The sequence below is a fragment of the Oryctolagus cuniculus genome, chromosome 7, assembly GCF_051225735.1.
Source record: "Oryctolagus cuniculus isolate XC-2025 breed Fujian yellow rabbit chromosome 7, ASM5122573v1, whole genome shotgun sequence".
In the NCBI taxonomy this organism is placed as follows: Eukaryota; Metazoa; Chordata; class Mammalia; order Lagomorpha; family Leporidae; genus Oryctolagus; species Oryctolagus cuniculus.
The window spans coordinates 94,649,494-95,205,688 of record NC_142873.1 but is presented as its reverse complement, the minus strand read 5'-3'; the positions used below and the strand labels follow the sequence as shown (position 1 = coordinate 95,205,688).

Below are 556,195 nucleotides of genomic sequence, written 5' to 3'. Positions count from 1 at the left end.
AGCTATTTGGGGAGTGAAGCTGTGGATGCAAGACCTCTCTCACTCTACCTTTGCCTCTAAGTAACTCTGCCTTTCAAATAAATAAATAAATCTTGAAAGAAAAAGAGAAAGGGAGGAAGGAAGGAAGGAAAGAAAGAAACCTTGAAGCATGTTAAGGAAAAACCCATAATTCCATAAAAAGAACTGGCCAGCATTGTGGGGCAGGGGATTGAGCCACCTGGGATCTCACAGGAGAGCCCTTTTGAGTCCTGGCTGCTCCACTTCCAATCCAGCTCTGTGTTAGTGTACCTGGGAGGGCAGTGGATGGACCGAGTTCTTGGGCCCCTGCCACCCATAGGAGGCCTCAATGGAGTTCCTGTCTCCTAGCTTCCGCCTGGGTTATAGTCATTTGGGGAGTGAACCAATGAATGGAGTCTCTCTCTCTCTGTCTCTCTCTCCCTCCCTTTCTCTGCCCTTCAAATAAGTAATTTTTAAAAATTCTTTTGCATAGTGTTTCCAATTATTTGAGTATATGAAGTGAGATGTGGTGGGAGAACAGTGTTTGGGTACAAAATATTATTATTAATTGAATAAACTTCAAAAAGAAATGCAATGGGTGCTGCAACTCAGAGGCTTGGATCCATTACTTATTGAAAGAATACAGATAAGGAACTGAGTGTATTTTTTTTTTGTCTCCTCTGCAATTTTGCAACTAAAACATTACTCAAAGAGACATAAATCATGTATATATGTTCAACTATTCCCTTTATTCTATGCACTCAATTTTAAACTCTGCTTTTCATCTTGTGTGACATGACGTTTCTGTGCTGCTTCATAGTCCTCATTATTTTAACATTTAATGGCAACATGAAATTCCATCTATTATTGACGCCACAGCCAAAGTCATTGCCCTTATAATTTTTACTGAGAAAATAGTGTTGTAAAGCTTGCAGTTGGCTTTTTACATATGATGAATTCTTTTCTTGAGATAATTTTTCTGGCATAAGAATCTTGCTTAAAAGATTCAGAAATACTCTAATACTTACTGCTGATGTTGCTTCCCAAAGTGTACAGATTTACAGAATATACAACCTAACATCAAATTATGCCATTTTTTCCCTTCAAATTCCTTGGTATGAAATCCTACCTCAAGGTTGTTAGACTTCCAAGTCTTTTTTTCATTGTTATCAGGATCTGATATTTTCCCTGGTGTTTGTATACTATCTTTATGCCGCATTCTGGGCTTCTGGCACCAGCTAGCACCCAGTCCAAGCCATTGCAATCCTGCGGCCATTGTAGGCATTTGGAGAAGAGATATCTCTCTCCCTCTCTCCCATCTACCCACCTTCTCTCTCAAATAAATAATTTTTAATGTATCCATGTGTCCTCTGGTATAAATATTCTGTTTATTTGTTTTTATATAAGAATGTCAATGATATACGTATGAAGTGACATTAACCCTTGCCATATTTTATGCTATTGCTTTTTCTATTCTTTTGTCTCTCCTTTTGTTTACTTTGCTTTTGCACTTGGTGACTGGTTTAGATTTCCTGTCATACAAAGCATAGAATATCAATACACTATCAGAATTTCTTCCAATTATTCCTTAATTCAACAAATATCTATTGAATTCAGATAGGGCACCAGACTGTTGCAGCAAGAAATACTTAAATGGTTCTTGCTCTCATAAATCTTACATATAGAAAGGAAAGCACAGAAAAGAAAAATGAATACAATACATTCTCATAAAGATACAAATACAATAAAGTGATCAAAATTAAAGGGAAAAGGAGATACTACTTTGCTGGGGTGATCAGGGAAATCCTCTCTGTAGAAGTGATATTTGATCGGAGACCTGAATGAGCTGAGACATAAAAGAGCTAGCCCTGCAAATGAAGGGAGAAGGGGAGTGCATTTTTTTTAAAGATTTATTTATTTAGTTGAGAGGCAGAGCTACAGATAGAGAGAGGGACAGACAGAGAGAGAGGGAGAGAGAGAGAGAGAGATTCCATCTGCTGCTTCACTCCCCAAATGGCTGCAATGGCCAGAACTGGGCCAATCCGAAGTCAGGAGCCAGGAGCTTCTTCTGGGTCTGTGATGTAGATGCAGGGGCCCAAGGCCTTGGGCCATCTTCTACTGCTTTCCTAAGCCATAGCGGAGAGCTGGATCGGAAGTAGAGCAGCCAGCTCTGGAAGCCGTGCCCATATGGATGCCAGTGCCACAGGCAGAGGCTTAACCTACTATGTCACAGCACCAGCCTTCAGTGCATTTCTAGTGTTTATTTTTTCACTAGTTTTATTTTGCTTTAATTTTATATTTAATCATTCAACTATCTGGAATACATTTTGGCATACTCCATAAGATAATGTGTGAGTTATCTATTAAACACCCAATATATTATGGTATGTCCAAACTCCGTAGGGGCCATGGCTTTCAAAACTGGTGTTCTGTTATCTAATAAAATTATCTACATTGTCAGTTCCTCTTCTATTGACTCATGATACTTCTTTGTTAAATTACTTTTGAAATGTATTTGTTTGCAGGGCAGAGAAACAGAGAAAGCTCCCATCCACTAGTTCATTTCCTCAAATGTCTGCAATGGCCAGGACTGGGCTGGGCTGAAGCCAGAAGCAACGAATTCAGTTCAGGTCTCTGACATCAGTGGCAGAGACCCAACTACTTGAATCATTACTATTGCCTCTCACAGTTTGCATTAGAAGGAAGCTAGAATCAGGAATTGAACCTAGTTGCGCCAATGTGGGGCATAGGTGTCTTACATGTTAGGCTAAATGCTAGCCCTTTGTTTATTAATTAAATTCTTATAAAATACAGTGTATTTCTTCATATTTTGTTTTCTTCTATTAAAATACATGTCTGGGATAGGCATTTGGCACAGGGGATAAGACAACTCATGGGATGCCTGCGTCCTATAGCAAATTGCCTGGGTTGGAGTCCCAGCTCCACTTCCAATTCCATCTTCCTACTGCTGTGCACCCTGGGAGGCAGCAGGTGATGGCTCAAGTATTCGGTCCCTGCAATCCATAGGAGAGTATCAGATTGGTATCTGGGCTCCTGCCTTTGGCCTACCCCAGGCCAATTGTAGGCATTTGGAAAATGAACCAGAAGATGGGAGATCACTGTGTCTACCTCTCCCTCTGAATCTTTGCCTTTCAAATAAACACTTAAAATTTTAAATCTATGTCTATTTTGAGACTCGTACCTCATCATTTTAGTTACTATTGCCTTTATATGTTTTAATATGAGTATTTTAACATTAGAGCTAGCCACTTTGGTGTACTTCATTTTTCACAGAAATGTTGTCATCTGCTAATATTCCAGTCGAAATTTATAAAAAAAACTTTTCAAGTCATAAGAAATGTGATTTTCATTTTTATTCTTATACTGCATTTATTAACAATTTTAAGTGAAACTGGTATCTTTAAAATATTGTTTTCACCTGGGGATATGGAAGTCTCTTAACTTTTGAAAATCTATCAGTAAATCTTTGTGCCACTGATATCGATAATCAGACTATTTCCTGAATATAAAGATATTCAAAAAGTTCATGGAAAATGCACTTTCCAAAAAAGATAATTATGAATTTCAAAAATTTTTGTATCAAAATAAACATATTCCATTCTTCTATTAATTTTGAAGTATATTAATATGTTTAATATTTGTTAAAGTACTTAAAAGATTTTTATGAAGGAAAACATATAAATGTTTTATATATTAAAACATATAAATTATATATTCGTAACATCTATAGTATTGATTGTGTATTTTAATCAGTTATTGCTGATGTCTGGGCCATATTTTATATCTATTCTTTCATTATTTTCATAATAAGAATTATTTCATTACTTAATAATGAAACTCATTTAAAACTTTTGTTTGTTAAATTGTTCTGACTTTTCTGGTTTTATAATAATCTGTGAATTATCTTTTTATTTCTTTCATTTCAGCAATATATTTTAAATTTTTTTTCCATAGTGTATGTTATGGCTCAGTAGTAATAATGTTGACCGCAAGCAGTCTTTTTCATTTTGTTTTGGTTTTAAAATCAATAGTTTTAGCATCTTTCCATTAAGTCTATTATTAGTACTGGTATTAGAGTAAGTACTCATTCTCATCTTAAAGGAATAGGTTTTCATCATATTGCACCCAACCGAGTCTACCCCATGTTATAATCATGATCTCAACATTAAAATTAATAAAAGGATTCACAAAACTGTGAAACTGAATCAGAAGAATCAATATCATTAAAATGTGTCTACCAAAAGCAACTTATAGATCAATGAAATCCCTATCAAAATTCCAATGACATTTTTAACATAACTAGAAACATAACGCTACTAAAATTTATAGAAAACCAGAAAAGATCCCAAATAGCCAAAGGGTCTTGAACAAAGAGGACAAAACAGTAAGCATCACACTATCTGTCTTTAAAATATGTTACAGGAGCTGGTACTGTGGCACAGTGGGTTAACGCCCTGGCCTGAAGCACCAGCATCCCATATGGGCACCGGTTCTAGTCCCGGCCACTCCTCTTTCAATCCAGCTCTCTGCTATGGCCTGGGAAAGCAGTGGAAGATAGCCCAAGTCCTTGGGTCCCTGCACCCATATGGGAGACCCAGAAGAAGCTCCTGGCTCCTACATTCGGATCAGCACATCTCTGGCCATTGCAGCCAATTGGGGAGTGAACCATCGGATGGAAGACCTCTCTCTCTCTCTCTCTCTCTCTCTCTGTCTCTCTGCCTCTCCACTCTCTGTGTAACTCTGACTTTCAAATAAAGAAAGAAATCTTTTAAAAAATAAAATAAAATAAAATATATTGCAAAGCTTTGGTAATTTAAACAGCATGGTATTAGCAAAAAAACAGAATCACAGACCGGACTCTAGAAGTAAACCCATGCATCTACAGCAAACTGATATTTTTAAAATGTCCAGTAATTTATGTTCATCTATTTGAAAGACCAAGATCTTCACCTGATGCTTCACTTCAGTTTCCGTAGTGCAGTGGTTATCACATTCACCTAACACTTCCAAAATGCCCTCAACAGCCAGGGCAGGGCCAGGCTGAAGCCAGGAGCCCAGATCTCTGTCCAGATCTCCCACATAGATGGCAGGGACTCAAGCACTTGGGCCATCAATTTTGCTCCTCAGGATGCATTAGCAAGAAGCTGGCTGACAAGCAGAGGTGTCAGGACTCAAATGTATTCTTATAGCGGATGTGGGCATGCCAAGTGGCAGCTCAACCTGCTATACCACAACACCTTCCCTTGATATTTGGCAGATGGCCTACAAACATGCATTGGAGAAAGGATAGTCTTTTCAATAAATGGTGCTGGGTTTTGGATTTTGGATGTGTGAGTTGTATATCCACACATAAAAGAATGAAACTAAACCTCTATCTCTCATACCATGTATAAAAACCAACTTAAGATGGATTAATGACTTACATGTAAGCCCTGAAACTTTGAAACTACTGGAGGAAAATGTGAGGAAAGTGCTTCAGAACATCAGAATGGGCAAAGATTTTTCTGGATCCAACTCCAAAAGCACAGGAAAAAAAACAGCAAAAATAGACAAATGGAATTTCATCAAAACATAAAGAACTTCTCCATAGCAAAGGAAACTATCAACAAAGGGAATAGGCAATCTACAAAATAATAGGCCTGCACTGCAGCTCACTAGGCTAATCCTCCACCTGTGGCGCCAGCACCCCGGGTTCTAGTCCCGGTCAGGGCACCGGATTCTGTCCCGGTTGCTCCTCTTCCAGTCCAGCTCTTTGCTGTGGCCCAGGAGGGCAGTGGAGGATGCCCCAAGTCCTTGGGCCTTGCACCCTCATGGGAGACCAGGAGGAAGCACCTGGCTCCTGGCTTTGGATTGGCGCAGCGCGCCAGCCGTAGCAGCCATCTGGGGGGTAAACCAATGGAAGGAAGACCTTTCTCTCTGTCTCTCTCTCACATTGTCTAACTCTGTCTGTCAAAAAAAAAAAAAAAGAGAATATATTTGCAAGTTTCATATCTGACAAAGGTGTTTATATTTAGACTATATAAGGAATACAAACAGCTCAATAGCAAAATAAAGACCCAATTTAATTTAAAAATGGGCAGTAGATATAAACAGATATTTCTCAAAAGAAGACAATTAAATTACCAATAAGTACATGAAAAAAAATGCTCAAAATCACTAATCGTCAAGACAATCCAAATCAAAACAATGAGACACTACCTCAGCCCAGTTGGATTGGCTTTTATCAAAAAGACAGAAGGTAACAAGTGTTGGTGAGGATGTACGAGGATTCCTTTGCACACTCTTGGTGGGTATGTAAATTAGTACAACTATTATGGCAAACTGTATGGAAAAGTAAAAATGGAACTACTATATAATTGAGCAATCCAACTTCTGGGTATGAGCCTAGGGACAAGAAAGCATTCTGCCAAAGAGACAGCTGCACTCCCATGTTTATTGTGGCACTATTCACAATGGCAAAGAAATGGAAAACATCCTAGGTGTTCACTCACTGATGAAGGGATTAAGAAAATGTAATGCATATACACAATGGAATACTACTCGGCCATTAAAAACGATGAAATCTTGTCATTTGCACATGGATGAAACCAGAGGTCATTATATTAAATAAAATAAATTAAATAAAAAAGCCAAGCATATAAATAAAAGTATCATGCACTCTTACTCATATGTGCAGTCTAAAAAAAAAATCAGGTGATCATGAAAGTTAAAAGTATAATTTTGGTTACCAGAGGCTTGGGGGGGGGGGGGATGAGAGAGAGATGGGGAAAAGTTGATTAAGAGTACTAGATTTACTAGATTTTATCTAGTAGGAGTAAGAAGATCTGGGTTCTCATTTCAGAAGTAGGGTAACTATAGATAATATTAATGTACTATATATTTCTCTCAAGCTAAAAGATAGTATTTTGGGTGTTTTCAGTATAAAGAAATGCTATATGTTTAAAAGGAAAAATGTATTTACCTTGATTAGATATTACACAGTGTATAAATATAGAGAATCATCTTATGTTCCTCCACAAATATGTAAAAGTTTTATGCTTGTGAATTTTTTTAATTTTTAAAAAGTGGATTTCCATTTTTCATTTTTTCATTTCCATTATTTTTAATGTACAGGATTTAGCCAACTTCATACCTTAAAAAGAACATACGAGGTTGGCGCCGCAGCTCAGTAGGCTAATCCTCCGCCTTGCGGCACCGGCACACTGGATTCTGTCCCGGTTGCCCCTCTTCCAGGCCAGCTCTCTGCTGTGGCCAGGGAGTGCAGTGGAGGATGGCCCAAGTGCTTGGGCCCTGCACTCCCATGGGAGACCAGGATAAGTACCTGGCTCCTGCCATCGGATTAGTGCGGTGCGCCGGCCGCAGCGCGCCGGCCGCGGCGGCCATTGGAGGGTGAACCAACGGCAAAGGAAGACCTTTCTCTCTCTGTCTCTCTCTCTCACTGTCCATTCTGCCTGTCAAAAAAAAAAAAAAAAAAAAAAGCATATGAACAGTTTTAAACACCATTCAACGTTGAAAATAATCCTTCTTGTGGCCAGCACTGTGGCGTAGCAGGTAAAGCTGCCACATGCAGTGCCGGCATCCCATGTGGGCGCCAGTTCTAGTCCCGGCTGCTCCTCTTCTGATCCAGCTCTCTGCTATGGCCTGGGAGGGCAGTAGAAGATGGCCCAAGTCCTTGGGCCCCTGCACCCAAGAGGGAGACACAGAAGCTCCTGGCTCCTGGCTTTGGATCAGCGCAGCTCTGGCCATTGTGGCCATCTAAGGAGTGACCCAGCGAATGGAAGACCTCTCTCTCTGTCTCTACCTCTCTCTGTAACTCTTTCAAATAAATAAAATAAATCTTTAAAAAAGAAATTAATCCTTCTTTTTTACCTGTTAATAGATAAGATAGCATTTTTTATGATTTGTTTGGTCAAAATTGTTAATTCTAGTCTGCTTTAAAACTAGAATTGAATTCAGTTATATTGAGCAAATTAAGACAACTTGGCAACTAAAAAAGAAAACAAGCATTTGTCAAAATCACACACACACCCCTCTGGCTTTTTATATAAAAGCTTTTATAATTGACTCTCACAGTAAGTCAAACCACAAGGCTGCAGCGGTGTTGTGGATAGCAGGTTAGGCTGCCACCTGCAGCACTGGCATCCCGTATAGGTGCCGGTTTGAATCTTGGTTGTTCCACTTTCAGTCCAGCACCCTGCTAATGTGCCTAGGAAGCAGCAGAGGATGACTCAAGTGTTTGGGCCCCTGCACTTATTTGGGGAGACTCATAAGAAGCAGCTTCTGGTTCTTAGTTTTGGCCAGGCCCAACCCCAGCCATTGTGATCATTTGGGGAGTGAACCATAGATGAAAGAACCTCTCTCTCTCTCTCTCTCTCTCCCTTTCAAATAAACAAAATAAATCTAAACAAACAAAAAAGGCCTACCCATGCTGTTTTTACTGTTATTATTCAACTGAGTGATACCTAAGATGCACCCTACTGACTTTAGGGTCATTACTGGATCACTTTATTCTTGTTGTCTTATGCCTCTATCCTTTCCATACCTTCTCTTTCCTTCTCTTCTTCTCTCTCCTCTCTTCTGTACCAGGAGCACAATTGTGTTATTCATTCACTCAGTGGATAATTATTAAGCACTAACTAGGTACCATGTGTTGTGCTATCTCCAGGCAATTGAGAAAAGAACAAAAATTGAGCAAGTGCCTGCCCTCTGGGAGTCATAGTCTAGAGGAACCAGACATTAATATAGAAGAATTAGGAGGATTCCTAGTGGGGATTCAGCCATTGAAAAAACCAGGCTGGGTTTCCCTGGGGAACTGGACTGAATTGAAATTAATAGTTCATGAAGGCCGGCGCCGTGGCTCACTAGGCTAATCCTCCGCCTAGCAGCGCCGGCACACCGGGTTCTAGTCCCGGTTGGGGCGCCGGATTCTGTCCCGGTTGCCCCTCTTCCAGGCCAGCTCTCTGCTGTGGCCTGGGAGTGCAGTGGAGGATGGCCCAGGTGCTTGGGCCCTGCACCCCATGGGAGACCAGGAAAAGCACCTGGCTCCTGGCTCCTGGCTCCTGCCATCAGATCAGCGCGGTGCGCCGGCCGCAGCGCGCCGGCCGCGGCGGCCATTGGAGGGTGAACCAACGGCAAAGGAAGACCTTTCTCTCTGTCTCTCTCTCTCACTGTCCACTCTGCCTGTCAAAAAAAAAAAAAAAAATAGTTCATGAAAGCAAAAATGGAAGAGAGGGAAGAACACGAAAGACAGAGGAAACAACATTTGTAAAGGTCTTGTGGCAGAAAAGAACCTGATTTATTAAAGGAACTTTCAGAATGGCCTTGGTCTTCAATTCAGAGAACCAAAGAAAGAGTGCTTTAAGATGAGGCTGAATTGCTAAGCAAGTGTCACTTCCTTCAAACCACTGTGGGTCAGGTTATGGACATTGGTTTGAATCATAAGAGTGGTGGAAAGCCTCAGAAGGGGAGAGATCATGATAGCTCCACTGGGGAAAATTTGGAAGATCAGTCCAGGCAACGGTAGCTGAGACAAGAGGAGAGATGATCAAAAGAAAATGGAGAAAATCAATTAGGGATTTCAAAATTGCAAAGTTAAAGAAAGGATGATTTCCAGAATGACTTTTAGATCTGGTTTGTACAACTGAATTCATAGTAGTGTCTTTTTTGGTTTAAACATAAGAACCACAGGAAGTGGATCAGGTTTAGGATTTATATACAAGTAAAGTCTGCTTTAAATATTTACCCAGAGCAATTTGGAAGCCAGTTTACATAAACGTATTATAAATACTTTTACGTCTACTAAATAAACATTGTTACAAAAGAAAATGGATGAAGAGGATAAATCTGATAAGGTTCAGAGCGTGGCCCCTGAGATGAGGGAGATTTTGCAGTGTGCTTTGGAAAATGCAGTTTAATTGCTACAGGCAAGTCTGCTACACCAATCAGTGCCCGAAGTATTTGATGGAATCATTTCATATCTAATAGTCAAAATGTTTCTGTGGGCAAGATAGAATTTAGTTAGAGGAAATTACATGTATAATAAAATATACATAGAAAATAAATTAATTAGAATATAGCAACAGGGCTTTCAATACTGTGTGTGTGTGTCATTTTCTACTTATGATTTTGATATTGCACTGCCTTTATTCCATTTCAGTTAGCCTGAACTACTTTTTCACTCTCCTTTCAGAGAATCATTTAATAATAATTTGTCACTCTGCTGTAGTCCACTTCTATCTCCTGACCTTCTCATTACCTTAGACTAGCCCACAATAACATTGCTTCAGTGCAAGAGTAGAGCAACTGCCCCTCAGAGTCTCATTTTTGGAAATCTTCTGATTAAAATGACATAATGACTTGGACATGAAGTCGTATCAAATGCTTTAGTAATATAAAACTTGCTATCTCATTAATAGTGTGAGTCCTCCCTTTTCAATTGAGAAACCAATGCTTCTGTTGGTACAAAGCTGATTGATGAAGTCAGTTCTCCAGTAGCTGAGAATTTCCTACAAGCACAGTTGATTTTCATACAATTGATTTTTATTCAATTCTACATTGATTTTGTTCATTCAGCATCATGTGAGATTCTCTGAAATCCCAAGGGCATTTAATAGATATTTTAATTTCACCATGTATCTTGAAGAGTAAGACATATTGAAAGACCTCTCTTAAGATGATACTTGAGTGTTGGGCAAGGGCAGGAAAAGTGTGTGTGTGTGTGTGTGTGTGTGTGTGGTGTGTGTGTTCGTGTTGGAGAAAATTGCCAGAAGGGTTTCATGGTAAACAGGATAGTGTCCTAATCTTTAGAACTTGTGAGTATATTACCTTACATGGCAAAAAGAACTTTACAAATATGGTTAAATTAAGATCTTGAGTTGAGGAAATTGTATTGAATTAGGCCAACGTTATCACAAAGGTCTATAGAAATGCCTGGCAGGAGGGTGAGAGAAGAAAAGATGTGAAAGCAAATGCCGAGGTTAGAATGGTGAAGGACCATCCATCATGGAATGAAAGTAGCTTCTAGAAGCTAGAAGAGGCAAAGAAATGGAGTCTGCCCTACAGCTTCCAAAAGGAACACAGTTCTACCTACTCACTTTGGATCTCATTTGTTTTAAGCCACTAAATTTGTGATTATTTGTTATGGTAGCAACGAGAAACTAGTGCAAGAATTTAAAACTCTAAGAGTGATTATTTTCTGGAAAGTTGGAAATTAAGATTGAGATCTAAGAGACTTTTTAATCTGTACTATTATTTGGACTTTCTAATTCTATCATGGATTTATATTGCTTCCCAAATAAAAGTATATAATTATTAAAAGACAAACTATGTCTCATAAAGTGAAAAGATGGTATAGACCCAGTGTGTAGAATAATTTAAGCTTATCAAAATGTTACCAGTTTTTATTCAACTATCGAGAGTATGGGCATTCTATCTGTTCTTTCACTCATTGTAGTTATTCATCGATCATTTATTCTGTACTAGAGAATGTTTGAGAAGCAGAGAATGCAGTGGAGACCAAGACAGATAGAATCCATGCCCCCATGGAACTTCCACATAGTAGGGAAGGCAAATATTAAACATATCATTACACATATCATTGTTTAATTGTATTGTCATAAATTCAACAACGTATTTCAGGATGACATCATCATGTACCAGTTTAGGATAAATGGAGATTTATCAGGCAGAGAAAGGAAATAAGATTTTCTATAAAGAGCACATATCACTTTTCATCAAAAAAATTTAATATTTTGTTTTATATTAAGAAGTAGCTAACATTCCTTTCCCCCTCCTGTTATATCTAATAGCAACTGTCCTGTACTGGATAGTCTACTCTTTCTGATTCAGCCAAGCTCAATTTAATAATCAGACATTTTCCCCTCTAATTCTGATATTTCAAATGAAATATCTTAAGTTAATAAATGACTACTAGACAAAAAATTAAAATAAAATAACATAATGTTTAAATAGCCTCCCTGTCCAGAGACAACATTATGAAACTATGGGATGTTTGACCTTTTGGAAGTCAGTCTATCAAAAAGAGTTTATGAAATGCACTTAATGTTGACCCTGAAGGAAATAAGACCGAGCTTCTTTGCCAGTTTAAGTTCTTATTTATGGGATCAAAATGAAGGATCACATGTGAAAGAATAAAAGAGTTACTTTAAAATAACACAATTTTCCAATGAAATTTCATAAATGAAATAGCTATCACTGGATATTAAAAGGTTTGGGTTCTAGGAGTTCCTGAAGGCATGGAGAGGGAGAAAGGATTAGAAGGCCTTTTTAGTGAGATATTAGCAGAAAATTTCCCAGGTTTGGAGAAGGACAGAGAAATCCTAGTACAGGAAGCTCACAGAACCCCTAATAAACACGACCAAAAGAGATCCTCACCACGACACGTTGTAATTAAACTCTCCACAGTGAAACATAAAGAAAAGATCCTAAAATGTGCAAGAGAGAAACGTCAGATTACTTTCAGAGGATCGCCAATCAGACTCACTGCTGACTTCTCATCAGAAACTCTACAAGCTAGAAGGGAATGGCGAGATATAGCCCAGGTACTAAGAGAGAAAAACTGCCAGCCCAGAATATTATATCCTGCAAAGCTATCATTTGTGAATGAAGGTGAAATAAAGACGTTTCATAACAAACAGAAATTGAAAGAATTTGTCGCCACTCGTCCAGCCCTGCAACAGATGCTTAAAGATGTGTTACACACAGAAACACAGAAACACGGTCATCAGTATGAAAGAAGATAAAGGAAGGAAACCTCACAGCAAAAGATCACAGGGAATTCAAAGCATATATTAGAACTTATCTTTGGCAAATGGCAGGGCAAAGTTACCACTTTTCATTAGTCACATTGAACGTTAATGGCCTGAACTGTCCAGTTAAAAGACACCGATTGGGATTTGCTTTTTAACCTGATGCAATTTTAAATGATGCTTAATTTTGTTTTTAAATTTCAAATCCTAGCTCTTACCCATACATGGAACAACAATTAAATTGTACATGTAATTCGCCACTTTGCTACACTAACATTGTTCCAGGGGTACTTATGATGTACTTTTGAATTTTCTATACATGCAATAATGACATTTGCTAGCAGTTTTATGTCTTCCTTCCCAATATGTATGCATTTTGTATCCTTTCTTTGTGTTACTGCACTGTCTAGTAATTCCACCATAATATTGAAAAGTAGTGGTGAGAAAAAGACACTTCCCCCTTTCCCCAACTTAAGGGAAAACTGTCCAATTTCACTATTAAAGTTGGTTTTGGTAGATATTCTTTATCTAGATGAGGAATTTCTCTTCTGTTTCTTGTTTGCTCAGTTTTTTTATGCCAAATATCTTTTACAAAAGTTGATGTAACCATTTAACATATTTGCAGTTTGTGTAGTATGTCCAATTTATTGATTTTTTAAAATGCTGACAGCCTTGCTTACGTGGGATAAATACCACTTGCTTGTACTACATAAAATTGTTGGATTTTACCTATTATTTTAAAAAAAGAGAGATTTCTAAAGGCAACCCAGAGGAATCCTTAATCCAGTTCTTCATTAGAAGAGATGTGCAATTCGGGACATGCTCAAGCTGACTTACCTCAAACGGTAGAGTTAGAAACATACCAGGGGATTCCAATTCAATCCCATCAAGGTGGCATGTACCAATGCCATCTCACTAGTCCCAGTGATCAATTTCTGTGCACAATTGATCATAATGATAGGACTAAGAACCAAAGGGATCACATAAACAAGAATAGTGTCTGCAAATACTAGCTGATAGAATCAAAAAGGGAGAGAATGATCCAACATGGGAAGTGAGATACACAGCAGACCCATAGAATGGCAGATGTCCTAAACAGCACTCTGGCCTCAGAATCAGCCCTTAAGGCATGCGGATCCAGCTGAAAAGCCCATGAGAGTATTTCAGGCATGGAAAGCCAAGACACTCTGGGGAAAAAAAAAATGAAAGATCTCCACGAGTGAGATCCCAGTGGAAAGAACGGGTCATCAAAGAAGGAGGTACCTTTCTCTGAAGGGAGGAGAGAACTTCCACTTTGACCATGGCCTTGTCTAAATATTATCAGAGTCAGTGAACTCAGGGGGCTTCCATAGCCTTGGAAACTCATGACAAGAGCCTAGGGTGATTACTGATGCCATAAACAAGAGTGTCAATTTGTTAAGTCAACAACAGGAGTCACTGTGTACTTACTCCTCATGTAGGATCTTTGTCCTTAGTGGGCTGTACATTGAGATTTAATGCTATAACTAGTACTCAAATAGTATTTTTCACTTTATGTTTCTGTGTGGGAGCAAACTGTTGAAATCTTTACTTAATGTATGCTAAACTGATCTTCTGTATATAAAGAGAATCGAAAATGAATCTTGATGTGAACGGAAGGGGAAAGGGAGTGGGAAAGGGGAGGGTTGCGGGTGGGAGGGACGTTATGGGGGGCAAGCCATTGTAATCCATAAGCTGTACTTTGGAAATTTATATTCATTAAATAAAAGTTAAAAAAAAAAAAAAAAAAAAAAAAAAAAAAAGGTAAGGATTCAAGATTTCTCAGCATTAGAATCTTCAGTTATAATTCCCAGATGAGTAGTAATTTTCCACACTATGATTTGAGATTCCATTTGGAGAAGTGGGAGAGAATTGCATCTCTATAACCAATATACACATGATTTTTATAACTAATGATTAACATTTCTAGGAAAAGCAAAAGGAAGGAAAACAAAGAAAGTCTGTTAATAAAATAATGTCATCAAAAATCACAAAACAAAATGCTATCAATTTTATTTAACTAGTCCTTTTTATCTGTGTTGTTTATTTGCTTCACAGTCTAGTTATGTATCTGTGACATTTTCAGTGGTAATGAGTCTTTTAATGAGACTTGTCATAAATATGCTTGTGTTTAATAAAAAGGTATAACAATATAGAATTAACTCATAATGACGATGACATTAGGAGAAACTATATACTATTTGTGACAGTTGATCAGCTAAATTGCAAATAATAAAGATTACAAGTAAAAATATCAATGAGATTGTCAACATTATCCCTCTTAGTAGTTTTTTTGTCTGTTCTACTTAATATGACTGGTTTAATTCTGTAATTAATACACAGTTATTCTTAAGTGTTGAAAATTAACTGAAATGTGATCTCTGTTAAACATAAGAGTGGGAATAAGAGAGGGAAGAGATGTATAACTTGGGACATGCTCAAGCTGACTTGCCCCAAATGGTAGAGTTAGAAACATACCAGGGGATTCCAATTCAATCCCATCAAGGTGGCATGTACCAATGCCATCTCACTAGTCCAAGTGATCAATTTCAGTTCACAATTGATCATAATGAAAGGACTAAGAGTCAAAGGGAGCACATAAACAAGTCTAGTACCTGCTAACACTAACCGATAGAATAAATAAAGGGGAGAGTGATCCAACATGGGAAGTGAGATACTCAGCAGACTCATAGAATGGCAGATGTCCTAAATAGCACTCTGGCCTCAGAATCAGCCCTAAAGGCATTCGGATCTGGCTGAAAAGCCCATGAGAGTATTTCAGGCATGGAAAGCCAAGACACTCTGGCAAAAGATCTCTGTGAGTGAGATCCCAGTGGAAAGAACAGGTCTTCAAAGAAGGAGGTACCTTTCTCTGAAGGGAGGAGAGAACCTCCACTTTGACTATGACCTTGTCTAAACAAGATAAGAATCGGAGAACTCAGAGGGCTTCCATAGCCTTGGAAACTCATGACTGGAGCATAGGGAGATTACTGATGCCATAGACAGGAGTGTCAATTGGTAAAGTCAACAACAGGAGTCACTGTGCACTTACTCCTCATGTAGGATCTCTGTCCTTAATGTGCTGTGCATTGAGATTTAATGCTATAACGAGTACTCAAACAATATATTTCACTTTGTGTTTCTATGGGGGTGCAAACTGTTGAAATCTTTACTTAATGCATACTAAACTGATCCTCTGTAAAAAAAAAAAAAGAAATAAAAAAAGGAAAGTCAAATTTCAAATATTCTTTTTACAGATGAAATAAAGAAAATATTTAGGATCTGCAGAGGGTTGGATAGTATCCCCCTAAAATTCATGTATACTCAGAACCTCAAAATGTGATCTATTTTAAAAGCAAGCTTTTTACAGATATAGTCAAGGTAAGGATCAATATGAGATTTTACTGGATTGTGGTGGTTCTAAATCCAGTGTCTGGTGTGCTTCCAACTTCTGGTTCACTCCCCAAATGTCTGCAATGGCTGTGGATAGGCCATGCAGAATCCAGGAGCCAGGAACTCCATCCGGGTCTCCCACATGGGTGGCAGGGCCCAGGTACTAGGGCCATATTCCTCAGCCTTCTCAGTCATAATAGCAGAGAGCTGGATATGAAGTGGAGCAGCTAGGACTGAAATTAGTCCTCCAATATGGGACACTGGCATTACAGGTGGAGGCTTAACCCACTTTGCACCAATGCCAGCCCCAGTTTGGATGACTTTGCCAACAGCACCAGAAAACCCCGCTAAAAGCAATATAGGCCACAAAGATATTTATTTATTTGTCAAGACTAGCAGTCCACTGAAAGTGATTTCAGCATTAGTGTGCAAACTCAGCAGTTTTCTCAAAGGCAGAGGTCCTCCTGCTCCACCACCTCAGTGTGTGGGTTTGGGGATTCTGATTGATCCTCACAGCAGCAAGGTGAATCCTGCAGCTCCAAATATCATTCTCTCCTTTTGCCAAAGAACACAACCTCAGCAGCCTCCTAGCAGACTTCTCTTCTATTAGATTGTCCAGGGCATGGTCTCAGAGCCATGACAAAGAGGCACAAGATTGATGAGATTAGTCGAGATCCATTACTCTGAGGGCTCTTCAACATGTTTATGTAAATGCTTATTACAAAAAGACTATGCATGGATTTCAAAATTTTTGGAACCAAAATAAACATCTTTTAATGCCATTTTTCTATGAAATTTTTAAAATGCCCTAGGATTTCCCCCTGAGGGCTGGTATCATTGCTTCAAAAAAGAATCTAAGGGCCCTTGGGTAAGGAAGAAGGAGCAAAATTGTTGGGTCAAAGGATATACGTGTTTGACTAGGAAGAGGCAAATGGCTCTCCAACATAAACACTTGCCCTAAACACACAGTAAAAATGGGTAAGGATTCTTAAGTCCTCACACTTGGCTCTTCTCTTTTCTTCTGTCCATTCTAACAGGTGTAAAGCAATAATTGATTGTGTTTTGTTTGTTTGTTTGTTTTTTGGTTTTTTTTTTTTTTTTGACAGGCAGAGTGGATAGTGAGAGAGAGAGACAGAGAGAGAAAGGTCCTCCTTTTGCCGTTGGTTCACCCTCCAATGGCCGCCACAGCTGGCGCGCTGCGGCCGGCGCACCGCACTGATCCGAAGGCAGGAGCCAGGTACTTATCCTGGTCTCCCATGGGGTGCAGGGCCCAAGCACTTGGGCCATCCTCCACTGCACTCCCTGGCCACAGCAGAGAGCTGGCCTGGAAGAGGGGCAACCGGGACAGAATCCGGCGCCCCGACCGGGACTAGAACCCGGTGTGCAGGCACCACTAGGTGGAGGATTAGCCTATTGAGCCATGGTGCTGGCTCATTGTTTTAATATGCATTTCTCTGATTACTAATACATTTTAGCGTGGTTTAACCTCTTAGATGTTCTCTTTCATATAGTCTTTACTCATTTTTAAGTTGTGTTTTCAATCTTTTCCATCTTTATATGCAGATATTCCTTACATAGTCCAGTTATTTAATCCTTTTTCTGTTTTAGACATTGCAAATATATTCTCCTCATTCTGTAATTTTTCTTTCAGCTTTGTCCACGATATCCTTCATTAAATGTAAGTACTATATATAATGAAATTAAGATGGGGGCAGGTGCTGTGGCATAATGGGCAAGCACCTATCTACAGCACCAGCATCCCATAAAAGTCCTATCTGCTCACTTCTGACCCAGGTCCTTGCTAATGCACCTGGGAAGGCAGCAGCGGATGGCCCACGTGCTTGGGCTCCTTCACCCACATGGGATTCCTGGAAGAGGCTCCTGGCTCCTGGCTTCAGCCTGGCCCAGCCCTGGATGCCGCAGCCATTTGGGGAGTGAACCAGAGGGTCCAAGACCTCTGTGTCTCTCATCTCTCTCTCTCTAACTCTGACTTTCAAATAAATAAACAAGTAAAAATCTTTTTAAAAAAATAAGATGTACATTTGTCAGAGTCAAGTGAATTTAAAATACAAAAATTATGTAAAACTTTTGGCTACACTGCCAAGACTTACAAAGTAATAGCTCAATAAATAAGTCTCAGGTATTATTTTCACAATTATTAATGTCATTCTATCTATTCCAAAAATATTGCAACTTTCCTTTTGTCTAAATATACTACATGTATCTCTATTGTAGCACCTGCTATGTTAGCTCCCATGGTGGACAGATTGAATTCTTTGAGTCCAAGGACAAAAATGCCTTTTCATCTTGTATTCCATGGCCTAGGACAGAACTAAAAGGTATTCTGTACATATTTGCTGAATAAATGAATTTTTTGAAAAATTTAATTAATGGGGGCTGGCACTGTGGCACAGAGGGTAAAACTGCTGCTTGTAGCACCGGCATCCAATATGAGCACTAGATCCAATCCCAGTTGCTCCACTTCCCATCAGTTCCATGCTAATAAGCCTGGGAAAGCAGCAGAGGATGGCCCAAGTCCTTGGGCCTTTGCCACCCACAAGGGAGACCCACGAAAGCTCCTGGCTTTGGTCTGGTCCACCACCAGCCGTTGCAGCCATCTGGGGAGTGAACCAGCAGATAGAACATCTCTCTCTGTGTCTCTTCCTCTCTCTCTCTCTCTCTCTTCCTCTTTCTCTTTCCCCCCCATAACTCTCTCAAATCAATCTTTTAAAAAAATTTAATAAATAAACTATCAACTTCTAAAACAACTTTAGAAACTGCAAAAATATTAAATTTGGGGCCGGCGCCGTGGCTCAATAGGCTAATCCTCCACCTTGCGGCGCCGGCACACCAGGTTCTAGTCCCGGTCAGGGTGCCGGATTCTGTCCCGGTTGCCCCTCTTCCAGGCCAGCTCTCTGCTATGGTCAGGGAGTGCAGTGGAGGATGGCCCAGGTGCTTGGGCCCTGCACCCCATGGGAGACCAGGAAAAGCACCTGGATCCTGGCTCCTGCCATCGGATCAGCGCGGTGCGCCGGCTGCAGCGGCGGCCATTGGAGGGTGAACCAACGGCAAAGGAAGACCTTTCTCTCTGTCTCTCTCTCTCACTGTCCACTCTGCCTGTCAAAAATTAAAAAAAAAAAATTAAATTTGAAGAAAATAAGAAAATATTTGTAAAAGAATAATCTGATAAAAGATTTTTATCCAATATATAGAAAGAACTCTTAAACATCAGCAATAAGAAAACAAAATGCTTGATTTAAAAATGAGCAAAAGACATGAACAGATACTTCACCAAAGGGGATAATCATATGGAAATCATATGGAAAATAAGCATATGAGTAATATGAGCATATAGTTCAACATACTATAAGACCAGGGAAATATAAATTAAAACAATAATGAGAGACAAGCATTAAGGCACCGGTTAATATACCCACATGCCATATCGAAATACCTAGGTTTGATTCCTGACTCCAGCTTCCTGCTAAAGCATACCCTGTGAGAAGCAGTGATACTTCAGGTAATTGGGTTCCTGACACCCATGTGGGAAACCTGGATTGCATTCCTGCATCAGAGCTTTAGCTGGGCTCAGCCCCAGCCATTGCAAGCATTTGGGGAGTGAACCAGTATATGGGAGTGCTCTCTCTCTGTCTCTCTCAAATAAATAAATAAAAAATTCTAAAAAGCAATAAGAAGATACCATGACATATCTCTTATTATTACCAAACTCCAAAACACTGAAAAAATCAAAGGCTAATGATGATGTGGAGCAACAGGAAATCTTGGTTGTGGCCAGTGGAAATGCAAAATTGCACAGCCACTTTGGAAGATACTTTGGTGGTTTTCAAAACTAAACATATTATTTCATATCATCTAATAATTAGCCTCCTTAGTATTTACTCAAGTGAACTGAAAATTTACATACATGTAAAACCTGAACATTGGTGTTTGTAGCAGCTTTGTTCATAAATACCAAAGCTTGGAAGCACCCAAGATGCCCATCAGTAGATAAGTGGATAAACAAACTATGGTACATCCAGATGATGGAATATGATTCCGCACTGAAGCAAAATGAGCTATCAAGCCATGCAAAGACATGAACAAACATTAAATATATACCACCAATTGAAAGAAGTCAATCTGGAAAAAATACATTATATATGTCCAATAATGTGAAATTCTTAAAAAGGCAAAACTGGAGAGAGCAAAAAAAAAAAAAAAATCAGCAGTGATGGAGGATTAGTGGGTAAGGAGAAATGAATGGGCAGGGCACAGAGCATTTTTTGAGTTATGAAATTATTCTGTATGATACTACAGTGGGGAAAGTATTTCATCATACACGTGTCATAATTCATAGAATTTATAACACCAAGCATAAATGCTAATGTAAAATGTGGACTTTGGTGATAAGTGTGTTAGTGTGAGCTTGTAGATTACAACAAACATACCATGCCCCAGGGATGAGGGATGTTGAGTGGGGGAGGTCATGCATGTGAGGAGGGGGGGATACATGGGCACTCTGAATTTTCCACTCAATTTTGCTATGAACGCAAAACTGCTCTAAAAAGTAAAGTCCATTTCAAAAATGCATAAAAACACAGATCACATTATTGTCACACAAGAATTTTGTTCTTGCCAACAGGCAATTAGCAAGAAAAAAAATTCAGTGAACACATCTAGAAAAAAATGACATAGTATGTCAAAGAAAACAATATGAACCAATTGGTTAGAGAAAGGGAACATTCTGAAAAGATTTTGCCATGACAGGAGAAAGATCAACCCTGCATGGAGAAGGGTATGCAACCACCTCAACCAGGAAGAAGTTTCAGAACGACCAGGGAGGAAGCTCACTTACAGAAGATTGTCTGGGGAAAAGCTTCAGTAAAGAAGTGATGGGAACGACAGACAGCATGTCAACTCTGAAACCCAGAGACAGCACGGAGCCATCACTGCTGCTCAGGAGCCCTAGCCAGGGCACTCTTTTGCCAGGAAAAGGGTTCTGTAAGTAACATCGTAGAACTGTTGGCCGGCGCCGTGGCTAATCCTCCACCTTGCGGCGCCGGCACACTGGGTTCTAGTTCCAGTCAGGGCGCCGGATTCTGTCCCGGTTGCCCTCTTCCAGGCCAGCTCTCTGCTGTGGCCAGGGAGTGCAGTGGAGGATGGCCCAAGTGCTTGGGCCCTGCACCCCATGGGAGACCAGGATAAGTACCTGGTTCCTGCCTTCGGATCAGCGCGGTGCGCCAGCCACAGCGCGCCGGTCACAGCGGCCATTGGAGGGTGAACCAACGGCAAAAGGAAGACCTTTCTCTCTGTCTCTCTCTCACTGTCCACTCTGCCTGTCAAAAAAAAAAAAAAAAAAAAAAAAAAGAACTGAGGGAACACTTCAGTAAACAAGTGACAAGAACTGCAAATGGCACAGAGATTCCAAAAAACAGAGGGAGAAACACAGCACACTGCCACCACGGTCACTGGTGGCCACCGCAGCCACTGCCTGTCACTCCTGCTCCAGCTCCCCAGCCAGGGGAAGCCTCCTCACTGAAAACACTGAACAGAGGAGGCTCACTGAGGGACACCCTTCAGCAAGGAAGTGATGAGAGCTGCAAACAGCGCGAACCTCTGAAGGCCAGGGGAGAAAGAGGAACAAACACGATGCCTGCCCATGCTGCCCACCACTCCTTGCCCAGCTCTCCTGCTGCGGGGAGGCCATCTTGCTGGGAAGAGGTGAATAGAACGCATCGAGACCCCAGCCACCACCACAGAGAGGCAGCCTGAACTCTGTGAGAATTCCACGGTCCTCACTAAACTTCAACCACGTCTGGAGGGCTGACTGGAGTCCCAGCAACTACTTCGTTCCCAAAAGGGAGCCTACATTGTCTCCCTCTACCACTCAGGTGCCAGATCCAAGCTTCCAATAAGAAGAGACTAACTTCGAGAGGGCAGCAGTATTATGTAGCAGGTTAAGCCACCACCAGCAATGCCATGCCAGTTGGCATGCTGGCTGCCCCACTTCAGATCCAGCTCTCTGCTAATGGCCTGGGAAAAGCAACAGAGGGTAGCCCAAGTGCTTGGGCTCCTGAAACCACATAGGAGATCCAAATGAACTCCTGGCTTCAGCCTGGCCCAGCCCTGGACATTGCGGCCATCTGGGGAGTAAACCAACAGGTGGAAGAACCTCCCTTCCTGCATATCTCTCTCTCTCTCTCCCGTTTTGCCTCTCCTTCTCTCTCTGTAACTCTGCCTTTCAAATAATGAATACAGCTTAAAGAAGACGCCCCAACAAAGAAGTTACTAAACTCCACCTGTCAAAGGAGGAAGCAGGGGGGCCGGCGCTGTGGCACAGCGGGTTAACGCCCTGGCCTGAAGCACCGGCATCCTATATGGGTGTCGGTTCGAGACCCGGCTGCTCCACTTCCTATCCAGCTCTCTACTATGGCCTGGGAAAGCAGTAGAAGATGGCTCAAGTACTTGGGCCCCTGCACCCACATGGGAGACCCAGAAGAAGCTCCTGGCTCCTGGCTTCGGATCAGTGCAGCTCCGGCTGTTTCGGCCATCTGGGGAGTGAACCATTGGATGGAAGACCTCTCTCTCTCTCTCTCTGCCTCTCCTCTCTCTGTGTAACTCTGCCTTTCAAATAAATAAATAAATGGGCCGTGAACCATTGGATGGAAGACCTCTCTCTCTCTCTCTCTCTCTCTCTCTGTGCCTCTCCTCTCTCTGTGTAACTCTGCCTTTCAAATAAGTAAATAAATTTTTAAAATAAAAAAAGGAGGAAGCAGGGAGCTCCTTCACTAGCAGGAGAAAGCCACAAAAGCTGGCAAGGATGTGGAACTCCTGTACGTTAATGCTGGGAATATAAGTTAGCATAGCAACTGTGAAAAACAGTATGGATATCTATTTAAAAACTAGAAATGGAATTGTCATATCACCCAGCAATCTCCCTACTGAGTATATTCCCAAAAGATACAATCCCATTGTGTGAAAGAGATACCTGCTTCTCCATGTTTATAGCAGCACTGTTCACAGAAGCAAAAACATTGTGTCCATCATTACATAAAAGGATAAAGAAAATGTGAGATACACACACACACACACACACACACACAGAGGAATATTATTCAGCTCCAAGAAGAAATTAAATACTCTTTTGTAGCAAAATGGATTTAATGGGAAGACATCATGTTGAATGAAATAAACCAGACCCAGAAAGACAAACACCACATGTTCTCCCTTATATGTGGAAGATGAAATTTAAAAACAAACAAACAAAAATCCCTCAATCTGAGTGCAAAATGCTGATTACTATAGGCTGGGAGAGAAGAGAGGGATAAAATATTTTGGATTAAAAAAATGAGGGAACCTGGTGTGGTTCATTAATTGTGACAGACATACTATTGTGAGATGTTAATAGGGGAAATGAGGTGAGCGGGTACACGCGGAGTCTTCATCTTACTATTTTGCAATTTTTTGTTTTGTGAACGTAAAACTAGCGTGAAATAAAATGTTAAGTACTTATATACATATAGAGGCCGGCATCGTGACACAGCAGGTTAAGCACTCATCTGTGACCCTGGCATCCCACATCAGAGCACTGGTTCAAGTCCAGGCTACGCTGCTTCTAATCCAGCTTCATGCTAATGCACTTGGGAAAGCAGCAGAAGATGGCCCAAGTGCTTGGGCCCTTGTCACCCATATGGAAGATCCAAAAGGAGTTCTTGGATTCAGGCTTCAGGCTGGCCCAGCCCTGGCCATTGTAGCCATTTGTGTAGTGAACCAGCAGACAGATCTCTTTCTCTCTGTCTCTTTCCCTCTTTCTGTAACTTTACCTTTCAAATAAACAAAATAAATCTTTAAATAAATATATGAATATATGTAATCTCATTTGACTAGGTACTGTTTTATCCTCTAGCAAATATTTCATTACTTAAACAGGGGTGGGGAGAGTCTTGCTTGCAGGCCATGTAAAACCTGGAAAATCATTTGGTCTGGCAACCACAGGTGGAACTTACAATTCAATAAATCTATGGAAGGCTAATTTTTAAGTTGACAATTTTGTACAGCTTATGTATGATGTTATAGATACCCAAATGGCTCTTGACCAAAAAAAAAAAAAAAAAAAATCCTACCCTTGGTCCTAGAACTTCAGTGCTGGCTATCAATCAACACTTGATGGATTCCTCAACTCACGAAATTCTTTGAGGGGCCAGTGTTGTGGCATAGCAAGTGAAGTGCCGCCTGTGGTGCCAGCATCCTATATGGGTGCAGGTTTGAGTCCTGGCTGCTCCACTTCAGATCCAGCTCCTTACTAACGCACCTGGGAAAGCAACAGAAAATGGCCCACGTTCTTTGGCCCCTGTAACCATGTGGGAGATCCTGAGGGAGTGCCTGGCTCCTGACTTCAGCCTGATCCAGCCCCAGCTGTTGCAGCCATTAGTGGATAGAAGATCCCCCCCCACCCTGTCTCTGTCTCTCTCCCTCTCTCCCTGTAACTCTGCCCTTCCAATAAATAAATAAATTAAAACAAATTCTTTGAGACTCAGAAAATTTTTCAATAGCCTAACAATTCTGCCCAGTAATAACTATAAGTTTGTCCAAATGTCACCATTTCTCTGAAGGATTATACTCAGTATTTTGAACTGTTTCCTTGAATCTACAACAGAAAAGCAAACGGGCAGCAATTATGCTTAAGAAAATAGAGGTTGAAAATTCAGTTTGATAGATTTAGGTCAGACATCAGAAGGAAACTCATGACCATAGGTTTTTTGTTTTTTTGTTTGTTTGTTTTGTTTTGTTTTGTTTTGTTTTGTTTTTTTTAATAGGAGGTTGTGAACTACCCTCTCTGGGAATTTTTAAGACTATGGCAAAGACCGTGTCTTTATAATGTTTCTTGGCACTTCAGCCTCTTCAGTTATCATCTGAAATGATGTGGTTCTATGTGTGTGTCTACTTGTGTAGTTGGTTTTCTTATTGTCTAAAGGAGCACAATTAAAATGTGGAGCCTCTTTCAAAGCTCCCATGACCATTTCTGGACAAGAAACATTTTTGCTCAATTTCCTATTTCTTGATTTTCTTAAGCAGAACCTAACAATCTTACATGGACTCACCGTAAGTTATTATTTATGGAGGCCAATGCTGAAGACAGAACCATGACAACCCCCTTGAGGACTCTGGAGTCTCTTCTGGCACAGCTGTTAAAAGTGAAGCTTTTGGCCTGCTTGGGTACTGGTCTCAGCTGGACCTCATTAGCTGGGTCATAGTAGGCAAATTACATAATCCTAAGCTTTGGTGTCCTGATTTATAAAATGAGAATAATAGAAATGCTTCTTTATATGCATGCTAAAGCCCTTAGCTCCAGGTCTAATACATAATGAGTGTTCAATTAACATCAGTTATTAATATTTCTTGTTCCATTCCCTATTGCCAACCTTTTTCCCTGAGTCTAGCCCATCCACCGTCTGCCCTAATAGAATAGCATATTACCAGTCAGTGGTAGCAAAACTTACTCTGGTCATCTGACTTGTAATTACACTACAAAATTTACTTTCATTCTCATTCTGAGTTCCATTTAGCTAATTAACAAAACACTTTATTTTCAGTACTCTTGTTTTTTCCCACAACTTCAAGGAAATCTATTCAAAATTCAAATTAGTATTTCCAATATTTATTTCCATGGATATAGTAAAATAAATAAAGCTAACTTATAATTCACATTTCCAGAAATCTCCCTCTGTAGAAGCAAATTCTGGTAAAAAAAGAAAACTAATATTTTCATGAGAACTACATCATTCATAGAATTTCTAATTTATCTGTCACTTTTGATAAAAAAGCTTAATCTTTTCATGTGTTGTTTCAAAGCTTCTTTGCCAATAAAAAATAGATCGAATAGATAAGTACTCATCAGTGAAATATATCTAGGGCTATTATGTCAGTAAATTTCTAAAGCTGCAACCTTATTGCTTCAAAAATGTGCAAAAATCACTTTGGCTCTTAAGGGTATTTTTACATATACAGGTCTCAGAGCAAACGTAATCAAGATAAAATGGATTTTTACTCCTTTTTTGCATGTCAATATTATAAAATAAACATGAATGCTTTGCTTATATCTTATGTATCTTTACAACTAGATGTTCTTCACCATTTGAGGCCCAAGTTGATTTTTCAAAATATAAAATTTAAATATCCCATGTGGCTCTTTCTTATTCTCTCTGTTCACTTTTTAAAGAGGATTTATAAAAATTATCTACTTCAAAAAAAAAAAAAAAAACTTCAACAAGATGATTTTAAGCTGGTTCCCAGGATTCAAAGGAAATTTGAGGCATAATTAGAAAAAAAAAAGTTACCTGAAACTGATTTTGTTTTATCTGTCAAGGAAATAAATAAATAGATAATGATTTTGGACTCACGAGTGAAGACACATTCCAGGCAAGAGAAAACACCTCCTGACCATGGGCTTAGTTAGGTGTCACACAGAAACCGTGCATGAAAAGTTGAGTAGCACAGTTCTTAGCTACAATAGCTCACTCTGCAGGAAGGGAGGCAAAGAACAACCACTTGAACACATAATGTATGCAAGGGTTACAGAGCTATAATAGAGAGACATCTAGTATCTGGAGTAGAAAGAAATTATTCATTCTAGTTAAAATGCTAATCCCAGCTTGCTTACTTGCATAATAAAGACTAATAGTCACCCAACTCATAGGGTTGTTAAAAAGATGAAATTATATAATAAATACAAAGTGTTTTTGCACAGTGTCTGGCATATGGTAAGTGCTCTTAGATATAGCTGCTGTCATCATTTTTTAGCATTGTTATAATTATTATCAGGAGGATTTGGGGGAGGCTGCACTGAGCAGGCACTACTAGCACTGTGTCTTCAGGAACCAGAAGAAAGAGTAAGAATTTGCCTATGTGGAAAAGGCAAGGGGCAGTCCAGGCAAAAGCATTCAACAAAGGACAGGCATCTGGGAAAATCATGATGAAGGGTTAATAACCCAAGTCCCTGGAAGCTAGGGGCATTGGGTTGAGGGGTGGAAAATGGCATGAGGCTGTAAGGATCCTTATTCTCTATGCTGGAGTGCTGAACTTCCTCATCCTGTGGACAGCATAAACCCACCAAAAATCTCCAGCAGCAAAGTAACATGATCAAACTTACATCTGAGGAAGGGAACAGCAAAAAAAGACTAGCAGTAGTTAGGGTGCTATGAAAGTAGTTCATATGAGAAAAGTAGTAACAGCTTACACATAAGATGAAGGGCCTTATGCTAACTGTTTTGCATGTATTTAGGTATATGAATTTTTAAAACAGCCCTCTAAGGCAAATTCTATTATTATCTCCATTTTCCAGATGTTCAAATTGAGGTATATAATGATAAAATAATTCAAGTTTCCATGTCTTAAGTGCTGAGGCTACAATTCATATCTGAGCAATCTTACCCTTGAATCTGCATATGCAAACTCTGTCATTCGGTACCACAGAAGTCCTAAGACTCAAGCTAGAAGAAGTCCTAAGACTCAAGCTAGAAAAACTCAGAACAGAAATGAAAGTCGTATTCAAGGGATGTTCTGAAAGTAGAGTCAAGAGAGTTGGCTAACCAACCTATTTTTTAATTCAGGGAAGATTTACTGGATTCCTTTACATGGCAAGCACCATGGCTACAACAGTGAAGACATAGACATGGCAGCTCATGAAGTTTGTTTGCCAGTGGTAGGAAGGGATAGTAGAAGGGATGCAAAATTTTATGTCCACCTTCTTAGGGTATTTTGGCTGAACCTGAAAATTAAGTTGACATAAGACAGAGCCCCAGGGGCTGGTGCTGTGGTACAGTGGATCAATGCCCTGGCCCAAAGAGCATGTATCCTATATGGATGCTGGTTCAAGACCTGGCTGCTCCACTTCCAATCTAAATCTCAGCTATGGCCTTGGAAAGCAGTAGAAGATGGCTCAAGACCTTGGGCCCCTGCACCCACGTGGGAGACCTAGAAGAAGCTCCCGGCTCCTGGCTTCTGATCAGCGCAGCTCCAGCCATTGCAGCCATTTGGGGAGTGAACCAGCAGATGGAAGACCTCTCTCTCTCTCTCTCCTCTTTCTGTGTAACTCTGACATTCAAATAAATAAGTAAATATTAAAAAAAAGACAGAGCCCCAGAAGAACAGTACACAAATTTATGTAACACAGGTTTTATACAGCATGGCCCCCTTCATAAGAAAAATGAAGGACCAAATCCGATCAGAGCTAAGCACTTACATTCTTAGCCAGACAAAGAGTAGTACATTGTGGAAATGTGGAAAAGCAAAGGGGGTTGGACTAGGAAAGTTTATAGGGTAAAGTGACTAGGAACACAAAATTGAAAAAAAAATTCTGCAGAATTTTCTCCATCTAAACATCACATTGTGTTTCTTTTAAAAAATAAAGTTAACTTAAATTTATTTATTTGTTTATTGACTTACTTTTTTTTTTTGACAGGCAGAGTTAGACAGTGAGAGAGAGAGATAGAGAGAAAGGTCTTCCTTCTGTTGGTTCACCCCCCAAATGGCCACTACGGCCAGCGCACTGCACCAATCTGAAGCCAGGAGCCAGGTGCTTCCTCCTGGTCTCCCATACGGGTGCAGGGCCCAAGGACTTGAGCCATCGTCCACTGCCTTCCTGGGCCACAGCAGAGAGCTGGCCTGGAAGAGGAGCAACCAGGACAGAACCAGCGTCCCAACCAGGACTAGAACCCGGAGTGCTGGCACCACAGGTGGAGGATTAGCCTAGTGCACCGTGGCACTGGCCTGACTTACTTCTTTTGAAAGGCTGATAGTTTTCATCCACTGGTTCAGTCCCCAAATGCCCATAACAGCTGAAACCGGGCCAGTCCAAAATCAGGAGCAAACGATTCAACCCAGGTTTCCAATGAAGGAGGCAGGGACCCAACTAACTTGAGCCAACACCTGCTGCCTCCCAGGGTATGCATTAATAGGAAGCTGGAATCAGAAGCAATTCTAGGACTCTCAAAGACTTGAACCAGATATTTCTATATGGGATGTTGCTATCCCGAGCAGCATCTTCACCACTTTACCAAATGCTCATCCCTTAATTTCCCATCCTTTATAAGAATAGCACTCGCAGGGCTGGTGTTATGGCGTAGTGGGTAAAGCTGCTGCCTGCAACTCTGGCATCACATATGGATGCCAGTAAGAGTCCCAGTTGCCCCACTTCCAATCCAGCTCCCTGCTAATGTGCCTGGGAAAGCAGCAGAGGATGATTCAAGTGCTTGGGCCCATGCACTGACTTGGGAGACCTGAAAGAAGCTCCTGGCTCCTGGCTTCTGACTAGCCTAGCTCAGGCTGTTATGGCCATTTAAAGGGTGAACCAGCAGATTGAAAATCAATCTCTCTCTCTCTCTCTCTCTCTCTATCACTCCCCGCCCCCACTCCCCGTAACTTTGCCTTTCAAATAAATAAGTAAATCTTAAAAAAAAAAAAAAAAAGAATATCACTCTTCTTCTCATTTTTTGGGGGGGTGACACCTTCCAAATGAGAATTTTATCTCTTTCCCTCAGGAAGAAAAAAAGGAGAATTAGAGCACCTTTTTACATTTGTTGAATTTTTTTCAAGCGCCATTAGCTCAAAATAACCTTTATGCAGAAGTGGCATATTTTGTCACAGCAAACTCTTCTACCATTCAGTAGTTAAAGGAAGAAGGATGAATAATAGAAAACAAAAATGAAGGGGCTATTTTGGTTAGATTAGTTATGATTCTGAGAAACTAACCTTTAAACTAAGGTGTTAAAAATCCTTATGAGCTGGTTATGAGGTTAAAAGAAAAAGCATGAGTTACTAGAGTTTGGCAACAGATTAATTGCATGAAATGAGTTTGGAGAGAATCAAGCCAAAAAGATCAGTTTGTATAGGATGTTTAGCATCATGACAAGTTTTGATATGACTCTGGATATAATGAGATGCTCCTACAAGAAGGAGAGTGAATTGGAGTTGTGGAAACAATGAGAGCTAAGGAGCAACCAAGGACTGTTTCACAGAAGGTATTGACAAGACAATGACAGGGGCAAACAGAAGGAGGAGCAAGTTGATGTAGAGCGGGCTAACAACAAATTCAGTTCGGAACATTTGGAGTTTGAGTTACCTACAGAATCTCCAAGCTAGACACGTAGATCTACACTGAGTTTGCTAGAATGAAAGTTAATGGTAGGCATCAGTTTTTGTGAGTCACAGGCTGGACCTAGAGGTCAGTGGTGATGCCTCTCTGGCAGTGTTGCAGATAAGGGTTTAGGCAGAGAAAGGTGGAAGTCTATCTGAATAGGAGCATTCAGGGAGGCAGACAGACCCTAAAGAGTGGGCGCTGATAACTGCAAGATGGGGAGAGGGTAATGAAGACAACGCAACAAACACCAAGGAAGGAGAACCCTAGGAAAAAGAGGTAGATCGGGGAATTCAGAGATCCTTTGCTGACAATTAGAAGTCGTCTCTCACTTTCCACAAAAAGCCTGCAGAATCTGGTAACCAATTGCTGTAAAAACAAATAAAATTGCCTACATGCAACTAGTATATGTGATATCATTATATTTCAGGTTTCTTTTTATATAACAATTCAGTGTTTCGCTTCCTGGTATTGTTTTTAAGATTATTTATTTGAGAAGCAGAGTTACACACAGCAAGGGAGAGACAGAGAGAGGTCTTCCATCTGCTGGTTCACTCCCCAAATGGCCGCAACAGCTGGCCAGAGCTGGCCTGATCCAAAGCTGGGGGGCAGGAGCTTCTTCTGGGTCTCCCACGTGGGTGCAGGGGCCCAAGGACTTTCCCAGGCCACTAGCAGAGAACTGGATCAGAAGCGGATCAGCCAGGACTTGAATCAGTTCCCATATGGGATGCCAGCGCCACAGGTGGAGGCTTAAACTACTACACCACAGTGCCAGTCCCAGCCTGTTATTATTTTGTGTTTTCAGGGGGAGAGTGTCAATAGACTGGTGGGATAGTTTCAAGAGGTCACGTGAGATAAAATTTGGAACAAGAGTATTTTTTCCAAGAGGTTATGTGCAGTGAAGAGAGGAAGATATCTTCCAGAATTCTGAAAATATTTTATAAAGCAAAACGTGCTGGGGAGATGCTAATTAGACCAATTTAGTGAACTGACTGAAGCTTCTTTCGCGACTGTCTTTAGCAGCAAGGCTAGAAAGCCTGCTGGTGATAGAAGCTGTAGATCATTAAAGCAAACTCAACATGCTTGAATCTTCTCCTGCAGGTAGTAAAGAATCCCTGAGGACTAGAAAGTAAGGAGACAGGACAAAATTCCCATTAATCTGAGCATGGTGTGCAGTAGACTGCAAGCAGCAAAGTGAGTTAGGCTGAAGCCTTCTTCCTGTTGGCAGGGGTCAAGTGTGGACAAGGCTCTGTCAAATGGAATCTCCACCAACCCAGTTAGCATCCAGGGTTGCAATAGGTATTGAACAAATACCCTGGAAAACACTCAGAATCAGACTAAAGCATCCAAAATTTATTCATGCATCTGAGAAGGCCAGATTGAATCTGAGAGTTGAGGTATAGAACCAAGATGTAGCAAATGAGAGATCAGAGAAGGGTGGACGTGATGGGAGGAGAGGCTGATGGAAATCCTGAGGCAAAGTGCAAGTTCTGGGACGAGAGGCTGCCACAACCGCACCTTAAGAGTCAAAATGGTGGGCCGGCGCCGTGGCTCACTTGGGTAATCCTCCGCCTGCAGCACCGGCATCCCATATGGGTGCTGGGTTCTAGTCCCAGCTGCTCTTATTTCAGTCAAGCTCACTGCCCAGAAAGGCAGTGGAGGATGGCCCAAGTGCTTGGGCCCTGCACCCGCATGGGAGACCAGGAGGAGACACCTGGCTCCTGGCTTCGGATCAGCGCAGTGCTGGTTGTAGCAGTCATTTAGGGGGTGAACCAACAGAAGGAAGACCTTTCTCTCTGTCTCTCCCTCTCACTGTCTGTAATTCTATCTGTCAAATAAATAAAAAATTTTAAAAAAGAGTCAAAATAGTGATGGGTTACAAGTATTCAAGCTACTTCAAAATAATAATGCATGAGTTTTGGTGATTCCTACAAACTAAAAAGGGGAGAAATTTTGAGCTTAGTGTCTAGAAATACATTTAACAGAAATGGGGAGAAAGGTGGGGATAATTTTGAAAGGTGGAGAGAAAATGAAAAACTTGTTTTAGGACATCTTATTTTAGGGTTATACTATGTCCAATTAAAAAGATCTTCAAGGACATTAAAATGCAAAATTACAGGCCAATTTTTCTTAAAGATTTATTTGTTTACTTGAAAGAGATACAGAAGCAGAGAGAGAGAGAGAGAGAGAGAGAGAGGTCTTCCATCTGCTGGTTCACTTCCTAGATGGCTACAATGGCTGGAGTTGTGCCGATCTGAAGCCAAGAGCTTCTCCTGGGTCTCCCACACAGGTGCAGGTGCCTGAGCACTTGGACCATCTTCTACTGCTTTCCCAGGTCATAGCAGAGAGCTGGATTGGAAGAGCAGCCAGGACTCAAACCGGCAGTGGCTTTACCTGTATGCCTCAGTATCAACCCCTACAGGTAAATATTAAAAGTAGGCACTATTTGGATAGTATGCCAAGATGAAACATAGAAATGCATGAAATCTCAAAGGCAGACTAAGAAGACAGAAAAAAATCAAGAGCCAAAACCCAGAACCTTTCTGGGATAAAAGTAGGAATGGAGAAGAATGAAATGATTGAAGTGAAAAGAAAGTTAAAAAATAAACTGATGGAAGAAGTAAGAAGGAAATTAGAAGAGAACAATGCCTCAGAAAGCAGAGAATACACGATGGTAATATTCTCCAGCTCAGAGAGGAGGCCATGGGATAATAACTCCAAGTACTCCCCGATGCTGTTCCTGTGCTTTCTGTATCTCATCCACCGCCCAGTCCCCAGCACTTCCTCGTGCTTCATCAGACTCCTCTACTTAACACTCCACTGCAAATTCCAAAGTCGGCTCTTGAAACTAGTGGGCTTTGCATTTTAAGAAAACTGAACTCTAGAAGAATTGAGGCTTCAGAGTGTTTTCCCAAAAAGCCAGAATAACACCCATTTTCCATCCTCTGAGAAGAGTTACAAGAGTGAAAGGAGAAGGACCAGCACTGTGGCATAGTGGGTTGAGCCGCTGCCTGTAATACCAGCATCCCATATGCAAAGCAGTTCGAGTCTTGGCCACTCCACTTAGGATCCAGCTCCCTGTTAATGTGCCTGGGTTCTCTCTACCCATGAAGGAGACCCAGATGGAGTTACAGGCTCCTGGCTTCAGCCTGGCTTAGCCCCAACCATGTAGCCATTTGGAGAATGAACCAGAAGATAGAAGATGTTTCTCTCTGTGTCTCTCCCTCTCTCTCTGTAACTCTGCCTTTCAAATAAATTAATTGACTAAAAGAGGAAAAGGGTGAACGGAGAAATCTTAGTCACTGAACGCTTCTTATGAGAGCCTCTTCTTGTCCCAACAAAAGCTGATCTTTAGGAAGGGTGGTGGATAATTGGCCCACCAAATAAACTTTGAGGGATTCTATAGAAGGAACTTGAGTCTGTTTCATACACAGAGCTCAGCAAGTAAAGTACGATTTCAAAGAAGTGCTTGGGCCCCAGTGAGATGCAGAAAAGTGGACAGGGTGGTCAGGGTCAGCTCTGAGTCACCCATAGCCCCAGGGAGGTAAGGGGCAAAAGCCAAAGATTCCAGCTGTTGTAGAAAATAAATTACACGAAGGAAACAGTCAGGGGTGTAAAGACCTTACAGTTCTTCAAAGAGATACAATGTGGACTGTGCAAACAGGAAACCAAGGCAGATGTGATGTATGTGAGCATGAGCAACGACCTGCCTCCTCAGTGGATTCCAGGGTGCAAAGCTCAGCTTAGCCAAGGCCTTGATGCCAAGAATGACTCTTCCAGCCCCTGATGCCATCCTGAAAGAATACGCCACTCTGGGGAGACAGGAAGAAAGGAGAATGCTCTGAACTGGACTATATGTAAACCTAAACGACAGAAATTACTGTGCTTGCCTGAACGTACTCCAAATAACAAGACAAAGCTTTCTGCCATCAGACAGAAACAGGTATTGGAGGTGGAAATTAAATTTAGTTATGGGGAAATAATGTGAGTTACCATCTTTTGTCCACATGCATTTCTGCTTATGAAACTTATATCTGGCTGGCACCATGGCTCACTAGGCTAATCCTCTGCCTTCGGTGCTGGCACACCGTGTTCTAGTCCCAGTCGGGGCGCCAGATTCTGTCCCGGTTGCCCCTCTTCCAGTCCAACTCTCTGCTGTGGCCCGGGAGAGCAGTGGAGGATGGCCCAAGTCCTTGGGCCCTGCACCCCATGGAAGACCAGGAGAAGCACCTGGCTCCTGGCTTCAAACCAGTGCGGTGTGCCGGCCACGGCGCACCGACCACAGTGGCCATTGGAGGGTGAACCAACGGTAAAGGAAGACCTTTTTCTCTGTCTCTCTCTCACTGTCCACTCTGCCTGTCAAAAAAAAAAAAAAAGAAAGAAAGAAAGAAACTTATATCTGCTACATATACAAATTGACAAATAATTATTTGACTTTTGAATAATCACAATATTCTAGTTTTGATGCAGGCAACATAGGGCACAAAAATGCTAGAACATTATGGTTAAAATTGTGTCTAAGCAATATGTAATAGTGCCGTTGAGTTATGCATGAAGTTATAGGTATCAGAGAAAAATAAATTTCTTATATTACTGCATATAATTAACTGGTACAACCACTTGATGTCCATTACTTCTCTTCTACTAATGACTATAAAGTATAGCAATATAATTGGTTACAGTTTAAGTAATGTCAAATATCATTCAATTCTAAGAAATGTAGAAACAGAATCTTCCAGAAACAGATCAATAGAATTCTTTTGAAACAACTTGGATAAAAGATCAGTTTTTACCCCCGATATCATTTCAAGGAAGAAGGTGCTTTTAGAAATCCATTACGTTATTCCAACTGTGAAGTGTGGTGATGATTTAGTCTAATGAAAAAAAAAATCATTGTGAAGAAAATCCAACTCCATTTACTGCTCTGACTTAATGTCAGTGAGTACTTACTGGGGGAAAAAAAGAGCAGCATGTTCCTTGAGAGCCAAGCATTGAAAGATTTAATCAATTTAAAATCTATGCAATCCTGGCTTTCTCAGGCACCCCAGCCAATCAGACAGCAGCGTTGCAAGGGGATGAACATAACAAAAACTATATAAATATTAAAGTATTTTGCTCTGAACTTTTACCCAGCAGAATGCTGGAATTCATCAGTGTTGTACTGCAAAATGGCCCAGAAACCTCAACTCTCCCTTTACCAATCAGGGGACTTGCTGAGAGGGTCAGAGGGCTTGGTTTCCCACGATTTGCTCAATAGTACTAATACTAGGGGGCCGGTATCTATCCAGATTGGTCCCTCCTCTGTTTCTGATTAGTTCCTTTAGGTGATCATTACAGAAAGCTGATAATGTATATATGGAGTAGTTCTACTTCTAGATGCTTCCTATAGCAGACAAACTGCATTAGCCCCAAAATGCAAAAGGCATTTCCAGTACAGAAGTACAAAAGAACACAGATTCTTCTAATACATACTCACGATTTTTCAAATAATAGAAAGCTTCTGCTTTCTCTCAGAATAAGATCACCAAACTCTGAGTGCCTACTTATCCATTGGCAGGAGTGTGTGTGGTGGGGGGGATATGCCCCCTGGAACTCACAGTCTATCGTCAACAAATTCTCTTATTTCCCCAATCTCTTCTCTCAATATTTCTTTCACCTTTTTGGCTTTATTGTAAACTTGACTTCCTCCGATGTTTTTTCATCTGGTGCCCCCCCCATATTCCTGTAAATATTGGGCCTGGGGATAAAATAGAATGTGGGATAGGTGTCCTCCATCCTCCCCTCCTTGTGCTGTTTTCCAGCGAGGTCTGGAACCGTGAGTCGAAAGATGGGCAGGGACTACTGTCAGAGCAATAGTCAAATGTTATTAGTTTTACAAGAGCTTTCATACTCCCACAGTCACAGCATGCTGCTTTTCTCAGGGGGTTAGTACTAGGAGAACAAGATTAGTTCAAGGAAATATATTTTCCCTTAAAGGAGATAATATTCATATTTCATATAATCTGAAGGAACAATCCGTATTAAAAAGGTGGCCAAAATATTTGCCTTCAAGGACAGAGACAGCCTGCAGCTTCATGAGAAAAGAAGGTTGCATTATCCAGCCAAGGAACATTCTCAGACTAGTACATGATGCACGGTGACTTTTGCCCCGTTCCCTGAAGCGTCATTCAGGCTTCTCACGTACATCTCAAATTTGACCCTGCCTGGTCTCCACACCTCCTGGTCGTTCTTTCCTCCTTCCTAAATTCCAACCTTGAATCTCATGTCATCTGACCTGGCTGTACTATTACCCCTTCTTACTCCAACTCTCTAGCAGAATCCTACCCTGCCTCACCGCCACTCTCTTCAACACGACTATTGCCTTAATGCTTAGTGATTTCACTTTGACTGGAAGTCAAGAAGGAAGTGTTGGTTATTTTTATAGCCCAACCATTCGATATGGGGCCTGGCTCAGTGTAGACCCTCAAGTAACTGTGCTTAGTGCAAAATACCTTTGGTAGGGGAAGAAAGAATCTATTCAGAGTTAGCACACCTGCCCAAGGTGGTTTGAAAAATTCACTGGCCATATCAAATAAGTAAAATCCCCTCCTCCCACTTCCACCCCACAACTCATCTTGTCAGTTTAACAGACTTCTGGAGACAATAGATGTTAAAGAGCCTTTCTCCAGGTGCTGCTGAACATGGGAACCTACTTGAATATCCTCACCAACCCTCACAGTGACATGGGAGTTCACACTATAGTGTCTAACCTGGGCAAGCCCATAAGCTGGCAGTTACTTTGGGCCAGATCTAGGTGAAATAAGGGGTTGCCTGTTGCTCCAAGGAGGTAGCAAGCACTTCTGGTTCTTCTGCAACCACACTCTGCTAGTGCGCCCTCTTCAGCTCTACTGGTAGCTTCTGCTTCCTGCAGATTCCCAGCGCACAGGGCTCAAGTCAGCTGAATTTGCACTTCTCTTTGCCCATTGAATGATATAGGTGGCAGTCTGGGTGTGACGGTAGTGATCAGATTTGTATTCCCATTAAATCCTCTCAGCAGGTGCTCAGATAAGCTCAAAATTGCCCCTTCCAGCCAGGCTTAGTGGTCCCTCTGCTTCCCAGCATGCCTGTCTTTGCAGCCTGGGGCCCTGTCTTTCTCCTGCCAAGGGCCACTACTGGAGTTCTCATCAGTTTGGGAAGAAAGGTGCTATTATTTTGAAAATAGTTTAAATTACAGGAAAAATGAATAATCTTTGCAGAAATTCTGCCAATGTACTTTGTTTCTGTAGTGGCATGTCCCATGGCCTCATTCAAGTCACTGCTCGATAATAACTGCCAACATTTCTTGAGCCCTGGTCCAAAGACTCCACACCTATTAACTCACTGATATTTACAACTCTCTACGATAGTGGTGATTCTATCTTCACTGTTCAAATGAGGAAATTAAGGCAATGAGAGTTTGAGTAACTTAACAAAGAGTATATAAGTAACTTGGTGTAAATGGCCGAATCCAGATTCAAATTCCTGCAGTCAGACTCCCAAGGCTGGTCTCTTACTACTAAACTACACCATCTAGTTTCATCCAAAACTAAAAGAAATAGTTCCGTGAATAAACAAAGAAAGCTTTTTAAAAATTTCATTTGAGAAAGAGACAGACAGGTAACAGAGAGTGCTCCCATGCCCTGGCTCACCGTCTAAATGCCTACAACAGTCAGGGCTGCTAGACCAGGCTGAAGCCAGGTGCTGGAAACTCAAGCCAAGTCTCCCATGTGAATGACACAGACCAGATTACTTGAGTTATCATCTGCTTCCTCCTGGTGTGCCTTAGCAGAGAAGTAGAATCAGAAGTGAAGCCAGACTTTAACCTAGGCACTCTGGTATGGGGCTTGGCATCCTAACTGGTGGTTTAACCACAAGGCCAAACACATTTGCTAGATTTTTAGTCTGGTTCATTACAAGTTTTTCAGTATGACATTTGGCTGGATACTTTCCATTATGGATTAACAACAATGTACATTACAAAGAAAATTTTCAATAAAAAGAGACTCTAATATCCTGCATAAGAGCATCATAGCTGTAGCATTCTACTGGAAAACCGAGAAGCAGCAGCTACAAGTGGCCTGGAATTAAATTGAGCAATTTGGTTGCAGGGAGAAGTAGTGGCATCAGTATCTTTGCTGCTATTGCTGAAACCATTTAATTCACAAACTCTACTCAAAGCACCAACAAGTACTAAAAGCCTACAATGGAAGGATATGACCTCTACACTTAACAGGTTTCCAGGTTACTGGAAGAGAAAGGAGGTAAACAGATAATTTCAATAAAATGTGATAAGTACATCAGGTTTGCATGGGTTTTATGAGAAATCAGTCTAGGGCCCAGTTCTTGGAAGGCCTCCTGGTGGAGAAAATGCAAACAGATTAGCTAAATCTTGTATGGATGATTCCAAATTTCCAAGCAATGAGCCACAAAATAGCATTGTGTGTGTGTGTGTGTGTGTGTGTGTGTGAAAACAAGGAATGGAAAGAAGAGAAATGGACATGAGATGAGGGCAAATCTAATAGCCTATATGATCTTACATGCTATGCCTAAGGGTCCCAAATTAACCTCATGTGTATCGGAAACCATTACAACACGCTTGTATCATCCTGAAGTCCTGAACTTGTATCTGCTATATTCAAAGTGATTTTACATGGAGAACATTTGATGTCACATTAATTCTTTTAGAGTACATTTTTTTGACAGGCAGAGTTAGACAGTGAGAGAGAGAGAGAGAGAGTTATAGACAGTGAGAGAGAGACAGAGAGAAAGGTCTTCCTTCTGTTGGTTCACTCCCTTAATGGCCGCCACAGCCAGTGCTGTGCTTATCTGAAGCCAGGAGCTGGGTACTTCCTCCCAGTCTCCTATGCAGGTGGAGGGACCCAAGCACTTGGGCCATCCTCCGCTGCCCTCCTGGGCCACAGCAGACAGCTGGACTGGAAGAGGAGCAACCAGGACCAGTACTCGGTGCCCCAACCAGGACTAGAACCCGGGGTGCCAGCGCCGCAGGCAGAGGATTAGCCAAGTGAGCCATGGCGCCGGCCTTAGAGTGCTTTTTAGCCATACTTTTGCATATTGAATGTTATATTTGGTCATGAATTGCTTTTGTTTTTTTCTACTTTATATTATGGAATTTAAATTTGTATTTATTTGAGAGGAAGAGATGGAGACAGAAACAGAAACAGAAAGGCAGAGAGAGCTTCCAAGTGTCCTTTCATTCCACACATGCCTCCAGTGGAGAGGCTACGTCAGGCCAAAGGTGGGAGCTGGGAATGCAATCCAGGTCTCCCATATGGCTACCAGGAACCCGATTACTTGATTTCTCACTGATGCCTATGAGGATCTTCATTGATGGGAGCTGGGGTCAGGAGCCAGAGCTGGAAATCAAACCCAGGTACTGCGATCTGGAATATGGGTATCTTAACAGCTAGTCTATATGCTCACTCCTAGAGAATAATTTTTACATTTGGAAAATGTGCACACAGATTGTACTTATGTGTCTAATAGGATTTGGGACTGATGGCTAGGGCAATAGTTTCCAGTCTTTTGGATTTCAAAAGACTCCTTTAGATTCTTTCTTAAGTGGATAGCCTCACTGTTCTTTGAAGTGTAGGGTAAGATTTTTGTGATCTAATGTCAAATTCTATTTTCCTTGCCCCTCAGATATTTTTGGAACTTGGTTTGATGCCCTAATTTCCAGGCATATGTGATTATGGGTTCCCCTCAATATCCTTCCTTTATCTCCACCCAGCTAGGTGCAGGATGGCACAAAGTTCAAGCCTACTGGGCCAGTATTGTGGTACAACAGGTAAAGCTACTGCTTGATATACTGACACCTCATACTGGAATCCCATTTGCTCCATTTCCAATACAGATTCTTGATAATGCACCTGGGAAGGCAGTGGATGATGACCCAAGTAGTTGGGTCCCTACCACCCATGTGGAGTTTGTGGCTTTTGGTTGTAGACTAGCCCAGCCCCCACTATTGCTGTCATGGAGCATGAACCTACACATGAAATCTCTCTCTCTCTCTCCGCCCCTCCTCCCCCTTTCCCTCTTTCTGCCTTTCAAATAAACAAATTCTAAAATAAAAAACAATTCAAAATTAACAGTAGTTTCCATGAAAACCAAATGAGACAAGCAAGCAGCATTTTACAAAAGATTTGGAAATACTTTAAGGAATGATCGATCTCAAAACACACAGTAAAATCCAGGGCAAGGAGGATAGTGGCTGGGCAGCTGGCAACAGGGCACTAGAACAGCAAGGCAGGGGAGTCAGGGGAGGAAGGAGTAGGAGAAGTGATGAGAAAATGAGATGCTAAGAATCTTCTTCATGCTATGACATAAATACCTTAAATGAAAAATAAATATAATACATATGTATATAAAATTTAAAGGTTGTTCAAGTGCTTAAAAAAAAAACCCCACTGGAAATGTTAAACCATTACCCAAATGAAACAAAATATGTTATCACTAATTATACCAGAAAGCATTGGCAAAATTTGAAGAGAAAAATATAGATTTTTCAGGAAAAATTTTAAATCAAATTGCAAAGATATTGACAGATGGCATTATTATTTAAAAATAATCAGTTATTATGCTTACTATATTAAATAAGAAGTACGTGGGGGTGGGCATTGTGACTCAGTAGGTTAAGCTGCCACCTGTGATACCCACATCCTATATGAGCGCCAGCAAGAGTCCTGGCTGCTCCAATTATGAACCAGCTCACTGCTAATGTGCCTAGGAAAGCAGTGGAGTATGGGCCAAGTACTTGGGCCCTTGATATCCATGATGGGGACCTGGATGAAGAGCCAGGCTCCAGGCTTCAGCCTGCCCCAGCCCTAGACATTGTGGCCATTTGGGGACTGAACCACTGGGTGGAAGATCTCTCTTTCTCTCTCTTCCTCTCTTTCTGTACCTCTGCTTTTCAAATAAACAAATAAATCTTTAAAAAAAAAAGAAATATAGGATTTGTACTTAAATGAACAACTTCTCAGTCAATTTTAGCCAAGACTTTAAATATTTTCTGGTAATTAAGTCTTATGAAATCGAATCAATCTTGCTTTTTTCCCTCAAAATTATTATCTAACTTTTAAAATATCTTTATAGCCAATGAAATTAGAGCTTCTAATCACTGATATATGATATTAATATTGCATAAACATGTTGTATGTTGAAATAAATATTAGAAGAGCAAACCACTTCTTGACAAAGAGGGTACAATCTGCACTCTGTGTTTATTTCCATTTAAATTCTAATCTTTGTAGAAGTTGAGGAAACAACTTGATACATATATTATCTACTGATAACAATAACATATTTATACCACACTGCTAAGCAACGCAGTAGGCAAGATGTGCACAATGAGCCTCATTTGAAAGATAGGAAATTAAATTTGTTATGATGTTTTGCAAATTTCAGAGTGACACTTAGTATAGTTTGAACAGGATTTGGTCCTCAAACTTATTCAGGATTTCAAACACCATAGTCTTAGGTTAATGGTTCTAAGACAATGGAAACTTGGTCCACATACAGTGTCTAGAAGTGTGGCTTTGGGAAGTGATTAGATTGGATTGGGTCATTAAGGGCAAGTGCCAATGGTCAAATTCTCGTGGCTTTTTAAAGAGAGACACAGACAAGTGTGCATGTTCCCTTTCTCTTGACCCGTGACTCTGTGCTACCTTGCCACTCTGCCAGCAAGAACCCTACCACCAGAGGCTGAACCAGCAAGGCTCACCCAATTTTGTACAGTGACTCTCCAGGACCATGAGCAAAATAAATCTCTTTCCTTTATAAGTAGCCTATGTTAAAAATTTTGTAAGAGTAATGAAAAGTTGACCAACACAACACTCAGACCTCACTGAGCACAATTCTGTTTCTTTCAGGCCTACATGATAATACTTTGAGATCAGACAAGACCGGATGTGTTCAGGGTGGTATGGCCATAGATAATAATATTTCTAAACTGAAAATCAGAGTGCGAGGTCTGACAGAGAAAAGTTCTTCTTTGAGCTGAGAAGTCTGATATAATTCTCTGATATTGCAAATAGGCCAGGAAGACCTTGGTGCCTTTATGGCAAAAGACAGAAATCTTTTTTATAGTTGTCTTTTTATTTATTTATTATTTTTAATAAATGTGAATTTACAAAGTGCAACTTTTGCATTGTTGTGGCTTTCCCCCAACCTCCCTCCCTCCCGCAGCCCTCCCATCTCCCACTCCCTCTCCCATCCCACTCTTCATCAAGTTTCATTTTCAATTTTCTTTATTTACAGAAGATCAACTTAGTATATATTAAGCAAAGATTTCAACAGACTGCGCCCACACACCCGCATAAGATATAGAGTACTGTTCGACTAGTAGTGTTATCGTTAACTCTCATAGTAAAACACATTAAGGACAGAGATCCTACGTGGGGAGCATGTGCCCAGTGACTCCTGTTGTTGATTTAACAGTTGACACTCTTATTTATGATGTCAATAATCACCCGAGGCTATGGAGGTCCCTTGAGTTCACCAACTCTGAACTTGTTTAGTTAAGGCCATATCACAGTGAAGGTTCCTTCCTCCCTTCAGAGAAAGGTGCCTCCTTCTTTGATGGCCCATTCTTTCTGCTGGGATCTTGTTCACCGAGACCTTTCATTCAGGTTGTTTTTGCCATAGTGTCTTGGCTTTCCATGCCTGTGAGACTCTCATGGGCCTTTTAGCCAGATTCGAATGCTCCAAGGGCTGATTCGGAGGCCAGAGTGCTGTTTAGGGCATTTGCCATTCTATGAGTCTGCTGTGTGTCCTGCTTCCCCCACAGGATCATTCTCTCCCTTTTAATTCTATCCTTCATTATTTGCAGACACTGGTCTTATTTGTGAAATCTCTTTGATGCTTACCCTTTTTGATCAATTATGTATTTAAACTTATCACTTTAACAAGTGAGATGGCATTGGTACATGCCTCCTTGATAAGATTGAATTGGAATCCCCTGGCACATTTATAGCTCTACCATTGGAGGTAAGTCCGAGTGAGCATGTGCCGAACTGTACATCTCCTCCCTCTCTTATTCCCACTCTTATATTTAACAGAGATCACTTTTCTGATGATTTTAAACACCTAAGAATAATTGTGTATTAATTACAGAGTTCAACCAGTGGTATTAAGTAGAACAAAAAGAACAACAACAACAAAAATATTAAAAGGAATAAAATAGTAAGTTGTTCCTCAACAGTCAAGACAAGGGCTAATCATGTCATTGTTTCTCATAGTGTCCATTTCACTTCAACAGGTTTCCTTTTAGGTGCTCAGTTAGTTGTCACCAATCAGGGAGAACAGATGATATTTGTCCCTTTGGGACTGGCTTATTTCACTCAGCATGATATTTTCCAGATTCCTCCATTTTGTTGCAAAAGACCGGATTTCATTTTTTTTTACTGCTGTATAGTATTCTACAGGGTACATATCTCATAATTTCTTTGTCCAGTCATCCGTTGATGCGCATTTAGGTTGATTCCATGTCTTAGCTATTGTGATTGAGCTACAACAAACATTGAGGTGCAAACAGCTCTTTTTTTTTTTTATTTAATTCCATTTGGGTAAATTTCAATGAGTGGATGGTTGGGTCATGTGGTAGGGTTATATTCAGGTTTGTGAAGACTCTCCAAACTGTCTTCCATAGTGGCTTTACCAGTTTGTATTTCCCAACTGTGGGTTAGTGTCCCTTTTTCCCCACATCCTCACCAGCACCTGTTGTTGGTAGATTCCTCTATGTGAGCCAATCTAACCAGAGTGAGGTGAAACCTCATTGTGGTTTTGATTTGCATTTCCCTGATGGCTAGGGATCCTAAGCATTTTTTCATGTGTTTGTTGGCCATTTGGATTTCCTCTTTGAAAAATGTCTGTTAAGGTTCTTGGTCTATCTTTTTATTGAGTTGTTTGTTTTGATTCTGTGGTGTTTCTTGATCATTTTATAGATTCTAGTTGTTAATCCTTTACCTGTTGCATAGTTTGTGAATAACGTCTCCCATTCTGTTGGTTGCCTCTTCACTTTCCTGACTCTTTCCTTTGCTGTAAAGAAACTTTTCAATTTGAGGTAATCCCATTTGTTTATTTTATCTTTGATTACCCATGCCTCTGGGGTCTTCTCCAGGAATTTTTCACCTGTTCCAATATCTTGGAGGGTTTCCCCTATGCTCTCAATTAGTTTTATGGTGTCGTGGCACATCTCTAGTTTTTTGATCCATGTTGAGTGGATTTTTGTATAAGGTGTAAGGTAGGGGTCTTGCTTCATACTTTGACATGTGGACATCCAGTTTTCCCAGCACCATTTGCTGAAGAGGCTGTCCCTGTTCCAGGGGTTGGTTTTTGGTCCTTTGTCGAATATGAGTTGGTTACAGATGTTTGGATTGATCTCCGGTGTTTCTATTCTGTTCCATTGGTCTATCCATCTGTTTTTGTACCAGTACCAGGCTGTTTTGATTATAACTGCCCTGTAGTATGTCTTGAAGCCTGGAATTGTGATGCCTCCATCTTTGTTTTTATTGTAAAGGATTGCTTTAGCTATTCACAAAAAAGACAGAAATCTTAAATCCTAAAGTTGCATATGAAGGAAGGGGCAATAGCTAGTCTTTGCCTACTTATGACTTTGAGTTGTAACTAAGACCAAGGTTTTGTAAGCACCCTTGTTTCACTAAGATCTTATTTAATAAAGCAGAAGGGAAAAGCACAAAGTAAAGCCATTTAAAAGGGGGTTTATTTGAAGTTACTCAACCTTGACACAATCTTTTGTGAGAAGCAATATAGCAAAGTAGTTAAGACCTCAGATTCTGCAGCTAGCTCCCCCACTGTACCCAAAGTTACTATGAGACCTTGGGCCAGGTACTTACTCACTTTATGTTTCTGTTTCTTCAACTTTACAATGAAGATGAAGATAGGATCTATCTCATAGGGTTGTTGTGGGATTTCAATTACTAAATACATGTAAAGTTCAGTATGTGTCCACTATTACCCATGTCACAAATATTTATTGAGTTCTTCCTATGCCCAGTGTACTTAAAATGAAGGAAAATAAGACATTGCTTACAAGAAACTCACTTTTTTATTAAGATAAGGTCATTAGATAGAATACATAAACAATAAATGGCAAACTCTTTAGTTTCCTAGGTAGTACTAAGACATGCATAGAAAAGTAAAAGAGAAAAGTGCAGATAGGAAGTTCTATGGTAGAAGTGTTAGGTAAGAAGTCAGATATGAGCTTATGTGTGTATGACAGGCCTAAAGAGAAGACATCTATATCCAGCATATGCATCTACATCTCAAATTCATCCCGATAATGTTTCAGGGGCAGCCTGGCATTTGCATCCTGCCCTGCCCCCTTCTACCTGATAGGTGGAGGTCCCCACCTCTTCTGCCTGACAAATATTCCACAATTTCCCAGATGCAGCCCAGTATCTACATTTCAAACACCCTGCTCCGGATCCCCATTCTCTAAGGGGTCCTGCTCACCCTTCCTCTGAACCCAGGATGGCACCAGCTAGGCTTCCTTCTGTCTGATACCTTCAAGGGAAAACTCAGATAGGAGTTTCTTAATATTTACAGCCATAAAATCCTTTGTTTCAGGAGGAGATTGTGAAGACAAAGACCCATCTCCTTAAAGACCCCAGGCCTCAACCGGACTGCGCACTCAGCCCTCTGACTCTCTGCTGAGCCGCCCGACTGCCTGGCCAGGTGTAATCTCTACTCAACCATGTAACCTCACTCCTTCCCCCAGCCCGAGCGACTGCACTCTCTCTCAGGTCCTGTCTGGAGAGGTGCCCATCTGTTCTTGTGGATGTCCCTACCCTAATAAACCTTGCTACTTTACTTTCCACTACTCTGTCTCACGCCTGAATTCTTTCTTGTGCGAAGACAAGAACCCTGCCATTTCTCCAGTAACAGAAGAACAGCAAGAGGAGCCAGGAAGAAGATTTTCAAGGAAGGGGTCCCTGTTGAAGCAGATACTTGAGCAAAGCTGTGAGGCAGGGATTCAATAAATCATTTGGATATTTGAGGAAAGAGCAGACCAGGCAGAAGAAACAGTAAGCCAAAGGCCTTGAGAAAAGAACTCAGCTGGAAGGTTCAGAGAATCCCAGGGGGCAGAATACACAAGGCAGAGAAGAGTGGGGATAGTGGGAGGTAAGATCATAAAATCAGTGTGAACACGGTGTGAGAGGGAAGGGTAATGTGTGTGTGTGTGTGTCCGTGCACGCGTGTGTGTGTGCCTGCGTGCGTGCGTGCGTGTGTGTGTGTTTGTGTGTCTGCATGTGAAGGCAAATTGCATAAGGCATTTTTGGTGACTGTAAAATAATCTTGACTTCCATGAGTGTGATGGAAGCCACTACAGGATTTTCAGCAAAGAATGCCACAATGGGACCCAATTTTTAAACAGGATCACTCTGGCTGCTATATTTGAATAGAATGGATGGCAGGGAATGGAAGCAGGGAGACCTGTTGGAAGGCTGTTGCAATACAGCAGGTGAGAAATGATAGTACTTGGATTGGGGTGGTGGTGATGAAGGTGAAGAGAAGTGATTGGATTCTGAACATGTTTTTGAAGCTAAAGCCAACAGCGTATGGTATGAAAGGCGGAACATAGTCCAGGATGAGCTGAAGTTTCTGGCCTGAGAACCTGTAAGGAGTGAGTGGCAATTAAGTGAGATGGAGAAGACTTCACACGGATTGGGGGCAGGTGGGCTGATCAGCAAGTTGGGGTTGGAATATTAAAGTTGGAGTATCTGTTAGACTTTAAAATGGAATTATCTCATAGGCATTGTACACAAGAGTTTCTGTGGTTTGAGTAAATGTCTAAGCTAGGAATATAAATTTGGAAAGACTAAGGGTATACGGATGGCATAGGAAGCCATGATATTGGATAAGGTCACTAAGTAAGTGGGTCCACAGAGAGAAAAAAGGAGTTCAAGGGCTGAGTCCTGATACCCTGTACATTTTAGAGTCAGGGAGATGAAGAAGAGCCAATAAAAGTAACAAGAAAAGGGTGGTCAATGATGCAGGACAAAAAGTGGGCTTTATTATTCTGCTGCCTCCAAGTTCATTGCTAAGTCTAATTGGATTTCCATATGATCAATATACGAATCAACAACTGAATCTGCATTCTCTCTGATTGTTTTCCATATGCTTTTGAGTATTCATAAGTTCCACCCCAAGTGTGACACAAATAAAGATTGAAACAGAGCCCATAAATAAGAGGTATTTAGTACCCATAGATGAATGAGGAGGAGGGACCAATGGTATAGAATGTTTGCATTTGCAGGTGTCCTGGAGTGACTGGTGCAGTTGTAACATGGAGCAGAAAGGGTCACTGTAATTAAAAAAGCATAAATACTGGGGGAAAAGTGTGTGTGTGGGGGGGTGGGGGGGACATTGTGGCATAGTGGGTTAAGCCACTACCTGCAATGCCATCATCCCAAATGGGTGCTAGTTCAAGTCCCGGCTGCTGCATTTCCCAACTAGCTCCCTGCTAATGCACCTGGGAAAGCAGCACAAGATGGTCCAAGTCCTTGGGCCCCACCATACAAGTAAGAAACCCAAGGAAGCTCCTGGCTCCTGGCTTTGGCCTGGCCCAGCCCTGGCTGTTGCAGTCATTTGGGGAGTGAACCAGTGGATGGAAGATCCCCCCCCGGCCCCGTAACTCTGCCTTTCAAATAAATTTTTAAAACAAAACAAAAAAGAATTATTGGGACAATATTGACATTGTGAGCACACCTGATTAGTTACAGAGCTAAAACTTAAGAAAATTCAGTTTTAAAAACATAAATATTTGATTCAAACAATAAAAGATTTAAATACAGTAGTCCCCCCTTCTTCACAGGGAATATATTCCAAGACACTCAACAGATGCCTGAAAGAGCAGAGAGTACTGAACCCTACATGTATTGTTTTTTCCTATATGTACATACTTATCATCAGGTTTAATTTATAAATCAGAAACAATATGAGATTAATAGCAATAACTTACTGCAGAATTTTAGCAACCTTGGCATATGGTGTGATTTCTTTGCTTCTTAAGTTGCAAACTATCACATTTTCATTGAAAGGAAGTACTTCACAGCTTTTCTTTGGCATATCCAAATTGCCAGCATCACTACTCTTGTGTTTCAGGGCCATTATTAAGTCAAGTAAGGATTACTCAAACACAAGCATTGGAACACCATGACAGCTGATTGACAACTGAGATGGCTACAGAGTGACTAACGTGTGATAGTATACACAGAGTGACTGTACCAGTCAAAGGTGAGATCCTACATAAGTTGGAGTAGGATAGTGTAAGTTTTCATCACATTGCTCATTACAGAATGCAATTTAGAATTTATGAATTATCTGTGTCTGGAATTTCCAGGCCATGGTTGATCTCAGGTGCCTGAAACTGCTGAAAGCAAAACCAAGGATAAGAGTTCACTACTATACAGGAAATATCTGGATGCACTACAACTTTTCTATTTCCATCTTGACGGTGGTAGAGGCTTGTATATTTCATGTCAGCCTGAATTAAGAAGCTTCAGATGTTTTGTTATTGATTTTTTTTCAATGTAGGTTATTAAACATTTTTTTGTCATGGAGAAATGCTACAGATAAAAAAGAAAAAAGAAATTATAGAAAAGCTCAGGACTCTTTGCTACTCATGGATTTATAGGACTGGTAAATTATGCTATTTTAAATATACTTTTTGTTATCTATCACTATTTTCATAAATAGTTCATGTTCTCTCTATGCCTTTTCCATCTAGACATGTATCTATTTAGGTATTTAAGGAGAATTAAAGTAATTTTTGATGTTTCAGGACAAAAAATTCCTCCTAGTTTGAAAAAAGGAATCTGGAATCAAAAATAGCCTGACTACCTTTGAGAATTAAAAATGTTATAACTCTCCATTTTCATTGTCTAAAAAACAAGTCTCAAGAATTTTTCCTATTTCTAAAGTTAATTTTCAAATTTTCTTTTCATTTCCTTTTCTATAATTCATCAAAGAAGCATATTTTACCTTAAAAGAAAGGAAAATAATGTCAACAGCAAGTAGAATTTAATCCCCAGGGTGGTTTTTTGGTAAGCCTGGGCTGTCTACAACACTTATTAGGAGAATTGATTGTAGCTAAGAGATTTATTGGGCCTTATTCATACAACACAAATAGTAAGCCAAGGCCAGTAATTCTGATTTCCTTGTCATAAAAAAGTAAAAAAGCCATAGCATATAGTAACCATATGAATGGTAAATGTAACTATTTAGCATCATTTGGATGGCAAAGACTATGCGTGTGTGTGTGTGTATATATATATATATACTATATATAGTATATAACTATATACATAGTTATGTAATTATAACTATGCCTTATAATTATCCAACGGGGTGGCTATTATTTTATATTTTGTAAAGATGAAGAAATCGTGGTGGAGAGGTTAAGCCATGTGCCCAAGGACACACATTTAATAATAGCAGAGCTGGAAAATGAAGCTGCTTTATTTCATATCAAAATAGCTTCTGTCAAGGTGGGTGTCTGAGCTGGTACCATGGCTCAATAGGCTAATCCTCTGCCAGCAGCGCTGGCATACCCAGTTCTAGTCCTGGTTGCCCCTCTTCCAGGCCAGCTCTCTGCTGTGGCTCAGGTGTACAGTGGAAGATGGCCCAAGTCCTTGGGCCCTGCACCCACATGGGAGACCAGGAAGAAGCACCTGCCTCCTGGCTTCGGATCAGTGTGATGCACCGGCCACAGCATGCCGGCCGTGGCAGCCATTAGAGGGTGAACCAACGGTAAAAGGAAGACCTTTCTTTCTGTCTCTCTCTCTCACTGTCCACTCTGCCTGTCAAAAAAAAAAAAAAAGGTGGGTGTTATAGCAGTTGGGATGCCACTTGGGATGCCCACGTCTCATAACAAATTGCTTGGGTTCAAGCCCTGGCTCCATTTCTAATTCCAGCTCCCTGCTAATGCGCATCCTAGGAAGCAGCAGAAGATGGCTCAAGTACTTGGGTCCCTGCCACTCACATGGGAAATGTGAACTGAGTTTCTGACTCTTGGCTTTGATCTGGCCCAGCCCCAGCTAAATGTCCAATGTGGACATTTGAGACTGAAAGAGTAGATGGAAGAGCTCTTTCAAATAGAAATGAAAATAAATTTAAATTTTTTTAAACTTTTATTTAGTAAATATAATTTTCCAAAGTACAGTTTATGGATTACAATGGCTTCCCCCCCCCCATAACTTCCCTTCCACCCGCACCCCTCCCACCTCCCGCTCCCTCTCCCATTCCATTTACATCAAGATTCATTTTCAATTATCTTTAAATGCAGAAGATCCATTTAGTATATATTAAGTAAAGATTTGATCAGTTTGCACCCACACAGAACATAAAGTGTAAAATACTGTTTCAGTACTAGTTATAGCATTAATTCACATTAGACGACACATTAAGGACAGAGATCCCACATGAGGAGTAAGTACACAGTGACTCCTGTTGTTGATTTAACAATTTGACACTCTTGTTTATGGCGTCAGTAATCTCCCTAGGCTCTAGTCATGAGCTGCCAAGGCTATGGAAGCCTCTTGAGTACACTGACTTCGATCTTATTAAGAAAAGGTCATAGTCAAAGTGGAAGTTCTCTCCTCCCCTCAGAGAAAGGTACCTCCTTCGTTGATGGTCCATTCTTTCTACTGGGATCTCACTTGCAGAGATCTTTCATTTAGGTCCTATTTATTTATTTATTTATTTTTTGCCAGAGTGTCTTGGCTTTCCATGCCTAAAATACTCTCATGGGCTCTTCAGCCAGATCCGAGTGCCTTAAGGGCTGATTCTGAGGCCAGAGTCCTGTTTAGGACATCTGCCATTCTACTAGTCTGCTGTGTATCCCACTTCCCATGTTGGACTGTTCTCTCCCTTTTTTATTCTATCAGTTAGTATTCGCAGACACTAGTCTTGTTTGTGTGATCCCTTTGACTCTTAGACCTATCAGTGTGATCAATTGTGAACTGAAATTGATCACCTGGACTAGTGAGATGGCATTGGTACATGCCACCTTGATGGGATTGAATTGGAATCCCCTGGCACATTTCTAACTCCACCATTTGGGGCAAGTCCGATTGAGCATGTCCCAAATTGTACATCTCCTCACTCTCTTATTCCCACTCTTATATTTAATAGGGATCACTTTTCAGTTAAATTTAAACACCTAAGAATAAATGTGTGTTAATTGCAGAGTTCAACCAATAGAATTAACTAGAACAAAAAAATACTAAAAGGGATAAAGTATTAAATTGTACATCAACAGTCAGGACAAGAGCTGATCAAATCACTGTTTCTCATAGTGTCCCTTTCACTTCAACAGGTTTCCTTTTTTGTGGTTGGTTAGTTGTCACTGATCAGGGAGAACATATGATATTTGTCCCTTGGGGACTGGCTTAATTTACTCAGCATGATGTTTTCCAGATTCCTCCATTTTGCTGCAAATGACCGGGTTTCATTGTTTTTGACTGCTGTAAAGTATTCTATAGAGTACATGTCCCATAATTTCTTTATCCAGTCTTCTGTTGATGGGCATTTGGGTTGATTCCAGGTCTTAGCTATTGTGAATTGAGCTGCAATAAACATTAATGTCCAGACTGCTTTTTTGTTTGCCAATTTAAATTCCTTTGGATAAATTCCAAGGAGTGGGATGGCTGGGTTGTATGGTAGGGTTATCTTCAGGTTACTGAGGAATCTCCAGACTGAGTTCCATAGAGGCTTAACCAGTTTGCATTCCCACCAACAGTGGGTTAGTGTCCTTTTTCCCCACATCCTCGCCAGCATCTGTTGTTGGTAGATTTCTGTATGTGAGCCATTGTAACTGGTGTGAGGTGAAACCTCATTGTGGTTTTGATTTGCATTTCCTTGATTGCTAGTGATCTTGAACATTTTTTCATGTGTCTGTTGGCCATTTGGATTTCCTCTTTTGAAAAATGTCTACTGAGGTCCTTGGCCCATCTCTCAAGTGGGTTGTTTGTTTTGTTGTTGTGGAGTTTCTTGATCTCATTGTAGATTCTGGTTATTAATCCTTTATCTGTAGTATAGTTTGCAAATATTTTTTCCCATTCTGTTGGTTGCCTCTTCACTTTCTTGACTGTTTCTTTTGCAGTACAGAAACTTCTGTACATCAATTTGATGTAATCCCAATAGTTAATTTTGGCTTTGACTGCCTGTGCCTCCAGGGTCTTTTCCAAGAAGTCTTTGCCGGTGCTGATATTTTGCAGTGTTTCTCCAATGTTCTCTAATAATTTGATGGTGTCGGGTTGTAGATTTAGGTCTTTAATCCATGTTGAGTGGATTTTTGTGTAAGTTGTAGGGTAGGGGTCTTGCTTAATGCTTCTGCATGTGGAAATCCAGTTTTCCCAGCACCATTTATTGAATAGACTGTCCTTGCTCCAGGAATTGGTTTTAGACCCTTGATCAAATATAAGTTGGCTGTAGATGTTTGGGTTGATTTCTGGTGTTTCTATTCTGTTCCATTGGCCTATCCATCTGTTTCTGTACCAATACTATGCTGTTTTGATTACAACTGCCCTGTAGTATGTCTGGAAATCTGGTATTGTGATGCCTCTGGCTTTGTTTTTGTTGTACAAGATTGCTTTAGCTATTTGAGGTCTCTTGTGTCTCCATATGAATTTCAGCATCATATTTTTAAAATAATTTCATTGATAGATGATTTTATGCATCATGCTGTTTCTATAATACACTGCGTCTTAAAATATCAGTTGCGATCTAATTATTTGCTGAATTCAGTTATAATGTATAGGGAGTCAGAAATACAGACTTTGAAAACTATAGGTCAGCAGATGAACACAAGGATTTGAGGTGTCATTCTTCCACAAGTTACTCTACAAAACTCAGGAGGGAATCTCTTGGACTCGGTTTTAAGGAAGGGAAAAATCTGCCTTCCTTCCTCCACGGGAAAGGAGAAAAAAATCCCTACAGCACTGTGAAGTCCTTGCCTTCCACCACTTCTTATCTTTTTCACTGGTAAAGTTCAGTTTGGCTTCTTTCATTTGAAAACAAATCAGTAATCTCTTGCCAAGAATATAAAATTCACCATTGGAGAGACTTTGGGAGGCAGCGTGATGGCTCAAGTAGCTGGTTCTTGCCACTACGAGGGAGAACTGGACTACCTTTCCAGAGAAATGGGAGATCTCTCTCCCACCCTCTCTCCCTCTCTCTTCCAGTCAAATAGATGTTAAAAACTGTAAATGTCAGCACTGGAGAATTTAGTAATTTCTTCTCAGTAAGGTGTTATCTGTTTTGTAGCCCCCTTTCTATCTGTAATGTTTTAGAACTGTGAAAAGAATCAGTTAATACTTCACACCATCCTATCAGTCATTCAACATGATTCCAACACAACTAGAATCCCAGACCCTTCATCCATTTCACTCTAATTCTTTATGTGACTGTGTTTTGTTTTGATTTTGTTTATCAGATTCCCCTATTTATTTCTGTGTTGAAATTCCCATTAAAGTGACTGAGAGTTTGGAAATTTTTTTTTTTTTTTTTTTTTTTTTTTTTTTTTTTGACAGGCAGAGTGGACAGTGAGAGAGAGAGAGACAGAGAGAAAGGTCTTCCTTTGCCGTTGGTTCACCCTCCAATGGCCGCCGCGGCCGGCGCGCTGCGGCCGGCGCACCGCGCTGATCCGATGGCAGGAGCCAGGAGCCAGGTGCTTTTCCTGGTCTCCCATGGGGCGCAGGGCCCAAGCACCTGGGCCATCCTCCACTGCACTCCCTGGCCACAGCAGAGGGCTGGCCTGGAAGAGGGGCAACCGGGACAGAATCCGGCGCCCCGACCGGGACTAGAACCCGGTGTGCCGGCGCCGCTAGGCGGAGGATTAGCCTAGTGAGCCGCGGCGCCGGCCTGAGAGTTTGGAAATTTTAAAAATGTTACCTTCTAATCATCATTACTGGTATTATTTAATGACTAATTTAAATCAGATGCTTTTTGCACAAATCAACATTTTTCATGAAGCAAGCACAACAAAACAGAGTTCAGGATATTAGCTCATACAAATCTCTTATTTTACAAATGAGAAAACTGACAGATGGAGGTTAAGTAATGGCCTGTGTTAGACATTGCTAGTTAATTAGCAGAGTTTGGCCAGGATTCCATTGTCCTTCAGAGCATTTGCACATTTTGTAGCTGGAATTATTTGTGTAATTAAAGTAGATAGTCTGACTTTTCCTACCCTCAAAACAGAGAGCGAGGGCAAGAGTGAGAGCAAGAGCGAGAGAAGCTCTATTAGGCAAGAACTGTGTTTTCTCTGCTGTATCCTCATTGACCACTACAGGCTCCTGAACATACCAGCTGATTAATAAACAACTGCTAATAAAGGAATGAACAAATGAATGAATGGGTGGATGGCTTCAACAGGTATGTCTGCAGATTCCACTCTGATTTAAACACCAGCTCTTGCTTTGGGAGCTGTAAAGATGAATAAGACAGAGTACAGAAGAGAGGCAGACACAGAAACCCAAGGCTATAGGAGAAATGCTTCACTCTGGGAAACTGCTTCTTCTGCTGCTGGATTGAGAAGATGGCCCTGGGCAATGTGGTCTGGTGGCCCTCAGCCCTGGGTCCCTTCATCACCTCCTACAAGACCCAGGACATGGAGCTCCACTCAAGACCCTGCACACCATTTTTCCCTTGACAATTGTGCATTGCATTTCTGTTCTGTTTTATTCTAGAAGACTGGCTCCTAGTAAGTTAAAAATACACCAATGTGTCCACAAATTCAGCGGAACAGATGACTCAGTTCAAATCACATGAAGGGAATGATTCTAAGTCAGCAGTGAACTTGGTTCCAGAATCACTTAAGACACTAGCATGCCTGGTTCAGCGAAGACACTGGTGGGATCTTCGCCATGTGTGGCCCATAATCATGCATAGAATTGATTTCCCAGTCTCCTTAGGATCCTTTTGATGTTGCTATGTAGTGCTATAATAGTAAGAGGTTATTTAACATTCAAGTTGAGCTCTTTTTTCCATCAATGAAGGCACCAAAAGAGACAGATGGATGAAATTCATGTTCTCCACCCTCTGGTAATAGGGAACCAGAGACCATGAAGAGGAGAGTGTTCTTGTCTCACACTAGCCATGTGACACATAACTACCAGAGCCAATACTTCCAGCTACTGATATGAAGGCAGTAAGTACCAGTAAGAAAGAAGGGTGAACACTCTTCCCAGGGGTGTAAATTGCACCATCCATGAGACCTGCCTTCTCTCTTCCAGGAAGGCACTCATGCTGAGAACCCCACTGTATGACCAGGGTAGAGATGCAGCTGCTGGATATGGATATGGCTGGACTAGAAACAAGTTTATCAAACCATGTCCCCAGTTCCTTCATGCTGTCATGGATCAAGTAGTGCGATATGCAATACCTCCCAGAGAAATTTAGCAGTGGGCAGTGGTCATCAGCCAGCTGTTATTCATGAGCTAGTTGGATGACTCAGGCCTTCTGTACAGAATAAAGTAATTTAGAATGCTGGCTAAATTAGAGATGTGATAAATAAGGGAAAATGCTATGTCACATTTTAGATAATATGGGAAATAGGTAGCAGAGATATTCAATACAACAATCTTTTGATATTAATAGAAATCCAAAAATTCTAAAGAACTTGAAAAGTAAAAAATGTAAATTCTATAGCAGTTTCAACAGTGACTAAAAAGAAGGGATATTTATAGTCTGTTTTGACTAGAAGAGACAGATAAAATGAGAAAGATTTTGAAATCAAATGTATAGAGGTACTAAACCAACAATGTTTTAAAACTCCTAGTAATGACCAATGTAGCAGCAACATAAGAAAGCAAACCAATCTCATAACTGTGAACTGGGATTAATAAGATAAAGTTGTTCACAGAGTTCATCAGGACCATTTGTACATATTTATACCTAAGTTTATCTTATACATTATAATTTATACATGTCCATTTTCTGGGGGAGTAGAGGTGATGGCTGCTCCTGCAAAGGAAGCTACAGTTAGTAATATCAATAGGCATGCAACACTACACACAGAGCTGTTTACTGGTTTGATCACAGCACCTTCTGGTCTCTACTTGGTTGTTGATGACTGACAAGAAAATGGCGCTAATACACAATCAAATCATATTTAATCATCAAAGAGCCTAGCCTTTAATAGACATCAAACTTCACTATTTGCACAAAAATGGAAAGTGACATTACTTTGGTAAAGAATAATTTTATATATTATGTATTTCTCAAGTCTTTGAAAACAAACTTTATAACGATGAGTTCCAAATTGCTGCCATGGAAAGTATTTCTTATTTACAAAGGTTCAACATATTTATTGGTTCGGTAGACAAATGGCATATGAAGCAAATGAGATTACTAGTAAAATCTATTCTCTCTTCAATAATTAAACATTTTGAAGCTCTAGAGAGTCACATTTTTCCAGGCATTCAAGACTTTTGAGAGATGGTTCAGAGAAAAATAAGCCAACAAACCCATATTTACCAAGAGCCAGAGTAAAGCTTAAAAATATGCACTCTGAAGTTGTTCATATAGATTTATATCAGTTAGTTTTTCTGTTGGGTTCATTACCATGATTTCTAATGCACTTTAAGACATAAAAACAGCTTTTGAAGAGAATGGAAAGAAAGGAAATCGTGGTGAAGAGAAGCAGCAAGGGCAGACTGAGGGTTAGATATGGGGAAAGTTGATCTCTTTTCCACACTCCATTAATTTCTTTTTATGTCAGTGGGAAGATTGTGCCACTACATCTCAAGCTCAAATGACAGGCTGCGGCTGTGGTTATAATGTTTTCAATGCATAGATATTAATTATCATTCTCATTCTAGTACTTGATGTACCTTGCCTCATAAAAACATAATTAACCAAAAAAGGTTGAACAAGACGCTACAGGATTTTATGGGAAGTCGTTATTTCATGATGCAAAGACCAAGGAAAGCTTTATGAAGATTATATATCATCAAAATGCGTGAAGCAGGAAGAATTTAGCTGTGCAGAATTGCGGAGGTGTTCTAGGAAGAAACCAAGGCTGAGCAAAGACAAGGAGACAGCAGGCAAGTATACCCAGGGAACTAGAAGTCAATCAGTTTAATTTGAGCTTACAGTGTGAAACAGTGGGCAGTAAATAATTAGCATCTTCAATAACATGAGGCAATTCCATAGGCAATGAACTAGAATTTGGAGACAAAGAATTAGGTTAAGTGTCAACTCTACATTTACTAGTTCAATTAACACCTGCAATAACTCAATTAGGGATTGGTATACCCATTTTTATAAAAGAGAAAACTGAGGCTCAGACTGGTTAATAACTTGAGAACTGCGGAAGCAAGAGACAAGGCTGAATACTCTGAATCCACAACCTATGCTGTCCCCACTCCACTATGCTGCTCCTCACTTTATTGTCACCTTTGGTTTAGTAACCTTTTCCTCTGGTGAGACCATGAGCATGTTACAGCTGACTCTTTGCTTCCTAAACATTCTAGCACACTGCTTGGCATATAGTATATGACCGATAAATGGAAGCTGAATGAAAGAATGGCAGTCATGGCAGAACTGGAGCACAGAAGAGAAGCCAAAGCTGAATATATTTAGGTGAACAAATCACCTGCTTAGAGGCCGTTACTGTATCCTCAAAGCAGTTGAGAAAAAAGGTGTTTATAGTACGTTTTAAAGAGCATTTAACGAAGACTTTAACTTCAGGCTAAGCATAAGGATAATTTCTATTTGTACTCTTACCAAGTTACAAATCAAGCCCAAAGATAATCAGGATGATTGTCCCCTAGAAGCTGCCAGGACCATATTATAAAACACCTTCTTCTGTGTTCAAGATAACAGTGATATAAAAACTTTCTTTTCTTTCGTAGGGGTAGTTTCAACACTGGCACTTCCACCATTTCATTAGCGTGACATAATCTTCACAAATGACACCTGCCAATTTCTGAGAACTACAGCTGGGAATGTTGTGGATGGCAAGAGGAATATATTCAAGATTTCCTTAAAAGGACTATGCCAGGATCTTATGTTGGATTTTCTGGAGATAAGAAGATTGGTAATCTATCTGGAACTTATAATTTAAAACTATATAAGTTGATGAAAGGATTTGTTGTGTTCTAAACAATGAAGGTATAGCAGTGGGCAATATTATTTTTTTAGAAATGCATAAACAAGGTCATAACAACAATTTTCTGTCTCGATGACTGTGATTCTGCAAAAACAGTGACCAGGGAGAGCTGAATGCGAAGGTCACCTATTTCTTTCTTTTTTTTTTTTTTTTTCTTTTTTTGACAGGCAGAGTTAGACAGTGAGAGAAAGAGACAGAGAAAGGTCTTCATCCCGTTGGTTCACCCCTCAAATGGCTGATACTACCAGTGCTGCACCGATCCGAAGCCAGGAGCCAGGAGCCAGGTGCCTCTCCTGGTCTCCCATGCGGGTGCAGGGCCCAAGCCCTTGGGCCATCCTCCACTGCACTCCTGGGCCACAGCAGAGAGCTGGACAGGAAGAGGAGTGACTGGGACAGACTCCAGTGCCTCAACCAGGACTAGAACCTGGAGTATCGGAGCTGCAGGTGGAGGATTAGCCTAATGAGCGATGCGCCAGCTGGTCACCTATTTCTTAGCATCAATTATCAGGGATTGGTAGATATTGTATTTGCTTGATTGATTTCAGTTGCATCTTGCTTGCTCACTAAGGCATGTGAGACAATGGTGAAGGCAACTGAAGCATTTTAGAACCAAATTAGTCACAAAAAAGAAACTTATGTCCATAGCTTGATGTATTCAGTCTCCTCACCCACCCATCCCCATCTAAAGGTAGTTTTGCTGGGATCTGAAATGAAAATTCTAGAAAATCATGGAGCAAGTAAACTTACAAATTCAAAATATACTGAACAATGGAGATGTAAATGTTCACAAAACAGAAGCAGTATTTAAATTTATTATTCAAATAGTTATTTTAGAGTATTATATACATGACACTGTGATAAGCTGCATAAAGATGCAACTATAAAGATATATTTTGGAGCCTGGGTAGATGGTAGAAATACAGGATTAGAGGTATGAGTTACATTCTAGAGAGGACAATGGAAGAAATTACCTAAATCCATTAGAGCTAAAGAGAGACTACTTTAATGGAGAAGAATGTCTTTAAGTACAGTCTTGGAGGTGTAGGAATATTTCACTGTGTGGGAAACAAAAGAAACTAATTATGAACTGAAGCAATCAATAAAGGCTTGGTAACAAAAAAGTGCAGGATGCATGGGTTGTGGGTGAGTAGAATAGTGGAGGTTATCTTAGGTGAATAAGGTAAAATATACTGAGATTATGGAGGACCTGGAGCTCCAGGCTAAGAAATTTGCTATTTGTTTTATATGCTGGTTCCAACAGAACTTTCTGTATTGATAGAATTGTTCTATATTTACATTTTCTAATACAGTAGACACTAGGAGTATGTGGCTATAGGGATTTGCAATGTTTCTAGTTCTTCTAAGAAACTAAAGTTTTTCAATATAAATATAATATATATGAATAAATAAATGTAAACATGACAATAGGTCTGCTCTGATTTCATCATCATTTAAAAAAAATCATCTGTTATTTTTCACTTTATGTTTCTGTGTGGGAGCAAACTGTTGAAATCCTTACTTAATGTATACTAAGCTGATCTTCTGTATATTAAGATAATCGAAAATGAATCTTGATGTGAATGGAAGGGGAGAGGGAGTGGGAAAGGGGAGGGTTGCGGGTGGGAGGGACGGTATTGGGGGGAAGCCATTGTAATCCATAAGTCGTACTTTGGAAATTTATATTCATTAAATAAAAGTTAAAAAAATAAAAAAAATAAATGTAAACTAAAGTATTGCAATATAATTGGACAACATGGCTACTAGGTACCATTCCCATCCGTCCAGACAACTGCAGCCACTGCAATATTTGCACAAGAGAGTGGCATGATTGCAGAGGAACTTTAGCATCAGTTTCCCTTTGCACAATCAGAAATATTGATTTACTTGGGGAAGAGACCTCTTTAAATTAATCACTGCTCCTGAATCTCTACTAGATCATTAGTTAAATGATTTCATCTAGTTAGGAAAACAGTGTGAATGCTGATTAATTGAACTGCAGAAGAACAATTAATAGAAGAAACATAGTTAAATGGAGTGGATAAAAACAGGAGCAGATGGTAAATTCTGGTAAGTTTTAAAAATTTCGAACACACCAAATAAATGACTTGTGACTGTTGAGAAACAGCTTATTTTATTCCTTGGATGGAAAGATTATATCTTACTCATCCTAGTGTGATTAATGTATTCATTACTAATATGTTGTTCAGGAGACATATAGTGAGGACACAAAAACAAGCAATTTCACATTCCATAGAGCATGGTGTTGCTGACACATTTGCACAATTTCAAAATTTTAGATCTCTGCACATAAAATTGCTGTTCATCAATAATGATAAAAAAGTAATAAAGTCACATGTGTTACTTGCATTCTATAAAAATAAGTTTAAAAAATAAATTCATCTCATTTCTTTCTCTGAGATTTATATAGGACTCAAATAACTTTTAGTTTTAAGCATACATCAGAATATTTGTTTAACTTAAGATGAAAATGTTTCTCTCTACATTTTAGCTGCAGCACTGAAATTTAGATGCTCCTTGGAATTCAAGCTGTTCCCTTATTTAAAGCTCTCATGGCCAAGTAAGGTTGAGTGGCTGACTGATGAAGACTACTTTGGATGCAATTAGAGACTTCCCAAAGGTAGGCAAAATATTTATGTGTAAGAATTGATATGGAAATGTTAATATATATGTTATATATATAGCAACTATATAATTAATTTCTAAAATTAATTAATTAATTATTTGAAAGGCAGAGCAACACAGAGAGAGGGACAGACAGAAAGATCTTTCATCCACTGATTCACTCACCTAAATGGCCACAATAGCGAAGTCTGGGCCAGGCTTAAGCCAGGAGTTTGGAACACCATCCTAGTCTACCACATGGATTGCAGGGGCCCAAACACTTGGGTCATCCTCTACAACCAGCACAGGTGCATTACAGGAAGCTGAATCAGAAGCACAACCGCTGGGGCTTGAACTGGCACTCCCACTTGGAATGCTAGCCTCACAAGCAGCAGCCTAACCTGCTGTGCTGCGACATGAACCCTACAAATTCTTGCACAAGATTTTGGACAACATGAAGATGAATCCAAAATGTAGGTTAACTTTGGAGCTCAAAGGGCTGCCATAAGACAAGCGCTGTGGATTAAAACAGAGAAATGTGGTCGGGAAGCAGTAGGGAGAACCCAGCATGTTCCAGGCCCCCTTCTGAGCGAGTTATTCTTGTCACTCCTCTGGGTTACATAGAGTTCCTTGCTGTGTATCTAATTTTATAAGTCAGTAAACTACTGAGATTTATTAGTCCTCTCCATACCATCTTCAAGCCTCCAAACTATGAAGTCACCCTTAATGTTTTTTTCTCTCTCTCATATACCACGTCCAATCTGTCAAGACAGCCTGTTTATTCTTATTCTGTCAATGTATCTAGAATCTAACCAGTTCTCAGTGCCTCTGCTGCCACATTGTACTTTGTGCCTTCGTCTTCTCTGACCTGAGTCACAATAGCCTCCCAATTATTCTTCTTACTATCTTTTCTCTCTTGCCTATTCAAACACCAGCAGATGGATGATCCTTTTAAAATGTATGTCAGCTCATGTGAGACCTGGCTCAAAATGCTTCACCAATTTCCCATTTAATTCCGAGCAAAACCCACAAATTTCTAACAGCTTCCAAGGTCCTAAGTGATTTGACCCCATTTTTCTCTGCTCTTCTCCTACCCCACCCAACAGCTGCCACACTGGCTCCTTACAGAAGCCACAACATGCCAGCAATTCTCTCCTGCCCAGGAGATTTGAACTGGTTGCTTCCTCACCTCAATCTTTGCTCAGGGGCCAGTGCTGTGGCGTAGTAAGTTAAGCCTCCACCTGCGGTGCTGGCATCCCATAATGGATGCCGGTTCCAGTCCTGGCTGCTCTTCTTCCATTCCAGCTCTCTGCTAATGGCCTGGGAAAGCAATGGAAGATGGCCCAAGTTCTTGCACTCCTGCGCCCATGTGGGACACCCGGAAGAAGCTACTGGTTCCTGGCTTTGGATAGGCTCAGCTCCGGCTGCTATGGCCATTTAGGGAGTGAACCAGCAGATGGAAGATCTCTCTCTCTCTCTCTCTCTCTCTGCCTCTCCTTCTCTCTGTGGGTAACTCTGACCTTCAAGCAAAATAAATAAATATTTAAAAAAGAAAAAGATGCTTGCATTCCACCAAAAAAAAAAGAAAAAGAAAAATGTTTGCTGAAATGTCACCTCCTCAACAAGGCTCTTTGCTTACCCTCTATCTAAAATTATAACCTCCTTCTGCTCCTCCTTATTCCCCTCATTTTTCCTTTTCCCATGACATTTACCACCTTCTAGCAACTATGTCATATGCTTTTTATGATATCTGTTGTTATTATCTCCTGCTTCTAGATATGTAGCCATGCACGTGTTTTATCTATGTGCTGGCAGTACAGTAGTGCACAATGCCTGGCATACAGTAGGTGCTCATGAAATATATATTGACTGAATGAATTATCTTTGTAATTCTTGTAGATTCATTGCATATTTATAAACTATTATATTTCTAGACATTACAAAGAATTGCTTCAGCTATATTTTCTCAGCACCTAACGATACTTCCATATGGTAAGTCAGGAATCTCTATAAATAGAATTAACTCTTTCAAATCATAATGGTGTGATTTTTAAAGTAGATTGAGCACAGTAACTTTTTGTAAACAGGATGGTAAAATGTCAACCAGTATGAGACAACCCTCTTGACAGATTGTTCTCATCTTTGAGGACTTTCTGACTGAGGGCACAACAGGTGCCATTGGAGGATGCTGTTAATGCTTGCTTTGTTCTCGAACATAAACTGTGATAGACACTAACCACTTCCATATTACAGAGCTGTTTTGGTAACTTACTCCAAGAATTGCATGTAGCTTTGGAGTTGAGGTAATAAAGTCACACACTGAATTTAGGATTTACCTTAATCATTTTAGTCTCATCCTGTTATGCAAAGATGTAAAACAATTCCAGTCTTGAAGCCCTGAAGAAAGCTGTTATATATACAGATAGTACCAAGAAAATGCAAATGTCTTCTGATACACTGAAATAAAGATAATTGAGTTAAACTGTTTTTTAAAAAAAAAGGTTTTTAACACGATTGTTTAAAAAGGAAGTTTCCCTTCTCCTGCTAGAGTACCTTTCTCCACCTTGACAGATTCCTAAGCATTTTACAGATACAGATATAGATACTTCATTTCTGCAGTCATGTGAACCTATTTTAAGCCAGGCATTGTCCAAAGCACTAAGAATATAAAGATTTGTAGGACATGGTTGCTGCTGTGAAATGCTCACATGCATGAAAAAAAAAGAGATGAAGGTATGCCCAAATTATCACCAAAATACAAAGCTTATAACCACGATTTGACTCTAAGAGGAACAATAAATGCACAAAGGGTCATAGATTGCAAATTCATTTTGAGATCTGCTTATTAAATGATAAAATTGCACAGAAGAGAATAGAGGACATGTGTATTAAGGTGACATGGTCTTGGGTGTGAATCCTATACTGCACACATGTGGGAGACCCAGAAGAAGCTCCTGGCTCCAGATCAGCGCAGTTCCAGCCGCTGCGGCCATCTGGGGAGTGAACCAGCAGATGGAAGACCTCTCTCTCTCTCTCTGCCTCTCCTTCTCTCCCTGTGTATAACTCTGACTTTCAAGTAAATAAGTAAATTTTTTTTTGACAGGCAGAGTGGATAGTGAGAGAGAGAGACACAGAGAGAAAGGTCTTCCTTTTGCCATTGGTTCACCCTCCAATGGCCGCCGCGGCTGGCACGCTGCAGCCGGCACACCGCGCTGATCTGATGGCAGGAGGCAGGTACTTCTCCTGGTCTCCCATGCGGGTGCAGGGCCCAAGCACCTGGGCCATCCTCCACTGCACTCCCTGGCCACAGCAGAGAGCTGGCCTGGAAGAGGGGCAACCCGGACAGAATCCGGCGCCCCGACCGGGACTAGAACCCGGTGTGCCAGTGCCGCTAGGTAGAGAATTAGCCTATTGAGCCACGGCGCTGGCCTGTAAATAAATAAATCTTAAAAAAAAAAGCTTTCTGGTAAGTTTTTTTTTTTATCATATACACATTTATGTGAGTCACACACCTTTGTGTCTCCACCACAACAACACTCCTCTTGAATCTATTTCCATCCCATTATTGAAACATAATATCTATCTGTGCTTAATTACCACAACTCTGTCTCTCCCTATTAAATAATGAATCCATTGAGTCATGTTCTTTGTATTCCTAGCTCCAAACAATGGTCTGAAATGTAGAAGCTTATTTCATAAATGTTTGAATAATGAATGCTTTAACTAATACATAGGCATTCATATAGCATTTTCCAATTCATTGCTCTTTCTTTGCATAGAAATTATGTAACCTAGACATTTTCCTGATCCTTTAAGATGTTTGGTAAGTGCTATCAATCTGTTACCTGTAATCCAACAACTCCTGATGGTCCCTGAGATCCAGATTCTATGTGTTTGGCTGAGCTAGTTGGCCAGTGTAGGGCAAAAAAATAGTACACAGGGGAATCCCTCTTAGAAGAATTGTGATAAACACCTCAGATTTAACAGACTAGTGTATGCATTCCATACTTCCCAGAAAAGTAAAAAGCCCGGAAAGATCTTCCAAAAAGAGTACTTGCAAAAAAGAGGCATAATTATCAGGATGATGCACACAAACATAGGAAGGAATGCCTTAGGTATTTACTACTTTTCTAGACAAGCAAAATATTTTCAAATTCCCACAGATACAAATGGCACAGTGGGTTATCAATTAGTGAGGAAAATAGAACAATTAGGAGAGATAGAGTGTTTTTCCTACTGATGAGAGAAAGTCAGCACTTAAAAATTCAAGAAATCAGAATGCTTTGTTGCCTGTACAACCTCTTGAACCCAACAGCAACTTTCAAACAGAAAAGGACTTGGATCAGTTTGAAAATCTACAAAGACAAATGTGTTGCTGTGTATGTTCTGTTATGTTGCTTGTGTTTTAAATAACACATTTTCCCCCCAAATACACAAACAACATCTGCTTTTTAAAAGAAAGGAAGGAAAGGAAAGATGGAAGTCTCCTTCAAAAACTCTGAAAGATTAAAAGAAAAATTGTGGATCTTTGTAAACTTAAAAGGTGTGACGATGATTACTTTTTTTTTTAACTTTTATTTAATGAATACAAATTTCCAAAGTACAGCTTATGGATTACAATGGCTTCCCCCCGCCATAACTTCCCTCCCACCCGCAACCCTCCCCTTTCCCTCTCCCTCACCCCTTCCATTCACATCAAGATTCATTTTCAATTCTCTTTATATACAGAAGATCAGTTTAGCATATATTAAGTAAAGATTTCAACAGTTTGCACCCACATAGAAACACAAAGTGGAAAATACTGTTTGAGTACTAGTTGTAGCATTAAATCACAATGTACAGCACATTAAGGACAGAGATCCTACATGAGGAGTAAGTGCACAGTGACTCCTGTTGTTGACTTAACAAATTGACACTCTTGTTTATGGCAACAGTAATCACCCTAGGCTCTTGTCATGAGTTGCCAAGGCTATGGAAGCCTCTTGAGTTCACCAACTCTGATAGGACTAAGAGCCAAAGGGAGCACATAAACAAGACTAGTATCTGCAAATACTAGCTGATAGAATAAAAAAGGGAGAGAACGATCCAACATGGGAAGCGAGATGATTACGTTCTAAGGAATAGTGGCATATAGGCAATAAATAGCACAGTACCACAGTTGGATTGATACTATTAGTACAACCTTGAAATTAAGCTCTCTCAGTTATCTTATTCACATAATGAAAACAAAACATATCTAACAGATTGTTTTATGAATTCAATATGATGTATGTGTAAGTAGGTGATACTGTATTCTTTATATAAAGTACTTATCACAATGCCTAACTCAAAACAAATGTTCCACCAGTTTTTACCTTGTATTACGGACACACTTGTCCTTGCATCGTTACTGTCATTCAGACCAGGACCCATGGCTGATCCCATTAGGTCTCTATCTGGGGCAAGAAGTAGCCACAGAAGAAGTATTTCATACTTTGTTGCTAAAATTTTCTATAGATAAACTGACCCCCCTCAGATTACAGATGGCATAAATATTTGTGAGGAGAGGACAAGGATATGATTTTAGGCTCCAGCTGTGTCTGTACGAGATGGGGAGGGCTGCACTGGGTACACAGCACTTTAAGCCTTCCTTCCGTGGATGGGGCAAAAAGTCCCTACTCATAGACTCTTGAATAATAGGGCCGAGCAAGCATGGCCCTTGGCTGAGATTTAGCCTGTGTGTCAGCAATGAAGTCTCTCTAGAGATGACTCAGGGAAATGTTCCCATCAAAAGCCTCCCCCTCAAGGTCATCTGGGCCTCAGGAAGTCCTAGTCATCATCCCAATAGTTATCCCCACTCCCACTTCAGAGAACAGATTTGGATCCTCTGTCCTCTTAGCTTCAAATCAACAGCATTAACTGCTGCATCACCACACTTCACTCTCTGAAATGTTCTTGCTTATGCCCTTTTTGTATTTTTTCTTCTTATCTGCCCTTCGTGGATTACTATCTGATGTTCTTTAGTCCTTTTCAAAAAAGATTTATTTATTTATTTATTTGAAAGGCAGGGTTACAGAGAGAGAGAGAGAGAGAGAGAGAATCAATCAATCTTCAATTTGCTGGTTCACTCTCCAGATGCCTGCATGGACAGGGCTGGGCTAGGCTGAAACCAGGAGCTTCTTCCAGGTCTCCCATGTGGGCAGCAGGAGCCAACGCACCTAGGCCATCTTCCACTGCTTTTCCCAGGCCATAAGGAGGGAGCCAGATTGGAAGTGGAGCAACCAGGACTTGAACAGGTGCCCTTATGGGATACAGGGGATGCAGGCAGCAGCTTTATCCACTATGCCACGATGCCAGCTGCTGTTTAGGCATTCTTATTCACTTACTGTCAGTCTGCACTACTTACACTCTGCAAATCAATGCCTGCCTCATTGACTGTCGTGTCTTAGCACCCAGTTCATCTCCCAAAGTGTGATCAGAAGAGGCGTTTTAATTAATTCTTTTCAAGGGGCCCAGATCAGTATGTGTTCAAACTTAATCAATTTTCAAAAATTGTACCACTAAAAGTTTCAGCTATACTGCAATAAATATAAGGAGGCAACGAGTCTCAGTTCGTTTAAGCCTCTGCACTTGTGACCCACTCTGAATTTATTTGAATGATCTGTGGGAAAAAGTCTTGGTGTGCTAATAGTTAAGGAACATAAGCAGACATGTAGTAATCACCTTGATTTGTAAGAACTTGCAGGAGTGCATCCCTAAATAAACAAAGTGCAAAGGGCTGTGAGCCCCTTGTTTACGCCACCCCTAGAATTCCCTTCCAGGCTATCTTTCCTCTCTTCCAAACCATCAGCTGGGCTTTTAAGTATGTAACCCTCCCCTAGGAGAGCACAATTCCCTTCACCAAAGTAGTTATGCACATCTCACTTCCTCCATCTCTCTCTCCACCCAGGGACTCACCACAAAGCACTGCCTGTCAGCACCTAAGCTTGCTTGAAAACTTGCTACATATCCAGTTGCTATGTTTTTCAGACTACCTATGATGCTGAGTGCAATGCAGTCTTTCTTACCCACTGTCTTTTTACAAGCCAGCTGCCATCACTTGCCCAGACACACTAAAGTGCACTTAGAATCATGTATCTATTCAAAGGCTGGGGCCAGGAAGGGAGAGATGAGTGCTGTGCTTTCGGCTTTCGCAGATTCTTGTCTTTAAAGGATGACCTTGAAAAAAAAAAAAAAACGAAGCAAGGGGTCTCCAGTCCTATATGCTTGCTCCACTGTACCTGCTCAGAGAGTAAGCCTTAATGCCACAGGCTCAGATATGTTTCAAGCACTGATGCCTAGGGAAGAGTTACTGCTCACAGTACTGCCCCAGCTTGCTCTTAAATAAGGTACAGGAATGCTAGTAGCAGGACTGTCTGTGATGTGGCACAATTCTGCAGGCAGGAACACATTTCTGGGATCGGAAATACCTGGTTTGGCAAAGGCTACCATATGACACATGATTTCACCAGTGTTCACAAAACTCCATTCACTTTACAAAACTCAACTAATTCTTGAGTTTCCTCTCTTGGGTAGAGCTACCCAAGAAAAGCTCTGCGAGGCCAGCGCCGCGGCTCACTAGGCTAATCCTCCGCCTTGCGGCGCCGGCACACCGGGTTCTAGTCCGGGTCGTGGCGCCGGATTCTGTCCGGGTTGCCCCTCTTCCAGGCCAGCTCTCTGCTGTGGCCAGGGAAGGCAGTGGAGGATGGCCCAAGTGCTTGGGCCCTGCACCCCATGGAAGACCAGGATAAGTACCTGGCTCCTGCCATCGGATCAGCGTAGCGCGCCGGCCCTGGCGGCCATTGGAGGATGAACCAATGGCAAAGGAAGACCTTTCTCTGTCTCTCTCTCTCACTGTCCACTCTGCTGTCAAAAAAAAAAAAAAAAAAGTGTGAAGACAAACTGAAAAGGGACAGGCACAGGTTGCTTGTAGAAGCTGGCAGTGTTCCTCCTCTCGGCCCCCAGACCCTGGCTACCAATTCCTTCTCTCACACACCCCTTCCACCGTGAGGGCCTTTGCATTGCTCTTAGAGCTCAGATTCTCCACGGCTTGGACCACTTCTCAAACAAGCAAAGGAAAGACAACTTAATGGGGGAAATGAGTCACCTTGGGAACCAAGAGGAGGGTTGGATGCACCTTGACGACGGTGAGCTACAGAGAGACCATCCATTCCCATCCATTACCGCTGTGCCTGAGCAGTCCACCCAAACTCATCCATACCCATCCATACTCACCGTTGGGGCGCGGGGGGGGGGGGTGTCCCCATGGCCTGAAATCCACCGGTGGCGGTGTAGTCCTTGCATCTCATTAACGACGCCTGTCCTCGCCAATATAAGCAGCCTCCAGCGCTCCGCCCGCCACCCTGCATTCTCCCTTCCGCCTTGCCATTCCTCTCCATGGAAATAATTAACAGGTTGACTGCTTACTTACTGATTCTTTTGGTAACCAAGATTTCAGGTTCAGACTAAGGCCTTGTACTGATGATAGCCATAGGGGGGAAGTACTCAAAAGCAGCTAGCAAAACTTTCCGAAGGATGGAGACACTCAAGATCTAAAAATCACCTTGAGGGAGAGGATTCTGCACCACGAATCTCCCTTCCCCAACTCCCTATCGTGGCAGATCCGTAGCAACAAGTGACACATTCTGCACTGGGTTTCCCCTGGCCGGAATCGCCTTCTACGGGATGAAAGGTGTGTGTGCGGTCCACAGAAGCGCAAAGGTCGCAGGTTCCAAGAGACCCCCAGCTCTGCCCTTTGAGCCACCTGGTCCCTGTCGAGCCGAGCAGCGCCACGCTCCGGGGGCCGTCCGGGCGGATCTGAAGGGCATGAGTGCGAGCCCCCGGCGCGCGCCGGTCCCCACCCCCGCACCCGGAGCCCGTCTGGCCGCGCCCGCCCGCGCAGCCTGACTGGCCGCCGCCGCAGACCCGGCACGGAGAGGCGCGGCGCGCGGAGCCAGTGAGGCGGACGGGCGCACTGGGGCCTCGCCGCCGCCGCGCCGTCCTCCCTCCTCCGCTCCCTCCGCCCCTCCCCTGGCGGCCGCGCAGCCTGGAAGCCGGCGAAGGAAGCCGCGGCGCCGCTGCTCGAAGCCCGCAGCTCGGGCGCGGGTACCAGCGCTGAGGCGAGGGCGGCGGGCGCGCGGAGACCGTGGAGAGAGCGGAGCGTGCGAGTGTTGGTGTCTGAGAGTCCGGGCTGCATCCGTGACCGAAGCACACCCCCACCATCCCCATCCCCGACCCGGACCCCCGACCCGGCCCCGGCCCCGGCCCCGGCCCCAACCCCAACCCGGGTCTCCGCAGCCCCGCCGCCTCCCCGCCTGAGCTCCGAGGCACGCACGGCACAGTCATGAACACCAACGATGCTAAGGAATATCTGGCCCGGAGGGAAATCCCTCAGCTTTTCGAGGTAAGGGCCATGGCCATGGCGGGAGGGTCGGCGGGTCGGGTCAGTCAGTTGCGCTCCGGCACAGGAGCAAAGGGTTTGCAGGGGTGCGCTCTCCCGCGCGCCCGAGGGTGGTCGCCTTTTGCCCGCGGGCTGCCGGGGCCGCTGCAGATGGCCAGGCTCAGGAGCTCCATCTAGCACCCCAAGTTTCAGTCTTCGGACTGTGGAATCAGGCTGCCCCTCATCACACCACTTGGATGTGGATACCTGGGGTGGGCTGCAGACAGCAGCCGGGCCGCGCGCGCCCTGGGGGCGAGGGCCAGGCCAGGTGGGTTCACTGTCGCCCAGCGCTGATCCAGGACTGGAAACCGAAGGGTCCGGAGCCCTCGTCTCTCTCCGTGCCGAAAATGGGGAGCCTGCAGTGAAGGGGGAAGTGGGGACGAAAGCAGCCCTCCCTGGGGACAGATTGCTTGGAGGAGAGGGATGAAGATGCAAAAAACAAATCCCAAGCCGTCAAGTGCGGCGCTGCCTCGCGGTGCCCGGCACGCAGCGCTGCCCGGCCCGGCCCGTGAAGGAACTCCTGAGCACGTTCACCGTCGCCTCGTGAGGGCCGCTTTCGCGTGCGCTCCGCAGCCCACCTGGCGGCAAACGGGTGAGGGAGGAGCGGAGGCGGGCGGGACTCCTGTTGCTGCGTCCCCTGACCGCAGCGCTGTTGTGGTCTGCACCGGCGCCCCGGCGGCTGGGCGCCGCTTGGAGAATGGCAGAGGACCCCCCGAGGCAGGAACCAAAGGAACCCTGATCAGTTGCAGCCCCAGCCTTCTACTTGGGTTGTTTCGCTTCTTTTCGTTCTCTTTTGTTTGAATTTAAAACATCGCAAAATCCCAAGTGTTTTTTCTAGAGGGGGAAAAAAAAAAAAAGCAAAAGAAAGGATGGGAAGCAAGCCAAGCTTCGTAGGGGGAACCCACTCAGGGCGAACCAGGTCCCCATTTCTGAGAAATGATAACACTGATTTAGTAAACTAGCCATCGTTAATTGTTCTTTTTCCTGTTCGGGGGATCTGTTTTGTTAAAAGGAATGTTAAAATACCACTTGGGAAAATAATTTTCCCCCTATTATCCCCAAACTATCTTTCAAATGGGCTGCCTTGGTTACAGATCTTCCCTCTCACCTCTGCAAGCCAACATTTCCCCGTGAACCACTCACCTAGCTTAGGCCTGCGGTGTGAAGTTCAAATCTAGCACGTGTCTTACTCTTGTGTGCAAATAATCAGGCTATTTTACATAAGAATAGGTCTTACAAGTGTGTGGGAATCTTAAGAATTTTTCTCCTTCTAAAAAATTTTCAGCAAATAAATATGGAAATGAAGAGCTGACTGTTTTATCACAGAGATTACCACTGAGATCAATTCACTGATACACTTCTAGAAGCATTCTTAGAAACAAATGTCTGAGAGCTCTCTGATTGCAGAATGCTGCTGAATGGTACCTCGTCTTCCTTTATACATGTGGGTACTGGCTTTCCTCTTGGGTGGGAGGTCACCCCAGAGAATTTTGAGAATTTGCTCAGGAAAATCTATCTTGCATATGCAAATAAGTGAAAACTTTCCAGTAGCTTTTTCTGCCTGTGAATGGGACATTTTAACATAGGCACACCCCCAAAAAGGGAAGCCAGCCTGGTTGGGTGGAATGCAGTCATCAGCTGTACTTCAGCTCAGTCCTTGACAATGGGAAGATGGAAAGAGACTACTGGGCACTTCCAGAGCCTCTGTCCCTCTGGTGAGATGAATGGGTGCTGGGCACAGTGCAGGAGGGATGCCACACCTGGCAAGTGAAAAGCCAGACAGCAAAACCAAATAGTTTAGAATCCTAAACTGAATTTTCTCCATCAATACCACAATGTTCTGGGCAGATGAAGTTTATCAGATGGGTTAAACATTGGACCCAGCTGTGGATATTAGACACCATTGTAGGTCATGTGACAGATTATTGAATCTGCACTGTTGTCAGACAGTAGATACAGCTGACAGACCTTTTTGGAGTTCCTCCTGACTGGGACATCAGTTAGGCCAAATGAGATTTTGCATATCCCTGGTAGGTTCATGTTAGAATTACGTTCCCATTCTTAGTTTAAAAGTTCTTTTTTCAAAAAATTTTGTCATAAGTTCTATATCTCTGAGTTTTTATGTCTATCTAACATTATGATGTTATATGCTGGTCTTGGCCCTTAGACCAGAATTAATTTGAATACTATAGAAAACAGATGATTTAAATTCTTGAAGGATTAACTAGGAGATTGAGTAATGATGTCTTCAAATCTTGATAGTGACTGGTTATGAGAAAAAAGGATTTAAACTCATAGTCCCCTTTTAAAACCTGTGTCCTTTGGGGTAAAAGTTTTGTTTATGAAGGCTAGAAAAGTGTATTTTCTAGTCACAGAATGTTTATTGAGTTTGCCGAGCCTTCTCAGGCAATAGTAAGAATAAAATTAAAATACCTCATCTTGACTGATTCTTATTGTAGCTGGCTAATGCACAGGACAGTGAGAATCTGATTATTGTTCTTATCCTATATGATATTTTTGTAAGATGTGCAAAAACGAATATTTGGGTTTTATAATCAGAAACATGGAGTTGGAATCCTGGGTCTTGTAGTTTTGAGTAAGCAATCTTGGACAAGTCTCTAACATCTTAGTCATGATTTCCTAATCTATAAAATGGGGCTAAAAATGCCACACAGGGTTGACTATGCTTGGAATAAGCTAATGGAAGACACTGCGGTATTTATACATTGCTATAGCTAATAGAGTGTAGGAGGGATGTGGGAAGCTTAACTACAGAGTGTGTGTAGCACAAATCTTGACACACAATGCATATGGAGGCCCAGGTTTGTTTTTTCCTGACCATTTGCTATTGACCTGTCTGATAGAAATGTGTATTCCAACTCACTCTGCTCAGTATTTTGGAAAATGAATGTACGTAGTAACATTTGCTCACCATTTGAAGCAAATTGCACAAGAATAATTTGAAAATGAAATTCTGCATTCAGGAAAGATGTGTGCCTTTCAAAGGGTGTGCGTTTTGTCCTCATGCATTAATAATGTGTATTGATAATAATAGTACCATATGCTTTTTCCATGAAATACTCTGAAGGAAAATATTTTGTGGCTCAGTCAAGTTCCTGGAAGTCAGTATTTCCAAAATTATAGCCATTAAAGAAACGAGTACATGTGACACATTAGACACCATGAACAGAAAAAGTAATAGCAGAACCCTGTCTTTTTTACACATCTATCATCTCAGTGGGTATTGTGGTAACTGACTACTTTTTAAATAATTTCTTGAGTCTCTGACTTCCCTTGTTTTGTGTGTCACTCAGACTTGAGTTTTGAGTGATTTCTCCCCCAATCAGAAAATAGTTTAATATGTACCTGCCATATGCCAGGGAAAATGTCATGTGGTTGGGACTGAAGAATAAGTGAGACCGACTCATTGCGGAAGAGTGGATAGTTTAGAAGAGGAAACCAACACATAAACCAATGTTGCAGTAGAAATGACAAGTATGGGAATGCTGAGTCAGGGTCCACAGGCCAACCAAGGTGTTCCTGGAATTCCTGGTAATAATAATAACAACTTAAACTACAAAGAAGATTTACTGGATACTTGACATGTACCACCAAGTGTGTAATATGCACCATACAAATACTAAACTCTGTAAAATTTTTTTAATTTATTTCTATTTTATTTGAAAGACCAAGAGCAGAGAAAGAGAGATCTTCCATCTGCTTCACACCTCAAATGACTACAACAGTCAGAACTGAGCAAGATTGAAACTAGGAGCCTAGAATTCTGTCTGAGTCTCCCATGTGGGTGGCAGGAACCAAACCACTTGAGCCATTCCCTACTGCCCCTCAGGGTCATGCTGATGCCCTGCTCATTAGCAGGAAACTGAAATAGGAAGCAATAGGAAGCGGCGTTGAGACTTCACCCCAGGCCGGCACCGCAGCTCACTAGGCTAATCCTCCACCTGCAGCACCAGCACATTGGGTTCTAGTCCCGGTTAGGGCGCCGGTTCTGTCCCGATTGCTCCTCTTCCAGTCCAGCTCTCTGCTGTGGCCCGGGAGTGCAGTGGAGGATGGCCCAGGTCCTTGGGCCCTGCACCCACATGGGAGACCAGGAGGAAGCACCTGGCTCCTGGCTTCAGATCAGCACAGTGCGCCCCCCATAGCGGCCCTTAGGGGGTGAACCAAGGGTAAAAGGAAGACCTTTCTCCTTTCTCTCTTTCTCTCATTGTCTAACTCGGCCTGTCAAAAAAAAAAAAAAAAAAAAAAAAAAAAAGAGGCTTCACCCCAGGCACTCAGATATGGGATGTGGACATCCCAAGCAATGACTTAACCATAGTGCCACACACCAATACCAAAGTTTTTAATTAAAAAAAAAAAAAAATGAAGTAGGTACTATTGTCCTCATTTTATAGAAGAAGAAATTGAGGCCTGGAGTCTTTAAAGATGGGTAAGAATGAGATAAATAAAAACTAGGGGCATTTTCACACACTATACTTTATCTCACAGATAGGGCTCTTCTATCTTATATTACATAGTTGCCTGAATTGTTTAATAAACAGAATTCTGAGTGAAAAACTGGTAAAGAATTTTAAGAGCTTATCTTAATTTTCTATCACATCATAATTCCAACTTTAATTGCTTGTGAAAACACAAATGCAAAGGACAAAAACAACCTAGAATTCAAAGATGGGACTTATATTGTAGCAAAGGTGGTTTAAAAACATACTTTATTGTATTTCAGAGCCTTTTGAATGGACTGATGTGTTCCAAGCCAGAAGACCCAGTCGAGTACTTGGAAAGTTGTTTACAGAAAGTAAAGGAACTGGGTGGCTGTGACAAGGTGAAATGGGATACATTTGTCAGCCAGGAAAAGAAGACCTTACCTCCGCTAAATGGAGGACAGTCCCGGAGATCCTTTCTACGAAATGGTAATGTATATGTAGAATAATAGACCTTTTTCAAAGTACAGCATTTCTCTTTAAAAAGTGCACGTAGACCATAGGCAGTGATTTCATTTATTGGATTTACAAATGCCCAGGAGAATATAAGTGGCTGGAACACAATTAATCTCTCTTTGCAGCTAATTCTAATCACCTCCCTGACAAACAAAATGACATACCATTGTCCAGCAGTTGACTGAAGTCTTAATGAAATTTTATATTGCTAACTCCATTATTTTGCAAAATGAATTGCATTAACAAACCCTGTATTTTTTAAATTGTAAATAAATTTTTCAAACTTAATAAGTAGGATACGGAGAAAATTGGTAGTTATTACATAGCAGTTCCACACTTTTCATTAGCTGGAAAGAGATTTGGCTTATTAATGTGTTTTCAAATGCAGAGTTAATATTAACACATCTGCATCAATGCACCAGTAAAGTTTATGCCAGTTAATTCAATAAGGATGTATTAAGCAGCTACTGAATATGGTATTTTATATTGGGCATTTGGGTGCTGTAAAAGAAGTAGAAGTTAATTTGTTTAAATTTTAGAACTAGTTTGGAACTAAGAACTGGAGTTTCTTAGAAAATAATCATGGTGTTTTTTTTTGTTGTTTGTTTGTTTTGTTTGTTTGTTTTTTTTGACAGGCAGAGTGGACAGTGAGAGAGAGAGACAGAGAGTAAGGTCTTCCTTTTTGCTGTTGGTTCACCCTCCAATGGCTGCCGCGGCTGGCGCGCTGCGGCCGGCGCACCGCGCTGATCCAATGGCAGGAGCCAGGTGCTTCTCCTGGTCTCCCATGGGGTGCAGGACCCAAGCACTTGGGCCATCCTCCACTGCACTCCCGGGCCACAGCAGAGAGCTGGCCTGGAAGAGGGGCAACCGGGACAGAATCTGGCGTCCCGACCGGGACTAGAACCCAATGTGCCGGCGCCGCAAGGCGGAGGATTAGCCTAGTGAGCTGCGGCGCCGGCTAGAATCATGGTATTTTGATTTCTGTCTCTCTCTCTGAAAAAAAATATGCTTCTCAAAATTAAAGATTCACCATGAGTCAGCCTTTCAGCCCCAGTTGAGATTGGGAAGAATAACAGTTGTATGTGCAAAAAAGGAATCACTCCCAATCAGGAGAAACTGAATTATTTTCTAGTGGGCAAGATCATTATATTATCAAAACTTCAACCATTCTCAAAAGTTGTGGCACAAAATGTTTCAGCTATACTGACAATTTAAGGTGGAGATAACTCTATTCGTAATAAATATAAGGAGGAAACAAAGCTCAGTTTGTCACTGTTTACATGCAGTGTGAGGAAAGAATCATAATGTAATTTTTAAGAAACATAAGCAAAGGGGCCTGCGCTGTGGCACAGTGGGTTAAAGCCCTGGCCTAAAGTGCCGGCATCCTATATGGGCACCGGTTCTAGTCCCAGCTGCTCCTCTTCCAGTCCAGCTCTCTGGCCTGGGATAGCAGTAGAAGATGGCCCAAGGACTTGGGCCCCTGCACCCATATGGGAGACCTGGAAGAAGCTCCTGGCTCCTGGCTTTGGATTGGCACAGCTCCAGCCATTGCGGCCATCTGGGGAGTGAACCAGTGGCTGGGAAGACCTCTCTCTCTCTCTCTCTCTCTGCCTCTCCTCTCTCTGTGTAACTCTGGCTTTCAAATAAATAAAATAAATCTTAAAAAAAAAAAAAAGAAACACAAACAGAGCTGGCGTCGTGATCCAGTGGGTTAAACCACCACCTGCAATACCAGCTTTCCATATCAGAGAGCCGGTTAGAGTCCTGGCTGTTCCACTTCTGATCCAGCTCCCTGCTAGTGTGCCTGGGAAAGCAACAGAAGAGGGTTCAAGTCCCTGGGCCCATGCCACCCACGTGTGAGACAAACATAGAGTTGTTCTAGGCTCCCAGTTTCGGCCACCCCCCCCCCCCAGCTGTAGTGGCCCTTTGGGAAGTAAATGAGCAAATGGAAGATCTCTCTCTCTCTCTCTCTCTCTTTCTCTTTCTCTCTGTAATGTGTGTTTCCCTCTCTCTGTGGCTCTGCTTTTCAAATAAATAAGTAAATAAATCTTAATTTAAAAAAGAAAAAAACACAAGCAGAAGAGGAAAGGCAGAAATAGCATTTCCTCAGAAGCACCTCCCAGAAGGAAGAGTCCTCGGTCCGTGCAGGATTCAGTAAGGGGTGACTAGGATTGAATACTCAGATGTTTCGCCAAAAGAAGATATGACCACCAACCAAATCTTCCAGGGCTTCTGAGATGCAGCTGAGATACCCCATTTCAGAAATTTTCAAATGTTGTAACAGACTAGAAAACATAGATAATTAGAAAACATTTGGTGCAACCATAAGATAATATGATTTGTCCACTGAGTCCTGGGGAGAACTTGATTTTGTTGCTGTGCAAGGTCTCTTACTCCCATCTATCTTCTGTAAATAGATGATAAGGCATCACTCATTACAAAATAAGCTGTGTTGTTAAATTCTGTGGTAAGAGCTAAGACTAAGGCCGGGTCTTCGTGTATTTGATAAATTGAATTTGCTTCTGAGATTTTGATTTGACCCTTAGAACCATTCCAGTCCTAAAGAGATCTTCACTCTTCCCATGCATTCTGCCCAAAGACTGAGGCAGAGAGAGAGAGAGAGAGAGAGAGAGAGAGGTCTTCCATCCACTGGTTCACTCTCCAAATGGCTGCAATGGCCAGAGCTGGGCCAATCCAAAGCCAGGAACCAGGAGCCTCTTCCAGGTCTCCCATGTGGGTGCAGGGACCTAAGGACTTGGGCTATCCTCTGCTGCTTTCCCAGGCCATAACAGAGAACTGGATTGGAAGTGGAGCAGCCAGGACTTGAACCGGCTCCCACATGGGATGCTGGCACTGCAGGCAGCAGCTTTACCCGCTACGCCACATTATCCCCCTCCCCCAAGCATTTTCTAACCTGTCATCTGTGGACTATCCTACTCTTTTTGTGAAACTAAATGAATCAATGGCCAATGGCCTCATTTGTTTTGTCAATAGAGTGTGAAAGTTTCTAGGTAATCAACACTTTGAGAGGAAATGTGAGTATTATGCCATCTAAGATATAGTAGTTTCCTTAGCAAAATTCCTTATGGAAGAACAAGTGGGCTCGTGTCTCTGTGCAAGGGCCTTTGGAAGTAGTTAAGGTTTCTCTATGCCTTCTGAAATACTGATTGACAAAGTAAGAAGGGAGGAAGTCATGAAGTTGGTTAAGACCATCTGCCATGGGGCCGGGGCTGTGGTGCAGTGGGTTAATGCCCTGGCCTGAAGCACTGGCATCCCATCTGGGGGCCGGTGCTGTGGCGCAGTGGGTTAAAGCCCCGGCCTGCAGCATCAGCATCCCATATGGGTGCTAGTTCAAGACCCGGCTGCTCCACTTCCAGTCCATCTCTCTGCTGTGGCCTGGGAAAGCAATGGGAGATGGCCCAAGTACTTGGGCCCCTGCACCCATGTGGGAAACCTGGAAGAAGCTCCTGGCTCCTGGCTTCAGATCAGCGCAGCTCTGGCTGTTTTGGCCATCTGGGGAGTGAACCATTGGATGGAAGACCTCTCTCTTTCTGCCTCTCCTCTCTCTGTGTAACTCTGCCTTTCAAATAAATAAATAAATAAATCTTAAAAAAAAAAAAAGACCATCTGCCTGATTTGGGCTTGCCAGTGCTGTGTGTGGTCTATTTGAATGTGTCATTTATATTTCTGACTCTGAGTCTTTGTGTTGTTTCCATCAACTGGGACATTCTTTTCAACATTTCTTCTCTTTCAAAGTTCTAGTCTTGCTGCTTTTGCAAGTCCTAATATGTCTGATATTATGGCAAGTATTTGTTGCCAGTATAGACATACATTTAAACCTTCATATTTATATTTTTATTTTTAAAAAATTGTAAAAATTAAAAATACTTAATTTTATTTGAAAGGCAGAGACAGAAATTTTCCATCTGCTGGTCCACTCCCTAAATGCTCACAACAGCCAGGAGCCAGAAACTTGATCCTTGGTCTCTCACATGGGTGGCAAGGACACAAGTACTTGAGACACCACTGCTGCCTCTCAGGGTGCATGTTAGCAGGAAGCTGGAATTCAAAGCACAGTAGCCCAGCCTTGAAACAGGCACTGTGATATGTGATGCAGCTGTCCCAAGTAGTGATTTAGCTTATATACCACATGCCTGCCCCAAAATTTATATATATATATATATATATATATATATATATATTTGACAGGCAGAGTGGACAGTGAGAGAGAGAGACAGAGAGAAAGGTCTTGCTTTGCCATTGGTTCACCCTCCAATGGCCGCCGCAGCCGGCGCCCTGCGGCCAGCGCAGCGCGCTGATCCGATAGCAGGAGCCAGGTGCTTCTCCTGGTCTCCCATGGGGTGCAGGGTCCAAGCACTTGGGCCATCCTCCACTGCACTCCCTGACCACAGCAGAGAGCTGGCCTGGAAGAGGGGCAAGCGGGACAGAATCCGGCGGCCTGACCGGGACTAGAACCTGGTGTGCCGGCGCCACAAGGCGGAGGATTAGCCTAGTGAGCCGCGGCGCCGGCCCTATTTTTCTTTATACATTTATTTATTTATCTGAAGGTCTGAGTTATGGGGGGGGGGGGACCTTCCATCTGCTGTTTTTTCTCCCAGATGGCTGCAATGGCTAGGGCTGGGTCAGGCTGAAGCCAGGAACCAGGGGCTTCTTCCAGGCCTCAAACATCAGTAGCAGGGTCCTAAGCACTTGGACCATTTTTGCTGCTTTTCCCAGGCACATTAGCAGGAAGCAGGATCAGAAGTGGAGCAGCTGGGACTTGAACTGGCATCCATATGGGAGTTCATGAACAGCTACATATAGTTGTGAAAGTTTGGTACTATTCAAGTACCCTTTGCCAAGGCGCGGCAGCCTACCCAGTAAGATGGGAGCATATCTGAGAAGGGTGGTCTGGAACCTAGGATGACAAAACTATGGCACATGGGCCAAGCTCATGTCACTGTTTTTACAGGCATTTTCTTGGAACAAAGGCACATCCCTTTGTTTTCCCAGTGTCTAAAATGGCTTTCTTGCTTCCTTGCTGAGCTGAGCATGAGACTGCTTGGCTCTCAAAGCCCGAATATTGACTCTCTGGCCCTCTAACGAAGTTTGTGTAGAGGGCTTCTGCCGACTGACAAAAATAAATAAATGAATAATTCATTTAATGCTTAAATTTCTTATAGTAATTGCTTAAGTATGAAATGTGGTTTTTGTGCTCTTTTTCCTTTTCAAAGTTATCTTATTCTTTTGCAGTAATGCCTGAAAATTCAAACTTTCCATATCGGCGTTATGACCGGCTTCCTCCAATTCATCAATTCTCCATAGAAAGTGACACGGATCTGTCTGAGACTGCAGAGTTGATTGAGGAGTATGAGGTTTTCGATCCTACTAGACCTCGACCAAAAATTATTCTTGTCATAGGTATGATGACAGAAGCAAAATTCCCATCCTATTTACAGTTCAAAAATGATGTCTGTGATGTATTATATTTGCCAGTGCTTGTTTGGATCATGACAGACAACAGAAACAAAATCACAAGGAATAGAAAATGGAAACAATTTTAGGATAGTCTTCAATAAAGCAATTTTTTTAAAATTATTAAAGTGGGTGCCTTTTAGATTTTTATAGACACCCACTAAAATGTCACAGAAATTATTAATCATGAATTCAAAGTGATTTCTTCAACAGTTATTGTCTTATGGTTTTATTTACTTAATAACCTATAGCATAACTTTAACAAAAATACCTTTACCATAGTGAGTCCATTAAATGTTTTCTGAATTTTTCCCCTTTAACTCAACAAATTGAATTTTATTCACTATTAACTTTAGAAGAAAAAATAAATAATAATATATCAATAAAGATTCATATAAATAAATCTTCCTTATAGAGAACTGGCACTAACATTCAAATCTAAGTTTTAATGATACTAGACAAACAAATCTAATAGAATAGTGTGTGATAGAGCACATAATATCTGAGTATTAACCAAAATAACACTAATCGTTCATTCCTAAAATTGGCACTGTGAATCTTGTTGAATATGAAAATTTCAGCCCAATGCCATCTCCTAAGGAATAGATACTGAAAATGTCTTAAATAGTTCAGCAAAATTGCATTTTTGACATGCTGGCAAGTTCTTTCCCAAAATTTGTAAAACTTACAAAGAGACCACAGTCATGAAGCAAGATGTAGTCAGTTTTCACAGCATGCCCGCAGGCAAAAGCCTGGCATGAGGTGTCCAAAGCTGTGCTGTCCAGTAGTGGCTGACTGAGTCCTGTACAGAATCCTCATGCAGGGAAGCTGTGGCCTGGGGGACAGGACCATGATGGCAGCTGGGAAAAAGCATGCAAAGAGACACACAGCACTGTCACCAGAATTGCATCTCACCAGCCTAGAAGAGGTGATGTTGGTACATTTCAGTGAAGTGAAAATGACATTAGAAATGTAGTTAGCCCTAAAGTATTGAAATTATTACAGAAAGAGAGTTTAGAAATCAGCTTTCAAGAAGTCAGAATATTCTTAGGGCTCCGGTTTTTTTATGATGCCATAAATCTCTGTTCTTGAAAATGGAAAGGCGTTTTTGTTTTTAATTAAAAATTAGGGAATTAAAAATTGGGAATGTTTGCCTAGACAACAAGGAAATACTTTATTAACAGATGGAGCTCTAGGTGAAGAATAATTGAGAATTTTTTTATCATTTTATGGTTTATGTGTAGATCAGTTTTGTTTTTCCTGTTACTATTAGTGAAATATTGGTGATTGTTAACAGGAAGAATAAACTGAAGACTGATTGTGCATGAAGATCATGTAATACCAAATTGCTCTTATGTAAAACATTTAGGCCTTTTTTTCTGCATTGTGAGTCTTGTATGAGAATGATTCAAACATTTCAATACGTTAATATCTTAGAAGGAGATACAAATGCTTACATCTCCTCTAGGTCAAGCTCTTTTAATTAAACAAAAATTATTATTCCTTTTTATTTGTTTGAAAGGCAGAGATAGAGATAGAAAGACAGATAGATGGCTACTCAGAAAGCTCCATCTGCTGGCTCACATCCAGGATGCCCACAACAGCCAGTGGTGGGCCAGGCTGAAGCCAGGAGCCTGGATTCAATTCAGATCTCCTATGCTGGTGAGAGGGACTTGAACTGTCATCTGCTGCCTCCCAGGGTGCCCATTAACAGGAAACTGAAATTAGGAGTGGAACTGGGACCTGAACTCAGGCACTCTGATATGGGAGGCCAGTGTCCCAAGTAGCATCTCAAACCCTGGGCCAAATTCCTGGCCCCCCAAGCTCTTTTATACTCAGTGAAATCAACTTGCTTTAAGAATATGATTCTCATCATAGACTTACGTGCTGAACTGTAGCATTTTATGTTGTAAAAGAATGATTGAGAACCAATGAGGTTATATAATTTTTAGAGAGTTGAGGTAAAGGAAGAAAGGAAAAGGCAAACCATTAGTTTTCCTGGGAGATGGGGACAATTTTATGACTTCTGAAGAATTATAAAATAATTGTCTCGGAATCTTACAAATTTTTATTAGTTCCAACCTGGAAAAGGTATGGGAGAGGTATAGATGCCCAATGATATTACTTCTAAATAAACAAAATATCCCTTTTGTTACTACAGTGTTTTTAAAAGCTTCCCGTTAATATGCCTGTGAAGGTAGCAGATGATGGTCTAAATTCTGTGGCCCAGATACCATCCATCTGGGAGACCAGGGTCTAGTTTCTGGTTCATAGCTTTGGTCTGGCCCAAACCTGGCTGTTGTGGCCATTTGGGGAGTGAACTAGCAGTTGAAGATCTCTCTCTCTCTCTCTCTCTCTCCATCTCTCTCTTCCTCTCTGTCTCCTCCCACCACAACCCATTACTCTGCCTTTCAAATAAATAAAGAAATTATTTTAAATTTTAAAGATGTTGATTTATAGAAGTAGTTCATATTGTTAAGTCTGATAGGGTAGAGTTAGAGTCTCTTAGAAATCTGAGAATGGTAAAAAATGTAAACAAATTCCTGAGCTAACTTTGATAAAGCAATATAAAGGTGAAAGCTGGAGTTATTAGGTGCATTATTTGGGATTGGAACTAAGAAATGGTTTTCTTTGTATCAGTTGATCTTAGAATTCCACTGACTGAATCTGCCCACTTGGAACTATTTCTTACAAAAAAAAAGCTTTTTCTTTTATTTTTATCTGAAAGAATAAAATGTTATTGAATAATTAGATATAAAATGACTTCAACACACAAAAGACTTGTAGTAGAGAAAACATCAACTCATTTTTCTGTCAGTTTTTATTTTCAGTATTGTCTATTAAATCATAATTATGTTTCAATGAATATTACCAAAACATTTCATAACTTACTAAGCATTGACTTTTTCTTTTAAGAAAATGTATTTATCTATTTGAAAGGCAGAGTGATAGAGAGATGAGAGAGACAGAGAGAGAGAGAGAGAGATCTTCCATTTGCTGGTTTATTCCCCAAATGGTAGCATCAGTCAGTGCTGGGCCAGGACAAAGCCAGGATCCTGAAACTCCATTTGGGTCTTCCACAAGTATTTGGGGGCCATACTCCGCTGCTTTTCCAGGCTCATTCTCAGGGAATAGAATGGAAGCATAGCGGCTTAGAATTGAACTGGCACTCCAATATGGAATGCCAGTGTTGCAGGTTGCAGCTTAACTTGCTGTACCACAACACAGACCCCAAGCATCAACTTTTAAAAATACATTTCTGGGGCCAGCACTGTGGCGTAGCAAGTAAAGCTGCCATTTGAAGTGCTGTCATCCCATATGGGCGCCAGTTCGAGACCCGGCTGCTCTACTTCAAGTCCAGCTCTGCTATGGCCTGGAAAAGCAGTAGAAGATGGCCCAAGTGCTTAGGCTCCTGCACACATGTGGGAGACCCAGAGGAGGCTCCTGGCTCCTGGCTTTAGATTGGCACAGCTCCAGTTGCAGCCAGTTGGGGGGGTGGGGGAGTAAACCAGCTGATGGAAGCCTCCTTCTCTGGCCTGCATCTGCCTCTGCCTCTCTGTAACTCTACCTTTCAAATAAGTAGATAAAACTTAAAAAAAAAAGACATTGCCTATGCTGAATAGTTTATGCTTAAGTCCTTGAAAATATTTCATTTTTATAATTACCATTAAATAACTATAGACTGGATTGATGGTTATGCATTTTGTTTGAAAATTTATTCCAAATCTATATTCTAATTAGTCTAAGTTGCTCAGAAATTTATTTTGACTAAAAATTAATCTAACATGTTTAGAAATAAAATCTGGGTTGTAATTATTTTGACTTCGTTTTCAAAAACAAATGGTAATTACTGATGATTAGTATTGAGTAAACGTTGCAAAAAGTCATTTCATACAAACACATCACAAAATCAAAGTTATTAGTTCTATGAAACCTTTCTTCCTTAAGTATCAATTCCACTCACTGTGTTTTTTATATAAAATTTTGAATCTGAAGGCAAAAAGGCAAGAACACACATGAGCAAACAAATTTCAGAAAAAGATTTGAATAAGCTCTGCCAATATTGATGGGCCTTTGGTTTAAAAATCGTTGTTCCATTTCACCAAATTGCACATTAACTCTTTTGTCTGTGGGCATGGACCACATTTCTGTTATTTTGATCATTGTCTTTGGTATCCCATAGATTTTTCTTTGATTCCAAAGGAGAAATAACTAGATTTTTACACAGAAAGATGGGATGTCTTTCAACTGCATTGTTCAAAAAAAAAAAAAAAGCTTTTTTAATTAAAAAGTTACCTATTATAACAGGTAGAGGGGGAAATGTCTCTGATCTGACAGGGTTGGTCAAGACAGTCCTACCGTTTCCTTTTCCTGGAGGGCATCTGCTTGCTCTGCATTCAGAGGGCACTGAGAATGTTATCCCTGAAACAGTACCTGCCTGCTGTGAGTGATCCAGAGCAGGGATTTCAAGGGGCGTCCCTTCATGTATTGGAAGGTCACAGTTTTCCTGTTTTAAATAACAGGTGGTCCTGGAAGTGGAAAAGGTACTCAGAGTTTGAAAATTGCAGAACGTTATGGATTCCAATACATTTCAGTGGGAGAATTGCTAAGAAAGAAAATCCACAGTACCAGCAGCAACAGGAAGTGGAGTCTGATTGCCAAGATCATTACAAATGGAGAACTGGCACCTCAGGTACTGCTGTATAATCTGCTTCAAGTCCGCAGTAATTTGTATGCTGATTGTGAGCGTTGAAGTTTCACTGTGGCTTTTCACCCTTTCTCTTTATAAAAGGAAACAACAATTACAGAGATAAAACAGAAACTGATGCAGATACCTGATGAAGAAGGCATTGTCATTGATGGATTCCCAAGAGATGTTGCCCAGGCGCTGTCTTTTGAGGACCAAGTAAGATTGTCTCCTTTTATTTTAAATGGCCTGCTTTTTGCTTTAAATTTTGAGATAAAAAAAAAGATTTCCTGGAAGACTTGCTGTTTTTTTTGTTGTTGTTGTTGTTTGTTTTTTAATGAATTCTGATCTGAGCACAGCAAATTCGTCAGTATGGGTTGGCAGAAGGTCATTTCCTTGGCAAGTGCTTAAAAATTGAAGACAGTCTCTGCCAAGAGGAAAGATAAAAACCAATAACAGAATTCACTATTTTCATTTTAAAAATGCAAACCTGTTTAATCTGTATTTCAAATAACTTTTCCTAAAATTTTAAAAATCTTTAATTACTGAGAGCAAGCTGTATTCAGCACTGTCTAGAGATGTAAAACACCACCAAGCACACACTCTTACCAACTGGGGAACTCGTGGCTGCCAAATTTTACTCAAGTCTAAGTAGACTCTGCATGCACAACACGCACTACATTTGATTTGAAGGGAAATACATCAATTAGGATACCTTGTGTGTGTGTTTAAAATTTTAAAAGCTCAAATAACTCATCTTTATTTAAAATTTTTAATGATAAAAATAATGTGTGATCTGACAAATGTCAAGCCCCACTGTGAAAAATGAAAGGCCATGACACTCTCCTTTTATCTGCTGTTCCTCCTTTCCTGAGTTAACACAAATTGTGCTCAAGTTGTTATATGCTATTTCATGCCTTTTCCATGCCTTCACACATACATACACAGGGATGCATTCACAAGTGCACACACTCTTGTATAAATACATTTTAACTTTCTATATCTGTTTCCAAACTGCACTCCAAAAACACCTTTCCAAGTCACACTCCCATCTCTGTTGAATGAGAGTGGCTGTTGCTCCACTCTCCAGCCAGAATCATTCATATTTAAAGCTTGTGTTGACCTGTTAAGTAAGAAATGACGTTTCAATTTTTAAAATTTCTGTTTCTTGGGGTTTTATTAAGTGCCTTTTCATAAACTTATTGATCATTGTATTTCTTCCTTATGTGAAATACTTTCTCCCCTTTACCCATTTTTTCTGCAGTCTTGCTTATCTTTATCTTATTTATTTAAAGAAGCTGGTAACATATTACAGATATGATATCAGACAGGTTAAACAATGTAAGTTGATGACTCACATAAAAGCAGCTCAGAATTAGGCAGTTTCAAGGCCACAAAGTAGCTGCACATAGCATCTTTTTGAATCTTTCAATTAAACTTTGGGAACACCTATGACACTGGAATGGTTGTCTCCCCTCCTCTGGCTTCCCCCTCTCACTGTAAGTCTGGTGTTCAGTCTGTGTCAGGGTTTGGTTCTGTTTGTTCTGGCCTTGAAAAGAGAGAAACAGGAAAAGTCTGGCCCATGTTCCTTTGCTGCTGTTGCTGTTACATGATGTTGCTATTGACATGCACACTATGGCAGCTGGTCTTTGGGATTGGTGGCTGTGAGCCAGGCGGGCAGGCATACCCAAACCTTGCTCACCTCCCAGCTGGAAGGCACTGCCCTTGGTAGGCATAAACAGCGGAGCTCCCTGCTCCCTTCTCTGTTGCCATTTAGACATGCCATGTTGAATGTGTCTCCTTTTCCACAAGTAATGACTCAGGCATGCCCTCAGCTTTGTGGTCACTTAAAAAACATTAACAGGCGGTCTTGTTTTCACCTAATAAAAGTCCAGCCAAACTTCACTTTCTCATTACATTTAAGCTGTCTCAGCTGAGGCCTGGTTCAGGCATATAAACTTAAAGTAGTGTCTTGGAGCTGTGAAATTCTTCCTGTGTGACTTGCAGATGGGTGAGAGGGGGAATGGTAGAGGGGGCTGGAGGGAGAGTTTCCTCTCACAGAAAGAAGGGGCAGGAAATACATAGATCTGCAGCAACTCTCTCTAGGTACTGGGACAATTTGCATCTTACATATCCTGAACTTGGGCTGCTGTGCCAAGGGGCCCAGTACTGTTTGGGAATGCCACGGAGCAAATTCTATAGGATGGTCTGCTGTCTTTCTGTGGAATGTGTAGTCACTTGCATGTATTGTTCTAAGGCTGAAAGAAATCCAAGTGAGCATCTGCTTAGGTCATCTGCATAGCTTCCTGGAGCTTCCTGGCCATGTGGGCAGTTCAGTGGTGTCTGAGGATGGCACTGCCATTTCTGACCCTGTAGGAGGTCCAGGGGCTGAGCAGGAGTGCTTGTGTTGAGTCTGGTAGACCACCCTGATCAGTCCATGTCCTGTGTCAGACAAAGCTTCCGCTATCACTTGTGGCACCAAAATGTGTGAGGAGTTTCCATAGTGATTCTCCAACACCAACGGAGTGTCCAGGAATTCAGCTCCACTTGCAGGCTGACTAGCCAGAGGTAGTGCAGATTCCACAGCCTTAAGGACTCAGTCCCCATTTCAGGCAGCAGGGGCAAGTCCCAGCAACACCCGTACTTCTGATTGACCATAAATTTAGGGGTTCCCCGGGTGCCCTCCACAGGCTGCATAATTCACTAAAATGACACCGAACTTAGAAGAACACCTTGCCCACCTTTCCTGGTTTACAATAAAGAATATGAATCAGAAAGGTGAGAGTATATACCCTCTCAGGGCAAGCCACTCCCCCACCCCAGCATTTTGAGATGCTCATCAACCCTAGAGCTCCATGAACCTCTTTTGGTCAAGAGTTTTATAACCCAACCTCTTCCCTCTTTCCCCTCCCTGGAGGTCAAAGACTGGAAGTGCAAGTCCCTGCCCTCTAATCCATGGGTGTTTGGTCTGGCTGGTAACCAGCCCCATCTGAGGCTGAGTAGGGCCGATTCCCTAGTCACCTAATTAGTACAGACCCAGGTGGAATCAGCAGGAGCTTGTCATGAATAACTAGCTGTCACTCCAGAGAATCCAATATTTTGGGAGCTCTGTGCCAAGAACCAAGGACAAAGAGTAAATGTATATTTTTTTTATTATACAGCAGCTCCTCAAGGTTTTTCTCTGACTCAGCTTCTCCTAGTGCAAAATGTGGGCACATGCACCCAGGCAGGCATTTTTCCTGACTTCCTTCCAGGTCCAAAGTGTGAGGACAGGGAGATTTGTGACAGCAGTGACATACAGGCTATGATAAGACCATTGTAACAAGAAGACCTAACAAAGTGGTTTACACAGTAGAGAAGTGCATAACTGGTCTAGATTGGCTGTGGTCTTCCAAGTTGCTCTGCCGTTTGTAGGACGCTGTTGTCATCTGTGTGGTCAAGGCAGGGCTGCCATCACATATGGGCTGCAACTGGCACATGAGGGAAAGAGAACACGAAGGTCTGAAGTTCCAGATCTGAAAATGACATCCGTCACTTCTGCTCGCTTGGCATTTGCTCATGATGCAGTCATGAGGGGGACTGGGAAACAGGAGGGTGCTTTTAAAATTTTGTTGGTAGTCCAGCTCTCTGCTGTGGCCCGGGAGTGCAGTAGAGGATGGCCCAAGTCCTTGGGCCCTGCACCCGCATGGGAGACCAGGAGAAGCACCTGACTCCTGGCTTTGGATCAGCACTGCGCGCCGGCCATAGCAGCCACTGGGGGGTGAACCAACGGAAAAGGAAGACCTTTCTCTCTCTCTTTCTCTCTCTTTCTTTCATTGTCCACTCGGCCTGTCAAAAAAAAAAAAAAAAAGTTTAGTGGTGGGGAGGGATGGGGCTTATTTTGGTGCAAAAAGTTTTTGAAGTCCATGCAGAGTTTTTCATAATACTTGTTTTCCATGAATGTTTTGAAGATCTCTTGTAGGTACAGATTTCATAATTTTTTGGCACCAAAGTAAACTTACCTTTTAATTCAGATTTGTGACAAGCTCTTTGAAGTTACTGTGTGTAATCCAGCTGGGCAGCCACATGCCTGGCTACAAGTTTATTGCTTTGGAGGGCAGGGAAAACCAGCCGTGGTTTCTACAGTAGCGTCCCCTCTGGCCACACAACTGTCGACCTGCCCCCTTCCTCCCACCCACAGACCAGACTGACAGACTCTTCAATGAAAACAACCCAGAGACCCGTCATGTAGTTCAACAGCCGAGAATCCTTGCTTGAGGCACAGTTCTCTTCAATAGGTCCAGATTTAACAGCTCATCCTCAGCCAACTGTAAATGGAACTTTAAGTCATCTTAAGCCAACAGACTGGGACAGACCATACCAGGATCAGTGAAACACAGGCTCACCTGCAGGATGGGGAAGGTGGAAATCTATGTGGTGGTCATGAAGCATAGCAAGTAACCTGTGTGCTGGGAGTTGCACAAGAGCCTTGCCTGGCGGTGGAGTGATTTCCACAGTTAGCCTGTTGGCCCCTCCTGATTCCACTATCTTGGAGTCACTCTGGCTGCTGTCTTCTGAGGCCCTGACCCTCTGGGAGGTTCTGCCTGTCCATTTCCCTACATGGCCATGTTACCAGAGATGGCTAGATCAGAGGTCCTTGTCTTCACACCAGAAAAGAACTACTTCAGATGTGAGTCAAAGAGGAGCAGTAAGTGAGATAGCCGAGTTTAATGAAGAGAATCCACCAGACCGGCCAGGCAGGCATCTCAGCAAAGAACTGAGAACCCAGTCTGCCTTCACAGTGGAGTTTTTTGTTGTTGGTGGTGGTGGTGGTTTTTTTTTGTTTTTTTTTTTTTTTTTTTTGACAGGCAGAGTGGACAGTGAGAGAGAGAGAGACAGAGAGAAAGGTCTTCCTTTGCCGTTGGTTCACCCTCCAATGGCCACCGCAGCTGGCGCGCTGCAGCCGGCACACCGCGCTGATCCGATGGCAGGAGCCAGGTGCTTATCCTGGTCTTCCATGGGGTGCAGGGCCCAAGTACTTGGGCCATCCTCCACTGCAACTCCCTGACCACAGCAGAGAGCTGGCCTGGAAGAGGGGCAACCGGGACAGACTCTGGCACCCCAACCGGGACTAGAACCCGGTGTGCTGGTGCCGCAAGGCGGAGGATTAGCCTAGTGAGCCACTGCACCGGCCCACAGTGGAGTTTTTATACCTATAAGTCCACTGTTTCTCCTCCCTGCTCCCTCTTCTTCAGGAATATTGGCGGGTACAGGGATTTCTAGGCATGGAATTTGTGAAGTTGCTTGAGGGACTTACTTTATCAGCACCATGTTATTGGACCTAATGTCCCTGCCTGGTGCAGGGTGGAAAGATTCTCCTAAGATGCACGCAAGAGAAGACTGGGACCCATCTAACAAGATCATCAGACTTGGGCAAGACTTTAATGTGCAGATGCTGGTCTGCTTCCAAGGCATGCTCCTGTATTTCTTCCATCAGTCAACCTCACAAAACTCCCCTTTTTGTTCTTTGGTCTCTCTTACACACAAAGGCTAGTGTTTACCTTCTTACCTAACAGCCACATCCAAGAATGCCATCTTTGGTGCCGATTTTTAAGTTTGAAAACATGCGCACAACCCTACAAGCCTTTTCTGGCTAGGCTTGTGCTTACTTTGGTAAAAACCTTTTCTGGAAATATTTGCTTTGTTTCTGCTCCTTTTGCTTCCTGTCAGTGCCCATAGCTGTTATGGGAGATAGCCAGTACAAAAGTTCTTGACTTCATGTAAGAAAAGAATTTCAGGTGTGAGACAGAGATCAGCAGTAAACAGGCTAGTGAGGCTTACTGAAAAGAATACACCTGGTGGGCCAAGAACCAAGAGCTCAGCCTGCATTCAGATTGGAGTTTTATGGGTATGGCCCCATTGTTTTTCTCCACCCCTCTCTGTTCTTCTGGAATGTTGCTCAGTGAAGGGCTTTCTGGGCATGGAATTTTTGAAATTCCTCGCAGGGCTTTATCAGCTCAATGTTATTGGGCCAGATAGCCCACCTGGTGCAGAGCTGGGACAATTCTTCTGACATGTCCCCAGGAGAGGGTTTGACCCAAGTGCAGGGTTATTGGACATGAACAAGACTTTCAGTGTAAAAATGCTGGGTTGCTTCCAAGGTATCTTCTTTACTCATTCAACCACACAGACTTCCTGTCTTTGTTCTCCAGCAGCTCTCACACTGTAGGCTGAGGTTGTTAAGCTACTTTTTTAAAAAAAATTAATCATTTTAATGACAGTTACTGTGAAGACTTCTAGAACAGCAGGCTTGGGTTGAAAGGCAACATCCTTGGTCTGGGTTTTACCTGAGGGCTGGATAACTTTCATGGTGGTCATGGGGAGGAGAGCTTAATGGTAGTCCCTTGAGCAACAACTATCTCATCTACTATTTGGAGGGTTAGACGCAGCTGCCTTTCCCAGCCTTAAGAGGTCTAAAATTACTGGGTACTTGATTGATTGATTGATTTTACCAAAAAACCTTTTATTTAAAGTATACAAACTTCAAGCATTTCATAAATGCAACTTTAGGAACATAGTGATTCTTCTTTCTTCCTCATGTGCTTGTAAATTGTTCAGTTTTTTTTTCCCTGAGTTTATCTGTTTCTTGGAATACATTGGCAGATCTGGCAAAGAGCAGCTAGAATATCCTAACATTCATGCTCTTTCTAGCCATTTCTTCCCTCTACATGGGCTCTACTGGAATCTATTTTGCCTTCCAAGTTAACACTGTTAAAGTTACACCAGATATTTCACAATGGCACAACAAGGAGCATCAACTTTCCGGCCTAAAATATCTGCACCCTTACTGCCCAAGCAAACCAATGCCACATATTTGAGTTTTTTGACATAGTGGTGTCCCCCTTACATGACTATTGTCTGTATGACTTAAAGTAAATCTGTAATGAGAATCATAATGAAAATACACAATGGTACTGAGGCTAGCACAGAAACTGACTTCTCTTGTATGTAGTACATGGATTCACTGTAAATAAGAGCAGTGTAGCTTCGGGCCTCATATTCACTCCCAGATGCAGGTTCTTTCTAAGTCATTGCTTCTTTAACCATACAGCAACAATTTTCAGGATCAATTTTCTCCTTAAAAAATTTCTTTATTAAAAGGCAGAGTTGGGGGGTGGGGAGGAGAGACAGAGAGAGCACGTGCTACAGAGAGCTCTTCCATCTATTGGTTCACTCACCAAATGGCTCTAAGAACTACAGCTGGGCAGGCCAAAACCAGGAGCCTGGGAGTTCATCTGGGTCTCACATATGGGTAATAGGGTCTCAAGGACTTAGATCATCTTCTGCTGCCTTCCCAGGCACATTAAGAGGGAACTGGATAGGAAGTGGAGCAGCTGGGATTTGAACCAGCACTCATGTCACACCTTGCCACAGTGCCAGCCCCTGTTATAAGACCTCAAAGTTTTCATTGATGTGGACTCATCTATTGATACTCAACATATGAGAACTTAGAAAAGAAATTTTAAATATTTCTTTATTGTTTAAAAATAACAGTAACTCATACTAGTTAACATAAATAACACATTTTATGAAAAAGTAATCATATATTTAAAACCAAAAAATTATGATGAGGGAAACTTGTTTTACATATTTGTACATCTCTTTAACTTCTATCTAATCAAAGAGAACTGGATTCTCTCTTTTGTGTTTAAACTGTTGTGATATCACATTTCATGTAGCCACTGCAAAATTCCACTGTACCTGTGAGGGAGAATGAGTGAAAAGGCACATAATGTCTTAGTATCAATATGAAAATAATTTTGATCTGTGTATTTCCGGAAAAGATTTTGATGGTTCCCAGAGGTCTCCAGAGCATACTTTAAGAACTATTGTCTGTGCTCCAGCTGTAGCGGCCATTTCGGGGGTGAATCAACGGAAGGAAGACCTTTCTCTCTGTCCTCTCACTGTCTAACTCTGCCTGTCAAAAAAAAAAAAAAAATCATTGTCTGAGGACCAGCGCCATGGCACTCTAGGTTAATCCTCCGCCTGGGAAAGCAGTGGAAGATGGCCCAGGTGCTTGAGCCCCTGCACCTGCATGGGAGACTAGGAAGAAGCTCCTGGCTCCTGGCTTTGGATCGGCGCAGCTCCGTCTGTTGTGGCCATTTGGGGAGTGAACCAACGAAAGGAAGATCTTTCTCTCTCTCTCTCTCTCTCACTGCAACTCTGCCTGTCAAATAAGTAAATAAAATCTTTAAAAAGAAAAAAAAAAGAACCATTGTCCGAGGACATTGTGGACATCTGAATGGCAAAAGCTGGATCAGTCACTGCCATGGCCAGGTTCCAGCTGGTCCAGAGGGAGAAGAGATTGCAGAATGCAGATCTGTGCTCAGTTTCTTAAGCCCCAGACCTCAATGCTGCACACATCACTTCACATTCCCCACGGACAAGCAGCTAAGTTATGTGGCTACCTGCCAGCCACAGCGTAGGCTGGGGAATATAGCCAGGGTCTGCTGACAGAGTTATTATTACAGAGGAAAGGAGAAAGCAGGTTTTGATAGACACATCTTTCCTTCCCTCCCGTCCTGCTTACACCAAGCTCTCCCAGTTCCCAGGTCTGACATTTCAAGAGAAGGAGAGGAGCTAAGACTCTCCTTATTACCATAGTAGAACCACGCTTGCATTCCTTGGGTTAGTATAGTAGTTTCTACTTAACTGAAAAGTGTATTCTTCTCACCTTTAAAAAGAGATAACAGATCAGCCAGGGGAAGGAATTGAGATAGACAAGAGAGGGAAGTCCAAGGTCTTTCCAGCACTGATATACTGCATAAGCAAGGATCTCACTTGGTGAATGCAAATTCCACAGTGAAAACCCTAAGCACAGTGTTCATTAAAGGTTGTATAATTTCATATCCATAGGTTAGAAGATGGGAGAAAAGCTAGATTTCAATAGGACTTTTTAACCAAATAAACTGAAATCTGGAAGCACACTATGGTGCTGTTATTGGAAATGGATGAAGGAAGTCCATATCAAGTAAATTTTGTTTTATTTGAAAGTTACAGTTACACACAGAGAGAAGGAGAGGCAGAGAGAGAGAGAGAGAGAGAGGTCTTCCAACCGCTGGTTCACTCCCCAGATGGCTACAATGGCCAGAGCTGTGCTGATTCGAAGCCAGGAGCCAGGAGTTTCTTCCAGGTCTCCCACGCGGGTGCAGGGGTTCAAGGACTTGGGCCATCTTCTACTGCTTTCCCAGGCCACAGCAAAGAGCTGTATCAGAAGTGGAGCAGCCAGGAGTTGAACCAGCACCCATATGAGATGCCAGCACTGCAAGCGATGGCTTTACCCACTATGCCACAGCGCCAGCCCCTTTATCAAGTAAATTTAAAAATCACAAACTGACAGTAATTTATAATATATTCCACCATCTGACCCTTGGTGCTTTTTCAGTTTTTTATGTTCTGCATGCTGTACCGCTACCTCTTTTCACAGTGATCTGCTCCTGCTATCTCCTTCATGCTATTTATATCATTCCATAGCTTGTTTCTTCACTGTGCACTCTGTTGTTGAGCTCTATCTGTGCAGATACGTTCAGACCTAGCTCATCCTTTGAACTGTTTTGTAGTGTTACATTCTATAAATATGTCATATTTTATTAGCGGATAACTCAGGTTGCTTTAAAATTTTGGCTGTTGCCAGCCACATACTACACATCTCCCTTTTCATGTGGTGGACATCTATAAGATGATTTCTGTAAATGAATTAGTTCTGAGTTAGTGTCGCTCCCCCTCTTCGTGGAGGAACGACACAGGACCCTGCGCTGTTCTTTCGTCTGCTCGGCCCTCCCCAGGTTTGCTGCTGGTTCTTCCCCGGTTGGCTACCGTCCCTTCCACCTCCGTGGAAGGGCGGTTCCCCCTGGCCACTTTCCCCACTTCCGCAGGGGAGCGGCACACCGCCGGCTGGCTCTCTCGGGGGCTGCACAGGTGTTCTCCTTAGATGTTCCTGGTGCATGCCGTCTCTCTCCTCCTTTATAGTCCTCCTCCGCCAATCCTAACTCGGCTGCCCACACGCCGAGTACGCTGCTCTCCAATCAGGAGCAAGTCCTACAGTTTATTGGCTGAACTGGAGGCAGCTGTGTAGAAGCTGTTTTCTCCTCTCCCAGTGCCATATTGTGGGAGAGCAGATGCATAGAATAAGTCTTAATTCCAGTAACTTAGTCTAGTCCGAGTTGCTCCCCACAGTTAGTAGAAACATCTACCCTAGAAAATACATATACAGCATACATAAATATATAACATATACTTTAAAATCTGTATTTTAGATTTTGTTCCTGAAAATGGTCTTCCAAATTTGAGACTAATTTTGTTCCCGTTTTCACACATCTCACAAATAGTTAACTTCAGGTATTTTGATTATAGGCTACCTAATAGATTAAAACTACTTCTGGCTGGTACTGCGGCTCACTAGGCTAATCTTCCACCTTGCAGTGCCGGCACACCGGGTTCTAGTCCCGGTCGGGGTGCCGGATTCTGTCCCGGTTGCCCCTCTTCCAGGCCAGCTCTCTGCTGTGACCAGGGAGTGCAGTGGAGGATGGCCCAAGTACTTGGGCCCCACACCTGTGTGGGAGACCAGGAGGAAGCACCTGGCTCCTGGCTTCGAATGGGTGCAGCGTGCCGGCCGTAGTGGACATTTGGGGAGTGAACCAGCGGAAGGAAGACCTTTCTCTCTGTCTCTCTCTCTCACTGTCTAACTCGGCCTGTCAAAAAAAAAAAAAAAAAATCAAAGGTCACTATAAAGTCAGTTTGGTTTGAACCCTGTCTCATAAAGTTCTGTTTCGTCATAATTTTAAATCACATTATGCTTTAAATGTTAGCGAGAGAAAAAGTAGTTTCTGATACTTTACCTACATCTCATATTCTTAAAATGTCTGTATATTTGTTTTATAATTTACAATATTAATGTGTATAGAAGCTAATGATTGAATAGTTTTCACTGATGGTCTTCATGATCAAGAAAAAGATGTTGGGGCCAATGCTGTGGCGTAGCAGGTAAAGCCGCAGCCTGCAGTGCCAGCCTTCCATATGGGTGCCGGTTCGACTGCAGGCTGCTCCTCTTCCAATTCAGCTTTCTGCTATGGGGTGGGAAAGCAGTGGAAGATGGCCCAAGTCCTTAGGCCCCTGCACCCATGTGGGTGACCTGGAGGAAGCTCTTGGCTCCTGGCTTCAGATAAGTGTGGCTCTGGCCATTGTGGCCATCTGGGGAGTGAACCATCAATGGAAGACCTCTCTCTCTCTCTCTTTTTAATTTATTTGACAGGTAGAGTTATAGACAGTAAGAGAGAGAGACAGAGAGACAGGTCTTCCTTCCGCTGGTTCACTCCCCAAATGGCCACTACGGCCAGCGCTGCCCCAGTCCAAAGCCAGGAGCCAGGTGCTTCTTCTTGGCCTCCCATGCTGGTGTGGGGGCCCAAGCACTGGGGCCATAGCAGAGAGCTGGACTAGAAGAGGAGCAGCCAGGACTAGAACTGGTGCCCATATGGGATGCCGGTGCCACAGGTGGAGGATTAACCAAGTGAGCCACAGCGCCGGCCTCTCTCCTCTCTCTCTCTCTCTCTCTCTCTCTCTTTCTCTTTCTCTTTCTCCACCTCTGCCTCTCTGTGACTCTGACTTTCAAATAAATAAGTAAATCTTTTAAAAAAAGGAAGAAAAATATGTTCACAAATGGATAAAGAAAATGTGGTATATATACACGATGGAACATTATTCATACAAAAAAAGAATATAATTGGGGCAGTTTAAGATGCCAATTAAAAGCCCATGTGTGGCCAGCGCCATGGTTCACTAGTCTAATCCTCCACCTTGCGGCGCTGGCACACTGGGTTCTAGTCCTGGTTGGGGCGCCGGATTCTGTCCCAGTTGCCCCTCTTCCAGGCCAGCTCTCTGCTGTGGCCAGGGAGTGCAGTGGAGGATGGCCCAAGTGCTTGGGCCCTGCACTCCATGGGAGACCAGGAGAAGTACCTGGCTCCTGCCTTCGGATCAGCGCGGTGCAGCGGCCGCAGCACGCCAGCCGCGGCGGCCATTGGAGGGTGAACCAATGGCAAAAGGAAGACCTTTCTCTCTGTCTCTCTCTCTCTCACTGTCCACTCTACCTGTCAAAAAAAAAAAAAAATTAATTAAATTAAAAAATAAAATAAAAAATTTTAAAAAAACTGCTTCTGTGCTGCTATTCTAATTTACATTCCCCAAACTATTAGTAAGCTGAAACATATTAGCTATTTCTATTTCTCTCTCTTTTTTAAAATTGCAAAAATATAACATCGCCCCCACTCTTGTTTATTAGATCGTTGTGTTTAATAAAATTGCGTTGGACGTACTAGATACTGATTCTTTGCTCTGTGTCTTAAGTCCACTTACATTTTCCTCAATCATGTTTCTGGTGCATTTTGTCCTGCAGAAATTTTAAATGTTGATTTGATGTATATTTATTATTATTTTCCCTTTGGATTTTGCATTTGGGTCTTATGTGTTCCCTAATCAAAGTCTGTATTTTTCTAGTTGTTGCTTGCTTTGTTTTTAGGGTTCAGGTATTTATCGTATCTGCATTAATTTTTTTGTATAGGTTAAAGTAGAGATGGGATTTTATTGTATGTTTTAAATGAAAATGAAAATGTATCCAATTCTGCAAAGATTATTTGTTAACGCCTACATCTTTCCCCATTGAAATGATTTATTCCTGTGTGGACATAGATCTGCTTATGGTTTCTGTGTTCAATTTTTTGTCCATTTATATATTTCTACAGTAATATGATTTCAGTGCAAGAAGTCTAAATTAAACCCTGATATCTAAATTATAGTCCCTTCACTTTCTCTCTTTTTTTTTCCAAGTTGGCTTTGCCTATACATTTACTCTCCTTTATAAATTTTAGTGAAAGTTTATCAGAGCCATAAAAAACTCTGTTGAGATTTAGATTTTAATTTCAATATAGACTTTATATATATATAACATACATAAATTTTTCAGAAAACTAATATTATCCTATCCATGAACATTAACACTCTGTTTATTAGGTCTAGTTTTATGTTCTTCATTAAGTCAAGTTTTATAGTTTTCTACATAAAAATCTTGTACTAATTTTAGTAGCTTTGTTCTGAGGTGGTTTATAGTTTTGCTATTATTATGAACAAACTACTTTCTTTTCCCAACTACTTCTTAGTGCTCTGTTGATCTTTATGGAAGTATTTGTGTTTGTGGGTGTGTCTGTCTGTCTCCTCTGACAGGCTTCTATTATATTCTCTTCAACTCAAACTGTACTCATTCCTGTTATGAATTTCCTTCTTTTCTTCCCTTCTTACCACTACCACCCAAGGACCCTCACACCTAGCCTGCCAATTTAGCACATTCTTCTTTTTTTTTTTTTTTTTTGGAGGTAAAATAGCAAGGTTTATTAGGGAAGGGACATCTGTAAGGATGGATGGGCACCTCTCCAGACAGAGCCTGAGAGGGTGCCCAGTTGCTTGGACTGGGGTAGGGGGGAAAGAGCGAGGTTACATGTTGAGTGGAGAGATTACACCTCAAGCACATTCTTTTACTATACTGGGTTCCGTTAAATAGATGTTGACCTTAAGTGGCGAATGGATATATACAAGGAAAGGAGAGGCCTCAAGTAATTATGTAAAGAGTGATTCTGAGTTCAGTTTCCCAGATCTTCATCTAGATCAATGAAGTTGATTATAATGTCAGTGGACTACTCCTAGATTTTGACACTAGTTTACTGTAGTCTTAGCTAATTTTCTGACTTTTTGAAACCTCACTGTTGAAGAATGAGGATGTTAATATCTCATAGAATTACTGTGAAGATTAAATGAAATAAAATACTACAGTTCTTAGCATAGTTTGCAATCTCTAGTAAATGCTCAACAAAAGGAAGTGGTTTTAGACCGCATCGAGCATAAATTCTCAATGGATGTATAAAGCGGAAAGCCTGGCATGTGGTGTGGTGAGTTAAGCTACTATCTGCAGTGCCATCATCCCATATGGGTGCCAGTTCAGGTCTCAGCTGCCCCGCCTCTGATCCAGCTCCCTGCTAATGGCCTGGGAAAAGCAGCGGAAGATGGCCCAAGTGTTTGGGCCCCTGCAACTCATGTGGAAGAGCCAGATGAAGATATTGGCTCCTGGCTTTGGCCTGGCTCAGCCCTAGTCATTGCAACCATCTGGGAAGTGAGCCGACAGATGGAAGATCTCTCTCGCTGTCTGTCTCTCCCTTTCTCTCTGCAACACTGACTTTCAAATAAACTAATATTTTTGAAAGAGAGAGAGAGAAAGTTAGTTTTCTGCTGCTAAAAATGGCTGGAAACTCCTCCAGGGATCTGTCAGTTGGATTCCTGGAGCACTCACACCACTGGACAGCAAACACTTGCGAGCTCCCTAATTAACATGTCTTGTTCCCTTTGTCCTCCCCTCCCTTTCTCCTCCTGAAGCAAAAAGATTAATTATTGATTATTTGAAGCCAGAGGTGATGATCATCCAGAATTCCCAGATGAGCCCACAGTGGAGCTAATGCTGAGGAAGCAGGTGCTGAGTGCCAGGCACTGTGTTGTGGCTGAAATCCACCATCTTATTTCATCTCAACCCTATGAGGAAGCTGTGCACACCCACCCAACACCCCCATGCCTGTCCACCTGAGCACTGGGCAGTCTGCTCCTTAAAGGTACAAGGAGATGGGTTAGGCTCCATAGTCGCTGTCCCTCTCACTATAACCTCTTGTCAACACCACTTTCTAAGAACTGGTCCTGAAGCCATCTAATTCTTTCTCACCACCACTGACGCAGCCAGTGCAGACAGACACAGATCTGAGGTGTTCATATTTAAATAAGAAAAAACTCCTTGCGTTCTGTGTGCCCTCTTTGGTTCCAGCCAGTTTTCATTCCAGCTTCTCTCTCCTAGGGGTTGATCCTACAGGGCTGCCTTCTTCCTTGTCCTAATTAGGCTTGTACTTGCACTTACATATGTGATTTTAATGAGAAGAGTGATTGGTGTCCCCAGTTACCTTATTAAGGGGTTTTGCAGATCTTTCTATATGATAATTTTGGTTAGTTTTGTTCCAGTTATGTTTTAAAGATTTACTTCAGTGACCTATATATTGCAAGAGTCGGATGTTTAATTTCTGTTGTATTTATACACACTGATTGATGTTAAACTGGCCTGATTTTTCCACTGCTTCTATACTTTTAATGCTACTTTTGGTGCATGTAAATTTTATTTCTAAAATATTATTTATATTCAAATTATCTGTTCTATATTATTGTTATTATTTTATATCTCAACATTAGCTGTTATTGTGCCACTTTACAGCTAAGGAAACTGAAGTGCAGACAAGTTAAGTAACTTGACTAAAGTCACTAGCAAGTTGACAGAGAGAATTTCAATCTCAGAGTGAATACAGACTCCAGACCAGTACCAACCTTCTCTAACCTTGAGATCAGAAGTAGGCAGTCCTCAAGATGAATATTGGCTACAGACAATTTTTTTAAAGATTTATGCCAAATTTTGTTGAAAGATTTATTTAGTTAGTTTTTCAAAGGCAGAGTGACAGAGAGAGAGAGAGAGAGAGAGAGAGAGATGGAAACAGAGACAGAGAGCTTCCATCTGCTGGTTCACTCACCAAATGGCCACAACCCCAGGGCTGGGCCAGGTCAAAGCAAGGAGCCGGGAACTCTATCCAGGTCTCCCACGTGGGTAGCAGGAGCCCAAGCACTTGAACCATCTTCTGCCTTCCCAGCTGCATTAGCAGAAAGCTGGATCAGAAGCTGAGTAGCCGGGACTCAAATGGGCACTCTGATTTGAGAAGCCACTGTGACAAGCCACATCTTAAACCACGGCACCACAATGCTGGCTCCTATCCCAAATTTTGTCAATGGAACTTTCCAAACACAGAAGCATATTTCTGCTTTTCTTTAAAAAAAAAAAGTGGAAATTTGGCAGCTCCAGGTCCACGTTCACACATTTGAATAGAAGCTCTTATTGTTAGATAGGTTGTTTTTTTGTTTTGTTTTGTTTTGTTTTGTTTTGTTTTGGGAAAGGGTTTGTTGGGGGAAACCCACAGACCAGATGGAAGGGGCTAGGAAGGAAAAGAGAGAGAAGGAGAGCGTAAGAGAGAGATCAAGAGAAAGAGCAAGAGAGATCACGAGACAGAGAGAGTGAGAATCAAGAGAGAGATAGAGAGAAGGTAGGTGCTTTTCAGCTGTGCCACCCCAACCCAGCCCTGTGTCTCCTTTCCATCGCCAGCCTGACATATTTAATGATTATATATTTACTTATTTATCTGAGAAGCAGAGAGAGAGAGAGAGAGAGAGGTACCTCGCATCTGCTGGTTCACGTCCTAAATGCCAACAACAGCCAGAACTAGGTGAAGCCAGAGCTAGGAGGCAGTACTACAATGCAAAATTCCCACTTGGGTAGCAGGAACCCAACACTGCTGCCTCCCTGGGTCTGCATTAGCAGGAATCTGGAATCAGAAGCCAGACCTGAGTATCAAACCCAGGCACTCAGATTTGGGGCACAGGCAGCTTAACCATCACACCAATTGCCTGCCCCTAGCCTGGACACTTTTAAGGCCAAGTGACCAGGCTGTCAGGTGCCACTTGTCCTCCCCTTGTGTGGCCATAGCCCTGTCTGGGTAGCACTGAGTCTAGAGGGCTGCTCCTTGTTCCCATCATCCCGTGTCCTCTGCTGCCCTGTGCACTGGGAGCCCATTACTTCTCACACAGCCTATGCTCACACAGAGGGGACCCTGCGGTCACTCCTCTCCCTCCCACTGTCCCCTGCAGATCATTGCCAGTTCCTTTGTAGGAGACTCCTGGAAAACAGAAATGGTTTTCTGTGAGGCAGGCAAGGACAGAACTAGCTATTTTCTTGATTGACACAGGAGAAGAGAGGGAGGAACAATACCCTCATAAGAGCTCTAGTAAAGATAATATGGAACAACTATTGAGAATTTGCTATGTGTCAGACACTGTTCAGAACCTGTATATGTTCATATATTAAAATATGCTAATCCTCAAAACAACCCTACAGTAAAAGTTAAACAGTTCTTCCTGTTTTACACATAAGGAAGTGGAAGCCAGGTTTGCAGAGTTTGGGGAATCAGCTTGAAGTCACACGGCTACAAAAAGGCAGATGTAGGATTTGACTCAAGGTAGGATAGGTAGGTCCTGGGATTCAGCCTTAACTAGCACCTTCATTTTTTATATGCCAGAATACCCTTTAGCTACAATGTTGAATATTGCTTTTATTTTTTTTAAAGATCTATTTATTTACTTGAAAGTCAGAGTTACACAGAGAGAGGAGAGGCAGAGAGAGAGAGAGAGAGAGGTCTTCCATCCGATGGTTTACTCCCCAATTGACTGCAACGGCCAGAACTGCACTGATCCGAAGCCAGGAGCTTCTTCTGGGTCTCCCACGTGGGTACAGGGGCCCAAGGCTTGGGCCATCTTCTACTGCTTTCCCAGGCCATAGCAGAGAGCTGGATCGGAAGAGGAGCAGCCGGACTAGAACTGGTGGCCTTATGGGATGCCAGCACTTCAGGCCAGGGCGTTAACCCCCTGCGCCACAGTGCCAGCCCCTGAATATTGCTTTTTTTTTTTTTTTTTTTTTTTTTGGACAGGCAGAGTTAGACAGTGAGAGAGAGACAGAGACAGAGAGAAAGGTCTTCCCTTCTGTTGGCTTACCCCCTAAATGGCCCCTACAGCCAGCATGCTACGGCCGATCCAAAGCCAGAAGCCAGGTGCCCCCTCCCGGTCTCCCATGCACATGCAGGGCCCAAGCACTTGGGCCATCCTCCACTGCCTTCCCGGGTCACAGCAGAGAGCTGGACTAGAAGAGGAGCAACCGGGACAGAATCCGGTGCCCCAACCAGGACTAGAACCCGGGGTGCTGGCGCCACAGGCGGAAGATTAGCCTAGTGAGCGTGGCGCCGGCCTGAATATTGCTTTTATAGCCTAAATTTGATGCATACCAAATGAAACAAACAAGTGACAACCAAAAAAATTTAAAAAAGACTTTGATAATGGAACAAGTGGAGATTATACAAATATAGTCCACTAAAGTTATTAATTCTAGCAGGGTGATTAAGTGAATGAAAGAGAGGAGAACAGTTGCAAGATCCACAATATTCTAGATCATGACAGGGTGTGGTATCTCAGGAAGAGATGAGGGCTTTTCACATTACCCCTCTAGAAATGTCATTAGCAACAGATATTTATTGAGCCACTTCAATGTTCTCGTGAAGTGACTTCACAACAGTGAATGAATACATGTACCCTTGTGGTAGAAACACATGCATATGTGTATAATTATGCATAATAGGGTGTAAATACATCCGATATTTACTATGTGGTTTCTGTATATATGTTTTTCATTTTAAACTTCAGTTTTGAATAAAGAACACATGTACATATTTGAATGTTTTAAGGATATAAAATTGCATGATCTGGAAACTCTCCTACTCTTATCCCCAGTTAACTTCCTAGAACATAATGTACCCTTCCAGGGATATTTTGTACAAGGAAATACATATATAGATTCTTTCTTTCACGTTTTTTTTTTTTTTTTTGCTTTTTTCACTTAGTACATTTGGATATTGTTCCTCATACCTTTGAAATTTTATTTAAAAAATTTTTAATTGACACATAATAACATAATATTTATAAATTTTAACAGGACACATAGTTCAGTGCATATGTACCAGTATGATGTATAATGATCAAATCAAGGTAGTTAGCATTTCTGCTTCCTCAAACATTTATCGTGTGTGTATGTTGGAGATTTCCGACTCTTTGGTGCTTATATTTTTTTTAAAGATTTATTTATTTATTTGAAAGTCAGAGTTATGTAGAGAGAAGGAGAGGCAGAGAAAGAGAGAGAGAGAGAGAGAGAGAGAGAGAGAGAGAGAGATAGGTCTTCTATCCACTGATTTACTCCCCAGATGGCCACAACAGCCAGAGCTACACCAATCTGAAGCCAGAAGCTTCTTCAAGATCTCCCACGCAGGGTGCAGGAGCCCAAGGACTTGGGCCATCTTCCACTGCTTTCCCAGGCCATAGCAGAGCTGGATTGGAAGAGGAGCAGCCGGGACTAGAATTGGCGCCCATATGGGATGCCGGCACTGCAGGTGGCGGCTTTACCTGCTATGCCACAGCGCCAGCCTCTGGTGCTTATTTTGAAGTATGCCACAAACGGCTATACACTGTAGTTACCTTCCTGTGCTATGGAACATGAGAATTAATTCCCCCAGTGACCTGTGCTTTGCTGCCCATTGCCGGCCTCTCTCTTTGTCCCACTCTCATCCCATCTGAGTCTCCAGTAATCAGTATTCCACTCTCTTCTTTAGTATCCACAAGTGACAGGACATGCAGTATTGATCTTTCTATGCCTGGCTTATTTCACTTAACATAATGTCTTCCAGTTCCATCTATGTTGCTGTAAAATACAGAATTGTATACATTTTTCTCAAAATTTTTTTCCTTTGAAAGGCAGAAAGAAAGATATTCTGTTTGTTGGTTCATCCTACAAATGCATGCAGTAGCTGGGGCTGGGCCAAGACAGAATCAGGAGCCTGGAATTCACTTTGGGTCTCTACGTGAGTGGCATAGACTCTAGTACTTGAGCCATCACCTGCTGCTTCCAGAGTGCACATTAGCAGGGAGCGAGTATCAAGAATAGAGCTGGGGTTTAAACCCAGGCTCTCTGATATGGGATGCAAGCATCCCAAGCAGAGACATAATCACGGCACCAGATTCCCACCCTCTCTTATTTTCTTTTTAATATATTTGAGAGACAGAAAGAGAAAGAGAGATTCCATCCACTGGTTTACTCCCAAGATGCCCACAGTGGCCTTGGGCTGGATCACGCTGAAGCTGGGAGCGAGGAATTCAATCCAGGTCTCCCACTTGAGTGGCAGGAACCCAATTACTTGAGGCATCTCTGCTGCTTCCTAGAGTCTGCATTAGCAAGAAGCTGGAGTCAGGAGCCTGAGGGAGGCATCCTACTCAGGTACTCCAGTGTTGCATGTGGGCTTTTAATTGGCATCTTAAACTGCCCCAGTTATATTCTTTTTCTGTATGAATAATGAATAATGTTCCATACCACATTTTCTTTATCCATTTGTGAACATATTTTTCTTCCTTTTTTAAAAAGATTTATTTATTTATTTGAAAGTCAGAGTCACAGAGAGGCAGAGGTGGAGAAAGAGAGAGAGAGAAAGAGAGAGAGAGAGAGAGGCCGGTGCCGTGGCTCACTTAGTTAATCCTCCACCTGTGACACCGGCATCCCATATGGGCACCGGTTCTAGTCCTGGCTGCTCCTCTTCTAGTCCAGCTCTCTGCTATGGCCCCAGTGCTTAGGCCCCCACACCAGCATGGGAGGCCAAGAAGAAGCACCTGGCTCCTGGCTTTGGACTGGGGCAGCGCCTGCTGTAGTGGCCATCTGGGGAGTGAACCAGCGGAAGGAAGACCTGTCTCTCTGTCTCTCTCTCTTACTGTCTATAACTCTACCTGTCAAATAAATTAAAAAGGGAGAGAGAGAGAGAGAGAGGTCTTTCATTGATGGTTCACTCCCCAGATGGCCACAATGGCCAGAGCCACACCTATCTGAAGCCAGGAGCCAGGAGCTTCCTCCGGGTCACCCACATGGGTGCAGGGACCTAAGGACTTGGGCCATCTTCCACTGCTTTCCCACCCCATAGCAGAAAGCTGAATTGGAAGAGGAGCAGCCTAGAGTCGAACCGGCACCCATATGGAAGGCTGGCACTGCAGGCTGCGGCTTTACCTGCTACGCCACAGCATTGGCCCCAACATCTTTTTCTTGATCATGAAGACCATCAGTGAAAACTATTCAATCATTAGCTTCTATACACATTAATATTGTAAATTATAAAACAAATATACAGACATTTTAAGAATATGAGATGTAGGTAAAGTAACAATTTTAGTAACTTTTAGTATCAGAAACTACTTTTTCTCTCGCTAACATTTAAAGCATAATGTGATTTAAAATTATGACGAAACAGAACTTTATGAGACAGGGTTCAAACCAAACTGACTTTATAGTGACCTTTGATTTTTTTTTTTTTTTTGACAGGCCGAGTTAGACAGTGAGAGATAGAGAGACAGAGAGATAGGTCTTCCTTCCGTTGGTTCACCCCCCATTTGGCCGCTATGGCTGGCGAGCTGCGCCGATCCGAAGCCAGGAGCCAGGTGCTTCTCCTGGTCTCCCATGTGGGTGAAGGGCCCAAGTACTTGGGCCATCCTCCACTGCTTTCCTGGGCCACAGCAGAGAGCTGGCCTGGAAGAGGATCAACCAGGATAGAACCAGTGCCCCAACTGGGACTAGAGCCCGGGGTGCTGGCGCTGCAGGCAGAGGATTAGCCAAGTGAGCCGCGGCACTGGCCAACCTTTGATTTTAATTGTTGTTTTGCCACCTTGAAAGGTGACAGGTGACTGGCCTGGTGGGAGCCACAGTATCAATATATATATATCAAAGCCTGTCAAAACTGAATTTCTTCTACTGTAAAAATTTAAAAGTAAAATTAAATAGAAGATGTAGCATTTCTTCCTGCACCTCAAGTCATTGAATTATTGTGAGCCATCCACCTGGAATGCATGCACCCTACAGAAGGAATCCTGGACTAGGGATTAAGCTGTCTAATCCCTAACTGAGATCAAGATCATTTGGGGAATAACTGAAGTAGTAGCTTCCTAATCTCAAATTCATCCTCTTGTTTAAAGCAGCAGTTCACCATGGTGTTTTTGTTTTCTGAGCTGTGTTATTCCTCATTTGAAGGGGTAATGATCTTAGGGTACTGATGCTTAGTAGCAACAACTAAAAGAGTTTTTACTTGCTCTGTAGTGGAGTGACCATTGTCAAAAAGTAGTAGAGAAGGGACCAAAAAAATCCTCTGAGACACTAAATGCCACTTGTACTCGTTTGCATTCTTGCAGAATACAGAAAGGACTCCAGGAATTGTGCTTAGGAGGATTGGGGTCCATGAGCACATGCAGCCCTTGTGAGCCCCACCCATCATGCTTTGTGGGAGGAAAGAGGGGCAACCTGTCAGAGCAGGTGTATGTGACTATCTTTAATTTTTTTTTTCCATTTCTAGTTGTGATTTCCTTTCAGGTCTATCATTTACCCTCAGCTTTGCCATTTAAAAGGAGTCTAAAAATAGAATAAGTGCTGACTTTGAATGACTGAGATTGGAAACATGAAAAATTCTTCACTAGATAAATATGGTTTAGAAAAAGCTTAGAGATAAAAGAAAATCAATCCTCAGAGGGCTGTCATCCTACTTGCATAGTGAATTGATTTGACAGACTCGTAATTTGATTTGCTGTTCCTAAGGGGGACAAATTTGATTTGCTCCTAAGGGGGAGTGATTTAATTTTAATTATGTAATATTTTTCCTAAGCATTAGCGTTTTCGTGCAGAATATTAAAGAAAATGTTGATGTTTTTCCCTGGAACTAATTATTTAGAAGCTTGTTTGTAATTATTTAATAATTAGGTTTTGAATTTGAGAATATCATTTGAGATGATGATTCATTTATTTTTATTTCAACATACTGTGATACCACAAAAGACCATGAAGTTAAAAGGACAGTGAGACTTTCATAACTGCCCTCTGTAAAGTGAAGAAAGAATTTTCAAACTTTGAACAAAAATAAAGTCAGAGTCATCTTTCACTTTGCTGTATGTTTCAGGAACAGTTGCTGTATGACAAATGATCCTGGAAACTTAGTAGCTTAAAACAACATTTGTAATGCCACATGTATACTATGGATCAGGAAATGGAGAACTGATCTGCTGGTTGGTTTTGACTCAAAGTTGCATTAAAATACTGATTGGAGTGGAATCATCCCAATTGCCTTTACTCGTGTGTCTTATGCCTGGTTAGGGACAACTGTAACAGCTGGGTGCTAGACCAGCTGGGCTCCTCAGGCATCTCTGCTCTGCTCTCTGTGTGGAAGTCTTGGGGGAGTGGACTTCATGGCAGCTCAGGGCTGCAAAGGCATTTACCCAAGAGAGCCAGAAGGAAGCCCCTTTACCTTTTCCAGCCAGACTTCAGAGGTCATACAGAGTCGCTTAGACCATTTTCTGCTGTTAGAAGTGAGCCATTCACAGTGGGTTAAGCCACTACCAACATCACATAGCAGAGCACCAATTAGAGTCCACAGTGTTTTGCTTCTGATCTGGCTCCCTGCTAATGTGCCTGGGAAAGCAGCAAGAAATGGCCCAAGTGCATGGGCCCTTGCCACCCACATGGGAAACCAAGATGGAATTCCTGGCTCCTGGCTTCAACCTGGCCCAGCCTCAGTTACTGGTGCCATCTGGGGAGTGAACCAGCTGATGGAAGATCTTCTTCTCCTGTCTCTTTGTCTCTCTCTTTATGTGTGTCTCTGTTGGTTACTGTGCCTTTCAAATAAATAAAAGAAATATTTTTTAAAAAAAGGAAGAAAAGAGCCATTAATACTGGCCCATATTCAAAAGACAGAGGAGTTAAAATCCACTATGTGTGTGTGTGTACGATATGTATGGGGTATTAAATAAAAACTTGTTGACGTGTTTTAAACCACCATACCTTGAATTTCAAAAAATAAATACCTGCTCATTATTCTCTTTGCTCATATCTGTGCCTTCATCTCCCTTCTTGCTTGTATTTTTTTAGGTTTACTTAATTATTTGAAAAGCAATGTGACAGAGAGGGAGAGACAGAGAGTACTTCTATGCACTGATTCACTCTTCAAATGCCTGCAACAGCCATGGCCAGGCGAGGCAGAGCCAGGAGACTCATCCACATTTCCCAAGTTGGTGACAGGGACCCAAGTACCTGGGCCATCCTATCTGCTGCCTTCCCAGACACATTAACAGGACACTGGATTGGAAGCAGAGTAGCTGAAACTCAAGCCAGGACTTGGATACGGTCTGTGGGCATCCCAAGCAGTGGCTTAACCCACTGCACCACAACACTGGCACCTCTTGCTTGTCTTTTTATAGTAGTGCTCACTCCGATCTATTTGGCCATAAGGAATCTTCTCTTATCTACTCTTTGTCTGTATTCTTGTCACATGTATCTATCTTGTACCCCAATTCAGATAAATTTTGCTGGAGACCTCTGTCATTAATTTCCTCTCCTATTTGAAAGCCTTAAATGACAGCTATGGCCCACAAACTTGTTTTAACCTATCTGGTTTACATCTGGATCAGTTATATGTCTGTTGTTAATTATTAGTTCCTAAGACTGTGTCCAGCAGCAGAGCAATGACACAATCAAATCAACAAATAGAAGATTGTTTAATAAAGGTAGGCATAGGACACGGGGAAGCAACAAACAGGTGTGTGAAGGACATCTTTCATAAAGTGTTCTTAGGATAAAAGGAAAGACAAGATAGTTTGAAACCACAGGGCTGATAGAAGGGACATTTTTTCCATCCCTAGGCCTACAGGTTCGAGGTGGGGAGAGGCAGTTACTAGAACACATTCATATGTATGAAGAGGGATTCTTTACAGCAGCCTTGATCTTCTGTAGAGAGGTAGCCAGCCAATGACAATACTACAGGGTAAGAGGCAAGATGAGCAAATACCCAGACTCTCCTTTCCTCCCTCCCTTTGATCTGCTAAGGTTTACCACTGACCAAGAGAAGCTTGAAGGCCATAGGTTGAGGGAAACAGGGATGGGTTCCGCAAGAGTTAACCACCTAGGGCAGAGCTGGAGAGACAGTGGTGTGAAGTGGAGCTGGCGAGACAAAGGGAAAATGTACAGGATAATTACAGATTCATTAAGATAGATACTTTTTCTTATGCTTTCTGTTTTTCTCACAGGTCTACAATGGAGTACATAGAGTGATTGTTCAATAACTGTATCTTTACTCCTTTGTGCTATTATACACTGGCTTCATTTTCCCAGAGTGCTTGATAATAATGACTGACAGAAGGCTTTTCTGGTGTTAATATTTTGTATCTTCTACACAGTGATTCACTCAAACATGAAGTATAGTATTTCCTTAATTTCCAGGCCCAATTCCTTTAATGTCTTTTATAGAAATGGCCAGTTCCTTGAGAAAATGCAGATACAGCTATAATTTGAGTATCCTAAGTAATTACCAAAAAATAAACTCAAATTAAGCTGGCTGTCTTGCATTTTGGAAATCTAAGATACTGCTCCCAGATGCTACCAATTTAGCCTCACTGATGGTAAGCACACTACATTGTTTGAAGAATGAATATGTGCACATGCCGCATGTTAAGAGAAAATAATGTCTGAGATGCTGAATTTCTAAAATGAATAACTAGAGCAATTTTTTTCATACTACAAAAGGATTCTTACCTTAAAGAAATATTTAAATGGGATTTTCGCTATTTGGGTAGAGATGAAATACTTCATTTTTATAAGAAATGCCTCTAAAAACAAAGAAGTAAGTTAAAGGACAGAAGAAGATATACCATGCAAACACCAAACATAACAAAGCCAACTTTGTTGAAATTAAGGTAGACATCAAGACAGAGTATTTTCAGAAACATGAATATTTCATACTCATAAAGACATTATAAATATGCTAATAAAAAGTTTCAAAATATATGAGTCAAAAATTAATAGATGTAAATGGAAAAATGGACAAATGCCCACTTATTGTTGGAAATTTTAAGAATCCTTTCTCAGTATTTAATAGAGCAACTAAACAATATTTCAAATATAAGTTAAGGACATGGAAGATCTGACAAACAATAGACATTTCTAGAACACTTTGCAATAACTGCATGACAGTTTTTAAGAGTGTATGGTACATTAACCAAGGCAGACCATGTACTAAACTGTAAAGCAAATCTTAATAATTTTTAAAATTGATATATAAAAAATTGCACATATTCATGGGCTACCATATGCTGTTTTGATATGTATATACATTGTAAATACTCTCTGTCTTGATGTATACCTTAATATAAACAAAGTTGGCTCTGTTATGTTTAGTGTTTCGTGGTATATCTCCTTCTGTAGCATTCAAATCAGGGTAAATATATGCATCTCCTTAAACATTTATAGTTTTTTTATGGTGACAACTTTCAAAGTTTTTTCTTATAGCTTTTAAAAGCTATATATCACATTGTTGTTATCTATAGTCACTGTACTATGTCAATACATTTAAAAGCTTAGAATCACATAGAATATGTGCTTTAACCACATAGCAGGGAAAACATTTGATAGCATTAAACATTGATTATGAAGAACTCAACAAATTGGAATAGAAGGGAATTCTTTCTTTTTTAAAAGATTTATTTATTTGAAAGGCAGAGTATCAGAGAAGGAGAGACAGAGAGAAAGAGATCTTTTAACATCTAGTTCACTCCTCAAATAGCCACAACAATCAGAGCTTGGCCAGGTAGAAGCTAGGATCCAGGAACTCCGTCTAGGTCTTCCACATGGGTGGCAAGGGCCCAAGTTCTCAAACTATCCTCTGTTGCTTTCCCAGGCACATTAGCAGGGAGCTGGATAGGAAGTAGAGAAGCCGAGACTCAACTGGTGCTCTGATATGGGATGCTGATATTGCAAGCGCCCACTTAGCTGGCTGTGCCACTGGCCCCAGAAAAGAATTCTTTCAATCTGAGAAGAGGTATCTACAGAAAAACCTGTAAGATAACATCACACTTAATGGTGAAATATTAGGTGCTTTCTCCCAACACTGGAAATTGGAAAGATGTCCAGTGTTACTACTTCTATTCAACATTGTGCTAGAAGTTCAAGGACAAGAAAATAAATAAAAGGCATAAACATAGGAAAGGAAGAAGTAAAATTGCCTGTACTGCCTATACATGATTGTTTACAAAGAAATCCTAAGGAATCTACACAATAATTACCAAAACAATTATATTGAGTAAGGACATGGAATACAAGGGCAATGTACAAAATAATTATATGTACTCATATCAGCATCAAATTTATGTTCATTATAAAACAGGTGAGCCACTTCTGGTTAATTGTTTAACTTCTCATGGAGATGATTAAAATATTGAGTTAGAAAGAGATCAACTTTATTTTTAATAGCATTGTTTGAATACAAAATTGCATTTGTCTAAATATGTGTATAAGATAAATGTAGTATGATTGTATCAGAAAATTGAGTAGTGACTACTTTTCTAATCTGAGTAGCCCTTGGTTATTGCACTTAATCTGTGTGTAGTCCTTGGTACCTTGTTTTTCTGTGAATCACAGCCACAGAAATTCCTCCCATTCATGCTTTCACTAATGCCCCCCGTGAGTACATAGATTAATAGGAGAGTAACTCGAGCACAAACTTTAGAGGCTAGTTTATCCCACATCTGGTAACTAGTGCTCTCTGCCCCTGGGGGTTGCTGAGTCATTTCAGAGACAAACAAAACATAGCAAACATAAGCCTTTTTTCAGTCAACTGACATAAAAAGTACAGTTTTTGCCATATGGAACTTATTAGGATTGCAAAAAAAATTTTTTTAAGTATTTCTGCACAGTCTCCAGAGACTGACAGGTGTGCTCTGTGCTAGCTGGTGCACAAGCAGCACCACATCTACACGGGACCCTTTGCATGGCCAGTGGAGACTGACTAGCACCCAGCACCACAGACGCATGCACGGTACACATCAGTCCAGGCACACTGCAGTGGCCCTACCCCACTGTGTCCTGCAGAAACCAACAGAGACATTTCTGCTGCTTTTCATACATACTACAACATGCCTGCTCAGGCTCACAGAAAAAAACACACAATAATAACCACATCCTCACTGCTGTGTGCAACAAACCTGCCCAGGCCACTCCAGTGTCCTGAAGTGACTTGGAGAGATAGATGGGCTCTCTGACCTTGTTGCTGCATACACTTTGCCCAAAGCCATTGATTGCAGTTGACGAAGCTATAAGAAGACTGCAATATGGTGTAGGACTGGAACAACAGGCATGGAAAGCCAAGACACTCTGGCAAAAAAAAAAAAAAAAAGACCTAAATGAAAGATCTCCACAAGTGAGATCCCAGTGGAAAGAACAGGTCATCAAAGAAGGAGGTACCTTTCTCTGAAGGGAGGAGAGAACTTCCACTTTGACTATGACCTTGACTAAATATGATCAGAGTCGGTGAACTCAAAAGGCTTCCATAGCCTTGGCAACTCATGACAAGAGCCTAGGGTGATTACTGATGCCATAAACAAGAGTGTCAATTTGTTAAGTCAACAACAGGAGTCACTGTGCACTTACTCCTCATGTAGGATCTCTGTCCTTAATGTGCTGTACATTGTGATTTAATGCTACAACTAGTACTCAAACATTATTTTTCGCTTTGTGTTTCTATGTGGGTGCAAACTGTTGAAATCTTTACTTAATATATACTAAACTGATCTTCTGTATATAAAGAGAATCAAAAATGAATCTTGATGTGAATGGAAGGGGAGAGGGAGCGGGAAAGGGAGGGTTGCGGGTGGGAGGGAAGTTATGGGGGGGGAGTCATTGTAATCCATAATCTGTACTTTGGAAATTTGTATTCATTAAATAAAAGTTAAAAAAAAAGAAGAACTGGAACCAAAGCCAACATAGTCTACAAAAGCAACCACCTAAGACATATCCTCAGGAAGAGTCAACTTAAAAAAAGTGGTAGAACAACTGTGCTACCAAATGTGCAAATGTAACATAGGAACATAAGAAGTACAAAAAAAAAAAAAAACCCAAGATAACATGATATGCACAATGACCCTCTAATAACAAACCCCAATAAAGAGGATATTGATGAAATTCCTGATAAAGAATTCAAAAAAAGATTATAAGGAAACAGTGAGATTCAAGAGAACACAGAAAGATAATTCAACAAATTGGGAAAACAATTCATGATATGAAAGAGAAATTCAGTGAAGAAGAAGAGATCAGGAAAAAGAATCAAATAAATCTTGGGAATTAAGAACTCAATAAGTCCAGGGCCGGCACTGTGGTGTAGTAGGCTAAGTATCCTCCTGCAGCACTGGCATCCCATATGGGCACTGGGTCTGGTCCTGGCTGCTCCTCTTCCAAAGTAGCTCCTTGCTGGTGGCTTGGGAAAGCAGTGGAGGATGGCCCAGGTGCTTGGGCTCCTGTGCCCACATTGGAGCCCCAGGAGAAGCTCCTGACTCCTGGCTTTGGATCAACCCATCTATGGCAGTTGTAGCCATTTGGGAGTGAACCAGTGGATGGAAGACCTCTCTCTCTGTAACTCTGCCTCTCAAATAAATCAATAAATCTTGAAAGAAAGAAAATCACTTCACTGGTAAATCACACACAGACTGAAAGTGAACGAATGGAAGAGATACTGTGTGCAAATAGAAACCAAAAGCAAGCAGGATTAACTGTACTTACGTTGGACAAAATAAATTTTAAGATAAAAACTGAAAGATGGCAGGCGCCACAGCTCAGTAGGCTAATCCTCTGCCTGCGGCGCCTGCACACCGGGTTCTAGTCCCATTCGGGGCGCTGGATTCTGTCCTGGTTGCCCCTCTTCCAGGCCAGCTCTCTGCTGTGGCCCAGGAAGGCAGTGGGGGATGGCCCAACTCCTTGGATCCTGCACCCACATGGGACACCAGGAGAAGCACCTGGCTCCTGGCTTCGGATCAGCGCGGTGCGCCGGCCGCAGCGCACCGGCCGCGGCGGCCATTGGAGGGTGAACCAACGGCAAAGGAAGACCTTTCTCTCTCTCTCTCTCTCTCTCTCACTGTCCACTCTGCCTGTCAAAAAAAAAAAAACTGAAAGATACACATAAGGTAACTATATAATGAACAAGCCTCTCAATTCAACAATAAGCTGTAATGATCATAAATTCATATACATCTAATGCTGGAGCAACCCAGTCTTGTAGAATATTATTAGATCTAAAAGGAGAGATAAGGCTCCAGTACAATAATAATGAATGCCTTCAAAGCTCCATTTTTGGTAATGGACAGATCACAAACAAGAACATAAACAAAGAAACCTCAGAGTTAAACTATACTGTAAACCAAGTGGGCTTAACATTTACAGAATGTTTCATCCAATAGCTGCAGAACACATATTTTTTAATCAGTTCATGTAACATTCACTAGAATAGATGACATGTTATGCTGCAAACAAGTCTCAACAAATTCAAAAAACTGAAATTCATATCATGTGTCTTTTCTGACCACAATGGAATAAAACTAGAAATGAATAACAAAAGAAACTTTACAATTTACTAACATATGAAGACCAAACAACATGCTATTGAATAAAAGTGGGTGAGCCAAGAAATCAAAAGGGAAATTTTAAAATTTCACAAAGCAAAAGAAAATAGAAAATCAACATATCAAAACATAGAGGATAAAGCAAAAGCAGTACTAATAGAGAATTTTATAGAAATAAACACCTGCATCAAAAAAAGTTAGAAAGATTTCAGATAAACAGCTTAAGAGTGAATCTCAAAGAACTATAGAAAATCAAGAACAAACCAAACTCAAAATTAGTAGACAGAAATAACTAAGATCAGAGCAGAAATAAATAAAATAGAGACTAAGAAAAAATGCAAAAATCAATGAAGAGTTAGCTTTTTGAAAAGATAAACAAAATCCGCCGGCGCCGCGGCTCACTAGGCTAATCCTCCGCCTTGCGGCGCCAGCACACTGGGTTCTAGTCCCGGTCGGGGCACCGGATTCTGTCCCGGTTGCCCCTCTTCCAGGCCAGCTCTCTGCTATGGCCAGGGAGTGCAGTGGAGGATGGCCCAAGTACTTGGGCCCTGCACCCCATGGGAGACCAGGAGAAGCACCTGGCTCCTGCCATCGGATCAGCTCGGTGCGCCGGCCGCGGCGGCCATTGGAGGGTGAACCAATGGCAAAGGAAGACCTTTCTCTCTCTCTCTCTCTCTCTCTCTCTCACTGTCCACTCTGCCTGTCAAAAATAAAAAAAAAAAATCCAGGAAACTTTAATTAGACTAACCAATTAAGAAAAAGTAAACCCACATAGATAAAATCAGAAATGAAAAATACCAGGGCTAGGCCAAACTGAAGCCAGGAGCCAGGCTCTCAATCCAGGTCTTCCTTGCAGGTGGCAAAAATTTCATTACAACTGATTTGACAGAAATATGAAGGGTCACTAGGGACTGTTATGAGCAAGTATATATCAAAAAATGGAAAATCTAGAAGAAATGTATACATTTCTGGACATATTTAACCCAACAAAACTGAATCATGAAACATAGAAAACCCGGCCAGCACCGTGGCTCAATAGGCTAATCCTCTGCCTTGCGGCACCAGCACACCGGGTTCTAGTCCCGGTCGGGGCACCGGATTCTGTCCCGGTTGCCCCTCTTCCAGGCCAGCTCTCTGCTGTGGCCAGGGAGTGCAGTGGAGGATGGCCCAAGTCCTTGGGCCCTGCACCCCATGGGAGACCAGGAGAAGCACCTGGCTCCAGGCTTTGGATTAGTGCGGTGCGCCTGCTGCAGCCCGCCGGCTGTAGTGGCCATTGGAGGGTGAACCAACGGTAAAGGAAAACCTTTCTCTCTGTCTCTCGCTCTCTCACTGTCCACTCTGCCTGTCAAAAAAAAAAAAAAAAAGAAAGAAAAAAGAAACATAGAAAACCCTAACAAATCAATAGCAAGCAATAAACTTGAATAAGTAATAATAATAAAGTTTCCCAACAAAAAAAGCCAGTACCAGATGGCTTCACTGCTAAATTCTACTTTTCATTTTTAATTTTATTTATTTATGTGAGATACAGAGACAGAGAGATAGAGACACATAGATAAGGGAAGGGAGAGAGAGAAAGAGGAACTCACATGAACTGATTCATTTTGCATGTGCCTACAATAGTAGGGCTGGGCTGGCCTGAGGTGAGGTGCTTGGAACTCCATCCAGATCTCCCATGTGGGTCACAGGAACTCAATTTCTTGTGTCTTCACCACTGCCTTTGAGAGTCTGCTCTAACAGGAAGTGGGATCAGGAGCCGGAGTGGAATATCAAACCCAGATACTCCAAAATGGGACATGGGCATCTTATATGGCCTCTAAACCGTGAAGCTAAATGCTCACCCTTGGAATCTACCAAAATTTCAAAGACCTCATACCTCTCCTTCTTAAACTATTCCCAAAAATTGAAAGGGGAAGATCTCTTCTTTTTTTTTTTTTTTTTTTTTTTTTTGACAGGCAGAGTGGACAGTGAGAGAGAGAGACAGAGAGAAAGGTCTTCCTTTTGCCGTTGGTTCACCCTCCAATGGCCGCCGCGGCCGGCGCGCTGCGGCCGGCGCACCGCGCTGATCCGATGGCAGGAGCCAGGAGCCAGGTGCTTTTCCTGGTCTCCCATGGGGTGCAGGGCCCAAGCACCTGGGCCATCCTCCACTGCACTCCCTGGCCACAGCAGAGGGCTGGCCTGGAAGAGGGGCAACCGGGACAGAATCCGGCGCCCCGACCGGGACTAGAACCCGGTGTGCCGGCGCCGCTAGGCGGAGGATTAGCCTAGTGAGCCGCGGCGCCGGCCGGGAAGATCTCTTCTTAATTCATTCTGCAAAGCCAGCATAGCACTGATAGCAAAATCAGACAAGGGCACAACAGAACAACTATAGATGAATATCTCTAACATAGATGCAAAAATTCTCAACACAATACTTGCAAATCAAATCCAACAATAGACCAGAATATCATTCATCATGATCAAATGGGATTTACCCCATGGACCTGAAGATGGTTCAACCTACAAAAAAATCAGTGTAACACATCACATCAACAAAATGATGGATAAAAATCGTGATCATCTCAGTGGATACAGAAAAAGCACTTGCTAAAATTCAGTATCCCTTCAAGATAAAATAAAAATCTGAAAAACTATGTCTAGATGGAATATACCTGAGTAAAATAAAGGCTATATATTACAAACCCAGTATCAACATACTACTGAATGTGGAAAGACTGAAAACATTTTCTCTAAGATCTGGAACAAGACAAGGATGTCCACTTTGACCTCTCACAGTCTAGTACCAGAAGTTTTAGCTATAGCAATGAGGCTAGAGAAAGAAATACAAGGCATACAAATAGAAAGTGTGAAAGTCAAATTATCCCTATGCCTGATTCTATATAGAAGAAAACCTAGACTCCACCATTATATTATTAAAACTGACAAGCAAATTCAGTAAAGTTACAGGACACTAAAGCAGCATACAAAAATGATAGCATTTCTACTAATAAAGATCTTGCAGAGAAAGAAATCATGAAAGCAATTCCATTCCCACTTCTGCCTATATATTCAAAGAAAATGAAATCAACATATCAAAGAGATATCTACACTCCCATGTTTGTTGCAACACTATTCACAGTAGACAAGATAGGCAGTGAACCAAAGTGCCCATTAGCGGATGCTTGGATAAAGAAAATGAGGTATAAGTACACAATGGTATATTATTCAGCCATAAAAAATGATATCCTGCCATTTACAGCAAAATGGATGGAACTAGAGGATATTAAGTTAAATAAGCTAGACACAGAAAGAGAGATACTGCATGCTCTTTCTGATCTGTATAAGATCTTTCAAAATGTCAATTTGCATGTAGATTAGCGATTACTAGAATCTGAGAAGGAAAGGGGAAAGAAAATAGGGGAAGTACAATGACATGTACCAAACACAGCTGATAAAATGAATAAATTCTAATGCTCCACAACACAGTGGGTGCCTAGTTCACAATAATCAATTAAAAAAAACACACACACACACAAAATAACTCAAAAGAGAAAGTAGAGACTTTGATTTAGAAAAGATCAGTAGGGGCCAATGCTGTGGTTCAGTGGGTTAAAGCTCCAGTCTGTAGCGCCAGCATCCCATATGGGTGCTGGTTCAGGCCTGGATGCTCCACTTCCAATCCAGCTCTCTGCTGTGGCCTGGGAAAGCAGTGGAGATGGCTCAAGTGCTTGGGCCTCTGCACCCACATGGGAGACCTGGAAGAAGCTCCAAGTTCCTGGCTTTGGATCAGCTCAGCTCTGGTTGTTGCAGCCATTTGGTGAGTGAGCCAGTGAATGGAAGACCTCTCTGTCTCTGCCTCTCTGTAATTCTGCCTTTCAAATAAATAAGTAAATCCTTAAAAAAAATCAATAGCCATTGAACTCATTTTGTAAATGACAAAATTGAGTCCTAAAGAGATTAAGTGATTGGCTGGAATTCACAAATCAATACGAGAGCTAGATTAAACACCTCAAACTCCCATTTCTAGTGCTTTCTCCGCCCAACTGTTCCCTGACCGATTTTTTTAAAAATATCCCATCTAGTCTCAAAGAACTGGGGTTTCTCATTTAAAAGAACTATCTGGAGTTAGATCAAAAACATTCTGAAGAGTGGACAGCATATCAAAGTGAATTGTTAATGTCCCAAATGGCCTATCTGGAAGGAGGTAGTATGTTCAGTTTTTGTGAGTACTGCTAAGTTTACTTCAAAATCTGTGTTTTCCTTTACTGTCAATGCTACAGAACTATTTCCCAAATATATATAAAAGCTTTAAAATAGTTTATTATCTGAGTCTTCTCTGTTGGTAAATGTATTTGAGTTTAAGGAAATAATTTTTCAGTTAATTTTAAATGCCTAAGAATAGTTGTGTGTTAATTAAAGTGTTCAACCAATGGTATTAAGTAGAACAAAAAAATACTAAAAGGAATAAAGTAGTAAGTTGTTCCTCAACAGTCAGGACAAGGGCTGATCAAGTCACTGTTTCTCATAGTGCCCATTTCACTTCAACAGGTTTCCTGTTTGGTGCTCGGTTAGTTGTCACTGATCAGGGAGAACATATGACATTTGTCCCTTTGGGATTGGCTTATTTCACTCAACATGGTGTTTTCCAGATTCCTCCATTTTGTTGCAAATGACCAGATTTCATTGTTTTTTTTACTACTGTATAGTATTCTAAAGATTTGTTTGTTTATTTGAAAGAGTAACACAGAGAGGAGAGGCAGAGAGAGGTCTTCCATCCGTTGGTTCACTCCCCCATTGGCTGCAATGGCTGGAGCTGCACCAATCCAAAGCCAGGAGCCAGGAGCTTCCTCCAGTTCTCCCGTGTGGGTGCAGGGGCCCCAGGACTTGGGCCATCTTCTACTGCTTTCCCAAGCCATAGCAGAGAGCTGGATTGGAAGTGGAGCAGCCGGGTCCCGAACCGGTGCCCATATGGGATGCTGGTGCTTCAGGCCAGGACTTTAGCCCGCTGCGCCACAGTGCCGGCCTCTTACTGCTGTATAGTATTCTATAGAGTACATATCCCATAATTTCTTTATCCAGTCTTCTGTTGATTGGCATTTAGGTTGATTCCATGTCTTAGCTATTGTGAATTGAGCTGCAATAAACATTGAGGTGCAGACAGCTCTTTTATTTGCCAATTTAATTTCCTTTGGGTAAATTCCAAGAAGTGGGATGGCTGGGTTGTATGGTAGGGCTATATTCAGGTTCCTGAGCAATCTCCAAACTGACTTCCATAGTGGTTTTACCAGTGTAAATAATAAGAGTGTCAACTGTAAAATCAACAATAGGAGTCACTGTAAACCTGCTCCCCTTGTAGGACCTCTGTCCTTAATGCGTTGTACTTTGCAAATTAATGGTAAAACTACTTCTCAAACTGTACTCTATACTTTGTGTGTCTGTGTGGGTACAGTCTGTTGAAATCTTTACTTAATATATACTAAGTTGATCTGTATATAAAGGTAATTGAAAATGAATCTTGATGAAGAATGGGATGGGAAAGGGAGTGGGAGATGGGATGATTGTGGGTGGGAGGGAGGTTATGGGGGGAGAAGCTGCTATAATTCAAAAGTTATACTTTCGAAATTTATATTTATTAAATAAAAGTTGGAAAAACAAAATAATTTTGAATTATGTATGAGAAAAATCTCCTTAAAAGTACCGATAGTTAATCATGAAAGCAAATCATTTGAGCTCAACAGTTGATTTTTTTCATCTGAAAATTTTTAGGAATTCTTTATTAAACACTCAAAATTTACTAAATGAATGATTAAGTAAATGAGTCAGTAGCATGTGTAATGGTTAAAATTCTCCAAGGGCCCTTTCTATATCTGTGGCTCTTTGCTTTTTAGTAACATCTAATAATAAGCCTTTTAGAAACTCATCCAAATGTGTTTTACTTGAAATATCAAATATCCTAATAAAAATATTATCTTTCAAGCAATATGTGTCTACATATATGTATATACACATTATATATGTATACATATAGGTATGGGTGGATAGGTGGATAGACAGGCAACTTAGCAAAAGAGAGAGATGAGAGAAATATTTGGAATGCATTTCCAGCTCAGATTACTTCTGCCTAAATCATTCATACATTTCCAAACATAAGGAAACAATAAAGCATTAAATGAGTAACCTACAATTATCCCATTAGAGTGATTATCCTTCCTGTTAGAGCAGAATGGTCCAGGTGAGAGCAGCTGCTGCTGGGGCCAGCAGACTCGGAAGTCTGAACTCATCTCAGTGACACCAGCAGAATCTGAAAAGACTCTTTTTTATATTAACTGTTGCCGTGTAGAGCCTGGAAGTTTACCCATTTACTAGTAGGAGAGCAAGCTAAGGAAGAGCCTGCCAACACATGGAGCAGAGCACTCAATATGGGTGTCGACAATGTTAGGAAACGACTTCTTTGGCTTTCATAAGAATGCATCTCTGTTCACTGCTGCTCAGCATTACTTCAGTTGCATTTGGAATGTATTATGAATGTTCACTGTGTGTATCTGTGTGTGTGTTTGTGCACACACACTGTGTTACTCATTTTGCCTATGGAATGAGTCTGTGACTAATGTTCATGAATGGCTTAGAGGAACACCTCTTATGTGCATAAACCAGCAGCAGCAGAACGATTTCATCCTGCATACCCTATTCAAATGGTAATGGCTCCCTACCCTGCTATGCTGAGAGAGATTCTGAAACTGGATCCAAGTGCTGTGATCATGAACAGCAGTGATTCTCTGTCCATCGCAGATGTTAAACCTCCTGAATGGGGGCCAGAAACCACCAGTGTACAAACAAGAGAGTTAAACGCTTTGAATTCCCGACCCAAGTTCTGTAAGCCTCAATCTACCAAGCCATTTATTGGATGTTTATAGGGGAAAGACAAACAAATGAAAACATTTACTATCCTCCTGGCAGAGTGGCTGTGTTTGAAGTAGCTTGAGGTGGGGTAGGGGAAATGTTGAACAGAGACCACTGGTGGCTGTGTGAGAGTCCTCATTTCATACGTCTTGTTGGTCACTTTGGTGAGCAGTCTCTTGGCCTGGCTTGTTGTTCTGGATATGATGATGGCTACCAGGACATCGATTCCTTCTTTTTTTTATAAAAAGCTCTTTTTTAAAGATTTATTTATTTTATTTGAAAGGCAGAATTATAGAGACAGGACAGGGGTACAGAGAGATGTTCCATCTGCTAGTTCACTCCCCAAATGGCTGCAACAGCCAGGACTAGGCCAGACTGAAGCCAGGAGCCAGGAGCTTCCTCAGGATCTCCCACATGGGTGGCAGGGGCCCAAGATGGACCATTGTCTGCTGCCTTTCCAGGTGCATCAGCAGGGAGCTGAATCCGAAGTGGAGCAGCCGGGACTGAAACCAGTGCCAATATGGGATGTGGGTGTGGCAGATAGCAGCTTAACCCGGCCCCACAGGGCATCAACTTCTAAAGCAAACCTTGACTTCATCACATTCTGTATTATATCAGAGAAAGTTGGACCTGGACCCTAGAATATGTGTTACTTTTTAAATAAGAAACCCATCCATTACACTTCTGGTTTGTGGTAGTACTCAGTAAAATCTCATTGAGTGAGTGAGTGAGTGAGTGATACAAGGACAGTTTGATGACATCAGCATTTCACAGATTCATTTTTGCCTGCCAGGACATGGTGTAATTCTTTTTATCCTTCCTCTGTATGCATGCCTGGCACAGGAAAAGCAGAGCCATGGAAAGTTGCTGGGAAAAGTTGTCCTGTATGTTCATGTGGTATTCACAGGGACCGTGTGTTTCCAGACCTCCAGGCCTTCTTCTGTGCCTCTCTCAGCCCTGTGTTAGACTCTGTTTTGGAACTCCAATCTAGTATGATGCAGTTTCCATGGAATTTCACTGTATTGGGATACCATTTTATAGATCTGCTTCCACATTAGATTATGAGATCCCTGTGGGCAGGGGCTTTATCTTGCCCATTTGTAGCTCTTTTATGTAGTATGACTCATAGTAGATACTCAATAAATATTTGTTGAACTGAAGTGTACACCTATAAATGCATCTACAGGTAGTGCTAGAACTCTATTTGAAGGATAATTTTAAAGAGAAAATGAAATGAGTGAAAGAATAATGAACCCATCTAACAGTTTAAGTACATATTAAAAAGTTAACAAATGCTTATGAATTGAATGATTAGAGAAATGAATCTTCCCTAATGGTTCTCACACTTGGGATTTGCAAGAAAATCATGAGAACAAGGTGTCTTACACATTTGTTCTCAAATTCGGGCTAGAATTTGTTTGGGTTTCACTTAGCGCCAGTGCTTCAATTTTTTTTTTTGTTTTTTTGGTTTTTTTTGACAGGCAGGGTTAGACAGTGAGATAGAGAGAAAGGTCTTCCTTCCATTGGTTCACCCCCTATTTGGCCGCTACGGCCAGCGCTGCGCCGATCCGAAGCCAGGAGCCGGGTTCTTCCTCCTGGTCTCCCATGTGGGTGCAGGGCCCAAACACTTGAGCCATCTTCCACTGCCTTGCCGGGCCACAGCAGAGAGCTGGACTGGAAGAAGAGCAACCGAGACAGAATCCGGTGCCTCGACTGGGACTAGAACCCGGGGTGCTGGCACTCCAGGCAGAGGATTAGCCTAGTGAGTCACGGTGCTGGCCTGCCTCAAATATTATCTGAGGATATGAATTTAAAGTATTTGTCTTCATTACCCATATGAAAGAGAAAAGTTAGTCTGAGATAAGCTAAGCAGAGAGGTGTAGTAATGTTTAGTGGAGAGAAATGCCATTACTTCTCTTCCATCCCTTAATAACTTATGTCTTTTCTGAATTTTTTTGTAGGAAGTCTTTATGTTTGAATGATGCTGAGTGATAAATGTGAATCAGTGTGAAATGGAACTATATTAGGCATGCTTCTGCTTTTAAAGTGTTGGTTTCTTTTAGCCGCACAAATCAAGAAAACTTAAACCCAAGAAAAACATGTTGAGTTTCAATAAATATGGGGCTACAGATATCTCTTTCATATGCTTACTTCATTTAATTTGGGTTAATTCCCAGGAGTGGAATGTTGGGTTGTATGGTATATCTATTTTCAGCTTTCTGCAGTACCTCCAGTCTTTCATAATGGCTATACTTTACATTTCCACCAATATCCTTACCAACATTTATTGTTTGCTGTTTTCTGTTTGAGAGCCATTCTAACTGGTGTGAGGTGAAACCTCATTGTGGTTTTAATTTGCATTTCCCTGATGGCTAATGATCCTGAGCCTTTTTTCAAGTGTCTGTTGGTCATTTGAATTTCTTCTTTTTAAAATGCCTGTTCAAGTCCTTTGCCCATTTCTTAAATGGATTGTTTGTTTTGTTGTTGTGGAGTTTCTTGAGCTCTTTATAGATTCTGGGTATTAATCCTTTATCAGTTGAATAGTTTAAAAATATTTTCTCCCATTCTACTGGTTGCCACTTTACATTGTTCAGTGTTTCCTTTGCAGTGCAGAAGTTTCTCAACTTGATGTAATCCCAATTGTCAATTTTGGCTTTGATTACCTGTGCTTCCGATGGAGTCTTTTCCAAGAAGTCTTTGCCTATGCCAACATCTTGCAGTTTTCCCAATGTTTTCCTCCAGTAATTTGATGGTACCAGGTCATAGATTTAGATCCTTGATCCATTTTGGGTTGATTTTTGTATAAAGTGTAAGGTAGGGATCTTGTTTCGTACTTCTGCACACAGAGATCCAATTCTCCCAGCACCATTTGTTGAAGAGACTGTCCTTTCTCTAGAACTTGATCTTAGCTCTTTTGTCAAAGATTAATTGGTTGTAGATGTATGGATTGCTTTCTGGAGTTTCTTTTCTGTCCCTTTGGTCTACATGTGTATTTTTGTGTCAGTACCATGCTGTTTGGATTATAACTGTCCTGTAGTATGTTTTTTTTTTTAATTTTTATTATTTATTTGAAAGTCAGAGTTACACAGAGAGAGGAGAGGCAGAGAGAAAGAGAGAGAGAGAGATCTTCCATCCGATGGTTCACCCCAAATGGCCGCAACGGCCGGGCCTCCGCCGATCTTTATGTCCAAGTAATATTACATCATGTATCTATACCACATTTTCTTTATCCAGCCATCAGTTGATGGACATCTATGATTCCATATCTTTGCTATTTTGAATTGGGATGCTATTAACGTGGGGGTACAGGTAACTAAACTGGTACAACTATTATGAAAAATAGTATGGCAATTCCATAGAAATCTAAAAATAGATCTGCCATATGACCCAACCATCTCCCACCCCTGGGAATAAACCCAAAGGAAATGAAACAAAAAATACATCTCATGTTTAGCTCCAATAATTTTTCTTTTGAAAACTAATTGTCATGTAGTAAATCACAAAAGGATTTCGACCACATGGTCTTTAAGGATTCTTTCTAGTCTTCTGTGTTTGCATGAAGTTGTGAAAATAGTAGACATGGATGGGCATTTACTGCAAAGGGTAAGTCATTGCTTGGTGTACCCACATACCATATCAGAGTGCATGGTTCAAGTCTCAGCTACTCTGCTTCCAATCCAGCTTCTTGCTGATGTGCAGCCTAGGAGATGGCAGATAATGGCTCAAGTACTTGGGTCTCCACCACCCAAGTTGGAGACCTGGGTTGAGTCCAGGCTCCTGTCTTCACTTTGGCCAAGCCCTGGCTGTTACAGGCGTTTGGATGTTGAACCAGCAGATGGAAGATCTCTGTCTACCTATCCATCTTTCTCTATCTCTCTGCCTGTCAAATAAAAATGAAAACAAATAAGTAAGCTTTATTTTTAAAAAGACAGTAACCACTACTGCTACAGTCTAAAAAAAAAAGTCAACTTTATAAATTCACATCACAATGACAGGATCTCACAGTTAATTATGCCTCTTGTCAATATTGTGGGTTTAAATGTTAGTTGTTTGTAAGGAGGCAAGGCAGAGCTGGGCTGATTTAGGAGTTGACTAAATGCAGGGCATTGATAAGACTCTGAAGAACATCCCTATGGTGATTTTCTTGGCTGCGTCTCATATCATCACCAGACATTATTAATTCATTATTAGCTACTGTTTTCTGCATTCTAATCAGTCACGCATCACAAATCCTATAAGGAATAGTGCATATACTGACCTCTGAGAACCATGGAAGTTGGGCCAGCAGGTAAAGCCACCACTTGCAATGCCAGCATCCCATATGGATGCCAGTTCATGTCCTGGTGCTCCACTTACAATCAAGCTTCCTGCTGATGGCCTGGGAAAAGCAGTAGCAGATTGTCCAAGAGCTTAGGATCCTGCTACCCACATGAGAGAACTAGAAGAAGCTCCTGACTCAGCTTCGGCCTGACGCAGCACTGGCCATTGCGACCATCTGGGGAGTGAACCACCAGCAGATGGAAGATCTTGCTCGCTCTCTGTCTCACCCTCTCTCTTTGTAATTCTAACTTTCAGAGAGAGAGAGAGAGAGGAGAGGAGAGGAGAGGAGAGGAGGGAAGGAGGGAAGGAGGGATGGAGGGAAGGAGGGAAGGAGGGAAGGAGGGAAGGAGGGAAGGGGAAGGGAAAAAGACCAGGCAAACACGACTCATTCAATAACTGTAGGAAAAAATGATGTGTTTTGGGGTTTTCAAAACTTTTTAATTAAAGATTTATTTATTTGAAGGCAGAGTTACAGAGAGGCAGAGGCAGAGATATCTTCCAGCCGCTGGTTCACTCCCCAAATGGCCACAAAGGCCCGAATTGGGCCAACCTGAAGACAGGAGTCAGGAGCTTATTTTGGATCTCCCACACGGGTGCAGGGACCCAAGCTCTTGGGCCATCTTCTGCTGCTTTCCCAGGTAAGTCATCAGCAGGGAGCTGGATCAGATTGGAGCAGCCAGGTCTATATGAAATGCTGGGACCTCATGCAGATCTTTAACCTACTAAGCCACAGCGCTGGCCTCTTAATTATTTTTTATTTGTTTGAAAGAAAGGGGGAAGAGAGAAAGAGACAGAGAGAGTATACATGCTTACATCCACTGATTTACTCCTCAAATACCCACAATGACCAGGGCTGGAACCAGAAGCCAGGAACACAATCAAGGTCTCCCATGTGGGTGGCAGGAACTTAATTGCTTCAACCATCACCACAGCCCCACAGTGTGTGTACTACTGGGAAGCTAGAGTCAGGAGCCAGATCTGGGAATTAAAACCAGGTACTCTGGTGTGGGACATGAGTGTCGTTTACTCAAGAGATAATAAACCTAAAACACTAAGCACAATACCTGGCACATGATAAACTCCCAATAAAATTATGTATAGGTAAAAACAAGACACATAAGTATAAAATTACAACTGTACGTGGTGGGGAAGGGAGGAATATGTCATGTTGATAATGTTTGTCTCTGGATGGCAGGGCAGTGAGTTTTTAAAATTCATTTGCTCATGAGGCCTGCACTGTAGTGTAGCAAGTTAAGCTATCTCCTGCAGTATTAGCATTCCATCTGGGCACTGGTTCGAGTCCCAGCTGCTCCATTTCTGATCCAGCTCCCTGTGTATGCACCTGGGAAAGCAGTGGAGGATGGTCCAAGTGGGAGACCCAGAAGAAGCTCCAGGCTCCTAACTTCAGCCTGGCCCAGCCCTAGCAGTTACAACCATTTAAGGAGTGGACCAGGGGATGGAAGGACCCCCCCCCCCTTGCTCGCTCTCTCTCTCTCTCTCTCTCTCTAGCTATGCCTTTCAAATAAATCTTTAAAAAAATGAAATTCATTTGCTCTGACTTTCCAGACTGTCTGCAATAAGCCACTGAACACCCGCTCCCTGATGTATTTCTGCACTCTTCTCATTTATCTTCATTCTCCCTCCCCTCTAATTTTGCAAAGTCCTGTTATTTCAGTGCTGTTTGTCTATTGCTGGCACAAACAGGTCCCTCCATTTTCCCAGTGATCATTAACTCAAGCACTCTTTTAAGACAATACCAAGAATAATGATCATGTTTTACATTGTATTTCATTTGACCCCTACTCATAAGTGGCCCATCATTGTAGACAGTTGAGGCTCATTAACTCTTCTAGGTGATCTGCTGCCTCCAGACTCTCCCTACATGCTTGCACTGCCACCAGTACTAATTCTAATACCTCCCTGTTTGTAATATACAACCTATTTGTGAGGCCAGTGTTGTGATGCCATCTTGTGTCCCAGGTGCTCCACTTCCTAACCAGCTCTCTGCTATGGTCTTGGAAAGCAGTGGAAGATGGCCCAAGTGCTTGGGCCCCTGCCACCAACATGGAAGAGCTGGAAGAAGCTCCTGGCTCCTGGCTTTGACCTGGCCCAGCCCTGGCTGATGAGGACATCGGGGGAGTGAAAACCAGTAGATAGAAGATTCTTAATCTCTGTCTCTCCCTCTCTCTTGCTCTCCTGTAACTCTGCTTTTCAAATAAATAAATTAATCTTACAAAAAAAAAAAAAAACACCCTATCTGCTTAGTGTGGAAGACAGTTCAGGTAATCTAAGATTCTGCCTTGCCAGAATTCCAGCTTCTGGCTCATAGTAGGATCTTAGTAAATAGTGAATCAATGAATAAACTAAATAGGCACTTGAATAATCAAAACAATGGCAGGAGAGAAGACATTGTAAATTTACATTCATTTTATTACTGTCAACCTGGTATGTATTAAATAAAACCCTAGTCTTTACCTTTTCATTAAATTCTTACATCTTGGCATCCTAATGTACCCTAGTATCTTTCATTAAAAAGAAGATTTGAATCGTCAAAATCAAGCCTCAGAATTGTATTTTTTATAGATTAATTTTTATTTGAGACCATTAATGATACACTGTGTTCAGCAGATATGATTCTTTGGCTTGTGACAAATTGTGAAAGGGGGCAAAGTTATCTAAAACACTATTCACTTAAGTAAAAGATGCAGTATGGATTTGGGATTGTAAATAATTATCATAGGGTCAGGGAAATGGACAGAATACAGTTTTTCAATAGGAAATACCCAAACTATAAAAATAAGATTTCACATTCTAGTAACCTCCAAAACACTGTTTATTTCATTTTTTAAAAAATTATTTATTTATTCAAAAGGCAGAGTTACAAAGAGGCAGAGGCAGAGAGAGAGAAAGAGAGAATCTTCCATCCGCTCCCCAAATCATCACAATGGCTGGGGCTCCGCCGATCCAAAGCCAGGAGCTGGGAGCTTCTTCCCTGTCTTCCTTGTGGATGCAGGGGCTCAAGGATTTGGGCCACCTTTTGCTGCTTTCCCAGGTGCATGAGCAAGGAGCTAGATAGGAAGTGGAGCAGCCAGGACTTGAACCATATGGGATGCCGGCACTGCAGGTGGTGGCTTTACCTGCTACGCCACAGTGCCAGCCCCTCATTTTTGTATTTAATCATATTGAATCAGTTTGCATTTTTAGTATTGTTATTGTCATTTTACTTTTTAAAAAATACATTATTTATTTCAAAGGCAGAGTTACACAGAGGGAGAGAGGGAGGAAAGGAGAGAGAGAGGGAGGAGGGAGGGAGGGAGACAGAGAGAGAGAGAGAAAGGGAGAGAGAGAAAGAGAGAGAGAGAGAGAGAGAGATTCCATCCATTGGTTCATTTCTCAAATGGCCACAAGGCCAGGGCTGGGCCAGGCCAATGCCAGGACCTTTATCTGGGTCTGCCACCTGGTTTACAGGGGCTCAAGAACTTGGGCCATCCTCCACTGCTTTCCCCAGGCCATTAGCAGGGAGCTAGATCAGAAGTGGAGCAGCTGGGACTTGAACAGGAGCCCATATGGGATGCTGGCATCACAGGCGGCAGCTTTGCCGACTATGCCACGACACTATATAGGTAAAAACAACTTCACTAAACTCCTGTCTTAACTACTCATTTCTGCATACAGAGTTTCTTCTACTACAAAAGCAGAAGTTGGGCCAAGCATTCAGCACAGCTGTTTAGACCTCTGCTTCAGACACCCACATCCCATATCAGAGTGCCTGGTTTTGAGTCCTGGCTCCACTCCCAATTGCAGCTTCCTGCTAATGCACATCTTGGAAGGTAGCAGGTGATGGCTCAAGTAGCTGAATCCCTGCCGCCCTAGGAGATGTGGATTGAGTGCCAAGCTTCCAGCTTTGGCCTGGCCCAGCCCCAGCCGTTGAGAACAATTGAGGAATGAGCCAGCAGCTGGGCTATCTCCCTGTCTCTCTATCAAATGAATAAAATGGCATTTGGGTTTTAACTATTTATTTATAACTTGTCTTTTTTGTCCCACTTGTTTTATGGCTCTTCTTTCTTGCTTTCTATCAAATGAAGTAATTTTTATTTTTGCATTTTCTCCTTCTGCTAGATTGTTCACTGCATTTTATTTTACATCTCTTTAGTGATTGTTTTAGAGCCATGGTCAGCAAACGAGGGTCCATGTGCCAAGTCCTATTGGCTGCTTCTCTTTGTAAATAAAAGTTCTGCTGGACTCATAGAATGGCGGATGTCCTAAATAGCACTCTGGCCTCAGAATCAGCCCTAAAGGCACTCGGATCTGGCTGAAAAGCCCATGAGAGTATTTCAGGCATGGAAAGCCAAGACACTCTGGCAAAAAGATCTCTGTGAGTGAGATCCCAGTGGAAAGAACAGGTCTTCAAAGAGGGAGGTGCCTTTCTCTGAAGGGAGGAGAGAACCTCCACTTTGACTATGACCGTGTCTAAACAAGATAAGAGTCGGAGAACTCAAGGGGCTTCCATAGCCTTGGAAACTCATAACTGGTGCATAGGGAGATTACTGATGCCATAAACAGGAGTGTCAATTGGTAAAGTCAACAACAGGAGTCACTGTGCACTTACTCCTCATGTAGGATCTCTGTCCTTAACGTGCTGTACACTGAGGCTTAATGCTATAACGAGTACTCAAACAGTATATTTCACTTTGTGTTTCTATGGGGGTGCAAACTACTGAAATCTTTACTTAATGTACACTAAACTGATCTTCTGTAAAAAAAAAAAAAAAAAAGAAAGAAAGAAATTATCAATTCCCAACTTGACTCTCACTGGGATTAAACATGACAATAGGTCTGATCTGATTTCATCATCATTTAAAAAAAATCATCTATTATTTTTCACTTTATGTTTCTGTGTGGGAGCAAACTGTTGAAATCCTTACTTAAGGTATACTAAGCTGATCTTCTGTATATTAAGATAATCGAAAATGAATCTTGATGTGAATGGAAGGGGAGAGGGAGTGGGAAAGGGGAGGGTTGTGGGTGGGAGGGACGGTATGGGGGGGAAGCCATTGTAACACATGAGTCGTACTTTGGAAATTTATATTCATTAAATAAAAGATTAAAAAAAAATAAATAAAAAATAAAAGTTCTGCTGGCACAGTCATGCCATGAATTTTTTTATTGTCTAAGAATGCTTTCAGGCTGTGTGGCCAAGTGGCCTGCAAAACCTAAAATATTTGCCATTTGGCCCTCTACAGAAGCTTACCTACTCTTCCAGAGATTACAGCGTGCACCAGTAACTTATCAATGTCTCGTAGATGCTGGTACTGAACAAGCCAAGGGCCTGAGAACAGCTGGACTTCATTCATATGCCCTCATGACTGATGTGCAATCTCTGTTTTTGCATACCACAAAATAATTTTAGTATTCTTTTGTATGATCAGTATTTTTTAAAGATTTATTTATTTATTTGAGAGGCAGAGTTACAGACAGAGAGAGGGAGAGACAGAGAGAGAAATCTTCCATCCACTGGTTCTCTCCCCAATTGGCCACAATGGTCAGAGCTGGGCCGATCCAATGCCAGGAGCTAGGAGCTTCTTCCAGGTCTCTCACGTAGGTTTAGGGGCCCAAACACTTTGGTCACTTTCTACTGCTTTCCCAGGTGCATAAGCAGGGAGCTGGATCAGAAGTGAAACAGCTGAGACTCAAATTGGTGCCCATATGGGAAGCCAGCATCACAGGTAGAGGCTTAACCTACTGCACCACAGCACCGGCCCCTATCGTCGATATTTGTCTAGATTTAACTACATGCTTAACGTTTTCATTGCATCTTCATTCATTCTTCTGGGCCAACTTTCTAGCCTGGATCAATTTCCCTTCTGTCTAAACAATATCTTTGATAATTCCATTAATAAAGAATTGCTAATGAGAAATTCTCTGGTTTTGTTTGTTTCAAAATGTCTGTATTTATTCTTAGTTTTTGAAAGATATTTTTGCTGTATATAGAAATATTTATTGACAGTAATTTTATGCCAGCACGTGAAGGAAATCTTTCATGCTTTCTGCTTTTATTATTATTATTAACTTGGCTATCAATCGTACTGCTGCTCCTCTGGAAATAATCTCATTTATTTTTTGTTGGGTGTTTTAAAGGTTTGTTTTTTTTTTTTTTAATCTACTTAGGTTTTCTGGAATTTTGCTGCAACATACTTAGATCTGAGTTTTCTGCTTATTTTTCTTGGTTTTTATTTGCTTATTTTTTAAAGATTTATTTATTTGTTTGAAAGGTAGAGTTACAGAGAGAAAAGGAGAAACAGAGAGAAAGATCTTCTATCTGCTGGTTCACTCCCTAAATGGCCACAACGTCTAGGCCTGGGCCAAGGTAAAGCCAGGAGTCAGGAGTTTCTCCTTCTGGGTTTCCCATGTCGGTGCATCTTCTGCTGCTTTGCCAGGCCATTAGCAGGGAGCTGAATCAGGAGTGGACAGCAGCTTAACCCTTAACACTGTGCCACAGTGCCAGCCCCTTATATCGCTTCTTGAATCTGGGACGTGAGGTATCTTTTGTCAGTTTGGGAGATTCTTAGCTGTTATGTTTCCAAATATTGCTGCTGCTTCATTTTCTCTCTTCTAGAACTTAGCAACTGTGTCATGTATGTCTGTTTCACTCTTTTCCAAACCTTTTCTACCCTTTTCTCTCCCTTGTCTCATTCTGGATATTTTCTTCTGGTCTGTATTTAGTTCACTAGTTCTCTTCCATCTGTGTCTAGTTGGTTGTTGAACACATTTAATTGCCTTAATATAATGAGGATTTGTAATAATTATAAATGGAATTTAGTCCTGTGAGGGCTGGTTCACATCAGTGATGGTATAGCCCTTTCGGGGTTAAGCAGAGCCTGGAATGGGGACAGGAGTAAATCTCTCTCCAGTCCCTGCTGGGTGGGCCTTGTGTACCAGTCTTTGTCCCTTATCCTCATAGTCTATTGAAAGCTCTGCCCAGAAATTATCTCCATGCTACATGATAGTGAAGTCCAATAATCTTCTTCCCTTTTGTAATGATCTAGCCCCTATGAAAAAGTCCATATTATAATAAATGTTTAATGACTAAAAGAAAGAATTCATTTTGCCTCTTCCCTGGAAGCAGGATGGGGAAGCCATTTTTAGCGCAATAGTAGAAATTCCCAGTTGGAGCAATGAAATGGGTCTGCTTCATAAACAGTAAGTGCCCATCACAAGAAATGCTCAAGCAGAACATTCCAGTTTAAATGTTCAAGTTCTCAAATCATTTTTCAAGAGGGTGAAAAGATGAGAAAGATTTGGTGTTAATTAGGGTTAGATGGTCTACAAGTTCTTTCCGTCTTTTAGTTTCTGTGTTTCTCATTTTTATTGCAACTGTGATCTTCTGTCTTCTTTACACATTGCTTCCTGGTTTCTCACAGTGTAGCTGACCTGAATTGTAGAGTGTGGGCCCTGACATGCCTTCCTGTAGAACAGAGCAGCCAAAAGCACTGGCAGTTAAGAACAGAGAATATTAAAATGAGCTCACTTTGCAGTCTGATAGTGAATCCATCTTTGCTTATACAAAAGCAGTCACAATTATTCAATATAGTCATTCAAAAAGGGCTTTAAAATGGGTAGCAGAAGGTTGGGTTGTTAATGCAATGACAGAAACAGGAAAAGACTGACTTAGTTAATTGAATGGGACAAATAACATCATCTATTTGGAAGTTTACCACCATGTAGACAAAAGTGATTTTTTCAGTTTTTGTTCTCACTTATTTATTTACTCAGTCAGTCAGCACATATTTTTATGAGAGCGTAGGCTAAGAACAGGTGTGCCATCAGTGTTAGGACAGCCATATTGTTTGGTGATTCTTCTCAAGTTTTTACAAGCGTTTACATGAAAACGTTCTATGGGCTTTACAGAATGGTGCTGCATTTTTTAAAGCTTAATAAAAAGCAAACAATATAAATTTTTTTTCTCAAAAATGTAGCAATGTTGGAGAACAAGAGGCCGTGTTGAGTGGATGTAGGTGGGGTTCCTGGGAATTGGACAAGCATGCATGCAGTTATGGTGGCTGTACAGTCAGCTGGTCATCGCTAGTGGTTGTGGCGGTCTTCCAAGTTTTACATTTTAAGGTTTTTATTCCCATAGATATGTTATCTAATTGATACCAAAAGAAAACAGCAAATTAATCACAGTAACAAAGTGAAACGACTTTACAAATTCACTTCAAAAATCATTGTTATCAGACCTGAAGTTGTATTCATTGATCAAAATATTATGAATGCCACTCAGTTTTTATGTAAATCTAAAACAATGTTCATTAATTAAAAAACAAGTAAACAAAATGTGATTTTATTCAAAGTATTTCAGAAGCCAATAGTCTAAGATAAAATACAGTGATGATCGGCCGGCACTGCGGCTCTCTAGGCTAATCCTCTGCCTGGAGTGCTGGCACACCGGGTTCTAGGCCCGGTCGGGGCGCCGGATTCTGTCCCAGTTGCTCCTCTTCCTGTCCAGCTCTCTGCTGTGGCCCGGGAAGGCAGGGGAGGATGGCCCAAGTGCTTGGGCCCCGCACCCCATGGGAGACCAGGAGGAAGCACCTGGCTCCTGGCTTTGAATTGGTGCAGCGTGCCGGCTGTAGTGGCCATTTGGGGAGTGAAGGAAGGAAGACCTTTCTCTCTGTCTCTCTCTCTCACTGTCTAACTCTGCCTGTCAAAAAAACACACAATAATACAGCGATGATTACAAATATAAGATTTCTCATAAAGGGGCCAGGGTTTTGGTGCAGCAGGCTAAGCCACTGCCAGTGATGCTGCCATCCCATATGAATACAGGTTCAAACCCAGCCGCTACGTCCAATCCATCTCCCTGCTAATGTTCCTGGAAAAGCAGTGGAAGATGGCTGAAGTGGTAGGGACCCTGTATTCACCTTGGGGACCTGGATGGAGTTCTAGGCTCCTGGCTTCAGCCTGGCTCAGCCTGACTACTACAGCCATATGGGGGAGTGAACCAGTGGATGGAAGATTTCGCTCTGTCTCTCTCTCTTTCTCTGTACTTCTGACTTTCCAATAAATAAATAAGTCTCGTTAAAAAAAAAAAAAAGATTACCCATGACCTCATTGTGTTATTTAGAGAGAACATTGAAGTCTGAATCAAAGCACAAACTGTGTTAACATAAACCAGTTAATTTATGCACAAAATGCAAGTTTTTCCTGCATTCAATACTGAACTAATGCTTTAGTTCCATTTTTATGTATATTTAAATACACAATATTATCAAACCAAACCCAATATAATGGCATCTTAATTTATTTATCAAAAACTATTTTTATTTATATAATTTACTTTTAATACATTTTTAAAATATGTCCTTTTTATATCAGGTAAGGCTGAATATTAGATAGGAGTTTTATAATATTCAATAAAAGAAGTATTAATTCAGGCAATCTCTTATAAGTAACTTTCTAAATTTTTAAGTTTCTCAGAAGTAATTTACATTTTTTTAAAATACTGAGTTGGGGGTTCCCCTTATTTTACACTTGAGAAAAATGAAGCTCAGAAGGATTGAACAGTTTATCCAAGGAGAAACTACTGAGAGGACATTTTCTAGACTCAAACTCAGAATGATCTGATTGTAAATTCATACTTTTAATTGTATTCCCCTAGCGTGCTCCTGTGCTTACACAGTGGCGGTGAGAATAGGAGGAAGGGAAGTCTAAAAGATGTTTCAAAGAAAAAATCAATAGGCAACAGTGACAAAAATTAATTAATTAAAAATGGACAACAGTGAGTTGAATAGATCAAAGTTTCATGAATCGGGGTTAGAGATGATACTAAGGTTTCTGGTGGGTGATTTAGGAAAGGAATATTGCTGCTATAACAATGACTAAGGAAATGCATAAGGTAGGAATTTCCCTTTGATGGATTAATTTTTGATCTTACAGAGTCACAGGTCACATTTTTTTCCTAACTTTTATTTAATGAATATAAATTTCCAAAGTACAGAATATGGATTACAATGGCTTCCCCCCCATAACGTCCCTCCAACCCGCAACCCTCCCCTTTCCCACTCCCTCTCCCCTTCCATTCACATCAAGATTCATTTTCGATTCTCTTTATATACAGAAGATCAGTTTAGCATACATTAAGTAAAGATTTCAACAGTTTGCTCCCACACAGAAACATAAAGTGAAAAATACTGTTGGAGTACTAGTTATAGCATTAAATCTCAATGTACAGCACACTAAGGACAAAGATCCTACATGAGGAGTAAGTGCACAGTGACTCCTGTTGTTGACTTAACAAATTGACACTCTTGTTTATGGCATCAGTAATCACCCTAGGCTCTTGTCATGAGCTGCCAAGGCTATGGAAGCCCCCTGAGTTCACAGACTCTGATCATATTTAGACAAGGCCATGGTCAAAGTGGAAGTTCTCTCCTCCCTTCAGAGAAAGGTACCTCCTTCTTTGATGGCCCGTTCTTTCCACTGGGATCTCACTTGGCGAGATCTTTCATTAAGATCATTTTTTTTCTGCCAGAGTGTCTTGGCTTTCCATGCCTGAAGTACTCTCATGGGCATTTCAGCCAGATCCGCATGCCTTAAGGGCTGATTCTGAGGCCAGAGTGCTGTTAGGACATTTGCCATTCTATGGGTCTGCTGTGTATCTCGCTTCCCATGTTGGATCATTCTCTCCCTTTTTTATTCTATCAGCTAGTATTTGCAGACACTATTCTTGTTTATGTGATCCCTTTGGTTCTTAGTCCTATCATTACGATCAATTGTGAACAGAAATTGATCACTGGGACTAGTGAGATGGCATTAGTACATGACACCTCAATGGGATTGAATTCGAATCCCCTAGTATGTTTCTAGCTCCACCGATTGAGGCAAGTCAGCTTGAGCATGTCCCGAATTGCACATCTCTTCCCTCTCTTATTCCCACTCTTATATTTAACAGCGATCACTTTTCAGTAAGTTTCAGCACTTAAGAAGAATTGTGTATCGATTACAGTATTCAACCAAAAGTATTAAATAGAACAAAAAAAATACTAAGAGGGATAACATATCAAGTTGCTCATCAACAGTCAGGGTGAGGGTTGATCAAGTCACCGTTTCTCATAGTGTTCATTTCACTTTAACAGGTTTCCTTTTTGGTGCTCAGTTAGTTGTCACCTATCAAGGAGAACAAGTGGTATTTGTCCCTTTGGGATTGGCTTATTTTAGTCAACATAATGTTTTCCAAATTCCTAACCAGGATCACTTTTCAGTTAAAATTTAAACACCTAAGAACAACTCTGTGTTAATTACAGAGTTCAACCAATGGTACTAGAACAAAAAAAAATACTAAAATGGATAAAGTATTACATTGTACATCAACTGTCAGGACAAGAGCTGATCAAGTCACTGTTTCTCACAGTGTCCATTTCACTTCAACAAGTTTCCCCTTTGGTGCTCAGTTAGTTGTCACCGATCACGGAGAACATATGATATTTGTCCCTTTGGGACTGGCTTAATTCACTCAGCATGATGTTTTCCAAATTCCTCCATCTTGTTGCAAATGACTGGGTTTCATGGTTTTTGACTGCTGTATAGTATTCAATAGAGTACATGTCCCATAATTTCTTTATCCAGTCTACTGTAATGGGCATTTGGGTTGGTTCCAGGTCTTAGCTATTGTGAATTGAGCTGCAATGAACATTACTGTGCAGACTGCTTTTTTGTTTGCCAATTTAAATTCCTTTGGGTAAATTCCAAGGAGTGGGATGGCTGGGTTGAATGGTAGGGTTATATTCAGGTTTCTGAGGACTCTCCAGACTGACTTCCATAGTGGCTTAACCAGTTTGCATTCCCACCAACAGTGGATTAGTGTCCCTTTTTCCCCACATCCTCTCCAGCATCTATTGTTGGTAGATTTCTGAATGTGAGCCATTCTTCTGGGGTGAGGTGGAACCTCATTGTGGTTTTGATTTGCATTTCCCTGATTGCTAGTGATCTTGAACATTTTTTCATGTGCCTGTTGGCCATTTGGATTTCCTCTTTTGAAAAATGACTATTGAGGTCCTTGGCCCATCTCTTAAGTGGGTGTTTGTTTTGATCTTGTGGAGTTTCTTGATTTCTTTGTAGATTCTGGTTATCAACCCTTTATCAGTTGCATAGTTTGCAAATATATTTTCCCATTCTCTCAGTTGTCTCTTCATTTTCCTGACTGTTTATTTTGCATTACAAAAACTTCTCAATTTGATGTAATCCCAAATGTTAATTTTGGCTTTCACTGCCTGTGCTTCTGGGGTGTTTTCCAAGAAGTCATTGCTGGTACCTATATCTTGCAGGGTTTTTCCAATGTTCTCTAATAAATTGATGGTGTCAGGTCGTAGATTTAAGTCTTTAATCCATGTTGAGTAGATTTTTGTGTAAGGTGAAAGGTAGGGGTCTTGCTTCATGATTCTGCATGTGGAAATCCAATTTTCCCAGCACCATTTATTGAATAGACTGTCCTTACTCCAGGGATTGGTTTTGGATCCTTGATCAAATATGAGTTGGCTGTAGATGTTTGGATTGATTTCTGGTGTTTCAATTCTGTTCCATTGGTCTATCCATCTGTTTCTGTACCAGTACCATGCTGTTTTGATTACAACTGCCCTGTAGTATGTCCTGAAATCTGGTATTGTGATGCCTCCAGCTTTGTTTTTGTTGTACAAGATTGCTTTAGCTATTCGAGGTCTCTTGTGCCTCCATATAAATTTCAGCACCATTTTTTCCAGATCTGAGAAGAAGGTCTTCGGTATCTTGATTGGTATTGCATTGAATCTATAAATTGCTTTTGGGAGAATGGACATTTTGATGATATTGATTCTTCCAATCCATGAGCATGGAAGATTTTTCCATTTCTTGGTATCCTCTTCTATTTCTTTCTTTAAGGTTTTGTAATTTTCATCGTAGAGATCTTGAACGTCCTTGGTTAAGTTTATTCCAAGGTATTTGATTGTTTTTGTAGCTATTGTGAATGGGATTGATCTTAGAAGTTCTTCCTCAGCCATGGCATTGTCTGTGTATACAAAGGCTGTTGATTTTTGTGCATTGATTTTATACCCTGCTACTTTGCCAAACTCTTCTATGAGTTCCAATAGTCTCTTAGTAGAGTTCTTTGGGTCCCCTAAATAAAGAATCATATCATCTGCAAAGAGGGATAGTTTGAGTTCTTCCTTCCCAATTTGTATCCCTTTAATTTCTTTTTCTTGCCTAATAGCTCTGGCTAGAACTTCCAGAACTATATGGAATAGCAGTGGTGACAGTGGGCATCCCTGTCTGGTACCAGATCTCAGTGGAAATGCTTCCAACTTTTCCCCATTCAATAGGATGTTGGCTGTGGGTTTTTCATAGATTGCTTTGATTGTATTGAGGAATGTTCCTTCCAAACCCAGTTTGCTTAGAGTTTTCATCATGAAAGGGTGTTGTATTTTATCAAATGCTTTCTCTGCGCCTACTGAGATAATCATATGGTTTTTCTTCTGCAGTCTGTTAATGTGGTGTATCACATTGATTGTTTTGTGCACATTAAACCATCCCTGCATACCAGGGATAAATCCCACTTGGTCTGGGTGGATGATCTTTCTGATGTGTTGTTGCATTCTATTGGCGAGAATTTTATTGAGGATTTTTGCATCTATGTTCATCAGGGATACTGGTCTGTAATTCTCTTTCAATGCTGCATCTTTTTCCGGCTTAGGAATTAAGGTGATGCTGGCTTCATAAAAGAATTTGGGAGGATTCCCTCGTTTTCAATTGTTCTGAATAGTTTGAGAAGAATTGGAGTCAGTTCTTCTTTAAATGTCTGGTAGAATTCAGCAGTGAATCCATCTGGTCCTGGGCTTTTCTTTGTTGGGAGGGCCTTTATTACTGTTTCAATTTCTGTCTCAGTTATGGGTCTGTTTAGGTTTTCTATGTCTTCCTGGTTCAATTTAGGTAGGTTGCATGTGTCCAGGAATCTATCCATTTCTGATAGGTTTCCCTGTTTGCTGGCATACAAGTCCTTGTAGTAATTTCTGATGATTCCTTTATTTCTGTGGTGTCTGTTGTTATGTTTCCTTTTTCATCTCTGATTTTATTGATTTGGGTCTTTTCTCTTCTTTTTTTAGTTAGTTGGGCCAATGGGGTGTCAATTTTGTTTATTTTTTCAAAAAACCAGCTCCTCGTTTGGCTGATTTTTTTGTAATTTTTTTTTTTTTTTGGATTCAATCCTGTTGATTTCTTCTCTGATTTTAATTATTTCTCTTCTCCTACTAGATTTGGGTCTGGTTTGCTGTAGGTTTTCTAGATCCTTGAGGTGAATTGAAAGCTCATCTATTTGGTGCCTTTCCAGTTTCTTGATGTAGGCATCTATTGATATAAACTTTCCTCTTAACACTGCTTTTGCTGCGTCCCAGAAGTTTTGGTATGTTGTGCTGTTATCCTCATTTACTTCCAGAAAATTTTTGATTTCTCTTTTAATTTCTTCTATGACCCATTGTTCATTCAGGAGCATGTTGTTCAATCTCCATGTGTTTGCGTATGCTCTAGGGATTCCTGAGTTGCTAATTTCCAACTTCATTCCTTTATGGTCTGAGAAGCTGCATGGTATGATTCTAATTCTTTTGAATTTGCTGAGACTTGCTTTATGGCCTAGTATGTGGTCAATCCTAGAGAAGGTTCCATGTACTGCTGAGAATAATGTAAAATCTTTAGCTGTAGGATTGAAAGTTCTGTATATATCTGTTAGATCCATTTTGGCTATAGTGTCGTTTAAATCTACTGTATCCTTGTTGATCTTCTGTCCTATTGATCTGTCTATTTCTGAGAGTGGAGTGTTGAAGTCCCCCAGTACTATTGTATTGGGGTCTAAGTCTCCCTTTAAGTCCGTTAACAAATCTTTTAGATAAACTGGTGCCCTGTAGTTAGGTGCATATACATTGATAATTGTTATATCTTCTTGCTGTATTGATCCCTTAATCATTATATAGTGCCCCTCTTTGTCTCTCTTAACAGTTTTTGTGGTAAAGTTTATGTTGTCCGATATTAAGATGGCTACGCCCGCTCTTTTTTCATTTCTGTTGGCATGGTATATCTTTTTCCAGCCTTTCACTTTCAGTCTGTATGGATCTTTGTTGGAAAGATGTGTTTCTTGTAAGCAGCAAATAGATGGGTTTTGTTCCTTAACCCAATCAGCCAATCTGTGTCTTTTAACTGGACAGTTCAGGCCGTTAACGTTCAATGTGACTAATGATAAGTGGTAACTTTGCCCTGCCATTTGCCAAAGATAAGTTCTAATATATGCTTTGAATTCCCTGTGATCTTTTGCTGTGAGGTTTCCTTCCTTTACCTTCTTTCATATTGATGACTGTGTTTCTGTGTTTCTGTGTGTAACACATCTTTAAGCATCTGTTGCAGGGCTGGACGAGTGGCAACAAATTCTTTCAATTTCTGTTTGCTATGAAAAGTCTTTATTTCACCTTCATTCACACATGATAGCTTTGCAGGATATAATATTCTGGGCTGGCAGTTGTTCTCTCTTAGTACCTGGGCTATATCTCGCCATTCCCTCCTAGCTTGTAGAGTTTCTGATGAGAAGTCAGCTGTGAGTCTGATTGGAGATCCTCTGAGAGTAATCTGACATTTCTCTCTTGCACATTTTAGGATCTTTTCTTTATGTTTCACTGTGGAGAGTTTAATTACAACGTGTTGTGGTGAGGATCTCTTTTGGTCGTGTTTATTAGGGGTTCTGTGAGCTTCCTGTACTAGGATTTCTCTGTCCTTCTCCAAACTTGGGAAATTTTCTGCTAATATCTCACTAAAAAGGCCTTCTAATCCTTTCTCCCTCTCCATGCCTTCAGGAACTCCTAGAACCTGAATGTTGGGTTTTTTAATAGTTTCCTGAAGATTCCTGACAATATGTTTTAGATTTCTAATTTCCTCTTCTTTTCTTTGGTCTGACTGTATCCTTTCCTGTTCTCTGTCTTCTAAGTCCGATATTCTCTCTTCTGCTTCACCCATTCTGTTTGTAAGGCTCTCTATTGTGTTTTTCATTTGATCTATTGAATTCTTCACTTCATTATGATTTCTCATCACTATCACAGTTTCCTGTTGTACTAGTTGTTTTGTTTCATTTTGATTCCTCCTTAATATTTCATTTTCACGAGAGAGATTTTCTATCTTGTCCATTAATGATTTCTGTAGTTCAAGAATTTGTTTTTGAGAACTTCTTAATGTTCTTATCAATTTTTTGAGATTTGATTCTTGCATTTCTTCTATCTCATCATCTTCATAATCTTGAATTGGGGTGTCTTTTTCATTTGGGGTGGTCATGGTGACTTCCTTGTTTTTATTACCTCGGTTTTTGCGTTTGTTATTTGGCATATTGGAGATATTTGGTTTCTTCACTGTGGTGCTTTTTCTTGTTATACTATGACTCTAGATTAAGTGGACTGTCTGTTTTTGATGGAGCCTTAGAGGCTTGAGATAGGTGTGGCCTGAGAGCTCTGTTTGGTGTGCCAAAGGTGACACTCCCAGGTTAGGCATGGTAGATCTCTCTCTCTCTCTTTATTTCTTTTTTTGATTCAAAAGGAAAGTAATTCCGCACAGCTGAACGAAGTTGGAGGTAGTTAGCAGGCAAATGATATACCCATAGGAGCCAGAGATCAGAAGCTCTTTCCCAAGGACCACACAGGGAATCTGTTCTGCCCTCAGAGTGGGCTCAAATTCTCCTTCAGTCTCCCACTGGGTTGCCAAAGTTACGGAATTGTAGTGTCTCTGGAGAGTACTCACGTGAATTCCGTGAGTTCTCTCCCCCACCATCTCTTTTTTCACAGTCTCAGTTTAGTAGCACGCCAAATTTACTAGGTCCTAATCTCCTGTTAATTCGCCCTGCCCAGAGTCAGGTTTTTCTGCTAGGCTCAGGGCCGGTGCAGACCTGAGGTCACTCTGCTTATGATGTATGTCCAAGATGGCGCCTGCTCTTTGTCTTGCTCGCCCTTGAGAGGTGAGCGGAGAGAGAGAAACCCGTGTCCGTACCAGTCACTTTTTTTTCTCTCTCTCTCTCTCTCTTCTAGTTAGCCTGGTGAACTTTTCCCCCCCGGGGGTCATTCCTTCTAGTCTCCTCTCTCCGCTTGCCTGCCGGTGTCTCGGGCTATTGAGGTTCGGCTCACCTCACATTCCAGCGCTGGTGTGTTGAGTCTGCCGCTGGTGTCCCGAACTGTGGGCTCCCACACTCTCCACGCAGGTCCACTGTGAATCACGCATTCCGGAAGAGTTTCTTCTGCTGTTTCTTCCCCTACTCTTCCTTGAACCTGCAGTATCTCCACTTTTATTAAACTGTCTCTCCCCAGACTATCAATGTGCTCCCTTCCTATTCTGCCGTCTTCAAGAGTAACCAGGTTACATTAAAACATATCAACAGAGCTGTTACATAGACATTTGACAATACAGGTAAGAGGTGGCCATCCTAATATCAGACAAAATAGACTTTAACATAAAAACCATTAAAAGAGACAGAGAAGGGCACTATATAATGATTAAAGGATCTATCCAACAGGAAGACATTACTATTATAAATGTATACGCACCTAATTACAGGGCGCCTGGCTACTTGAAAGAATTACTAAAGGATTTAAAGGGAGATATAGATTCAAATACAATAGTAACAGGGGACTTCAACACCCTACTCTGACCAATGGACAGATCAACCAGACAGAAATTCAACAAGGAAACAACAGAGCTAGTTGATGCTGTTGACCAAATAGACAGATATCTTCAGAACTTTCCACTTCACAGCCACAGAGTTCACGAATTTCTCCCTAGTACATGGAACGTTCTCTAAGATTGACCATATGCTAGGCCATAAAGGGAGCCTCAACAAATTCAAAAAAATTGAAACTATACCATGCAGCTTCTCAGACCATAGCGTAGTGAAACTCGAAATCAACAACCCAAGAATCTCTATACCATATAAAAATATATGGAGAATGGACAACATGATCCTGAATGAACAGTGGGTCATTGAAGAAATTAAAAGAGAAATCAAAAGATTTCTAGAAACAAGTGAAAATGATAACACAACCTATCAAAACCTGTGGGACACAGCAAAAGCAGTGCTAAGAGGAAAGTTTATAGCAATTGGTGCCTACATCAAGAAGCTGGAAAGGAACCAAACAAATGAACTCTCCATGCACCTCAAGGATGTAGAAAAACAGCAGCAAATCAAGCCCGAACCCAGCAGGAGGAAAGAAATACTAAAGAGAAGAGAAGAAATCAACAGAATTGAAACAAAAAAAATACAAAAGATCAACAAAACCAGGAGCTGGTTGTTTGAAAAAATAAACAAAATTGACACACCATTGGCCCAACTAACCAAAAAAAGGAGAGAGAAGTCCCAAATCTGTAAAACCAAAGATAGTAATGGAAATGTAACAACAGGCACAACAGAAATAAAAAGAATCATCAGAAACCACTACAAAGAGATGTATGCTAACATCTTGGAGAACCTGGGAGAAATGGATAGATTCCTGGACACATACAACCTTCCTACACTGAGCCCTGAAGATATAGAAAATCTAAACAGACCCATAACCATGGAAGAAATTGAATCAGTAATAAACGTACTAGCGAAAAAGAAGAGCCCAGGACCAGATGGTTTCACCACTGAATTCTACCAGACATTTAAAGAACTAACCCCAGTTCTTCTCAAATTATTCAAAACCATTGAAAGGGAAGTAATCCTCCCAAATTCTTTCTATGAAGCCAATATCACCTTAATTCTTAAGCCAGGAAATGACACAACAGAGAAAGAAAACTACAGACCTATCTCCCTGATGAACATAGATGCAAAAATACTCAACAAAATTCTGGCAAACCGAATCCAACTGCACATCGCAAAGATCATTCACCCGGACCAAGTGGGATCTATCCCTGGTGTGCAGGGATGGTTCAATATTCGAAATTCAATCAATGTAATACATCACATTAACAAATTGAGAAACAAAAATCATATGATTATCTCAATAGATGCAGAGAAAGCATTTGACAAAATACAACACCCTTTCATGATGAAAACCCTAAGCAAATTGGGGTTAGAAGGAACATTCCTCAACACAATTAAGGCAGTTTATGATAAACCAATGGCCAGCATCCTATTGAATGGGAAAAAGTTGGAGGCATTTCCATTGAAAACTGGCACCAGACAGGGATGCCCACTCTCACCATTGCTATTCAATATAGTCCTAGAAGTGTTAGCCAGGGCCATCAGGCAAGAAAAAGAAATTAAAGGGATACAGGCCGGCGCCGTGGCTCAACAGGCTAATCCTCCGCCTTGCGGCGCTGGCACACCGGGTTCTAGTCCCGGTCGGGGCGTTGGATTCTGTCCCGGTTGCCCCTCTTCCAGGCCAACTCTCTGCTATGGCCCGGGAGTGCAGTGGAGGATGGCCCAAGTGCTTGGGCCCTGCACCCCATGGGAGACCAGGATAAGTACCTGGCTCCTGCCTTCGGATCAGTGCAATGTGCCGGCCGTGGTGGCCATTGGAGGGTGAACCAATGGTAAAGGAAGACCTTTCTCTCTGTCTCTCTCTCTCACTGTCCACTCTGCCTGTCAAAAAAAAAAAAAGTTAAAAAAAAGAAATTAAAGGGATACAAATGGGAAAGGAGGAAGTTAAACTATCCCTATTTGCAGATGACATGATACTATATATAGGCGACCCAATAAATTCCTAAAAGAGACTATTGGAACTCATAGAAGAGTTTGGTAAAGTTGCAGGATACAAAGTCAACGCTCAGAAATCAACAGTCTTTGTATACACAGATAATGCCATGGCCAAGGAAGAACTTCTAAGATTAATCCCATTCACAATAGCCACAAAAACAATAAAGTGCCTTGGAGTAAATTTAACCAAGGATGTCAAAGACCTCTATGATGAAAATTACAAGACACTAAAGATAGAAATAGAAGACGACGAAAAAAAAAATGGAAAAACCTGCCATGCTCATGGATTGGAAGAATCAGTATCATCAAAATGTCCATTCTCCCAAAAGCAATTTACAAGTTTAATGCAATAGCAATCAAAATACCAAAGTCATTCTTCAAAGACCTAGAAAAAATGATGCTGAAATTCATATGGAGAAACAGGAGACCCAGAATAGCTAAAGCAATCTTTTATAATAAAAACAAAGGTGGAGGCATCACAATTCCAGACTTCAAGACATACTACAGGGCAGTTATAATCAAAACAGCCTGGTACTGGTACAAAAACAGATGGATAGACCAATGGAACAGAATAGAAACACCGGAGATCAATCCAAACATCTATAACCAACTCATATTCGACAAAGGAATAAAACCAACCCCTGGAACAAGTACAGCCTCTTCAACAAATGGTGCTGGGAAAACTGGATGTCCACATGTCGAAGTATGAAGCAAGACCCCTACCTTACACCTTATACAAAAATCCACTCAACATGGATCAAAGAACTAGAGATGCGCCACAACACCATGAAAATAATTGAGAGCATAGGGGAAACCCTCCAAGATATTGGAACAGGTGAAAAATTCCTGGAGAAGACCCCAGAGGCATGGGTAACCAAAGATAAAATAAACAAATGGGATTACCTCAAATTGAAAAGTTTCTTTATAAAAGGAAAGAGTCAGGAAAGTGAAGAGGCAACCAACAGAATGGGAGGCATTATTCACAAACTATGCAACAGGTAAAGGATTAACAACTAGAATCTATAAAATGATCAAGAAACACCACAGAATCAAAACAACCCAATAAAAAGATGGACCAAGGACCTTAACAGACATTTTTCAAAAGAGGAAATCCAAATGGCCAACAAACACATGAAAAAATGCTTAGGATCCCTAGCCATCAGGGAAATGCAGATAAAAACCAGAGTGAGGTTTCACCTCACTCTGGTTAGATTGGCTTACATACAGAAATCAACCAACAACAGATGCTGGCGAGGATGTGGGGAAAAAGGGACACTAACCCAGTGTTGGTGGGAATGCAAACTGGTAAAGCCACTATGGAAGACAGTTTGGAGAGTCCTCAGAAACCTGAATGTAGCACTACCACAGGACCCAGCCATCCCACTCCTTGGAATTTACCCAAATGGAATTAAAGGGGAGGAAAAAAGAGCCATTTGCATCTCAATATTTGTTGCAGCTTAATTCACAATAGCTAAGACATGGAATCAACCTAAATGCGCATCAACAGATGACTGGACAAAGAAATTATGGGCTTTTCAGCCGGATCCGAATGCCTTTAGGGCTGATTCTGAGGCCAGAGTGCTGTTTAGGACATCTGCCATTCTATGAGTCTGCTGTGTATCTCGCTTCCCATGTTGGATCGCTCTCCCCTTTATTTATTCTATCGGTTAGTATTAGCAGGCACTAGACTTGTTTATGTGATCCCTTTGACTCTTAGTCCTTTCATTATGATCAATTGTGAACTGAAATTGATCACGTGGACTAGTGAGATGGCATTGGTACATGCCACCTTGATGGGATTGAATTGGAATCCCCTGGTATGTTTCTAACTCTACCATTTGGGGCAAGTCAGCTTGAGCATGTCCCAAATTGTACATCTCTTCCCTCTCTTATTCCCACTCTTATGTTTAACAGGGATCACATTTCAGTTTAATTTTAACACTTAAGAATAACTGTGTGTTAATTACAGAATTAAACCAGTCATATTAAGTAGAACAGACAAAAAAAAAACTAAGAGGGATAATGTATTAAGTTGTTCATTAACAGTCAGGGCTATGCTGATCAAGTCACCGTTTCTCATAGTGTCCATTTCACTTCAACAGGTTTCCTTTTTGGTGTTCAGTCAGTTGTAACCGATCAGGGAGAACATATGATATTTGTCCCTTTGGGACTGGCTTATTTCATTCAGCATGATGTGTTCCAGATTCCTCCATTTTGTTGCAAAAGACTGGATTTCGTTGTTTTTTTACTGCAGTATAGTATTCTAAAGAGTACATATCCCATAATTTCTTTATCCAGTCTACCGTTGATGGGCATTTAGGTTGGTTCCAGGTCTTGGCTATTGTGAATTGTGCTGCAATAAACATTAGGGTGCAGACCGCTTTTTTGTTTGCCAATTTAAATTCCTTTGGGTAAATTCCAAGGAGTGGGATGGCTGAGTCGAACGGTAGGGTTATCTTCAGGTTTCTGAAAGCCAAGACACTCTGGCAAAAAAAAAAAGGGACCTAAATGAAAGATCTCTATGAGTCTGTGAGTGAGATCCCAATGGAAAGAACAGGTCTTCAAAGGAGGTACCTTTCTCTGAAGGGAGGAGAGAACTTCCACTTTGACTATGACCTTGTCTAAATAAGATAAGAGTCGGAGAACTCAAAAGGCTTCCATAGCCTTGGAAACTCATGACTGGAGCATAGGGAGATTACTGATGCCATAAACAGGAGTGTCAATTTGTAAAGTCAACAACAGGAGTCACTGTGCACTTACTCCTCATGTAGGATCTCTGTCCTTAATGTGCTGTACATTGTGATTTAATGCTATAACTAGTACTCAAACAGTATTTTTCACTTTGTGTTTCTATGTGGGTGCAAACTGTTGAAATCTTTACTTAATGTATACTAAACTGATCTTCTGTATATATAGAAAATTGAAAATGAATCGTGATATGAATGGAAGGGGAGAGAGAACGGGAAAGGGGAGGGTTGCGGGTGGGAGGGAAGTCATCGGGGGGGGGGTGGGGGGAAGCCAATGTAGTCCATAAGCTGTACTTTGGAAATCTATATTCATTAAATAAAAGTTAAAAAAAATAAACTCAGCTGTATAGAATTACAAAAAAAAAAAAGAAATTATGGGATATGTATCCTGTAGAATACTATACAGCAGTAAAAAAAAAAAACAATGAAATCCAGTCTTTTGCAACAAAATGGAGGAATCTGGAAAATATCATGCTGAATTAAATAAGCCAGTCCCAAAGGGACAAATATCATCTGTTCTCCCTGATCGATGGCAACTAAACGAGCATCTGAAATGATACTCATTGAAGTGAAATGGACACTATCAGAGACAATGGCAAGATCAGCCCTTGTCTAGACTGTTGAGGAACAACTTACTATTTTATTCCTTTTAGTATTTTGTTGTTGTTGTTGTTGCTCAGTTTGTTCTACTTAATACCACTGGTTGAACTCTGTAATCAATACACAATCATTCTTAGGTGTTTAAAAATTAACAGAAAAGTGATCTCTGTTAAACATAGGAATGGGAATAAGAAAGGGAGGAGATACATAGCTCAAGCACAGGCTCACTTGGACTTACCTCCAATGGTGGAACTAGAAATGTGCCAGGGGATTTCAACTCAATCTTATCAAGGAGACATGTACCAATGTCAGCACACTTGGTAAAGTAATAAGTATAAGTACACAACTGATCAAAAAAGATAGGGTAAGTGTAGAAAAGATTTTACAAACAAGACCAGTATAAGCAAATAAAGAAGGATAGAATTAAAAGGGAGAGAATGATCCTGCGGGGGAAACAGGACACACAGCAGACTCATAGAATAGCAAACGCCCAAAACAGCACTCGGGCCTCAGAATCAACCCTTGGGGCATTTGGATCTGGCTAAAAGGCCCATGAGAGTCTCACAGGCATGGAAAGACTTGACGTGGTGGCAAAAACAATCTAAATGAAAGATCCTGCTGAACAAGACCCCAGCGGAAGGAACAGGCCATCAAGGAGGGAGGCGCCTTTCTCTGAAGGGAGGAAGGAACCTCCACTGTGATACAGCCTTGACTACACAAGTTCAGAGTTGGTGAACTCAAGGGGCTTCCATAGCCTAGACAGCTCATGGCAAGATCCTCGGGTGATTGCTGACACCATAAATAAGAGTGCCAATTGTTAAATCTATAATAGGAGTCACTAGGTACAGGCTCCCCACGTAGGATCTCTGTCCTTAATGTGTTTTACTATGAAACTTAAAAACAACACTACTAGTCAAACAATACCCTATACCTTGTGTGGTTGTGTGAGTACAGCCTGTTGAAATCCTTGCTTAGTATATACTAAGTTGATATGTATATGAAGGTAATTGAAAATGAAACTCGATGAAGGGCGGGATGGGAGAGGGAGTGGGAGAGGGGAGAGCCATGGGAGGGAGGGAGGTTGGGGCGGGGCGGGGGGGAAGCCACAACAATACAAAAGTTGCACTTTGTAAATTCACATTTATTAAATAATAAAAAGAATAAAAAAAAAGAGGTGCAATCGAAAGTCAGAGCTCCATGCGCACTCGGACTTAGCCCTAATGGTAGAGCTAGAAACATGCCGGGGGATTCCAAATCAATCCCATCAAGGTGGCATGTACCAATGCCATCTCACTAGTCAAAGTGATCAGTTTCAGTTCATAATTGATCACAGTGATAGGATTAAGTGTCAAAGGGATTACATAAACAAAACTAATCATAACTGCTAATCATAACTGATAGAATTAAAAAGGAGAGATCTCTTTCTCACTGTCTATAACTCTACCTGTCAAATAAATAAAAACTAAAAAAAAAAAAAAGAGAGAGAGAGAACAATCGAACATGGGAAGCAGGATACACAGAGACTCATAGAAAGCTCATGAGAGTTTCGCAGACATAAAAAGCCAAGACATTGTGGCAAAAAAAAAAACAAACAGAAAAAAAAAAAACAACAACAACAACAACTAAATGAAAGATCTCTGTGAGATCCCAGTGGAAAGAAGGGGCCATCAAAGAAGAAAGAAGGAGGTACCTTTCTCTGAAGGGAGGAGAGAACTTTCATTTTGACTCTGGCCTTGTCTAAATAAGATTGGAGTTTGTGAACTCAGAGGCTTCCATAGCCTTGGCAGCTCATGACAAGAGCCTCAGGTGATTACTGATGTCATAAAAAAGAGTGTCAATTGTTAAATCAACAACAGGAGTCACTGTACACTTGCTCCCCATGTAGGATCTCTGTCCTTAATGTGTTGTGCTATGCGAATTAACGGTAAAACTGTTTCTCAAGCAGTACTTTATACTTTGTGTGCTTGGTTTGCTGAATGTCCCTCTGCTTGTCTGATGCTCTCTACAGATCTGTACTCCGGACTTGGTGGTATTCCTGGCGTGCGCCAATCAGAGGCTCAAAGAGAGGTTAATGAGGCGTGCGGAACAACAGGGGCGTCCTGATGACAATCTGAAAGCCACCCAGAGGAGACTAACGAACTTCAAGCAGAACGCTACTCCACTGGTTAAATATTTCCAGGAGAAGGGGCTCATCATGACAGTAAGTTGGCTCTGTCTTCCTATGCCCTGTACAAGAATAGTCTCCGATTTCTGATAAGCTTGTGTTCTTGCTTAGAAACGCTCTGCGCCTTAAAAAGTGTCTTTTGGAGGTACATAATCAATGAAAAAAAGATCATTTAATCTAACTTTTCTTTATTAAACTGTAATGATAAAAATAAACTCTTCCATTTTAGTTTATCTTTTACAAAAGGTGATAAATTTTAACATTGGCTAGATGCCTGCAGCAAAACGTAGTAACTACTTGGGTATTTTTAAGCAGTTTTCACCCAGCTTCTCAACTCTTCCATCTTTGGAAACCCAACAAAACGGATAGACTTATAAATCCACAGCTGGTGTGGTGTCATAGTAGACTTAAATTGGAAGTTAGGCTTTATTCATCAAAGTGCGCCACATAAAGAAATGAGATTCTGACTGCACACCAAAAAAAAAGCTTCCTGAGGGTTTGACTCATCCTAAAGAAATGATAGCATATCCAAATGGGAGGTATTCATCTTTTTGCTCCATTTGGTGCAGTACAGATATTAGCATTTTCCTCAATGTGTAGTTCATTTTGTGATTAGTGAGATTCAATGCACCAGTGAAGAATGAGGCTGAATATTGAGATAATGCAGTTCTCAGAATCTAGGACATCAGAGGTGCTTGATTAAACTGTTGACCCCCAATATCATATTGAGTATGAAAGCAGAGAGTACACAAAGAGGACCACAGGACAGCTGAAGAAAGCACTTTATGCAAGAGGATGCTAAAACCCCGGCAGCTCCGTGACGGCTGGGTGTTGGCAGACATCAGTAGAACTCTCAGCCCTTGGGCCCTTCTCATCCAATGAAAGATTCTTGTCTGGTGGGGGTAAGAGTGAGGCTTGCCCATCATCCCAAACTGTGCATCATAAAATGCATGGAAAATGTTTTTCAGAAGGCCAAGGTAAATCAGCTGAAGCCCATCCACAGAGCTCCTGTGACCTAAAACAGTTTTTGGCTTCATGTTCATTGCACTAAATGCCCTTGGACCTGAGATAGTTACGACATTTGAGTAATAACCTCTTTGCAGCCTTGGAATATTTATTGCAATTTGCTCTTTGAGTCAAAGTTGTCGTGTCAATGAGTTGTAAATCTGATCTGAAAATTGTTCACAATGCCAGAGTTCATTGTCTAAAACAGGCATTGACTAATAGGAAAGATTGCAGAAAAGCAGGGAAGCTGTTTTTTTGGCTGTTTCTGGTTGGAGTTGTTGTGTGCTTTTCTCATCCGTTATCCATGCTGAGTTCTGCATTATGTCCTGAAAAAAGAAATTTACCCTACAGACCAAACCCCAATTGCAAGGTGCAGAGATGGAGTTGTAATTGACATGGCAATGCTTCAAGGTTTTACCAGTGCCTCTGATTACTCCCTACATGTCACGTGCGTCATCACAAGCAGAGCAGATTTCCCAAACGAATGCAGAGAGGGGACTGTTAATTTACTAATATTTTGCATGGAGGTGAAATGCCGTTGCCTGTAATTGAGGGAGTCGATAATGATGTGGATGACAGCCTATAACCTCACTTCCTAGAACCAAATGGGCTTTAAGATAAATGCCTCTAATTACTGGGGGAAAACTTGCCTTGCAAAGTCACCTTTTGAAAAACATTGAACACAAACAGGTTGAGGTCTGGGGAATATAATTGGAAGATTAGTCTGACAGCAGAGCGCTTGCTGCATCCTGAAACATGTGTCTTCTTTCAGAACCTGGATCACAGTTCACTTTAGTAATTAAAATCTATTTGTAGCACTTCTGCTTTTAAGGGTGAGTTAAGGGATAAAAAATGATGACTGTTATTAATCTTAGGCATTTTAAGATTTTTAATGAAAATCTGAGCGTTAGTAGTTCTAAATGAAATACTGCCTTTTCTTTGTACTGCTTTTTTCTTTTTCTTCTGCTTGCCTCTCCTAAGTGATTCGCTTATTCATTGAGTAAATATTTATACAGAACCAAGATACACCGCTAGGTAGCAGGGTGCAAAGCTAAATAAGCAAAGTGTGAGGATCTTCATTTTATTCGCTGACATATTGAACACTGCCTGCCTGGTACACAGTAAGTTCCCTGTAAAGGAGCAGAGCGTAGAGTCTGTTGGAAAGAGACATCGAACGATGGATTATGGAGTGTGGTGACTGTTAGCAGCTGGGAGGACCGTGGTGAGTTATTAAGTGTGAGAATGTGCAGGGTGCTTCACACAGGTGAGGGATTGGAACTCTCTGAGATGAACAGAACAGAGTGGCTCTCCCTACCACCACATAGGGTAGATCATTTCTCTGTGCAAGGTCCTGAAGGATTACAGGGACCACCTCATCTTGGTGCCCCTCTTCCCTAGGGCTTTGAAGTCTGATACCTCTCGCTTGAAACCCCAGCTTCACAGTCAATGTATTTCGTGATGCCCCCCAACGTACAAACCTTTAGGTCTTTCTCTGTCACTGCATTGGAGATGATGTTACCTACCCTGTGTTGTCATGTCGGCTAAAAGAGAATATGTGCAACATGACCAACAATAAGATTGTCTTTAAGATGCAGCCTTTTTACTGCTTCAGATTCCAGCTCATCACCTACCCCCACCCCCTGCAACCTCCTGCGGGTTACTCGTCTTCCCTGTGACTCATATACTTTACCTGCAAAACTGGTGTAACCATCAATCCTACCTCAGAGTGATTATGAGGGTTAAATAGAGGCCAGGTGCTTAGAACAGCACTTGGAACATTGTAAGGGTAATTTACATGACTGATATTATTTTTATGATTTTTTATTTCTTCCTGTCTGTTCCTTGCACTGTAATGATTATCTTTTTTTTTTTTTATTTTTTTATTTTTGACAGGCAGAGTGGACAGTGAGAGAGAGAGACAGAGAGAGAAAGGTCTTCCTTTGCCGTTGGTTCACCCTCCAATGGCCGCCGCTGCAGCCGGCGCACCGCGCTGATCCGATGGCAGGAGCCAGGAGCCAGGTGCTTTTCCTGGTCTCCCATGGGGTGCAGGGCCCAAGCACCTGGGCCATCCTCCACTGCACTCCCGGGCCACAGCAGAGAGCTGGCCTGGAAGAGGGGCAACCGGGACAGAATCCGGCGCCCCAACCGGGATTAGAACCCGGTGTGCCGGCGCCGCAAGGTGGAGGATTAGCCTATTGAGCCACGGCGCCGGCCCTGTAATGATTATCTTTTAGAACCTACAGTTACCTCGGACAATTCTGGGCTCTTTGAGGGAACTCTGTTGATTGTTCTCTAATGGATAGGTTATTGAAGAAATCCAAATGAGTAATTTAGATTTTTTAAACTTTGTGCTCAATTTACTTTTTAAGGTGTCTGTTAATCAGTTGTAAAGTTAATCATAGGTTTTCTTTAATGTCTCTATTATTCCTATAATCATGCCATGGAATGTCTGTGAATAATGACCTTGAATTGTAACAGGTGTCAGTCAATTTTTACTTCTTTTTACTTCATCAGTTACAGTGTATCTGTTGGTAGATTAGACTAAAGGACAATACTAGTTTGACAGAAAAACGAATAAAGATAGCAAGGGAAATGATTGCATTGCCTGAATATTATATTTTATTGATAATGGTTCCCATCACATGGACCTCTTTATTTCTGAATTTTTTTATTTGGCAGACAGAGAGCTCTTACCCATTGGTTCACTCTCCAATGCCTGAAATGGCCAGGGCTGGGCAAGGCCAAAGTTGGGGGGGGGGTACTTAACTCAGGTCTCAATGTGTGGGACAGGGGCCCAATCACTTGAGCCATCATTGCTGACCCCCAGGATCCACATTAGCAAGAAACTGGAATCGAGAGCAGAGCCAGGACTTGAACCCAGGCATTGCAATATGGGAGGCAATTGCCTTATTCAGTGTTTTAACCACTAGAACAAACTCCTGTCCCTATTTTTATTCTTTTATTTTACATTTCTGTATACAGCTAGATATGCAAGTATGAATGAAAATTATGTGAAATCATAAGACTTGTATGAGGATATTAGGAACATCTTCATAGAATCTTCTCAAACAGGTATATATGTTGTTTTCAGCTTACTGTAGGACTGGATATAATTTCCCATTATGTTTTTTTAAATATTTATTTATTTATTTGAAAGTCAGAGTTACACAGAGAGAAGAGAGGCGGGGGGGGCGGGGTTCACTTCCCAGTTGGCCACAATAGCTGGAGCTGCACCAATCCAAAGCCAGGAGCCAGGAGCTTTTTCCCGGTCTCCCACATGGGTGGGGGCCCAAGGACTTGGGCCATCTTCTACTGCTTTCCCAGGCCATAGCAGAGAACTGGATCAGAAGAGGAGCAGCTGGAACTAGAACCAGTGCCCATATGGGATGCCGGCGCTTCAGGCCAGGGCATTAACCTGCTGTGAAACAGCACCAGCCCCTTCCCATTATGTTTTACAGCTTTATGTCTGTGAATGAAGATTAAGGAGTTGTGCATTCCCAAAGTTTGTCATAAGTTTGGAGTTTGTCTGCTGTTTCCTAGTGTCAGTCAGGTCTCATAATATTTTGTAGCACTTACACTTGGTAAAACTGTGTAATTCTTATTTTTGTTTTTAAAAGATGTATTTATTTATTTATTTATTTGAAAGACAGAGTTACAGAGATGCAGAGGCAGAGAGAGAGAGAGAGATCTTCCACCCACTGGTTCAAACCCCAAATGGCTGCAACAGCTGGAACCAGACCAATCCAAAGCCAGGAGCCAGAAGCTTCTGCTGGGTCTCTCATGTGGGTAAAGGGGCCCAAGGACTTGGGCCATCTTCCACTGCTTTCCCAGACCATAGCAGAGAGCTGAATCAGAAGTGGAGCAGCCAGGTCTTGAACTGGTGCCCATATGGGACGCTGGTACTGCAGGCTCGGTTTTACCCACTCACCATAGTGCCAGCCCAAAACTGTGTAACTCTTACACAACAGCCAGGACTGACCAGATTGAAGCCAGGAGCCAGGGGCTTCTTGTGAGTCTCTCACGTGGGTTGAAGAGGCCCAATCATTTGGACCATCTTCCACTGCTTTCCAAGGTGCATTAGCAGGGAACTGGATAAAAAGAGGAGCAGTCCAGACTCAAACCAGCACCCATATGGGATACCAGCACCATAGGCCGCGGCTTTACCCACTATGCTACAACACCAGCCCCAATAATTTTTTATCTTTATTTTAAAAACTTTGAAAGTCAAAAACTCTCATCTTTTTTTATTACTCCTCATCGAGCTGGAACGCTTTTCAAAGAAAACAGTTAGGACAGGTCAAATCTTTTAAAAAATATGTGCAATTCTGTTTGTTTTTAAAGACATGAGTATTTTTAAGTGCTTGAAAAATAACGGGAAAGCTTTAATATTTGTTATTTTCTAAAATTCATTCAAAGCCTTGTGCCTTTGGATGTTCTATTCAGCCAGAAAAAAACACGCAACTTACTGGAGAAATGGTCACAAGCTCATGTGTATTGAATAAATGCTGCTTCCTAGGGATGATAACCATTGAAAATCCACCTTTACCTTTAGATTGAGAAGTAAGCAAAGGGTCATTTTTCTTCTGGACTTTTAGTGGGAAGAAGCAGGAGAAGTATAACTTAAAATGAGCAGGAGGGATGTACGAAGAGATCCACTGATTCATACACAGATTACCAAATGGATCTCTTCAGCCAGGATAAGCATGGGCTGAAAAATGTCAAAATCAGGATTATTTTTTATTTATCAGTACCAATTTTCCACTGAATGGACAAGGAACCATAGCAAGATCATACTAGTATATAGAAAGATAAATAGATCAGTGATCCCTAACTTTAGTATTTGATAACAGATCAGGAAAAAATATTTATTTATTTTTTAAACAAGCGGAGTGGACAGTGAGAGAGAGAGAGAGAGAGAGAGAGAGAGAAAGGTCTTCCTTTTGATGTTGGTTCACCCTCCAACAGCTGCCGCGGCTGGCACGCTGCAGCCGGTGCACCGCGCTGATCCGATGGCAGGAGCCAGGTGCTTCTCCTGGTCTCCCATGGGGTGCAGGGCCCAAGCACCTGGGCCATCCTCCACTGCACTCCCGGGCCACAGCAGAGAGCTGGCCTGGAAGAGGGGCAACCAGGACAGAACCCGGCAGCCCGACCGGGACTAGAACCTGGTGTGCCAGCGCCACAAGGCGGAGGATTAGCCTAGTGAGCCGCGGCGCTGGCCGAAAAAATATTTTTTAAGATGGGGCTAAGATGAAATTGACTTTTTAAATTTTTTTTTAAAGTAAAGGCATTAGGCCGGCGCCGCGGCTCACTAGGCTAATCCTCCACCTTGCAGCTCGAGCACATTGGGTTCTAGTCCCGGTCGGGGCGCCGGATTCTGTCCTGGTTGCCCCTCTTCCAGGCCAGCTCTCTGCTGTGGCCCTGGAGTGCAGTGGAGGATGGCCCAAGTGCTTGGGCCCTGCACCCCATGGGAGACCAGGAGAAGTACCAGGCTCCTGCCATCAGATCAGCGTGGTGCGCCGGCCGCAGCGCGCTGGCCGCGGCGGCCGTTGGAGGGTGAACCAACGGCAAAAGGAAGACCTTTCTCTCTGTCTCTCTCTCTCACTGTCCACTCTGCCTGTCAAAAAAAAAAAAAAAAAGTAAAGGCATTAGAAAAAGGCACCATCTCTCATTGCCATTGTTTGAAAGGTATATTTTTAACACAAAATATATTAGGGATGATATAGCTACAAATAAAGCCTCAAATACTTGGTTTTTACCAAAACTCTCAACATTTGCCTTATTTCTCTCATTTTGCTATGGGTCAGGGATACTTCATCACAAACTAACATCAGTGCCAGGAACCAATGACATAGAGAACTCATCCTTGTCCAAACCATATTTATTTATTCTCCAGACATTGGCCCCGAGCACCAGATAACCTCATTTGCTCTGTAATTGCCTAATTTTTCCCATATCACTTCCTTCACATTTGAGATTCCCTTCATTATGTACTCCAGACTTGTCACTAAAATGACGTAATTCTCATCCCATCAGACACTCCTACTCAAAGGAAAAATAAAGAATAGTAAACATTAATGTAGACAGAATTGTCAAATAATCATTTGCTAATTACCTTGAAACTTAATAGAAATCACTCATAACATTTAAACACAAGTACACTGATCCCTAAACTCTCGATGCACAGACAATGATGAATTACCAACGAACTCAATTGCATCACTGTACAGGGCAGTGGAAATTGAAGAAAAGAAAAGCCTAGGGAGAAATAAGCAAAATAAATCCCCAGGAGATGCAACAACCCACCTAAACATAAGAAAGACAGAGAAAACATTCGATGCCAATTTCTCCAAAACAAGCCCATCCTCCTAAAGAAGGAGGAAAATCATTACTGCTTTTCAGTGGGTAAGAGGTTGGTAAATTTGCAATGTGTAACATATAATGAAGCTGTATTTCCATTACCACTGATGCATTGTATCCCATTTTAATATCCATTATCCTGTACCTGAAAGCTCCTTGAAATTCCTATTTGGTGGATTTCATAGCTAAGAAAAGAGTCAAGTCCGAGGTGGAGTTTAGATTTCAAAGGCTAGAAAGTAACAAAGACAATAGAAATATTCCGGAAGGTATTTACTTGGATAACAACAATGGATATGTGCACCTGAATATATGACCCTCGAAATTGCTTTCTAGTTGGCTCACAGTATTTTGAAATTAAGTAGACAGTGCCTTCTGGCATGAAACCTGATACAGATAGAACCTCAATATCAAATCCCAGAAGTAACATGAAAACCTGAGAAATATCCATTTTGACTTTAATAAAGAGCAGTTTGTAAGGAATCACATTCCTTGGGCAATAAGCATTTATCAACTCCTGCTGTGTGGAGAGTTAGCAAGACAGTGCTTCTCTGAAAGTACTGTGCTTACTTCAGCAGGGCAACATCTGTGTTACTCTTTTCACACAGGTCTTTGCAGTCTTGGTTTTAAAATAGCCAGAACTAAACTGAAAAGTGCGTCTTATTACCTTCATAAACTGTCATTATCAAGGGCTCTAAAAGCTAAAATACTATGATGCAAGTTTGTTTTTTCAACTTTTATTTAATAAATATAAATTTCCAAAGTACAACTTTTGGATTATAGCAGCTTTTTCCCCCCATAACCTCCCTCCCACCTGCAGCCATCCCATCTTCCACTCCCTCTCCCATCCCATTCTTCATCAAGGTTCATTTTCAATTAGCTTTATATACAGAAGACCAACTCTATAATATAGAGATTTCAACAGTTTGCACCCACACAGACACACAAAGTATAAAGTACTGTTTGAGTAGTAGTTTTACCGTTAATTTGCATAGTACTACACATTAAGGTCAGAGATCCTACATGGGGAGCAAGTGCACAGTGACTCCTGTTGTTGATTTAACAATTGACACTCTTTTTCATGACATCAGTAATCACCCGAGGCTCTTGTCATGAGCTGCCAAGGCTATGGAAGCCTCTGAGTTCACAAACTCCGATCTTATTTAGACAAGGCTGGAGTCAAAGTGAAAGTTCTCTCCTCCCTTCAGAGAAAGGTACCTCCTTCTTTGATGGCCCCTTCTTTCCACTGGATCTCACTCACAGAGATCTTTCATTTAGGTCATTTTTTTTTTTTTTTGCCACAGTGCCTTGGCTTTCCATGCCTGTGACACTCTCATGGGCTTTTTAGCCAGAACCAAATGCCTTAAGGGCTGATTCTGAGGCCAGAGTGCTGTTTAGGACATCTGCCATTCTATGAGTCTGCTGTGTATCCTGCTTTCCATGTAGGATCATTCTCTCCTTTTTAATTCTATCAATTATTATTTGCAGACACTGGTCTTATTTATGTAATCCCTTTGACACTAAATTCTATCTTTTTTATCAATTATGAACTTAAACTGATCACTTTAACAAGTAAGATGGCATTGGTACATGCCACCTTGATGGAATTGAATTGGAATCACCCTGGCACGTTTCTAGCTCTACCATTAGGGCCAAGTCCAAGTGATCATGTGCTGAACTGTACATCTCCTCCCTCTCTTATTCCCACTCTTATATTTAACAGGGATCACTTTTCAGTTAATTTTAAATGCCTATTGTGTGTTAATTAAAGAGTTCAACCAATGGTATTAAATAGAACAAAAAAATACTAAAAGGAATAAAATAGTAAGTTGTTCCTTGACAGCGAAGACAAGGGCTGATCTAGTCATTGTTTCTCATAGTGTCCATTTCACTTCTACAGATTTCCTTTTAGGTGCTCAGTTAGTTGTCACCAATCAGGGAGAACATATGATATTTGTCCCTTTGGGACTGGCTTATTTCACTCAGCATGATGTTTTCCAGATTCCTCCATTTTGTTGCAAATGACCGGATTTCATTTTTTTTTACTGCTGTATAGTATTCTATAGAGTACATGTCCCTTAATTTCTTTATCCAGTCTTCTGTTGATGGGCATTTGGGTTGATTCCAGGTCTTAGCTATTGTGAATTGAGCTGCAATAAACATTAATGTCCAGACTGCTTTTTTGTTTGCCAATTTAAATTCCTTTGGGTAAATTCCAAGGAGTGGAATGGCTGGGTTGTATGGTAGGGTTATCTTCAGGTTACTGAGGAATCTCTAAACTGTCTTCCATAGTAGCTTTACCAGTTTTCATTCCCACCAACAGTGGATTAGTGTCCCTTTTTCCCCCTTGCCAGCACCTGTTCCAAGAGTGGGATGGCTAGGTTGTATGGTAGGATTATACTCAGGTTTCTGAGGAATCTCTAAACTGTCTTCCATAGTAGCTTTACCAGTTTTCATTCCCACCAACAGTGGATTAGTGTCCCTTTTTCCTCCTTGCCAGCACCTGTTCTTAATTGATTGATGTATATAAGCCATTCTAACCGGGGTGAGGTGACACCTCATTGTGGTTTTGATTTGCGTTTCCCTGATTGCTAGTGATCTTGAACATTTTTTCATGTGTCTGTTGGCCATTTGGATTTCCTCTTTTGAAAAATGTCTATTGAGGTCCTTGGCCCATCTCTTAAGTGGGTTGTTTGTTTTGTTAGTGTGGTGTTTCTTGATCTCTTTGTAGATTCTGGTTATTAAACCTTTATCAGTTGCATAGTTTGCAAATATTTTTTCCCATTCTGTCGGTTGCCTCTTCACTTTCCTGACTGTTTCTTTTGCAGTACAGAAACTTCTCAATTTGATGTAATCCCAATTGTTAATTTTGGCTTTGACTGCCTGTGCCTCCAGGGTCTTTTCCAGGAAGTCTTTGCTGGTGCCAATATCTTGCAGGGTTTCTCCAATGCTAATAATTTGATGGGGTTGGGTCATAGATTTAGATCTTTAATCCATGTTGAGTGGATTTTTGTGTAAGTTGTAAGGTAGGGGTCTTGCTTCATGCTTCTGCATGTGGAAATCCAGTTTTCCCAGAACCATTTGTTGAATAGAATGTATGATGCTAGTTTTGTTCCACGATTTTTTAAATTTATTTTTTTGAAAGAGTTGCGGGGGTTGGGAGGAGAGGAGAGAGAGATCTTCCATCTACTAGTTCACTCCCACAATGGGCCAGTCCGAAGCCAGACCCTCTTCTGGTTCTCCCACATGGGTCACAGGGGCCCAAGCACATGGGCAATCTTCTACTGCTTTCCCAGGCCATAGCAGAGAGCTGGATTGGAAGTGGAGCAGCCAGGACATGAACCAGCACCCATATGGATGCCGGCACTGCAAGGAGCAGCTTTACCGGCTATGCCACAGTGCCAGAAACCCATGATCTTTTATGAAAATTAAAGCATTGAGAGATGAAGCCATTTGCCCACAAAATGGCACCACATACAATCCATACACATCCAATCCTGGAGGGAAGATTATGCTGATTCCTAAATAGCATCAAACAAGCAGATTCCAGCTTCCAGATTTATAGTTCATTTCCACGTTCTATCCCTATAACAAGAAAATGCCCTGACTCACAACTTTCCGTACCCAAAGCTCGCTCAGTATCAGTCCTATTCACACTCTGTAGGCAGACAGCAAACCAAATGAGATGCAAATGCATCTTATTTCCAAGCTGAAGATTGGTGCCGATTAAATGGCAATCCCGTTGTCAGCACCTGGTAATAAGAACTCTCACACAAACAAATGCAATGTTCTCAGCTATACAAGCGTTTATAGACAAAATGAGACTCTAAAGAAAATACACAGGGCTAGCACTGTGGCATAACAGCCCACCCATGTGGGAGACTCAGAAAAAGCCCCTGGCTCCTGGCTTTGGATCAGCGCAGCTCTAGCTGTTGCAGCCAATTTGGGAAATGAACCAGCAGATGGAAGTTCTCTCTCTCTCTCTTTCTCTCTCTCTGCCTCTTGTTCTCTCTCTGTGTAACTCTGACTTTCAAATAAATAAATAAATCTTTAAAAATAAAAATACACAGTCTCCCTCACACCAAAAAAAGGATGTCAAATATTTTTCTATGGATTTTATTAGTATAGACTTCCATGAAATAGAATCCAAAACAGTTCCATGAACAACTTTTAACAGCTTATGTATGAAGCAGGGACCTCATATGATAACTATGAAATAAAGGAGGACACAATCAACATACTATTCAAGTGAACACAATTGGAAGATTCGCATTAAGAAAACCGCAGTTCCAACTACTACTCTAACACACTTGAGTTAAGGTCTGTCTTGTTTCTACAAACTGGCTGTCACAACAATTTGTCTTTGTAATTTGTATTAAACTAAGAAAACAGATTTGTAAATAGTTGATAGGCAAATGTCATACTAAAGCTTCTGGTTTCACCCTACCATTCTTGACAGGAACACACACACACACACAGACACACACACATTTTCAGTTGACTGATTCTCCAGGAGACAACTCAGTGATGAAAGCAAGTTTAACAACAGTGTCAGTGAATGTTCCAGACTTCTAGAATTAGATCTCCATTTGCTTTAAAATATTGTACTGAGACTTACTGGGAACATGAGTAAGAAAAGAATATTGTTGTTGAAGTTCTTGGACTAAATTTTTCTTAGTTTAAGGCCCGACTAATTGACATTGATCATTATCACTAAAGAGAAATGGTACTACAGATTAACGTGACCTCTTGTCTCAAAAAAAGAAGACAAAAGAAAATACAAAGACAAAAGAAGATACAAAAAACTATTATAAATAGATTATGCCTTAAAAAAGCAATAGTGAACAATTCCTGGATGTTTAATATATACCTGGTACAATTCAAAATGCTTCACGTATGGTAGCTTGTTAATTCTTACAGCATCTCCACAAAGTGAGCATTATTATCATATCCATTTTGTGAATGGAAAACTGAAGTACATGAAGGGGTGATTTTCCCAGGATCCCACATGAGCCGTGAAGTCCCGGTCCAGACCCAGGCCTCTGGCCCCAGAGGCTGTCCTTGTGATTGGCATGTTGTCCCTTCACTAAAACAAGACACTTGTGCACTCTGGACCTTGAAGAGACAGCCCATTAACTGCCTTCTCTGGGCATTTAGATTTGATAAGCATCTCTATTCAGCTATAATCTCTTCACTTTTGTTTTTCAGAAAAGAATAACGAGAAAATTAATTCAGTTGGTACATTGCATTAAGAAGTTTTTTAAAAAGCAATTTTACTAGGTAATGGATGTAAAATAATAAAAATGTTTATCAATTTGATTAATTTGATTACACATTAAAAGCAAGGGACTTTTAACCACAAATGCCCCTTTGTTGGGCTTTGGGTTTTTGTTTCCCTGCACTATCTGGCCTCTTCTCACCATGCTCCCTTCTTCTGCAGGCAAACCCTGTCCTCATGTACCTTGAGTCTCAGGGCCACCTCCCCCATTATAGTAGCCCTTCCACTGTCATTCATTTGACTGATTTCATTGAGGGTCAATATATTCATGATGGCCTTTACATCAGACAACAGTGGTCCTTCTTTCATTCAATAACCATCATGTTACCACTCCAAACAGTAACCCTTTCCCATGCACCAGGCACCACCTCAAGCACCATAGGGAATACAGAGATGAGATGGAGCCAGATCCTGCTTTCATGGGGCTTGTGGTATAGGCACACAGGTGACCTAAACATAAATCAGTTGAACACAGCACAGGAGGGGCTAAGTGCCACCACACAGAGGTCTCCTAAATAGGCCAGGAATGATTCAAGGGCAAGGGGAGACTAGGGAAGGCTCCACTGCAAACCTTGGTCCTTGAGAGCAGAGAAGAGTTGAAGTCCAGAAATAGGAACAAGGGGCCACTATAAGCATGCAGTGTACGTGTTGAATAGAGCTGGAGGCTGTGAGAATTAGAAACCAAGGGACTGTTGTGCTAAAAACTGCCTGAGAAGGACACTGACATGCTAAGGCTAGCAGGAAGGGCTATCCTATGGTCAGGGCCAGCTTAAAAGGCTCTGGATAAGGGAGTGATGTGACCAGAAACACCAAGCTGTGTGTACAACAGGGAATGGAAGAGGCAACTGGAAAGGACACGATAGAGGCCTGGGCTGGATAGGGACTGCGTAATGGGTCTTCCTTGTCTCATCTGGCACCAGCGGCCAACACGGAAGTAGCTCAAAAAGTGATCTTAGGAAAAGCAGTACTCTTGAGTCACTGCACATGAGGTATACTGATCATTTTACCTCATTAGCCATTTCGAGTCCCCATTTGGACAGTGTGTGTGGTAGGGTTGAAAGGCAAGGGGACAGGAAAGGAAAAGTAATGTAGAGTCGTCCCCTCTTACCTGTGAGGGACGCATTCCAAGACCCACAGTGCATGCCTGAAATCACAGACAGTACCGCACCCTATATGTAGTGTTCTTTCCTATACTTACACCTCCATGATGAAGTGTACTTTAGAAATTAGGCACAGTAAGAGATGATAACTAAGAATGAAATAGAGCAGTGATAACAGTGCACTACAGTAAGGTTATGGGACTGTGGTCTGTGTCACACAGAATCTTACAGTACTGGACTCGTCCTTAGGAGGCTGTGAATGCTACGGGGCTACGTGATGAGATGAAGCAAGGCCCATTGCTTTCTGGCACAACATATTATCATCCAAACACATTTTCTGTGTGTCTCTAATCCACAAGTTTAATGCCTTTTCCATCTAAACTAAGCATGTACATTTTATGACTGTAATTTTTACATTTTGAAGTGTAGCTGTAAAATTAGCATAGATTTTTTTTTGCCATCTTCACAACTTCACAGTGGATTTGTTCTTGTGGTAAATCTTAGCAACTGCCACATAGGGGCTTTTATCTCTCTTTAAGTTGAGAACTTTCACCTTTTCTCTCAAAGGAGGCATTTGACACCATCTCTTCAGCATATGTAAACACCAGAATCATGGCTCTTGTGCTTTGGGGCCATTATTAAACTAAAGGGGCTACTTGACCAAACAACTGTGATAGCCAACAGTCAATCTGATAACCAAGATGATGACTAAGTGACTTGAGGGTGGGTAGAGTACTTAATGTGGACACGTTGGATACAAAAATGATTCGTGTCCTGGGTAGGGCACAGTGGGATTGTGAGAAATTTCGTAACACTACTCAAAATGGTGCACGATTTAAAACTCAGGAGGGGCCGGCACCATGGCTCACTTTGTTAATCCTCCGCCTGCGTTGCCGGCATCCCATATGGGAGCCGGATTCTAGTCCCGGTTGCTCCTCTTCCAGTCCAGCTCTCAGCTGTGGCCCAGGAAGGCAGTGGAGGATGGCCCAAGTGCTTGGGCCCCTGCACCCACATGGGAGACCAGGAGGAAGCACCTGGCACCTGGCTTCGGATTGGCGCAGTGCTGGCCGTAGTGGCCATTTGGGGAGTAAACCAACGTAAGGAAGACCTTTCTCTTTGTCCCTCTCTCACTGTCTATAACTCTACCTGTCAAATAAATAAAAAAAAAACTCAGGAATTGTTTATTTACAGAATTTAATATTTTTGGACTGTGGTTGACCACAAACAACTGAGATCATGGGGAATAAAACCATGGATGTGGGAACTTCTTCATCAAGCACTCCTGAGAAGCTCAAGCCCAGTAAAGTGACATTAAAATACACACAAAAAGATAACAGAGTCAGTTGAATTGCCAATTGTTCTTTCCACAAATAATTGCTTCAAAATAATTCATTGAGTAAATGAATTAATCAATTAAGTGAAACATTATAGGTATATTTAGAATCGCTTCCTTTTAGGCAGCCCTACATCTTATAACTGTGAGAAAATTATCCATGAAAGTACTGCATAGTAATTAGTTATCACCAAAAATGAAAAGTTTATATCTGTTAGGGTGTGTTTCATTACAAGTAATAGAATTGCTGAAGAACTATGTCTTAAACAAGCAGGTTTATTTGGCTTGTGTAAAATAAATGCAGACATGAATAAGCCAGGACTGTTCAATGACTAAATGGTATCATCAGGGATCCAATATCCTTATATTTTAGTGTTCTGCTGTCTTTAATTTTTCTCATGGTGACAAAATGGCTGTTGCTGCTGCAGTGATCAAATCCTTATTCCACATAGTAAAGAGGTGTTAGGGCAAAGGGCTAGCAAGCCACAGCTACTGTCCTTCAATAGGAAAGCAAAAAAGCTTTCTCATAAACCCCCTCATCCTCCCTCATTGAGTTGCACTTAGGACTTGTTGGTTGGAATGGAGACACCTGTTTCCCCTTCCTTCAAGGAAAGCTGCAAAATGGAGTGCATAGAGCCCCTGGCTTACAGTGACTCAGCCTGTGGTTTTTCAGCTTTACAGTGGGGTGAACACAGTATGCATTCTGTACAGTATGAAACTGTACTTTGAATTATGAATGTTGATCTTTTCCTGTATGATACTCTCGCATGTTGCTGGGCAGTGAGAGTGAGCCACAGCTCCCATCCACATGCTCACAAAGGCAAACAGTCAGTGCTCTCCAGTGCTCTGTGCTGCTAAGCTAAACTCTGATGTTTGCTCAGTTATGTGTGTTCAATGCAGTTTTGACTTAGGCATTTTCAGTTTATGATGCGTTTGTCAGGATGCAGCCCCATCGTAAGTCGAGGAGCATCTATATTCTAGCTTCCCAGTCTCTGATGTGGAAGGCAAAGGAGCAAAGAGCTAGAATAAGGAGAGTAACTCATCTACAAAAACACTACAAGGTGTTGGAGTTTTTTTAATGCACTTTTTCTGTTTAAAAAGATATGCTGAAATAGTAATTCCATCAAAAAAATGGGTAAGCTAGGGAGTGTGCTTAATAATAATAGTGGCTTTCCCAAAAGCATCCTTAATATGCAAAGCTCTTGGTTCACTTTATTCTCATATCTACTTCTCACAACAGTCTATTAAGGTTATTCAAGGAAATGGAGACTCAGAGAGACTCAAGAACAGGTTGTAAATCTCAGAGCCAATAAATAAGAGAACAGGGGCCTGAACTAAGTCTTATCTCACAGGGTTCTGTTTATAACAGAGGATGGAGCCAACACCTGTGTCCCAGTAGATTGTTAGCTCCCTGCCCAAAACATTCAGAAAAGATGTTGATAATGCCATCTGTCTTTTTTTTTAAGATTTATGCATTTATATGAAATGTAGAGTTATATAGAGAGAGATCTTCCATCCGCTGGTTCACTCCTCGGGTGGCTGCAATAGCCAGAGCTGGGCCAGGCCCAAACCAGGAGCCAGAAGCTTCAGCCAGGTCTCCCACACTGGTATAAGCATTTGGGCCCTATTCAGCTGCTTTCCCAGATGCATTAGCAAGGAGCTGGATCAGAAGTGGAGTAGCCAGGAATCAAACCGGTGCCTATATGGCACAGGAGGCAGCTTAAACCACTACACCACAACACTGGCACGAGTAATGCCATATTAATGTGACCAGCAAGATGTCGAATGGGAAGTAGTGATATCTTTTGAAAGGTAAAATGAGTATTTTGAAGGGAAAAGCAAGGGGGAAGTTTTTGTAAGACAAACAAGGAAGCAAAGGAAAATTTAACTGGAAACTGTTAGCATTTGACTTATTTTGGTGTATTCTGCTGGAAAATACCAAATTACATATCTATAAGCTGAATGGTGGCTTCTGATTTGTTAGCCATTAGTTTCATGTTTTTTAGTATAGGAATTTTTAAGAAGTGGCCCAGGTTACATTTTGCCTATGTTTGCAAATCAAACAAGATTAAGGTCACTTAAGAAGCTTGTCTTTATCTGCTCAGTGATTCTTCTTATTATTTGTTAAAGATTTATTTATTTATTTATTTGGAAGTCATGGTTACAGAGAGAGAGGGAGAGACAGTGAAAGAGATCTTCCATCCCCTGGTTCACTTGATTCACTCCCCAGGTGGTCACAATTGCCAGGGCTGGGCCAGACTGAAGCCAGGAGTACAGGAGCCCAAGTACCTGGGCCGCCTTCTGCTGCTTTCCAAGGCCCTTATAGAGAGCTGGATGGGAAGTGGAGCAGCAGGGACTTAAGCTGGTGCCCATATGGGATGCTGGTGTCACAGGTAGCGGCGTTACCTGCTACGCCACAGGGCTGGCCCCTAGTGATTCTTCAGACGTGATCTTCTGTTTAAATTTAGTTTACCATATCTAATTATTATTATCACAAAATGAGAAATCTAATTCTAGGAGAAGTGGGGAAGAATTCATATATGATAGCAATTGTTCTGCCAGGTGCTTTACAGATTTTTACCTTCTTCAGTCACTCACTATTCTAAAGTAGGTATTAAGATTATTTGCTGCCTTATATAACCACGTGTTTCTACTAAGGTTACCTCATTTCTGGTAAAAACAGTGTTGCTCTCCGTTCTCAGATAAATCCCAAACTATCAAACCTGACCTTTCCCCACCCACTCCATGTCCCCCTCTGGCACTCTTTCTTCCCCGTCTTTCCTGCTTTCACCGTCAGACCTAGCTGCTGCTGTCTTCTCTCCTCTGGGTCCCCATTTGTCATTTTGCCTCCCACTCAGCTAGCGTCTGGAAGGCTCTTACCCAGCCCCCTCCCCAAAGGCAGTGCCTCCACCCAGTCTAACCTGACCCAGCAAGTGGGGCACAGACAGATGTGTCCACACGTCCCCACTCTGAATGGGATGCGTAGAAAGGGAAGGGAAGGAGGTAAGGTTTCCTCAGTACATCAGACCATTAATATAATTGAACAGTGTACAAAGACTACAAGACAAAGTTGTACCTACTTTCTCCATGATAACTCCAGTGGGACTGGATGAACTCAAAACACTCTGGGAAGAGGTTACTGAGTGCTTTCAAAAAAGTAACCAGGTATCTGGCGTTTCTGAATGAAGAGTCCAGAGAGTCACTGCCATAACCAAGTTCACAATTGAAAATGAGAATCAGTAGAAAGAAAAGAAAGAATTGGTGCTGGCACTTTGACGTACTGGGTGAGGCCGTCGCCTGCGGCACTTGCATACCATATGGGCGCTGGTTCAAGTCCCAGCTGCTCCACTTCCAATCCAGCTCCCTGTTAGTGCACCTGGGAGAGCAGCAGAGGATGGCCCAGGTGTTTGGGCCCCTGCACCCATGTGGAAGGCCTGCAGGAAGCTCCTGGCTCCTGGCTTCAGACCGACCCAGCCCAGCTGGCAGTTGAGGCCATTTAGGGGGTAAGCCAACAGATGGAAGACCTGTCTCTCTGTCTCTCTCTCTCTCTCTCTCTCTCTCTCTACCTCTCTCTCTCTCTCGCCTGTCTCCCTCTTTCTGTAACTCTGCCTTTCAAATAAAATAAACAAATCTTTACAAAAAAAAAAAAAAAACACAAAGAAAAGACAGACTCAAGAGTTCAACAGTTGGGAAAGAGTTGAGAAATAAACTTTAAGTTTACTTTAATCATTCTAATTTCTTGTTTAAGGAACCTAACCTAGCACAATATAAAATAATCTTGAGATTTCTAGCTAATCTGGAGTATTCAAAGATTAATGAAGATGTTGAGCTCCTATATAAAGCAGCAAACAATTCTGAATGTAAAAGGATGTCTACAGGAAGGAAGCTTGAATTGTATATATTGTAGTGAGAGGTGGACCATTCTTTTCTGTCAGCCTTTTTGGCAGGGATTGTGCAGTGAATGCAGTGGGAGCTTTAAAATATGTGTTGAATTAATGTACAAATTGATGGGTTGCATAAAATCATTCTAAAAAAATTGAGTGTAAACAAGAATGTGTTTAAATTCCATTCACTTGGAGTTTATAAGTAGCTTTTCAGTAATGTTTTAAACTTGGGTTTTTGAGAATTCACGGTTTCCCTTGCGGTCAGGTTTCTAGCCCATTGCCAATTCACAGGTTATTTGAAAGTGCCAGCAGTCGTGACAGATTTCTCAGAAAACACCACAGAGTGTTGCTTCAGACAGTTTCCACAATTGCTGTCAAATTCTAGGTCAGTGAAAAAATTTAAAATAATGGATTTTTTTCATTGAAAAAAAACTTCCTCCTTACCTAAAAATTTAATTTGAAAATGCTGAGCGTTGTGTATTGTGAGCTCTGAACTTCTGCTAAACATCTATCTCTTTACATTTAGTTGATAGTGTTTATTTTGAGTTTTTCTACTGAGACTTTGGAATTCACAACCAATTAATTAAGGCAGAAGTCCAAAAGGAAAACGTGATTCCATCAACTGAATGATTATAGCAGAAACTTCCAGCTAAACCTTGTCTGTCTCAGAAGATCTTGCAAAGCCTTAGGTGAAATTGTATTGTCTCTAGGAGTAGTGTTGACTGACTGCAGTTTAATTCTGATTGCTTGTTCAATTCATCAGTTCCATCTTAATATTAGCTAATTAGTTATCAACATTGCTTGGGTAAACAAGTCCCTAATGCTACTCTTCTACTCCACATTCTGTAAAATGACAGCCCCAACTTTAACTCTCCATTTACCACAAATTGCCTTCTAATACTTACAGTTGTTCAGAGATTGCATTCCCTTCAGCTGGGGAATGTGGCCCAGGTCCTGCCTTCTCTCCACCGTCCTCATCAACCCCACCACACTGCTTTGACCTGGGAGGGCTGTCATACTTGGGACAGCTTCTTCTGGAAGACAGATGCCCCACCTCCGTGCCCCCATAACACCTCCTTTTTTTTTTTATCCCATTCAGGCAGTTATGTCAAATAGTTATGCTATTTGACAATTCTCCCTATAATGCTGCCATCTTCTTTTTACAATTCTACAGTCTGTATAATTCTATGAGCCACAGTAGTCCCCCTGTATCCACAGGGTATATGTTCCAAGATCCCCAGTAGACAAATGATACCACAGGTAGTACTGAACTCTGTATTACTATGTTTTTCCTATACATGCATTCCTACATAAAGTTTAATTTATAAATTAGGCACAGTAAAAAAAAAAAAAAAAACTAACAAAACTGATAATAAGGGCCAGTGTTGTGGTGCAGTGAGTTAAGCCTCTGCTTGTAGCACCCACATCCCATATGAGTGCCAGTTCAAGTCCCAGCCGCCCCACTTCCACTCACATGGGAGACTGGATGAGCTCCTGGCTCCTGACTTTGGCCCTGCCCAACCCCTGTCAGTTATGACCATCTGGGGAGTCAAACTGTGGATGGAAGATCTCTTTCTTGTGTCTCTACCCCTCTTTGTCTAACTGCTTTTCAAATAAATCAATCAAGCTTTTTTAAAAAAATAACATAATAAAATATAATTAAACAAGTTATGTGGATGTGATCCCTTTCTTTTAAAATATGGAATTTTCCATCTAATATGTTCAGATCACAGGGCTAAAACTGCAGAAAGCAAAACTACACATAAGAGAAAACTACTGTATGGACTTTCTTCTTCATAATTCTGTTGTCATCTTCAATATTTTATTTCTAGCACCTAACTTGGGGCCCATAAGCTCACTTTCAATAATATATTTACCAAATTAATGGACCATATTAATATGTTGTCAATTATATTATGGCCCTCATTAAATGTGTGTATATGTTTGTGTACACTCGATATATATGAAGGAAGAAAGCAAAAAAAAAAAAAAAAAAGAAGTTTCACTTGTCAGTCTTGTTCTACATCTTCTCTGCAGTTGATCCTGACAAAGCAACACCTTTTAAGATTCCTACTCTTTACAATGCCGTATATATGCTTTATTTTCCTCTTAAAGCTTAGATCTCTTGGTTCAAAATTTGTCTTGAATTTCACATCAAATTTTCCATTTCTTTTGGTTCCATGCTTCTAAAAAGGTAAGTTAGAATTCTTTAAATGAATGCACATTTCAAAAATAATGTGCTACATTACTGAAACAAAAACTCTGGGAAGGAAATATTTTGACTGACTTATTCACCATTATTATTCCAAACTCCTAGAAGGCTTCTTGGCATGTGGTAGTTGCTCACTAAAAATGTGTTGGGTGAAGCATGGATTTAAACCTAGATTTGAAACACAAAGAGAGGAATCTAGGGGAAAAAACAAAATGGATGTCACTAGACAGGTGAACGCAGCACCATCTATCAAAAGAGAAAAACAGGGCCAGTAATTAAAACTCAGAGTCTGAGGCTAACAGGTCAGGGGCTCCTGATCCTGCACAAGGTACTAACTCTTAGGGCCTCAGTTCTACCGTCAGAAAACAGAATCCCAAAACACCTACCCACAGGTGGACCGTGAGCATTGAGTGCAATGGCATTAAAGCATTCAGCACTGTGCCACACGGAAAAAGCTCTCATCAGACCCAGCGATAGTTCTTGTCATTATGTGGGTGCTATAGCCCCCTGTCCTGGCCAGATAGATTATTAATGCTGAAGCAGTCATGTGCACTGTGTACTTTGTCATCCTTCCTCTTTCCTTATGTCAAATTTCTGACAAGAGGGAGATTCCTACTTTCCAGTGACATTTTCTAAGTCTCAGGAAGGTAGTTTCCGCCTCTCCTGTGAAGTGATGAGCTCAGTAAATTGGACACAGCTTAACAGTTGAAAGAAGCACCGCCAGACCTGTTCCATCTAATCGGAGCTCTTCAGCAGCTATTGTATAGGCTCTTGGTGTTGATTTTGCTCTCCTCTTTCTTCTTCTTCTTTTGCTTTCACTGTCTTGATTGATTTTTTTCCCTTTCTCCTTCTCTGAGGATGATTTCAGTAGACACCAGCAACACAAGGTAGCATCACTCATGCGTGTGTCATTCAAAATCCTGCGTGATTTCCAATATATTCCAAGAAACCCCATGCTGGGGAAATGCTGCCATGAACTCGATGATATATATGACATTAAGCAACATGCAGTGTGGTGTGGTGAGCCAAGGGCTGACTTTGAAGTCACAAAGACCCATGCTTGAACCAAGCAAGTTTCTTAACCTCTCTGTAAGCGGCAGTATCCTCATCTGTAAAATGACTGGCAAGATTAAGTAAGGATTAGAGAAAGTAAGAATAAAACATTCATTTTGCATGGATGGCTAAGCAAATATCTGCAGTTATTAGTGTAACTGTGCCCCCAAAATAATTACAAATGAAGTGGATCAAAATATGCACTAAATAATAATTTTTAAAAAGTTTACATTTGTTGAGCCCTTCACGGTACCACACAGCATCATATAAATGTGAGCCTGGTGACAATTCTCTTCTATCACCTGTTCAATCATGTCGTAAAGTATATCCATTCCAAGTGATGGGTTTCGTGACACACCTGAAATCCTGTTCTGAAAGCTACTCATTTTTCAAAGTGACTAAATCAAGAGACAACACCAACAGCTACTTATTTTAATGGAGATATTTTTCAGGAGAAATGTCAACCACAAATCTGTCGTGGCAGATGCATGCCGTGTTATTTTCTATCATTTTGCTGCTCAACTTTGGCAAGCGAGTGCTGCCTGAAGGATGAGCAGCTTTCGAGTTTCTACCAAGAGGAGGAGAAATGGAGTCTGTTTACTTCTGTTTTAAATTATTTTTATGTAAGTCTCATGCTTCCTTTTTAGAGCAGGTAATACTTGTGGAGGTGGGGAGTGTGTGGCAGAGGGGTGACTGTGCCAGTGCACCCGTGTCTGGGTGGGTGTTGGGAGTGAGGAATGCAGAGGAGTATGGGGTGAAAGCAAAAATCATCCAGAAATAACCGCTGTTAACATTTGAGTCTTTTTCCATGCAGTGTTTTTCTATTATATTTTGACAATATGATGATTGAAATCATATTGTACTGTGCTTTTAAAATTGGTCAGATTTAAAATTATGTCACGAGCATGTTTACAAGACACACAGCTGGGCATTTTATTTACCCTCTAGAAGCCTCTATAGTAATGCTCCAGTGTTTGCACTTCACAGAATTGGCATGGGGTTCAGATAAGAGAAATGTGAGAGACTTTTATGAGTCATATATAGAGCTCATAAATGAAATTATGTATTTTGATCCCCAAACCTTGGAGAGTCAAAAGGCCTGTATTTTTAAGCATTCCCACAGCCCTCTCAGATCACTCTGGGATCCAAAAAAGACTGAACATTTCCTAACCCCAGAAAATTCACATCCTGAGTCTGAGCCCAGAAGTGAAGGTGAATTGTGACAACATTAGAGGAAAGGATAGGGTTAAGCTCCCTTTTTAACTACAACTAAAACTTTGCCTTCGTTATTTAAAGAGTTCTCAGATCTTGAATTCCTTCTATCCTTGGCTCTTTCCATTTTAAAATGAGTCATGCTTCAGAGAATTACATATTTTTCTTACCTCAGACACAATTATAGTTTTATCTACAATAATGTGATTTGCTAGTTGAATAGTAAATTTTCTATTTTCTCAAAAAAAGGAGGAAAGGAAAAGCTTATTTTTATGAACTCGATTTCATTTACAATGACTCGTTTAAATTAAAACCAGTGTTTTTATTGAGGAAAAATGTCTATGGGCTCAAAAAAGAAAAAAAAAATGAACTGTGAAATCTGAGAGACCTCTTAAGATTCTATTAATGTGTTATAGAAAAAAAATAAAGCTTTTTCTTTTTGTCAAAAGTATATAATTACTTGGGCATAATTAACACATTACTAGGGAAAATGCATGTGTTTGGTTAGGACTAGAAGTTGGAATTTTAAAGTTTTTTCTTTTTATCTTTCATTGTTTTCCACTCTAATATGTTTTCTGTTGATATTCTGAAAAAAATGAACAAAAAAAATACTAAAAATGGCATAAGGTTTTAGATCAAAAATAACAGTAAGCTTGCCAGTTCAAATAAATGAGAGTGGAGAATTCAGCTCAACCGTCTACAGGAAACCAATAGAATACTTTCCATGGGGAAAAGTGCAAGCTGAGCTTGTTTTAAGTCTTTGTGCATCCTCTGCCCAGATAATTGACTAGCTTTACTTACTCATTTGGTTTTGAGATGTGTCAAAAAACTGTCAAATTCAGCTGTTGTGTTTTTTTTTCCTCCTTCCATCAAGTTTATCAGGAATTAACGATACTACATTTATGCAAAGCTGAACAACCTTGTCAGAGCCAGGAACTGAATTATCAGACCAGAGGCTGGATCTTGGGTTAGATGAGGCTCAGGGATGGATTGGTAATGGAACCAAATAGAGTTTAGCAGGATTTAGAAGAAGCTGCAAGGATGGCATAGAGAAAGGGTTGAATGAAACAATCAGCACAGGAGAAATGGATTTTCTTAGAACCCAGTCCATAGAAGGCTTAACAAGGCAGTTTGTTCATTCATTAACTCAGTGTGTGTTTTCATTGAAGACTGGATTGTCATTGAATGGTACTGCCTAGAGAGCAATAGTCTGTAAAAGCCTCAGTCTTGGGGCCAGCACTGTGATGTGATAGGTTAAGCATCCACCTGTGGTGCCAGCATCCCATATGGGCACTGGTTCAAGTCCTGGCTGTTCCACTTCCAATCCAGCTCCCTGCTATGTCCTGGGAAAGCAGTAGAAGATGGCCCAAGTGCTTGGGCCCCTGCATACACATGGGAGACCCGGAAGAAGCTCCTGGCTCCTGGCTTTGTATCAGCCTAGCTCTGGCCGTTGTGGCCATTTGGGGAGTGAACCAGTGGATGGAAGACCTCTCTCTGTCTCTACCTCTTTCTGTAACTCTGCCTCTCAAGCAAATAAATAAATCTTAAAAAAAAAAAAAAGCAAAGTCTTAAGACTGGTAGAGGCAAATGAGTCAAGGAGGGAAGAGAAGAAGGTCCAAGATGCTAGAGAAAAGGAGAGTGGAGTATCACAGATGTTAAACTGAAACTATTCCAGAGAAAGTCGCATGTCCGAAGTTGCTCCTCTGTGAAATCAAGTACATGAAGAGCTGTGAAAAGCCTGCTGGTTTGAGTGGGAAGAAGTTCATGAATGCATCACCCATTGCTTGTTTGGTGGGCTGGCAGAGACAGAAACCAGATGGGAGTAGGCAAGAAGTGGGAAGTGAGAAAATAGAGTTGAGTGGAGTTGAGTGGGCAGGTGTAAAAAACTCAAGACATCTGACTATGAAGGAAAGGAGAAAAATAAGGCAGTAGTTACTGGGAAAGTGGAGTGGAGGGAAGTTTTGTGTTTGTTGTATGTTCGTTTGTTTTGGTTTTATATCACATCAGTTTTGTTTAAGGAGAGGCTTGAGAGTGCTTTAGTGCTGGTATAAGGGACACATTTCGGAGGGAGGGACTGACTTTGAATCTGTGAATGTAAGCAGCCATGTCTAAAAGTCTAGACTAGGTCAGAATCAGCAATTCAACTGATTTCAACAAATACATGTCATTCTGGGGCCAGCATTGTGGCCCAGCGGGTTAAGCCATCACCTGAGACACTGGCATCCCATATGGGTGCCAGTTCTAGCCCTGGCTGACCCACCTGTCCCACTTCCAATCCAGCTCCCTGCCTATGTGCCTGGGAAAGCAGTGGAAGGTGGCCCAAGTCCTTGGGCACCTGCCACTCATTGTAGGAGACTGAGATGGAGTTCCAGGCTACTGGCTTTGGCCTGGCCCAGCCCTGGCCATTGTGGCCATTTGGGAAGTGAACCAACAGATGGCAGATCTCTTTCTCTCCCTCTCTCTCTAATTCTACCTTCCAAATAAATGAAATAAATTCCTAAAAATAGCAATATTTATTATCCTTGGAGGCCAGGGATCAAAAATGCCTTTTAGAAGCTACTGTTTAATGGAAACATACTCACAAGAAGGATGTTCAGGGCCACAGACCGGAGACCCCATAATTAATATAGGCCAAAATAAAAATTAATTACAAGTAAGAAAGACAAGGGCAAGCTCAAAGACAGCAGACTCTCCTCCAGCCTGGCCTCCATGTATTTTGCAAACACACTACCCCAGTCGGCCCTCCCAGATTGGGCTCCTCTCTTGTGAGACCCCCTTCCTCTTCCTTTCCACCCCTCAGAGGCTGACTTTTCCTGTCACTTGTCAGGTCAGACCACATTCATTTACTACTGAAAGCTTGTACCCTATGTGTTGCCTCAAATGTTTAGTGGGAAGCAGTGTGGTATTAGAGCCAAGAGCATCCACTTCAGTCTCCAAGTGACCTGATGGGATCCAGCTTGCATCCTTTACTACCTAAAGGACCTAGCAAGTCCTGGCCTCAGTTTCTCCATCTCTGAAGGTTGGCGATGAACACACCTCTGAAGACAAATGAATTAATATGAGGGTACTTCAGAAAACTCATGGGAAAAATGAAATTAAAAGATGTTTTTGGCACAAACATGATGTTGAGATCCACATGCAGATTGCTCCTGAATTTTTTGGAGCTTCTTTGCATAAGCACCTGATAGCAAGATTGGGTTCTTGACCCCGAGACTGCGTGCATTAAATTGCCTAGTCTGCTGCAGTGTCATGGACAGATCTTCAGCCTACCTGCACCTCGGATGCCTCCTCCAGCAGCAGCTTCCTACACTGTGTCTGCCTCATAAAGGAGTCAAGAAGAATGGGGCAGCAGAGGGCAATGCAGAAACACAGGAAATGCCTGGCACAGTCCTGGGCGCGTAGTGAGGACTGTGGAAATGTTTGCTGTTGTTATTTTCATTAGTACCATGCATTATGACAGTAAAAGATAGTTTACTGACTGTTTGCTGTTCATGCTGGAGAAACAGTAACAGAACTTTAAGATTTCTGATCATTTCGCTTGGGTTTATACAATGCTTTCATTTTTAAATCTTCTGTGTTCTTTTGAGTTTTCTTTTTATTATGTGGTTTAAGAACTGAGCTATATCATGCAGGCTTCCTCAATTGTAGTTTGGTACTTTAACACTTTGAAACTGCGTCTTCCCAAGCATCTTAAATGACCTGGAACATCACAACTCCTAACCAGCCTCGCTGCATCCAGCCTGAACCCCCTGCAGCTTCTTCTCATAGCAGCCCAAGAAAACATTTGTAAAAGTCAATCAGATGATGCCTCTTCCCTGTTTAAACCCTTTAGTGATATGTTATCTCACTCAGAGTTAAAACCAAAGTCTTAGCATGGCCCATGAGGCCCCGTGTGTGAAGTGGTAGCCCGCTATCACTCTGACCTCTTAAGTCCCGACTACCTCTGCGCCTATCCCACTGACTCACCATCCTCCCCATTGTTCCCAGAAGGCCTCAGCCTCAGGTCCACCCAGAGCCTCCCTTTTGCTGTTCCCTATGCCAGGGTGCTTTTCTCTGATACCCACATGATCTGCTTCTTACTCCCTTCAAGTCTTTGTTCCAGTGTTACCTTATCGTTGGTCTCTTTCTATTTAAAAAGTATTATCCCTTCACCCATGCTCTCTAACTCCCTTACTTTCCTTATTTTTCTCTAGGAAATTTATTACATTCTATCTTACCATTTAATTTATTTTATTCATTGTCTACCTCAACCCATTAGATTGTAAACACCATGAAGTCAGAGATTTTGTGTGTGTGTGTGTCTGTTTTACTTATTGTTATATCCAGTTCCTTGAATAGTGCATGGTACATAGTAGGTGTTCAATAAATATTTGTAGAATGGGTTCATAAAGTTGTAAGAGCTAGAAAAAGGAAATCAAGTGCAACAATAGAATTGTTAAATATGTTGTGATACATTCAAACAGTGAAGTGTTCGTGAACATTAAAAGTCATGTTTTCAAAGACATTTAATGCTATAAAGATGTGCAAAATTTAAAATTGTCTTAAAATGTATTTTTTAATCTTGAAGGAACTATAACAAAATATTTACTTCTATATTATCTGGATGATAATCTGTAAAAGAGGTTTCTGTTATTTTTTTGCAATTCTTTTTTATTTCTAAGCCTGCATAAATGTGGCTTTTATAATCAGAGATCTTTTTTCTTCTCTTTTTTTTCCAATTTGAGAGCAGTCACTCTTTTTTTTAACTTTTATTTAATGAATATAAATTTCCAAAGTACGACTTATGGATTACAATGGCTTCCCCCCCATACCGTCCCTCCCACCCACAACCCTCCCCTTTCCCACTCCCTCTCCCCTTCCATTCACATCAAGATTCATTTTCGATTATCTTAATATACAGAAGATCAGCTTAGTATACATTAAGTAAGGATTTCAACAGTTTGCTCCCACACAGAAACAAAAAGTGAAAAATAATAGATGATTTTTTTAAATGATGATGAAATCAGATCAGACCTATTGTCATGTTTAATCCCAGTGAGAGTCAAGTTGGGAGTTGATAATTTCTTTTTTTTTTTTTTTTTACAGAAGATCAGTTTAGTATGCATTAAGTAAAGATTTCAACAGTTTGCACCCCCATAGAAACCCAAAGTGAAATATATTGTTTGAGTACTCGTTATAGCATTAAATCTCAATGTACAGCACATTAAGGACAGAGATCCTACATGAGGAGTAAGTGCACAGTGACTCCTGTTGTTGACTTTACCAGTTGGATAGCAGTCACTCTTTATTAATGAGCTAGATCACAAAACTATCATGGAGAAGCCTTAGGTTATCTTTTTTTCTAAGATTTATTGTACTTATTTTAAAGGCAGAGTTACAGAGACAGAGACAGAGAATGACAGAAAGATCTTCCATCTGCTGGTTCACTCCTAAATGGCCACAATGGCCAGACCCTGGCCAAGCTAGTAACCTGAAACTCCATGTAAGTCTCCCAGGTTGGTGGCAGGGACACAGGCACTCATCCGTCTTCTACTGCTTTCTCAGGCAAATTATCAGGTAGCTGAATCAGAAATGGAGCAGCTGGGGACACGAATCAGTACTCATAAGGGATGCCAGCATTTCAGGTAGCAGCTTAACCTGCTATGTCACAATTCCTGACCACTTCATCTTTCTAATAAGCCTGTTTATCTGCTCTTTTGCAAAATTGGTGACCTTTTTCTTTACACCATATAGGATAAAAAATATCTCAATGTAGGATATTTTTTGCTTTTTTGAAGCATCTTCCAATAGTGTAGGTCTCACCAATCAGATCTTCCATGCAGATATTGTCTTATTTACCAAGAAATGGAGCAATTAATGTTAACTGTCAAGGTGGTTCATGTCTTACTGATTTTTGCCATAATCATATTCTTATGTGAGTTCATTATTGGCTTCAGATTTGGGTATCCCCATGCGATAGATGGTTCCACAATCATCAGCAGGCTTATGGAGGTTCACAGAGGTACCACTAAAGAACTGGTGAACACAAAGAAGCTGCAACACCTGCAGATTTCGGGGCTTATGCCACTGATACCTCTGACCCTTGTAACAAGCACTAACTTGGGTCCTGCAGGTTCAAAGACGTTGACAGCTTTTCCTGCCATCCCAGCCACTTAAATCTCAGTTCTGTACGTCTGTATATAGTCCTTGTGATAAGTTTTTTTCCTAACTAAGCATCCTGCCTTTGAAAGATGCCTTTCAAAGCTTCTCTAGGGCAAACTTCTTCATCAGGCGCTTGATCTGCAGCTCTGTGAAATTCATTTACTTTTTCTTAAAGGTTTCTGGTACCTTAGGAAGGAACCTTCTTTTTCTTCTCTTTGGCATCCTTCTTGGTTCCAAGGGACAAACATTCAGAGATTTCTTTTCTCCAGAAAGCTATTTAATTCATAGTTTTTCAAAGCCATGTAATGGAAAAGAGAATTATCATTATCATAGTTGCTGTTTATCAAGTGTACCAGAGACTTTGTATATAAGCCATAGGTTTTTTTGTACACATTATAAAGCAGACAGAATAAATTTTGGAGCCAGATAGGTTCAACTCCTACTTTTTTTAAAAATATTTTATTTATTTATTTATGTATTTGTGAGGTAGAATTACATACAGAGAGGCAGAGAGAGAGGTCTTCCATCTACTGGTTCACTCCCCAAATGACCGCAATGCAAGAGCTGGGCCAATCCAAAGCCAGGAGCCTAGAGCTTCTTTCAGGTATCCAACGTGGGTACAGGGGCCCAAGGACTTGGGCCATCTTCTACAGCTTTCACAGGCCATAAACAGAGAACTGGGGAGCAGGCACTGTGACATAGCAGGTAAAGCCGCTGCCTGCAGTGCCGGCATCCCATATGGGTGCCAGTTCGAGTCCCAGCTGCTCCACTTCCAATCCAGATCTCTGCTATGGCCTGGGAAAGCAGTAGAATATGCCCAAGTCCTTGGGCCCTTGTATCCACATGGGAGACCCAGAAGAAGCTCCTGGCTCCTGGCTCCTGGCTTTGGATTGGCACAGCTCGGGCCATTGTGGCCAACTGGGGAGTGAACCAGACCTCTCTTTCTCTCTCTCTCTCTCTTTCTCTCTCTCTCTCTCTCTCTCTCTCTGTAACTCTGACTTTCAAATAAATAAATAAATAAATAAATAAATCTTAAAAAAATAGAGCGCTGGATCGAAAGAGCAGCAGCCAGGATATAAACTGGTGCCTATATGGGGTGCTGGCACCACAGGTGGAGCCTTAGCTTACTATACCACAGTGCCAGCCCTCCTACTTGCCTTTTAAGCCTCCATGTGCTCACCTGCACCAAGTTAACATTATCCCAAGAGAACTTCTGTACAGATTAGATATTTATATCAGCATGTAGTCCAGTGCCTAGACGAGTGTAAGCTCTCAATGATTTGTAGGAGCTATTGCTGTTTCTGTTTTGATTAACATTATTACCTCTCAACTGTTTAACAGCCTTAAACTGTTATGTAGTTAAGACTATTACATCTATAAAGATCATATAAGTTGTGCAAGTTCAAATCTGTAAGTGTGCTGCAGCTGCAGAATTTATCCCATGTCTGCCTAAAATGCAAAGTCCATGCTTTTCTCCTACCACACCATTCTACCTGTACCCAAGGAATAATGGTGCAGTTTTATTTCCACTGTGAGTTTCAAATAGTATGATAATCAGGTTGTCTGTTCTCAGTGGCTTTATTTTTGACACTGTTTTGGGTGAATGTGTGAACATGAGCCAAATGTGTCTGAGTTAAATTAGCAAGAAAGAATGTGTGGTTTTCACATGTGGGCAGTTTTGAGTTCTTAATTTCTCTACTTTGCAGTCAAGTCATGATGATGAGGGGTTGTCACTGGGCTAAAATGCTGGTAAATTACTCCATGATTTAAAATTGCCTTTTAAGCATCCATATTTTCTAAGTGGAGGACTTAGTGTTTGAAATTGTCTGTCTGACTAATGGCATTTAGTGCATATTAGCCATCACCCATTGTTGTTCAAAGTCAGCAGTCTGTCTGTCTGCACATCCACACACTTCAGAAATGCTAAGGCTCTGAAGCCACTTCCTGTAAGTCTTTTTGGTGAAAGACTTGTTTTATTTATTTGAAAGGCAGAGTTTTAGAGAGGGGGTGGGGGAGAGAGAGAGAGAGAGAAAGGTTTTCCATCCACGGGTTCACTCCCCAGAAGACTGTAACAGCCAGAGCTGGGCTAGTCTAAAGCAGGAGCCAGGAACTTCCTCCGAGTCTCCCATGTGGTCAAGGAGCTAGACCATCCTCCACTGCTTTTCCAGGCCATATCAGGGAGCTAGATCAGAAGAGGAGCAGCTGGGACTCAAACCGGTGCCCATATGAGATGCAGGCACCACAGACAGTGGCTTTACCTCTTAGGCCGCAACACCAGCCCCTCTGTAGGTCTTCAGTTCCAAAATTAATTATTACCAAAAGGACTTTTGAAATATATTACAAAGGACTCTTTTTCTTCGGATTGGATCATGTGGTGGTATTTTAATAGTTATACTGTATCTAAGAATTAATGTAATATATATAATCTTAATACACCCACTCCAATTAAATAATAATCATCAAATAATCTACTCCTCATGCAATCTATATTTACAGCTCATACCAGCTCTTCTAAAATATTGGTTCACTGATGTACTCATTTTCATCGTTATTAAAATCCTTATAGTGGGACTGACGCTGTAGCATGGCAGGTAAGGCTACAACCTGCAGTGCTGGCATCCCATATGGGTGCCAGTTCAAGTCCCAGATGCACCACTTCCAATACAGCTCTCTGCTACGGCCTGGGAAAACAGTAGAAGATGGCCCAAGTCCTGGCGCCCATATGGGATGCCAGCTGCAGGCGGAAGCTTAACCTACACCACAGCACTGGCCCAGTGAGACTGTAAGTTCAGCTACCTCATTTTGTGTCTCCTTTCGTTCGTTTTTTTTTTTTAATATTTATTTATTTATTTGAAAGGCAGAGTTAGTACCCACGTGGGAGCCCTGGCTCCTGGCTTTGGATTGGCACAGCCCAGGCCATTGCTGCCATTTGGGAGTGAACCAACAGATGGAAGACCTCTCACTCTCTTTCTCGCACTCTCTCTCTCTCCCTTTGCCTCTCTGTAACTCTCATTCAAATAAATAAATAAATCTTTAAAAAAAGAAAAAACCTTATAAAAAAGAGATTTTCTAATCCACTTTACAGATGAGAAAGCTGAGGCTTAAGTAGACTAGATAACCTTTCTTAAATCAGGTAGTCAGTGATAAAGCCAGGATTCAGACCAAGAGCTACCAAATTTCAAAGTCTGTTCTCTCTCCAACTCACAGCCTCAAATTTATTCAGGAATATATATTTTAGCAAGAACTAGTTTTAAAATATTGAGAGCAATCTAGACTTTTAAGGGAGTGTTATATTAGCAAATTGTTTTTTTATTTTCTGGGAAAACAGATGTTTTCATTATCCTATATCAATTAAACTGGAGAGTTACATCAATTATAGCCTCTTCCACATGTATATCCAAAGACAAAATGAGCCGACACTGCCCTTTATATAATACGCTGCATATGAAAATGCTAAGTGCAAATTGTTTTGATAGGAACTTATAAGGAAATAGTGTTTTATTTCAGAAGTAATCATTACTTTTCAATGATAGCATTTCAGTAGTTTCAAGAAGCCTCTTGGCCACAGCATTAAGGATGAGTTCTTTATAAATTATTAAAGGAAAAGAAACAAATTTGGGGGGTTCCGAGTGCAGCTCTGCCTTTGTCACAAGACCCACTCTAAGCACTGCCAGTAAGCACTGTTTGCCATAGGGTGTTTACTGCTCCTGTGACAGGGCAGCTGTGTCTGCCCTAAGAAAGTCAGGTATTTCTCTGTGTTGCTTTTCTTCCCCTGCACAGCATCCAGGGCTGTACAGGGAGAAGCTTTGCTCAGCAGCCTGTGTCTGTCCTTGTAAAACCAGGGTGAAGTGACAGAGCTGCCTGCTGCGAGCCTGGGACCAGAGGCCAGGCAGATGCCTGGGTCCCAGCCTGCTGGTTCTCACCTGCTCACGCCTGTCCCAGGCAGCGGGGACATAGCTTATGTCTTCACACTTTACCTCCAGCCGCGTGGAGAATTCCAGCAGTGAACTTGGCTGCCTGACACTTTTTCCCCTAAGTCGCTGGAAAGCGATTAAGCTCAGAATCTCAAAGCCAAATAGAAGGAAATTCTGTCTCTCAGCCTCTAACAAACCAAGGCCATGTTCTCTCTGTCACAGATCCTCCCAGCAGTCCCAAAGCCACGGAGACTCCCACAAAGCACACTTGCACTCTGAGCACAAGAAACTGCATACAGATTTGAGAGAGCATTGGGATTGCAATTTATGTTCCATCTTCTCATGTGCTGTCTGTAACATTTCAGTGAGCAGGCCTTAGAAAATTCAAAGGTGAACCAAGGTTCTTACAGGAGGTGATGAAATGGGACAGGAGCAGGAAGGGCATTCCTCTTCTTGGTTCTTCTTCCAGTTGGTACGTTCTCTTGTGTTGGAGAAGCACAGAGAGTGGAAGAAAGGAGTATTTGGGGCAAGTGTGGTGGTACACTAGGTTAATCCTCTGCCTGTGGCACCGACATCCCATATAGGCGCTGTGTTCTAGTCCCGGTTGCTCCTTTTCCAGGCCAGCTCTCTGCCGTGGCCCGGGAGTGCAGTGGAGGATGGCCCAAGTGCTTGGGCCCTGCACCCACATGGGAGACCAGGAAGAAGCACCCGGCTCCTGGCTTTGGATAGGCATAGCGCCAGCTGTAGCAGCCATTTGGGGAGTGAACCAGTGGAAGGAAGACCTTTCTTTCTGTTTCTCTCTCTCACTGTCTGTAACTACCTGTCAAATAAATAAAATTACAAAAATTTAAAAAAAAAAAAAAAAGAAAGAAAGGAGTATTTCCCCTCACCTTGTACAGGAAGCGAGATGTTGGACTCCCAACACAGCCCTGTCTATAACAAGCCTGCCAAGCTGTGCCAGGCCAGCACCCGGCAGTCCAGAGCCTCCTTCATGATTCAGGGACCCCTGGGGTTATTCTGGCTGGCTGTGATTACCCTACAGGAATGCTGAGTGCCATACTGCGTTCTACAGCGGCTTTCTGAAGGCTCCCTTCCCCAGTTCTGCTTTTTTCCTTTTTAAATCATTTATGTGTAGCTGGATGTCACATTTCCTTACCTGTTGCCTGCCTCCCATGCTGAGCCAGAGCACACGTGGCTAAGGGGAGGCTATAAATACGTATGCTCTGTTTCCATTTACGTGTTTTCACACAGTCCAGAGGCTTCACTCTGCAGCCACAACGCTGCTTAGCTTTTATTTCTAACTTTAGTCCTCACATGACCAGCTGCCTTTCTTCCAAGAACGTATTTGTGCGGATTGTTTTAAAGATACAGCCCTGGCTTGTCTAGGAACTTGCAGTCCAGTTGGCCTGTTTTCTAGACAAGAAGAGGCAGGGACCCAACCTGATGTGCTTTTTTTTTTTTCTTTGAAAGGCAGAGAGAGAGAGACAGAGAGAACGAGGTATCCTTCATCTGCTGGGTCACTCCCCAAGTGGCAGCAACAACCATAACTGGACCAGGCCAAAGCCAAGAGCCAGGAACTCCATCTAGGTGTCCCACATGGGTGACAGGAGCCCAAGCATTTGGGCTGTCATCTACAGCTTTCCCGGGGATGTTAGTAGGGGATCAGAAGCAGAGCAGCCAGGACTTGAGCTGGCATCTCTAAGAGGTGTTGATGTCACAGGCAGTGGGCCCTCTCCAGGGGCCCAAAACGTTCCCTGATGCCAGAGATCTCTAAATGGAAAGACCCAGCCCCAGAAGCACTCTGTGGGAAGAAGGCTTCAAACAAGGCAGTAAAAGCAATGAATGAGCCTAATGGGACTACCAGGCGTGCTGGTCAGTCCCTCCTTGTTTGAGATAGCTGATCTGGTTCATTTGTAGTCTCCCTCTCACCCATCCCGCAGGTATTTTAATACACCCGAGAGTATATTACAAAGGAAGTGAGCCTCTGAGTCAGTGTGTCGGGTATCAGCCCCACCTCTGACTCACGTGACATCACAGCAGTGAACCTTCCAGCAGGGAGAGTTTGCTGCTTTCCACATTAAAAATAACTCCACTCCACAAAGGTATTAGAACGATTTTTAAAAGATAATTTATGTAAGGATCAAAAAGGATATCTCATGTAAGGAGCCTTTATTAAACATAAATGAAAGTCTGTTCTTTCACTACTCCATGTGCAGTGTGTAAGCTAGAGAATGATGGAAGGAGAGGGAGAAAGATTTTTAGTTATTGAATTCTTATACTTATTAACATTCTTGGGAAAGATGTATCTGTGGGAGGGAGGAGGGATTAAAAACAAGAGTCATATGGTTTCATGATTCCTACCCAGGCTGCTTAACCCCCTCAGGCGTGGCCAGCGGGGAGACCAACACTCAAAGCATGGACTCGTCTGAATTTTTGGATTTCTCTTATCTGCTTTTGATTTTGATCATTATGTTTTGTTCAGATTTGTTAATCCTTTCAGTCAATCACACTATTATGTTTTTCTTGTAGATGTTCTGGTTTGTGGCATCCAGATTGCAAACTCCACTTCAGAGGCATGCTGCTATCCCCTCTAATGCAGCAGGTGCTGACAGCATGTGCTCGCCCTTGATACCTCAAGGGTGCATTTTTAACCACTGACACTTGCCAGACTTTGAATATGACTGCGAGATTTGAAACAAAACATGCTTTCCCTTTGAAATCTTACAGTGATTTTTGAAAAGGGCATTACAGAATTCTCAGAATTCTAAGACCAAATTGCATTTGCTCTGTCACAGTCACAGTTGTGAAAATGTGGACATATCCCAGTCACGATAATACTTTATTTACAAGCACTTAAACACAGAAACCTAAACGTCAAAGTACTACATGCCACCTCACCTTTCCACTGAGAAAATAATTATCATTAGATTTTAGTACTCCGGGGAATCAAAAAAGAGATATGTTTAAAAAAACAAAGCTTGTGGTTAAATCACTACATTTAATATTCTCAAACAGAAATGAGACTCTTAGACTTTTTATACTTGTAACTCACTAATGTCAAAATACCATGTTTCAGAATGACTTTCTAAACCGTCTTCTCTCTTTGATCAAGAAAAAGTACTTGCCAAATCACATTGGATATTTAAGGACTCAGAGTCATTCTGCAAAGGGTGCATTGGGTAAAAGATACTTGGGAGTCTTCTAATCATCCGAATAACACTAGGCCAGAATCTTCAGCCACAGTTTTCAAACATTTCAATGTTCTTTCAAAATAAAAAACAAGTAATTAAATATGGTATTATGCACACAAGATGAAAGCAACTTGTGTGTGATCAAATGGCCAATTTTTATTCTTAGAATTTTAGCATGCACGTTGACCAATTAAAATTCCCACAGAAACACCATTGTAGAAACAGTCTTGTATTCTGTTGTATGGATCTCATCTAATTGACTTAAGCACTCTTCCATTCATTGATGTTGAGATTTCCAAGTCTTTACCAGTATAAGATGTGACAAGTATCTTTGTATTCCTGTCAACAATTATTGTTTCAGAATTGTTTCCAAGAAGTGAAATTTCTGGTTCTTCTTTAGCCTCTTGATACATATTGCAAAGCTTATGACAGTTTATACTCCCACTAGTTCTGTAGGAAGATTCCTACCTCATGGCCGGCTTGCCAGCATGGGCACTATCCTTTTAAAAAATACTTTATGGTTCGGTGACAACTGACTGAACACCAAAAAGGAAACCTGTTGAAGTGAAATGGACACTATGGGAAACGGTGACTTGATCAGCATAGCCCTGACTGTTAATGAACAACTTAATACATTATCCCTCTTAGTAGTTTTTTTGTCTGTTCTACTTAATATGACTGGTTTAATTCTGTAATTAATACACAGTTATTCTTAAGTGTTGAAAATTAACTGAAATGTGAGCCCTGTTAAACATAAGAGTAGGAATAAGAGGGGGAAGAGATGTATAATTTGGGACATGCTCAAGCTGACTTGCCCCAAATGGTAGAGTTAGAAACATACCAGGGGATTCCAATTCAATCCCATCAAGGTGGCATGTACCAATGCCATCTCACTAGTCCAAGTGATCAATTTCAGTTCACAATTGATCATAATGAAAGGACTAAGAGTCAAAGGGAGCACATAAACAAGTCTAGTACCTGCTAACACTAACCGATAGAATAAATAAAGGGGAGAGTGATCCAACATGGGAAGTGAGATACTCAGCAGACTCGTAGAATGGCAGATGTCCTAAATAGCACTCTGGCCTCAGAATCAGCCCTAAAGGCATTCGGATCTGGCTGAAAAGCCCATGAGAGTATTTCAGGCATGGAAAGCCAAGACATTCTGGCAAAAAGATCTCTGTGAGTGAGATCCCAGTGGAAAGAACAGGTCTTCAAAGAAGGAGGTACCTTTCTCTGAAGGGAGGAGAGAACCTCCACTTTGACTATGACCTTGTCTAAACAAGATAAGAGTCGGAGAACTCAGAGGGCTTCCATAGCCTTGGAAACTCATGACTGGAGCATAGGGAGATAACTGATGCCATAGACAGGAGTGTCAATTGGTAAAGTCAACAACAGGAGTCACTGTGCACTTACTCCTCATGTAGGATCTCTGTCCTTAATGTGCTGTGCATTGAGATTTAATGCTATAACGAGTACTTAAACAATATATTTCACTTTGTGTTTCTATGGGGGTGCAAACTGTTGAAATCTTTACTTAATGCATACTAAACTGATCTTCTGTAAAAAAAAAAAAAAAAAGAAATTATCAACTCCCAACTTGACTCTCACTGGGATTAAACATGACAATAGGTCTGATCTGATTTCATCATCATTTAAAAAAAATCATCTATTATTTTTCACTTTATGTTTCTGTGTGGGAGCAAACTGTTGAAATCCTTACTTAAGGTATACTAAGCTGATCTTCTGTATATTAAGATAATCGAAAATGAATCTTGATGTGAATGGAAGGGGAGAGGGAGTGGGAAAGGGGAGGGTTGTGGGTGGGAGGGACGGTATGGGGGGGAAGCCATTGTAATCCATAAGTCGTACTTTGGAAATTTATATTCATTAAATAAAAGTTAAAAAAATCAAAAAAAAATACTTTATGGTTGAGGCATAAATGTCACAGATTAGAGATCTTGAGCCGGCATTGTAGAACAGCAGGTTAAGCCACCGCCTGGGATGCTGGCATCCCGCTTTCACCAGAGGGCTGGTTCAAATCCTGGCTTCTCTGCTTTTGATCCAGCTCCCTGCTAAAGTGCCTGGGAAGGCAGTAGAGGATGGTCCAAGTATGTGGTCCCTGCCACCCACGTGGGAAACCCAGATGGAGTCCCAGGCTCCTGACTTTGGCCTGGCCGAGCCCCAGCCATTGTGGCTAAATGGAGAGTGAACCAGCAGATGGAAAATATCTTTCTCTCTCTCCTTCTACCTCTCTATCTCCCTCTCTCCCTCCCCCATCCCTGTAACTCTGCCTTTCAAATGAATAAATAAATCTTTGAAAAAAAGAGATCTCAGATGTCTAATTGAGTGGAGCTTTACATTCAGTATCAGCACTGTAAATTCCTTGAGAAGAAATATATTTTATCCAGCACCATAACTCTAATTTCTAACAACATTACAGTAATATTTGTTGAGTTAGTAAGTGAATGTGCGGACAAACATATGATTGAATACACATTTATAAGATAGTCATCCAGTTGCCAAAATGTTTTAAATTGTTCAAAATTTAATTGTATGTTTCCTGAAATAAATTACCAATGCTTTTAAAGTGATTATATTCTCTATTTTAAAAATAATTCCTAAATTTTAATACTATATTGTAATAAGTATATAAGAAAAGTCAGTTGAAAAATATTAGTCTGGAGCTTTTGTTGTGGCGTAGTGGTTAAACTGCCCCTTGTGATGCCGGCATCGTGGATGTCTGATTGTGTCCCTGCTACTCCACGTCTAATCCAGCTCCCTGCTAATGGTGTGGGAAAGCAGTGGAAGATGGCCCAATTTCTTGGCCTCTGCTACCCATGTGGGAGACCCATAAGAAGCTCCTGGCCCTTGGCTTTGGCCTGGTCCAGCCCTGGCTGTTGCAGCCATCTGGGGAGTGAATCAGAGGATAGAAGATTCTCTCTCTCTCTCTCGTCTCTCACTCTCTCTATATATAACTCTGATTTTAAAATAGATAAATATATTTTTAAACAAATTAGTCTAACATCAGAAATTGTCTAAGACGGGTTGGCACTGTGGTGCAGTGGGTAAAGCCACCATCTGCAGTGCTGGCATCCCATATGGGCACTAGTTCATATCCTGGATGCCCCACTTCCGATTCAGCTCCCTGGTAATGTACCTGGGAAAGCAGCAGAGGATGCCCAACTGCTTGGGCCTCTGCACCCTTGTGGGAGATCCATAAGAAGCGTGTAGCCCTTGGCTTCAGATAGGCCCCAGCTCTGGCCATTGCTGACATTTAGGGAGTGAACCAATAGATGGAAGATCTCATGCTCTCTGTGTCTCTCCTTCTCTCTGTCATTCTGTCATTCAAATAAATAAATCTTTTAAAAAATCAAAATAAAGGATGAGTAGGATTTTTTAAAAATTGTTCAAGAAACTTTATATGCCTTTCAGTTGATTATATATAAATAGGTAGATGGACGGATGGATGGTTGGATAGGTAGAAGATGTATCATTTCTGAGACTTCCATCTGGAACACTATGCTTTTCCAGTTGAATGAATTCTAGCTTGGAGTTTGTACTCACTCATCTGAAATTGGATTGGTATCTAGGTGTCTTTACAAAGCATGCACCCAAAATACAGAATTTCATTTTAGCCTCCTGTTTGCCTTTCATTCTCAGTAGTCTATCAGATTGTTTCAAAATGAGTATGCAAATCTCTTGTAATAACTCAAAACCACTCCATAAAAGCTACTGGGAGATGGTACTTGACCAGTTCCCAGTTTTGCTTCTTTAGCCAAACAAAAGGTTCTTGGGCTTGTTTTTACTCTTTCTTCTTTTACCTTGCTTGATGATTAAGTTGCCAGCTGATTCTCCAAGAAGTTATTGTGAAATCCTCCCAAGTGAAAGTGAAAGTTCTCTGTTACATTTCAGGTCAGTTCTTATAAGCCAATTGAGAGCAAGCTTTTTAAGAACCAAGATAAGAAAGCCAAAAGATTGAGTTTAAAATATTCTTGCCAGATGCATGTTGTTCCCAAGACTGTTTTTGTGTAAGTACAAACCCGTGTTAAGGAGAGAGCATATTATAGAGAAATCTAGAAGATGCTATTGAAAAAGTATTTAATACATTATGTTAAGGTTCACTAAGCTTATCTCTTGCCTCAATTTTAATTATGTTATTAAATGTATTTTTAACACTTAAAATTAATTACTCTTCCTTTTGACATGGGCCTTATGTCACCTTATAGCAAGGTCACAATTTACTGTGGTTATTATGTGCCAGTGACTCATATTTATGATCCCACAGAGTCCTCCCAGTAGCCCTGTATAGAAGTCTGACTGTATAGACCAGGAAACTGAGGTTAGAGAGACTTGAAGATACTTGGGCAAGCCACTAGGCTGAAAAGCAAGCAAGCTCTGATTCAAGCCAGGTCAGACCTGAAGCTCATGGTCCTAGGAGGTAATAAGGAGTAACTCAGATCAGTGATCTAAAGCAGGCATGCAAACTAAACCTGATCAGTAGCCCTCACAGATGCCGTGCTAAGGCAGGTAAGCAATTTGAATTTTATCAGAAAGAGCATCATGGTCCTTTAACTGTGTCTGGTGTGAATGGTATCCCAGGCCTGAAAGAAAAAATACCAGAGCAGGTGGAAATGAAAACCAACAGCCTCAGAACGGCACATCCCTGGAATGTTGGTGTTCTGTGTCCCATCTAACTTGTCCTCCTGTTTCACTGAACATGGGAAGAGAAGTCTTGGGGTTTTGTTTCTGACAATCCATAGGTCACAGATATTTTGAGAACGAGACCTTTAGCTGTTCCACAAGGCTGCTTCTAGGGGCCATGTCTGGAGGTTTTGTGCAGTGGGCCCTCTGTGAACAGCTGAGAAACTGGATGCTACAAGCTCATTGTTATGCTCCCTTAGCCACTTTGCCTCTGTCCACACAGTAGAATGCCGCTATTCAGAGGGGCTTTGATAATCAACTGACCCATTGTGTTGGTGCCATGAGGAGGATCAGGTCTTGAAATGTGGAAAGCAGAGAATGACTCCCAGCCCTGCCACTTGCTATATGTGCGACCGCACTTCTAAACCTGTTTTCTCATCTCTGGAAATGGCTCCATCATGTTTATTTCACTAGGCTGTGACATTTGTTTTCCTGGACCACTGTGATGCCCAAATGAGAGCATGCAGGTGTAAATGTAATATAAACTTGAGAGCTGTGTTTTTTCATTGTAGAAATTGATATGATACCGGATGAATAATTCTTTTCAGTGTTGAATGGTTTCCTATGGAACACACAGTAGTGGAAGTCGTGCTCTTGGGTTTAATTTGTTTACCACAGCTTCAGGTACCTGGTGCTGTGGGGAAACTCTAAGAGAGCACCCCTGGTTTATGTCGCTTGCCACTGCAGACAGTGAACAGTGATTAGGTAGCATTACAATAATTTAATTTAAACTCTGCAGCCACTGGCTCAGGCTCCATCCTTCTCTCCTCAAGTTCACTCAACACAGAGCAGCGGGAGGGCTCATGGTGCCAAGGCCAGCCCCAGAGGTGCTCACTCACCAGTGACTGCAGAGAGGATGCCCGCCGAGTCCACAGGTGATGCGAAACCAAGCTCAGTGCCAGAAGCAAATCCTGTCTTACTTCTTTTTATTGTTACCGACGTGACCAGTGATGGAGGTGGCTATTCCTCTGGGTCTTCTCTGATTTTTGTTTTCTCCTTGATTTTCAAAAAGACCCATTGACATTTAGATGTGATATTTTTACTAGAGAGGTTGCACGGTATGTTATAGTAGAGGAATGTGGGTAAAATAAGAAATAAATAGAAATCCTACTTTTATCAAGGGACACCATTAACTAGAATTGATCTGTGTAAAGCTAAAATAAACAATTGCAGCCAGTCCCCAGGATGGGTGTTGAACTTCATGATGGGTCTGTGCGATACTAAATGCATTTTTTACTTGGAATTTTTATTACTTACCATGTGCTTATCAGAATATAATCCCATTGTTAGTTGAGGAACATCTGACATAATTATACCCGAGAACTTGAATCAGTTAGACAAGCATACCACAAAAGTGTGAAGCAGCACCTCTCCTATCCTGTGGGCACTCTCTCCTCACAGACCCTGTCTTGTCCTTCTCGGTTTTGCTCCTGACTCTCCCTTCTTCTGGTACTTTCTATGGGAACTCTAAACCTATTTATCAGACTCACCGACCTGTCCTTTACTCAAATGTCCCATAAACGATTTCACACAGCCTGTCCAAGACTGAATTTAAAACTTCCACTCTTGAGCCGGCGCCGTGGCTCAATAGGCTAATCCTCCACCTTGCGGCGCCGGCACACCGGGTTCTAGTCCCGGTCGGGGCGCCGGATTCTGTCCCGGTTGCCCCTCTTCCAGGCCAGCTCTCTGCTATGGCCAGGGAGTGCAGTGGAGGATGGCCCAGGTGCTTGGGCCCTGCACCCCATGGGAGACCAGGAAAAAGCACCTGGCTCCTGGCTCCTGCCATCGGATCAGCGCGCTGCGCCGGCTGCAGCGGCGGCCATTGGAGGGTGAACCAACAGCAAGGGAAGACCTGTCTCTCTCTCTCACTGTCCACTCTGCCTATCAAAAAATTAAAAAAAAAAAAAAAAAAAAAAAAACTTCCACTCCTTTCCAAACCAACTTCTTTTTTTTTTTTCTTTTTTGACAGGCAGAGTGGACAGTGAGAGAGAGAGAGACAGAGAGAAAGGTCTTCCTTTTGCCGTTGGTTCACCCTCCAATGGCTGCTGCGGCCAGCGCGCCGTGGCCAGCGCACCGTGCTGATCCGATGGCAGGAGCCAGGTACTTATCCTGGTCTCCCATGGGGTGCAGGGACCAAGTACTTGGGCCATCCTCCACTGCAATCCCGAGCCATAGCAGAGAGCTAGCCTGGAACAGGGGCAACCGGGACAGAATCCGGCGCCCTGACCGGGACTAGAACCCAGTGTGCTGGCGCCACAAGGCGGAGGATTAGCCTATTGAGCCATGGCGCCGACCCAAACCAACTTCTTTGCTACATCCTTACTTCAGCAAATGTCACCTCTATCTCCTAGAGAGTCTGTGTCAAGTCCTCAGTCACCCCCAGTCACCCCATCATTTACTCCCATGTCTGATCAGTGGCAAGTTCTTGCCATCCCAGCTTCTACAACCTCAAGTTGGCCCTTGCCCTTCACTGCTGCTTCACTGCTTCAGGTTTCATTGAATCTACGCCTCATTGCACCTTCTGGCAGTAGGACAATGATTCATTGCTTTCCCATTTTTTAGGCTAGTCCCTTCCAACCCATATCCATATGTGTCATGGGCAATATGCATGTTCCTGTTGCTCAGTTGCTTAAAATCCATTAATGCTTTCTTATTATTTCTTGACTAAAATGAGGATTTTTTTTTAGCATGACATATAAGGCTCCTCTATCATGTTTGCTTCTGACTAAACTGAAATGTTAGTGTTCCCTGGAGGGTGACACAGTTTTACACTCTGTACTTTTGTAAAACATGTTCATTTGCATGTCTTTACTCTTGGAGAATGCATACTCACTCTTTTTTTTTAAGAGTTATTTATTTTTTTGAAAGGCAGAGCCACAGAGGCAGAGTTGGGGGGGGGGGGGCTTCTATCCCATTGGTTCACTCCCCAGATGGTCGCAAAGGCCAGAGCTGAGCTCATCCAAAGCCAAGAGCCAGGAGCTTCTTTCAGGTCTCCCACACAGGTGCAGGGGTCCAGGGACTTGGGCCATCTTCTATTGCTTTCCCAAACCATAGCAGAAAGCTGGATCAGAAGAGGAGCAGCCCAGACTTGAATTGACACCCATATGGGATGCCGGCACTGCAGCAGTGGCTTTACTCACTATGCCACAGCGCCAGCCCCCATACTCACTCTTTAAGACTTAACTTGAATGTCACACTCTTCATGAAACCTTCCTCCTTTGTGGTTTTATAGCAACCTGTAAATACATCCGTGACAGCACTTCTGTTGTTTCTTTGTGAATTGTTCAATGAACATCATGAAACAGTTTCATTCAAATCCTTTATATGCATCCTGAACGTCAGGGCACTTGTCGTCATTAAAGCTACCCTCTATATTCTCTAACTCAGTTTTCAGAACACATCACATTCACCTCATATAAACTGTTTGAGACAAAGAACTTTAAAAAAAATCCATGTAGGATACTATCTTGGACATTTTATCCCAAGTCTTCAACGCTCATTTGAACAACACTTGAATTTTTTTTTCATTCTTCCTATTCATGCATATTGGTGATCTCTATAATGTGAACACTTACAGCACTGCTTTGAGTTTGATTGTGAATCATGTTACAAACACAGAAGAATAGATATGAGGGGCTTTAGAGTATTCATGGGAAAATGTAATCAAAAGATAATGCAATTACCCACAAACTTTTTGGATCCCTTCCCCGTAAAATGCATCTGCACAATTTAAATAATAACCATAGGGACAGGCATTTGGCCTGGCAGTAAGGACACTGATTAAGATGCTGTGTCCTGGAGAGCTGGCGCTGTGGTGCAGCAGTTAAAGCCTCCACCTGCAGTTCCGTCATTCCACATGGGCACCAGTTCCAGTCCTGGCTGCTCCACTTCCAATCCAGCTCTCTGCTATGGCTTGGAAAAGCGGTGGAAGATGGCCCAAGTCCTTGGGCCCTTGTAACCTCCTGGGAGACCTGGAAGAAGCTCCTGGCTCCTGGCTTTGGATCCGCCCACCTTGGGCCACTGTGGCCATTTGAGGAGTGAATCAGCAGATGGAAGACTTTCTCTCTCTCTCTCTCTCTCTCTCTCTCTGCCTCTGCTTTTCAAATTAATAAATATTTTTTAAAAAAAACTACAAAATGCGTACTTAAAAAAATGCTGTGTCCAGTATCAGAGTGCTTGGGTCTGATACTTGCCTCCAGCTCCTGAAGGCACCTTCCTGCTAATGTGGACCATGGGAGGAAGCAGTGATGGCTTGTGTAATGGGTTACTGCCGCCCACGTGGAAGAGTTGGGTTGAGTTTGTGCCTCACCTTTCAGCCTAGCCTAGCCTTGTCTACTGTGTGCCTTTGGGCAGTGGACCAGCAGATGGGGGATCTCTCTATCTGTCTTTGTATCTCTCTGTCTCTCTGACTCTCAAACAAATAAATAAAAGTTCATAAGAAATGAGATTAAAATATAGGTTGATTGAGGTGAGTGTTTGGCACAGTGGTTAAAAATGCCACATAGGATGCTCACAGCCTATATAAGAGTGCCTGGGTTCAAGTCCCAGTTCCATTTCCAATTCCAGTTTCCTGCTAATGCACACCCTGGAAGACAGCAGGTCTGGTTCAAGTGGTTGGCTCCCTGCCACCCATGTGGGAGACCTGGATTGAGTTCTTGTCTCCTGGCTTTTCCGTAGCCCATATTTGTCTGTTGTGAATATTTGAGGAGTGAACTAGCAGGTGGAAGATCTGTCTGACTTCTCTGTCTTTCAGATAAATAATAAATAAATAGATAATAAAAAAATTCTAAAAGAAGATGCTTGTTTTAAAAAGCAAATAAAATAATAATAATCAAGCAAGTATCCATGTACCCATTCTCAGCCTAGGAAATAAAACATTAATAAAATTTGAAGCCCTATACATGATCCTCCCTTATCTCAAGACCCCAACCCCATTTAAAATACTTTCTTACGTCTCCACCTCTCCCAGCTTGCTGAAGGCTGAAGCCGTCCATGTCTTTTTTCTTTGTATCTCCAAAGTAAGGTACACAGTAGATGTTCAGATCACACTTATGCAAAGAAATGAATGTATAAGAGAAATATACCGTATGTAGTTAAGAAAATGGAAGAAAAGTACAACTGATTTAGTAAATAAAAGTGAGAGTCATGGGACTGGGCTGGCCAGGGAAGGAATAATTGAAGAAAGCTGTGGTAGACTACATATTAAAGCATAATTGGAGAAGTTTCTAGTTTCTGCTCAGAATGCAGAGACCTGGAAAGATCCTCACTCCTACACTTTCAACAGTAATCAGAATAGTCAGATAAACTTCAAGTTCATGATATATCAGTCAGCTTTTTATGCCTATCATGAAATATCTGATGCAGGTGGCTTTATAAGGAGATGGGTAGTATGAGAAGACATGCACCTTCTCATCTCTTGCCAAGTAATGATCCTTGCCACCTTGGGATTCTGCAGCAAGAACTGTCATCAGAATCAAAACAGTGGGGTCCACCAAGTCTTAGACAGTGATTCCATAACTCAAAGCCAAAATAAATCTGTTCCAGTTGCTACACTTCTGATCTGGCTCTCTGCTATGGCTTGGGAAAGCGTCAGAAGATGGCTCAAGTCCTTACGCCCCTGAACTCACATAGGAGACCCAGAGGAAGCTCCCGGCTCCTGGCTTTGCATCAGCTCAGCTCCAGCAGTTGCGTCCATTTGGGGAGTGAAGCAGTGGATGTAAGACCTCTCTCTTTCTCTCTGCCTCTGCCTCTCTCTGACTCTGCCTTTCAAATAAATAAATAAATCTTTAAAGAAAAAAAGAAAGAAAGAAAGGTAAGGGTCACAGTACACTTCCTGCCAGAGTACTTATAAGCCAGCAGACAATGAAGTAATATCTGTGAAGTGCTGAAATTTAAAAAAAAAAAAAATCAGCCAGGAAATGAAGAAATAAAGACTTCCTCACACAATAAAAAATGAGAACCTTCATAGCCAGCAAGTCTACAACACAGGAAATGTTAAAAAAAAAAAAAATCTTCAGTTTTGAAGGAGTATGACATCAGACAAACTTAAATCTGCACAAAGAAATAGAGCTTGAAATGCAATAAGCAAAGATGAGAAACAAATTTTTCCTTTTTAATGTACTCAAAAAGAACAAAAACAAAATTAGCAGGCATGTATTTTGTGTTTGTAATGTATGCAAATTGTAAAATGTAACAGCAAGAGGGAGGAGAGGGAGGAATTTGGAATATACTGGTGTGAAGTCTGGCTCAAAAGGGGAAGCAGGTTAATAGCGTGTGAAGTTGACTGCTGATTAATTAAGGATCTGTATTAAGCATGGGTGGACAGATGAGAAAGTGGGAAGAAGTGGTGTGAGCTGAAGAGAGGGTTTGGGAAATAGTGTGCGGATGCAACCGAAGGAGCTCTGCAGAGGAGATGATGCGGCTGTGCCTGTAAGCAGGACTGTGGGTGATGCAGTCGAGGTGTCGGGCTGCACGGGCTCTGAGGCAGAGGGAAACTTTAGACGCCTAGGACAGCAGACTAGCACAGATTTGAAGAGAGACGAGGTTGGATAAACAGTGTTTGGGACACTTTATTACTCCAGGTGCTCTCTGAGGGATTGGACATGCTCTGTACAAATTGTGTTTCTCAATTTTGCTCCTCAATCCCAAGCACTCATGTAGTGCTGTGGTCTGAACATGCCATGTGCTCTTTGACCTTGGTGTGTCTGGCATATCCATCACGAGAGGACCAGAGATTACACAGAAAGGAGCAGGGTGTGGCAGAGATGCCTTGCTCGGGGCAGAAAGCTTCAGATAAACCCTTACAGTGGATGAAGTTGGCATGTTCCACACCCCCTCTGGAGCCTCGCCCACTGTGGATCACTGAGCACGTTAATCATCGTCATTAGCCAGACCCCAGAGAGGGGAGCCTTTTGACTTCTTGCTTCCTATCTCTGCTGGCAACAAGCGGCAGCAAGATGATTATTATGCCCTACAGATTGTCACCAGAGATTCCCGAGGGATAATGCTCGGGAGAAATTTAAAGTGTCACTGGTTGTCAGATTAAAATCCTTTGTTCCTGGTGATCCAGGTAATCTAAATGGTGACAGCAGGAGACCCTGCAAATGCAGTAGATTTGAGAGTGGAGGAGCACATCTTCTGTTATAAATGTATGAGTAGTGTTTTTCTTAACTCTCTAATTAGGGTATTTGGGCTGCTGAAGCCCATATATCCTAGTCACCCGTGTGTATTAGTTTTATTCTGTCTTTAAAGAGTAGTCAAGGTGTCCAAATTGAAACCTGAAAACAAAATCAATATAGGGAGCAGAAATAAGAGGGACAACACACTTTTAGTGCTGTTTGATCTCCATGCTTTCGTTGCAAAAGCGCTTCTCGGATTATAACTTGTACATGGCATGAGCTTACAAAAACAAAAATAACAGATTTGGGGCAGTGCTTAAAGTGCGCATTTCTCACAGGCCTTGAAAACCAATGAGATCTAAAATATATTTAACTGTTCCTTCAGGAAGACTGGATTTTAAAACTGTTTCTGTAGCATGTCAACAGCTTGCAGGGTTCCAAGGAACTAATAATTATTAATGACAGCATCCTGAAGGTTCCCATTGAGTCACAAAATAGAGTGTTTGAAACTGTTAAGAGGGCAGACACTAAACAAGGCAACTGAAATATGGTGGCAATAAGGGCATGGTTCCTGTTTGCCATCCCACCACCCTCTCCTGCAGAGCTGGGATTGCCAAAGGAACTGCTGAGTGCACCCTCTGTACCCTCAGCCCATGAACCTGAAAGGAAAGTTCAGTCATGGGAAAAACCCCAAGCCTGGAGTTCTCGGTGCTTCCCTTCACGTTAATAATAGCTCAGAATTATCAAGCACGTGCTGAGCACCAGGTAATGGGCCAAGCACTTTATAGCCAAGTCACCCTTATAAACCCCATGGGTCTGTACTATTGCTAGCCCCATTTTTACAGGCTAAAAACTGAGATGTAGAGAGGATAACACAGGCTGGTGTCACACAACCAGTGAGTAACAGAGCCAGTCTGGAACCAGCGACTGACTGGAGCCTGCATTTCTGAATAGTTGCTCTCTGCTAGTCCTCGTACTCATTTGGAAGGGGGCACTCAGTTTCCCGATAGCTACTGAACATTTACATTGTGTGAAGCCCCAGAGGAAGCTGTTTCTTCATTTCATCAACAGTAATTTATTGAGCACCTGCTCTGTGCTAGGCACTATGTTAAGTAGAGGGGTGAATACCTAGTTAGGATGTGCTCCCTGGTGGTGACACTGACAGATAACCCAATAGTCCAAGTACCACCTGCTGCCGCATGTGCCACACAGGCAGAACCATCCAAGGAGGTCAAAGAAAGTCTCCAGAGAGAGATGGCCCTGACCTGAGCAGGAAAGAGAAATGGGAATTAGCTGGGTGAAGATTGGGGACCAAGGCATTATAGCCAAAGAGAGCATGGAGGTGAAAAAGCAGGGCAGGGCCAGGGAACAACACAGGTATAGTGGCTGGGGGATGGGGAATTGGAAGAGTTGAAACTGGTAATCTGTCCTAACTCCATTTTTTAATTGAATACCATGAATGATTTAAGGTTGAGGGCCTCTCAGAATGTGAATAAAGGAAATTCTCTCTCTGTTAACTGACAGATTCAGTTTAGCCCATTCTATACACTAAGCCCCACCCCTTCCCCATTCATGTAAAAAATGTAACTCCCCGTGTGATGGCATCAGAAGAACTCCCTGGCCCTCCGAACACTCGAGGTCATTATAGTGAGAAGGCAGCCATCTTCAGAGCAGGAAGCAGAGACTCAGCAGATATCAAATCTGCCAGCGCCTGGATCTTGGACTGCCTAGCCTCCAGACCTGTGTGAGAGAGATTTCTGTTGTTTATAAACCACCCAGCCTATGGTGTGTTTTGTTACAGCACCTCAAACAGCACGGCCCAGATTCCAGTCATTCACTTGTTTCTTCAACAATTATTTAACAAAGGCTGACTGTGTACAAGCCACCAGACTTGGCACCAAGGGCGACTGAGAGAAACAAAACACTGTCTTGCTTTCAAAGACATCATGTGCAGGAGGACAAGAGAAATGCACAAAGAGGAAATTGCAATTATTCTGTACTGAGTCCTCAACACCGTGGTGCCCTCGACTTCACAGCAGTTTGTTTAACAGAATTCTGAACAAAAGGAATTCACAGCAATCTCTCTTCTGCTCATAAACATTTGGGGTTCCCAGGCAGCTCTATCTTATTGCCACCCCTGTTCTGTTATTACCCACTAGATCACTGAGCATCCTCTATTGTACCTGTTCACTGCCTAAGTTCTAGAAACACTCTACTATCCAAAAGTAACACCGTACATCGGACCCTGGCTGCCTTAGCTTTTAACCAAGAGTTAATATGGATAACATTTTGTCCTGGATTTCTTAATTGTAAATGGATTGCAAATGACAATCTTTTCCTCTCTTCATTCCTCTGTTGATCAAAAGACAGAGAGAGCTATTCCATCCACTGGTTCACTCCCCCAATGACTGCAAAAGCTGGCACTGACCAATGTCAGAAACATGAAACTGCATCCAGGTCTCTCACATGGGTGGCAGGGGCTGTAGCACTTGGGCCATCTTCCGATACCTTCCTAGGTACATGAGCAAGGAGCTGGATCAGAAGTGGAGCAGCCAGGACTGGAACCAGCACTCATATGGGGTGCAGTGTCACAGGCAGCAATTTAACTCTGCACCACAAAGCTGACCCCCAGTAAGATTAAACTTTGAAGCTCAAGGGTGGGATTGAGGGGATAGTAAGTGCCTACATCATAGGGAAGTCAAAGGGCCAAGTGGATAAATGCTGAGTACTTAGTACCTGATCCATGTGTGACAGTGGAAGAGACCATAAGACGTTATAACTCATTGATTGTGTGTAAAACACATGCTGAAATTAATGTAAAAACATTCAGAATGGCCCATCAAGGGTGTGTGTTGGGGGGAGATAGAGGGATTTTAGATAATGGGTACCAAATCAGAGTGAGATTGAAGGAGTAAGTTGGTAGTGTTACACAGTGTAGCAGCGAGACTATAGTTCACAATAACTTAGTATATTTTGTATGAACAAACAGAAGAAAGATGCTCCAAGGCTCCAACCAAAGTAATGCCAAAAAAGGGGAAATGTTGATGGCCCTAATTTTATCAGTACATAGTACATACATGTTTCATTATGTCACACTGTAGTCTATCAAGACGTAAATTGTTAATAAGAATTCTTTAAAACTGCTCTAAATATTTGTTGTTTTGTAATTTCTGCTGCATTTGTTATTTTATTAATAACAGAAATCAAATTTAGTTCAGAATTATGCCCCATTTTCATATGGTATAATGACTTACTGATTCAATTTTAAATCTGCAATAAACTGTGTGAACATGAATTGGAATCATAAAATTTAAAATCCAATTGAAAATAATATTTTTAACTAGAAGTGGGGTATTTTAACTATTAACATATGTAGTCCTGCTTTTAAGTAGTTTATTGAGAGTGGTTTTTATTTCATTTCTATTCCTTAACATTAAGTGACGATTTGAATTCGATTAAGATTTAGTGGACTTGTGCATGCTTATTTCTCTCCCTCCTAAGACTCCACAAATATGATAGAGGAATTAAAAAAAATGTCCACATCACAGTACCCTTGATAACAAGAGAGGCCATCTATGAGAGGAAATTCCAGGACATTTTTAGAAGACAGAGGCAAAGCCGGCGCCACAGCTCACTAGGCTAATCCTCCGCCTTGCGGCGCCATCACACCAGGTTCTAGTCCCACTCGGGGCGCCGGATTCTGTCCTGGTTGCCCCTCTTCCAGACCAGCTCTCTGCTGTGGCCAGGGAGTGCAGTGGAGGATGGCCCAAGTACTTGGGCCCTGCACCCCATGGGAGACCAGGATAAGTACCTGGCTCCTGCCATCAGATCGGCGCGGTGCGCCGGCCGCGGCGGCCATTGGAGGGTGAACCAACGGCAAAGGAAGACTTTTCTCTCTGTCTCTCTCTCTCTCACTGTCCACTCTGCCTGTCAAAAAAAAAAAAAAAAAAAAAGACAGAGGCAAACGAGATATGAGTAACATCTTTAACAGGAAAGATGTCAATGTAAAATGTGTAAACGGAGGTGATGAAAGGGAACAAGCAAAACGTAAAGGAGGGCATCTGCTATGGTGGCACATAAAGTGCCTAACATAAACTTGAAACCTGGTCCATAGCGGAGTTAGCTCTGCCCTGCTGACACCCACGTGCAGAGCACTCCCCTTGGGAAGCGTGTTGAAGGCTTTTGTCCATGTAAATTAACCCGGAAACCAGATTCAAGATGCACTTGTTTGCTGGGGCCACCATAACAAAGTTCCACCAACGAAGTTCCGCCAACGGTGCAGCTTAAAGGGCAGGAGTTTATCTCAGTACTGGTGGCTGCAAATTTGAGATCAGGGTGTCCTTTGATCACCAGTTGGTTTCTTCTGAGGCCTGTCTCCATGGTTTGCAGACAGCTGCCTTCTCACTCTCACATGGTCTTTCCTCCTTATGCACACATGGATCCTGATCTTTCGTTGAGGTGACATCAGTCATAATGCTCAGGGTCCCCCATATGATCCTGTCCCCAATCTGAGGGAGCATTGTTGGCCCTCATTGCAGTACATTCTAACATCTGGAGGGCCTTTCAGCAAATGCTGCATTCATAAAAATGCACAGTCAAGCAGGAGGCCTATAGAAGAAAGCTTTCAACATGAAAGCAAGAGTTATAGAAACAACGGAACATAATGGACCTGCAAGAAACAGATCTGCAGGAAATGAGAGGAAACATTAACAACTCTGCAGTTACATCTTCAGAGAAATAAGAGAAAACAGTGTCCCACAGAGCCAGAACCCGATGCCAGGAACAGGATTACCCATTTCATGGAAAAAGTGATGTGGTATTATTGGAAGATCAAACAGTGGGAGATAGGAGGTGGGTAGGCAGTAAGAGAGAAACCCCTAAAATTAGGAAATAGTAGTCAGAGCACATGACTTATAATGGCATAACTTTCAGAAGTAGCTAAAATAAAAATGTGTTTGTCTGCAGGAGAGAGTAGACTGCTGTTTTTCATTAAGGCTTTTGATCCCATAATCTCTTTCTAACTCTATCAATATCACTTTGATTTAATTATTTTTAGATTTTTAAAAAAATACTTGGAATAGTTAGATCCTTCCTCAATATAATAGCTGTGTTTCTGGTAATCTGGGTGGATTAATTTGTATAATGCTGTATTATCTTTCAGCCCTGGGTAAGGCAAGTATATAGGCTCTGTGGCAGAATACAGAGAACTGCAAGAAATCCATTCCTTCCACGTGTCTGTGGTTATCTGGGATGACAATGTTATACTGCAACATATTCCAAATACTGCCTATGAATGAGAGAATAGCAGTGTCTCAGGACTTGAGAGAGGAGCTGCCGTGGGTTCAGTTCACAGAGAAGGGAAGAGAGTGGAGTAATGAGAAGAACTTGTGATTAAACAGGAATCTCTAGTGGAGCTATCAGGAACCACATGGGAGCAGAGCAGCCCGCTTCATGACTCTGGGATGGGGAGTAAAACAGGTTGCCAGCAGCATGAGATTTGTGTTGGAAAAGGAAGAATTATACAAGAAAGAGCAGTCTGGAGAGGCCATTCCAGGAATAGATTTTATCTCACGGGGGAAACAAAATAGGTCCCTGAAAGTTTCAGAGCAAAATATAGGCAGAATCAGCCTGGTGCTGGTGTGTGGCATGGTGTGTCCAGAACACCAGACCAGAAGTTGGAAGGAGATAAGTGGTCATTGAAATGTTCCACCCAGGGCCGGCGCCATGGCTCGCTAGGCTAATCCTCCACCTAGCGGCGCCGGCACACCGGGTTCTAGTCCTGGTCGGGGTGCCAGATTCTGTCCTGGTTGCCCCTCTTCCAGGCCAGCTCTCTGCTGTGGCCCAGGAGTGCAGTGGAGGATGGCCCAAGTGCTTGGGCCCTGCACCCCATGGGAGACCAGGAGAAGTACCTGGCTCCTGCCATCGGATCAGCGCGGTGCACTGGCTGCAGCGCTCCGGCCGCGGCGGCCATTGGAGAGTAAACCAGCGGCAAAGGAAGACCTTTCTCTCTGTCTCTCTCTCTCACTGTCCACTCTGCCTGTCAGAAAGAAATTAAATTTAAAAAAAAAAAAAAGAAATGTTCCACCGAGGAGATAAGAGTGATTTAAACAATGGCAGTGACAATGAAAAAAATATATATTTAAGCATTAAACATGAAAAACTTAGGAATCCACAATTTTCTTATCTCCAAAAAACATTAAATATTACTTTACCCTAAATGTCACTGGAGGAGCCAGTGCTGAGGTGTAGCAGGTGAGGCCACCACCTGCACTGCCAGCGTCCCCTATGGGCACAGGTTCAAGTCCAGGCTGCTGCACTTCCAACCCAGCTCGCTGCTGTGGCCTGGGAAGGCAGCGGAAGATGGCTCAAGTCCTTGGGTCCCTATACCCACATGAGAGACTTGGAGGAAGCTCCTGGCTCCTGCCTTCAGATCCACACAGCTCTGGCCATTGTGGCCATCTGGGGAGTGAACCAGTGGATGAAAGACCTCTCTCTTTCTGTCTGCCTCTCCGTAACTCTGCCTTTGAAATAAATAAATAAATCTTAAAAAAAAAAAAAAAGAACCTAAACTGTCATATCCTAAAAGAGAACTGAAAGTACGCATGGGAAAGATGTCAGATAAATAAATGTCACTGGAATATTCTGGAATGTCATTGTAACCAATCAGAGCGCTTTGATCAACATGAGTTAATCACTGTTGCTTTACTAAGTTGACAAGGCCAGGCAAAGAAATGCATGGTTTTGGTTGGCATTTAGTGCATCTGTGGGGATAAAAGAACAGTTTCCATCAGGCATTCAGAAATGTAAAATACTAAAAAAAAAATAATAAAAATGACTTATAGATACTTATTTCTGCTTTCCTAACCCCAGGGAGGCTCCCAAGTTAGAAACCACTGACCAAATTCAGAATGTCTCCATTTACAGGAGCTAAAACTTAATCAGGTGCATCCCGAAACATAATTCAAATCATTAGCACAATAAAATCAAAACAAGCCTCTTGCACCTTGTTCAGTCAGTTGCCCTCTGCTAGGAATTAATAAAACTCAGTGTCTGACTAATAGCACTTTAAAGAACAACTAAATCATTTGAAAGGCAAATAATGATTCCCTCATTTGTCTTTTGTTCAAGACTGGCTTTTCCATTGGCAGAGGTTTACTTAAAGCAAGATAAACCTTTATTTCTGCGTTAAAATTGGCCACTAAAGCCACCACCTGGATACCTTTTTCTAACTTTGATTTCTCAAGTACTGATTGTCTTGTTGTCCTACCTTTTAAGCAAGAACAGCCATGACTGGTTCTTGATGCATTACAGCATAATGGCACATTAACAATCATGTTGTTTAAAAGTCCCATTGTCATGCACATATATAATGGGTCTTCAACAGATCCAATGTTTGAATCATATCTACTCTGCCACATTTGTTCTTCTACTGTTGCAGATACAGTATCACAAGTGTTAGGCATTAACTGCTGGTTTAGCCCAATCTCACTGGTCTCCATAGTGACATACATATTTTATGGCACAAGTCAAAGTGGTAGATTAGCAGGTGTTTGTCATTAAAAAGAAGGAAATGTGAACCAGTAGTCACAGCATCTCCATCCCGGTATGTGTTCAATGCTAAATGCCACATTTAGGAGGCAAATTAATGTGGGTTGTATCTTCTGAATTAACAGCACCTCAAACACACTGCATTCTGGTCCATAAGCTACTCTCAGTAATTGAGTCGAGTTATTGCCAGCAAATATTTATTATGTAAAAAATCCTCATGTATGGGAAACTATGATGATTTAAAATGAAATGTGGGAGAAATACTTTTAAAATCTTGTCAGCTACTTAAATCCTGACATTTAAGAAAATTGGGAAGGATGAGATCTATTTAAAAAAAAAAGGTTGATTACAACCTTGAACTTTCTCCACTTGGCCCAAAGGATAATGTGAAGTGCTGAGGGTGTTTCCAGGTGTTGACTGGAAGGATTCCTGTTGCAATGCCCAGGTCGCATCACAGACTACGGAATAAGGAAGCTAATTCAGAATATCATGTGTTGTGGAGGGAACTGGGGGACTGGATGGAAGAAGAGCTGGCTCTCAGGGTGAGGCTTAGCACTAAACAATTAGCATAGTTAAGGATCTGTAAAGCTGTTTGGTTTGAGTGTGGTAATGGACTTGTCAACCAAAGGACCGCCAATACCATAAATTCCCCAGATGAGGCATTCATCAGTCATTACTCATAATGACATTGCTTGTCATGTTTATAAAACAAAGATGTCAAAGTTTGGCAAGAGTACATGTTTCATTAGGTGAAGATTATTTTTCAAGACTATTGTATAAATTTTGGATGATCTCATCACCAGTGTCAGTAAACAGTTAACTGACAAAGCTCCTGCCCTGGTCACTTAGGTGAGATGGAAAAACCCATTTTAGCTCAAAGTTTCTGACACAAGAAACTCCTACACAGAATGAAAAAACCTGGACCACTTGTAAAAAGTGGAGGAAAAAATTGATAGAAATAAGCACTATGAGATTAATAAATATTTTGAGAGATGATCAAAATCCCAATCTATCCAAAAAAAGAAGAAGAAAGACTTTTACTTGAAAGCATGTATAGGAAATAAAAGCAAACTCAAAGGGGGCTTTAGAAGTTTGTAAACAAGACTTTTATTCTACTTACCTTATATATATTATAATATGATTCCTTAGGCTTAAAGGGGAAGAAGTAAAGAAGAAACTAAGATAATAAAGGCTGAGAAAAAGTAAGAACATATAAAAAGTTCATGCTCAGTCACTTTGGGAGAACAATAGATTATCATAGATTTGTATTTATATATTTTCGAGATGCTCTACAAATATTTAGTGAGCCATTTTTATGTATCTACCTGAAAGTTGTGTTGCAGGCATGCTTTGTCTTGCGTGGAATTCCCTGGCAGCAAACCCCTGACGAGGTCTGTTAAGTGAGTGTTCTCAGAAGACATTTGCCATTGAGGAAACAGAACTGGGCAAGGCAAGGAATGGTTTCTGGAGAAGTCTAGCCCCAGCCTGATCACACGGGCTATAGAGTGATTTTACAGAAATGGTCCCAGGGGTTGGGTGCCATTCTCATGAAATACCCATCAGCTAAGAGCAGTCCTCCAGGGAAGGGTGCAGGGGTGAACTGTGAACTTCCAACAGTTTCAACACTTGGGAAGTGAGTGTACCATCCTGCTGTATGCATATATTTTTTCTGTCTCTCAGTGGCTTCTTCATACAAGAAATCCCTCAGGCTGTTGATGCTATACATGGCCTGTCCATAGCAGGTGTGCAATTAATAGCTAAAGGGTGAGAGAATATGTGGATATAGTCTATAGAAAAGAAACTTGAGAACTAGGTCATACAAAATACTTAACAATAGAAACTAGCATTTATAAAACATTTGCCATGTGCAGACACGAGGCGTGGAATATTTGTATCAGGTAGGAACTGTTATTAACTCTGCTTTGCACTGGCAGAAACTGAGACTGAGCCACATAGCTGGTGTAGTATCAGAGCCCACTCATTTAACCTCCTCCTTGTACCAAATGCTCAGAAATGAGGATGGGAAAACACATAGTGCAGATCACTGATCCCCAGTCACTTCTAGCTTCAGAGTGGCTTTGTTTTCCTTTAGAAGGTAGAATTACAGCTGCATTTCCCTCCTTCTAAAATGGACAGGTTCTGCAGAGACCAAATGATCCTTGACTAAAAGTTAGAAATTCTAGACTTCTTGAATCATGCATAGTGATTGAAACATCTAGCCTCTCAGTATTTTTGTCTCTGCTGTATGACAGATTAACCACTGACTATGCACAGATAAAATTATACATTCCAAATTGGTTGTTTATGTTTAGGCCCTGCTGTAGTTAAAAATATGCTCTGGGTTTTATTGGAAGGCGTGAGATTAAAATGGTTGTTAATTTTTCACTATTCTTCCAAGACACAAGTTTCTAAACCCAAAATCTCATAAATCAAATGTGAGAAAAATCTGATACTTCTGAGGCCTTTTTAATGAATTGCTTTGCTCTTCTTCAGGGCAATTACTGGTCTGTTCTAAGCCATAGAAGAGATAATTGACTTCAAGTTTAAGTCACAATCTCTCTGTAATTCACCTGTTATAATAAGAAAAATTAAAGTAGCACATTTTAAATGGATGCTAATCTTAGAGTGGGATAAGTATCTGGCTACCCACAAATCTTTAAAATTTTGTACCTCAATTTTAGAAAGAAGCAGTGATATTGATTTCAGTGTGCAGCCAAGAGGGTGGTGTCCACCTCCGGCTGCTCTTCAGTGTGTTCATCATGAATCCAAAAATGCACATTCATGGTAATGGTGCCGACCCTTCTGACAAGACAGCTAGCTAATTAGGTCATGATTTTGTGCCAGAAGGGAATGGCCTTGTAGTGGCCAAGGGCATGATTGCTTTTTTTAAATACAAACCATGGAAACCTGTTCTGGTGGTCTAGTATTAATGTCACTGCTATAGTTTCTCATTCTGAATTCATCACTTGGCTAACAATCTCATTTTGTCCTTCCACCCAGAAAATAATGGTGGGATTTCCTTTTAAATATTTTGAAACTCAAGAAAGCATTTTATGAAACTATAGCTGTTACCAGCTTTCAGAGTAAAAATAGAAATCTAGCCTATGTTTTAAGGCATGGTTTTTATAATATGTTATGCTTCTTTTTGATGCAAAACCCACCAAGATAGTTATTCATCTATGCATTCGCTTATTCACTTGCAGAACACTGCTTTTGGGTTAGTGGCTGTTGCTGGCCCAAAAGAGATTGTGAAAAAGTGAAGGCAGGTTCACATTGCAGTGATTTGTTGCCATCATGGCTTTTCTTTCTTTTATCATTGTTATGGTATTTATAAAAATAAATGTAAACCAGGGCTGGCGCTGTGGTGTAGTGGGTAAAGCTGCATCCCATATGGGTGCCAGTTCAAGACCTGACTGCTCCACTTCCAATCCAGCTCTCTGCTGTGGCCTGGGAAAGCAGTGGAAGATGGACCAAGTTGTTGGGTTCCTGCACCCACGTGGGAGACCTGGAGGAAGCTCCTGGCTCCTGGCTTCTGGCTTCGGATTGGCGCATCTCCAGCCATTGCAGCCAATTGATAAGTGAACCAGCGGACGAAAGTCCTCTCTCTCGCTCTCGCTCTCGCTCTCTCTCTCTCTCTGCCTCTCCTTCTCTCACTGTGTAACTCTGACTTTCAAATAAATAAATAAATCTTTTTAATAAATAAATAAATAAATGTAAACCAAGGAGATTTTTAAAAATAAGTAACAATGAAAGCTAAGAAGTTCTCATAAAGAGATACAAAACATTTTGAAATTAAAAGAATGTATCACGTTTTAAGTACTTCCAGAAAACATGATTCTTCATAGAAAACCATATGCCCTTTCCCAGCATAGTCATGGGTACCGCTTTTGGGGATGTAGTGAGTCAAGTTCTATCCTAATAATGGATTCTCTTAGCCCTTTAAGCAGTCTGCAACCACATGGCAGCACTACTGTGTCACCATTTTATGGATGAGAAAAGCTGTCTCAACAAAGGGTAACTCCTCCATAGTTACACAACTATCAATGGTAGGGCTGGGATTTGAATCCAGATGGTCTTCCCAACACCTCATCATGTCCCTTGAAATCTTACCTGGCAGCTCTTGTGCTCAAATCCCGCTTTTCTATGCTTTTTTTAATCCTCACTCCCACTCACATAAACCACACATTCTTCTTGATTCCCCTTCACTCTCTGAAACCAGTTAACCCTTCTTTCTCCTCGGCTCTACCACTGTACTTGTTCAATAGCTCCATGATGGCCCTTATTCTGTGTTGATCTTAGGGTACAAGTCAATGTCTCAACAGACTGCAAATTCTGCAAGAGCAAGAAGCCTATTTACTAAACCTTGGATCAGTAGTGTGTGACATTTAGCAGGTACACATAAATGTTTCCTAATGAAATAATTAGTTGAAATTTCTACACAGTCAGTTGTGTCACTTTCTCACTCAGGTTTAATGAAAACTCCTACCTGGACAGGGAAAGGACATCCATAAGAAGTGAAGAGTCCACTGTATTGTGTGAAACTAGAGTAAAACTGGAGTAAAATCTTTGCCTATGACCCACAACAAATGTTAGGTACTCAATAAATGTTCTCTGAGTCATAGTCAACTACTGGAAATTTCTAGTGAGCTTGCAAGTTCAAGAATTTACCAGGAAACTGAGTGTGAATCACATAGCTTTTAAGAGGCATAGAGCCTATGAATATCCAGGACAAGAGATCTTTAAGTGTGGAGCCCCCTCAAAATAGTCTTCATCCAGTGTTGTAGGAAAAAAAAGAAAAATGAGGGCCCTCCTCTCCCCGAGCTGTTCCTGCAGTGAATGAATGAATGATTGAAGATGAAGTAGGAAAGAAGCACAGAGGTGTTCAGGGGCATTCAGATCATGGTGCTGATTCTGCTGGGAGAAAAGTGGCTTCTCTTTTTTTTAAGATAAGGGTGGAGTGTTATTTGGAAGGAAGAGTTCCTGTTAAACATGATAAATCTTCTAGCTGTCCTACTTTGTTGCTCTGTAAAAGCTGATGTATTGCATTTGTTTTGTTGTGATCATTTGCCTCATTCTCCAAAGCCTGAAAGTTGCATTTGAATTTGTTTTTCTTAGGCTAAGCTTTCTCCTTTGAGGCTTCTAACAGATTCTAGTTGGCTTTATCTCTTTTACCAGTCATGTACAACAACAAGTGAAATATTTCCCATAAAAATTCAAAGGACTCTTTTTCTTTACAAACACTGTATATCCTTCACACCTTAACTAAGCTTATCCATTCCAGTGCCCTGTAGGAGGAGATTGACCACGTCCCCAGTCATGGGAGTAAGAATATAAAGAGAAGCAAACTTGTTCTGAGGCAGCAGAGAAGCTGAAAGGCCCTTCAGATGCTGTGTTCTTGAGTAAAGTCGCCCCTTGGTAGAACAGAATCTCTCGTTGCTAATGTCTTCAGAAGGGGAGGAAAGATTTTTTTCAGGGGCTCAAGCAAATCTGAAATTCAAAAGGTAAAAGCATAACTAAATCTTAAACAAAGTGATGGAGGAGGTAAAACCAGGACACAAACATATGAGTTTCCGTGGGGTGAGATACAGACTTATTAATGTGTAGTCCCTGACTCACTCCTCTTCTTCCCTCAACCAACCCACCCAACTACTGCCTGAAACATCTATCAGGACCATACTTACATAACAGAATCAACACTGAGCTACTCATGAATCTGAATTTGCTGAATGAATGCCCAGTTGACTTAGTAAGATGTGACAAATAAAATTATTTTCCTGTAGGATCCACTTTAGTTCAGTCTAACAAATGAAGTGCACATATATCTAATGAGTGGTAAATAATCTTGTTTTTACATGTTGCTACTTGTCAAATTTAGCCACCTTAGCAGAGAATAAGAGGTGTAATCATGAGTATCAAATCAGATAAATTTGTATAAAGTCTTAGTCTCAGAAATATTCAGAGAGTTTTTTTTTAAAGATTTATTTATTTATTTGAAAGTCAGAATTACACAGAGAGAAGTAGAGGCAGAGAGAGAGAAAGGTCTTCCATCCGATGGTTCACTCCCCAGTTGGACACAAAGGCAGGAGCCAGGATCCAGGAGCTTTTTCCAGGTCTCCCATACGGCTGCAGGGCCATCTTCTACTGCTTTCCCAGGCCATAGCAGAGAGCTGGATCAGAAGTGGAGCAGCTGGGACTCGAACCAGCACCCATAGGGGATACCAGCACTGCAGGCAGCGACTTTACCCTCCACGCCACAGCGCCAGCCCCTAGAGAAATTTTTAAAATCTACTTACACATTAACTCCCTTCTTCTGCTTATAGATCTAAATGTAGATCCCACTGTTACAAATCTTAGTCTCGTTCTCTTTATGGTTTTCTTAAAAATTTGGGGGCAATGTTTCTCAATTATGCAGAGGGCCAACTGACTGTTGTTAAAGAATTCTTCATTCTGTTTCCATTGTATAATTACTTTTTACCATTAACTCTCTCATAGGCATCTTGCTAGCAAGTTAATTATTCTGAAACAAAGACCAGTTTGGTTTAGGAGGAACTTATACAAACTACATTTATCACAAAGCACTAGACCTAGGGTTAGTGAATCAAGGTAAAAATGAGGGTGATTGTTTAAATGGCTTTAAATTTGGCAATGCCCTTAACCTAAAATAGGGAGAAAAAAGAAACTTAAGGTAAATAAGAATATAGATTCACTCCTCTCAGGGTTAAAATAGCTTAGTTCCTAAGAGCACGATAATTGCATTAAGACACACAGGGTGCCATGTTCTTCCCTGGTTGCATGACCTTAAGTAACCACTTACCTCTATTTCCTTGAGAGAGTAATACCTTGGGCTTTTTTTTTTTTTTTTTTTTTTTTTTTTTTTGAGAGAGAGAGATTTAAGGTTTTCTGCCTATTACTTAGCACAGGGTGAAGACTTATTACCTGGTAACTACAGTCATGCACATGAACTCAAATATGGGGAGAACACAACACCCACTACAAATACATACTCAGGGACTTCTGGGACACTAGTCAGCTATCAGGTTTAAAGATCCCAAGAAGAGGGGCCACCACTGTGGCATATTGGATAAAGCTGCCACCTGCAACATCGGCATCCAAATGGGCACCGGTTCATGTCTTAGCTGCTCCACTTCAGATTCAACTCCTTGCTAATGGTCTGGAAAGAGGAGCAGAAGATGGCCCAAGTGCTTGGGATCCTGCCATTCACGTGGGAGACCCAGATGGAGCTCCTGGCTCCTGGCTCCTGGCGTCAGCCTTGCCCAGTGCAGGACTTTATTGCCGTCTGGGGTGTGAACTAGCAGATGGAAGGTATCTCTCTTGCTCTACCTCTCTTCTCTCCTCCCTCCTTGTCTCTCTCTCTCTCTCTCTCTCTCTCTCTCTCTGTAACTCTTATTTTCAAATAAATTTTTTTAAAAAAATCCCAAGGAGGCCTCCTAATAACTTCATGAAGCAAGAAAGTGCATGACCCATCCCTTTCCAGGAAGAGAATCCCAAGATTTAAAGCAGACACCTCCTTTTCCTCAAGGAAGTGATGGCTTTCATTCCTTCTCACTCCTGTTCCTTCTCCATGGGATGCCCTTTCTTTCCTTTCTATCGTTTTGCTTCATCTCACTTGTTCAGAACCTGACTCATGCATCAGATTCCCCAGGGAATTTTGTCTGACCATCTCCCAACCTCACATCAGCACACCTGCCACCCCAGGGCACACCCTGTATACCTCCATCACAGCCCCTCCTACGATAGGCTGTTGTTAATGATTTGCTTATTATCAATGTCTCAGCACTGGCCTTAAACTCCATGAAAGCCAATAGGTTGCCGTATTTTACTGAATTAATTGATATTATTTCCCAGAAGTTGGATTTACCTCTTTTTTTTTTTTTTTTTTTTTTTTTGAAAGGCAGAGTTAGACAGTGAGAGAGAGAGAGACAGAGAGAAAGGTCTTCCTTTTCCATTGGTTCATCCCCCACAAGTGGTCGCTACGGCCAGTGCGCTGCTCCGATCCGAAGCCTGGAACCAGGTGCCTCCTCCTGGTCTCCCATGCGGGTGCAGGGCCCAAGCACTTGGGCCATCCTCCACCGCTCTCCCAGGCCACAGCAGAGAGCTGGACTGGAAGAGGAGCAACCGGGACAGAATCTGGAGTCCCGACCGGGACTAGAACCCCAGGTGCTGGCGTGGCAGGCGGAGGATTAGCCTAGTGAGCTGCGACACTGGCCCGGATTGACCTTATATTAACTTGTCTAACAGGAAGAAACAATAACATGATTCTTCTGACAATTATTTTAGAATGATTATTCACTATTCCAATAAAACGTGGTTTCATAAACATTAAATGTGATCATATAGATTTGTAAAGATCAAGACAGTCTCTCAATACTGACAACACTGGATGTGTAGATGAACCAAAGAGAAATTTGATTTAAACCCTGAACCCTTTTTCTACTTTGTTAGTGTGTGCCTATTGTAACATACACTTCACTAGTGTTCCATTTTCCAAGATGGTTTCTTTGATTCCACTTAGTCTCCGTTGAATCTTCCACATAGCCACAAACTGACCATACCTGACCGTGATAGTTAAAGCCAATATTCCAAGACAGGAGTATTTTTAAACAAGTGTGGGGAAAAAAAATCTCAACAGAAAAAAAAAATAATACTAGAAGGGGAAAAAATAATTTAAGAAAAACAGAATGAGCCTAATCTTCACAGGGCCTAAATTAGGCCCCCGTCACATGTCAGGCACTCAGGCAGCACAGGCTTCTTGGATACCACTTAGGGCTCTGTCTGAGGGAGATGCTTGAGTATAGAGAGAATGGAGCCTGTAATTAGGAAAGGCACCGAATGTCAAATAAGGCTGAAATTTTACTTCGAAGTCTCTAACTAATTTCTTTGCTCTCTTGGCAAAGTTTAAATCGTCATCCCACCACTTTGTAGTTTTGTTAAGTCTCAGATTGTTGGAAAATTTTTGGAAGGGAGAAGAGAAAATAGGAAGGGAGAATGGGTAGTTTAATTAATTTAATTTTCAGGTCAATTAAGCTTGACAAGTATTTGTTTCCTAACTGCTAGGCTCAGAATGCTGCTAGGTGCTGTAGAAAAAATAGGAAACATGAAAAGTAATTCTTGTCAACAATGAAGATATCTTTTCTTCTCCATTTTTCTTTTAACCCTTTCACTGCCAAGTCTTTTCAAAGTATGTTTACCCTAGGTGGTGCTTCACTAGGTACAGAAAATCTGGCATGATTGAATCTTCCTGCCATGGACCCCCAGTGCTCTCAGTACAATACCCAGCACAAGGTACAATAAATCTTTGTTGAATTGAATTGTATCATGTGAATGTGATAAGAGATCAGCTAGATTCTATATTGATTCCCAAGACACATTCTACACATTTACTAATTCACAAAATGTATCAACCTATTTTCTGGGCTACAGTTCTGTTTCTTAGTTTATTTTTGACTGAGAAGTGATGCATCTTAAATCCATGGGTATTCATTAAATAAGGGTTTCTTTTAGCTACCTCCTTTAGAACATGTGTATCTTTTATGTGCTTTCTGCAGCAACTTAATTTAAAAGTGTCCTGACAGAGTGCCCATAGATCAATGAGCAGAATATTGGGTACTTGGTGCCCACTTATGATCTGGACATGGGTCAGACAAAAGACGTTTACTTTGGTGCTGTAACTGTGTCTGTAAAATTTAAATAATCAGCTGCTGCATCTACCCACCCTCCAGCTCAATAACTGTCCCGGGTCCTGACTCCTACCAATGACTTGGATGTCCTTACATACTGGCCCTCTCTTTGAGCAGAAGCCTCCTGCGTGGCCTAAGATCGGCCTCTTCTTTTTTACTTTGGATGGTTTGGGCACACCATCCCCTAATGAGACACAAGGAAAGGAGGTTGGGTGCTTTCTCTCAATGACATGTGTCAGGAGGACCCAGTGTTCTGCCTGGGATCTGGGGAGGGGCGGCTGAGCTGGGCCTGTGTCTGCAGATGCTAGTGGAAAGAGCCTGGGGCAACACCAGTGCAGCTTCTGTAAGAAGTTCCAGACCAAAGATGGATCTGTATTGGAAATCTAATTTTCCAACCCAGAGCGGTCCTAGATATGGGGTAGATCTACTCTTCCTTTGATTTGTGAGAGGGGTTGGACAGTGATTATCAGAGAAAAAACAGAATCCAAACTAAATTACTTCAGTCCTGCCCACAAACTAATAAGCAGCATTGTTTGCAGAGAGAAGCTTTAGAAGATGGCGGGGGTGGGGGGGCAGTGCTGTGGTGTAGCAGGCTCATATGGGTACCTATGGTTTTATTTCTATCATCTTTCACATTTTGCCCTTCACTCATTCTGTTTTTTTTTTTTTTTAAGGCTTATTTATTTTTATTTGAAAGGCAAAGTTACAAAGAGAGGAGAGACAGAGAGAGAGCTTCTATCTGCTGGTTCACTCTCCAAATGGCCCCAACAGCCAGGGCTGAGCCAGGCTGAAGCCAGAGCCAGGAGTTTCTTCCCAGTCTCCCACATGGATGCAGAGGTACAAGTATTTGGGCCATCCTCCACGGCTTTCCCAGGCACATTAGCAGGGAGCTGGATCAGAAGTAGAACAGCTGGGAATCGAACCAGCTCCCATATGGGATACCAGTGCTGCAGGCTGGGGTTTTAACCTGCTGAGCCACAGTTCCAGACCCCATTCATTCTGTCCAGTGTGGTGGCACAGTGGACTAAGGCACTATTTGAGGCACTGGCATCCCATATCAGAGGGCTAGTTCAAGTCCCAGCTGTTCCACTTCTGAGCCAACTCTCGGCTAACACATCTAGAAGGCAGCAGAAGATAGCCCAAGTGCTTGGATCCCTGTTACCCATATGGGAGAACCATATAGAGTTCTTGACTCCTGGCTTTAGCCTGGCCCAGGGGAATCAACCAGCAGATGCAAGATTCTCTGTCTTGTCTCTACCCCCTCACCATCCCTGTCACTCTGCCTTTCAAATAAATAAATAACTTGTAGGGAAAAAAAGAAAGAAATATGTTTTGGGGCAGGTGGTTAGCCTAGTGGTGATTAAAATTTCCCACATCAGAGGACCTAGGTTTAATTCCTGCCTCTGGCTCCCAGCTCCAGCTTCCTACAGACCCTGGGATGCAACATTGATGGCTCAAGTAATTGGCTTCCTGCCACCACCCTTGTGAGAGACCACCTGCTTTGGCCCAGCCCAGTCCTGATCATTGTGGGTATTTAGGAAGTAAACCAGTGGATAAGAGATCGATCTCTCTCTCTCATAAAAATAAATAAAATTTTAAATTAAAATAAAAATATCCCACAGAGCTTGATTCAACAGGGCTGTAGTTTAGGGATTCTCATCAAAACATGAGATGGATTGGACTTTCTCAGAGAATTGTCCCCACGCCACACATCCATCTGAGTGTTTCTCTTTCAAATTTTGTAGCTAATTATGAAGCTTTAGAAATATGGTTCTGCACAGTCATACCAACTAGTCATTACGGATATCACTGATAATTACAGATTTCCCTCCTGGCACCAGGAGCGTGAGCTTTCAAGTATTACTATTTTAGCGCAATCTCCCATTTTAACCTGGAGAAAACCAACATCCCTGCAAAGGGAACACCAACTAGTCTTTTAGAGGGAAGTCTCTAAAAAAGGAAATTTTAAGGGACAATTACTTGCGTGTTGAGGAATATCCAGTAGCAAAAAAGGAAAACCATTGGGGGAGCCAGTGCTTAATTAATATCCCTTGTTGGAAACAAAGGAGAGGTAAAACTTTCAAGAGGCTCATAGCATGTTTGGAGAATGATGCTGATGGGATACATAAAATTGAAACAATACTAATAACAGCACCAGTTTATTTCCTCCTGAAATGAAGAAGTGAAAAAAAGGGAAGGCTGCTCTAAGTTAAAGTAGAATTTTGAAGTGGAGAGTGAGCGGCACTATCCTTTCTCAGTCCCTTGGGATATTTTGCAGACCTGCCTAGCGCAGGGAAGAATGTGGAAAGCCCAGAAGATTCCTGCAGCCTGTCGTATTCTGAAAATCAGAACTAAAGGAAAACAAAAGCAAAAACTCATTTCTGCCACTAAAAATGCAAACTATCCTTGTGGCTTTCTCCTCAGATGCCGCATAATTCTACTCCCTCTACTCTAATTTCCGTTCCTAATCTAGATGTATTGTGTATGCTTTTGAAAGCTGCTGCTGCATTTGTTATTCAAATTAAAACATGTGTTGTGAGTGAACTAGGGAATTTGGTAAGCATTTCATTTAGAAATTTCCAGTTGACCTCCCCCGCCCTCTTATATTGAACAACATAAAACAGATCACTCAGGCCACGGCCTCAGTGACTTCTGTCCCTCCAGGCAAGCACAGGGTTTTGTTAAGATGGCCAGACCTCAATTGGATACCAGTCACCCAAAAGGTGAAGTGTCCAACTCATCATGGAATTTCACGGCTGGGAGCAACTGTAGACATCACCCGCTCTTTTGCCATGCAGTTCTATAGCTCTGAAGCTATTGCTACCCGAGGATATGAGTCAGCTTTGTTCCTGGTGACTCCCATCCGTTTACCTGTGCACCCCTGCAGCGTTATCCCTTCTGCCACCCTTTGTATTTGGGGTCAACAGCCCAGGTTCTGACAGCTCAAAATTTTTTTCTTAAAAAAAAAAAAAGCTACCTTTAAGTAGAGTTTCAAAACTCTATTTAGAAACCCCAAAACTGAGAACAACTTGATATATATTAGGACTTGACAATGTTGGCACCACTGACATTTTAGCTGGGATAATTCTTTATTGTGAAGACAGCTGTGTTGTCAGCTTTTTGATGTCTTAACTAAAGTACCTGAGAAGAGCTTCTCGGGAAAGAAAAAGTTTATTTCAGCTTACAGTTTAGAGGTTCCCAGTGCAGGATCGGGGAGCCCCATCAGTAGACTTCTGATGGAAGCTGGTCACAGTGGAGAGGGTACAGAGGAGCCGTCATGTGGTGAGCCAGGAAGCAAAGACAGAGAAGCTAGTCCAGACTCCCAAGAACTGCCTTCTGAGGGCAAGCCTCCAGTGACCCAAAGACTACCCACTGGCCCAGCTCTTAGCCACCACGAGTAGATCAAGCCTCCACCCTAATCCATCGACCATTCACATTAGTCCAGTAACTGTTAACTTAGAGCTTGGGGTTTAAATGTCGCAATGAGTTTGAAGGCCAGTCTGTGATGGCTGTCCTGGGTACTGTAGGATATTTCACAGCATCCCTAGCAAGCAGCCTTTCACTCCTGCAGGTGCAACAACCAACACTGCCCAGTTTCCCAGAGAGGGTGCGGGTCACTCCTGGTTGAGATCTATTGATGTATGTTTGTTGATTTAAAAGCCAGTTTCTTCCTTCATCATTCACACTATCGCCAACATGGAATGTCATCACTTTGTAAAAATTTTTGCCTATTAAAGTGGCAATTGTTGTGATAAGTTCCAATAAGCATATTCTCTGTGTCCCCAAGTCCTGATAGTTGATAAATGAATAGAAAGAAGAACCCCATGCCAGTCTAGGTTTGTGGAAGTGGGATGTTGTAGAAATTGAAGAATTCTGGTTTAATTTGTGAGAAAATTCATCTCAACAACATTGCATAACTCAGAGTTGAAGTGGTGACTATGTGTGGTGGAATGAGAAGGCCATGCCAAGGTGGCCGCTGGCAAGCGAGCGTCAGTTACTCAGGAACGGCTTTGAAACCCACCTGGCAACGGAGCCTGCCTGGCAACAGGCTGTGATTGGATGAATTTGAAACCCACATGGCAAATGGAGCCTGCCTGGCAACAGGCTGTGATTGACTGGGGCATAGACCGCCCCTTGACCGGATTGGCTGGTCTTGGCTATATAAGATGTTGTACCAACTGAAATAAATGAGTTTGCGGGCTGCTTGCCTCAAGCCCGCTTTCACCCGACTCCTGGGGTCTGTGTGGTGACTCCGCACCTCTTGCCCCCACCGTGCTCCTCCTCTCAGAAATGAATCCACTGTGACATTGTTGAGAAATCAACTGCAACATCTGGCGTGCCAACGTGACTGAGAAAGAGACAGCATGTCGGACTCGGCAAGATCCCCCCTGGATTTCGGCAAGAAGGCCCCTCGGTGTTTTGTGCGCTGTTCGGTTCTGTGAGGGTGAGCACAGAACCCCCTCCTATGCCCCTTTCCTTGTCCCTGTCCTCGGTCTAAGTGACCCCAGGATAGATACACACCGCCCAGAAGCGTACGTCACTTCTCAGCTCCTCCTTTTACTTTTGGTTCGCCCAGCTAGCTCAGTCAGTAGAGCATGGGACTCTTAATCCCAGGGTCCTGGGTTCGAGCCCCATGTTGGGCGCCAGATGTTGCAGTTGATTTGTAACAACTATGTGAATGTTGCTTTTTCCACATGGCTCCACATGCACCCGTCCTTAGTTTTGGTGGTCAGTTGAAGAGTCTACCTAGCACATAGTAGGTATTCAACAAATATTTGTCACATGATTTCACCTTTGCCTCTTGGATTGGACCATCAGGCCCTAGAGTTTGTTAAAACTAAAATAGCTTTATTCAAATCAGTTGGGAGATAGAAGATCTCAAAGAGAAAAGAAAAAGAAGGATGACAATCTGTGTCAGGTTCTGTATCTGTGGTTTACATAGGCCGTCTCTTTAGTCCTCACAGTCCTTTATGATGTCTGTTATCACCTGCATCATATAAATGCTAAGATATAAGTTGTTCAAAGTCTGGCAGCTGTTATGGGGGCAGGGAGGGATGCAGAAATTACATGAAGCATTAACTGAGTTTGGAGCTGTCTAAGCCCAGTTTATGAGCTTTCCCAACTCACTTGGCTTCAAGCAGCCTGGCCTTGCCCCACCTAACGTGGCAGATGGCCCCAGACAGTGTCCTCAGAGTGCAGCCACTACACACACACTAGCCAGACCAGATGTGTGGAGGCTTTGGCTCCTTTCAGCACTGCCGGATTCAGATGCTGTGTTGCTCCCTGAGGTATGGTGTCTGGCTTCCCGCAGGCTGCCCAGAGAGGCCAGGCAACAAAAACAAGAAGTGGGGAGACGCAGCTCCTCATGGGGAAAGCTTGGAGCCAGGAGACAGAGACCAGAAGGAGCCAGCAGATGAATACCTGTCCCCTCCTCCTGACCTGACTCTTCTTAGAGTCATAGTTCCCCGCAGCCTGTCCGGACCCCTGTGTCCCTCCCTCATTGCCTCACTTCCCTTTTCCCTCTCACTGACTGCCCTGGGGCCAAACAAACACACACACACACACACACCAGTAGAATGTTAACTTGCAAGTGTCGCCTTCGGCTCCTTGTTTTAGGCACTGATGGAAACATAAGCTTGCATTCTTTTATTTATAACACGGCAGTGCTGCCACCCATCCAGCGAGAGTCCAAGAAAAAATCTGAATAAAACATCTCTAACAGTAGATGTCATCCTGTAGTGATGATAACTAGCTGATATCTTGCAAGGGACAAAAAATGCTGCAGTATATGAGTATGGAAAGCAAGGCATTGAGGTAGCACTAATTGTACCTTGGTGGCCACCTTGTACCATCTTAGCCACCACCTGCTTCTCTCCCCTTGGTCTTACCCAGAAGGGCTGTGTTAACACTTACTGGAGCAGGAGGAGTGTCAGTGATCCCAGATTCAAGACCTGGATCTGCTCATGAGCTGTGTGACTTACGCAAATAGTATCTCCAGGTGGATATCTACACCTGCGAAGTAGAAAGCAGATTATCTGCCTTGCCTTTTCCTTGGGTTGTGTGACGGAGAAAACCACTGAAGCATTGCACGGGTGTCCACTACTTGTGCCTTCACTGTGTGAGGTGATGTAAGGAAATCACTTTCCACCTTCCACTTCCTGAGCTTCCCTCCTTAGAAATAATGAAGCCTGTCAGTGGGAAAATGCAAAGGAATAAATCATTTAAATATTCTGAAATAGCTTCAAGACAATAAGTTTAAGGGCCAGTGTTGTGGCACAGAGGATTAAGCTGTCGCCTATCATGCTGGCATCCCATATGGGCACTGATTCAAGTCCTGGCTGTTGTGACCATTTGGGGAGTGAGCTAGTGGATGGAAAAATCTCTCTCTCTCTCTCTCTCTCTCTGTGTGTGTGTGTGTGTGTGTGTGTATAACTCTGCCTTACAAATAAATAAATTTTTTAAATAATAATAAGATTAAAAGATTGAGGTTTCCACTCGTGACCAAAGTGGAATAAAAGATGTTAGACTTTTCTTCCCATGTGAAACTAGTGAAAAGAATAAACAGAAAAAAATCTATTAAAAAATAATCTTCTGGGGCTGGTGCCGTGGCACAGTATTTTAAGCCGGCGCCACATCCTCCGCCTGTGGCACCGGCATCCCATATGGACGTTGGTTCTAGTCCCGGCTGCTCCTCTTCCAGTCCAGCTCTCTGCTGTGGCCCGGGAAGGCAGTGGAAGATGGCCCACATGCTTGGGCCCTGCACCCACATGGGAGACTGGGAAGAGACTCCTGGCTCCTGGCTTTGGATCCGCGCAGTTCCAGCCATTGCAGCCATTTGGGGAGTGAACCAACGGAAGGAAGACCTTTGTCTCTGTCTCTTCATCTCACTCTCCGTAATTCTACCTCTCAAATAAATAAATAAAATCTTTTTTTTTTTAAAGTACTGTTCAAGACACATCAAGCAATGAAGTGGTCCTGAGAAGAAGGGACTGTCATAGTACATCTTGTGCCCAGCTCCAATGCCTGCCTGAGTTTCCAGGCTGCAGGATGAAGGGGAGGGAGCCCCATGGAGGCCGGCAGCAGCCAGGAGTGGAGGGGAAGGAGCTGAGAATGCAGGACACCAAGGTGGCTCAGGTGCACAGAACAAAAGCATCAGCAATGAAAGGAGACCCAGAGGGCCCCTCCAGTATTCAGCAGTCCTAATCAGTCCAGGCACAGGCGATTACCTGAAGCCAAGAAAGGAATCACCAAACAGGATTAGAGGGAACAGCAGTAGCTGCTGCTTATACCAGGCTCACAGAAATCCTCTTAATTCACAAGGCATTGGGGTGGGCACTCTTGCCTCAGCAATAGGGGACAGCTAGCCCTAATCCATACCCTCTGGTGCAGCCTAATAAATACTGAAAGATCAAACTGTTTCCACGTAATTAATTTACCTTCCAGAGTAAAGCTCAAAAATATCTATAGCAATGTAAAATACTGAGCACCCAACAAAGTCAAATTGCCAGTGCCTGCTGTGTAGTTTAAAAAAAAAAAAGAAAAAAGTCATCCAAAGGAAGGATTAGGAAAATATGTCTCATATTGGGGGGAGGTGGGGAACCAATCAAAACAGATTCAAATGTTAAAATTAACAGAGGGCATTAGAACAGTTATTTCGGGGCTCATGTTGTGGCACAGATGGTTAAGCTGCCTATTGCAATGTTGGCATCCAATATCGGAGCACCAGTTCAAGTTACAGCTGTTCTGCTTCTGATCCAGCTTCCTGCTAGTGCACACTGGAACTCAGCAGATCACTTAAGTACTTGAGCCCCATCACCCGGTTGGGAAACCAGTATGGAGTTCTTGGCTCCTGGCTTCAGCCTGGACCAGAATCAGCTGTTGGTGAGCATTTGGAGAATTACCCATTGGATTGCAGGTGTCTTTCTCCCTAGCTGGCTTTCTCTGTCACTCTGCCTTTCAAATAAATCAATAAATAAATCTTCTTTAAAGAACAGTTATTATGATTGTATTTCAGACATCTCAAAACTTAAGAGACACAAAACATGTTTTTTTTAAAGACTCAAATAGACATCTAGAGATAAGAACTGCAATGTCTGAGATCAGAGATACCCGGAATGGAGTTAAGAATATGAGGAATCTTCAGAAGTTCCATAAAAAATGCATATCATGAAAAAATTATGCATGGGTGCCAGCACTGTGGCAGAGTAGGCTCCTGTGGCGCCAGCATTCCATGTGGGCACCAATTCATGTCCCAGCTGCTCCTCTTCCAATCCAGCTCTCTGCTATGGGCTAGGAAAACAGCAGAAGATGGCCCAAGTCCTTGGGACACGGCACCCACATGGGAAACCCAGAAGAAACTCCTGGCTCCTGGCTTTGGATCAGCCCAGTTCTGGCCATTGCAGTCATTTGGGGAGTGAACCATCAGATGGAAGACCCTTCTCTTTCTCTCTCTCTCTCTCTCTCTCTCTCTCTCTATTTGTAGCTCTGCCTCTCAAATAAATAAATTTTAAAAACTATGCACATATTTCAATTTCTTTTGTACCAAAATAAACATGTAGAAGTTGTTATAACATGTCTGAAGAGGATGTAGTTTTAGGAACAAAGAAAGATAAGACATCAATTTGAAAAGGGCCCCTTTAAGAGCAACATGAATTTTGCTAAAACTGAAGTAAGAGCAAACATCAGATTGTGGTAAGACTTCAGTGGAGCAACAGGGAAATCATTGATGCTTTATGAAAAGTTTATGGGGACAGTGCCCCAGGGAAATTCTCAGTTTACAAGTGGATAGCTCATTTCTAAGGGACAAGATATTATAGATGAAACCTACAACCGCAGACCCACCACATCAATTTGCAAGGAAAAAATTCATCTCCTGTATGCAGTAATTGAGGAGGACTGATGATTAACAACAGAAACAATAAGCAGAACAATAGATATCACAATTGGTTGAGTTTCAACAATGGTGATTGACAAATTAAACTTTCTACTTGATGGGTACCAAAACTGTTGTGCCCAGATCAACTGCAAACAAGAGCAGAACTTTCTTAGAAATTTTAAGCAAGTGAGATCCAGAACCTGAAGCATATCTTCAAAGAACTGGAAACAGGAACTGAAACATGGCTTTACCAGTGTGATCCTAACGAGAAAGCATGAACAAAGCAATGGCTTCCAAGAGGTGAGAGTGGTCCAGTCAAAGCAAAAGCAGATCAGTAAAGAGCAAAGATGATGGCCACTGTTTTGGGAGATGTGCAAGACATTTTGTTTGTTGATATTTGGAGGTCCAAAGAATAACATTATCCATTATGAGAGTGTTTTGAGAAAGTTTGCCAAATCTTGAACAAACAACACTCAAGATTACCAGGTAATAATCCTTCTTCACCAAAATAATTCTGCTGCTCATTCCTCTCATCAAACAAGGGCAATTTTCAAGATTTTTTTTATGGGAAATCATTAGGCATCCACATCACAGTCCTGATTTAGCTCCTTCTGTTTTGTTTCCAAATCAAAACAAAATCTTTCTAAAGCAACCATTTTTCTTTAAGTTAATGTCAAAAAAGACTGCATAACTCCTTGGGGTCCTCAGTCCTTTCCCTAAAGGGGATAGACTGTCATTTACAAGAATGTCTTGCATAGGGCCGATGCTGTGGTGTAACAGGTAAAACTACCACCTGCAGTACTGGCATCCCATATGGGCAACAGTTCCAGTGCTGCTCCATTTCTGATCCAGTTCTCTGCTATGGCCTGGGAAAGCAGTAGAGGATGGCCCAAGTCCTTGGGCCCTGGCACCCACATGGGAGACCCAGAAGAAACTCCTGGCTCCTGGCTTTGGATTGGCACAGCTCCAGCAGCCACATGGGGAGTGAACCGGCGGGTTGAAGACCTCTCTCTCTCTTTCTCTGCCTCTGCCTCTGTGTAACGCTGCCTTTCAAATAAATAAATAAATAAATCTTAAAAACAGTTCTGGAAAATGCAAAATAATCTGTAGTTACAGAAAGTAAATCAGTGGTTATTTAGGATAGGAAGGAAAGGGATTCCAAAGGAGCTGAGGAAGTTGGGGTAGGAGGGATATTTCACTATTTTGATTTTATGATGGCTTCACTTGTATATACGTATGTCAGAACTTATAATTTATATACTTTAAATACATGCAATATAGTACTATTATTGTAACTCAGAAAAGCTATTTAAAACCTAAAGAAACAAAAGAAACATTGAACACTTTGGGAAATAAAAAATAATAAATATAACCACATGTTATTTTTAAATATTTGAAGTTTTTTAAGTTTTAGAGAATAGTAAAGTAAATATTTAAACCTGTAGGAATGGGCATTTGGCCTGGCAGTTAAGATGCTGGTTGGTATGACAGAATTGTGCATTGGAGGGTCTGGCTCCTGGCCCCAGCTTTCTGGTGGTGCAGATTCTGTGTGGCAATGATGATGACTCAAGTAGTTTGGTCCTTGCCACCTACATGAAAGGCCTGGATTGTTTTATAGGCTCTGGCTTCCTCACCCCCACCCCAGTTTTCATTTGGGGGAGTGAATGGATGGGAACCTCTCACCTGCTCCCACCACTAAATAAATAAATTATATAAAAATAAACTAAGAAATGAATCTGTAACTTTTGTTGTGCCTAAATCTACAATGTCCACAGACTACATCTATAATATATGCAGGTACTTCAAAAAGTGCATGGAAAATACAATTAAAAGCATGAAGAATTTTGGTGCAAAAGTTTGTTCTTGTTATGTGAAAAATGTGCATGATGAAAAAATCATGCATGAATTGTTGCACCAAAATTCATTCCTACATTTAATCCTGCTTTTCCTTGAACTTCCTTAATTATCCTCATAGTGTCTCAGTTTCCAGCAATTGAACTTTGGTGAGGGCGCTCTCTTTTATTTTCTTAGCAGCAAATTAAAAAATCTCTTCCCCATATTGTTTAGACTTTGTATTTTCATGGTTCCTTTTATAATTTTATTTATTTATTTGAAAGAGAGAGAGAAAGCTCCTGTGCACTGGTTCACTTTTCAAATGCGCACAACAGCTAGGGGTGGGCCAGGTGAAACAAGGTGACAGGAATGCAGTCCATGTCTCCCAGGGGTGTGACAGGGACCCTGTTACTTGTGCCCTCACTGCTGCCTCCTGGGTCTGCATTGGCAGTAAGCTGTAGTCAGGAGCCAGAGCCAGGCATCAAACCCAGGTACTCATGGGACACAGGCATCATCACTGCTAGGTTAAACTCCAGTCCCTTTGGATTTTTTTTTTCCATTTAATTAGAAAAACTAAGTCAGGAAACTGCAAACTAAATTTCAGTTGTGTTTCCCAGAGTGTGCTTTCCTTTTTTTTAATATTCAATAGAGTTTAATTGAGCAAGAAATTACTTGCAAATTGTGCATTTCTCAGAGCCAGAATAAGTCCAGAGTGACTCTGCTGCATCGCATGGACAGGTTTTAGGAAGGAAGTCTTCAAGAAATTCATGGAAAATGTGCATTAGTAAAAAAAAATACATGGATTTCATATTTTGTACCAAAACGAATTTATCTTTCATCATAACTTTTCTTTTTTTATGTTAACGTCTTTTATTAACTCCTCATATACAGTTACTTGTCTTCTGGTTTGTTGAAGCAGTAAGTCAGACAGCATTTGCCACAGTAATGTCTGTCGAAGTGGCTGGCCATGAACACGCAAGCACCACATTCATCTGAAGGGCACTCGCGACGCAGCCGACTGATCTTGCTGTTCTCATCCACCTTATAGTACTTCAGGACAGCCAGCTTAACCTTCTTTCTCTTATGCTTATTCTTCTTGGGAGTGGTATAAGACTTCTTCTTCCTTTTCTTGGCACCCCCACGAAATCTCAACACAAGGTGAGGAGTAGACTCCTTTTGAATGTTGTAGTCAGATAAAGTCCGTCCATCTTCCAGTTGCTTGCCAGCAAAAATCAGTCTTTGCTGATCAGGAGGAATTCCTTCCTTATCCTGGATTTTTGCTTTTACATTTTCTATTGTATCCGAGGGTTCAACCTTGAGCATGATGGTCTTCCCCATAAGGGTTTTCATGAAGATCTGCATCCTGGTGGCGGGCCCACCTGCGCACAGATGGCAGATCGAAAAGCTCATCATAACTTTTCCATAAACTTTTTTTACTCTCATACCCTGCTTTATTTTTCATTTAATTCAAAAGACTGTGAACATTTTCTAATTTTTTAATAAATATAAACAACTTTTGGATTATAGCGGCTTTTCCCCCCATAACCTCCATCCCACCCGCAACCATCCCATCTCCCACCCTCTCCCATCCCATTCTTCATCAAGATTCATTTTCAAATATCTTTATATACAGAAGATCAATTTAGTATATACTAAGTAAAGATTTCAACAGACTGCACCCACACAGACACACAAAGTATGAAGTACTGTTTGAGTAGTAGTTTTACCATTAATTCGCATAGTACAACATGTTAAAGACAGAGATCCTACATGGGGAGGAGGTGCACAGTGACTCCAATTGACACTCTTATTTATGACGTCAGTAATCACCCAAGGCTCTTGTCATAAGCTGCCAAGGCTATGGAAGCCTCTTGAGTTCGCCAACTCTGATCTTATTTAGACAAGGCCATAGTCAAAGTAGAAGTTCTCTCCTTCCTTCAGAGAAAGGTACCTCCTTCTTTGATGGCCCATTCTTTCCACTGGGATCTCACTCACAGAGATCTTTCATTTAGGTCATTTTTCTTGCCAAAATGTCTTGGCTTCCCATGCCTGTGAAACTCTCATGGGCTTTTTAGCCAGATCCGAATGCCTTAAGGGCTGATGCTGAGGCCAGATTCAGAGTGTGTTTTCTAAATTAAGAAAATGCTGCACATTTTTCTGTACATTCACCCCCTCATAATCTTCTTAAAAACCTTCTTAATGTCTGATTACAACCACAAATGCTTGGGCCGGTGCCGTGGCTCACTTGGTTAATCCTCTGCCTGCCGCGCCCGCATCTCATATGGGCGCCGGGTTCTAGTTCCGGTTGCTCCTCTTCCAGTCCAGCTCTCTGCTGTGGCCCGGGAGTGCAGTGGAGGATGGCCCAAGTGCTTGGGCCCCTGCACCCGCATGGGAGACTAGGGGGAAGCACCTGGCTCCTGGCTTCAGATCAGTGCTGTGGCGGCCATTTGGGGAGTGAACCAACAGAAGGAAAACCTTTCCCTCTGTCTCTCTCTCACTATCTGTAACTCAACCTGTCAAATAAATAAATAAAATCTTTTAAAAAAATCACAAATGCTTTCATTCCTCTTGTTTTGCTTTATTACAGACACAGTTGTGTGATGTATGCTCATTCGATTTTGTAGTTATCTAATGTATGTATTCTCCTGTTGCAAACTTGTCTGTCCTGATTTCTCCCCAGTTTGATGCTGACCGAGATGAGGATGCAGTATTCTATGACATCAGCATGGCAGTTGACAACAAGTTATTTCCAAACAAAGAGGCTGCAGCAGGTGAGTCTCTGTGTCCTTTGGGCGGCAGTATACCATGATAACCTGCCAAGTGTCTGGGCCTTGTATTCATGGCCTAAGCTCAATAAACTGCTGTCAGAACTTAAGGACAACCTTGTCCTCAGAACTTCAGGCTTTCTGGTGTGAAAATAAAGGCACAAAATAAAATAGATCAGGACTACAGATGTGTCCTTTATAGTTTCTATTTTTCTTCCTGTCATTGCACCTGTAAGTTAACAGGTAGATATAAAATCCATGTAACCATAATAGACAATAAATTGAAAGGAACTCATACAAGTACAGTGTGCAGATATTAAATGTTACAGTTCCTCCAGGACCCCTAATTCATGCAAATGTCTCCTATGCTGCCTGGAAAAAGCATCCCCTTCCATTGGGTCACTGCTCCCATCCCAACCACAGTACCTGGAAGCTTGTCTGAGCCCCTAGGCAGGGTGATCATGCCCCTACCACAGGCAGTACTCACTGCTCTGTCCTTGACCTCCTTTTGTTCTCTTGACTCTCTCTGACCCTCGGTCCACTGATTGGTCCCATGTGGCTTCAGCTTTCATTTCTGTATGGTTAACTCTCAAGTCTTGGTCTCAGTCCTGACCTTTCTTCTGAATTACAGCCTCAAGGGGCAAAGACCATAAGCTCTGGGCTATAAAGAAAAAGGCTAAGCACTTCAGATTCTAAACCACTATTTGAAACCACCTAAGAATAGCTTCAAAGACAGGCAGAATTTTAGAAAAGCAAGGTCACAGTCTTTCTGGCCGCAGAGCACAGATAACTGATGAAAACTCCCCTGTCCAGCCTTCCGGTGATATGTACAAAGAATTGGCATATGTTGTACGAAAGGTGGACTATTGAGAGCCATGTAAGACTATGTAAACAAGACTGCTGCTACACTGAAAAATACCATAATTCCCATGCTTCTTAAATTAATATTTTATTTAAAGCATACTGTTAAAATAAAAAAACTCTAACCACTTATGGCCAAGTGCTATGTACCTTGAATTTGCTGATACAGAGGAGTAGAGGGGCTGAGTTAAGCTCCCCTTTCTGTTCAACGCCTGGCACGTGGTGGCTCACTGGTGGCATTTCTCCGGATGCCTGTCCTGCAGTGATGCAGCTGTGCTGATAAACACCTGGAGGCAGGAGCCATATCCTCATTCTCTTCAAGTCCTTGGCCTTGTGCACTGGGCTCAGTCACAGGAGTGTTGGGTGGGTGTCCACTTTTTCCTTCCTACACTGCTGAGCAAATGAACAGAGGAATCTATTTAAATCTTTAGCTTCTGTTGGCTCCCTTCCACTTCCCAGATCCCTGAAAGCCGGGCCCTGCCCTCACCTTGAAACAAGCCTGTTCTCTCTCACAGGCCTTGTGAGTGAAGGGAGACTAGCAGGGGCTACGCTAACCTGGCAATGAATGCTATGCCTCTCATACAGCAGGCAGCCACTACACAGCTCCAGGTGGCTACTGCCTTTAAGAAGCCGCCGGTGTTGCTGGGCCCTCCACTCCCCAGAAAGAAAACATATTCCTGCCTTTGTAGGTGAAATTGCCTGGCTTGTGAATGTCAGTGACTCACCCAAGAAACAAGCAGGTCAGTGGCCTCTGCTCTGTGAATTAAAGCCTCCAGCTTCTGCCCCTCTGTCCCTCCCTTCCCTCTGAACCTTCTCGCTCTCTTTGTAGAATCTCAGTTGCCCCCAGCACCCACCTCTCCACTGTGAGAATGGCTTTGACCTTTCCCGGAGAACCAGGAAGCAGTGTTCTGGCCCTGTTGCCCCACATCCATCGTTCCTCAGGCGCACGCTGGGAATCCAGACCTCCTCTGTTCTCACTGCACTTCTTGGAGGCCTTGTCACCTCCCATCCCCGGCCTCTCCTGTCTGTCGTGAATCCTGTTGCTGCCATGGAGATCCTTAAAGAATGCAGCTCTCAGCTTCCTGCCTCCCTGATGCCAAACAAACAAACGAAAAATCCAAAACCTTCCCTGGCTGTCCTGAAGGCAAAGCGCCAGCGTCCTCACCCTGGCAGAAAACCCCAAGTCCTCGGCCACCCTGGTCCTCCCCTGCTCCCAGCATCACCCACATCACCTACTTCTGGTTCCTGAAATGCCCCAAGTACCTTCCTGCCTCTTGCCGTTGGCACCTGCTCTTCCAGGTTCTTAGAACACCTGTTCCCATTTGTCAGCCTCTTCTCTCCCAGCTCCACAGCACCGTCCTTCACTGGCCACAAGCTCTTTGTGCCACTGTGTAAATGAGATTGCCTCACAGAGGCTTTCTCAGATCCCATCTCAGACTGGATGAGGCCACTGCATTGGATCCTTTAGCTCCTTCATGGCACTTGTCACAGTTTTGATCCCATAGTCAGGTAGATGAATATGGGAGATCTCTTTCCTGTAAAGAACAAGACTTCAGAGGACAGACGGTGTTTGCTTCCTGCATTCCCAGGATGAACCTCACAGGAGATGACACAGAGGCCTTTCTTTGCCCGCTGGCCACATCCCCTGGGCCTCATCTCAGGATGAGACCAGCAGGTCTTCTTTGCTTCCAGAGCAGAGTGGGTGTTCGCTTGCCTCCAAGCCTTTTCTCAGACTCCCTGAGCCCCTGCACCTTTGGACTCTATCTGCAGTGCCTCATCCTCAACGGAGCCCTCCATCAATACTTTTTTTTTTTTTTTTTTTGACAGGCAGAGTGGACAGTGAGAGAGAGAGACAGAGAGAAAGGTCTTCCTTTTCCGTTGGATCACCCCCTCAATGGCCGCTGCGGCTGCCGACGCACCGCGCTGATCCGAAGCCAGGAGCCAGGTGCTTCTCCTGGTCTCCCATGGGGTGCAGGGCCCAAGCACTTGGGCCATCCTCCACTGCACTCCCGGGCCACAGCAGAGAGCTGGCCTGGAAGAGGGGCAACCGGGACAGAATCCGGCGCCCCGACCCCGAACGGGACTAGAACCCGGTGTGCCGGCGCCGCAGGCAGAGGATTAGCCTAGTGAGCCGCGGCGCCGGCCTCCATCAATACTTAATAACAGAAACTGCTGGCTACAACACTCAGTCTCTCTGGGTCTCCCTTTCCTTATCTATAAAGAGGGGACAATAATAGCACCTGCCTCGAATAAGGGATTTGTGCATGTAAGCCGTGTAGCTGTCGCATGGAGAAGGATCCAAGTCTGTGAGTTACTGTCTTTTTTGGAGGAATCGAGGGCTCATGGGGAGAGACAGCACAGCCTTCCGTCTTTTTCCTAGATCTTCTCCTCTCTCCTCCCTTTCTCTCTTCCTCCCTCTCACAGCCCCCATGCTGGAGTAGCTGGAAAATCCTCCCTTCCCCTGCTCACCCTGAACAGCCCATCGACAGCCAGATCCCTAGAGGAGCTCACCTTCTGGTTCCAGATACCATGAGAAAAGTTTCCCGGATGAATGGAGTGCTCTCCCTCCAAGGAATTCTGCTGCCAACTGTTAACACATTCCATGCCTGTTGGAATTAGGGCTGGATTCTCAGTGCCTGATGCAAGGCAGGCACTTAATACAAGTTGGCAGTGTTTGGAGAGAAAATGAATGACAGCAAAAACTGCAAAGGGAAAAATGGAAATGCCCTTTTATTCATGTTCTGTCATGCAGCATTAGGTATTGAATGGGTATCTTTGCATTTCGTTCTGCAATTCAGGGAGGAAACACTACCCTGCCCTCTCAGAGCAGCTTAGGGTTTAGTGGACGCTGAGGACAAGGGAGAAACGACCCCCCCTGCAAGAGGCAGAAAGGTGTCGAGCTTTAGTCAAGATGCCCTTCCCCACTCCGGAAGCCTGCAGTTCCAAGAGCGTCCCTTTATTTGGTGTGGAGAGTGGGAGCAGGATCTTCCTAACACTTCAGAAAGATCCACTGGGAGGAAAAGTCTGGAAGGCCGTCCCATAAAGCAGAACGTTTAGTCTCTGGGACCCCCAAAGCCAGCTTGTGTCATCCTCAGGCCACTCTCAGGAAGCAGCCTGACAATGTTTGCGAAGGACATTCTGGATCTGAAACCAGGGCCACTGAGTGTCCCTGCAGGGCTCTGTGCTTCAGCTCGTGCCTTTCTCTGTTATCTATGGAAAGGATATTTTTAAGTCTGAAAAGAAATCAAGAAATTCAAAATAGGGGAAGATGAAAACCATACTGCCACTTTTGCAGAATGTCCTAATTTTGCTGTCTTTGTGGAGTAACGAGATCACTGCAGTTGTTTTGTGTGTTAACTCGTCCCATGAAAACAGGCAAAAAATGTGTACAGATGTCGATATTTACTTCCCGATTTTGTGTATCAAACCTTGGACTATTATTAAAGGTCCTATTTTCAGTAAACCAAGCAACCAATGTCATAAGAAAATGAAAGCTATTCAATCATTATCTGAGCTGATAATGCTGTCTTTTGTCTACTGCATCCTAGGATATATTAATACTCCTGTTGCCAAGAGCAACAATATTTCAAGAAATTCATTGCCTTAATGATACAATTTCTATTGAAAGCATTTTATTAAGAAATCCAATCTCCTCTTCCTTATGAGCATGATTTTTTAAAAGAAAGATTCTTTTCATTCTAGAGTAACTAAAGATAGTTTTCTAATAATTTTGCTCCAGCTTCAGATATTAATGTGCAATATTGCTTAATTGGGCCATTTAAGAGCCCTTCACATGGTACTTTTTTAAAACAACTGAAAGGACAGTTTGTAATTAAATAAAATAAGTAAGACACAGGGACTAAAGGAACCTTGATGTTTAATAAGAATTTGTGCTCAGATCACATTGCTTCTTCCACTTGAATTTCTATATACAGCCAAGGTGAATCCAGGTACCTGTCACCATTTCCTGGAGGTGGTGGCAGTGATTTGATATTATGGCAGCAATAAAGATTAAAGAAACTCAGTGTTACCTTTAATGATGCTGTGTATAGGAACCACCTAGAAAGGAGCATTGATTATCACAGGCTTGAACTTGACTCCTTAATTCTACTTCCTATTCTTCCATTTCCACAGCCACACTAGGCATCTGCCACATCACTGGCCATTCACTGTTGCTCATTTTCTCAGAATGTAAAATAGACAGCATACTCATCCAGCTCCTTGTATAAATAATATTTATAGTAAAAAATAATATTTATAAAGCTGTTTGAGTTGCTCCTGCCTAGAATTTGGACTCAGCAGGGTGTGTTAGAAGGAGAAAGGAGAGCCTTGGGTTCTCTCTTTGATCTCATGCACTTTCACATGCTCTTGGCCAAGTTATTGAACCTCTTCACATCTTGTTTTCCTCTTTTCTAAAATAAATGGGTGGGACTCCATGAAATACTGGTTCGAAAATCTTTATGATCTTGTAATGGAAAAATTATGTATTTTACATCTGACATTTTCATTTCTGGACAATGCAAATGCAAAGTAACTTTTTTTTATTTATTTGACAGATAGAGTTATAGACAGTGAGAGAGAGAGAGAGAGAAAGGTCTTCTTTCCATTGGTTCACTCCCCAAATGGCCGCTACAGTCGGTGCTGTGCCGATCCGAAACCAGGAGCCAGGTGCTTCTACCTGGTCTCCCTTGTGGGTGCAGGGGCCCAAGTACTTGGGCCATCCTCCACTGCCTTCCTGGGCCACAGCAGCAAAGTAACTTTTCTTTTTAAATTTTTTTTATTTGACAGGTAGAGTTATAGACAGTGAGAGAGAGACAGAGAGAAAGGTCTTCCTTCCGTTGGTTTACCCTCCAAATGGCCACCATGATTGGCGCTGTACCAATCCAAAACCAGGAGCCAGGTACTTCCTCCTGGTCTCCCATGTGGATGCAGGGACCCAAGCACTTGGGCCATCCTCCACTGCCCTCCCAGGCCACAGCAGAGAGCTGGACTGGAAGAGGAGCAACCAGGACTAGAACCTAGTGCCCATATGGGATGCTGGCACCGCAGACGGAGGATTAACAAAGTGAGCCACAGCGCCCGCCCTGCAAAGTAACTTTCAAACTGGGCTTTAAGACAGTCAAGTATTTCATCCTAAGATACCTTACAAAATTCTTCATTTGAAACATACCAAGGTGGGCTGGTGTGTGTGTATGTGTGTCTGTGTGTGTCTGTGTATGTCTGTGTGTGTCTGTGTGTGTCTGTGTGTGTGTGATCTCTCTCTGTGTGTCTCTATCTCTATCTCTCTCTCTGTCCTACTTCCTGTCTCTTCTTTGACATGCTGTGGCATCACTTTTCCAGGACATCAGCTGCACAGCACAAGGCAGAGGCCAGGAGCCATGGTAAACTCATCAGGAAAGGAGAAACTGAGGGGCAGGTACATAAACAATACTGACTCTTTGGAAGAGAATCACAGAGGTATAGCAGAAAGAAATAGGGGAGAGGTTGGAAGTCACAGCCACTGTGACCACACTGGGCTCCCTGTACTCATGTCATCTGCATGACCATCCCATTACACCTCCTGTGCCTGCTCAGTAGAGACCCAGAGCAAAACAAGGGAAATAAGCCATCCATAATGACATCAAGAAAATAATTCTTATAACCAAAAAAGAAAAATGAAATATAATACTGCTTAAATATCTATTTATATCTATATTTGCCTCCTTATTTTATATATCAAACCTTGAACTATTACCAGATGTCCCATTTTCAGCAAACCAAGCAACCAGTGGTGGAAGAAAATGAAAGCTATTCAATCATTATCTGAGCTTATCTGAGTATATATCTACTATATGTATGAAGTTTCCCGCATCAGCCCTCTCGTCTCCCTCTACTGGTGGCGTGGTATGTGATCTTCCCAAGCCCATTCTGGCAACCACCATATTAACAATGGAATTGGTCAGGCTGCTCTGACAATGAGATTGGCATCACCCAGAGTTGTTCTGAACACACCTAAGCAACTATACAAGGCAGATCTACAATAGTTACATCTCTAAAATATTTGATGGTTCAGGTGTCTTCATTTTGAAAAACTTTGTCATCCTTTTTTTGAAAAATTGAAGATTTAAACACAATAAATAATGGTGTTGCTGTTTAGTACATAGTCAAATGGCAAGTGCTTAGTCCATATAATAGACAGCAGATATAATGATAACAGAAAAGAGGGGGAAAGATGAGAAAGAGTGTGTGAGGACATACTTTGATTCTTGTTTTGGAAGTATGAAAGCAACATCTTCTGGGCATGTCTAAAGCTGAGAAGTGTGTGAGATGCTTGATAGTTACAAAATCCATCTTCATTAAAATTACTCATTGTATATTCTGACCAAGAATTGGCTGTCAAGGCCAATTTTACAATAAAATGTGAGGCGGTTTGTTGTCTCATAGGATAAAGAATTTTTTGTGGGCAGCACTGGGTTCTGTCTTTCTGCCTAGTGAAGTAATATATATTTCCTAGCAAGAAAGACTTATTAAATTAAGATGATGACTGAATTGTGCTCCAGAAGCCCCAGTGTGAAAATTATCACTTTAAGCTTGTGCCTTGGAGATTAATGGGTAAGCAGTTTAGTGTAACCTGTATTCTAGAAGGGAAACATTCTCCCAATTAATACATTTAGTTAACCTGATTTTTTTTACCTTCAGGGACTAGTGTAAACCAAAGGCTATAAGAAAAATTTCCCAAGCTTTCGTGCAGTGAGCAAAATCCAGCCCTTCTGACTCCTGGAAACCCCTTGCTCTTCTCCCTCTCTGTCCTTTGCTCCTGGTGTTCCTTCTACATCAGTTACTCTTGCACACTTTGAAATTGTTTCTCCTGTCAACAACCCCTATTCACCTTCAAATTCAGGTTCATAGATTAGTTCCTTATGAAGAATCCCAACTACGCTATCCTCTCCACCACTAGTCAGAATCAGCAGCTTGCTCTTTTGGTTTCTTAACCTTGCTGTTGACAAATTAATCCTCCCTACAATATGTCTCCTTCTAAAAGGCAGAGTCAGTATCCAGAATAACTTCATCTTGAGTCTCCAGATATAGAGCTTGGCAGAGTGGAAAACTCTACTAGTGTTGTGATTTTAATGTAACCATGGGACAATATGGAAACCTTATGGGAGATAGTGTGCTTTAGAAGCATTCATAGACAGTATCCACCAGCTGATCTTTTCTTTCCTTACCTTAGGGTCAGTTGACCTTGATTCTACGATGATGCTGGACTCTGGAGAGTTCATTGGTACAGGATCTGATTATGAAGATCAGGTAATTAAAATCTAAAAATGCTTCTCTAATTGCATGTTTTTAATTTTAGCTTTGGTAAATGTATTATGAAAATTAGAATTATGATCTTCATTTTGTGAAATCCTTATAAATAACTGATAACCTGCTCCATGATAAATCACGGTAGTCCATAACTCTCTTTCACTAGCATTGGCTCCTTAACCTTCACTTATCCACAGATCCAAATCAGTGGTTCACTAATGAAAAGTTTGTGGTAGAAAAATAACAACATATGGGAATGAGGTTCTCATGCCCAAGAATTTGCCTGTGTCTCTTTCTCTTCCTGCAAATAAACTAATAGCATTCACTGAACAGTAGCTAGTGGTTCAGTACTCTGTTATTCAAGTTCCAACCTTTGACAGGCAATGATGGCCAAGGAGACCATATTTGAGGAGTTAAATATATTTCCTCTTTGAATAAAACTGAAGAAATTTATCTAGGTCATTCTTCTCTCAGCAGAAGAGCTCTCCCTATGCAACATTTAATAATCCAAAATAGTTGGCAAATGACTCAACTCCCTAATGAGACTTTATTTTTTAAAAAACAATGATGTTTGAAATTCACTTCTCCCTCTCCTCAGTGCTCTCCAGCATTGGCTGAAAGCCAAGTGAGCATGTTCTTATGCCAGCTGTTGCTCCCATCTGCAACTAATATGTATCACAAATACAGCACATAGGGCTGACCCATATGTATGTGCAATGGTGGCTGCCCATTTCATATGCACACTCAGAAGTTGTTTTCACGAACATAAGGTATCTTCCTCAAATCACAAATGAGAAGATTTGACAAGTGTCATATTAGCTACCACATAATTTATAGTAATTTTATTATTTATTAAGTACTTACATGAAAAACACTGTGCTAAGTTCCTTATGTTGATGATCTCATTAATTCTACACAATGTCTCTGGCAAGTAGGAATGATTAGCTCTACTTAACAGACAAGAAAAGTAAGACTGAAAGAGTAATTTGCCAATGATTGCACAAGTAGTTTCACAGTAGGGGCATGAACTTAAGGCACAGTCCCAGCACCCACACTGTACTGCCTGGCATCCTAGCCTCCACAGGCCATTCAAGAGACAGATTTGGAACATATTCAGTCACTGACTCCTAAGGTCCCAGAAGAGACAAATAGCAAACAACCACTCACAATCTAACATTACAGACTGCACAAAGAAATGAGTGTAACCAGAAAACCAATTAGTGAAGCAAATAGGAGGCTTCACTCCCTCTCCCCTAAGAACTAGAAATAATTACATTAAAATACTCAAAGAAGCGGCGCCGGCACTCCGGGTTCTAGTCCCAGTTGGGGCGCCGGAGTCTGTCCCGGTTGCCCCTCTTCCAGTCCAGCTCTCTGCTGTGGCCAGGGAGTGCAGTGGAGGATGGCCCAAGTGCTTGGGCCCTGCACCCGCATGGGAGACCAGGAGAAGCACCTGGCTCCTGGCTTTGGATCGGCGCAGTGCGCCGGCCGTAGTGGCCATTTTGGGGGATGAACCAACGGAAAGGAAGAGCTTTCTGTCTGTCTCTCTCTCATTGTCTAAATCTGCCTATCAAAAAAAATTTTTTTAAATACTCAAAGAAATAAAAGGAAGATGAGAAAGTATAAAGCAAGTGCAGGGAAAAAAAATGGAAAAGAAGCAGAAAGGAAAAAGAAAGAAAGACATTCTCAGCACAAAAAACATTGTCATTGAAATATAATTCAATTAACTAGATGCAATTGAAAAGAGACTTAATGATGGGCAAAGAATTGTCTCAGAATAAAAAGAGAAAGCTAAATATTTGTAGTTGTCAAATATGAAAAAGAACTTAAGAGACACTGAGAACATAAATATTGGACTGACATACTTGTAATCTAAAAGGAATTCCAGAAGGAGAGCACGGAGGGGATGGAACAGAGGCAATGTTTTAATAGGTGACAGTTGGAAATTTTACAGAGATGAAAAAAGACAAGTCCCCAGGTTGAAGAAACACAGTCAGTCTTTTTCCATTTAGTCATTCAACACTGAATTATTGAGCACTTGCTGTGCTCCAGGTTCAGTGTAGGCACTTGGGGTATGTAAGTGTGTAAGATGACAGTCTAGTGGAGTAGACAGAGAGTAATAAAATAAGTAAATAAACGAGTAAATTCTCTAGATTGTTACAGGTGAGAAGCTCTGTGAGGAAAGGAAAAGTAGACCAGGATAAATGGGATTACCAATACAGAGAGCACAGATATGGTACTCAGGGTAAATCTCATGAAATCTCACCAAAAAGGTGAGATTTGAGCAAAGATTCAACCTATAAGACATTAAAACATGGAAGATAAAATATTAATGGTGAAAAAACATTACTTATAAAGGCATGGCAATTTTGGTGGCAACAAAGTAAATGAAACAAGAGCTTGCATTCATAAAGAGCACCTACTATCAATCAGGCACTTTGTTTTCTACTGGATGTGCGTATTACTAATTCCTACAATAACTGAAGAAGGTAGCTCTGTTAGTCCCCAGTTCACAGCTGAGGAAATAGAGGCTCACAGAAGTTGAGTGATTTCCCAAGACCACAGAGCTCGCAAGTTATAGAACCAGAAATAAATCTTTGATCTTCTTGGCACCAGGATCTACTTTCTACTTTTACCACCCCAATATACTGTTAGCAAGATCACCAGTAATCTACAGCCAGTTGCACTTAACATCTTTTAGTTCTCTTTCTTGACCTTTGCTGAGTTGGGTCACTAAACTATTTCTGTAAAGAACAGAGTTGCAGGGCCAGCCTCGTGGCAGAACAGATTAAAGCCCTGGACTGCAGCACAGGCATCCCATATGGGGGCCGGTTTGAGTCCCAGCTGCTCCACAAAAACATGTGAGAAAAGAAGGAAAATTGACGTGCTGAGAAAGGAAAGAAAATGGAATGGTATAAAATGCTCAATTAAAACTATGAAAGGCAGGGAATAATCAGTTAGCCTAGTAGTTAAGACATCTGCATTCAATATCCAGAATCTGGGTTTGATACCTGGCTCCAGCCTCTTGCTAATGAAGGCTCTGGGAGACAATGGTGATGACTCAACTAATTGGATTCCTGCCACCCATGTGGGAGACCTATATGCACTGAATGTACATATTAGAAAAGGAAATCTAAAATTAATAATATAAGATTCAAGCCGGCGCCGCAGCTCACTAGGCTAATCCTCCGCCTAGCGGCGCCGGCACACCGGGTTCTAGTCCCGGTCGGGGCGCCGGATTCTGTCCCGGTTGCCCCTCTTCCAGGCCAGCCCTCTGCTGTGGCCAGGGAGTGCAGTGGAGGATGGCCCAGGTGCTTGGGCCCTGCACCCCATGGGAGACCAGGAAAAGCACCTGGCTCCTGGCTCCTGCCATCGATCAGCGCGGTGCGCCGGCCGCAGCGCGCTGGCCGCGGCGGCCATTGGAGGGTGAACCAACGGCAAAGGAAGACCTTTCTCTCTGTCTCTCTCTCTCACTGTCCACTCTGCCTGTAAAAAAAAAAAAAAAATAATAATAATAATAATAATATAAGATTCAACTTTAGGAAACTAGAGAAAGAAGAACAAATTAAATCTAAAGTAAACAAAAGAAAGGAATTTTTAAAAATCAGAGTTGAAATTAAAAACAGAAAAAAAAGAAATTAAAAACAGGAAGACAATGCAGAAAATTAGCAAAACCAAAAGTTGTATTTGATAATATTGATAAAATCACTAATCCCTTAGCAAGGCTAAGGGGAAAAGAGAGAATCACAAATTACTGGTTTGTCTAAATAAGATTGAAGTCAGTGAACTCAAGAGGCTTCCATAGCCTTGGCAACTCATGACTAGAGCCTAGGGAGACTACTGACACCATAAACAAGAGTGTCAAATTGTTAAGTCAACAACAGGAGTCACTGTGTACTTACTCCTCGTGTCGGATCTCTGTCCTTAGTGTGTTGTCCAATGTGAATTGATGCTATAACTAGTACTCAAACAGTACTTCACACTTTATGTTCTGTGTGGGTGCAAACTGATGAAATCTTTACTTAATATATACTAAATCGATCTTCTGTATATAAAGAGAATTGAAAATGAATCTTGATGTGGATAGAATGGGAGAGGGAGCAGGAGATGGGAGGGGTGCGGGTGAGAGGGAAGTTAATGGGGGGGGAAAGCCATTGTAATCCATAAACTGTACTTTGGAAGTTTATATTTACTAAATAAAAGTTTAAAAAAAAAGAAATGGAAGAGGAAGCATGAATACAGATGTCACGGACATTGAAAGTGTAGTAATGAAGTACAGGTAACACTAAGTCCACAGATTTGATAACTAGATAGAATGAACTGATTCCCTGAAAACCAGTCAGTGAAAACTCACTCAGCAGTAAGTAGACGATCTGATTAGTCCCATCTCTATTAAAGTATCCTCAGTCAATAGTAAATAATCTTCTAAAACAGAAAGCACTAGGCCAAAATGCTTTCACTGGTGAATTTTACCAAACATGTAAGAAAGAAATTGTGCTAATTCTCTACAGTCCACTCTTCCAGAAACTAGAAGCAGAGGGAATATTTCCTAGCTCATTCTATGAAACCATTCTATCTGTATCAAAACTAAAGACATTATAAGAAAAGAAAACTAAAGGCTAATATCTCTTTGAATATACATACAAAAATACTCAAAACGTATCAGCAAAAAAAAAAAAAATCTAACAATGTACAAAAGGAATTATACACCACAACTAAGAGAATTTATCCCAGGTAAGAAAGGCTGATTCAACATTCAAAAAAAATAAATTAGTGCAACAAGCTAAATAAGAAAATTCACATGATCATATCAATAGGTGCACACAGAAATTTAACAAAATCCAATACCCCAGGGGTGGGTGTTGTGGCACAGCAGGTTAGGCTGCCACTTGGAATGCCTGCATCCCACATCAGAGTGCTGGTTCAAGTCCCAGCTACTCCACTTCTAATCCAGCATGCTGATAATACAGTTAGGTGGCAGCAGATGATAGCCCAAGCACTTGAGTTCCTGCCAATCATGTGGGAAACCCACATGGAGTTCCTGGCTCCTGGGTTCAGCCTGGCCCAATCTCCAGCTGTTGCAGACACTTGGAGAGTGAACAAAAAGATGAAAGATCTCAATCTCTCTCTCTCTCTCTCTCTCTCACTCACTCTCTCCTCCTCCACCCCTTTGTCATTCAAATAAATAAATCATTGAAAAAGTTTTCACAGAATCTAACACCTATTCACGATTTAAAATCTAGTAGGAACTTCTTAACTTGACAAAGAATATATACAAACAAAATATATTGTTGAAAAGAAAAAACAAAACAAGAAAAAGAAATAAAAGTTATATAGACTAGGAAGGAATAAATAAAACTCTGTATTTATGGAGAACATGATCATCTATGTAGACAGTCAAAAAGAATCAACAACAACAAAAACTCTAGAATGAATATTAATAGGAAGTTAACAGAACACAAAGTTTTTCTATAAGTGTGTTGTTTTTCTGTATATTAGCAATGAACTAATGGAATTTTTACTTAAAATATCTATAATAAAACCCTAAAATAAAATACAGATGTTGCTTAACTTACAATGTTGTTGCATTCCAATGAACCATAATAAATTAAAAGTATTATAAGATGAAATTGAATTTGATACATCTAACCTACTGAACATCATAACTTAGCCTCACCTACTATAAACATGTTCAGAAAACTAATATTAGCCTATGGTTGTGCAAAATCATATAACACAAAGCCATTTTATTTAAAAAAGTTGAATATCTTATAGAATTTATTGGATAATGTATTGAAAACAAAAACCAGAATCTTGTATAGGAACACTTTTGTACCACTGTAAAGTTGAAAAATTTTAAACCATTTTAAGTTGTGGAACTTACTTAAGTATAAATCTAGGCCGTCGCTGTGGCTCACTTGGCTAATCCTCTGCCTGCGGCACCGGTACCTCGGGTTCTAGTCCCAGTTGGGGTGCCGGAGTCTGTCCCAGTTGCTGCTCTTCCAGTCCAGCTCTCTGCTGTGGCCCAGGAAGGCAGTGGAGGATGGCCCAAGTGCTTAGGTCCCTGCATTCGCATGGGAGACCAGGAGGAAGCACTTGGCTCCTGGCTTTGGATTGGCGCAGCACGCCGGCCGTAGTGGCCATTTGGGGGGTGAACTAATGGAAGGAAGACCTTTCTGTCTCTCTCTCTCTCACTGTCTAACTCTGCCTGTCAAAAGTAAGTATAAATCTAACAAAACATATGCAAGGTCTGTATGAGGGAAACTACCAAAGTCTGATGAAAGATTTCAAAGAACTAAATAAATAGAGAAATATACCTCGTTCATGGATAGGAGACTCAATATTGTCAAAATGTCCAATTTTTCAAACATAATCTATAGAAACAACACAATTCCAATTGAATTCCCATTAAGTTATTTTGTGGATGTTGGCAAACTGGTTTGGAGGTTTATATGAGAGGCAAAATGTTCAGAATAGCCAACTCAGTGTTGAAGGTGAACAAAAACAAAGGACACTGCCCAAGACTTACTACAAAGCTACAGTAATCCAGATAGTATGGTATTGGTGAAACAACAAGTAGATCAATGTAAAAGATCAGAGAACCCAGAATTAGACCCATATAAATATAATCAACCATTCTTTGGTAAAGCAGCAAAGGCAATACAATAGACCAAATATAGTTTTTTTCAAAAAATGGTCCCAAAACCACTAGCAATGATCTATATGCAAGCAAATGAATCTAGACACAAATCCAACAACCTTTACAAGAACTAATTCAAAATGATCATAGACCCAAATGTAGAATGCAAAACTATAAAACTGGGGCTGGCAGTGTGGCACAGGAAGTTAAGCCACTGCCTGTGACACCAGCATCCCATATTGGCACTGGTTTGAATCCCAGATGCTCCAATTCCAATCCAGCTCCCTGCTAATGCACCAGAGAAAGCAGCAAAGTATTGTCCAAGGCCTTGGGTCCTTGTCATGCACATAGGAGACCTAGATGAATCTCCTGGCTCTTGGGTTCAGCCTAGTCCAGCCCCGAACATTGAGGCCATTTTAGGAGTGAACCAAGAACTAACTCTTCGTCTTTCTCTCTCATGCACATGTGCTCTCTCCTCTCTCTTTAAATCTTTCTTTTTAAACTATAGAACTCCTAGGACATGACAAAGGAGAAAATCTGGATGACCTTAGGTATGGTGATGATTTTTTTTCATATAACACCTGCTAAGGTTTGGATATGATTTGAATGTTTCTAAAGGGTCTATGTCCTTGGAGTGGCAGTATTGGAAGGTAGTAGAACCTTTAAAGTGGAAAGTTGTGATATCATTGGGAGTGTAAGCTATTTTCTTGTGATCCATCAATAGTTATCATGAGAGGGTTGTTATAAAAGACCAAATCCTGCCCTTCCCTGTTCTTCTACTTGTCGGTTCAAGATGTGATCACTCTCCTGCATTTGCTCTGCTCTGGAGCACTCACCAAAGCCCTGCTATGCTGTTTGGACTTTCAGCCTCCAAAACTGTGAGCTAAGTAAATCTCTACTCCATAATTATCTCCCTTCAGCCATTTCATTATAGTGATGAAAAACTTACTAATACAGTACCAAATGTATGATCATTAGAATGAAATTGGTAATCTGGACTTCATTAAAATTTAAAACTTCTAGTAATTATCTGAGCAGAGTAGGTAGGACTGCTGGGCCCACACACTAATTCTAAAACTGGTACCAGGTTAGCAAAGATTATACCAAGGAAAATGCCTGCTGTTCTTCTTCTCTTTGTACTTTTTTGCTCATCATATGAAAAGATACAGTACATATTCTTAAAACCTGAAGCCATACTTCTGTAGTGCCAGCTATGGAGAGAAAAAATACCTGCTTCATAAATAACAGTAGGGACTTTTCCCCATAAGTCAAAGAAAACACTAATGAGGATGACAGGTGAGGCTGGCAGTGCTTACAACACTGAAGCTTGGGGACTGTCTTTCATTCCGTGAGTATACATTGAGTGTTTACTACATCCTGCTGACAGATGGAGTTCACACTAAAGAATGCTGAGTGAGCAAGAGTGGTTGGGTTCAGGAGGATAAGGAAATTACTCCTAAAAAACCATCTTTCATTCATTTAGTCAATCAAGGCAAACTGCACACCTTCAGGAACTAGCCTAAGCTCTAGAGATAATTTTGAGAACTAAGACAGGCAATGTCTCTTCTCTGTTTGGCTTACAGCTTTTAGAAAATAAAAGGGAGGATCCTGCAAGGGAGACATGTGCTGTGTGGAAGCACTTGTTTCCAGTGTCAGTACAGAAGGTAGAATGTGCATTTACAAATCATGTCACATCATTGCCTCCTGCTCCACCCCAAGGTTTTTGACAGTGAGAATAGCATTTTGTTTTTGTTTTTAATCTACCCTTAAATTGCCAGCACTGCTGTCTACCGTAGGCCTCTCTCTAGCAAGGAGAAATGTCTGGTGCCCAAGACACTGATGACCCCTCCGCTTTCTCAAACCCTGGCCTCCTCGGCATATACTGCCACTGTGGCCATTTCTTTGTATCTTCCTGCAATGCAGTTTCTCTTCCTCTGCCCTTCCCTTAAAATGTCGTGTTCATAAAGTTCCATCCTAGGACCTCTTCTCTTACTCTCTTCTCTTATTACTCATTACTCAATGCTTCATTCATGCCCGTGCTTTCTACTTTCTTAGTCTACTTATCCATTCAACTAATATTCAGAGTATTTACTGTGCCAGACTCTGATTGTGGAGCTGGGGATATGGTGGAGAGCAAAAGAAGACATAGTCCCTGCTATAGACACAGAGCCCATAGTAAAAATAGACAATAGTAGAATAACTTTAAGTTAAAACTGAGTCAAGTTATTGGGAGAAGTATGTGGTTCTATAATAGATGTGGTCAGTGCTGTGAGGGAAGGCTTATCTAAGGCAAAAAAAATGTGTGAGTTGGGAAGACCAGCATTGTGGCACACATCTTGCAACACCCGCATGCTGTATTAGAGTGCTGGGTTTGTGTCCTGGCTGCTCTGCTTCTGATGCAGATCCCCCCTAATACATCTGGGAAAGCAGCAGATGACCCAAGTACTTGGGCCCCTGCCACCCACATAGGAGACCTGCATGGAGTTTCAGCCTTCTGCCTCTGGCTGTTGTGAATATTTGTGGAGTGAACCAGCAGATGAAAAGATTCATCTCTCTCTCCCTCTCTCTCTGTCTGACTCCCTCTCTCTCTCTCTCTCTCTGCCTTTTAAAGAAATAAATCTTTTTAAAAAAAGAAGTGTGTGAGTTGAGATGTGAAAGATGAGTAAAAGACATACAACCAAGTGAGGGTGTTCAGATGAGGAAATAGCAGGGGAAGCAGGAAGAAGCATGACATGCGAAAGATGGCAGTTAAGCTGTCATGCAGAGTAAGGGGAAAGTGAGGAGAACCTGAAAAGCAGGCCTCTGTACAGCAGATTTGGTGTTTTGATGTTATCCTATGAGCAATCAGAAGCCTTGAAGAGGTGTTGTGTTGTGTTGTGTTGTATTGTGTTGTGTTGTATTGTATAAGAGCAGGGGAGCAAGAGAGTGTGTTGACATAATCATATTTGTGTTTTTTTTAAGTACACGAAAAAAAGTTGTTCTTGCTGCAGTGTGGAGTGCAGGTTATAGGAAGGCACGAATGGATGTCAGGAGTCCAGTGGGAGGCTGCAATGGTCCAGACAAGGGATTCTGGAGTATACTCCTTGCATCAGAGTGGTGGAGGGAATGTCGAGACGGGTGAATTTGAGAGGTACTTGTGAGGCAAAACCAACAGGACTTCATTTTGGAGTGGATGTGAGAGCCAAGGAAGAGGAAGCTGTTGAAGATGACTTGTAGGTTTTTAACTTGTGCAGCTGGGTTGGTGATGGTAGCATTCACTGAGAAAGGACACAAAGAAAAGGCCAATTCTGTCGGGAAAGAGCAAGAGTATAATTTTAGACATGCTAAGTCCAACATGCCTCAACACATGCAAGGAGAGAATTCAAGTGAACAATTAAATATGCAGGCCTGGTGCTCAGAGGGGAGATCTGGTCTAGAAATAGTTGATGAACCTTGGGAGTGTAGACAGGATGTGAAGCTGTTGTTGATGGGGGTGAGAGGGAGAAATATAGAACGGAGATGAGAAGAGGGTCTACAGCTGAGCTCTAAGAAAATTCAAAGGCTGGGGAGAGAGGGAAGGAAAGTCAGTAGAATAGGATATCCCAAAAGCCAAAGTGAACAGAGATTCAAGAAGTAGAATCTCTCAGATGTTGATAAGAAGAGGAAGAAGAAGGAGACTGGAAAGAAGCCATTGTGTATAGAGACATGGAGGGAAGTCTTGATATTACAAAGAGCTGTTGGGGGAGGTTGTGTTTGTTGACAACAGAGGACACTTACACATGTTTGGAAACTGTAGGAAGGATCCTTCATAGGGAGAGGACAAGAGGAAGCTTCATCTGAATGCTATAGAGCTGAGTGCTAAAGCATAGGAGATGGGACAAAAAGGACCACATTTGGGTTGGAACAGAAGGAGCATGGATAGCATGGGAGTATGAGTCTGTTCACTTTTTTAAGTTTATTTATATGCTTATTTATTTGAAAGATACGGTTATCACAAGAAGGGTTGTCCATTGTTCACTCCTCATATGCCCTCTACTGCTATAGGTAGGCCAGGCCAGAATCAGGAGCCAGAAATCCATCCAAGTCTCTCTCACTGGTGGATACAAATACTTGAGCCATCATCTGCTGCCTCCAGGGGTGTGTAGTCAAGTGGATCAGAAGGAGATATGGGACTCAATCCTAGGCACTCCAATGTGGGATGCAGGTGTCCCAGTAATGGTTTAACCTACTGCACCATAGTGCCCACCTCTGTATGTTTTTCTTTTTAAAGATTTTTTTATTTATTTATTTTAAAGACAGAGTTACAGACAGAGGCAGAGACAGAGAGAGAGGTGTTCCATCTGCTGGTTCACTCCCCAGATGCCCGCAACAGCCGGAGCTGTGCCAATCCAAAGCCAGGAGCCAGGAGCTTCTTCCAGGTTTCCCACGTGGGTGCAGGGGTCCAAGGACTTGGGCCATCTTCTGCTGCTTTCCCAGGCCATAGCAGAGAGCTGGATCGGAAGTGGAGCAGCCGGGTCTCAAACCGGCACCCATATGGGATGCCAGCACTTCAGGTCAGGGCATTAACCTGCTGCGCCACAGCGCCAGCCCCTCTGTATGCTTTTTTAAAGTGTATTCTATTTAATTACTTGAGAGACAGACGTAAAGAGCTCCTGTCCACTAGTTCACTTCCCAAATGCCTGCAGCAGCTGTGTTTGGGCCAAGTGAAGACCAGAGCCAGAAGGTCAATCCAAGTTTCCCAAAAAGGCGGCAGGAACCCAGTTACTTTAGCCATCACCTGTTACCTCCCAAGGTCTGCAATAGCAGGAAAGCGGGAGTCAGGAACAGGAGCCAGGAATTGAACCCAGGTACTCCCATGTGAGATGTTGGTGTCTCAACCTCCAGGCCGAATGCCTGCCCTGGTTTTGTGTTTAATGGTGGGAGTTAATGGGTTCCTCTCAGATGACTCCAGAATCAAAGCCATCTGTTGAGAGTCCAAGTCTTGAAAAGAGGAGAGAACCAAATTATTTAAGAATCCAGCGGCAAGTGAGCTAAAGGAGCAGCAGAACTGCCAAACAACGCGAGAGTCCTTTGACCTGGAAGTTTAGGTGCCAGCTGCTCTTCCTGGTTTTCTTCCTGGTATTAAAGATAGAGTGTGTGGAAATTGTAGTGGGGCACAGAGGCAGTCAGCGGGCTGGTTCACAAAGAGGTGGAGTTGTACCTGATATGTGTCACAAAAAGAAAAGAACATTGGCAGAGCATATGTGGTGGTAGGCAAGATAAAAGGCCAATGGACAGAGGACCATCAGGGGCCAGTGCCCAGAGGAACTAGAATGACATTTGACTTCCTAAAAAAATAACTCTCTGTGATAAGCATGTGCTAGCTCTCTATTAAAAAGAATATTTGAGGGACTGGCACTGTGGCACAGTGGGTTAAAGCCCCGGATTGTAGCACTGGCATACATACATATGGGCACCAGTTCAAGTCCCAGCTGCTCCACTTCTGATCCAGCTCCCTGCTGATGTGCCTAGGAAAGCAGTGGAAGACGGCCAAAGTGCTTGGGCCCTGCACCCACGTGGGAGACCTGGAAGAAGCTCTTGGCTCCTGGCTTCAGATCAACTCAGCTCAGGTCATTGCAGCCATTTGGAGAGTAAACCAACGGATGGAAGCTATCTCTACCTCTCCCTGTAACTCTGCATTTCAAATAAATAAAATAAATCTTAAAAAAAAAAAGAATATTTGATCCTAGCAATCCTGCAAGGAACATTTTAACTCCTGCTGTTTCTTCCTTGAGATCTTAGCTAATAATTAGAAAAAACGTTAATTTCTTGGCACGGAACACCTACAGAAGTTCAGATTTACCTTGAGTCTTAGCACTTGATAATAGCTAATTTTGTACTTCATTTTATACTGACTCGTATTACTCTCTGCTGTTGCCTACATGCATATGTTACAAGAAAGAGCACAAAGTCTGGAGCCAGACAGACCTGATTCAAATTACAGGCTGTAAGTTATTTACTCTCTTTGATCCTCAGTTTCTTCTTCTGGAAAATGGACTTAACTTGCAGGATTTTTGGATTAAAAGACATAGTCAATTGGCACTGTAAACCATCCAGTAAAAGTTTCCTGTTCTTTTTTTCCTTCTCAAGAGCAGGGCCTTGCCAAATACTTCTTTCAGGTTCACTACACTGTGACAAGGACCATGTAGGGACCTAAATCAAATTTTTGAATAAAATCATAATACCACGTTCTTTGGCTGGAACAGATAAGCATTTACCTTGGTGTGTGGGTGGTCTACCTGAATTTCCATAGTGATAGCTTCTAAATCAATAAATATGGCATTTAGCCAAAACATGTGCTGGGTTGTATTTGTAAAACTAATTTAAAATGATGCCATTCCCAAGGAAATGTATTTCAGTAACAAAACACTGATCACAATTTGGAGATTCAGCAAGTCATAGCTGACACAGATCCTATCCTCATGAGTAAGTTGAGATGTTGTGGCAAGTCTTGCAAGGATCAGCTAAAGCCAGGAAGCTGGACACATCCAGTTTGCCTCTCAGTTCTGCAAAGAGCACTTGAACTTGATGAAGAAAGCCTTTGGTGGTCTACTGAAAGGATGAGAGCAGGGCTAATAGAGACAGACAGAGGTCAGAAAAATGGAAGTCTAGCTTTCCCCAAACACTAACACCAAAGGAGTGAGCATTTGGCATAGTGGTTAAACCTCTAGTTGGAATGCCTGCAATCCAGCATCCCATATCCAAGAGCCTGCATTCAAATTCCAGCTCTGCTCCTCACTCCAGTACCCTGCTAATGCAGACCATGAGAGGCAGCAGGTGCCAGACCCGGATTGAGTTCCAGGCTCCCTGCAACAGGCAGGTGTTTGGGGAGTGGGCCAGCCGGAGGGAGTTTTCTCTCTCAAATAAATACAAACAAAACCAAAAATGTCCACTGCAGGCTCGGTGAGCAGCTCTTCTACTGGTTATGGAGAATTAGAGCTAATTGATTCTGTAAGAATGACAAGTCCCATTTTTAATTGTCATAACTCAATAGGATATATTTTCACCATTCTTGACTGCAAAGATTTTCACTGTAAATTTTAAGCAGCAATATACGAGTGCTTAGGTTGCCAGTTTTGAGCCAAGAGTTCATTGTATTTCCATACCCTGGAGACATAAAAGTAAATGCCTCATCACTATGCATGCTGGGCATATCCTGTCACAGGAATGCAGGAGAAGTCTGTACAGGAGGAAATAAGAACTAATAGAATTCTTTATTTCAAAGCAATAGAACATACTGCAGGGGTAAAAGCATATGAAGGGCTGATCAGTAGAGACTGTTTGCCTTTTTATTTTTAAAACTCTTATTGTCTTTGTCTGGCAGGATTTACAATTAATTTCATGGGCTCCTGTAACATCTTATTAACTGAAATAACCTTGAACGCTGTGTCACTTTAAATGCAAAATGAAAATATTTGTGAGAACACAATAGTATCCCTGCTTAATAAAGAAATAGAAATAGAGCTCATGTGTGACCCAGGAGCTGGTGTGCCTTGGAACCTTCCAAGACAGGAAATCAGTGTCAGTGGGAAGCCACATCACCTTCCAGGGTCGTCACATGTTCCAGGTACAGTGTCCGAAAATCCAAAAACCCAGCCTGAAAACAAACACAGGCTACATGAACTGAAGCTGGGGTACTAGCAGCCCTGGGGTGGGAGGGGTGGTGATGAGGCTGCTCGTCTTGTTCCTTGGAGGGGGTTGCCCAGGAGCAGAGTAATTTGTCCATCAATTTGAAGAAATTTCTTTCTTTTTCTATTCGGTTTGAGGTCACACTGTACATACTTATTTTAATAGTCTCTTGGATTCATGCTTTTATTATGGATGGTGACTCTGACTAGAGCAGTCACAGTCCTGGCTGGGTTTGAGCTCTGGCCTGAGGCTTAGTGGCTTTGTGCTATTGGCACATCCACTTACTTCTCTGGGCCTCTGTTCCTAGATCTATAAAATGAAGAGAATAAAGTGAAGATTAAAGAGTTGATTCCTATTAAAGCATCCTGCCAAATGGGAAGCACCGTATACATAGTCGTACCAATATCAAGTCTTAACATGCTGATTATTTATTCTAAATGTCCGATGGACTCTTTTGAATTGTATAGAAAATTAATACAAAACAACAGGCTTACCACTTAAGATTGTGAAAGGATCTCTTTGGAAATACATTAAATACAAAGAAGAGAATACTAAAATGTGAGATTAAAGAATTTACTTGAGATACTGTTACCACCCTGAAAACTTTAGACAGATATTCCTCACTTTCTCCTGCATTTATTCCTGTTTCTATTTTAGTACTTATTGTGTGAGTTACAGCTCCTGGTGTATATGTCTTTCTCTCCAAGTAGATCATTTGTGAGGACACAGGCATTCTTACATCACTTTAGTTCCTCACTGCCTTGCAGAATACTTAACCAGTCATAGGGAAATTCAGAAATATTTGTTTTATAAACAGAATGAAGAATAAACTCAAAAAAGTAGGAAGAAGTTTGCTACTCTAAACTATAAACAGAATTGGGTATAAAATAAATTTACAAGGCAGTGATGGAAACTTTTTAACATTTATATATTTTCAAAGGAGGGTAACTGGGGTAACCAGTGATCCAAAAAACTGTCAAACATGATGAGACTAAAGGATCGGGACATATGGAAGTCAATATTGGAGGCATGCAGACTGATCAGGCCCTTGCTGTCTGTCCCCTCCATGGTGGTTGGGGTTTGTGGTACAAAGCTTTGTTCCCAAACCTTGCAGTTAACTGCCCACTGAAGACAGTCTCTCATCAGTAAGGAACTGCATGAAATTACAGCTTCTGAATTACTGTGTAAGAACAGGACTGCAGAAATGGGATTACAAAGAGATGGAATTCAAGTCGATGTGTAAAGCAGTTTTCTGATTGGTGTTATCTAATAGAATGCCTCATTGGAGATATGCAAGCAGATTCTAGGTACCAATTCTTTAGTGTTTTTAAAAATGTTTTCTATACTTGGTGAGAAAATTTCAGCCTCCCTAAGGTCCTCACCATCTCTGCAAGTGTACTTGTTGAAGAAAGGACAGTGGGGTGTGTGTAACACCAACCCCCACCACCTCCACTCCGGAAATATCCAAATACAGTCCCCTGGCCTGCCTCAGCACCTGAAATCCCATCCCTGGAGACTCTACGGAGGATTGATATTATCACTAGAAGATCTCTCTCAGTTTTTCACCATTACTCTATGTCATTTAACCCAATGTAACTGCAGCTAAAGAAAAGTGCCATCATCTTAGAACATTGTGAATTATATAATTCTTTTATTAAAGATGTATTTATTTACTTGAAAGGCAGAATGACAGAGCTAGAGGGCAAGACAGAGAGAGAGAGAGAGGTATCTTCCATCCACTGGGTCCACTCCCCAAATGCCTGCAATAGCAAGGGCTAGGCCAGGCCAAATCCAGGAGTCAGAAACTCCATCTGAGTCTCCTGTATGGATGGCAGGGGCCCAAGCATTTTAGGTATCACCTACTGCCTTTCCAGGTGCAATGTTAGGAAGCTGGATCAGAAGCAGAATAGCTAAGACCCAAACTGGCACTCCAATATGGAATGCCAATGACACAAGTGGTGGCTAAACCTGTTGGGCCACAACACCAGCACCTATTCAGTCCTTTTCAGTTTTAAATTCAGACTGATAAAAATCATTGAATTATCAAATATCAAGAAATAATAGGAATTTTCTTTATACAAAAAAATTTTAAGGTAACCCTGTGACAAACATATTGTCGGCCGGCGCTGCTGCTCAATAGGCTAATCCTCCGCCTGGGGCGCCGGCGCTCCGGGTTCTAGTCCCGGTCGGGGCGCTGGGTTCTGTCCTGGTTGCCCCTCTTCCAGGCCAGCCCTCTGCTGTGGCCAGGGAGTGCAGTGGAGGATGGCCCAAGTTCTTGGGCCCTGCATCCGCATGGGAGACCAGGAGAAGCACCAGGCTCCTGGCTTCGGATCAGCGTGGTGCGCTGGCCACAGCGCACCAGCTGCGGCGGCCATTAGAGGGTGAACCAACAGCAAAAGGAAGACCTTTCTCTCTGTCTGTCTCTCTCACTGTCCACTCTGCCTGTCAAAAAAAAAAAAAGAAGAAGAAGAAGAAACATGTTGACATGTTGTCATTGTTGGCCATTGACTCTGCAGTGTGAATGAATTATTTATCATTATGCAGAGGCAGTGGTGAACAGGGATGTACAATAGTCAACACTGTGGGATAAAGGGTCAGACTACCTGGGTTTGAGTTCAGTTTTACCAAATCCTAGCTCTGTGACCTTGAACTTCTCTGTACCAAAGCTTCCTCACCTGCAAAATGGGTGGGGTGGGGTGGGGTCAGATGGGGTGGGAGGTTCTGTGAAGATTAAGTGAGAGAATATGGAACAATAATAGTTAAAACACTAAGTACCTGCTCCAAGTCAGCATAATGCTAAGCACTATTTAATTATCTTAACCCTATTCTTAGCACCGCATTTCAGTTTAGGCATAGAGACATTAAACAAATGTGCCCAAGGTCACACAGCTAGAGAGTAGCAGAGATGAGACAAAATTGAACTCTTTCCAATGCTAAAACCTCTGCTTCTGACCTCCATAACATGCGGCCTCTTTACTTAAAAGGTTGCTGTCAAGCCTGGCATTTGTGAAGGATTTTTAGAACAAAAACTTAGAGGAATAGTAATAAGTACAATAATAATAGCTGAAGTTTACTGAGTGCTTATTACTATGTTTCAGGCACCATTCCAAGCACTGTGTTCAAAACCAGGCAGTATGATGCCACTGAGGGTAAGTTTTAGCAATTACACTATAGTTCCTCTTCAAGACAGCCCTGGGTTAAGCAGAGGACTTTGGGAAACCAGGAATCACATTCAATTCCAGGATCCAAAGGAAAAAGGGTGAAGAGGGATCATAAATAGCCAGAACCTGTTTGTATCTTTGATGATTTTTTTAAGATTTACTTGTTTATTTTGAAGGTTGGAGTTACAGAGAGAGAAGGAGAGATAGGGAGATCTTCCACCACTGGTTCACTCTGCAAATGGCTTCAAGAGCCAGGGCTGGGCCATCCAAAGCCAGGATCCAGGAGCTTCATCTGGGTCATCTTCCGATACTTTTCCCAGGCCATTAACAAGAAGCTGGATCAGAAGTAGAGCAGCAGGGGCCGGAACTGGCTCCCATTGGGTTGCCCGTGTTGCAGGTGGCAGCTTTACCAGCCACACCACAACACGAGCATCACTTTGATGATTTTTCTAGAACTTCTAATGTAATCAGGAGCAGGGTTAAGTCCAGAGAGGAACATATGGATTAGCCTTTTAAGGTTCACCGTGTGGCAATAGATCTGAGGCTCTTTGCCTCATTAATTTAGATGATTAGTGACTCAAGAATAGAGTAGAGTCTAAGTAGTAAAGGCAACAGCAGGCCTCTCAAAATCACTTTCCTTTTTAATTAATTTTGTCTGCGGAAAGCAGCAGAGAACACAACCTAAAACTTCCATTTTCTTACTCTATATTCATAACCTTGAAGAAAAGTCAGAGTCAACAGCTTTTATTAAGTGCCTGCCCCATGCCAAGAGCTCTTATGATCTGGTTTAATCTTTACCACAAATCTAGGAGGAAGATATCATCCCCAAGCGCACACAACTAATCATGTCATTACTCCAAGTTCATCTCCTTCCAAAAAGCCAGGCCATGTCCTCAAAATCTGTAACAACTTCACACAAGGGGAAAAAAAAAAGGCTGATTTGTATTTCATTCGAGTATTTGCAACTGTAAAAGTTAATTTCTTCAGAGGTTTATGAAATAAGCAAGCCATTTAAACAGACACCTAAGATTGTAGGAAATGTCAGATTTTTGATGCTTTCTTTTTGGATACATAATATATTCCCTTTCCTTGTTATTTTCTTACATTTAATGTGTTATTACTTACAAAAGCAAAAAGACATGTTATGTAAATTTGCAAAATTACAAAGAGTATAAAAAAGAAAATTAGCATGACACTATGGAATATTTCCTTGACTGATAGAGAGATATGTTACACATATATCATCAGTTGAGGAAAGAGGAGGCGGTGATCAAAGGGTAAGAAGTTTCAGCCAGACAGGAGGAATGCACTCTAGTGGTCTATTACACAGGATGCCTGCTGGAGACAGAGTCAGTGTTGTGGCACCGCAGGGTGAGCCACCACTTACAACACTGGCATCCTATAGCAGAGCGCTACTGTAGTCCCAGCTACTCTGATTCCAATCCATCTTCCTACTATTGCACCTGGGAGGGCAGCAGATGATGGCCCAAGTACTTGGACCCCGACACCCCTGTAGGACACCAGATTGAGTTCCAAACTCCTGGCTTCGGCCTGGCCCAGCCTTGGCTTTTGTGGCCATTTGGGAAGTGAACCAACAGATAGAACATATCTCTTTCTCCCTCTTTCTCTCTATCACTCTGGCTTTCAAATAAGTAAATTACGTAAGAGATGTAAATGTTTTTACTACAAAAATAAGTATACAAAGTGATAAATTTGTTTATTAGTCTGGCTTAATCATTCCACATATTAAAACATCACATTGTACACACTGAACTGAGTTCCTGCCTCCTGGCTTTAGCCTGACCCCGACTCCACTGTTGCAGGCATATGGGGAGTAATCCAGCAAATTGCTCTGCTGGCTCTGTCTCTCTCTCACTCTCTCTCTGCTATTTGAATATTGAATAAGCAAAAATAAATTTTTTAAAATAAATAAAATAAAACTGAAAAATTATCACCTGATTTTCACTTAGTAATGTGGAATTTCCCATGTCACTGAATAACTCCTGTAAGCACAATTTTATTTTAAGATTTCATTTATTTGAGAGGTAGAGTTACAGACAGGGAGAGACAGAGAGTTCTTCCATCCACTGGGTCACCCCCCAAATGGCTGCAGCGGCCAGAGCTGTGCCAATCCGAAGCCAGGATCCAGGAGCTTCTTCCTGGTCTTCCGTGTGGGTGCAGGGGCCCAAGCACTTGGACCATCTTCTACTGCTTTCCCAGGCCACAGCAGAGAGCTGGACAGGAAGAGGAGCAGCCAGGACTAGAACCCGGCGCCCATATGGGATGCTGGCACCACAGGTGGAGGATTAACCTACCGCGCCATGGCACCAGCCCCTGTAAGCACACTTTTAATAGCACTCAGAAATACCATTAAACCTATAGGAAGCCTATGTTTACTTTCACCCTTCCCCTGCTACAGGACAACTGTTTTTCTTCTCATGTTCTCACTGTCATAAATAATGCTGCCCTGGCACGTCAATGCACACAAACTTTTCCTAAAAGTCTCTGATTATTCCTCTAGGAGTAATAAGAACCAAGTGATATAAAGGGTAGTTTTATATTTATTTTTATTTATATTTATTTATATTTCTGTTTCTTACTGATCATAATTACTTCAATAATAAAGCAAAGACTATTGATGGGATGAAGGAGTCCAAAGAGGAAGATATGTAGATAAAGCTATTCATTAAAATTATTTGAAATAAGATTTGTAGAAATATAACTCTCAATGCAGAGGACATTAAATGCTAAAATATTTACAATCTATTGATTAATAAAGCTGATCCTCCATTATACCACCTGTGTGACTAGGTTAGATTAGGCTGTGCCTCAAACTCTCCTACTTTTCCCTGAAAATGAGTTAGCCCTGTTTTTGTCCCTCATTCAGTGAGCAGTTACTGATTTTTGTTGCACCCAGCTGTGTGCTGGTACGTCTATACCTCTATATCGCCCAGAGATTGCATCATTCAAACATCCAAGAGTTCTTGTGATTTCCAAGCACAGAGGCATTCGTAAATACTCACCACTGGTTCCTGGAACTTTCTATTAATCTTACATTCCATTTGACCTCCTTGGTGTTTGCAGACAAAAACATCTTGTACAGAGACACAGAAATTTGTAGACAGTGGGGGTGAGAGACGCAGAAGTTTGTAGATACTGGGGCTGGCGCTGTGGTGTAGCAGGTAAAGCTTGCAGCTCCAGCAACCCATATGAGCACTGGTTTGCATCCCAGCTGCTCTGCTACTGATTCAATTCCCTGCTAATGCACCTGGGAAGGCAGTGGGAAATGGTCCCAGTACTTGGGCCCCTGAACCCACATGGGAATCCCAGAGGAAGCTCCTGACTCCTGGCTTCAGACTGGCCCAGCTTGGGCCGTTGCAGCCAACTGAGGAGTGAATCAGTAGATAGAAGATTCCAATCTCTGTGTCTCTCCTTCTCTCTTTGTAACTCTGCCTTTCAAATAAATAAATCTAAAAAAAAAAAAAAAAGAAATTTGTAGCTGCAAAACTAGGAAAAAAAGTAAATAGAACTCTGTAAGATATTTCAGACAGACTAAAAGCTATGGAGAATAATATAACAAATACCATTTACTCACTTCCCAGCTTAAGAAATAAAACACTGCAAATACCCTCTCTCCAATCACATTCCTTTGGCCCTCCCCAAAGGTGTGCACTGTTCTGAATTCAGTGTTCACCAATTCCATTGCTGTCTTTCTATTTCTACTACATGTGTAATTATGTCTCTGGTATGTAAGTTCCAGGAAAGCAGGTACTCCTCTTTGTTTACTTCTGTATCACCAGCACCTAGGACAACATCTGGCACGTGGTACATATTCAAAAAACATTCATTGACTCTTAAATAAAGCATGTATTCCTTAGCAGTTTCAGAGTTTGTTTGTTTTTTTTTTATATTTTCAACCCCATGTTGTACATAACCCTCTGGAACTTGATTTTGTGGTTTGTCTGTGCAGGTAATGTCACTCTGCTTAGTGCATTGTCACTGTCGTATAGCATTCCAATGTAAGCATAGCCCATTTATTTTAATGATGGGCATTTAGGTTGTTTCCAACTTTGAGCCTTTGGTTCAATGAGCATCTTTTTTGACACTGACTTGTTCAGTTGTGTAATAGTTCATAATTCACAGGGGAGAAAGCGGAGAGGGGCAGCCCCTTGCCTCTGCCCAATCTCTTCCTCTTCTGACTCTCTCTGGGTGAGCAGGCATTGGCTTCTCAGAGGTAAACTGAGACCAGCCTCTGCGTCTTCAACTTTATTAAATATTTCCAAGTTATTATCACTAAACTGATCCTTTTAAATATTTAAGTGTAATAATTCTATTCCCAAGCTTATTGGATTTATGAAATTGTACCACATCCAGCAGTTATACTATATGTGTAGTTTCTGTATCAACTCCAACTCAGAAACACTTTTAGCAACAGTGGTAGAAGAGGGAAGGACTCTAGGCTTCCTCCATGTAACTTTTCTGTGTATTTCTAAATCAGTGTGGTTTCAACAGCCTTGTGGGTACAGACAATGGAAGTTTCATTCTCGGGCATGGCCAGGGGAGCTCCTTTTCCTTCTCCTGTAGAGTAATACTAGGGTCTAGAAGACCCAAAAAGTTTCAGGAGGAAGCTTGTAGTCTTCAGCGCCGAATGGTCAGCACAAGATACATGCTGCTCAAGCCTGTGTGATCCGTTTAAAGGGGCTGCTCTGCTGCCAACATCAAGGCAGCCGTGACCAGCTGGGCCGCAGGGCTGCTGAGATAATGCACCTGCACCAGAGCTCCTGGTGTTTCCTAGGACTGTGGATGTGGTGTGGGGCTCAGCTGTCCTCCACTAACAGGCTCCCAGCCCCTCCTTGCCTTTAATAGTCTCACTGTCCTGGCTGCAGCAGGCAGTGCTGACTCAGTCCCATCTCACCCCTTTCAGACAATATAACTCCACCTGCCCATGAGCTTAGAAAGTCAGTCTCTCACTCTCTCTCTCTCACTCTCTCTCTCTCGCTCTCTCCTCTTTTCTCTCAAATAAAATAATTTTAAAGGAAGTGTTTTCTCTTCCCCCTCCTTTAAATAATGAGTGAATAAATAAATAAAAAGGATTATTTCCTTACAGAAGAAGCCCCAGCCCTTATCAGACACCAGATCTGCCAGTGCCCTGATCTTGGATTTCGTGGACCCCAGAACTGTGAGAAATACAGTTCTGTTGTGTAGAAGCCAACCAGCCTGTGATATTTTGTACAGTATTCTGAGCAGACTAACACAAAAACCAGAGCTGTGGACCCAGCAATCATGGCCCCAGCTGCACAACAGAATCCCTGGTGAGTTGGTAAAACCCATGCACATTCCGGCCCCCTTCCTCCCGCCACGCCCTCTGATTTCATTGGTCTGGGAATGAAGCCTGAACAGAATCAAGTTTTAAAAGCTTCTCTGGGAACTCTAGTGTGCAGCTGGGGTGAGACCCACTGTGCTGGCAGTGAAGGCTGGTGGCTAAGCAGGATCGAAGGTGCAGAAATAGTAGGTAAGAGGCATCAGGAGCAGTGGTTTCCAAAACCCAAGAAGATCGTCTGTCCAAATTAGTTTAAATGTGACAAAATTGAGGTAATTCATGAAGGTGACCCTTAAATTAGGGTGCATGTAACTGAGGTGCCTGGAATTTTGCAGTCTGTAGAATTACTCAGCTCAGTCTTTGCCCACAGTGGTAGGCGGTGTCTGTTGGAAAAAAGCCACCAAGGGAAGTCCCTAAAACAGCAAGTCACGGGGCTGGTGCTGTGGTATAGTGAGTTAAGCTGCCACCTGTGATGCCATCATCCCATACAGGCACTGGTTCATGTCCTGGGTGTTCCACTTCCAGTCCAGCTCCCTGCAAATGCACCTGGGAAAGCAGCAGAGGGTGGCCCAAGTACCTGGGCCCCTGCCGACCACGTAGGAGACCCAGAAGAAGCTCCTGGCTCCTGGCTTTGGCCTGGCCCAGTGTTAGCCATTGTGGCCATCTGGGGAGTGAACCAGCAGATGAAAGAGCTCTCTCCCTCTCTCTCTCTCTCTCTGTAATTCTGACTTTCTAATTAAATAAATAAATCTCTAAAATAAAGAAATAAAAACAACAAGTCACCCCCAACAGTGAGTGTGAGATGCAGGCAGTTTTAGGGAACTCTTCAGAGAAGACTGTACAGCTGCAGGTGTTTGCATGAGTAAGTGAGACCTCTGGGTTTCCCCTCCGCTACTTAAGGGCGGTAGTCTCTGATCTAGCAGGAAAGTGGGAGTAATCCCCCACGCCCACAGCTGCAGCTGTCGCCCTCTAAGCAGGCAGAGGTTTCACTTGGGATCTGCCTGGACAGAGCTGTCTCCCGAGGCCAGCAGGGTGAGTTCCTGTATTACACCTGGCTGGAGAAGGGAGCTATCGGGATGTGGCTCTTCCTCCATCTACACTTTTGGGCAGGAGCCTTGAGGTGGTGAGCATGGTTTGACCTGGCAGACAGCATGCACCAGGAAGAGAGAACAGCACACACAAAGGCCCAGGCTTGAAACAAGGGTGGCCCACAGTTCCAAGTAGGGCAACCACCTATCCCAGCTTGCCTGGGACTTTGCTGCTTTTAAAACTGAAGCACTGCATCCTGGGAAACCTCTTTGTCCTGGAGAAACAAAGATCGTCTGTCACCCTGATTCCAAGGAAGCATGCAGAATGGGAAGGAGTGGCACGCAGGACAACACTGAGGCCAAACACCTGGTCTTCTTGCCTGTCCCGTGCACCTTTTCCTGGAGGTCAGTGAACTCCATCTTGGTGGGCCGTTTGGAGCCTCTTTCCTGCGTCTTGGGGTCAAGGTCTTCCTCTCCACGAATTCTCTTCCTTTTCTGGAGCACATCCTGTCGTAGTTTCCTAAAAGGCAGTCAACAGGAGGAAGACATCCTTTTGAAGTCTTACATTACTGAATGATTTTATTCTTTCCTCATGATTTTCTGATGGGTCACTTGGCTATTTAATCCTAGAGTAGCAACCCATTTTCCTTGAAACACTGGAGGCCACCGGGCCACTGTCTTCTCCCTGGCCGTGTTTCAGAATCTGAGGATGTTCTCATTTGCAGTCTGTTGCTGTTACCTGTGGCTATGCCTCTTGCCACCTGCCTGGAAGTGTTTAAAGATCCTCTTTACACCTGGTGTCCCTGAGATGGACCTTGACGTGGATCTTTTTCATGCGCTGGGCGGAGCACTTGGTGTGATGGATTTCAGGATGGAGACTCTGGCGCTGCAAGGGGACATTTCATGGCATCTTTTTCTTCTCTCATTTTCTGACCTCTGCTATTCCTTACCCCCTCCTCCTTCTCCTCCTCCTGTATTTGAAAGAGAGAGAGAGAGAGAGAGAGAGAGAGAGAGAGAGAGATCTTCCATCCATTGGCTCACTATCCAAATGCCCAATAGTCAGACTGGGGCAGACTGAAGCCAGGAATTCTGAACTCAACCTGGGTCTCCCACATGGGTGGCAGGGGCCCAGGTACTTCAGTCATCACATCAACAGGAATTTGGATCAGAAGCAGAGTTGGGACTGAGACCCAGGCACTCCAGCATGGAAGGCATTGTCCCAAGCAGTGTCCTGACTGCTGAGCTTGCCCTTACACTCGTTGTTTCTGTTCTTGCTTCTTAGAATCAGATTTGAAGATTCTTGATCCTCTCATTTTCTCCCCATTTTACACCTTAAATTTTGCACTATGGTCTGCTCACTGGGAAATTTCTTAATTTCTTCTCCTGTTTATGGCAATTATTTCTAATTTTCAAGAGCTCTTTCTTCTCTACCTGTTCCTTTCCTACACCATAATTTTTATTTATTTTAGAGATGTCCTGTCTCCTCATATCTTTCTGAGAATAATGACATTTAGACTGATTTCTAAATTTTCTCCATCTCTTACCTTATTTTTATTTCCTTTGGATGTATTTTTGTTTGATTATTTGGACCTCATTCTTTCATATTTAAAGATATCCTTCTAAGTTTTGAGATCTATGGCTGTCCATTTGCTTTTCTTTTTTCAAATATTTATTTATTTAAAAGGCAGAGTTACAGAGAGAGGGAGAGAGACAAAGATAGAGAGAGAGATCGATCTTCCATCCACTGGTCCACTCCTCAAATGGCCATAACAACTGGGGATTGGACCAGGCCAATGCCAGGAGACTGAGGCTCCATCCAAGTCTCCCACCTGGGTGGCAGGAACCCGGGTGCTTAAGCTGTCTTCCACTACTTTTCCCAGGCCATTAACAGGGAGCTAGATTGGAAGTGGAACAGCCAGGACACAAACTGGTACCTGTGTGGGATGCTGGTGTCGTGGGTGCCAGCTTTACCTGCTACACCACAGTGCCAGCCCCAGTCTACTTCACTCAAAGCAAATGGACAGGGGCCTTGGTACCAGGGAGGGCTGTATCCCGTATGAGCACTGGTTTGTGTCCCTGCTGTTTCACTTCCAACAACACCCAGTGTCCTCCTATGGAATAGCTTCCTAGCTATTGATTTCCTACTATGAGGCTGAGAGGGGAAGCTGGTGATCCAGAAACCTCATAGGCACGTTTTAATCTTATCTTCAGCCTCTGGCCTCCTTCCTGGGTTCTGTGTCTTTAGGCCTTTGTTTGCCACTTCTATCCTGTTGCTTTTCTCCAGTAAACCCTGATGATCTTATTAAAATATAAATCTAATTCCATCACGCTCTTCCTTAAGAATCATTTCAAACTCATTACTCAGATTACAGTTGCTAAACGGCTAGGACCCTACTTGCTTTTCCAGCTCATAAAAGGTGTCCATGTCTCCTCCACATTCCTATTTCAGCCATTGCCTGTTTTCTTTTCTGAATGCCCCCCCCCACACCACTACCCCTGAAGAATGGAAGATCCACAAAGGCAGAAGTGAAATCTGCCCTCATTATTGGTTGAACCCAGTGATGCTCAAACTTAAAGTGGCATGATTAGAACACAGTCTGTTGGTCCCAACCCCTGTGGCTCCTGACTCAGCAGGTCTGAGGGAAGATCTGAGAATCTGAATTTCTAGCAAGATCCCCAGTGATACTGGTGGTCCAGGCACCACACTTTGAGAATTATACCTTTTTTGAATATTTACGTATTGAAAGTCAAAGTTAGAAAGGGAGGGACAGAGAGAGAGAGACAGGTCGTCCATCTGCTGCTTCACTCCCAAGATGGCCACATGGCCAGCACTGGGCCCTAGGCGAAGCCAGGAGCCTCATCTGAGTCTCCCACATGGGTGCAAAGGGCCCGGGCATTTGAGCTGTCTTCTGCTGCTCCTCCTAAGCCATTAACAGGGAGCTGGATAGAAAAGCTTTAGAAAAGCACTTCTGACTCTGCTTTCTGAAAATATTTCCTGTTTTTCTACAAGCTCTTATCCTATTCAGAAGTCATAGTCAACGAGCAGATAGCCCCTATGTACATCATGAACTTTTAGCATTTCAGCTTGCACACAACAAAGTGATCACCCCAAGAAATCCTTGACATGGGTTAACTAGGCCTGGTGTATCATATGTACTTAACATATATTTATTAGACAGATAAATGTACAGGTAAACAAATAAATGGATAAATTCTATGTGAGTCCTGAATTTTCTGTTTAAAATATTTTTTACCTGAGCAATACATGTTCACATTACAGAAATGATAAGGTATCATACTCAAAAGAAAAGGCATTTATAACCATGGGCGCAAGGTTAAACTATTAAATATGTTAATTTTAGTTTTACTTTAAATATATATACATATATACATTTATGTAAAAATGAAATCACAGTATACCTAGTATTTGGTTACCTGTCTGTTCACATACAAATTGAGCATCCCTAATTCAAAAATCCAAAACCTGGAATGCCCCAAAATTTGAAACTTTTAAAAAAGGTATATTTCTTTGTTTATCTGAAAGAGTTATAGAAGGGGGAGAGAAAAAGAGAAAGATCTTCTGCCCACTGGTTCACTTCCTAAATAGCCACAACAGCCAAGGCTGGGACAGGTCAAGCCCAGAGCTGAGAATTTCATCCCAGTCTCCCCCATGGGTGTCAGGGGGCCAGGTATTTGGGCCATCCTCCACTGCCTTCTGCAACACATCAGCAGGGAGCCAAAAGGGAAGTGGAGGAGCCAGAGCTCAGCCCGCCACTCTGATGCAGGATGTTGGTGTCACAAGCAGAGGCCCAAACCACTGCACCACAACACTGATCCCAAAACTGGAAACTCTCTGAGCATTAAGTAGATGCCACAAGTGGAAAATTTCATACTGTGAAACATTTTTCATGCAAAAGAGTATTTAAAATATTGTATAAAGTTACCTTCAGGTTATGTGTGTACGGAGTATATTAAATATACATGAATTGGGCTGGCACTGTGGCTCACTAGGCTACTCCTCCGCCCACGGCACCGGCACACCGGGTTCTAGTCCCAGTTGGGGTGCCGGTTCTGTCCTGGTTGCTCCTCTTCCAGTCCAGCTCTCTGCTGTGGCCCGGGAAGGCAGTGGAGGATGGCCCAAGTGCTTGGGCCCTGCAGCTGCATGGGAGACCAGGAGGAAGCACCTGGCACCTGGCTTCAGATCGGTGCAGCTCGCTGGCTATAGTAGCCATTTGGGGAGTGAACCAATGGAAGGAAGACCTTTCTCTCTGTCTCTCTCTCTCTCACTGTCTAACTCTGCCTGTCAAAAAAATATATATACATATATAAATGAATTGTGTGTTTCGAGTTGAGTCCCCTCCTCAAGATATCTCACTATGTATATGCAAATATTCCAAAACTTGAAGCACTTCTTGTCCCAAGTGTTTTGGATAAGGAATAGTCAATATGAAATACGTAATGATTCTTTCAATTTTTTTGAAGATTTTATTTTTTTATTTGAAAGTCAGAAATACAGAGAGATCAGGAGAGAGAAAGAGAGGGGGAGAATCTTCCTTCCGCTGGATCAGTCCTTAAATGGACACAATGGCCAGCGCTGGGCAGATCTGAAGCCAGGAGTTAGGAGCTTCTTCTGGGTCTGCTTTGTGGGTGCAGGGGCCCAAGCACCTGGGCCATCCTCTGCTGCTTTCTCGGGTGCACCAGCAGGGCGCTGGATCAGAAGTGGAACAGCCAGGACTCCTACCAGAGCCCTTATGGGATGCCAGAGCTGCCAGCGGCAGCAGCCCAACCCAGTACACCACAGCGCCGGCCCCCTCTTTCAATATTAATAAATACATTCCCTCACCATGATTTTTGAATGGCTACACAAAGGTAGAAAAGCACAATAATTTGGATATTTTGTAAGTTTCAATTTCAGAATTATATACAGTAAACACAGTATTATTCTCTGTGCTTTAAAATGGTAAAACTGGGCTGTTGAAAACATTATTGAACTAAGCTAATTGTTACTGATAACTTGAATCCTGCTTTAACGAGGAAAGAAATTGCTATCAATTCTATATAAACTAGAATCTCTGAAATACTTGAGGTTAAAATTTTTTCTCTTGATGAGCTTAATTATGTTACTGTCCTTTGCAGTTTAGCATCAGATTCTTCCTTTTATGTCATACAAAGGTCCCAATCTAATGGGCCTGTCATAAACACGGATTAGGTGAGTGTGAATGAATGAAGCATTTCAAGTAAGGTTTGGAGGTTCCAGAGGTCTCCTTTTCTCCTAATGTTAGATGGGGCCTGTTAACCACCACCTGCCTCCTCAATGCTTGTCTAATGACCAGTTGAGGAGTCCTCTGCCTGGGAGAAGTGAGTGAGGGAACAGGGCCCAGCACGGTTAGTCTGATAGTAGTAAGTGCAGCTCACATGGAATGCTTTATGGCTTTTGTATGTCATCTCATTTGATTCTTGAAAACTCTGTCAATTTAACAAGCACATATTGAACATTTACTAAATGTCAGGCACTATGCCAGATGCTGGGGTTATAAACTTAATTAAGATTTCTTTAGTCTTTGCTTTCAAAGATCTTAGTCTTCTGGGAAAAACAAGATTACAAAGCATTCCCTCTTTATGTGAGTGTCTTAGTTAAGATTATTTTGGTCACAACTCACAAAAACCTGTTTAAGCTAGCTTCAGAAAAAAAAAGGATTAAACATATTATAAAGCTTTAGAAACCTCTCACAAGTCTGGAAAGAATGCACCGCCCTAAGAACAATGTGGAGCTATTTTTCCTCCATTGTGCAAGGGTACCTCAGAAAGTTCACGGAAAATAGAATTAGAAAGGTAAGTCTACATTGATGCAAAAATGTGTTTACTTCCTTGAAGTTTTTACATAATACACATGCTCCATGAACTTTTTTATGATGCTGTGTGCATGTATTCCAAATTCTTTTTAACCCAAAACAAAGTTTTCATTTCATGTCCATGGATTTTTTGGAAGTACCCTCATGGGCCTGCCCCTCTCTGTACATCTCCTCCTTTCGCTGTCTTTGCAGGCCTCTTTCTTCTTTGAGTCACATTTATATGATCGTAACAGTACCTGTCAAATGGTCCAACCAGCAAGGAGACCAGTCTCTCTCAGTCTGGATTTCTAAGGAAGAATGTTAATTAGCTAAGTGTGGCTCAGGTGCACTCCTGACCAAACCCCTGTGGCCAATTTTGCATTGGAGAAACAGGATGGGCATTAGGCAGAGTCCAATACATTCCCACATTCTATTAGGAAATTATAGAAGTGTTAGGGGTTGATGAGGAGGGAGCCACTTACCCTCCCTTCTATGTTTAAGGAATTATGGAAGATGAATACAATAACACAGCTAACTAAAATACAGAACAGAGTGTAATGTGACATGAGCCATCACAGAGATAAAAGATGCCCTAGGAACACAATGGAGAAGAGGATTAATTCTGATGGGAGAAATGACTCCCGATTTCAGCCCTAAACAGAGTCTTTTAATAAGAGGAGCTGTGTCGGTGAGTACACAGATCACACTAGTGCAGACCATAGGCAGAATAAATGACAGCACAAATCGCAGGACAGCGGGAGGACACATGGGAGGCGGCCATGACATGGATGATCCTGGAGAAATGGGCTGGTCCAGGTCAGGAAGGGCTTTGTGAGTTCCAGTGGTTGGGAACCTGCTGGCAGCCCCAGAACATGGAGACGTCAAGAGGTGGATTTTAGAGACGTCATGTTGCCTCCCATGTGGAGAATGGGCCACAGAGGAGAGACTGGATTTGGGAAAGCTGGCTTAGGAGGGTATTTTAATAATTCAGGCAAAAGGAGATGATGGAAGTGGAATCAAGCAGAAGCAAAAGGAACAGCAAGAGGAGAGAGAGATTTAGGAGAACAAGGGAAGCAGGATCTGCAGGACCTTTTGTCTCCCTGCTCCCAGGATTCAATACTTTTTAAAAGTATGTATGTATTTATTTATTTATTTCTGTGAAAGGCAGAGTGGCAGAGAGAGGGAGAGGCAGAGAAAGAAAGAGAGATCTTCCATCCGCTGGTTCTCTCCCCAAATGGCCCCCATGGCAAGGGTTGGGCCATGCCGAAGCCAGGAGCCTGGATCTCCACCTGGGTCTCCCAAGGGAGTGGCAGGAAGCCAAGTCCATCTTCCACTGCTTTCCCAGGCACATTAGCAGGGAGCTGGATCAGAAGTGGAGCAGCCAGGACTCAAATCAGCACGCAAGGGATGCCGCTGTCACGGGTGACAGCTTAACCCACCACACCACACCACAACACCATGCCCCAGGATTCAATTCTGAAGATGGATTCTGGGCACTCTTAGCCAAAGAAGGGGCTGCTTGCTTTGTGGTTGGTCCTAGAGAGAGGGCACTGCCTCTTCTTTTCGCTCCTCTGCTCCCCTCTGTGCCTACTCTCCTGATGTGCACACTGTGTCACTGAGCGTTGCTGGCTGGCAGGTCTAAATCCCAATGACATTTCCAAAACCTCTCTCCCTGGGATGTACTTTTCTCATTCATGGAAGTAAAATGCTACAATTTCAGGGTCCCGTAGAGAGAGAATGCTGATGTCAGGCAGGAGGGGAGAAAAGCAACAGTTCAGAATTACCTTTTTTAACAGTTCACTGCAACTTCCAGTAGATGAAAAATGTATATCTGCAATTCATTGAAGGCAACGAGTAATCTGTTCTTGAGTTGCCATGGCAACTGCTCAATTAAGTGAACAAAATGAAGAAACAAATGTATTATAGTTGCTCCTGAGCTTAACATTCTTTTTAAAATAGAAAGAAGGAACATAATATGTTTGATGAGTTATTTTCCCCAAGGCTTTCCTCAGACTGTGTGTTTCTTTGCTTTGCATTTTAACCAGCCTGTCCTGTTCACCCGCTCCATGCTGGGCTGAACACTGGATTGTCATTTGTGGTGAGACACCTGAGCCTGCAGTCTCACCTCGGAATGCTCTTGGATATCCGGTTTGCCCTGAGGGCCACGTGAATAGAATTTTAAGCTGGTGCACAGGCGCCTGTGTCAGAAAGGGAGGCAGCATTGTGGGTGGGTTCAACACTGGATTTGACCCCAATTTATTTTATAACCCCAAACAAGAAAGAGACGCAGCTTTTCTGAAGACATGAATAATAGCTCCTGCCTTGACGTCCTAAGAAGCAAAGGATATGACAATAACAACTTACATTTGTGCAAGGATTTGCTCTTTAGGAAACACCTGGGATCATCCAGCTTCCTGGAGGCAACCATACTTGGGAGTGGCCATTGTTTTCTCCACTTGAGCAGAGAAAACGCGAAGTCCATGCTCTGCACGGAGTCTAGAGTGAGCTTAACGAAAGCACAAAAGCAGAGTTGGGTGTTTGGCTTAAGGGCTAAGACGCCAGTTCAGATTCGTTTGTCCCATATCCGAGTGTGTGGTTTGCTCCTGATTCTGGCTTCCTGTTGCCACCATGTGAGACATGAGGTGATGGCTCAAGTAGCTGGGTCCCTGCCAGCCATGTGGGAGACCTGGATTGAGTTCCCAGTCCCAGCTCCCAGCTTTGGCCCTGCCCCCAGCCTCTGTTCCTTTGGGCCTTTGGACTGTGAACCAGTGTGTGGGAGCACTCTCTCTTTCTTCCTCCCTCCCTCCCCTCTCTCTTTCTCTCTGACTCGCAAATAATTAAATAAGTGAATTTTTAAAAATCACAAAACCACTCATGTCACACTCTAGCTTACAGCCCGCCCATGTTTTTCTTCCCGTTGCTCCTGGGAGAAAACTGGAGCCTACACCATAGCCCCTGAGGCTCTGTCCAATACCTCAGTGTGCACTCCTCCGAGCCCTGGCCCCGGCCTCTCCGCCTGCCTCGGTGTTCCCCAAAGTATGTACTGCTCCTCCTTCAGGCCTTTGCATCAACTGAGCACCCCTCCTAGGATGTTTTTTATCTCTCCACGCCCCACCACAAACACACACACATACACACATACACCCTTCCCTGTCCTTCGTCATTTAGTCAATCCAAAGTCCACTCCTTGGGGCAGGCTTTGCACAGCAGTTAAGATGCCACTAGGGATCACAGTGCTTGGGATCAAGTTATGGGTTTTTTGTTTGTTTGTTTTTTAAGATTTATGTATTTATTTTGAAAGAGTTGCAAAGAGAAATGAGAGAGAGAAAGAGCAATCTGGGGACAGCGCCATGGCGCACTAGGTTAATCCTCCACCTGCAGCACTGGCATCCCATATGGGCACCGGTTCTAGTCCCGGCCACTCCTTTCCAGTCCAGCTCTCTGCTGTGGCCCGGGAAGGCAGTGGAAGATGGCCCAAGTGTTTGGGCCCCTGCACCCACGTGGGAGACCTGGAAGAAGCACCTGGCTCCTGGCCTTGGATCGGCGCAGTTCTGGTCATTGCGGCCATCTGGGGAGTGAACCAATGGAAAGAAGACCTTTCTCTCTGTCTCTCTCTCTCTCTCGCACTGTCTGTAACTCTACCTGTCAAATAAATAAATAAAAATTAAAAAAAAAAAAGTGAGCAAACTATCTTCCCTCCGCTGGTTCAATCCCCAGATGGCTGCCAAGAGTCCCATTTGGATCTCCCACATAGTGGCAGGAGCCCAAACACTTGAGACATCCTCCGCTACTTTTCTCAGGCCACTAGCAGGGAGCTGGATCAGAAGTGGAGCTGCTTCCAGGACATCAGCCAGCACCCATATGTGATGCCAGCATTGCAAGTGATAGCCCCACCCACTACACTACAAAGCTGGCGGCAGCTTGGGATCAAGTTCTGCTTCCACTTCTGATCCAGCTTCCTGCTAATTCATCTCCTAGAAGGCAGGCTACAGTGGTCCAAGTACTTGGGTCCCTGCCATCCACATGGAGACCTGGATAGACTCCCAGGCTCCTGGCTGTGGCTTGGCCCAACCTTTGCTATTGTAGGCATTTGGGTAGTGAACAAGCAGGTGGGATATCTCTCTTCTCTCTCTCTCTCTCTCTCATCCTTCAAATAAATAAAATACAAAATCTACTCCCCAACACCAGTCCAGATCAGAGTCCCTGTTTAATTTTCCAAGAACTCTGAATCTATATATTATGCACATTCACATTTAGTACATGCTTATATATATGATTATTCAAGGTCAGTCTCCTCCACTGGACCCCAAGGTGAGTGAGGACAGAAACAGTGTCTGTTTGCCCACCACTGAGCCCCTCAGCAGGGTCATAGTGCCCACCAGAGCAGGCCCTCAGTGTTGTAGAAAGACTCTCATACACTGCCATGAGCACACAGCAAAACCTGCACCCAAACCCAGTGTTTAGGGACCCAGTGCTTTTTCTAACACACACTGCATTGCTGGCAGTAGCAACAAAAACATTCTCAGTTGTGTGAAACACCATACACATGCAAGACACTGGCACTTAAAGAAAATACAGTGGCTGCTGTGTAAACATGCTAACTTAAATGTGAGCTTGCAACAGACAGTGCCTGTCCTACGATGGATACTAACACAGCTGTGTAGAAAAGTATGCAGAGATTTTGCAGTCTAGTCGCCTGGGTTAAGGTACGAGCTCTCTCACCTGCCAGTGACATGGCATTGGGCATGTTTCCCCATCGCCTTCAGCCTCAGTTCCTTCTGTGTAAGATGGAGCCTCCCAACCCCTCCCAACTCGGGGTTCCTGCAAGCATATTCACAACCACAGGAATCCCTCTTTCCACCCCAGAGGACTTGTGGTTCAGGTAGGCCTGCTGCTTGGTGATGAGGAGAAGACAGTCAGGGAAAACACCCCAGAAGTTCAAAGCCAATGATGTGTAAATGTGCTTTTATGAAGTTCATGTTCAAAAGCGAAAACTTAAAAGCACAAAATAATCATTTTAGAGACCACCTATTTCATATAAGGTAAGTCCAAGCCTGATTTTTTTCTGAAATAAATACTAAAGTATTTACTAAAATAAATACTAAAGTCCAAATCAATGGTGTAATCTCCATATTTACCCCTCCATTTAGAGATTTTCATTTTTTTTTAATTTATTTATTTGAAAGGCAGAGTGACAGAGCTCTTCCATCTGCTGGTTCACTCTCCAAATGCTCACAAGAACCAGGGCTGACCAAGAGGAAGCCAGGAGCCAGGAACTCCATCCAGGGCCCCCACAAGGGTGGCAGGAATGTAAATACTTGAGCCATCATCTGCTGCCACCCAGGGTGTGCATTAGCAGGAAGCTGGATTGGAAACAGAGCCAAGACTGGAAACCAGGCACTCTGTCATGGGGTGCAGGCATCCCAAGCAGTGTGACTTAACCATTATGCCCCAAGGCCCACCCTGGTTTTTTGTTTTTGTTTTTGTTTTTGTTTTGACAGGCAGAGTTTACAGTGAGAGAGAGAGACAGAGAGAAAGGTCTTCCTTTGCCGTTGGTTCACCCTCCAATGGCCGCCGCGGCTGGCACGCTGCGGCCAGCGCACCGCGCATATCCTAAGGCAGGAGCCAGGTACTTATCCTGGTCTCCCATGGGGTGCAGGGCCCAAGCACTTGAGCCATCCTCCACTGCACTCCCGGGACACAGCAGAGAGCTGGCCTGGAAGAGGGGCAACTGGGACAGAATCCGGCGCCCCGACTGGGACTAGAACCCGGTGTGCCGGCGCAGCAAGGCGGAGGATTAGCCTAGTGAGCCGTGGCGCCGGCTGCACCCTGGGTTTTTAATTCCTTAATATACATAAAGAAAAGACGTGAAGGAGTATTGCTCAGAAGGACTGGTTGCATTGTGATTGACCGCTTGAGCTTTTACCACCTGTGGGAAGAGACCTCTCTGAACTGCGGAGCTGTGCCTAAGAAGGCCAGTCTTGCTGTTCTCCCCATGTGGAGCAGTGCCCTGTGCACTAAGCACACCCAGCATTTGGATCAACCCTCCTCTTCCTCTTCTTCCCTCATCCATTCTGACAAAGGGTTCATTGTGTAAGTAGGAAAGGAAGGGTGCTCAGGGAAGCAGGGACCACTCCGTAATGGGGCTTAATTGCTGGAGTCAAAGGGGGCTTTGAGAACTGGCCTGAGGCCATGTTAGTGTAGCAGAACCCTCCTCATCAGCTTATCAAAGGAGTTCACTTAGAGACTTTGGGGTGGGGGGTTGTTGCAGCACCTGACTGATACCATGGGGGTGTCACTGGCTTGAGCTGTAAAACCCTGAGTTGCTTCCTGCCATTACCCCCCATATTCTCTTTATTTTCTATTCTGAATATGTAGTAAAGAAAGTACTGATAACATCTCACCTCAGGGCAGGCCACTGCTAGCCCACAGGGATCCTCTGGACAAGTTTGGAAGATTTCCCCTATGGGCTGGCACACCTACAGGGACCCACAGGCCCACAGGCTGGTGAGTGGAGTCAGTCCCACTTAGCCCCTTGGCCACAAACAGTGGCTCCATGCACAACTGCATGCTGTACAGGGCAGCCAGGTTGAGGGGCAGGCCTCTGGCTTCCATGCATCTGGGAGGGGCTGCCTTCTCGCAGCAGCAAGGGTCCAGCCCTCCATTTTGATGGTCCCAGGTTTTAACAGTGAGCTCCCAGGTCGGCTCGTCTCACCCAAACCTCTTTTATTTCTGGCTTGGTGATTGTTTCTCCTTTCTGCACAGCATTGTATATGAGGGACATTCGGCAACAGAAAAGATGGGACTGACATTGTGATATAGCAGGGTAAGCTTATGCTTGTGATGCCAGCATCCCATATGGGCACCAGTTCAAGTCCCACCAGCTCCACTTCCCATCCAGCTCTCTGCTAATGTGCCTGGAAAGGCAATGGAAGATGGCCCAAGTACTTGGGCCCCTGCACCCATGTGGGAGACCAGGATGGAGTTCCAGGCTCCTGGCTTCAGCCTAGCCCAACTGTGACCATTGCAGCTATGAACCAGTGGCTGGAAGATTCTCTCTCTCTCTCTCTCTCTCTCTCTCTCTCTCTCTCTCTCCCCTGCCCCCATCTCTCTATAGCTCTGCCTTTCTAATAAATAAATAAATAAATCTTTAAAAAATGAAGACGCAGAAGAAGTAGAAAAGAGCAGACTGTCTCCTTTGTTCCTACATCTGTTGGTGTTTTGGTCGTGAGTTGAATGTGTGCTTTCTTCCGGCTGATGTCATCGTACCTTTTAAATATTCCACAAATACTCTTTGCCAAATGCTTTTCAAAAAATGGGAGAATGCCTGCCTTTACCTCCTGGGGAGTTTTGTTCTCAGATTTTAAGACAAAGGGGCGATAGCAAGGCTGGCTTCCAAGGGCAGCACATTTCCAAAAGGCACAGAGCTAGGCTCGACCCCTCTAGAAAGCCACCTAATGGCTGTTGTCTGCCTTGTCTCAGAGAAATTATAGCAGAGCCATAACAGAGAGGGCCAAAGGCCTTGGGCTAAAGGCTTTTCAAATAGTGATTCAAAATTAGAAGCACTGTACGTTCAGTTACTGTTGCTATGTCACTACCTAGAGCTTAGCACCTTTCTCTAGCTTTTTATTTCAGAATAGTTTTTTGTTGTTGTTGTTGTTGTTGTTTTTGTTTTTTGACAGGCAGAGTGGATAGTGAGAGAGAGAGAGAGAGAGAGAAAGGTCTTCCTTTGCCGTTGGTTCACCCTCCAATGGCCGCCACGGCTGGCACATCGCGCTGATCCAAAGCCAGGAGCCAGGTGCTTCTCCTGGTCTCCCATGCAGGTGCAAGGCCCAAGGACTTCGGCCATCCTGCACTGCACTCCCTGGCCACAGCAGAGAGCTGGCCTGGAAGAGGGGCAACCGGGACAGAATCCGGCACCCCGACCGGGACTAGAACCCGGTGTGCCAGCACTGCAGGCGGAGGATTAGCCTAGTGAGCCTCGGCACCAGCCTAATTAATATTTATTTATTTTTTAGAAAGTTTTTATTTAATGAATGTCAATTCATAGGTACAACTTTAGGAATATAGTGGTTCTTCCCCCCATACCCACACTCCTACCCGAACTCCTATCCTACCTCCTACTCCCTCTTCCATCCCATAAAATTCATTTTTCATTAACTTTATATATAGAAGGCCAACTCTATACTAAGTAAAGATTTCAACAATTTGTACCCACATAGACACACAAAGTATAAAATACTGTTTGAGAACAAGTTTTGCAGTTAATTCTCATAATACAACCCATTGAGGACAGAGGTCCTACATGGGGAGTAAGTGCACAGTGACTCCTGTTGTTAATTTAACACTCCTATGTGTGACATCAGTGATCACCTGAGGCTCTTGCCATGAGCTGCCAAGGCTGTGGAAGCCTCTTGAGTCCACAGACTCCATCAGTATTTAGACAGGGCCATAAGCAAAGTGCAAGTTCTCTCCTCCCTTCAAAGAAGACACATCCTTCTTTGATGGCCCCTTCTTTCAGTGGCATCATTTTAACTCTGCTTTTGCTCTCATATCTCCTCTGACTCTGACCCTCCTGCTGATCTCTTACAAGGGCCCTGTGATTACATTACTCACCCAGATAAGACAGAATGATCTTTGTGTCTTAAGATCCTTAGCTTAGTCACATCTGCAAAGTCCCTTTTGTCATGAAAGGCAACATGCACAGGATTAGGATGTGGGTATCTTTGTGGGTTGATAGTCTATCTACCCCAAAGCTCAACAAGTATCTGTAAAATTGGTGAATGAACTGTAGAATCTCAGCACTGACAGCCTCTTTGGACAGCATCCAGTTTAACCTCCTGCAAGCTCACAGAATCTTTTCACTGTCAGAGAGTTATTCCACCTGTGCTTGAGTGCTTTTGGCCTTGAGGGTCTTCCAAATCAACCCTTCCAGGCTGGACAGATATGGACCATATGCATTTAGACCTATCTTCCTTGTGTTACTTCTGCCCTTCTTCCTTCTGGAGAAGCCTACCGACCTTATCTTCTCAGGACTATTCTTAGCATGCTTGGAGGGAGAGAGAGTATGGTCTTGGATTTATCATCAGCCAGTCTTTACATAGCACATCTTTATGTCAGTCATTAGGGTCCAATAAGATAAAAGACAGCTCTTTCTTTGAGGAGTTTATGGAAAAAGTGAATCCACCGGGCCAGCACTGTGGCGCGGTGAGTTAAAGCCCTGGCCTGAAGCACCGGCATCCCATATGGGCACTGGTTCTAGTCCCGGCTGCTTCACTTCTGATCCAGCTCTCTGCTGTGGCCTGCGAAAATAAAAGATGGCCCAAGCCCTTGGGGCCCTGCACCCACATGAGAGACCTGGACGAAGCTCTTGGCTCCTGGCTTCGGATTGGCTCCACTCCAGCTGTTGCGGCCATCTGGGGAGTAAACCAGCGGATGAAAGACCTCTCTCTGTGTCTCTACCTCTCTCTATAACTCTGTCTTTTAAAAAAAAAGAAAAGAAAAAGAAAAAGTGAATCCTACTTGTGGGAAATTAAATAAAAATCACAGTTAAATGAGATCATCTATGTAAAATGCTTAGTCCTGTGCCTGGCACATAGCAAGTGCTCTGAAGATGTTACCTGTTCTTATTGTTATTACCAAGTACACATGCCCTTGGCCAAATAGACAATTTATTGAGATTTCAGTGAAGGGGCAGTGAGTGAAGGGGAGATGGAAGGAAGGTCAGAATGCAGACAAACTCAGGGCAAAAGGGAGGGCATTCCAGACTGGGCAAACATAATGATCAGGGGTCCAGAAGCCAGACTAAGGAGGTCAAGTTTGGGCAGAGTTAATTGACACATTTGTCTCTTGTCGAGTTTATCTTACTAGCTTGGGCAGAACAGTATGGACTTCGTAAAAATGGTAGATGACAGCTATGTATAGCAAGGCTGTCCCGGCTCCCTCCTGACCGTCCCCCAACTTGTGCACTCTGATTAAAGCCCCATAACCTCAGCCTAGAGGTGGTTTCTAGTTGGAAGAACACTTTTTTAACCTGGTTCTTTGGTTACTAACTCCACCTGGGTGGAGTTCTCCGTTCCTCCCTGGTTCTGTGTACCACGATCATGAACCCTGTCCCACTCCCCACTCAGCCCCACCCTCTAGAATCTCAAAGAACTTAATGCAGACATCCAAGCCAAAGATTAATTAAAGTGGAAGGAGTAAGGCCAAGATCAGAGCTGGACTTCAGACTTAGGAATGGACACAGAAGGCTGTTGGTTGCATCCATACTGGTTATAATCAAGTCCCTCAGGCAGGCTACAGAGAGAACATGGTGGGTGGGAGGAGACACAAGGAAGAGGAAATGAAGGGCTATGAGAGTCCCTTGAGCCCTCTACTTGCTTCCCTCATCCAGACCCACCTGCCTCAGTCCTACTTCCTTTTAAAGAAAGATGGTGGGCCTAAGGATGATGCTTCTAGCTGATAGTTCCCCCCTGAAAAATACCTGAACACATATATAATGTGTTTTGTTCTAATAATGAATCTGATTTTTCTTTTTACTATCTATATTATATATGTATATATACACATATATGTGTATGAGAGAGAGAGAGGGAGAGAGAAGCCTCATTTATGTGGCACCTGGAAAAAGCACTGGAGACAAGCCAGTCTGCTCTGTAATTCCCAATGCTGGTAGCTAAGCTTGGGCATTTTGTTTCCTTTTTTAAAGAACTGGAAAACAGCAGGTAAAGGCCAAATAACCCTCCTTGGTAAGAGTCCAGTCCAATGTGACTTTATGACCAGCATTGAGTGAGAAGGAATCAGAGTAGGAAACTTGCCCCTTTAAATTAACAGACCAACAAAGCCCTTCTTAATTAACAGTGTTACTGTGTTTGGAATGTGAAGATAAGATCCAAGGGATTCTTTCACAATTACAGCAGAAACAGGAGCTGGACACAGATTTGAGTTGGTGAAAATAGGAATTTACAGGAAAACAATAAGAAATTTTTTCTTTAAAATTTCTTATTAGAGACACCCCAACATTTCGATATACATAACAGAAGAGAGATGCCATTCCTTCTGGCGAATCAGATCTGTAAATCACTGTTTAAAGCAGCCATGAGGAGAACCTGCAATTTAACACAACTGGGAAAAGGTTAGCCTTGCACGCACTCTGTTTTTTCATCCCTGTTTACTCAGTTATACAAGTACTTCCACAGCAAGCAGCCCTCTAATTGTGTATACTTCAGTGAATGAGAAATGGACTAGCTGCAGAATAAATTCTTGGGTGTAACTAAATTACATGCCACTTCCATATATTTTTTTTCCAAATTGCCCATTACCTTAAATGAAAACATGCTGTAGAAAAGCACAATAAACACTCAAAATGCTTCTCAAGGACCAGTCTCCCTGCTCCCTTCTGATGAAATGTAGTTGTGTTTCTGTTTTCCAATGTTCTCCTGCTGAAGCTCCAAGGGATTTCAGAACAGTGCACAGTTTCCCAAGAACCTTTGTGAAATTCACTTTCCAGTCCCCAGCGAGCTTGTCCAGCTGCAGTCTTACTTTTAGCAAATGAATCCATCTTTGTTTCCGTTTAGACAGTGCCCATACTTGCTCACTCTATTGTGTCCTTCCCGGGGACTGGCATGGAGGTGTCAGCTCACTCTGTCTGGGGCACAGGGAGAGGAACAACATGGGCAGGTGGGCAGGAAGCCCACCCTGCTGAGGCTCCCTGAGCATCAGCTGAAGGAGGGAAACAGCACGCCCCCCGACCTCCTCGTGTTTTTCTGAGATCACACATGTGAAAACACTCCTCTAAATATGACCTACGTAATAGTGCTACTAATCCTTTGGTAACTGATTGCACGTAGTGCCTTTTGCTGTTTTTCTTAAACAGGTATAAGGAAAGAATCCAAAAAATTCATTTTCCTGTTACCAGATATGGAAACAGCCTGGTGTCTTTTTGTTTGTTATTTTAAAATCCTTATTCTGCCTTATTATGGTGAATGAACTGAGCCCTTCCAAGAATGACAAGACATTGCTGGGCCCCACTCCCAGCCCCACTGTCTTGCTATTACTTCTTAAAACCAGAGGCCAGTCACAAGACCAACTCAGATAGAAATCCAGGGAGATCCTCTGAGGCTAGTCTCTCACAGTTCCTGATTCTTGCTGAGCTGGGTTATCTGCTTAGTGCCATCTGAGGTAGGAAACATCAGAAAAGACAGACTGCTCTTTACCTTCTCTCAGAATCTCTTTCAGTTCCTTTCTTTTTTGCATTTTGAAGTTATCTGTGCTCTGTTTAAAAGGGGAGAAAATTGTCCTTTTTGCAGCCGTTGTGAATTGTACAGCAGGAAATTAATCTTATCTTTAACATTTTGTTTCAAGTAACCTCTTTCTCATCATCCTATTTGAAACTACATACATTTTTGTAGCAATAAACTTTTGCACTGGTTAATACAAGGATACTTTTAAATGTTCATGGAATGCAGAATTAAAACTATGGGCATATTTTGAAGCAAAATAATTTTTAAGTACATGCATAGTGTTTTTCCTCACCTACACTTTGCACATATGTTACGAGGGAAAAGTTTCCTGCACCAAATAAAACAGGGACAAACAAGTTACTGTGAACCAGGAAGGCACTCCAACAAATACCCACTGAGTTTTTCTCCTTCCCAGGAAAGCTTTAATTTTTGTGATTCATAAAAGCATTTTTAGAAGTCAAATTTTCCCAGTATAAGACACTGGGATAATCTGAACACATGATTCCCCACTTCCTGTAGTAGTAAGAAGACTCTGAGAGCGGCAAGATGGCAGAATAGGAAGGGAGCACACTGATAGTCCGGGAAGAGACAGTTTAATAAAAGTGGAGATACTGCAGGTTCAAGGAAGAATAGGGGAAGAAACAGCAGAGGAAACTCTTCCGGAACGTGTGATTCACAGTGGACCTGCGTGGAGAGTGTGGGAGCCCACAGTTCGGAACACCAGCAGCAGAATCAACACACCAGCGCTGGAACGTGAGGTGAGCCGAACCTCAATAGCCCGAGACACCGGCGGGCAAGTGGAAAGAGGAGACTAGAGGGAACGAGGCTTGAAACCCCGTGGGGAAAAGTTCACCAGGCTAACTAGAAGAGAGAGGAAAAAAAAAAAGTGACCGATATGGACACGAGTTTCTCTCTCTCCGCTCACCTCTCAAAGGCAAGCAAGATAAAGAGCAGGCGCCATTTTGGACATATGTCATAAGCAGGGCAACCTCAGGTCTGCACCGGCCCTGAGCCTAGCAGAAAAACCTGACTGTGGGCGGGGTGAATTAACAGGAGATTAGGACCTAGTGAATGTGTGGTGCTAATGAACTGAGACTGTGAAAAAAGAGATGGTGGGTGAGAATTCATGTGAGTACTCTCCAGAGACACTAAAATTCGGTAACCTTGGCAACCCAGTGGGAGACTGCAGGAGAATTTGAGCCCACACCGAGGGCACCACAGATTCCTTGTGTGGTCCTTGGGAAAGAGCTTCCGATCTCTGGCTCCTGTGGGTATATCATTCGCCTGCTAACTACCTACAATTCCGTCCAGCTGTGCGGAATTACTTCCCTTTTGAATCAAAAAAAAGAAAGAAAGAGAGAGAGAGATTTACCATGCCTAACCTGGGAGTGTCACCTTTGGCACACCCTTAACCCTGAGGAATCAAACAGAGCTCTCAGGTCAAACCCATCCCAAGCCTCTAAGGCTCCATCAAAAGCAGACAGTCCACTTAATACAGTCATAGTATAACAAGAAAAAACACCACAGCGAGGGAAGAAAAATCCAAAGATATCTCCACAATGCCAAGCAACAAACGCAGAAACTGAGGAAACAAGAACAAGGAAGACATTATGACACCCCCAAATGAACAAGACACCCCAAGCCAAGATTATGAAAATGAGGAGATGGAAGAAATGCAAGATACGGATTTCAAAAAATTTATGATAAGAACAATTAGAAGTTTTCAAAAACAAATGCTTGAGGTACGGAATTCCTTACTGGACAGGATAGAAAATCCCCTTTGAGAAAATGAAATATTAAGGAGGAAACAAAATGAAACACAGAAACTAAAACAGGAAAGTGTGATAGTGAAGAGAAATCAAAATGAAATGAAGAACTTAATAGATCAAATGACAAACACATTAGAGAGCCTTAAAAACAGAGTCAGTGAAACAGAAGAGAGAATTTCGGACTTAGAAGACAGAGCACAGGAAAGTATACAGTCAAACCGAAGAAAAGAAGAGGAAATTAGAAATCTAAAAACTATTGTTGGGAATCTACAGGATACTATTAAAAAACCCAACATTCAGGTTCTAGGAGTTCCTGAAGGCATGGAGAGAGAAAAAGGATTAGAAGGCCTTTTTAGTGAGATACTTGCAGAGAACTTCCAGGGTTTGGAGAAGGACAGAGACATCCTAGTACAGGAAGCTCATAGAACCCCCAATAAACATGACCAAAAGAGATCCTTGCCACGACACGTTGTAATTAAACTCTCCACAGTGAAACATAAAGAAAAGATTCTAAAATGTGCAAGAGAGAAATGTCAGATTACTCTCAGAGGATCTCCAGTTAGACTCACAGCAGACGTCTCATCAGAAACCCTACAAGCTAGAAGGTACTAAGAGAAAAAAACTGCCAGCCCAGAATATTATATCCTGCAAAGTTCTCATTTGAGAATGAAGGTGAAATAAAGACCTTTCATAGCAAACAGAAATTGAAAAAATTTGTTGCCACTTGTCCGGCCCTGCAAAAGATGCTTAAAGATGTGTTACAGTTAAAATATAAACACCTAAGAATAATTGTGTGTTAATTACAGAGTTCAACCAATGGTACTAGAAAAAAAAATACTAAAATGGATAAAGTATTACATTGTGCATTAACAGGCTGTGATGCTGGGAAGCGCACACAGGCATCCCGTAGAACTCAGGGGTTAAGAGGTTGAGTTTTCTCCGGGTGTGCCCCGATGAAGATGAAGCTCCCAAGTCACTGGGCATAAAACCTTTTAAGAAGGTTCATGAGGGGCTGGCCCTGTGGTGTAGAGGGTGAAGCCACCACCTGCAGTGCCAGCATCCCATATGGGCACCGGTTCAAGTCCCAGCTGCTCCACTTCCGATCCAACTCTCTGCCGTGGCCTGAGAAAGCAATAGAAGGTGGCTCAAGTCCTTGAGCCCCTGCACCCACATGGGAGACCTGGAAGAAGCTCCTGGCTCCTGGCTTTGGATCGGTGCTGCTCCGGCCATTTTGGCCATTTCGGTAGTGACCCAGTGGATGTAAGACTCTCTCTCTCTCTCTCTCTGCCTCTGCTCTCTCTGTGTAACTATGACCTTCAAATGAATAAATACATCTTTTTAAAAAAAAGAAGCTTCATGAGTAAGACTATACCCTTTTTATTATTTTTTTTCATTGATTTGCACTTTATCTGTAAGGCAGACACAGACACAGATCTGCCATTCACTGGCTTTGTACTACACCCACTGGTTCACTTCCTAAATGTCTGCAACTTCCGCTGGCTGGGCCAATGCCAGGAGTCCAGAACTCCATCCAAGTCTCCTACCTGGGTGGCAGGGACCCAAGTACTTGAGCCATCACCTACTGCCTCCCAGAGTAAGCATTACCAGCAAGCTGAATCAGAGGTGGAGGAGCCAAGACTCAAACAAAGCGCTCCAATATAGGGTGTAGGTGTCTCAAGCCATGTCAACCTCTGCACCATACGCTCCGTGTCCAAATGACGTTCTGACCTCAGTGCCTTTCATGCAGAACATGGCTAGCACTGGAAAAGGAGCAGGACTCAGTGCCTCCCTGGGTGGGGGGAACTTTTCTTCACCAAAATCAGAAGTGCTTGTCATTGACCTCTTTGGGGTAATTGTGTGTGGGGGGGGGGTGCACACATGTGCATGCACAGGTGCATGCCCACATGTGAGTTTAAGATACCAGGTTACGTTTGTTTACAAAAAAACTCACATTGGAACCAGGAGGTCTGTTGAGAGCCACTGAAAAATAACACCCTCCAATCAAACACCCAATTCACTGGGGCTTTCATATCAATGCACCTCATTTCTGGCTGTGAGCTGATTGATGACAGAGGCTCCTGTGCCCCAGAAACCTGTTCACTGTCAACGAATTAATGGAAACAAACCCGAGACTCATTTGAAACATTTGCACAGAGTAGAAGGCTGTGAATGAGAGCTACAGATAAAAACAGGTCAGGCTCAAGAAGCCAGAAGAGGTAAGAGAGGCCCTTTTATAATGTGACACATTGCTTTATGAATTCAGATTAACTGTGATCAAACTTCCAAAGCACGATATCCTCATGCAAGAAAGATCAGACGCAGCTTAGCTTGTAAGGTGGGTATAAGCCTGGTAATCCAACGGTATATCAGCAGTTGAACATGACTTGAATATATGCAACCACTATTTGTCGAGCAATAAGCAGATTTTGATTCAACAATGCTTTCCCAGCCTCTTACTATGCAGCTGCATTGTGGACAGACATATCAATTGCTTCAATGATGTCCCTGTCCCAGGTCAGCGGCCCTAAAAGCAGAGCCTAAGATGAGGATGCTCGTGCAAGTTATTACAGAAGCCAGATAGGAGCAAAGTTATGGTCCTGGCTCCATCTGAGCTTCAGCCTGATCCTGCAGCAGAAGCTCTGGAACACAGCTTCAGACAGGGGCCATACTGCTGTGAGCCCTTAGTTACAGCTGGGGAACAGAGACCACAACCAGGTCAGGAGGGCGACATGAACAGCATCCACTATTATGGCTGTGCTATTGGGACCAAATCCGTAGGAGCTGAGCAGGCTGGTGAGAGGCGTGGTCCTCATCCCATCTGTGACCTCACTAAGGACTTGATAGTATGGTCACGTGCCCCTCACGTGACTTCTCTATCATCAACTTTCTCATCTGTAAAATGGGAGAGGGGCTGGCTGGGTTGGATTAGAGATCCCTCTATCCAGCTTCAAAGTGTGGTGACTTCAACAGGGGACTAGGTGAGGAGGCTCACTGTGGTGTAATTCATGTTTTTTACACAGGAATAATTCATGCAAATGTGTCCCTCAATAACCACTCTGATTTTTTAAGATTTATTTATTTGAAAGGCAGAGTTACAGAGATGTAGAGGTAGATAGAGGAAGAGAAAGAGAGAGAGAGGTCTTCCATCCACTGGTTCACTCCCCCAAATGGCCACAATGGCTGGAGCTGTGCCAATCCAAAGCCAGGAGCCAGGAGCTTCTTCTGGGTCTCCCACAGGGGCCCAAGCACTTGGACCATCTTCTACTGCTTTTCCAGGCCATAGCAGAGAGCTGGATCAGAAGTGGAGCAGCTGGGACTCGAACTGGCACCCATGTGGGATGCCTGCACTGGCGGCAGCAGCTTTACCCACTAGGTCACAGCGCTGGCCCCAGTGACCACTCTTAAAATTTCTTCTCTCTCACCGGGAATAGCTCTGAATACACAGGCAAATCTCAGAAGACAAGCAGTAAAGTTGCCTTTAAGGGGTATGTTCTAGAAAGAATGCTGATGCTCTGTCTTCAAAGTGCTTTCAAAGCAATTACCTCGAGGGAGAGTTCATGCAACCAGATGCCCTCATTTAACTGCATCCTTTATCTCAGTGAGCTAGAGTCAAGAGGCTCTGTAAAGTACCATCCACAGCAAAATAGTACAACATAGTGGGCAGCAGTTTAGCAAAAAAAAAAAAAACTAGCAAAATTATAAATATGTTACTCTTGCTGGCACTAAGGCATAGTAGGTTAAGCCTCTGCCTCTGCCTGACAATTCTAGTCCCAGCTGCTCCTCTTCCATTCTAGCTCTCTGCTAATCGCCTGGGAAAGCAGTGGACAATGGCCCACGTCCTTGGGCCCTTGCACCCACTTGGGAGACTTGAAGGAAGCTTCTGGCTCCTGGCTTTGGATCCGCCCAGCTCCAGCCATTGTGGCCATTTGGGAAGTGAACCAGCGAATGGAAGACCTCTCTGTCTGACTCTTCCTCTCTCTGTCCGTAACTCTGCCTCTCAATAAAATAAATAAATAATTAAGTAAATAAATATATTAGTCTTTGCCTTCTCAGTGTCCCCTTTCAAGATTTGTTCTACACAAATATGTGTAGGAAATTACATTTATACAAATTTATTTACTGTGCCACCTTTCTAATAATAGTCAAAGCTTGGAAAATCTCAATGCTCCATCAATAAAGGACTATTTAAAAAATGAAAGACTATGGGACCATCCACCCAATAAAATACTGCGCAACCAAGAACATTCTGTACTAACAAGGAAAGTTCTCCAGGTTATGTTGATAGGTGAAAAAGCAAGTGAAAGAACAGCATATTACAGAATAGTATAAAGGATCTTCAAGGGGCCGGCACTGTGGCATAGCAGGTAAAGCTGCCGCCTCCAGTGCCAGCATCCCATATGGGTGCTTGTTCAAGTCCCGGCTGCTCCACTTCTGATCCAGCTCCCTGCTATGGCCTGGGAAAGCAGTGGAAAATGGCCCAAGTCCTTGGGCCCCTGGACCCACGTGAGGGACCCAGAAGCAGCTCCTGGCCCCTGGCTTCAGATCGGCACAGCTACAGCCATTGCTGTCATCTGAGAAGTGAATTAGTGGATGGAAGTCCTCTCTCTCTTTCTTTATACCTCTTCCTTTCTGTAACTCTTTCAAATAAATAAATAAATCTTCAAAAAAAGGAAATGTTATTTAAAAAAATAAAGGATCTTCAAAAGGTTCATGGGAAAGTATATTATGGAAGAACTATACATGGATTTTGAAATTGTTTTGCACCAAAATAAACTTATTTTAATTCCATTTGTCCATGAACTTCTTAAATTTTTTTTAAATTATCCAAGAGACAGGCAGAGACAGAGAGACAAGCAGGAAGAAAGAGCTCCTATCTGCTTGTGCATTCTCCAAAGACCCACAACAACCAAGATTGGGCAGGGCTAAAGCCAGGCCCAGAGAGCTCAATCCAGGTCGCCCATGTGGGTAGCAGGAGCCTAAATACTTGAGCCATCATCTGCTGCCTGCCAAAGTGTGCGTTAGCAGGAAGCTGGAATTGACAACTACAGCCAGAAGTTAAACCCAAGACTCTGACACCTTAATCAGCATCTGAAGCACCAGCTTAATACCCACTCCTCCACGAACTTTTTGAAGTAACCTTGTATTATATCATAAACACATATGTCTGTATAATAAAAATATGCTATTTTGTGTAAGAAATGGAGGTCATAAGATTATATATGCACATTGAAGTGTTTTCACTTCACTGGATATCTGCAAGCTGTTTTTTGTGTTGCTGGAAAGAAACTTCAGTGGTTACCTATAAAGGCTGAGGAAATGGGAAAAAAAGATAGAAAAACACATGGGTGGAAATGAGAATTCTCACAAAATGTTCTTTTATCATGCTAACTACTGTAATCTGATGAGTACCTGTTGTATAAATGTCTTGAAATATCTTACTGTAGTCCATAGATGCATGTAAGTATTGCATGTTAACCAAAAAAGTATAAAACTCTTATGAAATGTAAAAAAAAATTTTTACAATATAAGTAGATAACCTTGATAGCCTGAATAGTTCTGTTCAAGATAGTAAATTTGTAGTTGAAAACCCTCCAGAAAAGGATAAAATTTGTTCTGAATTTTTTTCTCAACCACCAAGGAAAATAGAGCTTCCATTTCATTTTAAAAATACAATGAAATTTTAAAGGCAGACACAAAGAACAGCTGCTTTTTTCAGCCTCCCTTAGTTCCTGCTTGGGTTCAGGGACTGGCCAACAGCGGCCAGTGATTCAAGCATTGCAGTAGAGACTGTAGGACTCACAATACTGAAATCATTTCTGATCTGGGTCTTTTCAGAAAGTTTTCAAGTCCAGCCTTAAATAATGGAAGTTATTGGTAGAACAGCTATGAGCACACCTTTACTACGCTTCTATACCGAATGGTTTTGTCTTCTTGAATTCAGTTTTCTGTCTACAAGGAGCTTATGCCCCAAGACAATGAGGCGAGATACTGTGCCTGTGAAGAGACCTGTCAGTTTAAACCTGAGCTCTGTCCCTTAACTACTGTGTGACCTTTGGCAACCTAACTTCTGGAATTCTCTGTAAAATATTGTCCATCATAAAATTGTTTGGGAGTTCATTCCTTGCAGAGTTGTTTAGTAGTTTAAGTATGCTAGTGTCGGCAGGAATTTAGCACAGCACCTGTTAGTATTATATCTAATACTCTGATTTTTACTGTGATTTTTTTTTAACAGGCAGATGACCAGTTAAATCTATTTGGACAGGACTCCATGGCAGGTGAGTTGCCTTTACTGATCAGACCAAAGTTTTTATAGGTTAATTACTTTGTGCATGCCTTTTTTTTTTTTTAATTAAACACCTTCAAAGAGATAATAAAACACCAACACATGTATCTTTGCCCTAGCCAGGGACTATGTCTAAGGATGGAATTCTCTGCATCCATCCACTGCTGGTCTTATAGAAAGAACCAAAGAGATGCATTACTAAGAAATGCATGTCCTACTTACCCTGAGAACACGACTCCCATGATGCTCAGTGCAAAGAGGAGGCTTCTCAAATATGTTTGGGAAGTGCTTAACACTTAATCCCTGTTGGAGGGTTCATATACACAATAACATAACAAAGCTCCTACAAGTCCTACAGCAAGGACAGCTGTCTAACTGTAAACATTCTACAAACCTAATTGGTGCACAGAACTCTTTTTCCTGCATAATAGTTCCTACTCTGTAATGTACCATTGGGACCCAACCTAATGTATACCAAGGTTACGCTGCTTTGTAACTTTTGTCATATTTTCTTGCAAAAATAAAAATATCTACCCATTATTGGCTATCTGTGTAACTGAAAATAGATAAATTTGTGAATTTTGGACTGTCTAAAAAAGATAAGTTTCATGATCTCACCAGATAAAATGCCTTCTAACACTTCTATGCTGTCATAGCAATTGTTACAATTATGGTTTGTGGAAACACATTTTTGTATTGACTGTGAACACCTACAAGTAAGTGACTGGGCTTTTTAGATAACCCCTGGTCTAACCTGCACCGATCCATGAGCACAATAATGATGGTAGAGAAAGTGTCATTTGATGGTATCGGCAATATGTGTGTATGATTGTCAGTCAGCAAATGACATCATGGTGATTCACAGGGAACACCTTGTAAGCATCAGCCATGGTGCAGCTGTCACTTTGCTTAGCACAAATGATCAACTCAGTCTCGTCTAGAAAGGGTGATGATAATGGCATAATAAGTTTCCCCTTTTTCCTGCTTAAAAAAGTTAACACATACTGTGGAAAAATATTGAAGGTAAATAATAAGAGCCATCTAAAACCTTATGACCTATAAATAATCCTGGTTAACATTCTACTGTACTCCTTCCAGAGTTATGTCTATCTGCCTATTTTTATGTAATTGACAATACACGTATATATACAAATTTCTCCAAATTTTTTTATCTTATCGTAATGTAAGCATGTTCCCATGCCTTTAAAAAATCTGTCAACATAATTTGTAAAAGTATACAAATATGCTATCATTAATTTTAAAAAAAAACCTTTTGTATTGAAATAGGATACAATCATAGCAAAACCAAATAAACAAAAACCAATAATAGCCAAGGCCACTCTCCTAGATTGGAAATAGATTCAAATTGTTAAATTTCATAAAAGTAAACTTGCAGGCTGGAGAACGTAAGAAGTCCATCTGGTCCCTTATTAGGAAACCAGTAAATCTGCCTTTAATAGAAGACTCCAGATGAGATTTTTCCACTCACCATGGGCTGCTGTGTAAAGGGATTGGAACGCCTGTTGGATTAAAAAGAGCCAAAAAAAATAATCCTTCTGCATGAAATCCATAGTATGCTGCAAGGATCCCAAACTCACTGCTTTCTCCTGCATCCAGTACTTTCTTCCCTCTTTGTCCCAATTCTTCATACCCCATTTCTCTCTCTCTCTCTGTCTCCCCCCCCCCCACCCAGGATTTATTCCTTCAGGTGACCCCACCCTCACCCAAACTCTCTTAGACTTAGATGTACAACGATGATAACTTCATCTAGGGACCTAGGGACAAAGGCAGCCATTTCTTCATGTGGCCCATTCATTTTTGAGACCACAGAATCATACAGGATTTGAATCAAAAGAGATGGTGGAGATCATTAGGTCTAACCCGTTCATTTTACAGTCAGAGAAACTAAAGTGCAAGGAAAGGAGTCACTTGCTTGGATCAAGTTGATTCACGGCAAAGCTAGAAACATAGCTGTGAGCTACCCATCCCTCAGAGCTTCCTACTATACCCTTGGCATTTGGGAATGTTTTAAGGCTCCACAAACCCCAGAAGGCTCATGCTTTGCCTATTGTTCCTACCATGACTCATGCCTTTACCTTACAGCAGTGATTCCTCATGCACAATTGTGGTGAATTTTACTTTCTGTACTGCCCATATTATATATTATATATCTGATATTCATTGGTAAGTTGACTCAACGTTGTTATTTAAATATATTTATTTTTAAATGAAATTGTGTATCATCACTGCAAGTGGAAAATGGCATTAGTTGCTGTAAATAGAAATTATTTTTACATTTGCCTCCTAGGCAGTCTACTTGTGTTTTAACCTCTCTTTATTAAAAAGGAAATAGAAAAATGGTTTTTTTTTCAAATGTGAAACAACACCAAACTGAGATACTTAGGAAGGTTTTAAAATAATTTTTAAAGTTAACTTTGTTAGTGATTCATGTTGTTTAAGGACATCATTTCACACCTAAAACTGACAGTGCGTGTTAACGTTAAAATATATTACCTGGTCATCAATGCCTGTTAACCCATCTGCTCAGCTTCAAGCTTCTTATCAGATAAAACTACAAGATTTGGGGTTTTTCCATAACAAGAGTAAAAGCAGGGCCTCAATACTGTATTTCTTGCCAATAACATAAATTTTTCTTATTTTAAAGGCTTCATGGAAGATTTGAGGAAGTGTAAAATAATTTTCATGATGGGTGAGTAAGAGCCTTCACATTCTCCAATACAGGTGCTACTAATAACAGCTCGGTAGAGAGAAGAGAGTGCTCACTCTCGCTCTGTTTTGAAGTCTTGTCTCTTTCTTGATCAAAATAACACCCCCAGAGATTCCAGATTGTTGCTTTCCTTTATGTGGCTCATGTTCTTTGAGCTTGGTGTCTTTTCAGCATAGAAAAAATAGGACTCTAACGGGATAAGACCCCCGGGCTTAGCTCTGCACTAAGAAGGAAGCATATTGGGAGGGTGAGAGGATGCGGTATGTTGAAATCTAACACGTAGCTTTCCTGTCTGAACGCTGACCCCCTGCTTCCAAAACTAAATGCGTTAGTGGCCACAAGTTCAAACATTCCTTAGTAGCCATACCCTGTTTCCACGCAGCCAAGAGTAAAACAGGTCTTATTTTTTCTATGCCCAAATACAGTAAAACCCATTGATAAACTGGTTGTGGGCTTCAGTGCAGTTGGGGTTAATGAACATCTTCTGAGTACCTGCTGTGTTCCATGTTATCACATTCAAGCCCTACATTCGAGTGCAACAGGTTGGTGGTGTATCCCTATTACATACCCATGACATAGATGAGAAGACAGACTCAGGTGCATTAAGGAATCTGTCCGTAGTGAATGAACGTGAGAGCCATATTTCCAGTTGTCCTCATGGTAATAAATGGAACCAGTTGGGTAGCACTTAAAAATGCACAGAAGAGCATTTTTAAATACTTTTTAACACTTTTTCCTCTAATCTAAGTACATCAAAAAATTGATACACCCACCTGTACATTATCCAGAAAATATCTATTTATATTCAGAAATAATGAAACGATCCACATCTCCTCAATGAGTGGGAAAAGAATGAGTTGTATTATGAGAATTAATGGTAAAACTTATCTACAAATTGTACTTTATACTTTGTGTGTCTGTGTGGGTGCAAATAGTTGAAATCTCTCCTTAGTAAAGAGTTGGTCTTCTGTAAATAAAGTCAATTAAACATTAATTTTAATGGAAAATGAAACAGGAGACGGAGTGGGAGGTGGGATGGGAGTGCGGATGGGAGGGTGGGTATGGGGGAAGAAACACTATATCCCTAAAAGCTGTACATATGAAAAATTGTATTCATTAAATAAAAACCTTCAAAAAAAAAAAAAGAATGGTTATCAGCACCATGCGTCCACTTCCTTGGAGATCCCTGAGTTAAGTCTCCCTCATGTCAGATAAGGAGACTGAGACCAAGGGAATTAAGAGGTGTAATCAAGATCATTCAACCAACCGGTGGCAGAGAAGGGCCCAGGGTTCATGGCCAGTTTCTCACCCCCGGTTCTCCCTGCTCTTCCACTCCGCTCTGTTGGTTGTTAACCCGAACTCACACTGCCTCACAGTCAGCTATCTGACAGATACGTGTGGAATACCAGACACTGCTGGGCAGTGAGCAGGATTCACAGACTTCCTTCTTAGATGAAGAGAATAGTTCCTACATCACAAACCTTGGGTGTTTGGAAAGACACAAGGAGCTGACCCAGGAAATAGTCTGAGGCAAGCGTTTGGAGTAGAGTTAGCGATTGCTTTAGAGAGGGTGACCAGGAAGGCTTCCCTGAATAGGGAACGTTGGCCGGCGCCGCGGCTCACTAGGCTAATCCTCCACCTTGCGGTGCCGGTACACCGGCTTCTAGTCCTGGTCGGGGCGCCGGATTCTGTCCCGGTTGCCCCTCTTCCAGGCCAGCTCTCTGCTGTGGCCAGGGAGTGCAGTGGAGGATGGCCCAAGTGCTTGGGCCATGCACCCCATGGGAGACCAGGATAAGTACCTGGCTCCTGGCTTTGGATCAGCGCAGTGAGCCGGCTGCAGAGCGCCATCCGCAGCGGCCATTGGAGGGTGAACCAACGGCAAAAAGAAGACCTTTCTCTGTCTCTCTCTCTCACTGTCCACTCTGCCTGTCAAAAAAAAAAAAAAATATGGAACGTTTAAGTAGAGAACAGAAGGAGAGACCGGCCAGGGACGGAGTCCTCGGGAAGCAGAGCAGGACAGAGGCAGGTCAGGGAGAGCAGCAGGTCTCAGACGGAGAGAATCCCAGAGCCCCACCTTGCTTCTTCCTCATCTGCTTGCCTCAAGTTGATCTTAACTTTGGAAACCGAAATGTTTTACATTCTTTTCAGAAAGAAAAAAATATATTATTTATATCCCTGGCTGATGAGAAACTCAGCATCATAATGTCAAAGGAAAGTCAGCCTGCCATGGATTACAAAAATTCCCTTTTCCACATATTTTTTAATCAATTTGCTTGGCAGCCAGACTACATACAATGTATTATATATGTCTGCACAGCTTCAGGAAAGGAGAGCTCCTTTAAAGTTGACATCTAGGAGTTCAAAGTAGGAGCCCCTTATTATCATGAGAAATCTGTGTTCTTAATAACACCGTCCAAAAAAGCTTTTAAAAATAGTACAGCATGTTCCATTTTTTTTTCACTATTTCTCCCAGTAATATCCTTTTAATTCTGGCCATTGTTAAGCATGCCCAGCTGAATGTTGAACTGTATTTCCAAATGTGGCTTCAGTCTGTCTGGCTATAACTAATGACTTCTACTCACCTGCTGGTTAGTCCTGTGCCCTCCGGGAGGTCAGATCATGTGATGTAAAACCTAGGACAATTAGACAAAGCTTGAGACCCCTGAGAGTACACAGATCTGACCCCGAGCTGCTGCTCTGAGCAAAAGGTGTTCTTACGAGTTCAGCCAAACTCTCCTGCATTTCACTACTGTAGTAAAAAGGATTGTATGTCACCTACGGACAGCACAAGGTACGAAGCCATTGTGAATATGCAAGGAAGCGACTGCCCTTTTAAAATCTATATAAAATGAATTGGTATATGAGGATAATTAGATTTACATCAAGAGAGATATCTGGACTCGGCGGTGGCCATTGCACTGATTGGACTTCACTCACTCAATCACCTCACTCGGCTTCCTCTGCCACCACGTCTGACAAAACCAATATGGCTGAGATGGAGAAATCTGGTAAGTTGAAACTGAAGAATACAGAAACACAAGAGAAAAAAATCCACTTCCTTCAAAAGAAACAATTGAACAAAAGAAGCAAGCAGGTGAATCGCAATGAGGCGTGCGCTGCCGGTATGCACTGCACATTCCACAAGCATTGCCTTCTTATTTTACTTCTTTCAGCTGTTTAACTCTGTCAGACGCAGAGAGGTTGGATCATGTATAGACTGTGCAGCGCCTTTCACATCAAAGAGTGGAAAACTGCTGACCACGAAGTCCACGCCTTTCTCCCCCGTCTCCCTTCTGCCTGGCAGGGAAGGAAAAGAATGTACATGTTGGTGAAGGAAGAAGCTGGGGGGACGACGGTGAGATCTGGAGGAAAATCCAAGCTGGTCCAACGTGTCCTGCAGGCTGTCAAATGCGGTTTAATCAGAGGGCCATTTTTTTTTGTTCAAATGATTTTAATTATTTTTTGTTAATTGGAATATTATTCCAATTAATTGGATATATTTAATAATATTATTTATTATATATTTAATAATAATAATATTCCAATTAATTGGATATTAATTGGAATGCATAATTTTTAAAGATGCAAATAAAGTTTTAAAACCTGGGGGAAAAATAGAGGGATATCTAATGGGGGTAGAGGGAAAGGGTAGCACAAAATACTGGTTAAACATATAATTAGGCACCGTGGCTCACTAGGCTAATCTTCTGCCTAGCGGCGCCAGCACACCAGGTTCTAGTCCCGGTCGGGGTGCCGGATTCTGTCCTGGTTGCCCCTCTTCCAGGCCAGCTCTCTGCTGTGGCCAGGGAGTGCAGTGGAGGATGGCCCAAGTCCTTGGGCCCTGCACCCCATGGGAGACCAGGAGAAGCACCTGGCTCCTGGCTTTGGATCAGCGCGATGCACCAGCCGCAGCGGCCATTGGAGGGTGAACCAACGGCAAAGGAAGACCTTTCTCTCTGGCTCTATCTCTCTCACTGTCCACTCTGCCTGTCAAAAAAAAAAATATATATATATATATAATTAGCACAACTTTTAGAGTGGCATTCCTAACGAGATGAGAATTGCTAGAGCAGAAAAGCGGCCTTTAAACAGTGACTGGCGTCCTGATCCACAGCCCAAGAGACGTGGCAGACTGCTATGACTTTTGGTTCCTGGTTCAGCCCACAGCACTGGGCGAATGTGTGACCCAGTGTGTATTCTCTGTGAGGAGGAGAAGAGATCCCTCCTTTCAAAATCCGAACACTTCCAATTGTGATCTTTTCCATGGCTAAGCCTCCTGCCAGTCTCAACCCATCTTCCCATTCTTTTTGTTTTCGGTCCAGTGGGTATTCATGGAATGTCCGTTAGAACGTGGGAGATCTAGAGCTGACAGGAGAGCTGCAGTCTCTTGTGGCCTTGGCGATGGTCGCTGGTACTTTTCCAAAGAGGGACATGAATGTTCAAAGCAGTGGCACTAAGTGCCACTAGGACATGAAAACCTATTCAGGGGTCTTAAGGGGTGGAGTCCGCACAGCAGAGTGTAGGAGAACTCTAGGCCACACTCTACCCAAGCCTGAACTAGCCCTAGATATTAATCTGACAGTTCTGGATCAACATAATTTCCCCTAAGTCAAGTTGAGATTCCTCTTCCATCCCATCAAGTTTTTTTTTTTAACTTTTATTTAATGAATATAAATTTCCAAAGCACAGCTTATGGATTACAATGGCTTCCCCCCCATAACTTCCCTCCCACCCGCAACCCTCCCCTTTCCCGCTCCCTCTCCCCTTCCATTCACATCAAGATTCATTTTCAATTCTCTTTATATACAGAAGATCAGTTTAGCATATATTAAGTAAAGATTTCAACAGTTTGCACCCACATAGAAACACAAAGTGAAAAATACTGTTTGAGTACTAGTTATAGCATTAAATCACAATGTACAGCACATTAAGGACAGAGATCCTACATGAGGAGTAAGTGCACAGTGACTCCTGTTGTTGACTTAACAAATTGACACTCTTGTTTATGGCATCAGTAATCACCCTAGGCTCTTGTCATGAGCTGCCAAGGCTATGGAAGCCTTTTGAGTTCACAGACTCTGATCATATTTAGACAAGGCCATAGTCAAAATGGAAGTTCTCTCCTCCCTTCAGAGAAAGGTACCTCCTTCTTTGATGACCTGTTCTTTCCACTGGGATCTCACTCGCGGAGATCTTTCATTTAGGTTTTGTTTTGTTTTGTTTTGTTTTGTTTTGTTTTGTTTTGCCAGAGTGTCTTGGCTTTCCATGCCTGAAATACTCTCATGTCATCCCATCAAGTTTTTCCTGTCCTGTTTTAGGGAGGGGCACACATGGCCAGGGACCTGCTTACTTCTCTTACTCCCTTAATTTTCACCCCAGAATATATGCTGCTCTGATTTTTGAAACGAATGTTGAGGAATTGTGGGGCTGGCAGCCTGAAGGGTTTGCAGGGCCAGCCAGCAGGGTAGAACATTCAGGTTGCAGAGGTTAAAGTCTGCAAAGAGGGCAGAAGGCTGTGTTGAGAAAGGGGAGGATAGTCAGGAATCCCTAGGAACTTTTGAATTGAAGCAGCCTCCTAGGATGCCTCCCTCAAACAGTGTGTCTGCTCTTCACTCTGAAAAACGAAGGCCTTAGTTATAAATACCTCCTTGGCAGATGGCAGCCTGGTATTTTGGGGCTGCGTTACTGCAGGTCAGTCTGAAGCTTAGAAAAATATTCAGGATGTCATAGACCCACCCATGGCTCTTTTGATGAGTTTTAATAAACAGGAGTCCATTGATTTTCAAGGAACAAGGATGACTCTGACTGTCAGAACAGATGATCGAATTTTTACTTTGCAGATTGTTGTCTTGGCATCTGCCAGAACCGCAGTGGGGCTGGAATGTTAGCCAGAGCCTAAGCTGACATTTTCACTGTTATTCTTAAGGCAAAATTGGTATTCTTAACACACTCTTCCCCTGTTTTAAAGTATCTGTCAGTCCACTCTTGTCCACAGAAAGATTCAGACTCCTTCCAACTGGCCTTCAAGGCTGTCTTCTGACTGGCCCCCATGTGTCCACTTCCCACTACACCCTCATGTCAGTCTTAGGCTGCAGCCCCCAATATCCCTATTAGCTCTTGAACTTCTTTTGCCAGTCTCTCACTTGAAATATCTTCTCCCCTATCTAATCATGCCCCAAGGTCAGGTGTAAGTTCTCTTCCCTAAAAGTCTTTTCTAATCACCAACCTTCATTCTCTGGGACCCTTCATCCCTGGTGTCTGTGTCACTCACTTGAATAACCCATAATGACCAGAACAAAAAGTATTTGTTGGGATAATTAATTCTTTAAAAAAGCAGTGTGGTCTGTTTCCATAACAACTGAAATAGCGATGGGAATTCCTAGACTGGAACTAACGGAAGATGTTTCGCTGATGTGGCTGCTTCTTGCATGAGGGTTTTCAGGTTAATCATGAGCCTAATCAGTTGCTGCTTTCTCCATGTTGCTGCTACCCATCGATGGAGAACAAGCAGCAGCAACTTTTTCCCTTAACCTGCTGTTGTTTCTTGCTCATTTCTTAAGGCAGTAGTTGTAAGTAGGAGCAGGTGATAGCACCAACCACCATCTGAGTGGAAAAAGCATCCAGGGCAAGGGGGCCTCTGCACCAAAGGAATGAACATAATTGGCCTTGAATATTACGTGACTGTCATCTCTGTGTTCATGAAGGAAGCAGCTCAGTGACTGATTAGAGAGAAATAGCTTTCAAAGGACAAAGCAGCAATCCGGAAGGTAGGGCCAGATGATCAAAAGGATTGATTGTAAAGGTTCCATGGGCTTGGGCTGTTCACACACAAGACATAAGAACTGGTGCTGATGTGTAAGACTGGGATTCCATCATTGCTAGAAACAGGAAAGAATTTGGAAAATGTAAAACTATCCTATAAAGAGCCTCATTATGTCCCACTAACAGGCTCCTGCAGCTTTTCACAGCCCTTTCTGGTACATGTATTTCCTCTTTTCTTTCTTTCTTTTGTCGTTTTCTCTCTTTATCATCATCTTGCTATTATCCAATCTATTTTGATTTCTTTTTTCTGTCTCGATTTTTCATTGCCTGCCTATGCCCCAAAGGTGACATTACCTGAATTCCCATTAATGCACATCCAAAGCCTTGGTAGAAGTGCTTTAACTTAGAAAACATTTGTGGCTTTTCAAGTGAGGTGTGATGTTAATGGTGTAATGATCAAGACATCATTCAATGGCCAAAGCTTTCATATGGCAGGGACACAGATGGCCATTGGAACCATGATAAACTGCTTTTAAGTGGTGAGCTATGGGAGGCATTTTAGCAATATTTATGTTATCCTGTGCATTTTAATCACTGAAGAAATAATCCTGTTTCTTTCCCTGAACTGGAGAAATGAGAATTTGTGCTTAAATCTCAGTATTTCAATACTAGTAATTATTTCACTATAAATCTGTTGTCATTTCATCACTGCAATACTATAAAGAATTATGGATTAATTCTTTGAAGTATCTACTTGGAGCTCAGCATGAACAGTTTAGATGGAATTAACTAAATTTATTTGATTGGGTTTAAGATGGGTGGGAGAGTCTGGTTGTGTTAGCTGTGTTAGAAGCCAACCTTATCAAACACTTAACACTAGGCACTATCTAAAGCCCTTTATAATGGTATCTTAATGAATGCTTGCACGCGCATTTGGAGTAAGTACTGTTGTCATCCTCACTTTTCAAGTAAGACATTAGACAGTTAAAGAATCTGCTTGTAAGTGATGGATCTAGGTTTGAAAGGTTGGATTTTCACATTGACCACAAATGCTGCTAGTGGTTTTTCTTGAAGTGACAGATTTTATTTTCAAGAAAATGCCTACCAGATCCTCAAGTCTGAAAAATCACAGTTTGTCTGTTAGATGGCCTTTCAGGAAATAGAAATGGTGTTTAATTTGAAAGCAACTAGTTCAGCAACTCAAACAATCCCACAATCACTGCTCCTCAAGGAAACCGTTATTCCTAGGTGTGCTGAAGTGCCTCATGTGTACTTCCCACTTCGTCACATAAACTATTAAAATGAATATGGGCTGGCGCCGCAGCTCACTTGGCTAATCCTCTGCCTTGTGGCGCCGGCACACCAGGTTCTAGTCCTGGTCGGGGCGCCGGATTCTGTCCCGGTTGCCCCTCTTCCAGGCCAGCTCTCTGCTGTGGCCAGGGAGTGCAGTGGAGGATGGCCCAAGTCCTTGGGCCCTGCACCCCATGGGAGACCAGGATAAGTACCTGGCTCCTGGCTTCGGATCAGTGCGGTGCGCCGGCCGCAGCGCGCCAGCCGCGGCAGCCATTGGAGGGTGAACCAATGGCAAAAGGAAGACCTTTCTCTCTGTCTCTCTCTCTCTCACTGTCTACTCTGCCTGTCAAAAAAATAAAATAAAATAAAATAAAATAAAATAAAATAAATATGTACCTAGGGATCAAAATTAAGTAAAATTATTCTTTTTCACTCTTGCATCAAAGATGTTCTCAAGTCATTTGGCATTTTGTTTTTCTGCTTCCTTCTGTTACTGCAAGTACATAGTAGTGAAGAATTAATACAGTGGCCAGTACAGTATAGAATAACAGCAGATGAAATGCCACTGAGTGATGTCAACATTTGATGCCAATAATTTAATGACATTGGATGCCGTGGCCTTGATTCACCACAGTTTTACAAATATTGCTTCTGCAATGCCCGTGAAAGCAAATAACCTTAGTGTTATAATGAAAATGGGAACCTCCGAAATCTGTGGATCACACTTTGGGAACTACCACCCTGAGATTGATTAGTATGGGAAGTGTTGAGTAGGTACATGGGACAGAGAGAAACCTCAGACTTTGCATCTTAGAGGGAAGAAGTTGCTTGTGCCTTGTTTTTTATTTGTCTTTTAAGAAGCAAGTAGCCTCACAGATGTGAGGGTGGGGTCAGGATAGTAGGGTGCATCTACGAAAAACCCCTGTATGAGCTCCAGGAGGCCTGCAAGTTCTGAATGTCTCTGTGCACAGTGGTCCAGGCCTGCAAAAGAAGCCTGTTGGTGTGTCAGCAGAGGGCAGAGAGCAATGGATCATGACAAGCTGGAGCAGGGACTGGAGAGAAGGTAGAGGGATCCACCTAGGGGATCCATGGCATCAGGAAGAACCAAGATTCAAGGAAGGGCAAAAAAATCCTTCATGCTGGGAGAATAACCCTGACACAAAGACTGAGCTTTGTACTGGACCATTTATTAGAAATCTCTTGAGTTGGGCTAAGAAAACACAGATGAGACTTGAGTTTCCACTGCAATACGACACCAGGCAGCTGAGGAGCTAGGCTGATGTGTTAACTGTAGCTGTAACTTTGACCAGGTTAAGAGATACCCAGGTAGCCAGCAATGCATCGTTTCTGGGCATGTTCTATGAGGTTGTTTCCAAAAGAGACTGGCATTTGAATCAGTAGTCTGTGTAAAAAGATCTGTCCTGACAAACGTTGCAGGTACTACTCAATCTGTTGAGGACCCAGATAGAACCAAAAGGCAGAGGAAAGATGGATTCTCTCTCTGCTTCTGCAACCGGGTCATCTGTTTTCTTGCTTTGGACCTCAGAATCCAAGTTAGTTCTTGAGTTTAAGATTCCAGAACATACACCAGTAGCCCTCCAGGTTCTCGGGTTTGGACTCAGATGGAGCTCTGTCTTCAGCTTCCCCATCCTCCAGCGTGAGGTGCCTGTTGTGGGACTCCTTGACCTCCATAAGGGTGTGAGCCAAGTCCCACAATAAATCTGCTTTCATATATCTCTGGAAGAGATTTCTCTGGGGAACCCTGACTGATTAAGCCGGGTGCATATAGAAAAACAACTTTCCATGTGACTCCCAGGGCTCTGACCCAGCCTGAACGAAGCATTGTCCCTGCTTCATGCACAGACATGCAGTCCCACAGCTCCTTCTCCCTGTGAGGGTGCACATACTAAAGGACCCCTTTCACATTTTCCCAAGCTCAACACCTATAGTTTCAAAGTCCAGGCCATTCAAGATAGAAGAATAAAGGAAGAGAGTCACTGAGCTACTTTCCAAGGCAGCCTCAATGAAATGTGTTTCTAATGTTGAGAGAATGTGAACACTATGTGAACCTCCTTAATTATATAAACCTCCTCCCTGCAAAAAGCCTCTAAGTAATGTTGAACCAGAATCAACACTTTATCATTTAATCAACCAAATTAATAAACCTTTATCAAGGGCTGACTATGCTCAGAGAATTGTTAATTCAAAGAGACATCAAAGAGTTCTTGGAACACTACATGACACTCAGAAGTTTGTTTTTGTTTTTGCTTTTCATGTTTTTAATTATTTCTTTTAAGAAAGGAATGTTTCTGAATTAATTAAAGGTCATCCAGAAAGGCAAGTACTGCTACAAATAAATGAGTGCAATGGACGAGTTTACCAGGTACAGTGAGTGCAACCTTCACATTCATTGTGTACCTACCCATTGATTGATATCTTTTCGGAAGCACTGTTAACTCACCATCTGAGCCACCTGATGAAGTTGTGAGTACTCAGCCTGTTCGGCAAAGGTTAAAGGTACTCAAGGAAATGGCAAGTGTATCTTGTCTGTGTTCCCCTGCTGATAAGCCATTGAGTCAAGGCTGCATCTCCAGGCCATACTCACTAAGAGCCTGTGCTTGTCCCAAGACACACCGAGATGGATCAGTGGATACTGGCAGATGCTATAGACTCTAGGAGGACCTAGCACTGAAGAAGGGACTACCCAATATCTTGCACTTGTATCCAAGTTCTGTGTGCCTTTGAGCCAGTCCTTTACTCTGTCTCTGAAGTTCTTTTAAAATGGCCAAATAGTATTTGTTCTCTCTTCACACCAAATTTGAGCTGCCAGTAATTTAAAACTATTCTCTTAATTGTAAACTCATTCAACACATGCATAGCACCAAGGAAGGGGAGAGTAAAGGCAATTATGTACATTGACATCTCCATCCTCTAGTCCCCAAATATTCATTTTAATTACTTAATAACAACATTCAAACTAACATATGCTAGTGACTTAGTGTGTTGTCTTTATACATATTAAAGGCAGCACTGATCATTAGTACTTGTGCTTTCCCCATTTTACAGATGAAGAAAGTGAGGCTCATAAGGGTTAGTAACCTTCCCAAGGTTACATGGTTTGTAAGTAGCAGAGTTGGGACTCAGACCCAAAATTCCCAGACTTCAAAATCCATGCTGTAAAGTGTCTGTAGATATGCAAGAGAAGAGTCACTTGTGAGAGGGCAATGGGTGAGAGGAGTTTGCCATAATGATTAGAATGAGTGCTTGAGTTTTTTTTAAAGATTTGTTTATTTATTTGAAAGACAGAGTTACAGAGAAAGAGGAAGAGGCAGAGTGAGAGCAATTTTCCATCTGCTGATTCATTCCTCAAATGGCCATTCCTCTCGGCTGGGCCAGACTAAAGCCAGGAGCCAGGAACTTCTTCCTGGTCTCTCATGTGGGTGCAGGGGCCCAAGCACTTGGGCCATTCTCTGCTGCTTTTCCAGGCACATTAGTGTGGAGCTAGATCAGAAGTGGAGCAGCTGGGACTTGAACCGGCACCCATAGGAGATGCCGGCACCACAGTCAGCTACTCTACCTGCTACACCACAACACTGGCCCCCGGTGCTTCAATTTTCTCTTTTACCTTGTTCCTATATATCTAGCTATGGATGTCTGAAAACAAAAAACAAGAGATCCAGTGAACATTAATGAAGCAGATCTGTGAGCACCCCAGCCATGATTCTCCCAATTATGTGAAATTCTATTTTAACTTCAAAAAGGAAACAAATTGGATCCATAAAAGCACCCTGAACTATAACTGACCTTCCCTGCAAAGCACATGATTTCAGGATATATACTGTATCCTTTACTATAAAGTCATATAATGGCTATCTCTTTTTTGAGCTTTGCCAAAACTCAAATAAGAGACCATGAAAAGACAAAAAAAATCTGTATGTATGAGATACATGGCATTTGTTCCATTTATATACATTAAAAATTTTTTAAATTTTAAAAAAATAGTCTAGACCATACAGACTTAAAGGGAAGTGCTTAACCTCCTCTAATGGCAAATATATTCTCTCTCTGCTATAGTAAATTCTTCATTGAGTATTTGTGGCTGTGGGTGAATTTATTAATCCATTTGCTACGTTTCTTGAGTTTCTCGTATTTATCAGTGAAGTGATAGGCCTCAGCACGTGAAGATGAAAGGCAAGGCTGTGTGATCTCCAGAAGTTCACGTTGTAAGAAGGGAACAAACAGCACAGCATGGGGTGTGCACTGGCAGAGGGTGCAATGGTGGACACGAGTTGAGAGGGGAACTCAGAGCTGAGTCTGGGCAAGAAAAGGAATTGGCCAGGTGCTAAGTGGGAGCTGGCTGGAGCTGCTGAGGCAAGCTCTGAGACCGCCGCTCACCCCTACATCTGTTGTTGAGAAGGGAAGAGACCGCTCAGCGGTGAGAAACCTGGCCAAGGCCAGCAGCAGGCTCCTGTAGTCTTCTGTGGGCATGCCTTCCATCAGCCATTTCCCTGATGGCAGTGATGGACTGATGATCGAAGGGTGTTTATTACTAAACCCACTAGGTGACACAGACCATGCTCTTGTTTGTTTTTTGGTGGTTGTTGCTTGTCTCTGTAGTACTTATCAGTATACCTGGCCCTTGGGAATTATTCAATGAATGAATGGAACACAATGGAAGTTGATGAGAACTCAGATAATGTTACCACCCCCCACATTCTCCAATCTCAGTAATGGTAAATAAATACCCATTGTTAGAAGTAAATATATTGTAGCCCAGCACCGAGGCTCACTAGGCTAATCCTCCGCCTGCCGCACCGGCACTCCAGGTTCTAATCCCGGTTGGGGTGCCGGTTCTGTCCCGGTTGCTCCTCTTCCAGGCCAGCTCTCTGCTGTAGCCCAGGAGTGCAGAGGAGGATGGCCCAAGTGCTTGGGCCCTGCACCCACATGGGAGACCAGGAGGAAGCACCTGGCTCCTGGCTTCGGATCAGTGCAGCGCCGGCCATAGCTGCCATTTGGGGAGTGAACCAATGGAAAAGGAAGACCTTTCTCTCTGTCTCTCTCTCTCTCCCTCTCTGTCTAACTCTGCCTGTCAGAAAAAAAAAAAAAAAAAAAAAAAAAAGTAAATATATTGGGGCCAGAGTTGTGGCACAGATTAATCCTTGGCCTGCAGCGCCGGCATCCCATATGGGTGCTGATTCTAGTCTCGGCTGCTCCACTTCTGATCCAGCTCTCTGTTATGGCCTGGGAAAGCAGTGGAAGATGTTCCAAGTGCTTGGGCCCCTGCACCTGCATGGGAGACCCAGAAGAAGCTCCTGGCTTCAGGCTTCAGATTGGCTCAACTCCAGCTGTTGTGGCCATTTAAGGAGTGAACCAGTGGACAGAAGACCTTTCTGTTGGTCTCTCCCTCTCAGTGTCTGTAACTCTACCTCTCTACCTCTCAAATAAATAAATAAAATCTTAAAAAAAAAAAAAAGAAGTAAATGTATTAAACTGTCTTCCACTAAAAACCATCTCAGTGCCTCAATGACAAGAGCAGAGGTTTGAGGTAAAACTGTAAGGCGTGGCCAGTTTTAAGAACCGACCATAACTAAGAGTCTCTTCCTTATGGTAGGTAGGTCCCTAAAGATCAGTAAGGAGTCCTTATAAAGTCTTTGTGGCCTCTTCCCCCCCTCCAAAAAGGCAAAGAAAGATATGAACTTTGGTAAATTTTGCTGAGTAATACAGCAGTACCTGGCCTCTGTATCAAAAATAAGTTCTATGTAACTGACACAGATATCATGACATGAAGTTCAAGTACAAAAGAAATAGCTAGCAAGCAATGATTTTGGTGACATTCATCCTGAATGTCACCATCCATCAAAGAACAGCGTGTGGACTGTAGTTGATGTGCTGTTCAATCATCTCTAAAGCCCAGAGAAGCAAGGGAGCAAGGGCTGGATTTTGTTCCACTACTGTGCTAAGTGTTTCTTTTTTTTTAAGGTCCCCACCTTTCAATGACTTAGTAATCTGATGAAGCTTGAATTCACACTTAAGTTAACCTCAGAGGCAGTGCAAGGCAACTTGGTGAGTTTCCCAGGAATTGCAGAACAAAGAAAGTCATGGTCAGGAGTCTCTTCCTGGAGAAGCTGAGAATTGAGGGGGCCTCTGAGACAAGATGAGATCCCTAAGTTTGAGAGGGGCCTCTTGTGGCCCAGGAATAGGAAGGAGATGGGCTGAATTATGGAAGCCTTAGAGGCAGAGGAATGAGATGAATGTGATGTTGACCAAGGACAAGTCCAGGCCTGTGAACAAGACAAACACAGATGAGAGAAAAAAAAAATTCATGCCTTCCATGAATTCTGCCATGTACACCTTATATTTTCCCTTCTAACTTTATGGATTTTTTTTTAAAGATTTATTTATTTGTTTGAAAGGCAGAGTTACACAGAGAGAGATGGAGAGGCAGAGAGAGAGAGGTGTTCCACCCACTGGTTCACTCCCCGATTGGCTGCAATGGCCGGAGCTGAGCTGATCCAAAGCTAGAAGCCAGGAGCTTCTTCCAGGTCTCCCATGCAGGTGCAGGGGCCCAAGGACTTGGGCCATCTTCCACTGCTTTCCCAGGCCATAGCAGAGAGCTGGATCAGAAGTGGAGCAGCCAAGACTAGAATCAGTGCCCATATGGGATGCTGGTACTGCAGGCATTGGCTTTACCTGCTACGCCACAGCGCCGGCCCCTGGATTTTTTTTTTAATATTAATTTTATTTTATTCCAAAGTCAGAGTTGCAGAGAGAATAGGAGACATAAAAAGAGATCTTCATTCTCTGGTTCACTTCCTAAATGGCGGCAATGGCCCTGGCTGGACCAGGCCAAAGCCAGGAGCCAGGAGCTTCATCCAGAACTCCCACATGGGTGGCAGGAGCCCAAGCACTTGGGCCGTCTTCTGCTCTCTTCCCAGGTCACTAGCAGGGAAGTGGATCAGAAATGAATTACACAGGACAGAGACCAGCACCCATAGGGGATGCCGATGTCATGGGCAGTGACTTTACCTGCTATGCCATGAGACCAGCCCTGCCTTTTTGTTTTTTCAATACTTTCCAATAAAAATAGGGAGGAAGGTGCAGACCTGGAAAATGTTTGCACCTGAAGCAACTCAGGCCAAATAAAAATAACTCATTGGAGCCCTTGTTTTCACTTCCACTCCAAAGAGGGACAAATCCTGAAAACAGGGGTAACCCCAGCACTGCAGAGCAACACTGATAGCAGGGGCAGGGTCCATTTTCCTCTCTCCTCTTTGGCAGAAGCACAGAACACAGAAGCCAGTCTAGCTTAATTCCCCAACAATTCAGGAAATTCTCCATCCAAATTGGAGCATCACTGATAGACAGTCATCCAGTCTTGATTTCAGTGCCTCAAATGGCAGGGTGTTCACTACCTTATGAATAATGAAATAACTAATAACAGCTGGTCCTATTTAGAGTCTAATCCAAATTTTGTTTGGCTGGAAGTTTTTAAAAACTAACAGTGGCAAAACAAGGTAGAAATGTGTCTTTCATGTCAAATTCTGAGTACATGAATACAGGTAGTCATAGGAATGGTGTGACATGCTGAGGTCCCAGACACTCAGATTCCCTCGATTTTCTTGCCTCTCAGTATGACCTCTCCAAAGTCATCTTATGTCCCAAGTAGCTGCTAAAGATGCAGCCATTCTGTCCTAACTACATTAAAGAGGAAATGGAGCAGAAGCACCTCTTTCTTCCATCGAAGTATGCTTTCTGGAAGTTGCACATTTTTGCTTATATCCCATTGGTTAGAAAGACACTTTCACCTGCAAGGGATGCTGGTAAATGTAGTCCATATTCCAGGTAGCCATCTGCTTGCTTAAAATTCATGAGACTTAATCATTTAGAAAGAAGGAACTAGATATCTTTCTACAATAGAATCTACTGAAAGCCTCCTCCTGACAGCACAGGATGTGGGATCTGACTTTTTTAAAGTTTTGATTTTTTTGTCTTCCCTGGTAGGATTGAGATTTAAAAAAAAAAAAAATAGAAGGGAGATGCTCATCTGTGGTGTGGGTGCTGCCAGCAGTGTCCAGGGCAGCAGTCGTTTTGAACTGAGCCTCCCAGAGGCCTACAGTCCACTCTCAAAGCCTGAACAAAGCACACGTGCAGAGGCTGCAGCCTGCTTCTGAAATGCTGCTTCTGGCACTGTCAGCACCCCCTCGGGGCTACCTACCAAATCTAAACAGTGGTGGTCCTCTCTCACACGCCAATGTGGTGTTTGTGAACTCAGGGGGAACTGTTCTGGCCTTGAGCCCCAGTCAGGTGCAGGGTCTGGATACGCTTGGTACCCCCTGCAGGTGAGAGGTTTGTGTGGGACAGCTGCTGTCCTTGGGAAGGTCTTTCTAAGACTGAGTCACCTTCTCTATCAAAACATCCTCAATAGGCTAATCCTCCGCCTGCGGTGCCGGCACACCGGGTTCTGGTCCCAGTTGCTCCTCTTCTAGTCCGGCTCTCTGCTGTGGCCCGGGAGTACAGTGGAGGATGGCCCAGGTCCTTGGGCCCTGCACCTGCATGGGAGACCAGGGGGAGGCGCCTGGCTCCTGGCTTTGGATCGGCGCGGTGCGCTGGCTGCAGCGGCCATTGGAGGGTGAACCAATGGAAAAGGAGGACCTTTCTCTCTCTCTCACACTGTCCACTCTTCCTGTCAAAAAAAAAAATCGACTATTTACTTACTTACTTAGTTCTGCTGCCCTGCAGAGATATGCAGAACAAATCAGCTTTCTCTCCACAATCACAGCCCTTCAAATATATGAAGACATTGTTGTAGTCCATTTTCTCTTGATGTAATAGAATATGTGAGACTGTGAATTTATAAAGAAAAGACATTTATTTCCTACAGTTCTGGAGCTGGGAAGTCCGTGGTCAATGGGCCACACTGGGGGTCTTCTTGCCAAAACCAAGAGCCAAGCGTTTACTTGCCAAATGCCCTTAACAGCCAGGGCTGTGCCAGGCCAAAGCCAAGAACCAAGAACTCAATCCACGTCTACCACAGAATAACAGGAACCCAAGTATTCAAGCCATCACCTGCTGCCTCCGAAGATGCACATTATGAGGACCTGGAATCAGAAGCAGAGCCAAGGCTTGAGACGGATGCAGGCGTCCCAGACCACCTCTTAATGACCACACCGTGTGCCCGCACTCAACAAAAAGCATCTGTCCAAGATAGTGTATCTGAATATACTATGCCACTTTTAAAGTTTTTTTAAATTACAAAGGTATTTTTATTTATTAAATAAAGGGTATTTATTTGAGAGAGAGGGAGAGGGGAGAGAAGAGAGGAAAAGAAGGAGAAAGAAAGAGGGAGAGAGAGAGAGAGAGAGAGGGAGAGAGAGAGAAAGAATCACTCTCAACCCTCATTCACTGCCTTACTATCCAAATGCCCATAACAGCAGATGATGGACCTAGCATGGGGATAGACAACTTACGAAGCTGGAAGTTAGGAACTCAAGCCAGACCCTCCTATGTGGATGATAGGACCCAATTACCTGAGCCATCACTGCTGCCCACTAGAGTCTGCCTTGGCAAGAAGCTCAGTTTGATGGTTTTTTTTTTTTTTTAATTGAACTTAAACAGAAAAATGCACTAGTTTTAAATGTTCAGTGTGATGAAATTTCACTGATTGGACATAGTGATTATCCCAAGATGCAGATCTTGGGAATTGAACATGGGGGTCAGCATTGTGGATAGTGGGTTGAGCCCCTGCCTTGAGTCATCAGCATCCCTTATGGGCCCTTGTTCATATCCCAGCTACTCCACCTCAATCCAGCTCCCTGCTAATGCACCTGGATAAACAGCACAGGAGGCTCGAGTGCTTGGGCCCCTACCACTCACATGGGAGACCTGGAAGAAGCTCCTGGCTTTAGCCTGGCCCAGTCCTTGCCATTGAAGACAGTTGGGGAGTGAACAAGCAGGTGGAAAATTCTTTCTTTCTCTCTCTCTCTACCTCTATTGCTCTCCCTACCACCATCACCACCGTGTAACTCTACCTTTCAAATAAATAAATAAATCCTTAAAAGAAGAACTGAAACATAACCAGTGTCCTAGAAACCTCCCTTGTGCCCCCTTATAATAACTGCTCCCTGTAAGGGTAACCATACACATTTTTAAACTTTAATGAAATTATAGCCTCTTATGTTGTTTTCTTTTAACACATTACTTTAATGACTACATTCCAATCCTTTGTATTGCTGTATTTTTAAAAAATTGATTGATTGATTGATTTGTGTCGCTCCCCCTCTTCACGGAGGAACGACACTAAACCCTGCCTAGGTTTCCTATCCGAGTCACGGCACCATTATGCCATTCCCCGTCTTCGTGGAGGAACGACACAGGACCCTGCGCTGTTCTTTTGTCTGCTCGGCCCTCCCCGGGTTTGCTGCTGGTTCTTCCCGGGTTGGCTACCGTCCCTTCCACCTCCGTGGAAGGGCGGTTCCCCCTGCCACCTTCCCCACTTCCGCGGGGGAGCGGCACACCGCCGGCCGGCTCTCTCGGGGGCTGCACAGGTGTTCCTTCAGATAGATGTTTCCTGGTGCATGGTCTCTCTCTCCTCCTTTATAGTCCTCTTCCACCAATCCCAACTCTGCTACCCACACGCCGAGTACGCTGCTCTCCTCCAATCAGGAGCAGGTCCTACAGTTTATTGGTTGAACTGGAGGCAGCTGTGTAGAAGCTGTTTCTCCCTTCTCAGCAGCCATATTGTGGGAGAGCAGATGCATAGAATAAGTCTTAATTCCAGTAACTTAGTCTAGTCCGGGTTGCTCCCCACAATTTGAAAGCCAGAGTTACACAGAGAGAGAAGGAGAGGCATGGAGAGAGAGAAAAAGAGAGGTCTTCCATCCAATGGTTCACTCCCCAATTGGCCACAATGGCCAGAGCTGTGCCGATCCGAAGCCAGGATCCAGGAGCTTCTTCCAGGTCCCCAGTGTGAGTTCAGGGGCCCAAAGACTTGGGCCATCTTCCACTGCTTTCCCAGGCCATAGCAGAGAGCTGTATCAGAAGTGGAGCTTCCAGGATTTGAACTGGTATCCATATGGGATGCTGGCACTGCAGGCAATGGCTTTACCTGCTACTCCACAGCGCCGGTCCCTGTGTGCTGTATTTTAACTTATTTTGTTTATTCCTATTGTCATGTACTATTTTCAGATATTTTTTTCTTTCATTAAAATGCTGAGGTGAACAATTTAGCTCAGCAGTTAAGATGCCCAGAGTACCTGGACTCAATACCTGACTCCAACTCCTGACTCTAACTTCCTGCTAAGAAAGACCTGGGAGGCAATGGTGATAACGCAAGTTACTGAGTTCCTTCCATCCATGCAGGAGACCCAGATTGAGTTCTGGCCCATTTCAGCTCCAGTTACTGTGGGCATTTGAGGAGTGAGCCAGTAGATGGGAGTGCTCTCTCTGTCTCTCTCCCTCTCCCTCTCCCTCTCCCTCTCCCTCTCTTCTCTCTCTGCCTCTCAAATAAAGAAGTACATTGTAATTATTCAATTTTTAAAATAAGAAATATCTGATATATCTGATATGAGAAAAAAATATTTTTATGAAATGCTATAGTGGATGTCTGTGTAACTCACAGTAGTTTTTTTTTTTTTTTTTACCTTTAGGATAAATCCTAGATGTGGTAATTATTAAACCTTTCTTCTTCAGTTGCCAAAATACCTTTCAGAACAATTGTGCCAACTTTACATTCCCATCACAACACATGAGACTTCTAGTTTCCATGGTGTCACCTGGAGCTGAACATAGAAACCTCAAGTGTAATCCACTAACATCCACCCAACATCCCCACCTGCCTCACATATCCCCACTTCCTTTTACTCTACGTGGATAGACTGCAAGTACAAATACCCTCCAAGTTCCTGACAAAGGCAAAAACATAGGATGATTATGCTAGAAATGATGGCCTTGGAACAAAAAACAAGCTTATTTTCAGATGACAATACAGAAGCCCAAAGAAGTGAAATACCAGAGCAGACAGATTCCCCATGAAAACAAAACCGGAAAACCACATATAGAAAAAAAGCTGCAAAAAAAAAATGTCTTTGGCAGTTACTTCTGGGAAGTAGGACTGCATTTTCTTCTTTTATTTTTCCAAATTATCTAAATCTTCCATAGAAGCATGTATTTCTTTCACAGAGGAGAAAAATATTTCTTTCAAAGAAGAAAAATAGAAAGGAGAGGCTACGTTTGTGTGTTTCCTGTTAATTCATTTAATCCATGCCCAAGACTCGAGTGTGGAGTGGGCTCTAAAATAGGAGGAAAAGATGGCTTGATGTGCTTAAGAAGAATTGGGAAGAGGCAGAACATCCCAGAACAATGAATTCCAAGAATTCAGAGACAAACACGCTGAACTTAGTGGAAGCAACTTTTGAAAGGCTCCAGTCTACAGGTTTGAAAGAATAAATGTGCTTAGTGCTTGGTCTTGGACAAGTGGATTTTATGTTTTGTTTTGATTTGTTTTGTTTTTACAATGACAAACTTTCAGTGTAATTTATAATCATCAGCTTAACCCTCCACTAAGTAAAGAATTCAATAAATAGTAAGAAGTAAAAAACGCTATTCCTCAATAGTAGGAACAAGGGCTGTAAAGAACAATCAAATCTCAAAATGTCAATTTTGCTCATATATATTGCACTTTTTATATTCTATTAGTTACCACAGATCAGGGAGAACATATGATATCTGTCTTTTTGGGACTGTCTTATTTCACTAAACATAATGGTTTCCAGTTGCATCCATTTTGTTGCAAATGACAGGATTTCATTCTTTTTTATGGCGGAGTAGTATTCCATAGTGTATATATACCACATTTTCTTTATGCAGTCATCTGTTGGTGGGCATCTGGGTTGATTCCATCTTAGTTATTGTGAATTGAGCTGTAATAAATGTGGGGTTATAGATAAATCTTTCATATGCTGATTTAATTTGTTTGTGTAAATTCCCAAGAGTGGGTCATATGGCAGATGTACTTTCAGATTTCTGAGGGATCTCCCTACTGTCTTCCACAATGGCTGTCCTAGTTTGCATTCCCACCAGCAGTGGATTAGGGTACCTTTTTCTCCACATTCTCATCAGCATTAATTGGTTTTTTTATTTCTGTATGAGGGCCATTCTAACCAGGGTGAGGTAAAACCTCATTATCGTTTCAATATGCATTTCCCTGATTGCTAGTGATCTGAGCATTTTTTTCATGTGTCTGTTGGCCATTTGAATTTTACCTTTTGAAAAATACCTGTTCAAGGCCTTTTTCCATTTCTTAACTGGGTTGTTTGTTTTGCTGTCATTGAATTTCTTGAGCTCTTTATAGATTTTGGGTATTAATCCTTTATAATTTGCCTAGTTTGAAGATATTTTCTCCTACTCTGTTGGCTGTCTCTTCACTTTGTTGTGTTTCTTTTGCATTGCAGAAGCTTCTTAGCTTGATGTAATCCCATTTGTTTTTATGTTGATTGCCTATGCTTCTGGGGTCTTTTCCAAGAAGTCTTTACCTATGCCAATGTCTTGCAGAGTAATTTGCAGGTCATAGATCTGGATCCTTGATCCATTTTGAGTTGATTTTTGTATAAGGTGTAAAGTAGGAAGTAGGGGTCTTGTTTTATACTTTTGCACATAGAGGTCCAATTTAAGGACAAGTATTTAATTGTGTTTCCTCAAAAGTAGTTTGGAAATCCTGCCACTGTTCCCGCCTGGAGATAGGTAGTTCATGTGGAAATGGGGTTCAGGTGCTGGGTAGGAGCTCACCTAGCAGCAAGGGCTGGAATTAGGAACTGCCACCATGGTTTTCCTCTTATGGGGGCATGTACCTTCTGTCAGTCTTAAGAGCTAGAGTCATGGCATCCAGTCATACAGCCTTGCCCTGATGAGACATTTCATATTCTCACTTAGTTCTGGTGGATTTTGGCTGAATGAGTCACAAAATCATAGACAGTTAATTGTCAGACTATAGGTAAAATAACTTCTCTATAGTCTACCAGCTAATAAGTGGTAGGGGCCTGATAGGGTTGACAGAGTTAACAAATGAAAATAAGGACCCCTAGTGAAACTTGAATTTAAGTACACCGTGAAGTGGTGTTGAGTGAAGTATGTCTCATACGATATTTACCCGGGCATCATTTTGTTTCTTCTGTGATGAAAGCCCAGCTCCTGGTGATCACTCTGATTGAATGCAGAGTGTGCACTGCATTTCTGAACAGCAGATCTGTGTGATTTCTGGAAAGAAGGCCCAAAGTACCTTACAGAGCCTACTGGTACCGGGGCACAGTTGGCTCTTAGCACAGTTGTTTAATCTGTTCTGTGCTTATAAGTAGCACCAGCTTCAGATGGCTATAGTAAGGATTAAATGAATTAAGCTACAACACATAAAACGGGTCATTATTAGGTAAAATATCAAACCAAAAGTCTCTTAAACCAGAGACATTTGTCTGAACACTCTCCAGTGATTTCTCCAATATATTTGGTCTCTGAACCAATAGGTACGAAATGGGCCCCTTCTCTCCAGCTTGTAGCTGAGGAAACAAAAAGTTTTCCTCACCTATAACAAGCTGAGGAACGTCTAGCTTTTGATAAAGCAATGATGGTTTTTATTAACCATCATAATAGTTGTTCATCCATGATAGAACCATTATCTCAGCATTATTACAGTGTAAGTATCAAAAGAAAGATCAACAAAGACTCCCTGCAGTGACCACTGGAGAGTTCCCATCAAATTGCCTTGCTTAGATTACTCTAGCCTAGACGTTGCAAATCAAGCTAGTCATTAAGGATCACATGGGGGATTCTTTTAAAGATGATCTTTGTTTATTGTGAAAATATTTCAAACACACAGCAAAGCTGAAAGAATGTTCCAGTGAATACTCCTAGGTTCTCCCATTACCATTTTTTTTAAAGATTTATTTATTTATTTGAAAGACAGAGTTACAGAGAGGCAGAGGCAGAGAGAGGTCTTCCATCTGCTGATTCACTCCCCAATTGGCCACAATGGCTGGAGCTGTGCCGAACCCAACCCAGGAGCCAGGAGCTTCTTCCGGGTCTCCCACGCAAGTGCAGGGGACAAAGGACTTGGGCCGTCTTCTACTGCTTTCCCAGGGCATAGCAGAGAGTCGGATCAGAAGTGGAGCAGCTGGGTCTCGAACCAGCACCCATAACGGATGCCAGCACTGCTGGCGGCTTTACCTGCTACTCTACAGTGCCAACCCCTCTCCCATTAACATTGTACAGTGTCTTGCTTTATCCCCTATCTGCCTCTCTGTCCATCCATGAATACATCTCTTTTTTTTTTATCTTATACATTTCAAAGTAAACTTCAGGTATCACTTCTTCCCTGGGAGATTTCTGAAACTATATAGTCCCAGGCCTCACCCGTCGAGGTTTACAGGTTCTTAGTGTTCACTCTGGCACCCATGCCAAGGAAACCCTACCGTCTGAGAGATTGCCAGCCTCATGGCAAAGGGGAACGAGACCTGGCAACTCGGCCTGGTGATGCAGCTCACCCTGGATGCAGAATGTCTGAAGTGACTCATGTGCACAGACAGCTGAGCATCATTCCAGGGGCACAGTCAATTCAGGATCTGACAGTTTAATAGCTTTTCTCTGAATGGAGTCATTCAGTCACAAGCCATGTGCTGGCTATGGAAGCCTCTGCCTAAAAGTGGTACACATCCCCCTCTACCCGATGCAAATCACCTTCAACTCTTCTTTTATTTTTTTAAGATTTATTTATTTATTTGAAAGAGTTACAGAGAAAGGGAGAGACAGAGAGAGGTCTTCCATCCACTGGTTCACTCTCTAAATGGCCACAACAGCTGGAGCTGCGATGATGCAAAGTCAGGAGCCAGGAGCTTCTTCTGGGTTTCCTACGTGGATGCAGGGGCCCAAGGACTTGTACCGTCTTCTACTGCTTTCCCAGGCCATAGCAGGGAACTGCATCAGAAGTGGAGCAGCTGGGACTAAAACCAGTGCTCATATGGGTTGTCGGTGTCTTAGGCGGAGGCTTAACCTACTGTGCCATAGCTCCAGCCCTTTACCTTCAACTCTTAAGTTCCAAAAGGTGGGGATGAATAATCCTGCCACGGGGAGGAGCACTACAAAAGGCCAGCTGGAGTATTTAAGAAGGGTAATACAGTCCAACTCAGGAGACCACTCGTGTCATCCAGGCTCTGCAATTTGCAAGCAAGAAAGTCAGCCTCCAGGGTGGCACGTGACTCTTGCAGGATCACTCTACTAGCTCAAAGTAGATGTGGTCTAGGCCAAGGTCTCCCAGTTGTCTTCCTTGTTATGGACATGGCTGCTTCCCTGAAACCCACAGAGAGCTCATGAGTCATTGATTGATCTAACCATTATCAAGTGCTTACTATATAGCAGGTGCTGGCAAATAAGACACAGCTCCTGCTATGCGGTTTCCAATCCCATTTAGCTCTTCTGTATAACCTTCAGCTGACCCTATCACTGGCATATTTCCACCAAATAACCTGAAGCAGTCCATTCCTCTCAAAACTAATAGCTATGTTGTCTTTGAGGATAAAGATCTATTTTTCTTACTTGCTTCTGATCAAAAGAAAGTCAGCTCCCAGCAGCAGCCTGCTGAAATTCAGCCGAGTGATGCAGCTCGCCCTAGATGAAGGATGTCTGAAATGACTCAGGGGCCCAGACAGCGCAGCATCATTCCTGGGGCACAGTCAGTTCAGGATCTGACAGCATAATAGCTTTTCTCTAAAAGGAGTTATTCAGTCACAAAAACCTGAGCCCAATGCTGGGACCTATTTTCATCTGGAGAGAAAGAAATACATCAGAGGTAGAAATATGATGAATTTTGAAGAAATCTGAAGATTATCTGGAAATAGATAATGCCTAGTCTTTGTAGAATCGCGGAATGTTAGAGCTAGGAAGACTCCAAAGCTGCGTCCTTTTAGATAATCACCATGGTGCTTACTGAGTGTCTCCCTCTGCCAGCTACTGTTCCCAGCAGTTGACAGGTGTTGCCTCATTTTGTGACCATCCTCCTTTTGCAGTTGAAGAAGCTGAAGAACAGAGAGGGTGTCACTTGATCAGAGTTATCTACACAGCCAGAGAAAGGTCCAAGATGTAAACCTGGAACTCAAGGCCATGGGCCCCAGTTCCTTTTATGTAAAAGGAAATAGAGGTGTTGCTTCATTAGGCCACAAGAGTCACAGGCAATGTCTCTGTATCAATATTGTCTGTAACATTGCACCATTTTTGCCCTCTGTGAGCTTCGCCTGGCCAGAAAAAGGAAGAGGGTGTGGCAAACTCTCCTGGAAGCAAGATTAAGAGAATTTCCAGATATTTGTTGGTGTTGTTACATGCTACTAAGAAGTCAAAGACATTAACAACTAGAAGAGGAAAGATGTCAAATGGTGTGACAGTTATGCAATTGCTGTTTTATTTTGAAAGATCAATTTCAGAGAGTGATGAGGGAAGGAAATCATTTCCATGAAGTCAGGGAGTCAACAAAGGAGAAGAAAATGGAAACAAGCAGTTGTAGGCAGCTGGGAAAAGAAAAAGAATTAGAAGGAGAAGCAGAAGATGCAGACCATGGTGGAAATATTTTTATGTGGGCCAAGGAGAACTAAGCATGTTGCTGTGTGTAAGAGAAGGTGTCGAAGCCAGCACTGTGGTGCAGCAGGTTAGGCTACTGCCTTTGAAGCTGGCATCCTTTAAGAGCACCAGTTTGAGCCCCAGCTGCTCAGCTTCTGATCCAGCTCCCTTCTAATACACCTGGGAAAGCAGCAGCAGATGACCCAAGGACTTGGGCTCCTGCCACCCGTGCGGGAGACCCAGATGCAGTTCAAGCTCCTGCTTCAGCCTGGCCCAACCCTGGCCATTGTGACCATTTGGGGAATGAGCTAGTAGATGGAAGATCTCTCTGTCTCTCTGTCAATCCCTCTCCCTCTGTAACTCTGTCTTTCGAGCAAGTAAATAAATCTTTGAGAGAAAAGATTCCAGGTGAGAAGGGTAAATTTCATATGGTGAAGCAAAAGGAGATTAAGTTCTTGGAGCAGGCAAGAGAGGATCCAGTCACCATTCACTTGTCTTTCCAGTACTGTTAGGGAGTGTCTGCCATGTTTTTGGGTTCCATGGTGAGCAAAGCAAACTCAGATCCTGCACGTATGAACCATAGAGTCACAAGGAAGACAAACTTAAAGTAAACAAGATAGATGATGGTGGTGGTGGTGGTGATAGATAAACAGATAGATGATAAATATGGGATAAATGATAGAAGATAGTAGATAGATAATAAAAGATAGATAGTAGGCAGATGACACATAGGCAGAGCCTACAATATACCACCCTGAATGCACCTGATCTTTCTGATCTCAGGAGCTAAGCAAGGTTGGCCCCAGTCAGTATTTGAGAAGGCGATAGATCGATAGACAGGATGTATTGTAAAAACGTGGTAGAGTGCCATAAGACCAAAGCAGAGAGCTAGCCTTAGGTTATACAGGTTGAATAAAATCTCCCATGTAGGAGAAAGAAAGGAAAGAGAACAAAGGATGAAGACACAAATGTTTTGAAAATAGTGTGGGAAAGGCTGGCGCCGCAGCTCACTAGGCTAATCCTCTGCCTGCGGCGCCGGCATACCAGGTTCTAGTCCCTGTTCGGGTGTTGGATTCTGTCCCGGTTGCTCCTCTTCCAGGCCAGCTCTCTGCTGTGGCCCGGGAGTGCAGTGGAGGATGGCCCAAGTGCTTGGGCCCTGCACCTGCATGGAGACCAGGAGAAGCACCTGGCTCCTGGCTTCAGATTGGCACGGTGCACCGGCCGTTGTGGCCATGTTGGGGGTGAACCAACGGAAGGAAGATCTTCCTCTCTCTCTCTCTCTCTGTCTCTGTCTCTCTCTCTCTCTCTCACTGTCTAACCCTGCCTGTCAAAAAAAAAAAAAAAAAAGAAAAGAAAATGGTGCAGAAAAAAGATAATTTTCATTATATTAGTGAATAAGAACATATAAATTGTTAAGAGTGAGAGGAATAAAAATATGTTTAAGGGTGATTGGGGAGATATTAGAATCCATCCATGGACATCCAATTTTATCAGCAAAAGAGGAATATATTTTCAAGAAGCATGAAAACAATTATGAAGTTGGAGGGCCTGACCCAGTTGACTCAGTTTTCTGATGCCCTCAAGGAATACTGAGCAGCCCAGAGTAGACGCAAATAAAGCAAGTGGTGGGCTAGGCAGAGAGATCAGGCTAGTGTTTGTCATCGCAGGCACCCAGGCCAGGAATTCTAAGCTACTAGACAGGGCCTGGTGTGCAGCCCATTACGGAGATAAATGGAACTCAAAGGGACCAACTCAGGTCATGATGAGTGCAAAGAAGAAACTGAGAAGAAGGGCAGGGAGGATGCAATCGGAGTGGAGGATAGCCTCAAGTAATGCCTTGCAGGTGCAGCCAGCTCTGTGGGGAATGGAAAATGGGCTATAATGAAGATTGAAAGAGCTCTGAGCCAGGGGCTGGGGACGGAGTGAGAAGGTGGGCATGAAGGCCTAGGAAGCTTTGCTGGTGCCAATTAGAACACAGAGAACACTGTCCTCTCTGCTTTGCCTTAGAGAAAATAAACTTCATGAGTTTTTAAACCAGATAGTTCCATGTGTCGTGTGTGTGTGTGTGTGTGTGTGTAAAGAGAGAGGGCATTCTGACACTGAAAAAGTGCAAGTGGTCGGGACATCTCGACATGATGGCTAGTCCCAGATGCATTATGTTTAATTCAAACCTCGAGATGCTAGATGATGGTACCCAGGAAGAACTTAGAACTTGACCTTGTTTCACTGTCAATTGCATTCACCAAGCACCAATGCTTTTTGTTGTTGTTGCTTTGTTTTGAGATTTTTTTTAAGTTTCATTCATTTATTTTAGAGGTGGAGTTACAGACAGAGAGAGGGAGAGACAGAGAGAGAGGTTTTCCATCTGCTGGTTCACTCCCCAGATGACTGCAACAGCCAGAGATGGGCCAATCTGAAGCCAGGAGCCGGGAGCTTCTTCGGGGTCTCCCAAGAAGGTGCAAGGGCCCAAGAACTTGGACCATCTTCTACTGCTTTCCCCAGGCCATAACAGAGAGCTGGTTCAAAAATGGAGCAGCTGGGACTGGAACTGGTGCCCATATGGGATGCCAGCACCGCAGGCGGATACTTAACCTACTACACCACAGCACCAGCCCCACACCAATGTTTTGACAGAGAGATGGCACAAGAGAAATTTTTAGTGAGATTTGGAACAAGAGGACAGATTTTGGAGACTTTTTCCAATGTAAACTCAGTAGCGCTTCACTGTTGGTGGTCAGGTTTGGAGGATGAGGAGGAAGGAAAATCAAAGATGGAATAAGCAAAATTGCCTCTTACTCTCATTTTACAGATGAAGAAACCAAGGTTCAGAATATTGAAGGCCAGTCCATAGTCATACAACCAATAAATGGCCTATGCAAGGTTTCTCGGCAGACCCAAAGCCTTGAGCCCTTCCTAATGCCACCGTATTCTTCCCCTTCCGCCATTCTCAGCAGAAACCCAGGCTCGGGCATAGGTCCTTCCTGAGGAGCAAATCCCCCTGTGTTGCAGAGGACCCTGGCTGGGTGAGGAGTCCCTCCCAGTGGCCCCGCAGTGGTGTTTCCAGGCTGTGCTCATGGGCCACAGGGCTGTGATGCTGGGGTTATCTCTCCATGCTCCCATTGGGACTGCCCTGATGGAGAAGACCCAGCTCTGGGTCTCTGTGTTTCCAGGGCTGACGGCAGTGCCAGAGCCACACAAGCTGCCCAGCAGTTGTTTACAAGCCGTGAGCTGTGTACCAGGCCTCCTGCTTGGTCCCTCGTTGCATCCTGCAGCTACGGAGATACAAAAAAATGTCAACAAAGGACGTTCTAACTCGCCCTATGTCATCACATTCGTTTGTGTTTGCTATTCAGCTGATGGTCTCAGTGACATCTTTATTTGTGTGGACATTGTTTCTGAACCCAGAATGTGCTGTCACAGCCCAGCTTTGCCATTTCATTCATTTTTTTTTCTTCTCCTGAGACCAAGCACCTGCAGCAGCCTTCGGGGGCAGGTTCTTATCTTGAGGAGCCCAGCTGAGTCCAGGAGCTGTCTTTCAGGGTGTAATTGCTCCTGTAAATAAGCACAGCAAACTGGACCCCATGGGCGTGCTGCGCTGATGACCACTGTTTCCGTTCCACCTCAGAAAATACAGGCACCAAAGTGGACCCGGAGTGCCAAGACAGACTTGGGCTCCCGGCCCCTCTGCTCTCCTTTCTGTGGACACTGACTGCACAGTGGAGTTCATAGTATTTGCACTTTTCCCAATATGGTGCCTTTGGCCTGGCATGGAAAAAAATTCAAATTACATTTGAAGTTGAAAATAAGGATTCTTTTTAAGCCTTGACAGACCCTTCAAAATGCAGTCTCATATCCCAGACTCTTTTTGACCTGCACCATGTGGTGTTGAGTATGGGTTTGTCCAGGGGTTTAAACCTGTAATAACGACACACTGGAAGCCAGCCACATGACAGTGAGTGTGCCAGCTCCTCATCTGCCATCAGTCATCTTGTCATCAGAGAACACAGCCCACTCATTCTGAGATACGGCTCCTCAAATAGATTTTTTTCCATGGAACAAATTCTCCTGAAGGGACACCAAGGCCCTACCGTTTTTTATTTAAAAGTCATAAGTTAAGACCTCAAAGACATGTAAAGTGACAATAGATGAAAATTCATGTTTCTACTAGCAGTTGTGCGTTCACTGCACTAATAAAATCACTTTGTTCTCCAGTTAGGAGCCAAGGAAAGAATCAAGCCATTGTGCAGATCGCTTAAAATTCCACAGTGCCTGCGCCATGTGGCCCAAGAACGCTAAGAATCTGCAGCTGTTGCTAAAGGTTCCTAACTGGGGCAGCGGCTGGCACTTAACACACAGCTGCTGTTAATTTGAGCTGAAGATTTTTAATTGCCTTCGTGTCGGAATTTATTAAATAACATTTGAGAAGAACAAAAACTGTAATAGTCGTATTAGTGGAAAGCTGAAGGAAGAAAATAATTGGAACACAGCATTTGTGCCTTGTGGGCCAAGTCCGAAAATATCTTTTCCACATGCCCGGCTTCCAGCCATCCCAGGAAAAGGGAGGGCTTCCAGGTAAATAATGCAGCCTCAGCAGCCCCCACCCCCCAGCCCAGCGCTTGCTTCTTCATCTGTCTGTGTCTGGAAGCACTTCCTCCCGAGTGGCCCTCTCTGGCTCCTGCACTCTCCGTTCCATCAGGAGGTCAGAGACTCGGTGCTTGGAGCAAACATAGCATTAGCTGGTGGGCGGCTGCTCCTGCAAGGAGCCTACATCCCTTCTGTGAGCGTCTGTCGCTGCCTCTATGAGCGGCAACACCGCAGGGCTGACTCCTCCGCAGTGGGCTCACAACAGCTGCACGGCAGGCAGGGGACAGAACACGTGGAGCTTGCCTGGATGTTCCGCCAAGGCAGAGAGGGGGGAACAAGAGGCCCCTCAACTTCTGAGAGACAACAATGAATGTTCCTCCTTAAGGGCGGGGCAGGGGAGTTGCCAGCTGTCCTGGGGAAGAGAAGCCAAGACAAGAAAATGCAGCGCAAGTCCTAGGTCCTCACTATCAAATTTATAGATGTTGAGTTTCATGAGGACTGAGTTCTGGAAAGCTAACAGCATGGTGATGGCAGCAAATGTTGTATTGTATGCTCGCAGTCAGCTAAGAGAAGCAATGTTAAAGATCCTCACCACCAAGACAAAGGAAACCTCTGCAAGGTTGTGGATGTTACCATGACTGTGGTAATCATTTCCTGATGCATACGGGTATCACAGCATCACCAGATGTAACTGCTGATTTGAACCCCGGGAATTTGATCTATTGACAACAAAGTATGTAGCCAATGAAGGAGCAGACGAGAAGCCAATTTTAGCCTAGTTTATTGGAAAAAGTGAAGAGAGAGAAATTCATGCACCTGAGAGACCAGGCAGGCATTTTAGTAAAGGACCGAGAGCCCGGTCTGCATTCAGATTGGGTTTTATGGACAGGAGTATGGGTCCCCCGTTTCTTTTTCCCCTCCTCCCTCTTCTGGGAAAGTCTGTGCGGGATTTTTGGATGTGGAATTCCCCTAAACAAACCCTCTGGACAGTACTGGCCATCAGATTCTTATCTATTGGAGAAGCAAATGTCTCCTTTAGTCCTGTAGGGCCAGCTGTATCGCTCCCTCAATTCAGTGAGTTCCTTTTGATACAGGACAGGCGAAGACACCTTGGGCTGGGGAGACAAACAGAAGGCTGGGTCCCGCTCTCAGGACTTGTTTCCTCGCTCCATTGCATGTAATTTTTTTTTTTTTTTTTTGAAACTTCTCATTGTCTTCAGCCCCTCCTACACACATAGGCTAGTATCTACCAGGCTGCTGTAACACTGATACACCTTACACTTATACAATGTTGTAGATGGACCCCCACAGGGCTGGGGGAGAAAAAGAAGACAGGAGGAGGCAGGAAGAGCCTTTCCAGCAGAGGAAGCCATGGGGGCTGGGAAGGACCGATGTGGTTGAGGGAGCTGGTGCAATGGTGCATGACAGTGTCAGGGGAAGTAAGACGTGGACAGCAGACGCTGCAGAGGCAGCATGAGACCGGATTCTAAAGCAGTCAAGGGCCACTCTGAAGAGTTTGGGTTTTACTCTGTCAGGCGTGGGAAGCCAGGGTGTGCCAGGGAGTTGGGGGGTGACATGTTTTTCAGGCCAATCATCCTGCTGAAGGGACTGTTGGACTCCAAAGCCTCACCCATTCCTGCATGTAGGTGGACTGGCGGCCACCTGCCAGGCAGACAGCATGAGGACCTGTGCTGTGGCTGGGTGATTCTAGTCCCAGGGAAAGAGAGAAGGAGATGTCTTAAGAGCCAGAGTCCAAGCTTCACATCCTAGGCTTGCTATGAGCCAGGTTTGCAGCCTAAGGGTGGGATTTAACTTCTCAGTGCTTCCACTTTCTCATCTGTAAAATGGGGATAATGAAAATATACCTTGGGGCTGGCGCTGTGGCACAGCGGATTAACACCCTGGCCTGAAGCAACAGCATCCCATATGGGCACTGGTTCAAGACCCAGCTGCTCCACTTCTGATCCAGCTCTCTGCTATGACCTGGGAAAGCAGCAGAAGATGGCCCAAGTCCTTGGGCCCCTGCACCTGCGTGGGATTCCCGGAAGAAGTTCCTGGCTCCTGGCTTTGGATCGATGCAGCTCCGGCCGTTGTGACCAACTGGGGAGTGAACCATCGGATGGAAGACCTCTCTGCCTCTCCTCTCTCTGTGTAACTCTGACTTTCAAGTAAAATAAATAATAAATCTTTCTTTAAAAAAATACCTGCTTCTTGGGGATATTTCAAATTAATACACATAAAATGCTTTGGGCAGTGATCAGTACAGTAAGCACATACCAATGGGTAGCTATTATTTTTAGAGGTAAAATCCTGTGACTTAGCAATTAGATGGGCTTGGGAAGCAAGGGAAAGGGTCAAAGATGTAATATTCATCAAAGGGGCATGGCAGACTTTCAGAATTAATAATGCTAGCTAGAAAAGTTGTGTATTGAGGGCTAGTCTACAGGATGATTATTCACACTCTTCAGAGATGCCAAGGAAACCCGGAGAGACTTTCCCTACTGAAGGAGATCAGGAGGACATGACAGCTAACGGCAGTGCTTGACTGTGAACTTGATCCCTTGGCTTCCAAGGATGTTACTCACTCAGCTGGGAAATTAGAATGGGCCCTGAGGATGTCCTCATGTGGGAGGATGTGCTCGTGTCCTTGTTTGTAGAAAATAACCCTAAAATGCTTGGGAACCGCGGGGCATCCCATCGGCAGTGTATTCTAAAATGTTTCAGCAAAGTCTTTGTTCTCGTACTACAATTTTTCTGTAAATTTGTAATTGTTTGAAAGATTTTTTTTTTTTTATTATTTTTTTTTTTTTTTTTTTTTTTTTTTTTTTGACAGGCAGAGAGTGGACAGTGAGAGAGAGAGACAGAGAGAGAAAGGTCTTCCTTTGCCGCTGGTTCACCCTCCAATGGCCGCCGCTGCAGCCGGCGCACCGCGCTGATCCTGGCAGGAGCCAGGAGCCAGGTGCTTTTCCTGGTCTCCCATGGGGTGCAGGGCCCAAGCACCTGGGCCATCCTCCACTGCACTCCCTGGCCATAGCAGAGAGCTGGCCTGGAAGAGGGGCAACCGGGACAGAATCCGGCGCCCCAACCGGGACTAGAACCCGGTGTGCCGGCGCCGCAAGGTGGAGGATTAGCCTATTGAGCCACGGCGCCGGCTCTGAAAGATTTTTTTTAATTAGCCACTAGCATTTGTTGAGGGTCCACCATACATCAGGCATCATGGCCAGTGTCTTATGTGTGCAGGTTCAGCTCCTCAGGAAGCCTCTGTGGCTTGCATCTCTACCAAAGGGACAGCTCCGCATTAGTCCACCTGTATCTGCTGATAACCCCTAGTTACCAAAGTAGACCACTTGTAACTAGTAGCGGCTGGCTGTTTGTCTAAGGATAATAAGCCCCCACCAAGGATAATAAGCTCTTCAAGGGCCAGGACTGTGTCTCATTCTCCACTTGTGCCGATCCCTCCCAGCACAGCTCCTGCTGTACCCGCAGTTCCCAATCCACGCTCGGTGGCTGCAACCACAAGGCTTCGGCTATGTGTTTTGACACCTGACTTCTTTTCAAGGTGGCCCTGGCTCTGGCAAAGGCACACAGTGTGAGAAGCTGGCGGAAAAATACGGATTCACACATCTCTCCACTGGCGAGCTCCTGCGTCATGAACTGGCGTCAGAATCTGAAAGAAGCAAATTGATCCGAGACATCATGGAGCGTGGAGACCTGGTGCCCTCAGTAAGCAACGAGGCCTGCCCCTCTCAGCTGCCTTCCCTGGCTGGGGCGAGGCCGGGGACTGGTGTGATGCATGTGGGCTGCTGCTGGGACAAAGAAACCCGGAGGGCCAACAGCTGTGTTGTCCTTGTCGCCTGTGTGAGAGTCCAGGGGCAGCCAGGTCTCCAGCAGAGGAGCTGCCGGCCGCAGCCAGCTGTGCAGGATGCAGGCCCAGGGTTCCCCAATCTCATTCATCTGCCAGTCCCTTACGTGCGTGCCTACCTCATGTCTCCCGCCAACACTGGTCCCCCCTTCCCAGGTAAAATCCACAAAACAGAGGTGAACATGATGTCCAGAGCCTAGAGTTACGAATCCCCAGAAAGTAAATAGTGCTTTGGTCTGGTTCTGGGAGGTAAGATAGCATTGTCTTGAAGTTTGGTGCCTTGTGTAATTTAAATAAAGAGTATCCCTTTTTAAGAAGGTTGCCTTACTTTTCAAGTCACCATCTCTCCCTGAAAAGTGGCTGCCATCGTGGGCGTCCTGCTGGACTCCATCCCAGTGGGGCTCTGTAACCAGGCCCTATGCCCTGCAGTCCCTGTCAGCCGACAGAGCACCCGCTTCCTCTTGGCCAGTGCAGTCCATCTGCCACCGGGAAGCTGGAGGCCTCTTCATGAAAGGGAAGCAGACCACAGCAACTGCCTCTTACCCGGCTCCCTTGCATCCACTCATTTCCTCCTGCAGTGATTCCTCTAACATGTTTAGCACGTGTGCCCCTTCCTCAGACCCTTCCAATGGCGCCCCGACACACACGGAACGAGATCCTGACTCCCTACCCCCCACCTGAGGCTCTGGCCTCCAGCCACCTCTCCAGCCCCATTTCTCATCACTCACCTTGCTCTCTCCCACCCAATCACTGGCTCCTCTTGGCTCCTCCCACAGGTTAGGCTGTTCCTGCCTCAGGCCCCTTGCACTAGCCACTTCCTCAGCCCAAGCGCTCTCTCTTCCTGTATTCACATAGTTTGCTCCTTTACTGCATCCACATCTCTGAAAAATCACAACTCACTAAAAAGGCCCTCCCCGACTACCCTATGTAAAACGGCATTCCCAGCATTCTGTAACTCTTTGCTCTGCTTTAATTAGAGAACTGCATGCCAGTTCTCTCATGCTGACTCATTTCCCCACTAGACTATCAGCTTCCCAAGGAGTTAATTCACAATTGTCCAAGGTTAGATCCTAACCAGGCTTTTGAAATCTGCCATCCCCCAGCCCCTGCCCAAAGCCACAGAGCCAGAGAACAGGGACTTCCTCCAGCTGGGCAGCTGCCTGCATTTCTCCTGCACCCACTCCCAGACTCCCATGTATATCTCACCTCCCTTGTTTTGCATAAGCACTTGTTGTATCAAGAAAATGTTAACGGAAAGCAATGTTGCTAGGAAATACTCCTTCACATCTACTGAGTCTCGAGTCAGTGGATGTCGAGTTTTAGAAAATATTTATTGGAAAGAATTAGGAGTGGAATGTATTTTATATCGTTTGGTCTAGCCTTACACCCTATTGTGCCTAATTCATGGAGTGCTCCCATCTGAAATATGGCCACCATGTTTCATCTCATCTAAGATGCCTTGTTTTAAGACACCCCAGGAAAATGCAACCAATAAGAATATGTCAGTTTTAAAGAAAAGGCTGACAATTAAATTATAATCCAGCCCTGGGTCAGTAGCTACTAATTTCAAAAACATTAGCGTGTTGGGGGAGGCGTGAGACTTAGAATGGCTGAGACGCAGTACATTGCTGCTGCCCTACTTCGTAGCTGAGCCCTGCTCCCACTCTCACAGGCCCACTAGAGAAGACTTGTGCTCATTCTAGGGTGGCTCTGTGGCCGAGCTCGGGTCCTGACCACTCTGTCTCTGCTGCAGGGCATCGTTCTGGAGCTCCTGCGGGAGGCCATGGTGGCCAGCCTCCGAGACACCCAGGGCTTCCTGATCGACGGCTACCCCCGGGAAGTGAAGCAAGGGGAAGAGTTCGGGCGCAGGGTGAGCCGTGGTTATGGGGATCATTCCAGGAGGAAACCGAGGGGCATTTTATTGGGGGGAATAAACTTCATGAGGTTGGGAAGAAATCCGCAGTCTCTTTCCTAATTACAATAATCAAACGTTGTGACAGAAACGCAACTCAAATTAACACACACACACACATACACCAATGAGGGATGGGAGTGGAATTAATGACTTTCGGAACTAAAATGCCCAGTAGTGGCTCATACTTGGATGGATCGGATATTCAGATTTGCTCTTCAGGGTCTGCTCCCACCATCTCTTGGATTTTCTCCCCTTGTGTGGGCCTCCTGTTCCTGGGTTCCAGGCTTCCATTCCACCATCTGAGCCACCTCCAGGAACAGTTTCTGTTTCCTGGAGGGTCCAGGAAAAGCCCAGGGTTGTGTTTCACTATCCTGGCTTAGGTTTCAGCTCTATTGCTGAACCCATCGCTGCTACTGAGCAGGGGAGGAGAGGGAATATGCTGGTGGGTCCAGCCTGGAGGGCCACAGAGGGGGTGAGAAAGGAGGAGGGCACCACACCTGGGCCACACAGACTGAGGGAGAAGAGGAAAATTACCCCCAGAAAAGGGAGGGGTGTCCTTGCAGCAGGACAGGCAACATCAAAAACACCATCTCCCCATGTCTCACCTTCCTGACCCCCACCCCAACCCTGCCCCCACTGAAAAGAGTGGCCTGGGACCAGTCACAGGGAAGCAGCTACAAGGTCAAAGTCATCCTTGCTGCCTTGTATGGAACTACTCTGTATGATACACACCTTGTATACCTGACCTGTAACTATCAAACTTAAGCAGAAGAGTACAGTACAATCCATTTATTCCTCAAAGTCTGACTTCAGAGCCTACGATAAGTGCATGTATTATGTAGATAGCTCTTTAGACTAGTCTTGAAATATTTTCATGGACTTTCATTTCATTTTTAATAAGCTTTTTAGATCAATAGGGGAAGTATTGTCTTCATGTTAAAAAGATGATGCATTAGGCCCAGGGAGATGTAATGACTTGCCAGTCCCACAGCTGGACATAGCTTACTAGTGACAGTGATTGGAAGGACTGAGTTTTGGAGCTGTCTCTAAGCTGCAAAACTGACTGAGGTTCATTGACTTGTGTGTCTTCTGGGGCTTCTTTTCACCCCCTTCTGTTCTTTTAGTTTCCTTAGATGGTGTGTAAACATTTAAAGGTCAACTGCACACCTCCCATGGTTCCTACTTGCAGCCAGAGTCAGAGAGAAAAGTCCCAGGTCTGGTAGGCAAGAGTGTAGCCACCCTGCCTGCCCCTCAGCCCTGGAGCCTCCATCAGCAGGTGGGGGTGGGTGGGGAGACGTGGATTTGTGTGACAGCCCAGGCCTGGGCACTTCCACGCAGCTCTTGGAAAGGTCATACTCGGGATTCCAGTGAGCTCTTCCCAAGAAACCAGTCGCTTCAAGGAGGCAAGCCTCCATAATCAATCAACTCGTCTTTCATCAAGTGGAATCGGGAGGGTTGTTCTACATTTTTAAAAATTTGTGGTAAAATATACATAATGTAAAATTTACCAGCCTAACCATTTTAAGTGCAGAGGTCAAGGATACCAAGTACATTCGTATTGTTATGTCTACGTAGCGTATGCACCCATCACCACCATCAGTCTCCAGAACCCTCCTGTCCCGCCAGATTGGAACCCTGTACCATTCAACATCACTCACTACTCCCCGCCCCTTGCCCCCGGCCTCTGGCAACCACCATTCTACTTTCTGCTCTAGGTACCTCGTGTAAGTGGAATCATCCTGTCTTGTCCCTGTTTTGACTGGCTTATTCCATGTAGCAAAATGTCCTCCAGATTCATTCATGCTGTAGCATATGTCAGTATTCCCTCCCTTTTCCAGACTGGATAACATTCCACTGAACCATATGTTGATCCTCCATTCATTCACTGATGGATATTGGGTTGCTTCTGTCTCTGGCTGTTGCGAATGATGCTGGTATGAACATAGGTGCACCGCATCTGTGTAAGTCCCTACTTTCAACTCCCTTGGGTATATACTCAGAAGTGGAATTGCTGCATCGTGTGGCAAGTCTACTTTAATTCTTTGAGGAGCTTCTGTACTATACAACATGCCACCAGCCAGAGTGGTGAGCCAGTTTAGATCCCCACCAACAGTGTTTGAGGATCCCAGTTTCTCCCATTTTTGTTTGTTTTCATACTAGCCAGCTAGTGGGTAGAAGATGTTATCCCCTCCTAGGTATGATTTGCATTTCCCTAGTGAGTAGTGATGTCTAATACTTTTTCATATGCTTTTTGGTCCTTTCATGTCTTTTTTGGACAAATGCTTTTCAAGTGCCTTGCTCCTTTTTACGTGGGTTGTTTTGATTGCTGTTGCATTTTAAGATTTCTTTATATATCCTGGATATGAGCTCCTTCTCAGATGTGTGATTTACAGGTAATGTTCTCCCATCTTACCGATTGTACTTTCACTCTATTGATTGTGTTCTTTGGTACAGAAGATTTTAATTTTGATGTAGTCCAATTTATCTGTTTTGCTGCCTGTGCCTTAGGTGTCATATTCAAAAAATAATTGCCAAATTCTATGTCTTGAAACTTTCCCCTGTATTTCTTCATAAGAATTTTGTAGCTTTGCCTCTATATTTGGGTCTTTTTTTTTCCAGTTTGAGTTGATTTTTATATGGTGAAAAGGTAATGCTCAAAAGTCATTATTTTATATGGAAATGCAGTTTTCCCAGTGCCACTGGTTGGGAAGATTCCCCTACACACACACCTTGAGTGGTCTTAGCATGCTTGTCAAAGATCATTTGACCACACAAATGATTATTTCCAGTCCTTCTATTCCACTGGTCTGTAGCTCTGTCTTTAGATCAGTGTCATACTGTTTTGATTAGGGTAGCTTTGTAATAAGCTTTTTTAAAAGATTTTTTTTATTTGAAAATCAGAGTTACAGAGAGAGAGGGAGAGACATAGAGAGAGGTCTTCCAGCTGCTGGTTCACTCCCCAGGTGGCCACAACAGCTAAGACTTGGCCAAGCCAAAGCCAAGAGCCAGAGGTTTCATCTGGGTCTTCTATGTGGGTGCAGGGGCCCAAGAACTTGGGTCATCTTCTGCTTACCCAGGCACATTAGCAAGAAGCTGGATGGTAAGTGAAGCAGTTGAGACTCCAACTTTTGTGCATATGGGATACCAGAATTGTAGGTTGCAGATTAACCCATCACAGCACAATGCAGGCCCCTATACTAAGCTTTGAATTCAGGAAGGGTATGACTCCAACTTTGTTGTTCTTTAAAAGAGAAGTATTTGTTTGAAAAGCAGAGTGACAGAGAAAGTGGAAGAGACAGAGAGATCACCCATCCATTGATTCATCCCCCAAATGCCTGCAGCAGCCAGGGCTGAGCCAGGCCAAAGCTGGCAGCCAGGAGCCAGGAACTCCATCCACGTCTTCCATATGGGAGGCAGGGGCCCAAGCACTTGGGCCATCTTCCACTGCTTCCCCAGGGGCATTAACAGAAAGCTGGTTCAGAAGCAGAGCAGCTGGGACTTAAATCAGAGCTCCGACATGGAACGTTGATGTCACAAGCAGAGGCTTAACCCACTGTACCACAACACCAGCCCCCAAGGGACGTTTATAAAGCACACCACTCACATCCTCTATGGTGAGGAAACCTGGATTGTTTCCTCTGCCATGTATTAGTGAGGCCTTAGCAAGCCACTCAGCTGTAGATACTGCCTCTGTAAAATAGAGATAAGAATACCTTTCAAACTCAACTTAAAGCATCAAATGACATAGCATACACAAAGGTTTGTTTTAAGCTATAAAAGCCTGCACCATATTGCCTAGTTTAGGGTCAGTCATCTGTAAAATGGGGAAAATAGGGACCAGCACTGTGGGGTAGTAGGCTAAGCCTCCGCTTGTGGCACCGGCATCCCCTACAGTCACCGGTTGCAGTCCTGGCTGCTCCACTTCCCATCCAGCTCCCTGCTAATGTGCCTGGGAAAGCAGCAGAAGATGGCCCAAGTGCTCAGGCCCCTGCACCCACGTGGAAGACCCAGAAGAAGCTCCTGGCTCTTGGCTCCAGATCAGCCCAGTTCCAGCCGTTGCAGCCATGTGGGGAGTGAAGCAGCGTAACTCCATCTTTCAAATAAGTAAATAAATATTTTAAAAAATATTGGGGATAATAATATCTACTGAATAGGATTGGGAAAATTAATCAGACAACATATGTAAACCATCAAGTTCAGTTCCTGGCACCAAAGTGCTCAAAACATAACAACCATCATTCTTACACTCTGATTTTAACTACGTGAAAAATGGGTGAGACATAGGTTAGAAGAACACACCTCAAAATGTTAATAAGTCTTTTCTTTGGGTATTAGTTATTCCTTGTTTCCTACATTTGTATATTGTTTCATGTTTATATAATTTTGACTTCCATAATCATAAGAATATTTTTAAAAAGCATAGCAATGTATTGAACACAATACACAGCATTCACTGAAGTAGAGATTTTAAACTTACATTTTATTGAAGAGGAAATTGAGATCTGCAAAGTTGAACACCTTCCCTCCCAAGCAGCGGGCTGCACAGCCCAGCTCTGAACACAGGCCCCTTGATACCAGAGGCAGAGGTTCTCCCCTGGAGGTCAGAAATCCCAACCCCTCCCTCATATTCCTTTGTCTGTTTCTCTCTCACACGTGCACACACACACACACACACACACAATGTCAGCACAGATACTGAGGTCACAGATCATTAATTCAATGGGGAAATAGATCAGTCTTGGGAATAGAGGTAGTAGGTCATAGAGAACCCATACACAGACACAGCCCTAAACCGCAGACTTCAGTTTGCATTTGATCTTCAGCAATATCACCTCCAGTAGCCAAATAAATCCTCAAAGGACCTTGCAGCTCAGAGAACTCAGCCGTAGGTACACAAAAGTGTCAATTGGATGTGGTTTTTTTCAGGCAGCACATGGTCCCAAGCACCAGGCCCATCAGTCTCTGTGACCCAGGAGGGTTGGTGGGATTTCTACAGCCTGATTAAAACCACTCATAGGCTTGAAAGGGCGTCCAACAGAGTTGCAGGCCTGAGACAGGGACAAGAAGCACTCACTGTGCTCTCCAACAAGCTGATTGCTCTGAGTCTCTCGGGGAAATCAGACATCTAGGTTTGTCTTTGCCAAATTTCAAATTAATTTCCTGCCTGTAGTTTGGAGGAGACTACGCAAATGATGGGGTCCCTGCAGGGCATAAATGAGTCAATAGTAGCTCATTCCATGTTGGTAGCATCTTTACTCTTCTGTTGAGGTTGAAGACAGGTGCTCATTTGGGGAGGTTGGATGTGTTCTCTTACAGAGCTGTTTAGTTGATAGTAGAATCTTCTAAAATTACCCTGGGACAAATCAGTGCCACTCCGGTACGTTCCTCCAAGCTGTAGGTAAAAAACTGTCTTTGTAGATATCTAAAGATTCCCGTTCAGGGCCATTGGTTCAGTAACGAAATGGAGTGCTACTTGTGTCCATTTTGAGTAACATCACGAATGTTAGCATGGCTGACACTGTCCAGTCACCATGGTGATGACTCTTCTTGCTCCTTGGTTCTGGTTTGTCTTCTTCATCACTTTCTAAACCCTGTATAGTAAGGACCACTGTGGCAGGGGACATTGGGCTTTGCCTTAAGGGAGATCACTTGGAAGATTTGCATTTGCTCACACTCAAAAGCCAGGGCGCAGACCAATTGGCTACAGAAAGCTGAGAGCTGTAAACAAAGGAGGTGACAGAGCAGGCTCTGAGAAGTTTGTGTGAGGTAAAAAGTTTAAAACAAAAAAACAGTGATTGATTTACCTGAAAGGCAGAGTGTTGAAGAGGAAGGGAACGAGGGAGGGGGAGAGAGAGAGGGAGAGAGGGATCAGCTATCTGCTGGTTCACTCCACAATTAACCACGACCACCAGGGCAAGGCTAAAGCCAGAAGCCAAGAACTCCATACAGGTCTCCTACACGGGCGGCAGAAACCCAAGCACTGGGCCGTCATCTGCTGCTTCCCAGTGGTGTTAACAGAAAGCTAGATCTAAAGTGGAGGGGGAGGGAGGACTCAGTCCCTGGCACTCCCATATGGGATTCAGGTGTCTCAAGCAATGGCTTAACCTGCTGCACCACAAGGATCATCCCAGGTGTGAAGTTTTGTGTTTGTTTTTTATTTGAGCAGCAGAGAAAGAGAGAGAACCTCCATCTGCTGGTTTACTCCCCAGATACCTGCAATGGCTACAGCTGAGCTGAAGCTGGGCGCCAGGAACTCAGTCCTGCCTCTCACATGAGTGGCAGGCACCCAGTTACTTGAGCCATTGCCACTGCCCCAGGGTCTGCATTAGCACAAAGGTAGAATCAGAAGAGAAGTCAGGACTTGAATCCAGGCAATCCAGTGTGTGACATAAGCATCTAAACTACTAAACACTAGCCTAGAGGTTTTGTGGGGTTTTTTAAAAGATTTATTTATTTACTTGAAAGAGTTACACAGAGAGAGAAGGAGAGACAAAGAGAGAGAGAGAGAGGTCTTCTGTCCAGTTAACTCCCCAGTAGGCCGCAACAGCCAGAGCTGCGCCGATCCGAAGCCAGAAGCCAGGTGCTTCTCTAGGTCTCCCATGCGGGTGCAGGTGCCCAAGGACTTGGGCCATCCTCCACTGCACTCCTGGGCCATAGCAGAGAGCTGGATCAGAAGTGGTGCAGCAGGGACTCAAACTGGCGCTCACATGAGATGCCGGCACCGCAGGCAGCAGCTTTACCCACTACACCACAGCACCAGCCCCTTGTTTTTGTTTTTTAAAGGTTTATTTATTTATTTAGCTGAGAGGGAGAGTTACAGACAGAGAGAGGGAGTAACAGAAAGAGAGCACTTCCATCCACTGGTTCACTCCCCCAAACGGCCGCAATGGCCAGAGCTGAGCTGATCCAAAGCCAGGAGCCAGGATCTTCCTCCAGGTATCCTGCATGGGTGCAGGGGCCCAAGGAGCTGGCTGTCTTCTGCTGCTTTCCCAGGCCAGCAGAGAGCTGGATTGGAAGTGGAGCATCGGCTGGCACTGTGGCATAGTGGGTAAAGCCACCGCCTGCAGTATGGGTGCCAGTTTGAGTCCCTGCTGCTGCACTTCCAATCCAGTTCTCTGCTATGGCCTGGGAAAGCTGTAGAAGATGGCCCAAGTCCTTTGGCCCCTGCACCTGTGTGGGAGACCCAGAAGAAGCTCCTGGCTCCTGGCTCCTGGTTTCAGCTCCAGCCATGGTGGCCAATTGAGGAGTGAACCATCGGATGGAAGACCTCTCTCTCTCTCTCTTTCTCTCTTCCTCTCCCTCTCCCTCTCCCTCTCCTCTCTCTTTGTAACTCTGACTTTAAATACATATTTTTAAAAAAGAAGAAGACGAAGTAGAGCAGCCAGGACTAGAACTGGCACCCATATGAGATGCCATGCCGGTGCCACAGGCAGAGGCTTAACCTACTATGCCACAGCTCCAGCCCCAAGCCTAGAGGTTTTGTCGAGTTAAAATCATACAGAATATAAGAATAACAGCTGTTATATGTTGAGTACATAGAGTATGCCAGACACTGAACTACATGCTTCACATATAAAATTTGATTAATTTTTACAGCCTTATTCAGAGTCTTAGTAGCCCATTTTACAGATTATCAGTTGGAGGAGGGCTGTATGTTTGGCCTGGACCCTACTGTGAAATTGAAACACTTTCCTGTATTAACCTAATCTTGAACCCAACAGCACAACAGTCAAACTAAACAAATACTCATATGCATGCACTTTTTTTTTTTTTAAGATTATTTATTTGAAAGAGTTACAGAGAGAGAGGAGAGACATAGAGAGAGAGGTTTTCCATCCACAGGTTCACTCCCCAAATGGCTGCAACAGACAGGGCTGGACCAGGCCAAAGCCAGGATCCAGGAGTTTCTTGGGGTCTCCCACATGAGTACAGAGGCCCAAGGACTTGGGCCATTCTCCACTGCTCTCCCAGGCGATTAGTAAGGACCTGGATCAGAATCAGAGCAGCTGGGAATCTAACCGGCGCCTGTAGGAGATGCCAGCACTGCAGATGGCAGCTTAACCAGCTGTGCCACAGCACCAGCACCATATGCATGGATTTCAAAATCTTTCTTTGCACTGAAGTAAACTTATGTTGCAATCCCATTTTTCTGTCTATGCTTTAAATTCCCCTGTAGTAACAAAGTGAAATTCATGGGCTTACTCTTGGCTTTTCCCTCTCAGGAGAGTTTTAGCTGAAATTCTGCCCTTAACCAGAATATGTACATCCTTTTCTTTTCTTGGACATTTATTTATTTATTTGAAAGGCAGAATGATGGAGGGGAGAGAGATTGAGAGAGAGATTGAGAGAGAGAGAGAGATCTTCCATCCACTGGTTCACACCCAAAATGGCCACAACAACTGGGGCTGGGCCAGGCCAAAGCCAGGAGTCTGGAACTCCATCCAGGTCTCCACGTGGGTGGCAGGGACCCATGTAATTGGACCATGATCTGCTGCTTTCCCACATGCATTCATAGGGAGCTGGATCAGCAGTGGAGCAACTGGGACTCAAACTCATATGGGATGCAGGTGTCATAGAGCTGTGGAGAATTACTGCCCACAGGTAAACGTGGCCTAACCTGGGGCTCGATTCAATCACAAGCAAACCGCAGCGGGGTCCGAGCTGAGCAGGCCTCCTCCCTCCGTTTGCAGGAATTACAGAGGCAAACCTGTTCCCTCGAGTCCACTGCCTCTGGCATCCTCAGCCCTGGGGAGCACAGGGCCAGTATAATCCTGGATAGATCCCAGAGGCAGCCAGCACCAGCTTCCAAAAGACAACACAGGAGGCGCACCCACACCCCCAGCACCCACTCCCTTTCCTGCCGTGCTGCCCTCCTAGCTGGCTCCATGTGCCCAGCAGGTGTCCAGGCGTCTGGGAGCCCCATTATCAAGGCCCTGGCTCTCCACACTAGGGTGGTGTCATCAGGTTTTGGAGTTACACACAGCTCACTCCAGTCTGTTTCTTTCTTTTTTTTTTTTTAAGATTTATTTATTTATTTGAAAGTCAGAGTTACTCAGAGAGAAGGAGAGGCAGAGAGAGAAAGAGGGAGAGGTTGGTTTCCAGTCCGTTGATTCACTCCCCAGATGACTGCAATGGCCAGAGCTGTGCTGATCCAAAGCCAGGATCCAGGAGCTTCTTCCAGGTCTCCCACATGGGTTCAGGGGTGCAAGAACTTGGACCATCTTCTGCTGCTTTCCCAGACCACAGCAGAGAGCTAGCTTGGAAGAGGAGCAGCCAGGACACGAACTGGCACTCATATGGGATGCCGGCACTGCAGGTGGTGGCTTTACCCGCTGCGTCACAGCGCCAGCCCCCTCCAGCCTGTTTCTAACCAGGTCTTAGGGACCTTGGGCTGGTCAGTCCCTCGAAGCCTCCACACCCTCATCCGTAAGGTGAATGTGGTGACACCTCCCCGCAGGTGTACCAGCGGGTCAGGGACGGCTGAATATGAAGGTCTTAGCCCAGCGCGGCCCAGGGCAGGCAGCTGCTGCAGTGTTGCTGGAGGTGTCCTAGTGGCCCTATTGAGGGCACCTGTGCTTTTCAGAGTCCCCCGAACACCAACAGCTATGAAGGTCCCAGTGACGCTAGCGGCAGAATTCCAGGGATGTGGCCGGGGATGCGGGAGCAGGGCATTGCCCCCAAGCCTCTGATTCATTCAGACAAGGGCAGAGCTCTCTGAGCTTCCGCTCACTGGGGAGAGGCTAATCACAGCCCAGTGATAAAGAGGCAGAGTCGGAAGCCAGGAAGCAATGCCCGAGGACGTTCTGAAAGTAGAGATCAAAGAGTGTTGGGGAAAAAACTTAAGTGGTGTTTCATTCAAACATTTCAAAAAATTGTAGGTACTAAAGCAGCAGTCATTCAGGTCACTTCCAAATAGAATAACTGCCTGGTAGCTTTTTCTGCGGGAAGAGAGCACTGACTCTGGGGAAGACAGGTTAAGGCAAACCCTGTAGTTTGGCCACAAAGAAATGGCTTGGTAGAGCAGCTCCTCAAACTATCGTACTGTGGAGTCCTGGCCACGGAGCCTGCTGAATTGCGCACTCCGTTTCTGTAGGTCAGGTGGGGAGCCTGAGACCTCGCATTTCTAACAAGCTGCCACGTGATGCGCTGCTGCTCCTCAGATCCCGCTTGGGGAGTCAGTGCTACCTCTAGACAAAGCCATCTTTGCCCTGCACTTATTTTAGGGGCGTGGCCAGCTATGCTAGCTTCTGCTCAAACACGCTGACTCTGTTTGTATCTGAATCAGCCCCTGAATTATCTCTCCTGCTCCCCCAACCCCAGTAGCGTGAAAAAGACCCAAACCACAAGTTGTTCCAGGACCAGACATGAAGAACATGAAGCTGCCACCCGAGCTCGCCCTCTGCTGGTGAACAAACGTCATTTTCTCCGAAACCCTCACCAGCTAATAGGGACAGCAGAGCAGGACGTGTTCCAGAGGTTTCTTTCACTCCTAGATTTTGGAGAACTTCTTCACTCTCTTCTTGAGCTACATTCCTCTGAAGGACACAAAAACGTCTGATCGACGCTCCCTGGAAACTCATGTATCTGAGTGCTGCCTACGGGTCCTCCCCACCCCTACTTTGCCATCCCCAGGCACTTTGCACAGAGGGACCCTTTGTTTACTCACAGCCTGAACATGGCGAGGTCAGGAGTGAGCAGTGCTGCCTTTTCATCCAGGGTTGGATGGATCCAGAGACATCAAGGACAAAACAACAGTTCAGAGAAGGTGGGGGGACTCAGGTCACAGGTCACATCACCATCATTTCCTCCTTTCTTATCACCTACTCTGTGCAAGACTCAGGACCAGGAAAGGAGGATTCTAACTTTTGCACACCGAGCTCACGGTGTAACCATAACATGAGCACAGCAGCTCTGACATTGTACTTCCAGGGTCTTTGCTCTTGGCAAGCAGCATGCCCACACTTCCGTATTTCACCGTATCGGACCCTCACAGCAATCCTGTGGTCCTTCTCATTGCACAAATGAGAAAAGTGAGGTCCGGAGAACCAGGGCGACACCTCTAATTGTTGATAAAACCAGGAGGTTTAAAGAGCAATTGGTTATTAGCACTTACCGCTCTGGAGGTGATGGTGCAGCTTGGGGTTCCTTATACAATGCAGTCAGGTACTGACTAAAGTTGGAGCCAGGGTAGGGATGCTGTAAGCACCCAAGGGACGGCTGGATGTCCCTGTCCACACTTTCCACGTGGCTTCCCCAGAGCTTGGCCATCTCAGGGTAGTTGGACATTGTGCATGCTAGCTGGCTTCCTTCCCAACAATATTCCACAAATCCAGGCAGACACTGCAAATTTTCTGACAATGTAGCCTCTAAAAGCATGTAGCACCATTTTCACTGTGTTCCATCCGTCAAACCAGCTATAGGTCAGCTCAGAGTCAAGGGGAAGGGAAATGAACTCTGTCCCAAGAGGGGAATAGCTCATAATAAAGAGAGGTGAGGAATCGATGAAGTGAATCTTGGAGACAAGTCATCACACCAGGATTTGGCCCTAAGCAGCCTGACCCCACTTCAGTGTTCTGGGTCATCACATTCCACCCACCCCCACACAAAGTAGACACAGCCATGATACATACTGGTGGAAAGGAGGAAGTGGTTAGCTCTGCTGTGGCAGGTCGGGAAAACTTTGCATCCAAGGACTCATCACACACAGCCCGCCCCTTGGTGCAGAAGACCATGCATTATTTGAGGTGACCGAATAGCTGAGGACAAGACACAGCTCTGGAAGGAAGGAGCCGTGAAGTCCAGTCCCAGCCATGCCACGATGCAATGCTGGGGCTTGACAGGAACCAGAATGCCAGGAAAAGACAGCACTGAGGCCCCCGGAATATTGGCACAGTGGAATTTCTGACCATACTCTGCTCCACTCCCAACCCCCTAGATTGGAGACCCACACTTGGTGATCTGCATGGACTGCTCCGCAGATACCATGACCAATCGCCTTCTCCAAAGGAGCCAGAGCAGCCCGCGTGCGGATGATGCCACCAAGACCATCGCCAAGCGCCTCGAGACCTACTACCGAGCATCCATCCCCGTGATTGCCTACTATGAGACCAAAACGCAGCTCCGGAAGGTGAGTCCCTCACTGCCCCTCCCAAATGAGCCGGTTACCCTTTGTCAGAGGAGAAGAGGCTGGGAAGTTGTTGGTGCAGGCATTTGGGAGTTAGAGCTGCACACAGCTACAGAATATGAAACAAAACGTGAGTCCCTTACTCTCTTCACTGTTGCCTCGGTCAAAATTAAATACCTGTCATCATATGGACCCTGAAAAACTGGTCATGTAAGTTCCACAGATCCATTACAGTTAACCAAGTTCTTTTCCTGAAAGAGAGGAAGAGATGGGGGGGGGGGGGGAGAGGAAGAGACGGAGGGAGGGAGGAGGGAGGGTGGGCATCATAGGCACTGGTGCTGACTTTTTGGGTGCTTTTAGACTTCAGCTGAACAGATCAATCCAGAGCTCTCTTCTAGAGCTAAGAGTCAGTCTGAATTTCTAGAGTTTTTCAAAGGTCCTATCTGGGACTTGGCTCCTGTGCCTTAATTTCTTGCAATCACTAATGCCTTGGGTGAAGTAGAAAAGCAGATAGCTAACTGGAACAGTGAAGATACTGTGGCTAAAGGAGAAGCCACTTAATGTGCATGAGCCATAATCCTAGCTGATTCACCATTTATTTCACAGATTTAGAAAGCTACCCAATCCCCATTCTTTCACTCATTCTGTAACCATGTCTCAGGTGCCCATGGTCCATCCATCGCCCTCGTGGTCTGGATGCAGATGATATTAAGAAGCAAGTTCTTGCCTGCAGAGCTTGGGGTTTCAGCAAAACGTGTGCTCAGTATGCGGTCAAAGCAAACACTGAGTCCTCAGAGCGCTAGCGTCTAGGCTAAGGGGAAAGGAACCGTATCCAGGAGGGTTGCCAGGGAGGACTGTGTTGGGTGCCTGGGGAAAAGGACGTGCTAGGCAGAAGGAGCCCCAAAGGAGAAAGATCAGGAGACCCAGTCACTCCGCATGGCTGCGAGGAGGGACAAGAGATGGGGAAGGAGAGGCAAGCAAGGACTAGGTCAAGGTGAATTTCATAAAGAAACAAGTAACTGTCCTGTGGGTGGAAGGAACCCCCAAAAGGGGAGAGACCTAACCAGGGTTTCAGTCTACAAAGTTCACTCCATCAGTCTTGTGGAGAACAGGTCACCAAGAAGGCTGAGACACAACTGAGAGTCTGGGACAGACACCCAGGGACAAAATCCTGAGGATCCAAACCCTAGTGGGAGGGTGGGGATCCAACTCTTGCTATCCACATAGTAGGAGCCATCAGTCCATCAATAGCAAACGTGCTTCTGCAGCAGCCACATTAGGGACTCCTTGGGGAAACCAATGACAAGGAATTCCTCTACACCTGCTCATTGTCCACTTCCCAGACCCTTAATCAGCGCTGGGTGTAGAAGTCTGAAAGGTGCTTCTTGAGGTAACTGAGGGACGGCAGACCTCAGAGCTTCATCCTCGACCTCTGTCCCCTCGGCAGCCATGGCTGCTTCCCTGCTTTATCGGCGTGGCCTGCCAGGGTCTGTCCTCACGCACGCAGGGAGCTGCCGCCAGTGAGTAGGTCGTCACTTGCAAGAGGAAACTTCTTTATTGTGCTTTGTGTGTGACCTCTCGTTACCACATAAAGCAAAGACTTTAAAAATAAACAAAAGCTGCAAAAAAAGTAAATTGTATACATGTAAAATCTTTAAAAAAAATGATTGGTTTAAAAGGCAGAGCGACAGAGAGAGGAGGAAAGAGAGAGAGAAAGAGATCTTCCATCTGTTGGGTCACTCCCCAAACACTGCAATGCCTGGGCTTGGCCAGGCTGAAACCAGAACCCAGGAACTCCATCCAGGTCTCCCATGTGCATGGCAGGGACCCAAGAACCATCCACTACTGCTCTCCCACGAGCATTAGAAAGGTGCTGGATTGGAAGCAGAGCAGGCAGGACTCAAACTGGCACTTGAATGTGGGCCGGGGGATGGAGGGAGCCTCACAAGTGGTGGCCTAATGCACTGAGCCATAATGCCAGCCCCAAGAGCAAGTTCTTAAGATTCAGGAGTGCAAAGGCCTCTCCGGGACTAGACAGTTCAGTGATACCTTCCTGTTCTGCAACCTCAAACATACCCAGTACTATCCACGTTCAAGATTTGTAAAGGAGAGAAACGTCTCTAAGTAGTTCAGGGTTTAACTACTTTCCAAGCCAGAAGATTTGTTTTATCTCTCTCTTGTATTATTCCGATCTGAATTCTGTAAACTCACAAATGCCTGGCACATGGAGACAGGACCAACAGCCTTCTCAGATAAATCTGATTTCTGGAATCCTCCTTAGAGCTCTCTATTTTGTAAGTAAGGGAAGTTTCCAGTCCTGTTTGGCTCGTTGCTCCAGCTTCCCCAGCACTTTGGGGATTCTGGGAGCTGAGCTGTGGTGAGGTAATTTCTATGATCCACTTGGCAAATATTTCGAATCGCTCTGGCCCAGACTGTAGAGCCGTGTGGGCCACAGCCTTTAGTTCTCCCAGAGGCCCTCAGGGGAACACTGCCTCAGCCCAGGACTGTCTCCTGCCCATGCAGCTGCAATGAACTTGGACACAAATACGAGGCTGCATCAGAAAGTTCCTGAAAATGAAATTGAAAGACAATTTTATGTCGGTATAAAATATATTTGAGGGACAGGCGTATGGCACATCCAGACCTCAATGTCCGAGTTGCCCTAGCAACACTCCTGATTCCGCCTTCTTGCTGATGCGCACCCTGGGAGGCAGCAGGTGATGGCTGAAGGACATATGTCTCTGCCACCCATGTGGGAAACCAGATTGAGTGCCTGGCTGCTGGCTTTGGCTTGGCCCAGTCCTTGCTGTCATGGGCATTTGGGGACTCAGCCAGCAGACAGGGTGTGCTCACTCTTTCTTTCTCCCGCTTATCTCTTTTTCTCTGCCACTCAAATAAAATCAATAAATAGATGGCCGGCACTGCGACTCACTTGGCTAATCCTCTGCCTGTGGCGCCAGCACACCAGGTTCTAGTCCCGGTCGGGGCGCCGGATTCTGTCCCGGTTGCTCCTCTTCCAGGCCAGCTCTCTGCTATGGCCCAGGAGTGCAGTGGAGGATGGCCCAAGTCCTTGGACCCTGCACCCGTATGGGAGACCAGGAGAAGCACCTGGCTCCTGGCTTCGGATCAGCACAGTGTGCCGGCTGCAGCGGCCATTGTGGGGTGAACCAACGGAAGGAAGACCTTTCTCTCTGTCTCTCACTGTCTAACTCTGCCTGTCAAAAAAAAATCAATAAATAAATGTTTTAAACCTGGCATATTTAAACAAAAAAATTTGAATTCATGCATATGAGAAGTCCTCAAAAATTTCATGGAAAATTGGTATTATAAAAAAATTATGCATGAATTGCAAAAAATTTTACACCAAAATAAATTTATCTTTTTTTTTTTTTTTGATAGGCAGAGTGGACAGTGAGAGAGAGAGACAGAGAGAAAGGTCTTCCTTTGCCATTGGTTCACCCCCCATTGGCCGCTGTGGCCAGCGCACCGTGCTGATCCGAAGCCAGGAGCCAAGTGCTTCTCCTGGTCTCCCATGCTGGTGCAGGGCCCAAGGACTTGGGCCATCCTCCACTGCACTCCCTGGCCACAGCAGAGAGCTGGCCTGGAAGAGGGGCAACCGGGACAGAATCCGGCGCCTAGACCGGGACTAGAACCCAGTGTGCCAGTGCAGCAGGCAGAGGATTAGCCTACTGAGCCGCAGCACTGGCCAAATTTATCTTTTAATTCAATTTTTTTTACTCTTTTTTTTGGAAGTCACCTTGTACATCTGGAATGAACAATCCCATGATGTTCTGTTTCCCACCCTCCCCCAAAACAATGTTTTGTCCTGTATTTGAGAAAGAATTAGAAGAGCTGTCCTCCACCCCACCCCCTAGTCCCGGGCACTGGGGCAAGACACCGTTTCTCAGGAGCTGCCCCGCCCCCCTCACAGCAGAACAATCACCGCCAGCTGGCCAGTTAGCCCAGGAGGAAGTAGTTTTCTTTCACCTTAAGAGAGAGAATGTATTGTTGAGTGAATCGCTGAAACATAGCACTTGGGCGTGAAAAGCATAGCCACTGGCCAAGGACTCCTTAGTGCACAGAGTACTGGCGCGGGCGTCAGAAAGTCCCGGCCCAGCCCTGTGAATTGTCAAACAGTTCTCTTGACAACCTTATTTCCCCAGACAACCAGTGTGAACAGTTTACTATGTTTTTCCCTCATTCCCTCTTTCCCTCCTCCTCCTCCCTCCTGACCCAGATCTCTCTACCCTGTGCACACCCCCGCCCATGGTGATGAGTTCTGATTTGGTGAAGATACCACCATCCCGCACACTTGTCTCTGGAACGTGTCCAGGTGAAGACCTATCACAGTGAGGGGTCCCTTTGGCTGCCACTGATGTGGGAAAACTTATATAGATAATTTTACGTTCCTGAGCTGGAAGCCACACTTCCCTCACTCTGTGTTGCCATGTTCACCTACCTGTCAATCAGGTAACCCCTCCCCAGGAAGTTCTTCCTCTTCCCCGGGACATGGGGGTGGTACCCTGTAAACACTCAGTTTTCCAAGTTCATGAAAAGCTGGGTAAAAGGGAAGCTCGCTCTCTCTCCTTCTGTGGCCTCAGGACCAGCAGAGCAGGGTATGAAAATTCCCCTTTACCTCCCTTGGCCGGCTCTCCCTAAACAAAGCCCTCGTGTGCCTGTGCAGTTTTCTCACTTTGTAAGTAAACCTATCACACCGCACACCGAGTTTGTGCCTTTACTTAGAATTCTTCTCTGAGTCAAAGGCAAGAGTCTGGAATATTAACTTAGGCCCAGCCTGGCCCACAACACCACAAAATGTGCAGAACATAGATACTCTACAGCGTATTCCGTCAGCTGCCTTCTCCTTTCGTTTGGTTGTTTTGGTCAGCTTCTAACAACCACGCAGTAAGCACACATCCTGAATTGGTCTTTTTTTTCTACTGGGAGACACCACTGAACTGTTTATGGAGAGGTGCTTTGTTTCACCCATTTCCCTTTCTCCCACATTGCCCTGAGAATTCTCTGAAATGCTCTCTGTGTTTGCTCGTATCACATGGTGGGTGTTGCCAGTGCCCATCTCAGGGCAGCCCCTTCGCTGGGGTCCACTTGAACTCAGAACCTCTCCAGAAGCCCCTGGGGTTGTCCTATATGAGGTCTTTGACATAGTCAGCAGACATTCGCTGGGCATCTCTAAGACCCAAGGAAGTTAATTAATGCGGGGAATGCAAAGAGGAGCAAAGACCGAGCAAATGGCACCCACAGCAAGGTGGTCCGTGAAGTCATAGGCCTGAGAGAATGTTCCAGGTCTTTGGGTGCACAGGGCTCAGGCCTGGGGAGACAGAGTCGAGGCCTCGGAGAGCAGAGGGCACGTGAACTGCGTCCTAACAGATGAATAGAGTTGGTGCCAGATAGAACGAAAGCAGTGAGGTATGCAAGAGCCCAGTAATGCTTGCATGATATGCAGTGCCAGAGAGATAAGGCACTCTAGAGGCAAATGAGGTTAAAAAGCAAGACTGAGGCAAGACGGTGAAGTGCCTCAAATCTATGCATTCAGTCATTCGTTTTTTTCAATAAATTTGCTAGTCCAGCACTGCTCAATAGAAATATAATGTGGACCACATGCAATTAAAATGTAATCACAGTGCGGCTGGCACTATGGAGTAGTGGGCTAAGCCTCTGCCTGCAGTGCCAGCATCCCACATGGGCGCCGGTTCAAGTCCTGGCTGCCCCTCTTCTGATCCAGCTCTTGCTCATGGCCTGGGAAAGCCATGGAAGATGGCCTGTGTGAGAGACCCAGAAGAAGCTCCTGGCTCCTGGCTTTGGATGGGCCCAGCTCTGGCCATTGCATCCATTTGGGGAGTGAACCAGTAGATGGAAGACCTCTCTCTCTGTCTCCCTCTCTCTGTAACTCTACCTCTCAAATAAGTAAATAAAATCTTTTTAAAAATTAAAATGTAATCACAGAAACTAAAAAGTAAAAAGAATCAGGTGACATTAATTGGAAATATAGTTAACCTTATATACCATAAATATTATTTCAATATGTAATCAATGTAAAATTATTAATGCAATATTTTGCACTTTTTTTGAATTGTACCTTCGAAATCTGGAACTTAGGGTACATCTCAACTGAGATGCTAAATTTTCATCAGGAATACTACAGTGTTTTCAGAAAACACATAGTCAAAAGGTAGATTTCAACCAGTCCTGGCCATTTGGGGAATGAAGTAGCTGATAGAATCTCCCTCTCTCTCTCTTTCTCTCTCTCTCTCTCTCTCCCCCTTTGTCCCCCCCATCACTCTGCCTTCCAAATAAAATACATAAATTCTTTTAAAAGAAGATAGATTTCACATACCTATGCTGTTCCACCAATATTGTTAAATTTTCTAGCAAGTCAAATATCAGTGTTAAATTTTAGATTAACTTTAATTAAACATTAGAACTTCACTTCATCAGCTGTGTTAGCCATGTTTCAAGTGTTCTGCAGCCACCAGTGGCCACTGACTCAGTCCTCAACTACCCCCGGAGGTCAGAGCTAAACACTGCAGGAGCTGAAGGGAGCCATTGGGTAGGCAGGAAGATGAGTGAGCAGACCTGTTTTAGAAAGGTCATTTTAGAAGGAATAGGGTTTTTTTTCTCTTATCTGTGGAAATATGTGCTAGTCAAAACTTCAGAGAGAAGGTGTTTAGCCTAGTGGATGAGATACTCATGTCCCATTATCACAGTGCCTGGGTTTGTTTCCTAGCTCCTAGCTCCAGCTCCTGGCTCCAGCTTCCTGCTAATGCAAACCCTGGGAGGCAGTGGTGATGCTCAGGTAATTGAGTTCCTGCCATCCAGGCTTGGAGCCTGGCCCAGCCATGGCTGATGTGGGCATCTGGGAGTGAACCAGCAGATCAGAGCACTCTGTGTGTGCCTCTCAAATACATTTTTTTAAAAGTTTAAACTGGAAGTTTGATGGAGAGAAGGAAAGATGGTGCCATGTAACATTTAAGTGCACATTCTATTTGGGAAGTTCTGTTTATAGAGAGGCCATTAAGGTGCACATTATAAATTGTCCTTATATTTTTGTTAAATGTAACCTTTCAATCTCTGTAAGGTACACGAGTGTATTGATTCAGGTCAGTCCCAAGTCTCATTAGCTTCCCCTTCTGTGGAAGATCAGAGATGGGCTTTGGGATGTGTCTCTTTCAAGGACAGAGAATTAAAACACTACACTGAAGAACTTACATTATGCCCAAACGGTTGTATTGAGTCTGTGCTCCTAGAACTTCTTGGAGACCACACACCTGATGTACTGCCCAGTGATATGATCAAGAAAGTGTAAATAAGCAACCTGGTGTTGGTGGATTCATACCTTCTCACCCCTTTTGGCTGCAGAGGAGGAAGCCTAGGAGGGGGCAGAAAGCCAGTGAACCCGCACTGGCGTTTGATAAGCCAAGGCCAGCAGACTATTCCACAGGGCTGTTGGTAACAAGATTTGCTACAAAGGGGTGTAAGGCAGGCGAACGCCCCAAGGCATTTTTTTAACATCCAGGTTCAAGGTATTAAGGCGATTATTTGGCAATAAACAGGAAGGAAGTACTAATGCCCACCACACACATATGAAACTTAGCGACATCATGCTAAGTGAAGGAAGTCACACAATACCCACATACTGGGGGTTCCACTGATATAACGTGTTCAGAATAGGCAAATCCACGAAGACACCTCATTCCAGTCTGTTTTCCCAGCCTCCCTCCCCCAGTCCAGGCAGCACTGGCTCTGGTCTCAGTAAATGACCCGCTGTTCCCAGAAAAACCCAGGTGCTTGCAGGTCTCTCTGCCTTTGCACATGCTGTTCCCTCCACAGGGAAGGCCTGCATTCTTCCTGTTTCTAAAGTTTATTTATAGTCATTTGAAAAACAGAACAACAAAGAAAGATCTTCCATCTGCTGGTTTGCTCTCCCAAATGCCCACAGCAGCCAGGGCTTATCCAGGCTGAATTCAAATCTGGTCTCCTGTGTGGGTGGCAGGGACCCAAGTCCTTAGACCATCTTCCACTGCTTTCCCAGGCATTAGTGCTCAAACCAGTGCCCATATGGGATGCCAACATTGCAGAGGCAGCTTTACCTGCTATGCCACAATGCTGGCCTCTGGATTTTTTCTTTTTTAAAGATTTATTTTATTTATTTGAAAGCGAAAGCTATAGTGATGGAGAGACAGGCAAATCTTTCACATCTGCTAGTTCACTCCCCAGATGGTCACAACAGCCAGGGCTGGGCCGATCTGAAGCCAGGAGCCAGGAGCTTCTGCAGGTCTCTCACATGGGTGTAGGGGCCTAGGGGCTCGGGCCATCTTCTGCTGCCTTCTCAGGTGCATTAGCAGGGAGCTGGATCCAAAGTGGAGCAGCTGGGACTGGAACCGACACCTATAGGGGATGCTGGCATCACAGGCGGTGGCTTAACCTTCTGTGCCACAATGCTGGCACTGTTTATCATTTTATTTGATGACAATTACTACTTTCCCCAGGAAGCTTCTCTGCCTTTCCAATATGGTGTGTAAGGTGCCCTTTTATCCAGAGCTCCTGAGCTTACCTCTTAATAGCATCAACTCCTGTTAAGTGTTTGTCTCCACCCTGGAGCTGTGAGCTCTTTGAGAGCAGCAACATTGATCAGCTCGTTCTCTCCAGCACAGGGCACACTGTCGGCACCCAGGAAATGTTGTTGGTGGTTTACAAGCGCAGTACCAGGCACAGTCCTGTGGGTCGCTACATCTGATTCTCCCATTGGGATAAAGTGTGACGTATTTATTAGACTTTAAAATTGAAATTTTACTTGTTATCTTTTCCTTGATGAGATATCTCACGTACACAGGAATGCATCCAGGTAATACCTATGGTCTGAAAAGAGTGAACACCCATGGAACCACCAAGCAGGGTGAGAAACTCAAAAGGACCCTGGAAGCACCCAAGCAGGAGCTCACCCTGTCACATCGCCTTTCCTCTTCTCCCCAGGGAAAAAACCATTGTCCTGGTTTTCATGAGACTCATTTATTTGCTTCTCTGAATAGCTTCATCACCCAGGCATGGTTCTGTAATCAATATAATCTAGCCTTGCTTTTGACCTTTAATTAAACTGAAACACTGTCTTCCTATTCTTTTGAGACTTGCTTGTTTCCCTGGACTTGGAGAGACCAAACCATGTTGTTGAGTCGAGCTGTGATGGATTCTCCCCATTGCTGTAGCATTCCATGAAATGACTGTGTCACAATTTAGCACCCATCTACCGCTGACGGACATTTGGGATTTTTCTAGGTGGGGGCTGCTGCAGACAGTGTTTCTGTCAACATTGCTCTGCTCATTTTCTATGGGACTTAACCACAGCAAGTCTTGATTTTTTTCTTTTGGGAATTCAGTCTACTTCTGGCAACAGTCCCGTTCCTGGGGGTTGCGAAGTTGAAACTAGTTTGCATAAAGAAGATCTAGGCATGTAGACAAGAGGTGAAAAGAAAGGGAGTGTTTCTCAAAGTGTGGTCCAAGAGGGCCCAGAACAAAATCGTCTGGACAATGTGTTAAATCACCGTTTTCACAAGCCCCCGCCCCAGCCCCAACCTGCTATGTGAGGCCCTCTGGAGCTGAGCCTTGGGAAGTGGTGTTTAGCAGGCTCGCCACACTCAGGGTCTTAGGTGGATCATCAGGAATTTTAATTTCCCCTCCCATTTGTAGCCTTTAACGAACCTTTCTCCGTGCGGCTTCAAGTGCGGCTTCAAGCCACCATGGTACAGCCCCCCAGGCCCATATCCACAGACAAACTCCCACCCCTTGAATCTCCCCCTCCCCCCTTCCCCCAACCCTGGCTCTTCTGCTGCAGCACTTGGCCTTAAGGATGATGGGCTGCTTTGGGAGCGTTCCCTTCCCTCATAGCGGCACAGCCGCAACGGGTGCAGCTCCAGCCTGGTCTCACTCAGGTCTGCTCACTGAGCGCCATCCATAGCTCATCAAGGTTGGCAGTGGCCAGCAGCTCTGCCTCCTCTTTTTTATTTGAAAGGCAGAGAGAAAGACAGAGCACTTCCATTTTATTGGCTGGTTCACCCTCCCCCTCCCCCACCAAATGCCTGCAACAGCTCAGACTGGGCCAGACCAAATCCAGGAGCCCAGAACGCGCACATGGTTGGCAGGGACCCAAGTGCATGAACCATCACTTGCTGCCTCCCAGGTTGCACATTAGCAGGCTGCTGGATTGGAAGTGCAGCCAGAAACCCGGGCGCTCTGATATGGGATGCAGGCCAGGGGTGGGGAGTGGGGGATTCCAAGCAGACTTAAGCACTTAAGCACCTGTTCCATAGGTTCCTCTTTAAGCAGTAGTGCCTCATATCAGTTTCTCTAAAGGAACCTGGAAGATATTTTTCAACATTTATCTTGCAGAGATGCAAGCCACCAGCATCACCCTGGCCTCCCAGGCCTCTCCCTTCTGAAGATGACACGTGTGTGATGGGACAGTCTCGGTGACTGTCCCATTATTAGGGCCACATTGTTAGGAAAGAGGAAGGGGGCATGCCTTCATGCCTGGAAAGTCAACTCCCTTCCTACTTCCTGCGCTGCTGCTCCCTACACCAGTGCTCCAAGCACACTCTGCCCTTACAACACCTCCCCACTGTGAGCCCCACTTCTGCTTTCTCCTCCACACCCCGCCCCTGCTCCCTGAAATCTCTGCCTTCTTCCTACCCTGTTCCAAATTCTCCCAGCTGAAGTAACTCCAGCGCCCTTCCATGATCCCTAACAGCACTTTTCCTGCAAAGGACACTTCGTCCCTGTTGTCATCATTTGAAATACTTTTTTAGAGCAGTTTGCATACACCCTGTCCCCACACACTACAACCTCCCGGCTGTCAACATCCCCCACCAGAGCCCGACATTTGCTACAGTCCGTGACCCTACGTTGATACACGATTATCGCCCCAAGGACACGACTAACATTAGGGTTCTGTCCAGGTGCCCTACATACTGTGCATCTGGCCCAAGGTATAGTGACGCATCCACCATCAGAGCATCGCTGCCCTAAAAATGCTGTGTTCTGCCTGTTTACCCATCCCTCTGCCCCAGCACCTGGCAACCACTGATCTTTTTGCTTTCTTCATATTTTTGTCATTTGCAGAATGTCAGATCGTTAAAATCATGCAGCTTCTTGTTCACGTTTTCATTTTGCCTCCGTGTATTTTCATGACTTGATAGCTCATTTCTTTTCAAGATTATTTCACTGTCTACATTTACCAGTTTATTCACTCACCCATTGAATGACATCTTGGTTGCTTCCAAGTTTTTGCAATTATGTATAAAGCAGCTGTAAACATCCATTTGCATGTTTTTATGAGGAGGTAAGTTTTCCAGGGAGCACAATTGCTACATAGTTTTCTTTAGAAACTGCAGTGGCTTCCAAGGTGCTAGTATCCACCAGCAGTAAGAGTTCCTGTTGCTGGTAGTCCTTGCCAGCTTTTGATGTTGTCATTGTTTCTAATGTGGTCCATTCTAACAGGTGTGAAGTGAAATACCTGCTGTGTTATTTTGGGCACCTACTTACTAAGCAATGACACTTCACCATTTTCTCTGTGGATTTTGTGTTTTTAAATTTTGTTGAGCAAATTATTCAAGCAGGTGATCTTTTCCCTCATTATTACAAGTGACTTATTTCTTAAGTGTAACTGTACCTTCCTTTCCTTTTAAATACAGATAAACGCTGAAGGAACGCCAGAGGAAGTTTTTCTTCGGCTTTGTGCAGCTATTGACTCTATTTTCTGAAGGCAACAATGCATGTTTGTTAAGAAGAGTGGAAACAGAGAAAGCCAGTAAAGGTCCATCCCTTAACACAGTGTTTCAAGTTAAACCTTTTGTGCCCTCCCCTCCCGACATCAGTGTTTGCTTCTCAGCCAGACCTGTGTGAGAGGTGTCTGGAAATCACGCATGGTGTCTTTGGGACTATCAGCCTTTCTTCCCGCTTCAGGAGAGCTGTCCTCACAGCACACACAGTTTCTATCGTTTAGTCTGCAGCTCAGAGCCAAGTCAGGACGGGCCAGTCATGCCCCCAGGACCTGCTGGAGTCCTGATCATTTGGTTCAACACCCTTAATCCCCTCTCCCATCTTCCTGTCCCTGCAGGATTCCCACACTGTTCCCTGAAGGTCCTCACGGTGAGGGCGGCCCCGGGCATGCGTGCTCTGGTGGCTGAGTCTCCTCTCTCATCCACCAGTGGCTCAGAGACAGAGGGGGGTTGACTAGAAGATGGCATGTACGCTGTGGTGGTGGTGGTGGGGGGCATCAAGCAAGTAAAACTTGACAGAATTTTTTTTTAAGTGAAACTGCCATTTCCAAGACAGCAAGTCCCAGATTAGTCATAAATAACATTCTGTATTTACTTTTAGGAAACTGGCCACTTGGGATACTCTCATAATGGCTAAGAGAACAAGTTTGACAGATTGTATAACCTAGTCGCCTCTCTACATGGTGTTGTAATTTCAGCAATTATAAATGACTATCAATGACCACAAATAATTTGAAAACCTGAGATGACTTGTTATTTACTGGACAAATACCAACTTATAATTTTGATTTGTAATTATCAACTGTTTACTTATTGCCAAGCAAGCTACAAATACAGTAATAACAAAACTATGTGGGTTGGAGGGCCTGTTAAGAGGGTGTGCGCAAATTCTAGTGTTGTACTTGTTTCACAGGGGCCTTTCCCAGGGCTTTACAACCTTGCATCCAACCAGTGAAGTCTGGGTTCTCACCTGTGCTACCACGTGTCAGACCACAGCTTCTTAGGTATCCTAATGAAATAACTGCATCTTCTACGCCGTCATTACAAAGGACCATAGTTTCAGTTTGCATGATTTTTTTCTTCAGTGGTTGTGCAGATAAGAATCCATTTCCAGGACAGAATTGTATTTTTAAAAGTCATTTTTTTTTCTTGAAATGGATATGTATAAATAAAATAAATGGAAGACAGGATAAAGCTTTTTCATTTATTTATAACTTACATCATTCTGGGAAGCATTTGAAGCCTTATTCCAAACAGAATTAGAAGCAAACACAGTAATAACTGAGATTTCTGCTATGTTCATCTGGTTTTAATTTTGGCCATAGATCAATCTTGAGCTATTACAGATGGAATCCTTAATGTATTCATGATACATGGTAATTTTCATATTTACTTTTTCTCTAGCCTTCATTCTTAAACAGAAAAACCAGTGCTAGAGAAGAAATTAAATTTCTTTGGTTACAATTATGCCTCTGTTAATACAAAGGGGCATGTTGCCACCACTCACACATTCATCAACTCCTTGATTACTACCCCAAGTTGTCACCCTCTTTATAGGGGAGCAGGAGTATCTGAGCAAATTAGAAAGAAAAGTGTTACAGGATGAAAATTATCGGTTGTGCCAGAAAACATACAATGACTCTTTATAGGGATTAACATTCTTCAAACACATGCCACATTTCAGCAAACACAGTGCCTGCCCACCGCAGCTGTGACTGTGTAGGGAAAAGGAAATGAGCCGAATCAGCAGGGCCAACGGCTTTACCCTTGAAGAATGTCTTGGGTTGCAAATTAGGTCTTCCACAGAACTGCCAGAACACGTTTCTGATCTGAAAGGCTTGAAATGGCAGCACTACTTCAGAGTCATAGGACTTTAAAACAGGAAATGACCTCGGGCTCTCTGTCTAGCAAAGGACTTCATGTGTGTCTAGAAGACATGAGAACACACAAATTCCTTTAGAGTGATCCACATTCAAGGCCATGCCTGGGCGGGGCTTCTGACCCCATCAACTACTTTCCCCTCTCACCTGGCTCCAATGACACTGGCCATCCTCATGTTGCTCGAACAAGACAAACCCCTCACTGGTGCCAAGGCCCTTCCTTCAAGCCTGCCTTACATCCACACAACAAATTTGCTCTCTTCACTTGGATCTCTGTCCAAATCTGCCCTTGTCAAGGCTTTCAATGATTATTCCGTCTAAAATGGCAGGCTGTTTCCCATTCTTCCAGTATTCTTTTTCTTCGAGATTATTTTTCCAACAGATTTTATTGCTGCAAGGTTAGTATTTTTGTTTGTTCATGGCTAGTCTTCTGCATTAGACTTATGCATAAGCCTTGTCCAGGCAGGGCTCTGCATCGCCAGCCTCCCACAAATAGTACTGATTACTGACAGCAAACACGTTCAAATTCCGTGCCTCCAGTTTTCCCATCTGTACAATGGAAACCACACCCTCACAGGATTAACCGAGTTCACAATATTTGGAAATCACTTACTACTACTCGGTTCTCAGTGAAAGGTGGTTCTCTATATACATTTGAGTTTCACTTCCACAACTGGGACCAGGACTGGAATTTCTACTCCAGTGTCCCTTCTATTACATCACCTTAAAGACAAGGCAGAAGGCCAGTGCCATGGCATAGTGAGCCAAGCCTCCTCCTGCAGCACTGGCATCCCATATGGGTGCTGGTTAAAGACCCGGATGCTCCTTTTGCAACCCAGCTCTCTGCTATGGCCTGGGAAAACTGTCAAAGATGACCCAAGTGCTTGGGCCCCTGCACCGACATGGGAGACCCAAAAGAAGCTCCTGGCTCCTGGCTTTAGATCAGCCTAGATCCAGCCACTGTGGCCATTTGGGGAGTGAACCAGTAGATGGAAGGCCTTTCTGTCTCTCCCTCCCTCTGTATGTAACTCTACCTCTCAAAGAAATGAAAAATCTTAAACAAAAAAAGACATGGCAGAGAATTAAGACACATGGCCTAACTGAAGTCCCACAGGAGACCAAAACTATCTCAGCCCTGTAGGGCTGAAGCACATGCCCCAAGTAAGATCGGCTGGGATTCCCTGTCCTCTCACGGCCCTGGAAAGGACATTTCCCAAGGCAAGCCCTCTGAGGAACAGACACACTCAGGCACATGTATATGTTATCTACTAACTTCTGAGAGGAATGAGCTCACCAAAACCTTGGTCATACAACCAACAAATACAGAGAATCTATTAAAAAAAAAAAAAAAAGGCCCCAGAGGTACAGACATGGATGGTCTCTGTTCTTATGGAGCTCTCGTGCCACAATTCTCCAAAATCCATTTAAACAGCTACATGAACTATGGGGGGAAAAAGGTAGGTTTTTGTTTGGGACCATGAAAACAGCAGCACATTCTTCATCAAGGTTAAGAAATAAAAGTAATGCTTTACGGTCCAAAAAGGACACTGCCAGGTGCGGTGTAGCGGGTTAAGGTGTCACAGCGGCACGGGCAGCCCATATGAGCCACAGTCCGAGTCCTGACCGCTCCAATTCCAATCCAGCTCCCTGCTAATGCGCCTGGGAAAGCAACAGAAGATGGCCCCAGTATCTGGGCACCAGCCATCCATGTAGGAGACCTGGCTGAAGTTCCAGGTTCCTGGCTTTGACCTGGCCCAACTCTGGCTGTTAAGGCTATCTCTCTGCCTTTCAAATAAACAAACAAATCTTTTATTTCAAAAAAGGACAATGTCTTCACAATCTTGTGGGAAAACCCACTTGTTACCTAGAGACTCCCCATTCTATCCAATGTACCTGCATCAACAGACTTCAAAATTTTTTATCTACAGTGAGATACACAGCACTTTTAACTGAAAGAGAAACTTCACAAAACAATACTTACTACATGTACACACACACACAACCACTATTTTGTCTATTTCATTTTTTAAAAATGTTCGTCAAGTCTCAATAAATTGTTATGTTCAATAATGTAAACCAGGGAGAAGGAAGGAAAATGGATAAAGGCTATTATTAGGCCATGCAAGCGGTCTCCTAATTCACAATGGCTGAGCATTACAGGGTCTCTATCTTGTGCTTCCAGCCTGGACATAGGCTCAGGTTTGTACTCTAGGAACCAGCTGACATAAGGAGACCTGCACATCTCCTGCACATCTCCACTCCTAACACCAGAGCCTGACCAAGGGAATATTCTTGCTTGGGAAGTTGGGCAGTGAGGCCAACACTGACGCTAGAGTAATCTGCCTGGGTTAAGGTCCAAGCATCACCACTTTACTAACTTTATGATCTTCCTTGGACAAGTGATTTCATCTCTCTTAGATTCAGGTCCTTGTAAGAAAACAGGATAGTAAATGCACCTGCCTCATATGGTTGTTAAGAACCAAGTTAATTACTGCATGCTTGCTTGGCACACAGTAAGCTCTCTTGTCAGTGTTTGCTATCATAAATAGTGCATCACACCAAAGGATACCTCCCCTGCCTAAACCTTATAGCAGTAGTTTTAAGTCTCATTAAAAGTATCTTCAGTTATTAGCAAATAACTTGAACATAATATATCAGGAAACTGAACTAACATAGTGAATACCATTTAATACGCAATGCTTTAACAAGTATGTTTCTTACAGCCAATACTTTTGTTAGGCAGATGGGAGGCCAACTTATAAATGACAGCCCTGTGCATTCATGCAACCCTAAACTTAAAACAATGAAGTATTACTTCTACTGTCCTTAGGGGCCTTTTGACAGCACTGGAGGCTATTTGTTTAGAGCTCAAAACAAACACATCTGGCTGAAGCAGAAAATAACTCCTCTTACCACTCCAAAGACAAAAATCCTTAGCCTCAAAGTGGGTTTGTCTACTTTGTTTATACAACAATCACATCACAATCCTTTTCCAAAGCATTGTTCATACTTGATGAGACTTTGTATCTGATTGGCTCTCCAAAATTAATTACTATTATATCTGCACAAACATAGAAGTTACCATCAATTGCTGCTGTCTTGCCCAATCACAGGTTCAAGGCAGGTATTTGGGCAGATGTAACGGTTAGTATCAAAATGTCCCAAGTGCCACTCTGCTCCTCCACAGGAATTCCAGAGTACATTTACTTTCCTCTCCAATTACATTATATCAATATCATCAATGATCTTTAAAATTCTCAGTCCTTTATTTGAAATTACATTACTTTTCTCAATTTAAAAGTTTCAGGGTATGATTTTAGTATACTGCTGTGTGTTGAGGAGAACTAGTAAATAATGTCCCCAAGATTTAAAACAAGGAGTCTTAAATATCAGGTGAAGTATAATACCTACTCCACCTTAAAAATATTTATACTTATTTTTTCCTAAAGTCAGAAAACAAGGTGATTTTCAAAACCATGTATTTAAATATGTGGGGTCTTAAATTTCATCAAGAATAACTGGAATAAAAATTTTCAATTTTAAGCTTAGTTTTCACATCTGGGCATTGATAACTGCCTTCTTCTTTAACCGTGGCCTCTATTTCTTTCTTTCCCCCCGACCCCTTTTTATGGTAAACTAATATACTGTTTCAGCACACGCGGACTGAAAACAGGAGCATCTTCCACAGGACTTTGCAAGTTCACTTTTTCCATCACATATTCTTTACTCTTTACAAAGGACTGAAAGAAGCCCCTTTATATATGTGAAGTAAACCCCCTAAAAATTCTAATTTCTGGTTTTAACACTGGTAAAACATCCAAAACCTAAGCAAAAGGAAGTCACAACAAGCATTCTATAATATAAACAGACAGTATCCACATAGTTTATTTCTCACAGTTCTCCTGACAAATGAACATTATTCAAGAACATACTGTATACAGATAAGAAGAAACATACAAAATGTTTTAAATGATACACAACAAAATCCAGCAGTATAAAAGAATGCAGGTGAACTCTTGCTCACTGCGCAGACTAAATTTAATCACTTGTTTAAATAGTAATAAAAATACAATCTTTTATGGATCTTGTGCAGACTACAAAAGAGGGAAATTATTACCATATATATGATTTTATATTAGGCAGTTTCTTTGATGAGTTGTACTGACAACTCCAAATACAGAGGCAGAAGGCTGTGTATTTTAAAGGAATCAATGTTGTGAATTAGACTTTACACAGTCACTACCACTGGCACTTTCACCATAGTCTGTACACATCACATGATCATCTTATTTAACATTACATTTAAAAAATATATCTGAGTGACGACTTTGTAACATTCACACACCACGAGCTGGTTAAGGAAGCAGTGCCACAGTTGCTTCCTGTAGTGCTTCGCTGTTGGTAAGAAGGACAGTTCATTGTGGTTAAAAGAAATTAGATATCAATATGGTTAAGCAGCTCCAATTTACTAAAGGCCATCAACGACCACCACTGGGACAGTGAGTTCTTTTAAAGTGGATATCCTAGAAGCAAACACCGTCATTGGTTAAAACTTTGTCTAAAGAAGTCAGTTTCTGTGCTGAAAACTATTTTCACAAAACTGAAAGCTACTAAACTGCTTTAATATAAATACTTTTTGTCTTCTCCTTATCATACTTGTGATCAAGTTCTCTGAAACCTTTGGAATTTACTCTCACTTTAATGTGTGCTCTCGTTTCCATCTCGCCCATTTGAGATCACCACCTAAAGGCTTTCAAGGTGGTGGTGAGAAATTCACCAGGGAAACCCTTTGCTCACCAGGAATGTTCAGCTGCTGGGCAGTGATCTAGAGCCACAACCGTGCAGAGCTGTACTTGACGAGAACACTCAGGAAGCTCTCATGCTGTGAGTGTCATTTCAGGGAAAGCAGAGAATCTTTCCAAACTGTGCACATACTTAACAATGATACCATTGCTATGTGTCGAAGAGGACTAGGAAATGATGTTCTCTTCCATGTCATCTGTTTGCTGGAAAGTAGTTGGGGTCCAGGTAATTATAACTGGTGCCCTGGGACACACAGTAGTCTCTGTCTAAGAATGTCTCTGACCTATAAATAGGTTCTAATTGGTGATCTTCCTTGTGGATTTCTGTTTCATGTAGGCTGCAAAGAAAACACACAGGAACATATCATTACATGCCACTGGGTACAATTCAGTTTATGTATTACAACGCTTTCTCACAGCTCTGTTTAAATCCACTAATCTATCAACATCTCAAATGGAAAGTTATCTGAGATGTGCTATGATAAATTTTAATTGCTTAGAACAAAGTTTAATTCACTAAGCATGGCTATTTTCTAAGCTTAGAGATCAAATTGACTGAAAAGCTCTTTCCTTGTCAGAACACTTACCAGTCAGAACAAGAATCACAGAAATCCAAAGACATTTCTGGAGGACAATCCTGGCAGTGCCACCGAACACCCTGGATAGGTTCTATGCCACAGTTATCACACTAGAACAGATTCAGAGAGGGAAAACTGTTAAGTTACAGCATTTCACAAGCTTTTTCATTTTCTGCAGAGAAACATGTGATGTGCCAAGACTCCTTCTCCTTGCTCCCCATGCTCTGCAGAGTAGAATAACACAAAAGGTTGTCAGTTAGATACAATTTCCAGCAAACTAGGTAAAATTCCAGCAACTCAAGATCAAGACCCAGGTGAGTAAGAAGCACATTGCAAGGAATAATCTTTAACATATTAAACCTATCAAAAATTTTTAAATTAAATCTCTCAAACTTGGGCATTTGTTTAGGTACTCAGGCCGGCCAGTGTTGAAAAACACTAACGCGTTGGGCCGGCGCCGTGGCTCAATAGGCTAATCCTCCACCTTGCGGCGCCGGCACACCGGGTTCTAGTCCCGGTCAGGGCGCCGGATTCTGTCCCGGTTGCCCCTCTTCCAGGCCAGCTCTCTGCTATGGCCAGGGAGTGCAGTGGAGGATGGCCCAGGTGCTTGGGCCCTGCACCCCATGGGAGACCAGGAAAAGCACCTGGATCCTGGCTCCTGCCATCGGATCAGCGCGGTGCGCCGGCTGCAGCGGCGGCCATTGGAGGGTGAACCAACGGCAAAGGAAGACCTTTCTCTCTGTCTCTCTCTCACTGTCCACTCTGCTTGTCAAAAAAAAAAATAAATAAATAAAAAAATAAAAACAAATAAAAAAAAAAGAAAAAAAAAAAACACTAACGCACTATTATAATTAAAATGATCCAAATACATTACAAAACTGTTTTGATAGGTTAACACAGATAACATAAACAAAAGTAACCATGAAATCCTACCTTACTTAATAACCAATATCTATCATGACAAAAAGACAGATTCAGCTCTTTCGTACATGGTGGGATTTTTTTTTTTTTTTTTTTTTTTTTTTTTTTGACAGGCAGAGTGGACAGTGAGAGAGACAGAGAGAAAGGTCTTCTTTTGCAGTTGGTTCACCCTCCAATGGCTGCTGCGGCCCGCTGATCCGAAGTCAGGAGCCAGGAGCTTCTCCTGGTCTCCCATGCGGGTACAGGGCCCAAAGACTTGAGCCATCCTCCACTGCACTCCCGGGCCACAGCAGAGAGCTGGACTGGAAGAGGGGCAACCCGGGATAGAATCTGGCACCCCGACCGGGACTAGAACTCGGTGTGCCAGCGCCGCAGGCAGAGGATTAGCCTATTGAGCCGCAGCACCGGCCCATGGTGGGATTTGATAGCTCAGTGTTTTCTGTGCAATTCTGGGGAAATGAAAATCAATCCCATTTCTTGTTTCTTTGATCATCAGGCCAACCAGAGTGGCAGAGAAACTTAGAAACAAGCCATGGTTGGGTTTTGCAAGTTTTGTTTTGAGAAATGGAGCGTTTTTCCTTTGAAAGGTGAGAGCTGCTGGTTAACAAAATGTAATGGAAAAAGGAGGGTCAGAGAATGAATGATCAAGCAGGAAAAATCATTTAATATATTACGGCTAATAGCTGCTCCAAGGGGCCAGAGGTATAATTTTGTTTTCACTTTACTTTCTCAGCAACACAGCACATGTACTTCTTTATATTTTTAAGATTTATTTTATTTATTTGAAAGACAGAGTTACAGAGAGAGAGGTAGAGACTGAGAAAGAGGTCTTCTATTCGCTGGTTCACTTCCCAGATGGCCGCCACGGCCAGAGATGCACCGATCCAAAGCCAGGAGCTAGGGGTGGGTGCAGGGGCCCAAGGACTTGAGCTGTCCTCCACTACTCTCCCAGGCCATGGCAGAGAGCCGGATAGGAAGAGGAGCAGCCAGGACTAGAACTGGAGCCCGTATGGGATACCGGTGCCTCAGGCCAGGGCTTTAACCGGCTGCACCACAGCACTGGCCCCACAGCACATATTCTTCTATGTATACTACCACCACCACCAAGTTCACAGCCCCATTACCACTTCCTCTAATTTAATCAAGCAAGTCAGCTCTACCACCTAAAGCTTTCCCAAATCTGTCAACCTCTCTGTATTTTCATATCCACCAGTTAAGTTCAAGATACCCTCATCTTTTGTCTAAATTTACAAAGGAACCTCTGAATAGTGTCCTTGCCTCCAGACTTACCTTCCTCGAATCCAGCCTCCATACTACACCCAGAAAAATCTTTTTGTCCCCTTTACATTGTTTTCTAAGTGCATTAAATAACACAACTGAATTCATTGTTCTATGGTATTTAACAATATAACAGATACTAAGAGCTGTTCAGTTCTAAACCCTCTGCCTTCCTAAAAGTTATCAACAATAATAGTTTATGTAAATAGAAGGATCTTTCTGAAACACAAATTTCATGTTATACTCTGCATGAAACCTCTCAATTCCCAAACTTTTAGGATACAATAAGCTCCTTGACAAAATTTCCAAGGCATCTGAACAGTCTGACTAGTCTCTAGGCGGCACTGTAGTTGTACTTAATTGCTTTGTTTCACTTCCCTAAATTCCTTATGAGAATGAAAACAGCATAAGGGCAGGACCTATATTTTATATAATGGGATAATGAGCAAGCAACTTGAAAGGGGAAAAAAATTTTACTGATCCATGCACAACAGCAACCAAAAGATAAACCACCACACAATAATCTACCTCATATTCTAGATAGCTGCATGTTTGTCTTCTTTCTACTCAATCATACTTCTCTTGACATCGTGAACGCTGGCATGCTACTTTGTGTAAACCAGTAAGACAAGATAAACTTATTGACTTCTCCTTGTATGCTTGCGAATTTTAGAGTTCAACTGGCAGAAACCATTTTAAAGTATATCACTTTTCAAAAATTAAATAGGAAGATTAGGCAAAATTTACCTTGAAGCCAACATGCTGCACAAATCCACTTTCAGCCTGCATTTGCTGAAGTTTCTGCTTCTTTAACTTTTTAAACTGTAGTAGTTCTTTATATTCAGGTAAATTCCTATACATAATAGGAATACTTTCTTCATCCTTTTGAAAAGAACAAACCAGAACACAAAAATGTTAGTTTAAGAAATATTGATACAGAGTCTCTTTCTATTTGCAAGATCTTATTTTTCACTTTTAAGATAATTTCCCTTTTTTTCACTTTTAAGATAACTTACCTTTCAACATTTAAATAAAATTAGTGACACATTAGCAATATTTGACACTAACAGTTTTGGAGGACTTTTTTGCTGTTGTTGAAAGGCAGTTAGAGGCCGGCGCTGCGGCTCACTAGGCTAATCCTCCACCTTGCGGCGCCGGCACAACGGGTTCTAGTCCCGGTCGGGGCACTGGATTCTGTCTCGGTTGCCCCTCTTCCAGGCCAGCTCTCTGCTGTGGCCAGGGAGTGCAGTGGAGGATGGCCCAAGTACTTGGGCCCTGCACCCCATGGGAGACCAGGAGAAGCACCTGGCTCCTGCCTTCTGATCAGCGTGGTGCGCCGGCCGTGGCAGCCATTGGAGGGTGAACCAACTGCAAAAGGAAGACCTTACTCTCTGTCTCTCTCTCTCACTGTCCACTCTGCCTGTCAAAAAAGAAAAAAAAAAAAAAAAGAAAAAAAGAAAAAGAAAAAGAAACAAAGGCAGTTAGAGAGAGAGATAAAGAGACAGAGAGAAAGGTCTTCCATCTGCTGGTTCACTCCCCTAAATCTGCAACAGCCAGAGCTGGGCCAGGCAGAAGCTAGGAACCTAGAACTCCAAATTGTTCCCCTATGTGGGTAGCAAGCAATTGGAAGTAAACCAGCAGATGGAAGATGTATCTCTTTCTCTCTCTTTTCCCCTCCCCCTCTTTCTCTCTCTCTGCAACTCTGCCTTTCAAATAAATAAATAAATCTTAAAAATTCTGAGAATGCTTTTTGTCATTGTGGGCAACTTCAGAACCTCCACAGTCACCCAGTCCCCTATTTCTAGCATCCATTCTTATACCAGTTCTCCATCCCATCTCAGGCTCCCACTCTAGCAGCGATACTGTGGACCCTCCTTCCACTGGAAGAATTTTATGTCCAAAATACAAAGTTTAGATTTTCCCACCCACAATGTGATCATTTTGTCCTCTTCTTTACTGTCTCACTGCAAATAACGTTTTTTAAAACCCCACTGCAATTTCTACTCAGTATCTTCTTTCTATATTCCATGTTCTGTCACCCCGCATCCAATCCTTTCCTTTGCTACCTAATGTCTGGTTGCATGGACATCCATTTCCTAAAAGCATCCCCAACTCACTCACCCTTACTCCACTGCTTTCTAACCCTGAATCAAACAACCCAACCCCTCTCATTTCCCCTGCTTTGTTTGGAACTATTAACTACTATGCTCACTTTACATCAAGGAAATTGACATTTATAGCAATTATAACACTTGTCCAATGTCATAAAGTTAATTATTTGCAGAGTTGGGTAATTTGAACCTAAATTTGTCTCAACACTCAGCAGCCCATGGTAGAAATCTAAGAATTATCCTAATGTTTTCACTCGTAAATCTAATCCAACAAATCTTGTCAGTACTTAATACTTTCTAAAATCTTTCTCAGATTGGTCCTCTGTTCACACCACTACTTAAAAATCTCCCAGTGGTTTCCCAACTATCTATCGTAAGCAGCTGGATAAAAGATTCTTTACAGTTTCACATTTTACCTTATCTTTATCTTTCACCCATTTCAAATTCTTGTCAATTCAAGTTTTTAAATAATTTTTACCTTCGCATGTCACCACTAAGAAAGACAACATAAGTAATAGTATAAACAAATATGGTGTAGCTCAAATGATTAAATAGGGTAAGAAATGTTATAATTAAATTTAATAACTCAGATGTTTTAAGCAAAAGCAAAGAGTACACATACTTATAAATTTTAAATTTGCATTTTAAATCTAAGAATGTTTTTTTTAAAACTATTTATTTATTTATACGAAAGACAGAATGATGGAGAGGAGATCTTCCATCTACTGGGTTACTCCCCAGATATCAACAACAGTTGGGGTTGGGCCAGGCTGAATCTAGGAGCCAGGAACTCCATCCAAGTCTCCCACATGGTGGCAGGAATCTAAGTACTTGGGCCATCGCATGCCGCCTCCCAGGTGCATCGGCAGGAAGCTAGATTAAAAGAAGAGGCAGGACTCAATCTCAGGTACTCTGATACACAATGTGGGAGGCTTAACCAGAAGCTTAATTTGCTCTACCATAGCACCAGCCCTGTAAGGATATTATGAAATTTGGTCACCACAACTCAGAAAAGTTACATCATATCACATCGAACTGGATGGTTACTATCAAAAACAAAAGTAAGAGCAGGCAGAGGTTAAGACACCACTTGGGATATCGGCATCCCACATCAGAGTGCTTAGGTTTGGGTCCCAGCTCTACTTCTGATTCCAGCTTCCTACTAATGCATATCCTGAGAGGTGGCAGGTAAGTGGTTAAGTCCCTGCCACCCACATGGGAGACTTGGACTGAGTTCCCCACTCCTGGCTTTGTCCTGGCCCAGGCCTGGCTATTGTGGGTTACTGCTGAGTGAGCCAACAGGTAAGGGGTTTTCTCTGCCGTTCTAATTAATTAATTAATGTAAAAACCCATAGAATTACAATACAATCTAGCAATTCAACTTCTGATCTATACCTCCCAAAAAATTGAAAGCACAGCAACATCATTCAAGATACCAAAAGATAGAAGAAATCCAACTACCCATCAACAGATGAAGAAATAAACAAAATGTGGTATACATAACAGAGTATTATTTAGTCTTAAGGAGAAAGAAATTGCGATACATTCCACAAAATGCATAAACTTTGCAGACACTGTGCTAAGTGAAATAAGCCAGTCACAAAGGACAAATATTATATAGCCATCCTCAGACTCCAGAAGGGAGCTGATTCCAGGAATGCCTTGTGGACACCAAACTTCAAAGATGCTGAAGCCTCCAATATAAAATGGCATACTATTTGCAAATAACCTATACAATCCTCCCATATACTCTGAATCTTCTCTACATTATTACAATACCTAATGCAACATAAATGCTGTGAAGAGAATAACAAGAAAAAAAGCCTGTAATAGTCAGTACAGATGCAATTTTTTTCTCCTCAATTATTTTCTTTTTTTCAAATTTTTATTTATTTATTTATTTATTTTTTGCCAGGCAGAGTGGACAGTGAGAGAGAGAGACAGAGAGAAAGGTCTTCCTTTTGCTGTTGGTTCACCCTCCAATGGCCACCGCGGCCGGTGCACCGTGCTGATCCGATGGCAGGAGCCAGGTGCTTCTCCTGGTCTCCCATGGGGTGCAGGGCCCAAGTACTTGGGCCATCCTCCACTGCACTCCCGGGCCACAGCAGAGAGCTGGCCTGGAAGAGGGGTAACCAGGACACAATCCAGCGCCCCGATCGGGACTAGAACCTGGTGTGCTAGCGCTGCCCCCAAATTATTTTCAATCCACAGCTGGTTGACTGCAGATGTGAAACCTATGGCTAGGGAGGGCTAATTGCATACTTCCACTTATATGAGGTACCTACAGCAGTCCAATTCACCGACACAGAAAATAGAATAGTGGAAGACAGGGGCCGGAGGAGAGGTGAATAAAGAAATGTTTCATAGGTTCAGAGTTTCAGTTTTATAGGACAAAGATAGTTCTGTTAATGGTTACATGATAATGCAAATATATTTAACACTACGGTACTACATACTTAAAAATGGTAAATATCAGTACATTTTATATTCTGTGTATTTTACAATTAAAATTTTTTTAAATCCTCTCTCATGAACAGATTTCCAAGTCATAATCATTTTAAATTTACTTAGAAGGGAGATATCATAAACGGGACTAAAGTGGTATAAGGGTTTCAAACTGTAGAATAAATTACACACATTTAATCTCTCTAGCTACTGCTCTTTTGCAAAGATAAACTGAAATGTACAAATTTTCCATTCTACACTTCTGGCTCATTTAAAAAAAAATCAACACCAAAAAGGTTAAATTAAATTGAATCTACTATATTTTATCAATTCTGTCAAAACATACTTCTTGCAACTATTCTACTACCACTGCTCATTTGACTAATTTTTATTCATCCTTCAAGTATCATCTTCACTGTCACTCTGCCAGGTCTTCCATTTGAACTCCCAATCTAAGTACTTCTTAAATAAATATGATAGCACTTATTTTTCCCTTGAAGCACTTTTGAAAATTTGTCATTTGTTGATGTGCTTATGCATTTTTCTTTCCTTTAAGACAAAGATCTATGAACACAAAGATAATACTTCCTAATACTTCTTGTGTCCGCCGGCGCCGTGGCTCAATAGGCTAATCCTCCGCCTTGCGGTGCCAGCACACCGGGTTCTAGTCCCGGTCGGGGCGCCGGATTGTGTCCTGGTTGCACCTCTTCCAGGCCAGCTCTCTGCTGTGGCCCAGGAGTGCAGTGGAGAATGGCCCAAGTCCTTGGGCCCTGCACCCCATGGGAGACCAGGAGAAGCACTTGGCTCCTGGCTTCGGATCAGCACGGTGCGCCGGCCGTGGTGGCCATTGGAGGGTGAACCAACGGCAAAAGGAAGACCTTTCTCTCTCTCTCTCTCTGTCCACTCTGCCTGTCAAAAATAAAAATAAAAAATAAAAAATAAAATACTTCTGGTGTCCATAACTAAGTATCTGAATCCTAGCAGGGCCCAATATATTGAAGGTTAAAATAAATATTTCTCTTGGGGTTGGCCTTGTGGCTCAGTGGGTTAAGCTACCACTTGTGTCACAGTAGTTCAGGCTACTCCACTTCCAATTCTGCTCCTACTACTGTACCTGGGAAGCCAGTGGAGGATGGCCCAAGTTCATGGGTCCCTGCCATCCATGTGAGAGACCAGGATGGAGTGCCGTCAGCTGGCTTTGGCCTGGCCTAACCTGTCTATTGCAGCCATTTGAGTAGTGAACATAAGATCTCTTTTCCCCACTCTCTGTCACTCTGCTTTTCAAATAACTAAATCTCTTTTAAAAATAAAAAAAATTCTCCTATCATAATAAGTATAAATCATACAGATGCCTTGATATATCAGATATTAGCCATTTTTCTAAAAACAAGTATAAAAGGCAAATAATATAATCAATACTTGAGTAGTCTAGAAACAGAGTAAAGGAGTTCATTTATTTACTGACTTTTCATTAAAATCTCCTTTTCCATACACATATAATCAGAGAATTAAGAAAGATATAAAGTAACCTTTATGTTCATTAATGAAGGAATGAGAAAAACATTAGGAACTCAACAAAATGCAGTTTCAGGAATAGTAAAATAATAAAAAGTATTAACAGCAACAAAAAGGAATCTTTATGAGTGAAAAGCAAATGAAATGAATTAACAAAAATTAGCATTTAATTGTTAACAATACAGATAGCAATTATTATTCCAAAATTATTTAAAACTTAATTTCATGTAATTTACTTCTGTAGCAAGATACATTCTAAGGTAGAAAAAAAGGCCTGAAAAAAAACTGGCTTTCAGTAATCCTTGGTTGATGGTAGTGTTAGTAGTATGTATTCTGAAACTGTTGTGAGTAGTGGGCGACAAAGTAAGATGCTGATATCCTGGGAAACATAGATTGTTGCACGGGGGAAAGCAGACACATTTTTAAGATAAGCAAAGTGAGTTAAACCTTATAGTTCTTAAACTGAACTTCAAATGAAAATATTCACATGATTATAATGACTTTCAACCTTAAAACAAAACACTATATACTTTCCAGATCTATCCAGTAAACAGATCTAGAAACAATAATCAATCCAGCAGCATGCAACAGTCCTAGAGTCAGGATGTAATCTCTAAATACCATTCCCAATAAAAGAAAACAGGACTGACTCTAGATCTAAGGCAGGAAATACACATGATGAGACTCTGTCTTCCTTTTCAAAACAGTATTAAGGAAGCTATTAAACACTAGTAGAGACTTATTATAAGAATTTAGAAGTCAACTTGACTAGTCTCCAAATGATCAAACAGTGTTGTTTCAATGAACTGCAAATGAAAGATAAGAACACCAATCTTTAAGTTCGTCAGTCACCTTTGGAGGATAAAAGACAAATTAACTCATTATTTTAAAAATAATAAAGTAAAAGAATCAAGAAAGTATTATGCCTTTCCTATATGTACCTTCAAATACGTTGGTAAGAGGCTTACTTTATAGAACATTCCCTCAAATAAATGATATAATATCATGATTTTATAATATTTAATAAACTAAATGACCAACACAATGGTTAGTGACTGCTATGTCAAAAAAGAGAAAGAGGGGTCACTGCTGTGGCACACTGCGCTAACGCCCTGGCCTGAAGTGTCAGCATCCCATATGGGCGCCGGTTCTAGTCCCGGCTGCTCTCTTCCGATCCAGCTCTCTGCTGTGGCCTGGGAAAGCAGTAGAAGATGGCCCAAGTGCTTGGGTCCCTGCACCCACGTGGGAGACCCAGAAGAAGCTCCTGGCTCCTGGCTTCGGATCGGCACAACTCTGCCCATTGTGGCCATCTGGGGAGTGAACCAACGGATGGAAGACCTCTCTCTCTCTCTCTCTCTCTTTCTCTCTCTCTCTGCCTCTCCTCTCTCTGTGTAACTCTGACTTTCAAATAAATAAAATAAATCTTAAAAAAAAAAAAAAAAGAAAAAAGACAAAGAATTAGACAGATGAATGAATACATGAAGTAGTCCTGCCCATTCTAACAAACACACATGAATCTCATCAATTCTCTAGACCTGTCAATTTAGAGGAAATTCAAGAAGAGGAGGAACAAGTTACATGACAGGAAAGGAACAGGCATCTGGCACAGAAGTTAACATGTCACTTGACATTCCCACATCTCATATTGGAGTGCCTGGGTTTGAGTTCTGCCTCTGCTTCCAAGTCTAGTTTCTCACTAATGCACACCCTCCAGGTGATGGTCCAAGTGCTTGTAGGAGACACAGATGAGTTTCAGGCTCCTGGCTTTGGCTGGCCCAACCCTGGCTATTGAGGGCATTTGAGAATGAACCAGCACACAGAAGCACTCTAAGTAAATAAATAAAATTTTTAAACATTTATTTAAAAACACACATGAAGGATACTCAAACAATAAAATTCATAATGTGGTAAATTCTGCAGCACAAAATGACCCACTTCTTCAACAAAAAGAGTATGAGGGGCAAATAGAAAAAAAGAGCACAAGAACACAAAAACCTATTACAATTTATGGGCTTTATCTGGATCTAAACCAATACAAATAAATTTGAAGGAAACAAACTTAGGATATCCTGACTGGGGAAAATGTGAACACACTACCTATTTTATTACATAAAGAACTACCTTTGCAAAGACATGATAATCATATTTTGAAACATACAGGACATGCTCCAGAATAACATGGGGCAGAGTGGGTTGTGTAGGCAATATTAGATGAAAACCAGGGACGAGCACTGTGGAGCAATCAATGGTTTAAGTTTCTGCTTGCAATGCCCGCATCCCATATCAAAGTGCCACTTCCCAGCTACTCCACTTCTGATTTAGCTCCCTGCTAATGCTCGTGAACGCGGCAGATCATGGTTCAAGTACTTGAGTTCCTGCTACCCTATGGGACACCTGGATAGAGTTCTAGGCGCCTGGCTTCAGCCTGGTCCTGTCCCAGCTGTTGTAGGGAAGTGAATCAGCAGACAGAAGATATCTCTCTCTCTCTCTCTCTCTCTCTCTCTCTCTCTATATATATATATATATATATATATATGTCACTCTTTCATATAAATAACCTTTTAAAAATAAATAAATGAATAAATGAAAACCAGATCACCATAAGCTATAACTGTTGGGTAATGGGAATATGTGGGTTGAATATACTATTCTCTCTTCATGTATATATATACTTTTTTATTTGACAGGTAGAGTTATAGGCAATGAGAGAGAGAGAGAAAGGTCTTCCTGTTTCCATTGGTTCACTCCCCAAATGGCTGCTACAGCTGGCGCTGCGCCGATCCGAGGCCAGGAGCCAGGTGCTTCTTCCTGGTCTCCAATGCGGGTGCAGGGGCCCAAGCACTTGGGCCATTCTCCACTGCCCTCCCACAGCAGAGAGCTGGACTAGAACCAGCGCCCAAATGGGATGCCAGCACCTCAGGCGGATTAGCCAAGTGAGCCACGGTGCCGGCCCCTTGTATATATGTTTGAAATTTTCTTTACAAAAAAATGTTTAGAGTGGGCGAGCATAGTGGTATAACTGCTCCCTGCAGTGCTGGCATTACATATGCGCACCAGTTCAAGTCCCAGCTGCTCCACTTCTAATTCAGCTCTCTGCTAGGGCCTGAGAAAGCAGTAAAGTATGGCCCAAGTCCTTGGGCCTCTGCACCTGCATGGGAGACCCTGAAGAAGCTCCTGGCTCCTGGCTTTGGATTGGCACAGCTCCAGCCGTTGGGGACACCTGGGGAGTAAACCAGCTCTGCCTTTCAAATAAATAAATAAATCTTTTTTTTAAAGTTTAGAGTACATCATTAAAAAACTGTAAATCTGACTTGTTAGAAGAAATCAATATTCCCTAAAGACTAGGAATAATTAGAAAACTATGGCCCTTTCATTCTGTACTCTAATAGATAACTTACGGATGCCTCTTCAATAGCAGTGTTCATATGGCTGTGAAAACAGGATCGGTCATCATCTTCATCCATATACACTGGTGGTTCATGAGAAGTCATGAACGTGGAAGGTTTGAAGAGATGCTTATTAAGGGGGTGCTGCCTTCTGCTTGATGAAGACTAAATGAAAAAATAAATTGATTAAGACAGAGGAAAGTCACTGAAGATATAAAAAACATAGAAATGTTACTTTTAGCAAGTCTACTGGATGTGTTTCATTTCTATCTTCTTTTATGATGCTATTGTCTGGATTTTAAAAGCACAACTAGCCTTAAAGTCGGGGGAGGGCCACAGGGCGGGATGGCACTGTGGTATAGAGAGTTAGGCCATAGCCTGTGACACCAGCATGCCATATGGGCAAAACTTCAAGTCCCAGCTGCTCCACTTCAATCCTTCTAATGGCCTGGGAAAAGCAGTGGAAGATGGCCCAAAATCTTGAGCCCAAGCAGCCACATGGGAGACAGGAAAAAGCTTTTGGACCCTGGCTTAGGCCTTACCCAGCCCAGGCCATTGCAGCCATCTCTTTCTTTCTGTAACTCTTTCAAATAAATAAATCTCAAAAAAAGAGAGAGAGAAAGAAAGGAAAAGATATAGAGGAAATACCCCAACACTTGTAAAATAGACCACAGGTTCAGTGTCTAGCTTATATTTGTATCCATAATATTTAACACACTTTTGAAATTCAAATATTAGCTGCACTGAACTCTTCTTGTGGTCATCTTAAAGAAGATCAGAAGAGAGTTAAGTGGCCAAAGCCAGGTGTGAAACTAATCAGCAAAAGGAAACTTTCTACACCAAGATGAATAACTGAAAATAATTACTTAACACTGGTTGCTTACTCTATGCCAATGCTATCTTCTACACATAAGATTCTTACAGTTACTCTCACCTCTAATTCAATGATGAAGAAACTGAGGCACAGAAGGTTAAGCATCTTGTTTAATGTGTTGCAGTTAGATAGCAGAACCAGAATTATAACCCAGGTCCACATGATCCTAAAGCCCTCGCTCTCAACCTCTATGCAGACCGCCTCTCATGATCAGTACTAGAGGCACAAAGAATAACTCAGCTACATCGAGAACAATCATTTCACCTGTGTCAAAATTTAAACTCTGACCATAGCAAGGAAATATTGTGACTGTGGCTGTGCTAACATCACAGCCAAAATGCATATCAACCTACAGTATACACAAAATAACACAATCAGGTTTCTCCAGTATCCATCTAGTCTTAGCACTGAACACATAAAAGTGCGTAACACAGCTAAAAAATTAGCCCAGAAATTAACCAGGATAATTAGAGCCACTAGGTTGAAACACTGGTTACCAGGGTTTCAACCTTCTGAAGTTAAAAAGATAAAATCTATATATTTATAGGTAATGTTATATTTGGGGTGGTGGGAATCCAAAATCTTTAAACAATTGGCAAATTAAAACAAGCTTCAAAAAAATTAAAAAACAAACAAGCTTCAAAAGACTGATAAAAGAGTCAGCTTCAATAAAGGATGATGACAGCATTGGATGACTTATTAAAGTAAGTAAAAGAAAACAAATTAGTTGTCTTCATTTTTTGTAATTACAACAAAACACAAGTTACATTTTAATGTGGTGGTCTGCATAGGAAAGAGGAAAAGTCTTAGTGGTTCTTAGACTCACTAGCTACGGTACCAATTTACTCAACATACTCTAAATCCCAGTTTCCTTATTTATAAAAAGGTTATAGCACAGTACTTGGTCCAGAGCACTCAACCATAACATTAACACTCACTATTATTACCATCAGTAATAACACTACCATCAGCTCAGTATTACCATCAGTAATGAAGAATCATTAAAGCTCAGTGATTTTCACTGAGTACCAGTAATAGAATCCTATCCTTTGCATATGCCCAATAAAATGCTTACACTAAACATAATTTTTAAAATAAAACAACTCTGACAAATATGTACACATTTACATAGCAATTCTAAATTGAATAAATTTAATTTGAAGTTTACTGTCAAATATTTTCTGTTTACCTTTTTGGAGTATATATATAAGTTAGGTGTTCTGCCTGGGACTGGAATGCCAGCTTTAGTTAACTTTATGAAATACTTCTGTACTCGGCTCGCAACCTAAAGAAACATGACAAGCCCTTTAACATAATGACATGGTACGGAATATCTAAGTAGCTTTTAAAAATTAAAATGTAAATGTCAATCAATCATCGCTAACAGTTTAAAATTCATCATAAAGTCTAGAATAAGTTCAAATTGCCACTAAATACATTTTTATTTAACACCACATACTATAGCACTCCATGGCTAAAAAGGATATGGTGGCTCAGCTGATTCAGCTGTGCTAGCCTTCATTCAAAAACTACCAAAACCATGCCAAGGACCCGCAGCTGTCTCCTCAAGTACCTGTTTTGCCGTCCTATTGCCCAGTTCATCTGCTATCTTCTGCCAGCGTCGAGATTCTACTTCTTCAGGAGGGTATTTCAGGAGTAGCTGTTCAAGTTTTTTCTAAGCAAGCACAAGACCAAATTTAAGAAAACAACTATTCAATCTGAAATACTGAATTTATAAATAAATACATTCACAATACATTGTCATACAATGTAATACATTGTAATACAAGTGTAATCCTCCTTCCACAACTTGGGGGTTGTGTTAGAAAATAAGACTCAGGGGCTGGTGCTGTGGCATAGCAGGTAAAGCTGCTGCCTGCAGTGCCAGCATCCCATATGGATGCCAGTTCAAGACCTGGCTGCTCCACTTCTGATCTAGCTCCCTGCCAGTGGCCTAGGAATAACAGTGTTTGGGCCCCTGCCACCCACGTGGGAGACTGGGAAGAAGTTCCTGGCTCCTGGAGCCTGACCAGCCTTTGCAGCCAAATTGCAGCCAAATTGGGGAGTGAACCAGCGGAAGGAAAATTTCTGTCTCTCTCTCTTTCAAAATAAATAACCTTAAAAAAAAAAAAAAAAAAGACCTAATTCACTTAAGTTAAAAAGCACAAGAAAACAGAAAATAAGTAAGTAAACAGGTCTTCTACACAGCTCAGTGATTTCCACTATCTTTTTCCTGCTGGAATATGCCAGGCTCTCCCCTATACTTTTTAACAAAAAATGCAAATTCATTTGGATTTAGAATATTAAGAGCTATTTCCCCTCCTTGTGTGGTTCTCCATTCAAAGTATTCAAAACCCATCTCCTAAATTATTTCAGGGTCTTAAATATGGAAAATAATCTGGATGCTTGAAATAAGTAAAGGTTTCCTAAAGCCTTTTATAAACTGCTAAACTCATTATAGCTATGGAGTTAATCCCCATATGGGTCACAGATGTGTCTCAAACTTCACCCACAAACAATCCTAGCCTAATACCAAAAACAATCCTAAACTGTATGCCAGAATGTGAGAGAACACTGCCATGGCCTTGCCAGATTCCCTCCACACACAAATTAAGAACGCACTCTGAGTTCTGCTTACTTGGCCTCATGTTCTACCCCCTAACCCCAGAAATCTGGATTACAAAACAACTACTCCACACCACTCCCGAAACTCAGGCTTCCTTTAAAAATTATCCCCAAACAGGGGTTGACATATTCTCAAGATCCAAAAAGTCTTTTAGTGTAAAGAAGAGTATGTACAAATATAGCTAAATATTTTAAACTCATGATTAAGAGGGATTCCATAAACAATATGTACTTGGCTCATAATGCACTGACTCTAATATTAACAACTTTTTTTTAAAATATACACAATTTAAAATATTACCTGTTCTTCAACAGTCCACAGTTGGTTAAATGTTTCTGGTTTGGTATCATCACAAAGGCGGCCTCTTATCATCTGCACATAAAACAAGGTTTTCGTCAAAGGGACAATAATAAAGACTACCTTTTGATAAAGCCAAATAACATACAAATTGTTAAATTTTTAAAGAATTTCAACATATTTTAGTAAATTTATTTTCTAAAGGTAAACATCAGTTTTTACTATTTATAAAATGCTCTTACATTCTTGTAGTTAATTTGATTTTATAATCCTAGTAATCCTGTGATGTAGATGACAGCAACTTCATTTTACAGAAAAGAAAATAAGAAAATGGGAGTTCAAAATGGAAAACTCTCTCAGTCTAACTCTGCCTTTCAATAAATAAATAAAATCTTAAAAAAAAAAAAAGCAGGGGGGTGATGACAGTGTGGCAGCGCCATCCGAGACTCTGGACACTGACTCTGCTGCTCCACTTCTGATCTGGAAAGTAGTGTAATATGTCCTAAACAGGTACAATGTGTCAAGCGCTTCAGCTCCTGCTGTTCACATGGGACACTGGAATGGAGTTCTTGGCTTCTGGCTTCAGCCTGGCCCAGCCCTGACCTATACAGCCATTTGGGGAGTGAACCAGCAGATGGAAGGTCTCTCTCTCTCTCCCAGTCTCTCTGTAACTCTGCCTTTTAAATAAACAAAATCATTTTTAAAGTGGGAAAATTAACATGTCTGGTTAGGTTCATCTAATGGTCACAAGTATAGGCCTTAAATCCTGGTTAATATTCCACTATACACCAAAAGTCATTGTAATTTTTAGGGTCAATACTGTGTGTCAAATACTGGACTAGAAACATTCAATGTATCTACCCACTGAATCCTAACAATAACTTTACAATATAGGTAATATTAATTTCATTTAATATTAGAGGAAACTGTAACTTGGAGATTTTAACATAACATAAATGATATCTAAGGCTCCACAGGGAGCAAGATGGGACTCCAATGTGCTTCTCCAAACTTCAAAGATCATGTTCCAGTTAAAGACTGCTTTAATTTTAAAAATCATAAACCTGTAAAATGTTAAAACATTTCATCTACAATTCAAATTTTCCTACTCCAATGTTTCATACTGCTCACCTGAGGACGACTGTGTGAGCCTTCTGGACCATCACTCAAAGGCAACACAGAGTATGAAAGAGACTCTCCATCCTTCTTAGGATCTAAAGGACTTTTTGGTCTAGCGGGTAAACCTACTAAAAACAAGACCATGTACAGAATTAAGCAAGTAAGACAATGTCAGATTTTTTTTATTTAAATTCTTACATAACTTCTTACCTTTATCAAAAACTAGTTTAACTCTCCTAGTATGTCTTTTACGATTTTTAAATTCCCTTTCAAAGTTTCCAAGGCTATTGGTATATTGGTCCCATACAATTTCAGGCAACTGAACAACTCTCTGTGGATATGGAAGCCCTATATCAGCCTGAAAAAAAACCAACAGCAACAAAATCCAAGTGACTATTTAAATTTAATTCAAAAAATAATAAACTATAATCAAATTTTCAGATGACAGCAAATCCAAATAATCAACTAAACATTTCTATTCACTCTTTGAAGTCAACAGACAATAAAGTTAATTAAGATGAGAAAAACTAAACATTAAATTCTAAAGATAATAATAAAAGGAAAAATGAATTCAGCAAAATGTAAGTACTACTTTTAGATAACAAATCTGAACCATGCAGACATACTGTACTATATTAGTAACACATTTTAAACAAATACCAAAACAAAAAAGTATCTAGCAACAGCATATTAAATGTCTCTGACTGCAACAGAATTAACTTTAGATGTACTTCCATGTTCATGATTTATTCATAAAATAATGATAAAAGGATTAAATATATTATAAAGTAAAATGGTGGTTGCAGAATCTAGATGGTGTGTATATGTGTGTTAATTTCACAATACTTTCAACTTCTCTATGTATTTAAACTTTATAATTTTTTTAATTTTTATTTAATAAATATAAATTTCCAAAGTACAGCTTTATAATTAAAAAAAAAGAAAAAAAAGCAGGTCACAAATGATGAAATTGGCCAGAAAATTAATTTTGACAAAGAATTCTTAATGTTCATTTTGCTTACTATATACTATATTATCATAACACAATTACTCTAATAAAATTTACAATTGTATAAAATTAGGAGATGTCTTTTAAAATAATGATGGCATAATCAAATAAAACTAAAAAGCCATAATGTTTCCTATATTCTATTTACTAATAAATACAAGTTCCATTCATTTCAATTGAGAATTTTGAGATGCCCACTAAAATAAAGAGATCACATGTCAACAACTTAACTAATGATAAACCTAGGCAAATTAAGCATGCTTGAGCAAAAACAGAGAAACAAACATATTAAACTTAATTAACTCTAGTAGAAAAATTTCTTTCTCAGGAACTTAGGAGGTACCTCAAAAAGTTCATGGAAAATGGAATTAAGAGACACATTCCTTTGTTGCAAAAGTATTTTGAAATTCATGCATGTTTTTTTATAATGTGTTTCTCATAAACTCTCGGAAGATCTCTCATAAGCTTTCATGGGAATTAAAGTATCAAGTTTTAAAATACTTCTGTGTATTTGAAAAAAAAATCTTAAAATAGTCTACATCACATCTCTGTTTCTTAAATAAAGTGAAAAGAAATTCAGCTCTAAACTAAACCTAGAAATGAAGAACCAGCAAATAATCAACTGCAAATAAATGTTGAGAAAATGCCAAATTGCATCTTTTGCCTCCATGGGAATACAAGTAAAACAAAATTAAGGTTAATGTATTTTTTATTAAGATTTACTTTTCAAGCACTACCTGTTTAGTTGAATTCATTGTAATAAACCACTATAAAAAATGTATCTTTTTACACCAGCAAATTGTTTCACATTAATAATGCATAATCAATGAACATTCAAGGTGACCTCATTTTAACAGAAAGTACAGTAGAGCTCAAAAAACCTTGAGTTTTAACAGATAGTTTTAACACAGACTGTTTATTTATTACGATATGCAATGTTTTCTGGAAAAACATAGAGAACAGAATGTTTGCCAGGTAAATAATATAAAAAATCCAAATAAGGTTATTACATCTAATGAAATGAAGGTCCCAGGGTTGTTCCCTCAACACCTGGTATACTGCTTTTGTAGCTCATCAGAAACAGGTAATTCATAACGATGAAAATTGTCAAATTACACAAGATGATTTTTATTAAGGTAAACAAAATTATTCAGTTTTAATCTTTTCATACAATGTTGATAATATTATTTCTATTAAGTTTATTGGGCAGTTACTGATTCCCTAAATCTAGACATTTATTTCAGCTCAAAATGCACACTTAGATAATCTCCATATTTTATACCAAGGCAATCATTATAAAAACTTGTATCACTTTTGAACAGTTAACTCTCAAACGCGAAAACTGTGTTTTGCGGCTGGCACTGTGGCGCAGTGGGTTAACACCCTGGTCTGAAGTGCCGACATCCCATATGGGCATCGGTTTGAGACCCGGCTGCTCCACTTCCGATCCAGCTCTCTGCTGTGGCCTGGGAAAGCAGTAGAGGATGGCCCAAGTCCTTGGGCCCCTGCACCCGTGTGGGAGACCTGGAAGAAGCTCCTGGCTCCTGGCTTCAGATCAGCACAGCTCCAGCCATTGTGACCAATTGGGAAGTGAACCATCGGACGGAAGACCTCTCTCTCTCTCTTTCTCTCTCTCTGCATAACTCTGACTTTCAAATACATAAATCAATCTTTAAAAAATTATTTTAAGGAAAACAGAAAATTACAAGGAATTTTCCCACTAAAAAAAAAAGGCTATTACAACCTTAAAAACATTTAGATTTTATACTTTTATCACCATTGTTTTCTCTCTCAATATGCTGATGTGCAAAAGTACCAGCCCCCGACCTCCCAAAAAAGCTTTATATCCTTCAATATTTTTTTTTTCTATCTTGGCAATCCTGATGTCTTGAAGGCAGAATAGAGAAAATACTCTAGAATAGAGAAGGTAACAGGAAAATAACTAAAAATTATGACATTATTTGAGTAGTTCTCATTCAAATATCCCAAAAACATTTCCCAGCGCCTTTCATTTCTGTATGTTTTATGGTGTGTTTGGCAGGGGTGGAAGAAGGTGGTACACTGCCTTCAATAGGATGCTTAATTACAGAAGGGAGGAAAATTAAAAATTTTTTTAAAAAGTATACACCCACATAGGAAGAATAAATTCAATTCTCTCATTACCAAGTAATCTTATACAGATTCTAAAAAATACTCAATGTATACCTTCTTCTGGAGTTTTTCCACAAATCCAATGGGATTTTTTAGAGCTTCTCTCTGGTGTTTGCCTAAACTTTCAAGGTCTTGGACTGCTTGAGAACGCTGAGCCTCGAGTACAGCAATCGTCTGTAACAGTCTCTGATAACTACAGAGACAAAGAAAAATATCTCACTAAAATTTCCTAGTAAGAGCATAAATCACAACTGAGTTCAAACCAGGATCTACTATTAAGTCACACAGTCTTTTTTAAAGTTACCTGAAAGAGTTTAGTAAGACATATTACTGGGAATAAATGAGGTCTTCCTGAGTTTATGAAGTACCTAGTCAGAAAATATCAGTTAGAGAAACCAAAGGCTTCTTTCCCCATCTTAAATTTTTAATTCTTGAACCTGAACAAGTACAGAAAAAAAGAAAGCATCTTGATTTTCCAATAATCAAAGTCATTATGAAACTGCTGAATAAAAAAGTAAAATCATAGAATTTTAGCACTAGGAGGGGCCATCAAATTCAGTCACTCTACAGTACTCTGCTGGAATAAGGGATCTTAAGCACATCACAGGACACTGTCACACAATTCAGACATGATCTTAAGTCTCATGGTTCTCTATGTTCTATTATTCTACATCCAATTTTAGAAATTTATTTTTCCAGCAACAAGTCTGTTACATATTCTCAACATTTAAGAATTACGCATTTATAGGTAAGACCACAAAGATATTTTTATTTCCCTGTCTGCAAAGATCCACTGAGCACAACATTTTTATACCCGCACAAATCCAATGCCTCACACCCTGAAATCTCACATATGTGTGCATACATACCCTGAATACATATATTCAGGGTAAAAAGCCTAAATGTTCAAGTACATTTTGCAAAAAGAACAAAAAAAAATCACTCCAAGTTCACTTTAAGCTAAGTGATTTGAGTCCTTAAATATTAACAAAGCACAACTATTCTTAACAGCTTCCAATAAAATCCATTGTTTCCCACTAGACTTCAAATGCTATAATGGCAAACACATCAGTTCACCGTTTTGTTTAGCATATGTGCAGCACACTTCCCAGCATACAGATGCTCAATATATATCTTTTTGAATGAAAAGATAAATGGATTCATTTCTGTGCAACCAGAAAACATACTAAATCACCCAAGTTCAGAAGTTAGCAAACTAGTAGAAATAAAAAGAATGAAACAATGCAATTTTGAGGCTCACAGCCATAGTTTAATTACCACATGATGTTCTCTATAAAACTCTCAGCCCCCCTGCCTAAAATGTGTTATTTTCAAATCCATGTTAACTCATCTATGATGAAATGTTTAAAAATTAAGGTGAAATTGCTAACAATGAAGGATAAGACTCCGTGCAAGCTAGTGATATTTCACTTAAAAGCTAGAATTCTGAAGCAAACACTAGGGTTGTACTAAGTCAATCCTGAATAAGTTAGCAGTTACATCTGAACTTGCTTTCCCTAAGCTGCCTTTTGCTTTGCAGAATACAAAGTAGTACAGAAACTCTGTCTCCACTGGCTGTTTCTACTAAGCAGGCTCACCCAAGGCTCAGCCTTAGGGTTATGGTAACAAGTTGGATACTAGAACACTTTACTCTCCCCCCCAGTATTCCTAACTCCACACTTCACCTTCTGAACTCATACCCCACTAACTAAATATAATCAAAAACTTGTCATGGTGCCTCTATCCCTGTTTTAAGCAACAGCTGCACACTTCAGGCATTGTGATGCAGTGGGTCAAGTCCCACACTGGGACACCTGCATCCCATGTTGGGAGTGCTGGTTCAAGAAAGCTAATCACCTGGAAAGGCAGAGGCCGTGGTCCAAGTATCTGTGCTCCTGCCCCACACACCAGGCCCAGTCCTGGCTGTTGCAGCCATTTAAGGACTAAACCAGCAGATGGAGTGTCTCTTTCACTTCGCCTTTAAAATAAATCCCTTTAAAAGACTTGAGTATATTAAACTTTCAGCTAACTGGTATAATAGACACAGTAACAATTAACAAAGACACGTAAAAACAGAGTTATAAAAAATAAGCTGAGGCTTGGAAAAAGTTACAAAGGCAGCTGTCCTTTATTATGTTAGGAGCAAACTGACACTGGAAAGAAATGCCTCATTTTGTTACTTTATAACAAATTTACTCAATAAACAAATTTACTCTAATAGAACTCTAAATAGTAGGTCCAACAAAAAGAACAAAAAAGTGTAACTCTCCAATTCCAATTTTACTTAAGACAAAATGATTATCAAATTGGAAGGCCTAAAATAAATGAAAGACTTAAAGCCCAGAATAATGAAAAGATTGTAAGAAAACAGTGAATTTCAAGTCTTCTGTCCAGATAATTTTAACTATTTCCCAGAATACTCAAGAGATTTTACCAGTAAGATCACCATACACATCGTTGTGCAGATATGGAAGGAATCATAATAAAAGGGAAAAAAAACTGGGTAACACCTAAAAAACAACATGATAGACAAATCATTAAAGATAAGGAAACCAAATCACAGACTTAGGAACTTGCTAAGATTAGGAACTTGCCATACTAGTAATTCATGGTGGAGTGGTGACGTGAGGATTGGTTAAACTCTGAGAATATTCAGCCAAGAAATGAAAACATCCAACAGAACATTATTACAAGCTTTATTTAACAGCTATGAACAGAATAACTTTAAAAAATTATACAACTGACAAATACTAACATAATAAAAACAGGAGAAGCTGAGTGTGAGGGATATAGGAAATCTTTAACTCTGTACTTCACAATTTGTTTTGTAAATTTTTAAAAAATATTTTATTTATTTGAAAGACAGAGTTACAGAGAGAGAAAGGTACAGAGAGGTCTTCCATCTGCTGGTTCACTCCCCAGACGGCCACAACAGCCCGAGCTGAGACAACCTGAAGCCAAGAGCCAGGAGGTTCTTCTGGTCTCCCGTGTGGGTGCAGGGGCCCAAGGACTTGGGCCATCTTCCACTGTAGCATTAGCAGGGAGCCAGATCAGAAGTAGAACAGCTGGGACTCGAACCAGTGCCCATATGGGATGCTGGTACTGCAGGCTGGAGCTTTAACATGCTGCACCACAGCACCGGCCCCTCTTTTGTAAACTTAAAAATATTCTGAATTTAAACTAATTACCTTAAAGGAAAAGCTAGAGAGACTGGCTCAGTGACATAGCAGGTAAAGCATCCCATATGGGCACCAGTTCAAGTCCTGGCTGCTCCACTTCTGATCTAGCTCCCTACTAATGGCCTGGGAAAGCAAAGATGACCCAAATGCTTGGATTCCCACACCCAAGGAGTCCTGGAAGAAGCTCCTGGCTTTGAATTAGCTCAGCTCCAGTCGTTGCAGCTATTTGGGGAGTGAACCAGCAGATGGAAGATCTCTCTCTTCTCTCTCTCTCAAATAAATAAATATTAAAAAAATAAAGAAAAACTAGAACTAAAGGCACAGCTTTCCCATAAAATGTATCAAAAGTATTTATTATCCAGTTCTAAAGCTGAATCTTATATAATGCTAAAAAAAAAAAAAAAACCTGCATTCAACTATGACAATAAATTGTTAACTTTCCTTTTGTTCCATGTCTTCAAGATGCAATATAGGAAATTTCATTTTGTATATACTGGAATTATGTCAGGCTAAAATAATTGTCCTTCAACTCTATATCTAAGCTATTTTCACTATATTTCACTATCCAAATACTCTTGAATCCTTCATTCACCTTTGTGAATATAAAAATATTTGTATGAAAAAGCACATAAGTAAGAATTCTGATATAAATGAAAGATATTGTGGCAGTTAATTTTATTGCCCAATTTCTAGGCAGTAATATCCCATACAGAGTATTCAATAAAGAGAAAATGTAAAGGAGGAAGGAAGGGCAGGAGGAAAGAAGGGATGGAGAGACAGACATAGAAAAAAGCAAAGATTTTATTTTTAACCTCTCTAAAATCTTTTTTAAGAATCTAATTTTAAATTTCTCTGTGGAAATAACTCTTAATATTACATGTATATCTGAAATCTTAAAAAACTAATATAGGAACATTTTTAAAAAATCCAAATTGGGGGAAATTTGCCAAAAAAATTGTCCTGATTCTTGAAACTGTCATTAAATAGCATCATTAGAGACCAAAAACAAGAAGAAAAAGGGATGTTATTATTCTAGATCAGCAGTCTATTAAATATGGCTTGTCTGTTTTTATAAATGAAACTTTATTAGAACATAACCATATTCACTGAGTTAGAGAACAGACAGAATAAAGTAGCTGCAATGTAAACCACATAATCTACAAAGTCTAAATTACTTATGAATGAAACTGTAAGAAAAAGTCTGCCAAGTCCTATTCTCGACTAATGGACAGAGGGGAATGAAAAGCAAGTGAAATACATAATGTTGGATAAGATTCTCAGGGAGAAAAAAAATGGAAGAATTTAAACAAACTGTGGATTACAGAACCAACAGTAAATTGGTATAGTATGATAATAGTATTAAGGATATGCAGGGATAACCCTTGCATTTAAGAGAAATATACTGAAGTATAAGAGTGACGTGTTTACAACCTACTTTTAAATGGCTCAGCGAAAGGAAAAGTGTATTACACCAAAATGGAGGGAAAAGGGGAAAGAAAACAAATGTTGTAATGCTAAGCTGTTAACTGATGATGATGAATTTAAAAGTACATAGATACTTCTATTATTTTAAGTTTTGCTCTGCTTTATAATTTTCTTAAATGAAAACAATGAGCTCTTCATCATACTTTGCAATTAGAAAAGAGCAGCTTGATTCCCCTATGAACAGAGCTGATTAAACACACTGAAAACCCGAGGAAGTAAGAAGACATGAAAAAATATATTTCTTTAGCTACACTGTAAGAAAAGGAAAGGGACATTGAAAAATTTATGAGTCAACTAATGTTACATGTATGTATAAATATGCACTGGTAAGCACAAAGAAATAAGTGAAAGAACTATACGATATGTATGTTGGATTTCATTCTCAACAGGACAAAACTATATACAGTAAACTAGTTCTTAAGAATTACCAACATGGAAGTGGGCATTTCAAACAATGATTAACACGCCACTTGAGGGGCCCACTGAGAGAGTGGGGTCAAGTCCTGTCTCCCCTTTTGCTTCCAGCTGGCTGCTAATGCACATTCTGGGAGGCACTAGGTGATGTTTCATTTCACCTGGCCCAGCCCTAACTGTTGCCAGTATTTGGGAAGTGAACTAATGGATGGAAGATTTGTCTTTGTCTCTCTCTCTGACCCTCTACCTTTCAAATAAAAAAAATTTTTTAATTTGAAACAAATAACAATCACATCATCTTAGAAATAAATTCTAGTGAGGCAGGAGTTTAGCTTGCCTATGGCCAAACCCATATCAAAGTACCCATATTCCATATTCAATATCTGGCTCAGGCTCCTGACTCCAGATTCCTGCTAATGCAGACACTGGGACACAGTGGTGATGGCTCAAAAAATTGCGTTTCTTCTACCACGTGGGAGACATGCACTCAGTTTCCAGCTTCTGGCTTCCACCCAGTGCAGGGAGTGAATCAGAAGATAAGAATCCTTTGTTTCTCTCTCTGCCTCTAAAGAAATTTTTAGAAATTCTAGCCATTTTAGCAATTTATCAGTTTGGGAGGAAATGCCTCAATCTACCTTAACTACCCTTTCATTTCAAGAAAATGTTATATTTCCATTTTCTCCAAAAATACTAAACTTTCTAGGTTTCACTAAACTTATTTTTATGTAAGCAGAACATATAATTTAAAAATTATGTTTCTGGTGATATGAGTTGTACATTTTGTATTCCTCTGTGTAGGTTTTACTTGTTTTTATTTATTTGAAAGAGAGAGAAAGTGGGGTGGGGGGAGGGAGACAGGGAGAGAGCAAGAGAGGGAGAGAGGGAGAGAAGGGGAGAGTGGGAGAGGGAGGGTAAGAGGGGAGAGAGAGAGAGAGATAGAATCTTCCACTTGCTGGTTTGTTCTCTAAATTCCTACAACAGCTAGAGCTGCGTTAGGTCAAAGCCAGGAGCCAAGAACTCCATCCAGGCCTCTCACATGCGTGGCAGGAACTCAAGTACTTGAGCCATCACCTGCTGCTTCCCAGAATATACATTAGCAGGAACCTCATTAGGAAGTGGAGTAGGAACTTGAACACAGGCACACCAATATAGAATGCAGGCATCCCTGGCAGAATCTTAACTGCTGAGGCAAATGCCCATTCCTATTTCTAATCCTTCATTAAGGGCTGAGTCTACAGGAACTGAAAATTCAATAATTCATAAATTAATTCCCACTCACTTTCAATGAAAATCTAGAAGTTATTTGAGGATGATCACAAAGTTTTTTATGATAGCGTATAAGACAGTAACTAATACTTAATCCTCTGATATCCCCTCTCGGAATAAACATCAATCCTATATTGACAATAACTAAAAACTCTGAATTAATATGAGTAAAGAAAAGCACACTTACTTGTTTCTCTTTAAAGTGTAGAATTAGGGTTGGCATTGTGGCATAGTAGATTAAGCCTCTGCCTGAAGTGCCGGCATCCCATATGGGTGCCGGTTTCAGTCCTGGCTGCTCCAGTTCTGATTCAGCTCCCTGCTAATGGCCTGGGAAAGCAGTGGAAGATGACCCAAGTGCTTGAGCCCCGGCACGCATGCTGGAGACTTGGAAGAAACTAATGGCTCCCGGCTCCTGTCTTCACCTCGGCCCAGCTCTGGCCATTGCAGCCATTTGGGGAGTGAACCAGCAATGAAAGACCTCTGTCTCTCCCTCTTTCTAACTCTGCCTCTCAAATAAATAATAATTTTTTTAAAGTGTAAAACTAGCCAGATACTAGTGTTTTATTAACAGGCTAAAATCTAAGTGAAGGAGTAAGTTGGGAGAAGCAAACACAGCACTACACTGGCTTTTGTCTTGAAGGCAGGTACTGAATCATGCAAACTTGAGCTCAATTTTCTGAATTTCATTTGGTTAGGAGGCAGAAGATGCAGTCATCAGGGTAAGATCCACTCTCATGTCCAAGAACAGCTGTCTTGGGATTGAGGAAAGAATAGGTATTTACTACCCCAGGTTTTATTATCCTGGTGGCCACGGCACAGCCAAGCCACAACCATAGGTTTGTTTGCGAAGATTTATTTGTTTGAAAGGCAGAGGGAGAGAGGGAAAGGCACAGAGGGTCTACATACGCCTGAACTATGCTGAAGCCAGGAGCCAGGAACTGCATCCTGGTCTCCCACATGGGTGGCAGGGTCCCAAACACTTGGGTCATCATCTACTGGCTTCTCAGGTGCATTAGCAGGGAGCTGGATTCAAAGCAGAGCAGCCAGAACTCCAACTGGTAGGTGGATATATAGGATGTGGTGTTTCAAGCAGAGGCTCAACCTGCTTGGCACCAACAAGGCCCCAAGCACTAAAGTTAAGGCAGTGGTTCTGCCCATTCCCAGCTCCAGCAATGCACCACAGATACAAAGGCAATCCTCTCTGGAGGAATATAACGTCATCCTACAGCTAAGATAACCCATTAATAACTTCCCAAAGAAAGTAGATAGCTCACTGTTTGAGATTATCAACCACACAAGAAAGCAAGATAAAAGATTGAAAGAATCTGAGCATGTCACTTTAAAAAGTGAATAAAAAAAGTTTTAAATATATTAATTAAAACCAGAAGCTCAGCAGGGACAAAATTCTTCTTCTAAAAAATAGATTAGGCCAATCAGATGAAGACAACTAATAAAAAAAACTATTTAAAAGCTCTTAAAAGCATCAAAAGAACAAACACAACTAAGATATTATAAAGTCAAGATCTATGAGAAGATAGAAATTAGAAAGATAAAACATGTTTTGGGGGCATTTTTAGCCCAGAGCAATTTACTGATACTGAAGGTGAGATCTGGAAGCTCAGCAGAGCCTTTGACTACTTAAAATGGTAGATAAAGATTGAATATAGGGGGCCAGAATCCCATCTTGGGGTTCCTAGTTCAAGTCCAGCTGCTCCACTTCCAATCCAGCTTCCTGCTAATGCACCTGAGAAAGAAGCAGAAGATAGCCTAAGTCCATGGGCCCCTGCCGCTGATGCAGGAGATCCAGATGAGATTCCTAGCTCCTACTTTTAGCCTGGCCCAGACCCAGATGTTGCAGCCATTTGGGGAGTGAACCAGCAGATGGAAGCTCTCTCTCCCTCTCCCTCTTTGTCACTCTTTCAAATCAACAAATAAATAATTTTAAAATAAAAAGGAATCTAGGGGCTCGCAGTGTGGCACAGATGGTTAAGTCTCAGCCTGCAGTGCCAGCATCCCATTTGGGTGCCAGTTCAAATCCTGGCCGCTCTACTTCCTGATCCAGCTCCCTGCTATTTAAAAATAAAATAAAATGAATAAAATAAAAAGGAATCTAGGGTCTACCAAGGGTTGAGGTACGGGAAATCAGCCTAGGCTTTGCGCTGGGGTCCTGAAGAAACATAACCTTGGAGTGAAGATAAACAGTAAACAAACAGCCCTCTCTTGAAGTGGAATTAATTAGCAAGGGTGAAGACGCACATACCCCAAGACCCAGACATCCCATACCTTCTATATGTAATCCTTAAGAAACTCCAAAATATACACAGAAGGAGACACATCATAGCAGCCTTATTCATAACATTAAACCGAGAGCAACCAAAATATACACCTAATCAAAATGGCCAGACCATGGTGTAAATATTAAACGGACTACCATACAAAGAAAACAGACAAACTATACCTATTACATCAACACAAATGACATCACAAAGAGTACATGCAGTATGGTTCAAAAGCACAGAAAAACTTTATTGTTTAGGGATACACACATAGTTTGCTAAAATCTTTTAAAACATCAAGGAATATTTTTCTCAAATATAAAACAACACATTGCTACCTCTAAGTAGGAAAAATGAGTGAGGTGTAACTGAAGAACAGTTCACAAGGGACTTCTGGAGTGCTACCAGTATTTTATTTCTTAAAATAGACTGGCTAAACAATCACAGACTTTTGGATTTCATAATTATCTTGTAATAATATAAATATTTCATTACTCTTACATGCATATAGTATAAAAAATTGGAAGGAAAAAAATGTTCTCTAGGAAGAAAATCTGAGATATCCCTTCTATTTTATAACTTTAAGATTCCCAAAACAGTACGGGTTCAAGTTTCAGTTCTACAAGCCACTAACCATGGAATCATTCCAGTCATTAAACCCTGGACCTCAGCTTCTTCAACTTTAAAAAGATAATAGACCAGGGGGCCAGGGCTGTGGCGCAATGGGTTAACACTCTAGCCTGAAGCGCCGGCATCCCATATGGACACCAGTTCGGGACCTGGCTGCTCCGCTTCGGATCCAACTCTCTGCTGTGGCCTTTGGGCCCCTGCACCCGTGTGGGAGACCTGGAAGAAGCTCCTGGCTCCTGGCTTCAGATCAGCGCAGCTCCGGCCGTTGCGGCCATTTGGGGAGTGAACCATCGGATGGAAGACCTCTCTCTCCCTCTGCCTCTCCTCTCTCTGTGTAACTCTGACTTTCAAATAAAATAAATAAATCTCTCTTAAAAAAAAAATAGACCAGATAAATGATTATAAAAGGCTCTTCTAAGCTAAATACTTTAGCAGTATAAGATCTTTGCTCCACTCTGGTCATTCCTTACTGCACATCATCTCTGAGTTATATATAGACTAAATTTATATTATATACATAATTTTTTAAAGGTTTTCTTTATTTATATGAGAGGTAAAGTTACAGACACTGAGAGATAGAGACAGAAAGGGCTTCTGTATGTTGGTTCACTGCCCAAGTGGCTACAACAGCCGCAGATTGGACAGTCCAAAGCCGAGAGCCAGGAGCTTCTTCCTGGTCTCCTATGCCAGTGCAAGGGCCCAAGCACTAGGGCCATCTTCCACTGCATTCCCAGGCCACAGCAGAGCTGGATTGGAAGAGGAGCAGCCAGGATTAGAAGCGGCGCCTATATGGGATGGTGGCGCTGCAGGTGGAGTATTAACCCACTGCACCATGGCACCAGCCCCTATATACATAAATTTTAAGTCTATTTTCTTCATTCAAAATCACATCTTAGATCTGGGTTGACCAACTCTGTCCTGAGCTATAAAGAATGTCTGTCAAGTAACTGCCCTCAGAGAAGCAGGTATTTAAAAAGACATAAGGGATGTTTCCCTTACTTCGGTGTCTAATCAGAAAGCATCAATAGCTTTCCTCTTATGGAAGTTACTTCTCAAAGGAAATATGATGATGATGGCTGTGGTTTACATGAAGGTACTGGCTTGCTCCCTACGTCACTAAATAGTACACTTCCTATAGGAATTAATTTTTAGGTATACCTATCTGTTTTGTTTCTAATATGAATGCTGTATATTATGTTGTGTCATCCTTGAAAGTCTTTTCCCTAAAACCAAACAAAAGTAAATTCATAACAAAAATATCTTAATTAAAAAAAAACTAATCCGATGGGGCCAGTGTTGACATACAGTACATAGTGGCATAGCAGGTTAAGCCATGGCATATGACACCCACATTTCAGATCAGTGAGCCAGTTCAAGTCCCAGCTGCTCTGCTGCTGATCCAGCTCCTTGCTAACATGCCTGGAAAAGCACTTGGAGATGGCCTATGTGCTTGAACCCCCCCTGCCACCCACATTAGAGATCAGGATAGAGTTCCAAGCTCCTGGCTTCAGCCTGGCCCAGTGCTCCCCCTACTCCCCCCTCCGTTGAGGCCACTTGCAGAGGATAGATCTTTCTCTCTCTCTCAGGATAGAAAATCTTTCTCTATCTTTCAAATAAATAAAATCTTAAAGCTATATAAAATCCTTTTAAAAAGATAATAGATTTCTTTTTTAACTTGAAAACAAAGTTATTAAAAAAAATAGAAATTTAATCTCAGTTAAATTGAGTCCTAAAACTGTTCCATATGTAACAATGATTTCCAATCTTGGTTGAATGCTGGAATGACTTGGAAATGTTTTAAAAAGTAACAGAGGTGACCTGTACATCACAAATGAATCAAATCATATATTTTGGAGGGCAAAGTTAGGCATTTCTGTATTTTTAAACATTCCAAATGATTCCAAGGTGTAGCTAAATTTGAAAACCCTATGCAATATTAATCCTAAGATACAAATTCATTAAAAATTACCAGTTTGGGGGCCAGTACTGTGGCACAGCATGTTAAAGCCCCAGCCTATAGCATCAGCATCCCATATAGGTTCCTGTTCAAGTCCCAGCTGCTCCACTTCCAATCCAGCTTCCTGCTAAAGCGCCTGAGAAAGCAGCAAAGGATGGCCCAAGTCCTTAGGCTTTGGCACCCACGTGGGAGTTCTCAAAGAAGCGCCTGGCTCCTGGCTTCGGATTGACTCAGCTCCAGGCATCGTGGCCATTTGGGGAGTGAACCAATGGATGGAAGACCTCTCTCTCCTTGTCTCTACCTCTGTACCTCTTTCAAATACATAAAGTAAATCTTTTTTAAAAAAATAAATTCCAGGTACTGTCTCTGTCTCTCTCTCACTGTCTGTAACTCTACCTCTCAAATAAATAAATAAAATCTTAGCTGGTGCTGCGGCTCATTAGGCTAATCCTCCACCTGCGGCGCCAGCATACCAGGTTCTAGTCCCATTTGGGGCGCCAGATTCTGTCCCGATTGTTCCTCTTCCAGTCCAGCTCTCTGCTGTGGCCCAGGAGGGCAATGGAGGATGGCCCAAGTCCTTGGACCCTGCACCCGCATGGGAGACCAGGAGGAGGCACCTGGCTCCTGGCTTCAGATCGGTGTAGCTCCGGCTATTGCAGCCATTTGGGGAGTCAACCAATGGAAGGAAGATATTTCTCTCTGTCTCTCTCTATCTGTAACTACCTCTCAAAGAACGAACGAACGAACGAACGAATACTTGGGCTGGCACCCTGGCGCACTAGGTTAATCCACTGCCTGTGGTGCAGGCATCCCATATGGGCGTCAAGTTCTAGTCCCGGCTGCTCCACTTCCCATCCAGCTCTCTTCTGTGCCCTGAAAAGCAGTGGAAAATGGCCCAAGTCCTTGGGTTCCTGCACCCACATGGGACACCCCAAGGAAGCTCCTGGCTCCTGGCTTTGGATCGACACAGCACTGACTGTTGCAACCATATGGGGATGGAAGACATCTCTTTCTCTCTTTCTCTTTCTCTCTTTCTCTTTCTCTCTCTCTCTGCCTCTCTGTGGGTCTTTCAAATAAATAAATAAATAAATAAAAAACAGTAATACCAATCTTCCTCAAACTCTTCCAAAAACTAAAGAGAGAATATTTTCAAACTCATTCTATAAGGCTAGCATCACCCTAACACCAAAGCCAGGCAGAAAATTATTGTCCAATATTCCTGATGATTAATGATGTAAAAGTTCTCAACAAAACTACCAAATTCAACAGCACATTAAAAATACAATTTGATGTGATCAAGTGGATTTATGCCAAGGATGTAAGAATGGTTCAACATATGCAAATCTACAAATGTGATACACCACATTAACAGAATGTAGGACACACGTCTTATGAACATCTCACCAAGTGCAGAAAAAAAGGAAAGTAGCAACACAATAAAGCGTTTATATGAAAAGCTCCCAGTTAACATCATACTCAATGTTGACAAGCTGAAAGGTTTTCCTCTAAGATCAAGAATAAAACAAGGATGCTGACTCTCAGCACTTCTATTCAATCTAGTACTAGAAGTCAGAGCAATTACGTTAGAGAAAGAAACAAAAGGTGCCCAAACAGTAAATGAAGATGCTAAACTGACCTGTTTACATGATCTCATAAACAGAAAATACTAGACTCTATTAACAAATGGTTAAGACTACTAAATTCAGTAAAGTTCCAAGAAATAAAATAAACATTCCAAACTAGCTCCCTGCTAATGTGCTTGGAAAGGCCAATGGAAGATGACCCAAGTAGCTGGACCCCTGCCACCCACACGGGAGACTCGGAGAGAACTCTGGGCTCATGGCTTCAGCCTGGCTCAGCCCAGAAGGTTGGAGTCATTGGGGAAGTAAAACTGTGGATGGAAAATATCTATATTTGATCACTCGCTCCCCATTCCCCCCACTCCGCCTCTGCTGCTGCTGTCCAGCTCTGTAACTCTGCCTTTCAAATAAATCTTTTTAAAAAAAATTGTCATTATCAAACATACAAAACACATATTGGAGAAAAAAACAATGAATTCAGGCACACTGTTGGTGGCAATATAAATTAATACAGTCATTACAAAAAACATTATGGAGAGTTCTCATTAAAGAGAATAAGGGGCCGGAGCTGTGGTGTAGCAGGTTAAGCCACCACCTGCAGTGCCAGCATCCCATATGGGCGCCGGTTCGACTCCCAGCTGCTCTACTTCCAATCCAGCTCTCTACTACAGCCCGGGAAAGCAGCAAAAGATGGCCCAAGTCCTTGGGCCCCTGAAACCACGTTGGAGACCTGGAAGAAGCTCATGGGTCCTGGCCTCAGATCAGCTCAGCTCCAGCTGTTGGGGGCATTTGGAGAGTGAACCAGCAGATGTACGACCGATTCTCTCTCTCTCTGCCTCTGCCTCTCTGTAACTCTGCCTTTCAAATAAATAAATAAATAAATCTTTTTTTCTTTTTTGACAGGCAGAGTGGAGAGAGAGAGAGAGAGAGAGAGAGAGAGAGAGAGAGATCTTCCTTTTTGCCATTGGTTCACCCTCCAATGGCCCCCACAGCTGGCGCGCTGCAGCCAGCACACCGCGCTGATCCGAAGGCAGGAGCCAGGTGCTTCTCCTGGTCTCCCATGGGGTGCAGGGCCCAAGGACTTGGGCCATCCTCCACTGCACTCCAGGGCCACAGCAGAGAGCTGGCCTGGAAGAGGGGCAACCGGGAAAGAATCCAACGCCCCAACCAGGACTAGAACTGGTGTGCTGGCGCCACTAGGTGGAGGAGTAGCCTATTGAGCCTGTGTCTCTCACTGTCCACTCTGCCTGTCAAAAATTAAAAAAAAAAAAAAAAAAAGAAAGAAAGAAAAGAAAAGAAAAAGAAACTGCATTGCACACAATGGAATACTATTCAGCTTTTTTTTTTTTTTTTTTTTTTTGACAGGCAGAGTGGACAGTGAGAGAGAGAGAGACAGAGAGAAAGGTCTTCCTTTGCCGTTGGTTCACCCTCCAATGGCCGCCGCGGCCGGCGCGCTGCAGCCGGCGCACCGCGCTGATCCGATGGCAGGAGCCAGGAGCCAGGTGCTTTTCCTGGTCTCCCATGGGGTGCAGGGCCCAAGCACCTGGGCCATCCTCCACTGCACTCCCTGGCCACAGCAGAGAGCTGGCCTGGAAGGGGGGCAACCGGGACAGAATCCGGCGCCCCAACCGGGACTAGAACCCGGTGTGCCGGCGCCGCTAGGCGGAGGATTAGCCTAGTGAGCCGCGGCGCCGGCCCGATTTATGTACTTTCTTTAAAGGCAGAGTTGAGGCCAGCACTGTAACATAGCAGGCAGAGCCACCGCCTACAATGCCAGCATATTATGTGGGCACCAGTTCTAGCCCTGGCTGCTCCACTTCAGACCCAGCTCTCTGCTATGGCCTAGAAAAGCAGTAAAAGATGGCCCAAGTCCTTGGGCCCCTGCACCGACATGGGAGACCTGGAGGAGGCTCCTGGATCTTGGCTTCGGATCAACCCAGCTCCTGCCATTTTGGCCATCTTGTGAGTGAACCAGCAGATGGAAGATCTCTCTCTCTCTCTCTCTCTCTCTCTCTCTCTTTGTAACTCTGCCTTTCAAATAAATAAACCTTAAATTAAAAAAAAGGAAAAAAAAGGGGTGAAGAGGAAGGGAGGGGAGGAACGCAGAGTTACAGAGAAAGAGAAACAGAGAGCTCTTCCCTTCACAGGTTCACTCCCCAAAATGGCTACAATGGCCAGAGCGGGGCCAAGCTGAAGTCAAAAGCTAGGAGTGTCATCCCAGTTTCCCACGTGGATGGCAGGGAACTACACACTTGAGCCATCTTCTGCTGCTTTCCAGGCACAATGGCTGGGAGCCTGATCGGAAGTATGAGATTTGAAGCAGCACATGTATGGGACACCAATGGGGCAGGCAGCAGCTTAACCCATCGCCATAGCTCCAGCTTCTACTATTCAGATTTTAAAAAGGAAATCCTATCATCTTTCAAAGGATGAATGGACCCTGAGGACATTGTGCTAAGTGTAACAGGCCAGATACCCAAGTTGAACGTTTCTATCCAACAACTTAAAATCTGCAATGCTCCAGAATCTAAAATTTTTTAAGTGCCACATAAGTGTAAAATGCCACACCTGCACTCATGTGAAAGGTCACAGTCAAAACATAAGCACATCAAAAACACCATAAAAAATTATCTTCAGGCTATGCATAGAAAGTGCATTTGAAACATAACAATTTCGCATTTGGACTTGGATCCAACCTCGAGATAGCTCATATACATAAAACACTCAAAAGTCCACAATGGTTTCAGTCCCAAGCATTTTTAATAAAGAATACTCAGTATGTATATGAAATCCAAAAAAGTCTCACTCATAGTAATAAAGAATAAAATGATGGTTACCAGGGAAAAGGAATGGGGATGGAGAGACGAGAGTGTGGGGGAGATGCCGGGTCAACGCATTTCAGCTAAGCAGGAGTTGTAAGTTCAAGAGGTCTGATGCACAACAGTGACTTCAGTTAAAAATGATATATATTTGAAAACTATTGACAGATCTTTTGTATTTTCACCACAAAAAAATGAGTATGTGAGGTAATGTATACGTTAATTAGCTCAATTTAGCAATTCCACAATGAATTCACATAAGAAAACATTATATTACAGCATAGTTCATAAATATATACAACTTCTATTTATCAACTAAAAATAAATATTAAAAAATAGGTATCAGGTATTGTTCATATTTAACCTAAAGGAAAAAGGAAAATCAAGTGTTTACAGAATATGCCCTTATTTACAAACTATTTAAAGTATCTAAAGCGGGGCAGTATTCTGGCACAGTGGGTTAAGTCACAGCTAGCAATGCCAGCATCCCATATCAGATTACCATTTTGAGTTCTGGCTGCCCTGCTTCCGATCCAGCTCCCTGCTAATATACCTGGGAAAGTAAAGGAAGACAGCCCAAGTACTTGGGCCCCTGACACACATGTGGGAAATCAGGATGAAATTCATGGCTCCTTGCTTTGGGGTAGCTCAGCCCGGGCAATATGAGCCAACTGGGGAAATAAAAGGGGATGGAAGTTCTTTCTTTCACTCTCCAACTCACTGTTACTGTGCCTCTCAAATAAATAAATAAATCTTGTTTAAAAAATAAAGTGTCTGATGATCTTTTGCCAATTCTTTTGAGTAACAGATGACACATCTTGCTTTCAGTAGATAAATTTTTTAAAACATTTGTTTAATTTGAGGACGGTGCAGTAGGTTAATCCTCCGCCTGTGGCGCTAGCATCCCACATGGGCACCAGTTCTAGTCCCAGCTGCTCCTCTTCCAATCCAGCTCTCTGATGTGGCCTGGGAAAGCAGTAGAAGATGGCCCAAGTCCTTGGGCCCCTGTACCCTCTTGGGAGACTGGGAAAAAGCACCTAGCTCCTGGCTTTGGATCGGTACAGCTCCACTGGGGAGAGAACCAACGGATGGAAGACCTTTCTCTCCGTTTCTCCCTCTCACTGTAAATCTACCTCTCAAATAAATAAAATCTGGAGGAAAAAAAAAGATTTAGTTAATTTTATTTGAAAGGCAGATTTACAGAGAGACAGAGAGAGACAGTCTTCCCTCCACTGGTTTACTACCCAAATGGCCACCATCAGCTGGAGCTGTGCCAATCCGAAGCCAGTAGCCAGGGGCTTCTTCCAGGTCTCCCACATGGGTGCAAGAGTACAGGGACTTGGGCCATCTTCCACTGCTTTCCCAAGCCATAGCAGAGAGCTGGATTGGAAGTAGAACAGCCAGGACTCGCACCCATATGGGATCCTGGCACTGCAGATGGTGGCTTTACCCACTACACCACATTAAATCATCATCTAGATGCTTTATAACTTCTTGGTCTTCAGTACTAATTTCAAAAATCAAAATGGAATAGACCACAAAGTTAACTCATTCATCTGCAGAAAAAGGTAATCACGGCTGTGATTTTTCTGAAAGAGAAATTTGTCTTCATTTGCATTGAGTTATTCTTTCACATCACACCACCTAATAAACTAGAGAAGATAATCTAATAAATACCTTGATCTTATTAGAACAGAAATAATCATTATCCAATGCTATCCTACTTCTTAAACACACACACACACACACAAAACCTGTTTTTAAAATAAACTTTTCAGCTATGAATAAGCCAAATTTTACTTTGTATATATCTAGGTGGGTAGAAACTGAAGAATCAAAATGGATCATCTCTAATGTTGCTATGCAGCTGTGAGTTAAAGAAAAAATGTAAAGGTTTTTTTTAATGAAATGAATAAATTCATATTACAAAAAATAGTTGTCCTATCAAGGACATTTCTCTGTTCTCCTGAACTTCTCCATTACTTACCATACTTCCTGGTGAAAACACATTAACAAATACAAATACTATTCCTACATCCAGCTTCCTGCCAATGCAGACCTAGAAGACAGCAGTAATGGCCCAAAAAATTGGGTTCCTGCCACCCATGTGGAAGAGCTGGATTGAATTCTTGATTAGTGGAAGCAATGGGTCACTCAGGTCATTGTGTTCCTCTCACCTATATGGAGATATAACTTGATTTCTCGCCGGCGCCGCAGCTCAATAAGCTAATCCTCTGCCTAGCGGCGCCGGCACACCGGGTTCTAGTCCCAGTCGGGGCACCGGATTCTGTCCCGGTCGCCCCTCTTCCAGGCCAGCTCTCTGATGTGGCCCGGGAAGGCAGTGGAGGATGGCCCAAGTCCTTGGGCCCTGCACCCCATGGGAGACCAGGATAAGCACCTGGCTCCTGCCATCGGATCAGCGCGGTGCGCCGGCCGTGGTGGCCATTGGAGGGTGAACCAATGGCAAAGGAAGACCTTTCTCTCTGTCTGTCTCTCTCTCACTGTCCACTCTGCCTGTCAAAAAAAAAAAAAAAAAAAAAAAAAAAAAAAAAAAACAAACTTGATTTCTCCACTCCCAGCTTCAGTTCCAGCCAGTTCAGCCCAGCCCTAGTTGTTAGAGGCATTTGGGGAATGAACTAGCAATGGAAATTCTCTCTCTAGCTCTCACATAAATAGCTTTTTTAAAATGTAAAAGCTAGGATCTCTTTTAGGACACTCTGTAATCTATTTTTAGCACATGAAAATCTTAAAGGGCGCTTAGTCTGAATGCCACAATAACTCAATAATACAAAAGCAGCAGTTAAAGCTCTGCAATACTAACCCCAATGTATATGCCACATGACATCTTTCTAAACAAATAGCAAGCTCTATGAAAAACAGCTATAAACAAACAACTTATTTTTGACTGGGGCTGGTGTTTTGGCACAGCAAGTTAAGCCACCACCTGCGGCCCACGTGAGCACCAGTTCAAGTCTCAGCTGCTCTACTTCTGACCCAGCTTCCTGTTAATATGCCTGGGAAGGCAGTAGAAGATGGTCCAAGAAAACATAAATTTATCAGGCAAATACCTTCCCCTGTCATGAAGAAATCATGATTCCTTTCCCCCAAGTCATTGATTTTTCTTTAAATACTTATACATTCCTATTTAGTATCATTAGCGTTATTGGCTTCACAGACTCCCAATATAAGGAACATTCTTAAGTCTCATCTTGAAAACCAAATTTAGTACTCTTCTTAGAAACAACAGCCACAGTGAAAATGACAGTCCAGTTATAACAGATCACATAATTTGGCTAAAAGCAACTCAAGTTATTTTCAAGACTGTGAAGGGAAGGCCACAAGATCCTATATTTTCTCTAAAATATATTACCACAATGCTACAGTTTGTTTACGTAGAATCTGTATTACTTTAAAAACATTTGCAAATACTAATGCAAAAACTGCCAGTAATTAGCATTTTTGTTTAAAAACAAGTTTCTATATTTCTTACTATAAGCACCACAGTTGATAAAATAATAAAAATTGTGAAGCATGGTCCCAATATTTATACTTATTCATAAATTATATGTTCTACTGTACTTACATGAATCACAACATATTCCAAAAAATAAACAGAAATTATAAGAATGAGAAAAAAAATACAAATAGCATTTTACTCTGAATTCTCAGTGAATTAGCTCCAGCATACCCTGGTGTAATATCCTGCATTTAAAATTTTAATTTTCACATTTTTTACTTATGGTAAAATTCACATAAATTGTACAATGGTGGCGATTTTCAAGTGTATAGTTCAGTGGCATTTAGCACATCATGTTATATAACCATCATAACAATCTAATTCCAGAACACTTATCATCACCCCAAAAGGAAACCCTATATTCATTAAGTAATCACTCTTTCTGTCTTCTCTCCAGCCCCTGGCAACCATTAATATGCTTTCTGCATATATAATTATGCCTATTCTGGATATTTAATATGAATGATATCATATGACAAGTTGTGTCTTCTTTCACTGGCATATTTTCAAGCTTCATTCCATTTGGAACAGGTGTTAGTATGCCATTCCTTTTTATGGCTAGATAATATTTCATTGTACTGATACACCTCATTTTGGGTATCTAGTCATCAGTTGATAGGTATCTGGGTTGTTTCCATCATCTAGCTATTGTGAATTATGTTGCTGTAAATATATATGTACAAGTTTTTATTGAAATATCTTTTTAATTTTTCTGAATGCATACCTAAGAGTGGAGTTGTTCAGTCATATAGCAGACCCACATTTAACTTACTGAGGAACTGCAAACTATTTTCCACACTGTCCATCATTTTACATTCCCATTAGCACCCTATGTGCATCCCATTTTACAGACAATTAACAGATGAAGAATACAATTTGGAGTGGGCACATGGTGCAGAAGTCCTCGCTTAGGATGTCCCCATGCCATAAAAGAGTGCCTGATTCTGTTTTGTCTATTCCCTTTCCAACCGAGTTTCCTGCTAATGTGTACCCTGGGGTACAGCAGCAATGGCTCAAGTACTGGGTCCCTGACAGCCACCTGGGAGATCCAGTTGGAGTTTTCAACTCCTGGGTTTGGGCCTGGACCAGGGCTGGCTGTTGAGGGCGTTAGAAGGTACACTGGTGGATAGAAAAATCTGTCTTTCAAAAAAATTGAAAAAAAAAAAAAAAAATAGCCCAAAGAACCAAATGATTTATAATGGGCATGTTGTGACTGTCTACAATGCCAATCAACCTTCTTTATGTTTCCTTCTTTTAATAACTCCATCACTGACAATTATAATTCTGCCAAGGATGGATAACTGACCAAGGGAAGCCAATCTATTGGACAGTCCATAATCAAGCCTCAATGTCAAGAGGCTCTATCAGTAAAAGGCAACACATGTAGAACTGGGACCATGACAAGGAAAAATAGGAAGCCAATGTCATTTGCCAGCTGAAATTACAAGAGAGCACACAAGGAAGGTACACAAAAAACAGGAATACAAACAGGAAAAAAAAAAAAGCCTGCTCTGCACAATGAGAAGCAAAGGTAAGAGTGTATATCATTTTGAATAGTAACATGTTCCAATTTCATGCAGCCTGAATATTGGATATGAGAACTTATTTATTCTCAAAATTGCTTAGTGCTGCTTAAAATAATTTCTTTCAGGGCTGGTATTGTTGTATAGGGTAAGCCACCGCCAACAATGTTGGCATCCCACATGGGTGACGGTCCATTTCCTGGCTTCTTCATGGCTGATCCAGCTTGCTGCTGACCTGGGAAAGGAAGCAGAGAATGATGGCCCAAGTGCTTTGGCCCCTGCCAAACCACATGGGAGACTCAGATGAAGTTCCTGGCTCAGCCCTGGCCATTGCGGACATCGGGGGGAGTAAACTAGCAGATAGAAGACCTCTTTCTCTCTCTCTCTCCCTAACTCTTTCAAATAAATCAATTAAAATTAAAAAGAAAAAAAACCCTATGTTTGAGATACCCTGAATGGGTTTCAGATTTCTGCAACCAACAAGTTCTTAATTAAAACAAGCTGACTGAGGCCAGTGTTGTGGCACAGAAGGTAAAGCTGCTGCCTGCAGCACCCACATCCCATTTGGGTGCTGGTTAGAGACCCACCTGCTCCACTCTGGATCCAGCTCCCTGTGAAGGTGCCTGGGCAAGTATGAAAGCAGCAGAGGACAGCCAAAGGGCAATAGAAGACCCCGAGGAAGCTCCAACCACGTGAGAGACCTGGATGAAGTTCCTGGCTCCTAGCTTCGTCCTGGCCCAGCCCTGGCCATTGCAGCCATTTGCAGAGTGAACCAACTGATGGAAATCTCTCTTCCCTCTGTCTCTCTCTCTGCCTTTCAAACAAATTGTCTTTTTTTTTTTTTAATTAAAACAAGCTACCTTTATTTCCCTTGCTAGTTTCAAAAACTTTAAAATTTATTTCTAGTTACTGAACTTGAATACCTATCTTTAAAAAAATCATTTATTTATTTGAGAGGGAGAAAGATTTCCCATCCACTAATTTACTCTTGAAATGTCCCCAACAGCAGGGCTGAGCCAGACCAAAGCTAGGAGTCAGAATTTAATCTGAGTTTCCCATGTGGGAGGCTGGGACCCAACTACTTGAGCCATCACCTGCGGCTTCCCAAGGTGTGCATTAGCAGGAAGTTCTAATTGGGAGCAGACTCATGACCTAAACCCAGGAAATCAAATAGGGAGTTTTCTCTTCCCAACCTGGTGTGTCTTAACCACTGGGTCAAACATCCACCCTGCAGCACGTTTTCAGATTTTTATAGACTTCTAGAAATGTTTTGTTCCCTAAAGACTGTGATTCTTACAGGAATGTATCTTCAAGATGACCATTCAACTTCTTTTCTAAATCTGTGCAAAATTCTTGACTTTTTCCTCTTTAAACAGAAAGCTAGGAGGCGGGTGTTTGGCCTAACAGTTAAGGTTTTTTCTCATCCTATAGTGGAGTGCCTGGGATCCAATCCCAGATCCAGCCCGATTCCAGCTTCCTGCTTATGCAGATCTGGGGAACCAGGAGGAACTACTTGAGTACTTGGGTCTGTGCCACCCAGGTGTGAATTGGCTTCTGGGTTCCTAGTTTCATCAAGGCCCAGTCCTGGCTGTTGTGGGTGTTTGGGGAGTGAAACAGCAGATGAGCTTTCACTGTCTCTGACTTTCAAATCAAATAAATTTAAAAATTTTAAAAAATACGTGAAGATTTCCGGTGCCATGGCTCACTTGGCTGATCCTCCGCTGCAGCGCCGGCACCCAGGGTTCTAGTCCCCGTCGGGGCTCCAGGAACTAGTCCCCGTTGCTCTTCTTCTAGTCCAGCTCTCTGCTGTGGCCCAGGAGGGCAGTGGAGGATGGCCCAAGTGCTTGCCTGCACCTGCATGGGAGACCGGGAGGAAGCACCCAGCTCCTGGCTTCGGATGGGCGCAGCACTGGCAGTGGCAGCCATCAGGGGAGTGAACCAAAGAAAGGAACATCTCTCTCTCTCTCTCTCTCTCTCTCTCTCTCTCTCTAACTCTGTCTCTCTCTCACTGTCTAACTCTGCCTGTCCAAAATGAATAAATAAATAAGTGAAGACAACTTCAACCATATCCTTATCATTCTATTGACTTTCTAAAGTCTATTGGCAAAATCTAGGTTGTAAAAATATGCTTAAAAAGATGTACTTTTCTCTGAAGGGAGTAGAGAACTTCCACTTTGCTTATGGCCCTGTCTAAATACGGACAGAGTTTGTGGACTCAAAATGCTTCCATAGTTTAGGCAGCTCATGTCAAGAGCCTTGGGTGATCACTGACATCATAAATAAGAGTGTTAATAACCAATCATAATTAAGAATGGGATGGGAGAAACAGTGGGATGGAAGAAGGAGTAGGAGGTGGGACAGGACTGGGGGTGAGAGGGCAGGTGAGGGGGAAGAACCACTGTATTCCTGAGTCTGTACCTATGAAATTTGTATTCATTAAATAAAAACCTTCTTTAAAAAAAGCTTAAAATCATATGAAACATTCTGATAATACTAAAAATAAATACATTTTACAGTAGAATGACTTCCCTTTGGGTTGTGGTATTAACAACTGAGTATCTCATTTTATAAAAACTATTTAGACAAATTCAAAATCATGCACATAACATAATAACCAGAATTATAGGAATGAAATAGTACCAACATTTTTTTAATAGATGGGGAAACTATCACAAAAGTTGCAAACTTTTGCTCAACATTATACTAACAGTTAAAAAAAGCAACTGGAAGGGAGCTAGAGTGCTTCTTAAATCTAGTTCAATTATGCTATCTCTGTAAATAATGTAAATTTAAGAATATAGATATTCCACATTTAAATAAGAAAGTACCTTAAAAATAAATAAATTATTTAGTTATGATTGGTACCTCAAAACAAAAACACTACTTACATGAAAAACTGTACTTATTTAACCAGATTCTATAGAGATGTATTTTCTGAAATTTTTAATAAGATGATACCTCAGTAGAGAATAGAATAGAACCTACCAGAAGCTGGGAAAGTGAGGAGAAGAAGGTGGGAGACAGAAGATTGTACCCAGGTACAGGGGTACAGCTGGATAGGAGGGACAACGTTTAATAACTTCTATAGTAGAACAATAACTACAGCTAACACTACTTAATTATATATTTCAAAATAGTCGGGAGAATTCTGAATGTTCTCAACATTTTCAAATGCAAAAATTTATTATTTCACCCAATTCTGAACATTATATACTGTATAAGTATACTGAGATATCTTTATGAATTCCATAAACATGTACATTTCCATTCAATCTTTCACCTTATTCTGGATCATTAGACACTGTATAAGTATACAGAGATATCTTTCTGAATTCCATAAACATGTACAGTTATATGTAAAAAAGAAAAAGATACATCAGGTCTTGATTATAATTTTTAAAAATCCTACTTCCTATTCTCACTGCCAATAAACTATTAGCATGATCCTTTCTCTCCAACAAAAAGTTTAAACAAAATAATTTGATGCTCTTATATTTTCAGAGCATTTAAAATAAATCAATGCAAGAGAAAGTACTATGCCGTAATGGGTAAAGCCACCGCCTGCAATGCACACATCCCATATGGGTGCTAGTTAGAGACCCAGCTGCTCCACTTCCAATCCAGCTCCCTACTAATGGCCTTAGAAAGCAGAAAAAGATGGTCCAAATGCTTGGGTTCCTGCCCCCACGTGAAAGACCCAGAAAAATACTCCTGGCTCCCACCTACCTTAGCCCTGGCCAATGCAGTCACTTTGAGAGTGAACCAGTGTATCAAAGATCTGTCTCTATTTCTCACTCTGTCTCTGTCTTTCCCTCTCTCTCTCTTTCAGATAAGCAAGTAAATCTTTTTAAAATCCACACTATTGGAAATAAAAGATGCTGGCACTCAGAGGAAAAGTCATTGAATGTTTGGAAAATTTTAAACTTAAAGCATCTACCTCCCGCGGCCAGCGCTGTGGCACAGCAGGTTAACACCCTGGCCTGAAGTACCAGCATCCCATATGGGTGCCAGATCGAGACCTTGCTGCTCTACTTCTGATCCAGCTCTCTGCTATGGCCTGGGATAGCAGTAGAAGATGACCCAAGTGCTTGGGCCCCGGCACCCACATGGGAGACCCAGAAGAAGCTCCTGGCTCCTGATATGGTCAATTTGGGGGTGAACCATCTGATGGAAGAGCTCTCTCTCTCCTGTGTAACTTTTTTTTTTTTTTTTTTTTGGACAGGCAGAGTTAGACAGTGAGAGACAGAGAGAAAGGTCTTCCTTCTGTTGGTTCACCCCCCAAATGGCCACCGTGGCCAGCGCACTGCACCAATCCGAAGCCAGGATCAAGGTGCCTCCTCTCGGCCTCCCATGCGAATGCAGGGCCCAAGCACTTGGGCCATCCTCCACTGCCCTCCTGGGCCACAGCAGAGAGCTGGCCTGGAAGAGGTGCAACAGGGACAGAATCTGGAGCCCTGACCGGGACTAGAACCCGGGGTGCTGGTGCTGCAGGCGGAGGATTATCCTAGTGAGCCGTGGCGCAGGCCGTAACTCTTTCAAATAAATAAATCTTTTTTTTTTTTTTGACAGGCAGAGTGGACAGTGAGAGAGAGAGAGAAAGGTCTTCCTTTGCCGTTGGTTCACCCTCCAATGGCTGCCGCGGCCAGCGCGCTGCAACCAGTGCACCGCGCCGATCGGATGGCAGGAGCCAGGTACTTATCCTGGTCTCCCATGGGGTGCAGGGCCCAAGGACTTGGGCCATCCTCCACTGTACTTCCTGGCCACAGCAGAGAGCTGGCCTGGAATCTTTAAAAAAAAAAAAAAAAAGCATCTACCCCCCTCCTCACACCCATATTTGTGCCAACCTAATGGGGTGAACATGGGTATTATTCTATAGCCTTGTGAAATGAGTTGAGAAGGCCAAACAAGCAGTTTTCCTCATAACATATGAATTTAAACATCTTTTGCATTTCAAAACTCTTGAAAATATTCTTTACAAATTATTCAAAACCTCCATGTGAAGCTAAGCTACACCTATAATTTTTCTATTTCCTCAATTTGTTCTTCATGAACACACTAACAAAATACACTTTAAAACAGTGGACATGAAAGTATTTAATTCAATAAATAAAACAGGTTACTTACCAATAATGCTGATTCTGACATATAAAAAAAGAGATAACCATGATTGCAATTATAGGGCTTAATCTGAGTAGAAAATTCTTGACAACTGAGTACTCAAGACCTGCTCTATGAGAGTTCTCTATCTAGAAACCCAAAAGTCTATGTAGTAATTCCTCACTGGATGAAATTACCAAGCAGAGCTCAGACTAGAAGACAGAAATACAATCTCATTTGTATCATGATTCACGATATTTCAAACAACAAAAATGCTTTAATTATGAGTTAGAAAATGTGTGTTATGGGGCCCCGGCATTGTGGCACAGCAGGTAAAGCTACCGCCTGTGTTACCAGCATTTCCATATGGGTGCTGGTTCAAGTCCCAGCTGCTCCACTTCCAATCCAGCTCCCTGCTGGATTTCCCTGGGAAAGCAGCAGAATATGGCCCAAATGCCTGGGCCTTTGCACACACGTTGGGGACCTAAAAGAAATTTCTGGCTCCTGGCTTGAGTCTGGCCCAACTCCAGCTGATGCAGCCATTCAGGAAGTGAAGCAGCAGATGAAAAATCTCTCTCTTCCTCTCTGTAACTGTGCCTTTCAAATAAATTTAAAAAGTAAATTTTTAAAAGAAAATATGTATTATATAATTCCGTCTATCCTATTTTAAATGTATATGTAATGCCATCTACTTCTAAACTGTCATGAGTGTCAAATGAAAAACTACATGAAATTGCTTTGTGAATTATGAAGCACTGTCGCTCCCCCCTCTTCGCGGAGGAACGACACAGGACCCTGCGCTGCTCTTTTGTCTGCTGGTTCTTCCCGGGTTGGATGCCGGATCCTTCCACCTCCGTGGAAGGGCGGCTCCCCCTGCCACTTTCCCCACTTCCGCGGGGGAGCGGCACACCGTCGGCCGGCTCTCTCGGGGGCTGCTCAGATGTTCCTCCAGGTGTTCCTGGTGCATGTTGTCTCCTCCTTTATAGTCCTCTTCCACCAATCCCAACTCTGCTACCCACACGCCGAGCACGCTGCTCTCCTCCAATCAGGAGCAGGATCAGCTCCTGCAGGTTATTGGTCGAACTGGAGGCAGCTGTGTAAAAGTTGTTTACTCCTCTCCCAGCGCCATATTGTGGGAGAGCAGATGCATAGAATAAGTCTTAATTCCAGTAACTTAGTCTAGTCCGAGTTGCTCCCCAAAAAGCACAAAATCTATCCCTAGTCCTAGAGTTTTTCTGGCCTCTTGAAAGAAATCATTTTGATCATTGGGCAAAGTAGATTCTAAGGTAATCAATATATATGAACTGACACATTATCTCTATGTAACTTCCTTGATAAAAAATATCAAATGTTTCATTAACTAGAAAATAAGCACATTGCAACCAAAGGACATATTTAGCATCATCAGCATTTTCAGAGAACTAAGTTTAAAAGTTACAATTCTTAGAAATATCTTTAATATGGCTTAAAAATAAGATTCTCACCTGGAAAATACTTGAGTAATATACTTGTATACCAGAGCAAAACATAAGATTCTCCCTGGAGAGTACATAAGCAATACACTTACATGTTCATTATCTAGAAACTTAAAAATTGGTTTAAATGTTAACAATCTGTTATCAACGAGTTCATCTTAGCAAGGTCTTAGCAAGACCTCAGAAATCCAGAAACCCTAAATTTGACCTTTCATATGTATGTTTATAATTAATTAATTATAATTAATTAATGTTTATAATTAGTGCCAAAGATCCTTAAATGAAGCTATCCAAGCCCTGTCAATATAAATTTAAGTAATTTTACACAATGAGAATTCAAGGTAGCTGGTTTGAGTCTCAAGGCTCCACTTACAATCCAGCTCCCTGCTAATGGCATGGAAAAAGCAGTAGAAAGCTCAATTGCTTGGACCCCTGCACCCACATGGGAAACCCAAATCAAGTTTCTGACTCTGGCCTGGCTCAGGCCCACCGTGCAGCCATCTAGGGAATGAACCAGCAGAGAGAACTCTCTCTCTTTCTGTGTCTCCCTCTGTCTCTTTAACTCTTTCAAATAAATAACTAGGTCTCTTTTTTCTTTTAAGATCTATTTATTTGAAAGGCAGAGTTACAGAGAAATACACACACACACACACACACACACACACACACACACAGAATGAGAAAGAGATCTTCCATCCACTGGTTCACTCCACAGATGGCTGCAATGGCTGGAGCTGGACTCATCCAAAGCCAGAAGCAAGAAGTTTCATCCAGGTCTCCTACATGGATGCAGGGCCCCAAGGACTTGGGCCATCTTCCGCTACTTTCCCAGGAGCATTAGCTGAGAGCCAGACTGGAAATGGAAGAGCTGGGACTTCAACTGGTGCACACATGGGGTGCTGGCACTGCAGGCAACAGCTTTACTGGTTATGCAATGGTGCCAGCCCCATAAATAAATATTTTAAAATAAAGAAAATGAAAATTTATTTTCCAATGATTCCTTTTTTAACTGGATGAAATGCTCTGAACTTCAAAGCCCAGGACCTGAAATCATCTTTATTTATATTTCCTAGAGAGAACTTCAAAACTTAAGAGATTAATTTCAATGCTTCTGATTCAAAATCAGCAAAAGCATACTTCCAAACAGAAAGGCAATCATAGGTAAGTGCATGATCTCAGTCAAGCCATTCAGACCACAAAGGGAGTGACTAGGTATTATCTACCACTCCAACATGACAACAGAAAGCTTTAAGATAAAGTGCATTTCTTTTGATCCCCACATTCTAATCTCTGAGAAGGCCTGTCTAGTAAAATAATCCACAGCTTGGAATCTTGCCAGAGAAAAAGATACTCTCTAGTCCCTTGATCGCAGTCAGGTTATCCACTTGGAAAAATAAATATATAAAAGCTCATATGAGTGTATGTGCTAGAGAAGAGGAATGGCACTGACAGAGACAACAGGGTAAGTAAGCATCCAGAATACCTGCAGATTCCCCTCCCTGGCCTATGGCCTAATTTACCATAAATCAAGTCAAAGTTCAGAATCCTACACACAGCATCATTTCAAATATTTACAAGTAATAAGATAACACTATATGTGATATGACTACAAGCATGATGAATAAATTGTAAACTGAATATTAGGAAAGAATGCTGCTGATTAAATTATAATTGATGGCTTAAAGGGGTGTTTCAATTAAAATAAGGTTGTTATGTTTACATCGCTGAAGAAAACTATGACATACTCATTATTTTGCATTAATGATCTATTTTTAAAACTGGCTATCATTAAGTACACTCATTCAGTACTGGTAGATACTGGGCAATACTCAATCCCAGTTTCAAAAGGTAATTATCCAGAGAATTTTCTAGCACAGGGAAAACACGGGAAAAAAATATTTGACAGCCTGTATACATGTCTTGTCTGTGTACAACAGAATAATAATCCATCTACACTAAGTGCTTTCCTTTTTTTTTTTTTTTTTGCTTTGTTTTTTAACAGTAAGTGCCTTTTAGCATCATTCGAGACTTGAAAGCACTTGATAGGCATAACACTATGCTATTTTTAACAATGACAACTCAGTTAAGTGCCAACATTACAGTCAGTCATTGGAGTTCCAGATTAAAAAAATATATGAATAAGAGCCTGCATTGTGGCACAGTGGGTAAAGCTACCGCTAGTGACACCAGCATTCTATATAGGAGCCAGTTTGTGTCCCCACTGCTCTACTTCCAATACAGCACCATGCTAATGGCCTGGGAAAAGCATGGAGGATGGCCCAAGTGTTTAGAACCCTGCCACACACGTGGGAGACCCAAATGAAGCTCTTGGCTCACGGCTTCAGCCTGTCCCAGTGCTGGCAGTTACAGCCACCTGGGGAGTTTACAAGTGGATGGACGATCTCTCTCTCTCTCTCTCTCTGCCTCTAACTCTTTCAAACAAATAAATAAATAGATCTTTAATATCAATATAGGATTGGAGTCACAGGGTAAGAAAATGGGACGTTACTAAATAAGAGTACATCTGATCAAATACGCTGTTCCCAATTTTCCTTATCACTGAAAAACTAATTATGATGCTCCCTCTCCATCTCATTTTCCCCCATTTGCTTCCTTTGAAAAAAGGAAAAGTTAAAAATGAAGTGTCAAAGATGTGAGCTTCAATAATTTTGAAGCAAGGCCAAAAAAGCAAAAATGAGTGACTTCTTTTGTTCAAAATTACCCAATGAGGCATTGAAAATACTATATGAAAGAAGTAAGTAGCACCCAAATTCCAAAGGACTCTGCATATCCAAAAGAACCCATGGAACTGTACTGCTGTCATCCACAAAGGGTTATTAATGTGGAACATCACCTTTTAAATGTTATGGCTATTAGTTTTAGAAAACTGTGGCAGAAGGGAGCATTGCGGGCACCATCTTGCGGTGAGGATGGTTCTGCCCTGGTCCGCTCCTTGCAACTACACTGAGGGGAACCAGGCAGGTGCTTAGCATCTGTAATGTGTTCTATTACAAATGCCCCACAATAAGGTAATTATGTGAGAAAATAATAAATGTGTCAATCTTCCCAGGGGGGTGGGGAGAAAATTGCTTTATGAAAACACCAATCTTCAGAAATCCCATCAAGGGGCTGGCACTGTAGAATAGCAGGTTAAGCCACCACTTGTGTAGTCCCATATCAGACTGATGGTTCTAGTCCTGGCTGCTCTGCTTCAAATTCAACTTCCTGCTAATGTGCCTGGGAAGGCAGTAGAGAATAGTCCAAGTAATCTGGCCCCTGCAGGAGGCTAAAGTGGAATTCCTAGCTCCTAGCTTCAGCCTGGCCCAGACAGACCTGGCCTTTCAAAAAATATTTATTCTCACCAGGTGGTCTTTTTACAAAAAAAAAGTAATAATATAGTGAATTATTAGAAAAATATATTCCAGAATTAAAAACTAGCCAGAGCTTAGGATAGCATCTCTTTTGCTAAAGTAACAATAAAAAGCAAATAGCAAAATAGATAAAATATAATTTTGTAAAAATTCGCACTGCTTGAGATTTTGGTATTTCCCCAAGACATATGACTGTTTCCTTGCACCTGCAGATAAATATCTCTACTTTTGAAAACTGATAACTAAAAAGGGTGGATATCTGACATAATGGTTAAAATGCAGGTTAAGACACCTGCATCCTACATATGAGTGTCTGGGTTCAATGCCCAGCTCCAATTCCTGACTCCAGCTTCCTACCAATGCAGACTCTGGAAGGCAGTGGTGATGGCTCAAACTGGCCCCAACTCAGCTACTGTAAGCATTTGGGAAGTAAATGAGAGAATGGGAGCTCTCTCTTTCTCTGTCCACCAAATAAATAAGCAACTACAAAACAAAAACCTGAAACTATTATGAACAGCAATGACTCCATTTACTCCTATCTGAAAAAAAAAATTCATTTATAAGCTGTTTTTTCTATCTCAAATTGGACTTCAAGCATATCAAATACATGGGACTCCTAACATTTTCCCAAGTATATTTATAAGATTCTCAGATAAAAATATCACTTAAAAAAGCACCCAATGGGCCAGTGCTATGGCGTAGCAGGGAAAGCCACCACCTGCAGTGCTGGCAACCCATATAGGCACTGGTTGGAGACTTGGCTGCTCCACTTCCAATCCAGCTACCTGATAATACACCTGAAAAAGCAGCAGAAGATGGTCCAAGTACTTGGACCTCTGCACCCACATGGAAGACCCGGAAGAAGCTCCTGGCTCCTGGCTATGGATTGGCTCAGCTCTGGCCATTGTGGCCATTTGAGGAATAAATCAGCAGATGGAAGATCTCTCTCTCTCTGCCTTTCAAACAAATAGACAAATCTTTTTTAAAAAAATACTCAAGAATTAGACCTATGCTCAAAGGCTATCAAGGACCATACACAAATCTGAATTATTTATATTATACACAAAAAAGAATAGTACATCCCATAACCAAGATTTAATACTTTGATCTGAACACACCAAGTCTAGCAACTGTCACAACAAAAAAACATCAGAAAAGTTCCTCAAATCAAAGTATTTTTGCACAGGTGAATGATCTGTGATTCTGATTCAAAGTCTACCCGGGGCGGGGGGGAACCACATTTGGCACAGTGGTTAAAACATTGCTTAGGGCTTAGGATGCCTGCATCCCATATCGGAGTCTCCTGGGTTAAATCCTGGCTCTGCTTCTCATGCAGCTTACAGCAATGAGCACCCCAGAAGGCAGCAGGTGATGACAGGTACTTGAATCACTGTCACCCACAGGGGAGACACAGAATGAGTTCCAGTCTCCTGGCTTTGGCCTGGCCCAACCTTAACTGTTGAGAGCATTTGGCACTCAAGTTCTCTCTCGCTCTCTCTCTCTCTTTCAAACAAACAAATTATATATATATTTCTGTTAAACAAACAAAATAAAAAGCCTACCCTATAGGAATAAGGATGATTAACTTATTATGTAAGCCTGTGTTTTCTATTGTTGCTCATAGTTTTTATGGTAAGTACTTTGTGTTACAGTTCTTCTGGATCATTAGATACAGTTGGCTCAAATACATTTACATTAGTGCCCAGAATACCTTAAAGTGAAACTGTGAAAAATTTGGACACAAAATTCCTTATAACAAAGGTACCTAATGCAAAGATTGAGGCAATGATTTTTGAGATAGTCTTCTCTCATCCTCAAAATCAGGAAAACCTATGTTAAATGTTTTATGTTAACTACATAGTAGACAACTTGTTACTATGCTAATTACAATATACAACTACCTGTCACAGTTTTAAAAGTAACATCTACCTCTGTAAATCACAAATGTCAAAGATAAAAGCAGATTTCTAGGGGCCAGCACTGTAGCACAGTGGGTAAAGCCACTACCTGCAGTGCCGACATCCCGTATGGGTGCCGGTTTGTTTCCTGCTAATAAGCACCCTGGGAGACAGCAGGTGATGTCTTGGGTAATTGGGTCCCTGTCACCCATAAGGGAGACAAGATAAAGTGCTGAGCACGAGGCTTTGGCCTTGCCTAACCCCAGCTTTTGCAGTCATTTGGTGAGTGAACCAGTAGATGGGAGCTCTCTCTCTGCCTTTCAAATAAATAAATATTACTTCTAATATTTTTTTAAAAAACACTACTAATACACAATTATGGATAGTGAAAACTTGGGGAATAAGAAACAAAGCAGAATTCATGGTTACCATATTTACACATACTCTTTGTTGTGTTTCAGTGCCACATGATCTGATTCAAAGTAATAAACATCAGGATCATCATCTTCCTCTTCTGTAATGTGCTGATTGGCACTCTCTTTGGCAGATGGCAAATGTCCAATATTGAGTCTTGCTTCTGAGGATGGCTTACTTAGTCCATCACTTCCGTAATTTTGAGAGTCACAACATTTATCTTTTTCATTTTCAGAAATTTCATCAGGATTTGTGAGAGACTCACTTACATTATCACTAACAGTTGGATTTGTTTCAGTGGGACTAAGATTATTCTCCTCAAATTGTCCATTTTCTCTGCAAGGAGAACTGTTTTTAGTGGGACTACCTCTGGGTACCGCCCTTCGTGGTGAAGTTCTCAAGGTATAGCGATGTTCTTGAGGTTCTGATAAAGACATCATTTGAGCTGAAACACAGTCTAGAACAGAAGATGGTTCTGATTCTCCAGAGACTGGTGTACTTTCAAGAGCTGTGTCCAAGACGTTATTGGTGTTTTCGTTACACTGCTCTTTTGAGGCATTGCTATCTCCCACCACATCTACTTCTTCCTCAGAATCCCTTAAAGATGACTGAATTTCAGAAACAGGGCCTGTAGCTGGCTCAGTAGTCAGCTGATTAACATGTTCCACAGGCAGGCAGGCAGTTACTATTTTGTGGTCCTCCAACTTGACCTGCACTTCTGAATTTGTGCAAGGCACGTTATGGTCTACGTAACTGTCCTCCTTCCTACTATCAAGGAACATTGAAGTTTGGGTTTCCGAATCCCCATTTTCAGTTACTGATTTTTCCTGCAACACATAGGAACCAGTGCTATTTTGCTTAGTGTTCCCATCAGGCTGACAGTCATCACAGTTTATAACAGCTGAATCACTGTCATCAACACCATTGACAGTCAAATAGCCTGTGATTTCTTCAACTATTGCAGAATTAAGCGGCCCTTGCTCACTGAGATTCACCTTTTTAATTTCCCTTTTCTCACAATCATCCAGTATAAGACATCGACAAGCTCGTTTCGTCCCTTGAAAATCTGCATCATTGTCCACTACTGTACTCCTCTGTTCTACTGACTCCTTCTCTGATTTTATAGGTGAATCTTCCTCTGAACTGTTTGGTGCTTCAGATCTAAGACAACGCTTAATTCTTTTTAAAACTGGTGAAACAGGTTCTGTTTGCTTTCTCTCACAATTTTCTACAGCCTGCCTTTCTAAGTTATCCTTTTCTGAAGAAGACAGTCCTCTTTTCCTAGGGCTTACCCATGACTCCCGAGCACTTTGCTGTTTTAAATCAGTGGTTCTTCCATTGTTGTTTCCTTTCTGAATTTGCACAGGCTCTGGTCTCTTCTTTGGTGATCTTGATCGTACTTGAGAATGAGAAGAGATTTCTTCAGGGTGAGCAATGCTACGATTCCTTAAAGTTCTACCACAAAAAGATTCATCCAAGCCGTTTAACCCCACTGTTGATCTTGTAACACGAGTAGATCGGGAAGCAGCCATACTATGGCAAGTCCCTACATTACGGTCATCATGATCCACTCATTGGGAAACCTTCAAAAATGTAAACAAAATAATGAGAAAAAGGTAATAGTTAATATACCTAAAACAAAAGTACAAAGCTATAACTTTTAATCCAAGTATAGCCAATATTAATAAATTACATAATAAAATATTAACATTCCCAATATTATTAATGACAGCTAACAATTTTATGGCACTTAATGTGTTCTGGGAATCATTCTGTTTTACGTAAGTTAATTTGCTTAAGCTTCACAATAATTCAGATAAGTTCTATCATCCCTACTTTACAAATGAGGAGACAGGCACAGATAGTTTGAGCAGTATATGTAAGTTCACACAGCTAGAAAGTTATATGGCTAGAAAACATCCTCTCAACTTGCCTCATTGCGTATCTGTCTCTCAGACACAAAGTATTCGTAAAAGATCAATCTTAAAGATGGAATTTCATTTTGATTATTAAAATAATCTTCACAGCAGCAACCTTATAAAATCTATTCCAAGTATTTCTGATGTTTACTCAAAATATTTCCGAGATGTAGAAAAAGGCAGGCTCTACTCTTTTTAACTCACTCTAACTAAAATGAGTTTCAGGTTAAAAGAGTTTCAACCTAAACTCTTTGGCATCCAAAAAATCTGTGGCAGCAACAGAAATTTTTGTAATTAAACAGAATAGAAATCACAATTCTAGCTTATATTTGCTAAGGACAAAGCAAAACAAACCCAAGATTTCCTAGTTTCTAGCCATAATGTCATAAATCAGCAAGTGAAAGGAAGTGTTGTAAAAAAGATAGAAGATGGAAAAGAATATACTGAGGCAAATATTTACATTTAAGAAAGCAACTATAACCCCACCTTTTCCTTCTCAGAACTAGTATAAATAATGCATGCCAACTTCAATGTGCAATTTGGGCAATGAGCAAGTTTTCTCATATGGTTAGTTGGTGTTTCTAAGACAAAAATGACAGGATATTGAAAACTGCCCTGCTTGACCCACTTGGATAAACTTTGAACAATTTAGTGATATTTTCCAAAAGCTCTCCCAGTTAAGCAGAACAAAGAAACTATTAACATTTCAAGTCTCTATTCCCTTACTCTTTTTCTGTTAGCCTTTCATAGGGTATCAGCTACTTCACTGCGTAACTCTGAATGGGATACCAGATGATTAGAGAAAGAAGCAAATAATGGTTGCAAGTATACAGTTTGATAATCTCCTTCCTCTTCTTGCCTTTTGTCATCTCTCCTCTCATATAACCCTCCAAATACCATTCTATATCATCTGCCCCTGCAAATCTAATCCTTTGCTTCAATTAGAAGTATCTAACAAGTGACAGGTTAGAACTACAAAGACAAAGCAAAATGCTACCACATACAAAAAAGAAACATTACAGGAAATTGTCTCCCTGTTTCTTCCCTGCTGATACATGAATCAAGTAAAAAGTACCCTGTAAAATATGTAAGTTGGTTGAATAAGTTTAGTTTGAAAGTATGGCAAAAAATTTTAATCAACGATTTTAAGAAGTCTTACAAGACTCATAGAACCAGCCCTGGAATTAACATACAATTAATTGTTCTAGAAACATGTCATAGCAATCAAAAGAACAATAGTATGGCCCACTTATGAGAACTTAGAAACATTTTCCTTACAGTAAACTCCTTCTATTTGGGGATTCATTAAAGGGACTCTGACATGCAATTCTATTTTGCTAACATAGTCAATATTACAGTCTTTCTGGTTTTATTCACAGGTATTAAACACTGCAATAAATTTCTACTTTTAATTTTAAAAAAAGTTAAACTTCAAATGATGTCTTAAAAGAACACAAACAGAAAAATTCTAAAACATAATTTATTTGTTTCAGGTACCCAAATCTTAACTCTAAAATTCGAAGGTTATTGATTTTTAAATATGAAATACCTGTATAAATATATACAGAAAACATAAAAGCTATAAGCTACTTTAAAAATGTAAACACAAATCTTTAATTTAATGTAAAATTAATTGTATTTATAATTTATGTTTCAGATATACTACTGGCAGAAGTAACACTTTATAGACATACACAAAAATGAATCTATTATCAATTACTTTTTAAAATGAAACGTCAATTAGGGGCCAGCATTGCAGCATAGCAGGTAAAGCCACTGCCTGCAATGCCTGCATTCCATACGGTCCTGGGCACTGGTTTGAGTTCCAGCTGCTCTACTTCCAGTCGAGCTACCTGCCAATGTCCTCAGAAAAGCAGCAGACAACCAAAGTGTTTGGGTCCCTGCCACCCACATGGGAGAACCAGACAACACTCCTGGCTCCTGATTTCGGTCTGGCCCAGCACTGGCCATCGCGGCCATCTGGGAAGTGAACCAGCGAATGGAATATCTCTGTGTCTCTCCCTCTTCCTGTAACTCTTTCAAATAAATAATAAATCTTTTTTTTTAATAAAAAGTCAACTAAAGGCATATAAACGTTTAAATTTTTCCAACAGATTTCCCTAGCCACTCTTTTCTTTCTACACAAATCTGAATAAAAGCAAAATCTCTATCTCATAATACAAATTTCCCCCAAAGAGATTTTTTAGGTAAAATAAATCTATTGTTACTAGTATTCAGTATACTAATAAGGAGTATATATGTAAAAATCTATAAAATACTATGTACACTGATAGTCAATATTATTTACTTACCATTCCAGTGATTAAAATTAACATGGAAAGGTTAAATTTCAAAATTATGATTAAAAGACTAAACCTTTGTTTCTTCTCCCTAAAATTATTTTTATTCCATGTAAAAAATATAGTGAAGCCCAAGTTTTAGAGTTCTCAAATCCTGTACTATTAGTCCATATTTAAAGAGAATCTAATCTGTTTAATAATAACAAGGATTTTTTGTTTCCTATATTCTTCCAACTCAAAATGTGGCCTGAGAACCAGCATCATGGATATCTCTTGGAAGCTTGTTAGAAATGAAGAACAGCAGCCCTACCCCAAGACCTACCACTAAATCAGTTTCCCAAGTGATTGATAGAGATTTTAGGGTTTGACAGCACTATTTTAGAACACTGCACTAAGACAGAATTCTAACAGAAAGTACAGTCAGCAAGTTTCAAACTAAATTAGACCTATTTATAATGTACCAATTCCTTACTAGATACAAGTAGTAAAAAATTCATAAATAAGCCATGACCTAAGGAAGCACAAACTAGAGTACTATAAAAATCTCTTGACTGAAATTAACATATTTCATGCACTTAACAAAATAAATTAATTGATATTATGCAGATTTGAGTTAAGATTTTACCAATCTTCCCTCTGATAATTCTGATAATTTTTTCTTCTGTTGGAACATTTTCTTCCTATCTTTTACATTTTGGGTGAGCATATATAAAGGTACATATTTTCTATAGTTATCTGACAAACTGAAAGCAAAACTCCATTTTGAGAAAAGGGCTACCAAAAAAAGTAATAAAATTTTATATAAAGGGCCTAAAAATGTCTAGATTTTCTCAACATAATTTGCCATGCTTAGCAAACTAGTACATGCTAAAGCTGTTCGTTAGCTCTTTTTAGCTGCATAACACAATGTTACTAAGAAATCCATTGAAAATGTTTGGAGCACAAAATTATATATGTCTGACAAATATTAAGCTGCTAATGTATAGGAATGAACTCAGTTACATCTCAGAAAATATCCGTACTGTAACTAAACAGGAAAACCATAGCAAGCACCAATTTGAAACCAGAAATTTAATCACTCTAGTTTTAGAATCAAAGAAAACCACTATTTAACATATTTATATAGGCAAAACCCAATCTAGAAACTAGGCTGAAGTTTTTCCTATATGTCACCCACCAACTATTGAACAGTAGCACTTTCTGGAATACAGAGGGAAGCAAATGTGATCACTAAAATTAAACACCTTTTCCCTGCCTCCTAAATTTTCATCCTGCGGAAAGACACATCTGATATGCGTCTCTCAGTCAAATTTCAGTCTGTCCAAAATCCTACTCACAATTCCACATATTCCACCCACTTATCTGATGTTGAACTATCTGAATCTTTTACTCAATTCTAACTACATAATTCTCAGACATTATCTGCTGTGCTTCAGATTATTAATTTGCAGTCCCTGTGATCATATCTGTAGAACTGCATCAGTAAAAAGTAAAAATAAATATTACACAAAAACTGCTGTGGCTGGCACTGTGGCACAGTGGGTTAACGCCCAGGCCTTAAGTGCCAGCATCCCACATGGGCTCTGGTTAGAGTCCCAGCTGCTCCACTTCCGATCCAGCTCTCTGCTGTGGCCTGGGAAAGCAGTAGAAGATGGTCCAAGTCCTTGGGCCCCTGCACCTATGTGGGAGACCCAAAAGAAGCTCCTGGCTCCTAGCTTCAGATCAGCACAGCTAGGTCCGTTGTGGCCAATTGGGAAGTGAACCATCGCGTGGAAGACCCCTCCCCCCCTTCTCTCTCTGTGTAACTCTGATTTTCACATACATAAATAAATCTTCAAAAAAAAACCTGCCCAATCTAATGAAATAGTGCTCCAGCTATTGCTTTTATTAAAAAGAAAGAAAATAAGGAAAAGAAAAGAAAAAGAAAGAGAAAAAGGAAAAGATACCTCAAAAAGAATTCTAAACATAGTGCCTGAAGCCTTTTACATCTACTGTAATCACCAAAGTGCTATAAATTATTTTGGGAATTCAGGAGCTGGCAATCCTCCATTAACACCAATGTTTGAGTTGATATTATTATCTTATTTAGTTTTATTAAATGAACAATTTTTAGGAACCTAGTAACGATATAGCTATATACTTATGTAGACAATCAAAAGGAAAAGGAAAAACAAAGCAACTGAAGTGCCACCAATAATTGTTTTTCTAGTTGTCTAGAATATAAACATGAACTATCTAACCATGTTCAATCTATGCTTGTCATAATTCCTTTAAGACAAATCACTTCAGATATGCAATTACCACCAAATGCATAAGGTTAATAGCAGAAGAGTGAAACTTGGAGGCCTAACCATGTGATTAAACCTAAGGTTCTTAGTTGCCTCTTTGAGGTCCAGTAATAGGTACTGTGCTTTGTAAAGGAATTTCTGGGAGAATAGTACTGTGGCTTAAAAGATTCAGTTGCCACTTGCAGAGCACCGGTTCAAGTCCTGGCTACCCTGATTCCTATCTAGCTCCATACTAATGCGTCTGGGAATACAGCAAAGATGTCCTAATAGTCTGGGCCCCTGCCACCCATATGAGAGACCTGAATGGAATTTTGGCTCCTGGCTGCAGCCTGGACCAGCTCTGGGCATTGAAACCATTTGGGTAGTGAAATAGTAAATGAAATCTCTAACACTTTGCCTTTCAAAATGAATAATAAAATCTTATAAAAAGTAAAGGGATTTCTACTTTCTTCCCCAGTAAGAGACAGATATGGGGCCAGCACTGTGGTGTAGTGTGTAAAGCTGCCACCTGTAGTGCCTGCATCCCATATGGGCGCTGGTTCCAGTCCAGGCTGCTCCATTTCCAATCCAGCTTTCTGCTATAGCCTGACTCAAGTCCTGAACCTGTATGGGAGACCTGGAAGAAGCTCCTGGCTTCAGATCGGCGCAGCTCCAGCCATTGTGGCCAATTGGGGAGTGAACCGTTGGATGGATGAACTTACTCTCTCTCTCTCTCTCTCTCTCTCTCTGTCTCTGTCTCTCCCCCCTTCTCTCTCTCTGTGTAACTCTTTCAAATAAATAAATAAACATAAAAAAAGAGACAGATATGACAGATAAAGAGATAAATTGATCAATCTGGATAAATACACACTTAAAAAGACAGCTGGGAAGAAAGAGAAGTTAAAGAGTTTCACGTTGTTCCTTGAAATATTTAGGGTGTCAAAAACAGTTAATAGTTCGGATATCCCAATATACTCAGTCAATTCATTTATTTTTCTATTGGGAAAACAGCAGGAAAATATTTCATCCTTAACCCATTCCCTATGTTCCCATGCTCCTATAAGCAGCTAGGAAGACTATACAATTTCCCATAAAGGGAAAAAAAGTCTCCTTTCCTTACAAAACATTTTTTTTTTCAAAATAGAGTTGTGTTCACTACTGCAAAACTAAATAACTTACCTGTAAAACCAAAGATCTATCATTGTGGAAATATTATCTCTTTTCCTTATATCCTGAAGGAGCTGGCGCTACGATCTAGAATAGAGCTTAAGCATCAGGGTTTCAGACTCTCAGCTTCAGCCATGGAGAATACTAGAACCTTCTAAACTCCTTTTTTAAAATAAAATAATAAAAAGAAGAATTAAAAAAGAAAATTAACTTAAGCTAATTAAGATTCACTCCTATAACAAGAAGAACTAGCAGGTAACAGAATCGGTTCATGGTGACATCTCTGATGCCTCTGGACAACTCTGTTGCCTAAAGGATATTAAGAAACTGGGATAGGATTTTTAGAAACAAACAGAAAGAGCTTGATATATACCAAATCCTTATAACAACATTTGTTTGAGTCAAAATGTGCCTCAGCTCATCTCAGGAGACTGTTTTAACACATTATGTGTTTTTACAGTGATCTAAAGATCACCCTTGATATGATTTCTCATAATAGAAGTTATAATCTCTTACTCTTATTCTAGAGGACTTCCCAAAAGTTGGGCTTAAAATTTGTAAAAGCTTGGGATTGAGCAACAACAACAACAAAAAACCATTTAGGTAATACATACCAACTAAGTCTTCTATACTCAGAGGATAACCTTGATGCTTACTAAAAGTGCCATAACACTCAATCATCAAAGGAAATTTACTATTTTTAGCATATGGATTTTCAACAAGGAAAAAAAAAACAAGGATTTTCTGGTTTTAGTACCAAGTTAGCCTAATTATATTCCAAGTCTTGAAACAGTCTACTTAATTACAGTTTTACTGTAATAATGTACTATGATATCTTTCTCAGAGAACGTACAACCTGGCTGAACAGGTTATTATGAGTGCCAATATGAAAACAAGGAGGAACACCAGGAAAAAGACCAGCATTTATTTATGATGAACATTATGAGCACAAAAGTAGGTAATCTAGAAGTGATACTATTTTTAATAAAGGATTAAAATGTAAACATTGATGTAATATCAAATCTTGTAAACTAGAGTTATTTCCTTATAAAAACAGATCACTGCTTTAGTCAGCTCTAGGGGAACAGGGCTGATCTACAGATGCCACCTCTCCCAAATATGCCATGTAAATTGCTGAAAAAGCACAACAGGAAAACTATCTAAACAAAAACATTTAATACTAATTTTTAAAGTTATCTAAATTAACATCAGCAGCAGAAACATGGACAAAATAAAATCCTACCAAAAGTAACTCTAGACCTGAAAATTCACTCTACTGGAAACAAACACTCCAACTGACCACTCCTTTGCACCCAACCCTGATGCCTTTCACAAACATGGCAAAGCATTATATTATATTATATATAGTACACAATGGTGGTGGCAATTATCACAAGAAAAGATGATCCACAACTTAAAATGTGTCTCCGGGCATGCATGAATGTGCCCATTCTAATACTCCTTATTAAGTTCTAGTCAGTCATATTAGGATAGCTAAGTGATAAGGAGTCACTAACGATATATCATCCACTATGTATTTATAAGGCAAGAATATTTGTGACTGTTATTTTTCACGTAAGAATTGATACTTACAGCTGAGTTCTACCAGTAATAAGACAAAAAGGATCCTGTACATGTGTTTCTTAAAAGCCTAATACACTGAAAAAGAAACTTCAGTCAATTATTTCTAACTAACCCCACTTGGCTTTAATTAAGATTACAGTTTTTTCTTACCTTTTTAAAAGTGTTTCGCCTAGTATCTGAATCCCAAACGTCTGTATTTATCTGTCATCACTCTTAATGTCCATACATTGAGACTTCAGGTATTAATTATTTCTACGGTTCTACTAGCAAAACTTGGTATCTGTGAAGGAAAACCACAATATCATCACTATAGATGTGTTATTGTTTAGATTTGTGGATAAAAGTGATAAGATTTCTAAACATTTCTACAGCATAATTCATTTTCTAAACTTCACAAATAATTCCTACACTTAGCTAGGAAATACACGATATCTTCCACAGTCTAAGATGACTTGCTAACACTGTCCCAGGTTCTTATCAGAGAGTACTCACATAAAAGTTTGTTAAGTTTACTAAATTTAAGTCAAAATTCCTACGAGATGTGAAAGCTGACTACTAAGGTAGATATATCTCATTTCCCAAAATCTCTTAACTGTCCAGACATTAGTAGAAAAGTACACTTTTGCATTTTAAGACAGTATTAGGGAGGCCAGCGCCGCAGCTCACTAGGCTAATCCGCCACCTGAGGCGCCGGCACCCCGGGTTCTAGTCCTGGTCGGGGCTCTGGATTCTGTCCTGGTCACTCCTCTTCCAGTCCAGCTCTCTGCTGTGGCCCAAGAAGGCAGTGGAGGATGGCCCAAGTGCTTGGGCCTGCACCCACATGGAAAACTGGGAGGAGGCGCCTAGCTCCTGGCTTTGGACTGGCGCAGCGCACCAGCCATAGCAGCCATTCGAGGGGTGTACCAGCGGGAGGAAGACCTTTCTCTCTGTCTCTCTCTCTCACTAACTCTGCCTGTCAAAAAAAAAAAAAAAAAAAAAAGACAGTATTAGGGAATAAATCTATGCTGCGTGAGAATGATATAAGGGACTGATATTGTGATGCAGTAGGTTAAACCATGGTCTGCAATGCCAGCACTGTATGTTCAAGTCCTGGCTGATTCACTTCTGATCCTAATCGGGAAAGCAGTGGAAGTTGGCCAAAATGCTTGGGCCCCTGTCACCCGTGTGGGGGACCTGGAAGAAGCTCCTGGTTCCTGGCTTTGGATTGGCCCAGCTCCAGCCATTGTGGACCATTTGAGAATGAATCAGCAAAAGGAAGATCTTTCTTTCCCTCTCTCTCTCTCTCTCTGTAATTCTACCTTTCAAATAAGTAAATCTTAAAAAAATTTTTTTAAAAATTCATGACTACTTGAAATGTGATAACTTTTAAAGTAATCTTTTTGCTTTAGATTATTTCTCTGTAGGACAAATTTGTAAAAGGCATTCTGCAAGTAAATAAATTTAAAATGAATCAAGATGTAGCTATATAGACATTCCTTGAAAATAAGCTTCTTAAACAGACATCATTATTGATTACCAGTCTTGAGAAATACATTCATGTGATTATGATGATGACAAAACCTATTATATGAAATATTTCAATCAGATCAACTGTGGAAAAAATGAATTACAAAACAATGTTTCACTCATCTATACCAACGAAAGAAGCCTTTGTATGGCTTTCTAAAATGATTCTCCCCAGTGTATCACTCCAAATTCCTACACAATAAAAATTCTGTACGGAAACATAGAAAACCCAACTATTGTTTTATGGATAAAATTTGTCAATAATCTTTAATCTTCAGATATTTGCAAAAAAATTCACTGAAAGAGTAATTAAGAAACTCTTGAAGCCAGCACTGTGGCATAGCAGGTTAAGCCTCCACCTGTGACACCACCATCCCATATGGGCGCAGGCTCACGTCCCAGCTGCTCCTCTTCTGATCCAGCTTCCTGCTTACAGCTTGGGAAAGCAGTGGAAGATGGCCCAAGCCCTTGGGCCCTTGCACCTGCATGGGAGACCCAGAAGAAGATCCTGGCTCCCAGCTTCTGATCGGCTCAGCTCCGGTCACTGTAGCCATTTGGGGAGTGAACCAGTGGATGGAAGACCTTTCTGTCTCTCCCTCTATCGGTTACTCTACCTCTCAAATAAATAAAATCCTTTGAAAAAAAAAAAAAAAGATTGTCTTGACATCTCATCATAAGCAATGCAATTAAACTAGCCAAAAGCCTTACAGCACTTCACTGTGTTCATTTCATTCACAGTACAATTTGAACTTAGCCATTCTGCAAAAATGCTACATGCTTCCTAGAACAAAACAAGCTTGAATTAGGAAAATTAGTATTTTTCACTTCAATTATTTAAATTACCACAGTAACATACTTCCAGAAGTTTAAAAGACTTACTTTGTTTTTTAAAAAGCACACGAAATCAAAAACAAACTATTTAGGCCCTATTACCAAAGCCTTCTTATTTATGCCTTGCTACAGAGCTTTGCTTGTTTTCATGTACTAATAAAATTCGTTGACTATGCAAGCATTCAAAAGCAAATACAAAAAGCAATCTTCCCTAAAAAGAATTACTTTTTCTACTACTTGCAGTCTAACACTGGTACTATTGTGTTAAACTGATTATAGGATCTCAGATTCATGGCACACAAGAAAGACTACAGAAAATCTAAAAATAGTAAAAGTTCTAGTGATATACATAGAAGAATTATAAGCCATACAACTTACTACAAAAGTGAAACTGTTAACTCCAAGCTAAATGCAACCCAAACTATGAGACATTGAAGCTTTTAAAACAGCTTGGAAAAATTCAAAAGAAGGGTTATACTACAGCTTCATAGTGAGTACCTGATTCGTCAGTTATTATTATAAATGAAAATACTAAATATGTACACTTTACTATATGATTTTAAAAGAGACACAAAGAGACACTGAAAGCCAGTTGTAAAAAGCACTAAGATAACAGTGAAACACCTTTCCCAAACAATCAAGCTCTCAGTTACTTGATACAAAGATATCAACAAAATTTTTATTTGAGGGGTCAGCACTGTGGCAGCAGCCATCGCCCATGATGCCAGCATCCCACATAAATGCTGGTGAAGGCAGAACTTGATCCCAAGTGCTCTGATGTGGAAATATTGGCATCCTAAGCAGCAGCTTAACCTGCTGCACCACAACACCTGCCTTGTACACTTTTAAAGAATGAATTGTATAATATTCTAAGGATGAATCTTACAGAATTCTATATTTCTTTTAGGAAAGAATATTACAAATAACTTCATGGCAATAAATCCAACAATTTAGATAGAACAAATTCCTTAAAAAAACCACCAACTCCAAAAATTCATCCAAAGAAAAACGTTTAAATATCCTGAAAGATGATTGAATTCACAGTTGAAAATAGATAACAAAACTCCAAGCCAAGGGAAGTTCAGTGATGAATTCTGACTTTCCTACTGAGTGTACATTTATAGAAAATTATGACCAATTCCACATAAACGATTCAGAAAACAGAAGAATGCTTTCCAAACTTTTTATATGAAACAGCACTACTCTGATTCCAAAATCAGACACATGGGCCAGTATTGTGGCACAGCAGGTTAAGACGCCACCAGCATCCCATATGGGGGCAGTTCAAGTCTTCACCGCTCCACTTCCAAACCAGCTCCCTGCTAATGCACCTGGGAAAGCAGCAGAAGATGGTCCAAGTACTTGGACCTCTGTGATCTGCATGGGAGACCAGGATTGAGTTCCAGGCTCCTCGTTTCATGCTGGCCAGACCAGATTGTTGCAGCCATTAAATGTTATTCTATTTGAATTATTTTAGTCTATTCAAGAATTGCATAGAGGGAAACCAAATAATCCAACATACATTTTTAGAGCATTTTTGCTTCTGTGTGAATGTGAACTCAAAGTATAACAGAGGGCCAGCACTGTGATGCAGCAGGTTAAAGTCCTGGAACCAGTGCCTGCACCTCATGTGGGTGCCGGTTCAAGTCCTGGCTGTTCCTCCCAGCTCCCTGCTGATGCTCCTGGGAAAGCAGCAGAGGATGGAGAGGGTCCTTGGGCCCCTGCACCCACATGGGAGACCTGGAGGAAGCTCCCGGCTCCTGGCTTCAGATCAGCTCAGCTCTGTCTGTTGTAGTTATTTGGGGAGTGAACCAGCATATGGAAGTCCTTCTCTCTCTCTGACTCTAACTCTCTCTATGACTCTGTCTTTCAAATAAATAAAATAAATCTTAAAAAGAAAGTATAATGGGAAAGGAAACAAGTATATAATAATATTAATAATAAATCCAATTGAAAGAAGGAAGAAGAAAAAGATTAAGTAGGGGGCAGGCACTATATATAGTACAACAGGTTAAGGCGCCAGTTGGGAGCCCAGCACTCCGTATCAGAGTGCCTGGAATTGAGTCTCACCTCAGCTTCCAATCCAACTTCTTGCTAACATGCACCCAGAGAGGCAACAAATGATGGCTCCGTACTTGGGTCCCTCCCACCAAAAGGGAGACCTGTATGGAGTGCCTGTTTCTTGGGTTTGGCATGGCCCTATCCTGTCTTTGTAGGTATTTGGGTAGTGAATTAGCAGATCGAAGATATCTCTCTCTCTCTCACATACACACATACACGCACACACATTCTGTCTCTCACATGCACACATACTCTGTCTTTCAAATAAAAGTACATTTTAAAAAGTTTTAACAGGAGGCCAGTGCTGTGACACAGTAGGTTAAAACTCTGCCTACAGTGTAGGCCCCGGTTTGAGTCTCGGCCACTCCACTTCTAATCCAGCTCCCTGCTGATAGCCTGGGAGAACAGTGGAAGATGCCCCAAGTGCTTGGGCCCCTTGCATCCACATGGGAGACCCAGAAGAAGTTCCTGGCTCCTGGCTTCAGATCAGCCCAGCTTCAGCCATTCTGGCCATTTAGGAAGTGAACCAGCGGATGGACGACTTCTCCCTCTCAAATAAATAAATCTACCTTAAAAAAAAGTTTAGAGGCAGGCACTGTGGAGCAGCGGGTTAACACCCTGGCCTGAAGCACCGGCATCCCATATGGGCGCCTGTTCGATCCAGCTCTCTGCTATAGCCTGGGAAAGCAGTAGAAGATGGCCCAAGTCCTTGCGCCTCTGCACCCATGTGGGAGACCTGGAAGAAGCTCCTGGCTCCTGGCTTCGGATTGGCACAGCTCCAGCCGTTGTGGCCAATTGGGGAGTAAACCACCGAATGGAAGACATCTCTCTCTCTCTCTCTCTTCCTCTCCTCTCTCTGTGTAATTCTTTCAAATAAATAAATAAATCTTAAAAAAAAAGTTTAAACAGGAAAATGACATGATCCAACTTTTGTCTCTCATTCTCATCCATTCAACGAACATTAATTGTGACTGCCTATAGTGTTGACACTGTTCTAGGCGCTGGAAATGCAAAGGCAAACCAAAAGTTTCTGCTATCACAGAGCTTACATCTTACATACACAAATCAAATATACATTACATAAGGTAAGTAGGACAATGAAGATAGATGGGGTGGTCAGGGAACTCTCTAATGACCTAAAATCCAAACAGTGTTCATGCAGGGCCTGGTAGGTCACAGTAAGGACTTTGAACTCCATACTGAGAGAGATGAGAGCCACAGGAGAATTTTGGTCAAATAGTAACATGATTTGACATGTCAAAAGGATTATTCAGGCCGGCGCCGCGGCTCACTAGGCTAATCCTCCGCCTAGCGGCGCCAGCACACCGGGTTCTAGTCCCGGTCGGGGCGCCGGATTCTGTCCCGGTTGCCCCTCTTCCAGGCCAGCCCTCTGCTGTGGCCAGGGAGTGCAGTGGAGGATGGCCCAGGTGCTTGGGCCCTGCACCCCCATGGGAGACCAGGAAAAGCACCTGGCTCCTGGCTCCTGCCATCGGATCAGCGCGGTGCGCCGGCCGCAGCGCGCCGGCCGCGGCGGCCATTGGAGGGTGAACCAACGGCAAAGGAAGACCTTTCTCTCTGTCTCTCTCTCTCTCACTGTCCACTCTGCCTGTCAAAAAAAAAAAAAAAAAAAAAAAAAAAAAAAAAAAAAAAGGATTATTCAGACTGCTATGTGGAAAATAGTCTACAGACAGCAAAAGAATGGAAAAATGGAAGATAGTTTGCAGGACTATTATTTCAATAGGGGAGAAATAATGGTGTAGTATTTGTGGAAATGGTAAGAAATTATCCACTTCAGCTTAAATTCTGAAGGCAAGTTCAACAGATTTCTCTAACGGAATGGATGCAGCACTGTGGAAGAGCAAATCAAATATTCTTAAACTACTCTTTTTCTGTCCAAGCAGTATTCCTCAGGGTTCTTAGTCCTCCTCCTGCTCTAGTCCTCTTTCAAAATTTTACAATGACTTCACTATGAAGTTTCCTAAATCTAAATATCAGCTTGAGGTGGGCATTCGGAGCAGCAGTCAAGATGTCTCTTGGGACTCTTGCAACCCACACTGGAGTGCCAGGGTTTGAGTCCTGCTAATGCATACCTTGGGAGGCAGGAGGTAAAGGTTCAAGTAACTTGGGTCCCTCCCATCCACATAAGAGACCTGGAGTGAGTTCCTGGATCTTATCGTCAGCTTGGTCCAGACCTGGCTGTTAGGGACATTTGGAGAGTGATCCAAAGAATGGAAGATCTCTATCTCTGCAACTATCTTATGTGTGTCTGCATTCCAAATATTTAAAAATTTTAATAAATATCAGCTTCTATATTTCCCTTTTGAGCTTCAGCTCCATATACCCAACTGCCTGCTAGACTCAAAAATAATCTCAAATTCTACTCATTCAAAACTGAATTCACCATCTTCCCTTGAGTCCAGTACTTATTATCTCCTCCAGAATTACTCAACTAAACAATCAAAATGAAAAAATACTCTACTGTTTAAATCAAAACCCTTAAGGTAAACTTTGTGTTTCCTTTTTCTTTGTCACCCAACCTGCCCACACATACTCCTACATATACCCTATCAGTCAAGATATTGGGGTAGAGGCAAAGCATAGAATGTGCACTTCAATGATGTCACAGTATAACAGTGAAGAATGTAACTGAATGTACTTTCTCTGAAATATTCTTCTGAGATAGAAATTCTACTTTAGGCCAGGTCATCAATGGCTTTCTTGGCATCTGCTTCTATGTAGTTAGGAATGCAAGAGAGCTCACCACACTCCTTGAATTCTAGTTCCTAAATATATAGTACTTCACTTTCTGACCACTATCAACTCTTGCATAGGTTGGTGCAACAGTTTCATTTCTGGTCCCCTAAGTCAAATCTTCCCTCTATCCAATCTATTATCCACACTGCAGTGTAAGTCTATCTAATCCAGGGGTAAGGAACCTTTTTTTCTGCAAAGGACCATTTGGATAGCTGTAACTTCATTAGCAGGCCATATAAAATTATCAAGTGAAAAATTAGCCTGTTATTAATTTATTGCATTTCAAATCCCACTTGCAGTTGCCTTGGCAGGGCCAGGCTACATGATTTCACCAGCCTCACACGGCCAAAGGACTAGATGTTCCCCGCCTTTGATTTAATCATATCAGTGGGGCTGGCACTGTGGTACAGCAGATTAAGCTACTGCCTACATCGTCAGCAGCCCACACGGGTGCCGGTTCAAGTCCTGGTTGCTCTACTTCTGACCCAGCTCCATTCTAATGTGCCTAAAAAGCAGAGGATGGCCCAAAGTGTTTGGGCTCTGGCACCCATGTGGAGGCCTGGATGAAGCTCCTGGCTTTGGCCTGGACCAGCCCTGGTCATTGAAGCCATTTGGGTGTTAGAGTTGGATTGCTCTTGCCACCCCAAAAACGCTCCAAGAGACCTTCTCTCATGCAATTAACAAAGGGTAAGGTTTATTGATGATCCAACATGTCGGGGCCCCCGTCCCAGTACAGGCGAGCGGCCCCAAATAGTCTTGGGTTGGGGTTTTTATACACGTTTAAACAAAGAAAATCAATCATTGCATAGATCAGACAGAGGTATAGAGTCAACAATTGATACAAGTTAAGTGATTTTACAACCAGTTGATTTATGAATACAGGGAGTACAGGATATCGAGTAAGGGCCTGATTAGACCTCAGAGAACCATATGGCCTATACAGGGAGTATCAAAAAGCCTCCTATTGCCAAAAGGGAGGGCCACACAACAAACATAACAAGGTTGCAGGAACTGCCTTGATGATACCTAGGAATGCAGCTGAATGGCAATAAGGGGCACATGGTGGGGTCAGGGTTCCAGGAGGCAAAGAGATATACGGTGACTTCTTCTATCTTACTTAGGTGAAACTAAGGTTACGCTCACATTGGGGTAATTTACTGACTAATTAACTTTGTAGAGAATGGCTATGTAGAGCAAGTCTAATGAGGTCAGGAAAGTTCACCAGAGGAGGTGGGGGGGAGCGGCTTTTAACTTTTTAACCCTTCATGGGAGTGAAACAGCAGATAGAAAACCTTTCTCTTCTGTTCTCCCTCTTTCACTGAACTCTTTCAAATAAGTAAATCTTTAAAAAAAAAACTGATTAAAAAATATATTAGCACTCACTTTCTAATCTGGGCCTAGCTCAATCTCTCTATTGAGTCTAAATGCCTCCAATCTCAAACTACTTTCTGTTCTCCAAATTTTTGATATTCTGTACTCTTTCATCTTCCACAGTTTATTCTACAAGTTTTCTCTACACCAACATCTATTCCTGCCCATCCCTTATATACGATTCACCTAAGTAAACTTCATTCTACCTTTTTCTTAGTTTTTAAGTTTTCCACTTAATGTTTCAAGGTCCTGAACTCAAATTTTTCACATCTCACTTTATACTCATCATAATTACTATTAGAATTACTCAGTTCACTGATGAGACACACTGAGACATTAACTTTTCCAAAGTCAGAGAGCTAGTAGCAATGGAAGATCCAGAAATGAAATCCTCATTCATAAACCAGGGATAAAAATAACACCTAGTTCTACAGCTTATTATGAGGATCATATCAGACAACAGACATAAATTGCTTAGCATGGCCCAATGTATAAATGTGAATGCTCTATTATTAGTTCTAAGAAAACTCTTCTATGAGTAAACTCTACCACAAAAGACCACATTCATCATTTTACAAGTAGACTACCTCAGGCTAATTCTGTGAGAGTAATCCACAGAAGCATAATGGATGGATTTTTAATTGAGGACTGCCAATTAAAAAATTTAATCTAGTCAAATAAGTACTGTAAATAAAGTACTGTAAATAAATAGGTAAAGAAATGTATTTAGATTATATCCAGACAGGACAAAAAGAATAATGGTCTAAGGGAAGAATTAGGGGTGGGCCTCATGGTATGGTGGGGTAAGCCACCACAAGGGAGCCCCACATGCAGGAATGCCTGGAATGCCACTTCAGATCCAGTTTCCTGCTACTCCACCCTGGGAGGCAGCAGATAATGGCTCAAATACTTGAGTCCCTGCCACTGATATGGGAGACCTGGATGGAATTTGAAGCTACCGGCTTCAGCAGCAGAGCCCAGACAATAGGGCTGGTGAGTTCTGGGAAGTCAAGCAAGAGTAGCCCAGCCCTGGCTGTTGGAGGCATTTGGAGGGTAAATCAGCATATGTAAGGATCTCACTTACTCCTTCTCTCTAGCTCTACCTTTTAAAAAATATTCAGAAGAGAAAAATTAAAATTTGAAAGTTATAAACACAAAAATTATCTTTCTTTCTTTCTTTCTTTTTTTTTTTTTTGGACAGGCAGAGTTAGACAGTGAGAGAGAGACAGAGAGAAAGGTCTTCCTTCCGCTGGTTCACCCCCCAAGTGGCCGCTACGGCCGGGAACCAGGTGCTTCCTCCTAGTCTCCCATGCCGGTGCAGGGCCCAAGGACTTGGGCCATCCTCCACTGCCCTCCCAGGCCACAGCAGAGAGCTGGACTGGAAGAGGAGCAACCAGGACAGAACCAGCACCCCAACTGGGACTAGAACCCAGAGTGCCGGCGCCACAGGCAAAGGATTAGCCTAGTGAGCCGCGGCGCCGGCCCAAAAATTATCTTTCATGAACACTTTTCATTAACTGTAGCTGACTCCACAGAAGATAAATTCACAATTTTTTTTCTTATTTTCCCAATGGAATACAAATTCAAGTCGACCAATAAATTATTAGTGGAGAAATCTTTCAGTTCCAAATACACAAATCTTCCAACAAAAATTTATTTTAATACATACATAGCACCAAGTAAGATTTAACCGAATGTTGTACACTTTACAGCAATGGGTGAAATGTGAAAGGCCATCATATAGAGGCATTTTAAACTTCCATTACTTTTCGAAGTCCAAAAATATCAACAGTCACAGAAAAAGAAGGAAACCTCAAGATAATTCCAAAATCTCCTTTGAATACATTGCCTATTTCTTTTTTCCCAGCTTCTGCATCAAAAAATCTCATTCAGAAATATTTAAGGCAAGGTTTCCTTGTATTTCTGGGTCTATTTGCCTTTTGCTCTTGGTTATAGTCATAACAGCTTTGTACTTAGCTTGAAGGACACTTCTTATAAAGACAAAGTCAGTTAAATCAGCCAGACTCAAGAAATCTAGTCATTCATAAATTCTTAACAGAGCATGTTTGTTTCTGCAGAGGTTCTAGACTATTAAGGAAATTAAAGAAACCTAAGAAGACTGAGATAGAAGATATTTGAAAGCAGTGGAAATGTCCACAACTCAGTCTGAAAAAAGCCATAAACATGAATCATAGGTGATCTGTATATAAGTATAGATGCACCCACAGCATCTTTGACTAGTGAGAGAAAAAAGCTTTAGGTTCCAATTCCAAATAAAACTGTTCCTTGCTACATGTGACATGAAACAACACCCATTTCCCACCTGTGAAAAAAGGGAAAGTATTTGTATCATACACAATTGTTCAGAGAATGAAATAAATTATATAAATCCTAAAGTATCTCCAGAATATAGTACATCAATAAATTTTTATGATTACTTACACTTATTCACTAGGGATGACATGCCAGAAACTATACTTTATATGCATTTCACCTTGAAGCTCTCAAAAACCTGTTATTGTTACTCCCATTTCACAGATGACAAGTGTGAGGCTTAAAATAGCTAAATATTAGAGTCAACATTGTAGCACAATGGGTTAAGTACCACTTGCATTACCAGCATCACATATTTGATTACTAGTTTAAATCCCAGCTGTTCCACTTCTGATCCAGTTTCCTGCTTTTAATGTGCCTGGTTACTCAGTGAATGATGGCTCAAGTGTTTGGGCCCATACTACCCACACAGGAGGCCTGGATGGAATTCCTGGCTCCTGGCTACAGCCTAGCCCAGCCCTAGATGTTACAGCCATTTGGGAAGTAAACAAGTGGATAGATCTTTCTCTCTCTCTCTCTGAAACTCTGCCTTTAAATAAATAAATAAATAAATCTTTAACCAAAAAAAAAAAAAGGAATTAGAAGAATATTTTCTCAACATTAAACAGGTAGATAAGTGGCAAAAACAGTCTTCATTACCCTACTGACACTGTGCTTTATGATAAAAAATAATTATCTGCATTTTTGTCTCTTTGAAAAATTTATTTATTTATTTGAAAGGCCGAATTACAGAGAGAGTGGAAGAGAACTATCTTCTGTCCACTGGTTCACTCCCAGATAGCCACAATGTACAGGACTGGGCCAGGCCAGTTAGGAGCCACGAACTCCATTTGGGTCTCCCATGTGGGTGACAGGGTCCCAAGAACTTGGGCCATCTTCCACTGCTTTCCTAGGCACATTAGCAGGAAGCTGAATCAGAAGTGGAGCAGCGGCTGGTGCTGTGGCACAGTTGGTAGAGCTACCGCCAGCAGTGCCAGCATCTCATATGGACACCAATTTGAGTTCCAGCTGTTCCACCTCCAATCCAGCTCTGCTATGGCCTGGGAAAGCAGGGGAAGAATGGTCCAAGTCCTTGGGCCCCTGCACCTGTATGGGAGATCATGAAGAAGCTCCTGGCTCCTGGTTTCAAATCAGCCCAGCTCTGACCATTGCGGCCATTTGGGGAGTGAACCAGCGGATGGAAGATCTCCCCCTCTCTCTGCCTCTCTGTAACTCTACCTTTCAAATAAATTAATAAATCTTAAAAAAAAAAAAAGTGGAGCAGTAGGGACTCGAATCAGCACTAATGAGATGCTGGCATTGCAGGCAGCAGCTTCCCCTGCTGTGCTACAACGCCAGCCCTAATTGTCTTTATCGTCACAATAACCCAAAAAGTAGGTAGGCAAGGCATCATCATCATTTCTGATGTATGGCAACAGACTCAAGGAATGCCTATAATCACACAATTAATTGAACCTATGTCTTAAAATATAAACCCAAACTCAAATCATGAGACTCATGACTCTGCTTTATGGTGGCAATGCTATAAACACTGCCAAAGAATAAAATTACAACAATTTATTTTAATGATCTTAGTTTTGTTTTATTTTTGATTCCAGAATCGGACAACATTTTATTTTGCAAAATAGAGTAAATGTTCTAACAGTCTAAACAAAGGAATTTAGTTTTACAGAAGCACTTGAAGAAGCTACTACAAAAACAGAAAGTGGACTGGTCATTTCAAAGATTTTTCCTGTACGTCAGGATCAGGATATAAAATAAGAAAATAAGTGATTTGTGAATATCAGGTTACTCTGAGTTTTATCTTTTGAGGAATGATTAAAGCAGAAGGAGTTTCATTATCCTGCCAATTGAAACTGGCCTGCTGAAGAAATGAGGCTGCTCCCTCTCTAATCCTGATTTCTAACAAGGTCAAATAAACAGTTTAGTGTCAGCTTGGTTACATGAAATTTTTAACATGAGTGACACCATTCTCACTTTACCCTGGTCTGTGCAGGAGCAGAGTCTAAAACTATAGTGTCCTCTAATTTTTATTAACACTATGAACAAGTTCTTTCAGGAGAAAGATGGGAACCTCTAAAAAACAGATGACATATGGTCTATATTAAGACTCTCTACTGGGGCCAGTGTTGTGGCATAGCAGGTAAAGCCACCACCTGGGACACCAGCATTCCATATGAGCACTGGTTTAAGTCCCAGTTGCTCTATTTCTTATCCAGCTCCTTGCTAATGGCCTGGAAAATGCAGCAGAATATGGCCCAATTGTTTGGGTCCTAGCCACCCACATAGGAGACCCAGATGAAGCTCCAGTTTCCTGGCTTCTGCCTGGCCCAGCTTTGTCCACTGCAGTCATATGGGGAGTGAACCAGCAGATGGAAGATTTCTATTTTATTTTATTTTTAAAGATTTGCTTATTTATATGAGAGAGAGTATTACAGAGATGGAGAGACAGAGAGGTCTTCCACCAAGTGGTGCCCACATGGGATGCTGGCGCCAAAGAGGCTTAACCTACTATGCCACAGCACCAGCACTCTCTGTAACTCTTTTAAAATAAATAAATGATAAATCTGGGTTGGTTTTTTTTTTTAGATTTTACTTATTTATTCAAGAGGTAGAGTTACAGACAGCAAGAGGGAGAGAGACAGAAAGAAAGGTCTTCGATATGCTTGTTCATTCCCCAAATGACACCAATAGGCAGAGCTGAGCCAATCCAAAGCCAGGAGCCAGGAGCTTCTTCTGGGTCTCCCACTTGGGTGCAGGGGCCCAAGCACTTGGGCCATCTTCCACTGCTTTCCCAGATCAGCAGAGAGCTGGATCAGAGGAGGAGCAGCCGGGATCCTAACTGCACCCATATGAGATGCAGGAGCTGCAGGCGGAGGCTTAACCTACTACGCCCACAGTGCTGGCCCCAATAAATAATAAATCTTTAAGGGGGAAAAATATTCCTCCTAACAGCTATCGACATTCAAATTTTCCAAAAGTTAAAATATAGATTTGAGAAAACCAATAAAAACTTCATACAAGGTATATATGAAATTTGTGAGAAAAGCTCAGTGCTAATCAACAACAGGAGTTATTCTGACAGATCTACTACATTTTCTGTGGTAGGTTTCTTGTTTAATGACTGGCATCATTTAACAAAGAACTAAGAGGAGAATTTTATACTTTTGTAAGCCATTCAGTCTCTCTGGCAAAGTCATTTCCTCTCTTCGTTCACAGAGGGAAAGGACAGCCATCCACAAAGAGGCCAGAGCAGAACACAAGGCAGCATGACACCAAAAGTATATGTCATCATACTTATTTCTTACAGCATTTACCTCCTAGGAAAGAAAACTTGAAGAGGAACAAGGCAATCGGTTATACTGACATAATGTGAATAAACAAAGGACTTTCAAAATCAAAACGTTTTCTTTTAGAATTACCTTTACTTTGATTGTGTTTAGTCAAGTTTATGTCCCTTCTACCAAGTGAGGACACAGTGAGAAGCTAGCCATTTATGAAGCAGAAAGTGATCCTGAGCAGACTAGATCAGTCAGTGCCTTGATCTTGGATTTCTTAGCCTCCAAAACTGTGAGAAATAAATCCTCTTTGATTGAATGAATCAGAAATGAAGAGCCAGTGTTGTGGCACAGCGGGTTAAACCTGTTTGTAAAGACAACACCCCACATAGAAGCATAGTTAGTCCCTGCAGCTCTGCTTCTGAGTTAGCTCTCTGCTAACACACTTGGGAAAGCAGCAGCAGATGACCCAGGAACTTGGGCCCCATGAGGAAGACCTGGATGGAGTTCCAGGCTTCTTAATTCAGCCTAGCCCAGCCCTGGGAGTTGCAGCTATTTGGGGAGCAAACCAGCAGTTGGGAGATCCCTTTCTCTCTCTGTCTCTCTCTCTCTCTTGCTTTGCTGCTTTTTTTTTTTAAAGATTTATTTATTTATTTATTTGAAATTCAGAGTTACACAGAAAAGGAGAAACAGAAAGAGAGAGAGGTCTTCCATCTGCTAGTCCACTCCTCAGATGACCGCAATGGCTGATCTGAAGCCAGGAGCCAGGAGCTTCCTCTGGGTCTTCCCATGCAAGTGCAGGGGCCCAAGGACTTGGGCCACCTTCCACTGCTTCCAATCACTTTGCCTTTCAAATAAAAATAAATAAATACTTTCTAAAAAGAAGAATTGAGGGGCCAGTGTCATGGCTTAGCAGGTAAACCTACTACCTGCCCAATGCTGGTGTCCTGGCTGCTCTGCTTCAGATCCAGTTCCCTGCTGACAGCCTGGGAAAAGTAGAAGATGGCCCGTTTGTGCCCCTGCTACCCACATGGCAGACCAGGATAAAGCTCCTGGCTCCAGCCTGGACTTTCAAATAAATAAGTCTTAAAAAAAAGAGAGAGAGAGAGAAAAAAGAGGAGGAAGGGGAAGAAGAGGAAGAAGAAAATTCATGAGCATTCACTATACAATGGGAATTCAAAAAGTTCACGGAAAATATAATGAAAAGGTTAAAAAAAAACTTCATAAGTTCAAGACACTTTTGTTAAGCAAATGATACCAGCCATTTAGTTCATCCCTAAAGATCAGAATTTAGCCATGTCCTTGCAGACTTTTTTACATTATTAACTGAAGAAAAATGAGTACTCTTAAAAGATTTTTTAACATTAGAAAACAAAAAGAAGTCTGAAGGAGCCAAATCCAGACTGTAAGGTGGATACCTATTAATTTCCCATGGCAACTCTTGCAAAATCAACGTCATTTGATGAGAGGAATAAACAGGAGCATACCATGGACAAGAAGGACTTCTGGTGACATTTTCCTGGGTATTTTTCTGCTAACGCTTGGCTTGCTTTCTCAAAACACTCTCCTAATAAGCAGATTTATTCTTCTTTGGCCTTCTATAGGGTCAACAAGCAAAATCTTGAAATCCACATCCTTTTTTCTTAATATTCATTTTCCATGAACATTCTGAAGACCCTTGGTATATCATTCTTAGGCCAAAACTACCTTGTTAACAAGTCCCCTTGAAAATGATTCTTGGACTACCAAAACTGACTCAGTTCAAGACAGATTAATAAAGCACACACTTCAGCTCTGCACAACCATCCAGCTTCAATGGACAACCGTAACTGAAGAATAAATAATTCAGCAAGGTCTATGTGTTATGACCTATGTAAAGAGCTCCTCTTTACACTAGGAACACTAGGAAGATACTTCAGCACTATACTTGGTGGTCACTTTAAATATGAAATCACCTCCAAAACACAAAGTGGGAAAGACATGGCACTATACACACCTCAAAAAAAAAAGATGTTGTTTCAAGTATGAAAGCTTAAACAAGAAGGCACAGTAATACCTTTTTCAACCTCAGCTAGTCATGTATGTAAGGCAACTCCAATTCACCATTCTGCACATGTTCATAAACGACTGTATAAGTACCAGAAGTACAGATTTTTAGAGTTACAAACTTTAGCAAGTAGAAGAGTTCACAAATACAGAATCCATAAATAATGAGAATCGGCTATATTTATACTATAATCACTAGCTCTACCTAAATTTCTTTATTTCTGACTAGAAAGTGATACAGAAAAACTAGTTATAGCTCAGTGATGATTACAAGTATTAACACAGGGCCAGCGTTGTGCATGAGCAGGTTAAGCCGCTGCCTGTAATGCCAGCATCCCATGTAGTCATTGGTTCATGTCCAGGCTGCTCCACTTCCAATCCAGCTCTCTGCTTATGCATGTGGGAAAGTAGCAGAAGATGGCACAAGTGCTTAGGCCCCTGCACCCACGAGGGAGATCTGGAAGAAGCTCCTGACGCCTGGCCCAGCCCTGGCCATTGCAGCCATTTTGGGAGTGAACCAGTGGATGGAAGACTCTCTCTCTTTCTCTCTTTCTCATTCTTTCCCTCTCTTTAGCTCTTTCAAATAAATAAAATAAATCTTAAAAAAAATTATTAACACAGTTTAGCACAAACCTTCAAATATATAGGATGTGAGGGAAAATAATAAATTGTTAACAGGGGAAAAGTTGGGACCTATTATCCAGAAAACACTAAAAGAATCAAATCTGGGGCCGGCACTATGGCGTAGTGGGTAAAGCCACCAACTGCAGTGCTGGCATCCCATAAGGCTGCTCCACTTCCTTTCCAGCTCTCTATTATGGCCTGGGAAATCAGTAGAAGATGGCCCAAGTCCTTGGGCCCCTGCATCCGCATGGGAGACCCAGAAGAAGCTCCTGGCTCCTGGCTTCAGATTGGTGCAGCTTGGGCCATTGCGGCCAATTGGAGAGTGAACCATCAGATGGAAGACCTCTCTCTCTCTGCCTCTCCTTCTCTCTGTGTAACTCTGACTTTCAAATAAATAAATAAATCTCTTGCCTCAAAAAACTTAACGGTTAATATAGGTGGACTAAGCAAAGTTCTGTATTTAGCATATGATACTGCAAAAACATTACAGCACTCACAAGTATAGAATAATACATAACTGTAAGACCTCAAGAGGTCAACTTCCTCTTCTACACACTTGGAATACTTTTCTAGTTAGTTCCCTCACTTTAAGTTCTCTGCTCAGTTATCTCCCTACCAAAGAAACCTTCCCTTTCATTTCATATTAGGAATGTAGTAAATGACATAAAGCTACCACCTGTGATGCCTGTATCCCATATGGGTGTGAGTTTGAGGCCCTGCTGCTCTACTTCCGATCCAGGCCCTGCTAATGGCCTGGGAAAAGCAGAAGATGGTCCAAGTACTTGGGACTCTGCACCCACACAGGAGGCCCAGGTGAAGTTTCTGGCTTCAGCAGGGCCCAGTCCTGGCCATTGCAGCCATCTAGGGAGTGAACCACCACATGGAAGAGAAATCTCTCACTTTGTCTCTCCTCCTCTCTGTAACTCTTTCAAATAAATAAATAAACCTTAAAAAAAAAAAAGTCAGGGTAAAAATTATCCCTGAGATGGGAAAGTAGAAAGAGCTAATAGTCTAACTGCTTCATCTAGTTGCTGGTGCGTGTTCAGTGTGTGAAATAACATCAATGTTAATGTATTTCAAGTATGTATGTTATACTTCAATAAAAAGGTTTTGAAAAGACTAATTACATTTGAAACTAACAATACTATAAACAAGAGGCCAGAAATCTGAATTCATTGTAAAGATATGCCAAGACAGACCAACAGTACTGAAAAGGCATATTTCATTTCCTAGAAGTTAAAGGCATGACTCAGAGTAGCTACAATTACCTCTCTCTTGCTCAATTTTTTTATTGTGATAAAATGCACAAAACTAAAATTTATCTTAACCATTTTTAAGTAGGAAGATCAGTGGAACTGAATTTACTCATGTTCTACAACCATCACCACCAATAATCTACAGAACTCTTCATATTATAAGACTGAAACTATACTCACTAAACACTAACTCCCCATAGCCCCTTCTCCCACCTCCCAGCAGCCACCATTCTACTTGTTATCTCTATGATCCTAGCACCTCTAAATACCTTAAGTGAAAGCAGAAAGTGTATATTTGTAATTAGCTCCTTTAACTTAGCATAATGTTCTCCAGCTTCACCTACATTATAACTTGTATCACAAGTTCCTTTTTAATTTATATATTATTTTTAAAGACTAATTTTTATTTATTTGAAAGGCAGAGAGATTTTCCATCCACTGGTTCACTGCCCAAATGGCAGCAATGGCTGGGGCTGTGCCAGGCTAAAGCCAGGAGCCCAAAGCTTCTTCCAGGTCTCCCATGTGGGTGCAGGAGCCCAAGCTCTTGTGCCATCTTCCACTGCTTTCCCAGGCACATTAGCAGGAAGCTGAATCAGAAGTGGACTGAGTGGCCAGGTGTCGAACCAGAGCCCATATGGCATGCCAGCAGCCCAGGTGGCAGCTTAACCCACTAAACCACAACTCCAGCCCCAATTTTTTTTAATGTTTATTTACTTCCATTTACTTGAAAGAGCAGCAGCAGAGAGAGAGAGATCTTTCATCCACTGGTTTATTCTCCAATAGCCAGGAGCCTGGAACTCCATCTGGGTCTCCCACATAGATGTCAGGGGTCCAAGCTCTAGAACTATCCCAAGATGCATTAGCAATTGTATCAGAATCAAAACAGCTAAGACCTGAACCAGCACACCAACATGGGATGCAGGCACCTCAAGCAATGACTTACTCCACTGTACAAGCCCTCTCCCCTTTAAAGAGTTAATATTTCACTGTATGTATATACCCACATTTTGTTTATGTGTCATTGGACACACAGGTTGTTCCCACATTTTCACTATGATGAATACTGCTTTTATGAATAAGAATGCATAAATGTCTTTTCAAAACCCTGTTTTTCATTCTTCTGGGTTTATATCAAGCCATGGAATTGCTGGAGGCCTTTATTTTATCCAATAATTTACATCTCCATTCTAATATTGCTTCTCCTTATAGCCTTCATTTATCATCATGATCAAATTCAAGTTTTCTACTATTCTGGGCTGATCTTTTTCTTCCAATTTATAACAACAGGTCAAACAGCATCACACATTTATGAATAAAGAATATAAGAAGGGTCATCAAAAAGTTCGTGGAAAATGCATATTATGAAATAAGTATGCATGAATTTCAAAAAGCTTTTGGTACCGAAATAAACTCTTATTAACTTGTCTGAATATATAATATTACAATATGTCTGAATGGGACCTAGTTTGAGGCACTAAAAGAGATAAGACATCAATTTCGAACTTTTTTAAAATTTATTTTTAATTGATTGATTTGGAAGTCAGAGTTTAGAGAGAGAGAGACCAACCTTCCATCTACTGGTTTACTCCCAAATGGCCACAGTGCCTGGAGCTGGACCAGTACAAAGCCAGGAGCCCAGAGCTTCTTCCAGGTCTCCCATGTAGCTGCAGGGGCCCAAGGACTAGATGTTATATAAATCCTAGATGCTAATATAAAAAAAAAAAAAAAAAAGTCTGGCATTATCTTAGATCTAGTCCTTTAAAGGAAAAAAAAAAAGATTTATTTATGTGAGAGGCACAGTTACAGAGTGGTATGTGTGTGCGGGGGGAGATATTCCATCCTCCAGTTCACTCTCCAAAAGGCCGCCAACAGCCAGGGTTGGTCCAGGCCAAAGCCAGAAGCCGGGATCTTCTTCCGGGTTTCCCACATGGGTGCAAGGGGCCCAAAGACGGGCCATCTTCTGCTTTCCTATGGGCAGGGAGCTGGGTCAGAAGCGGAATAGCTGGGACTTGAACCATCACCCCACATGAGATGCCCGGGACCCAGGCAGCAGCTTTACCGCTAACATAATGCCCCTGGCTCTAGTTCTACTCTATGGAACATGATCTGAAATAGCTGTCCTTCCTCTTTTTCACTTATTCCTATAAAGTCTCCCCTTCTTCACAATAAGTACTCTCAATTTCTTCAATAGTTCTCAGACACTTCATTCTGGTTGCCCTTCTCTTGGCCCCTTCAATTTTTTTCATTTACTTTTTTTAAAGTATAACTTTTAGAATAAAGACAAACAGCAAATATTTTCTAACAAACATGGGGCATATACAGGCTGAGCATCTCTAATCCAAAAATCCAAAATTCAAGATGCTCCAAAATCTGAAATTCTTGAGCACTGACAGAAAGCCACAAATGGAAAATTTCACACTTGACATTAAGTAACAGGTTGCAGTCAAAACAGAGGTACCCTAAAAATACTGTATAACAATACCTCCAGTTTATGTGATTAAGGTGTATATGAATCATAAATAAATTCAGGTTTAGACTTGGGTACCAACTTCCAAAATATCTCATTATACAGATCCAAGTATTTCAAAATCTGAATGAAAATCCCAAACCTACAACACTTCTGGGTCCTTAGCATTTTGAGTAAGAGATTTCCATTCTGTATCATATTCCATATTATTGATGGAATCCTACTAAAGCAGCCTGCTAACTTCATTTGGTTTTGCTTTCAAATTCAACTAGCAGTAACTCCAAACGCAAGATTCTCTTCTCAGTCCCAGCACCATTAGATTCTCTGATGCTTTTAAACAAGTCAATTCCCTCTTCCTTTGAAATTCCCATCCATGACCTCCTGCATTTCCTTCTAGTTTTCCTTACCGCTGACATAAAATTTTTCAGATCTCTTCCCCTCCATTTTTTTCATGCATATGACTCCTCTGCTCTCTTCTACAATGTCTATGTCCCTTTCTAGTCCCCACTCAACAAGTAAACACATTAACTTTCATTCAGATCATTTTAACCTATAAAATTTTATATCTAATTCTAGCCCCAACCTACACCCCAAACTTTGTATTTAACTAACATACTTTGAGCTCTCCACCTAGATGTCCCAAAATCATCTTGTATTCCAAAAGTACAAATTGCTAGTCATTTTCTTCCTAGCCACCTATTTAAATTCCTGATTTTTTTTTTAAGATTTATTTATTTGAAAGGTAGCATTACCGAGAGAGAGAGAGAGAGAGAGAGAGAGAGAGAGAGAGAGAGAGAAGAGGCAGAGAGAGAGGTCTTCCATCCTCTAGTTCACTCCCCAGATGGCTGCAACAGCCGGACTGTGTTGGTCCAAAGCCAGGAGCCAGGAGCTTCCTCCAGGTCTCCCACGCAGGTGCAGGACTTGGGTCATCTTCTACTGCTTTCCCAGGCCATAGTACAGAGCTGGATCGGAGGGGAGCAGCTGGGACTTGAACAGGCACCCATATGGGATGCTGGCACTACAGGTGGCAGCTTTACCCACTACGCCACAGCACCCTATACTTTTCAATTCCACACTTATAAAACTCACACTGTACAAGCAAAACTTCTAAAGTTATTTTAGTCATCTATCCTTGCCAGGTAAGTTGCTCAGAAATTTTTTAAGCACAACTGAGTATTGACCTAAAAGCATTAAAATCCTGGGATAGGCATTTAATACGGTGGTTAAGTTGCCACTAGGGATGCTAGTATCCCACATGTGAGTGCTTGGTTCAAGTCCAGGCTCCTCCTGTACTAGTGATCCAGCTTCCTGCTTACACACACCCTGGGAGGCAGCAGATGAGTTCCTGGCTCCTGGCTTTAGCCTGTCCCAACCCAGGCTGATGCAAGCATTTGAGGAGTGAATTAAGAGGATGAAAAGATCTCTGGTTCTCAAATAAAATGAAAGATAATTAACTAAAATAGATAGGAACTTTTTAGATATTTCTCTGAAAGTCTGATACTTATCTCTTCTTAACACTATTTAGGAAAGGTTATGTTATTTTATACTAATGTAATACTCAATGTTGATGAGCTAGCATGTATTTTTTTCTGCCTCATGTTCAAGGATATAACTAAGAAAATGATTCCTAAAATTACTATTTGCATTTTTAAAAAGACTTTATGTCTGTTTCTGGTCTTGTGGCATATTTAATAGAATTATCACAAATGAACAAAAGCTATCAATAATTTAGTTCCTTCATGTTAATAAAATGATCTAAAACCTGAGGCATTAGTCAGATGGGAAGAACATGGATTCCTGGAATCCAATCAAGTGGTGAAGCAACCTGAGTGAGGTTCACAGCACTTGGTCAGCAAATGCAGCTGAAAAGCAATTACAAATAATCAGGAAAGGTCTTAAACTTCACTTCAGAAGAAAGCAAAGGGCATCTCTTGGCGATCTGCTGCTATGATAGAAGCAAATTTTGTTAACATTTCACTGTCTTCATCTGTGGCCTGAGGAAAACCACCTGGACAAAGGCAGAAGTCTGCCAATGTCAGGCTGCGAAACAGTACGTCAAGAGATGACAACTGGACCATGGTCATAAACTATGACACAGGAATCTCAACTTAAATGAGACAGCAACACTGTCCCCTAGAGAAATGACTATCCAACCTGCAAGATGAATTAGTATTAAATATTGAAGTTAATTATATCAAACCTATGGTATTAATATTACTGTGTGAAGTCTGGATCTGTCAGAGGAAAAAACTACAGATCTGAACTCCCTTCATTTTTTTATTTACTTTTCTATTTATTATCTCTAATTGTTACCTAAAGATAATAGCCAAATTTCCCGAATAGGCCAGTTTTAACTGGCATAAGTAAGTTCCCTCTGCTTTATTCCTTCCATTAACAAGTAACTTAAAGTAACTACTTTCCTATATTCCTATTATTCTGTCTCCTTGTCCCTAACGTACATAGAAAATAACTTTGAGGCCGGCGCCGTGGCTCAATAGGCTAATCCTCCACCTTGCGGCGCCGGCACACCGGGTTCTAGTCCCGGTCAGGGCGCCGGATTCTGTCCCGGTTGCCCCTCTTCCAGGCCAGCTCTCTGCTGTGGCCAGGGACTGCAGTGGAGGATGGCCCAGGTGCTTGGGCCCTGCACCCCATGGGAGACCAGGAGAAGCACCTGGCTCCTGCCATCGGATCAGCGCAATGCGCCGGCTGCGGCGGCCATTGGAGGGTGAACCAACAGCAAAAGGAAGACCTTTCTCTCTGTCTCCCTCTCTCACTGTCCACACTGCCTGTCAAAAATAAAAAATAAATAAATAAATAAATAAAGAGGTGTAGTCATATATTAAAAAAAAAAGAAAATAACTTTGAAATCACAAATCTACTTGTTTGCTTCTGTGGTTTTTTTGACAGGCAGAGTGGACAGTGAGAGAGAGAGACAGAGAGAAAGGTCTTCCTTTGCCGTTGGTTCACCCTCCAATGGCCGCCGCGGTCGGCGCGCTGCGGCCGGAGCACAGCGCTAATCCGATGGCAGGAGCCAGGAGCCAGGTGCTTTTTCCTGGTCTCCCATGGGGTGCAGGGCCCAAGCACCTGGGCCATCCTCCACTGCACTCCCTGGCCACAGCAGAGAGCTGGCCTGGAAGAGGGGCAACCGGGACAGAATCCGGTGCCCCGACCGGGACTAGAACCCGGTGTGCCGGCGCCGCTAGGCGGAGGATTAGCCTAGTGAGCCACGGCGCCAGCCTGTTTTTTTGTTTTTAAGATTTATTTATTTATTTGAAAGTCAGAGTTACAGAGAGAGGTCTTCCATCCGCTGGTTCACTCCCCAGTTGACCGCAATGGCCAGAGCTGAGCCAATCCAAAGCCAGGAGCCAGGAGCTTCCTCCGGGTCTCCCACACAGCTGCAGGGGCTAAAGGACCTGGCCATCTTCTACTGCTTTCCCAGGCCACAGCAGAGAGCTGGATCGGAAGTGGAGCAGCCGGGCCTCGAACCGGTGCCCACATAGGATGCCAGCGCTCAGGCCAGGGCGTTAACCCGCTGCACCACAGCGCTGGCCCCTGCTTCTGTGTTCTACAAACCATTCTTTTTCTAGGCTTGGACCAATGAAACACTTATTTTTTAATCTTTACATATTTATTTTCACTTTAGATTTAGAGATAGATCTTCTATTCGCTGGTTCACTCCCCCACAAGAGCCAGCAATATTTCTAGAGCTGGGCCAAGCTGGAGCCAAGACTCAGTCCATGTCTCCTATAAGGGTGGAAAGGACGAAGATCCTTGAGCCATCATTAGCTACCTCCTAGAACCAGCATTAGTAAGAAGCTGGAATTGGAAGCAGAGCCAGGAAATCTTGAGCCAGGCACTCTTGATATGGAATGCAAGCATCCCAAGAGGTGTCTTTAACAGCTACACCAAATACCTTCCCCCACTTTACTTTATAGAATGAAGCATTGCACAATTCTAGAATCAAAAACAAAGCCAGCAATGATCACTAAACTAAGTTGTCCTAATTTCATCCTTTAATATTACACAGGCATAAGAAGTGCTTAAAAATAAAGCACAGGGGCTGGTGCCATGGCTCACTTGGTTAATCCTCAGCCTACAGCACTGGCATCCCATATGGGCGCCGGGTTCTAGACCCAGCTGCTCCTCTTTCAGTCCAGCTCTCTGCTGTGGCCCGGGAAGGCAGTGGAGGATGGCCCAGGTGCGTGGGCGCCTGCACCCACATGGGAGACCAGGAGGAAGCACCTGGCTCCTGGCTTCAGATCAACGCAGAGCGCTGGCCATAGCGGCCATTTGGGGGGTGAACCAACAGAAGGAAGACCTTTCTCTCTCTTTCTCTCTCTCTCTATCAAATAAAATAATAAATAAATAAAGCACAGTATACTAAATGTATAAACATAGGGAATGTAGTCAAAAACAGTCACAGTGGTAGTAATACCAGTAGATAATATTTATACAACATTTTCCTAGGACTCAGTCTTGTTCCAAGCACTTTATTGTATAAACTCACACAGTTAACAAATAGTCACTGAGCATTCAAAATGAACTAGGCAGCATTCCAGGCTCTGAGAACTGAAGCAGTGAACAAAATGTAATTCCAACCTCCAGAGATCTTATATTCTAATAAAAAATAAATAAATATCAGGTAAGATAATTACTACTAAGAGAAACTAGCCAAGGAAAATGCTATTTTAGTTACCATAAAAAGGGTCACATCTGTGAGCACCATTCACCTGGAAATCTATGCAAATCCTGCCCATTAGAAACTCCCTCAGGAAAGGGATCCAAGCAAATACTTAAGAGGATTCCACAGAAAACAAGTACAAAGACTACTTTACTGGAGAAGAATATGTGCAAGGAGATTTAATCTGCTAAACTATAATAACTAGGCTATTAATGGAAGGCTTCTCCTATACAGAAAAAAGCATCCTTATGTTATATTCATTAGTTTACTAAAAGAATAAAGTGTGTAAGCTAAATTTGAAGAGAAATTTTTAACTTATTATTTTAACTAATTAACATTTTTAAAACCATACTTTTGAGTTACAAGGATAGTTACCAAACTTTAGCACAGAGTCATCTGAAGGGCTAGTTTAAAATACTGATTCTTTTGTTCCATCTCCAGAATATGAAAAAATGTGCATTTGTAACAAATTCCCTACTGGTGCTATCCCCAGATCCAATATGGATAACTACTAATCAGAGATTTCTCTACTAGGGTATAAATCAGAATCACTTGGTTTAATTTTTAATTTTTATACCCAGTAGTGGTTCTTAAAGTATGGATTCCTGACCTACTAAATCTGAAACTAGGAGTGTGGGGCCCAGCAATCCATTATTTAAAAACAAACAAACCGCGGGCACCCCAGCTCACTAGGCTAATCCTCTGCCTTGCAGCGCCAGCACACGGGGTTCTAGTCCCAGTCGGGGCACCGGATTCTGTCCCGGTTGCCCCTCTTCCAGGCCAGCTCTCTGCTGTGGCCAGGGAGTGCAGTGGAGGATGGCCCAAGTACTTGGGCCCTGCACCCCATGGGAGACCAGGATAAGTACCTGGCTCCTGCCATAGGATCAGCACGGTTCGCGGCAGCCATTGGAGGGTGAACCAACGGCAAAGAAAGACCTTTCTCTCTGTCTCTCTCTCTCACTGTCCACTCTGCCTGTCAAAACAAAAAAACAAAAAAAAACCTTTCACCCTTTCAGGTGATTATGATACATGCTAAACTTTGGGAATTAGTGCCTTATATTTACAATCACAACATCCTTGTTGAAATCCTAACTGCAGAAAGAAAACTACTTATGTTGTGACTTAGGTAACACTGGAAAATGCTCTAACAGCTCACCCACTATAAACAGCATTTATTGAAATTCAGACATAATACTATAGCCATTGTAAAGTCAGTTATGCTCTCCTCCATTCTTCAGGAGATAATGTTCTCTACAGTGTGATGATTCTCCAAAGTCAAACATTTAAAGCCTCTATACAAGTGCAAGCGTTTGGTACAACAGTTAAGCAACAGCTCTGGATGCCCACATCTCATATCAGAGGTTCAAATTCAGAATCTGCTCTCCATTTCAGTTTCTAATTAATGTACACTCTGGGAGGCAGCAGCTTATGAATAAAGTACCTGGGTCCCTGCCATTCACATGGGAGACCCAGAATGAGTTCCTGACTTCTGGCCTTGGGGTACCCCAGACCTGGCTATTGCTGGCATTTGTGAGAGCATGAGTGGGCTGCAGTGCCGGTATCCCATATGGGCACCAGTTCAAGTCCTGGCTGCTCCACTTCCGATCCAGCTCTCTGCTATGGCCTGGGAAAGCAGTAGAAAATGGCCCAACTCCTTGGGCCCCTGCATCCACGTGGGAGACCTGAAAGAAGCTCCTGGCTCTGGACTGGCGCAGTTTCGGCCATTGCAGCCAATTGAGAAGTGAAATAAGCAGATGAAGACCTTTCTTTCTCTCTTTCTCTTTCTCTCTCTCTCTCTCTCTCCCCCTCTCCCTCTCCCTCTCCTTCCCTCTCTCTCCCTCCCTCCCTCCCCTTCTCTCTCTGTGTAACTTTTTCAAGTAAATAAATCTTAAAAAAAAAAAAAAAGAGAGAGAAAAATGCAAAAACATTTTTAGAAGTCTGGCTAAAATTTTACATAACAGGCCAGCACTGTGGCTTTGAAAGCCACCACCTGCAGTTCCTGCAACCCATGTGGGCGTCAAGTTGGCTGCTCCATTTCTGTTGCAGCTCTCTGCTATGGCTTGGGAAAGCAGTAGAGGATGGCCCAATGCTTGTGCCCTTGCACTTGCGTGGAAGAAGCTCCCAACTCCTACCTTCGGTTCAGCCTAGCCCAGCTCTGGCCATTGCAGCTAACTAGGGAGTGAACTAGCAGATGGAAGACCTCTCTGCCTGCTATGTTTTACATAACATTTAATTTCCACAAAACAGTGAATTAGAAGTGTTTTCTGCAGTACCTTGGGTTACAGCCACAACGGATTTGAGGTTGAGTATTTTCTTTCCTTTTGGTTTTTGTATATTTTTTAAAAGACTGATTTATTTATCTGAGTTACAGAAAGAGATCTTCCATCCACTCGCTTACTCTCCACGTGGACAAAATGGCACGAGCTAGGCCAAGCAAAAGCCAGAAGCCCCATCCCAGTCTCCCACTTGAGTGACAAGGCCCAAACACTTGGGTCATCTTCCTCTGCTTTTCCAAAGCCATTATCAGGGAGCTGGATTGGAAGAGGAGCAGCTGGGACAGGAATGGGCGCCCAAATGGGATGCCAGAGATTGCAGGCAGCAGCTCAATGCACTATGCCACACTGCCTTGTTTTCTTTTTGTGTATTAATGAACAGTGGAAGGAAAAGAAGCTTATTTGAAGGGAAAAAAATCAACTAAACCCGAAGTATACGACTACAAAGGATATATGTTACTCAAATCATTCTTTTGGGGAAGAGAGTTACAGAGTTGCAGTACTGGTTGGCATGCCCACATTCCATAACAAAGTGTCTAGGTTTGTTCTCCTGATTCCAGCTTCTTGCTAATGTGCACCCTGGAAGGTAGCAGGAGATGAGATCAAGTAACTGGGCCCCTGCCATCCACATGGGAGACCTAGATTTAGTTCCTAACTCCTACTTTCAGCTTATGATAGCCTCGGCCACTGCAGGAATTTGGAGACTGAACCAGCAGAGGGGAGCTCTCTCCCTCTCTCTTGGCTCTCTTCCTTTCTGTTTCTCTTTCAAATGAATAAAATAGATTTTTAAAAATTATTCTTGGGGCCGGTGCTGTGGCACAAGTTAATCCTCTGCCTGTGGCACCAGCATCCCATATGGGCGCTTGTTCTAGTCCTGGTTGGTCCTCTTCCAATTCAGCTCTCTGCTATGGCCTGGGAAAGCAACAGAAGACAACCCAAGTGCTTGGGCCCCTGCACCCACATGGGAGACCCAGAAGAAGCTCCTGGCTCCTGATCAGCTCAGCTCTGGCCATTGAGGCCATTTGTGGAGTGAACCAGCAGAAGGAAGACCTTTCTATCTCTCCCTCTCACTGTCTGTAACTCTACCTCTCAAATAAATAAAATGTTAAAAAAAAAAAAAACATAATTCAACAGGTTCAGGCCATTTACAATATTATGGCCCAAAAAATGCCAACTGAAAATAACCAAAATTCTCTTATAAAGGAAATTGAGCATGTAACCCAGGCTAACCACAGCACTTATATGAAAGAAAATAACAGATTAAAAAAAGAATATGCAGGGATATGGTAATAAATTTTTACTATGATTTTCTTTGAGGAAAACAGGAATAAAATGTCTGTTAAGAAAGTTGCACTTACACTTGAAGCAAGCCTGAAAGAGGATACTAACCAGGCAAGACTTAGCTAATAGCCACATTTTTAGTACTCAATAATTTGATTTTATAATCTACAAACAACAGTGTTATCCTGTTCATAAATACAATACCTTGAAAGTAGACTGGCTTAAACTTAAATTGAGACTGTTCTTGGTGAGGGAGGAGGGGGGTGGCTCACAACAGTCTTTGAAATAACTGAGGATACTACAGAGTATCATAACAATTAGAATGGAAATCACAGCTTGAGGAATTCAAAGAATGAAAAAGAAAGCTACCAATTCCTGAGAGTCAGAAAAATCATTAGCTGGTCAGGAATGCTGCTCTGAAGTTTTCAAAACAAAATTTTCAGTGAGGCGGGAGAGGGCCGGATGCAGCTGAGGTACAGTTTTAAGCCAGTCACCAATGACAGAAATTTAAAACATACTGTTTCCCCAAACAGCATTAATACACAATCTAAAACAGTCTACCACAGTCTAAAAAGATACCTTTTCTTTGATGTCCCCTCTTAAGAGTTGAAAACTATGAATGCCCTAAAAAAAAAAAAATGTGTAAGTCAAAGTGTTGCAATCTTCTTTTATAAAACATTCCCAGGAGTTCTCAAGTTTCTCATACCAAAACAGAATGAAGATGTAATAAAGCAGCTGAACCTCACATAATGTAGAACAATAAGAGCCAGGCACAAGCAATATATACTATGATTCTAGGTTCAAAAGCAAAGAATATCGTTTGGGACTAAACATCAAGATAATGGTTTCCAGGGTGGGTATTTGGCACAACAGCTAAGATGCTCCTTGGATCATCCCCACCTGTACTGGAATCCTTGGGTTAGAGTCCTGGCTCTGGCTTCTAATTCCAATTTCAGCCTCCTGCTAATGTGTATCCACGGAGGTAGCCAGTAATGGCTGAAGTACTTGAGCCTGGATTGAGTTCCTGACTCCTTCAGAATGGCCCAACTCCGGCTGTTCTGAGTATTTGGGGAGTGAAATAATGGGTGAAGATCTCTCTCTCTCTCTCTCACCCCCTCTACCTTTGAAATAAATCAAATTAAAAATTTCTATTTTGATGTGAAGTCCTACCTCTTAATGATTATACCAGTATGTTCACACTGTGAAAAATCATTAATAAAAACTTTCCATATGTATTATACTTTAATATTTACATTTTTGTAAAAGCAGGAATGGGTGAAAAAAAAAAAGAATTTCTCTCCAGGAAAAGAAATATATTATTATAAGGGCATGGGGCTGGCTTTTCTTACTAACATTAGTTTTACACAGCAATTTGTACACCCTGGTCTGAAGCACCAGCATCCCATATGGGCACAGGCTTTGGGTCGGCTCAGCTCTGGCCGTTGGGGCCAACTGGGGAGTGAACCATCGGATGGAAGACCTCTCTCTGCCTCTCCTCTCTCTGTGTAACTCTGACTTTCAAATAAATAAATAAATCTTTAAAAAAAAATTCTTATAGGGGCCAGCATTGTGGCTTAGTGGGTAAAGCCGCCACCTGCAGCACTGGCATCCCATATGAGCGCCAGTTGAAGTCCTGGGCTATTCATCTTCTATCTAGCTCTCTGCTACGGCCTGGGAAAGCAGTGGTAAATGGCCCAAGTGCTTGGGCCCCTGCACCCATGTGAGAGTCCTAGAAGAAGCTCCTGGCTCCTGGCTTCGGATCGGCTCAGCTTCAGATCGGCTCAGCTCTGGCAGTTGTGGCCACTGGGGAAGACCTTTCTCTTTGTTTCTCTCTCACTCTGTCTGTAACTCTACTTCTCAAGTAAATAAATATTTAAATATATATATTACTACAAAAAAACAAAAACAAAAATTTCTAGTTAGTGGAGATAGTTTAGGTAAGAATTATGAGCCTGGAGTGGAGAATTAAAATAAAAAATACAAAAGTTCATCAATTTAAATAGATAAATCTAACACAAGTGGTTTCAGGACAAATACTCTGGATAACTCCTTTTATAACATAACCAAGCTGACTAAAAGTATTATTTCACTTTATTTATGAAACTCACAACATTGCCTTCTTAAAAATTGTGTTTATTTGAAAGGTAGAGAAACATAGAGCACATGCATTCCCACCTGCTCGTTCACTCCCCAAATGCTCAGAATAGCCAAGCCAAAGCTGGGAACCAGGAATTCCACACAGGTGTTCCACATGGGTGGCAGCAACCCAACTACAGAAGCCATCACTGCTGCCTCCCAGGGTTTGTGTTAGCTGGAAACTGGAATCAGGAGCTGGAGGCAGGCATTGAACCCAGGTACTCCAACACGGAACACAGACATCTTTACAGGCATCCTAACTACTGGGCTAAATACCCACCCCTAATTCTTTCCTTGAACCTCTGAGCAATTAAGAACTAGAAAGGAAGATAAATAGTGCTAGAATATAATTAGCAACTGTTGGAATACTCCAGTACCACTTTGCAAAACTACTACATCCCTTGGGAGGCAGCAGAATTCTACTAGAAACAAAAGGTATAAATTATGCTCCAATCTCTGACTCTCATCACAACCCAAAATAGAAGGAAATGTCATCACATCAAGTAACCTGTCTGCAATTCTCTTTAGACGATCTCCAAGCACAAGACACACTATTTTCAAATATTTTTGTTCCATACCCACAAATTTACTTAAATCTGGCTTTTCTTACTAACATTAGTGTTACACAGCGATTTGTACATTACAAAATAATGTTACACTCAAAGTCATTATTTAATAAAATAATAGATTTTGATTCATCAATCTTAAAATATATACTCATATGCTTCTTTGGTTTCAATTATTTTGAGATTTTTAATATAGTCAGATCTCCATAACCATGGGTTCCACACATGTAGAAGTAAAAAAGCAGCACACTCGGAGGGGATGGGAGGATAATGCCTCTGTACCGAACAGGCACACTTCTTATCATTATTCCTTAAACAATGAGGTATAACAATTATTTACATTGTATTAAGTAACATAAGTAATCTAGAGATGATTTAGTATATGGGAGGATATGCACAGGTTATGTGCAAATACTATGTCATTTTAACGTATTTGACCATCCTTGGATTTTGGTATGAGAGGTTTGTCCTGAAACCAATTCCCCAAGGGTACAAGGGATGACTATTTCATAAAGGAAAAAAAATTTAAGACAAAATCATAGTAAATAAGCTCTAGGAGTAGATGGTATCAGAGTACCTAGGTTCCATACCCAGCTCCAGTTCTGGACTTCGGATTCCTGCTAATGCAAACCCTGGAAAGGCAGTGGTGATGGCTCAAGTACTGGGTTCCTGCCATTTGCCTGAGAGACCTGGATTAAGTTCCCAGCTCCTACCTTGGGCCTGTCTCCAGCTATTGCAAGCATCTGGGGAGTGAGCCAGCTGATGGAAGTTCTCTCCATTTGCAATTTTTCCTTTCAAATTAAATTAAAAAGCTTGGGTTGCTTCCAATGCTCACCTGAAAGTTCTTACTCATCATTCAATTTCAGTAAATGCCTTTATATTGTCACTCTTAACACGTGAAGAAGAAAAAGGTACTGTGATCCTGTAGCCTGCATCCTACAGCTGTTAACACCTACTAATTAAACATTAGAGCCAAGATGTCAAGTTGTACATTACTGTTTAATAAAGGAAACAGTGTAAGCACACATCATAAATAGTTGATTTAGTAAATTAGTTTCTTATTCCACAAAATCTACCAAAGTATCTTTTCTACTACTGCACTCTTAAGTAGTTTTATATTTTATCCCTGCTCAAAGAAGAAATTGCTTCATTCAATGCTACTAAATTCTGGTGTATGAGAAAAGAAAATTTCAAATTTGGGCTGTCAAGAAAAGGAACTAGAAAACATTGTTTTATAAACAACTGGCTTTTTTATTATCCTCAATTTATTACCATATCCTTAAAAATCAGTAAGAAAACATATAGCACTACAAAAAGAAAACCAAAAACAAGATATTAAACATATCATAAGGATCATCTAAAACCAATACTAATATCTTCTAATGTTAGGAATAAACAATATAAAATGTAAACATTTGAGTAAACAGAAAGCATAACAAAATGTGAAAATAAAGTTTACTAAACAGAGCTGATACAATTATCAATTTGGAGGAAAGTCTTAAGATTCTCATTTCATTCCAATGCCAAATGAGATTAAAAAATGAATTTAAATCCAACTTAGAAAAACTAAGCTATTAACATATTATTATTTATTACATTTCCTGAGATTATTTATTACATTTTTTGAGTAGGGAATTTCAGAAGATTAGAACAAAATCACATCAAAGTATTTGATTAAACTGATTTTAAAGTTGTCTTGAGAATCAAGAGAGAAATAAATCTAATAAGCATAAAGCAACATTTTATCTCAGTAGCAATTAAAGTCATACAGTATCATTTACAAACTATTAAATTAATGGTTTTTATAAATAATATTCAATGTTTATGAGGTACAGAGCAACAACTATCTAATGGAAATATAAATGTATAATATAAATGTGTTACCTTTAAAATATACCTAAAAATCATTCCAGACCATATACACCAAGACAATAATACTACATATAGGAAATATGGTGTGTGTAAATATGCTCTTCCCACTGTGATTTATACCTGCAACAAACTAGAACAGGGAAATACTATGATACATCTACTGCACAGATCATTATACAATCATTTGTTGACTATTAAGACTCATTGTGAAAATGGGAAAGTGTTACATAACATTCAGTAAAAAAGCAGCACACAAAATTAAATGTTTTATCTTAAGTATGTAAATAATAAACTTTAAAATAACAGAATGAATCAAAATGCTATTAGTTGTTTTATTAATTCCTAAAGATTTAAAGTTCTTAAGCCAGTCTTTAAAAATCATTAAAATATATATATATACACATTCACAAATCAAATACAATTATACCATCACTCCATCACTGAAGGGATCTTAAGGTCTAAATTAACATATTAAAAGAAAACTCAATGTGCAATTAAACATTTCTTAGCTCAAGACACTTAGTTACTAGCTCTCCTTCACTCACTCTCTCTGTAACTCTCCCTTTCAAATAAATAAATCTTTGGGGGGGGGGGGCCTGCACCCACCTGGGAGATCCAGAAGCTCTGGGCTCCTAGCTTCAGCCTGATCCAGCCCCAGCCATTACAGCCATTTGCGGAGTGAACCAGTGCATGGAAGACCTCTCTCTCTCTCTGTAACTCTGCCTTTCAAAAAATTAAATGAGGGCCTGCTGTTGTGCCCTAGCAGGAAAGCCGCCTCCTGCAGTGCTGGCATTCCATACAGGTGCCAGTTCAAGTCCCAGCTGCTCCACTTCAGATCCAGCTCTCTGCTATGGCCTGGGAAAGCAGGAGAAGATGGCTCAAGTCTTTAGATCCCTGCACCCACGTTAGGAGACCCAGAAGCAGCTCCTGGCTCCTGACTTCGGATCAGCGCAGCTCTAGCCGTTGCAGCCAATTGGAGAGTGAACCAGCAGATGAAGACCCTGCTTTCTCTCTCTGCCTCTCTTTCTGTGTATGACTCTGCCTTTCAAATAAATAAATAAATCTTTAAAAAATTAAACAATTCTTTGGAAAGAAAAAAACACTAGGTTGGACTAATATTACAGACTCAGCCATCAGGGCTCAAAATTACAAAACTGAATCTTATGCACAGGTCATTTATTAATTCTAATCACCTGCTCTATCAATTCCCTTATTAACAAATGTGCTGGTCTTTAGGCAGCTCATTGTTTATTGCTGATATCAAATGCAATTCTTATTACCTTTTAGAGGTAATCCTTTTAAGTATTAAATAAGGAGATAAATAAAAGCAATAAAAGAAATTATATACACAACAGCACAAATTTTATTTGGTATCATAAGAATTCTAGAAGTGAACTTTCCAAAAATGGAAACTTAATACATTAACAAAGCTTTGAAAATGTTTACTTTTGTAACAATCTTTTTAAATGACACCAATTGCTTACTTCTTTTAACAGTACATAGAATAAAACTTTTTGTTTAAAGTCATCATCGCAACACATTAACTACTACACTGCCCTACAATACAACAGTATTTCAAAAAGTCTGTGGAATAGAGAGAATTTTTAAAGCATGAGTTTAGGGCTGGGCATTTAGTCTGATTAAGATGTTGGCATCCCACATTAGAATGCCTCGATTCAATTCCGGGCTCCAACTGTTCCCTTGTGGGTGGCAGAGACCCAACTACTTGAGCCAACACCACTGCCTCCCAGGGTATTCAAATGCAGGAAGCTAGAATCCAGAGCCACAGCCTGGTATTGACCCAGAAACTCCGATGTGGGATCCAGGTGTCTTCACTAGTGGTTTAACTGCTGAGCCAAATGCCAGCACCAGAGACCCTTATATGTGCAAGATCGGACATGTTTCACGTGGCCAAGATCACTAGCACTCAATAAATGTTCATTGGATTTATAAATACATTGGAATTCCAAAAAAATAATACTAACAGAATAGTTTAATTAATGATACAATGGTATTCTCCTCATGGAAAGTTATTCGACTAGTCTGACAAGACAAAAATTACCTACATAAATGAGAAAGAGCAGCTGAAAATGAAAACAAACAAACAAAACTAGAAAGAGTGGGGCCTGCGCTGTGGTGTAGTGGGTAAAGTCGCTGCCTGCAATGTTAGCATCCCATATGGGTTTAAGTTCGAGTCCCGGCTGCTCCACTTCCGATCCAGTTCTCTGCTATGGCCTGGGAAAGCAGTGGAGGATGGCCCAAATCCTTGGGCCCCAGCACCCACATGGGAGACCAGGAAGAAGCTCCTGGCTCATAGCTCCAGATTGGCCAACTGGGGAGTGAACAGTGGATGGAAGACCTTTCTCTCTCTCTCTGCCCCTCCTTCTCTTTCTGTGTAACTCTTTCAAATAAATAAATAAATCCAAAAAAAAAAAAAAACGAAAGATGAGAAATACAGGTTCAAATATAGCCACGTCCACACACTTCAGGTTTAGAAGTCAAGGGCTAGGGAAATATTTACTGACAGTGTTTTTTCAAGTATAATTATAGTGGTCATCAGAGTATTAACTACAGAAATTAACAAAACAATTTTGGCAACTATTCCTTATAGATAACTTCAAACTAACTTTTCATATGAAATTAGGCTTTTAGAAGCTGTACAGTGGCTCAATGACTGCACCAAACACCTGCCCAAAATGAGTTTTTATAAGAACTCCTGCAACATACTTTCTTTGATATTTCTGGTCAAGAAGTTTACTACAATATCTCTTAGACACTGATATGAAATAAATCTTACACTCTTGATATAATTAATATCTAATAGGTATTGCAGTGTAGTACATACAGCTTACAAAGTTACAGGTATGTAAAAATTAGCATGGTGTCAGACCTTAAGGAAAAAAAAAAAAGGACAAATCATTACAAATTGAGCATCTCTAATCCAAAAAATCCAAAATCCAAAACTTTTACAGCACTGAGAGTGACAACACAAGTGCAAAATTACACACTTGACTTAAGACACAGGCATACTAAAAATAAACTGTAAAAAAATTAACTTTACACATGTGAATAAGGTGTATATGAAACAAAGAATTCCATGTTTAGACCCTTGGTGTGTCATCCCCAGGATATGTCATTATGCATATAAACACATCCTCAAAACTTTAAAAAATCTAAAACAGTTCTGGTCCCTGGGATTTTGGATAATGGATATTCAACCTGTATATTATCACTGTAACTAACTTCCTCTGAATACTGAAGTTCATCAGCTCTCATCACTTCTGTGACAATAATAAAAAGGACAACAAAATTTGTTACTTAAATTTTACTCAAAGAAACTCAAACCATGTAAAATACATTTTTCCTCTTCCCTGGATTTCCCCATTGTATTTCTACCAAGAATTTCAAATGATTTAGTGTCTGTAAAACAACGGTAATTCCCAAGATGTATTACCAAAAACAGTTTTTAAGTTCCAAGAGTTTCATTTATTATTTTGTGGTTCAGAAGCACAATTACCAAGCTAAACTTACATAGATTACCTTTGCAAAGGCCACTGCAGAATTGTGACCTTCAAACCACAATTTTCACAATTTCCTACTTCTTTTTTTTTTTTTTTTAAGATTTATTTATTTATTTGAAAGAGTTACAGAGAGGCAGAGAGGTCTTCCATCCGATGGTTCACTTCCCAATTGGCCGCAGCTGTGCTGATCCAAAGCCAGGAGCCAGGAGCTTCTTCCGGGTATCCCACACGGGTGCAGGGGGCCAAGGACTTGGGCCATCTTCCACTGTTTTCCCAGGCCACAGCAGAGAGCTGGATCAGAAGTGGAGCAGCCGGGTCTCCACTGGCGCCCAAATGGGATGTCTGCACTGAAGGCCAGGGCGTTAACCTGCTGCCCCACAGCCCTGGCCTCAATTGCCTACTTCTAAAACTAATAAAATTGTACTTTAAAATGTTAAGAGGAAGGCTTTACCCAAGTGAAGAACTCACAAAGTTATAATTAAACTTCAACAAGTTGCTGACTTTTATGACAAGCTAGCAATTTCAAGGAGGTACTACAGAACTATGTAAAAAAATTTATTTAAGAGGAAAAAAACTGCCTCAAATTCTGACTCCACATTGTGGTCTCCTCAAACTGCCCTCCAGCTTGGACCATGGCTCTTACTGCCAATCTTCTAAATTCCCTTTTCCTCCACAACTTCTTCAATTCCATTTCAATATCAATCTGTACACTCTGATGCCTTTCTTCAACACTCATTTCTATTCTTCAACACTCCTACTTGTATTATTATTACAATTAAAAAAAAAGCTTAAAGACGGGACACTTTTTCATGTCACAAATCTAATAATACTGCTGGTAGGTTTGGGGGGAAATACTAAAGCATACACATAAACCACAGAATGATAGCTGCTTAGCAACTTTTTTTGTAAGTATTATTTAAATTTGTTTGTAGTAACTATTACTGATACAGGCCACTCTCCATTTGGGTGCACTAAATGGCAGGGTCAGAAACAAGTACTCTTGGCCGGCACCGTGGCTCACTAGGCTAATCCTCCGCCTTGCTGCACCGGCACACCAGGTTATAGTCCCGGTCGGGGTGCCCCTCTTCCAGGCCAGCTCTCTGCTATGGCCCGGGAGTGCAGTGGAGGATGGCCCAAGTGCTTGGGCCCTGCACTCCCATGGGAGAACAGGAGAAGCACCTGGCTCCTGGTTTCGGATCAGCGCGGCGCACCAGCAGCAACAGCCATTGGAGGGTGAACCAACAGCAAAAGGAAGACCTTTCTCTCTGTCTCTCTCTCACACTATCCACTCTGCCTGTCAAAAAAATAAAGAAAAAAGAAACAAGTACTCTGAGTTGCCAAACTTTGTTTTTTTTTTTAAGATTTATTTACTTCTTTATTTGAAAGGCAGAGTTACAGAGAGGCAGAAGGAGAGAAAGAGAGAGAGAGAGAGAGAGAGGTCTTCCATCCACTGGTTCACTCCCCAAATGGCTACAAAGGCTGGAGCTGCGCAGATCCGAAGCCAGGAGCCAGGAGCTACTGCCGGGTCTCCCACACAGGTGCAGGGGCCCAAGCACTTAGGCCATCATCTACTGCTTTCCCAGGCCATAGCAGAAAGCTGTATCAGAAGTAGAGCAACCAGGACTCAAATAGGCACCCACAAGGGATTCCTGCACTGCAGGTGGTAGCTTTACCCGCCAAGCCACCTGAGTTCAGCTCCAGCCCCTGAGTTGCTTTAAAAACTTTTAGAAAATTCTTTCAGACTTAAGTGAGTTGTTTTGGCCGGCGCCGCGGCTCACTTGGCTAGTCCTCCGCCTGCGGTGCCGGCACACCGGGTTCTAGTCCCGGTCAGGGCGCCGGATTCTGTCCTGGTTGCTCCTCTTCCCGGCCAGCTCTCTGCTATGGCCCAGGAATGCAGTGGAGGATGGCCCAAGTCCTTGGGCCCTGCTCCCACATGGGAGACCTGGAGGAAGCACCTGGCTCCTGCCTTTCGATCGGCGCGCTGGCACAGCGCGCAGGCCATAGAGGCCATTTGGAGAGTGAACCAATGGAGGGAAGACTTTTCTCTCTGTCTCTCTCTCTCTCTCTCTCTGCCTGTCAAAAGAAAAGAAAAAAGAAAAGAAAAAAGAAAAGAAAAGAAAAGAAAAGAAAAGAAAAGAAAAGAAAAGAAAAGAAAAGAAAAGAAAAGAAAAGAAAAGAAAAGAAAAGAAAAGGAAAGGAAAGGAAAGGAAAGGGAAAAGAAAAGAGAAAAGAAAAGAGAAAAGAAAAGAGAAAAGAAAAGAGAAAAGAAAAGAGAAAAGAAAAGAGAAAAGAAAAGAGAAAAGAAAAGAAAAGAAAAGAAAAGAAAAGAAAAGAAAAGAAAAGAGAAAAGAAAATTCCTTCAGACGTAAGTGAGTTGTTTTAGAATGTTTAGGTACTGGGGTCCAGTACTTAGTTGCATCAGGTTAAAGCCTCAGCATCGCATATGAGCACCAGTTCCAACTGTGCTGTTCCACTTTTGATCCAACTCCCTGCTAAAGCACCTGGTAAAACCGCAGAGGATAGCCCAAGTGCTTGGTGCTTGGGCCCCTGCACTGCAAGGAGGCTCCTGGCTTCTGGCTTCAGATCGGCTCAGCTCTGGCTGTTGCAGCCATTTGGGGAGTGACCAAAGCAGATGGAAGACCTCTCTCTCTGTCTTTCAATTAAATAAAATAAATCTTTCTTAAAATGTATAGGTACTACACGAAAGTCAATATATAATAAATGCAAAACAAAAATAAAACATTTTAAAAAATATTTTACATGGACCATGCAAAGCTACAGGCACACTTAATCATCTCGATAGGAAAAATAATATTGAGATAGTTTATCATCACTAATAACAGGGATAACTCAAGCTATTTTCACAGGACTTTTAACACCTTAAAAAAAATCTGTACAAACACAAAATCTCAAGTATGCATACAGAAGCCCTACCAACAGGTAATCACTACCGAACAGAAATGTAAGTGAACAAATTGGTAAATGTTGTGGAAGTATCCAACACCCCATTCACTTACTACTCTTCATTAAAAACAAACAAACATGGAATATTTCTGGAATAACATACAGCAACTGCAGACTGGCTTCGTATGGGCAGAGACTTCATTGAAGAAGGGAACTTAATGGGGAGAGTTTAACAGGGAAGGTTTCACTCTATATACCTCTAAGTGTACAATACTTAGACTGCAAACAATACTCAGCAGTCTAAAATAACAAACTATGAGTGAATCACCTAGTTACTTGAGTCGTTTTGTAATTAACTCCTCCTTCTGAATACTAAATAAAAGCCAAACCTTGCTCAAAAAAAAAAAAAAAAAAAACCACAAAGGTAGACTGTTGATTCCTTTTTGAGGAGGCATTAGAAAATTAGTGCAAAAGTAACTTTATTCAGACTTGCAACTTTGTTACCCAAGTTTATGAGAAGTTTGTTTTGAAGTAAAACTTCGAAACAATCCACTACCACCTTAGGCTAAGAATGTAGCCCAAAATAACCATCTCCAGACATCAAAGATGACAAACCCAGCAACACAGTAACAACGTCTACTGATCTTTGTGAGTTCATAGGCAAGTACAGAGTAATTACAAGATTTTATTCTGACCTGAGATACTGTCAGAGACAGATGGGGACTCTCCCCAAGCCACCAAAAGTTACTATAAATACAAAGCGTGACGAGGAAGTTATCAATGACCGAACGGGAGTACACGGCGCTCAGAGACCCGAGGCACGAAAGACGTCCTGCTTTAGGCGACTGGAGAACGGCACTGCAGCCGAAAAGGCGACAGAACGGTTAAAAGGTTTGCTACACTTCAGAAAATGGCAACAAGGGGGAAACTGGGAAGAACGCTTCCAAGTAAGAGGAATGGTATCCAATGGAATCATCACGGCTGCGCAAGCAGGCTGCGGACTCGCAGTGACTGGGACGGGGGTGGAACTAGCAACTGCTCCGGCTCCAAGTAGCTCGGGCTGAGGGGGGCACACGCTGCTGCAGGTGGCCGAGCGCCCGTAGGGGGTAGGGAGGACTGTGTCGCCTCAATGGGGTCACTGTTTCTCTCTTCAAGATTAGGGGAAGCTGACACAGCACGTCTCCCGGCACCAAGAGGCACTCGCCCTCGGCCCCTCCCTAACAACTTGCCTTGTAGAAAGAGTTGCGGGTCTCAGGCCCCCGGAACCCAAGGCTCCGCCATCCAGGACAACTGCTCTGCCAACAAGGTCCCGCGAGAATCGAAAGATCTCGCGATACACAACCACTAGCATCTCGCGAGCTTCTCCCAGACCCAACATGGCGGTACGGAAAAATCAGTATTTCGGAACTTTTTCAAAAGGGTTTCACTAACGGACTGGAGAACGTGTAAAACACGGGAGGGAAGTCTTCCTAGCCTTACATGACCCCTTCTATTCCGCTAGTAGAGAAGAAAAACAGTAAGCGATCGTAAAATCTCAGTTGGCCACGGTTATACTACACTGACACAGCGCATCCCTCCGCCTCGGCCACCCTCCCCGCCTGTCACGTGGAACCGGATTTTCGGCGTGCCCATCACGTGGGCCGCTCCCGAGCGAGCCCGCGCGCGCCGCCCTCCCCAGAGCCCTCCCCGCCCCCCTTGGCCCGCGCACACGTGCGCGCGCACCCCCGCCCCACGTGGGGGCTTCGCCGTCGCCGCCGTCGTCTCCAGCCCACCCCCTCCCGGCACTTCTCCAAATCCGGGTCCCAGAGCCCAGCGTTGCCGCCGACCCCCCTCCCCCGTCGTTCTCCCCCCACCGCGTCTGGCCCCCGCCACGTGCCCCGAGCGCCTGCTCACCTTTCGCGTGGGGCCGAGCGCCGCGGGACAGTCGGGGAGGCGCCGCCGCCGTGGCCGCTCTCCGCCCCCGCCACGGCACTTGCTCGAGTGGCCGCCGCTGCAGGAAGCTCGACAGCGGCGCCGCAGCGCTTCCAGGTGGGTCCCCGCCTCCCGTTCCTGCCACTTCCCGCAGCACCAGCGGCTCCTTCCGGTCCCCTCCTTTCTCCTCCTCGTTGGGACTGGCGGGCGGCGGCGGCGGCGGCGGCTGCAGGCGCGCTCACTACACCGCCTGCTGGCAACCGTGGCCCGTGCAGCGCCCTCGGACTGGGGGCCGCCGAGGCGCGGCCCTGCGGCCCGCCCCCGCCTGTGGGCGAGGGCAGGACCCAGTCCATACCCTGCGGCAGCCTGACTCGGCCCTAGCCCTGGAGGAGCGGCAACCTCGTAGCTTCACTGCTGGGTGGCCACTTCACCCTGCCCTTTGTGGCCCCTAGAGAGGTTTGTCAAGCCTGCTTCCCTTAGCTGTGTGGTCTCAGGCCGGGAAAATAGCCATACATGTGTATTTATGGCATAGGCTCCTGCCTACCTCATCTCCCGCCGATCCGCCCGCCCCCTCGCTCACCTCTATCCAGCTGTTCCTGCAACACGCAAGCGCCAACCGCTTCAGGCCCTTGCGCTGGCTGCTCTCTGGCTAGAACACTTTTCCCAGGTTTCTTTTTAACTCACCCATGTTCAATGCATATTTCAGGACCCTACCCAAAGATCAGCATCAGAGGGCCGTCCAGACCACTCTGTCCAGAAGAGCGCACCTACACCACTGCAATCACTCCTTTTACCTTTCATGACAGTTACCACTTTCAAACGCTATTCATCAGTGGGTGTCTCCCTCACCAAAACTGTAATATATTTTAAAGACAGAGACTTAATAACTTTTGCTCTTTGCTGTATCCCCAGAACCGTGTCTGGCACAAAGCAATGCGCAGTAAATACTCTATCAGAGCCTACCTTCAGGGTCAGGTGTTTGGCCTAGAGGTTAAGACACTGACAACACATATGGGAATGCCTAGGTTCTAAAGTCAGCCATGAGAAACAAGACTGTAACTCAAAAATACTGAGGTCTCTGCCACCCACGTAGGAGACCAGCATAGAGCTCTTGGCCTTGGGGGGTGAACCAGCAGGTGGTAGCTCCATCTGTCTCTCTGCCCCTGCAATGAATACATAAACAGAAACATACCTTCCTTTCACTCTGTTGAGCATGCAGGACACTGAAGTCCAACACGATTGAGAGGAACACTTCCTCTGGGTTGAAGTGCCACCTCACCATTTATAAGCTGTGGAAAAGATGAATTAAACCTCCTTCCCTGTCTATGATTGAAATACTATGTTCCAAAAAGTACCAAATTTAGTAGTAGAATCCATTCATGGGACTTTTCTACGGTTAAGTGCAGCTTCATTGTTTTTGTTTTCCTATCTGGAACATTGTTTTCCCAAGCAAGTGATACATGTGCCTTTTATGTTGCTAATAAAAGTTATTAAACAGCTGAAATGGCTTTTTTGTATTTGTTTTCCTTTCTAGTTCAACTCAATATTTGCTTTAAGGTAAACAGTGATATAATTTTCATATTGATAAACACATCAACAAGCTTCTATTGAACCTACTTAGTGCCAGACCCTATCCCAGGACAAAGCATACAAAAACAAACACAACAAAGTTTCTCAACTTTGCTGTGCAGGCTTAGCCCAAGTCTATTCATAATAACCATAACAACTATTGTCTTCTTGAGTTCTGTGTTCCAGACAACATGGCATTGTACTTTTTATATGTTACCATATTTTAGTCTTCCAACAAGCCCATGAAACAGATGCTGCTTGTGCTCCGTAAGAGGTACTTCTTAGATCCCTTTTCAGGAATGAACTATCTGCTGCTAGGAAGGTGTTCCACAGCCAGCCATCAGCTGGCAGCCCTTTCACGTGGGACAGTTCTGATGGGTCATCTCATTTACAAAGGCAGTTTGCAGGATCAGCTGACACACTCCACTGAGACTTCAATGCAGCTCAACTTCCCCTCTGTCCAGGTTTGCTGCTTCTTTTCCCTCCCAAAAGTGACGACCCAAAGAGCATTCACTAATTTCCTGCGCTGCTGTTGCATAGAAGGTTAAGCTTCTACCTGCAGTGTCAGTATCCCAAATGGGAACTGGTTGAAGGCCCAGCTGTTCCATTTCTGATCAAGCTCCGTGTTAATGCACCTGGGAAAGCAGTGGAAGATGGCTCAAGTCGTTGGGTTCTTGCACCCATGTAAGGGACCTGGATGAAGCTCCTGATGCCTGGCTTTGGCCTGACCCAGGCCTGGCCATTGCAGCCATTTGAGGAGTGAACCAGCAGGATGGAAGATCTGTCTCCTCTATAACTCTGCCTTTCAAATAAATAAATCTTAAAAATTTTTAAATAAAATACATTTTCTGCACACTGATCATGTAAAAGTCTGCTTCCCAGGGAACTCAACCTTTGACAGTATTCACATGTTTCTGCTGAGAAAATGGGCAAGGTAACTTCCCCAAGTTTGACCTGTAGAAGATTCCATATACACATAGGTTATGTCATAAAGTCTCAGGAGTGGTGTTTTGGCACAGCCAGTTAAGCTGCTGCTTGCAATGCCAGCATCCAAAATGAGTGACAGTTTGAGTCCCTGCTGCTCTGCTTCCAATCCAGCTCCTTACTAATGTGCCTGAGAAAGCAGCAGAAGATGGCTCAAGTGCTTGGACCCCTGCCACCCACATGGATGGAGTTCCAGGCTCCTGTCGTCCTCCTGCCCAGCCCCAGCAGGTATAGACATTTGGGGAGTGAACCAATGGATAGAAGACAGCTCTAAATCTCTCTCTCTCTCTCTAACCATGCCTTTCCAAATAAGTAAATAAGTCTTCTTTTAAAAAAAATCTAGGAAAATGGAATTTAAAGATAAGTGGTTTTTTAATCTATGCATAGATTTTTTTCATGGTATGTATTTTCTATGAACTTTCTGGAGACCTGATATGCATAGATTTCAACAATTTTTTCACCAAAATAAATTTCTCATTTAATTCAATTTTCCACAACTAAGTATCCTCACACAGACATGTGGGACACATTTGAGAGATGTGTTATGTGCTTTTGGCATTGTGCAAGCATCATAGAATGTACTTACACAGATAGCAGCCTACTGCACACCTAAGCTGTATTATAATCTTAAGGGACCCTCATTATGTGTGCTCCCCAAACTTGCCAAACATCATTATGCAGCACATAACTAAAGTATTATGGATCAAGGGAGGACTTGGGAAAGGCTTTTTTTTTTTTTTTAAGATTTATTTATTTATTTGAAAGGCAGAAATAGAAGGAGAGAGAGAGAGAGATCTTCCATCTACTGCCAGGCCAAAGCCAGGAGCCTTTTCTGGGTCTCCCGCAGGGGTGCAAAAACTTGGGCCATGTTCTGCTGCTTTCCAAGGCACATTAGCAGGGAGCTGGATCAGAAGTGGAGCAGCTGGGACTCGAGCCAGCACCCGTATGTGATGGAGGCACTGCAGATGGAGGTTTACTCTTCTATGCCACAGCGTGGGGAGGGCTTTTTTACAGGGGTTACCATTTTTTTTTTTTTTTTTTTTTTTTTTTTTTTTTTTTTGACAGGCAGAGTGGACAGTGAGAGAGAGAGACAGAGAGAAAGGTCTTCCTTTGCCGTTGGTTCACCCTCCAATGGCCGCCGCGGCCGGCGCGCTGCGGCCGGCGCACCGCGCTGATCCGATGGCAGGAGCCAGGAGCCAGGTGCTTTTCCTGGTCTCCCATGGGGTGCAGGGCCCAAGCACCTGGGCCATCCTCCACTGCACTCCCGGGCCACAGCAGAGGGCTGGCCTGGAAGAGGGGCAACCGGGACAGAATCCGGCGCCCCGACCGGGACTAGAACCCGGTGTGCCGGCGCCGCTAGGCGGAGGATTAGCCTAGTGAGCCGCGGCGCCGGCCCCAGGGGTTACCATTTGAGGTATAACATAGCTGAGGAAAAAAAGACCATTCTTAGCAAAGGAAACTGCATGAATGAGTGTGGAAATGAAAGAACTACAATAATCCCAGGTGGCTGGACTGCAGGGTCTTGGAGATAAACCCTGAAGGGAAGAGGGGAAAGAGCAGCTCAGTGATAGTTAAGAGGGTAGCCATGTAGAGAAAATGAGGTTTGGGGGTAGAACCTAGATTAATAGGAAAGGAAAAGAACCTCTGAAATCCTCAATTAAGAGAGGAAGGCACCAGCTTCACTGCTCCTGGCAAAGGGCACCAGTGGCCACCCTGCTGGTAAATGCAGCATCACTCCTATGTGGCCTTTGTTATTTTCATCTAGTATCACAGAATATGCAAGATGGAAAAGGCTTCAAGATTCACAAATTCCAAATTTTGTACCTTTTCCTAAAGCATTGGCATTCCTTTTACAGGAATGCCTAAACCTAATGCTTGAACCAAATATGAGAGGACCTGGGAGTGGGCAACCAGTTGACATTTCCCTCAGTACTTCCCCTTGTAAGGCATTGCTCAGAACACACTTCGATTGTCATTGATGTTGTTTATTCAATTAGATGCTATAGAAGGTGCTGGGGATAAAGTGATGAACAAAGTCAACACAGGCCCTTCTCTGACAGACTACATTAGGAAAGAATGCTGACGTTCAAAAAATAATTACATAAGTAAGTACTGACAAGTCCTATGAATGAAGAGTGAAGGTTGGGGCCAACAATGTGGTGTAGTGGGCAGAGCCACCACTTGTGATGCTGGCATCAATGTAGGGCCAGTTCATGCCCCAACTACTCCACTTCTAATCCAGCTCCCTGCTAATGTGCCTGGGAAAGCAGTAGAAGATGGCCCCAGTGCTTACACCCTTGTACATACATGGAAGATCCAAATGAAGCTCCTGGCTTCAGCCTGGCCCAGCCATGGCTAATGCTGCCTTTGGGGAGTGAACCAGCAAATGGGAGATCTCTCTCTGTCTCTCTCTCTGTAATTTTGCCTTTCAAATAAATATAAATAAATCTTTAAAAAAAAGTGGAGATCATAAGACCCTATGTCCTAATGTACTTGTGAGGAATTAACATCCAAGCTGTGTGAGACCTGAAGTATGACTGCAGTTAGGGATTAGGCTCAGAAGGTGGAAAACACCACAAAGAAAGAAAACAGTTGATACAAAGCTCCTACGTGACTTTACTACTACTTAGTATTACCAGAAACTACCATTTTTTCCATGGTTATATATAAAATTTGATAGGAAATAATGTATCCTAGTTTCTTTCATTAGATCATAAGCTTTTTTTCCTGTCATTAAGTGTTCTTCAAAAAGCTCCAAAAATAGCTGCATCATTTATTTAATCACTTTTCTACTTGGGGAACTTTGAGGTTACAAGGCTGGTTCAGAAAGCTTGTGAAGGAGCAAGCATTTGGCCTAGTGGTTAAGAAGCTGGTTAGGACATCCACTTCCCACAATGGAGTGTGTGGGTTCAATCTTCAGTCTCTAGCTTTGGTTCTTGATTCCAGTTTCCTGCAATGCAGACCTTGGGAAGCAGCATCAATGGCTCAAGTAGATGGATTCCTGCCACCCACGTAATAGACATGAATTGAGTTTCTGGCTCTCAGCTTTGGTCCTCTAATTATGGCATCCATTTGGTGAGTGAACCAGGATGGAAGCTGTCTCTCCAAGGTAGCAAACAAGCTCATGGGAAAATGTCATTAAAAATAAATTTATTTGAGAATGAATATTTTAATATGCATTTTCCATGAATTGTCTGAAGACCCCATGTATTATGATTGGCTTGACTCATGTCCAGACATCTTGGCCTGACTAGTTCCCTCTGCATAGGAGAAGGCAGGAGTACCATTGTGCCAATTCTAGTCCCTAACTGTACAGAAGTCTGCAGTATTTGCCTTTTCCCTCTTGGAATCCAGGTACCACAGACAAGGCTATCCTACTGGAGACAGAAGCTACACGAAGAAGTGCTGATGGGTGAGATTATGTGGAGAGGCCTGAAGGAGATGCAGGTGGCACCTCAGCCAACTGTCAGCACCAAGGCCCAAGTCATATGAGGTCTTCTCAGACCTTCCAGCACAGCTTATCTGTTAACACAATGCAGCCTCCTGAATGACACCAGTAACACCACATGGAGTAGAAAAGCTATCCAGAGAGGCCACAGAAATGTGAAGAAATAATAAATGATTAACTTTTGAGGTGCTTTGTTATGCTATAAAGGATAGTCTTTGACCCGAGTAGCAGCATGACTTTGCTGTGAGAGAACTGCCCCTGCTCCCATATTCATGGAGAGTTCCCCAGTTGTGCCCACAGTCTGCAGCACAGTCTCATTCGGGTGAGACAGGAATGCATGTTACTTGCACCAAATATTACAGAGAGCATTGCTACACATTTACTACATTCTTTGTACCTATTAAAGCATTTCGTTTCATAACCACCCATGTAGATACTCATAAGGAAACTGGAGGCCCAACGTCTCAGAGCAGCTAATAGGTGGCAGAGTCAGTCAGTATTCAATTACATACATACAATCAGACTATACCGATTGATTTAATTAATGACCTTCATTGTTCATACCTCCCAGTAGCCACACCTTTTGCCGTGTTACTTGGCAATCCCTCTCATAAAAGCTAAAATCTATGGGAGGACGTTTAGCCTAAGTTAAACATCCTACGGTTAGGATGCTTATATCATGTATCACAGCACCTGGGTTCAACAGCTGGCCCAGGCTCCTGACTTCAGTTTTCTACTAACGTAGATCCGGGGAGGCAGTGGTGATGGCTCAAGTAATTGGGATCCTATCGCCCATGTAAGAGATCTGATTGAGTTTGTTGCTCCCAACTCTGGCTCTGGCCCAGCTCTGGCTACTGCAGACATTTGGGGAATGAACCAGCTGATGGGAAAAACTGTGTTTATTTCTCTCACATACATAAATTTTTTGAATTTTTATTTTTAAAGATTTATTTATTTATTTGAAAGGCAGAGTTACAGAGAAGCAGAGGCAGAGAGAGAAGTCTTTCATCTACTGGTTCACTCCCCAAATGGCCATAACAGCCAGAGCTGGGCTGACCTGAAGCCTGGAGCCTGGAGATTCTTCCCCAGGAGCCTCTTCCAAGTCTCCCACATGGGTGCAGGGGGCCCAAGGACTTGGGTCATCTTCTGCTTTCTCAGGCCATAGCAGGGAGCTGGTTCAGAAGTGGAACAGCCAGGACTCGAACCAGCGCCAATATGGGATCCAAGCACTGCAGGCGGCAGCCTTACATGTTATGCCACAGTGCTGGCCCCTCACACATAAATTTTAAAAACCCAAGAGGGGCAGGCGCTGTGGTATAGCAAGTAAAGCCACCGCCTGCAGGGCCAGCATCCCATATGGGCGCCAGTTCAAGTCCCGGCTGCTTCACTTCCGATCCTGCTCTCCGGTATGGCCTGGGAATGCAATAGAAGATGGCCCAAGTCCTTGGGCCCCTGCACCCACATGGGAAGACTTGGAGGTAGCTCCTGGCTTCGCATCAGCTCAGCCGTGGCTGTTGCAGCCAATTGGGGAGTGAACCAGTGGGTGGAAGACCTCTCTCTCTGCCTCTCCTTCCCCTTCTCTCTGTGTAACTCTGACTTTAAAATAAATAAATCTAGGCCAGCGCTGCGGCTCACTAGGCTAATCCTCCACCTGTGGCGCCGGCACTCTGGGTTCTAGTCCCAGTCGGGGTGCTGGATTCTGTCCCAGTTGCCCCTCTTCCAGGCCAGCTCTCTGCTGTGGCCAGGGAGTGCAGTGGAGGATGGCCCAAGTGCTTGGGCCCTGCACCCCATGGGAGACCAGGAGAAGCACCTGGCTCCTGCCATCAGATCAGCGCGGTGCGCCGGCCGCAGTGTGCCAGCTGCGGCGGCCATTGGAGGATGAACCAACAGCAAAGGAGAAAAAATAAAATAAATAAATAAATAAATATTAAAAAGGAAAAAAATCTAGAATCTAATTCCCTTACTTTTTTTTTTTTTTTTTTTTTTTTTTGGGCAGGCAAGAGTGGACAGTGAGAGAGAGAGACAGAAAGGTCCTCCTTTTGCTGTTGGTTCACCCTCCAATGGCCACCACGGCCGGCGCACCGCGCAGATCTGATGGCAGGAGCCAGGTGCTTCTCCTGGTCTCCCATGGGGTGCAGGGCCCAAACACTTGGGCCATCCTCCACTGCACTCCCTGGCCACAGCAGAGAGCTGGCCTGGAAGAGGGACAACCGGAACAGAATCCAGCGCCCCGACCGGGACTAGAACCCGGAGTGCCGGCGCCGCAGGTGGAGGATTAGCCTAGTGAGCCACGGCGCCGCAGGTGGAGGATTAGCCTAGTGAGCTGCGGCGCCGGCCTCCCTTACTCTTGATTCTGACTGAGCTCAACCATGTAACTTGATTTGGCTGATGATGAAATGTTCACAAATGTTAACTCACGCGTTGGCTTGAACATATCTTGCTCCTCTGTCATAACCAAGAGAACATGTCTGGGTTAGCTTGATGAAGTTCACAAGGAAGAGCCAGTTTACTCTTGTGACCCAGCAGAAGTCATTCCACATCAGCCAAACTCAAGACACCTGAGTGATTCTAGAAACAGTCAGCAATGCTTCACCAATACACAACTGACTAGAGAGGCATGAGTGAGCTCAGCTGAGAGCAACCAAGACCTGATTAGCTAAACTCCATACTCATAAAGTAATACTCTTGTGTAAGACTGAGGTAGTTCTATGGCTGTTATATAACATGATTGTAATGAAAAGTAACTGATACACTGGCTCTAGAGCACATACTACTACTGACTACTCATACAGCTTTTCAAATTATTGAGTTGTAGATACAGATAATATACTAGTGCGTGTATCCAGCAAAGAAGAAATTTGGGACTAGATTTTGGAAGACATACATCAAGGCTAGTGGGGGGCTGGTGTTATGGTGTAGTGGGCAGAGCTCATATGGATGCTGGTTTGAGTCCCAGCTGCTCCACTCTGATCTAGCTTCCTGCTGATGTGCTGGGAAAAACAATGGAAGATGGCCCGAGTACTTGGGCCCCTGCACTCCCATGGAAGAACTAAATGAAGCTCCTGGCTGCTGGGTTTGGCCTGGACCAGCCCTGGCCATTGCAGCTGATCTGTCTCTCCCTCTGCCTCTGTAACTCTTTCAAACACACACATACATATGAAAAGGTCAGTGAAATAAATAAGAAAAATCACTTTTTACAAAAGTGATCTTTCAGGGGCTGGTGCTGTGCATCCCATATGCCACCCTTGGCTGCTCCACTTCTGATCCAGCTCCCTGCTAATGTGCCTGGGAAGTCAGGGGAAGATGGCCCTAGTGCTTGGGCCCCTGCACTAATGTGAAAGACCCGGAAGAAGCTCCTGGCTCCTACCTTCATCTGGCTCAGTATTAGCCACTACAGCCACCTAGGAAGTGAACCAGTGGATTGAAGACCTGTCTGTCTAACTCTTTCAAATAAATAAGTAAATATTCTTTAAGTGATCGTTAGACTAAGGAGATGAGCTCTCTAAATAAGCAAATACAAATGTGTGAAGTGACAGATTTAGAATTGAACATCCAGAATGAGACAGACAAAAAGAGGAGAAACAGGGGGAGGGGCAGTTGATAAAATATGGCATCATGCAAATTTAAGGAGGGGAGCTTCAGGATATAGTTGTTACTGAGAAACAGTAACAACTGGATTTTCTAATTGTAAAAATTAATGACTTCTGAGAAAAGCATAGGTTTTGGAAACACACACATCTGGGTTTAAATTCAATATTTGGGGTGAGCATTTGGCCTAATCATTAAGATGACCCCATCATGCCACACAGGAAAGCTTGGGTTTAACACTTTTCTCCAGCTTCTAACTTCTGCTTCTCTTAACGCAGACCCTTGGAGGCAGTGGTGATGGTCCTAGTAATTGGGTGCCTGTCACCATGGTGGGAGGTCCAGATGCTATGAAATGGGATACAGGCATCCCCACCAGAATGCTAGACATTAGGCAAAACACCAGCCCCAAGAAGCATGAATCAAACCCAGGCACTAAGATGGGAGATGTGGGTATGTGTACCACTAGGCCATATGCCCACACCAACATTCTTTTTTTATTTTAACTAATGAATTTGAGAGACAAAGACAAAGAGCTCTCACTCACTGGTTCACTCTACAAACACAAATGGCCAGGGAAACACCAGCTGAAGCTGGCAGCTAAGAACTCAATGCAGGTCTCCCACGTGTGTGGCAGGAACTCCACTACTTAAGACATCACCATTGCTTCCCAGGGTCCACATTAGCATGAAGCTGAAGTCAGGAGCCAGAGCTGGGGATGAAATCCAGCTTGGGGCTGGCGCTGCTGCTCACTAAGCTAATCCTCCGCCTGCAGCGCCAGCACCCCGGTTCTAGTCCCGGTCGGGGCGCCGGATTCTGTCCTGGTTGCTCCTCTTCCAGTTTGCTACCAAATGGCCACAAGTCAAACCTGGGCCAGGATGAAGTGAGGAGCCAGGAAGTCTTGTCTCCCACATAGATGGCAGGGATCCAAGTATTTGTGCCGTCTTCTGCTGCCTTCCTAGGCACATTAGCAGGGAGCTGGGTTGGAAGCAGAGCAGCCATGACCTGAACTGGTGCACTGACATGGGGTGGCAGGGTCTTAACCATTGCCCTAGGCCTCAAATCCAGATTTTATAATGTGGGATGCAGGCATCATCCAGAATCTCAATAGGGCAAACATTCCTGCCCCCAACACTAATTTTTTGACACCTGTTTTTGCGCAATGTGCTTTTCAAAAATTTATTCATTTGAAAGGCAGTTAGAGAGAAAGGGAAAAATATCTCCCATCTGCTATTTCACTCCCCAAATGGCCAAAATGGCCAGGCTGTAGTCAGGATCCTAGAACTTTGTCTTGGTCTCTCCAAGGTGGGTGGCAAGGGCCCATCTACTTGAACCATGTTCCACTGCTTTCCCAGGCACTTTAGGAGAGCTGGATTGGAAGTTGAACAGCTGGGATGCAAACCAACGCCCATATGGGATGCCAGTGTTGCAAGCTTAACCCAGTACCCAATAATGCCAGTCCCACATGTGCTTTTTTTTAAAAAAATTAATTTTCCTAAAATCAGAATCCAGTTAAATATTTTTGGCAGGATTCTTACATAAATATTGTGTCCTTAAAGATTAATACATTTGAAGAAGAGGATAAGGGATTATATCATTGAGTGCCACTTATGTTAAGTATATTGTAACATAATTATCATAATCCTATGATACAGTGTGGCAGATGTGATTTGCTGTTTCAACTCCTCTTTTCAAGAAAGTACATACTACTTAGCCAAAAGGAGCATGGTTGGCTGACAGCCTCTATCTGTTTACTCCTCCAGGATCAAGCTGAGTTCACCAGGATCAAGCTCAGTCACTGAAAGAGCAAGCCCAAGTGACAGGACAAAGGCCTCGCCACTTCTCCCTGATCAGACTACTCCAGATGTCTTTATGGGCCTAGCAGAAACTTTTTCAGGTCTACATCACTCTGGGAGTTCCTGCTCAATCCTACTTCCTTTAATTTTCTTTTAACTATGTTACTCCTTAATAAACCACATACAATCCTAACACCATCTTTCCGTCTGCTTCCAGGTAAATTCAATCTGCAACATTCTCATTTACCAAATGAACTGAAGATCAGGGAACATTATTCCAAGTCACAGCTGGAAGATGACATAACTACTAAGATCTTAACACATATATGCTCTCACCATTCTTTGCAGTTTTCTATTTCTCAAGTATTTCTCAAGAAACCATTCTTAGAGAAACCGTTTCTTTTATTACACATCTGTCAATAAACAGAAAAGAAGTCAACCTTTAGCTAAGAGTCCATGGAACAGTAGCTCCTTTATATGCTGTATTATATATTTTGTCAATTAAGATATGAAAATTTATATTAGCTTTTAGAAACCAGTATTCTTCATTCACGAGAGGTCTTTAAAAAGTCGACGGAGGGTGGACTTCAGCCTAGTGATTATCACACCTTTATCCCATAGCAAAGTGCTGGAGTTCAATGTCCAGCCCTAGTTCCTGAATCCAACTTCCTGCCAATGAAGGTCTTGGGAGGCAGCAGTGATGACCCAAGTAATTAATCAAGTTCCTGCCACTCATGTGGGATATCTGTATTGAGTTCCCAGCTACTGCATTCAGTCTAGCCTTGATCCAGCTGCTGCAGGCATTCAGGGAATGATACAATGGGTGGGAGCTCTTATATTTAAAAAAAAAATGAATAAAATCATAGAAAATGTGTATTATAAAGAAACTGCACAGATTCCAATTTTTTTAAATGGCCAAGTAAACTCATCTCTTAATTCCGTTTTCCATGAGCTTTTTTATTTGAAAGGCAGAGAGACAGATCTTCTATCTGCTGGTTCATTGCCCAAATGCCCACAATGGCCGGAGCTAGGCTGGGTGAAAGCCAGGAGCCTGGAACTCAGTTTTGATGTTCTTTGTTTGTGGTGGGAATTCAACCACTTGAGCAATCACCTGCTGATTCCCAAGGTGCACTTTATCAAAGAAGAGTTAGAAGTGCAGGCAGGAGATATACTCCTCCAAGATGGCGGAATAGGGAGGGAGCTCACCGATAGTCCAGGAAAAGATAGTTTAATAAAACTGGAGATATCCTCCGCCTAGCGGCGCCGGCACACCGGGTTCTAGTCCCGGTCGGGGCGCCGGATTCTGTCCCGGTTGCCCCTCTTCCAGGCCAGCCCTCTGCTGTGGCCAGGGAGTGCAGTGGAGGATGGCCCAGGTGCTTGGGCCCTGCACCCCATGGGAGACCAGGAAAAGCACCTGGCTCCTGGCTCCTGCCATCGGATCAGCGCGGTGCGCCGGCCGCAGCGCGCCGGCCGCGGCGGCCATTGGAGGGTGAACCAACGGCAAAAGGAAGACCTTTCTCTCTGTCTCTCTCTCTCACTGTCCACTCTGCCTGTCAAAAAAAAAAAAAAAAAAAAAAAAAAAAAAAAAAAAAAACCTGGAGATAGTGTAGCCTTAGGGAAGAGTTAGGGAAAAAACGGGAGGGGAAACTCTTCTGGAATTAGAGGGACACAGTGGATCTACGTGGAGGGCAGGGGCGCCCACGACTCGGGAGCCCAGCTGCCGAGAGTTCTCCTCCCACCAGCGCTGGAAAGAGAGGTGAGGCGAAACCACAGTAGCCCGAGACACTGGCAGAAAAGTGGCAGGAAGAGCCTAGAGGAGGGGGCCAGCACTGTGGGTTAACACCCTGGCCTGAAGCGCTGGCATCCCATATGGGCACTAGTTCGAGACCTGGCTGCTCCAGCTCTCTGCTATGGCCCGGGAAAAGCAACAGAAGATGGCCCAAGTCCTTGGGCCTCTGCACCCATGTGGGAGACCCAGAAGCTCCTAGCTCCGGCCATTGCAGCCAACTGGGGAGTGAACCATCAGATGGAAGACCTCTTTCTCTTCCTCTCTTCTCTCTGTGTAACTCTTTCAAATAAATAAATCTTAAAAAAAGAGCTGAAACTGATCACTTTTGACTAGTGAGAAGGCCTTGGTACATGCCACCTTGATGGGATTGAATTGAAAGCACCTGGCACGTTTCTAACTCTACTGTTTGGGGCAAGTCCAATTGAGCATGTCCCAAATTGTACATCTCCTCCCTCTCTTATTCCCACTCTTATATATTTTTATTTATTTATTTATTTATTTATTTATTTATTTATTTATTTTGACAGAGTGGACAGTGAGAGAGAGAGACAGAGAGAAAGGTCTTCCTTTGCCGTTGGTTCAACCTCCAATGGCCGCCGCGGCCGCGCTGATGGCAGGAGCCAGGAGCCAGGTGCTTTTCCTGGTCTCCCATGGGGTGCAGGGCCCAAGCACCTGGGCCATCCTCCACTGCACTCCCTGGCCACAGCAGAGAGCTGGCCTGGAAGAGGGGCAACCGGGACAGAATCCAGCGCCTTGACCGGGACTAGAGCCTGGTGTGCCGGCGCCGCTAGGCGGAGGATTAGCCTAGTGAGCCGCGGCGCCGGGCTTCCCACTCTTATATTTAACAGGGATCACTTTTCAGTTAAATTTAAACACCTAAGAATAATTGTGTGTTAATTACAGAGTTCAGTCAATAGTATTAAGTAGAATAAAAAAAATACTAAAAGGGATAAAGTATTAAGTTGTTCATCAACGGTCAGGACAAGGGCTGATCAAGTCACTGTTCCTCATAGTGTCCATTTCACTTCAACAGGTTTCTTTTTTGGTGCTCGGTTAGTTGTCACTGATCAGAGAGAACATATGATATTTGTCCCTTTGGGACCGGCTTATTTCACTCAGCATGATGTTTTCCAGATTCCTCCATTTTGTTGCAAATGATTGGATTTCAGTGTTTTTACTGCTGTGTAGTATTCTATAGAGTACATACCCCATAATTTCTTTATCCAGTTTACTGTTGATGGGCATTTAGGTTGATTCCAGGTCTTAGCTATTGTGAATTGAGCTGCAATAAACACTAAGGTGTAGACAGCTTTTTTATTTGCCAGTTAAATTTCCTTTGGGTAAATTTCACGGAGTGGGATGGCTGGGTTGTATGGCAGGGTTATATTCAGGTTTCTGAGGAATCTCCAGACTGACTTCCATAGTGGCTTTACCAGTTTACATTCCCACCAGCAGTGGGTTAGTGTCCCTTTTTCCCCCCGCATTCTCGCCAGCATCTGTTGTTGGCAGATTTCTGTATGTGAGCCATTCTAACTGGGGTGAGGTGAAACCTCATGGTGGTTTTGATTTGCATTTCCCTGATTGCTAGTGATCCTGAACATTTTTTCATTTGTCTGTTGGCCGTTTGGATTTCCTCTTTTGAAAAATGTCTGTTGAGGTCCTTGGCCCATCTCTTAAGTGTTTTTGACAGGCAGAGTGGACAGTGAGAGAGAGAAAGGTCTTCCTTTTCCGTTGGTTCACCCCCTAATGGCCGCTGTGGCCAGTGCACCGCGCTGATCCAAAGCCAGGTACCAGGTACCTCCTCCTGGTCTCCCATGCGGGTGCAGGGCCCAAGGACCTGGGCCATCCTCCACTGCACTCTCGGGCCACAGCAGAGAGCTGGACAGGAAGAGGAGCAACCGGGACAGAATCCGGCGCCCTAACTGGGACTAGAACCTGGGGTGCCGGCGCCACAGGTTAGCCTATTGAGCCGCGGCGCTGGCCATAGTGGGTTGTTTTGTTACTGTGGAGTTTCTTGATCTCTTTGTAGATTCTGGTTATTAATCCTTTATCTGTTGCATAGTTTGCAAATATTTTTTCCCATTCTGTCGGTTGCCTCTTCACTTTCCTGTTTCTTTTGCAGTACAGAAACTTCTCAATTTGATGCAATACCAACTGTTAATTTTGGCTTTGACTGCCTGTGCCTCTGGGGTCTTTTCCAAGAAGTCTTTGCCTGTGTCTATATATTGCAGGGTTTCTCCAATATTCTCTAATAATTTGATGGTGTCGGGTTGTAGATTTAGATCTTTAACCCATGTTGAGTGGATTTATTTTTGTGTAAGGTGTAAGGTAGGGGTCTTGCTTCATGCTTCTGCATGTGGAAATCCAGTTTCCCCAGCACCATTTATTGAATAGACTGTCCTTGCTCCAGGAATTGGTTTTAGATCCTTGATCAAATGTAAATTGGCTGTAGATGTTTGGATTGATTTCTGTTGTTTCTCTTCTGTTTCATTGGTCTATCCATCTGTTTCTGTACCAGTACCATGCTGTTTTGATTACAACTGCCCGGTAGTATGTCCTGAAATTTGGTATTGTGAAGCCTCTGGCTTTGTTTGTTGTATAAGATTGCTATAGCTATTTGAGGTCTCCTGTGTCTCCATGTGAATTTCAGCATCATTTTTTCCAGCTCTCTACTTCTCCCTGTAACTCTTTCAAATAAATAAATCTTTAAAAAAAAAAAAAAAAGTAAATGGTTTTCATTTGCTGCCTCAGCTGCAGCCATGTGCATGCTCAGGATTCCAGTGTCCTCTGCTGCGGCAAAAATAAGGACAAGATGGACTCCAATGAGACCAATGAAAGTGCCAATGCCAACTCCCATCAGATCTGGAAGTTGATAAGGATAAGCTGATCATCAGCAAGCCTGTGACTGTCCATTCCCAGGCCCTGCCAGAGAAACACCTTGGCCCAATGGGACAACAGGAATATGGGCATAGGTAAGCAATCCTCCAATGCCAGAGAAGGTAACTTGGAAAACAAGGATGCTGATTTTGTGCTGGCTGCTCAAAAGGTACCATGAATCTAAGATTGACCATCATGTGTATCACAGCCTGTACTTGAAGGTGAAGGAGAAATGTGTTCAAACACAAGCCGATTTTCATGGAACACATCCACAAGGTGAATGAAGGCTTGAAAAGGCCCTAAAGAAACTCCTGGAGCCCACAGATCTAACACCAAGCAAGCACACAAGCAGCAAGAAGATGAAAAGAGAGCCATTAGCCCATGATCATCAAGAACGTGTCCAAGCAGGAAGAGACAAAGAAATAAAGCTCCCTCTCTCGCCTGTACTCACTACACAGTGGCCTCTGGGATTACAGCAGATTGATTACCAAATAAAACAAGTCTTTATTTGCTTGCCAAAGGGGAAAAAAGAAGGAAGGACAGACAAACATAAAAGAATTTATGAAGATGCAGGAGGAAAACCAACTCAAATTCAAAAAATTCCTACTATACACTCACAACACAGATCACTTCTGTGATTTAAAAAAGTATGGAGATTTCTCTCCAACAGCAAGAGATCAACTTTACAGCAGACACCAGCTGGAGAGAGCATCAGACCCTAGAGGTTGAAGGTTCAGTCCACAGACTGTCCACCACACCACCTTTAAATGCCAGTGCCAAGTGCTGAGTTGCTCTACCTGTGCTTCTGACCAATTGGCTATAAATCAGGGTTCCCACAATGTCCTTCTTGGATGCAGTTAATTTGCCTGAGTGACTCATGGGACATATTTATTGGTTTATTACAAAGGACATGGATGAAGAGATGCACAGTAGAGCATGTGTGCAGAACTTCCATGCTCTCTGGGGATGGTGCCCTCCAAGAACTTTTCCATGTTTAGTAATGTGAAAGTTCTCTAAACCTTGTCCTTCTGGGCTTTTATGGAGACTTCGCTGTATGTCTAATGATAATAGACTGAGTGGGGATAACAACACTGTCTGCTTGAGAATTCTTCTTGGTCCATGTGTAACATTCCTTCTTCCAGAATATGGGGCAGGATTCCATTGGAATGAGGAGGGTCTGATGACCTACCATCTGAGTTTCTAGGAGAAAGCTGCCTTGGAGAGACAATAACAAGCCAAGAATGAAAGACAACAACCAAATTAGATGAATCATATTAGATGAAACACATCAACATTAGCGAATTTCACACCCTTTGCCTTTAGTGTCTATCAAAATAAATTCAACATTAAAGTTACACATTTTAAAATCATTTTTATTGAATTAATTTTGACAATTTTGTTTTTAGCTGGTGGCAGCTACCCCAAACCAAAACAAAGCTATCATGAATGTTTTTCAAGATTATCAATGTAATCTAGTACGTTTCTGTACTTGGGAATATAGTCAAACTTTCAACATTACATAATCAAGCAAATAGCAGTGCATACATATTATTCAAAAAGAATTTATGGATTAAAAAATCACTTTGCAAGTGGCTTAAGCTTTGTAACAATCTCACTGATACATTCCACACTTCATGCTCTCAAAATAAAAGGTGTCCTAAAACTAAATTTTTAGTTACTGACATTAATGAGTACTATCCAAGGTTAGCAATTGAGGTTAACATTTTACATCATAGGAGGCAATAAGTTACTGACATATGTTGACAAATTCCACTGAAACTAAATACATCCTTGATACATTCAAAAAGACATTTTGTAAATTTTAATATGCTAGTTTATATGCTGCAGTGCAAAAGAAGTGACACCCTAACATTTCCTGAGCTTTAGGAAACTAACAAGAATTTTCTGACTACTACTCTCAATGTAAAATAGGCTCTTTCTTATACAAAGCCTTGTCAAAACTATACAATTAAATTAGGTTTCTAGAGAACTGAAAAGATTGGTCAGTTATTGTGGCTCAAGTAATGAAAAATTTTCAAAGCAAAGGTATTTACAATACTAGAAAGGAAACTATGCATCTACATGTAGTATAAAGAACAGAAATAATCAACTGATTACCAATTGATCACAACTGTCCCCTTCTCTTTCAAAAATATTATACTGAAAGACTTTATGACAAGTTATTTAGCATTAAATATACCAACCTGTAGTATATTACATATTCTCTAACATATTCTTCCATAATGCCCATGAAGAAGGAGTAAAAGGAATAAAAGAGGAAAAATCAATGGAAAAAAACATGCTTTTAGGAATGTTTTTGCAAGTGTATGAGTCAGAAGAAATGAAAGTTACTTCTCATCAGAACTCTCTATATCTTCAAAATTACAAAGATCGAGTTTCTACTTCAATTTTTTCTTCTGCTTGTAGTGTATCAGGATCAACATGAACAACTGGAGGTCGTAGGATAACTTCAGGCCCTCCACCATATATAGATTGCAGAAAATTCCATGTTTCTTCAGAAATTTGACCAGAATCTGCTCCTAAAATTATACAAATAAAAAGAGAAAAATGTTTTCAAACCTATATATATTCATATTGCAAAAAGTTTCCAAATGCATTAGCATCCAGCATGAATACTGTAGGGGTAAGTGAAAACTTCTGGGACATGAAACTTCAGATTAACACTGGTCTATTTTGTTAAAAGCTGCAACATATGTTCTGTCTTAAAAAGCTGGAGATACTTTTTCCTAGCTCCTACCAATAGCTCTAAAATCTTTCCTCAGATTAAAATTAAACAATAGTTGCTTCCCACTATTTGCCCTATTCCATGTACGAATGACAACCTAGAACTAAAAAATTGATAAAGCTCATAGAAATGCTATGGTTTGGATGTGGTTTGTCCTCTACAGCTTTGTATGTTGGAGGCTTAGTCTTCAGTGTGGACATACTGGGAAAGGGTAGAAATTTTAAGAGATGAAGCTTAGGGGCCAGCACTGTGGTGCAGCAGATTAAAGCCCTAGCCTGCAGTGCCAGCATCACATATGGGTGCCAGTTTGAGTCCCAGCTGCTCCAATTCCCATCCAGCTCTCTGCTATGGCCTGGGAGGGCAGTAGAGGATGGCCCAGGTCCTTGGGCCCCTGCACCCATGTGGGAGACCCAGAAGAAGCTCCTGGCTCCAGGCTTCAGATCAGCACAGCTCCGGCCGTTGCAGCCATCTGGAGAGTGAACCAGCAGATGGAAGACTTCTCTCTGTCTCTACTTCTCTGTAACTCTTTCAAATAAATAAAACAAATATTAAAAAAAAAAAAAAAAAGAAAAAAGAAATGGAGCTTAAAGACCAGGTAATTAGGTCACTGGGGTACAGACTTCAGAAGGGGTTAACATAGTTCCTGTGGTATTCCAGTTATTTCTTGGGACAGGGGGTTGCTATTACAGAAGAGCATATCATACCCCTCCCTGCTCTCTAGCTTCCATTCTCACTATGTGACAGCTCTCATATGTGCTCTTACCAATGTGATAACATCTGCCAAGAGGCCCTCATCAGAAGGTACTTCAAAAAGTTCATGGGAAGTGTGAGAAAGAGGCACTTAGCCTAATGGTTAAGGGATCCATTTTTTGGTGGGGGTGGAGTTGGGGGTGGGTAGGAAGCAGTGTTGTGGTTAAGTAAGCTAAGCTGCCATCTACAATGCCAGAATCCATATCAGAGCACAGGTTCGAGTACCAGCTACTCCACTTCTGATCCAGCTCCCTGTTAATGTGTCTGGGAAAGAGGGGAGAACTGACCGAGTACTGGGGCCCATCCATGCCACCCACGTGGGACACCTGGATGGAGATCAGGTCTTCTGGCTTCAGCAAGGCCCAACTCTGTCCATTACAGCCATTTGGGGAGTGAACAAGTAGATGGAAGATTATTTTCTTACTCTATCTCACTCTCCCCTTCAAATAAGTAAATCTTTAAAAAAAGAGAAAGAGGTAGACAGAGAGACCAGCTGGGATGCTAAAATCCCATATAAGAGTGCTTGGGTTTGTACTCTGGCTCTGCTCTGATTTCCAGCTCCTAGTAATGCATATCCTGAGAGGCAGCAGCTCAAATAGCTGTATGCTGCTCCTGTGTGGGGTACCTGAATTCTCAGTCCCCAGCGTTAGCCTGGCCCTGCCCTGGCTGTTCCAGGCATTTGGGGAGTGAATCAGTAGATGGAAGCTCTATCTGTCTTTCAAAAAGTTTATGGGAAATACAATTAAAAGTTTACTCTGGAACAAAAAATATTGAGGCTGGTGCTATGGCATAGCAGGTAAGGTGCCAGCATCCCATATGGGCACCAATTCAAGTCCTGGCTGCTCCATTTTCTTTTCTTTTCTTTTTTTAAGATTTATTTATTTATTTGAAAGTCAGAGTTAGAGAGAGAGAGAAGGAGGGGCAAAGAGAAAGAGAGGTCCTTCCATCCACTGGTTCATTCCCCAATTGGCTGCAACGGCCGGAGCTGCGCCAAACTGAAGCCGGGAGCCAGGAGCTTCTTCCAGGTCTCCCAAGCAGGTGCAGCAGCCCAAGGACTTGGGCCATCTTCTACTGCTTTCCCAGGCCGTAGCAGAGAGGCAGGTTGGAAGTGGAGCAGCCGGGACTCGAACCAGTGCCCCTATGGGATGCCAGCACTGCAGATGGCGGCCTTACCCGTTACACCACAGCGTCGGCCCCACTCCATTTCCAAACCAGCTCTCTGCTATGGCCTGGGAAAGCAGTAAAAAATGGCCTGAGTCCTTAGCCCTGCACCATCATGCAAATACTTGGAAGAAGCGCCTGGCTCCTGACTTCAGATCAGCCCAGCTCTGGCCACTGCAGCCACTTGGGGAGTGAACCAGCATATGGAAAACCTCTCTCTCTCTCTCTCTGCCCCTCCGTAACTATGTCTTTCACATAAATAAATAAATCTTAAAATAATGTTGAAATACACACATAATATACATTTTTCACGAACTTTTTGAAGACATCTCATATTCCTAGTGGTGACAAATTATTAATAAGTAAAGATTTAAATAACAGTCAAACATACCTTGTCTGAGCATCACATTACCACATTTAGTGACTGCAATTTTAGTGTTGTCAATAGGTCCTGGAGGGTCTAATCAAAGGAAAAATAAATATCAAAATAAATACTTTTCAAAGACATATAGCAAAGAATTATATAACTGTGCCTGAAATAACTGAGAACTATACAATCATATTGGTTATTTTATAGCCAGATTATTATAATCCATTCTTAATGCCTTCTCCTGAGATTTTTCCCTTATGGGTCTTAGTTTTCCTAAAATTGAATCAGGAAAGAAGGTACAAGAAGTTCTCTCTGTATCATCCAAATTCTGATAGAAATGATTTCTGAACCATCACTTGGGAATTACAGGTGAAAAATGTACCTTTTATGCTGTAAAAGAACAATTCCTCCCCTTACAAGGAAAATATACAGTTCTTAATTTGTCTGATTGTCATTTCTTAAAAACAGTAAAAAAAAAACCATAAAATGAAATGTTGAAATATATTGTTAAGCCCCCCCAAAAAAAATCGCAAGAATTTATTTGTTTTTCCCTTGAACACAAAAGTATAGTGCATTGTCATTGTCAAAAGCTATAAAAAAAGGAACAAGGAATAATAAAAGTTTTTATTTACACCACTTACAAAAGATTAAAAAAAAAAACCTTTTAATATCTGTGTGGGGTCTTTTGCCTTTACATTATAAAAGTTTTTTTTATTTTTTTTATTTTTTTTTATTTTTGACAGGCAGAGTGGACAGTGAGAGAGAGAGACAGAGAGAGAAAGGTCTTCCTTTGCCGTTGATTCACCCTCCAATGGCCGCCGCGGCAGCTGGTGCACCGCACTGATCCGATGGCAGGAGCCAGGATCCAGGTGCTTTTCCTGGTCTCCCATGGGGTGCAGGGCCCAAGCACCTGGGCCATCCTCCACTGCACTCCCTGGCCATAGCAGAGAGCTGGCCTGGAAGAGGGGCAACCGGGACAGAATCCGGCGCCCCGACCGGGACTAGAACCCGGTGTGCCGGCGCCGCAAGGTGGAGGATTAGCCTATTGAGCCACGGCGCTGGCCCAAAAGTTTGTTTTTCTTAAATACAAAGAGTTCAAAATGCATACCACGCTACAACCTTTTTCATAATCAGAAGCATCTTATTTTCAAATTGTTAAATCATGTCTTATATGTAAAATTAATTTAAAAGTTTACCTAGTATTTCATTGTATTAGATAAACCTTTATTTAGCCAACCTCATATTGTCATATGGAGTCTTAAAAATTTGTAAAATTAAAATCACAGACTAATTTTGTTCAATTCCTTTATTCCTTCAAGAACATGCTGGAGCTGGCACAATGGCGTAGTAGGTAAAAGCCGCCGCCTGTGGTGCCAGCATCCCATAAGGGTGCTGGTTTGAGCCCCAGCTGCTCCAATTCCCATCCAGCTCTCTGCTATGGCCTGGGAAAACAGTGGAAGATGGCCCAAGTCCTTGGGCCCCTGCACCCATGTGGGAGACCCGGAAGAAGCTGGCTCCTGGCTTTGAATTGGCGCGCTCCAGTAATTGTAGTCAATTGGGGAGTGAACCAGTGGATGGAAGACCCCTCTCTCTCTCTGCTTCTCCTTCTCTGTGTAACTCTGACTTACAAATTAATAAATCTTTAAAAGAAATGCTATAATTCATAAAGTAAATTTTAAAAAAACTTTAAAAGAACTATGATATAAACTTTCTTGCAAGTTCCCTGAGGCAGGAATTTTTTTCTCTTTTGCCCCCTGAAATAACCCCAAGTGTATGTAGATATTTAAGAAAAACTTGTCAAATGAATACACACAAAATTTACAAAGAATTTCACTTTTCAGTTACCTACTTACCTCCGTCTTTACCCTTCACAAAACTTTCCCATTCTCTAAACCACTGCATACTGATGCAATAAAAAGTTGCAGGAGAGTCCTCTTCTTGAAATGCTCTGTTGAGCTACAAGAGAAAACAGGAGTTACCTAACATCAAGAACTTGCTTTATAGCAGAATAATCATTCTACATCAGCATAAATATAGCACAATTTCTTATACACAACGAATGTTGTGTATAAGCAAGATATACACAGATGCCAAGTTATCTTAGTACTAGACATACAGTAGCATCTATTCAATATAAGCAATTCAAAATTTAACAAGTATATAAAAGTCATGAAAGATTAGGTAAGTGAAGATAGTCAAAGCAAGGTCTTTGAAAGAGTAAGTACTCAATACATTTATTAAAAAGTCAATGGGCAGGGTCAGCATTGTAGCACAGTGGATTAAGCTGCCACCTGCAATGTTGGAGACCAGGCTGCAACAAGCAGAAAAGGACGGCCACAGTACTTGGGCCCCTGTCACCCTGTGGGAGACCTGGAGTTCCAGGCTTCTGGCCTCCACCTGTCCAGCCTTGGCCATTTCAGCCATCTCGGGAGTGAACCAGCAGATGGAAGATCTCTCTATCTTTTCTTCTCATTCTTTTCAAATAAATAAATTGTTTTAAAAAATGCTGTGTAAACCTTAAACATACCATATAGCCTGTCTACACTTTTTATTTAAGAAACAATACACAATTTGCTATCACTAATACAATGCTACAACAAATAATCTTGTACATGTCATTTCACAGGCAACATAATAATGAAGAGACTTGAAAAAGTCAGGAAAAACACAATTAAAATATGTTTTGTGGGGAAGATGCTTAGCCTAGCAGTTAAGATGCTTACATCCCACATAGGAGTACCTGGGTTCAGTTTCCAGTTCCAGCACCTGACCCCAGCTTCCTGCTAATGCAGGCTCTTGGAGATAGCAGTGATGGGTCAAACAGTTGGGTTCCTGTCACCCATGTAGGAGACCTAGATTTTGTTCCCAGTTTCAGGCTTCAGCTGGCCCCAGTCCCAACCATTGAAGGCCTTTGGGGAGTAGAGAAGTAGATGGGAACTCTTTCTCTCAAATTGCTTTAAAAAATGGTTATTTTGGTACAAAACATTTTTGAAATCCACATAGTTTTTTTGTAATAAGCATCTTCCATGAACTTTCTGAAGTTCCTTCATATGGATTTAGGTAAATTCTAAAAAGAAACGGGACAGATGTTCCTTTCCCTCTTCTATTCCTAACACCTAACACATGGGTACATTCACACTAAACACAACTCTCCTAGAATCGGAAACTTTCAAAGTAGTGACCCAATTGTTAGTATAGAATCCTAGACATATAAATTCTTTTTAAAATAAATTTATGTATTTTCATGTATTTGAAAGATAAAGAGACAGAGATCTTCCATCTGCTGGTTACTCCCTAAATAACCTCAACAGACAGGCCTGGGCCAGGCCAAATCCAAGAGCCTAGAACTCAATCTGGGTTGCTCACATGAGTGACAAGTACTGAGCCATCTGATCTGCTGCCTCCCAGGGCATGCCTTAGCAGGACACTGGAATTGGAATTAGATCCAGGATTCAAATCCAGGTACTCTGATGACATGGTATGTGGGTGTCCCAAGTGGTGTCTTAACCACTCACTGTGGCAAATGTCCACCCAAGCCCCAATCCGATGTCTATTCTTACTAGCTAAATACCCAGGGCTACCTTGGTTCTCAAACGTCTGGAGGTCTGGTTATTTAATCTTTATTTTCAATAAATTTCAAGTTAGTCAGTCTGGATTCTATCCCTAGCAACAAAAGAAATCCAAATGACAGGTGCAGGCACTAGAGCCTCAGGGAAATGAAAAGAATCGAATTTACTCAAATGTAACAGTATGTAGGACTTCTATTTCATGAGAGGCAACTAAATGTCCACAGTACATAGTACATTAGTAAGGAAAACAGGTCAGATCATGTCACTCATCTCAACAAATTTAATTAAAGCCCTGTAGCCATCTCTAAAGATCCTTGTTAATAATCCAAAAGTGCCTTTATGATTTGATCCTAGGATCTAACTTCGCCATCTAGTATTTTCATCACCTTTTCACTTGTGGTTACACTGACTTCATTATCCCCAGAACCAAACAGATAAATTCCTGCTTCTTAAGGCTATCCTTTCACTCTGTAAATACCTGAATAACTATCTCCCTCATTTGAAGTCTTTAATTCAGAATGAGGCTTATCTTTAAAAAAAAAAAAAAATTATTTGAAAGGCGGAATTCTGTAATTCCGGAAGACAAGAAAGAAGGGAAGGAAGGACATCTCCCCAAATGGCTGCAATAGCAGGGGCTGGGCCAGGTGCAAGCCAGGAGCCTGTAACTCTATTTGAGCATCCCATGTGGGTGGCCTCGGGGCCCAAGTACTTGTGCTATGTATCTCTGCTTTCCAGGAACATTATCAGGGAACTGGACTGGAGGTGGAGCAGCTGCAGCTGGGACTGCAACTGGGTTGCATGTGCGATGTAGGCACTGGCTTATCTCACTGTGCCAAAATGCTAGTCATTCATTCTGTTGAAAACTGTAATCTGACTACTCCTCTCAGCACTGTAGTACTAATCCCTGTTATCCTGTTCAACAATTTTTCTATAGTATTCAGCACCTTTTAATATATAAGTATCTAATACATGTAAACTCTTTAAGGGCAAGTCTCTTTCTGGGACACAAGGTAGTTGATTCAATAGAAGAACAAATGAATGAAAAATGTTATGGCTTCCACACAGCAGACTCACAGAATGACAATCGCTTTAAGTAACACACTGACCTCAGAATCAGCCCTTAAGGCTTCCTGGTCTGGCTGAATAGCCCATGAGAGCATTTCAGGCATGGAAAGACAAGACACTGGTAAAAAATGTTCTACAAGAAGGATCTCTGTGAGTGAAGTGGAAAGAAGTGGCCATCAAAGAAGGATTTACTTTTCTCTAAAGGGAGGAGAGAACGTCCACTTTGCTATGGCCTTGTCCAAATAGTGATGGAGTTTGTGGAATCAAAAGGCTTCCATAGCCTAGGCAGCTCATGTCAATAGCCTCGGGTGGTCACTGACATCATACATACATAAGAGTATTGTTAACAGGAACCACTGTGCACTAACTCCCCATGCAGGACCTCTGTCCTCAATGAGTTGTATTAGAGTTAACTGTAAAACTAGTTCTCAAACAGGTTGTGTGTGTGTGTGCGTGCGCACGCAAACTGTTGAAATCTTTACTTAGTATAGAGTTGATCTTCTGTGTACAAAGTTAATTGAAAATGAATCTTAATGGAGAATGGTACTGAGAAGGGGAGAAAGAAGAGGAGGAGGAGTGGGAGCATGGGTTTGGTGGGAAGAATAACTATATTCCTTAAGTTGTACTTTTAAAATTTGTATTCCTTAAAAATAACCATAATATTTTTCTTTTAAGTTTAACAAAGAAATCAAGGCATGAATTTAAAGTTAGAGGACTATTCTGTAACATGTAACTTGTCCCTAAAGAAATGAGATCTCTGAATTCTAATAAAGCCAGACTGATTCTTAACATCTGCTAAACTGTGACATCCACTGAATTCATACCATTACCAGGTTTAAGCACTCTCAGGAATTAATTTGTCTTTGGTATTAGGAAGTTTCTTCTTTGTAATTCTAGGCGGGTGCTTTCTAAAAACTTAATTAGCATAGTCACCCACTAATTTAAAGACATGTGTTTCCCTCTAGTTATAGGAAATTAAACTATTGCTCTGAAAGTAGTTCTTCCCTTTTTTTCGTTCTAAAATGTATATTTGAAAAAATACTTGGCCGGCACCGCGGCTCACTAGGCTAATCCTCTGCCTACAGCACTGGTACAATCCCAGTTGGGGTGCCGGTTCTGTTCCAGTTGCTCCTCTTCCAGTCCAGCTCTCTGCTGTGGCCTGGGAAGGCAGTGAAGGATGGCCCAAGTGCTTGGGCCCTGCACCCCATGGGAGACCAGGAGAAGCACCTGCCTCCTGGCTTCGGATCAGCGCAGTGCGCCAGCCGTGGCGGCCATTTAGGGGGGTGAACCAGCGGAAGGAAGACCTTTCTGTCTCTCTCACTAACTCTGCCTGTCAAAAAAGAAAGAAAGAAAAAGAAAAAGACAAAAGAAAAATACTACACTCTTATCTAAGCAGAATGTCAAACGTTTTTTTCTGCTTTCCATCTGTTTACCCTTTGGTGATTCATCATACGGGAAATTCTCTGCTGGGTCTTTCCGTACACTAATTTGCTTTCCAGCAGCAGTTGTTCTACCATTCAATCAATCCACCTATTGCCTCCTGAGGAGCAATCATACATCACTTGTCTATACTTTCTGCTCTACCCAGGCTTGCTGCCTGGTACAACGTAAAGAGGGTGGGGTGAAGGACAATGCTGAGGTCATCATTGGTATCTACTGTTTTTCAAGCTTGGGGCTTGGCCTGTATGCTCTTTTCCTGAAGCCTTTGGTTTGCTTCTTCAATTTTTCAGAAACTCTACTTAGTTTTCAGTCTACCACGGGGCATCCATTTTTGTACTCCATTTCATACTAACTCTTGTTTTGTTAAAAGGGGGAGTGCAGTCAGCCAGAATAAAACAAAAAACTCTAGTGTTATAGAATAATCATAGATCTGCATTTTAAAAGTAGCATTAAAGTATAATAATCCACCCACTGCTACTGTGAAGTTCAGTGCTTGTCAGTAAATTTCTACTTGTAAAACTGTCACTATAATTCAGTTTAGAATGCATCTAACGTCCAAAAAATTCTTCTACAGTTTGCAGTCTGCTGCTCTCACCTTTGAAATCACTAATCTACTGTTTTTACGACTTTCCCCTTTTTATAAATTTCATGTAAATGAAATTAGACATAGTTTTTTTATGTCTATCCTTCAATTTGGCACAAAATTTCTGAAGTTGATTCAAGTTGTTGCATTTATCAGTGCTTATTACTAAATATTCTATTATATGGCCATAACATATTTTGTTCACCTGTTAGCGTGATTGGTGGATATTTCAACGTTTCTAGTTTGGGACAATTATGAGCAATTCTACTATAAACATTTGTTTACAAGTTTTATGTAAATACAAGTTCTCATTTCTCTGCAATAAATACCTAAAATGAGGCTGTTGGGTCATGCTAAGTGTTGAACCTACAAAAAACTAACAAACTGTTTGTCATTTGTCAAGTCACAGTTTGCATTTTTACCATCAGTATTCACATAAGAATTCCCTAATGATTAAGATAATGTACCTTTCCATGTTTATGAGCCATATCTTCTTTAGAGTAATGCTTATTCAAATCTTGTGCCTATTTTTTTAATTAGACTATCTACCTTTAAGTTGCATGAGTTTTTTTATGTAGTTTAGATGTAAGTCCTTTAATGATGTGATAGGCAAATACCTACATTATATTTGGGTCAGCCTTCCCAACCCATAATGTTTCCCTGAGTTCTCAGACTTACTGAATGTCTCATTCATTGCCATAATACCCCACACTGCTTTTCATCATGGAACTCATTTTATATACAAGAAATGAAGAGGTTCACATCCACAAAAACTTGCTGATCCTACAATTTGCTTTCACCCAAAAACTGCTGGTCAATTGAGAACCCAGTTTTTATTCCTGCTTTTCAAAACTTTATGAGTTTGATGCTGTCCTGAGCCATGTGATATGTGCTCCAAACTAAGAAACGGAATATGCAGTTTGTCCTATAACCAGAATATACAAGGCTAACAATCAAATAGAAAAAGATCTCATCTATTAACTACCTACTGACATACTCACAGAAGTTCTACATCCCATCCCAACTTTGGCTTCTGTTACCAAAGGGATACAACAATATTTGTACTGAATTGGAAGTGGAGACAGCTCCTGGACCAAAAGTTTCTCATGTCACTGAACCAACAGGCAAAGTGGGGGTTACAGTATTGGCTAGAATTATCGATCCCAGTTATAAAGTGTGAATAAAATGATCACTATACATTATTAGCAAAAAGAATTGTAACTGGAAATTCTACCTGCTGTATTAGTTTCAGATGGATGCTATAAACTACCACAAACCTGGTGGCTGAAAAAGATATTTATTCTCTCATAGTCCTGAAGACCAGATATCAAAAAGCAAGGTGTCAGTAAGACTCTGCTCCCTAAAGAGGCTCTAGAGGAAACTCTGTTCCTTGAGTTTTCACTCTTCTGCTTTGGGGCTATATCACTCCAATCTATGCCTCTGTCTTCAAATAGCTTCTATCTTCTCCATCTCTCTCTCTGCCGCATGTTTCTTTAAAAAGAACACTTACTGGATTTAGGGTCCACACAGATAATCCAGGATGATTTTGTATCAAAATTACATATGAAAATATTTTTTTCCAAGCAAGGTTCCATTCATTAATAAGCTCAATTCACAGAGTCTAAATCTAGGCCACTGAAATATCTTTTGGGGGAACCACCATTCAATCCACTTCAGAAACCATTTAGTATTTCCACATGCAGAGATGAAAAGTTTAGATTAAAGGAATGTAATACAGAGAAGATTATTAAGGGCTTACATCTCATGAATGAGAAACAGGCTATTTCACACAACTATAACCAGTTGAGCTATTGGCTGAGAACACAGGTTATCCAGAAAAGGTACTGAGCAGCTGTAGACATGTATTTCTTTCCTATCTCATGCACATGTATATATTTCTAAACATTTACCAAATTTTAAAACAATTACCAACTTCTTTATTCCTTTCCTTTCATTCTATTACTACCATAAATTACGTCATTGGTGATTAACATTGTATTATTTAATTATAATTTATAAAAGGGAGATTGTTGCAGTTGGCATTGTGCTGTGGCAGGTAAAGCTGCCACCTTCAATGCCAGCATCCCATATGGATGCTGGTTCAAGTCCTCGCTGCTCTACTTCCCATCCAGCTCCCTGCTAATGTGCCTGGGAAAGCAGTGGAGATGGCCCAGGTGTGTGGGCCCCTGCACCCATATGGAAGACTCAGAGGAAGCTCCTGGCTCCTGACTTTGGACAGGCTCAGATCTTGCAAGCATTCCGGGAGTAACCAGCAGATGAAAGATCTCTCTCTCTCTTCCCATCTCTGTTAACTATGTTTCAAATGAATAAATCTTAAAGAAAAACAAAACAAAACAAAACAAAATGGAAGGGCCAGCACTGTGGCATAGTGGGTAAAGCCACTGCCTGCAGTGCTGGCATCCCATATGGGTGCAGGTTTGAATCCCAGCTGCTCCACTTCTGATCTGGACTGGCTCACCTCTGGCAGTTGCAGCCACTTGGAGAGCAAACCAGTGGATAAAAGACCTCTCTCTCTCTCTCTGCTTCTGCTTCTCTGTAACTCTGCCTTTCAGATAAATAAATAAATACATCTTTAATAAAGAAAAAAAAAGGAGATTGTTTACTGCATTGTCTGAGTGAAGAAAATGGCTGACCATCACCTATAAATGGATATAATTTTGGACCTCCCAAATTAAAGGGTAAATATCAATGTTACCCTAGTATTGCTACACAAGCTAACTGACAGGTATAAAGATGACATATTATCTATCATGTTAGGTGTAAGGATGACACTGTTGCTACTACAGTTTAGATGTATGAGTGTATATGGATGCTGAGTTAACAAAAGGCCAGATGGTATTATCTACACTCTCTTCTATGTAGAGAAACCTACATTTTCCAGGATGGCAGAATTCTATTTCCTAGATAGTACTCCATTATGTACTGCCAAAGATATACACAATATAAGGAATACACAAGAGAAATAACTGTATTTTTTCTTCTACTGGCAGCTGTATGCAGGCTTAAGCAACCACAGATGGCACAAATAGGCTTTTGTCACCACTTCCAAACACTTTCCTAAATCTGATTTTGGGGCCGGTGCTGCAGTGCAGGGTAAAGAAGACAATTGTGGCACTGGCACGCCATATGGGCACCAGTTCGAGTCCTGGCTACTCCCCTTCCAATCTAGCTCTCTGCTAATGTGCCTGGGAAAGCAGTGGAAGATGGCCCAAGTACTTTCGTCCCTACACCCCATGGAGGAAGCTCCTGGTTCCTGGCTCCTGATTAGCCCAATTCCAGCTGTTGCGGCCATTTGGGGAGTGAATCAGCAGATGGAAGCTCTCTCTGAGGTCTGGCCAGGCTTCTCTGATCAAAGTTTGTAATTCTCCTTTTGTAACTAGCAACTATTTCATGGAGAGAAAGTTGAAATGATGTAAATATCCAACTCCTCAACCTTTACATTTATTCACCTATCCACAGTATGGATATAATATCTCAGTCTGTTTAATTAATTATGTTACTAAATTTTAAAGTTCAAATTATCAAAAATTTGGCCAGTATGAGTCCTATTAAATGGGCTTCTATATAGTTTTTAAATCAAGAAATTCTCTATTTTCTAGCATAAAATGTTCTAATCTCATTTTGTAATTTCCCTGCCCTAGCATCAGCCATTTCTTCAAGGAGGGGTGTTTCCATTAGGGGGCCAGCGGTGTGGTGTAGTTGTCAGCCTCCACCTGCTGGTGTCCCCTATGGGTGCCAGTTCATGTCTTGGCTAAGCAGTGGAGGATGGTCCAAGTGCTTGAGTCCCTGAACCCACATGGGAGACCAGAGGAAGCATCTGGCTACTAGCTTTGGATCTGACCAGCTCTGGCCATTGAAGTCATTTGGGGAGTGAACCAGCGGATAGAAGACCTTTCTCTCTGTCTCTCCCTTTCACTGTCTGTAACTGTGACTCTCAAATAAATAAATCTTTAACAACAATAACAAAAATGTTTAGAAGATGAGATCTGAGAGCCAGATATGCGCAATTCTATTGGAATGATAATTGCTCCCAGGCTATCTGAGAGAAGCTTTCAAAAAAACTCATAATACATATCATGAAAAACCTATGTACAAATTTTTAAATAATTCCACATTAATTTGATATAGCACATCTGACAAGGGTCTAGTCTGAAGCACTAAGGCGGATAAAATATCAGCTTGAAAAGACCTGTATCAGAATAGCATGAATTCTAAAATTGAAGAATGTCAAACTTACAATGTAGCTTGGAAAGAAAAATGATGAAATCACTGATGTTTTACAAAAAAAGTTTATGGGAAAATATGCCAGAAGAAATCAACAGTTTACAAATAGATGACTCATTTTAAAAAGGGATGAAACGACATTGAAATGATATTGAAGATTAAACCTGTATGGGCGGGCCATTCATATCAATCTGGGAGAAAAGGGGTGGTAAAGACATAACCTGGGACACCTCCAGTTCCACATCAGAGTGTCTGGGTTCAAGTTTTGACTGTTTCCAATTCCAGTTTCCTGCTAACACACTCCCTCAGAGACAGTAGGTGATGGCTCAAGTATGTAGGTCCCTGCCACCCATGTGGGAGACCTGGACTGAGTTCTGAGCTCCTGGCCTTGGCCTGACCCAGTCCAACCCTGGCTACTGTGGGCATCTGGGGAATGAATGAGCAGACAGATCTCTCTCAAATAAAAATTTAACAAATAAAAAAGTTATCATGGTTGTTACAATGAAACTTTAAAAAAGTCTACAACAAAAAAATTAATCCTGTTAATGCCTTAATTAAAGAAGACTAATAATTAGCAGAAATAATAGCCAATATCATAGATATTTCAACTGGGTCAGCTCACACAATTCTGACTGGATAAATGAAGTGAAACCAACATTCTGCTGGATGAATGCCAAAACTGCTGTGCCCAGTACACATATAGACAAGAACAGAACTGTCCATGGAAATTTTAAACAAGCAGTACCAAGACAGGAAAGCATTTCTTCCAAAAAGTGGAATGAGAGATGAAACATGGCTTTAACAGCACAATCCTAAAATCAAAGCAATGGCTACCAAGAAGTGGAAGTGTTCTTGTCAAAGCAAAAACAGACAAATCAAGAGCAAAGGTCAGTTTGTTCACTTTTGGGAGGGCCAAGAATGCTAACATCTACATATCAGGAGAGTGTACTTAGAAAGTTAACAAAAGCATTAGTAGAAAAATGCCTGGGAAAGCTTAATCAGACAGTTTTTCTTTATCATGGTAATACTTCTGCTCACTCCTCTTATCAAGGGAAGATCATTCTGCAAATTTCCATGGGAAATCATTAGGCATCCACCATCTTGTCTTGATTTGACTCCTTCTGATTTGTTTTGTAATCTTAAAAAGATCTTTAAAGTATACACATTTTTCATCAAGTAACACTATAAAGACTGCATTGATACAACTAAATTCCCAGGACCCTCAGTTCTTTAAAGAACTAAGTAAACAGTATCATCACTCAAAAAATCTCAAACTTGATGGAGACAATGCTGAGAAATAAGTTTATATTCTTCATTTTTATCTTTCAACTTTTTCTATAAGCCTTTTAAATTCCCCTCATATGTATACACATACACTCACACTTCTATATATATTTAGCAGTCACCGTGAATTCACAAGAGTTATCTACATCCCTAATCCAATAGCACAGAATACATTCTAGTTTTCTTTCTTTCCAAAGTTGTGACTCTGACAATGGGAAAACTGGATCTCACTATAGTTATTATTTGGTCAGTTCCCCATTTGGAACCAATCTCTCTACCACTGTTGTTACTATGCTACACTCCTGAAGCCGCCAATACCTAGCTAACATGAGTATCCCTTCTTATCCCGCTTGAGCTCCAACACCCTTGGTTAGGCTTACATCACTACACAGAAGCTCTCCTTATTCTGTGTCTTTTTTCCTATGTATTAAAACCACACTCTTGGCCACTGCCCCAGCTTCTAATTCCAATCTGAGAGGTGGCAGTGATCTTGCCTTTCACTGCCTGGTACTTTTATTGGTTATGTTTCTCCTTCCCCGTATTCCAATTCTGTTCAGAGTGATTAGAATGACTTCTATAAGTATTAATTAAACACTGATGGATGCAGTCATTTAACCATTATTTAAGCACTGATGGAATGAATGATTTTTAAAACTGAACTAAAACCTGCTTTGGTAGATTCAGGAAGCAAATGAGGCCTAGGAAAAATTAATAAAATAAATCTGTACCTGTACCTTTCCCTATGTAAAAATTAATTCAGAAAAGGGCACACACACTCAAAATTCCTGAACCAGAGAAGAGAAGCAGGTTCATACACATTTGCACATGTGTTGGTCAGACATAACATGAACATACTGGAATCTTGTTTTATACTGTTCATTACCTTCCCCCCGCCTTTACTAAAATAATCCCATTTTCTCCTGCAATAAGAGTCTCTCCTACTGTGATCTCTGAAGGATTATCATGAATCTCAGGTGACTCAAATTTTAAACTTTTTCAAACAATTGGAGCTGTGTTATTGACAGCAGTATTCTGAATAGATTTTTTTTCTTTTTTTTTCTTTTTTTTTTCTGAATAGATTTTTAGCCACCTAGGTAACTCAAACTGTACTAATACTTGTTCATAAAACCGGCCGGCGCCGTGGCTCACTAGGCTAATCCTCTGCCTTGTGGTGCCGGCACACCGGGTTCTAGTCCCGGTCGGGGCGTTGGATTCTGTCCTGGTTGTCCCTCTTCCAGGCCAGCTCTCTGCTGTGGCCAGGGAGTGCAGTGGAGGATGGCCCAAGTGCTTGGGCCCTGCACCCCGTGGGAGACCAGGAAAAGCACCTGGCTCCTGCCATCGGATCAGCGCAGCGTGCTGGCCACAGCGGCCATTGGAGGGTGAACCAACAGCAAAAGGAAGACCTTTCTCTGTCTCTCTCTCTTACTGTCCACTCTGCCTGTCAAAAAAACAAACAAACAAAAAAAACAAAAAAAACCAACCTGGTTGTTTAGCTTTTTGTAGATGTACATAAACAGTCTGTTGCTTTTAATCAAAGAATGCCTCATAATTTACTTATTCTAAGGAAACTCTGTATAATTACAAATATAGGGAATCCCCCAAAAGACAAAACAATGTTATAATTTTATAAAAGGATGGGAATAGAGCATGTAGTCTGGACAGAATCTAGACAATACTAACTTAAGGAAACCCCTAATTTTCCTTTTTAATAAGATTTCTTGGAGACAGTGCTGTGGCTTAGCAGGTTAAGCCTCCACCAGCATCCCAAATGGGCATTGGTTTAATTCCAGCTCCCTGATAATGCATCTGGAAAAACAATGGAGGATGGGCCAAGTCCTTGGGCCCCTGCAGCCACATGGGAGACCCAAATGAAGCTTCTGCCCCCTGGCTTTAGCCTGGTCCAGCCCCAGCCTTTGTTGCCATTTGGGGAATGAACTAGCGGATGGAAGATCTCTGTGTCACTCCTTCTAACTTTACCTTTCAAATAAATAATATTAAAAAAAAATCTTGCCAGTGTCAATCCATTAAACAAAATTTATTACCAATCCATAAAAACAAAAACCCACAAAGGGAGATCTTAACTCAATACATTGTATTGAACTGAGTTTACTCATTGTTATGCAACTAAACACTTCAAATCTATTACAATTCTTTCACATAGTCATTTCACTAATAAAATATAGTCTGATAATAGTCACATCTTCACCTTTATCCTAGATCATTTACAATTTGAAAAGCATTACTTTTTTTACCCGAATAAAAATTTCCAATTCCGTTTTTCTTCTTTTTTCAATCTTCTCTGCCTCAATTTGGCAAGTGTGACAAATGTAAAGATGGTTGACAGCGGGTCCTCCTCCATACCTGAAGTAGGAAGAATTTAAAAATTAAAATTAACACAAAATTATGGTACTCTAGGAAACTTGTTTCTTTTTGGTGAATGGCTAAATCCCCAGTTAAGAATAAATTCTCACAGGAAAATTCTGGAAGTAATGTAAGAATTTTAAAAAATCACTTAAGGACTTGATTTCATGTTTTATTATGGTCAGTGACATTATCAGTACATTGCCTGATATGCTTTACCTATATTTCAATTTTCCCTTAGAGTTACTTCTTTTTTTAAAAGATTTATTTTATTTATTTGAAAGTCAGAGTTAGAGAGAGAGAGAGAGGTCTCCCATCCACTGGTTCACTCCCCAAATGGCCGCAACAGCTGGAGCTGGACTGATCTGAAGCCAGGAGCCAAAAGCTTCTTCTGGGTCTCCCACACGAATGCAGGGGCCCAAGGACTTGAGTCACCTTCTACTGCTTTCCCAGGCCATATCAGAGAGCTGGATCAGAAGCAGAACAGCTGGGACTCGAACCGGCGCCCATATGGGATGCCAGCCGTACAGGCGGCAGCTTTACACACTATGCCACAGTGCTGGCCCCTATAATTAATTCTATACTTCAAAATGTTAGAGGAAATAACAAAGTAAAGGAAGTAGTTCAGATATTGACCTACAACATAAGAATCTTGGTTATATCTATAGTCATAGTCAAGTTTAATTAGATGGAAGGTTTCTCCTAGCATCTCAAGAAGGAAGCATTCATGGAATTCTTTACTTTTACATTCAACTAAGGAAAACATAATTAATAGGGAAATTATAGTGCAAAATGTTATTTTTAAAGATTTGTTTATTTGAAAGAGTTACAGAGAGAGAAGGAGAGGCAGATAGAGAGAATCTTCCATCCGCTGGTTCACTCCCAAATCAGGCGGAGCTGAAGCCAGGAGACGGGAGCTTCCTCTGAGTCTCCCAAGCGGGTGCAGGGGCCCAAGGACGTGGGTCATCTTCTATTGCTTTCCCAGGCCATGACAGAGAGTTGAACTGGAAGTGGAGTAGCTGGGTCTTGAACCCGCACCCATATGGATGCCAGCACTGCACGCCGTGGCTTAACCCACCACACCACAGCACCTGTCCCGTGCAAAATGTTTTAAAATAAAAATTAAAACTAAAGTTTAAGAGTAAGAATTTCCAATTATGGAAATATGTACATGTATAAAATTTTAGAGTTGGAGATATGTAAAACCTTTAAAATAAAGTATTTAAAGTTAAATATATGGGATCTGCGTTGTGGTACAGCATATTAAGACACCATCTGTGACACTGATACCCTATAACAGAGCACCAATTTGAGTCCCAGATGTTCTGCTGCTGATCCAGTTTCCTGCTAATGTGTGGGAGAAGGCAGAAGACAGCCCAACTACTTGGGACCTTGCCACCTATGTGGGAGACCAGGATGGAGTTCCTGGCTCCTGACTTCAGTCTGGTCCAGACCCAGCTGCTGCAGGAATTTGAGAAGCAAACTAGTAGATGGAAGATATCTCTATCTCCCCCTCTCTGTCTCTCGGCCTTTCAAATAAGTAAACACGTAAATCTTTTTTTAAAAACTAAATATCACAGCATAACTTCACAGAAAGATAATCAGAACATAAAATAAGAATTATCTACACTAGGTCCACACTAGCTACAAAGCCTTCCTACTCACACTTTAGAATGAAGAGAAAAAAAAAGAGATACTCTATGTAAGCAACATAGAGCACAAAGGGCATCTGTGAAATAATACAATTGCCTTTTAACCATTTTAACTGATTTTCACAATACTATATTGTCTAATTTAAGAAACAAACCTGCTATATAAGTTATCCCAAATGTTCTGAGGCAGCATCAAGACGAGGTCTTCAATATAACTAGCCTTGCGTGGGGGAACACCTAAAAGAAAGTTTAGACAGGTCTATCTCATTCTTTAATTCCTTTATAATACTTTGAAAGGTTAATCTTACTTTTTAACAACGACTAAAGACTAGTCAATTGTTATTCTTAAATTTCCCTTCCCAAAAAGTTCAGTATAAGGTATTTGGTGATTATATTTATTTAAGATGAACATACACCTTAAAATAAAAAAATTTTTTTAAAAATTTTTTTCATTTGAAAGGGGAAGAGAGAGAGAGAGGGAGAGAGAAAGATCGTTCATCTGCTGGTTCACTCTCAATTTGTCTTCAACAATAGGGCTGGGCCAGACTGAAGCCAAGAGTTTGAACTCAATTCAGGTCTCCTACACAGGTGGCAGGAATCTATGTTCTTGAGCCATCATCTGCTACCTTCCAGGGCATTCATTTGAATCAAGCTGGATCTGAAGTGGAGGAGCTGGTTCAACCAGGCACTTCATGTGAGATAAAGGCATCCCAAGTGGTGACTTAACAGCTACACTAAAAATAATTTTAAGGTTTAGGGTTCTCTACTAACACAGGATATTCTTATCTCTGTGGCTTGAATACAACAAAATTAACAAGAACACTGAGTGAGTGGCAGGCACTGTGGCAGAGTGCTACACTGCTGCTCAGAACACTTGCATCTCATTATCACATTGTCTGTGATCAAGTCTTGCCTCCACTTCTGATCCAGCTTCCAGTTAATGCGTACTGTGGAAGGCAGCAGATAACAGCTCAAGTACTCAGGTACCTGTCATACATGTGGGACCCCAGGATAGAGTTTCTCATTCTTGGCTTCAGCATGGGTCAGTCCTGGCTGTTAGAAGCATTTAAGGCATCAAGGCATACGGAAGAGATCCCTCTCTCTGTCACTCTGCCTTTCAATACATAAAAATAAGTTAACAACAACAAAAAAGAATACTGAGTTTTCATCCATGAGGGTTAATAAAAGTGCCAGAAAAAGGTTCTATTTCTGTAGGACTCTATACTGAAGGTATTACCTATGTAGCAGATAACATAGCAATTATAAAGGCATAAATTATACTTAACAAATAACTATGAGGTTTTTTCAGTTTCCATACTTCAGAAAACAGCTAGTTATTAATTCAGATAAATGGGGTAAAGAACCATTCCACATTGGTGGCTGAAACAACTAGCATAAGAATGCTCTCAGCTAAGAAAAATCATGTGTAATATCTGTGGAAGAGCTCACTGTACTGTAACTGACTATGTATCTGACTCTACTATGCAATCAGATCTCTGAGAAGAGATAGGGTCTTTTTTTTCGGTCTAAAGCACAGTTTGAAATGGATACTCAAACTTGGGTTCAAGAGTCCAGATTGCTTACAATTAGAAAGAAAAGGCCAATTTTTGAAGCTATATGGGATTAAACATACTAAATTGGACCAATAATGGAAAATGAGAAATAAGTGGAAGAGTAAAATTCTTGGCTTTTTCCTAATAAGCTAATTACTGAATACCAAACCCTTGCCACTTCTTTGAACTGCAGAATCTCTTACCTCCGTGAATACAGAGAAAGTCATTATTAGAAATAGGGCCAGGTTCAGCAAAGGTCTTGAACTTATTTAGCCACTGTCGAGAAATGTAAAACTGAAGGAGGCTTGGTTCCATTATGTTCAACAGGTTTGAAATTCTTCGCCTCTCTTTTTGTGCTTCTTCACTGCTCTTCCTATTAAGGACAATGAGTAGCTAGTTCAATATGCTTCTTACTACAACAGATTAATAGGTAGATTTTTCTTCTTATTATACTTAGCACATAAATTAATATCATAGACCTCATTCAGTCTTTGGAATTTTAAGAGAAATATACCTTTATCACTTCTCAAATACATTACACATCCTCTAGAGGCAATACTCTGTCTCAACTACAGGTGTCCACAAAACTACTGTTACACATTAGGCAAAGTTTGTTGTTAAGAGCAACCTAAATAATCTGTGTTCCTGTTTTAGTAGCTAACATTTTCTTTCATAAGATACTGAAAAAATACCCAAGATTTTTATAGTGATACTGCCTTTATTCACTATGGTAGGAGAAAAAATCTGGCACTTAAAAATTAACACTAGTGGTAGGGATTATTAAAGACAATCTTTCTAAAGCAAAATGTATGACTGTCATTCATGTAAATGATTTAACATATTTTGAACATATGATCATTCTGCATACAAATTTTTACTTTACTCAATAGAGTACAATAATTTCTAATCTTTTACTCAGCAATCCATTTGAAACTCTAAAAAAGCCCAAAGAGGGAGATACTCTTTGATATTTGTAAAAGTAGTTTGTGTACTTCAGTTACCTATAGAAAAGAACATAAGCTTCTGCATTTTGTACGGTAGATTCTGAAACTTCAGTGACACTCTGATCATCAAATTCATACCAGAGATTATTTAAATTATTTCGGCAGTAGGCTATATAATGTCCACCTGAATTCAAGGGAAAAGAAATTATTTCAGTAACACAAAATTAAAACAAGAATGGAAGAAGAAACCTTTTGTATCCCCAAGGCCTTCGACAGCAGCTGAGACATACAACCATTTGAAGAAATGAAGGACAGAAAGTATAATCTTAAAAAAAATGCAGCATTGGAGCAGGCATTTAGCCTGGTAGTCAAGTAACTAGTTAAAACATCCAAATCCCACATTGGAGTGCTTGGGTTTGATTCCAAGTGCCTACCTCCAACTTCCTGCCAATGTAGACCCTAGGAGACAGCAGTGATGGCTCAAGTAACTGAGGTACTGCCACCCACATGAGAGGCCTAGATTTTTCTGTTCCTGGCTTCAGTTCAGCCTTGCCCAGCCACTGTGGGCATTTGGGGAAATGTACCAGTGGGTGAAGTATTTTCTCTCTCTCAAATAATTTTTAAAAAAGAAAACCAGTAAAAAAATATTAAAGTCATTATTATTTAACTTATACAATATGATTTCTAACATTCTTTTTTTTTTTTTTTTTTTTGACAGAGTGGACAGTGAGAGAGGGACAGAGAGAGAAAGGTCTTCCTTTTGCCGTTGGTTCACCCTCCAATGGCCGCTGCTGCAGCCGGCGCACCGCGCTGATCCGATGGCAGGAGCCAGGATCCAGGTGCTTTTCCTGGTCTCCCATGGGGTGCAGGGCCCAAGCACCTGGGCCATCCTCCACTGCACTCCCTGGCCATAGCAGAGAGCTGGCCTGGAAGAGGGGCAACCGGGACAGAATCCGGCGCCCCAACCGGGACTAGAACCCGGTGTGCCGGCGCCGCAAGGTGGAGGATTAGCCTATTGAGCCACGGCGCCGGCCCTGATTTCTAATATTCTAATCATAGTAAAAAATAATTTCCTAAAATTGTCTGACTTTTTTTTCCCCATTTATGTGAAAAGCAGAGACAGACAGCTAATAGAAGAAAGATCTTCCATCTGTTGATGCATTCCCCCAAATGCCTGCAACACCTGGGACTGGGCCAGGCCAAAGCCAGGAGCTCTGAACTCCATCTGGGTCTACTGTGTGGCATGGATCTAAGTACTTTCAGAGTGTGTGTTAGCAGGAAGTTAGATGCAGAAACAGATTCGGGCCTTGAACACAGGCACTCCAATATGGGATGCAGTCACCCCAAGCAGTGGCTTAATTGCTGCACCAAATTTTCACCTGCGATTTTTTTATCAACAAATGTTTTAAACTGACACAAAAGTGTACATATTTATGAGGCCCATGTGATAATTTAATATATGTATACAATGTATACTAATCAAATCAAGGTAAAAAGTATTTCCATCTCCATTAATGTTTAATATTTTTTAAGCTGAAAATATGGCATGTTTTTTAAAAACAGCAGTAAAATCTTTTGCTTTTAACTTTTTACATTTTTTATTCTGGTCAGGTAAGTCTTACATAAGAGATTAATTCATATGTTTTACTTCTATTTAATCTAAGAACAAAAGTTAGAGCTGTGTACTTACTACTTGCAGTTCCATGATGACAAATGACTGACAAAAGATCGTAAGTCACAATTTGAGTTGGACTATCCTTAGCAAGAAATGGCTGGAGATCCAGGCCTTCCAGTGGAAATGAAACATGAGTGCTGATTTTGGTGGAAAACATCAGTTCATGTCTGAATCTTTTAAGGTGGATGCATAAAATCTAAAAGACAACAAAATTCAAAACCCTAATTTATCATTAGAAAAAACTGAAAACATTCCAAGTGGTAAAACTTACTACATAAACATTATCATTCTACAAGAAGAAACTTGTTCAATCAAAATAAATTTACAAAGGTAACATTACCTAATATTTTACTTAATTTTATCCGCTAGATAAAGAAGTCTATTAAAAACTGATATTGTCTCAAGTTTAAACATTAACCTGCAATTACAACCTGAGTCCAGAAATGCTCAAAATGTGGAAACGGTGAAACATGTTGCTTTTAAGTATACTGATATTTGTTTTCCTAATTTTATTCTTTATACTCTTGCAAGATCTTACATTATTTAAATCATGTTCAACAGAGAACACCATTATGGGCTCTTACAGTCCATTCCATTTTTCAATCATGCTAAAAGAATTTATTTCTACACTGTGTTATATTAATGCTTTAGCACATAAAACAAATTGAATTAAAATAAAGTTCATACCTCAGGAAATTTTTGTACTTTACAAAATTTTACTCCATTCCTTAATCTAGGTGGGAAAAAGAAAACCAATGAATCTACAAGAAGTTTAATATCTTTAAATATAACATAAAAATTCTTAGAAAATAAAGACAAAAGGTATCAGTCTAGAAATGTTTACTACTGAATTATGTTATACCATAAATAATAAAACACTAGGGTTCCTTATTGCCAAAAATAATTGATATAAAGATATCAGTAATATAATTGAAGGCAGCTGATGAAAATCATTTTTTGGAGAAACAAATGTGCTCCTATTTATTTTGGCTATAGCTTTATAACAGATACTAAATAAAACTGGATAAAGCAAAATTCTAACTTTATAAATTTGTAGTTCAGATAAATATATTAAAACTTTTATTCTTAAATGTGGGAAAAAAAACACTTTTGGGCCGTTGCCTGCAATGTCAGCATCCCATGTGGGCACTGGTTCAAGCTCCAGCTGCTCGACTTCTGATCGCACTCCCTGCTAACACGCCTGGAAAAGCAGCAGAAGATAGCCCAAGTCCTTGGGCCACTGCACCCCTGTGGAAGACTTAAATGAAGCTCCAGGCTCTTACAAGCAAGCATTTAGTAAGTGAACCAGCAGATGGGAGATCTTGCTATCTCTCCTCTCTGTAACCCTGCCTTTCAAATAAATAAATCTTTTTAAAAAAGGAGTGGGAAAAACTTGATATAAAAGATGACTTAATAATCAATATTAATACCTGACAAATCTCTACTTTTGATTTGGATTTTCACTATTATCTTTTTCCTAGTATGCTTTACAAGAAAGGATCTTTCTCCAGGTCAGTACCCTCTTCAGCTATCAGCTAAGACTTCAAGGACAAACCGATAAAATCTTTCCAAAGTACAAGGCAGCATTTTTGTTTAGTCAAACTGTGTTATCATTCCTTTCTGTTATGTAAAGGACTCAAAGCTGCGGACACTGTTTTCCTGAGTTTATTGCCAATAGCCAGAAGCCTGTATTTTTTGTTATTATTCCTTTTTTTTTTTTTACTTTACTTACTTACTTAAAAGACAGAGAAGGAAAGACACAGAAAGATCAATCTGCTATCCACTGGTTTACTCCTCAAAATGCTGCCACAGCCAAAGCCAGGAGCTAGGAATTCCATCCGGGTCTCCTATGTTGTGTGGCAGGGGCCCAAGCACTTGGGCCATCATCTGCTGCTTTCCCAGGCATTAGCAGGGAGCTGGTTCAGAACTGGAGCATCTGAGACTTGAACCAGCAGTCACATGGCATGCTGGCAACACTGGCCTCAAAATTCTGTAGTATTAAGATGCTGTATTTTATTAGAAGCCACTATTTTTCTATTGCAGAGATTCAGAAAAATTTTCCAATTTACCTAAAAAAATAGCCATCTTTATCAAGTCTCCAATAACTTTTTTCTGACTACCACCAAGGAGATTTGCAAGTCTGAATTAATATTTTTTTTAACTTTTATTTAATGAATATAAATTTCCAAAGTACAGCTTATAGATTACAATGGCTTCCCCCCCATAACGTCCCTCCAACCCGCAACCCTCCCCTTTCCCACTCCCTCTCCCCTTCCATTCACATATAGATTCATTTTCGTTTCTCTTTATATACAGAAGATCAGTTTAGCATACATTAAGTAAAGATTTCAACAGTTTGCTCCCACACAGAAACATAAAGTGAAAAATACTGTTGGAGTACTAGTTATAGCATTAAATCTCTTAGCACACTAAGGACAAAGATCCTACATGAGGAATAAGTGCACAGTGACTCCTGTTGTTGACTTAACAAATTGACACTCTTTGACAACTAACTGAGCACCAAAAAGGAAACCTGTTAAAGTGAAATGAACACTATGAGAAACGGTGACTTGATCAGCCCTCACCCTGACTGTTGATGAGCAGCTTAATATGTTATCCCTTTTAGTATTTTTTTGTTTGTTCTACTTAATACTTTTGGTTGAATACTGTAATCAATACACAATTCTTCTTAAGTGCTGAAACTTAACTGAAAAGTGATCGCTGTTAAATATAAGAGTGGGAATAAGAGAGGGAAGAGATGTGCAATTCGGGACATGCTCAAGCTGACTTACCTCAAACAGTAGAGTTAGAATCATACCAGGGGATTCGAATTCAATCCCATCGAGGTGGCATGTACCAAGGCCATCTCACTAGTCCCAGTGATCAATTTCTGTTCACAATTGATCATAATGATTGGGCTAAGAACCAAAGGGATCACATAAACAAGACTAGTGTCTGCAAATACTAGCTGATAGAATCAAAAAGGGAGAGAATGATCCAACATGGGAAGTGAGATACACAGCAGACCCATAGAATGGCAAATGTCCTAACAGCACTCTGGCCTCAGAATCAGCCCTTAAGGCATGCGGATCCGGCTGAAATGCCCATGAGAGTATTTCAGGCATGGAAAGCCAAGACACTCTCGGGGGGAAAAAAAAAACCTAAATGAAAGATCTCCACGAGTGAGATCCCAGTGGAAAGAATGGGTCATCAAAGAAGGAGGTACCTTTCTCTGAAGGGAGGAGAGAACTTCCACTTTGACCATGGCCTGGTCTAAATATGATCAGAGTCAGTGAACTCAGGGGGCTTCCATAGCCTTGGCAGCTCATGACAAGAGCCTAGGGTGATTACTGATGCCATAAACAAGAGTGTCAATTTGTTAAGTCAACAACAGGAGTCACTGTGCACTTACTCCTCATGTAGGATCTTTGTCCTTAGTGTGCTAAGAGATTTAATAACTAGTACTCCAACAGTATTTTTCACTTTATGTTTCTGTGTGGGAGCAAACTGTTGAAATCTTTACTTAATGTATGCTAAACTGATCTTCTGTATATAAAGAGAATCGAAAATGAATCTTGATGTGAATGGAAGGGGAGAGGGAGTGGATAAGGGGAGGGTTGCGGGTTGGAGGGACGTTATGGGGGGGAAGCCACTGTAATCCATAAGCTGTACTTTGGAAATTTATATTCATTAAATAAAAGTTAAAAAAAAAAAAAAAAAAACTGACACTCTTGTTTATGGCATCAGTAATCACCCTAGGCTCTTGTCATGAGCTGCCAAGGCTATGCTAGCCCCCTGAGTTCACCGACTCTGATCATATTTAGACAAGGCCATGGTCAAAGTGGAAGTTCTCTCTTCCCTTCAGAGAAAGGTACCTCCTTCTTTGATGACCCATTCTTTCCACTGGGATCTCACTCACGGAGATCTTTCATTTAGGTTTTTTTTTTTTTCCCAGAGTGTCTTGGCCTTCCATGCCTGAAATACTCTCATGGGCTTTTCAGCCAGATCCCCATGCCTTAAGGGCTGATTCTGAGGCCAGAGTGCTGTTTAGGACATCTGCCATTCTATGGGTCTGCTGTGTATCTCACTTCCAACATGGGAAGTCTGAATTAATATTAAAAGACAGAAAAAGGAAGCTGCTACAACAAAATCAGGGTTCAACTGTCCTATTCTGCTCATACTGAAAATGTAAAAGTTGGCATCACCTTTCTGAATTTTATGCAAATTTGAAACTATCTTTTACTTGCTGAATGTAGCCTGTTAAAATGATAATATAGGAGAGAATATTGCCTTACCTAAGAAAATATGTGATGCAAAAATCCCATACTTATTTCATGCCTCAAAATATATACTTTCAGAGTCAGTACTGTGGCACGGTGAGTTAAGTCAGCACCTGTGATACTGGCCTCCTAAGTTGGAGTGCTGATACAAGTCCCTGCTGTTCCCCTGCCCATCCAGCACCTTGTTAATGCACCTAGGAAAGCAGCAGATGGCAGCGCAGGTACTTGGACCTCTGCTGCCCGTGTGGGGAACCCAGAAGGAGTTCCAAGCACCTGGCTTTGGCCTGGCCTGATCCTGACTGTCACAGCCATTTGAGGAATGAACTAGCAGATGGAAGATAATCATCCCCAACCCACCCCCAATTTCTGTGCCTGTCAAATAAATAAATTAAAAAATATATATGTATATAAACTTATATGTATTATATAAGCCTATTGAATGTTGAATTTTTATCTTCAATTTATTTTACAGAATAAACAATTTGTACATTATCAGACAAAGCTTTCTGGCTTGTGTTTTTCTAAATATGGTGTCAAATTTAGCTTCATGTGTCCAATTCAACTGAGTAAAAAAAAAATACAACATGCAACTATAAGCACTGTCAACGTCACTTACTTTTTGCATTTTTCACAACTGTACATATTGTCACCTGCAAATAGAAACATGTGGTTACTCCCTCTCAAATCAACAAAAAATTCTTTTCTTTTGGTTCTGCAATCCTTTGTCACATACTGACAACAATCTTAAACATCTTCTCTCACCTATTTTCAAGATTGAAGGCCTACAGCAAATAACATTCTTTTCCTTAATTCATTCAAGAAAATTTATGAATAGTTTGTCATAAATCCAAGTAAGGAACTGGACATGCAAAATTAGTGAAGGATATTTAAATAAGGAAGACTTCAAAGACAACTCCAGATAGATAGATAAATAAGTTCATTGTTTTGGATGAGTTTTCCCTTTTTTCAATTCTAGAACAGCTTTAAGACCCATCACATATCATGCTGTCTTATGCTACAGTTTATATAAATTGCTTCAGGATACAGTTTTTCTTTTCTCATTATAGTTAAATAATATAGTTATATACTTATATAATACAGTTATATAATGTAGACACTGGCAATGGGCAAGTACTATTTAAGCTGCCTTAATATTAACCATTTATAAGGGCCAGTGTTCTGGAATAGAGGGTTAAGCAATTGCCTGCAGCCTTGGCATACCACATGGGCTACAGTTCCAAATCCTGGCTGTTCTACTTCTGATCCAGCTGCTTGCTAATGCACCTGGGAAAGCAGAACATGGCCCAAGTCCTTAGGCTTTGTACCCACTTGAGACCCAGAGGAAGATCCTGGCTTCAGACTAGCCCAGCTATGGCCATTGCAGCCATTTGGGTAATGAATCAGTGGTTGGAAGACGTCTCTGAAACTCTGCCTTTCAAATAAGTGAAATAAATCCTTAAAAAAAATTAAGCACTTACGGATACATTTTATATTTAGTCCCACTAGTACTTGAGATTCACCTACAACAATTTAGCCAAAGATATTATCATGGTTCTTACCTTTTAGTTCATCTCTGGCAAAGAAGGCAGCAAGACAATCTTGCAAGGTTACTACTGGACCCCAAAACCAGCTAGGGACACATGAGACAACAAACCTGAAACATCATTGATAGAAAAAAAAGGAAGTGTTCTGCCAGTACAGCAGAAACAGCAGTTTAACAACGAATTAATGGCAAGAAAATAAATACATACCTCTTCACATATTCCATGAAAAAAGCTATCCACCCCTGTGGAGCATACGCTTCGCCACATGATCCTGCTTTGACTATAGAAGTTGGATGACTTGATGAGTGCAGCTTAGCAAGGTCTTCCTTGCCAGGAATTGGCAAGGACAGATCTTGAAAGGTCTCGAGGGTTACAGACACCTAAAATTGTTTTTGTTTTAAAAATGGGATGAATAATCCAGTACAAACATTTATAAGGTTAATTTTTTACTCCAAAAATCAAAACAAGTTATAATAAGCAAAAATAAATTTTAAAAACTCAAAACTTTTTCAATAGTAACAGCAAAGAACCACTTGCTCTATATCAGGTGTTGTACATTATAGACAGATACTGCAGCACTGAAAATAGTACCCCAAATCCAGTCATTGCAGCCTGAGGTTCAGAATCTATGCACTACTATATTTATTTTGGAAACTGACCTTTACTAATAGTTTAAAAATGCTTAACAGAGTCCAGGGGGGCAGGAGTAGGCATTGTGGTTAAGATGTCAAGTTAAGAGGCCCATGGTCCAAACTGTGAGTACTGGGGTGTACTTTACAGCCCTGGCCCACAATTCCAGCTTCCTGCCAATGAAGATTCTGGGAAGCAGCAAGTGATGGCTGGGTCCCTACCACCCATGTGGAAACCTAGATTCAGTTTCCATTCCCAGCCTTGCCCTCGCCCTGATATGGGCATTTGGGAAGTGAATCAGAGGATGGGAGCTTTTTTCTTCTGTCTCTCAAAAACTCTTTAAATTGTTTTTTAATTATATTAAAAAAGGTGAATGCAAAATCTAGGATCTGATTTTAAATATAGATGTTGCTTTGCAATAGGTGATATTTGTGAAGATATACAGTGTACATATACAAACTTAAATGGCTACTATATCTCTAGATATTATCATACAAGATGTACATAGTCAGTCATCAAGTGAAACATCACACAGTATATGACTATATCTGAAAACATTTATGGATAATTCTACTTAAATTTTTAATACTAAAATAAACTACTTTAAAATAATCCCATTGAAAGTCTTAAATTTGACTGAAGATTCTAATGTAACAACTGAAAACTCAAATTTTGTTAAGATGTTAATTCAGATTCATTATGAAAGGTTCAGAGAAACTGAGGGATTTAGAGGTATTTAAGAACTCTCGTGCATTTTTAATTTATGCCTTTGCTACTGTTTATAAATTTGACACTACTTTTATTATTTAAGCTCATTCTTAACTTGAGAAAATACTGACAAGCTTTAAGTAAAACCAAATGTAAGAGATACTTTCAACTGCCTTGGGTCTATGAATAGCAACAGTTTCCCAGCATACTAATTTCACAAGTCCTGAGAGAATAGTCATGTGTTACTAACTCTGTGCTGCTGAGCAACGTCTCACTTTCTATGTAATCAAAACACAAATTTAGAATTTAGCAATTTCTCCTGCTAACACATGCTTAGCCTGTCAATGATGGGTCAAGACCAATCCTTCAAAAAAGTACATTGCTGTTAATTTCCAAAAAAGTAATTCTACTTCTAGAATCAAACTATATTAATACAAAGACAAGAATGTATACATGATCACTGGTAGCAAGGAGGAGTGGTTAAACTTTTCACACTATTTTTTCAGGTTTTTTTAATTCCCTCATACTCACCCTGTCACAAGTCAGACACTGCACTGAACTAATGATCGTTCCATCAAATATGTCTGAAATAACACTTCTGTATTTCTTGTGCTGTTTTTTTCTCTTTGGAGATGCAGACTGAACTAAAATTGCAAAATAAATGTAAAACATTAAAAAAGAAGTAATTCCTTTAACAATTTCCTCTAGAATCTTTAACAGTTAAAATTAATACATAAAGAAATTTTCAAAATACCCATGAAAAGCATTACCAAAAACGTAACAGAAACAAGTCAGATAAGGTTTTTAAAAGAATATTTATTTTATTATCTTGGATACCATAAATGTATATATGGGAAAGTGAAAAAACTTGAATTAGCACAATATCCATTTTCTATATGCAAAATGTCTCATCAGTTAAGTATTAATGTTCTGTGGATCAAAGGAAGAGGGAAAAATATTAGAAAGTGGAAAGGAAACCCCAAGATGAAATAAGAGAGCTATTCTCAATCAAGTCTTCAAACTAATTCTGCTCTTAACTCATTTTTGCTTCTAACTGAGGCTTTATTTGATGGCAGGATTCTATTATTAAGCTTTGAGAGTCCTTTGTGTATTTATGAATACAAATCTTTTGTCAGCTATGTGATTTGCAAATTATTTCCTCCTAAATCTTTTCATTCTCCTAAAAATGTCTTTTGCTAAGAAAAACATTTTTTCTTTATGGATGTTTTTGATGTCTTTGATGTTTCTGAGAACTGTTTGCCTAACCCAAGTTAATAACTTTCTCCCTAAATTTTTTTCTGAGTTTCATACTTTCACATTTTATAACACCAGGTTCTTACAGATAGCTGATGGTAATGCAAAATGGTAACATTACTCTAGAAAAGTTTGGCACATTTGTACAATGTTAAGCATAAAAAGAATAAAAAACACAATAAACCTACTTCTAAGTATTTATCCTACACAAATCAAACGTAGATTCATAAAAGCTACAGACACATTTAAAATGGCATTATTAATAATAAAACTTGGAAACACTTCAAAAGTCCCTGAATGAATGAAAGAATGGTGATATAGTCATATCATGAATTATAATTCTGTAACAAAATAGAACAAACTATTCAGATATGCAATAAAGTGATTGATTCTCAAGTGAGTTGTTAAAAGAAGCTTGATTCAAAGACTATAATGTATGATTCCATTTATATGACATCATACAACACTGTGGGAAAAGGTAAAACAAGAGGACTAGGGGATCAACGGTGCCAGGGCTCAGGAGTTGGGGGATGATCTAATTACAAAGGATTAGTATGAGGAAATTCTTGGGGTATTAGAAGTGTTTTGTATTCTGCATTATTTGTGATAATAAACATCTATGCATAAACATCTATGCATATATTAAAACCCACAGACTTGGGGCCCAGCACTGTGGCACAGCGGGTTAATGCCCTGGCCTGAAGCGCCGGCATCCCATATGGGCGCCGCTTTGAGTCCTGCCTGCTCCTCTTCCAATTCAGCTCCCTGCTGTGGCCTGGGATAGCAGTAGAAGATGGCCCAAGTGTTTGGGCCCCTGCACCCACGTGGGAGATCTGGAAGAAGCTCCTGGATCCTGGCTTCGGATCAGTGTAGCTCTGGCCGTTGAGGCCATCTGGAGAGTGAACCATCGGATGGAAGACCTCTCTCTCTCTCTGCCTCTCCTCTCTCTGCGTAACTCTTTCAAATAAATAAATATTTTTTTTTTGACAGGCAGAGTGGACAGTGAGAGAGAGAGACATAGAGAAAGGTCCTCCCCCTCCATTGGTTCACCCCACAATGGCCGCCGCGGCCGGCGCACTGTGCTGATCCGAAGCCAGGAGCCAGGTGCCTCTCCTGGTCTCCCATGCAGGTACAGGGTTCAAGGACTTGGGCCATCCTCCACTGCCTTCCCGGGCCACAGCAGAGAGCTGGACTGGAAGAAGAGCAACCAGGACAGAATCCGCCCCTGACCGGGACTAGGACCAGGTGTGGGAATAGAACCAGGTGTGCCGGCGCCGCAGGCAGAGGATTAGCCTATTGAGTCCTGGCACCGGCCAAATAAATCTTGGGGGGAAAAAAAAAAAACAAAAACCACAGACTTTACACAAGAAAAATGAATTCAACTATATTTAAATTTTTAAAAACCAGAGTACCACACACAAAACCGAAGTTGCATAAAACTATGTTTTTGATTTTCATAGATCAAATAACATCTCATAATTCACACTTTTAATTACCAAATATCAAAATCAGCATTCTAAATTAAGATCCAAAGCACAGGAACTTGTACAGGTAATCTTTTTACCTTTTTTGTGTGTAGGTGTCAATCCCGGCCACAGATTTCCTGATTTAGGGGGGCTTGTTGACAAACGTGGATTAACACCTTCATTGGAAGGAAGAATCTGTGGTGTAGACAGGTCATTCAAATGGACATCAGTGATATATTCTGAAACATTTAAAATTTGTATTATTATCTTACATATTAAAATCAGTTTACCTACCCCATATTAGTTGAAAGATTTCTTAGTATCATATTCTGAATAAAATCAACATCAACAAATGACAGGTGAAATATTTGATTCATAGAATAACTGCTAAGCGGAAAAATAATAACTTTCTACCTATGAATCCACCTGTTTTCTACCAGTTAATGTTTATGATACACTACTGTGGTAGGTAATTTAGAAAATGAGCTGTGGAAATACAAAGAGTATCCTATTTTTCCAAATATAATTTTTTGTGTTTTTTAAACAAGACATTCAGGATAGTTTTTGAATTCTACAGGCTGGTGCTGTGGTGCAGCAGGTTAAAGGCCCGATCTGAAGTGCCAGCATCCCATATAGGCACCAGATGTAGTCCCAGCTGCCTCTCTTATGATCCAGCTCTCTGCTATGGCCTGGGAAAGCAGTAGAGGATAGTTCAAGTCCTTGGGCCCCTGCACCCACATGGGGAGATCTGGAAGCAGATTCTGGTTCCCGATCTTGGATTGCCTCAGCTCCAGCCATTGTGGCCATGTGGGGAGTGAACCAGCAGATGAAAGAGCTCTTTCTCTCTCTCTCTCTACCTCTCGAATTCTTTCAAATAAAAATAAATCTTAAAAAAAAAAAAAATACATGGGAAAATAAGAGATTATTTTCCTAGACTACAAAAGTAATCAAACTAAAACAACTTTAGGCATAATTATCTTATTGTTAACTATGATAAAGGAAACAGACCACTTCATTAGGAAATGATCTTTTTTAGACCTAAATTATATGAATAAAGAAAAGTATAAGCTCCATGACAGTCCTGATAGTTTGTTTTTGGATTCCTGGTGTCTAACATGTATTCAAAGGCAAAGGATTGTGCTCAAGGAGTATTTTGAGTGAAGAGAAAAGAATAATTTGTAAGAGACCCTGAACCAGAATGTCTTCATGGATTCTTTTCAGATATTGTGGAGTTCCGATTCACATAGGCATTTCCCAATATTTCAACCATAACTACTTTGCACTGAATAATTTAAAGGGTGAAAAGATTCCTCCAGGGTATTCAGTAGGGAATAAAGTTAATGTGATCTGAGTCAGGGGCTAGATAGTAAATACTTTAGGTTTTGTGTCATTTATCCTTTATCACCTTTTTCATCAAGTCTTTTAAAACACATAAAATAGGGGCAGGCGTTGTGGCACAGTAGCTGAAGCTGCCGCCTGTGGTAACAGCATCCCATATGGGCAACCGGTTTGAGTTCCAGCTGCTTCACTGCTGATCCAGCTCCTTGTTAATGGACTGTGAAAAGCAGCAGAGGATGGCCTGGGTCCTTGGGCCCCTGCACCCTTGTAGGAGACCTGAAAGAAGTTCCTGGCTCCTGTCTGGCCCAGTTCTGGCCATGCAGCCACTTGGGAAGTGAACCAGTGCATGAAGATTTCTCTCTTTGTGTTTGTGTGTCTCTATGTTCAACTCTTTCAAATAAAATAAATCTTAAAAAGAAAAACAAAACAAAACAAAACTCAGACCAGTAATTCAGGTCATTACCTAGTCACTATGTACAAGAACAAATCTGTTACAGAGTAATAAAGGACCAGTATGTTGCTGAATCAGGCTTAATAGGACTTTTGTAGAACTTCTGACAAGAAAGGGCTAGACAGTATTTCAACACTGACATATAAAATGGTCTATACAACTCCTACACAAGATCAGAATAACTACAGAACCTGACTTCCTGATTAGGCCTCCATGTAATATATACAGGTGAAGCAAGATTATTCCTAAGGCTAAGGAAATACTCTTCCTCAAAAAGGAATTTTGGACTCCTTCAAATACCTAGTTTAGTGGCCCTCACTCTTAAGTAATTATGGAAGAAATAACTTTTTGTTACTTGTATGGTACTCATTTCTTTTAAAATCACATAATTTGAACCTCTGACGGTCAAATCTTAAAAACTTTTGGGTAACTAGATACCACTTTAAGCCAAGGTGATTAACTTTTGAGAACATAAATATACAGGCCACTGTGATTCAGCAGGCTAAGCTGCAACTTCCAATACCAGCATCCTTTATGAGCACTAATTTGAATCCTGGTTGCTCCACTTCAAATCCAGCTCTCTGCGAATGTGCCTGGGAAAGCAGTGGAAGATGACTCAAGTACTTGGGCCCCTGCCACCTACACTAGAGACCTAGATGGAGTTCTAGGCTCTGGCTTGAGAACCTAGAACTCTGTGGACATTTGGGGAGTGAACCAGCAGATGGAAGGTCTCTCTTCAACCCTCCTTCTCTTTAAAACTCTGTCTTCCAAATAAAATAAATGTTAAAAAAAAAAAAAAGTATATTGGGTGCTGGCACTGTGGTATAACAGGTTAGGCTGCCACATGCAGTACCAGCATCCCATATGGGTGCTGGTTCAAGTCCCAGCTGGTCCTCTTCCAATCCAGCTCCTGGGTAATGTGCCTGAGAAAGCAGTGGAGACTGGATGCCCTAAGTGCTCGGGCCCTTGCACCCACACGCAAGAGCTGAAAGAAGCTCCTGGCTCCTGGTTTCAGACTAGCCCAGCTCTGGCCATTGCAGACATTTGGGGAGAGAACCAGAGGATGGAAGATTCTCTGTCTCTTCCTCTAACTCTGCTTTTCAAATAAAATAAATAAATCTTAAAAAAAAAAAAAAAGGTAAATATACATGCAGTTTTTATTTAACTATCTTTTATATGGTTAACAGCACTTTCCTAAAGGAACATTGACTAGTATTATGGAATATTCTGGCATAATATGGTTCACTACAGTAAATTAAACTCTCACATTGGAACACATCTGATGTAACTCCAGTGACAGCAGCAATCTAAACCTAATTGTATATAATTAGAAAACTGCAATTTGGGCTATTTTGCTTTTTCCCAGTATCTCAAGAAAATCTGCTTATAATAAAAGAAAAAATTTTGAGGGGCCCAATTTTCTAGAATACTATATAAAAGACTTCTAATGAATGTGAGTTCAAAAGGAGGACAAATCTCTTAAATAATTAAGTGACCATAAAATTCCTATCCTCAAAGTCTATAATTTTATGAGTTTAACACATGCAAACATTGCTGATCTATAACTCTGCTTACTATAAATCCCAAAAGCAACGATTACTTAAGCATCCATTGTCTACAAATATCACTTTCATGATCAAATTATTAAGTTGTCACCTGAAGCTCGGCTGTGTATTTGCACTTTGACAGTTTCCTGGTTGTTCAAGTCGACTGTTTCTGACATAGAATCTCTATCTTTATCTAATTCTCCTTCAGAATTTACTTTATTAATCTTATTGCACATCTTCTCTTTTTGCCAATCTTTTGACATTTCTGAATTATTATCATCATCCTGAATCAACATTGTTGTTTCATTATTATCTTCAGAAAAGCCTTTAGAGCCATTTTCATTTTCTGCTTTATCACTGCTGCTACAAGATTCACAGGACTGAAAATCTACATCCGACTGGCTCTTATCTTCTTCCATGGTCTCCTCCGTGGTTATGGTTTGAGGATCTTCCTCTACTTCCATGACCTGCTCTTTCAATTCTTCATGAAGCAAATCCATTAAGCATCGGAGAAATTCTTGCGCATCCTAATGTATCAGCAACATAATGTTACCATTTCATTACATGTGTATGTTGGAACTTATGTGTAAGTTTGAAAATATACAAAATGCAGTTACCAACTGATTATACTCTGTAGCATTATGCTAAAAAAATTCCAGTCTGTAGAACATAAGGCAGTAGAGATGGGATGCCCTAAATGCTACAAAGTTACATAAATAAAAGTTTCAATAAACTGATGATTTGAAGGTTTTTCAGTTGTGTTATTCTTTATAAGCTGAAGAGAGATGACAGAGAAAATAAGGGCTTGTCTCATGTGACAATTAGAAACAGAGAGATGACCTAAATTGAAACATTTAAGTTTGGCTAACTTAAAGCTTTATCCAATTGTGCACTGTATTTCAAAGAAAAATCCTTGATGAATCTGGAGTGCTCACAGCACCAAATTACAATCTTTGGAGATCTGGGAATTTACATGGGAAAAAAAATGAAAAAAAAAAAAAGTGATATGCAGGTATTAATATTAAAATATATACAACTAAAATAATTGAAACTGTAATGTGGAACTAATTTTAAAAAAGCCTAGGTACACATCCTATCATATATTCATGTAAAATTTAAAAAAATTTTAAATCAGATGAGAGGGGCATTCTTACATTTGTATATTTGGTACAATTTCCTAGCTGTGAAAAAGTAAAAATGAAATTTAGATTATATTGTAAGAAGAAATAAATTCTAGACATATTGAACTAAATGTAAAAATATCAAAGTGTAAAATGTAGAAAATAGGCCGGCGCCGTGGCTCAATAGGCTAATCCTCCACCTAGCAGTGCTGGCACACCGGATTCTAGTCCCGGTCGGGGTGCCGGATTCTGTCCCGGTTGCCCCTCTTCCAGGACAGCTCTCTGATATGGCCCGGGAGTGCAGTGGAGGATGGCCCAAGTGCTTGGACCCTGCACCCCATGGGAGACCAGGAGAAGCACCTGGCTCCTGCCTTCAGATCAGTGCGGTGCACCGCCGCAGCGTGCCAGCTGCGGCGGCCATTGGAGGGTGAACCAACAGCAAAAGGAAGACCTTTCTCTCTGTCTCTCTCTCTCACTATCCACTCTGCCTGTCAAAAAAAAAAAAAAAAAAAAAAAAAAAAAAAAAAAAGTAGAAAATATAAGGTGAAAATTTATTTGCTTTCTGGATGTGGAACTTGAAGCTAAAAGCACTAGGAAAGATACACTGATATATTTACCCACCTCAAAATTTAAAAAGTTTCTAGAAAATAGACATAAAACTAAAATAAATTGTAAAATTATAAACATGATAAAGTATTATCTTGATAAATAAAGATATGAGGACTCAAAAAGATAGACAAATGCAAAAAATATTAGCAATTTTCAAATTCGTTAAAGATTATTAAAAGAGTGAATGAAAGCAATAGACTAACCTGCTGAGAATACCCCCGAAATGTTGGATTTACAGTTTTAATTCCTTGAAACAGATTAGTAGGGACAACAGATCCTGGCCTGAAAAAGAAAACATTATTATAGAGTAATTTTATATTTTTATTTTATTAATTAACCACCAAGAATCCAAAGTGATTGTAAAGTGTTAATGTTTCAAAAAATCATCAGGACTGTCTGGTACTTTCATTTCACAGGCTCAGAGAAATTGCTTATCACTGATATTTTAAGTGATATTTTATTACTCTACTCCCAATTAAATGAACGTTCCACTGAGTTTTCAAAAATGCAATTTCTTAAATAGTTAAAGCAAAATTATCATAGCAAACAATTATTATCCTAATGCTAAACTTTAAAATAATTAAATAGAAGCAGGAAACATTCATAAAGGCCCCTATAGTCTAATTTTAGTGATTTGCAAATGCATACTCCTGCATTAAATTCAATGAATTCAGTAACAGCAGGCCTAACAATTCAATACCACTTACCAGTTCAGATACTTTCAAACTTCTATGACTCCTTCATTTGGATGTCCCTTTTCAAATGTAACGTGCCTGAGACATAACTAAACTGAACCATCTCAGATCTCTTTTTGGTTCAGCTCTGTAAATAGATCTGCATCCTTTCAACATTTATAATATTCATTTTAAAATACAATAAAGATTAATACATTAAGAACATACCTGCTTTTATGCCACAATTCTGTCATGAGTTTGAGATAACTTTTACAAATGGCTGGTTTCTTATCTGTTCGAGCGAGTCCTCCACAATCAAGAAAAAATTGTGTCAAAGGTGGACTAATTGAAAAAAGAGGAAAATGTAACAGTAAAATCAAAGCTCAATACTAGTTAATTTCCCATTGCTCAGTGAACTGACAGCACACATTCCCATGCATCTGTTATTTCTGTGCTCCTTCCTGCAGCTTCACAGTCACTTTTCTGTAGTTTCAGTAGTCCAACCTGTTCAAAGAATGTTTGGTCCCACCACACATCCGCCTTCCATACAGGGCCCAGTTCTCCTTCAGTAATATTTGCATTTGAACAAACCATCCCTTGACCACTGTAACACAGTTTTTACTCCATTGCTTTTTCTTGCTGTTAGACAATTAAATATAAGGATTCCTCAGGACTTTAACCTATCATTTTTCCTCTCTTTACTATATTCTCTTTCCTACGTGATTTAAATTTTCACACAAACGCCAATGATGACCAAATTTACATCAAGTCAATAATCTCTCCTAATTTATATCAAATGCCTAAAATGCTGGTTTCCATGATGTTTACAATTTAAAATGTTCAAAATTTAACTATGAAATCAACCTGCTCTTTCCTGGGCTTCTACATCCTAGTATGCAGTACTGATATCTGTCAGTGGTTCAAGTTAACAATTATAATGCAATTTATAATCTTTGGCGAGTCTGCTTAGCTTGCAGGAACCTCTGTGAATCTATTCAGTTACAAGAAACTGAACAAAAGACGAAATGCTGGCCTGCAATAACCAGACTTTCCTATGAAGATATATGGATAGACACTAAACTATATCTCTTAGCAACACTGTAGTCTTATCATCCACATCTTCAAGTGAAATCAAAGGAGCTTCAAAGTAAATGTGTAAAGGCAGTACTGCATAGTATCAACAACAAAGGACCTATAGCAAGACAAAAAGCTTAGAGTTAGAATTCTGCTATAATGCTTACTCCCTGATAACCTTGGCAAAGTCATTTATTCACTTATTTATTTTTGCTTTTTAATTTATTTGAAAGACAGACAGAGAAATAGATAGAGCTCTTCTATCTGCTGATTCACTTCCCAAATGACAACAGCTAAGTGAAGCCAGGAGCCCAGAACTCAATCCAGGTTTCCATATGGTGGCAAGGACCCAACTACTTGAGCCATCAAACTATTGCTTCCCCAGGTGTGCAATAAGGAAGCTGGAACAGGGAGTGGAGTTGGGGGTTAAATCTAAGGCATCCAGATAGGCTTCAGGCTTTCTAAGCAGTGTCTTTTTTTTTTTTTTTTTAAGATTTATTTATTTGAAAAGATAGGCAGAGAGAGAGAGGTCTTCCATCCGCTGGTTCACTCTCCAGATGGCCTCAATGGCTGGAGCTACACTGATCCAAAGCCAGGAGCCAGGAGATTCTTCTGGGTCTCCCATGTGGGTGCAAAGACCCAAGGACTTGAGCCATCTTCTACTGCTTTCCCAGGCCAATGCAGAGAGCTGGATCAGAAGTGGAGCAGCTGGGACTTAAACTGATGTCCATATGGGATGACAGCACTGCAGGCAGCGGCTTTACTTACACCACAGTGCTGACCCAGCCAAGCTATGTCTTAATTGCGCTTAACACTCTCCTTGGCAAAGTTATTTAAACTTCCATGTTTACATATATATATGTATATATATATAAAAAAATGTATATGTATATAGGCCGGTGCTGCAGCTCACTAGGCTAATCCTCCGCCTTGCGGCGCCGGCACACCGGGTTCTAGTCCCGGTCGGGGTGCCGGATTCTGTCCTGATTGCCCCTCTTCCAGGCCAGCTCTCTGCTGTGGCCAGGGAGTGCAGTGGAGGATGGCCCAAGTGCTTGGGCCCTGCACCCCATGGGAGACCAGGAGAAGTACCTGGCTCCTGCCATCAGATCAGTGCAGTGCGCCAGCCGCAGCACGCTGGCCGCGGTAGCCATTGGAGGGTGAACCAACGGCAAAGGAAGACCTTTTTCTCTGTCTCTCTCTCTCTCACTGCCTGTCAAAAAAAAAAAAAAAAAAAAAAAAAAAAAAAAAAAAGGAAAAAGGAAAAAGTATATGTACATATATATAATATATACAAATAGCAGTATCAACCTATAGATTCAATATGATTACATCACTGAATGTGGATCTCCTACTCCCTTTTCCCACTTATTCTACTCATATCTTATCAGCCAATTATTCTCCTAAAAATGCTTTTCTCCTATTCATCAATCCTTTCCTACCACACTAGATAGTGTACGCCACCAGTGATCTTGCCCAAACGAGAACAGTCTCCTAGCTGGTCTTCCAAATTTCATTCTCTTCTCCCTCCAATCCACTTCTCACTTGGCAACCACAGTGATGCTTTTAAAATATAAATCAGATTATTTAGCTACCCTGTTATAAAAATACTTCAACCACACATTTAGAAACAAACCTTTAATATGACCCGCAACACTTGAATTCATGTCATTCACACCCCACTGTATCTATTTTCCTGCCATACAGATTTTCTTCCAGTCCTCAAAAGTGTCAAGCTCATCTCCACTCCAAGGCCGATTACAGACCTTTTTGCTTGAAATATTTCCCTTCCTCCCTCCTTCCTTCCCTCTCCCCCTCTCATCTTCCTTCCTTCTCTTCAAGATTTACTTACTGATTTGAAAGGCAGAATGAGAGAGAGAGACAGTGAAAGAGACCTTCTATCCAATAGTGCATTCCACAAATGGCCAGGATGGTCAGGGCCAGGCCAGGCAGAAGCCAGGAGCCAAGAACTCCATCCAGGTCTCCCATGTGGGTGGCAGAAGTCCAAGTACCTGGGTCATTTTCCACTGTCATCCCAGGCACATTAGCAGAGAGCTGGACTGGAAGCAGAGCAGCCAGGACTGAACAGGCACTCCAATATGGGATGACACTGCAACTTAATCCACTACATCACAAGGCTGGACCTTTCCCCAACCTTTCTCACATCAACTCATCCTCATTCTTTAAGTTTCAGAATAAATATCACTTCTTCAAAGAGGTGTTCTTGACCACTTAATAAAAATTAGGTTTTCTTCAGTTCACAGGGTAATGGAACATAACATAATTATGGGACATAACCTAATCTGAATATGAGTACAGAAAGTATAGAGGGCCATGTCAAAATGAAAATGAAATTCTTTTTGAAGAAGTATGCATACATTCAGTCTTCAATCACTACTACAAAATTCAAGGCAATAGAAAGAGCAATGTCAATTCTGGTCCAGAGCTAGGATTTGTTCATCCTAATTCACATAGGAATTTAATCTCCAAAGTCTTATATTAATGGTATGAAGAGGATGTAAGTTAATTCAACTTTAGTGTTTGGGGGCAGAGACCTCTGGAAAGTGATTAAATTTGGCCATTAACTGTAGTGCTCATGATTAAATCCTTGTGGCTTTATAAAGAAAGGGAGACTATACAAAGATACATGTGTTCCTACCATGATATAATGTAGCCAAGGAGAACCCTCCCCAGAGCCTGCACCATGCAACACATTTAAACTTAAGAGTAATACCTGGGGGCTGGCACTGTGGCATAGTAGGTTAAGCCTCCACCTGCGACACCAGCATCCCATATAGGTACCAGTTTGTGTCCTGGCTGTTCCTCTTCCAATATATCTCTCTGCTAATGGTCTAGGAAGACTTCTGTCTCTCCCTCCCTCTATATGTAACTCTCATATAAAAATAAATCTTAAAAAAAGAGAGTAATACCTGCTCTATTTTGTAGGACTATGATTAAGAAATAAAAAATTTGAATTTCTTCTTACAGAATAAATGCCTTCTTACAAAATTCCACCTACAGAATATAATATTTTCATACAAACTCAGAACTAAAGTAATCTGAAGAATCATTTAGTTCAAGTTCCTCACTCAGTTTTTAGATGTTAAAACAGAACAAAACAAAACAAAACAAAACTTGCTCAAAAAACACAATTAACTGGGGATTATACCCAGACCACTGGTCTTAAGAAACTACAGGCATACACAGAGTACCCCCAATGGGACAACAATGGATTATGTTTCAACTCATATTCTTACATAATCTACATGGGAGTCAGTCAGCTACCCTAGTGGCATAGTTTTCTGCTCAAAGAATAACCTCATAAAACTACACAGACAAGTGGTTAGTATAACAGTGTCTGGGTTCAATTCTTGGCTCTTGGTCCTGATTTCATCTTCTCATCAATGCATATCCTAAGAGACAGCAGTAATGGCTTAAGTGATGGGGTCTTGGCACCCTTTGGAAAATGTGGATTGCACTCCTGGCTTCTGGGTAGGCCTCAGCCACTGCAGACATTTAGGGAATGAAACAGCAGATATACATTCTCTATCGTGTATCTCTGCCTCTCAAATTAAAAAAACAAAACTATACAAACAAAAACTTATACTTACCAATTAGAAAGAGCCTGCAAAGCGGCGTTCATATAACAAGTATTTCCAATATTTTTCAAACCTGTAAGACCTATTAAGAAGTAAAAAGTAAGCAATCATTCAATAATGCAAAAATGACTCAACTATGATTACTATAGTTCCCAAACTGCATTAAGGACTGTGTAAATACAAAATATCAACTCAACCCAGAGAGGAACACTTTTGGAAACCTTAGAATCACTAGATTTTTTGAGCTTTAAATAAAATCAAGGATGAGTTGTCTCAACTTCTGAAATTTTAGAACAGTCTTGCATACTACACTTTAAGAATAAATATGTTGTTTGTAGCAGTATTTGTTCACAACAGCCAAAATATGGAATCAACCAAGTTGTCCATCATCAGATAAATGGATAAAGGAAATGTGATATATTTATACACACACACACACCCCAGAATATTATTCAGCAATAAAAAATGAAATTCTACCAACTGCATCAAAATGGATGCAACTGAAGGACATCATGCTGAGTGAAATAAGTTGGCCACAGAGAAACAAATACCACATGTTCTCCCTAATATGTAGAAGCTAAAATTTAAAAAGAAAAAAAAATCAAAACACAAAAGAAATGCATGAATCAGTATTGTTACAAATATATTTTTGTCAAACTTAGTTTTATATCTTTGTCAAACCAATGGTTAAGAATGTCACACTAATATAGTTTTAATGATCTGTGATTAATTTATAATTTGCTATACATAGGTAAAATGGTCATCTTTATTTGATTATAGCCCTTACCTATATTACCACTGAGCTAGGGTTTTTTACTTTTTACTTGCTGATCTCTTTAGTGGAGCATTAAGTGCTTGAATGTAATGTTAACTAAAAATGTTATGTCAAAAACTAAAAAAAAGGAAAGAAAAGGAGACAAAAAAGGAAGGGAAGGGAAATTATAGAAGGAAAAAAAAAGAGAAGGGAAAAGAGAGAAAGGGGAAGAAGGGAATATCATATTCTTAGAATTGTATCTATGAAATCTACCGAATCTATTCTCCTTATAGTAGTATTACATCAACAAAAAAATAAATAAATAAAGGAAAGCCAGGACTGTGGCATAGTAAGTTAAGCCTCTGCTCGTGATGCCAACATCCCATATGGGTGCAGGTTCAAATCCCAGCTGCTCCACTCCCAGTCAGCTCCCTGCTAATGAGCCTGGGAAAGCAGTGGAAGATGGCCCAAGCGGTCCCCAAATGGCCACAACGGCCAGGCCAAAACCAGGAGCTTCTTCCAGGTGTCTTATGTGGTTGCAGGGGCCCAAGCACTTGGAACATCTTCCATTGATTTCCCAGGCACATTAGCACTGAGCTGGATCAGAAGTGGAGCAGCAAGGACTGGCACACATATGGGACACCAGCATTATTCACTATGGCATGATGCCACTGATGCCAATAGGCTGGTTCTTGATGCAGAGAATAAGTAGAGAACAAAGCTGAGGTCTACTGAATTACCTCACTCTTTTCAAATGCATGCTCTCTCTTTGGAAATTCTGTTAAAGGAGTACCTTGACACATCCCCACCAATTCCTATCACTGACAGATAAGAAGAGAAAAATGAATTGACAACTATGGCTCAAACACGTCTCCAAAGACAAGTTAAGCAAAATGTCATAAGGCTAATCTGCAAAAGAATAAGATCTTAACTTTGGTAAAGTGAACCAGAGAAAGGCAATTTATAATTTACAATTATATAAATTTCTGAGTTCCTAATATGTAATTATCATCTCATTATTCACCTCTAGATTTTGCAATTTTTCCATTACACAGTTTTGTAAAGAAATGGACAGTTGCCACTCAAGGGAGAAGTGTTACATAGAAGAACTATTTTACCTCTTGCCTTAAGTTCATCTTCTTCTTCCACTTCTATATCCAGATCATCAAATACAGCAACCAGAGGTGTTTTTAACGTTGTATTAGTAGGTATTTTAAAATCCTTATTAACAGAAAAGATAGCATGCTTGAGCACATCCTTAAGTTTAAAAAGTTTTAATTATGTAACATCTGCATTATAAAACTTATTGAATGCTATTTTAATAATCAAGAATTGATAGTACATTTATATTTCAAAAGAAACAAGGATCTGCACAAGGTAATAGCATGTTTTCCTAGCTTTATTAACATACATAGTAAAATATAAAGCCACTTTTTATAAATTTCTTTTCTGAATTTAAAACTCAGTAATTAAAATTCAATGACATCTCACTGCAGCAACAAAGACCTCAAAAATGCACTATCCTACATTGTTTTCAGATACTACCTTTCCATAGTAAACAAAAAAAAAAAAAAAAAAACAAGTATCATTTCATAACACATCAACATCTATGTGGACTTCTACAATCTTCCAATACTTATTGACATATTTGTTTTGCATCCTTTGGTGTTTATTAAATAGTTCTAATGCTCATTTTAAATGATAAAAATACCCTAACATTAATTTCTAGGAGTTGGTGACCCTGGCCAAATGCTAACTCAGATTGCTATAAGCAACAAAAAGCTTTGTGAGTTAAAGTTTTAAAATTCAGGAAAATACACACAAAATCAGAATCTTCAGTTTTTTGTTTTTTTGTTTTTTTTTTTTTTTTTTTTTTACTATCAGAAGATCAAAATACAATGAACCCATTCAGCAACAATCAGATGGAGAAAAAACACTGAGTAGCAGTATGCATTAAGCATGTATTCAGGTTCTCCAATCGACTAAAACTTTATTCCACCTCCACAATGCAGTCATACATTTACATCTACCCACTTTATACATTTATTTTCCTTCCTGGTATCTAAGGATATTAGATACTTGAGTAGGTCTCATATCCTAATTTTTTAAAATAGAGTAATTATTTTATAAAGATGATACATGCTTACTAGCAATATTTAATGACAGACAGGTATTAAGGCTTAAGAAAATCATTCAAAATCTTACTACCTAGGGGAAAAAGTATATTTGAAAAATCTTATTAATGACATTTGCATGGTTTCCAATATTTTGCTGTTTTATAAAAATTACAAGTTCGGCCGGCGCCGCGGCTCACTAGGCTAATCCTCCGCCTAGCGGCGCCAGCACACCGGGTTCTAGTCCCGGTCGGGTGCCAGATTCTGTCCCGGTTGCTCCTCTTCCAGGCCAGCCCTCTGCTGTGGCCAGGGAGTGCAGTGGAGGATGGCCCAGGTGCTTGGGCCCTGCACCCCATGGGAGACCAGGAAAAGCACCTGGATCCTGGCTCCTGCCATCGGATCAGCGCGGTGCGCCGGCCGCGGCGGCCATTGGAGGGTGAACCAACGGCAAAGGAAGACCTTTCTCTCTGTCTCTCTCTCTCACTGTCCACTCTGCCTGTCAAATAAATAAATAAATAAATAAAAAATAAAAAAATATATAAAAAAAAATAAATAAAAATTACAAGTTCAAACAGCCTACAAATTTTGTATTTCTAAAGAAACTTATACAAATAATTTTGTGCTTCTGAAAAACTTCAACATTGGGATCATTAGGAAGCTGCATGAAATAAAGCTCAGGCCTTTTATGTGTTAATGTATCTATAAATCACCAGACATTTACAAATCATTAGATAACTATCAGTATCCTTATTCTACCAGATGCAATGCTCATTAGCATTTGCAATCTTAATCTGTTCTAGCAGAACAGCAACAGATAGCTTATTTAACTTCACTTTCCCTTAGTGACGCTAATAATTTTACCTTTTAAGACTATTACCAGGCCAGCGCCGCGGCTCACTAGGCTAATCCTCCGCCTAGCGGCGCCGGCACACCGGGTTCTAGTCCCTGATTGCCCCTCTTCCAGGCCAGCTCTATGCTGCAGCCAGGGAGTGCAGTGGAGGATGGCCCAAGTCCTTGGGCCCTGCACCCCATGGGAGACCAGGATAAGTACCTGGCTCCTGCCATCGGATCAGCGCAGTGCGCCGGCCGCGGTGGCCAGTGGAGGGTGAACCAATGGCAAAGGAAGACCTCTCTCTCTCTCTCTCTCTCACTGTCCACTCTGCCTGTCAAAAAAAAAAAAAAAAGACTATTACCAGTTCCTTATGTGTTTAAATTTTATTTATCATATCAATTTTGTTAGCAATGCAAAAGAAGCCAAGAAATTGTTATTTTCACTCTACTAAGACTTTCAAAAAATATTAAACACATTTGTGAATGATATGTTGGTATCAGTGGGAGAAACAGTAATACTAATGATTAAACAGCCATTTAACTGTTAACTGGAAACATAACAAATAAGAATTTCTTGTCTAAAATCTAATCACATTGAATTATATAACGTGTGAGGCAAGCATATTTATCGGAAATGTCTGCCATCAGAATATGACACACAAGATACAATAGGAAAATTTGTTGCTATCAAGGAACAGGTACACAGAAATACAATTTCTGTAATACATGAGGGAAAAAATACAATCTGATTAAATCCTGACCAAATGATGATCAGAGTTAGAAGCCAACTATTCTAATTTCTTCATTTCCCTTTTCTGATTTTTATTTCACTGAAAATTCTGAAAGTGATCACTTTTTATAGGTGTATAATTGACTTTCTAAGTCTCTTGGTCCGAAAAGAAAAATCTGTAACTAAAGGCTGATGTTAAGTTTAATTACATCCTACTTAGTTTTTAACAAGCAGCAGTTAATATTCACATTAACACAAATAGGGGTGGGGAGGCAAAGGAATGTGGGAAAGGGACTGAATTATTACTTGGCATTCACTATCAAACAAGGCCCACCAACACTCATGGAATCAGATTTTCCAGAAAAAGGATAAATACGGACTTAAACCATTTTTTTAAAAGAAGCTTATGTAATTCATTAGATAGTTTTCAAGCTTCAGGTAGGTGGGTTTCAAGCTATACACAAAAATAAAGGAGTATAAAAGTCCTTCATTTGAGGAAAAAAGGGCCTGCTTCACCAATTTTTTGTAGTACAGGTTAGGCAAGATTCCTTTTTAAATTTCAAATGTATGACAAATTCTGAGTTATTCCCTAATGTCACCTTATAAATGGATATAGACCATTACCTGAACATTGTTTTCTTGTGCTTGGTGAGGCTGTCTTACATGAGGCAATGAAGGCTGAGTTCCTAATTTCCTATCCAAAAATACTTCTTTGCTGCAAGCATAACACCAAACTCGAAGAGTGGTAAGGTTCACAGTTAGATAATGCTTTGTCTCCTGCATAATTCCACAGGAGAGAGAGTAGAGGAACCAGAATTAGATTATGTGAAAACACTTCTTCAATAGATCACATAAGATGAACTGTTACCTTCGATGAATAATATACTCAGAAGAGTTAATAAATCAAGACACCAAAAATAATTGTTTCGATAAATTACTTTGGTAAATAGTAACAATATCTAAGACTATTCTTGAAGTTATTCTGTGCTTTCCCCCCAACTATTCATTATGGAAAGATAAGCACAAGAGTCTAAAACTCTGCTTTGCAGTTAGCAAATAATCTAAAAAATAACTGATAATAATTGATAGCAAGTAACTATTCTAGGAAGTCAAAACAAAAAGAACACAAATGAAATTAAGTCAAAGCATAAAACCTCTGAAGCAACAGCAAATATAAGATCTTGGATAGAATAAAACCTAGTCTTTTTGAATCAGAGTTCTTCAAAAGAATTAAGCCCTATAGAAAATTATTTGAGTGACTAATTCTCAATTCTCCCAAGGCTGGTTTATAGCAAACACCAACCAAGATGCACAGAAGAGAAATAAATTACAGACAATGGATGCCTTTGGGCTAAATTTAAATATTTGGGTTTAAATAATTCTCTTGAGGAATCCCAGTTGAGAAAGTTGATGCTGTAGACATCCATGAACATTTTAAGACACACTTCACTCTAGAAACTTGCAGTTTAGAATGAGAGCTATCATCACAAAACATGCATGCCAAAGTTACACTGAACACTCAGAGCAAAGCAGCAGGGGGACTCATCAGGATGATGTGCAGGAAATAGCACTATGAGCTGAGTTGTAAGAGTCAGCCAAGCGGAGTTAATAAACCTAAGCATCTACTTTCTAACTCCACCTCCAAAACCCCAAATATTCTAGCTGTCACCTCCATATACCTGGGTCTATGTTTCTTAAATGAGTGTTGTCTTAATTACAACCTCATTCTAATACTGATCTTCTTAGTAGTTCTCCTCCCCTACTTAAACAGAATAAATGAAATTTTAACTCACAAAAAAAGTTTAAATTTTTTAAAACTTCAATTAACAGTGTTGTATTATTGGCTGTCCTTTTCCTTCAGTCTCCCTTTAAAAACACATCTTCCATTTTACAATTATCTCAAAATGAAACATTTAAAAAATGTCTGCATTGAAAATTCATATATACACACCTGAGAATGTATGGTGCTGTGATCTACTTGCGATTCACCACAGCCAACATATGAACATCTATTCTATAAATAATTATACAAGAAGGAAAATAAGGCATTTTACAACACGTAAATTTGTAACAGCATTACAATTAATCTGCAGTTGTTTTGATTACATGTGTTAACTCTTAACAGTTAAGTTTTGATTATATGTGTCAATGACTTTCTACAATCGATTTAACCAAAAGTTAAACGACCTCTAATAAAAGCATAAAATACCAAAGCAATTTATTAAAAAGTGTGCAAAAGCACCATTAAGTTCAAGTCCTTCCAAAGTTTGAAGCTTAATGTTTCATCAATAATGAAGTTTTAAAAGTATGTTTATCTACAAAATCCTTTTAGGTGTCAAAGTTTTTTTCTGGTTATCATTATTTAGGTCTAAATTTCAGAAAAAAAAAATATATATATATACATACCTCCAGGCATGCCCAAAGATTTGGTCCTCTGACTTTACAGTCCTGACAAGTACCCTATGAGAAGAAATTTTTAAAAAGACAATATTGTTGAATAGTCAAATATATATACAATCCATTATCATCATCATATATTTTTAAATTGGACTCATGAACATGGAGTACTTTAGTAATTTACAGAAAATGTACAATTGGGAGGAAAGTGAAAAACCTGTATCTTACATGAGACTTTTGTATCAAATCTTCTTTTGTTATTTCACCAACTGAATCCAAATGTGGACAATGATTTCGTAAAGCTGACATCTTGTTAGAAAGTTTATCTTGTTTCCCAAGGCTTTCCAAATGAGGAAATACCTATATGAAAAGTGACCCCAAAAATTTCATTTAAAAATGCTAAAATATTAAAAATATATTAAAACATATTAATTATATTTTATTTACATTTATTTATATTATATATATTAGATATTAAAATTAAAATGAAAGATAACATAAGAATGACAGATATTTACAAGTCTGCCCTTCAAAAGAATGTATTTTTAAACATACATAAGTTTCAAAATCAAAGTTAATTTGAACTTTGGAAATTTCTCTACCAAATAAACATTTTACTTATATTAATAGTTATGAATAAAGGCAAGTTTGGTTCTCCATGATTTTGCTGTTTTTCCTCTAATTCCCATTTTATTTAAGAGGAAAAACTTAAGTTATTTGATTTTGAAAAGATATTAATCCTAAATAAAAAATGATTAATCTTTAGACTAGAAATTGAAAACAACTTCAAAATAGAAAGCTCCATTTGTACTCTTAACAGCAGCTTCTACTCGTGATATAAATGAAATCACCTGGTATCAGGCACTGAAACAGGATAGGCACTTTATATTATGGTTTCTCAACGTGGCACTACCAACACTTAGGGCCAATAATTCTTTGTGGTTGGGACTGTCTTGTGCACTCATTACAGCCAAAATACCTCCACCCTCACTGAGCTGACAGTCAATGTCTCTAGACAACAGAGTATTAAATTATATCCTCTGGGGGACAAAATCTTGCCAGGGGTCAGCATTGTGGCTTAGCAGATTAAGCTGTCACCTGAGATGCTAGCATCCCATATGGGCACTAGTTCAAGTCCCAGCTGCTACACATCTGGTACAGCTCGCTGCTAATTGCCCAGGAAATCAGTGGAAGGTGGCATAAGTCCTTGGACCCCAGCACACACATAGAAGACCTACAATAAGCTGCTGGCTCCTGAGTTCTGCCTGGCCCAGGCCCAGCCATTGTGGTCATTTTGGGGGGGTGAACCGGTAGATGGAAGATCTAACTCTTTCAAGTAAATAAATCTTTTAAAAAATTAAAAAGCAGCCAATAGGTTCTTTTTTTTTTTTTTTTTTTCTGACAGGCAGAGTGGACAGTGAGAGAGAGAGACAGAGAGAAAGGTCTTCCTTTGCCGTTGGTTCACCCTCCAATGGCCGCCGCTGCAGCCGGCGCACCGCACTGATCCTGGCAGGAGCCAGGATCCAGGTGCTTTTCCTGGTCTCCCATGGGGTGCAGGGCCCAAGCACCTGGGCCATCCTCCACTGCACTCCCTGGCCATAGCAGAGAGCTGGCCTGGAAGAGGGGCAACCGGGACAGAATCCGGTGCCCCAACCGGGACTAGAACCCGGTGTGCCGGCGCCGCAAGGTGGAGGATTAGCCTATTGAGCCACGGCGCCGGCTGCCAATAGATTCTTAATACAAAGAACAAAGTGACAGCAAACTTTTCACTTGTGTTAATGCAAGCCAGGAAACAGCTGAGCAACTTTTTTTTTTTTAACTTTAGGATTTATGAGATCGACGCTGCGGTGTAGTAGGTTAAGCATTCACCTGCAGTGCCGGCATCCCATATGCCAGCTGTTCCACTTCTGATCCAGCTCCCTGTAGATAGTCTTGAAAAACAATAGAAGGTGGCCCAAGTGCTTGGGGCCCTGCACTCACATGGGAGACCCAAAAGAAGCTCCTGGCTTTGTATCAGCCCAGCTCCAGCCATTGTGGCCATCTGGGAAACAGTGGATGGAAGATCGCTTTGTCTATCCCTCTCTGTAACTCTGTCTCTTAAGTAAACAAATAAATCTTTGAAAAAAAGATTTATGTATTTATTTGAAAGGCAGAAATACAAAGGAGAGAGGAGGAAGGGGAGAGGTAAGGATAATATTTAAGGATTTTTTTTTTTTTTTTTTTTTTTTAAGATTAGAAAGCAACAGGGGCCAGAGCTGTGTCACAGGCTAAGCCTCCACCTGCAGCGCCAGCACCCATACGGGCATGGGTTCCTCTCCCAGCTATTCTCTTCCAATCTGGCTCTGTCCTTACAGCAGTTATTTAGTTCACTGGTCTCCCATGGAATGGTCCTTTTTTTTTTTTTAAGCCCATAACGTTCATGAAAAGATGCTCAAACTTACTGTTTGAGTCAGGACTGTGTAAAGTTAAGTACTAGTGTCCAACAAATAACAGTATTATAAAACAGTATCTTGGGATCGATCAAGGTCCACCTCCATCTCTCCAATCTTGCTTCTTGCTAACCTGCCTGAGAGGCAGCAGATGATGGCCTGACTTCTTGAGTCTCTGGCACTCACATGGGAGACCTGGACAGAGTTCCTGGCTCCTGGATTTGGCTTAACCCAGACCTTGTTGTTACAAGCACTGGGGAGTGAACTAGCAGAGAGAAGATATCTACAACTCTGACTTTCTTTATCCCTCTTTCTCTGTCTGCTGCTCTATCTTTCAAATGAATAAAATGAGTATTAAAAATATGTATTGGGGCTAGCGCTGTGGTATAGCAGGTAAAGCCATTGCCTACAGTGCCAGCATCCTATATGGGCACCAGTTCAAGTCCCAGCTGCTTCACTTCTGATCCAGCTCTCTGCTATGCATGACCTGGGAAAGCAGTAGAAGATGGTCTAAGTCCTTGGGCCCCTACACCTGCATGGGAGACCCAGAAGAAACTCCTGGCTTTGGATCAGCGCAGCTCCAGTGGTTGCAGCCAATTGCGGGGTGAACCACTGGATGGAAGACCTCTCTCTGCCTCTGCTTCTCTGTGTAACTCTTTCAAATAAATAAATAAATCTTAAAATATATATATATCAAACAGAACCATTAAAATATAGATTAAATTTACCATCTTAACCATTTTTAAGCATGTAGCTCAGCAGTATTCAGTACATTCATACTATTATACAATCTCCAGAACTCTTTTCATCTTGCAAAAATCAAATTATATACTCATTAAACTTCCCATTCTCCTCCCTCCAGCCTCTGGCAACACTATTCTACTTTGTCTCTAAAAAGCTGACTAAGGACCTCATAAATGCAATCATACAGTATGTCTTTTTGTGTCTGGCATATTTTACTTAGGATAATGTCTTCAAAAGTGCACCCAAGTTGTAGTATATGTCAGAATTTCCTTTTTCCAAGTTGAATAACATTCCATTGTGTATATTATATTTTGTTTATCCATTCACTTGATTTCAAGGTATGTTTTCACTGTAGTTCTGATTTATATTTCCCTAAAAATTATTGATTTTTTTTTTTTGACAGGCAGAGTTAGTGAAAGAGAGAGAGACAGAGAGAGAGAGAGAGAGAAAGGTCATCCTTTTCCATTGGTTAACCCCCAAAATGGCCGCCACGGCCGGCGCATTGCGCCGATCCGAAGCCAGGAGCCAGGTGCTTCCTCCTGGTCTCCCATGTGGATGCAGGGCCCAAGGACTTGGGCCATCCTCCACTGCCTTCCCGGGCCACAGCAGAGAGCTGGACTGGAATCCATTTTATAGTTCAAGTCCTTTGGCTATTTTAAAATCATGTTACTTGATTTTTTGCTGTGGAGCTGGAATGCTTTATATAATTTTTTATTATTCCCTTAACATAGGGCCTGCAAATGTTTTCTTCTGTTCTGGACTTCGCCTTTGCATTTTGTTGATAGTTTCCTTTGTGTGGCAGAATCTTTTTGATTTGATGTATTCCAAGATTATTTTTACTGCTGTTGCCTCTTCTGAGTGCCACATCCAAGAAATCAATACCAAGACCATTGTTAAGATGTCTTTCTCTGGGTTCAGCACTGTGGTATAGTAGGTAAAGCCACAGCCCACAGCACCAACATCCCATATGGGAGCCTCTAGTTCTAGTTCCAGCTGCTCTACTTCCAATCTAGCTCCCTAGTAATGCCCCTGGGAAAGCAGTGGAAGAAGGCCCAAGTACTTGGACCCCTGCACCTGCTTCTTGGCTTCGGATCAGCCCAGTTCCAGTCGTTGTGGCCATTTGGGGAGTGCAACAGTGGATGGAAGATCTCTCTTTAGGTCTCTCTCTTGACTGAATGCATTGAGTAGCTTTGTACCTTCATTAGCAGAAAATGGTGCTCTTTTTTATTCTGATATGGTCTTTATAAATAATACTCAGGCCAGCACTGTGGTATAGCAGGTTAAAGCCACTGCTTGCAGTGCCAGTATCCCACATGGTGCCGGTTCAAGTCTCGGCAGCTCCACTTCTGATTCAGCTCTCTGCTACAGCCTAGGAAAGCAGTAGAAGATGGCCCAAGGATGTACTCGTACCCACATGAGAAGACCTGGATGAAGCTCCTGGCTTCTGATCGGTGCAGCTCCAGCTGTTGCAGCCAATTAGGGAGTGAACCAGTGGATGGAAGACCTCTCTCTGCCTCTCCTTCTCTCTCTGTGTAATTTACTTTCAAATGAATGAATGAATGAATGAATGATAGCTGGGGAAACCAACTGCTACGCTGTCTCTTTCAAGGAAAAATTCTCAATCATCTTATCAATACTTTCATGGGAACTGGTCAACTTAAGTTCTTATTTCTTAGATCTATTTTACTCATTTACAGTTTGTATCTTTTTCTTCTGAAAATAATTTTGGCATCATAGTATTACATGTATATCCACAAGACAATTGCAAAAGATTCCATTAAACTTATTCCCAATCTTGTATATTTTTACTCCATTTTGTTTTTTTCTATATGAAGTTATTTAGTTCACTGGTCTTCACAAAGAATCAGCTTTGGAACTTATCTTTTTCATTATTTTTGTTCTATTTTTAATGCCATGAAATAAAATTTCATTAAAAGTTTTATCTTTAATCTCCATGTCCTACTTGCTTTTGGTTGCATTTTCTTAATCCCTAAAGGATGAATGTTGAGTTGTTTTCTTAATAAAAATTTTAAAATACACATTTCCTTCTAAGTACATCTTTTCTTTGTCAATGAAATGGAAATCTTCCCACTGGTGACTACATTATACTCTGAATATTGCCTGGGGGACAAACAGGGTCAGGAGATTTAAAAGGAACTTCCAAGATGGATTTTTTTTTTTTTAAGTCTGAAGCAAAACACAAGATCTGGTCTCCAAACAACTTAATGACACTTAGTACCTGTAAACAAAAGTTACCTTTTATATCAAGGATTTAGTTATTCCCTATCATTAAAATGCTATTGAAATACAAAGCTTCAGTATTCTAGTTACCTAGCTTTATTCAGTTTATTCACTATGGCAGCAAAGTCATGTTTTTACTTTTTTATTTGAAAAAGAGTTTGAGAGTAGGGTATTCAGACATAGTAGGGTAGGACAACAGAGGTTCTCAGCTGTTTCATTTCTTCTCAAGGTATATACCCAAAGAAGGTATGTCTGTTTTCATTCTAGCTTAATACTTCAGTCAAGAGAGATGAGTATGAGACATTAGAAAAGACAGGCATACAGTTGTATCTGAAACTGCTTTTCACTGACTCCACAGAAGTAGACACTGCAAAATTCAGGACACCTTCAGAAGCCTATGGCTCACAGGCTGGGCATCATAAGGAAGCACAAGAAAATTTAACACTGCATGGAAATTAATGCTTTCCATAACCTGACCCAGATTTATCATTATTTTCTAATCTTCTGTCTGGCAGCATTTTTTCCCTTCTGTCTACTCCCCCTGTATTATCTGAAGTCTTCTCAGCCATAATGAGGCATAACCATCAACTGATTTTTTTTTTTTTTTTGACAGGCAGAGTAGACAGTGAGAGAGAGGCAGAGAGAGAGAGAGAGAGAGAGAGAGAGAGAGAGAGAGAGAGAGAGACAGAAGAGAGAGAGAGACAGAAGAGAGAGAGAAAGGTCTTCCTTTTCCGTTGGTTCACCCCCCAATGGCTGCTACGGCTGCTGCGCAGTGCCGATCCGAAGCCAGGAGCCAGGTGCTTCCTCCTGGTCTCCCATGTGGGTGCAGGCGCCCAAGCACTTGGGCCATCCTCCACTGTCTTCCCGGGCCACAGCAGAGAGCTGGACTGGAAGAGGAGCAAACGGGACAGAATCCGGCGCCCTAACCGGGACTAGAACCTGGTGTGCCGGCACTGCAGGTGGAGGATTAGCCTATTGAGATGCAGCGCCGGCCCATCAACTGATTTTCCAAATAAAAATGGCTGCATTCATGTTCTATAAAGTACAGTTTTGCAGCTCAATTGGCCATCTGCATTAGAATCAAAGCCACTTCTGAAGATTATTTAGGAGACAGAATATTTCAGTGTTAATATTATATGTTAATATAATATATATTATATATTATAATAATATAATATATATACTATAATAGTATATATATTATATATATATATATATAATAGTATATATATTATATGTTAATATTTCAGTGTTCTAAGCTTTGGACTTGAAACTGACCCTACCATCCTAATAACAGATGATCAAATAACTCAAATTTTAGTATTAGGAAAAACACAGGTACTCAAGCTACTAATATTTTTATTATACATCAAGAGATAAGTGTTAACCTAATGAGAACATTCTAACATTACGAGAGGTGGGGCCAGATTTGTGGTATAGTAGGTAAAGCTACCGCCTGTGACACCACCTCCCCATATGGGCACCAGTTGTGTTCCAGCTGCTCCACTTCCAACTGGGTTCTCTGCTAATGGCCTGGGAAAAGCAGAAGAAGATGGTCCAAATGTTTGAGCCCCTGCCACCCAACATGGGAGACTAGGATGAAGTCCGGGGCTTCAGCCTGGCCACCCCTGGCAGTTGCACCCATCTGTATGGTAATCAGCAGATGGAAGATCTCTCTGTCTCTCCCTCCCTGTAGCTCTTTCAAACAAATAAAAAAAAAAATTTTTTTTTTAAAAGATTTGTTTGAAAGAGTTACAAACAGAGGCAGAGACAGAGGGAGAGAGAGGTCTTCCATCCACTGTCTCACTCCCCAGATGACTGCAGATGATCAGCCAGAGCTGAGCTGATCAGAAGCCAGGAGCCAGGAGCTTCTTCCAGGTCTCCCACGCAGGTACAGGGGCCCAAGGAATTGGGCCATCTTCTACTGCTTTCCCAGGCCATAGCAGAGAACTGGATCGGAAGAGGAGCAACTGGGATTAGAACCAGTGCTCATATGGACTTTCATGAATAGATTTACTTTTTGCAGAAGACTAGGTAAGAGACTGTAGGAAGTTTCTTGGTATAGTAAGGTTCTTGGAGCATATGTTTGGCCTAGCTGTTAAGACACCAGCATCCTGGGCCAGTGCCGTGGCACAGTAGGTTAATACTCAGTCTGCAGCGCCGGCATCCCATATGGGTGCAAGTTTGAGGCTTTTTCAATCCAGCTCTCAGCTATGGCCTGGGAAAGCAGCAGAAGATGGCCCAAGTCCTTGGGCCCCTACACTCATATGGGAGACCAGGAAGAAGCACCTGGATCCTGGCTTCAGATTGGCACAGCCAATGGACTTGGGCCATCATCCGCTGCTTTCCCAGATGTGTTACCAGGGAGCTGGATTGGAGTGGAGCAGTCAGGACTCGAACCAGCATCCATTTGGGATGCCAGCGTCACAGGCCGGGGCCTTAACCTGCTGCACCACAGCAGTAGCCCCAGAACTATACAATGCCTTAACTGAAGGAAAAAAAAGAGATTCAGGGGGTTGGCGTTGTGGTGTAGCAGATAAAGCTACCACTTGCAATGGCAGCATCTCATATTGGTGCTAGTTCACGTCCCAGCTGCTCTGCTAGAAGCAGAGGATGGCCCAAGTGATTAGGCCACTGCCATCTACATGGGGTACTGGGAGGAAGTTCCTGGCTCCTGGTTTCAGTGTGGTCCAGCCACAGCCACTGCAGCCATTTGGGGAGTGAACCAGCAGATGGTAGCTCTGCCTCTCCCTTTCCATGGCTGAGTTTCAAATAAATCAAGGAACTTTAAAAAATAAATAGGGGGCCGGCCCCATGGCTCACTGGGTTAATCCTCCACTTGCAGTGCCGGCATCCCATATGGGTGCCAGGTTCTGGTCCCGGTTGTTCCTCTTCCAGTCCAGCTCTCTGCTGTGGCCTGGGAAATCAGTGGAGGATGGTCCAAGTGCTTGGGCTCCTGCACCCACATGGGAGACCAGGAGGAAGCACCTGGATCCTGGCTTCAGATTGGCACAGCCAATGGACTTGGGCCATCATCCACTGCTTTCCCAGGTGCGTTACCAGGGAGCTGGATTGGAGTGCAGCAGCCAGGACTCGAACCGGCACCCATATGGTTATTGTCCTGGTTGTTCCATTTCCAATCCTGCTAATGCACCTGAGAAAGCAGTGGATGATGGCCCAAGACCTTGGGCCCCTGCACACCCATGGGAGACCCAGAAGAGACTCCTGGCTTTGGATTGGCTTAGCTGTGGCCATTTGGGAACAAACCAGCAGATGGAAGACCTCCTTCCCCTCCTCCCTCCCTCTGTCTCTACCTCTTTCTGTAACTCTTTCAAATAAATCTCTTGAAAAATTAAATAAGTAAAAAATAAAAGGAGTTAAAGTATTTAGATTCTTATACCCTAGATGATAGATGAAAAATATGTAATTCTTAATTTATCAGATCAGATTTCAGAATAAGAAGAGTAGCTGGTGTACTTATGAACTAAGTAATCTGGAATACATATATTTACAAACACAAAAAGCTACAGAATAAGAGTTTAACTCACAGAAAGCCTTAAAATAATTTGAAGACTGTCTTATACAACAATGCTGTTGCTAGGAGCAAAGTTTCTGCAGCAAGCAACATGAATTCAAATCCAAGCCCCATTATTTCCTAGGTTTTTACCAGGGGTTAAGTTACTCCTCTATACCTAAATTCTCACATCTGAAAGATAATTACAATGATCTACCAGGGGTGGGGTACCTTTTGTCTACCAAGGGCCATGTGGATATTTATTACATCATTAATGGTCCATAAAAGATTATAAATTAGCCTACTATATATATAGCTATTGAATTCTGAATACCACTTGTGGCTGCCTTGGCAAGGAGGCCCAGATGAAATGAATTATTGGGCAGATATTCCTAGTCCCTGATCTACACCATGGGGTTTTGGGGGTGGGGGAATACATACATTACATACTTTCAGGTTAACCAAATGCTTAGAAGAGAGTGTTACAGTAAGTAATCAACCAATGTCAACTGTTGTGAGCAACAACTGAAAGCTCTTGGTGCTGGTGCTATGGCGCAGTGGGTTAACACCCTGGCCTGAAGTGCGAGCATCCCATATTGGTGCCAGTTCAAGACCCAGCTGCTCCACTTCCGATCCAGCTCTCTGCTATGGCCTGGGATAGCAGTAGAAGATGGCCCAAGTCCTTGGGCCCCTGCACCCCCATGGGAGACCTGGAAGAAAGAAGCTCCTGGCTTCGGATTGGCACAGCTCCAGCCGCTGCGGCCAACTGGGGAGTGAACCGACAGGTGGAAGACCTCTCTCTCTGTGTAACTCTAACTTTTGAATAAATACATAAATCTTTAAAAAAAAAAAAAAAAAGTCTTGTTTTGAGACCTGCACCATGATGCAGTAGGCTAATCCTCCACTTGCGGTGCCGGCATCCCATATGGGTGCCAGTTCTAGTCCTGGCTGCTCCTCTTCCAATCCAGCTCTCTGCTGTGGCCTGGGAAAGCAGTGGAAGCTGGCCCAGGTCCTTAGGCCCCTGCACCCACATGGGAGACCGGGAAGAAGCACCTGGCTCCTGGCTTTGGATCGGTGCAGCTCCAGATGTTGCAGCCATTTGGGGAGTGAACCAACGGATGGAAGACCTTTCTCTCTGTTTCTCCCTCTATCTGTAACTCTATCTCTCAAATAAATAAATAAAATCTTTAAAAAATAAAGAAAGCTCATGTTTATGCAGAAGACAAAATTTGCTGTGCTTGATACATATGTTTCAGTTATTTGGAAATGATGACTTTCTCTTCTACACAATTTAAGAACGAACAGCAAATTCAATCAATGGTGAAGAGATTGATTCAAATATGGGTAAACTTTAAAGAAAATAGGATACTCCCTTTAATTTTTACACAGGGGCTGGAAGACCCTGTTAGAAGTGTTTCAAAGGATAGAATTTTACACAAAAAATTCAAACTTGAATTAAGATTCTATGATTAGGGGCCGGTGCTGTGGTGTAGTGGGTAAAACCACCACCTGCCAGCATCCCACATGGGTGCCAGTTCGAGTCCCGGCTGCTCCACTTCCAACCTGCCTCTCTGCTATGGCCTGAGAAAGCTGTAGAATATGGCCCAAATCCTTGAGCCCCTGCAGCCTCATGAGAGACCTGGAAGAAGCTCCTGGCTTCTGGTTTCGGATTTGCGCAGCTCCAGTCGTTGCTACCAATTGGGGAGTGAACCAGCAGATGGAAGACCTCTCTCTCCCTCTGACTCTCTTCTTTGTGTCTAACTCTTTCAAATAAATATATAAATCTTAAAAAAAAATAATAAACGGCCGGCGCCGCGGCTCACTAGGCTAATCCTCCGCCTAGCAGCGCCAGCACACCGGGTTCTAGTCCCGGTCGGGGCGCCGGATTCTGTCCCGGTTGCCCCTCTTCCAGGCCAGCTCTCTGCTGTGGCCAGGGAGTGCAGTGGAGGATGGCCCAGGTGCTTGGGCCCTGCACCCCATGGGAGACCAGGAAAAGCACCTGGCTCCTGGCTCCTGCCATCGGATCAGCGCGGTGCGCCGGCCACAGCGCGCCGGCCGCGGCGGCCATTGGAGGGTGAACCAACGGCAAAGGAAGACCTTTCTCTCTGTCTCTCTCTCTCACTGTCCACTCTGCCTGTAAAAAAAAAAAAAAATAATAATAATAATAATAATAAACTATGTACATTTATAAGGGCAGAATTACATTTATTAAAAAAATTCTATGATTATAGAAAAATGGGTTTGTCTGTCAACGGTTTCAACCTAGGGGCTAGCACTATGTCTCAGCAGATTAAGCTGTTATTTGTGAGGATGGCATCCCATACTAGAGTGCCAATTCAAGTCCCAGCTGCTTCGCTTTTAATCCAGCTTTCTGATAATGTGCCTGGAAAGGCAGCAGATAATGGCTGGAGCACTTGGGCCTCTGCCACCCCCGTGGGAGGCCATGACAGAGTTCCTAGCTCCAGGCTTTGACCTGGCTGTTGCAGCTATTTGGAAGGTTAACCAGAGGATGGAAGATCTCTTTCCCTTCCTGTCACCCTTTCAGTACAATTAATTTACTACTTCAAAAGTACCATTTTAAATATTACACTTTAGAATTACTTTAGTAGCAAAAATATAAAAAAGCTTATGACTTATCTTTCCATACTTATCATGAAAGAAAACTGCTACCCAATAAAGGCAAAAAAAAAATTTTTTTTGCAGGGCTAGCATTGTGGTGTAGTGAATTAAGCCACAGCCTTGCGACACCAGCATCCCAAATGGGTGCCAGTTCAAGAACTGACTGCTCCAATTCCAATCCAGCTCCCTGCTAATGTAACTCTGCCTTTCAAATAAATAAATAATGAAATAAATAGATCTTAAAAAGTTGGACTAGAGTACAATAACAAACAGAAGTTTACTTCACTGTAAACCAATCCATGCTGAATGTTCATGGAGACTTTGAACCTATGAAATCTGCTGACATGGATTTTAATGAACTGTGTTTGTCCTTTAAACAAACATTTTGATGAATAAACTCTTGCAAATTTATGTGAGATCATCAAATCTATACAAACAGTCCTTATTTGCATAATCACTATTAATTTTCTTTCAAATCAGAACACAGAATAAGAAGTACTAATCTTTTTATTTATGTCTTTTTAGAAGCATCTGTTTCACTGACTCTTAACATCTAATTAGTGAGAAGCTGAGGTCTATTAAGAGAACTATGTAGTCTTCTGATTTCTCTCCCTGTAAACTATCTTAACATTGCCACAATTAATCATCCTAAAACAAAACTCCAATATGGTAACGCTTACTCCAGATAAAATCCTTTAATTGGTATTTGTAAACACTGGCATTTCCTAAAAGAAAAAAATCTGAACAATGAATGGCAGATTATGATTAATTCTAGCCTTATCTGGTAAAATAATTGTAACAAATACCAGAAAGAGAGAAAATAAGAATGAATAAATAAATGAATGAATAGAATAGTCTTGAAAGAGGCCCAAACAAGCTGATGCTAATTTTTGTTGTGTTACTTCTGAATAAGATGAAAGTTTAACTAAATAACAATATTCTGGCACCACGAAGAGTCATTAAAATACATGTACACACCAAGTTAAAACATGAAAAAACAAATATAACCATCACTGAAAACCACTCTAAGACAAATTATTCATCTTTCTGTTCATTCACTGGACTATAATATTGATGACTACAAAAATAACAAAAAATTATCCATCTAAATAACATCTCCACTAAAAACATTAGACATTAGTCCTTTAGGAATTATGAAGTTAAAAGTTGTAGGGAGGGGCCGGCACTGTGGCGTAGCGAGTTAACGCCCCGGACTGAAGCACTGGCATCCCATTTGAGCACCGGTTTGAGACCTGGCTGCTCCACTTCCGATCCAGCTCTCTGCTATGGCCTGGGAAAGCAGCAGCAGATGGCCCAAGTTCTTGGGACCCGGCACCCGGGTGAGAAACCTAGAAGAAGCTCCTGGCTCCTGGCTTCAGATGGGCACAGCTCGGGCCATTATGGCCAATTAGGGAGTGAACCATCAGATGGAAGACCTCTCTCTGCCTCTCCTCTCTCTGTGTTAACTCTTTCAAATAAATAAATTAATTAAAAAAAAAAAAAAAACACCTCGTAGAGAATGGTCTCGTGTCACACTCACTGCCAAAATTTCATCTTACTACTATTACCTCAGGACTGGGCTAAACGCTGGAAATAGACTGATTTTAACAAAAGCTTACATTCTAATATTGACCAGACACTATAAAAGTGGCTGGGGGTGGGGCATGTGCATTCTGGCTTAACATTTAAGCTGCCAGTTAGGATACCTGTATCCCACATCTGAGTGCCTGGGTTCAAGTCCCAGCTCCAATTTGATTCCAGCTCTCCTACCAATGCAGATCATCAGAAGCAGCATGTGATAGCTCCTGTCACCCACGTGGAGACCTGGATTGAGTTCCCAGGTCCAGCTTTCACCAGGCTCAGTCCCAATCATTGTGGGTATTTGGAAGTGAGCCAGCACGAGTTTGCTCGCTCTTGCAATTAAAAAAAAGTTAGTAAAGGTGGCAGCACTGTTCAAATCTCTACCCTTTTTTTGAATACCCATCGACATTCTATTGCCAATCTCTACTGCCACTCTCAACACCCTACAATTTATTTACTTATATATTTGAGATACACACACACACACACACACAGTCAGAGTACAAACATGCATATGCCTTTTCTTCTGCTAGCTCACTCCCCAAAATCCCACAATGGTCCAGGGCTGGGTAGGTCCCAAACCAGGAATCAAAAACTCAATCCAGGTCTCCTATATTGGTGGCTGGGACCATGTGGTAGCCATCACCACTGCCTCCCAAGGTCTGTATAAGCAGGAAGAAGGAGTGAGGAGCCAGAGGCAGGTATTAAACACAGCACTCCAATATTGGACTTGGGCCTCTGAACTGCTAAGTCAAACACCCACCCTAATTCTTTATTCTCCTGAAATAACTAATTTGAGTTAGTGACTGTCAATGTTTTTCTATCACAAGTTACCTAAATTTCAAACCTCAGTACCATCTTAAGAGTCCCTCCATATCTTCTATAAGTTAGCAAATTCTACCTTTTTTTTTTTTTGCCATTTCTCCTCAACTCAAATTTCTTTGAGGTTACCACTTAGCTTGAGGCTTCCATTTACACCTAGATTTGTCAATGAGAATGCTTTCTAACAGACACAGTCGCAACCTGGCCTTACATTCTTTCAACTCACCTCAATTTTCATTTATAGCTGGTATGGACAGCTCCTCACCTCAATGACTTCTGATTCTCTAAGTTCTCCAGCACTTCAGGAGCTTGCATAGCCTTAACCAGGGCAATCTGGAAATGCTGAATAGCATTTCCAAGGCAGTATCTCCATCAGTGAGAACTGAAAGTATGTAGGAAAACACTCAAGCCACTCTGCAGTGGGTTGGACAGTTCTGAGGCAGTTATAAAAACTGACACAGGGTTAAGCTCCAAGTTGTCCAACCATTATTGGCTTTTCCCCCTTCTGCCTCTACACATTCCATCACTTTTGATCTCTGGCATCTCACCTACCCACATATGCTTCTCTCAAAGTTCTGAGTTCAAGATACACTTCAGCAAAGCCACAAAAGCCACAAAAGTGATGTTATCAAGATCTTGCTTAATCAAAAGCCACACCGCCTTATGACCTCAATCTTCCCATTACAGCTCATTCTGCATTTCTGTAGATCGCATACTTGTGATAAAATACCCTCAGTGACTTCCTTCATAATTTCTTTACCTACTTCTTATATAAACTGTAAATTATTACCAAACTGTTCTGATCTGTTCTCACTTAACTTGCACCTTCCCAGGAATTCATTAGTCTGTTTACACTTGAAATGACCTCCAAATTGGAAGGCGCCAAAGGAATTGCTTTATACATTTGTTTTATGGGAAAAGATTTTTTTTTAAAAGATTTATATATTTATTTGAAAGGTGGAGTTACAGAGGTAGAGGCAGAGACACAGAGAAAGAGAGGTCTTTTATCTGCTGATTCACTCCCTAAATGGCTGCCAATGGCCACAGCTGGGCCCATCTGAAGCCAGGAGCCAGGAGCTTCTTCCAGGTCTCCCCCAGGGGTGCAGGGGCCCAAGGACTTGGGTCATCTTTACTGCTTTCCCAGGCCATAGCAGAAAGCTGGATCAGAAGTAAAGCAGCTGGGACTTGAACTGGCTGGCCCCCATATGGGATGCTGTGCAGGCAGCGGCTTTACTTACTGCACCTCAGCTGTGGCCCCAGGAAAAGATTTAAGTTTCAGCACAAACTGTCCAATTTCTCACTAATAAATAAAGTTAATGAAGTGAGGGATTTGTTATAATTTTTTCAAAGAGAAAGGGAGAGAAATGTCCTCCAATATTTCTATGATAAACTTTTTTTTCAGGGAAATGTAAACCAAAACCACAATGAGGTTTCACCTCACCCAAGTTAGAATGGCTCTCATATAGAAATCAACAAACAACAAATGCTGAGGCATTTGTGGGGAAAAAGGTACCCCAATCCACTGTCAGTGGGAATGTAAACTGATACATTTACTGTGAAGAAATCTGAATATAGACCTACCATATGATCCAGCCATCCCACTCCTAAAAATTTACCCAAACCAAAAGAAATCTGCAGGTGATCTGTACCCCTATGTTCATTGCAGCATAATTCACAACTGCTAAGATGTGGAATCAACCCAGATGTCCATCAACTGTTGACTGGTTAAAGAAATTATGGTATTTATACACTATGGAATACTAATCAGATGTTAAAAAAATGAAATCCTGTCTTTTGCAACAAGATGGATGCAACTGGAAACCATTATACTTAGCGAAATAAGCCAGTCCCCCAAAGACAGACACCATGTTTTCCCTGAAGTAACAAATAGAGAACCTAAAATGTAATGTAGAGCGAAATGGACATTCTGAGATTTAATCATTTGTTTACAGCCCCTGTGTCTTCTGTTCAATCAGTGTTTTTTTTTTCTTCATACTATTTGTTGAACTGTTACTTTAAGATCATTAAGCAAACTGGAAAGTAGATCTTTGTAAAAACTAAGAGTGAGAATGGGAGGAAGAAGAAGGGTTGGAGTTTGGGTGGGTGGGGAGGGGGTAGGGTAAGAAGTATCTCTGTGTTCCCAAATTTGTATAAAATACATGAAACTTGTGGAGCCGGCACTGTGGTGCAGCATGTTAACGCCCTGGCCTTAAGCGCTGGCATCCCATATGGGCGATGGTTCAAGACCCGGCTGCTCCACTTCCAATCCAGCTCTCTGCTATGGCTTGGAAAAGCAGAAGATGGCCCAAGTCCGTTTCGGCCAATTGGGGAGTGAATCAGCTGGTGGAAGATTTTTCTCTCTTCTCTTTCTGTGTAACTCTGTCTTTCAAATAAATAAATAAATCTTTAAAAAAAATTACATGAAACTTGTCTAACTTAAATAAAAAAATTTTAAAACAAACCTTAGCCATTTGGAGATGGATGCCCTATCTGACTTAAGATCTTTGAAGACAAATTCTTCTAATTTTCCAAAGGGTCTGCCCTGATAGAGTCAAAATATTGACCATTAGCCTTTAGAAGTTATTTGAAAGGGACATTTATTTTGATGCATGCATTTTTTTTTAATTTATTTATTTGAAAGACAGAGTTACAGAGAGGTGGAGGCAGAGAAGGAAGGGAGAGAGAGAGAGAAAGGTGTCTTCCATCTACTGGTTCACTCCCCAAATGGCCACAACAGCTGAAGCTGGGCCTATCTGAAGCCAGGAGTCAGGTCCCCCATGCGGGTGCAGGGGCCCAAGGATTTGGTCATCTTCTCCTGCTTTCCCTGACCATAGCAGAGAGCTGGATCAGAAGTGGAGCAATCAGAACTTGAACTGGTGCCCATATGGGATGCCAGCACTGCAGGCAGCATCCTACCCACTGCACCACAGCCTTGCATTGTTTCTTAAATACAACTTTTGGGAGTGAGCGTTTGGCACAGTGTTTAAGTTCCTGCTTAGGATGTCCGCATCCCATTTTGGAGTACCTGGTTTGAGTCCTGGATACTCTGCTTCAGAGCCAACTTCCTGCTAATGCACACCTTGGGAGGCAGCAGGTGATGGCTCAAACACTTGGGTACCTGTTATCCATCTGGGAAATTCAGACTGAGTTGTAGGCTCTTGGCTTTAGCCAGGACTAACCCTTGGCTGTTGGGTGGGTATTTAGGGGAGTGAACCAACAGATGCAGTTTGTCTCTATCTGTTTCTCTGTCTTTCAAATAAAATGAAAATAATAGCTTTAAATATTAGTTTTCGGGCCAGCGCTACAGCATAGCAGATACCTGTAGTACCAGCATCCCATATTGGCACAAGTCCCAGCTGTTTCACTTTCGATCCACCTCCCTACTAATGCACCTGGGAAAACAGCGGGTGATGGCCCAAGTCCTTGGGCCTCTATACCCACTTGAGAGACCCAGAAGAAGCTCCTGGCTCTTGGCTTTGGATCAGCCCAGCTCCAGCTGTTGTGGCCATTTAGGGAGTGAACCAGCAGTTGGAAGCTTGCTGTCTTTCCCTAAGTACCTTTCAAATGAATCTTAGAAAAAATATACTAGTTTTCATGTATATGTATATACAAATATACAAACACACAGACACACTATATTACACATAATGCCACAGACAGTGAAACCAACTCATTTGACTCTCTGGAGCTTTTCTACTTTTCAAAATGTCCCTACAATTACATGTAGACTTCTAAATGTCTACACTACAGAAACAGGGCTGTTGTTTAGTTTTCTTTCTTCTTCTTTTTTTTTTTTTTTAGAAATGACTACATTTCAGGGCCAGTGCCATGGTGCAGTAGGTTAATCCTCCACTTGCAGCGCTGGCATCCCATATGGGCACCAGTTCGAGTCCCAGCTGCCCTTCTTCCAATCCAGCTCTCTGCTGTGGCCTGGGAAAGCAGTAGAAGATGGCCCAAGTGCTTGGGCCTCTGAACCTAAGTGGGAGACCAGGAAGAGGCACCTGGCTCCTGGCTTCAGACTGGTGCAGCTCCGGCCGTTGCGGCCATTTGAGGAGTGAACCAGCAGACGGAAGACCTCTCTTTCTACCTCTCAAATAAATAAAAATCTTAAAAAAAAAATGACTACATTTCACATCTCACCAAAAATCTTTCAGCAATTTATCTCATTTTCTAACAGAGTCCACGGTATAGTCTGTCATGTTCCAGTTCACAGTACTCCAATCAATATATCTGAATTCCGATCTGTATTAAAGGCTGCTTTGACAACATTAATTTAACCTTCAGCGGCTAGCACTGTGACATAGTGGGCTAAGCCTCCACCTGCAGCTCCAGAATACCACATGGGCACGGGTTCAAGACCTGGCTGCTCTTCTTCTGATCCAGCTCTCTGCTATTCCCTGGGAAAGCAGTGGAAGATGGGTCCAAGCACTTGAGCCCCTGCATTCACGTGGGAGACCCTGAGGAGTCTGGCTTCAGATCAACTCAGCTGTGGCTGTTGCAGTCATCTAGGGAGTGAGCCAGGGGATGGAAGACCTTTCTCTCTCTCTTCCTGTAACTCTATCTCTCAAATAAATAAATAAAATCTTTAAAAATAGTCTTCACTAAAAAAAAAATAGCTTTAAGGAAATACTGATCTTCACAAATCTTCAAAGGTCAAGCTTCTGTCATGAAGACAAACTTATTTCTTGGCATACCTAACTCACAAGAATGGCATGAGGATCAAATAAAACCGTAAGTGAAAGGTCACTGAAAATACTAACAGCAATACATAAACTTAAGATTTAGCATCCACACAGCCAGGTGTTTGGTCTAGCAGTTAATCTACTTGCATCCCATACCAGCGTGCCTCAGTTCGATGCTCACCTCCAGGTTCTGGCTAATACAGACCATTCAAATCACTGGGTTGCTGCTACCCATATAGGAGACCTGGATTGAGTTCTGCATTCCCAATCTCAACCCAGCCCAACCCCGCCCCAGCCCCAGCCATTTTGGGTATTCAGGGAATGAAACAGATTTGAGCTCTCGCTATCTGGCAACTAAATAACTTTTTTTAATTCTCACCTCTTTATCTCTGAATTTCAAATATTTAAAATCACTACACACTACAGTTTAATGCTATTAAACTAATCATGTACTCACTGGAATGTTGTAAAGAGCTCAAAACAGAAAAAAGTAAAAGTTGACAATAAACCAGATCGAAGATAACAAATCTTGGGGTGGGCTCTGTGGCACAGTGGGTAAAGCCTCCGCCTGCAGTTCTGGCATCCCATATGGGCGCCAGTTCGAGTCCCAGCTGCTCCACTTCCAATCCAGCTCTCTGCTGTGGCCTGGAAAAGCAGTAGAAGATGGCCCAACTCCTTGGGCCCCTGCACCCACGTGGGAGACCCCGAGGAAACTTCTGTCTCCTGGCTTTGGATTGTGGCCAACAGGGGAGTGAACCAGCGGATGGAAGATCTCTCTCTCTCTCTGCTTCTCCTTCTCTATGTAACTCCGACTTTCAAATAAATAAATAAATCTTTAAAAAAATATCTTAAGTAGAGTATCCCTCTCACATAAATGTGAAATGTTTTATTCTAGAAATGTCTTGTATACTATATATTTACTTTTTTAATCCTGCAAATAAAATAAAGCACCTAGCATAGTGTAACAACTACTATTACTTTTTCTTAAACAGCATTTTCTTTCAATAAGATTCCTATTATCTCCCTTATTTATATTAAAAGTATGAACTAACAATATCTGCATTAGATTCCAATCAAAACTTACTACAGTAATCTGATTTGGTAAACCTTTTCCAGATGATAAAATTATTCTGTTTCAACCAGAAACTTAACTACAAGAGCCTCATTACTTTTTATAACAGGCTTTCCTTATGGGGAAAATAATCTGATTAAACTAAATAAGTCTGTAATTCCACGTATGTATTAAGTCTAAAGATTCTTGTAAAATGCGCCCTCAGTTGAGTCTATGCTTTTGCCAGCATTCCAGCGCCTAGCTTAATTTTCCAGACCTAATCATAACGAGAATATAAACCCTAAAATTACTTAACCTGAGCGCAAAATACCTAGAAAAATCTCATCATCCAACAACTTGCACCCGAAAATATTCAAAGGGCGTTTTTTGTATTCGAGAAATATTTACGCGTAAAGCGTTGTTAAACCACACACTGTGAAAAATCTGACCCAAACAAAAGCTGCAGACGGACAGACGGTAAAAACTGGACTTGACCCAAACCAAACGTCGGCCGAAGAAAAATTCCAGAGACGATGACACCTCGTTTTCCCGATAACAATGAATAACGGGGCCGCACCGACGGGTCCGGCCACCCCGGCTGCGCCGCAAAGCGAAACCAGCGACCAGCGGCCGGCGCGTTGCGGGGCTTTCATTCATCCGCGGCCACCGGGGCTGGGAGCCAGAGGCGGGGAGCTGTGCCCCTGCCCAGGCTCACCTCACCCCCCGCCCCGCCTCCCAGGGGAGCGCCCTTAGGGGACCCTTCCCCAAATAAACGACCGGTTCACGTCCTCCGCCGACCCCTGGCGTGCCGCCCACATGGCTAACTCAGAGCACCTAGGAGCCGAGGCCTTCCTCCCGCCCGCGCGCAGCACCAAGAAAGAGGCCGCCGCAGGAGCCACAGAACCGGCGCGCGGCGCCAGAGCAGAGCCGGCCCCCGGCGGCGGCCGCGGCGCCCTTCGGCCCCGCGCCTCCCCCCAGCAGCGCCGCGCTCACCTCCACGGCCTTTCCTGTGGGCCCCGCCAGCGCGGCCGACGAGGGCCTACCGCCGCACCTCTGCAACCTGCTTTTCCTCCCCGGCCTCGCAGGGGAGCGGCGTCGAGACGGGAGGGCCGGAAAACGGCTCCGCAGCACTGCCCGCGGGGGTCCCCGCCTCCCGAGCCGGCCACTTCCCGCAGCAGCCGCGGCTCCTTCCGGTGTGTCCGCTGCCGCCGCAGGCGTCTCGGTTGTCTTGAGAGGGCGGGGAGAGGCGGGGCTGCCAGGAGAGCCGCCCTGGCAGGGGCGGGGCCGCGGGGCCAGGCGCAGGTGCGGGCACCGGATGGACCCCAGCTGCTCGCACTTCGGAGGGAGCCGGCTGCTCGCTGACCGTGTAGGCTCACGGCAGTTTCCGATGGTTCGCGGATTGGCCCCCCTCTTCGACAGCACACACTTCCATTACGAGGATAAGGTCGTGTCTCAACGCATTACACAATCTGCCTCCAGTGGCCTCTGAAGAACCACGGGTTTCAGACCTCGTGCAACGACTTGTTAGACGTAACTTATCTCAGTCAACATCTAGTCCTTACGCTAGTCTTTCTTCTCCCAACTTCTTAGGATTTACATTTTCTGGAGGCAGCTGTGTTTCCATTTTCCACATATGCAGAGAATGAATTCATGTCTACCATTTTCCAAAAGCCAAAATCAATAAGATCTAATGAAATATTGCTTGGTGTCTAGAGCACTTAAAAAGACTTGCCTTCTAACTTTGTCGCTGTTAAAATTCATTCCATTAAAAAAATAAAAATCATTCCATTGACTTTTAAGTATACGAATAAATCATTAAAATACCAAATGTTTGAAGTTGCCGATTTATTTTTTTAAAGATTTATTTATTTGAAAGCCAGAGTTACACAGAGAGAGGAGAGGCAGAAAGAGAGAGGTCTTCCATCTGATGGTTCACTCCCCAATTGCCCGCAATGGCCTGAGCTGCGCTGATCCAAAGCCAGGAGCCAGGAGCTTCTTCTGGGTCTTCTGCACAGGTGCGGGGCCCAAGGACTTGGGCCATCCTTCACTGCTTTCCCAGGCCATAGCAGAGAGCTAGATCGAAGTGGAGCAGCCAGGTCTCAAACCAGCACACATATGGGCTGAGGCCACAGCGCTGGCCCCATGAAGTTGCTGATTTCAGTCTCTCTGATTACTTCCAACTGCTTGATCTCCAATACAGGAGCACATACTCAACTGTTGCAGAAGTTGTTCAATCTCCATGAGACACAGGTAGAAAGTATGTGAGTGCCTGCCTTATTTTAAGGTAAAAATGGAAGAAACTAGCCATGACACAACATTCTTTGTAGGGACTGACTCTAAAGCCTCAGCTGCCACCCCAAATGATCACCTTTTCTGGTTTCACTGAGCAAGAATGGAATTTGATTTGAAGGGTACCTATGCTGCTGTAACTCTTGCCTTTATTTTCAGCCTATTTCAAAAAATATTGCAATTTACATACTAGAAGACATTAGCAGTGTGGTAAGCTTTCATTTAAAAAAAAAAAAGATATTTATTTAATTATTTTCTTGAAGGCAGAGTTACAGTGTGAGAGAGTGTTAGAGAAATAGATCTTCCATCCACTGGTTCACTTCCCAAATGGCCAAAACCGCCAGGGCTGGGCCAGGTCAAAGCCAGGAGCCAAAAGCTTCTTCTGAGTCTTCCATGTGGGTGCAGGAGCCCAAGCGCTTAGGCCATCCTCCCCTGCTTTCCCAGGTGCATTTGCAGAGAGCTGGATTGGAAGTGGAGCAACTGGGACTCAAACTGGTGCCCACAAGAAATGGCAGCATTTATAGGCCATGGCTTAACCTGCTGTGCCACAGCACCAGCTCTAAGCTTTCATTTTTTTAAAACTAAGCATTTTCTTTTCTTTTTTTTTTTAAGATTTATTTTATTTATTTGAAAGACAGAGTTACAGAGAGAGAGAGAGAGGTCTTCCACCCGCTGGTTCACTCCCCAGATGGCTGCAATGGCCAGAGCTGAACTGCTGCCCACATGGGATGCCGGCACTTCAGGCTAGGGCTTTAACCTGCTGTGCCACAGCACCGGCCCCCAAATTTTCATTTTTTAAAACAGCCAAACTGGTGCGGCATGTAGCATAGTGGGTGAAACTGCTGCTTGGTATGCTGACATTCCATGTGGGTAACTAGTTGGAGTCCTGGCTGCTCCACTTCCAATCCAGCTCCTTGCTAATGCACTTGGGAAAGCAGCAGAAGATGGCCCAAGTTCTTGAGCCCTTGCACCCATGTGGGAGTCCCAGAAGATGCTTCTGGCTCCTGGCTCCTGGCTCCTGGCTCTCGCCTGGCCCAGCCCCAGCTGTTGAGGCCACTTGGGGAGTGAACCATTGGATGGAAGATCTGTCTCTCATTCTCTCTCTATAAGTATCCTCAGAGCTGGTGTTAAGACACGGTGAGTTAAGATACCTCCTGTGATGTTGGCATCCTATATCAGAGGTCCATTTTGAGTTTTGCTCACTTCCAATCCAGCTTCCTGCTACTGTGTCTGGGAAAGCAGCAGATGATGGCCCAAATACTTGAAACTCTGCCACCCTTGTGGGAAACTGGGATGCAATGCCTTACTCCTGACTTTAACTTGGCCCAGACTTGGCTGCTACAGCCATTTAAAATGTGAACAGTGGATGGAAGATATTTCTGTCTCTCTTTCTGTAACTGCCTTTCAAATAAATAAAAATATATCTTAAAAAAGCAATATTTTAAATATTTATATAATATTCCTTTGTAAATAAATAAGGGAATTATCATAGAATTCATTTGTTGTCCATGTCTTGTGGCAAAGTACATAATAACTTTCAGACTTAAATGAGAGTTTTATAAACTTGACAAAAGGCAAGTGTTCTTAATTTTCTGAACTTTCCTGTGATAATAAGTGCCTGTCAGCATTATGCTACCTAGAAATAAGTTGTGATACAAACATTTAATCTACGGATTCAAAGTAAAAAGAATACTTTTATTTTTCAAATATTTATTTATTTGAAAAAGTTACGGAGACAGAGGGAGAGACAGAGAAAGAAAAAGAGATCCTCCGTACATCAGTTCACTCCCCAAATTACCACAGCGGCTGGGACTGAACCAGAGAGAAGCCAGGAGCCGGGGACTCCATCAAAGTCTCCCGTGCAGGTGGCAGAGGCCCAAGCACTTGAGTGATCTTCCGCTGCTTTCGCAGGTCATAAGCAGGGAGTTGGATCTGAAGTGGAGCAGTCTGGACTCGAATGGGCACTCAAATAGGATGTCAGCATTGCAGGCAGTGGCTTAACCTACTGTGACACAATGCTGGCCCAGGAATGTTTTTTAAATGAGTGACAAAGTAACTATATTGAAAGACCTGGGCAAAGGAAAGAGTATTTTCAAAAATGGTTTGGAAATTTTTGCCATCACTAAGTAATTCTGCTGCCAAGAATTTTAAGAATTGCCCTATAATTTTTGCATCAAAAGATAACATTAAGAGATGGAAAGTCAAGCCAGAAAATAGAAGATATTTGAAATATATGTAATCAACAAAGCCTAGATATATAAATGAAACATATATTTTCACAAATCAATAAGACAGGCAATCAGATAAATGGGCAAAAGCCACCTTTTCAAAATTGCTTGCACTGGCAGTATAGCAGAGGTATTCTGTTTTTACAGTGTTCTTGCAAACTGAATCTAATTCCAAAGTCTCAGCACCACCTTGCTCAGTAACCAAGGTCACCTTTGGGCTTACCTGTCATGGAGGGGGTTTAGAGCACTGTTGGTGTAAGGAAGGCAAATGATGTGACTGTTTAAAACAGGTGTACCTCAAGCCTAGATGACGGTTGGCAAGTTCCTCTCAGTGGAATCCAGGTCAGGTCTCTGCGGTGGGCCAGTCCTCACCAAG

The 556,195-nt window shown here is 42.0% G+C and overlaps 3 protein-coding genes, 1 long non-coding RNA gene, 1 other non-coding gene and 3 pseudogenes across 50 annotated transcripts in view; 4 read left to right on the top strand and 4 right to left on the bottom strand.

Moving 5' to 3' along the window:
- The first annotated feature begins 70,105 nt into the window (after window positions 1-70,105).
- On the top strand, window positions 70,106-353,446 carry AK5 (adenylate kinase 5). Of its 4 annotated transcripts, none has more exons than XM_089300477.1 (14): window positions 70,106-70,544; window positions 75,322-75,508; window positions 80,861-80,956; window positions 85,534-85,703; window positions 85,803-85,916; window positions 152,164-152,355; window positions 231,453-231,543; window positions 239,609-239,685; window positions 289,553-289,595; window positions 292,269-292,313; window positions 326,122-326,330; window positions 328,178-328,294; window positions 340,275-340,466; window positions 352,166-353,446. In XM_089300477.1, the coding sequence occupies exons 1-14, from the start codon at window positions 70,485-70,487 to the stop codon at window positions 352,232-352,234; spliced, it is 1,662 nt and encodes a 553-aa protein (XP_089156603.1). In that variant the 5' UTR covers window positions 70,106-70,484; the 3' UTR covers window positions 352,235-353,446. The 4 variants fall into 4 exon arrangements, with proteins under 4 accessions (XP_089156603.1, XP_089156602.1, XP_069934337.2 ...); XM_089300476.1 differs by having other exon boundaries at window positions 70,124-70,544; window positions 80,789-80,956; XM_070078236.2 differs by having other exon boundaries at window positions 70,127-70,544; window positions 326,122-326,285.
- On the top strand, window positions 222,635-222,707 carry TRNAK-CUU (transfer RNA lysine (anticodon CUU)). The gene has a single exon. It is a non-coding gene; the product is annotated as a tRNA-Lys (tRNA).
- On the bottom strand, window positions 229,618-235,041 carry LOC149125658 (ubiquitin-ribosomal protein eS31 fusion protein pseudogene; annotated as a pseudogene). 4 transcript variants are annotated; one of them, XR_016210958.1, is made up of 4 exons: window positions 233,635-233,728; window positions 233,253-233,488; window positions 232,549-232,788; window positions 229,618-230,151 (listed from the first exon to the last, which is right to left on the bottom strand). The product of XR_016210958.1 is annotated as a ubiquitin-ribosomal protein eS31 fusion protein pseudogene, transcript variant X1 (transcript). The 4 variants fall into 4 exon arrangements; XR_016210961.1 differs by lacking the exon at window positions 229,618-230,151 and adding an exon at window positions 234,910-235,041 and having other exon boundaries at window positions 232,549-232,791; window positions 233,635-233,933; XR_016210959.1 differs by lacking the exon at window positions 233,253-233,488 and having other exon boundaries at window positions 233,635-233,751.
- Window positions 295,309-295,439, top strand: LOC149125657 (thymosin beta-4-like; annotated as a pseudogene).
- On the bottom strand, window positions 353,443-463,645 carry ZZZ3 (zinc finger ZZ-type containing 3). Of its 36 annotated transcripts, none has more exons than XM_070078218.2 (15): window positions 463,038-463,193; window positions 450,725-450,769; window positions 421,533-421,662; window positions 419,811-419,960; window positions 412,176-413,728; window positions 379,299-379,437; window positions 376,295-376,442; window positions 376,097-376,212; window positions 374,969-375,040; window positions 373,616-373,717; window positions 373,232-373,327; window positions 371,181-371,333; window positions 362,459-362,593; window positions 359,522-359,622; window positions 353,443-359,272 (listed from the first exon to the last, which is right to left on the bottom strand). In XM_070078218.2, exons 5-15 carry the CDS (start codon window positions 413,675-413,677, stop codon window positions 359,128-359,130), a joined length of 2,709 nt encoding a protein of 902 aa, XP_069934319.2. In that variant the 5' UTR covers window positions 413,678-413,728; window positions 419,811-419,960; window positions 421,533-421,662; window positions 450,725-450,769; window positions 463,038-463,193; the 3' UTR covers window positions 353,443-359,127. The 36 variants fall into 36 exon arrangements, 33 of the variants coding, with proteins under 33 accessions (XP_069934319.2, XP_069934325.2, XP_089156585.1 ...); XM_070078224.2 differs by having other exon boundaries at window positions 376,097-376,209; XM_089300459.1 differs by lacking the exon at window positions 450,725-450,769 and adding an exon at window positions 455,326-455,574 and having other exon boundaries at window positions 463,038-463,165.
- Window positions 463,646-478,954: 15,309 nt separating this feature from the next.
- Window positions 478,955-479,529, top strand: LOC100343321 (large ribosomal subunit protein eL19 pseudogene; annotated as a pseudogene).
- Window positions 479,530-480,455: 926 nt separating this feature from the next.
- On the bottom strand, window positions 480,456-552,756 carry USP33 (ubiquitin specific peptidase 33). 4 transcript variants are annotated; one of them, XM_051857562.3, is made up of 24 exons: window positions 552,296-552,756; window positions 531,848-531,979; window positions 531,629-531,682; window positions 531,174-531,236; window positions 529,847-529,999; window positions 526,666-526,768; window positions 524,806-524,875; window positions 520,352-520,465; window positions 519,653-519,731; window positions 517,829-518,246; window positions 514,482-514,622; window positions 512,195-512,307; window positions 510,533-510,705; window positions 510,341-510,435; window positions 509,398-509,431; window positions 505,189-505,234; window positions 504,517-504,697; window positions 502,884-503,010; window positions 502,086-502,255; window positions 500,485-500,566; window positions 498,560-498,677; window positions 485,984-486,086; window positions 484,152-484,220; window positions 480,456-481,643 (listed from the first exon to the last, which is right to left on the bottom strand). In XM_051857562.3, the coding sequence occupies exons 2-24, from the start codon at window positions 531,926-531,928 to the stop codon at window positions 481,486-481,488; spliced, it is 2,745 nt and encodes a 914-aa protein (XP_051713522.2). In that variant the 5' UTR covers window positions 531,929-531,979; window positions 552,296-552,756; the 3' UTR covers window positions 480,456-481,485. The 4 variants fall into 4 exon arrangements, with proteins under 4 accessions (XP_051713522.2, XP_051713519.2, XP_051713520.2 ...); XM_051857559.3 differs by having other exon boundaries at window positions 498,569-498,677; XM_051857560.3 differs by having other exon boundaries at window positions 510,341-510,411; window positions 552,296-552,549.
- A 2,505-nt stretch (window positions 552,757-555,261) lies between these two features.
- The window catches only part of LOC149125656 (uncharacterized), a 9,154-nt gene continuing 8,220 nt past the window's right edge, over window positions 555,262-556,195 (bottom strand). Inside the window, exon 2 of the long non-coding RNA XR_016210953.1 lies at window positions 555,262-556,195. This exon is cut by the window's right edge and continues 349 nt beyond it. This is a non-coding gene — a long non-coding RNA (uncharacterized LOC149125656).

What these genes read in the sequence shown, in the direction of transcription:
- AK5 (XM_089300476.1), top strand. Translation starts at nt 70,485, where the DNA reads ATGAACACCAACGATGCTAAGGAATATCTGGCCCGGAGGGAAATCCCT. An exon ending in GAGATCCTTTCTACGAAATG is followed by an intron (nt 75,509 to 80,788) that starts GTAATGTATATG and finishes ATTCTTTTGCAG; the next exon opens with TAATGCCTGAAAATTCAAAC. An exon ending in ATGGAGAACTGGCACCTCAG is followed by an intron (nt 85,704 to 85,802) that starts GTACTGCTGTAT and finishes TCTTTATAAAAG; the next exon opens with GAAACAACAATTACAGAGAT.
- ZZZ3 (XM_070078215.2), bottom strand. Translation starts at nt 413,677, where the DNA reads ATGGCTGCTTCCCGATCTACTCGTGTTACAAGATCAACAGTGGGGTTA. An exon ending in GCACTGAAACACAACAAAGA is followed by an intron (nt 379,438 to 412,175) that starts GTATGTGTAAAT and finishes TTGTCTCTGTAG; the next exon opens with TTATCAGAGACTGTTACAGA. An exon ending in TGTGATTCTTGTTCTGACTG is followed by an intron (nt 359,273 to 359,521) that starts GTAAGTGTTCTG and finishes TTTTCTTTGCAG; the next exon opens with CCTACATGAAACAGAAATCC.
- USP33 (XM_051857562.3), bottom strand. Translation starts at nt 531,928, where the DNA reads ATGTCAGCTTTACGAAATCATTGTCCACATTTGGATTCAGTTGGTGAA. An exon ending in AGTGTCTGACTTGTGACAGG is followed by an intron (nt 510,706 to 512,194) that starts GTGAGTATGAGG and finishes AAACAATTTTAG; the next exon opens with GTGTCTGTAACCCTCGAGAC. An exon ending in AGTTGTGAAAAATGCAAAAA is followed by an intron (nt 505,235 to 509,397) that starts GTAAGTGACGTT and finishes TTTCCCACCTAG; the next exon opens with ATTAAGGAATGGAGTAAAAT.